The sequence below is a fragment of the Lathamus discolor genome, chromosome 21 (assembly GCF_037157495.1).
Source record: "Lathamus discolor isolate bLatDis1 chromosome 21, bLatDis1.hap1, whole genome shotgun sequence".
NCBI classification, from domain to species: domain Eukaryota; kingdom Metazoa; phylum Chordata; class Aves; order Psittaciformes; family Psittacidae; genus Lathamus; species Lathamus discolor.
Window position 1 is genome coordinate 4,707,359 of NC_088904.1, and position 450,142 is coordinate 5,157,500.

General features: G+C 56.1%; 33 protein-coding genes and 3 long non-coding RNA genes across 103 annotated transcripts; 15 read left to right on the top strand and 21 right to left on the bottom strand.

The window, feature by feature from the left end:
- Positions 1-938: 938 nt before the first annotated feature.
- On the bottom strand, positions 939-23,275 carry LOC136003393 (collagen alpha-1(I) chain-like). The gene is made up of 5 exons (XM_065659015.1): positions 23,143-23,275; positions 22,130-23,047; positions 21,148-21,984; positions 20,181-20,993; positions 939-1,519 (listed from the first exon to the last, which is right to left on the bottom strand). The coding sequence occupies exons 1-5, from the start codon at positions 23,273-23,275 to the stop codon at positions 939-941; spliced, it is 3,282 nt and encodes a 1,093-aa protein (XP_065515087.1).
- A 7,300-nt stretch (positions 23,276-30,575) lies between these two features.
- Positions 30,576-40,851, bottom strand: MEF2B (myocyte enhancer factor 2B). Of its 6 annotated transcripts, XM_065700025.1 has the most exons (10): positions 40,681-40,851; positions 34,589-34,759; positions 34,190-34,393; positions 33,988-34,116; positions 33,749-33,911; positions 32,363-32,508; positions 32,088-32,199; positions 31,905-31,998; positions 31,255-31,461; positions 30,576-30,928 (listed from the first exon to the last, which is right to left on the bottom strand). In XM_065700025.1, exons 2-10 carry the CDS (start codon positions 34,640-34,642, stop codon positions 30,883-30,885), a joined length of 1,155 nt encoding a protein of 384 aa, XP_065556097.1. In that variant the 5' UTR covers positions 34,643-34,759; positions 40,681-40,851; the 3' UTR covers positions 30,576-30,882. The 6 variants fall into 6 exon arrangements, with proteins under 6 accessions (XP_065556097.1, XP_065556093.1, XP_065556096.1 ...); XM_065700021.1 differs by having other exon boundaries at positions 30,576-31,461; positions 34,589-34,668; XM_065700024.1 differs by having other exon boundaries at positions 30,576-31,461; positions 32,088-32,175.
- A 2,971-nt stretch (positions 40,852-43,822) lies between these two features.
- TMEM221 (transmembrane protein 221) lies at positions 43,823-51,431 on the top strand. Its single transcript, XM_065699570.1, has 3 exons — positions 43,823-44,611; positions 47,997-48,082; positions 48,316-51,431. Exons 1-3 carry the CDS (start codon positions 44,322-44,324, stop codon positions 48,831-48,833), a joined length of 894 nt encoding a protein of 297 aa, XP_065555642.1. The 5' UTR covers positions 43,823-44,321; the 3' UTR covers positions 48,834-51,431.
- Positions 50,210-58,003, bottom strand: BORCS8 (BLOC-1 related complex subunit 8). The gene is made up of 5 exons (XM_065699571.1): positions 57,774-58,003; positions 56,147-56,259; positions 52,267-52,331; positions 51,621-51,728; positions 50,210-50,724 (listed from the first exon to the last, which is right to left on the bottom strand). Exons 1-5 carry the CDS (start codon positions 57,808-57,810, stop codon positions 50,682-50,684), a joined length of 366 nt encoding a protein of 121 aa, XP_065555643.1. The 5' UTR covers positions 57,811-58,003; the 3' UTR covers positions 50,210-50,681.
- RFXANK (regulatory factor X associated ankyrin containing protein) lies at positions 55,198-62,449 on the top strand. The gene is made up of 12 exons (XM_065659016.1): positions 55,198-55,218; positions 56,069-56,197; positions 57,677-58,149; positions 58,440-58,654; positions 58,849-58,917; positions 59,562-59,642; positions 59,737-59,802; positions 59,960-60,060; positions 60,999-61,124; positions 61,468-61,534; positions 61,663-61,743; positions 62,088-62,449. Exons 1-12 carry the CDS (start codon positions 55,198-55,200, stop codon positions 62,207-62,209), a joined length of 1,551 nt encoding a protein of 516 aa, XP_065515088.1. The 3' UTR covers positions 62,210-62,449.
- Positions 62,450-62,915: 466 nt separating this feature from the next.
- NR2C2AP (nuclear receptor 2C2 associated protein) lies at positions 62,916-64,746 on the bottom strand. The gene is made up of 6 exons (XM_065699572.1): positions 64,733-64,746; positions 64,229-64,275; positions 64,012-64,102; positions 63,796-63,901; positions 63,501-63,569; positions 62,916-63,249 (listed from the first exon to the last, which is right to left on the bottom strand). Exons 2-6 carry the CDS (start codon positions 64,267-64,269, stop codon positions 63,134-63,136), a joined length of 423 nt encoding a protein of 140 aa, XP_065555644.1. The 5' UTR covers positions 64,270-64,275; positions 64,733-64,746; the 3' UTR covers positions 62,916-63,133.
- A 6,309-nt stretch (positions 64,747-71,055) lies between these two features.
- On the top strand, positions 71,056-84,991 carry NCAN (neurocan). 3 transcript variants are annotated; one of them, XM_065699720.1, is made up of 15 exons: positions 71,056-71,093; positions 76,429-76,508; positions 77,501-77,902; positions 78,365-78,539; positions 78,614-78,741; positions 79,286-79,579; positions 79,906-80,730; positions 80,813-81,925; positions 82,352-82,468; positions 82,614-82,727; positions 82,882-83,040; positions 83,129-83,211; positions 83,297-83,441; positions 83,965-84,147; positions 84,248-84,991. In XM_065699720.1, the coding sequence occupies exons 2-15, from the start codon at positions 76,436-76,438 to the stop codon at positions 84,394-84,396; spliced, it is 3,960 nt and encodes a 1,319-aa protein (XP_065555792.1). In that variant the 5' UTR covers positions 71,056-71,093; positions 76,429-76,435; the 3' UTR covers positions 84,397-84,991. The 3 variants fall into 3 exon arrangements, with proteins under 3 accessions (XP_065555792.1, XP_065555791.1, XP_065555793.1); XM_065699719.1 differs by having other exon boundaries at positions 84,252-84,991; XM_065699721.1 differs by lacking the exon at positions 77,501-77,902 and having other exon boundaries at positions 84,252-84,991.
- Positions 84,992-85,774: 783 nt separating this feature from the next.
- Positions 85,775-90,287, bottom strand: HAPLN4 (hyaluronan and proteoglycan link protein 4). Of its 3 annotated transcripts, none has more exons than XM_065699722.1 (5): positions 90,035-90,287; positions 89,042-89,159; positions 88,378-88,740; positions 87,412-87,714; positions 85,775-86,818 (listed from the first exon to the last, which is right to left on the bottom strand). In XM_065699722.1, the coding sequence occupies exons 2-5, from the start codon at positions 89,157-89,159 to the stop codon at positions 86,478-86,480; spliced, it is 1,125 nt and encodes a 374-aa protein (XP_065555794.1). In that variant the 5' UTR covers positions 90,035-90,287; the 3' UTR covers positions 85,775-86,477. The 3 variants fall into 3 exon arrangements, with proteins under 3 accessions (XP_065555794.1, XP_065555796.1, XP_065555797.1); XM_065699724.1 differs by lacking the exon at positions 90,035-90,287 and adding an exon at positions 89,395-89,527; XM_065699725.1 differs by lacking the exon at positions 90,035-90,287 and adding an exon at positions 89,289-89,527.
- A 508-nt stretch (positions 90,288-90,795) lies between these two features.
- Positions 90,796-95,546, bottom strand: TM6SF2 (transmembrane 6 superfamily member 2). The gene is made up of 10 exons (XM_065699701.1): positions 95,408-95,546; positions 92,971-93,077; positions 92,760-92,857; positions 92,526-92,629; positions 92,299-92,381; positions 92,001-92,125; positions 91,776-91,877; positions 91,599-91,691; positions 91,402-91,521; positions 90,796-91,090 (listed from the first exon to the last, which is right to left on the bottom strand). The coding sequence occupies exons 1-10, from the start codon at positions 95,497-95,499 to the stop codon at positions 90,884-90,886; spliced, it is 1,131 nt and encodes a 376-aa protein (XP_065555773.1). The 5' UTR covers positions 95,500-95,546; the 3' UTR covers positions 90,796-90,883.
- A 2,135-nt stretch (positions 95,547-97,681) lies between these two features.
- SUGP1 (SURP and G-patch domain containing 1) lies at positions 97,682-116,977 on the bottom strand. 2 transcript variants are annotated; one of them, XM_065658855.1, is made up of 14 exons: positions 116,701-116,977; positions 115,480-115,642; positions 114,850-114,953; positions 114,228-114,455; positions 112,398-112,521; positions 111,772-111,875; positions 110,038-110,161; positions 107,360-107,721; positions 102,854-102,960; positions 102,018-102,195; positions 101,660-101,766; positions 100,709-100,854; positions 99,115-99,244; positions 97,682-98,583 (listed from the first exon to the last, which is right to left on the bottom strand). In XM_065658855.1, exons 1-14 carry the CDS (start codon positions 116,915-116,917, stop codon positions 98,557-98,559), a joined length of 2,121 nt encoding a protein of 706 aa, XP_065514927.1. In that variant the 5' UTR covers positions 116,918-116,977; the 3' UTR covers positions 97,682-98,556. The 2 variants fall into 2 exon arrangements, with proteins under 2 accessions (XP_065514927.1, XP_065514928.1); XM_065658856.1 differs by lacking the exon at positions 116,701-116,977 and adding an exon at positions 115,903-115,964.
- MAU2 (MAU2 sister chromatid cohesion factor) lies at positions 116,170-131,991 on the top strand. Its single transcript, XM_065658857.1, has 19 exons — positions 116,170-116,626; positions 116,721-116,738; positions 116,943-117,008; positions 117,630-117,725; positions 119,330-119,424; positions 119,726-119,753; positions 120,223-120,378; positions 120,910-121,056; positions 121,510-121,600; positions 121,885-121,988; positions 122,878-122,955; positions 123,481-123,546; positions 123,801-123,884; positions 124,644-124,693; positions 124,938-125,015; positions 125,419-125,530; positions 126,092-126,182; positions 127,685-127,812; positions 128,880-131,991. The coding sequence occupies exons 1-19, from the start codon at positions 116,189-116,191 to the stop codon at positions 128,952-128,954; spliced, it is 2,001 nt and encodes a 666-aa protein (XP_065514929.1). The 5' UTR covers positions 116,170-116,188; the 3' UTR covers positions 128,955-131,991.
- Positions 124,819-135,508, bottom strand: LOC136003329 (uncharacterized). 6 transcript variants are annotated; one of them, XR_010608067.1, is made up of 4 exons: positions 135,414-135,508; positions 133,537-135,091; positions 128,795-132,356; positions 124,819-128,623 (listed from the first exon to the last, which is right to left on the bottom strand). It is a non-coding gene; the product is annotated as an uncharacterized LOC136003329 (long non-coding RNA). The 6 variants fall into 6 exon arrangements; XR_010608068.1 differs by lacking the exons at positions 124,819-128,623; positions 128,795-132,356 and adding exons at positions 132,531-133,223; positions 133,306-133,398; XR_010608064.1 differs by lacking the exons at positions 124,819-128,623; positions 128,795-132,356 and adding exons at positions 132,531-133,223; positions 133,306-133,401.
- A 491-nt stretch (positions 135,509-135,999) lies between these two features.
- GATAD2A (GATA zinc finger domain containing 2A) lies at positions 136,000-191,031 on the top strand. Of its 8 annotated transcripts, none has more exons than XM_065658930.1 (12): positions 136,000-136,092; positions 159,697-159,768; positions 169,346-169,617; positions 178,567-178,696; positions 179,182-179,313; positions 180,639-180,728; positions 182,483-182,614; positions 183,694-183,861; positions 184,579-184,858; positions 185,287-185,576; positions 186,443-186,626; positions 187,513-191,031. In XM_065658930.1, the coding sequence occupies exons 3-12, from the start codon at positions 169,355-169,357 to the stop codon at positions 187,641-187,643; spliced, it is 1,800 nt and encodes a 599-aa protein (XP_065515002.1). In that variant the 5' UTR covers positions 136,000-136,092; positions 159,697-159,768; positions 169,346-169,354; the 3' UTR covers positions 187,644-191,031. The 8 variants fall into 8 exon arrangements, with proteins under 8 accessions (XP_065515002.1, XP_065515008.1, XP_065515003.1 ...); XM_065658931.1 differs by lacking the exon at positions 136,000-136,092 and adding an exon at positions 145,439-145,557; XM_065658933.1 differs by lacking the exon at positions 136,000-136,092 and adding an exon at positions 145,604-145,728 and having other exon boundaries at positions 186,443-186,557.
- LOC136003395 (basic proline-rich protein-like) lies at positions 145,742-146,621 on the bottom strand. Its single transcript, XM_065659017.1, has 2 exons — positions 146,502-146,621; positions 145,742-146,392 (listed from the first exon to the last, which is right to left on the bottom strand). The coding sequence occupies exons 1-2, from the start codon at positions 146,619-146,621 to the stop codon at positions 145,742-145,744; spliced, it is 771 nt and encodes a 256-aa protein (XP_065515089.1).
- Positions 190,955-192,412, bottom strand: LOC136003362 (uncharacterized). Of its 2 annotated transcripts, none has more exons than XR_010608079.1 (2): positions 192,112-192,412; positions 190,955-191,260 (listed from the first exon to the last, which is right to left on the bottom strand). It is a non-coding gene; the product is annotated as an uncharacterized LOC136003362 (long non-coding RNA). The 2 variants fall into 2 exon arrangements; XR_010608078.1 differs by lacking the exon at positions 192,112-192,412 and adding an exon at positions 191,406-191,900.
- A 119-nt stretch (positions 192,413-192,531) lies between these two features.
- NDUFA13 (NADH:ubiquinone oxidoreductase subunit A13) lies at positions 192,532-193,790 on the top strand. Its single transcript, XM_065658938.1, has 5 exons — positions 192,532-192,663; positions 192,933-193,011; positions 193,124-193,195; positions 193,279-193,348; positions 193,533-193,790. The coding sequence occupies exons 1-5, from the start codon at positions 192,570-192,572 to the stop codon at positions 193,650-193,652; spliced, it is 435 nt and encodes a 144-aa protein (XP_065515010.1). The 5' UTR covers positions 192,532-192,569; the 3' UTR covers positions 193,653-193,790.
- Positions 193,791-194,350: 560 nt separating this feature from the next.
- YJEFN3 (YjeF N-terminal domain containing 3) lies at positions 194,351-200,102 on the top strand. The gene is made up of 6 exons (XM_065699752.1): positions 194,351-194,458; positions 197,089-197,197; positions 198,425-198,535; positions 198,614-198,727; positions 199,151-199,301; positions 199,870-200,102. The coding sequence occupies exons 1-6, from the start codon at positions 194,412-194,414 to the stop codon at positions 200,082-200,084; spliced, it is 747 nt and encodes a 248-aa protein (XP_065555824.1). The 5' UTR covers positions 194,351-194,411; the 3' UTR covers positions 200,085-200,102.
- Positions 200,103-200,844: 742 nt separating this feature from the next.
- Positions 200,845-207,573, top strand: CILP2 (cartilage intermediate layer protein 2). Of its 2 annotated transcripts, none has more exons than XM_065658842.1 (9): positions 200,845-201,085; positions 201,744-201,842; positions 202,154-202,426; positions 202,653-202,835; positions 203,166-203,324; positions 203,431-203,691; positions 203,818-203,926; positions 204,008-204,165; positions 204,330-207,573. In XM_065658842.1, the coding sequence occupies exons 1-9, from the start codon at positions 201,025-201,027 to the stop codon at positions 206,720-206,722; spliced, it is 3,696 nt and encodes a 1,231-aa protein (XP_065514914.1). In that variant the 5' UTR covers positions 200,845-201,024; the 3' UTR covers positions 206,723-207,573. The 2 variants fall into 2 exon arrangements, with proteins under 2 accessions (XP_065514914.1, XP_065514916.1); XM_065658844.1 differs by having other exon boundaries at positions 203,491-203,691.
- Positions 207,574-209,815: 2,242 nt separating this feature from the next.
- On the bottom strand, positions 209,816-212,437 carry LOC136024429 (uncharacterized). Its single transcript, XR_010616823.1, has 2 exons — positions 212,308-212,437; positions 209,816-212,141 (listed from the first exon to the last, which is right to left on the bottom strand). It is a non-coding gene; the product is annotated as an uncharacterized LOC136024429 (long non-coding RNA).
- A 2,854-nt stretch (positions 212,438-215,291) lies between these two features.
- Positions 215,292-217,740, top strand: LOC136003396 (uncharacterized). The gene is made up of 5 exons (XM_065659018.1): positions 215,292-215,600; positions 216,056-216,560; positions 216,680-216,812; positions 216,934-216,999; positions 217,160-217,740. The coding sequence occupies exons 1-5, from the start codon at positions 215,292-215,294 to the stop codon at positions 217,167-217,169; spliced, it is 1,023 nt and encodes a 340-aa protein (XP_065515090.1). The 3' UTR covers positions 217,170-217,740.
- Positions 217,741-219,634: 1,894 nt separating this feature from the next.
- On the top strand, positions 219,635-222,218 carry PLVAP (plasmalemma vesicle associated protein). Its single transcript, XM_065699992.1, has 6 exons — positions 219,635-220,122; positions 220,510-220,600; positions 220,797-221,386; positions 221,580-221,688; positions 221,779-221,857; positions 221,945-222,218. The coding sequence occupies exons 1-6, from the start codon at positions 219,745-219,747 to the stop codon at positions 221,949-221,951; spliced, it is 1,254 nt and encodes a 417-aa protein (XP_065556064.1). The 5' UTR covers positions 219,635-219,744; the 3' UTR covers positions 221,952-222,218.
- Positions 222,219-223,298: 1,080 nt separating this feature from the next.
- On the bottom strand, positions 223,299-226,580 carry GTPBP3 (GTP binding protein 3, mitochondrial). 7 transcript variants are annotated; one of them, XM_065699663.1, is made up of 9 exons: positions 226,327-226,580; positions 225,588-225,823; positions 225,164-225,276; positions 224,854-225,056; positions 224,678-224,750; positions 224,450-224,593; positions 224,144-224,309; positions 223,745-224,023; positions 223,299-223,661 (listed from the first exon to the last, which is right to left on the bottom strand). In XM_065699663.1, the coding sequence occupies exons 1-9, from the start codon at positions 226,483-226,485 to the stop codon at positions 223,430-223,432; spliced, it is 1,605 nt and encodes a 534-aa protein (XP_065555735.1). In that variant the 5' UTR covers positions 226,486-226,580; the 3' UTR covers positions 223,299-223,429. The 7 variants fall into 7 exon arrangements, with proteins under 7 accessions (XP_065555735.1, XP_065555737.1, XP_065555739.1 ...); XM_065699665.1 differs by having other exon boundaries at positions 225,164-225,225; positions 226,327-226,579; XM_065699667.1 differs by having other exon boundaries at positions 224,450-224,750; positions 225,139-225,225; positions 226,327-226,399.
- A 2,059-nt stretch (positions 226,581-228,639) lies between these two features.
- On the top strand, positions 228,640-238,451 carry ANO8 (anoctamin 8). 2 transcript variants are annotated; one of them, XM_065700026.1, is made up of 17 exons: positions 228,640-229,054; positions 231,541-231,651; positions 231,762-231,894; positions 231,983-232,121; positions 232,691-232,787; positions 232,962-233,078; positions 233,157-233,284; positions 233,520-233,681; positions 234,030-234,182; positions 234,262-234,388; positions 234,488-234,543; positions 234,785-234,859; positions 235,552-236,223; positions 236,310-236,501; positions 236,581-236,712; positions 236,898-237,008; positions 237,096-238,451. In XM_065700026.1, the coding sequence occupies exons 1-17, from the start codon at positions 228,955-228,957 to the stop codon at positions 237,774-237,776; spliced, it is 3,186 nt and encodes a 1,061-aa protein (XP_065556098.1). In that variant the 5' UTR covers positions 228,640-228,954; the 3' UTR covers positions 237,777-238,451. The 2 variants fall into 2 exon arrangements, with proteins under 2 accessions (XP_065556098.1, XP_065514811.1); XM_065658739.1 differs by lacking the exon at positions 234,785-234,859.
- Positions 238,452-243,844: 5,393 nt separating this feature from the next.
- On the bottom strand, positions 243,845-251,752 carry DDA1 (DET1 and DDB1 associated 1). 3 transcript variants are annotated; one of them, XM_065658768.1, is made up of 5 exons: positions 251,685-251,752; positions 247,814-247,894; positions 247,316-247,367; positions 246,917-246,978; positions 243,845-245,987 (listed from the first exon to the last, which is right to left on the bottom strand). In XM_065658768.1, exons 1-5 carry the CDS (start codon positions 251,685-251,687, stop codon positions 245,877-245,879), a joined length of 309 nt encoding a protein of 102 aa, XP_065514840.1. In that variant the 5' UTR covers positions 251,688-251,752; the 3' UTR covers positions 243,845-245,876. The 3 variants fall into 3 exon arrangements, with proteins under 3 accessions (XP_065514840.1, XP_065514839.1, XP_065514841.1); XM_065658767.1 differs by lacking the exon at positions 251,685-251,752 and adding an exon at positions 249,008-250,428; XM_065658769.1 differs by lacking the exon at positions 251,685-251,752 and adding an exon at positions 248,675-248,880.
- Positions 251,753-252,102: 350 nt separating this feature from the next.
- On the bottom strand, positions 252,103-252,957 carry MRPL34 (mitochondrial ribosomal protein L34). Its single transcript, XM_065658770.1, has 2 exons — positions 252,871-252,957; positions 252,103-252,661 (listed from the first exon to the last, which is right to left on the bottom strand). The coding sequence occupies exons 1-2, from the start codon at positions 252,900-252,902 to the stop codon at positions 252,364-252,366; spliced, it is 330 nt and encodes a 109-aa protein (XP_065514842.1). The 5' UTR covers positions 252,903-252,957; the 3' UTR covers positions 252,103-252,363.
- An 876-nt stretch (positions 252,958-253,833) lies between these two features.
- On the top strand, positions 253,834-263,373 carry ABHD8 (abhydrolase domain containing 8). Its single transcript, XM_065658760.1, has 5 exons — positions 253,834-254,243; positions 259,308-260,061; positions 260,616-260,786; positions 260,886-261,102; positions 261,188-263,373. Exons 2-5 carry the CDS (start codon positions 259,316-259,318, stop codon positions 261,335-261,337), a joined length of 1,284 nt encoding a protein of 427 aa, XP_065514832.1. The 5' UTR covers positions 253,834-254,243; positions 259,308-259,315; the 3' UTR covers positions 261,338-263,373.
- ANKLE1 (ankyrin repeat and LEM domain containing 1) lies at positions 263,254-267,742 on the bottom strand. 7 transcript variants are annotated; one of them, XM_065658740.1, is made up of 7 exons: positions 267,650-267,742; positions 266,720-266,816; positions 264,876-266,621; positions 264,494-264,656; positions 264,234-264,393; positions 264,019-264,148; positions 263,254-263,616 (listed from the first exon to the last, which is right to left on the bottom strand). In XM_065658740.1, the coding sequence occupies exons 1-7, from the start codon at positions 267,740-267,742 to the stop codon at positions 263,444-263,446; spliced, it is 2,562 nt and encodes an 853-aa protein (XP_065514812.1). In that variant the 3' UTR covers positions 263,254-263,443. The 7 variants fall into 7 exon arrangements, with proteins under 7 accessions (XP_065514812.1, XP_065514813.1, XP_065514814.1 ...); XM_065658741.1 differs by having other exon boundaries at positions 266,720-266,835; positions 267,650-267,725; XM_065658742.1 differs by lacking the exon at positions 267,650-267,742 and adding an exon at positions 267,317-267,506.
- Positions 267,708-270,052, bottom strand: BABAM1 (BRISC and BRCA1 A complex member 1). Of its 5 annotated transcripts, none has more exons than XM_065658766.1 (9): positions 270,001-270,052; positions 269,457-269,772; positions 269,308-269,366; positions 269,088-269,208; positions 268,938-269,016; positions 268,544-268,568; positions 268,220-268,349; positions 268,038-268,124; positions 267,708-267,966 (listed from the first exon to the last, which is right to left on the bottom strand). In XM_065658766.1, the coding sequence occupies exons 2-9, from the start codon at positions 269,733-269,735 to the stop codon at positions 267,766-267,768; spliced, it is 981 nt and encodes a 326-aa protein (XP_065514838.1). In that variant the 5' UTR covers positions 269,736-269,772; positions 270,001-270,052; the 3' UTR covers positions 267,708-267,765. The 5 variants fall into 5 exon arrangements, with proteins under 5 accessions (XP_065514838.1, XP_065514834.1, XP_065514837.1 ...); XM_065658762.1 differs by having other exon boundaries at positions 268,038-268,151; XM_065658765.1 differs by having other exon boundaries at positions 268,038-268,121; positions 269,088-269,226.
- Positions 270,053-271,082: 1,030 nt separating this feature from the next.
- On the top strand, positions 271,083-276,066 carry USHBP1 (USH1 protein network component harmonin binding protein 1). 12 transcript variants are annotated; one of them, XM_065658759.1, is made up of 15 exons: positions 271,084-271,234; positions 271,428-271,603; positions 271,683-271,783; positions 271,852-271,979; positions 272,055-272,267; positions 272,346-272,447; positions 272,594-272,700; positions 272,770-272,910; positions 272,984-273,066; positions 273,467-273,602; positions 273,696-273,933; positions 274,440-274,622; positions 274,709-274,800; positions 274,878-275,000; positions 275,822-276,066. In XM_065658759.1, the coding sequence occupies exons 1-15, from the start codon at positions 271,226-271,228 to the stop codon at positions 275,991-275,993; spliced, it is 2,004 nt and encodes a 667-aa protein (XP_065514831.1). In that variant the 5' UTR covers positions 271,084-271,225; the 3' UTR covers positions 275,994-276,066. The 12 variants fall into 12 exon arrangements, with proteins under 12 accessions (XP_065514829.1, XP_065514830.1, XP_065514831.1 ...); XM_065658751.1 differs by having other exon boundaries at positions 274,883-275,000; XM_065658753.1 differs by having other exon boundaries at positions 271,683-271,762; positions 274,883-275,000.
- Positions 276,067-280,618: 4,552 nt separating this feature from the next.
- NR2F6 (nuclear receptor subfamily 2 group F member 6) lies at positions 280,619-288,198 on the top strand. 3 transcript variants are annotated; one of them, XM_065659027.1, is made up of 6 exons: positions 281,350-281,410; positions 282,925-283,080; positions 283,179-283,215; positions 284,413-284,507; positions 285,608-286,132; positions 286,739-288,198. In XM_065659027.1, the coding sequence occupies exons 4-6, from the start codon at positions 284,495-284,497 to the stop codon at positions 287,011-287,013; spliced, it is 813 nt and encodes a 270-aa protein (XP_065515099.1). In that variant the 5' UTR covers positions 281,350-281,410; positions 282,925-283,080; positions 283,179-283,215; positions 284,413-284,494; the 3' UTR covers positions 287,014-288,198. The 3 variants fall into 3 exon arrangements, with proteins under 3 accessions (XP_065515098.1, XP_065515099.1, XP_065515100.1); XM_065659028.1 differs by having other exon boundaries at positions 282,925-283,215; XM_065659026.1 differs by lacking the exons at positions 282,925-283,080; positions 283,179-283,215 and having other exon boundaries at positions 280,619-281,410.
- Positions 288,199-288,375: 177 nt separating this feature from the next.
- On the bottom strand, positions 288,376-295,843 carry OCLN (occludin). 3 transcript variants are annotated; one of them, XM_065659025.1, is made up of 9 exons: positions 295,784-295,843; positions 294,899-294,943; positions 293,816-294,554; positions 292,713-292,871; positions 290,371-290,501; positions 290,008-290,184; positions 289,760-289,931; positions 289,438-289,479; positions 288,376-289,103 (listed from the first exon to the last, which is right to left on the bottom strand). In XM_065659025.1, exons 3-9 carry the CDS (start codon positions 294,539-294,541, stop codon positions 289,002-289,004), a joined length of 1,509 nt encoding a protein of 502 aa, XP_065515097.1. In that variant the 5' UTR covers positions 294,542-294,554; positions 294,899-294,943; positions 295,784-295,843; the 3' UTR covers positions 288,376-289,001. The 3 variants fall into 3 exon arrangements, with proteins under 3 accessions (XP_065515097.1, XP_065515095.1, XP_065515096.1); XM_065659023.1 differs by having other exon boundaries at positions 290,338-290,501; XM_065659024.1 differs by lacking the exon at positions 295,784-295,843 and adding an exon at positions 295,270-295,769 and having other exon boundaries at positions 290,338-290,501.
- Positions 295,844-296,234: 391 nt separating this feature from the next.
- OCEL1 (occludin/ELL domain containing 1) lies at positions 296,235-297,968 on the bottom strand. The gene is made up of 5 exons (XM_065699982.1): positions 297,895-297,968; positions 297,286-297,728; positions 297,031-297,199; positions 296,719-296,766; positions 296,235-296,567 (listed from the first exon to the last, which is right to left on the bottom strand). Exons 1-5 carry the CDS (start codon positions 297,952-297,954, stop codon positions 296,457-296,459), a joined length of 831 nt encoding a protein of 276 aa, XP_065556054.1. The 5' UTR covers positions 297,955-297,968; the 3' UTR covers positions 296,235-296,456.
- Positions 297,969-299,730: 1,762 nt separating this feature from the next.
- On the bottom strand, positions 299,731-310,081 carry KCNN1 (potassium calcium-activated channel subfamily N member 1). Its single transcript, XM_065659029.1, has 10 exons — positions 309,846-310,081; positions 305,103-305,218; positions 303,844-304,278; positions 303,674-303,769; positions 303,161-303,579; positions 301,329-301,470; positions 301,136-301,246; positions 300,927-301,054; positions 300,217-300,286; positions 299,731-300,114 (listed from the first exon to the last, which is right to left on the bottom strand). Exons 3-10 carry the CDS (start codon positions 304,219-304,221, stop codon positions 299,842-299,844), a joined length of 1,617 nt encoding a protein of 538 aa, XP_065515101.1. The 5' UTR covers positions 304,222-304,278; positions 305,103-305,218; positions 309,846-310,081; the 3' UTR covers positions 299,731-299,841.
- Positions 310,082-311,818: 1,737 nt separating this feature from the next.
- Positions 311,819-321,332, bottom strand: CCDC124 (coiled-coil domain containing 124). The gene is made up of 5 exons (XM_065658959.1): positions 321,048-321,332; positions 320,134-320,305; positions 314,282-314,468; positions 313,834-313,948; positions 311,819-313,518 (listed from the first exon to the last, which is right to left on the bottom strand). Exons 2-5 carry the CDS (start codon positions 320,290-320,292, stop codon positions 313,314-313,316), a joined length of 666 nt encoding a protein of 221 aa, XP_065515031.1. The 5' UTR covers positions 320,293-320,305; positions 321,048-321,332; the 3' UTR covers positions 311,819-313,313.
- Positions 320,623-336,058, top strand: JAK3 (Janus kinase 3). Of its 6 annotated transcripts, XM_065658948.1 has the most exons (26): positions 327,110-327,271; positions 328,096-328,244; positions 328,446-328,478; positions 328,568-328,761; positions 328,875-328,998; positions 329,100-329,211; positions 329,633-329,778; positions 329,962-330,244; positions 330,317-330,439; positions 330,522-330,679; positions 330,852-330,963; positions 331,067-331,253; positions 331,594-331,715; positions 331,803-331,934; positions 332,015-332,099; positions 332,172-332,305; positions 333,030-333,168; positions 333,235-333,386; positions 334,009-334,159; positions 334,232-334,371; positions 334,593-334,782; positions 334,859-334,983; positions 335,094-335,266; positions 335,340-335,457; positions 335,529-335,639; positions 335,734-336,058. In XM_065658948.1, exons 1-26 carry the CDS (start codon positions 327,170-327,172, stop codon positions 335,842-335,844), a joined length of 3,606 nt encoding a protein of 1,201 aa, XP_065515020.1. In that variant the 5' UTR covers positions 327,110-327,169; the 3' UTR covers positions 335,845-336,058. The 6 variants fall into 6 exon arrangements, with proteins under 6 accessions (XP_065515022.1, XP_065515019.1, XP_065515020.1 ...); XM_065658950.1 differs by lacking the exon at positions 327,110-327,271 and adding an exon at positions 320,623-320,780 and having other exon boundaries at positions 328,441-328,478; positions 332,015-332,305; positions 335,058-335,266; XM_065658947.1 differs by having other exon boundaries at positions 327,107-327,271; positions 332,015-332,305.
- Positions 321,704-328,978, bottom strand: SLC5A5 (solute carrier family 5 member 5). 5 transcript variants are annotated; one of them, XM_065658956.1, is made up of 14 exons: positions 325,955-328,976; positions 325,805-325,870; positions 325,479-325,530; positions 325,314-325,381; positions 325,087-325,241; positions 324,863-325,003; positions 324,362-324,491; positions 324,154-324,242; positions 323,943-324,055; positions 323,469-323,539; positions 322,866-322,952; positions 322,539-322,744; positions 322,098-322,201; positions 321,704-322,027 (listed from the first exon to the last, which is right to left on the bottom strand). In XM_065658956.1, the coding sequence occupies exons 1-14, from the start codon at positions 326,447-326,449 to the stop codon at positions 321,777-321,779; spliced, it is 2,028 nt and encodes a 675-aa protein (XP_065515028.1). In that variant the 5' UTR covers positions 326,450-328,976; the 3' UTR covers positions 321,704-321,776. The 5 variants fall into 5 exon arrangements, with proteins under 5 accessions (XP_065515028.1, XP_065515029.1, XP_065515030.1 ...); XM_065658957.1 differs by having other exon boundaries at positions 321,704-321,997; positions 325,955-328,974; XM_065658958.1 differs by lacking the exon at positions 322,098-322,201 and having other exon boundaries at positions 321,704-321,997.
- Positions 336,059-450,142: the final 114,084 nt, after the last annotated feature.

Genomic DNA, 450,142 nt, shown 5'->3' on the forward strand with positions numbered 1-450,142 from the left:
CATCGCTGCGAATTTTTTGGGAAACTAAAAAAAAACCACACCCTTTCCATCTGGATTTTCTGCAGGAATCCCAGTTTTTAAGGGACTCATGTGTCCCTTTGGGAACGTGAGGCTGCATGGTGCCAGCCCCCATAATTCGGGCTCTAAAGCATCCCCCCTCTACTCAGTTTGGTGCTGAAGCACCCACCAGCACCCAGTGTTGTCCCAGTAACCTACGTCTCCTTTGCTGGCGTTCCTTAGGGCTTGGAGATGCAGGCAAGCAAGGAAAAGCTCCTTGGTGTAATATGGAAGCCTGGGCTGCCCTGCAGCTGGGCTCTGCCTTTACATCCAGGAGCTCCAGAGCTGGGGTTGTAGGGGATGGAGACTGGGTTTTGGGGGGTGTGGTACACTCCACATTCCCCTTCTTTAAGAAGCAGCTCTTCATGTTCCATACCTGCTGCTCCCAGGAAAGCTGCCCTTGCTTCCTGTCCCCAGCCTGGCCTGGAGCTTGGAGCAAGCACCCATTGTGAACCCCAGGGTGGGCAGCCCCCATGGGTGCTGGGCACTTGGCTTATGGGGCAGCACCCAAGTCAAATGAGCTGAATTCTGGTTGAAAGCAAAGCTCAGCATCAGCATGGAGGTTTTCTGCTCTTTGCCATGGAAACAAGCGTTGCTAAGGGATTGCTTAAGAGGGAGTAAAATATTCTAAACCCCTAAGTTTAGGTGGCAGCAGGATTGAACTCCCCAGTCCTGGGGGTGGATGGAGCTGTTGGGGGCTGCCCTTGCTGCAGCTGCCCTGTGCAGCCAGAAGCTCTAGTTCTGCATCCATATGGAGAAACCCTTGGCATGGGGCAGGGATGCTGGATGATTTGGGGCGAGCACGGGAATCCTGGCTGCGTCGGCATGGTCCTGGGGTCTCTCCAGCAGAGAGCCGGGGGCTGTCAAGTCTGCTTCGCTTTCTATGCGTTATTAAACAGACGCGCAAAAGGGTTCCCAAGGGATAAAGACGCCAGCGCTGCTCCCTCCGAACAGATGCGATGCTGGGCTCTTGCGCCGTGCCTCAGTTTCCCCTCCCGCATCGCCCCCATCAGCACCCGCTGCTCCACCCCCCAGCGGCAGGGTCGTACCTGGTTAACTTTATTGATCTTACGGCCGTGAGTAAAGGGGGGGGGGGGAGGAATAACCCCGGCGGGGGCCACCTCTGCCCTTGACCCGTCCCGCGCCCCGCGGCAGCTGCTCCGTCGCGCCTCCGCCGGCAGCTCAATGGGGCTTTGTCTGCGCCCGCCGGCCCCGAGCAGCCCCGGCGCCCCCCGGGGATATTTATGGGGCGGGCGGGCACCTTCCCCCCGGCCCGGCCCCGCTGCCGCAGCCGGGATTGATGGGGCTGCGGAGGTGCCGCTCCGGAGCCCCGCGGGGTGCGGGGCAGCGGGTCCTGCCCCTCGGGGGGCGGGACAGGAGGGGATGCGAGCAACGCGCCCCGGCTTCATCTCGGGTTTGCTTTTGGAGCTTCCTTTGGTTGCTTTTCCATGGAAAACAAAGCCTGTCCGAAAGCAGACAGGGGCTGGGAGGTTCTTGCTTTTCCAGGTTCTTGCTTTTCCAGGTTCTTGCTTTTCCCAAGTCTTTCCAAGCAAAGCTGCTCTGCTCCCGGACCACTCTGTTGGGATGGAAGCACAACGCTGATTGATTCCTCTGTGATTCTGCTCGCTGTCCAATTCCTCCATGCATTAAAGCAAGGAAAGCTCCTTCCCAAAGCTCCAGCAAAGAGAGTTTTAAGATCCATCCTGTGGATGGGAGCAGCACCAGTACCCCCAGGGCTGGGAGGGACTCAGGGTCTGACCCATTGGAGTCCCTGGGAACATCCCTCAGCATTCCAGGCTCCAAAGCAAATGATTTCAGCAAAAGCGTTTATTCAGGAAGGGATTGACCAGGAAAACCTTCACATCTGGGGAAGGAAAAGGAGGGTGGTTTGATGGTTCCCAGATGCTCCAACTGCACAAGAATCGGCCAGTTTAATCAGATGCTATTCCCACACGGATAAGAGTGAGACCCTCTCGGCATTGACCACATGCTGAGTGATGGGGAATTGCCAAAGGTCACACCATTCCCTGCTTCCTGGGGGAAAGACCAGGCTGGAAAGAATCCAGCAAAACCACCATATCCGGGGGACACGCAGGGATCAGGGCTGGATCTTTGGGGACCCTAATTCCCCTTGAACAATGTGGAGTTGCTCCATGTGCCACCCCCAAAGGCACGTGCTGCCCCGTCCTGCAGAAGCTGGAGTTTGGGGCTGTTTCACTGGATTTTGGGAGATGCCTCGGGATAAATGAACCGAGCTGCTCCTTTCCCAGCTTTGCCACCATCTTCTCATAAATCCTCTGGTTTGGAGCCGATCTGGCTGATCCTGGTGCAATGCGGAGCAATCCTGCAGTGCCAACGGGTGTTTTGGTGCTGGTTTGGTGCTTCCTTCTGTTAATCAAGCCAGGAGGTAACGGGCAGAAAGGAGCTGGGATTGCCAGGAATGTCCATAAACCTCCCTGCGTGGAAAATCCCCCCTTAGGGCTGCTTAACCCCAGAGCTGTGGGTACTGCTGTGCTTCAAGCAGAGTTTTCCACGGGGCTGAGGGGGTTTGGCCCATCCTGACCCCCGGACACTGAATAGGAAGGAATAGGAAGGATTCGGGGAAAAGCAGAGCTGTGATTTCCGTGTGTGCTGTGCTCCTTTATCCCCGATCCACCAGGGGAACAGCTGCAGCCTCGATCTCCCTTGGCCCCATCGCACTGGGGCAGCACTGGGGAAACACAGGCATCTTCCAGCACCATTCCCAACCTGGCTGGAGCCACAGCAGCTTCCAGCCTATTTAAAAGAGGAAACGAATCAATTTTCCTCCTCTTCCACCGGATGCAGGTTGGAGGGTGCCATGGAGCATCCTGTGTCTGTGCAGCCCGGAGCTGCCGCTTCCTGAGGCCACAGCACCAGGGCTTGGTCCTCACTGTGCTGCGGAGCATCTCCCATTGACCTCACAGGCATGTGGCTTCTTCCCACTCCCATTCCACTTCCCTAGGGCTTGTGCAGGGAAATGCTGCATGACACGAGCCCTGGAGCTCTGGTGGCTGGAGATGAATGTGGAGTGTCACCTCCTGCCACCGCCCTCATCCCCAGCCTGCAGAGCAGATAATGCACCCGGCAAAGAGCGGGGTGAGCGGAGGAGGATGGGGAAGGGAAAATCCTGGGAGGTAACTGGAAACGGATGTTTGCTGAAGCCGGAGCACAGGACTCCTTTATGCAAAGAGGCTGTGGTGTTCTCCATGCAGGGCAAGAGAAGCAGGGTGCAGACGGGGCTTGGGGGAGATGGTTTCTGGAGATGCTTTGGGCGCCGTAGGTTTAGTCCAAGTGGGAAATGAGGGATTAGCTGCAAGAGGAGGGTATGGGAAGGAGGCTGGGACACAGGCAGATGCCCAAGCAACGGCTGCCACCGAGCCACAAACCTGCTTGTGAAGGGCTGGATGCATTGGGAAGGGCAGTGGGATGGGATCTGAGCAAGGCTCCTTGCCAGCCTCATGCTCCCTTCCCTTCAGAAGGGCCGAAGCTGGCAGAGCCCCCAGGGAGCAAGCTGCCGGTGGGCAATGGAGGGTGGTTGTAACAAGCATCATTCCCGGCATGCTGAGCTAGGCATAATTGTTGGAAAACTGCTGTGCACATGCTGAGCTTCATAATTATCAGGCTTGTCTGCCAGGCTGCCCTTCCCCCAGCACAACGGCACACTTGATTATGATTATGGTGGCTAATTTTGTCTGGTGCATCTTGGGCATATGGGCCCCCACCTGCTCTGAATATGCAAACGCTGCTGATTTGCTCCTCGGTGGCCGTGGCCATGGGGAGGGGGAACCTGCCCAGCACCGCGAACAAAGAAACCCCATTGCAGCGGCGCGGGCACAAAGAGCCACCGGCACCGGCGCTGCCCATGGCAGTGCCCGCGCTCTGAGAGGCCTCCGGGGTTGCTTCCCATGGGTGAGATGGAGCATCTGTGAGCAGCCGAAGCGTGTGGCATGCACATGCAGCATGGCACGGACACACAGCCCAGCACAATGAACACCCTACAGACAACCCCTTCCATGCAAGCCCCGGCACTTCCCTGCTCCAACCTGGCTTTTCCGCATTGCCGTTGGATGCACCCGCATCCCACAGCCTTGCAGAGCATTCCCTGCCCATCCATAACACATTGTTTTGTGAGGTGTGGGAGCTGGGCTTTGCTCCTGTGTCGGGAATGCTCATAAAAGCATTGGTGTGAGGGTGAAGGGCAGCTGATGGGGGGCTCACGTCTGCCTGGAAGGGCCCGCTGTCAGGGGGGCTTTGCCATGCTAATGGATAATTAGATAGGCAGACAGACTGACAAGGATCCAGATGGATGGATAGATGCCACGAGGATCTGGTGACAGATAAATAGGCAGCTGCTAATGGGCAGCGCAAACAACAGCTTAGACTCCTGCTAATTCCCACTGTAATTTTTTAAGCTCTCTCCATCCTTCCCCCCCTTTTCCCTGCTCTCTCCCCCAGTGCAGAGCTCTCACCAGCGCATCCATCACTTCTAGTTTCATCATTTCACTTTGCACAGAAGGGGCAGGAATGGCTTGTGGGGGATCAGGAATAACGAGTAGCAGTGAGCCGAGGTGGGCGTCGTGCAAGGGCTCGGGGAGGTGAAACCCATGGGGCTTATCTGGGACTCTCGGGGTGTCTCCATCCCTCCTTCCTCCCGGCGCTAGTTCTCTATGTCCCAATTAAAACAAGGAAAAGGTTTGTCCCTTTCCTTCCACAGCGGAGGTGGGAAGAAAGCAGCGGCTGGGAGGGAGGTGGATTAGGGCTGGAGAGCCGGGGCCGGCCGGGCGGCAGAGACAAAAGAAGCATCTTCGCTTGTTCTCCCTTGCCGCGGGGGATCCACGTGGCCGTGCAGGAAGGCAGGAAAAGCGGGAAGGGGAGAGAAATCCTGCTGGAGGCTTTTGGCAGCACCCACACCGAAAGAGGGAGATTTACAGCCCACTACGGGGGCTGCCGCCTGCCCCGCCAGCCAGGGTCCCCTGCCTAATGAGGCATTTGGGGATGCTCATGTGGTTGCAGACCAGTTTGGCAAGGACATCACTGCCTCCATTGCCACCTCCCTGGTCTGGCCTCTGGACCAGGGAGCCAGACAGAGCCTTGAGCATCCTCCCATGGGTACCAGCCCTGCAGCCACCACACTTTGCCTCCTGCTCTGCTGCTGGGGCTCCTCTCTCTCTTATCTGCCCATCTCCTGCTTTATCATCACTCCCTCATTTGTCTTTCAGCCCATCAGCCCCTCCATTATCTGCCCTTGCTTCCACTCTGCCTCTTTCCCTTCCATGGTTTTCGTCATTTCTGCTGTATTTCTCCCCCTCACTCTTTTCTTTCCTCCCTTGCTCTACAGATTTCCCCCCTCTTCCTCACCCTCTCTCTTCCCCTGCTCCTTTTCCCTCTCTCCAGGGTATTTCCTCTCCTCTCTGCCATTCCAGAAGGGGTCGGCAGGACCATGGCAGTGGGGACGAGTGCTCCAGCATCCCCATGAAGCTGGGTTCCTGCCTGCCAGCACAGATTGGGCTGGGAAGTACAGCCCAGGAGATGCCACCAGCATCTCAGGAGAGAGCCAGAGCCTGCTTTGGGATGAGGCAGAGTCTGGGAACTGGTCCCCAGTGTATATATATACATATATGTGTATATATAGACGCACACCCCATATATGTCTGCATATATATAATCTTGGCCTTTTCCTGGTTTCAGATGGCAGCAGCTTGCTGGTACAATTAGAGTTTTTACCAGGAATGACCCCGTTGCAAACACTCCGTGTTTTAAAGAAGCCAATTCCAATTCTCAGCAACTTGCTCACAAAGCGCCTGGGGGCTTTTCTGATGAGCTCCTGCAGCTATTCCCAATTTCCTTCTTTTGCTTTATGAGCTAAGTGGGGAAAAAGAGACAGAGTTTCCTTATAAATATAGATGGATGCATAAAAACTATTCCAGGGATATATTTTTTTCCCCTGCACAAATCCCTCTTTCCGGGAGTTTTCTGCTCTCTGCTCAGTGCATCGAGACCGGGCAGTTTTGGGTTGGGGTGACTGGGTGGATGCATGTAAGCAATGCTGGAATGGAAAAAGGTTTAATTCCCAGTTAAAAAAATTCCTTTTCTGGGAACATGGAAAATTCCTTCGATTCTTGATTCTTTTCCTTCTCCTGACAAAATAGCCCCAAAGCAGCTTCACCCATCCCAATGCAGCCGAGGGCAGCACCTGGGGGACACAAGTCCCCTGTGGCCCATAGCAAAAAGCAAAGACAATATTGGGAATATGAGGACCAAGGAAGCTTCAACCCAACCCAGCTTTGGCGGAATCACTCAGGGACCAATGTCTTGCTGCGACCATCACCCACCAAACCCCCACTTCTCCTTTTAGGTGGTTGCCCTCATCCCTCAGCAGGTGCCTGGCTTTTGGGGGCATAAACGAGCACAAGGGGGGCAAAGCTGGGGCCGTTGGCATCCCCAGGATGGATGAACCCGGCTTGGGAAAGGGGGTGGCGATGGCATTGCCAGCCAGGAGTTTCATTAGGATGCAGGAGTGGTGCTTTGGGTGCAAAAAGCGGAGGGGGAAGGGTTAAGGGGCGGCGGAGACGGGGGTGAGAAGAAAGCCTGAAGAAAAGAAGGGACCTCGATGGCTTCATTACCATATTCAAATCTAATTAATTTCCCTTTGCATAAAAAGGCCACGGCGGGCGTGGGACCGGCCTTGCAGATGGCGTCCCATGCTCAGCACCATTTTGGGGCTGCCGGCCATCTTAGAGTGAGGAGGAGGAGGAGGACGGTGGCTTCACCCGCGGCACCGAGCATCTGCTCAGGGCACCCATCAGGATGTGCCGGGTGCCAGCGCCAACAGGCGCCGTTGACCATCGTTCGTTTCGCTTTGAGGAAGAAGAGGTTATTTAGAAGAAATGAAGCAACAATGGACGGGGAAAGGCAGTTCAAAGCAATGGGGTGTCATGATTTGGGGGTGGTATTAGTGGGCCTCGCCCTTGGTTGGGGGTCTCCACTCCATCCCTGCATCCTGGGGTCTCCAGATAGGATGGTGCTGGTTTCCGCGTGGAGGGAGATCAATGGTTGATGTTGGGATCAGCGTCGCCAGAGCTATTTGCTGGAGAGAGCTGCAGATGGGGGTTGAGGTGCAGTGATGGTGCCCCGAAAAGCAGCACTGATATGGCCCTGTGCCTATCCCAGAGATGGGAGCCTCCCAGACCCATGTCTGGAAGGTGATCCCACAGGAATGTGCCCCGCATTCCCTACGGGGTGCCAGCCAGCAGCTAAAACAGCAAGAAAATCCAGCCTCAACAAGCAGATACCCAAAACCCCTCCTGCACAGGTATTTGGGTGGGAAATGGGGATTATGTTCCTCATCTCCCCCTCCTGCATCTGGGGGTGAACCAAATCCCGGATGGAAAACCACCCCTGAGCGTGAGGGCTGCTGCTGGGCACCACCCAGCCCAGGCTCACCCCGGGAGAGGTGGAAGTGATTTTCCCTAATGTTTGAGGCAGCTTCAGCCTCCCGGGGGGGGGGAACTTGGAGGAGCAAGGACCCATGGGGGATGTGGGTTTCCTCCCTTCACGGACACCCAGGGATGTGATGCTGCTGTGGCTATGGGGCAGGGATGAAGTCGTCACCCCAAAACAGGCTCCCACAAGGAGCTGGAAGACGCCTGTGCAGCTAAATCCAGTGTGCGCCAGTGGGAAAACTGGGGTTTGGATGGGCAGAGCAGGAGGATGGGGGGGGCAAAGTGAGAGGTGAGGGGGGAACATTCCCCCTTAGACATAGAAAAGGATGGGTTTGAGTCACAGAGGAAAGGTTTAAAAGGGAAAATAAGTGGGAAAAGTCAATTATGGGCATGAAAACTTGGGGGTTTTTACTCCCATAACAGTGCGAGGTGGCACCTCACAGCCTGGCAGCCAGCTGCATGCAGAGCCATCGTGCCCTGCTCCAAAGCCTCCCCAAATCCCGGGATGGAGAGAGCCTGGGGGGAGGTTTTGCAGGGAAAACCCAGGAGAGCAAATCAAGCAAAGCCCAAACTTACCGTGTGGAGGAGAGGTGAAGGGGTGCCGAGCATCCTCGGAGCAGCGGAGCTCACTTCCCTTGCTTGGTTCCACAGGCTCTGTGCTTGCTGGGGAGGGATGTGTGAAAACAGCCCATCTCCAACAGTCACGTACATCTTTGCCACTGCAAACTGGTGCTGGAAGCAGCATTAGCCTGGCTTGGTGGCTCCCACAGGCAGGAAAACCCCGTCAGGGGCATTCCAAAAGGCTCCATCTTTTGATGTCCAGGGTGAGGGTACAGCAGGGCTTGGCCCACACTGGCCTGGCTGCTCCCCATCCCTGTTCCCGGTGAGGGATGCAGCTGGACCGCGGAGGTCAAAGCAACACAGGGATTTTTCCTCTGCAAGAGAATCAAATGGGCAATTGTCACCTTCGAAGACACAGTGGCCACCTCCAAACCCATCCCGCTCTGCCCATCACTGAGCCACCCTCCCCAGCCCGTGTGGCCAAGATGATGCTTTCAAGGTTTCTCCTGGCACAGAGGACCTCAAGGTTTCCACATCTATGTCCAAACCCTGCCTTCCCAGTGGCCAGTGCTGGGCTCTGGATACTGTCACGGGTCCCTGCTTAGGGACAGGTTTCGGTTTGATCTCTCCATTAGGGTCTAGAGGGAGGTTTGAGCAGCTCCATGACCCCTTGGGTTGCACCCTGAACTGCATCCCACATCCAGTTTTGCAAACAGGATGGCACCAAGAGAGGAACCGAGCCCTTCTGGGAGCCAGTGGGGAGGGAAACCGAGCTCCTTCTGGGAGCCAGTGAGGAGGGAAACCCCTCTGTGTTGAGTGATGGAGCAGAGCCCCTCCAGATGAGCCCTTGGCCATCACCCACATCCCCATCCCCTGCTGCTGGTGCGGGACGCCTTGGTCTGCCCCAGATCAGCCTTTTTATCACCCAAAACCACGGGGTGGGGAGGTGAGGACTTCGGCCCCCGCTGGCCCCAGCACCCATGTTCACAGCCCTGCCTGGGGGAAGGGCTTTTGCTCCCATTCACTTTGCTCCCAAAAACTCAGCCCCTCCAATGCCATCAGCACTCCCAAGGGTGTCCGATGGCAAGAGAGGACTGGACACAGGGTGGGTTGACAGCACTGCCCCAGACAGCGGTGGGAGCTGGGGGGGGCACACAGCAAGGGGACACACCGAGGGGATGGGGGGCTCAGACACAATGCTGCCATTGAGGGGGCCACACTGGGGGTCCTGGCCCTTCCTGCCCAGACACAATAGGGGCGGCCCCGCGCGCCACTTGTGCACATTGTGCGGCGGCCACCCCCCCCCCCCCCCAGCCCCTCCTTTCTGTCCCCCATCGGATAATGGATCCGCTTTGTGTGCTTGGCTGGACAAGGACTTTGTGGCGCAGAAAGAGCTGGTGTTTGTCTGTCAGAAGAGATCGGCCAAGAAAGGGACGGGGAGGAGCGGTGGCTGGAGCAGGGCAGTGGCCCTCGCACAGCATTGGCCTTGCACGGCCCCTGTGCTGCCGGGCTATTCCCAAGGGGGAAAATGTCCTTGCTGGGAACCCAGGGTGGTGCAGCTTGGTGACCATGGGGCTGCTGGCCCTGTGGCTCCAACCCCATCCCTGGTCCTGGCAAGCATCCTGGTGAGCATCTCGATGAGCACCCATCCCAGCGAGCATCCCAGCGAGCATCCTGCTGAACGCCGCCTCCCCAAACCCAACACAAATCCATGGTGGCAGAGGGTCCGTGTCCTGGCTCCGGGCCCCACAGCCCCTTTGCATCCCCCCTGCCCCATTCCTGGGGATGGGATCAGCAAAACCTACAGGAGATTAAGTCTCCTGCTGCCTCGATCCTGCTGTACCAGCGTGCAGGAAAGCGAGTGGGATAATCCCTGACTTCAGTGTAGCCAGAGCCACAAAGAGCAGGATTAATAAGAGCTAGGCTTTCATTTTGGCAGCCCTGAACAGGTGCCTTTTCCTGTGGCATCCCCAATTCCAGCACATTGGATAATCAAGGGACACTGGAGCTCTGCAGGCAACGGCCACATCCTATCAGCTCTGGGAAGGCAAAACCAGCCCTGGCACCATCCAGCTGGGAAAACAGACGGATTTCAGCCCAGCCAAGCAGCCAGCATTGTGTGTGTGGGTACATGCCGGTGCCCACAGCTACATGCTAACGCCATGCCTGTGCCACATGGCACAAGGTCCCTCCGGCAGCAGCAAACCTTGTGCAAAGCAGGGCTGAAAACTGGGATTCTTTCCCATTCAACCAAGTCAGGAATCTCTTCCCTTTATTCTCTAGGCTGGGGCAGGTTCATCCCACCCGTGCTTCATCAGTGCGGTGGCAGTGTCATTGCCAGCCCAGGCTCAGCATCCCGGCACTCCCACCCCACACATGGGTGGCATTTGGAGGTGACAACAGCCATGAGGCTGGAGGTGGCATCTCAGCAGCACATCTCCTTCCCCAGCTGATTTTGCTGCAGGTGTTTGGAGGCTGGGTGCCCACATAGGATGAGTATCTCCATCAGCATCACCCCAGGGGACCCCGAACCCACATCTTGGGTGCTGTGGGGCTGAGCCAGGCAGCTCAGCTCCTGTGGGGAGAGCAGACGGGATGATTAGGGTGGCCTGTGGAGTAATTATCTCATTGGGAACTAATACCCTTTCAACGGGAGCGGGGTGGGGAAGTATTGTTCGGGCTTAGGGATTACATCAACCCGCTGGAGCAGACAATGTGCTCCCCCTGGGAAGAGGCAGCTCAGCCCCAGGGAGAGAGGAGGGAGGCAAGGGCTGAAGCTGTCTCAATTAGGGAGTGTCCCAGCAGAGAAACAGGGTGGTGGGGGCTCATGGCAGGGGGGGGACGAGAGGAGTTTTGTGGGGAAGGGAAGCATCCTTAACCCTTTGTGCTCCCCTGGTGAGGTGGCTCTGTCCTTCAGCCCCGCGTGAAGTGGGGATGAGTTGATGCCAGCAGGGCTGGCTGTGTCCGCTGCTCCCCATGTGCTGGGCAAAGTGAAGCACAGCCACTTTTCTCCCTTTTCTGCCCTTTTTCTTTGTAATCTTTATGCCAGCCCCTTCTACACAGCAGCACCACATTGGCCACTTCATCCTTGCACTGGGGACTGGCAGCCAGGGCCAGCGGAGGGGCTGTGAGTGGGGCACGTCCCTGTCCCCAACCCCAGCCAGCAGTGCTGGGGAGAGGAGCAATGCCAACCCCCTGCCCCTAACCCCAGCGATGGGCAGCATCAGGACACAGCAGGTCCTTGGCATCTCCTTGAAGCACCAGCTCCAGCCCTGAGCCCACCCTGGGGTTGGGGTTCATGGTAAATCAGGCGTGAGGCCGTTGGGCTGGTGGCAGCCACCGCGCCAGGTTACGGCTGGAGCAAGGGGCTGTCTCCACCTGGCCCTGGCTGCCCATGGGGTGATGGAACACGGGGCTCCCAGCTGCCATACATTTTTAAATAAATGAATAATACATCGCTGGCTGATAAATAAATAACGGGCACACATTTGAACTTAGCCTCTGAGAAAATCCTTTTAGTTCAAAAGGACCGGGGCGCTTGGAAAGGGGAGCCCATGCATTTTGAATGGGCTGCCATCAAGTGTCAGGGCTTGGCAAGGGAGACGAGGAGGGGGAGGGATAAAACCAGCCTTGACACAAGCAAAGGCAAAGAATGAGGACGAGGGTCCTTGGACATCACCGAGCGTGGCTCTGGGAGGAGCAAGCAGCAATGGCACCGAGGGCAGCGGCGCCCGGAGAGCCTGGAATCCCTGCGGAAGGGGGAGGATGAGGATGGAAGGTGCTGCGGTAGGAGGAGAAAGGCGAGCGGCACATGAAAGGTCCGGTCCCACCAACCCCAACTGTGCCGAGGAGGAGCCCCCATTTAGCAGAGCAAAGGCAGCGTTTACTTAGCAGTGGCCCTATAAAGAGGTGGGTGGCCCTGGAAGGCAGCCCAGACAAATACAAGGGGATTAGACAAGTGAAAGGTGTGAGCGGAGGGGTGAAGGGGAGGAGGATGCTCAGGGAAAGACGTTAGCGGGGGCAGAGCAAGCAGGGAGAGGGCAGCCAGGCAGAGGCTGCATGGGGGAACCTTATTGTCACCTTCTGATGGGGGGAATCCAAACACATCCCATGTCGGAGGAGCTGAGGGGGCTGGAATTAGCTCTGAGGCTGCCCAAGACCCTGCGTGAAGCAGCTGACAGCGCACACCTGCCCTAACATCTATCCCTGCCACGCACACATGCGTTCTGGTCATGCACATGCGTGTCCCAGCTGTGCACTGCCATGCACACACATGTCCTGGCCATGCACAACCACACACATGCATGACTGGGCCATGCACAGCCGTGACGCACATGTCCCAGCCGTGCACATGCATGTTCCAACCATGCCCACAAGTGTCCTGGCCGTGCACACACGTCCCAGGACAGGATCCTGCTGGAACTCACTCGCTCGGCCTTCGTGAAGCCCAGGACCCACGGTGGTAACTTGACTCCCTTGCGCACACCACATCGCTAAAGTGGCTATTGATTTATTAGGCTGTAATTTAAGGCAGAACGTTTTAAACTGAACCCACACACCAAGGCCAGGCACGAGAACAAACAAGACCTGATTTATTTGCTGCCCGTCTCTGGCAGACGCCTGGTTGTGTCGAAGGGGGACAGGGAACTGCTGCATGGCATCCTGGCATGGGAAGAAGGAGAGGAGCATCCCATCACCTCCTGTATATCCCCTTGTAAGCATCCTGCACCCCAAAGCCGCTTCATGCAATGTCCCCCCAGCACCAGGGGTGCAGAGGACAGGGATGGTGGCAGTGAGGGCAGGGGCAGAGCTGCCTGGACCCAGGCTGGTTACATAGGAGAGTCGGGCCAGCACTGGGACAGGCAGGAGGGCATCACCCATTCCCTGCACCAGTGGCTGCTGGGGCATGTGCTGGGATCAGCATGACCACAGCAGCAGCACCGGGGCACTGGGATCACTCTGGAAAGTGCAGGCTGGAGGGGGGGTGTTGAACCCACACTTGAACGTGGCGCCAGCACAGACCCACAGCTCCATCCTCCCGACAAGCAGCCACAAGGCCAGACCTCCGCCGGCATCAATCAACCACGCTCCCATGGATGCCCAGCACCGGCATGGGGGGGGGGGGGGGTATTCCACCCCCCCCACCAAGCTCAGCATCCCCCATCCTCCTGCACCAGCTGAGTCCCGGGTGTCCAACCCCCGCCAGGTCCCATCTGCAGGACCCGGCCACCGCGGTGCATTCCTGTGTGCCGGCCCCGGCGCAGCAGCTGCCGGCCTGAGCCCATCGCCGCCGCCGCAGCTCATCCTGACCTTGCGGTCAGGTGTGGGGAATGGGGGGGGATAACCCCCTCCCCAACCAACCCCCGGTGCCACCAGCCGCCGTCGGGGCACGGGGAGGGTTTAATGCAGCGGGGACCATAATGGGGCCGGGCGGGGGAGTGAGGGCGAGGAGAAATTAGTGTCAGTGTGTGTGTGTCTTAAACAAACCTGCGCCGGGGTGACGTGAATGGGGGCACAGCCTGTGTATATATTAGTGATGGGATCTGACCTCGCTGGGAGGGCTCCTTCCCTCGCTCCGCTCCTCTGGGCGTGGGAAAAAGGCCTGGGCTCTTTTCACAGCTGTTCTCGCTGCTGCACTGAGCTAATGGAGGGGCTGCCCGGCTCCCTCCTCCCCCCCGCCGCCCTTTCAGGCCTCCGGCAAAAACCCCCCTTTCAGCAGCCCCTTAAAAACACCCCTCATTGTTCCGGCCCGCGGCGCATTGAAATGCCACTCGCACCCCGTCTCCCGGAGCAGCCGGCCCCGGCTCCGGCCCGGCTGCGGGTGCACACGCGTGTGCAAGCCCGCGGCTGCGGGGGAGCACACGTGGGCCTGGCCCCGCGTGATGCATTGCTGCTGCGGGGTCTGCATCCCGCATGGCTGCTGCGGGGTCTGCATCCCGCAAGTTTGCAATGGAAGGGGGGGGGGGGGAAATGTGGGAAACCGAGGAGGTTTTCCATGCCCCAGGAAGCCGAGGCAGTGTTAATGCCCCCAGCTCAGACCCCTCCTGTCTCTGCCTTTTATCCGGGCGCTTTGATTTTGATGTAAGAAATGAGCCAAAAGGTATCAGCGCCCACCTCGGATTTGCAAACCCAGAGGGGACACGTGGCCAGTGGCCATATCTCCCTCCACAACCCAGCCATGGGGATGAATGGGGACTTCGAAACACCCCAGCACCACTCTGAGCACCCCAAACATGGCTTTGGCCATACCCAGGTTTCACAACCAGCATTTAACGCTCCAGGAGCAAATAATCCACATTAAATCCCTGCCTGACACACAAAGTGATGGGATTCCCCAGGGATGGGGTGGTTTGGGCACATCGCACCTTGTTTTCCCCTAATATTGAGCCTGTGAGTTGCCCCAAAAAATCCTCTCCAAGCTCTGTAGGAATCCAAGGTTTATGGAAGACAATAAACAGCCGCACAAGGATCAGCCCTCGCCTGGCTTCCCAGGGAATTAGGGCAGAGAAAGTCTGGGCTCAGCCTCTGAGGGCACCACAGGGACAGCGGAGCTGAGGTCCCACCAAGGGGGAGACGCTGCTCCTTGAAGCCGGTGGCAGCGGCACGGGCACATTCTGCCTCCCCCTGCCAGCCCCATGCTCACCATCTTCCCTTGTTCGCCGAGGCCCAGCCCTGGAATAGCGCCGGGATCGTGCTTTTCATTAAAAATAAATAACCACATTTCTGGTGGCAGCGGAGGGAGCACGAAAACACCACCCCCAAAGGCTGCAAAACCGGGAGGCAAAGGCGGCCAAACCCACACTTATTATTCTTTTAAGCTATCCTTGGAGCTGGGGTCATCACCGGCTGGTGTTTGCAGCAGGGCGGACAGACAGGACAGCATCCTCGGGGCCTGCTCCTGCTTTTCCCGCTGACCTTTCCCCGCTGCTCTGATAGATCCTTTCTGACAAAAGCGGGGACGCCGCACACCTTCCGTCCTTGCTCCGTGCCCGGCGCAGGGACATCGCCACTAGCAAGTCCCTGTCACCAGCTATTAGGGATAGAAGGTCTCTGCCGCCACCGTGCTCTTTCCACATGAGTGCCAGCACCAGCACCAGGCCGGGGGGTACCCCTTAGCCCCCCTGTACATAACACACGTGCCCCAGTGTTCACCAGTTATGAATGCAAATCTGTTGAAGAGCCACGCGCGGGTTTGTTATCGGTGAGGATGAGCCCCAGCTCTTTGAAGTCAACATATGTACATGATGATGCACATATGTGCGTGACCTACATTCGGGGCTGTAGCGCGTTCCTCGGGTGGGTGATGCCTACGCGTGCCTGCAGCAAAGGGACTTGGCCATTCCTCACCCACTGAAGCACCGTCAATCCTCGAGCGGCTTTCCTGGTGTGGGGAAGGGGAAAGGATTTGGTGGATGCTGCTTGGTTGGAGCATCCTGAAAAGCCACTTGCCAAGAAGCCCAGGCAAATGGCTTGGCTTTGACAGAGGTGACAAAGCGCAGCCACCAAAGCCATGCCCTTGGTACCCTGAGCATCACCAACACGTGCGGCTCCCCGCAGCCACCCCACAGCCCGGTGCAGAAGAGCAGCCACCCCAATCCGCTCGCTTTCAAACATTGCCATTTCCCCAGCTGATTTTGACTCCTCACCCAGCGCAGGGATGGAGTTTCCATAGAAACATGAAGATATTAAACTGTAAATAATAATTTCTCTATTTAAAATATATATATTTACATACATAAAGAGAGAGAAAGCAAAGCTCCAGTGCATGGTGTGGGGCTGGGGGACACCACCACCTCCTGCACCCAATTTATCCAGGTTGGAGACTCCAGCCTCACATCCATAGAAATGAGCAGCTGAGGAGCCATTCGGACCACCCTGCGCCAGCTCTGGTAAATAAACGGGAGCTTCGCTGCCGCAGTGACACGGACCTGATGGGCAGGAATTGTTATTTACTGTTGCCTGTTCAATGGTTATTTTTAAATGGCCTAAAGTGAAGCACATCGCTGGTTTTCATTTTCTCCTGCTCAGGGATATGTTTTTGCCTGTGCTTTTTACCCTTTCTGTCTATTTAAGTGATACTTTTTATCATAAATGACTTTTTTTCTTCCCCTCCCTGCTATTGAGTTGAAAAATCATCAGCTCACAGTGGGAGAAAGGAGCCTCACAGCTCCTCTTGGCACCCTAAATCCCAGCATCCTCCCAGCTCCCTCCATCCCTTGCACCAGCCACAGCACAAAGGGCTCCTTTTGCCTCTTTGCCAAGCCCAGGATCAGATCCTGACCGTGGGAGTCAACACGGACAACACAATGGCAGCACCATCCCAGCATCCCATCGGCAAAGCCAGCCATGAACTCTCTATGCCCATCTCCACAGCAGGATCAGGGTTTTGGGGAGCACCCCATTGCCTCTGACTCAGTTTGCTGTGCTGGCACTGGGATGCTCAGTCCGGCACCTCTCCTGGTGCCAGGGACCAGCACCGGAGCCCCTGGGTCTGGCTGGGCTCAGCCCTTACTCACTGGCACCAGCCCCAAACAAGCCCAGCAACCCCAAAGTAGCTGGACCAAACACCCCAGCAGCGCCTGGGATTATCCTCAGCATAACATCCCCTGGGAACAAGATTGCAGCTTAGGCCCTAATGGAAAAGTGGAGAGAGATGGGATTAAAAGGAAAATAATGACTATTTCTTTAGCAAGGCTGTGGAAATGAGACAGGGATTAGCATCTTCTTTACCAGCAGCCTCCAATCCCACTGAACAATCCCGGATCCAGAGATGCCCACGCTCAGCATCGCTCCCAAGGGTAACGTAGACAGCATCTACCCCAGACTGGGACAATCCCAAAGGAACGAATCCGGCTGTCCCAAACACAAGGCCAAATTGTCAGCTCAGATCCAGCCTGAGCACCCACCACATCCCTCTGCCACCACTTCTGCCTGAGGACATCACATCACAAAGGCAACTGGGCAAATATTTGCCAGTGTGGTGATTTTCCTTTCCCTGCAGATTTGCTGGGAGAAATGATAAAATATTCTGCAAGGAATAAAACATTGGAAATTAAAACTTCACTTGCAAAGGCACAAGCCCAAGAATAAACCTGAAAGGTTCCTTTCTCTCGCCTTCGGTTGCACACACCGCGCGGTGCAATTGGCTGCTTCCCTGGAATAGATTCAGTTGCTATGATACCAAGTTTGCTTTTAACGAACCCCAGAAAATTAATGGTATTCAGCAGATAAGTCCTTAAAGTGGAACCTATTTTAAGAAATTCCTTGCTAAATGGTTTACAAGTAGTCAGGAGGGAGGAGAAGGTTTCCCAAGCGCAGCAGAGCCTGCGCTGGTTCTCCTGCTGCTCCCAGCCGGGATATTGGGCTCTGTGGTGATGTGTTCTGGGGTATGCTTCAGCTTGGGACCGTGAGTGGTGAGGGCAGGACTGATGGACAGCATCAGCTCCCTGAGCTGTGCACGCTGCATCCCTCCCACTGCTGCACGGCGACGCTTCGCATCCTCCCGGCTGTCCCCACGCGGCCTCGCTGCTGCTGCTGCAGCGCTGCTCCTACCAGCCAGCAGCTTCCTCCAACGCTACAGAAACACGGGCAGGTCGGTGCAGGCAGCCCAAACCCTGCCTAAACCTGCACTTAAATCTATGGGATTCATGGCTGGTCCAGATCTTGGAGAGCCTGAGACAGTTGAAGGGATGTAAGTGGGTCTGCCATGGAAAGCCTGCTCCGACAGAAACCTGGCATGCCTTGGAAATGCTCAGGGAAAATAACCAAGGAGCTGGGGAGGGTTTTCCTTCCTTCCAGTGCAACACAGTCCAGCCCCGCAAACAGAGCTCAGAGTGGCATAAGTTCCCCCGGGACCTGCGTCTCCACCAAGGAGATAAACTGGTACCTCCAGATCCTGCAGCAAAGGCTCTCACCAGCTCAGCACCACCAGAGCTGAATCACCTGCACTCTGGTCCCCAGGCTGCAGGCAGAGCAGCTCCACAGGGCACAGAATGGATGAGGAGCCATCTTCTTTATCCCACACCATATTTTGGGGTGTACTGGGGCTGTTCCTGCTTTATCCCACAATACATATAAGGGCTCATGTCCTCCCTGGCCAGAAAAAGGCCCAAACTGAGAGTCCAGGGTGTCTGTGCAGGATCAGTGCCAGGAATCACAGAGATCCAGGACAAGAAACCTGCTTCTCTCCTGCCTGAACAAAGCAAGGCCTGTCAAGAGGAAGGAGGGGTACCCCTGCCTCTCACACCCCAAATTCCTCCTCTGCCGCAGACTCCAGCAACGTCAGGTGAAAAAGAGGCACAACCCCATATAGAAGCCAGGATGTGCAGATGGAGCAAGGGATCAGCGCCTTGGGCTTTAAATATTTGGAGCTGATGCCCTTCCCCTTCTCATTTCTCGGCACCAAACCGGCCAGGGAATCAATGCACCAAAGACCCAAGAAGTGATAGGGGAGAGGATGTGCCCTACACCTCGCACAGTGCCTGCCTCCAGCAGGAGTACGGCAGTGGCCTGGCATGGTCAGGACCTGTGATGGTTTAAGCACGTGGGTGCTTGGGTCCATCTCCGGAGCCTCCCCACTGACCATTGCCAACTGCCTGAGAGCTCAGAGCCACACTCTGCAGTCATGGAGGGGCCTCCTTGCTGCTTGCTCCAAGCTGGACCCTAAATCCATGCACCTGAGAACCTTCCCTGAGCTTCCCAGGAATAACTGGGGACCACTTAGTCCACTGGGTCACCACTTACAGCCTCAGCCATTGGGGCTGAATCCAGCATCAGCGGGACCAGGGGGAGGTCGAGACTGGAGTATCCTCAAAGCACTGCTCCCAAATCCCCCTCTCCAAAGAACAAAGCTGCAATCTCTCTGCAGATGCAGAATAACCAGCGAGTGATGATGATTTATTTCTCTTCCCCAGTAGATAAATCGGCCTTGGATACGGGTGTGTGCTAAATTACAATTTGCATGTGGTAATATATTTAAGCAACTTTCCTTCCTTCCACTGGGTTATAAACAGGGTTTCTCTGGGGGTTATTTCCGAGCTGGCCCCGTTTCATTTCTCTCCAATACACCCGGTGCGAGGAGCTTAATTGTCAGCGTGGAAATTAAAACCAGAGCAGAAAATACACCCCTAAAATCCATAAAACCAAGGTTTGGGGTTTGCAGGTAGCCTGAGGAGCCCCAGGTTGGAATCAAATAATCACCCCAGCACAGGCACTGGCTCTGGGCCTCAATAAAAATCATTACAGACAAAACCCCACTGAAATTTCCACTCCACAGCCACGTTCGGCTTCCGGCGGCTCTCCCCCTCACCAAGGCACCAGGGCCAGTGCTTTGGGAAGGCCAAAAGGCGGCTGCCGAGCCCCAATCCTGCCGGGAGGGCAGGGCTCTTCTCCCGGAGAACAGCGAGTGGGTTTTTACATTCGGTTCTCTAGCTTTATGATATCACATACACTCATACAGCTAGATAACCAAAGAGAAAAACCAACCCAGGTCTTTACAAAACGGGCCTCGGCCACGCCGCGCACCCGGGGGTGGTTTGGCTCCGATGCTGGAGCCCCCCAAGGTGGCTGCATCCATGTCCCCTCAATAATGAAGAAACCCCAATGGTCTGGGTGGTAGAGCAGGGATCTGCTGCGGCACCTTGGGATGCAACACACGACCCCGGCACTCTCCGATGCCCACCCAAGCTCCCCAACTCGATGTCTGCACGCCAAAGGGCACCCGCACTCTAGAGCAGTCTCCACCCATGGCCCAGGGACCATCGCAGAGCAGGATGCTCCCACAGCACCCATCCCCATCACCTGCTGCCCAGGGACCTGCTTCCTTCCCAGCTCCAAATTCACCCCCAAATCCAGCCCAGAGCCCACTCCCACTTTATAATTACTGTAAATTACTGGCACGGAACTGCTGAGTCATGAGAGTGGCTGGGGAAGGGACAAGCACAGCCAAAAGGCCCCCCCCGGGGTTTCCACTGCACCACCTAATTCCCCCTCCCATGCCTCCCGCACCCTGCAGCCCGGCCCTGCACACCCTGGAAGGACCCGCACATCCTGCGGCCCCGGGCTCTGAATGTCCTCTGGCGGGGGGACACCTTCCCTCACCCCTGAGGCCCCGTCCTCGCCTGCCCTTGTCCTCAGGGATCTTCCGCCCCGGCCGGGAGGCTCCGGGCACCGGTCCCGGGCACCGGCGGGGGATGCTCCCTGAGAACTGCCCAAGCCGGGAGGCTCCGGCCGTGCTGCAGCTCTGAGGGAAACTCGGCGGAGAGGCTGCCCCTGGTCCCAAGCGGGGGACGGGGAGAGGAGAGGGGACCCCGGGAAGGGGACCAGGGGAGGCTACCGGGGAAGGGGTGCCGGGGAAAGGGTCCCGGGAAGGCGGGTACCTGCTCTCCCTGCTGGGGCCGGTGCTGCCAGCGGTCGCCGTCGGCTCCGGGTCGCCGCATCCTTCCCAGGCTGTGGCAGGGTAGGGAGGAGGCTCGGGCCGGGATGGAGGCTGGATGATCCCGCCCGGTGCCAGTGCCGGTGCGGGTCCCTCTCCCGCTCCCCGGCGCCTCCGGGACCTGCCACTAAAGTTGAGGCAGAGCCGTCGGCGGAGGGATGGCTGGAGGGCGGGGGAGGGCGGGAGGAGGGACGGGGCGGCCGGCGGGGACAAAGCGCGAGCGGCGGGGCTGGGACAGGCCGGGCGTGGGGCCGGGGCAGGGGTCACCCCCCGGGGGGGCAGCGCCATTCGCCACGGCCGCCGCTGTCCCCGGGGGCCGCCCGTCTGCTCGCCCCGAGCCGCCCCCCCTCCCGACCCAGCCTCCTGCAGCGGCCGGCCAGCCCCATCGGGGGGGCGGCGGTGCCCCGGGGGTAACCCCGTTGTGGTAAGGCTGTGGCGCAGCCCCCCCCGGCAAAGGTAGGGGTTAAACCAGACTGGTCCTAGGCGGGGAAGCAGCCGGGGGAGGGCGGCCGGACCCTCCCGTCGAATGTGCACTCACAGGCCCCACTTGCTAAGCTTTTTGCGGCTGTTTGGTTGTAAAACGGGGGTCGACCCCCCCTTCATCCCGGGAGGTACCAGAGTCCCCCGACCAACCGGGCCTCGGCTCTGCCCCACGGCCAGAGAGGGAGCCCTCGGGCCCGGGACAAAGAGGGGCCGCGGCTCGGAGGGGCGGCGGGGAATAGCCCGGGACTCGGTGCCGAGGGCCGCCGGCTCCACGTCCCCCCCGTGCGGCCGCCCGGGGCCGGGCCCGGCTGGCTCTGCCCGGTGCAGGAGACCCGCTCCTCTGTCCCGGCGACGGCGAGGCCGCACCGGCAAGGGGCTGGGGGCAGCGGTCTTTCCCCGGCACCCGCAGCCGCCTCCCGCCGGGAGCAGACCGGCAGGCACAGCCGTGACCCCGTGTGCGCTCTCCCAGCCAGGGGAGCCCGGCTACCGGTGCACACCCCCGGGAGTACGAGAAGGTGCAAACACAAGTCCCGACGCACCCGCAGGAGCGCTCACACCGGTGGGCACATTCGTCCTGATGCCCACCCTGCCCCGCACAAGAACCCGCGGACACGCACCCCTGCACAGGACACCCTGGGCTCTCCCCAGCTTCGTCCGCACCCTCGGGACCCCCAGCCTTGCCCCTGCCCGCGGGCCCCGCAACCCTCCCGAGGCCGCTTCGTCGCACCTCGCTCTGATGAAACGGCGGAAAGCGAAACCAATCGGTGGCCCGAGCATAGCAGCGGCCCCGGCCTCGGGCACAGCGTAGTGCCGGTGCCCCGGCTGTGGGCAGCTCCGGGCGGGCTCCGCTTCCAGAGAGGACCGAGAGCAGCGGGTCCGGGTGGGCGGCGGGGCCCGGCTCCCGCTCACAGAGCTCCGGTTCCTGCAAATAGGCACGGGTCCACCCCGACCCCCGCTGCCCACACCAGCCCATTAATATGCAAGCACCTAAACAGATATAAAATATGTGATATACATCGTATACATGTATAAATATCCGCCCTTGAAGGTGCTGGGAGCGATGCATGGCGGCACTTGCAGAGATGCCAACCCTCAAGCACCGGGGGCTCTCAGGGAGCTTTCTGTCCCTTACCAGGGGTCCCCGGGTCGGGGAAGCCCTTGGCAGGAGTCCCAACCTCAAACGGTGGCCTCAAGGAGCGGGGCGAGCGCATTCCTACCGGCATCGGGCGCCGGGAACCGGGCACCGGGCACCGGCCCCGCCGCTCTCCGTGGTGCTGAAGCGCCGCCGCGCCGGGGGTCGTGCCTCTTCCGTCCTTCTCTTTCCAAGCTGCCGCTAATTGATTATTATTATCGCTAGTCATTATTATCGTTATCATCCCTGCCGTTCCCGTCGCGCCGGTGCACCGCGGCACCGTCAGCCGTTCCGAGCGGGAAGATGGTGCCAACGAGGCAGCGCCACTTGCCAAATTAACGGATCGCTCCCCCCGCACACCCTCGGTAGCTGCCAACCGCTCTCCCTTGCCGGGGTCCGCATCACGCGTGGCCAGAAACGGGGCCGTTACCTCCGTGGCCGGGCTCCCAAATGACTCTCCTGACCGGCCCCGGGAGGCGTCGGCCCCGCAGGCTCGGGCCCGCTGCCGTCCACACCGCCCGGGGCCCCGCCGGCCCCAGCCCCGCTCCGCCGCCCCTGTGGGTCCCGTTACCGAGCCGCTCTTTCCCCGGGCGGGCCCGGCCGCGTTCCTTCCCCGAAGGGTAAAACCGCAACAACGACCGCGGCCCCAGCGCTCCGCCGAGGGAACGAACAGGACCGCAGGAGCTTCGCCGCCGCCCCGGCAGCGCCCTGCGGCCGGGGCACGGCTCGGGGAAGGGCTGCTTCGGACACCGGCGGGGCCGGGGCTCAGCCTCCGCTCCGGCCCCACTCTCCGCCGCTCCCGGGCACCGGTGACAGCCGCACAGGGCCCGGGCAGGCTGCGGCAGCCCGGTTCATCCCCGCCGGTTGCCGGTGCCCGCTTCCCACTGCTCGCTGCCCCAGAGGGGCCGCCGCAGAGGCCTGGCAGCACCGACGCGGGAAGGCGGCCGCCCCACGCGTGTCCGCTGCGGGGGATCCACGGGGCCCACCGGGCCTCGTTTCTCCCCGGCACTTACCTGGTCGTCGCCCACCGGTAGCTCTCGCCCTGGCGGCCGCGGGCGCTGCCTCCGGCCCCGGTGCCTTTCGTCCCCCCTTCTCCCCTTCGCCTACACCCTCGTGTGAATCAAATACCTTCACTACAGCAGCCATGTTGGGCTCCGGTGCGAGCACGGCGCTCGCCGTAGGAACCGCCGGTCTCCTCGGCGGGAGGCAGCACAGATGGGCTCGGTTCAGGAGCCCCGGCTCCCACCGGAGAACCGCAGCCCGGGTATCCCGGCCGATGCCGGCCCCTCTCGCCCATCGCCCCGAGGGATGCCGCGGTGTGCCGCTCCCCGCCAGCCCCGTAACTTCCCACCGTTACCGGTAACGCCACTAACTGCAGGTCGCGCACCTGCTCCGCATCCCTCCGGCAGAACCGGCCGCATCCCGGGGCTGCCTTTGACATAGAAGATGGGGGGAGCCGCCGTTACCTCCGCCTCGCCCGATGTGCCGGTCCTCGCGGCGCCGCTCGGCCGAGCCCACCTGGGGAGGGAAGAGAGACAAGATTCGTCAAGGAGGAGCCGCCGCCGCCATCGATCCAACTTGGAGCAACTTTCAAGTCCAGGTGGCCGCAGGGGGGTGGATCCCCTGACCAGACAACCTGCGCCGGTCCCGCCGACGGGCAGGGCGCAGAGCGACCCAAAGCCGGTCCCTTTCACCCACTGTGGAGGGTCAGCACCCACCCGAAGCCCCGGCCGGGCCCGAGCCGGGACTCGGCCTCTGCTGCTGAGGAAATAGAGGAGACCCCAGCGCAGGGGCAGCCCCACACGCGGTGTCTGTCTGTCTGTCTCGGTCTGTCTGGCTTTACCGAGTGGGAGACGGCCCAGCTCCCACTCACCGTGGGCACTGGAGCCTCGTACAGGGCACCCGTCGCTGCTCCGGGGCAGCGGAGCCGCTCTCCAGCTCCGGAGCCCTTGGAAAGCGGATTTTTTAGCTTTTTTTTTTTTTTTTTTTCCCCTCCCTTAGAGATTTTTTCCCTTTTTTTTCCTTATCATTTTCCCGCCCCATTTTTTTTCCTCCTTTTTTTTTTTTTTTTTTTTGTTTTCTCCTTCCTCCCCCCCTCCCGTTTGATCCAACTTTGTCACTGGGAATTATCTGCATTTAAAACACAACTCGTTACCCTGCACATCTCTTTACAGCTCAATTCAACCAACACCGGAGAGGACGGGGGCTACCCCGAGGAAAAGGAGTCCCCAAACCCCTGCCTAAATCCATCCGAATTCCTGCCCTGCTGGAAATATCGATGTAGGCGAAAACCAGAGATTGATCAGATAACAGATTTAAACGATTTCCCTGCTGCAGCCGCTGTCACCCAAAGGTGTTGTGGCAACAAAGAGCGGGAGGGGATTTGACGCCCTTATTTTTGGCCTGTTCCCGTGCAGAAATATTCCCCCAAAGAGGAATCTTTGCAAAGGGGATTCTTGCAAAGATTGATCCAAAGATTCTGCCCTACAAAGTGCCTCCAAAGAAAAGCTGGGTTTAAATTTGCATGCACACCCCTCGGTCGCTGTTAAACCGGCCGGAGGACGCGGACAGACACGGCACCCGCCGAAACGGAGGGCGAGGAGGGTGATTGGGAATCAAACCGCTGCTTTCCCGGTTCATACCGGGGGGAAACGGTTTCCCCCCGCGCACGGCAGAGGTTGCCCTGCACGGGAAAGGACGTGGCGTGAAATCCTGCCGTGCCCGCCCGGGCAGAACCAGGCGCTTCAGCGCAGCAACACCCCCCGTTACTTCTCAATAATAAATAGTGATAAACCAAGAGAATAAATACATTTAACCCCCCCCAGATTCTCCCGAAATGCAGAGCCCGGCCCCGTCCCTTTGGCGGGGCATTTCAATTTTAATGTTATTTACTTGTTCTTTTTATTTCTCGGCGCCTGGGCTAGAGCCTCGCACCAGCGCAGGGCTGGGAGGGCACGGGACGGGGTGCCCACACAACACACCGCCCGACACAGCACCCCAGACCCCCGGATTCCCCCTTCCCCCCCCTCCCAACCCTCCCCTAAAAACATTATTAATAATAATAACACCAATAGCTGCACACCCCGAAACTTGGCTCCGGCAGCCCCTTACCTCGGGCACCGGGCAGGGCAGGGCAGTCGGTCCGACCGGCCCAGGGCTCTAAACCCCGGGGGTGTCTTTTGTGAGTTTGCCGGAGTTTCCCCGGGCTGTCCCCTTTTGTGTCCCATTGCCATCTAGAGGCCCCGATTAATTAATTTCACACCGGAGCTCGGGAGAAAATTTTCCCACAAAACAAGTGGCCGAGGAGATGTGAAACCCCAAAGAAAAGGAGTCAACATCAAGTTCAACAGCATGCGGGGAAAGGCCTATTTCCATCACAATTGCGGCTGAGCGGGGGCCGGGCGGGGGGCGGCGGGCGGCGGCCCCCGCGCCCCCTCCGCGCGTTCCCAGGCTCGGAACAATCGCGCTCTGTTTGCCTCGCACATGCCGGCGTTTGGGCACGGAGGCTGCCCCGGGATAACGGGAATAATGAGGGGGTGGAGGGGGGGCAATGGGGGAGTGAGTGATGGAGGGTTGGGAAAAAAGGGGCCGGGGGGTGGGGGGGGGGAAGGAGAAGCGCGCACCTGGGGACCGGCCGGTACCGACCTGTTGATCCCCGGTCGGGAGCACCCGATTGGAGTTTGCGGCAAGAGCCGGGACGGGCAAGAGGGAACCGGCAGGCTCGATGGGGTGGGGGGACCCCAAAGCCGGGAGGAGGCAGAGACGGACCCCGGGGTGCGTGGGGGACACCTTTCGCTAAGTTTGGTGCCCCCCCCCCACCGCTCTCATCCCCGTTCCCGAACCCATCCCTGGCCACGCGTTTTCCCACAGCCTCGGGGGAGCGGGGGGTGCCTGCCCCGGGGGAGCGCGGGGACGGGGCCCGGGGTGGCCGAGGCGGTGGTGGACGTGTCCTGCAACCCAAGCAGCTCGGCTCCGCCGGGCATTGTCCCCACGGAGCCCGTGGCCATTGTTCCCTGCGCTGCGGGAGCCGGAGGGAGGGCAGCTTTCCACGCCTCGTCCCCCCCCATCTCGCCCCCCATCCCACACTCGCACCGGGCTGCCGGGACCCGCAGCCCCTAATCCGGGAAGGATGGAGGAGGCGGGGGGGGGGTGGTGGTGGTGTGCAAAAAGCGCGCACACCTCCCCAAAATAACATACCGGGGGAGGCGCGGGGTCCCCCCTCGCAGACTTCTTCCAACTTGGGAGAAGCGGGAGGGGGAGCGGGGCTGCTGCCGGTGCCCGCATAGCCCGGCCCCTCCTGCGGGCAGCACCGGCAGCCGCCTGCTGCTGCCCGCTCCTGCCCGCTCGTCCCCGCTGCCCCGGCCCGGGGAGTTCAATGCGGGGCAGGGGAAGGGAAAACCAGCGACAAAAAGAGGGGAGTGGGGGGGTTTATTTACCTCCCTCCGCACATCTGCATCCATTAATGACTTAGCGACAGCGGGAGCCGGGAGCCACCGGGACACCGGCAGCCTCCGGGGCGGGGGCTGGGGGAACGCGGCACCGGCAGCGGGCAGGATGCGGAGCCCGGGGACATCCAGGCGATGCGGAGCGCGGCGGAGCCGGGCTGCGGCTCCCGGAGAGGACTGCCGGGGCTGGGGGAAGCGGAGCCCCCCGCGATCACGTTGCCTTTACGTGGGGTTAAACAGATAACGTCTGCACGGGGCTTGAACGCCGGGAGCCCCCCGACCGGGCCCGGGCAGCGCCGACCCGAGGCCGCCGGGCATGGTGGGGAGAGGGAAAGGCGGATTCCGCCCAAACATCCATTTTGTCCCTTTTGGCAATGGAGATGGGAGAGGGGAGGGAAAATGCGATGTGGGTTTTTTTTTTTTTTTCCTTCTTTTTTTTTTTTCCCTTTGCTTTCTCCATATTTTCCTACGTAAGGAATGACGTCCTCGCGTCGGGAGCAGGATAGGTTAGCCCTGCGCTGTGGGGAATGCACCGGGCCGTGGGGGGAGGGCGCGGGGCGGGGGCGGATCTGGCAGCAGAACCTAAAAATAACGGGGATTTTATTATATAAAAAGGAATATAATATATATTATAATAATAATAATCCCGGTGACCCGGCGGATGCGGCCTCGCACGGACAACGGGAGGCAGGGCCGGATCCGGACCCCACCCGGGGGCAATGAGGGCTCGGGGTACCCCACGGGGTTTGAGGGGGGAGCGGGACTAGACCCGGAGCCGAGGGGAAGGGGTTGAGAGGGGTACTCTTGCCTTTCCCACCTCCCGGGTCTGGGGCAGAGGCGGCGGCAGGCGGTCGCCCGCTCCGCGGCCGGTGCGGGATTAGTCCGTGGAAATTAAGCACAAATCGGTTCATTTTTAAATGTGACACAAAATCCCACATTCCCCCCACCTCGGGCGTTTACACCGCCAAGGCCCGAAGCGGCCGGGAACGGAGTCCCCGTCACCCTCCCTCCTCCGTTACAACGAAATTTTCGGAGAGCGTTAGAAATCGCTGCTTGAAAAAGCGGCTTCGAGCGGGGTTTGCGCCCCAAAACCGGCCCGGGGCGGACGAGGCCCCTCGCAGGCACCGATCCGCGGAACGGGGCCGGGAACGAGTCTGTGACCGGAACCACTGCGGTGCTCCCTCCCACAGCCCTGCCTGCCCCGGTATGGGCCGCCCCCGGCCCGGCGCTGCCGGGGAGGCCGCCGGCTCCGTGCTCTACCGTAACGAGCTCCGCTTATGCATTTCCCCCTCAACGAATATTCCTCCCGGCGGGGCCGGGGGGTGCCGGGACGCTTTGTCTCGGCCGCCCATCGCCCGTCCCGACCAACCGGGGCTTCACGGTGGCCCGGCCGGTCCCTGCCGAGTCCGGGTGCAGCAGGAGGCCGGGCCTGCACTTTGGACACCCCAAAACCTGCTGCCGAGCCCGCGGCCTGGGCCTCTCCCGATAAAAGGCCCCGGGGTGGGACTCGGCTCCTTCAGACTGCCGGTATCGGCAAGGTCGGTCCCCTCCCTCGACGGCGGGGGTTTGGGGGTGGGGGGTGGTATTTTGGTTCCCTGATACGGTTTTGATCAAAAATTCATTACGAGGTGATCGGCGCAGCGCTATGAATATTTCAGGGCTTTCGCAAAACAACAAAGTGGGTGTTTGGGGGAGGATACACCGGGAAGCGCAGCCCCCGGTGCCCGGCTCGGCCCCGCTTTGCTGCGGCTGGGAGGCGAGGAGGAGTCGGGCACCCCCTTCCCCTAGGGGCCGGAGCCGTGCTCGCTCTCCCCCATCCCGGGGCTCGTTCCAAGGTGTGAAACGGCTCCGGGTATCCCGGGAGCGGAGACCGACCCCCGGTGGGAGCTCCCAGCCCCAGGGCCACCGCCACAGCCCGAAATCGCTTCGGCCCTGGCCACCCTCCCGGGGCTGCTTCGTGGGGCTCCGAGGGGACGAACCCACCCCAGCTCCCGCAGCCCGGGACAGGCCCGGGGCCGCCTGGAGGGGGACAGCAGGGGGACCCCATCACCAGCCGGGGTGTCCCCTCGGTAGCACCACGGATCATCAACTCCCACCCTCCCCGGGCTGCTGATGACAGGGCGCTGCTCCCCCACGGCTCCGGGGAGGGGACGGTCCCCCCGAGACTAACCCATCCGCCTGTTCCCCAGCAAGGGAGCACCCTGACTGCAAGGTTCACAGCCCCCAGATCGCGGTGCAGAGCCCCCGACAGCACAGACACCGGGAGAGGCACCGGCACCGACCAGGAGACAAAGCCCCACCGGCTCTGCAGCCCCGAGAGCTGGAGCCCAGCACCCTCCCGGAGCAGCACAGTTCCCCGCCATGCCAGGCCTGCAGGTAACTGGGCTTTACTGGGCAGCCCCAGCCGGCTGGGAAGGGGGCACAGTGACACAGAGGTGAGGAGATGGCCTGGACCATCAGGATGGATCAGGACCCCGTAGATGCACGGGTGGGCAACACAGAGCGAATACTCTCTCTTCCCAGTGTCACCCGAGCACTGTCCCCACCCCACAACAAAGCTGGGTGCCAGCTTTGGGTGCAGTGCAATGGGGCACCCCACCTGTGCTGCGCAGGGGGGATACTCCACAGGTAGACAGGGGCAGAGGCGGGGAGCAAAGGGACCCCGCTGCAAGAGCAAAGCAGAGAGGGGGCCACTGCAGGGCACCCCCCGCCCCAGTTGAGGACCTGTCATAATGGGGTGCTACTGGACCTGCAGGCAGCTGGGGGGGTGAATGTCTCCTGACGGCTCCCGCGTCTCCCACCGGTGCCCTCCGGGTCCCTCCGGCCGTCCCCTTGTCCCTGCAGTGGGATGCGGTGAATGTCCCCGGCAGCCCCAACCCCTGTTCGGGGCTCACCTCGCCCTGACATTTCCTGGCGCTCCTTCCATGCCAGCGGGTTGCCATAGCAAATCTAAATCTTACAAACAAAACGAGGAGAAAAGCCTTATTAGCATATATTCAAATGAGCCATGCAATAATGCAAACCATAAATCATGCAGGCATTGCTATTCAATCAGTGTCTCTTACCCCAGCCCCCACACTTTCACCGGGTGTCTCATCTCCTCTTTCCATGCAGAAGCCACTTCCCAGCCCCAAGGGTGGCCCAGGAGGGGACCCGCCGGCTGGGGGTGCATCTGAGCTGAGGCTGGATCCAGCCCTGGGCTGCCGGGGCTCCGCACAGCCCCTAATCCTGGCTGGTATTTATGTCGTTCTATTAAACGGGGCAAACTCTTCCCAGGATTAATCTCCCGCCCGTGTTTTAATCTCAGGGCTTGGCCACCAGTAATCCCCCCGCAGGAAGGGGCCCAGTTCAGCACTGGCGAGTGGCCGGTGCAGAGGGACCCCCCCATCGCCACTCAATCCCAGCCTGTTGGTGCCCACACAACGCGAGGGTGGACCCACATCCCCCCAAAACCAGGGGACGATGGGCACTGCCAAACCCTGCCCCCCTCCTCCTCATCCTCTCAGCAGTGTGGCCATGGCCACGACCATGGCCAGTGCACCTCAGGCCCAAGGGGGTGCTCCCCACACACAGAGAGCCCCAAAACCCCAGCCCCAGACCAGACCTGATCAATAAGAGACATAGCTCGGGGGGGGCCGGTCCCACCTCCTCACATAACCCCTCACTGATGTCCACCTTAAGGGCACATAAGAGGTTTTCCTCCTCCTCGCACCCGCTCCCAGCACTGAGAGCCTAAGAGCAGCTTTTTGGGCTGTCCCAGGGAGCTGAGGGATGGGAGCAGCATGGCTGGGCCCCAGGGACCTGGCCAGAGCTGGGGGTGACCCGGCTGTCACCTGCCTTGTCAGTTGGTGACCCTGGAGAGGTGGTGGTGGGACGCAGGAGACAGCACCGCTGAGCTGCAGTGGGTCAGAGCATGGGGCACTTGTTGCCTTGGGGACGTTCACGACCTGCCACCTCATCAGCCTGCTGCCTGGCCCCAAGAAGCTCATACCAGACACCCAGACACCCCCAGTCCTTTATTGGTGAGAAGATAATAAATAGAAAAGAGCCCCTTGGCTGGGGTTCGGCACCCACTACCCTGGCTGCCTCCATCCCTCCATCCCGCCGCACTGCGGGACCCCGGCAGCCCCGCATCAGCCGGTGCAGGATCGGGCCTGGCGGGTGCAGGGCTGGACCCGCTGCCGGTGCTCTCAGTCCTGCTGCCCCCCCGTGGCACTTTCCGGCATTCCCACTCGCTGGCGCAGGCACAGGCGGACAGGCAGGGATGCACCGCGTCCGGCACCGGGCAGGGGGTGGGGGCAGCGCTCCTCACCCCTGGGGTCCTGGCCTCGCAGGGGGCTGCGGGGGGTCAGAGCTGCAGGAAGGGGGGGTTCAGCGGCATGTGGGGGGCACCGGGGTGGGGAAGATATTTGCTGGGAGCTGCAGCCCCAAGGTGGTGGATGAAACCCGAGGGGAAGTCCTGGGGCACCGCTGACCCCCCAGGCAGCACTGCAAAGGGCTTCCTGGGGGTCTGAGGATGGGGATGAAGTGCGGGGCTCCCCCCCAGGCTCAGCCCACCCCCCTGCACCCCGTCGGTCTCGCTATCTCTGCCAAGTGTCCATGGCCTGCGCTCGTCGCATGGGGACGGGGACCCGCTGCTCCTCGGGCAGCGGCCGAGGGGGGGCCAGGGGGTACGGGTACCCCTTGGCGTAGTCGTCCCGTGGCTGGTGGTCTCCGGGGTCTCGGGAGGCTTCGCTCAGGGAGGCCAGGCTGGCGGTGGGAGGCTGCGGGGCGCCCGAGGGGCAGCCCAGCCCCGGGGAGACCCGCTCTGACTTGATGCTGACGGCTTGGTGCTGCGGGGATGCGCCGGGGGCTGGCTCTTCAGCAGGGACAATCCGGCTGCTGAGCCTGGGGAAGGGGAGCAGGAGTGAGGCCGGGTCCCCCTGCAGCTCCTGCCGAGGTGTGCGGGGTGGGGAGAGGCCGAGCTCACCTCCCCGTTCTCCCTCGAGGTGCTGAGCACCCCTAAACTCACCTCGCCCGGCTCTGCCCAGCCAGGCGCTGCTGGGAGCCCAGTGTGTGACTGGGAGGGACATGGGAACCCCACCCTCTGGGGAAATCCGCTTGGAAAGAGGCTCTCCCAGCAGCAGCGGGTGGGGGGGTTCCTGGGGTGACCCCCGTCTGCCCCAGTTTAGAGATGAAGCTGAACAGACCCCAGCATGATGGGAGAAGGGGCTGTGCCTTGGGTGCTGGCATCACCCATGGCTGGGAGGTAGTACCCGTGGGTGCAGCAGCTCCCCATGAACAGATTCATCCCCAGCCCGTGTCTCCCACCCTCTGTCCCCCATCCTTACCCCAGTGCTGCCATGTCCCGTGGCTGCTGCCATGCTGTGGGGCCAGGCTGCAGGAAGCAGGGGGGTGGTGGGGCCTCACCAGCCCCAAACTCTGCTGAGCAGGAGGCCAAGAGTGAGCAGGGGGGGGTCTACTGGGGGGGGGGGGGGGCCGCGCTGTCCTGGGGCTGAGGGGCCAGGACTTACCTGCTTGGGCTGGGGTGAGGAAGGGGAAACTGGTGAGGCCGTGGCTTGGGATGCTGGAGCTGCCCGGAGCGAGCACAGGGCTCAGGGTCTGCAGAGCAGGGTACAGTGGTCGCTGTGGGAAAGCGGGTGCCCCCCATCAGGCTTCGTGCTGCCAACCCCTTGAGGAACCCACAGTGCAGCATCCCCCCCGCCAGCCTCCCTCCTAGTGACAGGGCCACGCTGTGCCCACGCGGCAGCAGGTACCACAGAGCTGGTGTCCCCCCCATGGCACTCACCGTGGTGGTGCCGCTGCTCCGGCCGCTCACCAAGCTGCCGTGGGCTTCCCCGCACCGGCCTTCGGCCCCCAGGTACAGCGGGGGGGGCGTCTTGGTGGCCAGGGCCCGGTTCAGGCTGCCAGCAGGGAAGAGGGGGTAGCCAATACCTGGATGGACAGAGGGACAGGAGGATGCAGGGGGTGACCCTGAGGGATGAGAGGTGCCGGGGGGATCCCCATGGCTGTGGCCCTGGTGCCCTCAGTGCCTTGGGTGCCTGCACGGTGCCGCGCTCCGGTAAACCCACTTCCTGAGCAGCGGCACCAGTGGCCACACGCTGTGGGTGGAAACCGTGGCTGGGTCCAGCCCTGGGGCTACAGCAGCCTGCAGACATCGCCCGCTGGACCCTGCTGCAGGGAGCATCCAGCTCCCCACGGGGCAGCCTCCAGCACGGGGGTGTCAGCCCAGGGCCACCACGCTGCCCCCATGGAGATGGGGATGCTTCATGCTGAGAATATCACCCAGATGCCCTCACACCACCTCCACCCCCCGGGGTGGGTCTGCTGGTAAAGCTCCAGCATCTTTTTCTGGCTGCTTTTCTGCTACATGGCCCTGGAGGCACCCATGTCCCTGTCACCACCTGGTCCAGTGCTATCCCCTGGGCAGGATGAGCCCCTCATGCTGACTCTGAGCTCTACCACACAGGAGGCTGCAGGGTGCAGGGTGCTGGGTGCCAGCAGGGCACAGGAAGCATCTGGAGGGAGGCAGGGGCTGGTGTTTCAGCTCCCTGCCCACACACCCACCGCAGCCCCGCTCCTGGTAAGTCCCCGGGAGATGCTGTAAGAGGATCTTTGCATGCGGTGCCTGGATGGGAAAATCCCTGTGGGGCCAGCAATGACAGGGTGCCCATGGTGGGGATGTGGTGACCATGGTGGGGATGTGGTGCCATGGTGGGGACACGGTGCCCATGGTGGGGATGTGGTGCCCATGGTGGGGATGTGGTGCCATGGTGGGGACAGGGTGCCCATGGTGGGGATGTGGTGCCCATGGTGGGGATGTGGTGCCATGGTGGGGACAGGGTGCCCATGGTAGGGATGTGGTGACCATGGTGGGGACAGGGTGCCCATGGTGGGGATGTGGCGCCATGGTGGGGACAGGGTGCCCATGGTGGGGATGTGGTGACCATGGTGGGGATGTGGTGCCATGGTGGGGACAGGGTGCCCATGGTAGGGATGTGGTGACCATGGTGGGGACAGGGTGCCCATGGTGGGGATGTGGCGCCATGGTGGGGACAGGGTGCCCATGGTGGGAATGTGGTGACCATGGTGGGGATGCGGTGCCATGGTGGGGACGGTGCCCATGGTAACATCTTTCTCCCTGCAGCATCCCTGGTGATGGATCTGAGCCTACCTGGGGGCAATGGCCCTGGGGAGCGTCCTGGTGGCTTCGGCGGTGCTGGTTTGAAGACGGGCGGGCGGCCCTGGCCCTGCGGGGCCGCGCTGGTGCTGCTCAGGGCCGTGGTGGTGGCCGGTGGGGAGCTGCCATAGGCAGCCTCAGGCAGCGGTGCTGGGCTCTGCAGGGCGAAAGCAGAGCTCAGGGGCAGGGAGGGGACGGGGACCTGGGGGACGTTGGGGACAGCAGCGACTCACATAAAACCTGGGTCGTGGCACCGACAGGTCCATGCCCTCGCTCAGCCTTCGCGCTTTCTCCTCGGGATCCGGCCCCTCGTCCACCTCCAGCTCGTGGCTCTCCAGCCCCAGCCCTTTGCGCTTCAGTGTCTGCGGGAGCGGGGCTGTGAGCAGGGCTCTGTGCCCCCCCACCCCGGCCCTCTCGGCTTCCCCCTGCTGCTACCTCGAGGATGTCGCTGTTGGTGCGGCTCTCGTGGGGCTCGCTGTACTCCGTGTACTTGAGCAGCACCTTGTCCATGTCGGTGCTGGCGTACTGGAAGAGGCGGTTGGTGCTGTTGAAGATGATGAGGGCGATCTCGCAGTCGCACAGGACGCTCAGCTCATACGCCTTCTTCATCAGCCCAAACTTCCGCTTGGTGAAGGTCACCTGCGGAGCAGGGAAGGGGACAGGATGCTGCCCTCGGCACCGCTGGATGCAGCCCCAAACACTCCTCTTGGCTCCCCAAATCCCTTCCACCTCTGGAGGACCCATCTCTGATGGGAGCAGAGCGGTGTTGCCCCCCTCCATGGCCTCGTGGCTCCCCGTCCCCCTCCTCCCCACTCGTCCCCATGCAGCTCCTACCTGCCGGTTCCGCTGGTCCAATATCCGACTGATCTGGATCTTTTTCCGGCCCATTTTCACCTCCTACACGCCAGGGAGGGCTGGAAAAGAGCAAGAAGCCCCTTGAGGCTGAGCAGCCGTGGGCTGCCTCTCGTGTGTCCTCGCCCCTCCAGCCACCAAAAATGGGGTTTTCTGGAAAAAAAGAGGAGTTTTCAGAGGAAATTTTGGCTTTTTTCTTGTCCAGAAACAACTGAAAATGTTAAAAAATAAGAAAAAAAAAGTGGGGAATACTGTGAGGAAAAAGGAAGAAAAGCCCCATAGCTCTCCCCAGCCGGTTCCACTGCCCCTGCTCCATCTCCCCACACACCAGCCCCAGGGACCTGCCCGTGCCAGCCGGAATGCTGCAGTGCTGCGATGCCAAGTCCCTCGCTGGGAGCATGGGATCAGCCTTTGCCTCCCCAGTCCCCCATCCGAAGCCGTGGCGGCTGCTCCACGCTCACCCCATGCACTGATGCTGCTCACGGCAGGGCAGTGGGGTGGGGAGGGTGGTTATAAGTGAGGCTGGGCTAGCTGTGGGGAGGGTCTATAACACAAAAGGGCTGGTTTTAGGCTCAAATTTAGGGTTTTCAGACTAAATTTGACCTCTGCCATTCGCAGGTCAGGAAGTGGCTGTATGAAGAGACAGCAAAGCGAAACCACCCACCTCTTCAGGCCACGTGAGCAAGCAGTGGGAAGGATGAGGGGCTGGGGGACCCTGCATCCCACCCTGACTGCAGGATGCCAGCACTCATTGCAGCCCAGCACTGTGCTGTGACACCCCCTTCAACATCTCCCTTGCTGCAGCAGCACCCCAATTCTTCCTCGTTTTGTTGGCCCCCAGCACCAGTCACCCCAAAAGCCCTCAGGGACGCCACGGCCTCCGGTACAGAGCTATGGATGGCACCAAGATGCTCCCAACAGGACCCACCCAATTAGGGTGCAAACCTGGCCCAGCTTGGTCCCCACTATCCCCAAGCCATGTCCATGGAGCAAGAGTCAAGCTGGAAGCCGGTGGGGCTGGGAGCTCTGTGCTGTGGCTCCCTGGGGACCTCAGGCACCTCTAGAGCCCCCCAAGCTTGTCCAGCAGCTCCCCCATCAGAGGGATGCACGCGGGGGATGCAGGTTGGGGACCAGCCAGCCCTTTGCTCCCACCATGCCCCAGCTTGTCCCTCTTCCCCCTCGTTGCCATTTACCGTCTCGCTCAGCCTCTATATTTAGCTGATCACAACTAATTTTAATTTATGGAAGGAAATTGTGCTGCCGTTCCCACGGCCCCGCTGCCACCCTGGGGCCCGGGGCCCACGCACGGCACCAAGGTACAGGGGGTGCCGGGACCACCCCGCTCCCTCCGGAAAGAGCCAACGATTCCCTAATGGAAAGGCAGAGGTTTTCCTAACGATTGCTGCTGGGGCAGGGCCAGGGCTGCTCCGAACATCCCAGAGCCGGCACCTGCAGCAGGTATATGGCTGGGGATGCCCCCAGGGGTCAGCTCTCATCTGCCATTTGGAATTTGGGGTGCAGAGAAAGGAGCTGTTCCCTGGGGGACTCCAGCTTGCAGCTGAGTTTGGCCTGTGACAGGTCAGGGGATGCTCACCTGCATCCCTGCACAGCCTCACACAGGGGGGATCTTTAAAAGCTCCACTAGAGAGAAGGATGAGTCCCCCCAGCTACAGTGGAGCCATGAAACACCCCCTTTTTGGACAGACCCAGCACCCCCAGCTCCTTGGATGCTGGAGCACCCCGATGCCTTGCTCCAGCATCCTGGTTCCTAGCTGTATGTGGAGTGCAGAGGTAGATGGTCCCTGCAATGGGTCCCTGCAATGGGTTCCTGCAAGTCCCTCCATGGCCCAAGCCTGGCCATGTCCACCCATGTGAGGTGCTTCAGAGCAGGGGACAGTGGACAGCAGCCACCCCAGGTACCAGCATGGCTCCGAGCCCTGGAGATGCCACATCTGCCCAGGCGGGGTGCTTGGGGCAGGGGGGTATCAGGACCCTTGGGGTGACACTGTGGGGGTTCTGGGTGGGTACCAGCACCCACGGGGTGATGCTGTAGGTGCCCCAGCCCAGAACAGCCAGCAGGGGTGCGAGGCAGGAGGAAGCAGCAGCACATTCACAGCAGGGAAACCATCTGAGGCCCGTGCAACACGTGGGGTGGTTTCATCAGCCGCTTCCCGCACAGCTCCTTACAGCACCGCTGCTCCTGGGACCCGTGGGGACACGCGTGGCCAGGCCACTGCTACCACCAGCACCGTGCCATGTGCCAGAGTCCTGCCAGGCAGGCACAGGGCTGGGAGTGGATGCGGGCAGGGTTGGGATGCTCTAAGAGTTACGGCTTTGTGGGTTGTGGTGCTTTGGCCACCGCAGTGCGGCAGGGCACCAGCGCTCCGCTCCCCATGGATGAGTATTAAGGGCTGGGAGGGGAGGGGAAATTTCACTCTGGATTTTAATTGCAGTGCCAGGCGATAAGGCGATCAGCAGCATTATGGCTGCACGTGATTATCACAGCCGGTGGTGATGGGCACATAGATGCCACCTCCATGCCGTGGTCCAGCACAGTGGCATCCTCCAGCCCTGTCCTCATGGGGTAGCCTGGCTCCCATAAGGAGCTGGCATCCAGGGAGGGCTCATGGCTGTCCCCCTGAGTGGGAGGGAGCAGGGTTGGGGTGCTCTCACTGGAGAAACCCCCCAGCCTCTCGTTGCGTTCACCTCCAGCAGGTCCCACCTCACACAAACAGATCCTTGCAGTGATGGGGACCCACAACGTGGCCCGGCTGCAGGGATGAAGGACCCTTCAACATCACCATTCCAAGCGATGCAAACAAACCCCAGCAGCAGCAAAGCTCTCGAGCCCTCAAAGCCTTTCAGAGAGGAGACTCGTTTCCCTGCCCGGGCAGAGGCTCCGGTGCTGCCTGGCTTCCCGCCGGCCTCCTCTTCCTCCCACGTGTGCTTATCTTTAGCCTGGGCTCTGCTCGCTCGCACGCACCGGGCTCACTTCCACACCCAGCACAGCCCCTGGTCCCCACCATCCCTTTGCCAGCACCCACAGCGCGGTGTCCCCAGGCCGCAGGGTTTATAATGAACCCCCTGGGTGCTGCACATCTGTAGGGGTCATTTGCATCCCGCTGGAGTGGGGGAACTCCCAATCCCAGCTCCTCATTAATGAGCTGAGACAAAGCGAAGCCCTTGAGAGCGATGTGTTTTTCCGTATGCTGCAGCTCCAACACAATGCAGGATGCTCAGAGAGGTTCTGGGGGGTCCTGGTGCTGCCTTGAACACCTTTGCATCCCTTTCCATCCCCTGCCTGATCCCAGGAATGTTAACTTCACCAGGTCTATCCTGAAGTCAAAGTAGGTGGGTTACTAGTGGAGTGTTTCTGCTGCTCTGGGGTCCGAGTGCTCCCCTAATAACCATCAGGCCAGGGGTTCTGGGTTTCCCAGAGTTTCATAGTCTCATCTTTCCCATCTCCATGGGACAAAGTGCCCAAACTGGGGGAAAAAAGGCCTTTTTCACGAAATTAAGGGGATTTTTGTTGCAAATCTGAAAGCTGGAGGTGGCTGGGTAGGAATGAGGATGGGAAAGAGTGGCCAGCAAGTACTTGCTGTTGGCATTTGGCAGCTTCCAGAAAGTGTTTTTTTGGAGAAAAACAATGATTAAAGTGGGAGAAAGAGTTTCCATCCCATCTCTTACAGGGAGAAGAAGTGAGCTTGGCTGGGAGGAGAAAATCTGAGCCAGGAGCAGTGAAATCCCAGGGGAGGACAGCCCAGATGCTGCATCGCTGGGACCAGGAAGGCAACAGGCTTGAAACAGGGCTTTAAAGACCATCCATTGTGGATGGATGCATGGTGCTGGCTCCACCGTGAGCTGCATCCATCCTGCCTGGTGCTGTCCTGCTCTAAACTGCGGACATGGCTCCGGCTCTCACCGGTCCCCAGGGAACGGCAGAACTGGGGCCTCGTGGTGCAAGCAGCATCCCAAGCCCGGCACAGGGAAAAGTCAAAGTTGAGCAGGGTTTCTGCCGGGGGCAGACAGGCCCTTCTGCTTTTTATAGGTTGTTTAAACAGCAAACCAGTACAAACCAGAGCTGGGGAGCGGGCAAGGCAGGAGGAGCCTGCTGGGAAGCAGGGGAAAGGAGAGCTCGGTGGGGATGGGGTGCTGCAGCCCCCAGGGACACCTCGGGGTGCTGAGGACAAGGGTAACCACCTTCCCCCATCTCACGAGTGTCACCCCCAGCTATAACTCACTTATCTCCCCCCCTCGCAGCACAGGGCCATGCCCTGAGCTCTTCCAGAGCCAAATCCAGGCTTTGGTTGGGTTTGCAGGGACCTGGCTCCCTCCAGCCCCGGATTCATCCCGCTCAGGGTGACACAGACCGAAAGTGCCCCCAGCGCCTGGCGCAGCCATAGGCCACTGCCCTTGGGCGAAGCGTGGTGATGGGCGGCTGCTTTTCGGTTCCAAAATGACTGTGTGGAAGGAGGAAGGAGAGAAACGACCCCAAAACCCGAGGCAGGTCTTGCTCTTGGGAAGAGGGACGGGGACACAATCCCCATCCAAGGCTCGGACCACCTTTGAGCCCGGTGCTGGGGATGCTGCTCACAGCAGCCAAGGGAAGGAACTCACTGTTCCTGCAGGGCTGGGCTGCCCCATGCTGCAGCTGGGCAGTGATATGGGAAATGATGCCTGTTTGCTGCTGGAGGGTTTGATGGAGGCAGCCAGAGGTTGCTGATGGCTAGTATTAGGGCTGCATGGCTTACAAACCTGGTTTGCTCCTAACAATCCTGCTGTAATTCTCATGAAGAGAAGGGAAATTCAAAGGTCTTAAAACAGTTCCCCCCTCTGTCCTTCTGGGCATCCCCACGGCAGCGTGGCACACCAGGCCTCCTCGCTGCTAGGATGCTCCTCCTTGGTGTCAGAACCCCGATATCATCAGTGACCCGTGCTCAGGTGTTTGACATCCTAAACTAAACCTGACGCCTGCATCTGCATCCCAAATCCTGCTCCCCAAGCTGCCGTGGAGCTCCCCAACACATCACCCATGTGTGATGTGTTCAGCTGGCAGCCAAGCACGGAAAAGGGCCAGGATCAGACTCCCTGCCTGAGTCACTGACATTCCCTTCCCAACTGGTACCCACTGTCTGAAGGGATGTGCATGGACAGAGGGAGCAAGGCCCTGGAATAGGTCCCTGCCTTCCCACTCATCCACCAGGTAATTCATTACCTGTGAACCCATCTCCAGAGCCAGCAGCTCTGGGAAACTTTCTCTCATTAAAAGAGTAAATCCCTAGGGATGGGGACTTGACTGCAGCAGGCAGGAGGATATGGCAGAGCATCCACGCTGCTCTCCCCATGGGGATGCATGAGCTGGGACATGATGGATGTGCCACGTGTTGGCAAGAGCCGTGGACAGGTCACATTCCCACTGGGAGCAGGAAGGAGTTGGGATGCAGCTCAGCATGTGCCAGACCAGTGTGACACCCCAGCAAAGCCACGGTGGCACCAGGCCCTGGCCCTGCAGCGTTACAACTTCCTCCACGTCGAGCCACCAGCCCGGCAGTGCCGTGCCTCAGTTTCCCCTCCCGCAGTGGGCTCAGCCCCAGCTCCCCAAAGCCTCGGCTGGCTCGGGGGTGGCAGGGAGGCGGCTGCGGGGCCGGGGCCGGGCGGCTGCCGTCCAGGCTGCACTTTTGGGTTAAACCCGGGCGTTCCTCCCTGCACAGACACGAGTAAAAATAACCCCGAGCGCGGCGCAAACCACAGGCTTTTTATAGCCCTCCCTCCCTAGACGGCGGGGCGGGGGACGGGGCTCCGCCGTGCTCAGACCGGCCCGCGGGGCGCCGGTCCGGCCGCACCGGCACCTCCCCGGGCCGGCAACGCTCCCCCAGCCCCTGCGCCACGACGGGGCTACCGGCGGGATGCGTGCGGCCGCCTGCAGAGGAGGGGAGCCTGGTTAGGGCAGAAGGACGCGGCAGAGGGAAGATCGGTGGCTGCTGTCCCCTCCCCTCTCCCCGGTACCGGCGGCACCGGCGTGCAGTAGCGCCCCGGTGCGCCCGGGACCCCGCTCCCCACCCCGGGACACGCACCTGGCCACCGGCTCGTCCTTCTCGGTAACTCCCTGCCGGCGCTGCCGCGGAGCCGGCCCGGCCCCGGTACGGCCCCGGCGCCGTCGGGTCCGGGTCTCGGTCCCGGTCCCGGTCCGATGCCTGCGCTTGTCTCCGGAGCCGCGCGCTGCCCGCCCGAGCCGCGCAGGATACATTTGCATATCCCCGGCCATCCCGCCGAAAGATTTGCATACCGCAGCCGGGCTCAATCCCCATTGGCGGCCGCCGCATGGGTTATTTGCATAGCCCCGCCTCTGCCGGGAATCGGGGCGGGGCGGAGGGGAAGGCTGAGGGGTTTAAGGGAGCCTTTGGGGGGCTGGAGTGGGGTGAGGTGGTGGGAAGCGGGTACCGGGATGGGGATTTGGCAGAGGGAGGATTGGGGATGAGCTTGCGGCAGCCTGGGGGCCTGGGATGAGGGCGAAGTTTGGGAGGTCCTGGGGGAGTGCTTGTGCCCTCTTGGGGGGACTCAGACTCAGGCTGAGATGGGGGGTCCTGGGCGGAGGTTCAGAGCCAGATCCCCCTACCTTGGTTTCAGGTGACCCCCTCACCCCTCTGGCCACGGGGCTGGGGGTCCCGGTCCTCAGCACCCCCGAGGGCTCGGCAAAACCACAGCCAAAGAAACCTCATCAGCTCGACACCCCCCCACCCCCCACACCCCCCTCCAGCCTCACAGCTCCAAAAGGAAACCTCCAGCTCCCTCCCTCTCGGTTTTATGTCTCACTGTTCTAAAAGCAGTGACCTGCCCGGGGGGGCTGCCCCATGCTCCTGCCCACATCCCGTCCCCGCGCCACCAGCAGCGAGTGGCCCTGGAACGCTGCGCGGGGGCCACCGAACCACAGTGACATAACCCGAGGGAGGCGGCCAGGAAGCGCTGGGGACACGGAGCTCACGCTGCTGGGGACCGGCCTCAGCTCAGCGCCTGCAGCAGCAAACCCCAACACTGCGGAGTCCTGGCACTGGGAGAGGGGGGACAGGCCCTGATGGTACCTGGGACAATCCAGCGCTGGGATTCCCTGGCACCATCTCCATTCCCAAACCTGGGGGAGCGAGGTGGGAACCAGCTCTGCACTGGAGCATCTCAAGCAGGGACCAGAGGACGCAGGTGGCTGTGGATCCTGTGGCTTGAAGCCTGTGAGTATGACCTGAGGTGGACTTTGCAGAGCGAACGGAGGCAGATGCTGCTCTGTCACACAGTGACAGACCCACGGAAGGGGTTTTCCCCTGGGGAAAGCAGAACCTGAACTCAAGGGATGCTGATGTGCCCCAGCTCTGTGTCCAAATCCAAACCTGACCCCAAAACCCACCCTGGAGAAGGCACTGACCAGTTCATACCCCTGCTCATCTTCTGTCCTCGTGTGGGTGCCTTGGTGGGTGGCTGTGCCGGGGGTCCTGCTCCCTCCGGCCATGGTCGGGTGTGAAGAGCTGCCCAGGAGCCGCTCGGTGCGAGGCTCCCGCAGGGCGCACCCGTGTTTACAGCAGCGATGGGGGAACTGATGCAATTCCCAAGCTCCCGTTGCGTGCGCGGAGCTGCCGGGGCAGCAGGTGGGGAGGGGGTTATCAAGGGCTCACTGGAAACCAGCTCCCGCAGCAGTGCCATGGCAGGGAGAGGTCCTTCCACCCCAGTTACACCGGGGGGCCAGCCCCAGCCCCGGGGGCTTGGGAAGAGGGGTTGGAAGGATGGGAACTCTCTGGACGAGTCTTTCAGTGCCGGCTGCACTGGTGGGAAGGACGCATCTTTCTTAGAGCTGCTTTTAAAGCTGTGATTTACGGAGCGCAATTAGCAGCCTGTTAATTAGCCCTGCTCGTAATCTTAATTGATCCTGAAGAGGAGGTGGGAGGGAGAGAGAGCAGACGTGTGAGATCATCGGCAGAGTCCAATGGGGCACAACGCATCCGGATGCCCCTGGGCTGGACACACACAGGGTGGCCTTCACCTGCCTGGGTGTGGGACCACGCTGCCCTGTCCCCCCACTTCTCCTCGGGCTGCCCAGGGGCTTGGCCTGGCTCAGAGCCGTGTCCAGCCATGGCAGTGAACCCCCCTCTTTGGGCACAAGGGCTGCCCAGACCCCTTGGGTCTGCCTGGCTGCTCCCTGCAAGCTCCAGGTCAGCAGTTTGAAAGCTGCTTTGAGCTCCCTCTTGAGGCCCTTCCAGCCCCCAAATCTTGGGATGTGGGGAGCCCGAGCTGCTCTGCACCCCAAGTGACACAGCCCATAGGACACCATTGAGCCCCGTCACTCTCCTGGCAAGGGAGAAGGGGCAGAGACACCATCACCGGGAGCTGGTTTGGGGATTTTGGGCCAAGTGCCAGTGAAACGGGTCCGGGGACCAACATCCCCCTCAGCCAAAAATGCATGCGGGGCTGGAAACCAGCCGGGAGCCAAATGAGCGCTGCCTGCCAAGGCCAACACACCGGCCTTCAAAATAGCCCGTGTCCCACGCGGCTCCGGCTGGAGCGAAGGGTGCCAGCGGGAGCCACCCACGCGGGATGGGACGGGAAACCGGGAGAGCTCCTGTGCCAGACGGAAAGGTCACCCCGTCCGGATCCCACAGCCAGGCTTGGAATGGGCCCAGGCGCTGATGACACCGGGCTGGAGGAGGCAGCGGCGCTGGCGGGGTGCCCAGGGACGTGCACGGAAAGGCCCTACCCCGATGTCCCCTTGTCTCCTATGGTGGAGGAATCATGCTGGGAACATGGGTTCCAAGCTCTGCCTCAGTTTCCCCGCTGCTCCCAAGGCGCAGGGTCTGTCTCAAGGTAATAGGTGATGTGGAGAGTGAATTTTCCTAAATTAATCCTCCTCGAATCCTCCCTGATTCCCAAGCGGGGCAGATCCCAGGGGAAAAGGCGCTTCTGCTTCCCAGGATATTTATAAATGACACGGGAAATTTGTCCCAGCCCCAAGGACAAGGGGCAGGGCATCACCTCGTGGGTCCTTTCTCAGCCTTGTTGGACTGAGAACGTTTTGGGTGCTTGCTCCTGACCCGTCGAGGGTGCTGCGGCTGGAGGTGCAGTCTGAAGGCATCTCTGCAGCAGGCTTAGGCCACCACTTGTCCCTTTCTCACCATCCTCGTCCCCGCTCGCCCCACGCCAAGGCTGGGCTAAAGTTGGTGGGGCTGATCCCAGGATTTTCCCAGGGAAGCCGGCCCTGGGCACGGGGAGAGCCGACGGGAGCAGCGGGATGCACCGCCCGGAGCTGCTGCTGCTGCCCCGCCCGTCCCTCCGTCCGTCCAACCCAGCCCAGACGCGCTCTGAGGAGCTCCCCGGTCCGGTTCCGGTCCCTCCATCCATCCCCATCCGGTCCGAGCTGCCTCCCGCGGCCCCGTCGGGGGGCGGACGCTGGGCGGAGCTGCCCGGGGAGGGGATCCCGGTCCAGGGGGGATCCCGCGGCGAGGGGCCGGCCCGGGAGGGAGGACCGGCCCGCCCCTGCGCAGGGAGGGAGGTGCCCGACCGGCACGGCCGCAGCTCCGCCGTCTCGGTGCCGGTTCCCGGTCCCGGTGCCGGTTCCCAGTCCGAGATCCAGCAACTGGAGCACCGGGGGTGAGAGCAGCGCACGCAGCTTTGGGGCTCGGAGCGAGTCTGCCGGCCCGGTGCCCTCCTCGTCCCGGTTCCCGGTACCGACCCCGCCATGCCCGCCGCTTACCCGCAGCGGGCCCTGACGGTGCTGTTGCTCTTCGGCACCTTGGCCGCTGCCATGGCCCTGCTCGCCTCCAGCCTCATCTTCCAGCTGCCGTCGGGGCGGGTCGGTCCCGGTGCCGGTCGAGGGGCTCTGCCGGAGCCGGCGGCCGCCGTGCTGTTACCGGTATCGGCCGTGCTGGCCGCGCTCTGCCTGGTGCTCAACGTGAGCTGCCTCCTCCTCTGCCTCCTCCACGGCTACTTCAGCACCGAGCTGTGCCGGGGGCAGCCCGGGCCCGACCGGTAAGAGCGGCGGCGCGGGGGCGGCAGGAGGGTTGGTTGGGGGGCCCCGGGGTGCAGGGGGGCTCACAGGGATCTTGGGCAGTTGGAAGCTGGGGGGAGTTGGAGGGTTGCAGGGTGCTGGAGGGGCACAGAAGGGATTGGGGGTGCAAGGAGGGCTCGGGGTGCAGGGTCCTGTCATAGGGTGCCTGTCCCCTTGGCACAGGCTCACACACGGCCATGCCGACCCCTTCTGCACCCCAAATCCCGCCTTTGTCAGGGCCCTCCCAAGTACTGCCTATGCAAAAAGAGGTTGCAAGGATCAAGTGATGCTGCTGGCACTCCCTGAGCACTTGTCCCCAAATTCACCATCATCATCCCTGGGAAGCAGTTATCTCTGGCCAATGAACCCCAAGACCCCTTAATTTGGGGTGCAAGGAGCAAGTTTATAGCAGCTGCACTAATACATAACAACCCTCTGCAAAGCAGTGTGTGCATCGGGGTCCCTCACTGAGCTTACAGGAGCATGTGGGGTCACCCACACCAGCTCTGGGACCAGGGCGGGGAGAACGTGCTGGGCCTGGCTGCAGTACCCAGGAGCACCCCACATACGTCCCTTTGCAGTGGGCTCTGCTAGGGTGACTGCCCAGACCACTCACACAGCATCAAAATGACCCCAGGCCTGGGATCATTAACCATAGACATGTGTTGACTTAATCATTACCAGCACATTTACACCTACAAAACCATTTCCAAAGCAATTCCTATCCCCTTCCTTGGTGGAGAAGGTTGGTGGCTCCTCTGTCCAGCACTGGCTCCACTCCTAGGTTAAAAGATAAAACCAACTTGTGAATAATCAGATTTAAAAGCATCATGGTGGAAACTGGTCCGCACAGAACCATTTTGGGCCTACTCTGACCTAAGCAAGATAAAACTCATTTAAAGGAACCGATAAGGTCTCAACAGTTCCTTTTGTCCCTCATTAGACAAACCCATCAATGCCCTGCATGGAGCACCGGGGCTGGAGGCACTCCAGCTCCTCTCAGCATCTTCCAAGTGAAGCTGATGCTTCGCGGGCTCATTAATGAAGGGGAGCAAAATATTTCTGCAAAACACAACGTTCCTGCAGCCAACTTTGCTTTGGGAGCTGGGTCACTGCTGGCAAAGGGGCACAGCACAGAACTCCCCCTGCGCTGTGGGTCTGCCCCAGCTCTGGTGTTGATCTGCGCTGGGAAATGCTCTATTTCGAGGTGGGGAGGGTCAGCTTGGATGACCCCGAGTGCGAACCAGCAGCACTAATCAGGCAGCCAGATGCAAAGTCACAGGTAGAAGACAGCCCAGGCTCCAACAGCAGTGACTCCTTCAAGGATTTAAGGGACAGATCAACCACTGCAGGGCTGCGGAACCTGCTGGTGTCTGACGGAGCAGGAAAGCTCTTCCCAAATAACCTGCTTTTAAACAGTGTTTCTGTGCTCAGAAGCTGCTCTGGGCTTTGCTGCAGGTGATGCAAGGCGCTGGGAGCCCCGGATTGGTGTCCCTCTGTAGCAGATCTCAAGCAGATCACTTCAATGTGGCCGTGCCTCAGTTTCCCCAGCTGCACACTGAGGGCTACCCTCGTGCGCGGGAGGGAAAAGGCAGGATTTCGGGACACAGAGATGGCACAGAGAGGCAGCGCGATGCCGGTTGCTGCCATCTCCTCGTGGCCTCCTTTCATTAGAGGACCTGCTCACGTCCCAGGGACCTTTCCCACGTCGGGGCTGTCACACTGAATTACCACTCCACGGCTCAGCGCTGCGCTCAATGGCCCGAGCCAGCTCCACACAAAGTCCTTCCCCCCCAGTCCCCCCCGACTCAGGTAATTAATGAACCCAAGCGGCTGCTCTTCCCTGGGGAGCGGGAGCGGGTCCAGGGGCTGTGAACAGCCCCTGCCCGGGGGTCCCTGCACGGGTGGCAGTGGCCAAGGGGCTTCAACAAGCCCAGGAGGAGGGGAAGGTGCCAGGCCAAGCTAGGGGGGCCACAGCCAGGGCACAGCAGCCTCGGCTGCCCAAGTTCCACCGCGGGGTGGAAGGAACTGGATGCTGCAGGGGTGCAACACAAGAGCTGGTCCTGCAGCACCAGGAAGGTTGTGCCGCTGCTGCTGCCCCTTCAGCTGGTCCTGCCACGCCAGGGCACGTTTTCCTACAGCTCCCTGGGATTTCTGGATGTGGTCAGTTGCTTCAGGCTGTTTAACAGAATCCCAGCCTGGTTTGGGCTGAAGGGACCTTAAAGCTCATCCAGTTCCAACCCCAGCCACGGGCAGGGACCCCTTCCACTGGAGCAGCTTGCTCCAAGCCCCTGTGTCCAACCTGGCCTTGAGCACTGCCAGGGATGGGGCAGCCACAGCTTCTCTGGGCACCCTGTGCCAGCGCCTCAGCACCCTCCCAGGGAAGAGCTTCTGCCTAAGAGCTCATCTCAGTCTCCCCTCGGGCAGGTTCAAGCCATTCCCCTTGGCCTGTCCCTACAGGCCCTTGTCCCAAGCCCCTCTCCAGGTTTCCTGCAGCCCCTTTAGGCACTGGAGCTGCTCTCAGGTCTCACCTTCAGGAGCCTTCTCTTCTTCAGGCTGACCCAGCCCAGCTCTCTCAGCCTGGCTCTAGAGTAGAGCTGCTCCAGCGCTCTCCTGTTGCAAGTGTCCAAACATCGCAGTCCTGCCAGCATCTCTCCAAGCACCCCTGAGTTGCCTGGTACCTGTCTGCTAACCACCCCCTGGCCACACTGCACTGCATCCCCCAATGACCCCAGCCCAATAACACAGGCATCCTCTGGTGACAGCAGCCTCCAAAGCCAGGGAGGGCTGAGGTTTGCCAGGTCAACCTGGTTCCTCCGAGGGGAGTTGTCAGTGGCAGGTGGGAAACAAAGGCCCTGCTGGAAAGGAGCTTGACTTTTCGTGTGTTTTAACCAACAGTCCAAGTACCAAGCCCCTTCCAGACAAAAGGCTTGCAATTGCAACAGCACAGAAATCCAATCCTAAGGGTGAAGAGAGAACCTGGCCTTGCTTAAGTCAGTGTACCAGCACTTCACTTGTCATTCTTTATGGGGAAGGCAGGCTCAGTTTTGTTCCTTGCTTGATCTTCAGGGTTTGCTGAACAGGGGCAGATCACCTGCAAAAAGCCTCCATCCACTTGTCTCCCTCAAGCCCCTGAGCCCATTGGGCCTCTGAAGCACAGCAGCCAGGCAGGAAAAGCTTGAGCTGTCCAGCGATGTTAACCTCCTGGCCCAGAGCGGTGCAACCCTTGGGACCTGGCTCTGAACCTCCTCTCTATGCAAAACCCCTGTTTCAGTTTCTCAGCAGCCTTCCCCGCAGAGCACGGGTGCTCCTCCTGTGCTGAGACCAGGAGCGCACACGGACCATGGTCTCTCACCTCTCTTGCAGGGCAGATTGGTTCCTCCTGGACAGCCGCACCGTGCGCCACGCTGCCATCGGCCTCTTCTGCTGCGGGGTCTCTGTCTACCTGACAGGCAAGTGCTGGTCCCCCTCTTACCCCCAGCGCTGTGAATGCTTCTGAGCTGCTGAGTTTCTCCTTCAGCACCAGCTCTGTTTTGCAAATGGCTTTGCCAGCTCATCCGCATAGTATGAAGTTGCTGTTCTTGGTGAGCAGCCTTCACCAGGGCTCCTCAGCTTGAATCCTACAAGGCAAACGCTTCCCTTTAGTCCTTCTTGCTCCTCAAGATGTTCCATGCTTGCCTTCCAGCTCTCGCCATCTACATGCTGCTGCTGTTTGAGCTGGAGGCCGGTATCGCCAGCGCCTGCATCCTCTCCTCTGGCATCATTGTCCTGCTCATCACGGTGACACACGCCCTGGTTCGGGCTTCCCAGGTTTCCCGGCGCGGCCGCTCTGAGGTCTCTCACACCCTGTATGAGAACGACTCTGCCCAGCACGGCGACTCCTCCACCAGCGATCTCAACAACAAGAACGTGGCTGCGCCCCGGCCTCGGCCTGAGATCCACCGGGAATTTTCCTTCCCTCCTTTCCTGGAGCGCAAATCCCAGCTGGGCTCCCCAGCCAGCAGCAACCTCACCTCCTCGGGCAGCCCCGGCCTCCGCTCTGAGAAGGAGAGTTACAACCTGCCCCGAACACACAGGACACTGTCAGCAGAGTCGGGTCTGCTGCAGGCACAGGGCAAGCCCTGGAACAGCATCACGCAGGAGATGAGGAACCTAATGTCTCGCAAACCTGGAGCCTCGGGCAAGGACTCGACTCTGGTGTGAGCGGAAGTGGGACCTTTTCTCCCCATCTCCTCCCAGGGGACCTGCAGGCACCAGGGCCAAGATTTCCATCTTTATTTAGAGCTTAACGTAGGTCTTGTCTCACCAGAGCAGGGGGTGGCTGTGTTCCCACCATCATGCTTGGGGGTCTGTGCAGCCGATGCCTGATGCTCTTTGCTTAACGGAGAAGACACCACCTCCACTCAAAGCCAAAAGTCCTCAGCTGTAACTGCAGCAAAGAACCATGTGAGTGAGAAGAATCAAGTGGACCTTGTCCATAGCAGACCTACTCTCCTTCTCCAGGAGATCCCAGCCGAGTTCTCTGCCCATCACTCCCTGCCCTTCTGCTGCCTCCTTCCTTCTTCCTCCCCCATCCCAGGGGCCAGCACTACATCAAGGCAGATCATACAACCACCCAGCGGGGCGCAGCCAGGCGGGGGGCAAGAAAACAAGGAAGATGATTGAGGAGCAAGTGAGATGGAAGCAGAGGAGTCTGCAGGCCGCAGAGGGTGGGTTTGGGGCGGCAGAGAGCCTGCTGCTCAGCCACCAGCATGTCTGCTCTCTGAGCAGAGCACAGCTTGCTGAGCAGGGCCACCATCAGCTCTCCACAAGGAAAGGGTTGTGCTAGAGCAGCCCTGGCTTTGCTCAGCAGTGGAGGGACCTGAGAATTACCTGGGTGCCCCCAGAGCAGTGCAGGCTCTCATGGCTGAGGTTCTCGAAGGGGTTTGCGCTGGCGCTGCCACTCCTCTGCTATGTGCAGGCCAGAGCACAGGTACTAAAGGCAGTGCTGTTGCCATGAAACACAAGTAGGTTCAGCTCACTCTGTCCCTCTGACCAACACCTTGCTGGTTACTCACAGCTTCACACCAGCCCTGCCCTGGCCCACAGCAGCAGCACACGTGGTTTTTCCCCAATTCCTTATCATTCAGCAGCTAGTAAAGCATTTCAGGGAGGGAAAAGAGGCCACCAATTCGGATTCCCTCTCCCCTCCCTTGCTATTATCCTGAAAGACACACCTTACCCTGAACACAATCCAATTCTTTTGGGAACCGAGTTTAGCCCTGCTTTGATCCCTGCATCCTTGGGAAATTCTTCAGCAGAACAGAGCTGATTCCAGGAGAGATGAACACTGCAGTTGCATCCATTGTAAAGTGCCCTCCAAAGCTGTGCACTGGCTCTGCTTCCCACTGCAGGACAGGGGATGGAGACAGCCCTTTTCTTGTTGGCTTTATGAAGAACAGGACAGTTCCTTTTTCCTTTGAAAGGCTTCAGCTCTGCCTGTCTTTGTTTTGCTCCGTGCCCTCTGAAACACGCCGAGCCAGCAGGCTCCAAGAGCCCTCAGCCCGAGGCAAGCAACAGGGGGAGGTTTTAGACAGAACTTTCTTGTGTTTTCTTTTTATTATTGTTCTCCTTGAAACCCGATTCAGCAGCTCCCTGGCACACACAAGAAACGCTCTCCTTGCAGAATGCCTCCTGAACAAAGCCAAAGCGTGCCTGCATTACATCGGTCCGCAGCCACCCACAAAACACTGAAAGCAAGACCTAGTTTTGCAGAGATATTTCTGTGGCCCAGAGGTAGAGAGAAAAATGCCTCATAGCAGTCTGCCATTGAAGAGAACTGGAAAGGACAAGCACAGAACCATCCCGTTTCCCTCTTGCAGAGCAAAGGGACAGAGCTGCCCCCCAAAGCAGCAGGGTTTGCCTGCTCAGGTGCACCCGTTACTGGGAACAGAAGCAGGCAGAGGCCTTGGTGCAGCTTCACAGCTTGAGTAGGTGGTTTCTCCCTCCTCCCTGTGGCTGGAGAACATGGAGCTGGGCTGGAGAAGGCAGCAGAGGACGGCCAGTCTTGAATCAGGAACTGGCTGAAGGATTCTTGACTTGTGGGGCAACAGCGCTGTGAAAAGAAAGAGAGGTCACATGCAGCAGGCAGGGAGGACACAGCAGCCGTAGGGATGCAAACAACCAGGGGCTCCCTCAGATAAAAGTTCCCTGCTTGCAGCAGGAGAGTGGCTTAAGACAAGTAGGGCTTTCAGAGTGCTGTGTAGGCTACAGAGCAACACACACCGGCCCTGTGGGTGGCGAGCAATCTGCAGCCACACCACCACAAACCCACTCAGCACCGCTCTGGGCTGTGCAGAGCGTGACCCAGCCAAGCAGGCAGCAGGGAAATACAGAACCTGGACCAGAGGTGTCTGAGCAAAATCGTGCTGCAGACACAGAGGCTCTGTTCACTGTGGTGGGTTTGTCAGGGGTGGGCACTTGGGAATTGTCTCACTCCTACCCAGCCAGATTCCAAAAAGGAGGAGAGAGGGAGGCAGAGGCACATACACTGGACTCAGGCGACCTGCTGGAAGATATTTTAGTAGCTGTAGTTCAACTGCAACCATACAGAAATGCCTCATCATTCTGCTACCACTTATCTCTGTGGGACTCTGGGCCAAAAGAATCATACATGTGACAGAGAACAGCCTCACACCTACCCCATCTCAGTAGCATCATCTCACTCCAAACGCTTTTGACATAACAAAAATATGTTTTACACAACCAAACATCCCTTTTTAAATAAGGAAATAAATTATTTTCCAGTTACCCTTTTATAAACTGGATCATTTGCTTCCCAGTGAACAAGACCAGGAGATCACGGGAAAGCAAGCAGTGTGCTCTTTCAAATAACAGTCTAGAATCCTGTCACTGAGAGAACCTCTTGGTATATCTGCACTGCACTGTGTCACCAAGGCCTCTGCCAGACAGGGCGGTCACTTGGGCAGAGGCAATGGCACATCCCCTAACCTGCGGCCCTGGGCAGCGTTCAGCTGCTCCTTCATGGCTATGGCATGTTTGAGCAGGCTGTCAATGCTCTTGAAGTACACGGTGCTGTCAGTCATGTTCTTTATGGCACTGAAAGACAGAGAGGGGTAGGGGGGAGATGGAGGATGGTCAGTATTTCCAAAGGCATTGTGGGTTTGGAGCACACATTGACAAGAGAGGACTGGTAATAAAACCCTCAACTTCATAGAATCCCAGCCTGGTTTGGGTTGAAGGGACCTTAAAGCTCATCTAGCCCCAACCCCTGCCACGGGCAGGGACCCCTTCCACTGGAGCAGCTTGCTCCAAGCCCCTGTGTCCAACCTGGCCTTGAGCACTGCCAGGGATGGGGCAGCCACAGCTTCTCTGGGCACCCTGTACCAGCGCCTCAGCACCCTCACAGGGAAGAGCTTCTGCCTAAGAGCTCATCTCAGTCTCCCCTCGGGCAGGTTAAAGCCATTCCCCTTGACCTGTCCCTACAGGAACTGCTTGTACCCTACCTCCGCCTGTACTCTCTCCTCAGCTAACACCAGGGAGACACCAGGGAACCACAGGCAGCTTCTTGCTTTGTTGCTACCACTACACCTCTGCCTGTGAACACAACCCTCCTGCTCGGAGGAGGCCCCTGTACCTGCAGGCATACTCCACCGTGTAGATGGCTCCTTGGCTCTGCTCCTCCCAGCTCTGCATGTCGGACTGAAAGAGAAGACAAGGCGACACCATGAGGCGTGTGCTGGGCAGGCACAGCCACACACTAGCATTTAAGGGACATTTATTGTGTCTGGCAAGGCTCCTAGTTCAGACCAACTCTTTGGATATTCTGGCAAAATTCCCCTTGGCTTTAGCTCTTTTAGACCATGAGCCAGCTGAGAGCCATGGACAGTCAGGCTGTGAGCAACCAGCAACGGTGCTGAGTGCAAGGGACCAGCTGGATGTCTCAGAGTACTTGGATGTCCTGGTGTGTCCAGCCCAAGCAGGCAGCTGGAAATGACACAGCTCCTGTGGAGTTTAGCCCTTAGTCCTCCCTGCAAAGCCAGGTAAAGCTTCCGGGAAGTTCTTGTTTCAGCCGACCTGCCATCCACAAAGGTTTGTACAGCATCCCTGTCCTCCCACCTGCTCTCAACCCCCAGTGTCTGCTCCCAAGCAGCAGTGAGCACCGTGTCCTTCCCGTCTCCAGCTGGAAGGAACCCTGTCAACTGGGCACAAACTGCAGCAGTGCTGCACACGGCCAGTCCTGGCACAGGACAGAACTGGGCACTAGCTCCAAGGAAAGGGAAAACCAACCAAACATCACAAATCACAATGAGAGCACAGCTGAATTCAGAGCTCAATAGATACCCATTGCAAAAGCCCTCAAGTAGTTTGGGCACTCTTGAAAAATACATTCTCATGGGAGCCAATTCTCCCATCTATTCTGTTTGGTCTAGTTACAAGCCAGAGGAAACCCAAGGGCCTCTTTCTGTGAGTGAAGGAGGTGGGGTAGGAGCTTGGACTTCATCCAAAATCATTTCTGCTGTTCAAAGGCTGTCCTCCATCAGGACGCTTGACCACATAGCCTGAGACCACAAAAGAAACAAGCCTGTACATGCCATGCTCCAGGCCGTTCCCTGCAGGACCCACACCCCACAGAACACCACAAATGCCCCTGTTGCTGGGACCACGCGTTGAGTGCAGAGGCAGCTGCAGAGGATGCACAAACTTCTCTGCAGCTCCTCCCCCTGCTCTCCCCAAGAGGTGCCAGATGATCTTGAACAACCACGTAGCCCCTGCCATGGCTCAGGTGTGGGCGTCACAGCCTGTGCCCTGCCGCTGCCGAGCACTGGGACGTTTTAGTCATTTCCCATTATCAGAGGCAGTGATGCCAGTTCCCAGCATTCCCACTACTTCCTGGGATTTTCATGGCCTTAATTAGGAACAAGAGCCTTTCCCTAGAGCTCCTCACTTCTTAATCTTTCCTTCATGTCCTTTCTTCAGATTCCCAGGCTATGCCCTTGGATGCAGTTTAAGAACTAAAGCCAGCTATTAATACACAACAGCACTACTGATTTATTACTAGTGCTTGGGAATAAATTAATGAGGAGCTGTAAGTTCTCCAAAGAGCACAGACATGCAGCCAGGCTGCTCTGTGTGGAGCAGGGCTCAGCAGCACAGCCTCAACGTGCAGAGGCAGCGAGAGTGTTCACCAGGATCTTATCAGCGAGGTGGTAAATCCGCTCAGAGATGGGAGGAAGGTATTAAGATTATTGTTTTCTCAAACCACAGCAAGTTGCTTGTTGCGAAGGCGTGGGGGTGACCTTCTCCCTGCAGAAACTTTTCTCCTAGCCCCCTCCTTCCCAATTTTTCCAAGGCTTAACGCTGGGAATTTCAAAGGCTGCATCTCAGGACCATTCACAGCCAGAGATGGAGTTGCTGCATGGCTGAAAGAAAGCTGGAAACCACAATAAATCCCATTTCCTTTATACATTACATCTTGGGACTAAATTACTTAAGAACAGATCCATACAGAACATTTCTTTTTCTTCTTTTCTATTCTGAAGCATTTAAAGCACTTTAATGCCTTTGCTCTGATCCAGATCAAACCTGACAGCGTGTTCACGGTGCACAGCCCTGCTGACACCCTCCTGTTCCAGTCTCTAACCACAAAGCCAATGGGCTCTGGCAGAGCAACCCAAAATATCCATCCTCACCTAATGGAATGCTGTGACCATGGCCCTGAGCACATCCCTCCCTCCTGGGGTTTGGCTGCCTGGGCTTGTCAGGCTCGGCCTGCTCACTGCAAACAGCAATGCCTGAAACTGGGATAAAATGAGAGTGGGATCAAGGACAACAGAGAGAACCTGGCCACCAGCCCACTGCCAGCAGCTTGGTAGCACAGTCAAGCCTGAGTTATGTTTAATCCTCCCAGTTCCTACCAGTTATCAGCAGGGAGGAGAACGTGGGAAGCTGATGGGGCTGGAGGAAATGTCCCTCGCAGCAGCTCTATTCCAGCTGCCACAAACTATTTTCTTTCCCTTCTCTCCCAGCTCTTGCCACACTTCTAACACTGGAGAGGCAAACAGGCACTGGGGTGACACCAGGGCACCGTGTGATCAGTTCAGCTTTGTCCTGCCATGCACTGTTACTGCAGGGAGCTCTTCCTCGTGTGCCAGGGCCACCGCTGCTCCAGCTGGTCTAGAGAGCAGAGCAGGAAGGAGGCTGCAAGGCTGAACATGAAGGCATTGAAGACCAAAGGGATCTGATGCTTGTGAGGCTGCAGTCACACAGAGGGTGCAGGGTCCTCACAGATGCTGCTGGCATTCACAGGACAGCGTGACCTCCTTTCACACAAGTGAAAACCAGCAGCAATTCTGGCTACAAAAGAGGATTCTCTGGGAGGGCTGCAGTTAGGAAATGAACTTGGATGAGCCAGAGAGGTCACAGAACGCTGCAGATAACTGCAAAGAGCAGGGAAAATGAGAGAACCAAAGGTCTTCAGAGCCTTAGCCTGGCATAAACCCCACTGCTCAACACCGCTCTGCATCTGGCGCCTTCACTTAGCGCCACTTCCATTAGTGCTGCCGCGATGTCCCCCACCTTCATCCTCGTTAGGCACCGCTCAGGGATGGGAACTGATCTCTCCCCTCTGCAAGACTTGTCACACAATTTGCTCCATTTCCTTTTGTTCAGGACACATTCCCTGAAAGTGGGACTATCCTGATTAAACGAAGGCAAGTGACAGCTGAGGAATAAGATTACAACCCTGTCTCCTGCATGCCAGTGGCACAAGCAGCACGTGCTGTACACACACATACATCTCTATACACCAACCACTGCATACAGACACCTATATAAAACATTAATAAATAATTGAATAATAAAGTGTCACAATCCAGGTTAATTTGGAAAGCAGGGCTGTAAAGCAAAGGTGAAAAATGGGGCCTGACAGTGCATTAGCATAGACATGAAGCAGTAATCTATTCATGAGACATCACTCCTAATGAATCATGACTGGCAGAAGAGGGAGAAGGACAACAAGGCTGGCATTAAAGAGTCTGTGCTCTGGCGGAAAGGAGGAACACAGCTGTGAGATGCGATTCATTATCCTGCTTTGCCTCACGTGGGCTCTTCTCGGTTGTTTCTTCACTCTCCCCCTCCCCTCCTCTCACCCTCCTCCTTATTTTATGTAGGAAATAAAAACCTCCCATTGCAGGCAGGGGTAATAAGATTCAGCATCTCCCTCCTCCCCATACAAAACAGACTACTCCTTTCTCTTTGTTTCCATGCACAAATCCAGCTGTGAGAGCCCAGGATCACAGCTGCACTCTCAAGTTGCTTTTTGACTTTGGGTCCACAGGTAAATTTGTACCACTCTCTCTAGTTCACACCGAGCTGGGGTCCTGCAGCACCTCGTACCCCAACAGCCAGTTTCCTCCCTCCTTCCTGCTCCCCCTTAGGGAGGTGAAGTAGGGACGACAGGGCAGGTCAGGAGAGCACTTTGTGCTCGAGTATGGCAGCTCTGGAGGCCAACTCACCTTGTGCTGGGCGAGCTCGGGGAGGGACCTGCGCACGTGCTCCTGCAGCCGGTACAGTGCCACTGAGGGCTCGTTGGCCAACACGTACATGCTCTCCGTGAACTTGTCTGTGACTGCAACGAGAGCAACAACAGGCATGGGAAGAGGAGAGCTTGGGATGTCCCCCATCTCTTGGGAGAGCCAGCCTGGGATCTTCCCCATCCCTTGGGAGAGCCAGCCTGGGATGTCCCCCATCCCTTGGGAGAGCCAGCCTGGGATGTCCTCCATCCCTTGGGAGAGCCAGCCTGGGATGTCCCCATCCCTTGGCAGAGCCAGCCTGGGATGTCCCCCATCCCTTGGAAGGGCCAGCCTGGGATGTCCCCCATCCCTTGGAAGGGCCAGCCTGGGATGTCCCCCATCCCTTGGGAGAGCCAGCCTGGGATGTCCCCCATCCCTTGGCAGAGCCAGCCTGGGATCTCCCCCATCCCTTGGGAGAGCCAGCCTGGGATGTCCCCATCCCTTGGCAGAGCCAGCCTGGGATGTCCCCCATCCCGTGGCAGAGCCAGCCTGGGATGTCACTGCTGCCATGGTCCCCTACAAGCTCTGGTTATTCTGCTTTCAGGGTTATGCCCATCACTGACCACTTTGGAGGGGGGCAGGAGCTGAGGAGAGCCCAGGCTCTGCTCCTGTCTCCGGCTGGGAATGCTGCTTCTCCCAACCTGTCTTGCCCAGGGCATCCAGCGGGGTCCCGCTGCCGCTCCCCAAGGTGATGTCCTACAAAAGCCCATGGAGGAGGCTTGGTGGCTGCCAACCAGGGAAGCTCTGCTGCTGTTCCAAGGTGGCTGCTGAGCCTCTTCCCCTCCTTACACCCCTCTCATCCTGGCTCGGGCTCTGTCCAGGCCTCACCCCACATGGGAACATCTTTCCAACTGAGTCACAGCTCTGATCCCTCTTTCCCTGCAAGTTCACAAGGAGAATTATCAGCTCCTGACAATTAAAAGCCCAAACTCGGAGCTTGTTTCATTGCTCATAGCAAGGGGATGCTCGCAGAACGGCCCCGGGCGGAGGCAGAACAAGCGCAGCTCCTGCACCAGTTTTGGGTTTCTCTCCTCCCTTCCGAGCTTTGGTTTCAGTGACAACCGCTCGGGTGCCCCAGGTCTGTGAAGCCAGGATACGGGGGAGCCGCAGCGCACAAACGGGAATGAGCTTTGCAGGAAGGATTCTATCCCCGGGACAGGCACAGCCGCTGTGCCCGTCCGACACCGGGGACCCGACGGCGCCTGGCAGCGGAGCAAGCAAACAGAGGACGAGCCAGAGCAGGGGACGCAGGGCAGCGCCGGGCTCCGAGGGCCCCCACGGCTCTGTCCCCAGCTGCGGGGTCCTGCCGGGCCACGTCGTCCCCTGCCTTGTCCCGATTTAGAGCTCCCTATCGCGACTAAGCCCGCGGGGCCTTTCTGGGCTCTGTCGTGACCGCGACACCCGATGATCAGCCACTGAATCGCCACCTGGGGCCTTCCGACGGCCCGCAGGGCCCTGTCGTGACCGCTGCAGAGCGCCCACGCCTCGTCACGACCCGCAGGGCCCTGTGGCCCCCGGCCCCGCGGCTGCCGACCCCCATGGAGGCCCCGCTCCCCGGCCCCGCTCGCACCTTTCTTCACCTTCAGCTGCATCTCCGGCTCCTCCATCCCCCCCGGCCCCCGCCGCCGCGTCCGCTTCCGCCGGCGCCCACCAAACCCAGCGCCGCGGCGCCTCCTCCTGCCTGCAAACGGCCCCGGCTGGAAACACGGCCCCGGCTGGAAACACGGCCCCGGCGCCAGCGTTCCCCCAGCGCTGCCCCCCGGCGCTGTGCGGGGTACCGGGGCCGGGAGACCCCCCCCAACTTGGAACCGTTCTACCGGACACTTCACCGCTGACAGCCCCGCCGCGAGGGGCAAATGCTGGGGGCCCGGGCCCCGCCGCGCAGCGCCGGAGGAAGGGGAAGTGCCCGGGCGGGACGCGGGGCCCCGCGGCGGAGGATGCCGGGGGTGAGCCCGGAGGCTCGGCTGGGCCGGGCCGGGCCGGGCGGCGGTGGGGGGGCCGCGGGTTAAGCGAGGCCGGATCCCTCCGGCCCGCCCTGGCTCGGCCCCGCTGCGAGCAGGAGGGCGGCCGGGCTCCGGTCCCTCGGCCGGTGCGGGGGGCGAGCGGGAGGGCACGGAGGGGCTGTGGGCCCGCAGGCCCCGGGTGCGCCGGGAGTCGGCAGTTGCCGTCCCCCACCCGCTCCGCCCCCCGGGTTTCCCCCCTTTCCCCCCGCTCCTGACGCGTTGTTGCGCGGCAGCTGCCCCATGGAAGGTGGAGGAGCAGCGGCGCGGCCCGTGGAGACCCCCCCGGGCGCCGGGGCTGCGCAGGAGCTCCCGAAAGAGGGTGAGAATGGAGCCGAGGGAGCAGCAGGCGCGGAGGAGCTGGGTGCGAGCGGGGGCACGGGGGGCAGCGGTGCCCCCCCCGTGTGTCTGCAGCCGGCCCTGGCCGTGGCACGCTTGGGCCGTGGCGATGGTGAGTGCTGGGGGTGACGGGGCTGTGATGGGGCAAGTGCGCACCCGGGATCCTCCAGCGCCTGCCCCCTCCAAACCGGGATCACCGCTGGGGTGCTTGCCGCGATGGTTGCGTCTCGTTGTGCCGCACGAGGGGCCCAGGCTGCTCCCCAGAGAGCTGCACCAAGGGCCCCAGCGGCTGCCCTGGTTTTGCAGGTGGAGCAGATGCGCTCACAAAGCCCTCGATGGACGGACAGAAGAGCACCGAGCTCTCGGCTCTCGACAGTGAGTGTTGCGAAGCCTGGTGCTCAGCACGGCCCCACCGGGGTCAGCTGGGTCCCTCATCCCACAAAGAGAGCTGGAGAACAGCCTTGCTGCTGCTGGTCCCTCCCATGACACTGCAAGGCCAAGTCCAAATCACCTTGGTGATGTCTTGCACTGCCAGTGAGAGGTCGCTGCAGCTCCGTGCAGTGGAAGGGGAAGTGGCAAACTCTTCATGTGCTTTCCTAATTAAACGGGGACTCGTGTGTTGAAAACACATTGAGATTTCCAAGCGGAGCTCTTCAGGGGAGGAAATACAAGGATGAACATGAGCGCACCCCTCGTGTGCCATTATGCCGTTAATGCCAGATCCTTGGCTCCCACAGTGCCCCAGATGGACCCTGCCCCTCCTTAGGCAGCTGTTGGGGCTGCTTTATCTTCTGTGCTCAGCTGCGGGTCCCTGTGGCACTGCTCAAACCTCATCTTGGGTTTAGTTGCAGAGGAATAATTTCTGGTTTGTATGGCTCAGTTTCTGCCATGGACAGGGACAGCTTCAGATCACGCACGTGAGACCTGAGTGTGCAGGAGGCTTTTGGTCTCAAGTCAGTGTGGTTCCTCCCTGTGCATGGCGGAGACGTGTCCTGACCCTCTCCTCTCTCTGGGAACAGGTTTCCCCTTGAAGCACTCGAACACGCTGACGAACAGGCAGCGAGGGAACGAGGTCTCAGCCCTCCCGGCCACGCTGGACAGTGAGTGCCACTGCGTGCCTCGCACGCACGCAGGCAGCGGGTGCTGAGCTGGGAAGCGTCTGGGCCTGATGCGTGAACTCTTTCTGTCCCCCAGCACTGTCCATTCACCAGCTCGCTGCCCAAGGGGAGCTCAGCCAGCTCAAGGAGCACCTTCGGAAAGGTACCTGTGGCTCTGTGGGGTCTCCCCCCCAGATCACGCCAGGTCACTTTCATAAACCCTCAGCTTAGTTTGACAGCCTTTGCTGGGTTTACTGGGAGGACACGGAGCAGAGGGGGCTTTACCCTTCCTATCTCATGTCTCATCCATGTTTGTGCAGGTGAGAACTTGGTCAATAAACCTGATGAGAGAGGTTTCACGCCGCTGATCTGGGCTGCAGCCTTTGGAGAGATCGAAACGGTCCGGCACTTGTTGGAATGGGTAAGACCATGCTTACACAGCACCTTGTTAACAGGAGACATGCACCCCCACCCCCCCGCCCAGTCCCAGTGGCTGCCAAACTGTCCAGCACCATCCTGGCACCGTCTCAGCCAGTCTTTCCCATGGCACCAAACAGGACATGTTTGCAAAGCAAATGGCTCAGGCGCTGTCAGATGCTACTCCCCATTGGGCTGTGAGCTAAGTCAAGAGCATGAAGAGACTTATCTCACAGCCAGCAAGAACTGTTTGTAATTAAATATCTGCTTATTGGTAATTTGAGATCAAGCTTATCACTGGGGCCCTGTAATCTGCCTGCAAATGTGCTCACCAAGGCATCATTGCAGCTAATGAACTCATTGCTGCAACGTCCTTGAGTGCTGGGCTTGCAGTCAAGGACTGTCTAGGGGTAAGCAGGAACCAGATCCTCCTGCGCTCTGGATCAAGCTGCTCCCCAAAGCTCTGTCCCATATCCAACTGTTAGCAAGCACTCACAGCTCATAAGCACTGTCCAAACCCTGTTACTGTATTAGCATCAAGTCTGAAGTGCATTACTAGAGTGACAAACAGAACCCAAAATAAATAAGGTGGTACACTGATAAAGGACGTAATGAAGTCCAGGAGAGGTCTGTGGTGGCAAGGGCTTGGAGGACAGGGAGGTTTTCTATGTGAATCAGTAATAAAAGAGACAGTGGATACTGTACAGGCATCTCGACAGGGCTGGGAACACCTTGACTTGATGGGTTCCTGAGTAATGGGAACCACATAAGGCTTCATTTACTGACACTGGAGAAGGGCTTTCGAGTCCTCACCCAAGATGTTGATGATGATTAAAACACACCTGGTTCACTGGGAACCTGTGAGCTGCCTCTGCCCTGCGCGGCCCGGCTCCATCAGAGCACCCTGGGGCTCCTTCACCCTAACACTGGTACCGTCCCCAGGGTGCTGACCCCCACGCGCTGGCGAAGGAGCGGGAGAGCGCCCTGTCCCTGGCCAGCATGGGCGGCTACACCGACATCGTCACCTTGCTGCTCGAGAGGAACGTGGACATCAACATCTATGACTGGGTGAGTGCCATGCTTGCCTGCTCAGGCAGCTGTGGTAGGAATCATAGCTTTGGGTTGGAAAGGACCTTAAGATCACACGGTTCCAAACCCCGTCCATGGGCAGAGATACCTTCCACTAGGGCAGGTTCCCCAAGGCCCATCCAACCTGGCATGCCTCAGTTGTTTGCACTGGCGGTGTTTCCAGCCACAAGGACACAGTGCTCAGAACTTTGCCTTTCAAACGACCCAACTGAAGTCATTGTATAACAAAGGGAATAAAACCTTTTCTGTGAGCAGCAGGAGCTGGGTGAGGGCGGCCCCACGTGAGGCTGGCAGTGACGCAGCCCCTTCCCTTTCCCTGCAGAACGGCGGCACTCCTCTGCTCTACGCCGTGCGTGGCAATCACATCAAGTGTGTCGAGGCCCTCCTAGGTAAGGGGGAAGCTCTGCTCGGCGGTGACCACCTCACATGCCTGAGCAGCTGCCCAAGGACGGGCACCTTTTGGGGGGTCCCCTCACCCTGTGCTGACCCGGAGGGGACTGATCCCCACTGCTTGCAGCTCGCGGGGCTGACCTGACAGAAGAGGCAGATTCTGGCTACACCCCGATGGATCTGGCTGTGGCCCTGGGACACAAGAAAGGCAAGTGTCCCCCCCGTGCCTGGCACAGAGCCCTGAAAAGCCTCCAGGCAATTCCCAGCTTCCAGCCCTGCTTGGGGCTTTCCTCGACTCTCCAGCACAGCTCCCTGCTCTGCCACGCAGAGAAACCAAGCTGAAGAAATCAATGGGTCCTGTTGCCTCTGCTCCCCCTCCAAACTAGAGCTGTGCTGGAGATAGGGTGGGGACACAGGAGACAGGGACAGACCCTTGGATAAAAGAGTCTTCCAGCCTCCCACTGGGAAACAGGGTCCTGCACACAGCAGTCCTGGCTTTTCACAGCCTGGCTGCCCCGTGTGTCACTGCTCTCCGCTCCATTAGTCCAACAGGTTATGGAAAACCACATCCTCAAGCTATTTCAGAACAAGGAGCTGGAATGACACGGCTGCTCCTGCTGCAGCTCCAGCGCTGCTCCCACCTGGCACAGGGCTCTCCTCCAGCAACACCATGACCTTACCCAGCCATTCTGGAATGGACAGTGGAGTGATGCTTCAAGAAGGAAGACAGGGAGGAAGCTGGGAACTGCCTGTCCTGGGTGCATCAGTGCCTCTTCTGGAGGTGACACGGCCGTGGGGCCTCACACCAGAGACACTCACTCTTCTGCTGTGTCCAGGCTCAGCTGCTGTGCTCATGTTTGCATTCAAACCATGCAAACAGGTATCATGTCCTTGGAATTAAACTCGAAAGCAGCCGTGTGGAGCCCTGTCCTGTCACAGCTGCCAGGCCCTGATCCAGCACCAGCTACTGGGCAACCACGAGGGGAACTGGGCCAGCCAATCACTTCAAGGCCTGGTATTCCTCTCTGGAGCTCCCTCTTATGCCCGTAAACTTGCCAAGCCCTCCCTCCACATAGTGCTGGAACCAGCCAGGGAAATACCCACAGGCAGGAGCAGAAGCCAGCAGGAAGCATCACCCTGCCAGCCAGGAGCACAGCATGGCCCCGGCTGGCAGCCAGCACGGTGCCATCCCAAGCTGGAGCCTGCGAGGCTCCATAGAGCTGCTCCAAGAAGTTCAGGGGTGGTGGGGAAAGGTGAGAGACAGCCAGAGCCCAGGGAGGGGCCACTTCTCTCTTCTGCTCCAGCCACGCACCAGCATGGCCATGGCAAAGCCATGGGCTCAGTCCCGGGGTGTCCCTTACCCAAGGAGCAGCGAGGGAGGAGCAGGGACATCGTTTATTCATGCAGTCACACAGGCTGTGTCCCAGCACGGGCTCAAGTCCAGCCCATGGATCTCTGCACTAGTGTCCCTCTGTCACTGCTGTCCCATGGGACACGGGGTTCCTCTCACTGCTTCGGGGTGCAGCTGGGGGCTGTATGTCTGTCCCCCCCTCCACGCAGGGAACACAAGCGATGGGGAGCAGGCCCCCTGTGCTGCCCTAGAGCCTCTCCCCCAGCACCCCAAGGTGGTACACAACGATCCTCCCAAAGAAGTCAGTGCTGTTCTCAAACGTGATCTTCAGCTTGTCCAGCACCGTCTCCTCCACCTGGAATCTGTGTGGGATTCATAAAGGATTGAAACACGCAGGGGGATGCCAGGACACGTGGAGACCCGCTCCAAGGGGTGCACCATGGCTGGGGATGTCTGGAGCAGCTCCAGCTCTGCTGAGGAGCTGCAGCAGCAGCCCCCACAGGTCTACATTTAAATCACAGCTCTGCCATAGCCCCCCTGCTCTCTACCACCTTGGGGGGCTCTGAACTCCTCTGCCAAGGGGCTCGCCCCAGCCCGCAGCACAGCAAAGGATATCTGCATGGTGTTGCTGTCCTCGGGGTACAGGGTGGAGATTCGCTCCAGTTCTTCACCTGCTTTGCACCCTGTGGAGGACAAAATCCTCCCTGTGTCTGCTCTGCTGCAGGGCCAGGACCAGGTCCCCATCTGCATCCAAAGCAGCCCAGAGAAGCCCAGGTCTCCCCTCTCTGATCCAGCCCACGGCCTCAGCCCCTCCAGCAGTTTGGGAATAGCTGACAAATACCCTTGTGGGATGTAGGTGTGGGTAAGCTGAGGCAGAGGGACCCCCGTGCCCCCAACCCAGCTCCTCACCTTCCAGTGTGCACAGCCGGCTGGAGAATCCCCCCTGGAACTGGATGTAAAGCTGCGAGATCTTGACAGAGCGGGGGAAATCCAGGGTGACCCATTGGCACGTGCCCTGAGGGCAGGAATGACACCAGGGGTTCTGTCACAGTGGGGACAATGGGGGGTTCACTGTGTGCACATCTCCCATCCCACCCTCCGGCTCCCCCATCCTCATCCCCAAACCTGGTCCGAGTTCCAACACGTCTCCTCGCTCGCATCGAACATGTGCTTCTTCCCAAAGTGCTTCACATCCCGGTTGAGCACGGAGCTCACCCTGCAGGGACACACGGTGGGGACAGCGCCAGTGTCGGGACACGAGTCCCCTGCAGGGACTCAGGGGCCCCTCCTGGCAGCGGTGGCCGCAGCACCCCGCTGCCCCCCCCAAGGGGCCGGGACTCACCGTGCGGCCGTGCCGGAGCAGATCAGGGGCTCCACGGGCATCGCTGCCTGCAGAGAAACAACGAGGGGTGAAAATGGGGACCCCCAGCAGCACTGGGGACATCCTGAGCAGCACTGGGGAACCCCAGGCAGTGCCGGGGACACTCCGGCAGCATTGGGGATACCCAGCAGCATTAGAGGCATCTGGGCAGCACTGGGGACCCTTGAGAAGCAATAGAGACCCACGGGCAGCACTGGGGATCTCTAAGCAGCACTGAGGACCCCCGAGCAACATCGGGGACTCTTCAGTATTTGGCACCCTTGAGCAGCACTGGGGACCCCAGGCAGCATTGGGGAACCCCCCCAAAAACATCACTAGGGACGCCCAGCAGCATTAGAAGCATCCGGGCAGCACTGCGGAACCCTTAAGAGCCACGGGGACCCCCGGGACGATCGCAGCCCCCCCGGACCCCGCTCCAACTGCACCCCTCGCCCATCCCCGTCCCCTCGGGCCGCCCGCACTCACCGCCCGCTCGGCGCAGGAAGAGGCGGAGCAGCTTCACCGGGACCCACCCCCGCCGACCTCCGCCGCAGAGCTCCGCCCCCCCCCGGCTCCGGGGACCTGCGGGAGCCCCGGCCAGAGCCCTGTGCTCTTCGGCATCCCCTGAGCCCCACCCGGCATTCCAAGGCTATGGGGAGGCCGCACGCAGGGGCCCCCCGTGCAGCACCGCCGGGGGTGACCCCCCCGTGCTTCGCCCCCTCTGCAGAGGCCTCGTTCCCCCCAAGCCCCGCGCCCGGCCCCTGCAGGGTTCTGGGAGTGTTTCCTCCCCCGGCTCGCGGGGGACCCCGCCGGGCTGGGGTTGGGTGCTGCGAGTGGGTGCCCGGTGCCCTCCCGGCCCAGCGCGGTAGGTGGCACTGTGGGAGCGCGGCTGGCAATGGCAGCGGGAGAGACCGAGGGGAGGGCAGGAATCCCTGCGCATCCCAGCGTCCCGCCCATCCCAGCATCCCTGCACCCCAGCATCCATCCCCGCATGTTCCAGCACCCCTGCACACTGGGGTATTCCTGCACTTGGAGCACCCCTGTGTGCTCCAGCATCCCTGAACGCTCCTGCATCCCTGCACACCCCAGCATCCCTGTGCACCCCAGCATTCCTGAATGCTCCTGCACCTCTGCACACCCCAGCATCCCTGAATCCTCCTGCATCCCTGTGCACCCCAGCATTCCTGAATGCTCCTACATCCCTGTGCACCCCAGCATTCCTGAATGCTCCTGCATCCCTGTGCACCCCAGCATTCCTGAATGCTCCTACATCCCTGTGCACCCCAGCATTCCTGAATGCTCCTGCATCCCTGTGCACTCCAGCATTCCTGAGCACTCCTACATCCCTGTGCACCCCAGCATTCCTGAATGCTTCTGCATCCCTGCACACCCCAGCATCCCTGAACGCTCCTACACCCCTTCACACCCCAGCATCTCTGAACGCTCCTGCATCCCTGCACACTCAGTCCCTACATGTTCCACCATCCTCCTCCATGCAAGTCATGAGCACAAAGCTCCGGGAGCTCCAACCCTCCTGCTTCCCAGCATGGCAGACTCTCAGCAGGGCTGGCAATCCCCTCGGACATCGCAGTGGGAAGCCCGGAGCAGCTGTGCAGGGAGAAATCACCTCCCAGCCGCACACAGAACACAGGAGCTGCTTCAATTGATCCTCCACAGGCATCTGGAGCTGCTGTGCTTGCCTGCGCACACACATGTCAGCGCGCACACACGCATGTGCTGACACACACCAGCACACGCATGATGGGCTCCGTTTTCCTCCTCCTCCCTCCCCATCTCCCCCCGCCGAGTTTTGCCTGAAGAATTGGGTCAAAACCCACCAGAGCCATGCTTGCCCCTGGGCTAACTGTGTGCTGGGGACACATCTGGCACTTGTGCCACCGCTCCCCACGTCACCTCCTGCCCGCGCCTGCTGTCCCTGTGCCCATCGCCCCAGTGACCCTGAGGGGGACGGGGGCAGCGCTCCGGGCCCGGGGGCTCTTCAGCCTCAGCATCTTCCTCACCCCTCTCGCTCTCGAGGAACGAGGCAGGCGCTGACTGCGGCTGTGCCGGCAGCAGCTTGGGGGTGGTGCTGGCTCCCGGCTGCCATCCAGCCCGCCGAGGGGGGCCTTTGCTTTCTATCCAAGAGCTAATGGAAAGGCTGGTGCCAAACCAAGGCTCCGGCACCGATCCAGACCCCCCGCTCCCACCGGGCGTGAGCTCGCAGCCGTGGGCCACCGGGGCGCTGGCCCGGTGCCGGTGCCGGCGGTGCAGGAAGCGAATGCCAGTGCCTTTTGTGCGGCGGGTGCCGGCGTGCGAGCTCTGCGCCGTGACCCCGGCCTGGCCCGCGAGCGGCTTCCGAAGCAGCCGCGGGTCTTGTGCCCTTCGCCGTTAATGACTGGCTCCGATTGATTCCCACTTCCGTGTAAGCACCGGGGATTACCGGTGACTGCGGCACGGGCGGCATTCAGCACTGCGGCCCCTCGGCGCGGCACAGGGCCCTGCCTGTTCTCCTCTGCCTTTATTCCCCCCCCCCTAAGCAGAGGGGTCGTGGGTCCCTGGGGCACCAGGAAGGTCAGGATTTGGCACAGCCGGTAATTGATGCTAAATACCAGTGTGGTGGCATCTCCACGCTGGGAAGGAGCGGTGCCGAGAAGCACCCTCTAGAAGGGGATTGATAAAGGGTAGAATTATCTTATAATAACCCTGATTTTAAGTCACAAACTGGGGTTTCTCCTGAAGGGGTGAGAGCACTCGGCTCATGGTTGTGTTGCTGCCGTGCCAGTGTCCTCCCCGCCGGTGCTATGGCACAAGGGATGCCGGAGACATGGCACATCAGTGGTGTGGGGTTGGATGTGCCATTAATCAGCTTCGCTCCATTAATAGGAGATGCTGTAGGCAGCCAGGGGGGCGATTACTGCCCTGGCTTAAATGAACCAGCACCGTGTCCCATGTCTACCCCCAGTCCCTGCTGGCTCCTCCCCCCAAATCACCCCCTGCACCGTGGAGTGGGTGCTGGTGGGGTGGGTGCTGCGGGAGGGCGAAGGAGCGGGTCCGGCTGCCGGAAGGGGGAAGGGAAGGAGGCAGTTGCTATGGAAACAGAAAATAAAATCAATGCATCCTGCTGTTGGGTTTGGAGGGAAGTTGGGCCTGGCCAGGGCAGGGTCTCCATGTCCCCAGGGGGATGCTGCACCCCCAGACCCTTCCTTGCCCTCACTGCCATGCCCAGGTCATGCCGTGGGGCAGGATTGGCACCATCCGAAAGCAGAAACCAGCCACAGCGGGGGTGAGAAGCAGTGGGTGAGCGGCTGAGGGCAGGATGGAAGAGTGTCCATGGTGTCCATGGTGCTGGGTCTCAGCTCATCCCTTCTGCCCTGCTCTGGCCCCGGCTTTGGACAAGGCATGAGATGCCAGTTTCCCCTGTCATGGAGGCGTTCATCCGTCCATCCATCCATGCATCCATCCATTCATGCACCCACCCTCCCTCCCTGTCCCCGTGGCAGTGCCCCGAGTGCTGGCCCCAGCTGCAGTGGCAGAGGCCTCATTAATAAGCCTCTCTCCCGATGAATGTGGCAGCTCTCCTGGAACCGGCTCCATCAGCCGCTCGCGGACCTGAGCGGAATAACAAGCGGCTCTGTGGGGCACGGGACGGGGTCCCCCCGGCGGTGCAGGGAGCGGGGCTGCACATGGAGGGTCCCTGGCACCCCAGTCCCTATGTGCTCCGCACCCGCAGGATGGCAGCAGCGATGCTGCTCAGCACCCTGGTCACAGTGCAGCGGTCCTGGCTGCCAAACTGGGCAGTGCAGGAACTGGGAAGGGTCCCAGCTTCACCGCCCCCCCAAACTGGCTCTGTTATTGTGGTGACAAGGGGTGCTTTGTGACCTGCTCACAGAGGGCCAACCTCTCCCTCCCCTGCAGTGCTCCCATGCTTGCCCCCACACTGTTGGGTTGGCCACGTCACCTCACTATTGTGGCTCTTGATGGGAGTGAGACCTGGCTGAGACCCGTCAAACTCATGTCACGTGGCTCCTGGCCCCTCTGCTCTCCCCTGGGTGTCTGGGGCCAAGCCAGAGCTGTGCTGGACCCATAGGGACCCCCCCAGCCCTGCACTGGGGCTGGAGCCCCACCGGGTCTCTGCACCTCGCAGTTGGACCCCCCCACCATGGCCACCACACACCCCAATCGCCCCGTAGCCACCTCCCTGCGTCCCTGTCACAACAAAGGAAAACATCTCTGGATGGAAACTGCAGGAGGGTCGTCACGGCAACACTGCTGCAGGATTTCACCAGAAACCCAGCGTTCCGGCTCAAAACGATGCTCAGGGCCCTGCTCGCCCTGGCACACACGGTGCCAAACCTGCCAGGGCTGGGACCAAGGGAGCAGGACCGAGGGATGGAGTCACCCCATCCCCTGCTGCCTGGGGGCCACCCGGCCTGTCCCCAGTGAGGTTGGGAACACGGGGTGCAGCGGGGACCTGGTGACAGTGGGTGCTGCCTTGTTGGAGAAGCTCTGGGCAGAGCCATTGGTGCTCTGGGGGCAATGCCCCAAGGCTGGGCTGGACGTGGGGCTGGGGGTGTGGAAGGCACTGTGAGCAGGGCAAGGATGAGGACATGGGGACATCCCCCTGTGCCAGGCAGAGCTGGCTCTCTCATCTGGATGAAGGGATGGCCATGGTGGGATGCTGGGGCTCCAGGCTGGGCCCAGAGGGGAAGGGGACCTCATGAAGTCACCTCCCTGCTGGAGGGACCAGCAAGGGGGACACTGGGGCTCCAAACTGGTGCCAGTGGAAGAGCTGGTCCCACCACCAGCACCAAGGGCTGCAGTCCCCAGGCGTGGAGCTGCTGGTGCAGGGGAGAAGTGCTGTTAAATCCCCATCCATAAGCTGCACTGGCTTGTGGTTATTACGACGTTTGTCTGCACTCGAGAGGAGAGCTCCCATAACTCACTGCCAGCACCTTCCTCAGCAAGACAAACAGCAGGGCGGCCACCCTGGTCCTGCCGGGGCCCTGTGTCCCACCAGAGGTGGATGCGTGGGTGCCCAGGGTCCCTCTGCTCTCCCCTTGTTGCTCAGAGCCTATGGAGAGGTTTGAGTCTGGCTCTGCTCTCCCTATGTTTTTTTATGTGCAGTTTTGTTACCACATCCAGTTCCAGTTGGTGAAGGGTGACCCATGGGTGCTGGGGGGAGCCAAACTCATGGGTGAACTCATCTAATCTCCAGTGTGGGATTGTGCGGATCCCACCCTGCCCGTGCCACCCAGATGAAGCTTGGGAAAGGAAGATGAAGAGGTGGAGGAAGCATTTGGGCAGCAGGGAGGCGGCAGGAGGGTGGGATGCAGGTTTTGCTGTGGGTGCAGCACCTGGCTGTGGTGGGGGGCAATGGGAGCACCTTCACCCCAAAGGGTGCCCAGTTCCTTGTATGAACAGGGTGAGCATTTCAGAGCCAGCACATTGGCAGTGGTTCTGCTTCCACCACAAACCAGCTCATCCACACTGGACCATCCTCTCTGCACCCATCAGACAGTGCAGCAAACCCCAACCAGCACCCATGGGTGACCTTTCCAAAGCAGGATAGATCTGTAGAGCAGCAGCACAGGCCACCTGGATCCGCTCGGAGCAGCGAGTAGCCAGAACATCACAAATCCCATGGGATCCTCTTCCCAATCCTGGCAAACACCATGGGGGTATTAACCCCTGTGGCTGTCCCCCACGCTTGGGCACCTATGTGGGGATGGGGGACGCCAGCTGCAGGCACATAAAGAAGGGGAACAGAAGAGCTCTGTGCCGGGGTTGTGCCGGGGAGGGGGGGGCTCACAAAAGGCAGGAAACGCCGCAAAAACTCTGGCACAATGGAGTCGGAAATGAGAACTTTGCTCTCGGGTTTCCGTGGATCCTATGGGCAAAACGGGGGGGGGGGGGGGGGCGGGGGGGGGGGGAATACTCTTTCACTGCTTGTTGCCAAGTTGTGGGATACAGGGTGGCATTCTCCATTCACCATCGGGAAGGTGACACCCCTCCCCCCCCCCCCCCCCCCCCCGCACGGGGCCATATGAGGATGCAAAGGGGATGGGAGATGCTGCTGATTGTACCCTCTATAGCTTGGTAGGGATTTTGGGGTGCAGAGAGGCTGGAAGATGCTTCCCTGTTTGGAAACCCCCTAAAATCCCACTGCATCCCAGGGCAGGGATAGTGTGGGGCACAACGTCTAGGACAGGAAGGACCCCCGCAGTGACCTGGGGGGGGGGGGCTGCAGGAAAGCTGGAAGGGCTGTACGGTCACCCCTCCCTTGTTTTGGAGACCCCCTAGAATCCCACTTGGATGCAGCCGGCTCCCCCGTGAAGGGATAGGAGGGGATGCTGGATGCAGAGGAGGCCCCCAGCCTACCTGGGGGGGGCTGCGGAGGGGTTGGAAAGGACACATCACCCCCCTTTAAGCACCCCTCATCACTGCAGGGACCCCCCAAGCCCCCGCGATGTGATCGATGGGGAGGGGGCGGCTCCGGGTTTGGGGGGGGGGGTGGCCCCGGTTGGGGGGGGGGGGGGCAGCGCATGCGCGGCCGCCCCTCGCCCTGCGCCGGGCAGCGCGGCGGGGCGCGGAGCGGGCGCGGGTTCTCCGCCGCTGCGGGCAGGTGCGGGCGGGCGGCACCGGCGGCACCGGCGGGGGGGCCGCGCCTGCCGCCAGCCGCGATTGGCCCGGCCCGGCCCGGCCCGGCTCGGCCCCCTCCGGGGGGGGTCCCGGTCTGCTGCCCCCCCCCCCCCCCCTTCCTCCGCGACCCCGCTTTTAAGCCTCCGGTACCGGTGGGTGCTCGGCTCCACCGGCGGGGATGAACCTAGCGCCGTGAGCACGGCCCCAGGTACGTGCGGCACCGGCACCTTCCCCGCTGCGGTGCCCGGCGCCGGCGGCGCCGCTAGGGCAGAAACGGGACGGAGTCGGGCTGGGGAACGCGGTGGGGACGAGGGAGCTGCGGGGTACACAGGCTGGGGTGGGGACACTGTGGGTAGCGGGGAGGGCAGGGATGGGGGATGCTGTGAGGGGGCTGGGGACACTGTGGGGACTGGGGCTGTCAGGTCTGGGGATGCTGGGGACTGTGGGGCTGGAGGGGATGCTGCGGAGGGATCAGGAGTGGGGTTTGAGGCCCCGGGGCAGGTGGACAATGGGGCTGGGATCACTGGGGTTGTAGGGATGCCAGGACAAGGGGACACTGGGGACACCGGAACAGGATGACAGTGGAGGGACCAGGGCTGAGGACACAGGGACTGGGGCTGAGAGGGGCTGGGGGACTCCAGCACAGAGAGAGGCTTGGGGACACCGGCACTGGGGGACACTGGCACTGGGTCTGAAAGTGCTCCTCGTCCCCGTTCCCCACTGGTGCTGCCGGTGGTTCCCTGGCAGGGAAGGAGCTGGGAAGTTTTGCATCCCTGGGGTACCCCCGGCTGCTGGGGAGGTGATTGGGCTGGCAGCGCAGTGAAGGCTCAGCACCACCGCGGGCAGAATGAGTCCCATCCTGCATGCCCTGGCATGGGGACACCGTGAGGCAGGCTGGAGGGCTCCGGGATGGATGAATGTGGGTGCTGGTGAGGGGTTTGTGGCTCCTTGTTCCCACTCACCGATGTGGGGGCTCAGCAAACCCAGCGCCGGTGAGGAGGCCGGTGCTGGAGGCCCATCTCTGTGCCAGGCCCATCTCTGTGCCAGGCGCACCAGCCCCGGTGCTCTCCTCCCCGCTGTTGGTGCCAGGCACAGGCAATCCTTTCAGGGCCACAGGGCTGGGGCTGGGGGCTTGCAGTGATGCTGCTCCAGAGCTTGGGCTCCCGCGGTGCTTTTGGCTTCCCGGGAGGAGATAGAAAGGCGGGGGGGGCGGGGGGGGCGGGGGGGGGGGGGGGGGGATAAGAAGAGCAAATTCTAACCTGAAGGCTGCAGACTGTCTGCCTAATAAAAATCGCACCCAGCGCAGGGCCCATATTGGCCGGGATCACAGTTTTCCGAGGTGCTAATTTATTCTCGCAGGCTGGGGGGAGCGGGAAGCATCACGTTGCCTGTGAGATGTGACGGCAGCGAGGTTTGCAGAATTCCTTTGTTGTGGGCAGAGAGGAGGGGACGCGGAGCCGGCCCCGCTGCCGGGCTCCTGCCAGGGCCACGCAGCCCCCGGGGGGGGCCCTTGGCGGCGGACACCCCCTGCCCGCTGGGGTGGTGGAGGCACCGTGGCGCTGGGAGGGAGGTGGGTGCTGCGGGGGGCCGCTGGGGCCGCTGGGGTTGGGTGTGGGGTGGTGCTGGATCAGCCCCGTGGGGTGCCCACGGTGAGGGGGGACGTGCTACGGGGGTGGGCACGGGAATGCTTTGTGTGTGCTGGTGGCACTGAGTGACCCGTGGGGACAGCAGAGGTCACTGGGTCGGTGTCCTGGATGGGGGGCCCCCATAGGGCTGGGGTATCCCAAGGTGTGGGGGGGACCTGTGTCCTGCTGCATCCAGGTTGCCTTGGCGGATGAGCAGTGCCCTCCCCATCCCCTCCCACCCATCCCAACCCCTTGTCCCCCTGCACTGTCCCGAATGTCCCCTCTGCTCCGTGGGGACACCGGGAGATGCAGCCTCACCCATCCCAGCCCATGGCTTGGGGCAGGTGAAGGTGAGAGGAGACCCCCAGACTGGCCGGGTGGTCCCGGCGCCCGGCGGCCTGTGAGGAATTAAGCTGGGCTTCAGTTGAAGCTGATCGTCAGCCCCGGCTTTGCATATTCATGAGGCAGATGAATTATTCATGAGGTGACAGCTAGTGACAGATGTGAAAATGCTCGCCCGGTTTGATGGGGGGCGACTTTGCACCGCCGTTATTTTAGCTTTCTCTCGTCTGCGGTTCCCCGGCTGGGGCAGGGACAGGGATGGGGACACGGACCTGCGCCGTGTCCCCAAGGGGTCCAGCCACGTGCACCAGGGACATGGCTCTGAGCCCATGGCATCACCCTGGCTGCGGAGAGAGGCCCTGCGTGCGCAGCTCAGCCCCTTGGGTTCGTGGTGGCATGGCCAATGCTGGCTCCTTGTGCCCCCCTTTCTGCCCTGCTGTCACCGCTGGGGACGGCACGGTGATGCCTGGCATGGCTGAGCCGATGGTTCCTTCCATGGGGATCCTGGGATGGATCCTGTCCCACAGGGATCCAGCTAATGCTGCCCCCCACATCAGCACATCCAGGATCCGGGCTGCTGGTGGTGCTTAGCCACGCTGGTAGCGGCATTCCCTGCCTGCGGTGGGGAGCTGGGATCTGACCAGGACTCATCCTGTTGGTTCCATGGGACTGGGACTTGGCTGTGCCAGCCCCGGGCTGCCTCATGGGTGCTGCTGGAGCTGGTTTGTGGGTTACTGGGTCCAGAGGAGGTGGGAAGGAGACGGTCTCAACAACGCAGGAGGTGCTGAGGCTGGGAGGATGCTGCCTGCATCAGCCCCTGGCGTGGTGTGGGGGTCCTCGCGCGGGGGACACCGTGTGTGCCGGATCTGGCTCCGGCCCCAGCAGGGATGCAGGATGCTCGCCCTGACCTTGGGATAAAGTTTTTGCTGGCTCAGCACAGGGCCGGGCTTGGCAGAGGCAGCAGCCAGGGGTCCAGTGAGGGGCTGGGGGGAGCAGAACGTGACAGGGACCTTCTTGGTCTCTTTGGCTTGGAACAGAGCCATGGTCCATGAGGGACGTGGTCCTTGGGTGCCTTGAGGTGCCAGCTGGCTGGTGCAGTGTGTCCTGGGGTGGGGGGAGCCCAGGACCCCCCCCGAGGGCAGCCCAAGGAGGCAGTGGGTGCTGCTGGTGAGGCCCTTCCCACCACGGCACCTTCCTGCTGCGAAAGCAGAACCTGAGGAAGTGCTGATGTCAGGGAAGGTGCAGCCAGAGCCACGCAGCCACCCGCTCTCTGGGTGCTGCCAGCCCCGGGGTGCCTCCGCAGGGCCACGGTCCATCCATCCATCCCTGCATCCCTCCATGCCCGGCCCAGCGTGTGCCCGGCCCTGCAGCTGCCGGGGCAGTGGCTGCAAATCCAAAGAGCAACTTTCCTGTTTAACATTTAAATAAAGCCCGGGCTGTTTACCCAGCGGCGCTGCCGGCATTTGCTCAGCTCCAGAGCAGCGGGGCTGGGTAAACAGCCCACAGCTTCCAGGAGTATTTATACACTGGCACCTTAACGTGGCTCTTTGAGGCCTTTCAGGTCATCTCCCGGCCCAGGACCCTCCCCATCATGATGCTAGGACCCCACGGGGTGGCTCCAGGTTGCAGCGGGGATGGGGCTCTGCTGGGGGCTGGAGTGGCCACAGGTGGGCAAGGAGGAGGATGGAGAAAGGGAAGGTCTCAGGGATGCTGTGGGGAGGTGCTGGGGAGCAAGACCCGGTCGTTGCCCCACGTGGAAGATTCCCTCGGTTGGGAAAAGTCACCTGGAAGCTGCAGGGGTGGAGAATTGGGGGATGCGAAAGAGGAAAGGGGTGAAAAGGGCAGAATGGGAGGGTGGGGGTGGTTCGGAGGCCTGGGATGTCCCATCCCGCACCCACCACGGCACCCCCGCCCAGCAGGTCCCAGGGTGCTGGTTTGATGAAGGACATGGGCTGGGAGCTGCCCCATCCCAGACCCCAGCGCTGGGACAACTCCTGACAGCCCAGAAAGTCAAAGCGAGCCTTGCAGCGGGAGGAGCTGGAACCTGCCCGTGGCACCGAGCGATTTGTACTTCCCCTGTCAGGGAAAAGCCAGGGAAAAGTTTGGTGCTGGGGGATTTCTTCCCCGGAGCACCCCTGAGAGAGGAAGGAGCCGCTGTGGATGCTGTCGAGCAGCCCTGGGGCTGTTTGGCTCCCACGGGATGTGGCTGGGCAAAGGTGCAGTGACCCACAGCCTGGTCCCTGCTCCACACCCCAGGAATCAACCCCCACGGCCGGAGCCGGGTCAGGTCACCTCCTCAGCTTCTATCAGCAGCGGGGTTTGGAGGCAGAAAGCCCCACAGAGCTGCTGCAGGAGGGAAGGGGCTGCAAATGCGTTCTTCTTTAGAAAAGATAAAACCTACTTTTGCATCCCCCCCCCCCCCCCTCCAAAGGCCCTTTTCCAGTGCTGAAAGTTGGGGGGGCTAAGGGGGGGGCTCTTTTTTTCTTGCCATTTGGCTCTTTCTTTCTATTTTTGTCCCATGAAAGCAGAAGGGACAGAATGAGACATCAAGGGCTGGAAAATGGAGCATCAGGGGTGGGGGAACTTGTGGGCTGAGCTGAAGCCTCAGTTCTGGGCAGCTGGAAGAGGGATGAGGGGCTCCTGGTGTGCCCCCCAAAAGCCAAGTGCTCCCCAGCTCCCTGTCCTGGCCAGGGGACAGGGAACCAATGCCAGATCTGGGGGACCCAGATGCTGTAGTGGGGACCAGCAAACCCCATGGTGGAACTGCCAGTGCATGGGGGACCCTTGTTCTGGTTCAAATTCTTGGCCATGTGGCTCTGAGCTCCAGCATGGCCCCATTTGGGGTTTTAGGGTGCTGGGTACATCCCTGCTTGGCTGGTTTGGCAGCATGGAGTGACGGAGCCCGGTTTAAATCCCAGACAAAGCCCGAGGTGGGTGGTGGATGCGGTGGGAGCCGGGCGATGGATGCAGTGGGAGCCGGGTGGTGGCTGTGTCTGTGCCACCTCCATAGCCAGGCTGGGGATGCGTCCGAGTCTCCTCGGAGCCCGGAGATCGGATGGTTTCGGAGCACGGATCGTTGCTGCAGTCGATGGGTGGGAGATGTTCAGCAAGTGCCGGTGCCGGCTTTGTGCTCCCCGTGCCGCAAGCCGGCTTCGGCAGCCGGAGGCATCCGCTGCATGTTAATGCTGGGGGCAGAGCAAGAGCCAGCTCCAGTGCTGCTGGGGTTGCTTGCCCGCTGCCCCCACCATGGGATACATGTCCCATCTCCAGCAGTGCACTGGGGGGGATGTCACCATGGGTGGCACCGGTGGTAGGGGACACAGGGACAGCCCGGCAACGCAGTTGGAGGCTCAGTGGGTTGGTGGTGGCACCCATCCTCCATCCCGACCCCACAGTGCAATCAAACTCTCTCTGGGCTAATGGCATCTTGTGAAGTGGGGCTGATCCTGCTCCATCCCTGTGGCTCCCGGAGGCCGGTGTCAGCCTGGCCCTGCAGTGATTTATGGCCCGATGGCATCACCGAACAGGCAGGGAGCAGGTGAGCGGTGGCCTCCCAGCCCTCTGCTCTCATTGCAGGTCAAGCATGGTCCATGTGATGGGGGATGCCGGCTGCTGGCTCCTGCTCGGGCTCTCCCTCCTCCCCATCATCGTCCTGGGTAAGTGCCACCAGGGCTCATGAGCCTATGCGAAGCTGCAGCAAATAACGCACTATCAGCCATAATAAAGAGCAAGGGTGAATAATAACCAAGGGAGGGCTCAGCCTGCACCCCACCCCCCACCTCCCTGCCCTGGACTGAAGGGGATTAGCTAGGGAGAAACCCCCCCGGCGACCATGGACCCCCCATGCTGGGATCTGGCACGTGAGACCTTAATCCTTAATCCCACTGCTGGCACCCAGCTGTGGAGCTGAGACCCCCAAGGATTTGCTGTCTTCATGAGCCCATGTCCCCCCTATCCTGCTGCACTGGGGGCTTTGCGATCCCCCCACCCTGGCACCCTCCCTGTGCATCTTGGGGTGCAATGGCAAATGGGGAGCAAGGGGGAAGGTGCCAGGCAGGGATCAGTGGCAGGCCCTGGTCCCCGCACCCCAGTGAGGGCAGGGAGAGCAGAGCTGGGCCATGGGGGTTTCCATGTGCTGGGATTTGTGGTGATGGAGCTGGGAGCCTGCGCAGGCTGGAGCAGGATTAGTGCGGGAGGAGGAGGAGGAGAATGTGGCGCTGCCACAATTTATCCCAGCATGGGACTGGATTTGCAGCCAGGGCCACAGGGCTTGGATGGTGCTGAGTTGTTGGCAAGGGGTTCACCGCTCTGAGCAGGGATGGGGAGTGCTGGTATCCCTATGAGGAGCAGCATGGGAGCCATGGGTGCAGAGCAGCGGCTACAGCCTGGCAGCATCTGGGCTGGGGTGTGAGCGATTGGGCCAAATTATGGGTTCAGCCCCAAAGGGGCGGATTTAAGGGACAAAGTCGGTCTGCAGGCACTCGACAAGGGGGCTGCCATTGTCCTGCCTCACGCTCTTCCCTGGGGACCTCGGAAGTGCCCAGAACAGAGCCCCCAGCACCCTGCGGTGCCCCCAGCCCTCTGAACACGAGCCCTGCCAGGGCGCCTGCCGCCCATCCCCGCGGTACCTGGGCACGTCTCCCCGCAGGCTCGCAGGACGATGGGAAGGTGATCCACATCAACAGGGTGCAGCACGAGGCCGTGCGCGTGGGGCTGGGGGAGCCCGTGGCCCTGCCCTGCCTCTTCCTGCTCCATCCCTCGGCCTCGCTGGGGCCCAACGAGCCCCCCGACCCTCCCCGTGTCAAATGGAGCAAGGTGCGCTCGGCCACCGGCCAGAGGGAGGACGTCCCCATCCTGGTGGCCAAGGACAACGCGGTGAAGGTGGTGAAAGCCTACGAGGGCCGCGTGTCCCTGCCCAGCTACCCCCGGGACCGGTACAACGCCACGCTGGTGTTGCGCGCCGCCCGCGCCAGCGACGCCGGGCTCTACCGCTGCGAGGTGGTGGCCGGCATCGAGGACGAGCAGGACCTGCTGCCCCTGGAGGTGACGGGTGAGCTGGGCACCGGTGCTGCAGGGGCACTACGAGCGCCATGGGTGCCAGTGTGGGTGCTGCACCCTGCGCAGCCTTTATAAGCTGTGCGAGATGGGCAAGCCATGCACCATGTAGACCTTGTGCACTCTGCAAAAGCCATAGCCCCATGCAAGCTCTGCACCCCATGCGAGTTCTGCATCCCATGCGAGTTCTGCATCCCATGCGAGTTCTGCATCCCATGCAAGCTCTGCATCCCATGCGAGCTCGGCATTCCATACAAGCTCTACACCCCACACAAGCTCTGCACCTCACACAAGCTCTGCACCTCATACAATGCAAACCATGCACCCCATGCACCCTCCGCAAGCCGCACGAGCCATGTACCCCCTACACGCTCTACACCCCACACACCCCATGCACCCTCGACAAGCGCGTGGTCCAAGCACCCCGTGCCGGCTCCACCATCCGCTGCCCTTCCAGGCGTCGTCTTCCACTACCGCCCTGCGGGTGACCGCTACGCCTTGACCTTCCCCGCCGCCCGCCGCGCCTGCCTGGACAACTCTGCCGTCATCGCCTCGCCACAGCACCTCCAGGCCGCCTTCGAGGACGGCTACGACAACTGCGACGCAGGCTGGCTCTCTGACCAGAGCGTGCGGTAGGTGTGGGCACGGGCTGCGGGCTGGGACCCCCTCCGTGGGGCTGAGCACCCACCGTGCCCCTCTCTGGCAGGTACCCCATCACGCTGTCCCGGCCTGGCTGCTACGGGGACCGCAACAGCCTCCCTGGTGTCCGCAGCTACGGCCACAGGGAGTCTGGTGAAGAGTACGACGTGTACTGCTACGCACAGGAGCTGCGAGGCAAGGGGCGCCGCGGTGGTTGGGTGCGCGCTGGGGGTGTCTGGGGCATCCCTCTGGGATGATGCAGGGGATGCTGTAGGGGGGCTCTTCGTCAGGGGCTGTAGCAACAGGACAAGGGGTGATGGGTTCAGACTGCAACAGGGGAAGCTCAGGTTGGAGATAAGGAAGTTCTTCCCTGTGAGGGTGCTGAGGCGCTGGCACAGGGTGCCCAGAGAAGCTGTGGCTGCCCCATCCCTGGCAGTGCTCAAGGCCAGGTTGGACACAGGGGCTTGGAGCAAGCTGCTCTAGTGTTGGAACGAGATGGTCTTAAGGTGCTTTCCAACTCAAACCATTCTATGATTGTGCATGTTCATCTCTGTGCATGTCTCATCTGCAGTTTGGCTGCGGGGATGGGTGCCAGTGCTGTACCACCCGTGGTGCTGGTGCCGACTGGCCCAGCATGGCCATAGCACCCGAGTCATGGAGACCCCCGAACTCCCCTGCGCTGTCAGGCCCATCGCAGCTTCCTGTCGCCGTGTCCCCAACGGGCTCTGCTCTCTTGCAGGCACCGTGTTCTACGCCGCGGCACCGGGCCGCTTCACCTGGCAGGGGGCCCGGCGGCACTGCCAGAGCCGGGGTGCTTCGCTAGCTACCACCGGGCAGCTCTACGTGGCGTGGCGGGAGGGCCTGGACCAGTGTGACCCGGGCTGGCTGGCGGACGGCAGCGTGCGCTACCCCATCCGGCTCCCGCGCAGGAAGTGCGGCGGCGATGCCTCCGGTGTCAGGACCCTCTACCAGTTCCCCAACCGCACCGGCTTCCCCCCTGCCACCTCCAGATTTGATGCCTACTGCTATAAAGGTAAGGGGGGATCAGCTGGAATGCCAGCACCATGTTTCTTCCATAGGCTCCCCACCAGCCCCAGCCCTTCTTCCCTTGGGAATTGGTGGGCATGGCCAGGAAAATTGCTGTGAATGAATATTTAATTGGGGAATTAATGAGATAAATGAGGAGAGCTGCGCTGGGAGGGAGCCCAGCTCCATGCATCACCCTGGTGCGGCACAAGGGATGCGGTGCCTGGTGCCAAGACCCAAAGGGGGGGACGTGGGTCCCGGTTGTGCCCCGGATGCCTGTCCTGCCCCTTGCTCCCACCGCTGGCACAGCTGATGGCTGTGGTCTCACCGCAGCACACACAGCCGTGGGGCAGAAGGAGCAGGAGGAGCCGGTGCTGCCCGCGCCTGACCCGCTGGGCAGTGACAATGTGTTGGTGGAGCACGGTGAGGATGTTGGCACGTCGGGGGACATCCGGGACACCCCACACAACCGCTACAGCCTCCTGCCACAGCAAGGGCCCGCGGGGCTGGGCGAGGATGAGGATGAGCAGTTGCAGCCGGCGAGCAGCAGCCCGGTGGCACAGCGCGGTGACCTCCCTGGTGCTGCACCGACACAGGCACTGGCGGCTCGCGGGCTGGGTGATGGCACGTCCCTGCCTCCCACCACAGCCTCCTCACCAGCGTGGCCCCATGAGGATGAAGCTCTCAACGTGGTGGACCAGGCACCAGTGAGCTCCCAGCAGGATCTGGCCAGCAGCAGCCCAGCACTGCCGGTGCACGAAGACCCTGAGGAGCCCCCGGCCACACTCCTGCCACAGTCCCAAAGCCCAGCCCAGGAGCGCGTCACCAGCTCACCACCAGCACCGCAAGGGATGGGGACAGAACCTGGCGTGGCAGCAGAGACCCCCAGCACCCCGCTGGCCAGCTCCCGTGCCCCGCGGCAGAGCAGCTACCCCGGGCTCAATGGGCGCTACTTCCAGCTGCAGCGGCAGAGCCAGGACCCCACAGTGGCTGGGGACCCCATGAGGACGGTCACTGAGGCCCCTGTCCTGGCCCTGGAGGTGAAGGAGGCTGCAGCCAATGCCGTGGAGATGTGGAGCATCCCCCACGCCAGCACTGAGAGCAGCCAGGGGGAAGGCACCTACGCACCCTCCAACGCGGTGGAGGAGATCGGCCCTAGTAAGTGATGCCCAAAAAGCAGCTGGGAGAGTCCCAGGGGCTGCACCAGTGCGGGGACCCCATGGCTGTGCCTCTCTTGCAGAGCCGATGGCACCGGCAGCGGCTCCGGTGTCGCCCTCGCCACAGGCGCCTGCCCGCAGGGATTCACCGTGGTGGAGCCCCCACGCTCCTGGGGGACCCGCACGGACGCTCCCTCCGCCGGCCCTGTCCCCTGCAGCTCCCCACGGCCATCAGGACGTCACCGCCGCCGGGGCTCAGCCCCGTGTCCCCAGCACCCGCGGGGACTCCCCCCGGCCCCCCGCCGATGCCACCGAGGACTTCTCTGGTGATTCCGTGTCCCAGGAGGACGGTGGCCCCATCCCTCCACGGCCCCCGCTGCCCCCGGCCCCGCTGGTGGCCGAGAGCCCCGAGGTGCTCCTTTGGCACCGCGGTGCCCGCAGTAACGGCAGCGGGGCCCCGGGTGACGGCTCGCTGGAGAGGCAGAAGAAAGCGGTGACCTTTCTGCACCCAGGTGGCCCCTCCATAGGGGACCCCACCACCCCTGGCCCCACCGAGGTGGCTGCTCCCCAGCCCCAGGGTGGGCTGAGCCCCACAGCTCCCCATGGGCCACCTGAGCTGCTGACCCAGTACCTGGATACTGGGAAGGGCTCAGTCATGTCCAGCAGTGGAGCAGCCGTGTCCCTCCCGGTGCGGGATGTCCCCAGTGAGGTGACCCCATGGGCTCACACTGAGTGGCCGGTGCTGGAGCCGGCAGCCGAGGAGGGATCCACAGGCTTTGCCCCTGGTCCTACCAGCCGCGCTGCACCAGGGCTGGGGGGAACAGAGCATCTCCTCCTGTCCCCGCCTGGCCCACGGCAGCACCCCACCAGCCCTGGTCCCCCGGTTGTCCCCAGCCATGAGGATGCACCCACAGCCCCTGGTGAGGAGTATGCCTCCGGAGAGGTGAAGAGGGAAGAGCCCCCCGTGCCCCTCGGCTCCACCACCCGCAGCCCCTGGCCATCACCCACCGCCCCCCACCCATGGGAGCCGGAGGCACTCGAGCCCCCGGGTGCGGGGCCGCTCTTTGAGCCCTCCATGGCAGCAGAGCTGGAGGGAGCCCCGCTCCTGGATGCTGACAGCGGGAGCGGCGAGGAGCCGGCACCGGAGGAGCTGGAGCTGCTGGCCTGGGCAGGCACCGGCAACACCAGCCAGCACGGTGAGCGCGGCGCTGATGGGCGCAGGGACGGGTGGCAGCGGAGCCTCGGGGGTCGTTTCCCCTCCCATTGCGGTGCCAACCCACGGGGCTGACTCTGAGGTGGGGGTTCGGGAGGGTCTCTCCGTTGACCCAAACCGATTCCCTGGCTGGGGAGCTTCCACCAGCAGTGATGAGCCAGGAGCTGAGCTGTGAACATGGGGGGAAAGCGTCCTCTCTACATAGTTAGTATTTGCAGTTGCTGGTAATAGCGATACCAGCGGAGAGGCGGCTGCCGGCGGGACACAAACAGGCAACGCACACACCCCCGAAGTGCAGAGCCTCGAGCAGGCGGAACCGGCAGTGCCGGGGCAGGTCCCGGTCCTGGTTTCCCATGGCGCGGGTGCTGCGGTGTCCCCCCCGTCCCTCACCCCGGCTCCCACCCCGCAGCTCCCTCAGAGCCGTGCCAGAACAACCCGTGCCTGCACGGCGGGACCTGCCGCGCCAACGGCTCCGTCTGCGGCTGCAGCTGCGCCCCCGGCTTCACCGGCGAGAACTGCGAGATCGGTGCGTGGCGCCTGCGGGCCTCGAACCCGCGGCCTTGGGGCTGCGGAGCCCCCGTCCTCGGGCACCGCCGGCAGCGGTGCTGGAGGGGACGGGGGGTTTGGGGGCTTGAGGGGGTCTAAGCCGCAGCCCCCCCTTGTCCCCGCAGACATCGACGACTGCTTGTCCAGCCCCTGCCAGAACGGTGGCACCTGCATCGATGAGGTCAACTCCTTCGTCTGCCTCTGCCTGCCCAGCTATGGCGGCAGCCGCTGCGAGAAAGGTGGGGAGCGCAGCCCCTGCGTCCCCACGGGGCGTGTGGCCATGGGGGCCCATGGGACACTGCCCAGTGCCTGTCCCTATGGGGATGAGCAAGGGGAGCTGCTCCCTGCATCGCCCTGGGGGTGGCCGCCTTCACCGTCCCCTTGTCCCTGCAGACACGGAGGGCTGTGACCACAACTGGCACAAGTTCCAGGGTCACTGCTACCGGTACTTCGCACGCCGGCGTTCCTGGGAGGATGCGGAGCGGGATTGCCGCCGCCGCGCCGGCCACCTCACCAGCATCCACTCACGGGAGGAGCACAGCTTCATCAATGGTAGCTCCCCATCCACAGCCCTGCGAGCATCAGCACCCCTGCGTGCTCTTCACTTTCCTGTGCAAGCCGTGGGTCCTTCTCTCCATAGGCTTTGGGCATGAGAACACCTGGATTGGGCTCAGTGACAGGATCGTGGAGCAGGATTTCCAGTGGACCGACAACACCGGCTTGGTGAGCCCCTCAGAGGTGCATGGTGGGGCTCAGGGTGCGAGGATGGGGGGTACAGGGGTTCTTACCCTCTCCCGTGTCCCACCAGCAATATGAGAACTGGCGGGAGAACCAACCCGACAACTTCTTTGCGGGCGGTGAGGACTGCGTGGTGCTGGTGTCCCATGAGATTGGCAAGTGGAACGACGTGCCCTGCAACTACAACCTGCCCTACATCTGCAAGAAGGGCACAGGTACCCCTGCCCCGGTGTCCCCCAGCCCGAGCCCAGGTTGGATGGGGCAACCTGGTCTAGTGGAAGGTGTCCAGGGCTGGAGCTGGAGGAGCTCTAAGGTCCCTCCCAACCGAAACCATCCCAGGATTCTATGATCCCAGGCTCATCCTTCTCAGGGAAACCTCTCCCAGCCCTTAGTCCAGAAAACCTCGAGCAGCTCCCCTTAATCTCCATTTTTTTCTCCCCACAGTCAATTCCTTCCTCTCCACGTCAGTTTGTTTCATTTCCCACCATTAAAACTATTAAGCCTCATCCCTTATCTCGGAAGTTCTATTAACCTCCAGCTGCTCGCCGGGATCCCGCCGGCCGCAGTTTAATGATGCTCTTGCCCCAGTAAGGCCATTAATTAATGAAGTAAATCCTGGGGAACATCTTGCTGCCAACTCCTAAAGCATCCACCACGCTCCAGCTTGCAGAGAGCGGCATCGGGTGTCCCTTTGTATGGTGGTAGGGGGTGATGTGGGTCTGTGTCATCCCCCCCCAGTGCTGTGCGGGCCCCCGCCGGAGGTGGCGAATGCCTTCACTGTGGGGAAGAAGAAGGAAAAGTACAGCATCCACTCCAGTGTGCGCTACCAGTGCGAGGAGGGCTTCACCCAGCGCCACGTGCCCACCATCAAGTGCCACAGCACCGGCAAGTGGGACCGGCCCAAAATCCTCTGCACAAAACGTTAGTGGGGACTAAAGGGGGTCCAGGGAGGGTCAAGGCACCGGGTCCCTCCCAGGGCTGTGGTTCCTGACCCCGCCGTGTCCCCTCTTGCCCCTGTTAGCCAGGCGGTCGCACCGAGCACGGCGGCACCACCACCACCGGCACAGCCACCAGCACCACCAGCACCACCACCACAAACCCCGCAAGGAGCGGCGAAAACACCGCAAGCACCTCCGGCTGGACTGGATGGAGGAGGGCCACTACTTCTAGAGCCGCGGGACAACGAAGCACAAGGGTCCCTGATGGGACGTGGTGACATTTCCCAGCCCCTTCCTACCCCTTCTCTTTTATAACCCCCTTGGCTTTAGCTCCTAGGATGCCCGGCCCCGTAGGGAATAGGATCCAGAGGGGGCGGCTGCGTGTGCGCCCCCAGCCCTCCCTGCATGCCCCATACTCAGCCCCTCCCCGGCCTGGGGTCGAGCCCCCAGCCCTGCTGGGGGGACCCCCCCATCCGTCCCTGGGGGCTGTTCCCTGGCTGGGCTCTGGTCCCCTCCCCAAAGGGGGGGTTATTTGCCTCCCCCCATGTCCCACCTTGGCCACGTGTCTCGCTGGCCCAGGGTGGCTCTGGTTTTTTAGCAGCCCCACCGTTTTCCCAGCCCTTGCCCATGGGGGACCCTGCCCGGCACTGGCGCTGCCCCTGGGGCCGTGTCCTGCTCTGCCACCCCGGCCGGGCTTGGTTTGGTTTTCCCCCTCCCCATCCATCGTCGGGTCCCCGTTGGAGTCGGTGTGTGTGTGCGTGTGTGTGCGTGCGTACGGCGCTTTCTGATCTCTGCTGTTTGCGACGGGCATTGTCCCAGCCCCTGCCCCCCCCCCCCCGGCCATTTCTGACTCTGCCTTTCTGTACTGCTGGACATTTTAATAAAGTTTTTTAACAGTTGAGCTGCCCCATCCCTGGCAGTGCTCAAGGCTGGGTTGGGCACAGGGGCTTGGAGCAAGCTGCTCCAGTGGAAGGGGTCCCTGCCCGTGGCAGGGGCTGGAGCTGGAGGAGCTTTAAGGTCCCTCCACCCCAAACCATCCCATGACTCTCCCAGCGCTCGTTTTCCAGCCCCACCGCTGCCTCACAGAGATGGTGATGGATGTTTCAGGGTGCTGCCTGCATTAACCACAGGTGCTGCCCCCCCTGGCTGCCATCCATCAGCGTGTGATGGCCACCGCCCCTGCTTCCCATTGTCCTCTCCCAGGGATCATGGTGCCTGGGGGGTCACATCCCCATGGCTATGTATTCTATCAGTGCTGGCAGTCAGTAACGGTGAAGGATGGGCTGTGCTCAGCTGGGCTGGGCATGGGGGAAGCCACCAGCCCCCTCTGGCCCCCTACCCATGCTCTGCCATCCCCTGGGTGGCTCCTGGTTGCTGCCAGCACCGGGATGCTCTGGGGTAGCTCTGCTGATCCCTTGGATCCAGTCCCGATAAATGACAAGGGATGCTGTTGGGATGCTCCAAACATGCCCAGCTCTGGCACAGCAGGGCCAGGGGCTCTGAATAGGGCAGGAATACAAGGGCATAGCCAGGGTTCCCTTGCACCCGCGGTGCCCCTCAAGAGTGGCACCAGCCAAGGACACACGAGAGCCCGGCTCAGCTCTCCAAAGCGGCCGAAGCTTTTATTTCATCTACGTCCAGCTCACGAGCGCCAGGGCTGCAGGAAGCCTCGAGCCGGGGTGCGGGGCACGGAGCCCACCCAGCACCTCCCCGCTCCCACCTCTGCTGCTGCTGCACGGAGCCAAGCACTGAGGAGCTGCCCGAGCCCCAGGCCGGGGTGTGCGGCTGAGCTGGAGGGGCTGCGGGTGCCCCCGGTGACCCACGCTGCACAAAGCAAAGCCCAATACCCCCCATCCCCTGCAGAGACCTGCCGGTGCCATGGTGCTGGTTGCATCTCCCGGTGCTGCATGGCCCCAGGGGCAGGGCAGAGCTGGGGACCATGGACATGAGGATGAGGACATTGTGGGGCTCAAGCCTGCTTTGCTCTGGATGGGCCTTTGGCACATGCAATGCGCTGATTGCCAAGCAAGAGCTGCGATGAGCTGGGAGCCAGCCTTGGGTCCGAGCGCAGGCTCCTGGCTGGGTTAATGAAGCTGCTCCCCTCCCGCTGCCTCAGTTTCCCCAAGTGTCACCAGGCTTCGTGCGCAGCCCGCGGTGCAGCTCCTGCACCCGTAGCGCGTGGGCACCTCTCCCAGTCCAACACAGGAGCTGCCTGCAGCTCCCCACGCTGCGGGGCAGCAGCACCAGGGAGCCCAACACAGAGACGGGGTTGTCCTGGCCAAAAGGTTGGGGTGCTCCCGCAGAGGGTGACCCTCACACACGATTGGGGTGCCCCCCCCCACCCAGTGCCTTCTCCGGAGCAGCCTCCCCAGCCTTTTTAAAGCAATAAACCCCAAAAAGCTTGTACTTCTTGTCGGGGAAGCCCAGGTTGCGCACGCCGGGCTCCCGGCCGCCGCAGCGTGCCCGCGGGTTGACAATGGGGTAGCGGATGCTGCCATCCTCCAGCCAGCCCGCCTCGCAGCGGTCCAGCAGCTGGATCTTCCAGGCAGCGTAGAGCTGACCCACCTTGGCCACGGCCGCCCCGTTGTTCTTGCAGGCCTGCACCGCCTCGGCGTAGCTCAGCTTGCGGTACGTCTTCAAGAAGTACACTTTGCCTAGGGGGGACAGGCACAAAGCAGACGTTGTTGGGGATGGGGACATCCTGTATGTGGTCCGGCACTGGCATCCAGTGCGGCGGGATGGAGCAGGGATGGGGCTGTAGACCTTTCCCCAGTGAGTGTTTTGGAGGGGAGCAGCCAGCTGGGCTCTGGGCAGATTTATGGGGTCTCCTTGTGGTGATTACACCAACGATTTATTCTGCTGTCACCACTAAACCAACAGCGGCGGAGCCCCTGCGGCCCTGCCAGCAAGGAGGGATCCACACAGCCCCGCAGCCTGCCCGGCTTCCATCTATCTTGCCCGGCCCTGGCCTCATCCATCACCCTGGCTGTTTGCTGCTGCAATTCCCTCCACCCCCTGCTCCTGCCCAGAAGAGATGGGTTTTGCTAAAAGCACAAAGGCAACAGGGACAGATCCTGGTCCTTGCTGGGGGTCCCCGGCACTGAAACCCCACTTGATGTGTGGGGTTGCCCAAGGAAAGCATATGCGGCCGCATCCTTTCCTCATTCAGAGCTGAACCACCATGGGAAACCCTCCCAGCCAAACCAGCGAGCCAGGTGCTCCGTTCCTCAGTTTCCCCCCCAGTTACCATTGAGGTTGGAGGTGAAGCAGAAGGCATCGTAGTGCTCGCTCTCCTTGTGCCGATACCCGTAGTTCCGGACCCCCACCGGCGTATCCTTGCGGCCGCACTCTTCCCGTGGCCGGGAGATGGGATACTGCACGGAGCCGTCCTCCAGCCAGCCGGCATTGCACCAGTCCATGCCCTCCAGCCAGGCCTGGTGCAACTGATCGTGTGAGGCCAGGATCCCGTCCTGCTCCAGGCACGCCTGCTGGGCCTCATGGAAGTTCAGTGTGTAGCGGCCCAGGCGCGGGTGGTAGGGGAAGATCACGCCTGGAGAGACAGAGAGGAGGGGCTGGGGTACAGGGGGGGGGTCCCCCACCTCCTTTTGACCCAGTGGATGGGGTCATCAGCAGGAGCTGGAGGGGAGCAGGGGCTGGGGCTGCGGGCTGGAGGCAGCGGAGGAGAGCTGCCGGCACCTCTGCTTGGGGAGTTTGAGTGCTCCAGGCTTTGCTCAGGAACCCCAGCCCCTACCCCTGCAACTGCAGGGACCCCTATGGCACCCCAGGGACCTCTACAGCACCCCAGGGCTCCAGGAGCTGCTGCCTGGGGACCTGGGGACATCAGTGGTACCTGCAGAGGGCCCAGCCAAGCCCCAGCATCCCCAGAGCAAGCCCATACTGGCCAGAGCTGTGCTACTGCAGCTCCTGAGCCCCCATAAAAGAGTTTTCCCACTTCCCCAGCCACAGCAGCCCATCCCAGCAATGCTGCTGCCACAACCTGATCTGTCCTGGTGCTTTACGAGGCAGCACCACTATCTATCTCCAGCATTTATTAGCTGCCAGCCTGTAAACCTGGAGCAACAATAAAAGCCAGTAACAAGCAATAAACCACGGCACACGCCAGAAAAAACAACCGGCCGTAAAGCAGGACCGAGCCCAGCACCGGGAACCGCGTCCCGGCCAAGCCCCATCCCTGCTGCAGCAGCATCGGTACCTTCGAGGTCCAGCTTGACCATGCCGGCGTCGTCCTCCAGCTCGTTGGTGACCTCGCACTCGTAGCGGCCGTAGTCTTGCAGGGTGACGTTGCGGATGATGAGCGAGGCATCACCGAAGCCGTCCTCCTGCAGCGCCGTGCGGCCGCGGTAGCTGCCGAACGCCCGCCGCGCCTTGCCCAGCGCCACGAACACGTCTACGAAGGCCATCGGCTCTGTCACCTTGGTCCACTTGAGGCGGATCTCGGCCGGGTCGTGGGCAGACACGTCGTAGTGGTAGCGGCAGGGCAGGATGATGGTGCCGCCCCGGTGGGTCACCACCTTCCCTGGTGCTGTTTGCACCACCACGGCCCCGCTGTCACCCTCTGCAAGGGACACCAAGCTCAGGCGTGTCCCTGTCCCCAAGCCTGATGCTGCCTCCATCCAGGGCACGACCCACAGCGGGGACAAGGAAGGCTGGGGGAAATTTTGGGGGGAATTTCCCTCTTCTGGGGGCTTTGCAACCCCCGAGGAGGGTTGGGTGGCTCCTGGCCAGGGCAAAGGGGACACAAGGAAGCCGTTTAGTGGATATTAGACTCAACAGCTTGATGGCTGCAGGCCGGTCCCCTCCATCCCACCGTGGGGGTGCAGCCCAGCTCGCTCCTGCACATCCCCATCCCTGCTCACCCATGACATGGACCACCTTCTTCCGTCCCCGGGCGCTGGGCACCGTGTCAGAGGCGAGGACGCAGGCGAGGAGCAGCAGAGCTGCAGGGAGAGCGGCCCAGGGGCTTCGGGGACACATCTGGGGGGAGAGCAGAGCCCCTCAGCACCCACCGGTCCCCCCGAGTGTGTGAGCAAACAGAGCCCCGGCTTCAGCAGCGATGCTGGTCCCTAGCGCGCACCCCCTGTGGGGGAGCTCCTCGCCTCCCACTTCACCCTCCCCAAGCAGAGGGGGGTGACCGGCAGCGCCGGGTCCTGCTCTGAGCATCCCCGGCCCGCAGGAACCCCCGTGCCCCGCGGCCTGAACTCCGCTTCACCCGCTCGGTTACAGCCGGGATGAATATTTCATGGCAGACGCTCGGGGCTGGATCTCCTGAGTTATTTATGTCGGCGCTGGCACATCTGGAAACTGAACTGATGGCGCTGGAGTGGCTGCGGCGGATGGAGCCCCCCAGAGCCCCCCGGCAGCGTCCCCCCTTCCCTGGGGCAGCCAGGGAAACATGCGCCGGAGCCCCCCAGCTCCTCGGGGCTGCGACATTCCCCCCCCCTCACTGCAGGCTGGTGCCTGAGCCCCGAGTTCTGACGGGGTGCCCCAAACCCCAGCCGGGCTGTGGGTCCCCCTCACGGTGGGGATGATCCCTCCCGAGCGCAGTGGGGCTGGGGAAGGGGAGCCAGGGAGTGGCTGTGGGGCAGGGGGAGGGGGGCGGCCCCCCTGGGGTCCCGGTGAGCGGTTGGGAGCAGGGGGAGCGGGGCAGCCCCTGCGCTGCCGCCGCGGTGCGGTGTTGCAGTGCGGGACACTGCGGCGGCAGCCCCGGGGCTGCGGGACGCCGGTGCCCGGGGGCGAGCATCGCAGCGCCCGGGGTTGGGGGAAACCGGCCCGGCCGCAGGCAGCTGCCCCCGCCCGGGGCCCCGGTACCCGCGGGTCCGCCCCGGCTCCTCGCAGCCCCCCGCACTCACCGTGTTTCTGCGGGCGCCGGTGCCGACCCGCGGGAGGGGCCCGGCCGCAGGAGCGCTCCGGTACCGCCGGTGCTGCCGGTGCGGCTCCGCGCAGGGGGCGGCACCGGGAGCTCGGCCCGGCCCTGCCCCGGCTCCCGGCGCTGCGCAGGGCCGCCGGCTCGCCAAGGTCACCGGTGCCCCGGTACCGCCGGTGCCCCCGGCCAGGGATGCGGGGGGAACCCGAGGGTGGAACGAGTTTTACCCCGTAATGCCCCCTCCAAGGGCAGCGCGGAGCCACCGCCAGCACCCACCCCTGTACCCCCCTCCTGTACCCCCACCCGTGCGCACCCCCAGGCTCACATCCCCCAACCCCACCCTGAACCCCTTCAGCGAGGGCGGCAGGGACCCCCCCCCAGCCCCTGTACCCCAAAGGGCAGGAGGGGTCAAAGTCTGGCAGCTCCTCCGTGCCCCTCGGGTGGGTGACACGGGGGGTCCAATGCGGTGCTGCGGGGTGACAGCCCCAGGGACACCGGCGCAGAGGCCGAACCTTCGCTCCTTTATTGTGTAAACAGTGTTTTCCTGGCAGTCCTCACTCCGTGTCCTGCTGGGGTGGGACGGGGCCCCCACAGCTCCCGCAGCCCCCCACCAGCGGGACCACCCCAAGCCCGGGCAAGGGCAGGGCTGTGGCTGCAGCAATGGCCCCGCAGAGCGCCCCGGGGTCCTCCTGGTGCAGCCCACAGCGTTAGGGGATGCAGGGGGGATAGGAGCATCCCTGGGGACACCTCTGCCAGGCAGGTCTCACCACAGGCTGCTCCGGTGCCATTGCAGGAAGAGCGGGCAGGCAGCAGCCCCCAGGGCGGGCAGGACGGGTCACTGGTGCTTCTTGCCCCCGTGCAGGCTGGCAGAGGTGGCGGGCAGGAAGAAGGCAGGGCTGCGCAGGCAGCGCAGGGCCAGGAGCTGCGGCCCCAGCGCGTAGAGGACGTTGGTGAGGAGGAAGCTCCACCAGACATCCTCAGGGGTCTGGTAGGGGAAGGGCGTGCGGCTGTGCAGCGAGGAGCCCACGTGCGAGAACTGAGCCTGGGGACACAGGGCAGCAGTGGCAGAGGGTGGGTGACAGCACCAAAGGGCGCTGAGCAGGAGCGCACCCGGCACATCCTATCTATAGACCTGCCGGCTCGCTCCAGCCTATTTCTGTCAAGCCAATCCCGGGCTCCATTAAGATCCACCGAGGCCAAAGCAATTACCCGGCAGCGGCAGTGGGAGCTGCTCCACATCAGCTGCGGGTGTGGAGCTGTTCCCCCCAGCTCTGGCCTTGCTCTGGTCTGGTGGGGACCGAAACCCAGCCCAGGGGTCCCACCATGGTGTCCCCCCCTCCCTGCAGCCCTCACCTGCGCCACGGCACCAGCAAACACGAGGCTCCAGTCGGGCAGCCAGGAGCAGCCAGGCAGCACCAGCCCATAGATGCAGAGGCAGAAGAAGGGGAGGACGTAGAACATATAGATCAGCATCTAGGGGACACACGGAGAGGGTCACCCCATCCCCAGTGCCACCGGGGGGATGCCAGCCCTGCCTGGACCTCGCTCACCTGCACTTTGGGGTAGGCGACGGGGTCACGCAGGTACGGCTCGTGCTGGTAGATGTACTCGAAGCACGAATCAGCGGGACAGTCCAGAACCACCTGGGGATGTGGACAGTGGCAGATGCACCCTCCCCATGACCCTCACGGCCCCTCTGGGACCCCCATGCAGGACCCATCACTCACCATCCCCCTGAAGAAGGTGAACGCAGCAATGAGGAGCAGGACCAGGACCAGCCCCATGTCCTGGGGCCGCTGGTACAGGCGCTTGCGCTGCTCCTCTGCCACCTGGGAGGGGGAAAACGCCCTGGGTTTGGTCCCACACCCTTTGGTCCAGCTCTGGCACAGGGATAAGGGTGATGGCTCCCAGTGCAGCTCCCCACAGAGCTCCTGCCCCAGCTCCCAGCTCACCTTCTCAGGGCTGAGGCATGGCAGGGCCTTGGGCTGCTGGAAGAGCCTCACCCCAGCCCAGATGGGGATGAGGATGTAGGGCAGGTTGAGCAGGAAGGCAGGGCTGAGGTCAGAGCTGTATTTCCCTGGGGAAGGAGAGCACAGGATGGGCCCAGCACAGTACTGATACCTGCTGCTTGCCTCCAGCTCAGCACCTTCCTCCTCTGCCTGCAGGCAAGTGCCTGGGAACCAGCCCCCAGGACAAACAGGACGTGGAAGCAGCCTGGATGGAGCGGAGCCCCGCTCCGCACCCCTGTACCTATGAGGTTCCCAAGCAGGAAGACGATGATGCTCATCATCAGAGAGCCCAGCCAGAAGAGACCCAGGTTCCTGTAGTTCCTTCTGCAGAGACATCAGGATCAGACACCTCTGGTCACCCCCTCGCAACATCCCTTCAGGGCTCCTCCAACCCCCAGGAGCTCCTCCGGGCTCTGGATCCATGAGGATACCACGCAGCCATTGAAGCCCCTTTGCCTCCCTGCTCACCTCTGGCCAATGGCCGCCATCATGGTGAGGTAGAGCCCATAGTGGATGATTCCATCCCAGTAACAGATCAGGATCCCGTGCGCCGTGCGCAGGTAGGGCTCACCCTGCCCGTTGGGAGACAACGGATCATACGGGATGGGGCCAAGCACCTTCCCAAGCACCCTCCCCGTGGTGCCGCTCCGTGCATTGTCCCTCTGTGGCAGGAGCAGCTTCTGGGCACGGGTGAGGTGGTACCTCTCTGACGTAGACCTCCACGAAGCCGGAGATGAAGCCGTCCTCCTCCAGCGAGATGATCAGGTCGACGACGGAGGTGAAGGAGAACACCACGAACACTGCGGGAAGTGAGCCAGCTCTGAGCACATCCCCCGGCACTTCCCGAATCCCACATCTGCGCTCCCTGGCAGGCACGGGATCCGTCCCCACACACCGCGGGGGGGGGACTCACCGCAGAACAGGGGGTCCTGGAAGTGGCTCCCTCCGCTTACAAAGAAGGTGATGGAGAAGAGGCCAGCGGACACCAGCAGCCCCGTCAGCACCAGCGCCAGCGGGCTCCTGCGGGACGGCAGCGTGGGCTCCAGCAGCCGGGCACAGCCGGGGGGTGAAGCCCTGTTCTTCCCGGTCCAGGTGAGCACACCCTTTGCCCCCCCAGTTTTGAGAGGTGTCCACCAGAGCAGGAGGAACGGCAGGATCGGACCCTGCACCCAGGTGCTGCCCGTCCCCTGCAGAGGGGAAATGGCTCCTCTGGGTTCTAAAACAAGTCCCAGGAAAAGGCTGGGTCTGACCCCAGGCATGGGTGGGAAGGGGCTGCCTCGCCAAGGCTCCTGCGGTCCTCCCTCTCTGGGCTGCGGCAATGGGCCCCTGTGATAAGAGACTGGGGAACTTGATTATAAACTGCATCAGTAACAAAATGCTGAACCCGGGTCCTGAAAGAGTGAAGAGGCTGTAGGGAAGTCGCCCCTGAGCTTGCTGCATCCCCTGCAGGAGCTGGAGGAGCTGCAGCTCTGCTCTAGCCAATGCCTCAGCTGTGAAACATGGAAAGCATCCCAGGGTTTTCACTCAAGCCTTTAACCCTGCTACCAAAGGAAAAGGCCAAGTGGTGGCTGATGGTCTGAGCAGACACCAGTGTCAATACCCAGTCCTCTGCCCGTGTGCTCCTACGTTCTGAATAGGGACAAAAGGCCATCAGGGTCACCCAGCTCCGGTCCTGCTCACAGGAGGCAGTGACAACACCCAGCTCCTGTTTTCCTTGTGCGGGTGGAATTGCTCTTCCTGGGCCGGGGCAGGTGAGCCCAGGACCCTGTGCCAGGGCCAGGATGAGTGACACAGCAGCACCAAGCGAGGGCTGGGCTTGTCCCCAGGCATCCAACCAAGAGATGTGCTTGAAACTCCCCTCAAACCAATGCAATAGCTGAGGTGTCCCCTCCTCAGTGCATTGTTACTACTGCATCAGTAGTTACTACACAACCGGTTACCCCCACAGAATGATTAATTCCAATACAGGTGCTGCAGCGGAGTGGCCCAACACTGGGCTCCTCTGGTCACTGTGTGTGATGGGGCTCGAGGCACAGCAACACGTGTTGGCACGCACCGGGCTACCCCACGCGTACCAGCACCTTGGGGTGCTGTGCTCAGGGCACCCAGCTCCCCCTGGCAGGCTGAGGGGCTTGGAGGCCACCATCGCCCATCGCACAGCAGGGACTGATGGAAGTCATCCCCTTGAGATGCAGGAGAATGCCCCAGGCCTCAGTCTGGGGGGAGCAGCATTCCCACATGGATGTGGTTTTGCCTGGCTCTGCTGCGGATTTCATAGTGATGGATCCTGGAGAGCTGGGCTGCAGCACTGCAGTGCCGCATGGGATGGAAGGGAAAGAGGAGGCCAAAAATATGGGAATGAAAACTGGGAGATCATTAAGTAAAGTTTATCGGGTGGCCAGGAAAGTCCCGGCTCTGGGATGAAGAGAGATTTGGCTAAAAGCCCTTCCTGCTGCTAAAGCTACAGCAGAAAGGAGCTATAAAAAGAAATGTATAATGAATGGGAAAAGGAGGGTGAAGGGGCCTGGCAGGAACAAGAGGATAGAAAGTGTGGAAAAAGGATGGAAGAACACAAGAAGAAAACCCAGAGTTCCTGAGACATGAGACAGGAAAGCGGAGAAAAGCAAAGAGTCTGAATGTGGATGGACATAGGAGGGAAATCTAACATGTCAGGGCGCGGTGGGAGCTGACCCCGGCTCCAGCTGGTGCCAGCTGGGGATGTGCTGGGATCCTGTGTGGGATGCTGGGAGTGGACGCGGGATGGGGATGTGCTGAGCACCCAGGACACGTCACTCAAACCCGAAGTGGGGCTGTTATCAGCAGGGTGACAGCGGCGGTGACGGGGCCAGCCTGGGCGGTGGCGACAGCCAAGACACTGGGAGGGTCACTTCTGGGGGGGCAGAGCAGGGTTCAGGGGGTCCCCAGCGCCCGGTGTTGGAGGTCTCATCCCTGTGACCTGGAGCCAGGTAGCTGGAAAGGATGCTCCTCAATCGCAGAGGTGCTCAGCACCATGATCCCCCAGGACTGGGACTACCATTGAGCCCCATTATGCTCCACGGTGTGCAATGAGCCTGAGCAACCCCCGGTAATGCGACTTCGAAGCCATAAAAGCAGCCAGGAATCACGTCAGCAAGCTCCAGCCTGCAGCAGCCTTCCAGGGGCACCAGGATGTACCCCCCCCCCCCCAGCACCCTGCCCTGGACACTGCTGCCCGCTCGCCGGGGCCGGATGGGACCCAGTGGCATGTCCTGGTGGGATGGCTCCGGCCAGCCTCGGGCAGAGGCTGGACCCAGCGCCCAGAGCAGGACCCGCACCCACAGCCCCGAGCGCTGTCCCCAGCCCACACTCACTCTGCCAGGGCGGCCGCGCCGTTGATGCCGAAGGCCACCGGGATGGCGAGCAGGGAAGGGGCGAGCGCGCCCGGCGCTGCCGGGAGCTGCATCCCCGGCCCGGCCACCGCTGCCGCCCGCAGCCCGCGGACTTCGGCCCCGGGGCCGGCGGAGGCAGCGCCCTTAAAGCGGCAGAGCCGGCGGGAGGGAGGCTGAGGGGTCCCGCGGGGAGCACACGAGAAGCCTGCACATGCGGGGGTGAGGGCTGCGGGGGAAGATAAAGCAGCTCTGCCCTGGGGACAGGCTGAGGGAGCTGGGCTGGGGCAGCCTGGAGAAGAGAAGGCTCCTGAAGGGGAGACCTGAGAGCAGCTCCAGTGCCTAAAGGGGCTGCAGGGAACCTGGAGAGGGGCTTGGGACAAGGGCCTGTAGGGACAGGCCAAGGGGAATGGCTTGAACCTGCCCGAGGGGAGCTGGGATGAGCTCTTAGGCAGAAGCTCTTCCCTGTGAGGGTGCTGAGGTGCTGGCACAGGGTGCCCAGAGAAGCTGTGGCTGCCCCATCCCTGGCAGTGCTCAAGGCCAGGTTGGACACAGGGGCTTGGAGCAAGCTGCTCCAGTGGAAGGGGTCCCTGCCCATGGCAGGGGCTTGGAATTAGGGGAGCTTTAAGGTCTCTTCCAACACAAACCGGTCTGCGATTCTATGATAAAACCTCTCAAGAAGAGGCTTTGCTTGGAAGTGTGGCTTTGGTTCCTTTTTCTCAATTCATTCTAAAATCTGAAATACTTTAAAGATCCGGGAAGACACACACCTCTCAGCTCTCTGAGAGGAAGACAGGAGAAATGAAGCACATGAAAGCCAACGCTTCATCCTTGCCTTTAATAAGGGATTGAAGGGAGAAGGAGCCCAGAGTTCCGCCGACCTGCTCCTCTCCTGCTCTGCTCAGACTGGTCGACCTGGTCATTGTGAGACCTAGGCACACACTTCACCACTTCCATAGCACTTTGCAGCCCCCCACAGCAGCCACTCAACCTTTCCCCTTCTTCACAACACCTTCACAAACGTGTCACTGCTTTGCCCTCTTGCTTAAGAGTCCTGGGGCTGAACTGGCTGTTCTGCACTTTGCCCTGGGATTGTTCATCATTCCTCTGTGCAGGAGGAACTCAAACACTCCCTGTGAGCCTCGTCAGCACCTCACTGGGTGCTGTTCCTGCAGCCTACGGTGCCTGAGAGCAAAGGGGGCTCAGCACCAAGCCAGGGTGTGTAGCTGAGAAACCACCCACCAGCCCCACAGTGGCCAAAGAGCAGCACAAGACCCTGTGGAACAGGAAAAAGGGGTGAAACCAGGGAACATGGTGGGGACTTGACACAGTAACTTTCAGGCTATCTCCAACACTGAATCTTCTACAAGTGCTGTGTCAGTCACACTGCTCTTGCAACAGCGGCTCAGAGAATCGCAGCAACCCAGCCCCATGCCTGCAGGAAAGGGATGAGATCTTGGGAAGCTCTTCCCTGTGAGGGTGCTGAGGCGATGGCACAGGGTGCCCAGAGAAGCTGTGGCTGCCCCATCCCTGGCAGTGCTCAAGGCCAGGTTGGACACAGGGGCTTGGAGCAAGCTGCTCCAGCGGAAGGGGTCCCTGCCCATAGCAGGGGTTGGAACTGAAAGAGTTTTAAGGTCCCTTCCAACCTAAACCAGCCTGATTCTAAACCAGCTTTTGACAACACAACATCAACAAAGCACACGAGGATCACTGTCATACCAGACTGGCTTTAAAGACCTGATCAGCAACAGCAGCCAAGACCAAACCACAACAGGGCAAAACCAAACAGTCCCATGTCCTAACCTCCCAGGGAAGCACTTGTCACAGTGGTCTTGATCAGTTGAGCAGAAGCTGAGCCCTGCCTCAGGCCTGCCAGGTTTTGCTATCTCTATTTCCCAATCTCTCATGCTCACACTCAGCCCCAGCACAACCTCCCCGGGCACCCGCTGCAGCAGCATGCCCGGCTTCAGGTGTGCATGAGGGCCTGACTCACTTGGATTCTCCTCAAATGAAACCCTCCTGAACTGACTGTTTCAAAGGGTTTTATTGAAAGCCAAATGCTTGGCTCCATGTTGGTAAGAAAAGTTAACAAAAGGGAAGCACACACCAAGTACCTGGATGGAAGGAAATCAAAGGCAGAAGAAACCAAACCAATCAATCTCACATTGGTTTAAGATGCTTGGAAGGAAAGAGATGCAGAACAGTCCCTCAGCCTATGAAAAGTCACAGTAAGAGCAACTACTCCCAACAATTCAGTGATTAAAACTAAGGAACAAGTGAGTTTTATTTTATTTACAGACTGAATGAAGAAAATTTATATCTGTAAAGAGGTTTCTTATGACAACAAAATCCAAATGGCCTTTGCCAAGCTGTGGCTGAAGGCTTGATTCTTCAGCACCCCGAGACACATGAAGTTGTAGCAAGTCTCTTGGTTTGCAAGTCTTTTGGGGTGAACTTAGTGTTCAAGAGAGCAAGAAGCCATCACCTCTGAAGAACTTGCCCCCACATCCCTCAAGCCTTGTAGCCACACTTCACATCAATCCACACCTTGTCTTCCACAGGCCAGAGGTAAACCAACTAGGCACTGGTTTTGCAATGTCAGGTGAAGGTCAGACCATACTTCTGGCTTCATGCAACATCAGAACCCAGTTCTTCAGGGAACAATAGCCTGACTTGAACAACAGCCCCAAAACCTGGGGTGGAGATAGCCCGTTGTTGTACTTGTCATTGACAGCCCAACCAAACAACCTAGAGCAGCACAAGCTGCGCATCTGAACAGCAGAGGATCTGCAGGGTCACACAAAATGCACTCCTTGTAACGTGGCACTGAGCTAAACACAAATGAAGTCCCTGAACTACTTACTAGTATCTTTGGTGCTACCCCTTCCCCTGTCAGCAGGGCACCATGTGAAGGCCTGTTCTCACCTGCTCTGCTCTCCTCCCCAAGCACCACCCCAGGCCTTGTTACGACACGGTTGCTGTGACACTCAAGGGGGCTCTTCTGGGTGACAGATGGTATCACGACTTCAAAAAGTTTTACAATATTAGCAATTAAGAGACTGGTAATGCAGTTTCATAACATTTCACAGAAAAATTACAATTGGATTTGAAAACACGCTGTCCCCCAAAAGCACTCAGTAGTAAGGTCGTCGTGGGTTGTTCTGTGGGGAAGAAGAGAGAAATGAATCAAAACTGCTGTCTTCACAGAACAATGAGCATCTGAGCTTAATTACCTGAAAAAACCACTGAAACGTGACATTTCTGACAGCGAAACCTGAGCTTTGCCCATCACAAATTATAAATGGAGCTTTCAAGGTGTGCTGGCATGCGGAATGGACAAGGCCAATGCAAACGGAGCAGCCTTTTGCAACCAGGAAAACAATTATCCAAAAGAACCCATGGACAAGCCCCCGTATCCTTTGCGCTCAGCGTTTATACTTGGTATGCACCAGATAAAACTCAACCCATAGGCTTTTGTGTTTAAAAATAAAGTGATGGCAAAGAAAACTGCGCATCCGTGGCTGTTTTGGTAGCGATAATGTGATTCAGCATGAGAGCAGAATCAAAAGAGAAACTTTCACAGCATTTGCTCTCTTGGCTAAGTGCTAGAAACACCCCCACCCTTACGAGACACACACAGAAGCCTCAGTGGGTTTGTTACTGTGCCTGCTCTCGTTTTGGGACCAGCTTACCAATGGATTTGGTCGGAAGCGGTAGGCAAGCATCATTCGCTTACGGAATGCTTGGTACTCATCATCCTCCTTGGTGAGCTCAGCAGGACGATCGATGCCAAAACCAGCTCCATCCACAGTTGCAGTTCCCCTGTTTGGAAAGGGGGAACAAAGACATGACAGATCATCTTCCTCTTCCCCAGAAAGGCCTGCTGCCTCTTGTCACCAGAGCTGGAGGACAGGCATCAGGGAGCACTGGGCATCGTCACGCAGAGTGCGCTGCATCAAGACAGACAGCTAATACTGAGCACCTTATTGCATTTGCCGTGTTGCTACACTGCCCTTCTGAATCAATGATGCTTGCTGTTGTTAGATGGAAGCAGGAGTGTCAACATATATTTGCTTAACCTCTTACAGCTGGAAGAGAAACAGCATCTGTGGTTTGGATGCCTCCCTGCTGAACAGTGCTCTGCCCAGCAGACTCACCTTTGGCAATCAAATGCTTCCATTTGTACCTCAGTGAGTGGAGGCACACAGATCTGTTAAATGTACCTGCCTCTTATTCCTCCAGAACACTCCAGAAGCAGCAGCAATTCCTTTCCCTCTGCAGCAGCACCTTCCTACCAGTTCTAGGAGCAGAGATGATAGAACCCAAGCAAAGCGCAAACCTTCTTCAAGCCTGTGACGGACAGAATCTGCCGTCCCTCTGTTTGGAAGCCTTGCTGGTTTGATCACAGCAATCTCTTACCACAGAACTTCTCTGACCCAATAAGCATTTTGCCAAAGAGATCTTCTTGCTAGAGAGGAGCAGAACTGCTTTGCAGAGAGACTTTCCATCATGCAGTAAACAAACAACTGCTATTTCTAAAAGGGTCTACTGCTAAAAAACCCAATTCAGAGAACTTCCTGCCCCCAACATTGGGTTTTGAAGTTCAGCATATGTTACCAACAGATGAGCTACCCAAAAAGAGCTCCTCATCTGTTCTTGGATAGAACTCATTATGCTTGGTTATATACAAAGTGTGATCAAATCAGAAAACTTCTGTACTAAAGAGTGACGTCAAGGCAGTTGCATGATCTCACACAAAGCTCTGATCTGGACTGAAGCATCTTCCAAGCACAAGTCCAGCAGCAGCATCCTTCCACCCACAGTACACCAGGGACTAACCAGCAGGGACCAACTGTGCTTCAGATGCAAAAGGCAAGTTCTTGAATATATTTACTGAAATGAATTTGTGACTTTAAAGACATGATTTAATCCTCACACGTCCTGGGAGAGGGGAGGTGTGGACAAGTATTACCTTCATTTTACAACTGGGGAGACAGCACCTCCCAGAAGAGCTCAGCATGCAAATTGAGATTAGAATCAAAACACCCTTGGCTCAGATCATTGCTCCTGCCTGAGATAAAGTAACAAACCCAGGCTCTGTGTGTGGGGGGAACCCCAGAGAAATCAGAAAGCATTTTTCTCCTTTGCTGCAAGGATTCCATATTCTGCTCCAGTGATGAATTACACTCACATTCACTGCAGCTGCTTCCAGTAGGCCAGGGAAGGAGCATCAATTACCAGCCCAAGAGGAAAGGACTAAATCAATAGTAGAAGGACTCTGCTTACTTGCTGACTGGGTTTTTAATCCCCTGTCCATCCAAACCAAGTCCATCGCCTTCCTTCCAGCCCATCTTTATTAGCATTTGATAACCTATGTTTTCCACAGTCAGTTTGAACTCCTTGTATTCGGAATAATCTGGCTCCCGTCCTTCCTGCAGAGGCACAAAAGGAACTGTTGGTTACTCTTTTCTCTTTGTGGGGCAGAGGAAGGGAAAAAAAAAAATCAGCTTCAGGTACTCCAAGTTAGGATGGCTCTGGCAAGCAATTAACAACTAACAACATTCCCTGGGATTCCAGCTCTGCACCACCACAGAGAAGGAAGCAGGTAAATGATAAAGCACTGCCCAACCCCGGAACAATCTGCAAGAAGCAGTGAATGCTATTGTGAGATTAAGAAGAGAAATATTTAGCTCCTGAATTCAAAGTTGCTCTCTGGCTCAAGCTTCAGATACAGTTCTTATTTAAGCCAGGATCTCCAGGGAACGTCAGACCCCATGCTGGCAACACGGAAACAGCAAGAAGGATGTGCCAGCATCAAGAAGTCCTACAGTTTAGGAAGAATTGGCAGGTACTGAAGTGCTTTGCGTAAGCTTTTCGTAGGTTTTGTATTTTCACTTTACTGCACTCATCTAGACAAAAATTCTCATTTTCCTTGCTTGGCATCAGCAACCACTTGTCTGAAACAGGAACAGCCAAACCATGGCGAGTCCAAGAGGCTGGTCTGCAACTGCAGCTAACCCTCAAGCCCTATCCCAATAGTCTGCTCTCTGCTTTGCTACTGCTATTTACCCCTTGTTTCTTCCAGAAGGAACAGAGCTCCTAGGGTAAGGGCAGAAGTACCTCAAGGCTGTGAGGGAACTAAGTGTTGTGACAAAAGGCTAAGCACACTTGAGACCTTTCCCTCCCTGCTCAGGACAATGTGAAGTGCTGCCACCAGTCTGAATTTGGCTGTTTCACCTTCAGTGCCTTGAATGTCTCCATGAATTTCTCCAGCTCATCAGGTGGAAGAAAGTCTCCGATGAAATGTTTCCCTCTGCCCATCTGGGTCAGCTGCTCAGCCCACTCTGCCCAAGAGAAGAGAAAGCAGCAATAAGACAGTGTTCTGACTTTGAATTTCAGAGGGTTGGTGAAGCATAAAGCCTCACAGCAACCCATGGTGATTATCTCCACTCAACAAGCAGGGAAGCCACAGCAGAGCAGTGAAAAGTGACCCTGCAACTCCCATGCCAACAACGTGATCTCAGACATCTCCCTCTGGAGGCCTCTGTGCAACCACAGAGTGAGCAAGACGTTTGTATGGCAGCTTCCTACACACCTCGTGTCTTATCCATCTCCATGCGCCGAAGCTGGTGCTCCCATGTTCCCAGCTCACTGTCCACTTCTTCATCACTGTCATAGTCATACTGGTGCTCCTGGATTGCCTTTTCCCACATCATCTGCATATCCTGCATGGCTTGCTTGTGCTTCATGATCATATCATACATCTGCTGCATCTAGAAGAAGAGAAGCAACAGTGCACTCAATAAGACCCCCACTGCAGGCAGCAGAGTGCCAGGGGCACACAGAGCTCTGCAGCAGAGCCTGCACCCACCCCAGTTGCCCTACACACACAGGTTATGACAGCTACAAATCCCCACAGGCAACGAGTGCTGTTGCTTGATCTGAGCCATTCACTTCTCAGATCAAACAAGAGAATTATGTATTATGTACTGGTCGCTCCAACAGAGGCACCTCGCTGTTAACACTGAGGACTGCTGCCATCTCCTCATCCCCCCACAGCTTAAACATCACCCTCATGTCCTGGCAAAAGCCAGTTCTGCTCCGATTCCCCCCAACATTCCAAGTCTCCACTCGCCTCCTCCCCACTGCTGGAGCAGTATGTAACCAGCTGCAGATGTGACACAAGAGACCTTATAGATCTGGGGGTTTAGCCTGGTAGGACAGCAATTGGTTGGCTTCATTCATATTCCCTAAAGTCCTCTCCTGTTTCTGCTGACTGCAGCATCACGATTCTTTGGCATTCAGCACAAATCCTAGAGATTTATTTGTGGGCCCCAGTGAAGCTTCTTTGCTGTCTCCACTTCCACTCTCCCATCTAAGCCAGTCATGCTGCAACACAGTATGAATTTGGAAATCATTTCAGGGCATTACCTCCTGCTGCTCCTTCAGCTGTTTCTTCTGGGCTTCAGAGAGCTCCGTCACACCCACCAAACCAACTGGTTTCCCTTTTTCATAACCAAGACCCTTGAGGTCCTGAACTGTAATAAGCACATGTTAAAAGACTTTCAGAAATGAGGAGACAGCCATTGAGAGCAGTGAACCCACAGCTGAAGAGCCCTCCAGGAAGGTTTACATTCATTCCATGGTTTCAGCATTAACTGAAGAACAAGCACCTGGCAGGACGTAGAAACCACAGGAGCAAGAATGGTCACAGATCATTCAACTCAGTATTTCCTCACCCTGGTCCAGGCCTCTCCCCAAACTATGTCTCACGTCCTCATGGTCACACTGCATGGCAGTCTGCTACACCATGCTTCAAGAATTACCCGTTCCCCTCAAAAGGCTGCCTGGTGAGGCCCAGGCTTTTAAAGGGTGCTGTTAGTTACCCAGCATGAAGTCACCAGCAGACCTGAGCCTGTCAGTGTGTTGCCCAGCTGTGCACCAAGTGTCTGCTGATTCCTATGTACAGTCTGCTGATTCCTATGTACACAGCAACTTCATTCCAACTGAAAAGCAAATGAGCACACCAGAACACAGACCTGAGCATTGCGCTGCAGTTGGAAGCTGCTATTCCCCAAGGGAATTTTAGCTTCTGATCTACAGGCCCACAAACTGCATTGCCAGGGATGCTGCCCCTGCTTTCAAAGAGGGGGCATTTGACATTTCTGCTAGACAATCCCATTGATGTATCCTCCTTTTTCTGCAGTATCCCCTTTCAGATGCTTCTCCTTTGGAATGATTTTGCTAGTTTGTCAGATAAGCCCTGAAATTAGACATTAACGTTACCTGGGCAGGGCACCTACGGGTTTAAAATGACCACAGAGCACTTGGAGTTCAAATGGCAAACAAAGGGAAAGGGTTGGGGCGGGGGGGCGGTGAAGGGGGAGAAGGAAACCTACTTGGAATTGCAGCACCATGAAGGAAAGTAACAGAAACACTGCTGGGGCTGCAAGAGATTTATCATGAAGATTGCCTTGTAAAGTTGGTTCAGCTCTATCCAGCAATGCTGGCAGCTTACCCCTACAGCACCTCAGAGCCAAGATCCCAACAATTAAATTTTTAAGGGATTAAAAGAAGACACAAAGCCACACTTGAAAGGGTGCTGCATTTTTCAGTACAAGGCAAGGATATCTTCCTACTACTGCCTGCAAAAGCCTCCATCTGAGTGTAAGTCCAGACTACAATTAAATGATGCTTCATTACTTATTCATCATCTATTAATTATGAAGCCTGATAATAGTAAGATCATTGTTCATGACACCAAATGTCTACACAATATGGTAATGAGGCCCCAGGGGTCAGCAGCTCCCTTCCTCTCACTGGCACTCAGGGCAATTGATCTGAGCACTCTCCTCTCTCCTCATGCTTTGGGCTGAGGACTCCAGGATGGGAAAGCAGCTTCCTTAACTCCAGGCTCCCAAGGAGAGCAGAAACCAGCACATCCACCCTCCCTCCCGCAGCTACAGCCTCTGCACATTCACACCAGAACTGGGAGTCAACTCTGCAGAAAGAGTTATGTAAAACACTGCAAGAGGTTTTCCAAGGGGAGAGAAGCAAGAAGCTGGGTTATGCTGGGCTTGGTGCTGGGATAGGCACTTCCAGCTCCCAAGAAATAAGAACAACTAGGAAAAGAAACCTTTCTATTGCTGCTAAACAACCCGAATTGCGTCTGGGAGAGCACTGAGGTTTGGAAACAGTTTTATGAACACACTATGCCTATGCCACGTAAAGAATCTGGCCCCACATGTTATATGAGACTGGGGCACTTCAGCATCAGCCCCAGTCAAAGACTGACCCCCTGGGTCAAGGCAGGGGAAAGCTTCCTCTGAATGCACCGAGGAAGAGTCTGCCCTTCACAGAGGTCAGGAGCTCTCTGGCTCAGCTCTGAACTGCACAAACACACAGGCTAAGCGCCAGGCATGGCTCTAGAGGCCCCATGAGGTGCTGCCTTAACCCAGCAGATATATAACCCCCTTAAAGGAGAAAGGTGGGACTGGAGCTCCTTCTTTTCCTTCCCAGAAAGCATACACCATTGCTCCTTCTTGTGCTAAAACTACATCTGGTTTCTCTGACTACTCTGCTGCTTTCTGCTGAGAGATGATGAAAGTCACTGCAGAAATTCAGCTCTGGGAGGTATTTTTGGAGGCTGGGCCCAAAGCAGCACAACATAGGCAAAGTTGACAGAAAAAGCAAAGCTCCACCCCAAGATAGAAAAGTCTCTTTGTAAATAAGATCAGTCAGTGAATTTGCATACAAATAGATAAGATTTAAAAGTTCCTTCCACTGGGCTAGCACAGGCAAATGCTGTGTGATAAGAAGTTGCTTCCCAGTCTCATGTTCAGCAGGCCTGGGAAAAATACATTTGTTTCCCTGGAATGACATCAGCTTTGCCTCCAGGGTTAATGGTGCAGTCTATCTGCAGCATTGGCAGGAGGCTACCTGAAGGTTTATTCCTTCCCCACATGCCGGTAAAGGAGCTTGTTGCAAGAGCAGTGAACGTCCTTTAAGGACAGCAGGAGAAATCCCAATACAGAACTGCCTGATTTCTTGCTTCACGGCCTGAAGATCTCACTCAATTAAAACTAATCAAACCCAAAGCAATCCAGTATTAGCTTTCACAGAGTTCTAATGACAGCCTGTAATTTCCCATTAGTCCAGAGTTCCCTAATCCCAGTATCTCTGCTCTGTTCCGCTTTGCAGCTGTGTTAGTCCCTGCAGGATGTATGCAGTTAAGGGTTTTGATACCAATAAGAGAAGCCTTGTTTCTGTCCAGAAGGGCCGCACTCTCTCCTCTCATGATACTGATTTATTACTAAAAGTAGACAAGAAAAGAATCAGAAAAGTCTTCCCCTCAACCCAAAACTCTTGCTAAGCATAACGGATTAAAGATGTAGATACTGAGGTACCAAAGCATCCTGTGCAACCCTAACCTTCCACAGGACCAAAGGGGTCATTGGAATTCCAGGTTGAAGATATTAATTTTAAAAAGGGAAGAGTTCATCTGAGCTGATAAAAACCAAACCCTTCCCCCTGCAGAGCATGAACATCATGCTAAGGGTTGGTTTGTTCTGCCTGGCAAATTGGTTGCTGTCCCTTTCTTCTACTTGACACAAAACCCTGCAGAAAGTGAGCCTGAACACAAGCATGTCCCTGTCTAATGAAGGGGAGGCTGAAAGAGCCAGGGGAGATTTCAGCAGGCAGCATGCTGGAACGAGCAAACAGACACCCTTGCTTCTCCCCACTGCAGCAGGGGGTACGAAGACAGAATCCGAGGCTTGTTTCAATAGCACCTGCCTAGCTACACCGTGGAAGCTTCATTACTGCCTGCAAAACAAGTACTCTAGAGGTACAAGCAGCAATTCAAGGTCAAATGAATCCCTCCAGGTTGGTGTCTCGTCCTGTACCTATGAGATGCATAGCCAAGACTTCTGTATAGGGCTGTGATCAGAAGAACCACATAGGAACTTCATCTCCATTTGAAGTGCTGGATTAGGAGGTGGAGCCCTCCTTCCCTCCTGCCCTCTGCAGAGTCACAGATACCACAGCACGTACCCTACACCTTACCCAAGCCTAACGGTCAAAGATATGACGGGCTGAGCACGTACCTCTTCTAAAACCCAGCCAAAGCAGAAGACCCACACACTTGCTGGAGCAATGAGCTGCACACTGCTCAACAGTGTGTTGAGAATTATCTGTGGGCTCGACCTGCAACTCAGACAAAGGATGCTTTCCTTGAGGGACTCCATTTCTGTATGCAGCTCTGACTGCCTCATGATCTACTGCACGTGCACTGATGAGCACCACAGTTCAGCCTCTGAGAGCTCCTGAGAAGGGCTCCAACTGGGAGAATTCTCTTCCAGCACTCAAGAGAGCTGCACCTCTCAGGTGAACCTGGCAGGTAAAGTACCAGGAGCATAAGCTTCAACACTGGCTGAGAACCGTGAAGCTCGTCTGTCATCAAATGAACTGAAATGGGTATAAATTGGAAGTTACTTGTGTCCGCCAGCACTTGGGGAATGGCTATTCCCATTTAGCCTTCTGATCAGTTAGAGGGAGATGGAAGTGCTGCACAAGGATTTTATCCCACCATGGGGAATAAGCACAGATCAGCCTTTGATAGTTGTTTTCTGACAGACTCTCTTCCTGAAGTGAAATAGCCCTAAACAACACAGAGGCTGAGGCTGTAATGAGCTATAGCACAGCAGGGTTTCAGAGATAGCTGGAGAACGATAAGATCCAATCCCTGGTGTCAGCAAGATAAAATGATTTATCTGGGTTTCCACCCAGGGGAGAGCTAGCTGCTAGGCCCAGCTGAAAGACAGGGGCTGGCAACCAAGGAGATTACAACAGGAGATAAGACTCACTGGATTTTCTCTTTGCAAAGCCAGCTGTGCTAAGGCAGAACAGTTCTTCACCACAATATACAGCTCCACTAACCTGTGAGAGGGGCGGGAGCCTCCAGCTGCTGGACAAACTGTGGCAGAGGTACTTCAACCTTCTCCTCCTCCGGTCCCCACCTGCTTTTCCGCTTCTTCTTCATAGTGCCTGGAGCAGTAGCTGCAGCTGCCTCATCGGGTGCAGTTGTAGAGGAGGATGATGGTGAAGCCGAGGGCAAGGGCAGGGGCAAAGGCAAAGCTGGTAAGCACATAACTGATGGGGATGTCTCAGGGCTGCTCCTCCTTTTCTGACTGGGCTCTTCAGGCAAAGGGGCACTTGCGGAGACGTTCTTGTCCTTCCGGAACTCCTCCAGCTTGTGCTTGTAGTACTTGTAGGCTCTGCTGTTTGGCTCATATAGAAACCTGTCAAGAAGTCAAAACCAGCAAGTTTAGCTCGAACAGGGCTATGCAGGGGTTGGGTACAGCACAGTTTGGTCAGGGCTCTTCTCTGCTGTGCTGCTCTTGCACAACCAGCCCTCCCCACACTTCCCTGCTCTGCAGCACCATCCTGTGTGTGCATGCATGCAATGCAGGGCTCCAAGTGCTTTTGCAAGGTTTCCTCTGGGATCAGGAAGTGCATTTCCCATTCACGAGCTATTTCTGCTGCCAAATAAGCACACGTTACATTTGTGGAAGCGCAAGGTCCTCCCCCCGCATTCACCTGCCTTCTGGAAGATGAATGGGAAAACTGCAAGTGCTCCCCAACATGTCAGGTTGCAGTTGCCAAACAGTCAGGTCTTACCAGTGGGAATGCCAAACCACTGCCTAAAGAAACTGCTCCCCAGATCTCCAGTCAAGCTAAAAGCACTGACATTACCAGCCTGCTTGATTAGACCATGATTGCTCCTTCTGTTCCCTCACACGCAAACCCCACTGCTTTATCTGCTATCCCTTCCAGAAACAGGCATCTCTGACCTTTTGTGTGAAATAAATGTCCTTGGTCTCTGGAGGAAGAACATGAACAATCCTCAAGCTAGCAGCAACGTGTGAAATGAAACACGAGTCAATACAATGATGGGTACAAACACATTCTCTTTTTGAGCTCACTCCAGTTTCAATTCTTCACACAGAAATCCTGCTTATCCCTAAGTCCTCTACAATCTTCCTTTTACAGGGGACCAGTATAACTCTTGGTGTAACCTCTCCTCAGGATAGTGTCTGGTCCCACAAGGAAACCTAAGAGATGACAGGCCTTTTCCATCTATCATTGCACAACACACAAGCAAACTCAAACATGGTCTTGCATCCCTCCATTTGAAAATCAGCATTAAGGATTGCTCCAGGACCTCAAAGAGGGCAGGATGGGGCCCTCCCTATGGCAAACCTGATGAAATCATAGAATCATAGAATAGTTAGGGTTGGAAAGGACCTCAAGATCATCCAGTTCCAACCCCCCTGCCATGGGCAGGGACACCTCATACTAAACCATCCCACACAAGGCTTCATCCAACCTGGCCTTGAACACTGCCAGGGATGGAGTACTCACAACCTCCCTGGGCAACCGATTCCAGTGCCTCACCACCCTAACAGGAAAGAATTTCCTCCTTATATCCAATCTAAACTTCCCCTGTTTAAGTTTTAACCCATTACCCCTTGTCCTGTCACTACAGTCCCTGACAAAGAGTCCCTCCCCAGCATCCCTATAGCCCCCCTTCAGGTACTGGAAGGCTGCTATGAGGTCCCCACGCAGCCTTCTCTTCTCCAGGCTGAACAGCCCCAACTTCCTCAGCCTGTCTTCATACGGGAGGTGCTCCAGTCCCCTGATCATCCTCGTGGCCTCCTCTGGACTTGTTCCAGCAGTTCCATGTCCTTTTTACGTTGAGGACACCAGAACTGCACACAATGCTCCAGGTGAGGTCTCACAAGAGCAGAGTAGAGGGGCAGGATCACCTCCTTCGACCTGCTGGTCACGCTCCTTTTGATGCAGCCCAGGATATCCTGACAGAGGAGCAAGTGTTGAACTTGACTGTGCTCAGGTGGGATCACAGCAGGGTTTTAAAGTAAATCCTGGAAGACCTCAGCTATCAGCACATCTGCCTAATGGAACCCACAACACAAAGGGAGCACCCCAGAGGGCCAGTAGGCAGCCAATAAAGCACTGAGATGCAAGCAACAGAATCAGGCTTGTTGAGCACCACTTCACTTCCAAGGAACACATCCAATTGTTTGTAAGAGCAGAAAAATGAAACATGGATGAGACCAAAGGGAGGCATCAAACAACTGCCAGTGTGCACTGAAGAGAGCAATTCACATCTGAAAGGCTGAATAAGAGATTCCAAAGGGGGGCCTAACAGACAAGGAATGCTACCTGCACATTAGTGGGGATGCTGTGCAAAGAGCAACCCAGGAAATTAATTGGGCAGCAGTGGCTGAGCAGTGGCTGGGAGCCCACACCAAAACACAGCTACATGGAGAATCAGAAAGGTTAGAATCACACTGGTACCTTGCAACAGAAAGCAGGTGAGGAGGGGTGGAAGCTGTACATTGATTTTGGGGAAAACAAATTGATTTCTCTCTTTCTGCGCCTTGATTTAAACTGTGAAGCTTGAGAACGTTCAAGTATCAATGCTACGGACGTGCACTGTCCTTGTGACTTCAGAGTTGTCACAAGCTTGGCTACTACTTCCCCTTAAAAAGAGCCCCACAACATTCCAGTGAGCAGCAGGTTTCTTCCTTTACCTGAAAGCATGGTTCTCTCTGTTGTTCTGCACAGCAATAGCTTCCATCTCTGGCCCCCCGGCTGCTATGAACCTGGCCAGTTTCTCTGCAGAGTTCTTTATCTCTTCGTCGTCTGGGGGTGAAACTTTAAGCAGGCTGTCAGTACTGGGCCCAACTCACACAAGCAACAGTCAAAGCCTATCTGGTCTAAGAACCCCAAGAGCAGAATAAGGGCAAAAGGTCGAGTTTAAGTTTTAGAAATATTACATAGCAACAGTCATAAGAGTTTAGAGCACAAAAAGCATCATTTTGCATAAGGTTGTACAGTGACTTTGTAACCAGAGGAGTACCCATTGACACAGCAGCTTCCCCTGTGCCAGGAGTGAGATGAGAGCAGATTAACACACAAACCAGCTTCTGTGTCCAAATGTGGATCCTTGTTTCTCGCTGCTGCAGTTTCTGCTCTGTGCAGGGTGACACCTCAGCACTCACAATCATTTCTAGTTACAGACTTTGCCACTGAAGTCCCCAGGAGCAATGGGAAAGCCTTATGAAAGTGGCAACCTTGTACTGCTGTCACACACCTCTGCTAGTCATTTGAGGGGAGGCTTGGAGGACAGAGGGAATTCTCCATGGAATGGTCCCAATCCTCACCTGGAAGAGGTGGCTACTGCAGCCCTCATCCAAAGGCACAGAGAAGCTCTGCTCATTAATATTTCAAGCATAATGTTTATAAGGAGCCAGGCAAATATGTTATTTAGCCATGACAGCCTTATATACCATTTGCTACCTGCACAGTACCAATGCCAGTACTCCAGAGTGCTGGCACAGGACCTGGAGGCAGAAGACATGATTATAAGTCATGGCCAAGTCATAACATTTCCTTGCTTCAATATTCCACACCTGTAAAGCATGGATAATACTGCTTAGCTTCCAAACTGCTGGATCAGTTAGTTGATATTGGTAAAAAGCTCTTTCAGCCTGCAGTCTATTAAACCACGATTTGAGATGTTAACTCCTCAGCATAACAGCTGAATTGCCTGAAGACTCCTTTCCACAGAAAAGGAAGCTGACACAGAGAGGCTGAGGGATTTGCCAGGACCACGTGAAATGCCTGAAATAGAGGTTGGGCTGGAATTGATAAATGCCTGGCCCACAGACCACGCTTCACCCACTCAATAGCTTGTGCCTCACCACAGCTAACCAGATCCCACTGCTCACACACCTGTGTGTTGGCAGCTCAGCCACTTCTGCTGTTTTCCCACCTGAAAACAGTCCCTTACATGCAAGGATTAATGTCCCAAGCAGAAAAGAAAAGCTTCAGAGAAGGAAACAACAGCAGAAGTGGGGATTACAGCCAACAAACCAACCAACAAACCAACCACTTCCATTTATAATAAATCAAATAAGAACATCTGAGATAAACCACTTTTCTTAACTGCATTTTCAGGGCTGAAACTTTCCAGAACACACACATTGGATAATAATTTTTGTTCCTTTGAAGTATTTTTGAGAAGTAGAAGGAAAATCTCTTCCAAGAGCCCTTTACACAGAGCATGGGACAGGATGCTGTGGGCTTGGGAAACAACCGGTTTTGGCACCACTTTCATGGTGCTGTTTGATCTCTTGAAATTCGACTGACAGCCAAATTTCCACTCCAAGTGTTTCTAGCACAGCCCCAACAAGCAGTTACAGAGAGTGAAGAGGACAAATTGAACATGTGCTGTTCACACTCTCCAGATCCCACTCAATTACCTTTCGGAACAGGGGGTGGACGAAAGTTTTGTTTCTCTTTTCTTATCTCTGCCACTTTCTTTCTGTAGTAAAGGAATTCTCTGCTGTCCTTATTATGCAAAAACCTGGCACGGAGATGGAGATAAAGAACAAAATACCTGCATCAGCAACCACTATACAAATATTGATACTCCGGCATATAAACAGCCCAAACCCAATTAAATACAAATCAGTTACTCAGAACACACTGAAAACGTGGCTTACAAGATCTTCAGCACATGTAAATACACACAGCTCTAATCTAAGGACTTGCATCCAAATTCTGTGTGTCACTTGAAGGGAAACAAAGAAGTTTCTTCTGATCAAGCAGGGAATTCTCTGTCCCCAGCCACGCAATGGCAGAGGAGACAGAAGCAGGCCTGAGATCAAGGCCATATCCCATGTGCTGGACATTCACCCCCTCTAGCTGTATCCTGGCTCTCACTGATCTGCATCCTCAGCACCTCACTTCCTGCCTCAGTTTCCCCAGCAATTACTAAATAAACCAATTACTTGTAACTTAGCAACTCTATCTACAAGACTCTTTTTCTCCTACAAAGAGAGAAGATTGTGCTTTGGAAGATAAGAGTTGCAATGACCACACTTACAAAAAGGCTGGTTTATCCTTGTAGCTCTCCATAGCGACCTTCTCTAACCGTGGTCCCCCTTCAGCCACGAACCTAGCCAGCTTTTCCACCAATGCCCGGGTGTCCGCATCCTCTGGGGGTAAAACTTTAAGCAGCTGTCAGTACTGGGGTTCAACTCACACACCAAACAGGCAACAGGTACATTACTTCTAAGAACCACGGAGGCAGACAAAAGTAGAACGGGAATGGGAAGAGAAAGGATGAAATGGGGGATCCAGTCTTACAGAGCTGTACAACTTACAACCCCCAGCTTACTGTCAGCCTCCTCTAGCAGGAAGTTCATGTTATGCCTGCCTAAGCCTCACATTTGGATGCCCACAGCTGAGGGTACAATTTGAACCGCAACATCATTTAATTCTGATAATTCTACTCCGTACAAAACACAATGGGGAGAAACAGGGATTTGACTTTAACCACCGCATTACTCATCAGTACAGATTCCAGTTCTCAAGACATCGCTCTGTACCCAACTAGGGGAGGCAGATTGTGGAGCTGGAGCATGTGGCTCTTCCTACTGGCATATGCCCATATCTCAGCTCTTGCTTGGAGGGAATCCCACTGGAGAGAAGAGAGCTCAGTCTCCAAGAAACTGTATTTTGGCTTCTGTGCCAAGGCAGAAATGCACCAACCCTGACAGTGGTTACAGAGCAGATGCAGGACAGACCCAATGGGAACTAAACACAGGTTCTTGTCTAGACAACAATATACTGGGGAGTGCACTGAGCAAAGAGCACATGGGAGAAGAACTGTCCACACTGGAGTAGATTTGAACCTATAATCTTTAAATTAAGGGTCCATAATCCATCTTTGTTCACTGCAGCCACATTCCTGCAGTGCATTTCATGCTTAAGTTCACACTTGCCAAGATGATGCTCTTAGAAATCCCACCAGAAAAGGCTGGATGTGGTTTTGTAACCAGAGAATAAAATAAATGATGACACAAAGCTCGGTGTGACTTATTTAGCAACTCCAATCTCATTTTATACTTGATTAATACACACAAATGCAATGCAGATTATTAAGCAAATCTGCCCCTGGGCTTCCTGGCCTGCGTTAGCCAGATCGAGTTAGTTATTTAAATGCTGCAAGATTCCTCACTGCTTTTCTATCCCGCTTCAAGCAGGCAGGACCTAAAGGGGAGATTTTCTAATGGAAGTTTGGAAAGAGGCAGAAACTCTGATTTCAGTTCTGTGCCTTCCTTATTGCTTAACACACACAGCTTCCCCCCTCTACACAACCACTCCAAATTCTTCATTTTCTATCATTAAAAAGGCTAAAGCTCCATTTTCAAGACAAGTATTATGTGTATTGTCTAGAGAGGTCAGCAACAGGCGTAACACACGTCAGTTGTACCAAAGCAGAATTCTTATGATAAGCAAACAATTGAGTTCCACCAGGAGTAAAACATCTTTTGTCTCTACAGGTTATTTTCAGAGGTGGTGAAGCACTTGCCCTGGTAACTCAGGGAAAACCCATCTGCCTAGGCACAAACCCAATCTGCCTATGGCAAATGATCCCTCTCCCACCCCAGGCTCAGGCTGGATCAGGAATACCCCCCAGCATTCAGTCCTCAGCTTCTTTGCTGAAGCTTCGCAGGAGCCCCCCAGCATTAACTGCTGCCATTTCCATTTCATGATGCAGAAGTCAGCACAGAGGAACTGTGCTGGGAATACCAAAGCACAGCATAAGTAAAAACCACCCTCTACCGAAGGAATGCTGTCCCCACACTCCACCCCTAGCACTAGGGTGAGCTGCACCCCAAACCAAGGCAGAGCACAAGGTGTCATTTACCTTTAATTTCCAGCCACTGCTCATAATCTTCCTCCTCATCTTCATCTGGCGACTGAAAGACACTGTGGCGGGCAGTGCCTGGGCTCTGTCTGGGCTGAGAGGAGCTCCGTGCTTGGTGCAGCATGCTGCTCAGGACCTGCCCGGCCCGCTTCCCAAACAGCCCAGGCTTCTTCCCAGCATTTGCTGCTGAAGCAGTTGCTGAGTTCTCAGTAGAACTCGGGGGAGTTTCTTAGAAAAGAATGAGGGTAAAATAATTCCTGTGCAACCTTCAAGGTTAGAAACAACATCTCAGGCACTGACAGAGCTGCAACAGGCCGTTATTTTCAGAGTAAGTTAAAGACACCGGTAAAAGCTGCAGGATGAAATGAAAGTTGGGATGGTTTTTTACACAGCGAGGTCCACGCCAGCAGTGCTGCTTCTTTAAAGCAGGCAGAGAGTGGGCAAACCTCCCTATCACATCTCTGCAAACCAAATTTGAAGGGGTCATGGCTGCTTTAGCACTTACTCCTACTGGTAGCAGCTCATAGCAGCGTTTTTAAAGTGAACATACATGGAGGCAGCTCACACAAAGCTGGGATCATCAGGAGAAGGAAGGTCTCCTGTTGCTCAGAAGTCGACCTACCCGTACTTGACTTTTCCTTCTGCAGCTTGAGAAACTGCTGGAGGAAACTGCCATCATTAACAAACTTGTTGGAAACTGAGGCTTCGTTCTCAGCACCGTCATCTCTGAGTAGAAAAAGAAAAGCAGGTGATGGTGCTCATCATCCTCCCCAGCCCCCCTCCAACAGAAACATCAGCCACACCAACCTCATCTACCGTGGAGAAGACACCAACTTCCCAAAAGCACAGACCTGTTCGGCTTGCTGCTTACTGCACTCACCCACACTCCCCACCTGACTTAGTTATTACTGTGCTGAAACAGGATTTCTACTTGCCCCTGAGAAGCGTTTAACTGGAAACTGCACCAACTCTTTGTGGTAACAAGTATAAGAGAGAGAAAAATAGGAAGTAGAAGGCAAATGCAATAATATCCTTTTAAAACCATGACTGCTGTTAGCACACACCTATTCTTGCCTTACTAGATCAACTACAGCACAAGCACCCTATTCTAGCCTTTACTCGATCCCAAATTTCACCTCTTAATATTCACCCCCGAGTGCAAGAGCCTTGCAAAGCTTCCCTCTTCAGCTCCATCTCTCAAACGCGCCCCTTTCATGCCAGCAAAGCTCCCAGCACCGCAATCCCCACGTACTCTCCGAGCAGAGGGATGCTGGGGCACTTCTGCCTCGCCTGCTGCTCAAGCCTGGCCTCGATTTCCTTCTTTTTCTGCGCTATCAACTCCTCCTGGTGCAGAAGATTCACGTTTGTCTTGGCAGACTTGGACTGCGCGACCCCGAACCACCGGCTCGCCTTCCCTACGGGAGGAAGAGGGATCAGAGTGAGCGCTGAGGGGCTCGGGACCTCCGGCAGGCACCGCAGCCGCTGAGGGGACGAGGAGGAGGAGGAACTGCCACAGGCACCCACCGCACACACGGGCCCCGTCCCCTCCCCACCTCCCCCCCACACACAGGGGCCGCCCTCCCACGGGCCCCGGTGCCACCGGCGGCGGGGAGAACGCTGCAGGCGGCGGCGGCGAGGCACGAACGGGAGCAGGGACCGGCGGAACCCACCGCACCTGGCGCATCCCTCTGGTTGTCCATTTTGGAGCTCCTGTCCTACAATGCACCACGGCGGGGGGGGCGGGCGGTGCTACGCCGCTCTGCCGCAGAGACCTCTGGGAGGTGTAGTCTCGCATCCGCCCCAGCGCCTCTCCGACGCCGGGGGTCTGACTACAGCTCCCATGAGGCTTTGAGACACACGCCATTTCCCGGCGGGGCGGACTCCATGTCCCAGCGGCCCCCGCGCACCGCTCTTCACCCCCGCCCCTCCCCTCCCGCCCGTGTTGTCGCGGCGGCCCTGAGATGGCGGCGGTGGCGGCGGGCGCGGCGGCCCCTCAGCAGCAGCCGCCGCCTCAGCAGCAGCCGCAGCCGGCGGCGGGAGGCGCCGGTGGCTCCGGGGAGGCGGGCGGCGGCGGCGGCGGGGGGGGCGGAGGGGCCGCCGGAGGAGGAGGCGGTAGCGGCGGCGGCGGCGGCGGCGCTGGGCCCGCACCGGGGTCGGGGTCGGGTGGCGGCGGCGGCGCGGCCGGCGGCGAGTCGTGGTACCTGGCGCTGCTGGGCCTGGCCGAGCACTTCCGCACGTCCAGCCCGCCCAAGGTGCGGCTGTGCGTGCACTGCCTGCAGGCCGTGCTGCCCCGCAAGCCCCCCGCCCGCATGGAGGCCCGCACCCACCTCCAGCTCGGCTCCGTCCTCTACCACCACACCCGCAACGGCGACCAGGCCCGCGGGCACCTGGAGAAGGCGGTGAGCCCGGGGCCGGGGGGGCGGCCGCGGAGGGGCCCTGTCAGCGGGGCCGGCCGCGGGGGGTGCACACTAACCCGGCTGTCTTCTCTTGCAGTGGTTGATATCGCAGCAGGTATCCTTTTCCGGGCCGTTCTCACTGCGGCAGCCCGCATCCCCCCAGCGCCTGGCGCTGGGCATGGGGCTGCTGCTTTCATCTCCTTCCCAGCCGGGTGCTGCTTTCCTCGCGCATGCATTCAGCTGCGGGGTTGCTGTGCGCGTTGGGCTGGTGGTGTGTTCCAGGCTGTGTTTCATATTCGCTTAACTCTGCCGCTGCCAGATCCCGCAGTTTGAAGATGTTAAGTTTGAGGCAGCCAGCCTTCTGTCCGAGCTGTACTGTCAGGAGGTGAGTGGCGCTCTCGGTTGTCCTGGGGCTGCAGGGCTGTTGTTGAAGCTGTCTTTGGGCTTGGAGTTGATGTGTTGCTGGTAGTAATAGGGTTTATTCAGCTATAAGGACTAGACTTGAGTCGCAAAGTGCGAACCTGAAGTTGTGGTCGTTCCGATTGTGAAAGTTGCTGCTGGAATTGCAGTGCACCGCAGAGGAAGTTTCCTTGGCCAAAGGATTTCTTTAGGCCTTATTTAGACAAAGACAGGCTCATCTGGGGGAGGGGGAAGGTAAACGGTTTTCCTCAGGCTTTTGCTGTGTTCCCAGGCTATTTTTATTCTTTTTTTCTCTAGAAAAGCCTTAACTTGTCTTTACTTCCATTAAAGCAAGCGTTTGCCTTTGCTCTCCCATGCAGGGAGAAAGCCCAGGTCAGAATAATGGCCGGAACTGTTAAATAGAGAAGTCCTTTGAGCATGCTTTGGGGCCAGTGTAAATGTGCGTCTTACATACGTGGGCTTTCTTCCTTTTCACATCTTAAGGATCACCACAGAATACAAGTTATGAAGTTGCTGCTGTTAGCGAGGACGTTCCCAGCAGCCTGGGTTTTGCGTTGACTGGAGGGGCGTTATGTTTCTGTTTCAGAATTCAGTGGATACAGCAAAACCTCTGTTGAGGAAAGCCATCCAGATCTCCCAGCAGACCCCGTACTGGCACTGCAGATTGCTTTTTCAGCTTGCAGTAAGTGATGTAGAGTGATAAAGCTGTTACTGTAGCACTGGGACTGGGGAAAAGGGGCTAGGAAATAGCTGTATTCCCCTTAAAAAGAGCTTGGATGCCTTCAGAGCCTCTCTGTTGCTAATGGAGAGACAGAAGAATGACATATTAGTGGGCTCCAGGTTGGATCTAGGTCACTTTTTACTTGTTGAAGGCAGATGGGGGCAGAAAGCAGCAAGGATCACCCCGTGGGCACTAGCACATAGGGGTTTGGAGGTGGAGCAAAGTCAAATCCACCTTATGGCTTGCAGGAGGGACAAATGTTCCCTTAAAACCTGCTGGAATTGGAGTTTGCCAACGTGGAGTGTGTGTTTGATTATGTTCAAGGTAATTAGTGGGTAGGGATGAGATGAGGAGAGCAGCTGGTGCAGAGACCTCTGAGCAATGTTACTCTTCCTGTTCTGTAACGTGCTCTGAGTGTGGCTTCAGCTGCACAGGTTGGACCGTCTTCACTTGTAGGAGCAAACTGGTGCCTGTTGGGATTTGGGGGGGTTAACGCTTCTTCCAGTCCTCAGCTGTGTAGCTGCTCTTCAAAGTGCTGCTTTTCCCAAGTGCTTCAGTGCTTTGGGTGGGAAGCTCATCGTGAGTTAACTGAGCAGCGGGAAGAGCAGATGACTCCTGGGGAACAACCCCTGTTTTTCCAGGTTATGCCTCTTCTGTGCTCCTAAGGAGCCTCAAGGTGTTTAACACAGCAGTTGAGGGAGCTAACTGCTCTTTACAGCTCTCTGCAGTGGAGGGTGGGTTAGGAACCAATCTGATCTTTGAAGACTGTCTTAGTAGTCACCTGGACGTGTCTTTTCTCCCTTCCTGCGGAGCTTAAGCAGGCCAAGTCTGAAAATGAATTGCCAAGCTCTTTTGCGTAGCTTAGGAACAGTGAATCCTGTCCTTATTGATTAAAGGACAAATGCTTGCTTTGTCAGAGGAAGCTCGAGTGATTTTCTCAGTACCTTCCTCCAAAAGAGGGTCCTTCCTTGAGGCTTCACGTTCTTTACTATATTCTGGGTGCTGTTTCTTCTCAGGTCTTTGCTTGACTGCAGAGGCCTTGGTGCCTCTTGTACAGCTCTGTGGCTGCTACCCGAGTTTGGAGCAAGTAGAGAAGTTGGCAGGCAGGAGGGGTGGGAGGTGCTGTGCCATCAGCCTCAGCCTTTCTCTGCTCTTCTTCCTGCTGAAAATACTCTCTGTTGTTCCAATTGTTCCAGTGTAGCAGTCCACAGTTGTGATGGAGCTCTTTGGATCTGACCTGCACAGGGTTGTAATGAATTACAACAGCTCTGTGTGGTATGAAACGGGGCCGAGGCATTTTCTTTGGCCCTGGGGTAATGGTTGTACTTGATGATCTTAAAAGTTCTTTTCAAGCCCGGTTGGTTCCCTGATTCTATGTTACAGCCGTTTCCTTTTGGAGAATACCAGGTGTTCCTGGAAAGTGCCTCTAAGATCCCATCATACATTCACAAAGTAATCCTTTAGTGCCTGTCCAGTGTAAAGCACAGGAGGAGCTACATTTGTAGCCATTGCTCATGGGGTTCCCGAGGAACATGCTGGTCCCTTATGGCCTTTCTTCATTTCAGCAACTACACACACTTGAAAAAGACTTAGTATCTGCGTGTGACCTCCTCGGCGTTGGAGCAGAGTACGCCCGGGTGGTGGGCTCCGAATACACCAGGTGAGCTCCGCGGATGTTTTACCCTTCCCACAGGAAAGACTTGGCTTTCCTCTATTTTTTAATTTGGAGGTGTTCAGGTTTTATTTAGAGATGTGGTTACTTGGGGAGGGGGGATAATGGCTGTGATTGAACTGTTCCATCTTTTTAAACCTGCTTTCTGGGGCAGGTTCGTCAGTGCTCTTTTGTCTGTTGTATCTGAGGGGGAGAATGGCAGATTTCTGGGGTTTTCCTCAGGGTTTCTATGGACAGTTGTGGTTTGAGGAACTGTTTCTATTGAGTTTGATGTTCCGTTTCATTTCAGAGCACTGTTCCTGCTAAGCAAGGGCATGGTAAGTTGGATGGACTATTTACTTATTTAGCTAACCTAATGCACAGAGCTACAGAATGCTGAGAGACCGTTTGTTTTAAGGTATTTGCATGCTTATATGTGCCTTAGCTATTCTGTTTTGTTCATGTGAGCAAGCCCAGTATTAAAATACATCTGGGATAAGCCTGAAGCCTGCGGGATTCTGGGGAGGTTCTTGTGAATAGCTTTGTCTTTTATTTGCTTTTCTCCTTCATGATGACAAAGACTTTTCTGCAAGGAGAAAGAACAACTGCAAATGGTCCCTGGAGCCCTTGTAATTCGGGGTGAAGGGATCTGGCCATGTGAAAAGGCTGGTGCTGTTGCAACAAGATGGCTTGGAGTCTGGTTTTGTCTTCAGGACACCGATGTACCCAGGGCTCTGCTGTGGTTCTTTGAGTGTTTAAACCATTTAGCACAGAAAGAATTATTTCTTTTTTCCTGTTCAATTACAGCTCCTTCTAATGGAACGGAAGCTGCAGGAGGTGCACCCTCTCCTTACCCTTTGTGGACAGATAGTTGAAAACTGGCAAGGAAACCCCATACAGAAAGAGTCATTACGGGTCTTCTTCCTAGTGCTACAGGTCACACATTACCTGGACGCTGGGCAGGTACCTGGGAGTTGTGCTTCCATTTCCATTGTGAAAACTAGGGAACAAATACTGCCCCAGGAGTAACTGAGCTGGTTTGGGGGGATAAAGTGAGGAGGAAAGCAATGGCATTCCTTTCTTCTTCCTGGAGGAGAAGTTTATTGTGATCCGCTTAGAACCACGATGGCAGCTCTCACTTCCATGGGATGTTGGTGGAGATAACAGCCTTTGTGTCTGAATTTTAAAGACATTTTGAGTGTCTGTGGGTTGATGGGCAAATATTAAGGGCTGATTTGAGTGATGTGGTCTAGGGTGAGGCATCCTTCCCCATGGCAGGGGGTTGGAACTAGATAATCTTAAGGTTCTTTCCAACCCAAACTATTCTACGATTCTATGCTTGTTAATCTTGGAAGTAGGCACTGGTGTGACTTATGCATGGTCTCTTTTCCTGAATTTGGGGGTTATTTATTGCCTGGCAAGTTTTCCCAAGCAAGGAAGCACTGAAACCTGAGGGCTGCAGCAGGTACATGTGATGTGGCTCCTGTCCTGCAGGTGAAGAGCGTGAAGCCGTGCCTGAAGCAGCTGCAGCAGTGCATCCAGACCATCTCCACACTGCACGACGATGAGATCCTGCCCAGCAACCCCGCTGACCTCTTTCACTGGCTGCCCAAAGAGCACATGTGTGTGCTGGTCTACTTGGTGAGGAGCTCTTGCCTTACTTAATGTATATTATCGGTAATGAGGGATTGGTTTGGGATTGCTTGGAGCCAGCATAAGGTCCAGACCATGTGCTGCTGTATGTTCCCCTGGCAGTTTGATTCTGCCACAGTATCTGAGAGACTGTCGCTCTCAGTGCTTGAAGACACTGTGCAAGAAGCCTGGAAATTGAAATGGAACTTTATTCAGATCCAAATCATAGAATCAGGTTATTGGTTTGGATGAGGTGGAGCTGTGTCGGCTTATTTTTACCACCACAGTGACAATCTTGACTTCAGATTCCTGTAACTAGTCCTGCTGCTTCTTGATCGTGATTATAATCTGAAATGTGTCACTTTTAAGTGAGTTTAAAAAGCTGGTGGCTGAGGAGTTGTGGGAACTTCCCAGACCTTTGCAAAGATCATTCCTTGTAACCTGTCCTGTGTTTTCTGGCAGGTGACAGTGATGCATTCCATGCAAGCAGGGTACCTGGAGAAGGCTCAGAAGTACACAGACAAAGCACTCATGCAGCTAGAGAAGCTAAAAAGTAAGGATAAGGGTTATAATTCTGCAAGATTCCATACCTTGTTGCTAATTTAAATTAAAGCAAGACCACAGCAACCTTATTTAGCTCTCTGGGACAGCGCTCTCAGTCTGTGTCTGCTGCATCAAAGAACTTCACTCTGGTTTATAACTGGGTGGTTACTTTGGGTACAGAAATCAAGTTTTGGGGGGGGTTATTGCAACTCAGTAAACTGGGCTGTAGGTGTGGGACAAGGTGTTAATATTGTCTTAACTTCACTTACTGAGTTCCTTTTGTTCCCTTTCCAGTGTTGGACTGCAGTCCTATCTTGTCATCATTCCAAGTGATCTTGTTGGAACACATCATCATGTGTCGGCTTGTCACGGGACACAAAGCTACAGCGTTGCAGGAGGTAAAGGGGGCGTCAGCATTGCCCTGGTTGTGGATGGAAGCTGTGGTAGCTTGTGAACCATGGGAATTTCAGTGTTGAGGAGGATACTTGGGCTCAGATGGGGATTGCAGCAGTGTTAAATGGACAGGTACTTTCAGGCATGATGATGCTCTGGCTACTGTGACTCTGAAGCCATGGAATTAGGCTCCTCTTAAGTATCCTCTTTAAGAACATTTGGAGTTGCTTATGGAGTCAACAGTGGTGGGTGCCTCCAGCTTCCTGATCGTACCTTGCAGTCTGACGCTGGTATCTTTTCCCTTAGCTCTTTGTGTTCCTGTTCTTTCCAAGTATTCCTTAGTTTTCAAAGTTCCCTGCCTTTCTGTTCCTTTCCTCCTCTCACATAGTGTGGGGGAAGGAAGAGTGTTCTTTAATGCAAGACAGAACTGTGCTGCTTTTCTGGGATTTTAAGATCCTGGTTATGCATCCCTTTCTTTGAGGACGTGCTGCTGGATCACCTCAATCTCTGTGTCAGCTGCCTCTCGAGTGCATTTGTGAAGTGGGGGAAATTTGTCTGCTAAAAGAATAGTTATTGGTTCTGGCTCATGAAGCTCCTGCCCTGTGAAAGACCCTTATTCCAGCTTTTCTGTTGTCTTCCAACTCCCATTCCCAGCGTGGCAGCAGAGATCTGTGACTGGCTTTGCAGGTGGAGCCACCATATGGTGGAACTGCTGCAAAGCAAAGAATCTTGCGAAACACAAGTGAAGCAGAAACACAAGTGAAGCAGCGTGTGCCTGAGCCCCGCAGCATGACCTGAGTCTTGAACTGATCCCTGCCACATCCTGTGATACAAGCAGATGGATTTGGGCCATAAAATGAGATAGATAAAAGTATCTTCTTTTTCTGCTACCAGATTTCCCAAGTGTGCCAGCTCTGCCAGCAGTCGCCCAGGCTGTTCTCCAACCACGCTGCACAGCTGCACACCCTCTTGGTAAGTGGCTGTGATGAGTGGTAAACTCTTTGGAAGACCCTACCAAGACTCCTCACCAGGAACAAAGGAGCCCGTGGTGATGCAGCCGCTGAGAGCGCCTGCTGAGCACTGGGGCTGCCTTGGCCAGTCCTGCTCTGGGGACTAACAGCTGAGTCGTTGAAGCCTATCAAAGGCTTAAATCCCTTCTTTAACTAAGTGATGTGTAGCATGATAGTAAGCATAGAAGGTGAATACACGAGGGCTATGCTGTGCACATTGGAGACAGTATGTTGTGGGAACTGTGTAAGGGGGAGAAGCTATGTTTGAGTATTACAGGAAATGGAGGGTTTCTTTGCTAAATGGAGGGGGGAAGGTTACAGGAATACACCAGTTTGAAGGACTTTGTGTGTTTTTTCCCAGATGCAAACAAAACTAAGACCCCTTGCTTACCTTTATTCCTGTTAATCCCTGGGGATGCTGTGGCTTTGTGGGGGCCCTTCCTGTTTGCATTCTTGTGTTACCTTAGAAACACCATGTCTTCTGCAGGGGCTCTACTGCATCTCTGTGAACTGCATGGACAACGCAGAAGCACAGTTTACTACAGCACTGAGGGTAAGATGTTCTTCCTAAACTATTTTCTTAGGGATGCTGCAATTGTGGGGGTCACTGAGCAGTTGAGGCTGGAAGGGAAACCTGGAGACTGCCTCAGTTGCATTAGCTTGGGTTTTTTTTTTCTGTGCTAGTAGAAATTCAGGTCAGGGGATGGCAAAATATCAGCCACCAAACCTGTGCTTTAGGTGGGTGAGTCAATTCTGAGTGAGATGCTGAAGGCTTTAACTGTGCTGTTGGTATCTTGTTTGTTTTAGCTCACTACACATCAAGAACTGTGGGCATTTATTGTGACCAATTTAGCCAGTGTGTACATCAGGGAAGGCAACCGGCACCAAGAGGTGAGCTGCTTCCTGACTCCTGTTCTAAACACCAGCACTTCCTTGGAGGTTGCTGCTGCCCTGCTGGGATTAGCTTTTTCCTCTAAGCATATTGCAGAGCAGTGCCTTGTCCAGCCAGGCAGCTCCTGCTTCAGGGACTCCCCTTGCCTCATTCAGCCTCTTCGTTTCAGCTTCCATCTGTGCAGGGGGTTTCTGAGATGACACGAACCCCAGCAAGGTTGAACAAACAGGCAGGAACAGGAATGTGTGTGTGTGTGTGGTGCTTCAGTGCTGTGCCTCAAGCCACAGTAACACCGTGCTCCAGCTGCCTCATCCCTCAGCAGGGAGTTCTCAGAAACACACTTGCAGGTTTCTTGTGAAGAGGCTGTGAATGATGCTTTGATTCTTCACCAAACACACAGAACCCCTTAGGGAGCAAAGCTAAGAATGAAATACTCTGAGTTTCTTAGTTGACTTCTGGTTTAAATTCAAGAGCAAACCTGATGGAGCATTCGTGGGGCTCTTGAACAGCTCAGCTCTGACACGTACAAGTTTCCTGAGGAAATGTTAACATTGTCTAGAGAGTTCTATAAAGTCAGGGAAAGCCTATTTTGTATAAAACTTGGTTTTAGGATCAAAATGGGTGTGGAAACTCTTAATATTGGTATGTTTGTGCTATGACCAAAGCAGTGCAAGTGAACCTTGAGAGTGTTTGTGGTATCTCAGCCTGGCTATCTGAGAAATGCTGATTATCTTTTTATTCTCCTTCCCACTTTGCAGCTTTACAGCTTATTGGAAAGGATAAATCCAGACCATAATTTTCCTGTGAGGTGAGAATTCCAGAAGCTCTCTCCATGCTGCTGTTGTGTTGGTGATGCTGATACTGGATTTGTAATAGGCTGTTTGAAAAGAAAGCAAAATCATGAACTTCTTTTGAAGGCAGAAGCTCTGCCCATGTGCTAAATGCAATGTTTTATTTGGAGGTTGTATTACTGGGCAATTCCAAGGAATCTGGTGTGTGCTGCATTGATCGCCGTGCAGCACCTCGATTCCAACACCTTGCTTTCTCCGTAGCTCTCACTGTCTTCGAGCAGCAGCTTTCTACATCCGAGGTCTCTTTTCCTTCTTCCAAGGAAGATACAATGAGGCAAAGTGAGTATGAAAGGGTGGGAAAAGCAAAAGAAGACATGGAATCCAGCTGGTTAAGATCAAACTAAACCCCCTGAGGCCTCCCTTGCAAGCCTGCAGCTCTGTCTCCCTGGGGATTTGGGCACCTTCTGTTTTACCTGGGAGCTGTTGGGTTTAGATCTCTCTCGTGCTCCCTCTGCAGCAGCACAGAGCGAAGCTTTCCAAAGGAGGACTCTGTTACCACTTAGTTTTGCTAAATAAAAGGTGAGGTTTGGGAATGAAGCCCTTTGTTTAAGGTCACCTGCAGCACACAGTTAGTCCTGAGTGCTAATATTTGCCAATTGGATTCATTTGGTTCTTAATAAAGCTTCTTAGAGACTGGAGGGAAAGGAGAGGCTCTGAACTCCCCTTTTTGCTCTGGTTTAAGGCGATTCTTGCGAGAGACATTGAAAATGTCAAATGCAGAAGACTTGAACCGACTGACGGCGTGTTCCCTCGTGCTCCTGGGCCACATATTCTATGTGTTGGGGAATCACAGGGTAAGTCTCTGCTATTGCCATGTAAACATTCCACTTGTCGCTTGCCAACAGGACCTGTTGTGAAATGAGTGTTATTTTAAGGATGCTTGTTTAGTGGTGTCCCACCAACAGCTGGCAGCTAGTTGAGGTACATGATTCCAGAGCTCTGTGGTTAATAACACTTGCACAGAGTTAAAGTTTTTCTACAGATGTGTGTTTCTGTAATGCCTGAAATCACTTGAAGAAAAGAGCTGAATAAAGGACGAATACCATGGTTCCACTGGATTGCTTGGGAAGGAATTGTTGGGAACAAGCTTCTTAATTCTCCCCATAGAATGTATGAAGTGTTTCTGTTACTTTGCACAATGCCTAGGCCAGAGCAGAATTCCAGACACCTTTAGATACAATGTGTTCAGGTTATTGTCCTATTCCGCACTTTTCCTTGTAAGTTAGTTAGTTACATGGTAATGGTTGAAGTAGACAGGTTTTGTGACAAATGTAACATCTCCAGGTGATGTCTGTTTGCCAGAGGGGACACAAATCATTCCTATCCATTTCATTTTGCTATCTGCTCTTCCCTAGGAAAGCAACAACATGGTGGTGCCAGCCATGCAGCTTGCCAGCAAGATCCCAGACATGTCTGTGCAGCTCTGGTCCTCTGCTCTGCTGAGAGGTAAGGTGGGAGAAGGTTTGAACTCCAAAAGAGCAGCAAAGAGCCTGGGGCTAGGGGGTTGTGGTGCTGCCAGCACCCTAATGAGTGCTGCTGCGGCCCTGCTCTGTGCCTCTGGCAATGCTGTCAATACCAGGGGAGATCTGGGGGGTTGGAGGACCTCTAGGGTGAGAAGGCTCCAGTGTCCCCATGCTGGCAGCAGTTGGGTTTCTCCTGCTGTCACTGGATGGCAGTTTGTGATGCTAAGACCTAAATGGGTGCCCCTTGAGAAAGGGCTCCATTGTCACCGGTGCTGCTCTGCTTTTCACTGCAGTTCCAGGTGGAATAAACCTTTCCCTTAGGCTTTGCCTCTCTTTATGAGCTTGATTCAACAACAGAGGCTATTAACAATGGTTGGACTCAATGAGCTTAAAGGTCTTCTCTGACCTAAACAGTTCCATGGTTCTATACTTCATATGTAAATATTGTTTCCTGTGATCCAGGCTGGCCCCAGGGTGCTTTGTTCAAATATTGACCAGTGTCTTGGCAGACTGTCAGCATTAATGCTGCAAGTGATTTGCTCTCAGTAGGAAATACAGCAGCAACTCTACCCTTTACCCCACAGCTTCAATGTGTATTAAACTGCCACGTTCACCCTGCTCTGTGCTGAGCACTGTGGCCCAGGCTTATTTGCTGCTTTGCTCTTGCCTTTGCTACAAAACTGCTTCCAGCCAATTGAAAGGACTTTTCTTACTCATGTCCAAGTGGTAGTTTTCCTACAAAACATGCCAAGAGGCCAGTTTGAACCTGCTGTGGCTGAAACCTCACCCCGTGGACTTCTGGGTATATCTAGTAGCCTGGGAGCAATGAGAGGCAGTTTCTGCTCTGGTATTTCCAAAGATCTTCCTCTCTGGAACTACCTTCTCTTGAAGAAAAGGTGCCTAGTGAGGAGTAACAGGACACAGCCACACTTCCATCCATAGGAAGTGCAGCAGCTCAGCCCTTGCCACGCTGTGCTGCTCATCATTGATACCTAAAACATGCCTGATCCTTAGTAGGTTCCCAGTCTGAAACCTGATTGAGCTGATCCCTCTGAGTAAACCTCCCAGAGAACAAGACACGAGGAGCAGCTTTCGGTGTGTGCAGAGCAGGAAGGTGCTGCGGTTCCCTGAAGGCAAGGATTTGCATGGAAAAGAAGTGGAGCTGCAGAGGGAAAGCTGCCAGTCTGTCCCGTCCCCGCTAGATGGGGCTGGAAGCTAAAAAGCCAAATGCGAGCTGCTCTTGGGTTTTCATTGGGGTGAGGAGTTTGCTGCCTCCTTTTGGAGCTCCTCAAATGATGTATTTAATAGTTGGAAGCTCAAATAGCATCGAAAAAGGGCAGGCTCCGGGTTCCCCTGCTTCCCGTGGAGGTTTTCACCTGATCTGACTTGAGGATATGATTCAGTCATCAACGAGAGGGAAGAGCCTCCTCCAGCCAGTTGGAGGCGGGTGTTTTGAGGTAAGCACACGCTGTTCCTGTCTTCCAGACCTGAACAAGGCCTGTGGGAACGCCATGGATGCCCATGAGGCAGCACAGATGCACCAGAACTTCTCCCAGCAGCTCCTGCAGGACCACATTGAGGCGTGCAGCCTTCCTGAGCACAACCTCATCACGGTAAGCAAGCTTCCTCTGGTAGCTGGGAGCAGTCTGGAGGCAGAGCAACCCCCTTTGCTTGCTTTTCCTCTCCCTTTCCCCGGCGGAGCACGCTTCTGAATTGCCAAAATTCAACCTATTTCCTAGTACTTCAAGAGGAGTGAGAACAGAAAGAGGAAGTGTTGGCTCAGTTAGGGCATTGTTATAAAGGTATTTTGGGGGGAAGGTCTTTGTTTCTTTGTAGTGTTTCCTTGATACACCAGAACTTATATATATGGTTTTTAATGGCTTTTGTAGCAGGTAGCCACTTCATTTTGGTGACAGCTACTGCTTCTGAAAGGCGCTTTTAGTGTGTTCTCAGGTTTAGGTTTGGTGTTCTGGTGATCCAGCCTGCCTGTGCTGGGGAATGCTTTGTTGTGTGCTGCTGAAAGTACACTTCCTGCTGCTACTTCAGCACTCTGAGTTGGGGTTTTGGCTTTTTTGACTTCTCTCTAAGTCTGGATTTCCAGTTAACACCATGAGATGTCTGCAAAGCCACTGCCTTAAGGATTCTTTGCATTTCAACTATTGAATTCTTTCCTGTCAGAAACATCTGTAACACTGGTTTTAAAATACAGAATGGTTTCCAAATGGGCAATGGCATAAGGCAGTTTACTGCTTTGAATTGAAATCATGTCCAGTTATGAGAGATGGGAGGAGGTTGGTGTCTTCTGGGGAGAAGAAAGCGGTGGGGAAGTCCAATAGGAAGATGCTGCATATTGGCTTTGCCTGCAAAGGGATCCTGAGACATGTAGGAATGAGGGAGCTTCTTATTGATGCGAGTCATCTCTACCTGTAAGAGCAGGAAATGCTTTCACTCCATCACCTCTGGCCCTGGATTCAGCATGGGAGGTTTGGAATGACGGGCATGTGGAGTGGCTCCCAAAGAAACACTTTGGGATGGGAGCTCTTAAAACAAAGTCAAACCTGATCATCAACTTCTCTGGCTGAAGTCTCTCGTTACCTGGAGGCAGCGGATGGCTCTGGCGTGGCCTGGTCCCTCCCCAGGCAGTGGCTGTAGGATTTTCATGCTCTTTGTTGTCTTGCAGTGGACAGACGGACCACCTCCTGTACAGTTCCAGGCCCAGAACGGACCCACCACCAGCCTGGCCAGTCTCCTGTGAAACACAGTAACTGACACCAGGACAATGTGTTTAAAAAGCAAAGGAAAAGCCACCAAGAAATGCCAAAAAAACCCCACAAAACAACAAACAAAACAAAAAAAGAGCAAAAATTGATGCAAAATCTTTTCTTCAAAGAAAAGGCAGCGAATTCCTCTTCTAGTGAGGGCCTTGTAGGAACCAGATTGCATAAAGACAACAAAGTACATTTCATAGACTTGCAAAGTGAGAAGGGCATTTTAAGCTGCTTTTACATAATGTGTGTGAATATACAGCTAGTGTGTATATACCTACTGGTTTTAATCTGCTTTCCTCTTACTGAGAAATAAGATTTAGTCCCAAGGACACTTGTTCCTTAAGTTCTTAGATATCTTAACTTTTAAAAGCCGTCACAGGAAATGAAGAGGACTCAGTTTTAATACCACTCGTAGCCTAAATACAAACCTTCCCTGGAGTATGATGCAGGAATCTGCACCCTTCCACTCCTGGGAAGAATTGGGTTAAATCATGAGTTGATTGTAGAGTGCACTAAAGATCTACATTTAGTTTCTGAGGTAATATTCTTCTCACTGGGTGCAAGTCGTTGCCAGTGCTGGTTGTAGCCTCGCAGTGAAGGTAAGGATGGGATGGGGAGCTCTGAGCTCTGATGGTGTTTGCAGCTTTGGGGGTGTTGGTGTCCTCAGCCCTTGCTGGTGTCAGAGGAGCAGGTTCTACATCCTGAGTGTGTGACAGTGTGCCACCACTTCATCGCTGTGATGGTCTGCTTTGGATCTCCCTGCACTGCCATGAGTTCTGCATGGGGGAAGGCAGAACCACAGCTCTCTCCATCTCTTTTCCATGGTGTGGATGGAAGGAGGCATGTTCTTGGCCTCCTGGCTGCTCCCTGTGTTGGCCAAGCAGCTGGGAAGCAGCAGTTTGCGCCTTCAGCACAGCCTCACCAAGGGAAGGCAGCACCTGTGCCTTAATGACTTGTACAGAGTTAAAGCAGTGGTTAAACCCCAGCTCCAGCATAAGCCAGAGGCTTGTGGTGAAACTGCAGGCTTGCCCTTGGCAAAAGCTTCCTGTTTCCAGACTCTTCAGTGTTTGCTTTGGTGTTCTCTGTCAGTGTTTTGGTGACTCTGTGAGTTCTCACTCTGTTTTCCTGGGCTCCTGCTGCTGTCTCAGGACAGGAGAGATGAGGCCGAAGTTTGTGCTGCAGAAACCAGGAGGAGAGTTGTTATTCCATGAAGCAGCAGCAGCTTCATAGCAGGGATCTGGGCCAGGTGTCATAGTGCCATGTAAAGCTCATGAGGTTCCTAGGGTCGAATAAAGGTGTTTTTCTCTCTTGGTAGCTCTGCATATTTCTCTCCCAGCTTGAAAGGGGAAGGGAAAAGGAATGTGCCAGAAAAATCCTTTCTGTAGGGCTTTTTCTTCTGAGGGAGGAGGAGAATGTTTGAGAGGAAGCATTTGACCCCCTGAAACCTTTACAAGTTTGACTGTAGCAGTACTACTGTGAATCATAGAAGGGTTTGGGTTGGAATGGATCTTAAAGATGAATTCCAAGCCTAGTGGCCGTTCTTGTTTAGAGTCTTGTCTCCTGTCTCAGGTACTTGCTTTTTGTCAGTGAAACCCATCACTTTTTACCAGTGAATGATATTAAGGGGATAAGTGCTTGTTCGGTTGCCAAAATAGGGGGGTTTAGGTTTCCTCTGCTGTTCTCAGCCATTTACTCTTGCAGATGTGCACGTTTTAGTCCTTGTTAAGTCTCCAACAGGGAAAACCTTGATGGTGGTGTAGGGAGAGTCCTGTTATTGGGTTTGCAGGAAGAAACTTCAGTGTTGTTCCAAGTGTTTAGAAGTTAAGCATAGGAAGGAAATGTGTGAGGTGGCAGCACATGGGGTTTGGAGGTACCCGGTACAGAGAGCCCTCAGATGGATCCTGTTCTGCATCCTTGCTCCTCAAGCTCCTGTTCTTGCCAGCCACTCTCCTGTCCCCTCCATGGCTCTGAGTCACGGAGCTGACAGCCACATTCCCATGGGATCTGCTGGCTTTGCAGCCCTGGGGTTAGGAACCCGTCTCAATGGTGATGTTGTGTGGCCCTGGCTCACTCCACTTGTTCATCCTTGCCTCTGTTACTGATAGAACAGCCCCATAAGCTCAGCTGCTGCCATGGACTCGGAGTTTGGACAGGAATGACCAGGTAAATCCTACCTGGGGGTATTGATGCTATGGATGTCTTTAAGTCTTTCCTTTTTCTTTGTGTGTATGGAAACTTTGGCTGTTCCCTCCTTAAGTCACTGAGTTGCAAGAACTGGTTTTAAGCCTCTAAATGCTGTTTTCTTGGCAGTGCTGGGGAATGACGAGTGACAGAAAAGGATGTGCTCAGCTCAAGGCCTGTTCAGGTGATCCAAGTGCTCTCTTCATGTGGCTGTTGTCAGCTAGGCTGAGGCTGTTCACTGCTTACATCTTCCTCTCTAACTACAGTCAATCGTTGGCCAAAAAGGTTCTGCTTCTCTAAGGCAACATGGAAGAAATTCCATCTAGAGAGAGCTGGGGTTTGAGCTTGCAGTGAGCTGCCCCCCAGCCTTGTTCTGCAGCTCCTCACCCCATCCGGCTGCTCAGGGCCCTGCAGAGCTGAAGGTTGTGCTGTGGGAGAGCAGTTTGCAGTGGGAATTCTCTGGCTCTTTGTAGTTGGAATCCCTGCTGTGTCCTGGGGAGGGAAGGAAGTGCTGGAGGGGAACTCGCCTCTGGTGTGTGCATGCTCAGTTTTGGAACAGGAACCTTGGCTAAATGTGGTGGCTGAACTTGTCATGGTGCAGGAGGAACAGGCTGGGGTTTCCCTGGGACCTTCACTGGGGCTTTGCTCTTGGACAGAACAGCGTCTGCCTGCAGCCCTGGGGAGTCCAACACTGCTGCAGAGTCCTCTTCCCAGCACAGGATGTCAAAGATCATGTAAATTTGAACAGAACTCGTTGATTTTCTAGCTCTAAAATTCCATGTACATTTGTGACAATGTACAGTGCTTTTTAACGACACTTGTATATTAAATTATTTAATAGTTTGTGCTTTTCAGTATCTTTTGTATGGAGCAGAGATTAAAACCAGGACCTGGGAACTGAAGTTCTTCCTCACTGTCGAATGCAGATGTAAACCTCGAGGTTCACAGCTCACAACTCCTGTTCTGTTGAGTGCTTGGTCTGTGTGACTCAGTTTGAATGATGTGTTTCGAAGTCCTTCTTACCCAGTCATTGAATTCTCTCTAGAACCAAACCTGAAGTCTTTTATGAACTTGTAAAACAAAGAGGTTTTTCTTCTAAAGATGGAATGGAGAGAACTGAACAGATTGTTCTCTAGTATTTTTAAATGAATAGCAAGAACTTCAACAGAAGCATTGATCGCTGTTGTGTAGATAGTGTGAAATCTGGGCTATGGATAGAAAATGCAGTTTGGAGAAGTGGTTGCCTCTTGTATTGCGTTTCCTACACTGTGAATACCAAAAGCCCCCTCCCCCGCCCCAGGACATCTCCATCAGTCTGGCAGCTGGGAATAGAACACAGTAATCATCCCCTGCCATCCCCTCCAGGCCCTCCCTGAGCCCCCATGAGCTAAAGCTGACAGTGATAAAAGGTTAGGGCCTGGTTGCTGTGCTGCCTGTGCACACGTGGGGTGAGCAGTGTGTTCCCTGTTACTTTACTGCTTTCATTTCATGCAGTTTTCCCAACTTCTCCAGAAATCCCACCAGCAGGAGGTCAATGATGTCCCATTTTACCTTGGCTATTACTGACCTCTCCCCAGCTGGCACCGAGTAAACCCGTTTCCATCCCATACAGCAGCAAGAGGGCAACGGTGCCGGTGGCTTTGGCTGTACACACCACTCAGAGAAGTGGGGCTGTAGTGGCCCTTGTGTGTGCTCTCTACTGTCTGTCCCTGCAAGTGTCTTTAATTGTTCCCTGCAGTGAAGCTCTCACTGTTGTGTCAGGCTTGTACAACGTGTGGGTCAGTGTTTGTAGTTCTGCAGCAGGAGGAGGATGTGCACATTCCACCAGTGCTGCTTCCTGAAGCTGCACGCACAGTAACTCCTGGGCTGGGAGAGACCCAGCACGTTCCCTTTGGCGCTTCTGGAGTAGAAGAGTTTTGAAATAAAGTTTAATTTTACTTTTTCCAGTGCTCTGTAGAACGCTGGTTCCTCCAGCTGCCCTGCAAGCAGAGCAGCACCAGCCTGCCTTGGAAGCTGTCGCACACAGGGAGCAGGGATGGATCCTGCTGTACCTGGGGTCAGGGTGAGGGCTCCTGCTGCAACAAGAACCAGAATTCCAGCTGATTCTCGCTGGAGGGGCCTGGGATACAACAAGGATTTTGTGGATCTGTCAAACACCTGGAATGTTGGTTCCTTGGCCTGGGACAGGTGGTTTTCACTGCATGGTGCAGTCAAGGAGGATGCTGACTGTATTATCCTCACAAATGGGATCTGCTTTAATGGGACATTGCCTTGTGTGTCTTTTATCCCCATTTTACCTTTTTGAGCTTCAATTTAAAAGGAAGAAGGAAACTGAAGCTCCTTGTCTGCAGGTAAAACTCAGCAAAACCGAAACATTTGAAGACTTACCTGCAGCCGGTCCCATCATCTGAGCTGCTGCATTCCTCCCTTGAGTGTCGCCGCAGAAGCTGAGTCAGTCCTGTTCTGACAAGTTACTCACTACATGAAAACCCGGAACCCAAATGGCAGCTTCCTTTCTGGTGGAAATCACTATTTCCAGCTCTATCAGCTCTGCTGCTGCCCCAGGCTCCTCACCCTGCTGGGAGGGCGGGAGAGGGAAATGGTATTTGGCATAAACTATGCTATCATCACAGCTCTCCTCTCAGTCCTGCCCTGTTCATCTGCTGTTGGAGCTCACTCTGGCATCTCCTCTGAAGCAGAACCTCAGAGGATGCACCTGATGGCAAAACTCCACATGAAACACATCTTAAGACATGTTAGCAAAGAGGTACAGGTGGTACTTGCCTAATAGATCTGGAGCCACAACCAGAGGAGATGGTTGTATTTCACCTTTTAGAAGCTTGTCACAAGCTGCCAAAGCCCAAGGAAGATGCCAGGCTGCATGCAGCACAGCGAGTGGCTGGAAGATCTCTTTTGTCAAGCTCTTGGCTTATCCACATAAACACTTTGAAACCTAAAAGAAAGCACATCTCTCCGTGCATGCCAGGACCACTGGATGCTGCCTCAGCAGATGGCAAAGCTTGCTGTCACCTCAGGAAAAACCTGGCCAAACAGGACAAGAAGAGCTATGAAGAGATTTCTGGGAATAACTCTCCCTTCTAGGTAAGAAAACTCATGTTGTGCTAAGAGTTCTGAAACTCTCCTGATGCCACAGCAAGGGAAACCAAGTGGAGGTGCACGCACTCCTGTGTGGATTAAAGCACCCTTTCAGAAGGATGGAGCCCTGATTAGTGAACCAGCAAGTTTTGAATGGCCTGAAATGAAGCCAGAAGCTTTGGGAGAAGTCACTAACCAGTTACAACAGGTTGGGAGCTGTTAACCCTTCGCTGTAGTGAAAATTGGCTTTTACAAAGGGGGGAGGAAAACACTTTAAAACAAGAAAACTTGGGTTCAGTCTTACAAAGGAGAGTGAGCACAAAGCTGTTAACAGGAACTGGGGATCTTTAGAGTGGAAACCTGAGTTTGTGGCACTTTCCTGACCAGAGGCTGAATCCATTCCAGGAGCAGACGTGCTGGAGAGGGAGGGATGAGACCTGGATTCCATCTCTGCTTCTGCTGCTCTCTTCTTGCTGCCTCTACTCTGTGCCTTCTGCCTTCCCTACCCTCAGAAGATGGGAATTGTACCAAGTTCTGCTTATTGTGAATGAAACCAGCACCTGAAACAAGCACCTGATACGAAGCCACGTCTCATCCTTCAGCACGCTGTAGCTGATGGCAGGTTGGTGCTGGCGTTACAGAGCGCAGCTCCTGTGGCTTTATTTACCCTCCATTATAATCTTGTTTTAACCAAGATCCTGGTTATTTCCGCTTTGAAGAACGCGCTCTTTGCAAGTGGCTGAAGACGCTGCACCGGGAGTGCTGAGGCGGCTGTTGGCGATGGCAGGGTCCGAGCGGGCGGCTCGGAGCACGGTTCTTGTCCAAACACCGTTGGGCAGGGCCTCTCCTGGGGGGGAAAGCGCATTGATTAGTTCCTTTGTTCTGCTCCGGGGCATTGCCTTGACCTGCTCAATCGAGCTCTTGCTGAGGACGGGGCAGACCCTCAACAGCGCTAAGGGCTCCGGGCCCCGCGGCCCCCGCCCGGCCTGACCCCCCCAGCCCGGCCCAGCCTGGCCCGGCCCGGCTCGGCCCGGCTCTCCTTCCCCTTCCTCCCCGCCCCGCGGAGCCAGCGACCCCGCGGCCGGCCCCTATCGGAGGCCCCAGCGTGGCCTGCGAGGGCGGATAAGGGCGGCAGTGGCCGCGGCCCCTCCCCGCGGGCCGCGCATCACCTCAGGCGGCCTCGGCGCGGCGCCGGGCGGGGGAGCGCTGCCCGCCGCGGTGCCCGGGTCAGCGGCACCGCACAGCCCTGCCGGGCCGCGGGACACGCCCCCTCCCGCTGCGCCGCGCCGCGCATTGGCTCCCATTGCCCCACCCACAGAGCGCCGTGCGCGCTCATTGGGCAGACAGCGCGTCAGTCAAGAGGACGGCCACGCCTCTTCCCCCTCATCCCTTAATACCATGGGCGGGGCGAAGGCGGGCTGTGGCTGTGATTGGCTAACGCCGTGCGCAACGCGGCTTTCCATTGGGCGGTGCAGCCGCCCCTCAATTACAAATAAACCCCGCCCCAGCCCGAGGGCGCGCGCGTTAGTCCTAAATCTGCCTGGCAACCGCGGGGGGGGGAGGGGGGGGGGCGAGGAGCGTCCCGGGGGGGGGGAGGTGGTGACGGTTGGTGGCGCGCGCGCCACCCCGGGAGCCCCGCGCCGGGGCGGTAGCGGGGGGAGGGTGGGGGGGGAGGTGCGAGGCGGGGTCTCCCTGCGCGCGCAGCCCCCTCCTCCCCTCCCCTCCCTCCCTCCCTCCCTCCTCCTGTCAGTGGCCACCTGAGGGAGCCGCCTCCCCTCCCCCCCACGGCCCCAGTCCGGCCCGGGCCCCGCTGAGGAGGAGGAGGCGGCTCCGAGGGGGCTGCGGACAGTGAGTGCGGCCCCCCCGCGGGGCAGGGCCGGGGGGGGGGGACACCCCGAGGTGGGGGGTGAGGGTCCGGGGGTCGGGGCGCTGAGGGGAGGGGGGCTGTGGGGCACGGCTGCCCCCTCCCCCCCTCTCCGGGGACGCACGGGTGTGGGGCCGGGCACGGCGGGGGGGAGGCCCGGTGGGGAAGTGGCGTGAGGAAGGGGAAGGCGGTGGGGAGCGAGGAGTGGTGGGGGGGAAGTGGCCGGGAGGGTGAGGGGGTGCCAGGGAGGAGCCAGGAGTGCATCCTGGGAGCTGCCCGGCAGGCACCGCCACCGGAGCGTGGCAGCGGGGCCACAGCGAGTCCCGGAGCCGCGGGGGGAGGGGCCGTGGGGGAGGGGAGGGAGGGAAGGACCGGTGCTAACGATGGGGCATCCGGCACCGGAGTTGGGGCCGGCGGCGGAGCGCGGCCGCTGTGGGGCCGGGGGCACAGCACGGAGGTAGCCGGGGTCCGGAGCCGGGCCGCCCCGCTGGGCTGGTGCGAGCGGCGCTCCAGGAACGGCCCGAGCGAGTCCTGCCACGGGGCAAGAAGCGGGGGGAACGGAGGCAGGGACAAAAACCCGGCCGTGGGCGCAGGGAGCGGGGCTGGGTTCAGGGCAGGACGTAAGATGGAGGTGCTGCGTGGGGCTGGTGCCAGGGAGCGGCCCGTGTGCGTGCCCCTGGTGGGGAGGGAGGCGTGCGGGCCGGGCTGGGCTTCACCGCGCTCAGCACTCGATGCTGCTGGGGGGGGGGTTCAGTTTGTACGCGAGACAAGCTCCATTGAAAATAAAGTTCTCTCCTGTCTGTGGTCTGCCACCTTCTGCTCCCCCCGGCTCTGCCATGGTCCGCAGAAGCCATCGAGAGGGCTTCTGAAGCATCTCGTTCATTCCTAATGCTCTGTCTTCCACTTTCCCCCTCCTGTCTTTGTGACAAGTGTGGTGAAACGCTAGAGTCTCAGGGAGGATGCTCACAAGCTGTGGGTGCTGTGGCAGGGGCTGTAGGTAAAGGAATAGCGTCAGTTTAAGTACTTGGAAGCAATGAACGTGACAAATTATGACTCTTCGCGGCGTTTAGGAGCAGATTCCAAACAAGAACAACATAGAAGGGAAGAAAAAGCTTCTCTTTTTGCTCTCAGTTGAGAAGGACCCTTAAATATGACTCCTGAACAGCTCAGACATCAGTGGTACCAACAGGGATCTGAACTAAGCTGCATGCGCCTTGTGTGAAATGCTAAAGTCGTGCTCCTGAGTGCACCAAACACAAAGTTTTAAGGGGAAAAAAAAGTGTATTTTTAAGGGGCAGTTTTCTTTCAAGATTGAGCTTCTCCATGGTCCAGGTGACTTCTTTTTCTGAGGCTTCCTCGAGAGTTTCATGGCACATCTTACATGAACCCAGCCTTGTTCCAGCGGTGACTGCATCTTCCAGGGAGTAAAGCAGCTGATGGCTACGCACACATCAAGCTGACAGTGCCTCTGTGTGCCTCCATCCTGCTGCCTACCTGAGGCAGGCAAGATGCTGCCGGCTGGTTCATGTCTCCCACTTGGCTTCACTTTAAACATCCTCATTCCCTGTTACCGTGAAGCAGTTTCAGAGGGTCTTGCAGGAAGAAATTTGTCTATAAGCAACCAGCTGGGGGCTTATTAGACCAAACTGTTTCAACAAAGACACAAACACACTAGCTTTGCATTGGAAAGCTACTTGAAAAACGGGAATTAGCTTTCATCCAAAGTTTACCCAGTTTCCAGCTTGAAGGAGTCTCTGTAAGCGGCAGAGCCCCTGGAAGTTAACCTCATTGCAGCACAAAAGAAGAGGCAGGTATAACTGAATGTCTCTTACCTCCATAGGAGTTCAGCTCTTTGTGCCAAAGGGAGATCAGGCACTTCCCACCCTGGAATCTTCATTGCATTTAGGGGGTCCGCTGCGTCTGCGGAGAAGCTGGGTTGGTGTCCCAAAGGCAGGTAGGGAATTGAATAGTGGAGATGGATTCAGTGCGTCACAGCCACAGTTTCAGCAGCATTCCTGAGGGAGCAGGAGAGAGAAGCCCCAAGTGTCTCCTGGTAGCAGGGTAGTGCTGTGCAGCAAGCACTTGGAGCTGTGTAACTGCTGAGGCCATGAACCGGAGCAGGGAGCTACAAATGACTGGTTTGGAGACCTCTGGACTGCACAGAGTTGCCACTTCTCTAAGGTGAAAAACCCACTCTAAGGATAGCCTTTTTGCTGAATAATTCCCTTTCCTATGGAGCAGGGTGGTGGGTATGGTTTAGGAAGCACTGGGGGCATGGAGCTGCTGTTCCATGTGTGTACAGGTAGGGCTGGCTGCTGAGGAGCACCCAAGAGCAGCTTGGAGGCCAGCGGTCCTACCTGCTTGGTTGGTTACATACAGAGATGTCCGGAGTTACTTTCAGAATAGGATAATAAATCCTTTTACCCAATAAAATAAACCACATTGACCAAATCCGTTGATCCATGTTGTGAGGGATACTCTGTGGAGTATCCTACGAGCTTCCTTAGGAAGAGGTACATGGACACGCTGCCACCACGTGTGAGCTGCTGTCTTGTGATGGTGCTTCCATTTTACAGCAGGATCCTTGCGTGGGCCATGACATCGGCTCATCCTTCAGCTTCCTGGGCTTGGGACAGACCTGTGCCTTGCTGGGAGCAGGACTCAGGGTGTTAGTGGCAAGCTGAAGTCTGGGAACCATTCCTGCCATGGTGGCTTTTTTGGTTGCCCGCTCTAGTGAACCAGTGGTCTCATGCTCATGGAGCTACCAAAGGGATTGTCGGGATTTGTTCCATCTTTGTATTGGTTTCTGCAGCCTAGAGCAGCTTTCCCTTTGCCAGAGAACTCCATCTTCTAATCCACCCCCTTCCCAATAATCCCTTGTGAGTTCTTTATGCCAAGGAACCCGCTTGCCCAGCGCTTCCTTGCTTCATCAGGGACTGCAGTGACAGGACAAGGGGTAACAGGTTAAAGCTTAAACAGGGGAAGTTTAGATTGGATATAAGGAGGAAATTCTTTCCTGTTAGGGTGGTGAGGCACTGGAATGGGTTGCCCAGGGAGGTTGTGAGTGCTCCGTCCCTGGTGGTGTTCAAGGCCAGGTTGGATGAAGCCTTGGGTGGGATGGTTTAGTGTGAGGTGTCCCTGCCTGTGGCAGGGGGTTGGAAATGGATGATCTTGAGGTCCTTTCCAACCCTAACTATTCTATTATTCTATGAAGCCAGGGAAGTTCCAAAGAGGCTGGAGAAAATGAGGATGGTAGGGATTTGGGAACAATATCTGGGGCTTGGGTCCAAAGGATCCTGACTTGGCAACAGAATTCCTGATAAATTCCCAAGCATTACAGTTTGAATTCCTAGCTGAGGATCTCCAGTGACCATCTAAGCCCAAGTACCTTGGCTTCTATGTGCAACCCAGTGAAACTATCCCTCAACAATTGATTTATATAACTGAAATAGCTGGGGAAGTGAGAAACTTCCTTCCTCTTGGGATACAATGCCAAGGATGTCAAATCTCCAGAGGGCTGGAGATAAGAACTGGGCTGTCCTTTTTTCTTGCAGCTCTTAAACAAGCAGAGGTGGATTCACCAGAGCGGGGCTGTGGTTCCTGCCTCTGCACCCAGAGCAAGGCTGGGGGCTTCCTCAGCTGATGCTTGTTCCTGGTCAGCAGCCCCTCTTTTCTGTCAGCCCCGGGCAAAGCGCAGCTGCACTTTGTGAAGTACTGTTCAAACAGAAGATTGTTTCTGAAGGAATCCCCCCCCCCCCCCCAATCTTGGTCTTCCAGTAAAAGCTCCCTGTTAATTCCATGAAGGTGGCAACAAACACACTGAGTGCACCAAGACGGGTAGTTCGGCACACTCGACCCGAGGTGTAGCAGTTGCTTTAGGAATCCTTTCCCCTTGAAATCTGCCTGAAAAAGCTCAGAGCACCAATGACAGATCCCATCAACACCAAATTTAGAAATGAATCTAATTTGTAAGTCTTGCTTTCCAGCAGGAAAGCAGGTTACAGAGCTGACCCAGTACAGCGCTGCAGGGAGAGCTGGGCTTAGGGGATGAGACTGGCATCTGTCACGTGCTGATAATACACAGCTTATTACCAGAAGGAGCAATGTTAATAAATGCTCATAGTAAATGTGGTGTAAGACTCTCATGATCCTTGGGAAAAGCCAGGTTGTCACAATGCAGCGGGCTCTGATTATGTGTCAGTCTTCATTTAGCTCAGTAAAGCCTGGCTCTGTTTCCTTAGACCTTGGGTTTTACATCAGCTTGCCCACTGCAATGTAACTGTGTGGTAGAGGCTCTCCTGGCACCTCACAAGCATGCACTGAGGTCCTTGAGAGTTCCAGGGGCAGAGGACTCTGAGTATTCACCTTTGAGAACCAACACCCTGAGTTACAGCAGACCCCGGCCACGGTTCACTGCCACGCTTGTATTCACCTGGGAAGGTTTAACAGAAAGCTGGCTGAGAGGTGCAGGGAAGTGGCTTTCAATAACTGCAGTGATCCTCAAGGAGGTGATGCTGTAGCAACATGGCACAGTTGTCTTTGGAGGCAGTGCAGGTTTTGATGCAGTGCTGATCCCTGGGGAAAGCCAGAATGGCTGGGCACTGCTCGAAGGAAAAGGCTGGATTCTCCTGAAGGGACAGGATTCTGCGGGTGTTTCACTCCAAGTTCCTACTTTTTGCTCTTTCTCTCTCTTTTACCACAGTCCCTTCGAAACCAGGATTGTACCAAGTTCATTTCTCCTCTGTGGCAAGAGTTTGGTGTTTGAGCTCAGTTCTGGGCCTGGCTCCCTCCGAGGCTGCTTTGGTTTTGGTCCCGGGGGTTATTGGTGTGCTCAGGTCAGTCACAGCCTGCAGTGTCACCTCTCGTGCTGACCATGGATCTGATTTTCATCCCAGCTGGATCACTGGGAAAAGAAGGTCTTGCACAGGCAGAGCTTCGAGTTATACAAACATGTTCCATCAGTTTCTCAGTTACTCCATCTTTAGGGATCTTGTCTGTTAAACCGCAGAGAGCTGTGGCTGTCATGGCATCCATGCAGACAGATGCCTGATTGTGTGAGCATTAATCTCCATTAGGAATCTAGTCTGATGCTGGATTGAGAGAACAAACTACTGGGAATTGCTCAAATCCATCTGTGGAATTTAGGTGGAGTTATTCAGGCTGCAGCTACAACCCCGTTTACCCTGTGGGATACGTTCCCTCCCCGCTTTGAAACCCTCCATTTGCAGGGGCTGAGCCCCAAAACCAAACCAGGAATCGAGCTTTTCTGTGTCCACTTTGACATCCGATAACCACTGACTGGGGTTAAATCTGATTAATGACACTCAATCTGATTAATAACAATGTCCTCTTCACAGTGACAACCTGGTGTCAGGAACAACCCCCTGCCTTTTCCAGTACACTTTGCAGATAAACAGGGGCACTGTATTTGGCAGTTAGGGGGAACTATGGACGGGGCTTTTGGTCGCATTTCCTACTAGCAGTGGGGTGTCAGCTCCACTCCTGCCTTCACTGCTCAGGGTTCCAGTGTACATGGACACGGGTACTGGGGTGAATTAGTAATGTGAATGTTATTTAATCAGGGCTCAACGAAAGTGTTATAGACGACTGGAAGTGTTCATTATTGAAGTTCATTCTTAACACTCACAGTATTCCCACCCTGAAGAGCTGAGCTAGAGGAGGTGGAACAGGACGTGTTTGTGTGAGAGGAGGGGAAACCCACCCCGTTCCCATTTCCAAAGGCTCCCGACCTCCTTGTAAGCAGATTCCTCAGTGTATCCCATAGTCCGCTGTGGAAAAGGATTCCACACTAGAGAAGAGACTCATGGACTGAGCCTTATCTCTTGCACAGTGATAACAGCAGTGAGGCTTGGGAGGGCTCCTGGTTTGCTTTTGGCGTATCACACTTGCAGGCTGCAAGCAGACAGTTAAAAATAGGCTGGTGGATCCGGATGAAATGGATTCTTGGGAATATTCAGTGATGGGCAGAACCAGTGGGAAGGGAGCCTGGGATCTGGGCTGGCCTCACCCACCAGCTTGAGGCCCTGCTTCTCACAGGGGCTGTTTGTGGCAGTTAAAGCTTCCAGGAAGCTGAATGAGATGGGAACTGTCTGCTGCAAGGATATCACAGTTAATTCTCCTCTCGAGCAGGGTCAGGCACTGCTGGGCACATGGTGCTGCGCAGGCCAGAGGTGCTGTGTAGGGGCAGTCCCCAAGGACCGGCTCCGTGGGTCTGACTCACTCTTTGCCAGCACAACACGTCCCAAGATGGACGTGAGGATCGCAGCAGGGACCAGAGCGATCTGAGGCTGGGGTGGGCCAGGAGGCTGCGATGGGCAGCGCTGGTGAACTTTGTTCTCTCCCCCTTGTGAGCACAATCGATAGTCCATGGAACGTGTGTTGAATCGGAGCAAAGCTCCAGTGGAGCCTCTTGCAGCCATGAAAGGGCTTATTAGAGGCAGGGGCAGGTGCTACCACACCAAAGGCACTGTCTTGGCTTGGATGCACACCAGCAGCGTGTGCACACACTCCCATCTCCTCCAGAACTTCCTGATCTTTCAAGTTTTTTCAGTTCCAGAAAAATGAATTTTCATTTCTATTTTGGATCATTTGCCTCTGCTTAAATCCTGGAATTCTGACTGTTCCCAAGCTCACCTCCTGCTGTTCCACATGGAAGAGTTGCTCCCCACAGGAGGCAGATGGGCATGCAGACCTGGCTGTATGGATCCTATACTGACCCTCCAGCAGCTCAGTTCTTGTCAAAACTCAGCCAGGTACCACCTCATCCTATTCCTGAAGCACTTCCCATTCTGTTCCCAGCAGCTGGTGGGAGCTGCAGCCCGCACATGGCATGGAAATAGTTTTGATGGAAACTGAGTAAAGGACCATCTCTTGGCCTGTAGAATTCTGTTGGTTCTTAGCCCCCTTAAAATTGTGTTCTTCAGATTTGGAGCACTGTTGCAGCATGTTTAGTTTTATCCTTTTCTTCCTTTAACTATTGAAGGACGTGGTGTGTTCATTTCAAGCTTCTGGCCAGCAATGTAAGAGATAGACCCCATCTTCTAAAGGTGCTGAAATTGTTTTTTTTTACTTCAAAAAATGCCTGTTTCAGACTGCTTTGTCCCTGGATCTGACACCACCCCCTCACTTACATTCTGAGTGGGGTACCAGAGAGGCCAAGCTGGGGCTTGCAGCAGTGTCTGTGCTCCTCATGTCTTGCTCCTCCAGACCATCAGCCAGGCTCAGGGCCTCCTCCTCTGCCTTCACCACCCCACGTATGGGCTGCTGAGCTCCAGAACTCGTTCAGCCTGTTCTGGCTGCAGGAGCAGCGTGTTCCTGGGCGTCCCGCCGCTGCCAGTGGTTGCAGGGAGATGACCAAGTCTACCGGGTCTGCCTTGAGCTTTGTGCTTGTTCTTCCTTGACCTACATTCTGATGTGTCTTGAGGAAGAAGCTTCATCTCAGTTCTCATTCTTTCTCTAGGGATACCTGGGAATTTTGTTTGAATTGTTGGGATTTTATTCACAGAATCCCAGCCTGGTTTGGGCTGAAGGGACCTTAAAGCTCATCCAACCCCTGCCACGGGCAGGGACCCCTTCCACTGGAGCAGCTTGCTCCAAGCCCCTGTGTCCAGCCTGGCCTTGAGCACTGCCAGGGATGGGGCAGCCACAGCTTCTCTGGGCACCCTGTGCCAGTGCCTCAGCACCCTCCCAGGGAAGAGCTTCTGCCTAAGAGCTCAGCTCAGTCTCCCCTCGGGCAGGTTCAAGCCATTCCCCTTGGCCTGTCCCTACAGGCCCTTGTCCAAAGCCCCTCTCCTTACAAAGTCCTTCTCTTTTCTCACATCCCAACACCAAATTATGCTGGTGTCACAACAAAATGGATGTCCCCATGTTTGCTGCACTGGGTGGTGTTTTGATGAAGAGTGTAGATTGTGTAGCATTAAAATACACAGGAAGGATGAACTATCTAGCACATATAATCTACGGACTATGCCTTTGGAAAGCTGGAAATATCTTCAGAAGAACAACTTACATGGCTTCTCTCCTTGTGAACTACTGGGTTTTAATATAAATGCAGTATTTAATTACAATTCAATAATGTTAATAATATAAAGCTGCCTATTTTCATAAAGGTGTAGCACGGTGATGCACAGCACCCAAGTGTTCCCTTTGCAGGTACAGAGTCCTGAAGGAGAGGATATTCACATTAAGGGTGTGCTGACACTTGGCTGTGAAGATTCTGGGTGCTGTGTTCCACAGGAGGGGGGCTGCTGGAGTCAGGTTTTAGCAATATTCATACCAGCAGATACTCTCTACCTGGCAAATACGTTTTTATACTGAAATAGGGAGTGAGGCGCTGGCACAGGGTGCCCAGAGAAGCTGTGGCTGCCCCATCCCTGGCAGTGCTCAAGGCCAGGTTGGACACAGGGGCTTGGAGCAAGCTGCTCCAGTGGAAGGGGTCCCTGCCCGTGGCAGGGGATGGAGGTGGAGCAGCTTTAAGGTCCTTTCCAGCCCAAACCGTTCCATGATTAATTATTGTTTCGGTGTCTGGTTTCCCTTGTTTGGACCCGAGTGGCACCAGCTCCCACCAGAGCTCTGCCGGTGCCGGGCAGGAGGAGCTGGGATCCGGGATGTGCGGGTTTGCTGTGGCTCGGAATTGAGCTCCTCGTGCACCCACCGCTAACGGGGGGTGAGGATTTAAAGGCATTTTCAGGCAGCTTTCTGCGACTCGCGGCGCCATAAGGAGCTGCGGCGGCACTCACAGGAGCTACCCCGAGGCTCTCAGGTGTGAGAGAGCGGATCTCTTTCTAGCGCTGGCTGCTTACAGCGTCTCTCCTTAACCGACAAAGCTCAGGCCGGCTCTGTTACCGTTTTCAAGGCAGATTCAGCCCCGAGCCGGGGCCGTGCCGCCCCCGCCGCCCGCCTGCGTTCCACAGCAAGGCCTCCGAATGCTTTGCCTGCCCCGGGCTCGCTCCCGCAGCTCTCTTTGCCCGGTATCCTCCGCCGAGCGCGGCGGGAGCGGGACGATGCCCTCCGCTTCCTTATCGGCGCCTGCAGGCGCTCAGGAAGGGAACGAAGTGGCGCTGGGCGCAGTCCGTGTCCGCCGAGCCCCTGCGCCGGCCCGGGCCGCCGGCGGAGAACAAAGCGCTCTGCGGGGCCGCGGCGGCGGCGGCCGAGCCGCTGCTGCTGCTCCACGTGGCCCCGGGCGCGGCGGCGGGACCCCCAACCCGGCCGCAGCCAATCCCCGCCCGCCTACCATGTGCCGCGACCCCGTCCGGCCAATGGTGCCCCGGGTCACAGACCTGCTCCACCATTGCCCGGAAGCGGCGCTGGGTCTCTACGCCGCGCGGTGCGGCCGCCGCCGCCGCCGCCGTGCCCGCAGCGCAGGACGGGCCGCCCTGTGCCGGGACCGCCCCGCGCATGCTCCGCCGAGTGACGCCGCGACTCCATGTGTGAGAGGCGCATTATTTGGCCGGGGCAGCCGCGGCGGAGGGCGCTGACCGGGGATCCCCGGCGGCGGAGGGAGGGGGCGGCGAGGAGCGGGGGAAGCGGCCCGGCGGCTGCGGAGCGGGGCTCGGCGGCGCCCGGGATGCGCGGGGAGCGGCGGGGAGGCGCCGAGGCGTGTGAGTGCCCACATTAAAAGTTCTCCTCGGGTTTATTGTCTTGGGGAGGGAGAGGCGGCGGAGGCAGAGCGACCCGAGAGCGGCGGCCCTGGGGATGCGGGTGCGCTGCCGGGGCAGCCCCGGGGCAGCCGGGCCGTGCGGGGACCGCGCTCAGCCCTCGCCAGCCCGGCGAAAGTGCAAAGTCCGGCCCCGCGGCCGCCGGGCGGGTGATGGGTGAGCGCCCGCCGGGGAGGGAGTTCGTGCCCCTGCCCGCGGGGAGGGGGGCAGGGAGCGGGGCTCCCGGGGCGCAGCCCCGCCGGGGAACGCAAAGTTCGGTGGCGCGGCTCGTCCCCCGCGCCCGGAGGTCGCCGCCGGCTTTTGTTCGGCGCCGGGACGGCCGCCTGCGAGGCGTTTGTTTCGGAAAGTTGTTGCGGGCTTTCCGCCGGGCTGCTTCCTCTTCCTCCTCCTCCTCCTCCTCCTCTGTCCCGCTCGGGGCGGGGGCGCGGGGCTGGCGGTGCCCCGGGCTCCGCTCAACCCCCGGGCGCGGCGGCTCCGGCTCCGGGACCGGCTCCGGGACCGGCACCGGGACCGGCCCCTCGGGGGCCGCGGCGGGAGGCGGGCGGGAAGGCAGGGGCGGGGGGGGGAGCGGCCGCCCCGGGCAGCCCCCGCCGTGGCACTCGCCCGGCTGGCGGCCAGGCGGCGGCCCGTGTCACAATAAGAGTCCCCGCCCGCCCTTCCTGCGGCTCAAGGTGCGCCCCCCGCAGCCGCCCCCTCCGCGGGCCTCGGGCCGGTACCGGGGTTATCGGCGGGGCCGCGGGTGAAGGTCTGAGAGGGGTCCCGCCGCCCGCGGGAGGGGCCGGGCGGGCCCCGGCCCCGGCCGGGCCGTTCCTCTGGAGGTGGCGCTGCCTGGGCATACCCCGAGTGCCGGCATCGCCTCTCGCTTGGAGGGGGCGGCAGTTTCGGGACCGAGAACCGGGGTCGGGCACTGCTTTGTAACGACAGAGCTGGGGAAGCCCCTTCCGTGCCCGGGATGCGCGCACCGCTCTAGAGCTTCTGCTGCTGGGCTGCTTCCTCGGTTTTGCATCCCGTGTTTCAGGTTTTCCTCTCACTTGTCTCTCTTCTGGCTGCTCCATGCTCTTGCGTTCCTGTACTCTGTGCAGTAAACCCCTTTCCCAGGGGCTTTACCAGTAAACCGGAGGTTCCTAAGCTGATGGATGCGCAGACACAGAGCGCTGATTTGCAGGCATGGCCCTAATCCTCGTTTCCAGCTTCTTTTGCAGGTGTTTGACTTTCATGTTTCTCTCCTGCAAATGCAGCTGGAAGCAGAGGTAGCAGAGCTGCTTGTAGAGACAGTTACACAGGAAGTGAAACGGAGGGGCCTTGGGGAATAAGAGACATGCCAGCAGGCTGGAAGCTGCCATACATCAGCGGGAGAAGAGGAGGAAACACTGCTTTCTTCCAGACAAGCTATTGACCAGTGTCTCAAGTGGAGGGAGACGTGGGTAGGAAAAAGCAGGAGCATAAAAGACACGCTGTTGGTGGAGAGGATGAGGTGGTGGTAGGGAGACGAAGGCAGGAGCCAGCAGAAGACAGTAAGAAATAGAGGGATGTGTAGCACATGGAAAGCTTTTTGTGTAAGCCAATGTGTGATGTTCTCCTGGGCTCTGTGCTGCCATGTGCCTGCTCTGGTGAGAAATGGTCCCACCAGCGCTTAGGCTGGTACCCGCTGGGATGTGGCGGTGGTACCACACTGGGGTTTGGGCCCTGGGGAGGCTGATCCGCCCCTCCCCGAGCACTATAAGCAGGGACCACGCTGTATGCAAGGGAGGGGAACTGATCGTTGGTGGGGACGTCACCCCCAAGTGCCACCTCGCAGCCACCCGAGATGCTGATACGCCGGGAGCAGCGTGTTCCTGCACCTCACGCTCCGTTGCTCGCTGCATGGGGATTGTCACCCTCTGGACAAGGGAAGGGGGGGGGGATATCCTGGAGGCAGCGAGGCTCTGCTGGGGTCACCAACACTGGATTCAGCACTGAGGACTCTGGGTTTTTTTCTGCCTCCAGGTATCTGGTTTTGAGAACAGGGAGCAGCTGGATGTGAGGCTGAGGCTGTGTAAGCTCCTCACTTTGTGTTGTCTGTGGGTGAGCAGTAGGCTGATGCTCTTGGGAGTTTTACTTGGGAAAAGAGCTGCTACTACCAGTTAGGTTGCTGCGCTTGAGCTTATGAGGGATGAAAAGGACCAGGTTCTGTGCTTGAAGTAAAACCTGCTTTGCTTGACTTAGCAGGAGGAGTGAGTCGTATCCAGCTGTGGAGTGGGATGGGGGAAGCTGAATATTCCTCTTTCCTCAGAGCTGGAAGCACAGAGGAGTAGCTAATACCATCCCTACGAGCATTACATCACCATCAGGTTACATCAGGGTGATGATGCAACACTGCTGGCGGATGATGCAGTGTCAGTATGCTAATATAACTGCCTTGCGACTTTCCTGTGTTAATTACATGCCAGCACTCACATGTGGAGCTGCTTGAAATCAGCAATTCCAATTGGGAGTGCTGCTGTCCCAGGGACAGATGTGAGCTTTGGGCAAGGTGAGGAGAAGGATTGGATGGTTTCATCCAGGCAGCAGCATGTGGCCAGAGGTACGAGGTTTGGTCCTTGAAGGGACCTCTCTGTGTGGCCTCAGGGTTGAGCTGGACTTACCCTTTGCCATCAAAGGAGCTGTAATTGAGGAAGAGCTCTGGGCTTATGGGCTTACACTGCTCTTTCTGGTGTGCTCTTCCTCAGCCCTACCCATTCGTAGGTACAAGCATATTGAGGCCCTTCTGCTGGAATACTTCTGGGGGTGAAAGGAGGAATGATGCTTCAAGGAAAGCAAGGAAGTCAAAGAAAGTCATCTTGTGGAAGCTTCCAGGTGCTGGGAGTATTTTAATACTGAAGTCAAGAGTTCATTGGGATGCCCCATTGTGTTCTCAGTGGTAGCTCCTGAGATGGTGTCCAGGTTGTCGCCAAGCCACTGAAACTCAGTGGATGTGGTACAAGAACCTGGGAAGGATGGAGCCGGTGGGTGCTGTGGTGGCCAGCAAGGCTCAGGCTCTCTCTCTGGATGAAGTACTGGCTTCATGTGTAACTTCTGAGTGGCAAATACCGCTGCATTTAGGAGGTTTTCATTGAGCATGTTTTGAAACACAGACCTGCAGGTGCAGTATCGAGATGTTACTTGCTGAGAGGAGGCATTGAGTGTAACATGCATTGGAAAATTCGGCTCTTGAGGCCCCAGAACGGAGGGTTTGGATCCTGTGCACATCTGAACTGTGAGCTCTTGCCCAGCCTTAGGTTCCCTTTGCTCCTTTGGTTTCCTGCTGCCCTGCTCGGAGGGGAGTGAGCAGTTGTGTGCCTGCTGTGCTTGTTTCCCAAAGCCTGGGTCCCTTCTGGGTCATGGCAGGTAGGAAGGTGTGTGCTCTGTTCCTGCGTGTGAGCATGGCCCTGTGCAGGTCCAGCCCTCATCCTGACCTTAGGGACTGCTCCCTGGGCCACACCAGAAAACACTGAGGTTGTGCATGGGCTGCAGAGCAGCGCTGCAAGTGCAGTGTCATGAGCCTGTTTTGTTGATGGGGGGAGTGAGATACGAGCACTCTTCCTTCCTCTCCTGGTGTTAGACAGAATCCATGGCAAGAGGATGCATTTGTGCCTTTAAAAACTGGAGTTTGGCGTTGTAGTTATGGACCTTCTGCTTCTTTATGTGGGATGTTCTTCATGATTGATGGGTGCAGAGACTTGCTGGGGACCCTCTGGCTTGCGGTTTTCAGGCTTTTCTTGCCTTCCCCCCCTCCTTGGGTGCATTTCCATGGCACCCCTTCACCTGGGAGCTGGCCATCTGTTGGACGTGGGGACCTCACACAGTTCCTGCTTTATTCCTTGGGCACCATCTGGAATGTTGGAGGTTATTCACGTCTCTGTGGCGGTTTCTCTGCTTTGCGCTGCTCTGAATGCCCTGTGTACATCAGGTGAATCATGTGTCCGCTTCTAGGTGGGGAATAGGAGAGGGAATTGCAGCATTGTGGGAGAGGGGCAGAACAAAGGTGAAGGTTTACTAATACCCAGTTCCCTATGGTGGCTTTTTGCTGCCCAGGACTTCCCGGCCTGCTCTGTTCCCTTTTAATGGTGTTCTTTGGTATTTGACTTGTTGGCGTGTCGGGTCTGGGCCCTCTCCAGTGGGGCACCGGTAAAGCAGTGGGGACCAGCTTGGCGTCACCTCGGGAGGCCGCAGCTATGGGCAGGGAGGAATTCCCTGTTCAGCTTTCCCACCTCTTCAGTCCAGAGCAGCTCTCCCTGCACTGGGGTCTGTGACCTGCTCTGTTCCTCTCTAGTGCAGTGAGGCTGGAAAGCAGCGCCCTGCCTCTCGCTGCATGAGCAAAGTGGGCATTTGGAGGGGAAAAGAGCCATCTGATGAGGCCGTTTGAGCTGTATGGGGCAAAATGGCAAAATCTGGGTTGTGTGGCAAAATCAGGGAAGTTTTGCCTGCTTTTGGACTCTTCAGGAATGAAAGTTGGAATGTGTTGCTTGAAATAAGGCAGAAAGTGTAAACCCTTTGTTAAGTGCAGCAGAGCAATGCCCTTTTCTCTCCTCGTCTTTATTACCAGTGGGGTTTGCTGCAGCTCAGCATTGCAGCTTGAGTGCTGGTCTGGAGCTCCTGGGTCCAGTGCAGGCTGGAGGTGCAGTGGGCATGCCCCACGTTTGTCCCTGTTACGACATCTGGAAGATCACAGTGCCCAGGACCAGCTCACGTCCTGCACGCTGCAGTAACTCCTCATCCTCACCTTGCCTTCCCTGTCCTGCCTGGAGGAGAGGTTTTCTGTTGTCTCGGGTACAGTCACTTAAACCTCTCTGTGTTGGCTGCTGCAGCTGGGTCCCAGCGTGTGTTACAAAGGAAACCTGCAAAGTGTGGCTGAGATCCTTTCATTTTAATCATCAGCTTTTATCTCTGAAGATTTAACCCCGGTCACCTCCTGTTTCACATGGGAGGCTTTGGGAAGAGAGAGGGGAGAAAGAGCGTTGTGAGGCTGAGCCCGTGATGTGCAAGGCCAGCGTGTTGTCCTAGGAAACGCGAACGGGTCTGGAGAGCAGAACTGAGCACCCACAGCCACTGAAGGCCAGCGGAGAAGGAGCATCCCGTGTGGAAAGGGCTCTCCCTCATCTCATGGTTGTTACTCCAGGACTTGGTGCTCGGATGGGGAGCACATCCCGTGGCCTCCTCAGGGATGGTTTGTGCGCACAACCTGATGTGTTGGCCTGGACCTGAGGGGCCCTGTCCCTTCACAAGGCTTCTGTGCTGCTGCCGTTGAGCACAGTGCACCAAGTGGGCTGTGTCATCAGTGGCTGGAGTCCTAAAGTGTTCCAGGAGTTTCAACTCTTGTTTAGGTATCCAAGGGTTCTTTAGATCAACTCTTTCTCACTATATCTCATTTGGGCTTTATTTTCCTCCTCTTAGGAGTGAGTGAAGCTCTCCAGCTTCTGCTCCTTCTCCTACTTCTCTGTTCCCTTTCCTGCTCTCTCCCCTCCCTCCCCCTTTTTCTTTCCCAAAAGAAAACCACCACCGAGAGGATTTTGCCGGAGTTGAGGAGTTTTCCTGCCTGGCTTTGGGTGACCCCACGTGAGGGTTTGCCTGGGACTTGGCTCTTTGGAGACACTGGCGTTTGCTATTCCAGCCGCAGCTCTGCTGGAGAGGCTTTCCTGCTGCCACATTTGGCAGAGCTGGTCTCCAGTTCCTTTATCAGGAGGTGACTGAGAACTTCCCTGCGCTTCCCTGCTCCTTGTGGTGCCCTGCAGTGAGCTGCAGCAGGAAAGGGCTCAGCGCGTGAGGCTTCAGCGGTGGCTTTGGTGTCTTGCGTGTCCCCTTCTGGCTTGGCCGTATCCCTGTACGCTCGGTTCTGCTCCAGTCTCTCTGTGGACCTGTGTGGATCTGGAGGCAGTTCACTGCTTCCAGGCATCCAGAACAATCCGTGCCTCTTGGGGCCCTCACTCCAGCAGTGGGAATGGGAGCTGCGGGGATGGCAACAAGAAAGCGGAGGCTGGAAAAGAGCATTTCCACCAGGCAGGGGATAAGCCTGACGTGAAGGGAGCACCATTTCCACTTCCAGGATCTTCAGCTGAATAGAAATGGCTGTTTAGGAAGTGAGGTACCCAAGTGGTAGTGGGTGATAGTCCCTTATCTCTGCACCCATCAAGTGACTAGGACAGTGTTGAACTGTGTGGGAGGTTCTGCTAAGAGCACTTTATCATCAGCCTTTAGCAGTGAAGCTCTGACAAAAGTGGGTAACAACAACCCTCCAAAAGGTGCTTATTGCATTGCAATCAGGTTTGATGGAGCCCACAGGAGCAGGGTGAGGGCTGTGGAGGTAAGAGCTGGGCTCAAGGCCGTCTCTTTGTTTATCCCCTCCCCTTTCCTTGTTTAATAGCTGAAAGAAGGAGTTTATGATGGGCTCTTTGCATTAGGGTGCCAGATTACTGGAGCTGAAGGGATAAAGGCTCATCTTGGAGCTTTCAATGGGAGATAAGAATGAGGCCTTGATGGAGTTTTCAGATAGCCTGGAAATGGGTTCTGACAGGACCCATCTTGTCCCTTTTGGAGTACAAACACCCAATTGCCCTGCCTGTGAGGAGCTGACGTTCAAGGAAGCTTTCCTCTTGTCTCCTCTCTGTAAGCTGAGCACAGCCTTGCAGTGGGGTGATGCCGGTTGCTGCTCCTTGTTTCCAGACTCAGTGGAGATGGAGACTCTGGGTAGTGCTGGCAGCTGAAGCCATGGCCCCTGTGCTCCAGGCTCCATCCTTAGCACCAGGCTGGGCAGAGCCCAGGGCTGGGGTGGGATGCTGCTGCACCAGGGCAAGGTCCCTGTTGTGGCCGCTCCGTAGGGAAAGCGGATCAGCAGTGGCTTTTCTCGTAGTTTGCTACAAACCCTGAAGACTTTCCAGGCCCTGAAATCAGTTAGACAATGGCATCATGGGATTTCATACCTAAGGCTGATGTTCCTGTTGCTGGAGGTAGGAGCAGCATCCCTGCCGTGGCCTGTTTGCTGTGCCCAGTATGTTCTGAAACAGCCGTGGCATCAGGAGCTTTGAAATGCTTGTGGGAATTAAAGGAAGTAAACCCAAGGCATTCATATTTAATAGGATCTCGGCAAATCCTGGCTCCGGCAGAATGAGGTGCTGCAGTTGGACACGTGTCCCTGGCACTGTGGGATGTGCTTCACGCACAGCATAAACCTCGCATGTTGTGGTTTTCATTGTAGAACAGTGAAATACCATCTGTATGGCACGGGGCATTCCCTTCTGGGGCCGGGGTGGGGGAAGGAGGATGACATTTGGAGCAGCTTTTCCATACCTATTCCTGAAAACAGGAAGACTAGCTCATGGTGCAGCTTTTCCTGAAGGATCCCAATGGGGAGATGATTTTTCTCCACAGAACTTGACAGTAATCCTGGCATAACTTGGAGCAGCTCAGCTCACCCCTCATCCGTGTGGGCTCTGCATCATAACTCTGATTTCCCTTCGAGTTATGCTCCAAGATCCTGGGTAGCCCTTGCAGTTAAAGTCAGCATTAACTTAACGCCTGGAATTGGTGGAGGATCACTGGTGTGGGCTACAGTGCAGAATGGAACAGGAGCATCACCCAGAGAAGCTTCTGGATTGTGTATCAACAGGGCTTAATAGATTCTGCAGAGACTCTTTGTGGGCAAGTCCATGAATAGGCAAAAAAGAAGCCAAATGAACCCGGAAGGTCGCTGGGAAGCAGAGTGTCTCTGGGGTGGTCTGGTGCATGGCACGTACCCAGCCTGTTCTGGGGTAGGAAAAGCTCCACAGTTCCTCAGTTCTTCAGAAGATCAACTTTTTACTTGATGGCTTTAGCTGAACCTTGCCAGTTGGGATGAGCAGCAAGGCTGGGAGCTGGAGCAGAGCACACCCCCAAACTGCTCCCCTCCAGGCTCCATTCCACGAGTTCCTGCTGAAGGGAGTTCCGATTCCTCTGCTTTTCCTCCTCCCTTTAGCAAAGGTGTCCTGAGAGGGATGCAGGGATTCCTTGGGCTGGACCAGATACTGTAAACCTGAAGGTGATGCTTTAACAAGCAGCTTGGGAACAACAGCGTGTGAATCCTGTCGGTTGAGACCTGATGGGTGACTTATTCCTGTGTGGAGCCTGAGAATTATGATGATGAAGAGCAGAGAGGTAATTAAAGAACTCATCTGAATATTGCGCATGTTATTGATCCCTCGGGACATTTAGATACACAAACTTGATAAGGAGATCTCTTTGCAAACGCTGCTGGTGGAGTTGTGACACCCGGGTTGTTTTCTACCCAAAATGCCTTTGTTTCTGTGCGAGTCAGATGTTGCTTTACATGAAGCTACTGAAATAACCCCGAGTCTGAATTTCACCCATCGTCAGCATCCCTTTGCCTGTTGGGGCTCGAGGGACCCTTCCACGTTTGTTACCACTGGTTTACCTCGCTCAAGCCCAAAACTCCCCCCTCGATCTCATAGCTGACAGTGGCACCTTGTGTTGCCTTTCCCCTTCCCGCTGCAGGACTGGGGGGCTGCAGGTGAGCCCTGCAGTGTTCCTGCTTTCAGGACAGCCGTGCTTGGGGTGCCAGGGCTCCCTTTCGGGCTCAGGTAGGGGATGCTGCGTGCACCCACATCTGTCTGCGCGTGAGGCTCCGGGCTGCGCTCCTGCTGGTGGCTGTGCTCTGTAAATAGGTGTGGGCCTGGGGCCGTGCCAAGCTGCTGGCTCATTCCCTTATTTGGGGCTCTGAGCAGTGTCATTCCCCACGCACACCCTCAGCCAGGTCTGCAAGTCACAGAGTTGGGGAAACTGAAGTTATTCCCTTGTGGGTTCTTACCGTGCTGCTGCGGCTGAGCTGAGGAATGTGTCCTTGGAGCAGTGTGGAGCCCCGAGCTCCCCCAGCACAGGATGGGTGAGAGGCTCCTCCTGTGCTTCCAGTCCTGATGCCGCTTGCTTCAGTCTCCATCTCTCCTAATGAGAGACCTAGAGCTTTGCAGTCTTCCTTAGGCTTGTTGGGCACTGGGTGAAGGAGGTGATAAATCCATGCACGCATCCCTCTTCCCCCGTTCCCCATTCTGCCAGGCAGTTCCGCACCTGCGTTTCATCACTCTGGCTCTTTGCATAGAGGGGAGACACCCCCTTCCCCTGCCAGAAGCACCCTCTGCAGCTGAAAACCAGAGCAGAGTCATTCCAGTTCTTGAAAAACATGTTTATCCAACAAGCCACAGAGACTGGCACCATCGGGGGTGAGATTGCAGCTGATTAAAAGCAGCTCACTGCAACTGCCTGCTGAGGATGGAGGGAGCTGGGCAGGGTTTGTCCTCTCGAAGCGGTTTGGGGGTGCAGAGCCCATGGGGTTGTTCTGAATTGATCTGGATGGGGGGTATCGCAGTGGTGGAGCCCTTCACGCTCACCGCAGTAACTGTGGTTCCAAGTGTGCTGTTGGAACATGAAGAACCTCAAACCAGCCCCTTTTGATCTCGGAGTCTCTCCTGTTACCAGAGGATGTTCCAGTTCCTCCTCTCGCTGCTGCTCCTGGCGCTTGGGTGTTCGGTGCTGGTCCTGCACCCAGCCTCTTGCAAAGGTTCTGATCCAGTGACTCGGCTCTACCTGTGTAGTTCTTATGAAGATGGACTTGGATGGGTGTGAACCAGATATATGGAACGGTTGGGACCTGACTCCATTGCAGCCTCTTAGTCGGGGGATTCACCCCGTCTCTGAACTCCTGGTTCAGTTTAAGTTCCAGGTTGTACAGTTATTGGCACAAACAGTATCTTTTTTTTCTCCGTTTCACTCCTAGACTCATAGCTCTTTGCTCCTTCAGGTGATGACATACATTAGGGCTTCTGGATAAGGGACTACAGCTCCCAAAGCCACCAGGAGAGGAAGCTGGTCTATTCAGAAGGTTGCTCTAAGGTTGTGTCTGGAAACGTCACCTTTTGGAGCTCGCGTTCTAACGTTGTTCCTACAGTGATGAAACTCAAGTGTTCCGAGCTGTTTCCTGTGGACTTGGTGAGGAATTATTGTGTTTGTGAGAGCTCTGCTGAGGAACCTGTCCCCCTCTACCCCATCTGAAGGCATAAACTGTGTTACGGGCAGCAAGCTGTGTGCTTGTGTCCGCTCCAGCCTGGAGCGGTGCAGCTGCAGACACTCATGGGTGTTTCTATGCAGGAGTAGCCAACCACAGCGTGATGTGGGTGCTCGGAGCCTCCTTGATGCAGAGAGAGGTGCTCCCTTCATGCTGACCTGGGCTCCGTGTTGCGTTCGCCACACAGCATCTCTCAACCCTGGAGTGTTTGCTGTGAAGCACTGCCCAGGCCAGCCCTGGTTACAGGGAGCCAGGTTTGCGAGGGCTTGCATAGCAAAATTCCCTGGAAGAGAGAAAAGTGCAGCTGGGGTTGGGTTTTCTTTCTGAGCTGCGTTATTGGAACCTCTTGGTCTTTGCATCCTGCAGGTTTCCATCGGCACTTGGCTGGATTCTGGGTAACGTCAGGAAAAGCACAGGTAGATCAAGGGGGTTGTCTGGGGGGCGAGGAAGGAGCTTGGTAATGCAATAACTGAGATACTCCAGGCTAAGGAGGGAGAGAAGTCAAAATACACTTGCACTTTGGTCTGAAAACAGTCAGTTTTGACTGCAGGAGATTAGATTAGAGCCGTGTGTTTCCAAAGCTTCAGCCTGGATTTTGTGGGGAGTGTTTACCCCAGGATTCCCCGTTTTCCTGCACACTGGTGCGAGTGGCGGAATTGGAGAGGGCAGAGTAACGCAGAACTCGAGCTCTGCTGAGCTAGTGTCAGGATCTGTATGGAGCACTTTGCAGCTGGCATCCTGAGTACCGCAGTCTCTCCCAGATCCAGAAGTAATTCCTGTTGAAGGCACTTCTGTAGGATTTGGTAGCCCCTGACATCCAGTAGAGAATAGATGCTGGGAAATAAGCCTTCTCCAAAAGGAGGATGTGCTGGAAAAGCAGCTACTACCAGGAGTTCTTTCCTGTATCTGACTTCCTGCTGTTCCCTCAGGTGATGCTCTCCCCATCTATGGACCAGCTTAACCAAAGGCTTACTGCAGCCCCTGGCTCCCCTGCCACGTGAACACGAGCACTGGTTGAAGGCTGTAATGTGTGTGCTATTGATGGCCCAGGAGGGGAGTCCCGTGCTTTACCTCTGGCCCCTTTTCTGCTGACTGCTTCATTCACCTTCCAAAAAGTCCAAGAGTTTCCTTATCTCGGTTGGTTGAGGAGGGAATTACAGCAAAACTGCCAAGCTCTGGTACCTGGGACATAGTTTTTAAGCCTTAATCTTCTTATAGAATCCGCAGCCTGTCTTATTCTGCAAATGTAATGGCTTGAAACCCTTATTTGGGGCTAAATCTTTCTCTGGAATTCTGTGGGATTGTGATTTCTCTGGGTGCTGTTGATGGGATTCAGTAGCGCTGCTCAAAGATGTGATCCCAGTGTCACAACCTGTGCCTTTCACCATCATTTCATCGAGAGGCAGAACTCCAGGAGTGACAAAGTTGGCTCTGAGCAGCTGGATCTGGGCTCTGTTGTGGGGTAGCGAGAGATGCTCTTCAGTGTCTCTCATTTCTTGAACATTTCCCTTCTCATGGCTTAAAAAGTTGCAGTATCAGGATAAGAGCCATGATTCTGAAATGAAACAGAGCCACAGAATCCCAGCCTGGTTTGTGTTGAAGGGACCTGAAAGCTCCTCCAGCTCCAACCCCTGCCACGGATAGGGACCCCTTCCACTGGAGCAGCTTGCTTCAAGCCCCTGTGTCCAACCTGGCCTTGAGCACTGCCAGGGATGGGGCAGCCACGGCTTCTCTGGGCACCCTGTGCCAGCGCCTCAGCACCCTCCCAGGGAAGAGCTTCTGCCTAAGAGCTCATCTCAGTCTCCCCCCTGGCAGGTTAAATCACCGCTGTCGTGCCCACTTCTGCTGGTGAAGTGCAGTCAAAACTTAGAGCAGCTCCTTGGGCAGAGTTTCTCTTTCCAGGATTCCTCAGGCATCCCGGTGCCGTCGCTCTGCTGTGTTCCAGTGGGACCTTCCATGTGCTGGATGCAGGTGGTTGTGGTGCTGGCCATGCGGTGCTGAAGGGGTTAAACAGCTCTTGTGGTGTCCTCACAAGAGGAAAACTATTTTCGTCCTGTGCCAGGAGCACTCTGGGAGTTCGGAGCTGCAGCTCCTTGGGAATGGAGCCTGGCCAGAGCTGGAAACGCGTCTCGGTGCCTTTGGCTTCCTGCGCCCAGAGCACGTCGGACGGGGCGATCCTGCCGAACCCCCCCCAGAGCACGGGAGCGCTCGGATGGGAGGCTGCTGCCAGGCTCAGTCCATAACCGCGTTCCGTCGGGAAGAGGCTCCCTCTGTCCCCTTCCATCCTCCCGGCAGAGCAGAGGATCCCCCTCTCCCGCTGTGACCTTCACCAGTCCCGTTAGCAAGGATCCACCAGGCCGAATGATTCCCTTCATTTCTTCCTCTCTCTAATTCCCTCTCCCCAGCAGTGGCCCCGCTCCCTGGCCCCATGGCTCTGCTCTCAGGGTTGTCACGACCCGGTACATGGCCTGTCCTCTCCCTGCTGCTTTTCCCCCTCTTCAGCCATGAAGAAGTGTTTGTTCATGGCCAGGCCAGATGCTCGAGGAGCGGCACGGAAATACTGCCCTATCTGTCAGGTTTTATAGCACTGCTGAAGGCCCTGGTGTAGCTCTTGCAATGGTTTTCAATGGGCTTCTAATTAGAAAAGCATTGGACTAATAGGATGAGCTATAATTAGCAAGACCTGCCCTCTAGATAGCTGAGCAGGGACTAGAATACAGTTGTAGATCCATTAAGTTTCTCTCCGTGCACTTTGGTGGTATTTAACCTGTTGGAACCTTTTGGCGTGCTTAAAATCAGTCAAACAGGGAAAACCTGGCCCAATCCTTTGGGATGAGCTGAGCGCTGTAGTCTGCTCCCGGGGTAGGTGTCAGGGGTGGCGGGGGACCCTTCACAGCCCTTCTCCCCTATGCAGAGAGGAGGCCGAGAGCCTGCGGAGCTCCCGTCCTGCCTTGTGGGCAGGAGCAAGCAACTCGGCACCGTTCGGTGGAGGGAAATGACTCAGTTGGTGGTGGCTCAGCAGAAACAAGAGCCCCGGTTCCAGGCAGGCGTCTTGGCAGCAGCGAGCATCAACCGCTGCGCTCCACCTCCAGCGCTGCGCAGCCCCTGCCCCGCAGCACCCACTGCTGCGGCCGGGGCTGCCCCGGGTGCGCCCCTTGTCCCACCTGCAGCCAGGCTGTGGGGCGCGGGGCTGGCTCCGGTGCTGCCCGTGCAGGTAATGGCTGGTGTGGAAAGGGTGTCCTCCCTCGGTGTTTCATAGGGAGAAGGAAGGTTGGGATGGGCTGCAGGGCCAGGCTCATAAAGGGAGTTTTGTAAAGCATAAGTGAGTACTGACCAGCAGAACCTTCTCTGCAGCAAGAAGCAGGGGACACATGAGACCGTTCCTGTAGTTTTCTGTGTTGTCCTACAAGACAAAAACTTCTCCAAGAAGTTGCTTCCCCCTTTCTCGGCCCGTTGAAGCCTGCGCAGGGAATAGTGATGTGGGATCCGGAAAGGGTCTTGCAGGTCTCTTCTTCCTCGAGGGGAAACTGCTGGTGGTGGGAAACGGGAATGCTGGTTCCAGCAGATGTTTGGGACAGCCCCGAGATAGCAAGAAGTAGTTGGTTTCCTCTTGGGGTGTTAACACAAGAAGCAAAGACTAAAGCGAGTAAGAAAAGCAGTGCCTTTAAAATACTCTTGTGTGTGCTTCTTGGTTTTAACCCAAAAGCATCCGGACACAATGCAGTTCCTTTCCTTCAGCTCCTAGGATGCAATATTCCACACGGGGCCAAGTGCTGAAAGGTTACCCTATTCCAGGTGATGGTGGTGCTCGTCCTGGCTGCACTGACCCCTCTTCTCTCCCGCAGGATCCTCACTCCAGACACTTTCCGCCCAGCCTGGTCAGGGTCCCCCCTGGAACCCATGAACTTCACTGACAGGTAGGAGCTGGGAATACGACGGGGACAAGTGTCTGATATTGCACACGGGGAGGTGGGCTGGGAGGGTGGAACCGGCTCCTGCTCTTTTACACCGTCAGCTCCTTTGTCCGCGTTCAGCTGGGATCAGGATTTGGTTCCTGTGCCTGCACCAAAAGGCACCTTTCACTTAGCGCTTAGCACGCGCTCCAGAGTAGGTTTGGGCTCTTCAATGTAAAGGGCAGAGAGGTTTCACCCCTCCTCACTGGGCACTCGGAGCAGCTCCAGTCTTGTTCTCGAGCAGGAGAAGCAAAAGCGAATGCACAGAAACCCCTCCCTTGAGGCTCTCTCTGTGTTTTGATCATTTGTGCAACCCCGGGCATGGCAACGCCGTCTCTGCAGAGCCCCTGGAGCGCCGGCAGCACTCAGCCCAAGGAAAGCTCTCCTCATCCGCTGCCCTGTGTGTGCTGCTGCGGCTCCGCTGTCAAGTGAGGCGGGCCAGGAGCACCACTGATGGGGTTTGGCTCTTTAGGGCAGATGCACCCGAATCTTGTAAAGCAGGAGCGTGTTCCGTGAGCCCAAAAGGCCAAATGAAACCAGGAAACCACCTTTCCTGCTGCCATCAGGAGTAACTGAGAGCAGCAGAGAGCATCCCGTGTACATGTCCTGACCATGGTGATGGCAGTTTGTCTTGTTCGGTGGGTTATCACCATAAACCACGTTACATAAACCAGTTACAGAGGATCTTATTCTGCCAATTCAACTTGGTATCCAAATACTGCGGTTTGTACCCATATCACACCTGGTATTTATGGGCTCCTGCACTGAGGAATCGACTTGCTTTTGGGTAATCAGAGCCCAGACACAGTCATTACCAGACTTCCTGCCCAGGAGTTTCTGGACAAAAATAGATCCTTAAGACTTGAGGGAGAACTCAGGTCGAACGGACCCCTCATGCAGTGGCTGGATGCAGCATCCAAAGCAGTGAACCTCAGGGTTCACATTGTCTTTGAGTTCTCTTTAGAAGCCTTAGGATCTGGCGTTGGGAAATGAGGCAATTCCTTAGTTGTTCAGAGCTTTCTTTTGGTGCCTTGTTCTCTGGATCCACTTACACCAATTCCCCTTCTGTGGCTCTGTGACATGATTTGTGTTGGCTTGAAGGTGGCAATCCACCATGAAGCACTTGGAGCAGCCTCCCTTAAGTTTCCCAAATGCAGAAGACCCAAGGAATTGCCTGGATTAGAGTATGCACAGCATGTGGTGCTGGGAAAGCTGATCGTTGTTGTGACTGAGTATTTAAGGATGCTAATTTTGCTGCTGTTGCATTAAAATCAATGAACCAACGTAGATCCCTCCTCTAATAAGAAGCATGCATTAAACAGGGAGGAGGTGGGAGAAGGGCTGAGGATCTGATTGCAATTTACGTCCCTTAATATGGAAATCTCTTCCCATCCAATAGAAGCTGAAATCAAGTTGTGGGCCTTGAAGTGGGAGGTTTTGGAGTCAGACTGAACACTGGGGGAGCAGTTTGGGACTACGGGGTTGCTGTCTGGGAGGGTCAATGTGCCTGCAGAATCCATACCTGGAAGGAAAGCGGAGTCTTGCTCACCACGGTGAAGTTTCTGGTCATAGCTGGTGGCTTTTAACCCAAAGCCTTTGACCGAATCCTTTGGCTGCCTCACATGAGGGTGGTGAACCCCCCCCAGGCATTGGTGACAGTGACCCAAGTGCATCCTGAACCAGGCAGCTCATTCCTGAAAACTACAGCGATGAATCACGATCCCAGAGCATGCGGAAAGCTGGGAGCAGCGCCGGGAATCGGCGTCCTTGTGGCAGGGCTGAGGAGTCAGGGCTCGGCTTCGGGCTGGATCCCCCCCCCGTAAAACACTGCTGAAAGGTATTGAGGAGAGAAGCAGCGGTCTTTGGCTGCTGGTTTTTGGTTGCTTTGTGGTGTTTTCTTCTTGTGGTGAACGCTTGTGGAGTTGTGATGAAAACGGAGCAAGTACTGGGTTGTTTTCCAGAGACAACGGCTCTTTTCCGTGCACACAGCTCCGTGTTTAATCTCATCTGTGGGGCTCATTCAGCTTTCGGTCGCGAACTGTGAATGCTTCTGTCTTTGTTACACAGAGCCCTCAGATAGCGCTCGGCTCGGGCTTGTTCATGGAGCCAGACTTGGCTGTAATAGCGATGGTGGTTTTTAAGGTGAGTTGACACAAATAGCGCTCAGTGGGAGCTCAGCTGCCAGGTCCTGGTGAAACACAGAACTCCAGGTCTGTGGTGCTCCCAGCCCCAGTTTGTGCCTTCCCGCAGGCGTTTATCTGCGCGTTTCCCAAACTGTTCGGGCTCAGTCCGGGCTGGAGTGGTTCCTCCTGCACTGGAAGGGCTGTGGCACGGGCACAGCCTGAGTCTGGACACTCGCATGGAAACAGGAGCAGGTTCTGCCAGGCTGGAGGTGCGGCAGGAGCAGCCGTGGGGATGTCAGGGCTCAGATCCAGGTACCCCACATTTGCCCTGCACCCTGTTTCTTGGGCTGGCAGCCCCGGCCCGATGCTCTGCTCTGCTGGGCCGGTAGGGCAGCTTCCCCCGGGAAACTTCTGTGGGCTCCTTCTCCATGGACCCGTGGGCGCTGGGCAGAGCAGGGCCCCCCCCGGACCCTTGGGCCGGGCACAGAGCAGCGGGAGCCCGGGGAGGGAAGGGTTAAAGCTGCCATTTTGTTATGTAACACCCTTAATGGACATGTCGTGAATGGCACCAAAATGGCAGGAGTTAACCCTTGGTGAGCCATGGTGCAGCAGGTACCCCCCTACGGCCGCAGTGCAGCAGGTACCCCTCAATGGCCTTGGTGCAGCAGGTACCCCCAATGGCTGCGGTGCAGCAGGTACCCCCCAATGGCCGCGGTGCAGCAGGTACCCCCCCCAATGGCCACAGTGCAGCAGGTACCCCCCTTGGCCATGGTGCAGCAGGTACCCCCCTATGGCCACGGTGCAGCAGGTACCCCCTAATGGCTGCAGTGCTGCAGGTACCCCCCAATGGCTGCGGTGCAGGAGGTACCCCCCAATGCCTGCAGTGCAGCAGGTACCCCCTAATGCCTGCAGTGCTGCAGGTACCCCCTATGGCCACGGTGCAGCAGGTACCCCCCAGTGGCCACAGTGCTGCAGGTACCCCCAATGGCTGCAGTGCAGCAGGTACCCCCTAATGGCTGCAGTGCTGCAGGTACCCCCCAATGGCCACGGTGCAGCAGGTACCCCCTATGGCCGCAGTGCTGTAGGCATCCCCAATGGCCACGGTGCAGCAGGTACCCCCTATGGCCTTTGTGCAGCAGGTACCCCCCAGTGGCCACAGTGCTGCAGGTACCCCCAGTGGCTGCAGTGCAGCAGGTACCCCTCAATGGCCTTGGTGCAGCAGGTACCCCCCTATGGCCGCAGTGCAGCAGGTACCCCCAATGGCCACGGTGCAGCAGGTACCCTCAATGGCCTTGGTGCAGCAGGTACCCCCCATGGCCACAGTGTTACAGGTACCCCCCAATGGCTTTGGTGCAGCAGGTACCCCCAATGGCCACGGTGCAGGAGGTACCCCCCAATGCCTGCAGTGCAGCAGGTACCCCCTAATGGCTGCAGTGCAGCAGGTACCCCCCAATGGCCGCAGTGCTGCAGGTACCCCCCATGGCCACAGTGTTACAGGTACCCCCCAATGGCCTTGGTGCAGCAGGTACCCCCAATGCCTGCAGTGCAGCAGACACCCCCCAATGGCCCCAGTGCAGCAGGTACCCCCCTTGGCCACAGTGCAGCAGGCACCCCCCAATGGCCATGGTGCAGCAGGCACCCCCAGTGCTTGCAGTGCAGCAGGTACCCCCCAATGGCTGCAGTGCAGCAGGTACCCCCTAATGCCTGTAGTGCAGCAGGTACCCCCCCAATGGCCGCAGTGCAGCACGTACCCCCTAATGCCTGTAGTGCAGCAGGTACCCCCCAATGGCCGCAGTGCAGCAGGCACCCCCCAGTGGCCCCAGTGCAGCAGGTACCCCCCATGGCCACAGTGCAGCAGGTACCCCTCAATGGCCTTGGTGCAGCAGGTACCCCCCAATGGCCACAGTGCTGCAGGTACCCCTCAATGGCCTTGGTGCAGCAGGTACCCCCATGGCCACAGTGCTGCCGGTACCCCCAGTGGCCACGGTGCTGCAGGTACTCCCCAATGCCTGCAGTGCAGCAGGTACCCCCCGTGGCCCCTCGGCTGGTGCTGCTGCATCAAGCCTGGTGGCATGGTGAGAGCAGATCCGTCCCCCCTGCCTCTGGCTTCTGCCTGCCCTCCATGGGGGCAGGATGGAGTTCTGGTTGAATCCAGGTGTGGAGTGATGACTTTCCCCCCCCCAACCTGCAAAATAACCTCTGTTCTCATGGTGGTGTTTTAGTTTAGTCCTTAAAAACCTGAAATGTGGTTCTTTGGCTTTCTACACCTTTATTTTGTTAAACATCTACGTGATCAGGTTGTGAACTTCTCTGTGTGCACGTTTATGCACATGCCCATGTGAGTGCACACACGAGCACACACGCCCACGGTAGATCAGACACACACACACGGATATGGAACAGTTTAATGACTTTTTCTAGGTAATTTCACTTGTGGCTTCGTGATTAATGAGTATACGGGGCAGGAACAGTTACGGCATGGATGATCTTAAGGTCCTTTCCACCCTGATGATTCTGTATCAGGAAAATAAGCTCAGGTGAAGCAGTGACTTCCTATTGAAACTGCTTACATCTTGCTATGAGGAGTTAATTTCTAGGGGACATGGGGGTGATCTGAGGTGCCTGCCTGGCCTGCACTCTGCTGCGCACGTGGGGTCTGTGCCGCTGCTCTCGGGCACCGAGGCTGTGATCAGCTCCCTTCAGGAAGCGCTCGGGGTGCACTGGATGTGTTGGAACCTCCCTGTTTCTGCCTCTGGAACCTTGGCTTTTTTATTCCTCAGCTTTCTTGCCCCCCCTCTTTTGCTGTAAGAGTTTCCAGATGATGCTGTTGAGCTTTGCTTTTGGCTACCAAAAGGAGTGAGGATTGTGTGGCTGCAGTGGACTCTGAGCCCGCTGCAGATAGTCTGTGCTGGACCCATATCTGCTGCCCAGCACTGCTGATGGCTCCAGCACAGCATCAGGATGTAAATTTAACTTCATCCCATTTAACTTCAAACTACCAAGTTGTGCAAACCAGTGGGAAAGGCAGAACCACTTCTCTGTGAAGGAATTGCTTGGAGTTTGTATGAGGAAGTGATCAGTCCCGAAGGGGAGAGGAGGCGATCTGGGTAACTTGGTGTGATGTGGCGAAGGGTGGAAGCAAACATCACAAACAGCAAGGAAAGGGTGTTGCTGCTTTTAAATATGGGTTTGTCTTCATGTTACTTCTGCAGCAAACAGGAGCACAAAGTAATTAATTTCCCAAGCCTTAAACTGGAACGTGAGGGTTTTCCTTCAGTGGATGCTGCAAGCATCCCCTTTGTGAGGATGCCCTGCACCTCCCTGCTGCCGCAGACACTGCCTGAGCCACACCAGGTTTGTTCTCTTGGTCTTGCTGCTCTGCTCTTTGGAGGGCAAAAGGGTTTAGAAGATGCCAGGACCCTTTTCCCAATGGAAAGCATACAGGTGGCATCACAAGCATACACAGCATTTACCAGACTTGGGTTTTTTCCTGTTGTCAGTGTGCTCAGAGGGCAGTGGGGCTGCATGGAGAGGAATTTTTGCCAAGGTTCCCGGGTGACCATTGTAACGGCCTGAGTCTGAGGGGTGCGCAGTGGTTTGTATGGGATCCTAAACTGCCTTTCCAATTGACGGTGGTACTCAATCTGTTACAGCGACAGCACTTACAGCTGAGTGTTTGCTGCTCACATCCTGGGTGCTCTGCCCTGAGCTATGCTGTTCCTTGGCATAAAAAGCAGAAGCTTCCATAAAACTTAAAATTCCCTGAGTAATGCTTGCGTTCTCTTCCTGCTTTCAAACACAAGGTGGAGCGGAGCTGAACCGAAGCTACTGGTGGCGATGGGTTTGTGTTGCTCTTAACGGTGGAGAAGCAGAAGTGAGGGTTTGGGGAGTAGCTTCGGGAGTGTGGCGATATCCTGGGAACAGCCTGGATCTTCAGGCCCATCCAGCTGACTTTATTCTTATCTAATGGAATCAGGTGGTGCAGATGTGATCTCCAGAAGTCCAGCAGGCGCAAGGGCTGCTCACAGTGTGTATGGACAAGGAGCTGTTTCCTGGTGGTGGTGAAGTCTCTGGGGTGCCCTCCTTGGGTGATGGCGATTCAGGCATTTGCCAGGTTTGCCATCCAGAGTTTTGTTCCAGGTGGGTTTGGGTTCCTCTGCCCTCCTCTGTCCTGCAGGGAGCTGCTTGTGTACCCTCCGTGAGGAGGACCCTGTCTTTGCTGGCGCAGGGCTCTCTGGAGGCACACCTCCTCCTCCTCTCTTCCAGGGCACCCATCTGTGTTTAACCTCTTCCTACAGACCTTGGGTTTAGACTGTTTGGGGCTGGGGTTTGTAGTTTCTGTGAGACATAGATCCTGCCAGGGCCTCACCTAAACTGCTTCCAGTGCCCTCAGACTTGCAGGAGATGGGGCCCATCAACCCAGGCGGTTTCCATCAAAGTCTGACATTACCAGTTCTCATCTTTCCTTCTGAAAAGAGGCAAAACAGTTGCCTTGAAGAAATCCTTCTCATTATTTTATCCTTTTTCTTAGTCCTCCCCTTCCCTCAGCGCTACAGGGATTTTCCTTTAGGTCTCTCAGCATCTGTGTCCATGTTAGCAAATGGTTTCCTGGGACCATTTCTTGAAAGGGTTAAGCTACAGGACCTTGGGTTTAGGGCTCATCCACACTAAATACAGTTTAATCGCTCCTGTGGCTGGGGAGCTGTGCAACCAGATCTCTCCATGACTTTATAAATAAACCTTGAGCCTGCACTTGCAGTCTTCACACTGAGCTGCAGAGATCTCCGGGCAGTCTCCTCGTCAGGTCTCCCCGGTAACATGGATCTTCCCAACAGCTTCAGCTGGGTTACAGCTAACCCCTCTTCTCTCCAGCAGTCACAGGCCCCGGCTGCTGCATCCTCGGGACAAGATGCTGTGAATTCCGGACACAAAACTTGGGCTGGATTTGGACTTGCAGCAAAGTTGTGGCAGCAGCAGCCAAGGGAACCGGGGTTTTTTGTGGGTGGCTGATGCGGAGGCGCTGATGGCGTTAGAAGCAGCTCTTCAGAAGGGAATCACAGGGTGCATGATGTGGTGTCCTTGAGGATTTGTCCTAGGAGAGGGCTTTGTCAGAAGGTACATGCTGTGTTTTCATCGAGGTTGTTAATCTGTTCGGCCTGACCTTTGTGAGGCGTTTGTGTACGAAGGGTTTGCCCCTGGAAATGCTCCAAGTGGGGTGCTCGGTGCCTGCCTCTCTCCATCACTCTGACGTGAGCTGCTTGCTTAGGTAGAAAGCAGGTACCTCGTGAGGCACTTGCTGTGTATGACCTGGTTTTACGTTAGGATTTGAACTGCATTGACTGTGTTTTAACCTTAGTGCCAGGAGGAGATTTAGCTCATTTCCACTGCTTGGGATTGAACTCAGGTAAGCGAGGTTCAGCCCTGAGTGCACAGAGTTCTGCCTGGCAGCTCTGTGTGCGATGTGTGAAATACCCCGATACAGTTCCAGATAGTGCCTTTCCCTGTCCCGCTCCAAACCAGAAAAACCAGAGGGGCAGAAACACAGCATCGTGTCAGTGTTGCTGAAGTTTGGAGCCCAAGTGCCTGCTGCGCTGCTCGCTGCAGCTCTCGCATCAGCACCTGCTGGAGTTGCTGCTTCCCATCCCTGCGAGGCTGGAGAACGGGAAGATCCCGCAGATAAACCCAGAGCAGGGTTGGAGGGGGTCTCCTCCTGCCTGTGATGAGCAGCACATCGGGGTGTGTAAGGCAGCGATGGCTGCGCCGTGCTTTGTGCCAGCCGCGCGCTTGGGTGTTGAGCAGCAGGAAGATCGGCTCTTCCTGGCCAGGCTCCGGGGGGGAGCAGCGGTCGCGGTGCAGCTGCACCGTCAGCAGAGATGCTCAACCCGAGGTGCTGCTGTGGTTAAAAGCTGCTCTCCGAGGGCTGTTGCTGGGGTGCGCTGAGCTGCGCCGTGCTGCTGCCTGCCTGGGCTGGGTGCTGTTTGCTCACCCCCATAAATACCAATGTGAATTTACCCTTGCTGTGAAACGCTCTTTTTGGCCGTTATTGTATCGACCCCCCCTAAAAAAATACCCCTGTTTCATCCAAGACCCTGCAGAGAAACTTGTGGTCACTGGCATGGGGCTGCTGCTGTGAAATGACAGTGTCACATAATGCTGATGTGATGCCGTTGAATTGCGGGGGGGTGGGGTGAAGGGTGAGCAGAGGTTAATTATGTTGTGTAATTATGTTAATCTCTCACTGCTAAAACCCACTGCAAACACTTTGTTCCAGTGGTGAGTGTCGGCCTCAGTCCTGGAGCCCTTTTTAAAGGAGGAGAAAGAAACCGGAGATGGGAGGAACAGTTAAAATTAATTAATTAATTAAAGGGGGGGGTGGGTCTGTCCCTCTCCTCCCATCCCACCCCAGGTCACCCCTGTGGTGCCCCCCTGTGTCCCCAGGCAGCCAGAGGGGAGCCGCGGGTGAGGAGGAAGAGCAGGAGGAGGAGGAGGAGGGATGCGGTGCCCGGCCGGGGTGATCCCGCTGCAGGTCGCCTGCCGCCGGCTCAGACTGGTTTCTGGAAAGTGCTTTGTCTCGCAGGCTGCATCCTGGGAAGGGTCATGTGGAGCCCAGTGATGTCATGGGATCAAAGCCTGACTCAGCTCTGCGTCCGCTGGGATGGATGGGTGGATGGATGATGGATGGATGGGTGGCCGCAGGTACCGGAGTGCGGGCTGGCGGAGCCCACCAGGAGCAGAACTTCCCAACCCTCCGGCAGGCGAGGAGTTAAGCCTGGTTCCCCTGAGCCCGACGCTTCCGCCTGGAAAAGCCTGGTTCCTTCCCCAGGAGGGGAGAAAGTCTCAATTTGAGGCTCACAATGGCAGTGCCTTAGTGCTGGCAGGATGGAAGCGTCTCCTCACGCAGGGTGTGGTGGTCCTTCTCGCCATAGTGTGTGATTCCTGAAACTTGGAGCCAGGCTGAGGTCCTCAGAAAGGCATGGCAGCAGTCCCGAGTGATCCTAATCTGGCATTCTGTAATTGCCTTGATTTGCATGGGAGGCAAATACATACAGTCCTCCTGCCTTTTGGTGAAGAGCCAGACTTCTCGTGTGGGGGTTTGTCTGTTCTCCTGTGCTCTGATGCAGGCTGTGGGTGATTGTAGTTGATGCTCAGTGAGGTTCTTGTGTGTGTTCTTGTTTGGCTTTTGTTTTTGCTTAACATGAGAAGTGTAAGTACAGTGATGCTGGGTGCTTAATAGCTTCAGCCTGAGATGGATATTGGAGATAGGCTATGTGAGCACCCCAGCAACACTTTCATTGCTCTTTCTGAGCTTCTTTAGCAGTAACCACTGTCCTTTGCCCTGGTTTGAAACGAAGGTGTTTTGTCCAACTTCATTCTCTCTCCCAGTGTGTTGAACTGGTTTGTGTCTGCTCTCTCCCCAGAGCCTCACAATGACAGAGGAAGCATGCAGGACACGGAGCCAGAAACGAGCGCTAGAACGTGAGGTACCGCACAACGATGTGGACAGCAAGAAACTGAAAATGGACAAAGGACTGTTGGGGACAGAGATCAACGCTGAAGGCGACATGAAAATCAAAGCAGATCCTGGAGCTGGCAAAGTGCAAGGGCTATTAAAAGGTGGAGAGGTGAAAGCAACCATTAAGGTGGAGGTGCAGACGGGAGATGAGCCTGTGGACATGAGTACCTCAAAAAGGTGAGTTCCAGCCTCTGTGCTGCAGTCACACTGTAACATCTGGGGTACCAGCACAGTGAAACGTGCTCAGCTGGCATAAAGAGGAAGTTCTGTGCGTCTTAAAGGTGGAGAGGATTCCAATTCCACGCATTGTGTTGCAGCTCTGGCTCTTCACATGAGATCCAACAGCTACTGCTGGAGCTTCCTCAGTGGTTTCTCCTCCCCAGGCTTTGACAGCTGTGATGAGCAGCTGAGTAAAGAAACACAGTCTTGAATAGAAAACCATACACGTTACTGAGAGGATGCGCTTTGAGCTACTGATTGAGATTTCTGTGAGCAAGAGTGGTTTGGGTGTTTTGAACTGAGCTCTGATAAAGGGAAAGTAATAGATTGTAATTGTCTAAACAGAGGAGTTGTAATTGCAACTCGATTCTTCCTGACGGAGCAGGATGTGGGAATACATCTGAGCGTCTTTTTGAAGGAAGTTGTGGATTTTGACACTAGAAGTGTTCTGAAAAGCCAGCACCTGGCTGCAGCAATCTTCTGTAGGACAAGTTCTCCTTTGAAAGTCCAGCCTCCGTAAGATGGCTGCGTTTTTCCGTCTGAAAGCACCAATTCGGAGTTCCTAATCCCTGTGTATGAGAGACACGTGTGAACTGGGTGGTTCTGACACAGGTTTACGGGCATCGCTTTAAAGCCTGATTCCAAATCTTCTACCCTATTTCTAACTCAGAACCTGGCTGTACCAGCATAAAAAAATCCATCAGGAAGTTTGTGGCCCTGTTGTGAGCCCTTTGAGGGCTTGGCTTGCTTTTGTCTTTCTAGTGCAGTAAGATCCAACACATTGAGCAGGAGCTCTCAAAGCCTCGTTTATTCCTGGTTCTGCTGCCGAAGTGGGGATTCCTACGAGCTGAGACCTGCCTCTGCTCTCAGGGAGACCCCTGTTCGCTGGGATGTTGGGTGTTAGAGCAGGGCAGGTTGGAGAGGAGTTGCAAACACCAGACCCTTATCACAGGAATTACTGGGAGGAGGGTGCTTACAGGTGCTGTGAAGAAAATGGGCATCTTTGATGTTTAATGGCGTTTCATCTGGGAACATTCCGAAACTTCTGATGCTTTTCTAAGAGATGCTTTGCAAGAGGCTGATTGCTGCTTCAGGACCTTAAGACAAGCCCTCTTCCATCAGTGCGATCGAGGGAAGGGGAGGGCTTGAGGGTTTAGGTTCCTCAACCTTCTGCCAACGGTACAATCCCACACGTTGCTCAATTTGCTGTTTAGGAGGAGCTTGTGTCTTGCACAGACGCAGTTATTGGGGTAATGGGTGATTCCATGGCAAGCAGTTGTATTGTGCTGACTGGGAGGGACTCTCTGAAGGTGTCTCTTGGCACATCACCACCTCTGAATGAACCCAGGTATGCAGGCTGGTTTGATGGAGAATATCTAAAAAGATTGCTCATACCAAAAGCTGAATACATTAGAACCAGCTATTCTCCCCTTTTGTTGCAGTACTTGCCCCCGCACGCCTGTGCTCATTGTGAATTGAGCCTATCTTTGAAATGGGTGCCAGTGTTTCTGTTCTCCTGGTGTCTGTCTCCGTTGCAAGATGTGCAAACAGGGTGATGATGAGCAAGGGGCTGCACACTTCCAGCTTCCCAGAGAGTGGCTGGAACAGTAACTCCTGTTTCCATGAGATGGGAGAGCATCCTCTCTCCGTGCACTGTTCCTGTTTCAGGTAACAGGATAGTGCTGTATTCAGTTTCAGCAAGGAGATGGAAAAGGCTTCCCCAGACAAAAACTCCACTTGCAGTCTGATCCCAAGCCCACTGATGTGAGTGGTGATAAACACAATTAGGAATTTCACAAGGAGAAGCTTTGGATGCTGTTTGTAAGCTGGAGCTCCTTTCGTAAGGCCTGTCTCTATAAAATCCTTAATAGAGAGGAATTAAACCCTGAGTCATCTCCAGTGACAAAAATGAGCGCGAGTGATTCTGCAAGCTTCAGGCAGCAGCTTCCCAGGCTCTGGAGCTCTGCCCCTGCATCGTGGCAGTGCCCTTGGTCCGCGTGTGGCTCTGAGCAGCTGACCAGCCTCGGGATGCAAATGCCTCCAAGCGAATGTGATGTGAGCCTGGAGATGCTGTGATACAGAGGAAGCTTGTCTCCGGCTGAGGCTGAGCTCTTGCATATGTGCCGTCGGTGTTGGTAGGGAAGGTGGATCTTCATTTCATCAGGAATTTTTGATTGTTTTGTGGGGCTTACCTTTCCAGACCTTTGATCTGCAGAGGAATGTGGCTCGCAGCCTCACAAGCACTTGGCTCTTTAAAGCAGCCGAGCTGATTTTCTGAGCTGATGAACAAAGAGCTGTTGCTTAAAAGGACCAAAGTGCTACAAACGTCTTGGGTAGAACTCCTGCTTAGTGATGTGTTTGACTTTTAAACTTCCTAAATGCTTCTAGAACTGAAAACATAATATTTTCCTTGGAAAAGGGGGCCAGCAGCAATCACAGTTGGCTGACGTAAAGCCAACTGAATGGATTTGCATCCTGAAATATTCTGATACTCTGGCAATATCTGCCTGAAACTTCAAAACGCATTTCTTCTAATTGTATTTTCTTCTTTCTTTTTCTAAACCTTAAAGTTAAATTTAAAACCAGGGTCTGGTTAGAGCACGTTCTCTGATGCCAGAAGAAACAGAAGGAAGTCTGTAGTGGTAGAAGCCTTTGATGAGAGGTCACACAAGGCCAAACCAAACCCTTGCTCCTCTGCCTGGCATTGTGCAGCACTGGGATGGGAGCTTGCTCCACTGGGGTGTAATTATCCTGGACCTACTGCAGAGATGGAATGGGGGGAAGGACATGTCTGGTTTGCAGTGGGGTGGGGAAACAGCGCCATGGAAATGGCTTTGCTTGGGAATACTCTGATTTAAGGCAGTGTGGGTACTGGAGGGAAAGAGCATTTGTCAGACCTGGTCAAATCCTGACGTCGTCTTGTGCTTTCAAGCTCTGCTTTCTCTGTCCTCTCTTCTTCATCTCTCTGTTCTTTCCTTCCCTTGTTATCTGAGTTTCCCACCACATTTGAGCATCCATTGCTTCCTGCTGAGGCCAGGCCTTCCTCCTGCAGCCATTCCTGGAGTGTGCTGCCTGCTGCACCTCACTGCATTCCTGTGCTCCAGGCACAGCTCCCTTCACCTCCAGGATGGATCCCGACCCTTTTCCAGGGCTTTTTTCCTAGTACTATTTCTTAACCCATCCAGTGTGAACACGTTGCATACACTGTACTAGTTCAGCTCAGGATTCCTCAGTGAGGTTTGGCAGAGACCAGGAGCAATCGTTCCGGACACGGCTGTGTAACTGGCTCTGGATGGGAGCTGCTGTGCTCAGACAGGTCTGCAAGGACAGATTATCCTCTCTTCTGGAGCACTGGGAATCCCGCAGGAGCAGTGTGCTGTTATCCCAACTGTAGGAAAACTTTGCTCATAGAGGTGTGGGGTGTTTCCAGGCAAGGCTACTGCTTGACCCTGTGAGCAGCTGTGTTGTGCTTGGTTGTTGTGCTGTGCTATCTTAAATCCTCGGAATTACAGTAACTCCCCGGGTAGATAACCTCAACATGTGTTTCCCTTCAGGATCCTAAATAAGGAGGCTTCTCAGTGTGCACGGAGAGAGTGAGGACATGGTGTTGTCACAGCACACGGGCAGGGTGGCAGCGGTGAGGGTGACACTGTTAATGAAACACAGATACAAGAATTGGCTTCTATCTGTTATTCCCAGTTCTTGCTTTGTCTTGATAGCAGTCCTGGGATGAACATGTCCTGTAGAGCCAACTGGGTTTTAAGCAGTTGAGCATCTTTTAGTTTTTCTTGTGTTCCTATGTTTGCCAAGAGTGGGACATCAGCACGTAAACTATGGAACCTGCATGAACTGTGCCTTGATCAAAACCAGGTCAGGGCTGGCTGATAAGCAGAAATGAAGCCTGGGCAAGGTAAAAAGTGTGCATGTGATATGCTGGGTTTGTTTTCCACAAGAGTTGCTTGTGCCCATCTGTTGTCTCCTCATTTCTGGGATGCTCAACTATCAGATCCCCAGCTCGAAGATCTTGCTTCTTGAAGCTTCGTGTGAGCTGCTGCTCCCATGAGAGCTGTCAGGGAGGAGGGTGAGGAGCTCATAGGCATCGCTGTGCTTAGTGCAGGCAGACAAATCATCTCTCCGAACTCCGAAGTTCCTTCAACTTTAGGTCTTGGTGGTTCTGGTTTGTGTCTGTGACACGTTGCACTGCTCTGGAAGCTCAGAACCATCGCTTTCTCCTCCTGTTACATGGGATGATGAGGAATGACATTGATTAGAAGTTGTTGGATGGAAGTTGGGCCCCATGGCTGTGCTATGGGTTTTCAGGTTTGGCTGTTAAACATTGGAGCTCTGAGGGATTTCAGGGTTTGGGGTGGGTTTTGTTTGGTTTCATCTGGCCAAGGCTCATTGAACCCTGCCTAACTGAAAGGGTTTGACTGGGAAGCTCTGACGTGTTCTGAAGCATGGTGGGATGCAGCTGGTGCTGCTTTACTGGGTTTTACTGGGAGCAGTGTTCGGGGCAGAGCCAGTGAGGAGCAGTAAGCTCCTCTCTTCCCATTGGGAAGCCTGGAAATAAAGCACAGCCCTGTGCTTTGGATCTCTTCAGCTTATCTACGTTGTGTCTGCACCTCCTGGCGCGTGTTGTGCTAAAGGATATTGTGATAAAATTGATGCCAGAGCTTCTTGGGCAGTTTTAGTGGTTTGTTTGAAATGCAGACCGAGAGAGTGGGATTCCAGTGTCCTCCCTTCGGTTCAGAGGAAGGGATGGAGTTTGTTTGCTTCAGTTTCACACCACAGTCGCTAGATCCATTGCAGCTTCTTTGATTCATGGAGATAAAACATCTCCAGGGGGAAGAAAAGAAAAATCCCCACTGCTTTGCTCTTTCTTTCCTTGTTTGTCTTCCTCCCTTGCCAAGTATTTTTGGATGAGAGTTGTTGAATGGACTGAGGCAAAACTGTTGCATATTTGCTAATGCAGATGAAGCTTTAGCCTGAAGCAGTTGTGGCGCTTCCCTCTGTTACCTGCGGATGGTGGGATGTGTTGGGATCAGCAGGGTGAGGCTGGGGAGGGCTCCTGCTCTGCTCGGAGGGATGGCACGTTTCAGGTCAGTAGCTCTGTGACTCCAACCAAGTGAGCAGCGCATTGATTTTACCCTTGTCTCTCTTTTATTTGGAGGAGCGATCGAAAGGGCATTTTGGAGCACGGGCAGGGTCTACTCTGTGAATGAAGCTCATTCTCTGTCTGATGCTTCTGGAGCAGTATGAGGAATGCAAAGGCTGTTTGTTGAGATACAGGAGCTCTTCTGTTAACATCCTGAAGCTCCCCAAGCTGCAGCATGAGCCCCCACAACAGAGCCAGGAGTTCCTGGGTGTCTCCTTCTCTTATTAGTGTTAAAAGCTTCGTCCTCCTCAGTTGTACTCTTGTGCTTCCTGGGAACTTCCATCCTGCACAAAGGGGAAATCTCTTCGAAAAGCTGCGTCTACCTCTGTGCTTGGCTCCTCAAACCAGCGTGGCTCGCTCCAGTGCTGTTAGTGCTGGGAATGCTCACATGGGTGTAGGGAGCTGGGCAGCAGCTCCACTTTCATCTTCCAGCACCGAGTCCAAGCCGTTGAGACAGCGACTTTGGGAAGCTGAAGGGGGAATGATAGAGCAATGTCTTCATTTAGCTGAAGGATCTGCCCGATGGCTTCGGAGGAGAAGGGTCAGAGGAGCGGGGCAGATCCCCGCAGGAGGAGCAGTATTTTTCTGCAAGTGGTGATATTTCCATTGTCTTTCTTCTTTTGAAACATCTGCTTTAAATTGTTCTGCTTGACACAGGCTCACAACCGAGGAAGGCAGACTCGGTTCGGAAGGCAGAGTTCTGGTGTGAACACTTCTGGAGTTCCCTCTTGTGCCGCCTCATTCCATGTGCGGTGCTGCTGAGGAGGGAGATCCTGGAGCCCTGAGTCGGCTTGGTTGCTGTGATCAGTGGGTTGCCTTAAGGACTATAGGGTGTCTCCCCACTTCAGGAAGGGTTTTCCTCTGAGGTCGCATGGCCGCAGGCTCCGAGGCAGTGTGGAGCTGGTCCTCAATAGACGTGAGGAACGCTTTTGTGGAGATCCCCAGTTTCAGACTCTGAATGTAGTGGTTGCTCGGGCAGCTTTTCCTAGGTGAGCACCTTACAATGGAGCTGTCAGGAGCAGCATCCATGAATGCTGGAGAACAGGGCAGTTGTCGAGGTGTCCACCCCAGCTCCTCGTCCCTTTAGAATCAACTGGGTTGGAAAAGCCCTTTAAGCTCATCCAGTCCAACCCTTACCCCAGCACTGCCAAGGCCACCCCTAACCCATGGCACTGAGGCCTCATCTCCACGGTGTGTGAGCACTCGCAGGGCTGGTGCCTGCAGCCCTGCCCTGGGCAGCCTGTTCCAATGCCTGAGCACCCTCTGGGGCAGGAATTGTTCCTCAGCTCCATCTAAACCTGCCCTGGTGCAGCTTGAGGCTGGTTCCTCTTGTCCCATCCCTTGTTCCTTGGGAGCAGAGCCCAGCCCCTCCTGGCTCCATCCTCCTGTCAGGCACCTGTAGGGAGCCATCAGGTCCCCCCTGAGCCTTCTCTTCTCCATCTGAACCCCCCAGCTCCCTCAGCCGTTCCCATCCTACTTGGGCTCCAGCTCCCTTGCCCGAGTTTCCTCAAGGATCAGGACTATTCCGGTTGCTGATGAGCTGCTGAGGTCCCATCGCTGTCACCAGCACACGCCATAGAGCCGGTCCAGGATTACCCTTTCTTCCTTGTGCTATCCCAGGAAGCCTGGGCTCGGCCGGCAGCATCTTTCAGCTCAGCCTTCCTCATCCCGGCTGGGAATTGAACCAGGAGCACTTTGTGGTGTGGGACGGGGTACACTTGGGGCTGCTTTCCTCTCTTTTTCCCCTATTTCTCACTTTGCCCCGTACACAGGTGCCGGGGCGCAGGGACCCCGCTCCGTTTGCGGTGCCGGGGCGCAAGGACCCCGCTCCGTTTGCGGTGCCGGGGCGCAGGGGCCCCGCTCCGTTTGCGGTGCCGGTGCCTGCTCCCGACCTCAGCGCCCAAGACGAGCCCTTGTGGGGCCGTGCCGGCTCCAACCGGCCGTTGCCATGGTTTTTGGGGGCGGGTCACGTGACCCCCGCCTCAGTGCCGCCATCTGAACCGGGTCGGGCTGGAGCAGAGCCGGAGCTCGGCTGCGGCGGCGGCTCCGGTGCGGTCCCGTTGGACCTGCGGGGCTCCCCCGACGTCCCTGCGGAGCGCGGCCGAGGGGGCTCCCTGCAGCCCTTCACCCTGGCCTTGGGGCTGCGCTGACCCCGTAGCGCTTGGCAGCTCCCTTCCTGCCCTTGGGCTGCTGGAGCCCCCGTGTCGGGGCTGCGCTGGCTCGGGGTGCGCTCCTCGGCTGCTCCGGTGGTGCCTGTGCCACGCAGGCGCTGCCCCCGCTCTGCAGCAGGGATCCGAGCCCCGGGCCTGCCGAGGAGCCCCGATTCTGTCGCTCCTCCGCGCAGTTCCCGTCGGGAAAGGGCTCGGCGCTGCCGGGAGCAGCTCCCCGAGCCAGGGAGCGCTCGGCCCAGCGCTGCCGACAGCGACCTGAGCCGGTTCAGGTACAGGGAAAAGCTGGGAACGCTTCACGTGTGCCACGGTGCCTGTTGAGAGCAGCCGGGAGCTGCGGTGCCTGGGGTTCCCTGCCTCGCTGTGCCCTCTAGAGGACACTCCTGCCTTCGTCTTTATTGCACTGCCGTGGAAATGGCATTTTAAAAGCTGGGGTTTGCAGGTTCTGAGCTGGTTTTGGAGCATCCGGAGCCTGACACCTGCTGCCCTCCCTGCGGGTGCGTGTCTCCTAAAGCTGCCGGGGGGACCCAGCTCCGCAGTGCCATCAGTTGGTGTGAATAGCCTCTTTGTAGCTAAAGAAGATCCTAATGATTAATTCCTGTTAATCATTGGGTTCCTGCTAAATGTGGCTGTCAGTTAAGTGTAGAAACTGCTGTTTAGTCTAAGAAGTAATTGCCTGGTATTCAAATGACAAAGCTCATGTGCCACATGAGGATATCCTCGAGGGCAGGACAAACCACACTGACATACTTGCTTCATCTTGCTCGAGACAAATCCTTCCTGCAGTTTCCTTCATACAGTGATACACAGAAGGTTCTCACTTGCAGTTTGATTGCTCCTGCTTCTGGCTTTGCGTTTAAAGCAGAACAAAACTGCCTTGTGTTGTGTCCTCCTCAAATCCTCACTGTCGGCCCAAGCTCTGCCGTTACCTGGGTGCTGCAGAAGACTTTGGTGCCCTGTTCCTGTTCAACGTCTCAGCCTCCCATGCTGCAAGCCTTGCTCTGAAATCCTTTGGCTTCACAGCTTGAAAGCCCAAATCCTGATACCAGAGCTGATCTGACAGGTACTGGCTTGTGCAGTGGAGGAGAGGTGCTGGCGTCTGCTGTCACATCCTGTCACCTCTGTCCCTTTTGGTTCACGGAGCTTAAGATTCTCTTCTTGTAGGATAACCATAAGCAGTGAAGCCAAGAGGTGATTTATTGTCAGGAGTTTGGGTGGAAGGTGCAGCCAGCACTGAGTGTTAAAGGCAGAAAAAGAGTTAAAATCGTTATAAGCCTGGATGTGGTTCACTGGGTTTCAGTGGTGTCGTGTGGATGTGTCCATTGGTGTTGAGACTGCTCCAGGTTTGTGCTCTCAATAGGGGAAAAGAATTGATTTGGTGTAAGAAGAAGATAATGCCATAAAGTACCTAAGCTTAGATAAATGGGGGAGTGTGAATGGTTTGTGTTGAGTTTACTTCAGATTCAGTAACTGGGGTGGGAAAGAGTCACGACTTCCAGACATTAGCATTAGGAAATGCAGCATGAAGTAGCAGTTTGTTTGGTTTTATTAACCCATTCTCTGTATTTTGCTCTTGATTTGCAGTGAACTAAAGAGAGAGAAGCGAGTCCCCTCCCCGGATGTGATAGTGTTATCTGATAATGAACCTTCCAGCCCTAGGATGAATGGGTTAACCAAAATAGCATTAAAAGAGACCAACACAGAGGCGCTCATGGTGAGTTCTTGGCTTGACTCACTCTTAGTGTGCCAACTGAATAAAACCAACCACACCACTGGTTCCTGCAGAGGCGCCTGTGCTCGTAGGTCGGGTGGATCCATCCTTTCCTGAAGATGGATTTGCAAGTGGGGAGTCTTGGAGCTGTTAAAGGCTGATGCCCTTCTTTTCCTGAACGGGCTTTTTGGTGGGCGCGATGTCCCTTACTCAGCATAACCCGACACAGAGTTGTTGTCTGAGGTTTTATTTGAACTGCATTTCCTTGTTTTGCTTTTTTGGCTTGTTTTGTGAAAACAACTCCAAAACTTGCTTTCTTTTCCCCTTTGAGTTCTTGCTCCATGCTCAGTTTGTGTCCATACATTGCATGGCAGTGATACTGAGCCACATGCGCCAATTACAGGGCTGTAAATCCTTGTTGTGACCTGTATGGTGTCTGTGCTCCCCTCTTCCCCCTCCCTGCTTTCCCATCCTCTCTTGCCCTGCAGAAAAGCAGCCCAGAGGAGCGGGAGAGGATGATTAAACAGCTAAAAGAAGAGTTACGGTTAGAAGAAGCAAAACTTGTGCTATTGAAAAAGCTACGGCAAAGTCAAATCCAGAAGGAGACCACTATCCAGAAGGTATTTATCATCCTATCGAAGCTTACAGCTCATCTTTTGAACTGGGGAGGGAAGGAATGAAGTAACTGGGGTAGGTGCTAGAACCTGTGGAACATAAGAGCCCTTTCAGATAAAGCACATTCCACTTTTCGTAAAACCTTGATGAAGTTTAGGGTAGCTTCTCCTGTGAACCATTCCTTTTTGTCTTGCCAAGACCAAGACAAGACAGTTTCTCCTATGAACTGTATTCAAAAGCTGAAGATCTTTCTGTTAAAACCCAGATGTGTTTATGAATGTGATACTTTCCCACTTACTAAACACTCCATCCAGTCCTTAATGCCATTTGGAGATTGCTGAAAGACACATGGAGGAGATCCTTGCACATAACCAATGTGCTGACAGGTAGGGTGCGAACCCCAGGCTCCGGGAGCCGAGGGCTGCGTTTTGTGCTGCGTGGCAGAAATCCAGGCCTGGATTCCAGGTCTTCCAGGTGAAATGAGTCTGGGGTTAGCTGCACAGTTCCTTCATCCAAAACCTCCCCCTGGAAGGGACAGTTCAGTCCTCCCACTCTGAGCTCCCTTCCCTTCCTCCTCTCCTTCTCCCCAGCCCACATCTCACACAACTGTGTGCTGTTCTCATCAGACACTAACCCAGCAAAGAAGCCTCCCTTTTTTGGCAGAGCAGTTGTGTGCAGGGGAGAGTGGAGGAGGCTGGGAGGCGATGGGGGTGGGCGAGCACCCCACGTGCTGCCATCAAGGCACCAGCTCAACTTCAAGTACATGTAACAACGGCAATTAAACCATTTCATTTCACAGCGAGGGATGCTGACTTGCTGGGCTTTGTGATGGGGGCGATGTGTAGCTGTAATCGCACTGCTTGGTGTGCCTGGATGTTAACAGCAGCTCTCCTGGCTGGGTTGGGTTGGTTTGTTGGTGTCTTTCTCCCAAACTTATGAGCTCTTGAGTAGATGGGATTAAAACTAATGCAAGTACCTGGATCACTCAACATGCTGCTGAACACTGACCAATGAGCTCTGGATGTTTGAACTAACGAGGGTGAAATGGCATATCCTAAACTTCTTAAGATCTGAAGTCTTTTTTTCCTAAACTTTTTTCCTTATTTTCTTGATATAATCTTATCTATGCTTACCTAATAATTTCTTCATTTAAATGTGCATGTTGAGATGCTTGGAGGAGGAAAGGGATGGGGAGGGGGGAAACCCACCATCTCTGAAGATGCTCTTCCTGAGGCACAAGGAGGTAAACCGCTTTTATTCCCTTAGCTTCTGTAATCCTGCTTTACACCCTTACACTCGTCTGCTTTCTTTCTGGTTTTTCCTCTTCCAGCCTGCTGGTTCCTCTGGGAGTGCTGTGGCCACCCCTCCGCCCTTGGTGCGGGGACCGCAGAGTGTTGCTGCTGGCAAGCCATCCCTCCAGGTCAGTGGGGGGGCCAGGCTGCCAAGCGTAGGGCATGGAGCAGAGGATGAGGTGCACAGGACAGTCCCATCACGTGAATGGCTTGGAGCCAGCTCTGAACTCCCAAAACCCCACTCTAAGCTTTCTAAGAATGACCGGGGTGGGAGATGAAAGTGGTGTCACAGGGAGGTAACTCTCAGAAGCTTATTTCTCAGTGGCCGATCATCCTGATCCACTCTACATCCAGAAGTCCATAAAGAGGATGCCATGGAGTTAGGGCGTAGAAGTATTGTGGCAGCCTGTTGCCGTACCCTCAGGATGTAATTGTGCCTTCAGTGTGCTTAACTAAGAGCTGAGTGAATGACAAGATCTTTACTTTTGGCTTGGTGGCTGAAAGGCACATGGTGGTAGAAGGGATTTTGGTTCAGACGAAATTAAATGGAATGTTGAAAAGCCTTGGGGAACTGACATCTGTCAGCCTAATCTGCCTCTTGACTCTAGTGTCTTGTTTTGCTCTTGGACTGAAACCATTTCTTGTTATGTACCGTGGGCTAATTTGAAACAACTTCAAAAGTGCTTCAGCACAAAATGCTTTCACTTGGGAAAAGTGGAGATCCCCCGGAACGCACCACTCGAGGGAACGGGGACATTCGTTACTCAGTTGTGAAGCAGCCACAAAACCTACAGCAATCCGTCAGCTGCAATAATCTCTTCCTTGAGGCAAGTTGCCTTCACTGAAGACAGCACTTTCAGAGGAACTGGAGCACAAGTTACACCTTCAGTGGTCAGACAGTGAACCTGCGGTTGGGCAGAGCAGAGAGCTGGGAGCTCAGAATCCAGAACTGAACTGATTCTAACTTGTGGTGTTTGGGCAAATTAACCTCTGTCTGCTTTTGCTTGACTGCAACAGCTCTACTAATTCCTGTGTGCAGGAGTTGAGTTAACCTTTGGTCTTCATGCAAAAGAGGCATAACAAGGGGATGAAACTTCCCACCTGCCTAAATGTGTACTTGTGTGTGCACGTGGTAACTCATGGAAGTGGGAGCTTGAGTGGTTCTAGAAGTCTTCATCCACAGATGATGATCAGGCTGGGGCCTGAGCAAGGGACGTGGTGAGATGTGTAAAGCCACACGAGTAAGATGGAGAGGTTGGTTGCTCCTGAGCAGTGAGTGCTCCTCGGGCTCCATGCTCTGCAGGAATGTTAGTGGTGTATGAAACCTGTCTCTTCTTTTTCCCTTCACACATACACGCACGTGCCCACACCTCCAACTCCTGTCTGCCCCGTGCTTCTCCTTGGAGACAGCAGTTTTGTATTCCCCATTCTCTTACTCCATCCACCCCAAAATACACTTCTTTTTGCCTCTTGGACACTGGCTGCACTGAAGCCAGCCTGGCCATCTCTTGTCCTCCAGTCTCTCCATGGGCTCAAGAGAGATGCTGCATCCATCCCATCAGCCAGAGAGGAGAGCTGCACTGTGTCCCCCCACTATGACACTCGGGTTATGGTGTGTCTCAATGCAACAGTCCTTGAGCTATTGAACTCCAGCGGTGGGAGGGCAGGGGAACATGTTGTCTGGGATTGCTCTTCACCCTTTGGATTCTGTGCAGGATGAGGGAGAACAAGCCCTGGGTGTGTAGCCAGACTGCCACCGCTTCCATAAGATTTCAGACCCTGCCTTATCAGCACAGCAAGCAGCAGAAGAGAGCATGAGTATGAACACCCTGAACAAAACTATGAACAAAACAGTAAGAGTAAACTATCCTCTGTTTTGCAGACCTCTTCTACACGGATGCCAGGCACTGTTATTCCTCCTCCCTTGGTCCGTGGAGGGCAGCAGACTTCTTCCAAGTTAGGAACTCAGCAGAACACGCAGATAGTGATGCCACCTCTTGTCAGAGGAGCACAGGTAAGTGCTTCCCTTGTGGTGGATCCACTTGGCTTTTCCTTAATCCATCTGCACTAAACCAGTCATCTTTCTGCTCATCTGAGGGAACCTGTGAGTCTCCTGCTGAGATTTCTTAAGATGAGTTAGATGTGTTGCCACTGGAAGTTCTTGCATCATTCCAGGCCTATGTATTATACTGTCCCATATGCTTCCAGTGAAGCATGAGAAGGTGCTGTGGTGATGGAGGAAGCTGCCTCAACTGCACTGCTGCTTCCCTTGGCTGTGGGTTAATTCACAGGCTACCAGCTTCACATGCATTTTAGGGGAGCAACAGCAAAAGGAAATGAAACCCAGTCTCTCCTTCTTCCATTTTCCCCCCTCATGATTGTTTCTATCATCTCAATTTCACCTTTTCAAATGCAAAAACTCCCTCATTGTGTCTGTCTTGTGATTGAATAAGAGCTGCTGAAATGAGGTAGTTCACTTTGAGGCTGAAAGTGCTGCTTCGCAGGGTCTTTATCAGCTCTGACAGCAAACAGTGGTGGCACTGAAGCAATGTTCGATTCGATACGCTCTTCTGAAATGCTGACTTCTGTGAGATATCAGGGAACAAACATTTCCTTGTTAAATGAGGATTTCTTTTGCAGTGCAAGGTCTCTTTGGTGTGGTGCACAGCCAGCAGTAAGAAGGAAGGTAGAGATTTGGTGTATTTCATTTTCTTTCTGGTCTGATTATGAAGAACATGTTCTGAGGAGTAGTTTCCGTAATACCTTTCAAATGAAACGGCCTTAGCAATGATGGACTTTGAAAGAAGTTTGACTTGGAGACTTAGATGGCTGGTTTGGCTCTAACCTGGTGGCCTCACAAACGAGCATCTCTTCATGTTCCATTCTGCTTGTTTCATTTTGATTGGAAAAAGGGAAAGGGAAAACTCATCACACTTTGCCACAGATGTCATCACTGCATTCTCTTGTCGTTCCCTACCTCCTTTGCCGCTGTCTCATCTCATCCCATTCAACTCCCACCACCAACTTCCCGCTCTCTAACCCTCCCCATCACTCCTGGCACCGTTGCCTCAGCCCATTTCTGTCTCTTCCCAGCAAATCCACAACATCCGACAGCACTCCAGCACGGGGCCACCTCCGCTGCTGCTGGCGCCACGCGCGTCGGTCCCCAGTGTCCAGATTCAGGGGCAGAGGATCATCCAGCAGGGACTGATCCGCGTGGCCAACGTCCCCAACACCAGCCTGCTGGTCAACATCCCGCAGGTGAGTGCCATGGACTCTTCTGTGCCCAACCTGCCATCCCAGAGGAAGAGCTAAATGCTTTTCATTACTCGTTGTCTGGTTGGTGTGGTTTGCTGTCATGGAACTGAGGTGGCTTGTTCCCACTAGAGCTTTCCTGCTCCTTGTCCCTCCCATGTCCTTCCCCTTGCTCTGTACACGTGCTGTGCACAGGAATGAAGAAGACCATTACGGAGTCTTGGGGAGAAATATCTATTTCATTGAACTGAATTTGGTGCCTCATTTCACATTTGCTGGTTGAATATGAAGCTGTCCATGAGACTGTCTTTTTTTCTCCTTCCTTAAGAAGGGTAAATGTGTATTCTGGTGAACAGAGTTTCTGTCTGAAACCCTGAGAGACCCTGAAGCAGCAACTTAACATCTACCACTGATGCTGCCATACAGGTGCTGTAAATAAACTGCCAGAGGGGAGATTGAGATGAGCTCTTAGGCAGAAGCTCTTCCCTGTGAGGGTGCTGAGGCGCTGGCACAAGGTGCCCAGAGAAGCTGTGGCTGCCCCATCCCTGGCAGTGCTCAAGGCCAGGTTGGACACAGGGGCTTGGAGCAAGCTGCTCCAGTGGAAGGGGCCCTGCCCGTGGCAGTGGGTTGGAACTGTGTGTCCGTGACCTGTGCCATGTCCCTAACCTGTGCCATGTCCCTAACCTGTGCCATATCCCTAACCTGTGCCATGCCTCCTCCCAGGCTTCACCAACTTCAATCAAAGGTACATCCGTGACATCCGCTCAGGCCAATGTTACTCCAAGCAGTGCCGCTTCCATGGGGAATGCTGGTGAGTCCCCGGCCAGCCGGCAGGCCGCCGCCAAGCTCGCCTTGCGGAAGCAGCTGGAGAAGACGCTCTTGGAGATCCCTCCTCCCAAACCTCCTGCACCCGAGATGAATTTCCTGCCCAGTGCAGCCAATAACGAATTCATTTACTTAGTGGGCTTGGAAGAAGTTGTGCAGAATCTGCTGGAAACTCAAGGTGAGATGGTGTTCCAAATGCTCCTTGAAGGCAAGGAGGGAATGTTTGCATTGCAGCAGCACGGTCAAATCTGGGATCCACCTTCTAGAATAATTTGAAACTCTAAAATAGTCTAAAGAAATTCTAGACACTGAGTGTAAAGATCGCTCTCAAATGCGTCCAGTTCTCCCCAGAGCTGTTCGCTTCCAGCCAGCCCCTTGTTTGTCCACCAGCACTAAACTCTTGAATCGGTGTCTAAAGAAGTATCTGCTGGATTCCTACACGCACACTCACACAAGCAAACAGTTTCAAGGTTTAGTAAATGCAAAAGGAGAGTGAAGGGTGGATGGTTTGGCTTTCTTTAGCTGGAATATTGCTGAGGTTTCTCAAGTATTGTTGGTTCATAGAAGCCCCAGATGGAGCTGAGCTAAGCTGGTTGTGTTCCCCAGGTAAAGTTTCGGTGGCTGTATCGTCTCGTGAGCCCTACATGTGTGCTCAGTGTAAGACTGACTTCACCTGCCGCTGGAGGGAGGAGAAGAACGGCATCATTATGTGTGAAACCTGCATGACATCCAACCAGAAAAAGGCCTTGAAAGCTGAGCACACGAACCGACTGAAAGCTGCCTTTGTAAAAGCACTGCAGCAGGAGCAGGAGATCGAGCAGCGGATACTGCAGCAGACCTCAGCTCCTGTACAGACCAAGTCAGACCCTATAGTGCAGCACCACTCACTCAAGCAGGTGAGGATCCGTCTGCCAGGAGCCAGATCTTGGTGATGGTGGGGCAAGAGTCCTGCGGCTCTGTGCACACTGGTGTACAGGCATGAAATGGAAGCATGACCTAGCTTTCTTTAAGCTCTGCTGTGTGTGTGTTTGAGCGTAAGCTTAACCAGGTGCCTGATTTAACCGGGCAGGTTAGAGTGGGATTTGTTCACGCAGGGACCTGATACTTCAGTTACATTCTCTGTACCTGAAGAACAGAAGAGAATGCTCTTTTTCTGCAGAGTTGTTGGAATTATACAGGGTATTTAACTCGCATCCTGCAAAGTCCGTTCCAGGTTTTTCCTTAGGATGTGCCAGATGGAAAGACCTAAGAGTCAATTGACCTAAGACTGAGGTGGGGGGAAAAGACTTAAGCCAAGATCACACAGTGTTGCTTGTGAAGTTTTAAGGTGATGGTAGCAACCATCTGTGACACAGCTTGGGTCTCACACACCTGGTAAAGCCACCTTTTGGTTGGAGGAAGTGCTTAAGTGCTGATTTGAGTTGAAATTATCAAGGTACTGGTTATTTAGGACAGGGAAGTGACGTTGCCTGTGTACAGAGGTGCTCACATGGCACAGGTTTTGCTGCTTTGCAGCTGATTCTAATTCCTCGTCCCTACAGGTGCTTTCTGAAGTAGAAAGCTGATTCTTCCCTTGCTGTAGAGAAGTCTTGGAAGTTTCCAGCCCCGAAGCTGTAGTAGGCTTGGTAGCAGAAATAATAGTCCAGGCTTGGCAGAAGCAGCCAAGGGAGGAGAGAAGAGGGGCTGTGAAGGTTCACCTGGGTGATTGTACTTGAGAGCCAGCAACCTGCAATGCCTGTCTTACTCTTTGCTCTCTTGCCAGACTTCTAGCCAGATGTCTCGAGGTCCTGGAGCTCCCCGGGGAGTGTTGCATGCATTTAGCCAGTCACCCAAGTTGCAGAATGCATCGTCTGCAGCAGCACTTGGGAGTAGGCCAGGTAAGCATGCTGAGAGACCTGTCAGCAAGGGCAGCGCTGCCGCCTGGAAGAAGACTCCCATCAATACAGGTAGATTATTTCTCTAAAGCTTCTTCTCTTTGTACTTACTAGCTGCACTCTGTCCAACAATCATAGTTCTTTGGGTAAGGCTGGTTTCTCTTTGCCACTTCCTGCATGAAATCCTGGTGGTGCTGAGGCTTTGCTCTTAGTCGTGGTGTTGACACTTGCTTTTGGGGCTCATCAAGAGGGGCAATAAGGTGATGCTAACCAAATAAAAATGCACATTTATAAAGAGAGTAAATAGGTGTAACGTCACTGTGCATCACTGAGGCCACCTGAGCAGCCAGTGTCACGCTGCAGGAGTCTGTCATTCATTTCTGGGAGTTTAATTCAGTTGGGTTTGACTGGTGGGAAGGCAACATACAGTAACCAGATGGTTTTGCTCTAGGTGAGGCTGCAGCACACGCTGCCAGCGTGCCTCAGGGTTTGCAGTGACTAAAGCTGTTGCTCCGAACAAATGGAAATTATAAATTCTAATCTGATCTTCTTTTTCTATATATATAAAAGAATCTGACTCGAGAGCTCGAGTCATTTGTTTCTTCAGTGATAAATAGGATCTCCAGGAAGGAAACGCTGCCCTAACAGGCTCTTGTGATCTACTCCCTTGCCCAGTATTGAATGGACTTCTTCGGATTTTTTTTATTCCTGATAGCTTCATTTAGCATTTAATATGTAGTTTAATTGCAGAGAGCTCGAATCTTCATTGCTGGTACAAAACCTTGCTTCTGTTTCTTGAAGCTTTTATCTTCAGAAGGTGTCTGACCTTTGTGGCCAGTAGTGCCCTGTACTTAGATGATGATTTCAGGGGGATGAGCGGCGTGGTTTTGCCACCGTTTCTCTCATGTTTATATCGTGCTGTGACACTTGTTCTCTCTCCTCTTTTGTGTCTCATCAGGTGGGGCTTTACCTTTCGTTAACCCTAGTTTAGCTGTGCACAAGTCCTCCTCAGCAGTAGACCGCCAGCGTGAATATCTCCTGGATATGATTCCCCCACGGTCCATCCCACAGTCCGCCACGTGGAAATAATGCAGAGGAATGCCCAAGAGGAAGACTTTCCAGTTTCTGCCATCCTTTTTATACCACATTACAGTGGAATCTGCTTTAATCCCAGCTGGATATGCCCCAGGCTTTATAGGATGCAAGAAGACCACTCCTCATCCCATCGAGTGCTGCTGTCCCTGCAATGAGAAGACAACACCATGTGGGTGGGAAAGACTTGAGCTCATTTGGTTCTCAGATTCTTAGCATTGACTGATGATGAAGGCTGTCAGGGAAGGGGAAGAATTCTCTCTGTTTTTTTGGCTTTCTGTCTTTAGTTTGGATTCCTTTGTCACCAGCACAAAAGGAGGACTCGACGACTCTCTGCCTTCGGTTTCTTTATTCATAACCACCCAGTCACCAGGAACACGGTGTTCGAGGATCTCAGCTCAAGGAGAGAGGAATCTCAACCCCGTCCTGCAGATGCATTTAGTTCGTGTTTGCTTTTCTTCCCTGCCCCTCTCCAGCCAGGAAGGCAGTCGACAGATTATAACGTTTCCAAACCTTCTGATGATGAGCTAATGATAAATAAGCGCAAACTCCAATTCCAGTCGAGTATGGTTTTGCGTTGTTTTTTTCTTTTCCTAAGGGACCGGCTGCCACCAAAACTTGTCAGGTCGGTGGGAAGCAGTGCAGGAGTCTCTCACTTTTGTTGGATTCTGTTTGGAATAGACTTTTTTGAACTGCTGGTAGTCTAAAAATCTAATTTCCTCAATAGACAAACACCTTTTGTTCAGTCTTTCTAATTCAGCAATGAGCAGTTGGGCCTTTCAGATGCTCCCAGAGACTTCAGAGCGGGACTGTTTGGGATTATTTTCTTTCTGGAAGGTTATTTTTTGTTGTTGTTGTTTATTGTTTTGAGCAATTTTACTCAAAAAAAAAAAAAAGTGGGGGGAAAAAAAAAAAAAAAAAAAATAAAGGATAGGAATTCCAGAAGCTGCAATCGGCCAGGGCGAGCGGGGGGAGCCGAGGGCCGGGAGCTGCTCCTTCTTCTGCCCATTCCCATGGAGAAGCCGTTCCCAGCCTGTGCCAGGATGTTGGGGGCAGGACCTTGATCCCTCTCGAGCTGTGTTCTTCCAGGCGTTCCAAGCATGCTCCGCTGTCCATCCCTTCAGTACTTCTTCTTTGGGTAGAGCTTTAGGTAACCTTAAGGACAGGTTTCTACATGGTTTTCATACCTTTCTGGGGATTCCACAGGTTAAACCCAAATCCTTCAGGTCCAGTTTTGTTCGATTTCTTTTTCTTCCTTCTCATCATCTTCCCTCCTTCTTCCCTGTGCTTCTCCCAAATCCCAGTTGAATTCAAGTGGCAGAAATACATGCCTTACTACTTATGTTGCATATCAGTGCTAGAAGTAGTGCTGATAAGAATTATTTGCAAAATTATATATATATATCTATATATCTATATATAAAAAGAAAAGGGGGGAGGGGTTACTATTCAGTCTATGCTGAATCTATTTTCTTAGCAGTTGCTGTTAGATCTCACTTGAAAACAAGAACTGTTAGGGATGTCCCCCTTCGGATCTAACCGTTGCATAGTGAAAGAGCAAACCCGTTCATTTTCACCCCTCTTCTGTTGTGTGAATATCAGTATTTAGATACTTTGGAAACTGTTCAGTAGAGTAGAAGACCTAGTTTTGCAAAAATGGTATTTGTTGCTGTATAAAAAAAAAAAAAGGAAAAAAAAAAGCCCTGGAATTTCAATTTGACTTTGTTTTTTGTTTGCTCGACACAGGTATAGGAAGAACTAAATGGGGGTGAGAGGATATGGTTTGAAGTTTTGATTTTCCTTTTCATTCCAAGATGTTTTGGATCGGGAGATGTGGAGAGAAGAGATTTGAGTGCATTCGATTTTTTGCACCTTTGAAAGAGTAGGAAAACATTTCAGTTCCTCACCCGGGAGGAGGGGGCTGGGGCCGGTTCTTTCCTTTGGTCTCTTCTGACAAGCTGCTGTGTTATCTCGGCGCTGCTGCTGTGTCACAGCACTTGGGAGAGTGCACTTGCTTAAAAAGAACTAGCTGAACTTCTCCAAGTAAAATCCAAAAGCCGCTGGGGGAAGCCTGGACAGCTTCACTCTTGCTTTCTGCTGTTGGAGCAGCTTCAGCTGGGAAAAGGGGGAGTGGAACGATGGGCAGAAGTGCTGAGCTTGTCTGTTCTAAAAGCTGTGTCAGAACCTTTCTGGATCCCACCAGTTCAGTCCAGCACCTTATACATTTTAATCTGAATATCCATTGAAGAGGGGAGTATCCACTAATATACATTGAAGAGGGGAGATACAAACCAAGCCTTAAACTAATGGAGAAAACTTCCTATTTTAAGATTTGGAACTGAAACTGGGGCTGCACGTACTGACTTCCAAACCTTGTGTTCCGAGGGAGCAATCTGGTTTGGTTTCATGTAGAATAAACCCCTGCAAATACTATTTGAGGTATTGGGGTAGAAGGCTTTGTAAAGCAAACATAGATATTGGGCTGTTGGGATTCCAACTGTTTTGACATAGGTTTTAACCTGTGGTGCAGGTAACATGAAAGGATCTATTTATTGCATCTCTGTTTCTGCCAAGTTCCAGGTAAATGCACCAGGAAAAGACTGAAGTGGTAAAAATGCGTTAAATGCCAGAATTGTTTCTTCCTTGTAGTCAAAGCTGTGGGCTCCGTTGGTGGTGTTGGAGTGGGCTCCTGGAGGTACCACTTTAGGTTCAGATGTTGTTCAAACACCTCTGAGTCTTTCCAAATCTCTTCCTCCCCACCTAAAAAGACCAAAACCCAGCTGCAGAACCCAACCAGTAGATAGAAAAGCTCGATCAGAATATTCACATAATGGTATTATGCCCTAAAGGTTCCATTGTTTGGGAATTGTGAAGGGGCGGGGGGAGGGGGGGGGGTTAGACATGCTTTGAAGGCCGGATCTTTGCTTTATTTCTCCTGCTGTCCCGTTTGGGATTCCTGCCTCCATAAGGGCTCTCACTGGCTCTGCTGCAGAGCATCCCAGAGCCACCTCCTCTCCTGGAAGGGACAAAAACCCTTTCACTTCCAGCTCCTTCCAAACACAAGCCTGAAGGAGCCGCTCTGCAGCCCCGGCCCAGCCCTGGCATCACTCGGCTGGAAGAGCTGGCGTGTCTCATGTTCCCAACCCTCCACTGCTTCGCTGCAAACTGCTGCATGAGCTGGTTTGACATTGCTCGGATGCTGCTTGCTTCCCCCCTCTCCTGGGGAGAGGGTTAGAGCAGCGTTGGTTCTTTGCAAGCCATATAACCTTTCTTGGGAGACCTTGCGACGACAAGATTTTATAATACAGTAATAATGAAAATGACTTATTGTACTTAGATTTTAGCAACTTGTGAAATAAAAGCCCGGATTTTCATTTGAAACCCATGTTGCAACTTTGGGAGCTGTGTGGTTTTTCTTCGTTTGGTTTCATTTGCTAATCTAGTTCCTCTCCGTTTGCTTGCTGAGGGGTGGCCCAGTGGCAGCCCTGCGCTCAGAACCAAGTGGCCTGCTTGAGCTGTTGCTGCTCAGCAGTTGACTTGGGCATCGCCAGTTTGCACACAGGGTGACTTGGTGCCTTTTTGTCTTGCAGGGATTCTTGTTCATCACATTCCAGCTGTAACAGAGAAGAAGACTCTTCGTTATCCTTAAATACAAGATAATTTAGTGTCAGGTTGTTTTTCTACAGCTCTTTTTATCATCCTTTTAGGGAACCTTTGCATTCCCCCCCCCGGTTTTCTAAGGGAAAAAACCCAATGTACCCAAGCCCAGTTGAGCTGGAAAACGGGGACCTTAGGCTGCATGATAATAGATGGACAAAGCAGAGGCTCTGCCTCTTTGAGGCTGCTGGGTTTGAAATGTGTCTTGGTTTGTGATGCTGGTGGATCACCCTCTTGGTGAGGGTGTTGGTGCTCTCCTTTCCTCCAGCTGAGAGGCCAGGCTCTTCCCCCTGCCCAAAACCAGGCTGCTGGGAAGAACGGGAAAGGAAGAAGAAGACTTGTGGGATTTCATGGACTGAAATGAGAAGCCGCAAGCGGATTAAACATCCTCAGAGGTGCTGTATGGACGCAGATAGGGGCGTTCTCCAGGTGGAAACAAGACACGAGTTTCAGCAACTGAAGCCCCTCTTCCTCCTGGAATACTTCAAATCATTCCGAAGTCCATTCAAATGCCCCAGCATGACTCACGAGCCGGTGCATCTCTGCCCTCAGCGCTCAGCCCAGCCTCATCCTGCGGCAATGCCATAATGGAAGAGGCTGGTTCAAGGAAGACATGGTTCACCCCGTGTCCCCCTCGCCCTGCCCCGGCTCCTTCGCCCATCCCTCGCGGAGTGGGACCCCGAGCGTCCCCTCCAGGGCTGCCCTTTCCCCCCGCCCCGCAGCCTCAGCCGCACCATCTGCATTGGTATTAACTCCCCGCAGCAGCCCAGGGATTACGGGCACCGATTAGAGCTTAGACACGAGTGACCTTGATCTGAAGTGACCGAGGGCTCCACGGGGGGTGCAGGCTCGCTGCCGGCTGCCGCACGCTGGCTGCTGGGTGCGTGCTGATCCGCGCACACCCAGCGGGTGCGTGCCCGGGGCTGCGCGCTCCTTGCGCGCTCCCCGGTGGGTGCCCGCTCTTCAGAGCTCACTTAGAAGCGTGTGCGTGCCCAGTGCTGCGCTGCTGGTGCCCGCTTGCACACGCAGGTTTTGCTGCAAGGTGGCTGCGGGATGCACGCATTTAGCACACACCCAGCAGCGCATACTGCGCTCCCACTGCGCTCCCCCTGCACCCTTACCGCCGCGGTGGGCCCCGCTACCCCCGCCGCTTGGCGTTGCCCCTTTAAGGCGGAGCCGGTGTGTGTTGGGTGGGGGGGGGTATGTCTGGGTCTCCGCAGGCCGCTTCCCGCAGCGCGGCGGAAGTGACGCTGTGCGGCCGCGGGGATGGCGGCGCCGAAGGTGAAGCAGGACATGGCGCCGCCGGGCGGGTACGGGCCCATCGACTACAAGCGGCACCTCCCGCGCCGCGGCCTCTCAGGTGGGCGCCGGGGCCGGGAGGCTGCGATATGGGGGGGGGGGGGGCGCTCCCGGTGCCCCCCCCGCTGCCCCCCCTGGTGCCCCCCCCAGGGTGCCCCCCCCGGTGCCCCCCCCCCCGGTGCCCCCCCCCCCGGTTCCGCCCCGGTGCCCCCCCGGTTCCCCCCCGGTGCCCCCCCGGTGCCCCTCACCGCTCCCCACGGTGCCCCCCCCGGTGCCCCCCCCGTGCCCCCCCGGTGCCCCCCCCGGTGCCCCTCACCGCTCCCCCCGCAGGTTACAGCCTCTTCGCGCTCGGCGTCGGCAGCCTCTTGCTGGGCTATTACACCGTCGTCAAGTGGAACCGGGAGCGCAGGTGCCCCCCCCCACCCCGGTTCTTACCCCACCCCCCTCCTGGGGCTGTGCTCCGGTTCCCTGCCCGGGCCCCGCTGAGCCCTGACCCCCCCCCCGGTGCTCTCCCGGCGCAGGCGGCTGCTCATCGAGGACCTGGAGGCGCGGATCGCGCTGATGCCGCTGCTGCAGGCGGAGTCTGACCGCAGGTACCGGGCCGGGGGGGCACACGGGGGGCTCCGGGGGCCGCTGCAGCGCCGCTCCCCGCGCTCAGCCTCGCCCTGTCCCGCAGAACGCTCCGCATCCTGCGGCAGAACCTGGACGAGGAGGCCAAAATCATGAAGGATGTTCCCGGCTGGAAGGTTTGTGGCTCCGGTGCTGCGGCGCCGGGGGGGTTGGGGTGATTCCTGGCACAGCGGAGCAGGATCCAGCCTTCCCGGTGGAGCCGGGTCCGTGGCGGAGCTCCTGGAGAGCTCGGAGCAGGATGTGTGTCCCCTGGAGCCGGGGTCACGTTGCCGATGGCCGCAGCGCTCCCTCCCTGTCCAGGTCGGAGAGTCCCTGTTCCACACGGATCGCTGGGTGCCCCCGACGCTGGATGAGCTCTACTACCTGCGGCCCACCAGCGAGGTGGAGAACGAGAAGTTCGGGCTCCAGTACTACGTGTGAGGCATGGCCGTGTCACCCCTGGGGCTGCCACCTCCCCCGGTGCTGTCAGCCCCCCCCGGTGCTGTCACCCCTACCCGGAGCTGTCACCTCCCCCGGTGCCACCGGCTCCTGTTATTAAAACCACGCGGCTGAGTCGAACCCGGTGTCATTGATGTTCCTGTCCAGCTCCGTGTCCTTCCCAGCAGGACACTTTGCTGCTCTCAGGGTCCTTGAGGCTCTTCCCTGCTCCCACAGGCCGGGAGTAGGATCCCGGAGGCCTGGATCGGGATGGGAGTATGGGATGAGCCGCGTGTTCTGGGTGCCAAAAGGGGCCGGTGTCTGCTGTGCTCTCCATGGGGGCTTGTCCCTTGGTGTCACCACCGCGGTCTGGTGGTGGGGGCTCGGGTTTGGGGGGGGCTCGGAGTCCGGGAGGGGTTCGGGGGGAGCAGCCCCGCTGCAGATGTGGCTTCCACTGGGGTGAGGATTGGGGTGAAAACCCCCGAGTTTGGGTCTTTGGCGCTTTCCCGTTGCTCGGGGAGCGGAGGGGGGGGTCAGAGCCGAGGTTGCCGCCCCCCACGCAGCCCCCGGCGGCGGCTCCGCCCGCTGGCGGGGGCCGGGGCGATGCTCGGTGCTCGGGGGAGCGGGGCCGCGCGGGGCGGGGGCAGCCGGAGCCGCCTCCCCCGGGCGGCACCGCCGAGCGCGGGGGGGGTGCCCGGTGGTCGAGCCGCTGCCGCCGCCGCTCCCGCACGGCTCCGCCGCTGCCCGGTCCCGCTGCCCGCGATGAGCTCCGCGCCCGGCCCCGCCCGGGAGCCTCCCCGGTACCTGAGGTGAGCCCGGGCCCCCCGGAGCCTCCCGGCGCCCGCCCGGGCCGCGTGTTGGGAGCACCGGGAGTCCCGGGGTGGGGGGGCACCGGGTCACGCCGCGCCTGTGCCCATCACCGTGCGCCCGCACCGCTGCGCAGCCGGGACCCCCTCAGCTGCCGCTCCAGGAGCCGGTCCCCGCTGCCCGCAGGGACGCGGCCGGTGCCGGGACCCGCGGGACGTGGTGGGGACCCCGGGCGGGTGCTGGAGGCTCCCGCGGCCCCGCTGGCGGGGCGGGACCCCCCGGGCTCGGCTCCTCCGTGCCGGGATGCGCAGGCTCCGGCCCCACGCGGATTTCCCGGGACACCCGGTCCCTCGGGAAAGCCCCATCCCGGTTTTCCGCACCCCCGGGGGCGGACGGGGGGGGGGGGGCTGGTACCCAAATAGACTCGTTGCCAGAGCAACCGCATCCCGGGTCTCCATGGCTGCGGCGGGGATGTCTCTGGCAGCATTGGGAGCGGAGCGGGGGGATCCCGATCCCGGGCAGGGCTGGTGCCTCCAGTGTCCCTCTGCTTGTACCTGGGTGGGGGCAGGGATGTGGAGCCGGGATGCAAAGGGAGGACACGGGATTGGGATGCAGAGGGAGGACACGGAGCTGGGATGAGGAGCCGGGATGTGAAGCTGAGATGCAACAGGGGACACAGAGCTGGGCTGTGGAGCTGGGATGTGAAGGTGGGGTGCAGAGGGAGGACACGGAGCTGGGATGTGAAGCTGGGATGCAGCGGGGGACACAGAGCAGGGCTGTGGAGCTGGGGTGCAGAGAGAGGACACGGAGCTGGGATGTGGAGCTGGGGTGTGGAGCTGGGATGCAGCGGGGGACACAGAGCTGGGCTGTGGAGCTGGGGTGCAGAGGGAGGACACGGAGCTGGGCTGTGGAGCTGGGGTGCAGAGGGAGGACACGGAGCTGGGATGAGGAGCTGGGGTGCAGAACTGGGATGCAGAGGGGAGACAGAGCCAGGGTGTGGAGGCGGGATGCAGGAGGGGACACGCGGTGTGGCCGCCATCCCCTCATCCCGCGGCTCCTCTGCCTCCTGCTCCCTCTGTCCCTTAGCACGGCACAGCCGCCCCCCGTCCCGCCCAGGAGGCACCAGGAACTGGGCTGAACTGGGCTGACCTGGGCTTTGCTGGGTCCCCGCGGGCTCCGAGGGGCGCCCACCCCTGCTCGGGGGCAGGAGCAGCTTTTCCCCCCCAGCACATCCCCAGCCCCGGGGAGCAGCGAACGGGCACCCGCAGCGCTGCCGGGAAGAGCCAGGACCCGGAGGCCTGTGACACGTCCCCCCCGGGGCCGGTGCCAGGACAACGGGAGCCAGCCCGGGCCCGGGCCCAGGGTCTCCTGCCAGCAGCGATTACGGTCAATGTTCTCCCTCCTGGAACAGGGAATTCTGTCAGGACCGGAACGTGCCTGTTGTTGGGTACAACACAGCTGCGCGGGGCTGCTCCGGGCCTGGCCCCGCCTGCATTTGGCCTCTTTTTCCTCCCTGTTCACCCCCCGGACTCTGCTGTGGGGCCGGGCTGGGGCTCACTAGAGGGCACCAAAGGACTGGGGACAGGATGGGATGGGGCAGGATAAGATGGGACAGTGTAGAATGGGCTAGACAGGATGGGAAAGGAGGGGATGAGGTGGGAAAGGAGAGGATGGGATGGATGCTGTAGGGCAGGATGAGAAAGGATTGGATGGGATGTGATAAGGTGGGATGAAATAGTGTAGGATGAATAGGATGGAATAGCATGGGATGGGATAGGGTAGGATGGGAAATGATAGGACGGAATGGCAAAAGATGGGATGGATGGGATGGGATGGGATAGGGTAGGATGGGAAAGGATATGGTGGAATGGGAAAAGATAGGATGGGAAACGATAGGATAGGATAGGATAGAATAGAATAGAATAGAATAGGCAGGATGGATGGGATGGAAGAGGTTAGGATGAGATGGGGAAGGGTGGGGTTACATAGGATATGATGGGAAAGGATAGGATGGATGGGAAAGAATAGCAATGGGATAGATTGAATGAGATAGAGAAGGATAGGATGGATGGGGGGGAAAGATTGGATGGGATGGGGCAGGATGAGGGGGTCTGCCAGGACAGTGGTCATTGGGCTCTGTCAATAGGGCCAGGGGATGGGCTTGGTTGGGTCTATGGGACCTGTAGAGTGCCCAGGCCTCAGCAGGACAGGCCAGGGGCTGGTGGGCTGGGATCAGCCAGGACACCCGGGAATAGGGCCTGGAGCAACCAGGGGCTGGCGGATCTCAGGGGCCCCCCTGCAGCTGGGACCCAGCACACGCTGTTCTCACCGCAGGTGAGCCAACACATGGGAGCGATTACTGCCCGATGTGGAGGCTCTGGGTGCTGCCAGCGCTGGGCTCGGCTGCAGGAACAACCGCAGCATTGTTCTGCCTCCTGGAACAGCCCCATTGCCACGAGCTGGGGCCGCTGCCAGGGCTGGTGCCTCGCATGAAACAGCCTTGCATGAAGCCCCCGGCCCCTGGTGTTCTTGAGCATCCCCTGCCCCGCACCACAGAGACACAGTGGGGTCCCGGTGCTGGTGGGGGGGACATCCCTGTCCCTGTCCTCACCGCTGTCTGCTCCCCCCGCAGCAAGGCTGAGGCTGAGGCCATCGAGAAGGAGCTGCTGGAGGATTATCGGTTTGGGCGGCAGCAGCTCATTGAGATCTGGGGACACGCCTGCGCCATGGCTGTGACCAAGGTGAGGCAGCCACCGGGGCCAGGGACACCCCACCTGGACCGGGGTCACCCCGATGGGGACGGGGCTTCACTGCCCCTTGTCCTGTCCCCCTGCATTGCCTTTCCCAGCCCTGGCCGTGGTCTCCCCTTGCTCCAGACCAGGGCACAGGGGCCAGGGGCCAGCCGGGGCTTGTGGCCAGCAGAAGCGATGCTCCGGCCTCTCCCTGGGTGGGTTTATCTGCGTTCCTCGCCCACCCTTCATGATTTCTCTTGGGCTGTGGGTTACACCGTGCCCGTGGGAAGGAGGGTGCTGGGGGGATCCCTGGGGCTCGCCATGCCCCAACAATGCTCTCCTGTCGCTGTGAGTGCTGCCTGCTTCTGCTGGACGGGAGGAGGAGGTGGAGGAGGCAGCATCAAGGGCAGCTTTGTGCCTCGGAGGCCAGCGAGCTCCACGCCCACCTGCCTCAGCTTTTCCGTGTGTCTGGAGCTGCTGCACCCTCCCCCTCGCCGAGGGCAGAGGAGTTTCCTGAGGGGGAATATTTGGGTTGTTGGAGCCTCTCTGGATCTTGGGGCTGCCTCAGGGCTGGTCCTGCTCCCACAGCATGGGGCTGTCCCCCCCTGAGCCCCGGCTCCACTGCCAGCCCCAGCTGAGCATCCTCCTCACGGCCCGAGCATCCTCCTCTTCCTCATTAGCATCCCCAGAGTCCAGCTCGGGCATCCCCTGCGCCGTCCCCTCCCGGCACGTCCCCAGAGCCACGGGCAGCGCCAGGGGCTGGGAGCAGGAGCAGGAAAAAAGCTGTCAGGGGATAAACAGAGTCTCCCTGTACAGGCTGCTGGGATGTGGAGCTGCGGCCACCTCCCTGTGGGCTGGCGGGGAGCCCTGTCCTGCCATGAGCATCGTCCTCATCCCACCGTGGACATCATCCTCATGCCACCATAGGTACCATCTGCATCCCACCATGGGCGTCATCCTCATCCCAGTACTGGCATTGTCCTGCCCTGTGTGCCATCCCCAACCCACCTTGAGCATCATCTCCATCCCACTGTGGGAATCACCTGCATCCCATCATGGGCATCATCCTCATTCCGCTCTGAGCTCTGTCCTGCCCTGGCTGCCATCCCCATCCCACCTTGAGCATCACCCCACCACACACCCTGCTGCCGTCCAGCAGCACATCCCTCTGCCACATTCCCAGCACCATCTGCCATACCCCGAGGGGCTCAGTGCCACGTCCCTGTATCCCCACAGGCCTTCCCGCTGCCGTCACTGCCGCGGAAGCAGCCCACAGTGCTGGTGGTGTGCGGCCCGGCACAGAACGGGGCCATCGGGCTGGTGTGTGCCCGGCACCTCCGGATCTTTGTAGGTATCTTCCTCCCTTGCTCCTCTTCATCCCCGAGTGATGCTGGTCTCATCTCATCCTTGCTCTCCACCACCCAGGACTATGAACCCACCATCTTCTACCCCAAACGCTCCCCGGACCCCCTGTACCAGGACTTCACGACGCAGTGTGAGAAGATGGACATCCCCTTCCTCTCCTACCTGCCCACCGAGGTGAGCCCCCGCCGCCTGACGTGCTTCACTTGATTAGTCTCTATTATTTATTCCTTCCCCCCCTTTCCTGCCCCTGGCAATGCCGGGAGCCCTGGAATGCCATGAAATCCAGCGGCGGCCGCCGCGGCCCCGCCAGCCACCGGCTCTGTTGTTGTTGGAAGCACCTGGCTCGGGCGGGAGCAGGAATGTGACCCGAAAGCGCTGCCCTGGCTGGGGCCACGCGTCTCGGCGTGCCGGGCTCTGCCCCCCCCATCATCCTCCCCGTTTGCCTTGGTCGGGGGGGGGGGGGGAATGTTTTGGCAGCTGCTGCTGGGTGAGTCTGTTTAGGCAGGAAAACGGGATCCCCGCGTGGGGGTGCCTGGAGCGGGGGGGGGACACGACACCACGAACCTGCTGCCCACCCTGCGTGTGCGTCCCCTTAAGGTGCAGCTCATCAATGATGCCTACAACGCGGTGGTGGACGCGGTGCTGGGAGCCGAGGCGGAGGCAGCGGAGGGGAGGGAGCCTTGTGCCGCCATCCTGAGCACCCTGAAGCTCATTCGCATCCCCATCGTCAGCCTGGACGTGCCCTCAGGTCCGACACTGCGCTCGGCATCCCCTGGGCAGGATGGGACCCCCCCACCCCGCTGCTTGTCACTCTGCCCAGCGCAGCACGACCGTGGGCTCATTGCCCGGGTGGCTAGGGAGCTCCTGTGGTGCCGTCGCGGGGTGGGGGCAGCCCCGGGGACCCCCATTTCCCCCCCTCCCAGCCTGGAAGCATCCCCACCGGGAGCCAGGGCTGGCGCCTGCTCCCCCTGAATGCGTTCAGGGCATCCACGATCAATAACAAACTCCCTGAACTGAGACATGATGTAATTTGAAAACACCCGGGTGTCTGGTGGCCAGGCCTGGAATTGCCATCACCCCCCCCCCCCTCCCGCGGCCCCCCCCCGGCTGCGGGAGCAAACAGGAGCCCTTGGCACAGCCACCGGTGAATCCCCACCAAGAAAAACCCCAGGCGGTGCCAGGACGCGGCCGGAGCGGTGCAGGGCGGTGATGCTGCTGCTGATGCGGGGGGGACCCCACGTCCCTGTGCCCTCCGCATCGCCAGCACCGGGCTCACCCCTGAGCCTCTCTCCCCGTGTCCCTTCTTCCCCCCGCAGGCTGGGACGTGGAGGCCGGGAGCAGCGGCGGGATCAGCCCCGACGTGCTGGTGTCGCTGTCGGCGCCCAAGCAGTGCGCCCGCCGCTTCCTGGGCCGCCAGCACTTCGTGGCCGGGCGCTTCCTCCCTTACGACGTGCAGAAGAAGTTCGAGCTCAACCCCCCCGAGTACCCCGGCACCGAGTGCGTGGTGGCCCTGCGAGCCCCCCGCCAATAAAGCGCTTGGTGGCTCTGCCGTGGGGTCGGTGTCTGCCTGGGGACCCCCTGAGGAGCCAGGACTCGGCTCCATGCCCCGTCCAGCCCCGCGCACAGCTTGGACACCCCCCCCCATGCCGTGTCCCTGGGACCTGTCGCCAGCCTGGCTTCTGGGGACAGACCTGGTGTCATCCCCTCTATCGCCCATCCCATGGGGACATTGGCGGCCGTTGAGGAACTGCTGCAGCCCCCCATAGCCTGAGACCTCCAATGTGCCAGGGAAGGGCCATGAGAGCAGCCCCTCGCTATGGGGCTTTAATTAACAGGGGGGTTTAATTAACACAGGTGTGTCCATGGCTACACAACAGCACTGGGAGCCCCCTCCCAGTCCCTGGTTGCTTGGTGCAGCCGGAGCTCTGGGGAATGCAGGGAATGCGCTGGGATTTCCGCCGGTCGGGCTGTGGGATGGGGCTGTGACCCCCAGCCGGGATCTGCTGCCCTCTGGGGGTCCCCGCTCCACCGCCGTCACACCTCGCAGCCCGGGCAGCAGCTGGGGCCGTGGGTGCCCCGCGCTCCGCACGGCCCCGGCGGCACCGGGACACGGGTGGCTCCGGGACACGCCACGGGCCAGGTCACGGCCCCGCCGTGCCCCACGGCAGCGGGTGCCAGGGCAGCGCTGGCACCGGTGACCTGACCGCAGCGCGCCGGGGCTGGGCTCGCGCCGCGTTTTTCCCTTCCCTCCCCTCCGCATTCCCCAGCGCATCCAATTTTAGCAGCTTTGCGAAAACAAAGCCTGGAGCTCCGCGGGCCCCTTCCCGCTGCCCTCTGACTCCCGGCCAGGGCGCCCGCGCCAGCAGCCGCGTGCCGCTGTCTGACGGCGAGAGGGGGAAAGGCCTCATATATAGACCCGCGGGGCCGCCGTGCTCCCAGTTGCCGGCGGAGCTGCCGCCGCGCTGGTGGCCATGGGGAAGCTGGTGCTGGCCCTCCTGGCTCTCACCGCCCTGCACGGTGCCGGCGCTTCAGGTAAGGCCGGGGCTGCAGTCTGCCAGTGGGAATCCCATCCACGCATCCTGATCCTCCCAGGGGCTGGTGGCGGTGATGTGGGGCAGGACAGGGATGGGGCTGAGCGCTCTCCAGATGTGTGATGGGGCCAGAGGTGAGCCAGGGTCATGGCCATGGCTGTGGGGGTCCCTTCAGAATCTGCTGGTGGGAGGATGTGTTGGCGAGGCTCAGGGCACTTTTACACTCCCGAGGGTCATGTCACCAGAGGGATGGGGCCATGTCCTGTGCCATGTCACCAGAGGGATGGGGACATGTCCTGTGCCATGTCACCGGAGGGATGGGGACCCGTGTCCCCATCAGTCCTGCCTGCTCTGGCACCGGATGGTTGAGCACCATCAGGACTCACTGATGCCTCGGCCACCCCCTGCTTCACAGGGCTTTTGCAGCCCGGTGCTCCAAAGCCCCATGGGGTCCCTCAAACTGTCAAGGGCTGTGTGAGACTGGAATGTCCCTGGTCTGGGGACAAAATCCATCCAGCTGCAGCTGGGGAGGGAACAGGGTCGAGTCCCCACTGCTGCTGCGGATGGTGCCCACTGCGTGCCCAGGGTGCAAAGGACTGGCTGGGCACCACTGGGTGCCCTGGGGAGAGGGTGCCCCTGAGCTGGCTGGCTTCCCCCAGAGCCCCTGGAGAACGACTCGGAGCCGGGGAAGAGCGGCACCCCAGGGAAACCCTGGAAAGCAGCGCCCAGCCTGGCAGAGCTCGACCTGGACACGGCAGGTATGGCCGTCCCTGAGCCCCCACCGGGGACCTGCAACGGGGACACCCCAAAGGGGCTGCGTGTGTGATGCTCACCATGCCAGCCTGGAGATGCTCTAACCCCCCATGGGACCCTTGCAGTAGGGATGTGGTGTCAACCCGGTGATCCCCAAGGCTTCCCCACTGCATCTCCAAATGCTTTCACCCATTCATCCTTTGTCCATGCAGTCCTCGATGTCCCCAAGCTGTCCCCAGCCCCACTGGCACCCCAGGGTGCTTAGGGATGGGGGTGCTGCTCCCCATCCACATGCTCAGGGCTTGCTCCATCCCAGGCAGAGGAGCAGAGTGGACGTCGTGGTTCAACATTGACCACCCTGGGGGGGACGGGGACCACGAGAGCCTGGACGCCATTCGCTTCTACTACCGGGGCCGTGTCTGCGAGCGGCCGGTGGCCATCCAGGCCCGCACCACCGAGTGGGAGCTGCCCGAGGACGTGGGTGAGGTGGTGCACATCAGCCCCAAGAAGGGCTTTCGCTGCATCAACAAGGAGCAGCCGCCGGGCAAGACCTGCTCCAACTACCACATCCGCTTCCTCTGCCCGCTGGGTGAGTGCTTGGCCCTGCTGTGTCCCACTTTGCCCCTCCCCAGGCCCCGCTGACACGTTCTGTGGGGCTCCGTACCCATTGCTCATCAACCTGTTGTACCACATCGGGTGCTGTAGGAGCTGTGGTTACACCAAGCCCCCCTCCAGCTCCATCAATCATCCCTTGGATGCATGACACTGGGCTCTGTGGGTGGTGGGTTCCCCGTTAATGCCTCTGCTGCTCCCAGAGCACATCTACTGGTCACACTGGTCCTCCTGGAGCCCCTGTTCGCGCAGCACCTGCGGCACCAGCGGCACCCAGACCCGCACCCGCCGCTGTGTCAATGCCCGGCTGGCGGCTGTTCTCAAGGAGATCAAGTGCAAGGGCAAAGCCATAGAGCGACGGACGTGCAGTGCCGGCCCCTGCCCAGGTAAGGACCCAGCATCCCAGTGCCACCCGCATCATGCTGGCCATCTCCAGCTCCTCTCCTGGTCCGTGCATCATGAGGGAGTCCCTTGGCATGGCAGGTCCCTGGACAAAGCCACCGCTGCTTCCTCCTCCTCCTCAGCTTCATTGCAGTAACAGAGGAGGTGCTGGTACAAATAACTGGGCAGGGGCGCACCGGGGTGAGCTGGGGATTGCCGGGACTGAGCCTTCCTGCTTGGGAACATCCCCATGTCCCCATGATGCAGGGCCACCCCAGGCTGGGGGCTTGGTGGGGAATGTGGTTCCCAATGCCCACCCAGTGTCTGCCCCACAGAGCCGGCATGGACGGAGTGGGGCTCCTGGGGTCCCTGTTCCCGCAGCTGCGGCAGCACCGGGAAGCGCATCCGGCGGAGGAGCTGCAAGACTGCCAAGAAGGTGCCGTGCAGCGGCCGCCCCACCGAGGTGCAGAAATGTCCCCCCTCACCCTGCCCAGGTACCTGCCCTCAGGGACCCCTTCCCTGCTGGTGCCCCCCAACCCATGCAGCCCCACCACTGGCCATGGCCACGGCCACGGGGCTGAGCACCGTGCCACCCCGCAGCCTGCCCTGAGCACACACTGCAGGGCACCGTCGTCTCTGCCTCTGGTTTGGCATTGCCAGACGCCCGCATCTACCTGGAGGGCCGCCCACCAGTGCTGCTGGCCCGTAGCGATGCCCACGGGCGTTTCAGCGCTGCGGGGCTGTGCCAAGGCACCACGGCCAACATCAGTGCCCACCGGCATGGCTTCGCCTCAGCGCTGGCACCCATCGTCTCCAATGGCTCTGGTGTGGCGGTAGCACATGTGAGGCTGCAGAGGTTGGGTGAGCATCGAGGTGTGGGGATGAGGACCTGGCTGTGCACCCCTTGAGGGACCCCCCCCCGAGGGTGCATGGTGAGGGTGCCATGGTGAGGGGGGGAGCACCCTCTGCCACCTTTCTCCCCTACAGAGAAGCCCTACATGGTGCTGCACCCCAAGACGAAGGTGCGGGTGGCTGGGCAGGAGGTGACTTTCTGCTGCAAAGCCTCAGGCACCCCCATGCCAAAGAAATACTACTGGTGAGCTGGGTCCAGGACTGGGAATGGTGGGAAAAGGCAGCCATGGCAGAGTCCCAGCTGAGCCCATCCCCACGCCCACAGGTACCACAATGGGACACTGCTGGAGAGGAAGGTGCACCGGTACAGCAGCCGCCTGGTGCTGCGGGGACTGGCACCAGAGCAGGCTGGCACCTACCACTGCAAGGCCAGCACCGAGGCAGGTGCCATCAGATCGGCACCGGCAGAGCTCACCGTGCTGGGTGAGAATGGGATGGGGCTGCAGCATTACCCCGAGATGGGGCAGCAGCATTGCCCTGAGATGGGGCAGCAGCAGCATCGCCTCAGGATGGGGCTGCAGCATCACCCTGGGATGGGGCATGTGGTAGGGACGGTCACCCTAACCCCATCCCTGCTGTGCCCCCAGCCCAGGGCCAACAGAGCTGCAAGGCAGAGCCAGAGCCGAGCCTGGTGGAGCTGCCCAGCGAGTGCCCGCAGGATGCTGCCGGCTCCCGCTACTACAACGTGGGCCGCTGCCCGCCTGCCCCATGTGCCAGCAGCCCCAGTGAGGTGGCAGCATGCGGGGAGGACGTGGGGCACTGCTGTGGCGTGCGCAGGATGGAGATGCGGGAGATCCCCTGTGCTGGCTCCCTGCTGCCCATCAAGGTGGTGGCCGAGTGCGGCTGCGGTCCCTGTGCCCAGCCCCGCATCCTGGTGCAGGGCCGGGTGACGGCAGCCGACACCGGCGAGCCCCTGCGCTTCGGGCAGATCTTCCTGGGTGGGAGGAAGGTCGGCTTCACTGGGTACAAGGGCTCCTTCACCATTGAGGTGCCGCCAGACACGCAGCGCTTGGTGGCTCGCTTTGTGGACCGGCAGCAGAGGTTTGTGGATGCCGTCAAGGTCCTGCCCTTCAACCGCCGCGGTGGTGCCGTCTACCAGGAGGTCAAGATGCTGAGGAAGAAGGAGCCGGTGGCTCTGGATGGCAGCCAGAGCAACGCCATCCCGCTGGGGGAGGCGAGCGGCAGGGAGCCCATTGGGGAGCTCATCCTTCCTGCTGGTGTCTTTCTCCGTCCCTCCGGGGAGGTCTTCAAGGGCACGGTCAAGGCCAGTGTCACCTTCCTGGACCCCAGGGACATGGCAACAGCCAGTGCTGCCTCCAGCGACCTCAGCTTTGCCAACGCCGAGGGGGAGATCGTTCCACTGAGGACCTATGGAATGTTTGCTGTGGATTTTCGGGAAGGGGAGAGCGGGGCGGTGCTGCAGACGGGGCCGGTGGAGGTGCGGATGGACGCGGGGCAGGTCTGGATGCCAGAGCACCTGCAGAAGATGAAGCTGTGGTCCTTGAACCCTGAAACTGGCTTATGGGAGGAGGAGGGGATCCTCCGGCAGGGCGGGGGGAGCCGAGGGAAGAGGGAGGAGAGGACATTCCTGGTGGGGAACCTGGAGATCCGGGAGCGGCGTCTCTTCAACCTGGATGTGCCGGAGGACCGCCGCTGCTTTGTCAAGGTCCGGGCTTACAGCAATGAGAAGTTCAACCCCTATGAGCAACTGGAAGGGGTGGTCATCAGTCTCATCAACCTGGAGCCCCAGCCCGGCTACCCCGCCAACCCCCGGGCGTGGGGCCGTTTCGACAGCGTGGTGACAGGTCCCAATGGTGCCTGCCTGCCCGCCTTCTGCGATGCCCAGCGCCCCGATGCCTACTCAGCCTATGTCACCGCCACGCTGGGTGGGGAGGAGCTGGAAGCCGTGGCCTCCAGCCCCAAGCTCAACCCCAACGCTGTCGGGGTATCCCAGCCCTATCTGGGCAAGCTGGACTACCGCCGCTTGGACCACGATGACCCCAACTTGAAGAAGACAGCTTTCCAAATCAACGTGGCCAAGCCTGACCCCAACAACGTTGATGAGACCAACGGTCCCATCTACCCTTACCGCAGCCTGGAAGAGTGCGAGGAGGCACCGGTCAGTGCCAACCACCTCCGCTTCTACCGCGTGGAGGTGGACAAGTATGAGTACAACGTGGTGCCCTTCAAGGAGAGTGACCTGACCTCCTGGACCGGCGACTACCTCTCGTGGTGGCCCAACCCACAGGAGTTCAGGGCTTGTTTTATCAAGGTGCAGATTGAGGGGCCACAGGAGTACATGGTGAGGTCCCGTAACGTGGGGGGCAGCCACCCTCGCACCCGGGGGCAGCTCTATGGGCTGCGGGACACCCGCAGCGTGCGGGACATGCTGCTGGAGAACACCTCGGGCGCCTGCGTGGAGTTCAAGTGCAGCGGAATGCTCTTTGACCAGAGCCTGGTGGATCGCACCTTGGTCTCCATCATCCCCCAAGGCAGCTGCCGCCGCACGGGCATCAACAGCCTCCTCCGGGAATACTTGAGCCGCCACCCGCCCGTGGCAGAGAACAACCACACGGCCGCCTTCACCATGCTGGCCCCGGTCGACCCATTAGGCCACAACTACGGCATCTACACGGTGACGGACCAGAACCCGCGCCTGGCCAAGGAGATCGCCATCGGCCGCTGCTTTGACGGCACTTCCGACGGCTTCTCGCGGGAGATGAAGGCGGACACGGGCACGGCCGTTACCTTCACCTGCCAGGAGCGGCCGCCGGGGCGGGAGAGCTTCTTCCAGCGCCTGCTGACGGCCCCGGCTGAGGCGCTGGCCGAGATCCGGCAGGAGATGGGCACCGGCCAGATGCGGCGGGCTGCCCCCGACGTGATGGACTTCGCCTCCGGCGCCCAAGCCCCCGGCCCCACGGCCACCCGCCGGACCCCCAGCAGCCCGCGGAGGATGGGCCGGAGCCGGGGGCAGGTGTGAGCCCCGCGGTCGCCCCGTGGCCCCTCCCCGGCTCCGCTCTGCCCTCCCCTTCCCATCGCTTTTACCCGCATCATTTAAACCAGCAGAGGGGACACACACGGGACACGTGGAGCGGGACCCTCCCGCCGTGCCCATGCCCTCAGCCCCAGCCCCTTGCTGGGCAGCTCATGGTGCTCAGCCCCAGGGACCACGGTGCTGGTTGGTGCCGGCAGCGGCGCCGCGGCCCCTCGGGGTTATTAAAATAAAGAAGAATAAAAGAGGGGGTGGAAGCCAATAGGGGAAGGGGCCGGGATGGGAAGGGAGGGGACTGGGTCCCCTGCCTGGTGCTTTGCCCCATGCCCAGTGCTGGGCTCCCCTGTGCCGGGGCTGGCACTAGCCGAGGGTGCCAGGAGGTGGGAGCACCACTGCATCCCTGCCAGCACCCCATAAGGAAATGTGGGGCTTCTTCTGGGGGAAGACCCCGAGGATGTGGGTAAAAAGCCCCCCTGCCTCTCTCTGCCCAGCACCATGTGGTGTGGCTCTCCGGTGGCATGCAACGTGATGGGGACACCAGGCTTGGTCCCTGTGATGTTCACCCATCACCCGGCAGTGCCTTATCCTGCACCCATCCTGCTGCCACCATCCCGGCTAGTTTTGCCCTCGGGGAGTGTTTTTGCCCTTCCAACTGCCTTTACCCCAGGCAAAAATCAGGCATGAAAGCGGTTGTTGTAACCCGGCACCAGGGAGCGGGCACGAGGCTGGGGCAGGATGCGGCCCCGCGGCGGTGCTGGCATGCACCGAGGAGTTGTACATTATTTATTACGAAATATAGAGCTGTGTGTGCACCCGCCCGGCTGCTGGGGGTGCCCGGACCCGCCTCTGTGTGTGTGTGACCCCAAACCCCCCTGCCCATCGCCTCCCACCTCCACGGTAGCACCGTCCCAGCGGCTCCTGTTTGCCTTGGGCCAGGCTCAAGGCTTGGCGGCAGCACGGGGGGAACGACGCCAGGTCCCTGCAGCCGTGGGACGTGGCAGCTCGGGGGGGGTGAGGGGGGTGGGCTCCATCCGGCCCGGTAGCCCTCCCCTCCTGGCACAGGATGCACTGAGCACCCACTGGGTGACCCCAGCCAGGGCAAGGGGCAGGGGTCTGTCTGTCTGACATCAGCCCATCCATCCGCCCTAGCTTGTGGTCCTGGGTGCGTCTTCCAGCCCCCATCCCACACGTGGATCCCAGTGGATGCAGTAATGGAACAAGCTGAGTTTATGGGGCCAACCCCCCACTCCCAGCTCCGGGGACAACGTTTCCCTTTTACAACATGATTTGGCTGCACCGCGGCATTTTTTCACCCTTATACTGGATGCGGCCGCTCACGAGATCAAAGGGGAAAACGGGAAAGGATTGAGGGTGTGTTTGCCAAAGCAGCCACCAAATCCCTATCTTTGTCCCCATCCTGCCTGGATGGGAGCACACCGGACACTGGGACCTCATCGTGAGGCCCCCCCAGAGAACAGGGGTGCTGGGTCTGCCTGTCAGTGGGTGCTGCCTGTCCTTGTGCTGCCTGTCCCTGGGTGCTGCCTGTCCTTGGGTGCTGCCTGTCCGTGGGTGCTGGGTGTCACGGACCCCCTGCAGGGTTAGGCCGGTGGGTGCTGCTCCGTGGCCATGTGCTGGGGGCCGGGGGCAGTGCCAGCGGGCAGGATTGTTTTCCACCATCTGGTTGGCTCGGTGGGATGCAGCTGCACAGGCAGGGCGGGTGGAAGCGGCTCCTGCTGCTATTTATGGCATCGGGAAGAAAACTGGGGTGAAAAAAGACAAAAAGCAGCCACGCAAAGGGGCTGGTCAGACCCCCCCATTCGCAGCCCCTTATGCTCACAGCTGCTCCCTGCTCCAGCTCCCTGGGCCCCATCCCACTGACATAGAGCCAAGGGGGTGGCCAGGGGCTCCCCACAGTCCCATAGACGCAGAGAAGGAGCCAGGGGCACACAAGCAGGGATGTGCCAGGGTTGCGGGAGGTCCATGCTGGGTGTCCAGCCCAGCCCAGCATTCCCGAGGGCTGGAAACCCGCCCAAGGTCAGGGGATGGGCTGGGGGCTGCAGCCAAACCCCTCCTGCTTCTCCCCCATTTGGTGTGGGTCCAGCTCAGGGGCTGATCCTGTGGTCCCTGTCCCGGGGGTTCTGCACTCTCCAGCCCCAGGGACAAGGAGCTCCTTGGTCCTCACCTTGTCCCCAAATGCCCCCCTCACTGTTCAGACCCACACCGTGTGCTGCGGAGCATCCCTGGGTACCAAAGTACCTCCCTGGCCCCTCCTGGCTCCCAGGTGATGCTCGGCCCAGGCTGATTCCATGGCTGAGCTGCCCAGGCTGCAGCTGGGATGCTTTTGTCTCCCATTTTCCTAATCCTTAGCAGAAATCACCAGCATGTGGCTGTGCGAGACCCGCAGCAGCTCCAGAATGGGGGTACCCTGCGGGGGAGCCCAATGGAGACCCCACACCAGACCCCCATCTGCAGGATGGAGAACCCAGATAGGTTTCTGCAGCACAACAGCTGGGGGGGGCAAAGACCTGCTCTTTTTGTGCCTTCTCAGCCCCTGAGCTGTGGGGTCTCGGTGTGCAAGGTGTGGATGTAAAACCACTCTGCTCTGCTGGGTCCATCCAGCTCCGACGATGCCTGGGAAGCAGAGACAGGGAAGGAAACAGCTCCTGGATGACAGGACCTTGGGATGCAGGTGAAGGGGCACGGCAAGAACCAGCATCCATGCGGGATGTGTATCCCTGTGGTGATGAGAAAGGCAGGTGGAGCTCAGCTGCTTCTTGTTACCCCCGGCCCCTGGCCAAACGGGAATGGCAAAACAGCAGCTTCCATCCCACCCCGCCAGCAATTAGGGATGGCTGGAGCCCAACCTCCGTGTGCCGGAGCACCGGCATGTCCTGCAGTGCTGGCAAGGCCCCCACGGTGGGGATGGGGGTGCTGTTTGCCCCTAAAAGCATCCCCACCCTGGGATGCACCCCCCCAAACCTCATATTGAGCAGTGGGAATGGGATGCTGCTGCCCTGCGCCCCACAAGCACGTCCTGGTGCTGGCCGGGAACAAAACTTGGAAAGCACCTTGGGAAGCTGCTTGTGTTCTTTATCCTTTTTATTTTTGTTTTAAATAATGGAAAATCTAATGACAGAGCCTAAATTCAAATAATAAAAGCCAGCAGCTGAAAAGCCAACCTGAAATAGGAGAGAAACCCACGTTTCAGGCTGAACGGGAACAGACGCAGGCAAGGGATGAAAGGGAAAAGCAGAGACGCTGCAACTGTCCAGGACCCTCCTCCCTGCCCCACCATGGGGTGTGGAGCATTGCTGTGGTGGGATCTGCCCCCTGTGCCCCCCACAATGTGTCCCCAGGGGTCCCCTCCCCGCTGGCTTCACTCCTTTGCTTCACACCACACCCAGCGCTGCTGCTGCTCCAGGGGCCGCATCCTGCCCTGGGCTCCAGCCCCAGGGGGTGCAGAGGCATCTTCTCCATTCCCTGTCCTGAAGCGGAGCATCCCTTTGAATCCTGGATCAGAACACCCCTGGTGACCCCAACCAGAGCATCCCCATTGCCCAAACCAGAGCACCCTCAGGTACCCCAATAAGAGCATCCCCATGGACCCCAATAAGAGCATCCCCAGGGACCCCAACAAGAGCATCCCCTGGGACCCCAATAAGATCATCCCCAGGGACCCCAACAAGAGCATCCCCAGGGATCCCAACCAGAGCATCCACAGAGATCCCAGTAGGAGTATCCCCAATGACCCCAACCAGAGGATCCCCAGAGACCCCAACAGGAGCATCATCAGGGACCCAAACAGGAGCATCCCCAGGGATGCCAAATTGGAGCATCTCTGGGGACCCCAACCAGAGCATCCCATGCATCCAGCCACAGGGGGACATGGAGGGTGCCAGCTCTCTGTCTCTGTCACAATGGCCAGATCCAGCTCCCGAATTCCAGGCCGTCTGGCCAAGATGCGCTCCTCCACTCCCAGCGCTCCCTCCAGACAACCTGCCGGAGGAGGAGGGAAAAGAATCCCATCCTCAAACCTGGACAAGCTGGAAGCGAGAGACCCCAGCCCCTCCTGAAGACACTGTCTGGGGCATTGCTTCCTGTACCCTGGGAAAAGAGCTGTTGAAAGCTGGGATTTGAGGGAAGCAGTGCGGCTGACACTGGGGCTGACACTGGGGATGCCACGGGGATGGCTCCGGGGCTGCCTCAATGGTGCACATTCCTCTCCCAGTCGCTTTGTAGCTGTCCTGTGTGGTTTTGAGCGCCGCATCTCCCCATCGCGCTGTTCAACACGAGCTGCCTCTGGAAAAACAGCCATGCCCGCCTTTCCAGGCTATTTTTGAAGCCTTTGGCCTCGGCTCCTCTTCAGGCTCCAGCCCATAAATACCAATAACAACACATTTCAAGGCTTTCTGCTGACAGTCCCGGTGCTGCCAAAGCCTTTTCATTCTCCAGATGTTGGGAATCTGACTCAAAAACGCGAAGTTTGGTCAATATTTGGGCCGGGTTTGATTTCCAGCTTTTGCTTTTTCGATCACATGAAGCAGTGCAATAAAAGGCCTCAAAGTGGAGCAGCTATTTCTGGAGGCCGGAGCATCCCTAGGGATGGGCTTCCAGTGCCAGGGCGCTGTGCCGGGGGTGACAGGGAGGTGGCACCAGCCCATCCCTGTAGGTGCCACCTTGGCTTTGTTTGGATAGTTCGGACTTGGATGTGTTTGGGTGAGCAGCTCTGGTGTGACACAGGGGCAGCCAGGGCCAGCCCATTCCTGCATCCCACACTCTGTATCCCATATTGAGTGTCCCATATCCCATACCCCATATTCCCATACCCTGCAACCCATATCCCACATTCCACATCCCATCTATCTTATATTCTGCATCCCGTATGCATCCCATACCCCACATTCCACATCATATCCTCCATCCCATATCACATACCCAATATTCCCGTATCCCACATTCCACATCCTGTACTCCATATCCCACATTCCTTATCCCACATCCTATACCCCATATCCCACTTTCCATATCCCATACCCTATATTCTATATAACATATCCCATATCCTGCCCCTATATCCTACATCCCAAGTTCTATATCCTGCACCCCGTATTCCACACCCTGCATCTGACACCTCACACCCTACACCCGCACCCACCATCCACACTCTTTATCACCTCTCCCATACCCAAACACTGCATCCTGCATCCCGTGCTGCCCGTCTCCTCCCAGCCCCACACAGTGGTAGGGAAAGGAGCCGGGAATGTGCCTCTCCCTGTCTGTCCAAGCGCTCCGGGGTCCTTCAGGGCCGCGCTGGCCCTGCCAGTGTTGCCTTCCCTTGGGCGCTGTTTCTCTGCTAAGGAACGTCAGCAGGAAAAGCATTAAAAACACCAGGATTTTAGCCCAGGTCCTGGAAAAAAAAAAAGAGCGTTTCAGGTTTCTCCCCACCAGGCCCCGCTCCCGGCTTCCCAAAAACCAGCCCATGCAGTGACTGCAGCACAGCGCATCCCCAGGGATGCAGCCGGGGGCTCCCCACCCATTACCAATCCTCCTCCCCAGAACCGGTCCCTCCCTACCTGCAGCCAAGGAGTCTGGATGGGGACATCCCGGGAAGGCCCGGCCTGGGTTGGATGTCACAGGGCCAGAAGCCAGGGCCGGATACTGCCCATTGCCCACCCAGAGCCAGGGCAGGGAACGGGGCTGTGCTTCAGACTGGTACCACCCACCCCATCACCCCACCACCAGCCCCCCAGTACCCCAGGTCCCCCATTACCTGGTTACCCCACACTCCAGCCATACCCAAGGTAGCTCTGAGCCCAGGCATCCCAAACCGCACTTTATACCTTGGGTATCCCATAACCCCATTTACTCTGTACCCCTGGTACCCCATACCTTAGGTACCTCATACCCTAGGTACCCCATACCCCAGGTACCCCATACCCCTAATTCTCTATACCCAAGGTACTCCATAGCCATACCCCATTTCTCCATACCCCATGTACTCCATAACTTGGGTTCCCCATACCCCATTTCTCCATACCCCAGGTTCCCCATGCCCTGTGTACCATATCCCCTTATCCCCATTTCTCCATACCTTGGGTATCCCATAGCCTGGGTTCCCTGTACCCCCAATCCTCCATACCCCAGGTACCCCATACCCTGGGTATTGTGTACCCCTAATTCTTTATAGCCCAGGCAGCCAGTGCTCTGGGTACCCCATTTACACCCCCAACAACCCCCACACTCCCATTTACCAGAGGATGCTTGGCCCTGTCCCCCCCCTCCATGAGCACTGGCCCCACTGGCAGCTCCATGGAGTTTCACCCCCATGTGTGGCCCCCCAGCTCCCTGGCTCTCTCCCTGGGCATGCTGCCCAGTCCTGCATCCCACCTCTGTATCCTATATCCCATATTCCCATACCCCCATATTCCCGTACCCTGCACCCCATACCCCACAATTGACATTCCATATCCTATATCCTGCATCCCGTATTTGCCCCCGGCAGCATCTGCTTGTGCCAGAGCTGGCACAGGGGGGACTCAGCAGCCCAGCGGCCGTTCACCTCCCCCGGAACCACATGACTTCCTGGAAAATCCCGGTTTTGGGGAAGCGAAACTGCTCGATTTGGGGCAAAACTCCCACCTGCCTCCCAGCACCGAGGGCTTGTGTCTGGACGAAGGGTGGGATGAAGGACCTGTTGCCACCGAGGAAGCGACCTTGGAGGACGTACGTGGCCTTGGCCTTCGGGATGGCCGTCGTGGTGCTGGTGGCCGCTCTCCCCATCGCACTCTGGCCGCTGGCCATGGGCTCTGCCATGGTCGGGAACTGCTCTGCAAGGCTGGAGGACCTGGAGAAAGTTTTGGCCACCACCAACCAGTCCCTCGCCGAAGCCCATGGGCAGAGGGATGACTGCAAGAGGCAGCTGGTAGGTGCTGGGTGATGCTGGGGACCTGCAACCCTCCCGGTGCCCCCAAAGTGGGTGCGGTTGGGTGCTGTGAGGAGCCCTCAGCCCCTTCCCTTGTGCAGAGTCTGCTGCAGGGGAAAGCTTTGGAGCTGGAGGAGGCGCTTCACAATGTGAGCCGGCTGCAAGGTGGGGCCAGAGCAGGAAAAGGGGTGCTGGAGGGGTGGGAGCAGGCAACAGCCTCTGGGACACCCCGGTCCAGTGCCCTGAGACACCCTGATCCCATCCCCTGGGGCACCCTGATCCCATCCCCTGGAACACCCTGATCCCATCTCCTGGGGCACCCTGATCCCATCCCCTGGAACACCCTGATCCCATCTCCTGGGGCACCCTGATCCCATCTCCTGGAACACCCTGATCCCATCCCCTGGAACACCCTGATCCCATCTCCTGGGGCACCCTGATCCCATCTCCTGGAACACCCTGATCCCATCTCCTGGGGCACCCTGATCCCATCCCCTGGAACACCCTGATCCCATCTCCTGGGGCACCCTGCTCCCATCCCCTGGAACACCCTGATCCCATCTCCTGGGGCACCCTGATCCCATCCCCTGGAACACCCTGATCCCATCCCCTGGGGCACCCTGCTCCCATCCCCTGGGGCACCCTGATCCCATCCCCTGGAACACCCTGATCCCACCCTCTGGAACACCCTGATCCCATCCCCTGGAGCACCCTGTCCCCACTGCCTTCGCTCCCTGCAGGGGAGAACAGGGCTCTGCAGGCAGCGGTGGCACAGCAGCAGCAGCAGCTCGAGGACCTGCAGGGCAGCAGGTGAGCCCCACGTCCCCCTCGTCCCCCCCCAGCCCCACGCTCTGTCACCAACTGTCCCTGTGTGTGTCCACCCTCCAGGGACCAGCTCCAGCAGCAGAACCAGCGCCTGCAGCATCAGCTCCAGGCCATGAGGAGGCTGTACTCGGATGGGACCAGGCCCTCGGATGCATCCCTCGGCCTCCTGGTTCTCCTCCTCAGTAGGATGCTCCTCCTGTGAGGAACATGGACCCCACTGATTGTCCCATCTGCTCACCATGGAGTGATGGCCCTAGAGCCACTAAGGGCTGTGCCCAGGGTGAGGAGGGGACAGAGGCATGGCAGGGGTGTCCAGAGCTATTCTAGTTATAGAATCACAGAATCATAGAAGGGTTTGAGTTGGAAAGGACCTTAAAGCTCATCCAGTTCCAACCCTTTGCCATGGGCAGGGACTTAACTGACTTTTAACCAATTTCCAATAAACCACTGTGAAAATCCAGCGTTTTGTTGCTCCAGAACCTCTTGGGGAACCAAAGCCCCATCTCTGCTGCACTGGGGTCAAGAGGGTGCTGTAACAGCCCCTCAGCATCCCCAGCTGGACCCCAGCTGTGTCCCTACTCATCCCTGTGGCTGCGTCCCAGGGCTGGGCGCGGGGACAGAGCATCTTCCAGCACAAACAAGAGCTATTCTGGGCTGTGACCTGCGAGGAACCACAGCCCAAAGCGGTGCTTGGGGACAACAACCCACACCACAATTACAGCAACCCAGGGAGCGACCTGCCCCGGGGACACCGGCACAGCCGGGCAGGCACCGCTGCAGCGGGCGCACTGTCCCTGCTCCCCCTCTGGCATGGACCCCGCGGTGCCCAGAGCCACGCTGAAGGTGCTGGGGCTGTGCGCGGCGCTGCTGGTGCTGGTGGCGGCGGTGACGGTGGCTGTGGCGGTGATGGTGTGGCACTCCGAGGCGGTGGGCAAGCTGCGGGGCTGCCAGGAGCGGGCAGCCAACGAGAGCCGGGAGCTTGGGAATGCCGTGGCCGAGCTGGAGCGGGAGCGAGTGCGGCTGCAGCGGGCGCAGGATGCGCTGCGCAGGGAGCTCGCCCAGGCCCATGGGGACAGCAAGAAGCTCAATGGCAGCCTGGTGTCCTGCCGGGAGCGGGCGGTAGGTGCTGGTGGGGATGGGGACAGGAGGGTCCTCGGCCACCTGCATGCATGGGGTGAGCGGTGGAGGGGTGGAGAGGGGGGTGCTGGGCTCAAGAGAAGGGTGATGCTTCACCCCTTGGGAGGGATTTCACCCAGGCGCATGGGAAGCGCCAGCACTGATGGGGAGGATGGTGCCAGTTGGAAAGAAGAGCCAGGATAGAGAAGAGTCAGCCCTGGGATGAAGGACCAGCAGCACCCCAGGGTGTGCGGCCACATTCGTGCATGGGACACCCCAAGAGGGGAGCCCTGGTGGGTCGCAGTCCCTCAGCACAGCCCCAGCGCTGCCATACCCCTGCCCATGTGCCTGTGCCTGGTCTGGGGCAGCTATTCTGAGCTGTGGCCGAGCTGCTCCATGCATGTATAATTACCCCGTCCCAAGGAGCCAGTGCGGAGCTGCCATTCCTCTGCTCCCAGGTATTTTTAGCTGCAGCTCCAGCTGGGAAAGGGCCTGGCCCCAGCGCCGTGGCCACAGCCCGGAGGAAGAGCCGGGTCCCGCCGCCCTCCGGGTTCATCCGGCTGAACAATGGACCAGAGAGACTGGGAAAGTGCTCCCACTTCCCAGGGCTGGCGCCGGGCTGGGCACTTGCTCGGGGAGCCCTGTCCCCTCCCAGGGGTGCCATCCACGGGGACCTGGGTCTGTGTGCTCCAGCATCCTCCCCAGGCTCAGGCAGAGCCATCCCCACAGGGAAGAGGGATTTCCCCACATCCTCATCCCTACTCCTTCAACAAACATGGCTCCCAGGCCACCAGGAGCATGGGGACAGCCTGGGGACAAGGGGTGGCGGTGAGAAGGGGCAGGACACTGCCCACCCTTGTCCCCAGGCCAGGCTGGTGGCCAATGTGACAGCGCTGGAGGACGAGGTGCTGGCCCTGCAGTGGGAGCGGGATGAGCTGGCCCGTGGCAAAGCGGCTCTGGAAGGTGAGCAATGTCCCATGGGAACGGCGGGCACAGGTCCCCCATCACACACCCGTTGGGGACAACGGGTGTTCGGGGCTCGGGGTGCAGGGTCTGGGGTGACGGTGCCATCCCCATTGCAGGGGAGCTGGCGCGGGGCGAGGAGCAGGCGCTGGGGCTGCGGCAGCAGCTGGAGCAGGCGATGGAGCAGCAGCGAGCGCTGCGGGCACGCAGGGAGCGCTGCGAGGCCCAGCACAGAGACCTCGAGGCCACCCTGTAAGGTCCCTGTCCCCCAGCACGGGCTGGGGACCTCCGCGCGTCCCATCACCCCGAACCAGCCTGACCCATGGGGACCATGGGCAGGGGCACCCCTTCACATGGCTCCACGTCCCTGCAGGAGGGACTACGCGGCCCAGGTGGATGCTCTGCAGCGGCAGGCGAGGAACCGAGGGACCAGGCGCAGGTGCCCCCCACCCCGGTATACCTGCATGGCTTGGGGGGAGGACACAGTGCGGGGTGGGGGGGGATTCACCCACTGTGATGTGCCAACGTCAGCAGTGTCCCCGGGGGAGCAGCACCTGAGGTGTGCAGGGACTCACTTACTGCCCTCCCCTCTCTTGCAGGAAGGGCTGAAGTGCCGCAGCCCCCAGACCCCGTCTCTGATGGGGGTTTGGGGCTGGGCCCCCCCTGCCCGCTGAGCCAATCATTGCAAGTCTCACAGCGCCCTTTAGCACTGGGACCCAGCAGCCGCTCAGCCCTGGCCACTTCTGACCAGCACCAGCGCATCCAGATGAAGGGGAGTGGTGGTCACTGTGTGTCCTGACACCACCGTGTGTCCTGATCCAGCCATCTCTCCTGATCCAGCTGCCTGTCGTGATCCTGCCATGTGTCACGATGATCCCACTGTGCCCCAAAGCCACCATGTCCTGATCCAGCTGCCTGTCGTGAAGCTGTTGTGTGTCCTGATCCCACCATATCCCAATGCCGCCACATCCTGATCCTGTTGTGTGTCCCAATGCCACCACCGCAGCAGGACCGGAGCACGGGATCACACAGCTTTTTGGGCAGAGCTTTAGCGCAACCACTGACTCCTTGGAGTCGCTTTCATCAGCTCCAGGGTTTAACGCCACATTCCCAGTGCATTCCAGAAACTGGGAAGACTGGGCAGCGGTTTGGGCAATAAAGGCTGCTCTGCTCCCTGAGATGCTCCCTCCCCAGCCCTGCTCAAGCACCACACACCCCCCAGGGCTTTAACTGGGCTCTGCCGCCACTGGCGCTACAAGGGACCCCAGCGTCACACTGGGGGGCCCTGCCAGTGACACGGAGGTGGGAAGGGGGGACCAGCGGCTGCTGCTGTTTTGCAGCCGCTTCCCAGGATCTTTGATCCGCTTTGAAGAAAGTTTCCAGGAAAGTTGCCGATTTTCCTGCTGCCGCCGCCGCCACAATATCCTATGCAGAGGGCAGGCAGGCTGAACACAGGCATCTGGCCTCCTCCTGCTTCTCTTCCCGTGGGACATCACCCCTGTGCCCCCTGGCTTTCCAGGGAAGGGCTGCAGAGCCTACAATTGAGGGACCAGCCCCATTCCCGCACCCTGAATCTGGCAGTGCCGAAGAACCTCAGCCCGGCAGTGATGTGGGATGGGGAGGACAAGCAAGCGCAGCCATTCCCATCATTTCCAATGGGAAGGGTTAATTATAATGGGGAACTAATTGGAAAATGGGGCAGAGGGAGGGTCTGCAGCACTGGGGGAGTGTGGGTGCCGATGGGGGTCACTGGTGAGCCCAGGAGGCTTGGGACTCCTTGGAATGCTGCTGGAGCATCCAACTGGCTGCGGTGCCGGGGGTCCGGCCGAGCCCCGGCAGCGGGACCAGGGGGGCCAGGGGTGACTCACCGTTATTTGCAGCTCAGGAAGGAAACGGCGGTAGCGGTGAATGGATCCAGGCCTGACACCATCCCGGCCATCGCAGACACTTCCCGGTCCCCAGGGAGCGCCGTGCAGCCGGGAGGCAGGAAGCAGTGAGCGGCTCGGGGTCAGCGTCGGCACAGCCCTGGCGAGGCATCCTGCCGAGCGGGGGGGGGGGCGTCCGGGCACATCCCAGAGCCCCCTCGGCGTGGGCACAGGCTGGAAATGCCCATGGCTGGGACCCCACCATGGTCCAGCTCAACCCAGACCCCCCATCTGCAGTCGCGGGTGCTGAGGGTTGGACAGGCAACACCCCCTCCCCCCCCCCGCCCTGGTGCTGCCTGCGCCCACTGCCACCCCTTTTCCCTGCATCGAGGACACCCCCTCAATGTCCCCAGCCTGTCCTCAAGCCAGCCCGCACCTGCAGGCTCTCCCCTCAGCTTAGTGTGGGCACCCCAGGTTTGGAAGAGGACAGGGGAGACAGCGCCAGCCCTGTGGCTCTTTCCGTTCATGCTTAGCTGGGCTAAGCCACCATGGCAGCAATGGGGGTTTATCCTCACATGGGGCCAGGGCCTCCAGTGCTCCACATGGAGCTTGGCTGGGCTTCCTCAGGAGACTGGACATCTGGGTCTGGATTTGCCCCTTGCTCCCCTCCATCAGCTGCTCTGCCTGGCAGAGATGTCCCTGCGCAGGGACCAGGACCAGGAGCAGCTCCCCAGGCCCCGCAGCTGGATGGTGGCTCTACAGCGAGACAGCACCCATTGGTGCCGCTGCCACAGGCTCCCACCCCAGCCCAGGGCCACCCTATCGGCAATCCAGGGCCTGGCCCCATCCTTCCCCTGCCCACAAGTTACTGTGAGGCACAGGAGAGGACACAGAGCATCAGCCCCTGTGTGCCACCAACCCGGTGGTGACCCATGTGCCACCGTCCACCACAAGGACACAGCACCGGGACCAACCCAGCACAGGATCCTCCTCCATCACCCCCCCCAAGCAAGTGCTGGCAGCCGCATCCCACCCTGCCTGCCCTGGGGACTCATCCCAGGGCATCCTGGCCACGCTGGGGGCTATTCTGGGATAAGAACTGGTCCCTGCCCGTTAGCAACTGCAACAATTGTCCTCTCACAAACAGAAGCTGCATCGTGATAACGCGGCTGGTTGGGAGCATCCGGAGAGGCAGGAAGGAGCCCGGCAGAAGGAAATATTCTCTGGAGCAATATAAACACGGTGTCGGGAGAACGCTCCGCCCTGGCTTGGCAAAAAAGGGGCTGCCCCGGGCTTGGGGTGAGCAGAGCACCGGTGGGATGGAGAAGAGCAGTTACCCCACAGCCAAGTTTGGTCTGGAGGCCAAGGAAGTGATGCCCAAGCGGGACTGTGGGTTTTACGTGAAGTACATCTTCCTCTTCACTTCCCTCATTCAGTTCCTCATCATCCTGGGGCTGGTGCTGTTCATGGTGTATGGCAACGCGCAGGCAGGCACCGACACGCACCTCCGGCTGCTGGAGGAGCAGCTGCAGGATCGCTACAGCAAGATCATTGCCCTTGGTGAAAGGAACATCAACCTGACCCGCACGCTCAACGCCACCCTCAAGGAGAAGCAGAGCCTGCAGACCCTCTCCCAGAAGGTGCAACGGGAGCTGGAGAAGTGCAACAGCTCCCAGACTCCCAACCCCATCCCCAAGGTAAGCGCACATCCCTGGGGAGGGATGGCAAAGCCCCCTGTTGGGTACCAGGAGCAGAGAGCCACCCATGGGTATTGCAAGGACCCACAAGCTGCAAGCCCCACAAGCTTCAGCAGGGATGGATGACAGGGTGCTGGGGGCAGAGCCTCTGGTGATGCAGAATTGCTCCCCACAAGTTCCCAGGGTGGATCTCAGCCGCTGCTCTACGGGGTTCCAATCTTGAAACCCTCCTCACCCTCATCCTGCACCTTATCCTCTTTCTTCTCTTCCTCATCCTCCCTGGCCGCAGCAGCCCCCAGAGCTCTCAGCAGTGCCTGGGGAGAGGGAGGCACTGGGGGGTTGGGGGATATGTTTTAACCCACCCTCCTCTTCCTCACCCTTCTTCAGCTGCAAGAGATGATGAAGATCATCTTCTACCAGAAGACGAAGCTGGACGAGTGCCATATGACCATCGGCCTCATCAACGCCAGCTGCAGTAGTAAGGACCCCCCTTACTCTGGGCACCCCCTTCCCAACACCCTGGGTACTCCCTGCACCCCTCAGGGTCCCACTGCAGGCTGTGCAGGTGGGGCTGCAGGATGACAGCACCCATGGGTGTTCCCCCAAGGTGTGGGGTGGGATTGGGGGGGGGGAGGAGAACCACACACCCCAACCCCACACATCCCCCTGTACAGCCGATAAGGTGCTGCTGCGGAGCCAACTGGACCAGGCAGCCCAGGCCAAGAAGGAGCAGGAGGAAAACTGCCGCAAAGAGGGGGCTTTGTTGAGTAAAGCCACGGCGGAGCAGGAGAGCTGCCAACAGGAGCTGCGCAGCAGCCAGAGCCTCCTCGAGTCCACCCGGCACAGCCTGGGGCTGTACAAGCAGGAGTGCAGCACCCTGAGGTCAGACGTCAGCTACTCCTTCCAGCGCATCAAGGAGATGCTCAGCCCCTACAGCTGCACTGCAGTCCACGACCAGCTCAACTGGCTGACCCAGCGCACCGAGAGGCTCTTCCTCTGGCAGCAGGACCGGGACACCAAGTATGTGGGGAAGAGTGTGTGCGAGGCGAGCCTGAGCCAGTGTCAGCAGAACTGCTCCAGGGAGAAGCAGGAGCTGGAGAAGCGGCTGCAGAGCAGCGAGAAGCAGGTCAAGGGAGGCCAGGAGGAGAAGAAGAAGCTGCTGGCGGAGAAGGAGCAGCTCGGCAAGGAGCTGGAGGAGAAGAGCAAAGCGGCTGCGCAGGCTTGGTACTTCAAGGACCAGCTCAGCATCTGCATGGGCTCCAAGGTGAGGGAGATGCTGGGGAGATCCCCAGCACCCGGGGATCTTTGTTGTGTGTGCCCACCTTTCTCCCCGCACAGCCGCAGTTGTGTCCTTGCAGGCAAGGACAAGAGGTTGCAGCACCCTCAGGTCCCCTTCACTCCAGGGTGCTGTGGCAGCAGGGACATCACTGACAGCCTCCATCCGCTCTCCTCCACAGATGGACACCTTCTTTGACATCACAGGCTCTCGGGTGCGGCCGGGACCCTTCGCCAGCACAAGCACCCTTGTGGATGCTCTGCGGAACCAGGGCATCTTTGGGAATATGGGTGAGTTGTGGGGGGGAAGCGCTGCGGGACCCTGCAGGACCCCCTCCCTCCTGGCACCCAGCCCGGCTCAGGGCTGCTCCATCCCACCAGGCAAGATCAACGCGGAGGAGATCCAGCGCTCGGTGCAGAAGATAATGGAGCAGTACACATCCACCCTCAAGATCCCCAGGTGAGGGGGGCTGGCGCGGGACCTCACTGGACTGGGGGGATACCAGAGGGGGAGCAGCACCAGGGTCTGATCCTGCCCTCTCCGCAGTGGCTAACAGCGGAGCAGCACATGGATTACAGCAGCGAGGGGCTCCGGGACCAGCCCAGGCAGCGCTTCCCACAGCACAGATGGCAAATCGTGGCCAGGAGTGAGCAGGAAGCCCTTGGCCATCCCAACCCCAGTGCAGCGGGAGCCAGGGCCACCCTTCCCTGTCTCTTTCCCTGTATCCCTGCGCTCATCCCCTCCCACATGCTCACCTCCCCCCTGCATGTACTTGGCAGCTGTAAATACAGCCGGCCCTGAGCACTGACACTGCTCGCCACATGAGTGTCTGGATGCCTGTGAGCGGGATACAGAGGCCATGGCCAGGATGGGGAGTGGGAACATCCCGTCCCGGCTTCACATTCTCCTTGGGGGCGGGAAGCGTGCAAGGCCGAGCGAGCGGGAAGCTCTTGGCAGCCTCATCCTGCCACGGAGCCCCCTCGGTCCCCCAGGCCACTCCGGGGCCGTGATACATCTCCGCCTGCCACTCGCTGATTTACGGCCATGCTTCCCCGCTCCTTCCTGTTGAAAGAGCCTTTCCTGCCGGCCCGCCTGCCCGCACGCCATCCCCTGCCAGCACGCACAGCTCCCACCGTGGCCCATTCCCATCTCCATCCCCACCCAGCGCCCCCAGCTCACATTCGGGTCCCCAAAGTCCCACATGGATCCCCCAAACCGGATCTATCCTGGGATACAGGCAGCAACGTGCTCCTGCTCTGTTCCACTGCCCAAGGATGGGGACAGCACCAGATACCCCCATCCATGCCCACCCCTGGGTGGGAATTGGGGTGATGGAGGGGTGCCCCCCATGTCCCAGCTACTGGGGGACCAGCTCGCTGCCAGAGCAGCTCCTGGAGCTCCGCTACAAATAAACTTGTAGCACCAGGCACTTGCGCAGCTTGGGAGCCCCAGAGGAGGGGTGGGAGAGCAGGGGGACCCCACGGAGCACCCCATCTTTGGGGATGCAGAGCCCAAAGCTACCACTTGGGTGCAAGAGCTGGGGGGACCCCACAGCTCCCTGGGCTGGAGCTGAACTCAGAGGGCTCCCAGATTCCTTCGCTAATTCCCAGGCCTGGGGGGGTACTTGGGGTGCAGGGAAGGACCCCACCAAGATGCCAAGTCCCACATTTGCCATGCCATGGGATGCCCCAGGGGGGGAAGCCCGAGGTGGCTTTTCCCTTCCAGCCACTCCAGCTCCTTGTTTATCCTCCTGGCCAGGAAACGAGGCCTCTCCCAGTGTTTTTTTCCATGTCTGGGGCTCGGGACACACTCCCCCCAGTCAGGAAAACACCACAGCCCGGCATGGGAACGCCGAGCTCTGCAGCCACCAGGGACAAGGGATGGGGAAGGATGCCAGAGACACAAAAGGCACCATGGTTTAATGCCAGCATGGAGCCACGAGCTCCTCTGCACTCAACAGAGCACAGGTCCTCAGCACTGGCGGTCCCACAGCTGGCAGCACCGCAGTGAGGGACCCCCGCATTGTGCCCATCACTTGCCAACACAGAAGTCCCTGAAGATGATATCGAGGACGTCCTCAGTGCTCACGTGCCCGGTGATGCTGCCGAGGTGCCGCCGCGCCAGCCGCAGCTGCTCAGCCGCCAGCCCCAGGTCGCTCCGGCTCTCCTGGCCGTACCGCGCCAGCGCCGCGATGCACTGCCGCAGGTGGAGGCTGTGCCGGCTCTGTGTCAGGCTGGGCGAGCCCGAGAGGGGGTCTCCACACCTTGGGCAGAGGGATAAAGGGATTGGAGCACTCACTGGAGCCGGGTGGGGTGGGGGGTCCCCCCATGTACCCCCCGCACTCACAGCCGCGCCAGCTCCCGCGCCAGCAGCGCCAGGAGGTGGTCGAGCCCCTCGCCCGTCTTGCAGGAGAGGAAGGTGACAGGGGGCAGGGGGTGTCCCTGGGTGCAGGCAGCACGCAGGGCCCCCCCGTTTCCCTCCAGGAGGTCGGCCTTGTTGAGCACCAGGATGCAGGGGGTGGTGGGGGGCGGCTGCAGGAGCCCCAGCGCAGCCCCCAGCCCCACCGGCTCGGTGGGCACTGCCGCAGCGTCCAGCACAGCCAGCACCAAGTCTGCTTCCTGCAGCCTGAGAGGGGGACACAGACAAGGTAGAGCAAGGGGCCACATCCTGCCCCCTCAGAGCCACCCACCAGCCCCTGTGGTTGGGTTTGGTGGGTAAGCCCAGCCCAGACGCCCCCATCCTCACCGGTCCCGTGCACGGCTGACCCCCTCCTGCTCGACGGGGTCGGTGGCATCGCGGAGCCCAGCTGTGTCGCTCAGCACCAGCGGGTAACCACCAACGTTCAGGGCCACCTCCACCACATCCCGTGTTGTCCCTGCCACCGGTGACACGATGGCTGCTGGACGCTGGCCTGGGGACACACACAGAACACGATGAAGGGCTCAGGGGATGATACCAAGGAAACCCCCCCCAGGCACCCCCTGGAATAGGGGACCACTGGTGGCTGCTGTCCCCACGGAGGGGGACCCTCGCTGCCCACGCCCCACTCACACAGCAGGTTGAGCAGGCTGCTCTTGCCCACGTTGGGGGGGCCGGCAATGACAGCGCGGACGCCCCCCCGCAGCAGCTCCCCACGGCGCCCATCCTGGAGGTGGGAACCAATCTCCTGCTCCAGGGCCCGCACGGTGGCATCCACTGCAGGGAGAGACCAGGAACCACGTTGAGAAGAACACGGATGGGGTGTCCCAGCCCCCGCCTCGTTCCCCTGTGACTCCTCACCTTGGGACAAGACCTCTTCCTCCACGTTGTCATCCTCACTGAAGTCAATGTAGGCTTCAAGGTGGGCAAGAGCCTGCGGAGCAGGGAAGAGGTCGCTCCGTGGGGACAGCCCAGCGCCGTGTCCCCACGGCAGGATGCAGGCGGGCGGATCAGAGCCCACACCCCAACACCTTTACCTGGGTGAGGGTGTTGCTCCAGCACTGGTAGAGCCGGCCCAGCTCCCCCTCCATCTGCCTCAGCGCCTGCCGCCGCTGCGCCTCAGTCTCGGCATGGATCAGGTCCCCCAACCCCTCGGCCGCCGTCAGGTCCAGCTTGCCACGCCGGAACGCTCGGCGCGTGAACTCCCCGGGCTCGGCAGGACGCAGCCCGGGCAGGCTCCCTGCCGGCCCCACGGTGAGCCCAGAGCTGGGGTCATCCCCCCGAGGGGACAGCAGGGAAAGGACGGACGGGGGGAGCCTCACCCAGCGCCCGCAGCACCCCGCTCACCACCGCCGGCCCGCCGTGCACATGCAGCTCGGCACAGTCCTCCCCAGTGAAGCTCTGGGGTCCTGCAGAGCCGGGATGATGCTTGGGTGGGCTCTGGTGCACCCCATCCCCTCCTGTACCATGGCATGCTTTGACCTCACAGGCGATTTTGGGGGGACTCCAGGGAGACACCACCCCCCCCCCCCAGTAACCAGCTGTGCTGGAGCGATATAGGATTGGTGCAAAGGGGTCACCAGGACCATCCCCACTGGCATCTGCATTCAGCCCTCTACATGGTGCTGGGGAAACTAAAAGGGGCTGAGCCCTGACAGTGCTGGGCACCGAAACCCCCACCAGGCACCAAGCCCCCTCTGCTGAGCCCTAAGACCCCTCAGTGCGCACCGAGCCCCCCTCTCCAAGCCCCGCGCCGTGATGCTCAGCCCACCTTGGAACCAGACGACGAGGCCACGGTCGAGAGGCTCCCCGGTGGCGGGGTCGCGGATGCGCCGCAGGGCCAGGACGCGGGGCGGGGGCAGCGCGGGGCGGCCGGTGAGGCTCTGCAGGGCCCCGCGGCTGCCGGGGCCGCTGGTCCGGATCACGGCCACCCCGCACCGGCCGTGCCCGGAGGACACGGCGAAGATGGTGTCCCCCCACGCCGCGGAGCAGAGGCGCTGCGCACACCTGGGACAGGGCAGGCAGCACGGAGAAGGGGTGCAGGGCTGGGGGGCACCCCATCCACACAGATGTGTGTGGATCCTATGGGACAGAGGGGGTGCGGGGATACCCGACCACACCGTGCACATTCACCCCCGCCCAAGACCCCTCCTTGTGCCCCCCACAGACCCAAGGGGGCTCCCACCGGACCCTGAGCGCAAACCCTTCCCTCTGCCCCCCCCAGAAGCCAGGGGTGCAGGTTGCAAACCACCGTGCCCGGGACAGGCAGCGGAATGCAGGGGTGCAGCCCCCCTCTCCCCCCACAGCTCGTCCTGAAGGTGCAGCCCCCGCCGTGCACCCCCACCCCTCTGTTTTGGGGTGCATCCCCCCAAGGGCACTGGGGGCACCCCCGCTTTCCCTGTGCACCCCCTCTAGAAGGAGACACCCCCACTGCCCGTGTCCCCCCCTCCCAGGCGCTACCGGGCTCCCTGCACCCCTCTTGGAGGCCCCCCACCCCCGGCTGCCCCAACCTGCGCAGCGCCATGGGGCCCGACCGCGCTGCCTGCCCCCCGCGGTGCCTTCAGCGCCGGCTCCTCTCCCCGCCCATCTGCGTGCGTCGATTGGTCAGCGAGATACCAGGGGCGGGCTCTATGGCGGATCCCGGTTTTGATTGGTCCGCGGGCAGCCATGACACCGCGCCGTCTGAAGCTATGCAGGAGCCATCGCTTCCGCCCGGGCGCGGCGGTTCCTGCCCGTTCCCTCCTGTTCCCGGCCCGTTCCTCCCCGTTTCCTCCAGTTCCTGCGCGTTCCCTGCCCGTTCTCTCCCTTTTCCTCCCGTTCCCTGCCTGTCCCAGCCGGGCTGCAAACCCCGCTCTCTCCCCGCCCCCCCGGGTGTTGCCCTCGAGCAGTACAGACCATTGGGGTGCAGCGCCCCCCCCGCGGGGTCCCCCCGTTATTGCGGTGCTGCTGTGCGGGCGAGGGCCCGGGCGGGAGCCACAAGCTCGGGACCCCCGGCTGAACCCTCAAATAACCCGCAGCGCCCTGAGGTGGGGGTCCCCGTATCCAGAGGGGGGGCAGAACCACCCATGCCCCGTCCCTTTCCTACCCCCTGCTCTGCACCCACTGTGGTCCCCGTCCCCTTTGCCCTCAGGAGCACTTGGGCTCTTTGGGACCCTCCTGTTTCGGGGGCCCTCACGCTGGGCAATCCCCCCCCCCGCAGCTCCACACCCAGCCAAGCTCTTCTCTTGGGACCCCCCCCCCCCCCTCCACGTATCCCTGGATCTCACCCGGCAGCGGGAGCTGGGGCTGACCCTGGGATGTGGGATGTGGGTCCCCACAAACCACCCTCCGCCGTGTGCACCCGCGGCGAGGGGGCCGCAGCCGCCCGCTGCTCCGTGAACCATAGAAATGTTCTCCAAGCAGCATCATGCGAGATTCTTACTCCCCATCCTGCTTCCCATCCCTGCCAAAGGATGCGGGACCCCATCCCTGTCTCCATCCCATCCTGCTCAGGACACACAGCCTTGGGGGGGGGGGCGGGGGGGGGGGGGTGAGGCAGCCAGCCGGTGCACAGGGGTTGGGGTACGAGCAGCCATGACAATGGGGTTCCCCCTACTCTGGGGGAGCCTTTTCCTGTGGTCCCCCAAATATCGGCTCAGCTTGCAGCGGTTTTTGGCTGCTGGGGCCGGGGAGGGCTGTGGGCGGCAACGGTGGCGGCGTGGGGGCACACCGGGGACGGCCATGCAGACAAAGGCGCTGGAGCAGGGAGGAGCGAGCAGCAGCATGGCCGGGATGCTGGCAGGGATGCAGGCGGAGATGCTGGAATCCCGGTGATGCCGGATGCCTCCTCCTCTGCTAAATCCTACAGACACCCCCAAACCTCCCCCAGATTCCCTCCGCCCTGCGGGTCAGGGATGAGGGATGGGAGCACAGAGCACCAGCAGGGAGCGGGCCCAGCTCTGGGACTGCGGGGGTCTCTTGAGGGGCTTTGGGGCACTCGGGTGCCCCCCCACACACACACACCAAGGCTCCAGAGCAGGCCCCAAGAACACACCCCCCCCCCGGGGTGCAGAAACTTTTCCTTGGGCCACCCATCACCCCCCCCCCCCACCCCCCAGCTCTTAGTGCCTCAGCCCCCTCCTCACCCAACCTCACAGGGGTCCCGGGGGGCTCTTGTGGGGGCTCAGGACCCACCGAAAGGGGATGGTGTCACCCAGTTCCCAGCTAAGACAGGGCCAATGGCCAGGCCTGGCCTGGGAGAGGTGCCAGCCTGTGTCCCCCACCCCGCCAGATGCCGGCGGAGGGGACAGCTCCTTGTGGCACCGCTCCTCAGAGCTGGCACCCAGCCCCTGCCCCGGAATAGCAGCGGCTGTGCGGAGCGAAGTGGGGAGACCAGCGGGACCTGGCACGGGGGTACCCGCTCCCCAGTGCCCACCCTGCCAGGGGCTCAAAGGGGGGGCTGCGCTGACCCCCCAGGACCAGCCGGGTGGAGGGGCCCCTCCCCAGAGTGAGGGGTCCGGGCTGGGGAAGGGAGGGGGCACGCAGGGGGGGCCTCCCGAAATATCAGCGTGCGGCCCTGCTCGGGTTACAGCCCCCCCTCCGGTTACCGCTCCCCCCCCCCCCCCCCCCCCCGCTCTCCCTGATCGCTCCAGGGAACAGCCTGACCCAAGGGAATGGGAGCCGGGGGAGGGGGGGGGCGCAGGCGGGGTAACGGGGGGTGGGGATGCAGAGGGCAGATCGGGGGGGATGATGGGGATGGGGGGCAGTCCCGGGGTGGGGAAACGGGGATGTGGGGCACTGGGGGGGCGGGGGAATAACGGGGACGTGTGTCAGTCCCGGGGGTATGCGAGGACACGCGGCTCCGGGGGGATGCTCCGTACCCCTGGGGGTGTCGCCGCCGCCCCAGTCCCGCAGAACCACCCCACGGGGCGCGGCCGGACACGCGTGGCCGGTACGACCGGCGCTGGGGAGCCAGCGGCCAACCAGACAATTAAAGGGGCCGGGAACGCAGCGCTCCGCTCCGCCGCCTTTGTCCCTCCTCCCGCCCGGCCCCGGTGGCGGCGGCGGCGGCAGCGGCTCGGGTGGCACCGGCGGCACCGGCCCCGAGCCCGGAGCCGCGGCGGCCCCATGCGCCGGCCCCCGCCGCCGAGCCCCGCACCATGCCCGAGCCGCCGGTGGCAGCGCAGGACGGAGACCGGCCCCGGCGGGCCCCGGCCGGGGAGGAGCGAACGGAACCGGCGGCCCCAACCGGCGTCCTGGGTAAGGTGGCACCGGGAGGGAGCGGCGGCCGGGGCCGTGGCTGCGGCTGCGAGGTGGGGAGCGGGGGGGGGCAGCTCCCTGCGGCTCGATGCGGATGTCGCCGGGGCTCGGCCGGGATGCGGCTCCCCGGGGATGGGACGGGCCGAGCCCCCGGTGCGGCTCTGAGCAACCCTCCGGGAGGGCTCCGGGGAGCCCGAGGCGGTCCGTGGTCCTGCGGGGGTCGGGGCTGTGTGTGACTCCCCCCGCACTGGCCCGTGCCCTCTCGGGACGAGTTCCACGCACAGGTCGGTGTCCCCAGTCAGCTGCCCATCACCGGGTCCATGCACATCCCGTGTCACACCGAGGCCATACAGTCCCCCCGGGAAGGCCGGTTTGACCCCCCCAGGACAGGCCTTTGCCCCCCCCCAACCAGCTCCGTGCCCTCCGGGACAAATCTGGGCAGTGAGTCCAGGATGAGGGCTTGGTTTTGGGGTGCCTAAGCTGGGGTTGGGATGTCCCCCCAGTATGGCACCAGGGGTAGGTGATACCCGCATGGCCAGGTTGGGGTCTCCATGGCCAGGCAGTGCAGGCAGGGCCTGCTGCCCACCGCGCTACCAAGCGGGGCTCCTGCCTGCGGGGGGGTGACCCACTTCGTGTGCCCCCCGGGACGCGGCATCACTGTTCCCCCCCCCCAAAACACCTTCCCCGGTGGCCGCGGGCTCCGCTCGGTGGTGGGGCAGCGTCATTCCCAGCCCGCTGCAGCTCCTGTGACCTTATCCCGGAGAGTCAAGGTGAGCAGCAGGGCCCTGGTGGACGTGGGGGGGACAACAGGTCTTGGGGGTGCGCTGGGATGCTGCAGGCCAGCAGTGAGCCCCTTGTGCCAGTCCGGTTGCCAGGGGGTGGCTGGGGGCCAATGGAGTGAGGAGGACCCCAGGGCTCAGCCCCAGTGGGGTTGGGGTGCAGGCGTGATGCTGGGGACCCCTCTGCAGTTCATCCACATCTTTTGCCATGACCTTGGCCAGGAAAATCCCTCCTGTCCCCCCCCCAGCATCGCCCCCATTTGCAGCTGGTGCACACACGTGTGCAGCTCCTCCGCTGCCCTGCCCATGCCGGGGCCTACATAACCCAGAGTGGGTGAATTCAGCACTGCTGAGAGGCCTGGTGAGTGCAGGCAGCCATTGCCACCAGCACTGCACACCTGCCCTGCACCCCAGTACTCCAGCACCCCAGTACCCCAGCACCCCAGCACCTCAGCACCCCTGTCCCTGGCACACTGGTACCCCAGTACCCCATCCCTGGCACACTGGTACCCCGGTACCCCAGCACCCTGTCCCTCACACACTGGTACCCCAGCACCCTGTCACCCCGTCACCCCATCACCCCAGCAGCAAGGTGCAGGACATGCCCCTGGGAGCAGGATTGGCCCCACTCTGGGGGTGGCTTCCCACCAGCCTGGCACCGTCTCCAGCTTCACCCACGGTGCCAGGACAAGAGAGACCTTTGAGAGCCTGGCGCCGCAGCCCCCTCTTGACGGTGGCTGGTGATGAGTTTGCCAGGTCTCAGCCCTGGTGTCCGGCAGCGTCCGGAGCCCGGGTGCATCCTCAGGGATGAGCTGCAGGAGCAGGTCTGGCTGTTCCTGTTTCTCAGGGCTGGCAGGTCCTGGTGTGAGCAGTGTTTCCGGAGCCCCGGGACCTTCCCAGCCCCGGGGCAGCTGGAGAGGCCCAGTCCTGGCTCTGCCACCCTGGCTTAGGAGGGGAAACTGAGGCCGGGAGGTGGCCGGGCTCACAGCCAGCACGGGGCAGGGGAAAATGGGGTCCCACAGGGCTCCCCAGCGCCACCAGGGAGCCCCATCCTGCTCTCCCTGCCTGTTTTGGATGCGTCCAGTCCCCGTCCATCCCAGGAGGTGAAATGGGGACACTGGGCACGGGGACAGCTTGTCCCCACACTGCGCACACCCCGCGGCACGGAGAGGGGCCGTGTCCCTGCGCCGGCACCCGATAGGGGGGGACAAGGGGACCCTGGGGACTGTCCCCATCCCATCTCTCTGCGGTGATGCGGGGCCTCCCCGGGTTTCCATGGAGACCGGCTGCTTTTCCGCTCTCCCCGTTTTTCCTGCCTTTTCCCATCTCCTGGAGCCAGATCTCGGCCCCTCCGAGGGGCTGCGGGAGGAGGTGAGCGGTGGGGAGGGGGGGGTGGCAGGGGGGCACCCCATGGCCAGCAGCACCCATGGGTGCCTGGACACGCTCCCGGCTCCTCCCCGGCAGCTGTCGGGGGCCTTTTTGGGCGTTGGGAGCTGCCGGAGGAGAAACCTGAGCCAGGGCCAGCGTCACCAGGAGCGGGACCGTGACCTCTGCCATGGGCGCTGCTGGGGACAGACACACACGGGGTGTCCCTGCACTCACCCCATGTGCCGGCCGCTGAGTTGAGTGCTTTGGGGTGCGGCTCCCGGGGGCCGGGGGGAGCCCCAGTGGCTGCTCACCCCCTCCCTCCTTCCCTCCCTCCCGCAGATAAGCTCTTCGGGAAGCGGCTGCTCCAGGCCGGGCGCTACATCATGACCCACAAGGCCTGGATGAAGACGGTGCCCACGGAGAACTGCGACGTGCTCATGACCTTCCCGGGTAGGGAGATGCCGGAGCCACCGTGGGTGGTGGCACAGCAGGAATGGGGAGGGAATGGCCAGGATGGGCTGTGCTGGGAGATGTGGCCCGTGCTGACCAGCACCGTGCAGACACCACCGATGACCACACGCTGCTCTGGCTCCTCAACCACATCCGCCTCGGCATCCCCGAGCTCATCGTGCAGGTCCGGCACCACAAGCACACCCGTGTGTACGCTTTCTTCGTCACCGCCACCTACGAGAGGTGGGGTCCTGGCTGTGTCCCCAGCCCCTGCCATGGTCCCCGGGGTGTCCCCCCCCCATGCTCCCAGCTCTGTCCCCTCCTCCTGCAGTTTGCTGCGTGGGGCCGATGAGATCGGGCTGCGGAAGCTGGTGAAAACGGAGTTCGGAGGCGGAATGCGGAGCTTCTCCTGTGAGGAGGATTACATCTATGAGAACATCGAGAATGAGCTTTACTTCTTCACCTCTCAGGTGGGCTGAGAGGGATGAGGGACATGGGGCAGGGAGGCGGGGACGTAGATGTGGGGATGCAGGGATACAAAGATATGGGGAACAGGGAGGTGGGGATGCAGGGATGCAGGAATGTGGGGACGCAGGTATGTAGGCGTGTGGGGATGCAGGGGTGCAGAGATGTAGGCATGTGGGATACAGGGAAGTGGGATACAGGGATGTGGGGGTGCAGGGATGCTGGCATGTGGGGATATGGGATGCAGGGGTACACGGATGAGTGGATGCTGAGATGCAGGCACGTAGGGATGTGGGAATGCGGGATGCAGGGATGTGGGGATGCAGGCATGTGGGGATGCAGGGATGTGCAGATGCAGGGTTGTGGGCATGTGGGGATGCAGGGCAGGGATGCAGGGATGTGGGCAGGGAAGGCAGGTACTCTTGCCCTCCCCAGGTGAAGCAGGGGATCAGGGACTGATCCAGCCACCCCCCAAACTGGGGATGAGGCGGGTCCGGGGCTGGGGACACACGTGTGGCAACAGAGGGATTGGTGGGAGCGTGTCCTGGGGCTAAACCCCGCTGCGGTGCTGCAGGAACGGCAAAACATCATCAGGTACTGGCTGGAGAACCTGCGCGCCAAGCAGGGCGAGTCGCTGCACAACATCCACTTCCTCGAGGGGCAGCCCATCAGTGAGTACGGAACTGCCCAGCGTGCTCCCGTCACCGCGTGTCCCCATCCCCACGCGGGTCACTCCAAACCTCCCCATTGTTCTTCCACACTGGGGCCATGCGGGGACATGCGCGGGGGGGGGTCTGGTCTGTGTACCCCCCGTGCCATCCCTTACGCTGTGCCCTGCGGCGCAGTCCCGGAGCTGGCGGCCCGCGGCGTCATCCAGCAGGTCTTCCCATTGCACGAGCAGAAGATCCTCAAGCGGCTCATGAAGAACTGGGTGCAGGCGGTGTGCGAGGCCCAACCGCTCGGTATGGGGATGAGGGGGTGGTGTGGGGACAATGGGGGGGTCCCAGCTCTGCTCATTGTCCCCCTCATGGCTCCCACAGATGAGATCTGCGACTACTTTGGGGTGAAAATCGCCATGTACTTCGCTTGGTTGGGCTTCTACACCTCGGCCATGGTGTACCCCGCGGTGTTCGGGTCCATCCTCTACACCTTCACTGAGAACGACCAGGTGAGAGGCGTCAGGAAATGGGGTGAATTCCTGTTTCTGGGGGTCAGAGGGGCTGTTTTCCACCTTTCCATCCCTCCTTGCTCCAGCCTTTCCCTATGATCCTTTAACGCTGTAATTCCCAAGCCCACGGTGATGGGGCTGCAGCAGCACCACGTGGCTCCCCGGAGCTGGGGGCAGGGGATGCTGGGGACAGGAGGGGCAGGCCCCGGTGCAGTGGGTGCTGTGGCTCCTGCAGACCAGCCAGGACATCTGCTGCGTGGTCTTTGCCATCTTCAACGTCATCTGGGCCACGCTCTTCCTCGAGGAGTGGAAGCGCCGCAGCGCCGAGTTCGCCTACAAATGGGGCACCTTGGACACCCCGGCCGAGTCCATCGAGGAGCCGCGGCCACAGTTCAGGGTGAGCCCTGGCTGTGAGGGGGGATCCCCATGGCTGGGGGGTTCCTATGGCTGGGGACGGGTTTCCTATGGGTAGGGGGTTCCTATGGCTGGGGAGGGGTTTCCTATGGGTAGGGGGTTCCTATGGCTGGGGAGGGGTTTCCTATGGATAGGGGGTTCCTATGGCCGGGTATTCCTGTGGCTGGGGGGGAATTTCCTATGGCTGGGAGCATCCCCAGGGTTTGGGTCTGGCTGAGTCCCCCCTGACCACAATGAACCCCTCAGGGAGGTCTGTGCTGGGGTCACAGAGGGCTCCTTTGGGGTGCCCACTGTGGGGAGGGTGACAAGCTCCTGTCCCCCCCTTCATTAGGGCATTAAGAGGATCAGCCCTGTGACCAGCGCGGAGGAGTTTTACTACCCGCCATGGAAGCGCCTCCTATTCCAGTGCCTGGTCAGCCTCCCTGTCTGCCTCACCTGCCTCTCCCTCGTCTTCCTCCTCATGCTGGGCTGCTTCCAGCTCCAGGCGAGTTTCATCCCACCATTCCAGGCTGGCAGCACCCCTCGACTCTGAGCCTCACCCATCCCCATCCCCATCCCTGCAGGAGTTCGTGCTAAGCATCCAAGAGCTGCCCCGCATCATCCGATTCCTCCCCAAGATCCTCCTGGCCATCATCGTCACCACCTGCGATGAGATCTACAAGAAGATTGCTTACTGGCTGAATGACATGGGTGTGCTGGGGACAGCACCCAGGGGTGCTGTGGACAAGGCTGGTTGCTGGGACCCCCACCCCTGAGCCCCCATCCTGAACCCCTTCCTCTGCTTTGCAGAGAATTATCGCCTGCAGAGTGCCTACGAGAAGCATCTCATCATCAAAATCGTCCTGGTGAGGGAGGATGGAGGGGACCGGGGGGGGATGGAGAGGGGATGGAGGGGACCAGGGGGTGATGGAGAGTGGATGGAGGGGACCGGGGGGGATGGAGAGGGGATGGAGGGGGACAGAGAGGGATGGAGGGGACCAGAGGGGGTTGGAGGGGACCGGAAGGGGATGGAGTGGACCAGAGGGGGTTGGATGGGACCAGCGGGTCCCGGTGCCCCCCCGTGCTCACCGCCCTCATCTCCCACAGTTTCAGTTTGTAAATTCATACCTGAGTCTTTTCTACATCGGTTTCTACCTCAAAGACATGGAGCGGCTGAAGGAGGTGAGGAGGGGCCGCGCCTGGGGGCAGCGGCGCCGCCCGGAGCCCCCCCCGGCACCGTCCGGACCGACGTCCTCGACCCACCCGTGTCACCGTGTCCCCCCCTCCCGGGGGGGCTGTCCCCGCGCGCCCCCGCCGCGGTCCCTGGCTGCTGCTGTGCAGGGTCCCAGCTCCCGCTCCCGCTCACGGTGTCTCTCTGTCTCTGTCTCTGTCTCTGTCTCTGTCTGTCTCTTCTGTGCCTTCCACAGCTCCTGCTCATCTTCTCTCTGTCCCAAAGCCTCGTGCGTCAGCTCAAAGAGGCTCTCTTCCCCTTCATCCTCCTCCACCTCCACCTCTCTCTCATCTTCTTTAAGGGCCTCCTGGGCTTTTGCTGGAGACTGGGAATATCCAAAGTAGGAGCGGGGCTGGGGTGGGGGGCGCGGCGGGCATCCCCTTGCACTTCACCTTGGGACCCCCACACTGCCCTTTGGGAGGGATTCGGGCTCTGCTCCTGTCAGTGGCACAAGCTGAGGTCCCACCATCACTTGTCACTGACGGGGCGGGGGGGTGTGTGTCACAGGAGGGGGGAACGGGGCTGGGGCGATGCCACAGGGACACTGCGCACAAGGCGATGGGGATGCAGCGACACCGCACCCGCTGTCCTGTCCCAAGGGGGGGGTGACGGCGTGTCCCTGTGTCCCGGTGTCCCCGTGCAGATGCTGGCCACGCTGCTCATCACCCGGCAGTTCCTGCAGAACGTCAGGGAGGTCTCACAGCCCCACTTGTACCGGCGCCTGCGCCGGGGGGACCTCAACCTCCGCAGCCTCCGCCAGCTCGCCCAGGCCCTGCTGTGCCTGCTCGTCCCCCGCCGCCACCCCCCGGCCCCTTCCGACGGGTCCCGGGGCGAGAAGAAGTGTCTGAACGGCGGCTGCGGGGTGCCGGAGGAGGAGGAGGAGGAGGAGGAGCGCCGGGAGTCGGACTCGGAGGAGGAGAGCGCCCTGGACTGTGGGCTCAAGCTCAAGAAGGTGAGCTTCATTGAGAAAGCGGAGCGGCGCGGCCCCGAGCCCGGCGGCCCCGAGGATGAGAGCTTCCTGGAGGAGGGCAGCCCCACCATGGTGGAGAAGGGCATGGACCCCGCGTCTGTGTTCGAGCTGTGCGAGGATGAGGATGAGGCCGAAGGGGCTCCTGGCAGCCCGGTCAAGGCAATGGAGCCCACAGTGGTCCCGCGGGCGGGGCGCAGGAGGAGGGTGGCGGAGAGCCGGGAGGAAGAGGAGGGTGAGGAGGAAGGAACGAAGCGCAACCGTGCATCGTGGATCGACCCGCCAGAGGAGGACTACTCCACACAGCTGACACAGGCAGAGGTGGAAAGCTGCATGAAGAAGTATGAGGTGAGCAGGGACATGGAGCTGGTGGGATGCGGCGTTCACCCCCCTATCCCCATTGCAACACCTTTCCTCCTCCTCGTCCTCCCTAGGACACGTTCCAGGACTACCAGGAGATGTTCATCCAGTTCGGGTACGTGGTGCTCTTCTCCTCTGCCTTCCCCCTGGCTGCCATGTGCGCGCTGGTGAACAACATCATTGAGATCCGGAGCGATGCCTTCAAGCTGTGCACGGGGCTTCAGCGCCCCTTCGGCCAACGCGTCGAGAGCATCGGGCAGTGGCAGGTGGGGTTTGGGGTGATGGAGACCCGGGGGGGTCTCACCTCCCTTGGGGGGCTCATTCCTGGCACCGTGGCTCTTGCAGAAGGTGATGGAGGCCATGGGCGTCTTGGCCATCGTGGTCAACTGCTACCTGATTGCCCAGTGTGGGCAGCTCCAGCGCCTCTTCCCCTGGCTCAGCCCCGAGGGAGCCATCATCTCCGTGGTGGTGCTGGAGGTACGGTGCTCGTGTCCATGGCTGTCATTGTAGGGTCTCCCGGTGCATGAAGAGGTGTTTAACCCCCTAGGCTGCTCTTGTGTGGTCTCTCCAGTCCCCTCATCCCTTTTGGGGTGTGTTTCAGGAGAGGGCAGCAGTGCCGGGGGTGGGAATGCTCATCCAGAACCATGTTGATCCCCCTGCAGCACTTCGCCCTGTTCCTGAAGTACATCATCCAAGTTGCCATCCCCGATATTCCCGCCTGGGTGGCCGAGGAGATGGCCAAGCTGGAATACCAGCGCCGCGAGGCCTTCAAGGTAGGAGCTGCCGGGATGGGGCAGGCCCCTCCTCGGGGCTGAGCACGTCCCCGGGGTGTCCCGATGCTGACGGGGTCCCTGTTGCAGAAGCACGAGCGCCAGGCACAGCACCACTTTCAGCAGCAGCAGCGGCGCAAGCGGGAGGAGGAGGAGCGGCAGCGACATGCTGAGTACCAGGCCCGCAAGGAGCGGGAATCCAGCCGGGATGAGGCCAAGCCTGAGGCCACCGGGCAGGACCCGGCCCATGAGAAGAGCCAGAGCAAAGGGAAAGGCTCTGGGGGCAGCTCGCACGGCGGCTCTGACAAGCCCAAGAGACCCAGCTCCCTCCTGGCCACCAACAACGTGATGAAGCTGAAGCAGATCATCCCTCTGCAGGGCAAGTTCCTCTCCGGGGGGGCTGGGGCTGGCAGCACGGCCACCACCAGGTCCCCCCAGTCCCCTACGGGCAGCGAGAACAAACTCCCCGGCTTCCTCAGCTTCAAGTTCCTGAAGTCCCCCGAGACTAAGCGGGACACAGGGACCGAGAAGGTGCAGTCGCCCACCAAGCCATTCAATCCTGGGAAGCTCTTCAACTTCGGCAAGTCCGAAGGGGCCGGGGGCAATGGCGCCGTGGCCACTGCGTCCCCCCAGCCCCGGCCCGGCCCCTCGATGGACACGGGTGAGCGGCCAGTGCCCAGCAAGTCCCATCTCAATGGGGTGCCGGAAGAAGGGAGCCGTGAGGATCCAGAGAGCCGGGCGGAGGAGGAGAGTGGGGGCTATAAACTCTAACCGGAGCTGTGGGGGAGCAGGGATGAGTGGGAATGAGCGCTCCCTTCTCCAGGCAGCCATTGCCATCGTCACCCTCTCGCCTCCCCTCGCTGTCCCCTGACACCAGGAGCTGGCCCCTCACTCTGCACCGTTCCCCTGTGCCGCATCCCCTTGTGTCCCTCCCGCCCCTCCACTGGGACCCGCTGCATCCTGCACCAGGGACACCCAGAAAAGCGCCGTTGGTGTAAGTGGCATCTGGCCATGGCTTTGGATTCAGAGCATCCCGACAGGTTTCCCTCCTGTGCCCCACCAGAGATGTCCCAGTCTGGCTCTGCGCTGTGAGCCCGGACATGAGCCTGAAGAGACTCACAGGGAGATGCTGTTGGTCCAGCCCGAGGAGACAAGAACTCAGTGCTGCCGGATCCGCCAGCACCAGCTCGCCAGGCTCAGCACCATGTTTCTGATGGCAGAGGGATGAGACCACGGTGGAGAGAGGAGCCCGATTCACCCGTGCCTACAGCTCCTGCCATACAGCCACCGCTCCATCCCGCTCCTGGCAGCCTCCGCGTGGATACCTTCCCAGCACCGGATATTGTCCTGCCCGAAGCCCGGCTGGAAGGGAGGGGGGCAAGCGCCAGCACCCGGATTCGCATGCATGGGCAGCATTTATTGCACTAAACCCCAAACCAACCCCAACGCAAGCGACTCTGCTCTGCTTCGTGTGGCGGCAGAGCCCGGCCGGGTGTGGGCAGCAGCCCCAGCAACTGCAACGCGAGCCGGGACCGGCGCGGCCCTTCCCCGCTCTGCTTTCCCATTTCCTGGAATGATTTCGCAATAAGGCGCTCGCGGGGGTGCTGCCGGAGCCGGGGGGAAGCGCAAGCCCTGGGCAGGGGCAGGGAGGGGGGGGGGGGGTGCAGCTTCGCTTCTGCCGGGGCCGGCTCTGCCGCCGCCGGGTGTACTTCCAGCGCTAACAGCCGCGGTGCTGCTTCGCTTTGGGGGACAGGACCCCAGAGGGGACCCATCCAGCCCCCCACTGCCACCAGCCACCACCCATCTCCAAAGCAAGCAGGGGAGAGGTGGGGTGCTCCGGGGGCTGCCCCATCACTGTGCCTGGTCCAGGCCCGAGTGGCCTCGCGGGGTCAGCGCATCCCCCTCTCCCTAAGGCCTGGGCTGCAGAAAACGTCAGGTTGTTCCCCCCATCCTTGTTTCTCTCTCTACATGTCAGGTATCAGTTGTGTTTGTCTTCAAATCAAGCCATTTTATACAGCAATAAGGGCAGAAGAGGGCAAAGGCTTTATCTGCGCTGTGGATGCTCTCCAGGTCCATGGGCTCCATCTCCCACATTGGCTGGGGCCAGCCCCTGGGAGCGCAGGGGCCACCCCAGCCGTGCCCCTTCCCAGCAGCACAGGATGCAGGAGAGATTCCTGGAGAGCGCAGGGACAAGGGAGCACCGGGACCCTGGGGCGCAGTGAAGCCGGTACCAACACCCCCATGCCCTGGAGAGTTAAAGCACAGCAGGAGGAGAGAGCCCAGCCCGGCTTGGGGCACCAAGTACCCCAATCCACCACCGCCTCCCTCACCTCAGCACCCTGCCTGCAGCACCCTGGGCACTGCAGAGCCCAAAGCTCAGCCCTTGCCTCCTGGTTCTCCATGTCACTGAGTGCTCAGGGCCAGCTCAGCTTTGCCCCCCTTCAAACACACACCGGGCTTAAAGAGAGTTTCTTCAATCCCTTTTCTCTCCTGAGAGGAACAGTCCTGGCTTCATCTCTTCCCATCCTGCTTGCAAAGGGGACGGCAGGGCCCTGCTGCCCCCAGGACCCCCCTGCCCAGGGCATTTTTAACCATTTCTCCCTATAATAAAGTATTTCTACAAGCAGGCGCCGGTCTGGGATCTCCCTCTTTGGGGCAGTCGCTGTGCCAAGGAGGGAGGCGTTTGGGTTGGTTTATTCCTTTCTGTGTTCTATTGTGTTGGGAATTTAACAGAACTGAAGGGGGTTATTTATTTCTTTTTAATTTATTTTGTCATATTTTTGTAAAACCTGCAGAAATGCAATAAAAATCTATTTCAACAAGCCTGAGGCCTTGGGGTCAATTCTTGCCTGCAGCATCGATCTACTGCTGGAGGGGAAGGGGACAGTAGGGATGCTGCAACCCAGCACAGCCTTCTAACACAGGGCAAAGCCCCCAGGCAGTGACACATGAGGAATGACCCAAATTCTCACCCTCTAAATTCTGTCCATTTATTCTAGACAGTTATCAAACATGGAAGAGATGAATATAAAGGTAAACCCAATGGCCCTGATATTAAGCTAATGGTGGGTTCCCACCCTCCTGAGACCCAGCTTCCAGGAAAACCACCTTCTCACAGCCCCATGAGACAGGAGTGCGTGGAAAAGAGGGAAATTTCTGTTGCAAAGCCGGGTTTGGAAGTGCCACAGACGCTGTGTGGCAAAAAGCCAGCCTGGGAGGAACAGACTGGAGGAGTTAAACCAGTTGAAGGTGAGAGAAAGCTCCGAGCTGGGCTGTGCCATGTGGCTGCTTTCACCAAAAATACCCTATGAAGCTCAGTAACAGCACCCTGGACTGATTAATCACAAATGAATCCTTGGAAATGAGCACAACTCCAGCACAGACAAGGCAGTGACACAGCTTTGACCATCCGCTGAGGTCCCAGGCCACTTCTTAAAGGGATTTGTCTTCCCATAGCCCTACATCCCCAAAAGGAACACACCAGACACCTCGTCCTGCTCCCCAGCCCCTCACCCCTTTCCACGCTCACCCCTATCAAAGCAGGCAAGAGGATTTGACCTGTTTGACTTATCTCCTATCATGATCCTGCAGAAAATCAGAGCACTTTGTGTACTGAACAGCAACATTCCAGGGACTGCAGTGCTGCCATGGGAACAGGGACCCATCCCAGGGATGTTTACGGAGCTGGTCGCAAGGTGGCAAAGTCAAATGTTCCTCTGAGTCACTAAATTAAGTTGGCTGTGGCCATGAAGGTGAGGAAATGACAAGCATAAAGAGCACAAATCACCACCATCACTGTGCACAAGGCAGCCATGAGTTGGTTTAGGGGAAGGAGCACGAGAGCAGATGACCTATGGAAAACCCTGTCTGCAACAGCAAGTGCTGGTCCCCAGCATGCCAGCTCCCCTGGTGTCATGTCACCCATGCACCCAACCCCCTGGAGGTGGCCAGACACCTTTTCCTGGATGGAAAAGAAAATCCTGATTGGAAATAGGGTCAAGATCTCCCCAGTGAACACTCCCTTCCAGGTTCACATCAGCAAAACGTGGAATTTCACCACAAAAGTTAAAGCCACGCAGGCTTCTCAAAAGCATCAAGAACTCTCTTCTAATTCCTAGAACCACCCAATTCTAACATCACACACAGAGTTCTTCAGGACTGGGGACACACTGGGACAGTTTTGCCTTTAGAAACAGAATCTCAGTGGTGTCAAAGAGAATTTGAAGGCTGGGGTTCCATTCCCTCACTTCAGTTACATGCATTGTCTTCCCTGCAGACCAGGTTCAGTCTTTTCAGTATCTAGAAAATGGGTTTTTCTTCCCAGCGGTGAAAGAGAGACGAGGTTCTAGCAATCCTTTCTCCCTGGCATTCAACTCCCAAGATGACACACATCTCCTATACAAACCACAACCCAGATGCCTGCAGAGGCGCTTCAGGACAAGCTCCACAAGCCAGTGCTGTGACAGACATTCAGTACAGGTTGGACACAACCACTGGCTCCACACTAAGCTGGGAGCTGGCACAGTCCCTCTGCACAACCTGCTGACTAAGCCCTTCTGGGTGCTTACCAGCAGCAAACACCCCACATGAGCTGCTAGACCAGACATGGGGCTGCTCTCTCTGCTGGAAGGGCACAGGAATTGCAAACCTGCAGCAGAGACGCTGCAGCACTGGCAGCACTGCCTGAAGGTCAGGCAGGGCTTAACCAAGGCGATGATGCAATTCTCCCTCCTGGAGCACATCATCTGTGCTGCTCCCAAAAATACCCTTCACTCTTGTTGAGGTATCTCTAAAGAAAAGGATTTCCCACTCTGGTCCACATCAAATAGAATCCAAACTCCTGATAGTGAGAGCTGAGCTGGAACACCTCTGTTCATGGTCAGCGTGTCACACAGCTCCTCTGCTGCCAGTCCAGTGGCGATAATATAGGAGATCAAACGAGTTTTCTTATTCTAGATAGGCAAGTCGTCTTAAAACAACTTAAAACCAGAAAGTGAAGCTTGTGGTTCACAGACAAGCGAGGAAACAACAAGAGGTAATGCAGCTGGTAGCTGCGGTGTTAAAAGACAACCCAAGCCTCCTGCTTAGTCTTTGCTCTTAAGGCCAGTGTCAAGGAGCTCACCAAAACATCAAGCTTTGAAGTTAAACCTGGTCTGTAGGGTGTCCAGCATGTTCCAAACCTGCTCATATGAAACAGCCCAAACCCTGACAACTGAGCTGCTGGGGAGGGGACGAAGCCCCTTTTCTGGTGATCCCACTCCAAAGCCAACTTCCCACCCTTCCAAAGGCAGAGCTGCTATCTACCCCAGATAACCACGCACATGGGAGCTCACAAACAGCTGGGCACACTGACCAGGATGACAGAAAACAGCACATGGGTTAAGTGTGGCCTTAGGATTCATCACAACCTGAGCAACCAGCTCCCTACAGACAGTGGCTGTGCAAGCCACGACCCCAAACCCCACTGGTGCTTCATGTCTTGCCAAGACTAAGAAAACAAGTTGTGGGTTTAAAATCAGACCTAACTTACCTAAATGATTCTAAAAGCCTGTTTTCTTGTAATGAAATGCAGCTATGAAAACCTTCTGCCCACCTTAAATACTCCCATGGTAAAGAGTTTAGACCCAAGACAGCCTTGGTGTGGGCTATGCTGCAGCATCAGGGGAGACCAGCAGCCCCCAGCCTGGATCTCCATCCTGCTGCTCAGTGTTCTTTAGGAGACAACCATCACCACAGACCCGTCCCCTCAGCTGTGAATTCACACACCACCTTCAAGCCTATCTTCCCTTTCATCATTTTCCCATCTCCAACTCTACGTGAGTAGTTTTTGTTACCAGATCTCCCCTAAAAATGAAGACGTGAGCATGAAATAGCAAGAGTTTCCCCTAAAAACACCTGAGTTTCCCTGCACAGCAGTCTCCTGATGTTAGAAAAAGGCAGTGCCTGGCTTCTTGACGGTCTGAACTTACCCAGCAGGTTTCTAACTGCTCACAGGGGGCCGAGCTCCAGTGCTGTTTAACACAGGACAGAGGCTTGAGAAGGGGACAGTCCGCAGGAAGGGGCTGCTCCTGCAGGGAGGAATACTCTTCTGCTGTTAGGCTTTGGAGCAAAGAGGTGCTATTCAACTCAAAAAAAAAAAAAAAAAAAAGAACAGAATTCTGATTGCTGACAAGTATCTCAAGTTTTCATTTAAAAACCCAAACCTTTAGTATACATTGGTAACAGAAACAATAAAAATACCACTATGCAGACAGATATAAAACCCCCTGAGGGTGGCTAAATCTCAGTCACTTTATAACAACAGTTGGAATCAGAGGAGCTCAGTATTATACACACAGTGTGGTCAGCAAACCCCCAGGGTTTGGGTTTGTCAACATTTGTTGGTGTTGGTTTCAATGCACTAAGGCACCAGGAAGTCACAGTTAGGCAAATGAGACCTTCCATGCAACATTCAAACCCGAGACACTTACCACGTACTAAACAGACAAGAATATAGGATCAAAGTGCAATAGCTGGAAGACAGCACTGGAGCCAGCAGCAGCCTGAAGGAGGAAGCGAGGGAGCTCTGGCTTCAGGTGGGATGTAGAGAGCCTCAGTGCAGGGATCAGAAATCCACACTGCTTGTACACAGGCACCGATGCAACAAAACCAATACCCAACCAGCTGGACACTTAACAGTGCTTTGAAGCCTTGTTCCTCCAGTGTTTCCCAATTGCTTGAAAAAGGCAACTTGCTTTTACCTCCTAAAACCACTGAAATATTGGCAAAGGTTCCCATAACCACCAAGACCAGCTGTAAAAGACACGGAGGGAACAAAGACGGGGGTTTACAACAGGAAGGAACTGCCAACTCTCTTTAATAGTACATCACTCTGGCTAGCAGAATAGTCAGCAAAGCTCAAACCTTGCCGGATCCACCACGAATTATACAGCATTTTACAACTTGAAAGCACTGTACAGACATTGCTGCAAGGCTGCAGCTCTCCAGCTTTGCTACACACACAGATTGGTCACACTTTACCACCAGCTGCACATCCATTTCTTCCTCTGGTATCTCACAGCTCTTCAAAGGCTTCTTCAGCTTCAGCTTCACCCCACGAGGCCGGTGATCTTCAATGTCTTGCACTGTGCACAAAAGCACTTGCTGACAGCATGGAGTCCTCTTACCATCACCAGTATATCATACAGAAACCCATGTCTATTTTATCTTCACCAACACAGTTGGCATATTCAACGACATTCCAGTAATTTGGAGGTTACTGCCATAGCAAAAAGGTTGGTTGGGGTTTGTTTTTGAGGCAGATACAAAGTTCTAAACTACCTGGTGTTAAGTTAAATTCATTGCATCAGAAACCTGGTGCCTAAAGGTACATCTAGAATTGCAATGTGAGCTGTGCCCTGCTCTTCCTAAGGGTCTGCCTTGCAACCTATGGTTGGCAGCAAGTTTCACTCCCTCCGCGTTCCCTGCATTCCCTTCGCTCCCAAACCCGAACACGTGGTGGCCCTGGGTTGAATGGGAATGCCATGGAGAAAGGGAGAGTAGAACCCCTCAAAGCTCGCTGCTGCTGCAGCCACTCGGAATGAGGCTTGTCCAGGATCTCCAGAACAACATTCCTGTGATTTCGTGGTGTTTAGGATTTGTTAACGAGGAAGAAAAAAAACCCCACAGCTATAAATGTGACAATTTTGACTAACACAGTGTGAAGTCAGCTTCTTATGTTAGAGCAGACAAGACATCATTACTAAGCTACACCTTTCCTGTCCCCTTCAGGTTACATTGCTCATTTCCTTTGAGTCTCTGAACCTCTGAATCCAGTCAGATAACTCACAGGCCTCTGGTTTGGCTCTTCTCAAAGAGTCAGTGAAGGGTTCCAGGCAACAGGCACTGAACTGTCTTGAGTCCAAGAGGAATTGGTCTTCACCAGAGACCATGGAAGCTCATATTTTGATCAACTCCATTCTGCTATTGCAGCGCAACACAACGTACCATTATTCGGAGCTGGCAGTTGAGCCCAAACTACATCCCGTTGCTGAGATGCTCCCAGACTTCTCCAGCCACAGGCTGTCTCCATCAGCCGCTGCTTACACACACTGGTGATCAAGTACTCGGCACAGTAGAAGAGTATCCTTTTATTCCAATGGAGAAGTTGCACAGATCAGTCCATCCAAGACGAAGAGAAGGTTAGAAAGTCAGAGCAACAAAAGCCACACACCTTTCACTTGAGTTCTCCATGTGCACTGATGCATGAGATAACGCATGCCACCAGAGGAGAGCGGCCCTTACACAACAGACCAGAATACAACTGATTGATCAAGTTGACAACACACTTGCTAAGATCAACATAACCCTGAAGGACACTGATGTAGATTGGTTGGGTTTTGTTTTAGTGCAGTGCCAGTTTCAGAATATTGGAGGAATAATGGTGGGCCCCGCACTTATGTCTGGCCTGGGCACATCCAAAGAGGAGTTAAACCACTTGCAGTAGGTCAGTGGGTACGTAGAGAGCGTGCATCTCTGAAGGGTTCTGTGATAACCCATGTCTCCTACCCAGGCTCCCATGGCTAGACCTGGGCAATAGGTAACAGATTCAAAACCTGCCAAAGTGACAGTGTTTTCAAAAGGAGGAACTAAGGTTCTACTACAGCATTTACTCCATTGTTCCACCTCCGCTCCATCAGGTTTACGGCATAAATAAAAAATGGAGAGGAAAAAAAAAAAAACAGAGAAAAAATAAATATGTTGGCTCCCGGGAAGTCAGAAGTGGCTTGGGCTGCACAGTGGAGGGGGGAGAGACGGGGCAAGGGGCAAATTTACACACTTGGAGACAAAACAGGAAGCGCCTGTAAAGTATGAGAGGAGGAAGCCAAGAGTTTAAGTGTCCTCATTCATGTCCTGGCTGTCTGTCCGAGCGATTTTCCGGGGTGGTGCTGAGTTCTCACCTTCTATTTCCACCTGCTCTTGATCTCTCTTCTTTGCTGCATTCTGTTTGGACAGAGAAAGGAACAGTGAAATTCTCCAGAGGCCAGGATTCGGGTGGGACTATCAGGAGAATGTTTCTAGAAGTTTTCGGCTGCAATGACCTGACACACCGGAGGAGCAAGCACTGAAGAGGGTTTTGCCCAAAGCCAAAAGATGCTGCTTCTACACTGCTCTTGACATTTTGGCGGGGGGACTGACCCATCATTGATCTCAGCACCTTTTAGTTCTAGATCTCAAATATTGCATAAACCTAAGATCCTCTTTCCCACTGCTCTGAGGCAGTCCCTGAACACCTCAGAATCTCCCAAACCCTCCTGTCACACACAAATCCTTTCTCTTTAGCTTCAAGTTTCCTGATTATTTTACCTCTCTCCATGTTCTTCCACGACCTCTGCTCTAGCCATGACTGCACTCACTGCTTCCACATCTCCACTCCTATGACATCCATCACCTTGCTCCCAGTACACTCAATCCAGGTATCCCAGGTTCTCAGTCTCAAATGCTGTCTAAAGCACATTTATGTGCTGCTCATATGAGAGCTCAGATTTTGTACCCAAGGAACTTACACATCCTTGTGTGTTCAAGTTCTGCACAAGCTCATCTGCCTCCCCCTCACAGCCCTGCGACCTAAGAGCAGCTTTACTCTCACCATAAAGTAGCCACAGAGGCACAGGGAGACTATCTGCCAAGGTCACAAAGGAAAACCGCAGTGAGAGGGAGCTGGAAGTGCAGGATTCAAGTTCTAGACTAAACACTGAGTTAATGACCCTCACATTGGAAGGGAAGGAAAAGTTGTTTGAGGTTTTTTACAAACAAAGCCTCCCTGCACTATGCTCTTCCTGAAGCACAGCTTGCTCTTTCTTTTCACTAACTCTTCAAATTTGTGATGAGTATTGAGCTCATCAAGAATGCTGAAGGAAATACAAGCATACCTTTTTGTCCCACTGCTGATGTAAATAGCGCAAGAGGATATTTGTCTTTTCTGTTACTATGACTGTCAAGAAAGAGAAAAACCCAGGTCATGTCCAAGATCAAAGGCTCAGAGATTCCATTTTAAAGATGACTTTAAAGATGGTGCAGTAATTGCCACGTTGCTTCCCATGGTCCTTCTTAATGAGAGGACAGCATGAAGGGACACCCATTGCTTCAGAAGCATTCAAAAGCACAAACCCAAGAACTGGACACACTCTGCTCATCACTGGCATGGTGGTTTCATAAAATTATCACCTCATCTGAAGTTTAAACCAAGGGGGATTATGTGTACCCCAGGTTTGGAGTATTAGATCTGTCACAAGTTATTAAACCCCTCACAACTTTAGCAGGGCACTTACTTTGTTCAGATGGATATTCCCTCGTGGGAAGATACACTGATGGTCTCCTATTCTGTAGAGGAATTACAACAGTTACAAGACAAGGACAACAACAAGGTGGAGTTTTAAGGCAAGCACAACTAAATCAACCAAAAGGCCCTTGTTCACCCAGGCTACAAGTGCACTGTGATATCCTGCCCTGGTTGTGGGACACCGTGAGGCTCCAGCTTTTTAACACCCACATAGAAAGGAGAAGGTCCAGTTTCTGACATGTTTTTCAGGACTCTTCAAGAATAGAGAAATAATACAAGTACCACAGATGTGGTCTGGCTGATGTAAGCCACATTCCCCACCAAAGCAAGCAGGAAGTTGGCCTTGCCAAGCTCAGCTGATGAACTCCCAGCTGTGATAACACACGGGTTTTAAGAAACAAAAAGCCTCATTGGAATTGTCTTTTAGTCAAGCAGCCTTTGAGCCCCACAAGGAAACCTTCCCCCCAGAGGATGTGGCAATACTTACTGATGCTTTACATACAGAATCCGCATGGAATCTGCTGAAGTTGCTTTTGTTGTAGACTGGTAATCCTTTCAAAAAATCTGCCTGGAAAGACACAGGATACAAATAAGCAGGTGAGGAAGGAACGTGATCACTGGCTTGCAGGAGCCACTTAGGTCATTCAGATAAAGAGCTGCAGGAACTGAAGGATGCTGCCAGGTCCCAGATAGGGAGATGGTTCTTGGATACTGAAACCCACCCAAACTGCTTTCTTAAAGCCAATCCCCAGCTTCTGCATTTCATAGAATCCCACCCTGGTTTGGCCTGAAGGGACCTTAAAGCTCATCCAGTTCCAACGCCTGCCTCAGGCAGGGACACCTTCCACTAGAGCAGGTTGCTCCAAGCCCCTGTGTCCAACCTGGCCTTGAACACTGCCAGGGATGCGGCAGCCACAGCTTCTCTGGCTCGCTCTATCCCCAAAGTTGAGTAATTCAGTGAGAAAGCTGCTGATTCAGCCTCTTTTGGCAGGGACGTGTCCAACGGGGGGGCCTGGACACAGACACATCTGCACCATTGATGAGCAGTAATTTACCAGCACAAACCATAACATCACACCAGAAACTGCCACAGCCACACCACTGCCTGGAGGCCTTGACCACCCCAGCACAGCAAAACAGTCGCTCTTTCACCTTCCCAGTTCACATTCTTCGTTATAGGCAAGGTTGGTTCCACAGAGCAATGAGAGCCTCCAAAGCCCAATCCTTATCACAGGTTTATCAGCTCGGCTCCACTTCATTATCTTTTGGAAAAGATCCCATCCTGCACACATCAAGGCTCTTGGTACTTCCAAACCAAACTAACCCCAAGTCCTGCACTGCTGCTCACCCAGCCCAGCAGAGCTGTTTGCTGAACAGGAACCCTGCAGAGCCCTCTTGGTTTACTGAAGCCACAGCAGCACAGAACAGGCATTTCCTTCTCTGAAGTGAAAGAGGAAGGTGGGAGCAGAATATTCTGGGGTCAAACAGAGAACTGAGCTTCAAAGTGTGGTGGAGCCCCTCTACTCACAGCAGAGACAAAGGATGATGGGAGAAATGTCTTGAAAAGAAAGAGAAGATGGGGAATAAATGTGAGATGAAGAGAGAGAAGCCCCAAAATGTTCCTTCTCAATCATTCAACCTGCATTAAAATGCTGCAAGATTCCAAGCCTGTTGCACTGACCATGGAAGGATTCTTCTCCAGGACATACATCCCCTTGTTCTGAAGCAGTTTGTAAAGGACAGTGAAGCAGCAGCTGAGAAATCATTTAATTTCAGAGTTAGAAGCAACCCAGAAATGTTGCCATGAAGCTGCCGGGGGGAAAGAGGCAGTTTTTACTTCACGCAAGTGAACCCTCCATTATGAACCCTCCATCTTCCATTCACATCCAAGAGGCACCATTGGCCAAAGAAAGAAATACGATTCATACTTCTGGTTTTAACAAGTCCCCTGACATTCTGGTTTCCATGCTCAACCCTTCCCATACACTTGAGTTTAGGAATAACCTTGAACCTGGGTTCAAACAGGGAACTGCAGCTTCCTCCTGCCCATCTTAACCCCCCAGCACTGGTTCCCTGCGCCTTCACCTGCAGGTTCCCTAGGACAGAATCCATATCCCACCAGCTCAGCACTTCCCACCTCTGTCCTGATGGGTTCTGCTGTTCCCACTTCTACTGAGAGTGAACTAATTCCACGACCCTGGTGAGAAGGAGCTGTAAAAACACCCTCTTACACCTCAAACCATCTCACCTTCCTGGTGCAGGACAATGGCTCCGGCAGCCTCAGCCAGAGCCAGGCACAGCCTCGATTGCTGCCCCTGCAGCAGAACCTGGTAACTCATTGGGTTTAGCACCATTTAGAAGAATGGGAAACGGCTGCTCTTATTTGGGAGCGCACAGCTTCGAGTACCCCTTCAATAAGCTACAGCTCGCCCCAAGTTCCTCATGTTAAGCTACTCCTTATTTTCCAGCCAGGATTTGGTCCAGCAGAGCCCACATCTCCCTGGAAAGAGGCTGGATTCTAGCTCTCCACAGGGATTCCACACTGGAGAAGCGAGAGTTACGTCCAGGAGAGCAAGTTACGTCCTGTGAACACGGTTACAATTATGAACCCAAATGCAATTTAAATGGTGAATGTGGGGTTCCCCCCTCGCTGCCCCCAAAACTAGAGCAGGATCTCGAGCAGGAAGGTTACAACACTCATCTCTTAACAGGTCCCTGGCTCTCGGCCACCACCTTTCCTGTGCTCAGCAATAGGGACACCAAAGTGACTGAGCAGATGAGGCTTCTCCAACTCAGCACATGGAGCACTCATCTCCAGTCCAGCTGAGGAGCACAGCTAATCCTGCTGGATCCAATCCCCCCCTCACGGGAAGTGCCTAGGCTCACATTCCTGGCTATTCAGAAGGAGACAATACTCCAAGTGCAATGATCTGTAGCTGCTCCAAGGGCAGCAGGTAAATAAGCCCCAGGAGGTCACTGCTGTGTTCACAGCCCTGTGGGACACTGGGTCAACACCTCCCATGGGGAAACACTCCCCAGGTGCTTCCTGCCACTCTTTAACCAAAGAAACTTCCTCCTGGCCAAGCTGCTGGAAGGGAAAGCCCAGCACCAAACAAAGCAGATGCCTCACAGCCTTTGAGGAAGGGCAAAGGCCCTGAAACCCCCTCAAAACAAGTGTTATTTTGCAACCTCCAAGACAACACTGGTTCCTTCTACAACTGGGGAAGTGAGGTAGAGATGGGATGCAGCTACTGCATCAGCAAGGGTGCTTGGCTTCCTAGGAGGGTAACAGTCCTCATCTAAAAGCAAAAAGGTGGAAACCTCCCCCATATTCTGTTCCCCATTCCCTGCTTTTGAAAGGAACAGCTCCAGAAGACAAGGCCCAACACAGAGAGGTTGAAGCAAGGGCTCAGCCCCAGCACAATGCTTGTGGGTTAGAGAGAACTGATGACCACAGGCTTGGGCACAGCCACCTCAACTCTCAACCGCGGTACATGGAGACCACAGGGACTGCTCTCATCCTGGTTCCTGAGCTCCTGGAGGGACACAAGGAAAACTCTCTCCCATTGGTGCAAAGGGAGGGAAGGAGCCTAGGAGCCTCTTGGCTACCACAGTCTAACACCACCAGCTCAACTGCCTGCTGCTGCTGAGGGAGTACAGAAAGGCCTGAACCCCCTCCACAGGCCCCTCAGTGCACAGCACCCTGGGGACGGGGGAGCACCCTAAGCCTTGGGGTGCTCTGAGCCCCCACTGCTGCTCTCCAGACACCCCCCACCCTGGCAGCCCCCCATCCCTGCAGGTGGGGACGGCCTCACGGCCCGGAGGAGCCCTCGCCCCCCGGTAGTGTTGGGGAACAGCCCGTGCCCCCGGCAACCCTCACGCACTGCCAGGGCGGAACCACTTCACGCTGCCAGCCCAAGGAAGGGCCGAGCCCCCCGCTCAGGGCGTCCCTCCCCTCCTCATCCCCACAAGCCCGGGGGGGGTCCCCGCCACCCCGGGGTGGCTGCGGGTGGGGCACACCCGGCCTCGGGCCGTAGCAACACCCACACCCCGGTCGTTAGAGACGCGCAACACGCGGGCCTGGGGAGACCCCGTCCCCGCAGCGCGGCACCACCCACCCCGCAGCGCGCAGCCCCAGCTCCCCCCTGCCCCGCTGCGCCGAGGCCCGGGGCACCGCAGGGTGCGGGCCCTGCGAAGGCCGAAGGCGGCCGCGACCTCGCCGTGGCCGGCCTGTGCGGGGCAGCGGAGCGTGCCCGGCGGGGCGGCAGCGGCGGCGGTGCCAGGGCTCCAGGGCCTGCGGCCCCGGCACGGCAGCGGGCCGGGGGCGCCGCCATTTCGGGGGGGGGTGCAGCACCTACCATCTTCACCGCCGCTACCGTGCGAGCCGCGCCTCGGCCCGCCCACCGCCCGCCGCTGCCCACCCCGCGCGCCGCGATTGGCCCTCGCCCCGCGGCGCTCGCGTTCTATTGGTCACCGCGCCTGTCACTCATCGCGCAGGGTTTGGCAGAGGCAGGAAATGCCCGCTCGGAGAGCGGACGGGTGGAAGGGGTGTGGCGCACGGCGGGAGGACCCGGATGTAGTGCGGGGCACGCTGGGAAATGTAGTTCTTGCCCTATTTACCGGCGACCTTCCTTATCGGAGGCGCCGCTCATCAGGCGGTTCATTAGCAGCGGCCACAAGGCAATTACACCCCCTCCACCCCATTTCCAGCCCCAAACCAGCGGCCCGATCATGAAGGAACTCAGGGGAGCGGAACAGGCAGAGGCACTGCAGTGGTTTTCCATTCAATTAGCGCTGGGCTTTAATGACAGCTTGTGTTTTCAGCAGTTTCTCTTTGAATCACACATACAGAGGGACACTAAGATTACAATTCATAACACACGCATTAAACCAACACCCTCCGAGGCCTCCCCTTGAGCCAGCATGACTCCTCGTGCTCTCCTGACACACGACAGACGCGTGTGTGCAACCTCCCTCGGCACTAGTACTCCACTCAGGTCACTCCAAAGCTTCAGGCTTGCCCCACAAGCAGAGCCCTCAGTGGGTCAGAGACTTCCTGCCCTTCAGCATGCGCCGCAGTATGACCTCGATGCCCGCCGGCGTGCTGATGCGCTTGATCCAGCCGTGGGTCCGTTTGCGCTTCCTGTTGTTGGGCTGATATTCGTTGCCTCGCGCTTTGGTGCGGATCTGCTGGTGGGTCCAGGGGGACACGGGGCTGATTCCTACCGGCTTGAAGGGGAGGTGGCTTCTGAGGGGCAGCTCCAGGGACCCGGCGAGCACAGCGGCTGTGCGGAGCTGGACAGAGCCGGCTGCAGCGTGCTGCAGGAGAAGAAACCTTTGGGAAGAGAGAAGAGCACCATCAGAGGAGTGAGCTGCGCGCCCGGCGCTGCCGCTGGCGGGACGGTAACGGGACCTGTGGAGCCATGAGGGACGGGGCCGACCCTGCCGCAGGGCCTCGCGTCCCTCCCCAGCCCAGGGCGTGCTCACGGCGGGGAACAGCGCACCCGGGGGACGATAACGCCACTCCCTGCCCGCCCGGGTTACCTGCGGCCCACAGCGCAGCCCAGCGCTGCCATCGCCCTCCGCCCGCTGCTGCCAACACCGCCCTGCCAACAACCCCGTCCGCTATTGGCTCCCTTCACCCAGCCTCAGGCGCGGCGCGCCGCAATGGCTGATGGGGCTTGTAGTCATGGTACGCGGCCGCGCCGTTACCATGGCAGCGGCCGCCAGTATCGGCCTTGCGGGGCGCCGCGGCCTCATCCCGGCCGCAAACCGGACCGAAGCCGCCTCTCAACGATCGTTTGTTCCTCGGCAGGGCGGTTCTGCCGCCGCCAGCACCGGCGTTTGTGCCCCTCTGGGACGGGAGGCTCAGGGCACCGTGCACCCCTTCCATTGCGGCGGCCTCAGCCCTGAGGGGGTGTCCCCTGGTTACCCCACAGCGCCGGGACGAGCAGCATGGGGCTGCGGTGGGAGCCTGAAGAGGGTAAAGGGGCAGCGGCCTCCCCCATCCCGTGTGCTCTCATGGGTGTGTATGCTCTGGGTTGTTGTGTCCCTGCCATAAATCAGCTTGTGGGGGTGAGGGGGTGTGATGGCAGCACCCCTGAAGCCACAGCTGTGGATACAAACCCAGTGAACAGCCATGGGGTGATGGCTGTGCTCCTGGTCCGGCTGCTGCGATCTGCACCTTCCTGCTGAGCACACCCATGCTGAGCTCTGACACCCTTGTGGCGCCGACACCGTCGTGGCACTGACGCCCTTGTGGCACCGACGCCCTTGTGGCACCGACACCATCGTGGCACCGACACCGTCGTGGTACTGACACCCTTGTGGCACTGACACCATCGTGGCACTGACACCATCGTGGTACCTACACCCTCTTGGCCTGTAGCAGCCACAAATACCAGCAGGGTGAGAAAACAGTGCCAGGTAACTGAAGGGCCTCCCCGCACTGGAAAGGATGAGCCCTTCTGCCCCCCCCCCCCCCCCCCCCCGCTGCTGGCAGCACCCCCGCGGGCGGCGCAGGGCCTTGCTTTGACTGGCACGTCTCCCTGTCTGTCACACCGAGAGCCCTCCTCTTTAGGAGGGATTTAAGGGGCTTTCTATGGCTATAGACCACAAGGACAAACAGCCCCCCCAAAGCCCAGAGCTCTGCTATGAAGCCTCTCCTGGGGAGAAGATGGAAGGAGAAATGTTGGTCTCAAGCAGATGAGCTGAGCTGAAGGCATCTCTCCAGCCTTCCCAACCAGACAGGCACAGCTACCTGGAGCTGAAGGAGTGGAGAAGCTGAGCAGCCTTCCCGAGCTGCAGCCTGCATCCTGCACCAGCTCCCTCCGCCTCGGCCAGCTCTGCCTCTCCTGCAAGATTTAAGCCTTTTCCTTTGGAAGTTCGACTCCTGCCCATCCTTGTCGATAAATGAGGTGAGCATCCTCTCATTCCTCTCTTCCTTTGTGCTGAGGGCTCGGAGCACAAGCAGTGATGTAGGACATGCCCTGAGGGAGGAAGGTGCAGAGCAATGGAGAGGAGGGGTCAAAACAGCCAAAAGATGGGTTTCTTTCCCAAAAGCTGATAGCGAGGAGGGATTTGAGAGGCATCAGCTGGGCTTGCAGGGCAGGAGGAAAGCAGCCTTGCAGTAGCACTGCACCGCTTGTGCTTCAATCTCCCTGTTCTAACAGCAGGGTTAGAAAACGCTGCCTGGTGATCCAAGTTAAAGGCCAGCTCCTGTTGTGATGCAATGGCAGTGAGTGGTTGCCGGCTCTGCCCTGCTGTTGCTATGTGCGTGACAAATCTGCTCTGCTTCCCGCTTGCAGCCCGAGGAGGCACCTGCACGCAGCGCGGGGGGCAGAGATTCCTCCTTCTCCTGCCTCCTTCCCATGGCTCCCTCCAGCCCGCTGCTGGAGGATGCTCGCTTCCAAAGGAATCCAGCCTTGCCGCGGCTCTGCGGGGGGAGCGGGAGCTTTGGGAAGCAGAGAGGGGGTTCAGTGGCATTCCAGAGGTCACGCGCGGGTTACCCCGCTGTGCATCGCATGAGCTTTTGTTTCTCAAGGTCTTCTTCCTTCCTAAAGAGCCTGTGGCCGGTGGGCAGCGCGGCTCCGGGCTGCGTCCTGCTCTCCATCCGCGCTCCTGCACTCACTGTGGTTTGTCCTCGTCCTCTGGGGCCCTCAGTGGAGCCCTCCCCGCAGCGGAGCTGCCTGCAGACAGGGACCAGCCTCCCCTCCCCAGGGAAGGAGCCTCATCCCTGCCCGTGCTGAGGATCTCAGGGCTGCATCCGTGCTTTTCTATTTGTATGCCTGATAAACCCTTCCTGCCTGCTTACTCCTAAAGCTGCTGTAATTCCACCAGGACATGGAAGCCGGGGGGAGCGGAATAAATCCAGGCGCTTTCCACCCACCACCTGAGGTAGCTTTTTCACCTTCCTTCAGAGGGAAGTTGCCTTTGCAGGGCCCAGATGAAGCAGCACAACCATTTTCTTGCTTCTAGTCGAGATCAGGGCTTCACCAGACATTCTCCTGCTCAATGCTGCAGTTTCTCCACTTTATTCCCGCTAAATGACTGGGGGAGGCTGGGAAGAGCATCACAATATTTGCCCATTCCTCAGGAGTGGCATTTGGTACCATTAACACCCACGAGCCCCAATGGGAAGGGATTAGAGGTGAACAAATCCTTATGGCAGGTCGGGTTCTGGATGCAGCACAGCTCCTGCTCCTCTCTGGCACCTCTCCTCTGAGGTCTTGAAAGGAACTAGCAGTTATTGAGCCCCTGCTGCTCCCAAGGTTCTGTGCAGGGAAGGGGTCGGAGGTGCTGAGCAGAGCTTGAACTCAGTGGTCTCCATAGGGAAGTTCATGGCCACCAGCTACAGCTCTGACTCCCTCTTGTGCTGTCCCTGCAGTAAATGATGCTTTTGGCTTGCTTAATGGGATGAAATCTTGTAAAACATTTGTAAAACAGGCATGGTATGGGACAGGAGGAGGAGATCTTTGTCATTCCCAGCACCCTGGACAGGTGGGACGTCAGCTGTCTCCAGCACCGTGTGCAGGAACCCAGCAGGGACAGCACCACGATGAGAGGCAGGATTGGGATGCTGTTTGGAGCAGGGCTGGGGAGGGAAGAGCCTGGCATGGCCATTAAGCATGTCACATCCCTCAGGCAGACGTGGTGTGAGCACTGCCCCGAGATACCACTGCGTGTGCTCCATGTCACCTACACAGGCTGTACATCAGCCCCACAGGCTCTGTCACCTATACAGGCTGTACATCAGCCCCACAGGCTCTGTCACCTATACAGGCTGTACATCAGCCCCACAGGCTCTGTCACCTACACAGGCTGTACATCAGCCCCACAGGCTTTATGTCACCTACACAGGCTGTACATCAGCCCCACAGGCTTTATGTCACCTACACAGGCTGTACATCAGCCCCACAGGCTCTATGACACCTACACAGGCTGTACATCAGCCCCACAGGCTCTATGTCAGCCCCATGTCACTGCCTGTTCCATTATCCTGTTAGGTTTTCCACATCTCATGTTATCCCATTTTCCTCCAGCTGTGCTGTGGTGCCATCGAGTTGTGTAAAAGCGAAGGAGCTGAAGTAGGTCAGGGAGTTGTTTTTCCCCAGCAGGGATATTCTCTGCAGTGGCAGGAAGGGGGAAGCTGAATTCCACATGGATGCTCCAGGACTAGAGCTGAACCTGGGCAATGAACGGTCCTCCTGGGATTAATCCCAGCATCCTCTCTCTGAGGGAGCTGTTTCCTGAGGGAAGATATAATTTGGGGGTGGGGTGGGGTGGGGTGACACTATGTGGGGTGATGCCATCCACCTCCCCAAGCCATGTCCTCAGCCTCAAGGGCCATGGAGACTGGTGGCGGGTTGATGCATTGTTGTGCCTGGCCTTACGCAACCAGAATCTCACTCTCTGCCAGGAGTGCCAATGGAAGGCTGCTGGGATGGAGGAGGATGTGGAGGGAAAGCAGCTCATCTCCATGGTTACCAGCATCTTTGCAAAGTTCTTCACATCCATCTGCTTTCATTTCCAGCCCTTTTCACCGCATGGAAAGAACATCCCTGGATGTTTCTGGCTACAGCAGCCGGTGTGGTGGGGTAGAGGATGCATGTGGGAGGTGGGAGACGTGTGTGCTTCGCCTCCCAGCCCCAGAGATGAAGCCTGACATCAACTCAAGTCGCTTCCCCTCCTGTTCCTCCATTCCCCACCTTGCTGATGAATGGCTCAGCCAGGATGTGCTTGCTGATGGGATTCGGGTAGTTTTCCCGGCTGGATATCCAGCAGTGACTGACACATCCTGGACCATGGGTGGATCTGAGCAGAGGTGGCTCAGCTCTGCCGAATGGCCCCTCTTGCAACAGGATCCAGGCTTGGACCCAGAGCTGCTGATACTGTAAGGTGGCTCGGTGGCCCAAGCCTGGATCCATGCTGGATCTGCTGCAGCATCCTGGCCCACAGAGCCTTCCAGCAAATCAATGCTGGGAATGAACAGGCTGGACTAATTGAGTTAATCCTGGAATGTTAATCAATAGCAAAGCAGTTTGGGCACAAGTCCTGGTTAGAATCCAGACAGATCGTCAGCACCCTGTGAAATGGAGGAGCAGGCAAAGCCAGGTCTATGGAAATCAGGGGCAGGATCAAATCCAGGTCTCAAAGGCTGAGCCCAGGGGGACTGTGCCCAGTGCAGGGTGGGCAGAGCTGGAGGAGGGCTCGCAGTTGTGCCCAAGTGAGGCTCAGGCTCTGCCTGCTTTCCCCTCTCCCCCTGGGTTTTGTGCTGATCCCATCTCTCTGTTCAGCATCTCCAGCTCAACGCTGCTCAGGGATCAAGAGCAGCCCAAGCCTGGCACCAAGCTGGTGCTCGAAAGCACGGCAAGAGCAGTGCTGTGGCCATCCCAGTGCAGCTTCCAGCCAGGGCTCCAGCCAGTCTGGTGCCCAGCTCCTTGTCACCCAGCAGAGCACAGCAGCCCCTTGCCAGCAGGAGGTGGAGTTGGCTTCTCCTTCCCAGGGCTCTGAAACCTGCTTTTTCTCCCCAGCTTGGATGGGTGCACCCCTGGAGCAGCACAAGGCGGGTGACACAGTGTTTAGCACAGTGCCTGGCCAGGCCCTGTACTGGGGGAGCTCCCCAGCCAGCAGAAAGGAGACAGAGCACCAGGGACCAGCTCTGCTGCATGTCCAGCACCCAGAGCCTTGCATGGACTTTGCAAAGTGCCCATAAGCCTGCCAAGTGCTCAGGGGACCTAATGGAGCTGCTCCTGGCAGCATCACTACCATTTGGACATTGTTTCCCCCAGGAACACCTTGCCTTCTCCTTTCCTCCTGCAGGAGCCATAGGGAGAGCCCCCGTGCTCAGTGCCCGCTGTGCTTCTGTGCCCATCAGCATCAATAATTCACCCTGTTTAGCTTCAGCAATACTAAACCCCCATCACACTGCCAGCCAGGGGAGCATGGACCCCCCCGGTCCTCTCCAGTGCCACTGGCTTTTCGTGCCCTGTATCTGCCTTTGCTCTGGGCTGTGCTCAGTGGTCCCAGCATCCAGAGCCCTTCTTATAAATCCACCTGAGAGCATCTGGAAGAGCACATGTCAGGGAAGGAGCCCTGGGAACAGCAATGACAATGCCATGTCCCCCCATCATGTGTGGTGCTGGGGAGGGTGCTGGATCACTCCCAGTTCTCTCACTGTGTTCTTTCCAGACATGGTTTGTGGAATGACTTTAATGAAAACCTTCATCTCCCATCCCTGTAATTCCATCTCCCACTGTTTGTGGTGGTGGTTACACTGGAGATACAGACAAATATATTTAATCGGGGTAAAGAATACAGTTTCATCGCTGGTTCCTTCCTGAGCTCCATAGTTGGTGCCAGAAATAGCCTCTTCATTTCAAATAGGCTTTCCTTTGAGTGTTCCCTCCCTCACCTGGAGCAGATCCCTTCTTGGAGGCCCACAGGGCATTGCATGGATTGGAGTTCATCTTCGCAGGGCCAGCGCGTGTCACACCAGCTCAGTGCCAGGGACATAGCCCAGGCAGAGCTGGACATGGAGGTAGTGCTAGCTAGCTCCATCTGTGATCTGAAACTGAAGCATGTTTGGAGGTGGCTGAGGGCTGTGGATTTGGGGAGCAACACATTCGCCCCCCAGTGCATCCCTGAAGGCACATCCTGCCCTCACTTATGGCTTTGCCCATGGCTGGCAGCAGAGCAGGCAGGGACAGGGCTGTCCCCAGTCCCCTGTGCCACAGCCAGGACCTCCAGCAGTTCCCCAGCTGGCACAGGATGCCCAAAGAGGTGGTAAATGCCCCATCCCTGGCAGTGCTCAAGGCCAGGTTGGATGGGGCTTGTAGCAAGCTGCTCTAGTGGAAGGTGTCCCTGCCCGTGGCAGGGGTTGGAACTGGATGATCTTAAGGTCCTTTCTAAACCAAACCATTCTGTGATTCCGTTAACCTGCCTCCTCCTTCCCCCCCACCCCGCCCTTGCCTTCACTGCAGGGAGCATAATGCTGAACAGCATCACCGATGGGCTCCTGTGCTGCCTGATGGGCAAGACAACCAATGCCGTGGGGCCGCTGGACAGCGTTGAGTCCAGCAACGGCTACAGCTTCATGGAGGTGAAACCAGGGAGGATCCTGCGGGTGAGGCACAGTGCACCACCCCGCCCGGCCCTGGAGGGTGCTGAGGAGCCGCAGCACCTGCGGGGTACAGTGCACTGCAAGCGCAGGATCACCGTGTACCGCAACGGGCAGCTGGTGATCGAGAACCTGGGCGATGCTGTCCGCTCCGAGATCCTGCACTGCCACAGCAGCTCCGGGGAGCCCAACAGCACCGTGGAGCTGGAGCTGTCAGAGGTGGCCGGGCAAGCTCCTGCACAGGGTCCCGCCAGCACACCAGGATGTGCCACGCGGGAAGCGGCTGCTACCCCTGGGAAGCGGCGGAAGCGGAAGCCCAAGAAAGTCATCACCATCGACTGCAAGAAGCAGATCACAAGCTGCAAAGGGACGCACAGCGACGTGGTCCTGTTCTTCATCCATGGCGTGGGGGGCTCGCTGGACATCTGGAAGGAGCAGCTGGACTTCTTTGCCAAGCTGGGCTATGAAGTGGTGGCTCCTGACCTGGCCGGCCACGGCTATAGCTCCGCGCCCCAGATTGCCGCAGCATACACCTTCTATGCGCTGGCCGAGGACATGAGGGCCGTGTTCAAGCGCTACGCCAAGAAGAGGAACATCTTGATAGGACACTCGTATGGGTAAGGGACCAGGGGGGTCCCAGGAGGGGTGGATTTGTCCCCCCACCTTGTCCTCTCCTTGGTAGCAAGCACCCACCAGGGCCTGCGCTTTAAGGAGAAGCAGAGGAGGGCTGTCGGGTTATCCCTCAGTTCTGATCTCCTGCATCTTGGTGTGTGTCTTTGGGTGCAGCTAATCCCAGAGCATGGACTATAAATAGAGTGAGCCCAAGCAAGCCAATTAGATGGAGACTAAGCTGTGCAGAAAGCAGAGCTTGGAGGAAAGGGAAATGGAGCCAGGCTCCGTCAGGATTAGATCAGAAGGACAAGGCTGGTCCAGGCTGGTGAGCACCCAAATGGGTCCCAGCACCCTGCTTTGGTTGTGCTCAGCCCCTCTGCCCAGGCACTGCAGGGCATCAGCTGTGAGGTTTGACTGGGGTTACCCTGCCCCAGAGAGGTGCCCCCACAGGTCAAACAGGAGGAGCTCTGGCCATGGATCCTAGGGATCAGCCTTGGGATGCAGCATCCTCGATGCCATGGGGTCAGAGCATGGTTCCCATGTCTGTCTCTCCTCACAGGGTGTCCTTCTGCACCTTCCTTGCCCACGAGTACCCAGACCTGGTCCATAAGGTGATCATGATCAACGGAGGAGGCCCAACAGCACTGGAGCCCAGTCTCTGCTCCATCTTCAACATGCCCACCTGCGTGCTGCACTGCCTGTCCCCGTGCCTGGCCTGGAGCTTCCTCAAGTGAGTGCCCATCCCGTGCCCTGCCAGCAGTGTCCCCATGCTTCCATCCCCCCGGTGCTGCTGGATTAACCCTCTGCCCGTGCTGGCTCCATCCCACAGGGCTGGCTTTGCTCGCCAGGGTGCCAAAGAGAAGCAGCTACTGAAGGAAGGCAATGCCTTCAATGTGTCCTCCTTTGTGCTGCGCGCCATGATGAGTGGGCAGTACTGGCCCGAGGGGGACGAAGTTTACCATGCAGAGCTGGCCGTGCCTGTGCTCCTGGTCCATGGCATGCACGACAAGTTCGTCCCTGTGGAGGAGGATCAGCGAATGGCTGAGGTATGGGACGGAGCTGGGCTGGGTGAGGGTTCTGCAATGCAGAGGACTCATCCCAGCACTGACACCCACCGCTGTGTCCCTGCAGATCCTGCTCATTGCCTTCCTGAAGGTGATCGATGAGGGCAGCCACATGGTGATGATGGAGTGTCCCGAGACAGTAAACACGCTGCTCCACGAGTTCGTCCTGTGGGAGCCCGAGACACCAGCAGAGGACGGGCAAGGGGAGAAGAAATAAGGCAGCAGGATGTGGTGACCGGGCTGCTCCCATGGGAGACATGTTTCAGAGTAGAGCGGAGGCCGCCCTCGCTGGGAGCTCAGCCCCTTTTCTTTCCCGGCCACGGTGGAGGCTGGTGGTGGAGCATGGAGGCTCCCCTGGGCAAGGGGCCGGCAGCAGGATCACGGCAAGACCTGGTCCCCATCCCTTTGGGGACAGCATGGCAGCCGCTGGAGCGACTTCATCCTCTTACTTTGCAGTATTCTTTTCCCCCGGGGACAGAGAGAAGGCAACTGTGGGGAGACTGCTAACACTGCAGCAAAACGGGAAGAACTGGGAACGTTCCTCCAGGGAGAGGGTATCAGGTCCGGCTGCAGGAGCTGAGCTGGGATTGCTTTGAGGAGAAGCCAGAAGCTCCTTGGCCTTCAGGGGCTTATTGCTATGGTGGCCAGCAGCTCCTGCCTGCACAGCCAGGAGGTGAGGATGAGGAAGTGACCTTCTCCTGTGAGCACAAAGGACCGTCAGCTCCCGCCGCGGTGGGACTGGCATGGCTGTGGTGAGGAGGACAACACCAACCTGGAGCTCTCCCACTGTCCCCGTCCCTGCAGTCACATCCCCAACCACCATCGCTTTATGTGCCGCAGCATTGGCTTCTGCTCCCTCCCGCTGCCGCATCCTCGAGGTGTCAGAGCCATCAACACGCAGCAACTCCCACAGCTCTGCTCACACTTCCCAGCTTCCAGCTCCTCCATGACTCCAGGACTCACCACCCGCTCCTGGACCCCATTCCCACCAGGATAACACCCATTCCTCACTGCACTGGGGGAGCAGCAATACACCATCCCATTGCCGCTCTGTCTGGCCTTGCCGATGACTCCTGTATGGATCCATGGGGTCTTGAAACAACACAGCAGCACTGGAGCAAACCACAACCTCCTGATGGCAACGGGCACCAGGCTGTTACCTGCTGACCCTGTTCTGTACATAACCCACTGGCCCAGCAGCTACTCCCCTCTGCGATTTGCATCCCGCTGCCTGGAGCCGGGCAGGACCCAGAAGGTACATGAGAAGTGTTGAGGGGGACCCGGGCGCTGCCATAGGGATGCACTGGGATGTGGGAGCCAGAGCAAGCCAGGGGGATGCTGCAGCCTCCCCAGAGAGCTGCTCCCTGCTTTGCTTCCCTCTTATTTCCCCCCATCTAAACCAAAGAAACAACCGAGCCCATGGAAACCTTACCCTTTCCCCATATCCCGCCCAACCCCTCCTCACCCCAATGGGGCTGACACCACACCAAGGCTTGGCTTCAGGGGCTCCTGGCTGGGCCCTGGCTCAGTGCAGGACCTACCTGCACTGCAGCTTCCCCATGGCTGAGCTCAGCTTTGTCCAGAGACTGAGTAATGAAGAGAGGAAGGGCCCCTTGGAGCCAGCCTGGCGGTGACCCGGGGTGAGGGGGGACCCCAGCAGCCCCTGCCTCCCCACCACAACCTGTCTCATAATGAGAATTTTAACGCCCCTGGGTTCAGATGGTATCCATTAGCCCCTCCCCTGCAGCACCCTTCCCACACCATCCTGGCCAGGGGACCCTACCCAGCACCCCAGGGTTTGCAATGAGGGCACCCAGAAATACCACTGTACCCCAAAACACGGCTTTGCCCCAACTGTGACAACCCCCCAGGCAGCTCCTGGTGTCCAGCTCCAGGCCACAGCTCCTCGCCACAGCTCCTCAAGCTCCATTGGCCACGGAGCCTGTGTCCTTGTACCCACACTGCTCACGCTGAGGCCAAGGCAAACCGCGCACCCCGAGCCTGCCGCCGTGCTAGTGCCATTCGCCCCAGTAAAGCTGTGTTCTATCCTGTGTCTGAGTCCATGGGGAAGGGATGTGCCAGGCACAGGGGAGAGGCCGGGGAAGGGAAGGCAGGAACCACAGGGAGCTTGGATTTCTTAGCCAAAATAAAAGACCTGCAGTGATTTATTTACCCCCTTGGAGAGAAAGAGAGAAACTCTCATCAGTGCTCACGACATCAAACCCACACCCAGAGCACAGCCACCTCCTGCGACAGGGCAAGATGGGAGGTGCAGGTGCAGGCACAGGCTACCCCCCCGCCCCAGCACAGCACCCCAGGGTGCTCAGCGCCCACCCTGGATGTCCACTGGTCGGAGCTGCCGCTCGCCCTCGGCGAGGAAGATGCTCATGGCCCTGTGCAGCATGTGAACGCCGAGGCGCCGGCGCCGCGCTGCCGGCCAGTGTGCCACTGCGCCATAGCACAGTCCCTTCCTCTGGTTGGTGATGGTCTGCAGCCCTGTGGGGACAGGGTCACCACCCACTGAACCAGCCCCCTGCTCCCACCAGCACCCACGGGGATGGAGGCAACCCCCTGCTCCCACCAGCACCCACAGGGATGGAGGCAATCCCCTGCTCCCACCAGCACCCACAGGGATGGAGGCAATCCCCTGCTCCCACCAGCACCCACAGGGATGGAAGCAACCCCATGGGTCCTCCCCACCAGCAGCTTTTCGCACAGGAGATAGGTTTTGAGGGGCTCTGTCCAGTCCCTGCACTGGCAACTGGGGACCTGAGTGCCTCAGGGTGGGCTGCATCCCCTGGCCTCCTGCACGGGGTGGGAGAGGGGGATGCAGGGAGGCAGGGTGGTGGCAGAGCCGATGCTGGGGCCCTGTGGCAGCACCCGGCCCCATTCACCCACCCAGAGCCTCCACCAAGCAGCCTTCCCGCGTGTACGCCTCCGCTGGGACCGTGCTCTGGAAGCAGTGCACAGAGAGCACCCCATGTCCGCTCGCCCAGATCTCCAGGATGCGCCGCACCTTGGGACAGCCCTGTGGGACAACGGGCACCGTCACCACGGTCCCCAAACCCCCTGTGGCCATCCCTGTGGCCCCAAACCCCAGTAGCACATCCCACCTTCTGCGTGCCAGCGCGGTGCTGGCCCAGCGCCTCGGTGAGGTGGGAGTAGGGCCGCATGCGTGTCCCCTTGCCCACGTAGAAGATGGCCTGGACGAAGGTCCTGAAGCACTCGGCCGGGCTCAGGTGGTGCGAGCGGAGCGGCAGGTTCTGGGTGGTCCTGGGGGTGCAAACCCCCAGCTTTGGGGCTCAACACCTCTCAGGGGTCCCTGCTGGAACCTAAACCACTGGGGACAGGAGGGGCAGCAGCATGGCCTTACCTGGGGTCGAGGAGGAGGTAGTTGAAGCTGGACTTGACCAGCCCTTCCCGCCAGTGCCGGCTCCGATCGGGGTGGTCGAACTCCTGCCTCAGCACCAGCTCATCCTGGGCGCAGTCAGGGATGAGGCCACTCCGCAGCGTGGCCACTAGCTCTGGGCTGTGCCCTGGAGCAGCCCCAATGGCACAGGGAGCACCGTCAGCCCCCGTGGCACCGGGAGCCTCAATGGCATCAGGAGCCCCAATGACATCGGCAGCCCCAGCAGCACCGGGAGCCCCAGTGGCACCAGGAACACCACCAGCCCCAGTGGCATCAGGAGCCCCGGTGGCACCGGGAGCGCAGGCAGCCCCACACCAGCCAGGCCATGGGTGACCCCGGCACTCACCCGCTCGCCTGTTCCGGGGCATCCTCAGCAGCTCCTCCAGCCGCCGCAGGTAGAGCTGCCTGGTGAGTGCCGTGATGGGCCCTGGCTCGGCCCCCAGTGCCCGCAGCTGCCGGCGCAGGTCCTCATCTGAGAGGGGCCGCGGCAGTGCCGTGTCCTCATGGTCAGGGCTGTGGCGCTCGATGGGTGCCCGGTCCCACTCCTCGCACTCGAGGTGCTCTTGGGTGCTGGGGGGCACGGTCGGGGCCCGCGGTCCCAGGAGGCGGCAGAAGCGCCTGTGGAGCCACAGGGGCTGTGATGCCCCCAAGGGCGAAGGGTCCTGGCACCCGGAGCCACCTTCCAGCACCCTGAAGGTGGCACAGGGGGAGCCCTGAGCATCTGTTGGGGGGCACTGGGGGTCCCCAGGGATGAGCAGCTCCGTGGGGCTGGAGCCAGGGGAGCCCTGAGCATCGGAGAGGGGGCACTGAGGGTGCCCACAGTCCCCAGGGACCAGCAGCACTGTGGGGCTGGAGCCAGAGGAGCCCTGAGCATCTGATGGGGGGAACTGGGGGTGCCCACAGTCCCCAGGGACCAGCAGCACTGTGGGGCTGGAGCCAGGGGAGCCCTGAGCATCTGATGGGGGGCACTGGGGGTGCCCACAGTCCCCAGGGACCAGCAGCACCCTGGGGCTGGAGCCAGGGGAGCTGCTGGGGGCTCCGGGGAGGAGCACAGTGTCACCCCACAAGCCTGTCTCCTCTCCGTCCCCACTGCACACATCTGTGCCCTGCGGGGTGACACAGCACCCTGAGGTGGCAGCAGGATCCTTGGGGACACCCCGGGGTGCTCTGAGCCTGGGGGGTCTCCGTGGCATCTCCAGTGTGTCAACAGAGGAGGAAGAGGAGGCACCGAAGCGCTCTGCAGAGGCCAGGAGGCGGCTCCGGGTCCTGGGGGTGACATGCTGGTACATGGGGGGCTCCTGCGGGTTGACATCCCCAGCGACGAGCCTGGGAAGAGGCCATGGGCTGGAGGGGGGGGATCCCTGGAGGCTGCACCCCTGGAGCTGGGTGAGGAGCTCCCCTACATCCCCCGAGTCCGAAGCATCCTCACCGCAAGGGGCTGCTCTTGAGGCTCCCCCGAAACCTCCACCCTTCACCGGCTCTGGGGTTGGGGGGATGCTGGGGGGGAGCAGCTCCGTGGCGCCAGCTCCGTCTGGGGAAGGGGCTTCACCCAGCTCCAGCCCAGCGGAGCAGCAGCACCGAGCCCCCAGGGTCTCCAGGGCACTAACGAAGCACTCGCTGTCACTGCTGCTGCTCCCAGAGCTGCCATCGTGCCCGGGAGCCTCAGGGGGTGCCCCGTCTTTCCCCAGGACCCTGCTACAACGCTGGGGCTGGCGCAGGGACCCACCAGGACCAAACACCTGCGGGGGACAGGGACTGGGGACAACCCAGGTGCAGGGCAGGGGAAGAACGTGGGGGGTACCCCCTGAACCTCCCACCATGGTCCTGCTCCAGGGTCCCTCCCTGAGCTCATCCCCATCCGAGAGCAGCGTGCTGGAGGCGAGGGGATGCGGGGGCACAGCGGAGCCCCCGGGGTCCCCCTGGGGCCATGGGGCAAAGGAAGGGATGGAGATCGATGGGAGGGGCCCCCTCAAACCACTGCAGCCCCCTGGCTCCTGCAGCAGGGACCCGGCCTCGGGGAGCGCAGCGCAGATGCTGCTTTCGGTGGCGTCCTCAGTCAGGAAGGACAGGGAGCGCCGGGCCCCCCCCGGGTCTGGGAACAGAGATGGGGGTCAGTGTCCACCTCAGACTGGGGGGGGAGACGTGGATGAGCCCCCCAGCACCAGCCAAGGGGCGCCCCGGGCTCCTCACCCTCTGCAGGAAGCCATCCCCAGGCGCGCTGTGAGCCCCGGTCCCGCAGGAGCCGAACTCCGCGTCCCCGCTCCCGGTCCATGGCTCGTTCCCCATCCTGCAGGGCGCGGACATCACTGTCACCAGCACCGCTGCCAGGGCCACCAAAGGGGCACATGGCCGCAGCGGGGCCAGGCGGGCACCCACCCCACGGTGACAGGGCCCCGGCACAAGCAGCAGCTCCAAGGTGCGGGAGCAACCCGAGCCCCTGACTCCTGCGAACCCCGAGTTACTCCCGGCCCAGCTCAGGCCGCGGTCAGGGGCTGCGGCTCAGCCGCACCTCAGCACCCCCCATGCTCCCTAGGGCGCCCCGCAGGGGACACCCCTGTGCCACACCCCCCCCCCCGCACCCTCCTAGTGCCGGCACCGGAGCGGACCCCCCCATACCCGGGGTCAGCGCACGCAGGGGTACCCCGGAGCCGCAGCACGTGCGACGCGTCCCCCGGCACGGGGACTGCAGGGAACGCACACACCTCACCTCACCCCCCCACCCCCTCCCCTCCAGTCCCGGGGTCCTGTCCCGTCCCGTCCCGTCCCGTCCCGTCCCGTCCCGCTCACCCCCGGTCCCGGTCGTCCTCCGGCTCGCGCAGCCCCACAACGTTCATGCCGCGCACGCGCAGCGAACCCCACCCGTTCGAACGCCCCGCGAGGAGGTGCTCCGCCCTCTCATTGGCTGGCGAGCGCAGTAGAAAGCGGGGAGAGGCGGGGCTAAAGCTCCCAGCGTTCCCAGTGACCGCACCAGTGCTCCCAGTGTCCTGCACCGGCACCGCCCAGCGAGTCCCATCAGCCACACCATCACTGCCCAGTACCCCCCAGTAACCCTCGGGGTCCCCACACGAGCACCATCAGCCACAACCCCCCCAAATCCCCACATCCAGGGGTGACACCAACCTCCTGTCCCCCAGTTCCCAACCCCGGCACAGGAGCCGCAGCATCAGCACAACACGGGTCAGGAATCGCCCCTTCTCTTTCCCCCAGCGCCATTCCCGTGCTGGTATCCCCCCGGCTCAGACTGTGGCCTCGATTTCCGGGGGCTCATCCTCCTCCAGCAGCCCGTAGGCTGCGTGTGTCTGGAACGGGCGCTGCAGCGGATGCGCCAGCAGCTTGGCCATGCAGTTGTGCAGCTCCACAGCAGGCCCCGACAGCAACACCTCGTACTTGTAGTTGGTGCCTTTGGTGTCCAGGCTGCTGAAGAAGCTGTACATCTCCTGGGGAAGGGACACAGAGGGGGTGAGATGTCCCCTGCCGTGGCACAGAGGATGCCCCAGCCCACATTTACCTTCCAGCTTGTCTCATCATCCTTCTCCTCCACCCCGTTGTGGATGTAGACGATGTCAAAGAAGAAGTAGGGACACTGCAGCATCTTCTGCAGGGTGAGAAGCCGGGAATGGCTCTTCCACACATTGGGATGGACCCAGAGCTGCCAAGCTCACCCGGAGTGGGAACAAGGTGAGGATCTACCTTCATGTGCTCCGACATGGAGAACTGGGGCTGGCAGCCTGGGCGGCCAAACACCAGGATGGTCCGGACCACGTAAGGTGGAGGGATGGTCTGAACATTCTCCGTCACCGGCAGCTCAATCTTCTGCTGGCTGCAGCAGAAGGATGGAGACGGCTCAGAGATCCCTGTACCAACACCTCGGGGACCATCCCTGCCTCCTTAAAACAACACCCCAACAGCTCCAGGCTGGGGCTGGGGAAGCAGCACCTCCCCCAGGGGCTCTTTGGGGTGTTCTTACAGCCAAGCAGAACCCTGGGGATCCCGACCCCCCGCAGCTGTACTCACATCAGGTTGAAGAGTCCTTCCAGATCTGCAATCCCAGGTAAGGACGGATCCCGGCATCAGACCCCTGCCCACCCCAGGGACCTCCTGCACCCTCCATGGCGGGAGGCGAAGGCACCGGACACCCCGGATGGACCAGGGTGAGGAGAAAACACCAATAAGCGAGTGTTGGTGGGTCTGGAGGCTCCGGCGTTAAACTGGGGCTCGGTTTGACCCTCCAGCTTCACCCGCTCACTCAGCTGCCAGGATGCCAGTGAACTGCTGCCACCTGCAGGCAACGGGCTTGGAGGGTCCCCACTTACGCTCAAGTGACCCTATTTTGCAACCAATGAACCCCATTTGCACCCCTGCAGGGTCCTGGCCCCTCCCCATCCCAGCCCCATAGGTGGTGGGATACTGAAGGACTTGCAGACGACAGTCTCCAGGTCATAGAGGCAGCTGCAGACCTCGCGGGGGTCCGAGGTGAACCCTGAGAGCTGAGAGGAACCGGGGTGAGGGGATGAGGAGCCATCCCCATCTCCATCCCATCCATCCCATCCCCACTCACCCAGGTGGCATCGTTGTTCACCACCACCAGCGCGAACTCGTGGCACTTGTCAATCTTGTGCTTTGTCCTCACAAACATCTCAATCATCTTCTGCGAGATGTTCAGTGCATTGGTCTTGGATCTGCCGCCGGGGCCAGAGCTCAGAGGAGACCCCTTGGTCCTCACGCCAGGATGGGGGTCCCTTTGCCAGCCCAACCAGAAGCATCCCCCCAACACTCACCCATTAAAGGACTCCAGCTTGGGTAGTGCCATCTCCTCCGCCAGATCCAAGCAGATGATCTAAGGGGGACAGCACCGTGGCTGAGCCCCCCCTCCCGCAGCCCCTCACCGCGGCGGCAGGGCTGCTCCGGCCCCGCTGCGCACACTCACCACCTTCTCGGGGCAGTTCACACGCGGGGTCTTGACCTGCACCTCGGTGTGCGGGCCGGGGCCGGGCCAGGCGGGGCCGTGGGGCGCGGCGGCCGTGCCCTGGGGGCTGCCGTCGGCGCTGGCCGCCTCCCCCTCGCCCTCGCTGCGGTTGCCGACGCTGGTCTGGGCGCTCAGCGCTCGGTCCTCGGCACCCTCCGGGTTCGAGCGGGTTCGGGGCCGCGGCTCCGGCGCCTTCTCCTCCTCCTCCTCGGCGGCGCTGCCCGGCTCCGACGTGTCCATCCCGCAGCCGCGCTCAACCGGGGAGCGATGCCCGTGCCTGGGGGAGGAATCGGTACTGATGGGCCCCCCCCGCCCAGACCCCGGCTTTGTGCAGCCCCTGCCCCAGGCCCTCCCCCACTCCCTGAGCCCTTCCAATGCCCCCCCCATGCACCCCCCGACCATGAACCCCGTTTGCCACGCACCCCCCCGCCCCGCGCATCCCGTTCCACGCAACCCCCATTCCTTGTACCCCCCCCCCCGCTGCACCCCCACGGCGCGCGCTCACCCGCTCTCGGCCTTTACGAGCCCCGCCCGGCACCGACCGGAAGCGGATTCCAGGGGGGCTGCTGGGAATTGTAGTTCCGGGGGAGGAGTCCCCGTCGGGCACCGCGAACACCCGCGTACCCCAAATACCCAGGTCCCCCCCCCCGCACCCCAAATACCCACGTACCCCCTGCACCCCGAATACCCATGTACCCCTGCACCCCAAATACCCATGTACCCCCTGCACCCCAAATACCCATGTACCCCTCCACCCCAAATGCCCATGTACCCCCCCCGCACCCCAAATACCCATGTACCCCCTGCACCCCAAATACCCATGTACCCCTGCACCCCAAATACCCATGTACCCCCCCCGCACCCCAAATGCCCATGTACCCCCCCCGCACCCCAAATACCCATGTACCCCCTGCCCCCCAAATACCCATGTACCCCCGCACCCCAAATACCCATGTACCCCCCCTGCAACCCAAATGCCCATGTACCCCCTGCACCCCAAATACCCATGTACCCTCCGCACCCCAAATAACCTTGTACTTCCTGCACCCATGTGCTGCCCCCTGCAACCCAAATACCCATGTACCCCCCCTTGCACCCCAAATACCCATGTACCCCCCCTGCAGCCCAAATACCCATGTAACCCCCCTGCACCCGTGTGCTGCCCCTGCACCCCAAATATTCATTTACCCACCTGTACCCCAAATACCCCTGCAGCACCCCTTTGAACCCCAAACACCACCCTGCAGTGCTTAAACACCCTCACACTGCCCACAGCACTCCTGAGCTGGGTCCCCCATGGCCCTGCACACTAGCACCTACACAATGCCTTCCAGCACCCCACATGCTCACGCACCCCTCTGCACCCTCAGATGTACCCCTAAAACTCCAAGGGGTGCTCAAGGACACACATCTGGGTGCTTCCTGCTGCCTGGGTGCCATGGGGAGGGTGCAATGTGGGGCTGGCGTGCTGTGGGGCAGAGCAGTGAGGACGATGTTGGGGGTCAGAGCCCCTCAAGACGGCTCTGGCAAGGTCGTGGGGCAGCGCAACAGTTAAGTGCAGGAGGCTGCGACGGGGTTTTGAGGAAAAGGAAATCTCAGCAGGAACAAGGACAGGGAAAGGCCCAGGGCAGGGGCCGGAGGCGCAGCCAGGACGTGCCGGGAGCCCCGAGCGGGGCCCTGGGGCGAGCCCTGGCCAGGGGTGCTGCTGGCGCAGGCAGGAGGCAGCTGGGATGGAGAAGGCAAGTGGGGTGTCCCACGGGATGGGCACTGCCAGGGGCTTGCTCCCTCATGGCTGGGGCTTCGCTGTGCCCCCCGCGGGTATCCCTTGGCCATGGGTGTCCCTGGTGGTGGCAAATGCTGGTGGGCACCAGCCCCTTCAAGCCCTGGTGCCAGCTGGGGCCGGGGTGAATGGATGGACGCACACTCCTGCAGCCCCCACAGCCTGCAGAGGGAGAAGGGGAAGAAGAGGACAAAAAGGACACGGACGTTGAGAACACGGCGGAGGACATCAAGGGCATCCTGCCCTATGAGGAGTGCATTGCTGGGCTGCTGGCCACGGTGGCCCAGCTTCACCGGAGAGCAGAGCAGCTCCAGTGGCGCACCAGCAGGTACTAGAATGCTGCAGCCATGGGGCACTGGGACGTGGCACTACCCTGGTGCATCCCACTTCTGCTCTTCACCCTGCAGGGAGGATGAGGAGGGCTGGGAGGGTACCACCAGCCTCCCCACTGCCAGCCCACAGCAACACCGCCTCGATGGCACGCTCGGTACCGCCACGGGTCTGGGAGGTGAGTGCACTGTGCGTGCCATGCTGTGCCATGCTGCAGGGACCTCACCCCGTACTCCCTCTCCGCAGCTCACAGCCCCGACCTCTTTGCGGACCTGCAGCACGTCGTGAGCTCGCTGGAACGCACCGTGTTCTCCCGGCACCAGCACGCACCGGTGTGGCCTACACCCAGCAAAGAGTGGGCACGAGCGGCCAAGGTGAGCCGCAGCAGCGTGGTCAGCCCAGACGCCAAGTGGATGGGCACTGGTTGAACCGGCTCCCTGTATCCCCAGAGCCTGGAGGAGCTGGACCGGAGCCCCGGATGGGCCGGGCGGGCCATGGGACAGGCTCTGGAGGAGGGAGCGGCAGAGGAGGCGGCGGTGGCGGCAGCGGCATCGAGGAACGCGGCTCTGCGAGCAGCCCTGGGCCACCGCGAAGAGGAGCTGAGCCGGGCCGCGGCGGCGCTGCGGGCACTGCGGGGGGAGCGCGACCGCCTGCAGCTCCAGGTGGGCGCCGTGGGCACGGCGAGGGCGGGGGCAAGGCCCTGGGTCAGCCCCCAGGGCTCAGCCCGGTGCGTGGCGCAGGTCCGCGACTTGCGGGATGCTCTGTCCAGGCTGGAGGAGCCGGGGGGCTCCGGGAGTGGCAGCGCCGGGCTCGGCAGCCCCCCGGTGCACAGGGAAGCCCAGGTGAGTGCACGGGGGGAGCCTGCCCCGGTGCCGCGCTCCGGCTGCCCCAGTGCCAGTCCCGGTGCCGGGCTCTGTCTGTCCCGGTGCCGGGCTCTGCCTGTCCCGGTGCCTGTCCCGGTGCCGGGCTCTGCCTGTCCCCTCTGCAGGACTTGCCCCAGTGTAGTGAGGATGCTCAGCCCCACAGCCCCCTCTCCCCCCAACCCTCGGAGGGTCCCAGCCAAGAGCAGGAGGAGCGGGTGCACCAGCTACAGGGGTGAGTGTCCGCCCCCTCCTCACTGGTGGGGACACCGAGGCACGGGCCGCGGTTAACGGTGAGTGCCAGGTTCCTGGCGAGGCTGCAGGAGGTGAACCGGGAGCTGGCGGCTGCGCTGCAGGACTGCAAGAGCGACGCGGAGCGGCTCAGCATGGTGCTGGGGCAGCACGAGTCCTGCAGCACCGCGCTGCGCCTGGCCCTGCGCTGCAGGTGGGGACTTGGGGATATGGGGACACGGCGGGGACACAGCCTGCGGTGCCACACTGAGCCCCTCTCCCTGCAGCGAGCGCTGCGGGGGCGCCTATGCCGCCCTCCTTGACCTGATGTGGGCAAAGGCGCGCCGGCATGAGGATGGGATCCAGGGGGGTGAGTGACAACTGGGGGGCTGCAGGGTTGTGAGGAGCTGGGGAGTTCATGAGGAGGATGGTGGGGGGTTGTGCAAGGGACACTGGGGGATGTCGGGGGATGAAAAGGGGATGTAGGAGGGATGCAGCAGGGATGCACAAGGGATGCTGGATGGTGTCAGGAGGATGTTGGGGTGATGCGGGGGGATGCAGGGAGATATCGAGGGGTAATGCAGGTAGCTATTTAGGAAATGCAGGGAGATATTTAGGGGATGCACGGAAGTTGTTGGGAGGATGCTGGGCAGATGCATGTGGTTATCAGGGGGATGCAGGTTCGGTGCTGGGGAACCCTAATCCCCAGCACAATCCCTGTGGGAATACACACCGAAGAGGGACATGACCACTGCCTGCCTCATGGCTAGGAGCCATGGGGCAGCAGAGCCAGGGGCATGGATGGGGGTCCAGCCCCACACCAGCGGAGGGGCCACAGCTCCAGGGCCGAGCGGAGCCGGATGGGCAGGAGGAGAGTGGGGACAGCAGCTCCACCGCGCTGCAGAGGTACCAGGATGAGAGCGGAGCACGATGCTGGGCTGTGCCCAGGGTGGCACCGTGTCCCCTGTGCCCACCCAAACCCGCACCCTCCTCCCGCAGCACCCCAGCACGGCGCGGGATGGAGGAGGGGGCCCTGCGAGAGCACATCCGCCGGCTGCGGGCGGAGCAGGCGGCCGTGGAGGCTTCTCTGCAGAAACCCCCAGCACCCAGCAGCACCCACCGCAGCGAGGACACCCGGGCCCGCGCCGAGCGGGTGCTGCAGGAAGCCCGGGCTCAGCTGCCCGGCTGGAGACGGCCAGAGAAAGCAGAGCTGCTGCAGGAGCTGGCGATGCTCAAGGTGCGATGTTGTGGGGCTGAGCATGGGTCTCTTCCTGGCTCTCTGCAGAGAAGCTGCGTGGAGACCTCAGAGCACTTCCAGTATCTGAAGGGGGCTATGGTGATATGGGAGAGGGACTTTTCATCTGGGACTGTAGTGATAGGACAAGGGGTGATGGGTTTAAACCTAAACAGGGGAAGTTCAGGTTGGAGATAAAGCAGTTCTTCTCTGTGAGGGTGCTGAGGCGCTGGCACAGGGTGCCCAGAGAAGCTGTGGCTGCCCCATCCCTGGCAGTGTTCAAGGCCGGGTTGGGCAGGGTGGGTGAGACGATCTAGTGTAAGACATCCCTGCCCACGGCAGTGGGTTGGAACTGGATGATCATAAGGTCTTTTCCAACCCAAACCATTCCATGATTCTATGATCTGAGCCATAGAGCTGGGAGAAGGGAAGGGGGTGATGCACAGCAAGAGGGAAGGGAGCCATGCCTCAGTTTCCCCATCCTGGTGATGATGCTGCTGCCCTGCCAGGAGTCCATGGCTGACTTGAAGATGCGGTTGCAGCTGGTGGAGAGGGAGAAGCGAGGTCTGGAGGTGCTGGCGGCTGCGCAGGGCCCGAGGGAGGCTGCGTTGCGCATGGTGCTCCAGCACCTGCAGTGGGAGAAGGATGAGGGGTTCGGCCACCCCTGCAGCAGCTCCAGCAGTAGCAAGGAGGTGAGGATTGCTCCCACCTCCCCATGGGGACCTTCCTAGGGGCTGGAGGTTTCTCCAGGGATGAGACCCACATCCGGCTTCTGCAGGATGCCCAAAGTGGCCGGGTGGGAGCAGCAGCTCCCTGGCACCCTCCGGGCCAGGTGAGGATGGCTGAAGAGCTGCTCCGTACCCTCACTCGGTAAGAACCCTCCCTGGCCACACCATGGTGAGCCGTGCCGGGCTCAGGGACATTCTAGACATGGGGATGTCCCCCAGGACAGAGGAGCTGCGTGCCCAGGCACAGGCCCTGGTGCGTGCCCTGGAGGAGAGCAGCGCCATCAGCCGCGCGCAGCAGGCACAGTGTGCCACCATCACCACAGACTTCTTCCATGCTCACAGGTAGGCACGAGGCTCCTCGACCGGGCATGTGCTGGGTGCAACATCGCCTCGTACACACCCAAGCGCCTTCCTGCATGTCCTGGTTGCACATAACCCCCTGCTTGCTCCAGATCCCTTCTTGCACATCAGCAGTGTGTGATCCCTACCTCCACAATCCCTTCTTCCTGCACCCCCTAAAAGCGCAGCCCCTTCTTGCACCCCCCAAAAACTCTATCCTATATTGCATATCCCCAGCGGTTGGTCTTTCCCTGCACACCCCAAAAACACAATCCCTCCCTGCACACCCCCAAATGTGTGATCCCTTCTTGCACACCCCAAAAGCACAGTCCCACCTTGCACATCCCAAAACTGCAGTCCCATATTGCATACCCCCAAAGCTTGGTCCCATCTTGCACATCGCTGATACCCAGTCCCTTCCTGCACTCACTCCAACAGCACATTCCCACTTTGCACACTCCAAACCATGGTCCCATGTTGCACATCCTGTCCTTTGCACACCTTAGAAACATGGTCCCGCCTTGCACACCCCTAGCGCATCATCCCCTCCTGCACACCCCAAGAGCTCTGTCCCTTCCTGTACACCCCAAACCCGGGTCCCCCAGTCACAGTCCCCTCGGTGCGGTGCTGAGCATGGTGCGGGTGCGGTGCGGTGGCAGTGTGGTGCTCGGCAGTGCCGAGTGCGGTGCTGAGCGTGGTGCAGTGCTCGGTGCGGTGCTGAGCGCCGTGAGATGTTCGGCGCGGTGCCTGGTGCGGTGCGGGGCGCGGTGCGGTGCTCAGTGCGGTGCTGAGCGCGGTGCTGAGCGCGGTGCCGGTGCCCCCAGCGCGCTGGCCCTGGCGTACCGCGGCGCCCGGCGGAAGCAGGCGGCTCAGCTGCGGCGGCTGGAGGGGCAGGCGGGGGCCCTGCGCAGGCAGCACGCCCGGCAGACGCAGGCTCTCACCCGCAGGCTGCACAGCCTGGAGCAGGGCACGGCCGGCAGCGAGACCTGCATCTAGAGACCCCCAGAGACCGCCCGTGCCGGCAGGACCCAGCTGTATCCCCAGGGAGAATAAACCACTGATGCTCATGGCTCAACCGCCCCCACCGCGGGGCAGGTTTTGGGGGGTTTTGCGTTTGGAGGGGCTCAGGCAGCCGGACCCGGAGTTTGGCTCATCCCGGGAACAAAGGCCCACTACCCCCCCCCCCCCCCCCCGCATTGTCCCCGCTGTCTCCCGGCGCAGATGAAGCCATTTCGTTATCCCTGACGTGGGATCAAAGGTGACGGCAGTGGCCGTGGCGGCAGGGCCATGCATATTCAGGAGGGAAGAGGAGCAGTGACCCCTCGCTGGGGGCATCCTTGCCGCGATGGGGGTGGGCGGTAGTGGGGTTGAAGCCAGCAGCTGGAACCCTGGAACACTGAGGGCTTGGATAGCGGAGCTGGGCTGAGCATGGGTTTCCCGTGGGTGGATGGGCAGGGGCACAGACACAATGTGGGTGAAAGGGAAACTGAGGCACGGAGGTTTACATAGGCTCAAACGGGGCCTGCAGCTCCCCGGAGAGATCCTGCAGCAGAGTTCAAGGCTCAGTGGATCAATATCCAGAGCTGTGGCAACGGAGAGGGCAGAGAGGGCTGCAGGGCAGGGATGCAATAATGTGGAGATGCAGGGCTGCAGGATGGTGCTGCAATGACACAGGGCTGCAGGGTTGTGGGCATGCAGGGCTGCAGGGTAGGGCTGCAGTGATGGAGGTGCAGGGATACAGGGATGAAGGGATGCGGGGATGCAGTGACACAGGTATGGAGGGAAGTGGGGATGCAGCTCACCCCTTCGAGCTGCCCGTGCCTCTGCCCCCATCACCTCATCACAGCACCCCTCCGAAATGGGGACAGGGGCTGGTTCAAGGGGCAATTCCCAGCACCCCAATCACTGAGCTGGGGGGCTGCCTGTGCTGCTCCAGCCCCTGTCCCTGCTGCCCCCTCTTGTGCCAGGCTCCGTAGGGGGGTCCCGGTGGCGTGGAGGGGCTGACCCGCGGGTTGAAGGTCAGGGCTCTGCTCTCAGACCCCTTTTCAGATTCAAATCGGCTCCCGGGGGCTTTGTGAGGGGTCAGGCTCCGCAAGAGCCGCATGAAAGGGCCAGGGCAGCCGGGGCGGCCTCAGCGCTGGGTGCTGGGAGGAGGAGGAGGAGGCAGCTGGGACCCGCTTGAGGGGTCCCCCCCGCTGACTCCAGGGCCTGACCAGGACCCCCAGGGGCACTGGTGAGGATGGGGTGATCCTGGCTGTGGATGGGGGTCCCAGTGCTGTCCTGCCTGCCAGGCTGCTGGCACAGCACAGAGTGGCTTGGCATGGTGCAGCATGGCATGGCACAGCACAGCATGGTATGGTATGGTGCAGCATGGCACAGCAAAGCACGGCACGATGCAGTATGGCACAGTGCAGCACAATGCAGCATGGCACAGCATGGTGCAGGCTGGTGGGACCCCCCTTCTTTCCCCGCTGTCACCCCAATGTACACCCAGAAACGTGCAGCTCCCCTGGGAGGGCTCCATATACCAGTTCATGATTCCACCATTCCAGCCCGCTCCCTGCCTCAGTTTCCCCTCTGTCGGGGCTACAGTAAGCCCCTGGCATCACCTGGTAGCATGGCCCAGTGTGGGACTGCACCCCATCCCCTGGGATTGTGGGGCACGGTGGGGGAGGCAGGAGCGATGGGATCGGGGAGGCAGGAGCGATGGGATCAGGGAGGTGGGAGGTGGTTCATGTCCCCCAGGGAGTGAGCGTCCAACTGGGCCTGGGGCGTGGGATCTGATATCCCGGGAATGCAGGGCAGGGAGCAGCCCTCGTGGGAGGGGCTGGGGGGGTCACGTCTCCCTTTGCCTCAGTGCAGGACTGGGGGCAAACCTGAGGCACGGGGGCGGGGGGGGGGTGGTGGTGGTGGTGAAACCACTGCTCCATGGGGAGAGAGATCCCCATGTGTGTGTGTGGTGACCCCACGCACGTGTGTGCACCTTGCTGCGCGTCCCATGCACACACATGTGCACACGGCAGAGGCGTGTTTGCTGCACGGGTGCTCCATGTGCCGTGCTGTGGGGCAGCCGTGGGGCGCAGGGCTGTGCTGTGGGGTGTGTGACAGCCCTGCCCGAGGATCTGAGAAGCAGTGGCACCACTGGCCCTGGCCTCCCTTTGTCCTGTGCTGACAGCAGCGCAGCCGCGGTTGGGCCCTGCAAGGTCACCACGTTCCAGGGTTGGGACCATTGGGACCCCCCCCGGCCATGAGGGGCCCTTTACCCCTCTGCGGGCTCCAGTGCAGCTCCCGCCTGCCCTCGGCACATCTACATGTGCCCGCGGCAGGAGCCGGCCTCAGGAATGCAGCACTGAGGAGCATGGTTGGGCCTTGGCATCCTCCAGGGCACAGAAGAGACAGATCCTGCTCAGATCAGAGATGTGGGTCCTCATGGGGGCATGGTGGTGCCCATCTAACCCTCCCTGGGAAGCTCCCACAAGGGGTTGGCAGAGGGAACGGCTGCCCCACAGCCTGGAGTGGTGGGAACCAGGATGCAGAAGAAATGGGGTCAGGGCTGGTGGTGCTGGTATCTGGCTTTTTGGTGCTGCTGGCACCCAGCTCTCCATTGGCACAGCCATGAACCAGGCCCTGCCCTGGCACACTTTGGCAAGGGTTGCTCCATCACCCTCCAGCCCAAAGGAGGGTCGTCACTGCCACCCATATTCCAACACCACAGCTGGCTCTGACCGCAGAATCCTCGCGGAGCTCCGGCGGCGCCCCCATCGTGACGGACTCTTCCCCGGGGGCACCGGGGCGGCACGAAATGCACTGGCAGCTCCCGGGGGCCCTTTTGTGCAGCGGAGGCAGTGGAGCAGCACGAGGAAGGAGGAATTCCTCTGGAGATCAAACGCCTTCTCCAACTGGACACCGACGTCAAAACAAGGCCGGTTCCCAGCGCGGGGCCGGAGCCATGCGGGGGAGAAGATCCAATTTCCTCCTTTGTTCCTGGATTATTATTTTTTGCAGGGGGCAGGAGGCGGGAGCGGGGCAGGGAAAGGGCCATAAATCACAGCCTGACACAAGAGAAAGGAGAAGCAGGGCTGGCTGCAGGTGGGGGTGACCCCCCTGCCCAGAATGGACCCCCCCACACTCCTCCAGCCCAGTCCCTTCCCAGCCAGCTCTGGCTTCCCAACCACAGCAGCCCCTGTGGCATTGCCCCTTGCTGGGCATCTCGGTGTGGCTGCATTAGCAGGTACTTTGTGAGCAGAGATCTCTCCAGGCAGGAGGAAATGGAGGTTTATGGCCAAAGCTGCAATCCATCCACCTCTGCTGCACCCCAGCTCCTCCAGCTCCCCTTTCCTGGGTTTTTTTATATCTGTCCTGCTTTGCTTTGCCTTCCCCTCATCCCCAGTGGAGATGCTGGCCCTGGCGCGTGGGTTGGGAATGCCAAAGATGGCACCATGAGGTGCCACAAAGGTCCTGGCAGCTCTGATCAACATCAGCATCCTTGGGGTCGCCCCACGGGGATAGACCTGCCCCGAGGGCACACCAAGGCAGACGGGACAGGGCTGCATGGGGGGGGACCCCATCTCTACACCGTGTCCCCTGAACTTCACCCCCAAAGTGAAGGGGAACGGAGTGATGCCGGAGCCACTGGGGCCACCACGGCACAGCCAGGAGGAGAGGTTGTCCCGCAGGTGGAAGGCGAAGGGAGGGCTATCCCACAGGGCTGTTCCCAGGTCAAGCACCTTTCCCAAAGCTTGTTTCTTCGCTAACGATTAACGAAGCACCAGCACCCAGAGCCTGCGGGGAGGCTGTACGGGTCCGACCTGATGAACCGCATTACAAACAAGGCTGCGGCCACCCGGCCTCAGCCATGGGGCCTGAGGGACCTCCAGTGCCACCAGAGCACCCCAAGGGCACAGCCCCAGCCCCCGCACCCCCCACACAAGCCGTGGAGCTGCGGCCTGGTGCTGCTGGCTGTAATTAAAGATCCTGTTGGGGCTGCTGGCAGGAGGATGGGACTCCGAACACCGGCGGCTTGGCCATGGGCCAGGCCTGGGGATGACTTCCCACCCGCATCCTGTGACCCACAGCCCCACGCGGCATCACACCATGTGGTGACACTGTCTCTTGTCCCCAAGGGCAGCTCTTGCCGCACCGCTGCAGCTTAGAGGTCACTTGCTGTGGGGACCAAGGGCCGCAGCCGTAACCGCAGCCATAATCGCAGCCGGTTAAGTGCCACGGCCCGGCAAACCGGCACAACAGCGAAGGGCCCTGCTCCCCAGAGGCCACGGCGGGGGCCGCATCCAACCACCTCCGGTACCCAAACGGGCTCTTTGACCACCCTGCCCGCACCCGGCATCGCAACCGAGGCCGTAGCCGGATCCGCCACAACCGGTACCACCGGCCCGCGGAGCCGCCCAGCCCCAGCCATGCCCAGCGCCGGCTCCCGGCTGCGGTGCGGAGCGGTGCCAGCCCGGTCCCTGTATGTGCCCCCACCCCGGCGAAGCGGCTCGGCGGGGGAGTGGGAGGGGGCTGCCCGGTGCGGCGGGGCAGAGGCCGGGGCAGGACCCGGCGGGCGGCGAGCGGAAGGGGAGGAGGACGGGGAGGAGGACGGGGAGGAGCATCCAGGGCGGCCACCGCGGCAGCGGCTGAACTTTGCTCTTTTCGCGGGAGGCGGGGAGAGCCCCGGGGCTCGGCGGAGCGGGTCCCGCCGGACCCGGACCGGGCTCGGGCTGCATGTACCGGCGGCGGCGGCGGGGCCCGTAGGGGCGAGGGCGGGCCGGGGCAGCGCCGCCTCCTTCTCCTCCTCCTTCCCTGCCGGTGCCGCGGAGCGGAGAAGCCACCGGGGGCGGGCAGCGGCGGCCCCCGCATGCGGCCGAGCCCCGGGGCTGCCGCCGCGCCCGGAGCCGCCGCGCCCCGCGGGGGGATGCGCCGCGCCGCGCCCCGCTCCCGCCGCCGCAAAGTTTCCACGGGGCCCCCCCGTTAACGGTGGGGGGGAAGGAAAGGAGGAAGCTCTGGGATAGAAGAAGAGGGGAGGCGGAACAACACCCCCCCCCTTAAAAACCGCGAACCGGCCGCCAGCCCCCCCAAAAAACTTGCTCAACTCGTTCCGGGAGGCGCTGGGCGCCGCGCACCGCTCCATGCGGCGGCGGGGCCGCCGCTGAGCCCCGGGGCCGCGGAGCCATGGCCATGGTGGCCGGCGGCTGGGGCGAGCCCAACGGCGGCGGCGGCGGCGGGGAGGAGGAGGCGTCCCCGGCGGGTGGCGGCAGCGACGCGGAGCACGGCGAGGAGGAGCGGGCAGGGGCGCCGGTGGACTGCGTGGTGTGCGGAGACAAGTCCAGCGGGAAGCACTACGGGGTCTTCACCTGCGAGGGCTGCAAGAGCTTCTTCAAGCGCAGCATCCGCAGGAATCTCAGCTACACCTGCAGGTAGGGACGGCGGCAGCGGAGGAGGGATGCGGGGGGAACCCAGGCTGCCAGAGCTCTGGCACGGTGGCAGCTTCCCGGTGTGGCCCCCCGATGCGGCTTCCCACTGGCATTCGGTGTGGCTCCGCGCTGGCCCACAGTGCAGGCTCTATGCTGGCTCTGGTGCGGCTGCCTGGTGGCCCTGGTGGAGGTCCCCAGCCTGGCTCCGCAGTGGCCCTGCTGTGGAGCACACACTGGCCCCGTTGCAGCACTAACAGGGGCCCCACTGCGGCCACAGAGTGGCTCCCGGTGCTCTGTACCTCACCTAAGCACCGTTCTGCCCGGAGCATCCACAGTCCCGGGATGGATCCCCTAGGGACGGGTGCTCTGGCACAGCCAGTGCCCAGATCCTCAACATCGCCTGGCTCTGCTCTGGCATTAACCACCATGGTCATGGCTTGCTCCAGTCACGGCCACTCTACCGGGAGGAAGCACCGGTGCAGCACCGAGTGTCATTTAACCGGAGATGTCAAGAGCGCGGTGTGCTGCGGGTGCTGAGCTGGGGAGAAGGGCTGCAGCAGATCCGGGCCCACCATCAGGGCCAGGATGTGACCCCTGCAAAGTTTCGAGCTGCAAATAACTCCGGAGTTCCAGTTGGGCTCAGAATGAGCATCGGGTGGGCTGGCTGGCGCTTGGTGGGGGACCCCATCTCTGGGCTGGTTTTGGGGTGTATATAGGGCAGAAATGTGTATTTAGGGGCTCACCCGCCAGTCTGGATCCACATGCAACCATTTCCAATGGTATTGGCTAAACCAGGGAGGGTGCTGCAAGGATAGCATGGGAACCCACAGCCGGCTGGAAAGGGGTCACCCCACCTCTGCACCCCACTTTCTTCCCACCTGAAGGGGTCTGGCTGCTTTGAGCTTCACCGGGTGGTGCTGAGATGCCTTGGGAAGGGAAAGGGCAGCGCTGCTGCTACGGCAGAAGCCGGCTCCGAGCCGCCTTGCTCTCGTTTGGGCGGCCTAGATTCATCCTCCCCCGTGCACAGCACCTCCTCTCCCGGCAGCTCCTGGCACCGGCGCTGCCGGGTCCCGGCTGACGTCAGCTTGAGCCACTCGTGGCTGTGGAGTGGGGACCTGGAGCTGCCAGTGTGGGGGAAGGGGCAGTTCTTGCTGCCCCTGGTCCTCCCCATTGGATGCAGTGTGTGTGGATGCAGTGTGTGCATCACCCCTGGCCCTGCCTCAGTTTCCCCATCCCATCATCAGGATCCACCAACGAGTGTCTGCTCGGGACTAATGATGTGGAGATGGGGAATACACATGGCTCTTAAGAAATCCCACTGTCCTGGAAAAAAGGAAAGGCCAATTTGGGGCTCCCTGTATGAGGGTTGGGCTCTGTGTCCCAGATGCTGCTTAGGTGCAGGGGTGTTGGAGGGCCTTCACTCTTGAGCATCCCAGATTTTACCGTGTCCTTGTCACCTTGGGCACCTACTTCAAATGTTTTGTTTTTTTTTCCCCCCTCCTCTTTGTGCTGGGAAGTGATTTTGGTGCAATAGAGAAACGTTGGTTTTCCAAGTAGGGAGTAAAGTGTTGGAGGGGCCAGGAACAATGCTCCCCCGGCAGCGCTGGCATCTGCTTTGTTCACCGAGTCAAAAGCAGCATCAAGCCAAGATTGCTCTAATTTGAATATTAAAAGTGAGTTGGATTCAGTTTAGTTCTTGCACTAAATAATTACACGTTCTAATTACATAATTAGCACAGTATACGCCTTTTGTGTTCTCACCCCTTCGCAGGTTGGTGCAGCTTATCCGTGTGAAAACTTGGCTGCGGGTGAGCTGCTGTCTGGAGCTGACATGGGTTTGTGGGGAGGGGGGTTTCCCGGTGCTGGGAATGTGCCCCGAGGCCGCAGTGAGGGTCAGCCTGGTTCAATGCAGGCTTTGGCCGCGGTGCCGGCAGCTTTGGCTGCGGCACTGATGAAGATGTGAGCTGTCGGGGTGATGAGCGATCGCTATCGCTTCGCTGCTGGAATAACTTTCTATCAGCAACACGTTTTAGGCTGCGCGAAGCGCAGCGGTGATGTTCGGGGTGAATTAATTCCGGTCGGAGCGCGGTGGGAATCCCTGCCTGGCTCGCCTCTGGAGTCGTGTAGGGATGAGGAGATTCGTGTCAGGATTCCCAGGCAGAGCCTGAGCTGCTGCCGGACATGTCCCAGCCCTGCCTGCGCCTCCCTGGTGCTGCTTAAACCACCCCCATTTATTCCTGGTTTCCTGGTACTCCCCTTTCCCTCCCCAGGAAAAGGGATGTGGGATGTAAACGCTCGGTGTCACCGGTGCCCTGCTGCACCCGTCGGCCGTGTGAGGACCGTGGGGGCCAGCAGATGCTGGGAATCAGGGCTGCAGGGGTTTGGATGCTGGTGATGCCATTCGGGAAAGATGGTGACTGGTTTGGTGGTGGCTGGTGCCACACTACATGGTGCAGGGCTACCCAGTGCCTGCAGCTCCTTGCCCAGGCTTGACCGGGCTACAAGAGTGCATAGTGAGACCCACACCGGGTCTGATTGAGGCCAGACCTCATGGAGGATACAAGGCTGGGCCACCACCGTGGGGGACACCCGGGGGTCTCAGGCTCAGCACCCAGCCAGTAGCAAATAGTTGGAATTCCTCACGTGTGTGGTGGTGGGGCCGGGGTGGGGGGTGGGGTGGGGGGTGAGGGTGGCGGGGGCGGTGCTGGCCGGATATGGGAGCATCACTCCCCAGCACCCATCCCGAGGATGGGAGCCCCGGGGGTGTCTCCAGCTTCCCTGCAGCCCAGGGCAATGCTGGCAACACGAAAGGGCAGCCCCTGCCGTAGGAGCTCGCTGTTTCCATAGCATCTGGGAGCGCCCCCGTGGCACAACCACGGCCGATGCCGAGCTCCGAGGCGAAGGGCTTTGTCCTGAGCTGGTGGGGAGGTGGGTGCAGGGACTCCCCCCACAGCAGCATCGCATCGTTCCTTACCTGCACCTCCTCATCCCGGTCCTGCCCCCAGGTCCAACCGCGACTGCCAGATCGACCAGCACCATCGCAACCAATGCCAGTACTGCCGCCTGAAGAAGTGCTTCCGCGTGGGAATGAGGAAGGAAGGTAACGCCAGGGCTGCAGGGATGGGGAAGCTTCCCGAGGGCTCCCAGTGCTTGCTTTGCTCCCCCACCTCTCCGCGACCCCCATTAGCAGGAACCCACCCCCCCACCCCCACCCCCCCGTTTGCCCCCTTTGTCTTTTCCCTCCCTCCTTGATTCCCAGTTGCTGCGGGCAGCACAGGTGGTGTTTGTTTGGAAAAGCTGGAGCTGATAAGGGGACACACTGGAGCCAGGACTGCCCCGGGCACAGTGGAGGTCCTGGTGCAGCCACACCGATCCCCTGGCTGCTTCCTTGCTCCCCATCACCTCGAGGCTGTGAACCCCAAATGCTACTGTAAAGGCGATGAAGGCTTTAGCCCCACATCTCAAATCCTGGCCTCAGGATGTGGCTGTGCCATGGCATGTATGGGAATGGAGATGCTGGATCTTCAGCAGGGCTTGGCGCGGGCTCTGCTCATGGCAGGTGGCATTGATGTGAGGAGCAAAGAGGGAAGGATACTGGAAGCAGGACAGTAATTCCCTCCTTTCCAGAGGAGTGGAGATGGCATTATTGCCACTTAGCATGATTTAGAGCTCTCATTTAAGTGGCTCATGAACAGCCCATAAATTAATTACTAGGGACTGAGCAAATAGTGGGCGCTAATGGGGGGGGGGGGGGGGGGAGCTGAGAAATGGCTCTCCCTGAATGCAATTAGGAGGGGGAGTGCCCTGGGGTTAACAACGCTTCCAGGATGGATGTTTTAGTTGCACGTAAATGATTGCCACCATGGGATGACCTTGGGTGGCAACTGCAGCTGGCGGGGGGGGCCATGGTGCTAATGGCACACCCAGTTTGGCATGGCACGGCACTGAGGCCATGGCCAAGCCGCATCGCTGGCACCCTGGGAGTAACTAGTGAGTCACTGGGATGTTAAATGGATTAACATGGTGGGAGCAGCCTGTGGCACACACCACCTCCCTCTCCCATAGAGCCTGAAAGCTGCCCCTTGTTCTCGGGGTGGATGAGAAGTCCATCTGGGATGCTGGAGTGTGGTGGGAGCATCCTGCATGCTTCCTGCTTGGGGCAGGGGGATGCAGGCAGATGCCTCTTTTTCTTGCCCACAGCCGTGCAGCGGGGCCGGATCCCCCCCAGCCACTCCAGCACCAGCCCCAACACGCTGCCCAGCGGGGAGTACTTCAACGGGCAGCCAGTGTCGGAGCTCATCTCGCAGCTCCTGCGGGCTGAGCCCTACCCCGCCGCCCGCTATGGCTCGCAGTACGCGCAGCAGGGCAGCGTCATGGGCATCGACAACATCTGCGAGCTAGCCGCACGCCTCCTCTTCAGCACGGTGGAATGGGCCCGGAACATTCCCTTCTTCCCAGAGCTGCCCGTCTCCGACCAAGTGGCACTGCTGCGGCTGAGCTGGAGTGAGCTCTTTGTCCTCAACGCGGCGCAGTCGGCACTGCCGCTGCATATGGCCCCGCTGCTGGCTGCCGCTGGCTTCCACGCCTCCCCCATGTCGGCCGACCGCGTTGTCTCCTTCATGGACCAGATCCGCATCTTCCAGGATCAGGTGGAGAAGCTCAACCGGCTCCAGGTGGATTCGGCGGAATACAGCTGCCTCAAAGCCATTGCGCTCTTCACACCAGGTAGGTTGGAGCCGCGATCCCATGGTCAGCCCCCTCTCCCCAGGGAGCATCTGCCCCCTATTTCCTTGGGATTCCAGATTCCAGAGAATCATAGAATCCTAAAATGGTTTGGGTTGGAAGGGACCTTAAAGCTCATCCAGTTCCAACCCCTGCCACAGGCAGGGACACCTTCCACTAGAGCAGCTTGCTCCAAGCTCTGTCCAACTTGGCCTTGTCCTCATGCCCTGGCACTTCTCCAGCATGGTTTGCAGCATCCCAGCTTGTCCATCCGGGTGCAGGGATGAGCTTTCCCAGGGCGATGAGAATGAGACCTGCAGGAAAACAAATACCTCCCCATACACTGGGGGAGGATCTTGGGGAGCCCCATCCCTTGGTCCATCCGTGCTTATCTCTGTGCCTGGTGCTTCCTGGTGGGAATGAGCCTGCAGCACCCATTGCAGCCAGGGGGGTCCAAGCCATGCTCTTGAGCCACGCTGCATCCCCATATGCAGTGAGGAGCAGCCGGCAGGAGCATGGCCATGGCAGTTGGTTGAGGAGAGGGACTCACTGTGGATATCGGGTGGGGGCTCCGATCACTGACCCTTCTCCATCCCACCCCTCCTGCAGATGCCTGTGGCCTGTCGGACCCAGCGCACGTGGAGAGCTTGCAGGAGAAGGCTCAGGTGGCCCTCACAGAGTACGTGCGGGCGCAGTACCCATCACAACCACAGCGCTTTGGGCGGCTGCTGCTGCGGCTCCCAGCTCTCCGCGCCGTGCCGGCCGCACTCATCTCCCAGCTCTTCTTCATGAGGCTGGTGGGGAAGACGCCCATCGAAACACTAATCAGGGACATGCTGCTGTCCGGGAGCACCTTCAACTGGCCCTATGGGACAGGGCAGTAGGGGACAGATACCCCACAGCCGGACCCAGATTTCCTCCCATGCCCTGAGATAGTGCCATCTCCCGGGAGCCCCGGACTGCTCTGGTCCCTGCGCCACTCACCCCAAAAGCAATGGGGTCATGGCGTTGTCCTCCTAAAGCTGAAGGTACTGGCCCTGCTGCCGCCGTTGGACACCAAACTTTTCTGTACCCCGTGAAGTGGAGCTCCCCAGCGCCTTGGTCCCAACCCTCAGGGACCTCGGAGGATCCCCAGGGCTGGTCCCTTGCTCTGCCCTGCATCAGAGCCCAGGGAAGGGGCCACCATTCACTGGCTGTCCCTCCAAATCTGAATGTCAGATGGTGGGAGGCTTGGACAGAAGATGATGGGAGGTGGGACCAGCCAGACTGGAGCACAGAGCTGTCTGCTGTGGGACCCCCTTTGTGCCCTCCCTACCCTCCAGTGCTGGCAGTGATGGAAAAAGGGTCATTTTAAACCCCTTTTGTGTCCTGCAACATGTGCCCAGCCTCGAGGACTGAAACACTGAGCTTGGAGCAGCCCCATTTTGGGGACTGGGCTTGCCCATGCCTGGTGCAAATCCTGCACCGCCCGGCACTTTCCACAGAAGCATCTTCACTGTTGGGGCATGGGGAGGGGTACACATAAGGGGTTGGGGGTATAGTGGAGGAGAAGGGGGCACAGGGGTGGCTGATGGGGTCCAGGCACCATGCAGGGCTCATTCGCTGCTGCCGCGCTTGGTGCTTCACCCACCCCTTGGGCCACATCCAGCACCCACCACCATCCCCACACTGGGGGAGATGGGGGTCAGCAGCCCCCTCCCCGTGCTCGCTACATCCCTGGGCCTCATTATTACTTTTTAAGCCAAGTTTGGGGAGGAAAGGAGACACTGGGAGGGGACAAAACGGGTGATGCTGCTGTGGGGGTGCTTTGTCCCCAGGGCTGAGCCATAGTGGAGGAAGGGACTTGTGGGGGCATAGCCACCTTGGAAGGATGGAGATGCCCCATGGTCTCATGGGTGCAGGATTAGAGGCCATGGAGGGGGGGGGTGTGTGGCCCCCCAGAGCTCTGCTTCTCAGGAGCTGGAGGCAGGAGTAGCTGCAGGAGTTGTCATTTAGATTGATTCACTGCAAATATAACCCTTGTTCAATGATACTTAACAAATGAAGTCAATAAAAGATGTTTCTTACAACAGAGGGGCTGATCCTGCTGGGAGGCTGTAGTCCACCCTGGGGTAATGGGGGAGGTGGAGATTCCCCCCCCCCATACCAAAGCCACTGTAAGACACCTAAAATGGGATGGGGTTTGGAAACACCAGGGCTTTGCAGGGGGCTCCTCGGTGATGTTCAACACAGGATCCATTGGGAAGAAAGGATCCTGTTGGGGAAGACCAGGATGAGGGAAGCAGAAGCCAGCAGGGGTTTGTACTTTGGTTTTGGGGGCAGGCGGGTTGGTGTTTCCCCTCTCAAGGTGCTCCCCTCCCCCCAGCCCTGCTGCTGCCCCTTCTACCCCAGCACTGATTTAAAATCAATAGATACAATTTATTTAATATTAAAAAAGAAAATTACACAGTTTCAGCCAGTTCCTTATAAAAGATCCCTGCCTAAAGGGGGGCTCAGGGAATGTGGGGTTTTGCCCCCCAACAGCCCCACTGAGGGATGCTCAGCCCCATCCAGCACATCCCTGTGGGGCTGCAGCCATATTTGGTACCCAGACCCTGGTGCTGCCACAGGGAGACAGGAGCTGCAAACCCCACCCCCCCAAGACGTATTTACAGCAGCAGGAGCGGACCCACAGCCCCAAAGGCACAAGAAGTGGGGGGAGCATGGAGGGGGCACTCCAGCAGCCCCAGCGCCCTTGGCACCAACATCATGGGCTGGCTTCGAATGGTGGCTTTGGGTTTTGTCAATAGAAACAAAGGCACAAAGGCACCAAAACCCTTTGAGAGGTGGATGGGGAGCCCATCCTGCCGTGGTGGTGCTGGGGGGGCACAGGCTACCCCCGCACCTTGTCATAGGCTTTCACCATCCGCTTGATGTGGAAAAGTTTGTTGCGGAGGGTTCTGGTCTCCAGCTTCTTTGCCTGGTAGTCGGAGCTCTGGAAAGCAGCACAGGAGCAGCGTCAGTGGTGGGGGACAAGGGAAAGGGGGGCACAGCTTCCACCTTCCCCGCCTGCATCACACCAACCCAGCCCCACAGAAACAGGGGAGAGCTTGGGAAGCTCTTCCCTAAGAGGACGCTGGGACACTGGGATGGGTTGAGTGGAGAAGCTGTGGCTGCCCCATCCCTAGCAGTGCTCAAGGCCAGGTTGGACACAGGGGCTTGGAGCAAGCTGCTCCAGTGGAAGGGGTCCCTGCCCATGGCAGGGGTTGGAGCTGGAGGAGCTTTAAGGTCCCTCCACCCCAAACCATTCCAGGATTCCATGCACTCACCCACTGTAGGTCCTTCAGCCTGTTGTACTCCTCTGCAACATCCTGTGAAGGGAACAGGCAGGAGGTGGGGGTCACAACTGCCCAGCACAATGAGGGTGTTCCCATGGAACAAGGACTTCCCTGCAGCATCCCTAATGCCCCAAAGTATCCCAAGGCCCCACAGCATCCACCCCCAATGCCCTGAAGTACCCCAGATACTCCACAGCATCCTGAGGCCCTGCAGCATTCATCCCCAATGCCCTGCAGCATCCCAGATGCTCCCCAACATCCATCCCTTGCCTCCCTACAGTTTCTCAGCAATATCCCTGTGGCTCCCACAGACCTGGTACTGGGGACTGTCCTCAGAGATGCTGTCGATCTCTTTGCTGAGCTCGTTGATGCGGTCGCTGACACCATCCACCTCGGCGCGGAGCTGCCGGTAGCGCTTCAGGTCTGTGTCAAACTCCTGCTTGTACCTCTGCCGGGTGCTGTCCGAGGTGATGGGCGGGTAGAGACTGCAGAGAAGGGTAGGGTCAGGCCCTAGAGGGGGCAGCTCTGGATGTTGGGGTGCTCCACAGGGTCCTGCCTCACCTCTCCCACTGCTCCCGGTCCCGCTCGTCGCCGGACTCCACGGCTGTGGTGTAGTCAGTCTCATACTGGGAGTCCTCCAGGTCAGGGTGGCGGCGGCGGCGGCGCCCACGGCGTGTGGGGGCTCTGCTGGGCTTCTCCCCTGGCACGCTGGGGCTGAGCCCCTTGTCCGGCTGGTCACTGCAGGGGACACAGGGACACCAGCTAGTGCCCAGGCCAGGGAATGGGTTGGGTTGGAAAGGATCTTAAGCTCATCCAGTTCCATGTCATCCAAGGCTCTGTTCAACCTTGAGGGTCCCCCCACACCCCAGAGCTCCCCATTTGGCTGCTCACCCGTGGGTGCTGTAGGTGCCAGGGGGGTACAACCTGTCCTGGGGGCTGTAGCTGTATGCAGGGGGGCTGCAGGGCAGCACAGTGATGGGGCTCGTTGGCTTCTCCGAGTAAGTGAGCGTGGCGGTCTCGTCCTGCACGCTGGTCCCGTCCGCCACGTTCTTCACCTGCAGCAGGGAGAAGTGTCAGGATGGGTTGCAGGGACACTTGGGATGTAGCACATGGAGACATTGGAATCCATCCCAGAAACCCCGGCGCAGCTGTGGCAGGGGGATAAGCCATGGCAATGGGGTGTCCCACACAGCTATGCAGAGCAAAAGTTGGGGGGCAAGAGATGGTGGAGCCCCATAGAGGATCATTTGGGAAGGGGGAGGCTGCAGGAGAAGGGTCCACAGACCCCACTGGGCAAAGCCACACACAAAGGAGTCCCACCAGGACGTGCTCACAGATGGACACCTGGCTCTGCACCCCCAGGGTGACCCCGCCAAGCTCCGCAGGGGGCTGCATTCCCACCTCATCCAGCATCACCTCCCCCAGGCCCCCCGCTGCTGCGCCAGCACAGCCAGGGCTCCTCAAGAAGGACATGGGGCATCCGTGTGTCCCTCCTCCCGCTTCCTTCCTGCCCTTTGTGGGTTGTTTGTGCCGGAAGCCTGGGACAGAGGCCCTGGGGACGTCACCGCCAGCTCCGTCCGGCAAAGCCGCTTCCTCCTGTGCTTCCCACTAGTGAAGACACAGTTAACTGGGGGCCCTGTCCCCACTCTGCCTGATGGAGCTGGCACGGGGACAGCCAGGTCCCTGTGCCACAGCAGTACAAGGCTCATGCCTGCTCGAAGGTCACCCTTTATCTCGATCACAAACAGGGAACAAGGTGTCCCAGGAGGGTTTCACACCCTGGTGCCTTCCCACTGCTGCATCCCCAAGAGTGGGGATGTGTGACCGGAGGGATGGTGGCATTGTGGGGACAACCCAAAGGGCAGGGGAGGGGGTGCTCGGGTTCTGCTCCCCCCCACCCCCCCAGGAGCCAGGAAATGCTTTGCAAGGGTGGGACTTGGTAGAAAAACAAATAAATCCGAACAAAAGGTATTTCTGCAGCATGAACAATAAAGGAGAACTGCAGCAGTGGCAGGCGCAGGGGCACGCACTGGGACAAGCAGCTCCGAGCTCAGCTCCAGCTCGGCTTTGAAGTGTTGGGATAAACTTGGGACTCCGGTGGGAAACCCAACGCCTGTGCATCCCCAGGTCACCCCAGGGACGGGATGGGGACAGGGCTTGGGCAGCACCCTGGGAGCTGTACTCTGGGGTCTTCCTTCCCTATGGATCCTGCAGGCTTCCTGCAGCCTCCCTGCAGAGACACCAGCTCTGGGAGCTAGAGCAAGGACAGGATGGAGCATGCCCCAGCACACAGTGGGGCTGGAACAGTGAGGCTGGACCCGGCACCTCCCCAGGGTCCCCCACCCAAGGAACACAGGCTTTGGAACCCCAACAGTGCTGGGTTGGGTGCTACAAAGCCCCAGCGTCCTCTGCGGCACAACCACATAGAGCAGAGTTAATCATTGCCGTGACTGAAACCAAAGGGTGCCGCAGAGCAGTGACTCAGGGCTGGTGTCCCCAAGCATGGGGCGAGTAAGGAACCCAGAAAGGGGCTTTGGACAAGGGCCTGTAGGGACAGGCCAAGGGGAATGGCTTGAACCTGCCCGAGGGGAGACTGAGATGAGCTCTGAGGCAGAAGCTCTTCCCTGTGAGGGTGCTGGAGGCGCTGGCCCAGGGTGCCCAGAGAAGCTGTGGCTGCCCCATCCCTGGCAGTGCTCAAGGCCAGGTTGGACACAGGGGCTTGGAGCAAGCTGCTCCAGTGGAAGGGGTCCCTGCCTGAGGCAGGGGTTGGGACTGGATGGGCTTTAGTGTCCCTTCCCACCCAAACCATCCCATGATTCTATGACCCAGAGCCTCAGCACTGTGCTCCTGGCATCCCGCCCATCAGATCCCACCCTGTTTGTCTTTCAGGGAGTTTGAGTCCAGCTCGAAGCCTCATTGTGCCAATGGGGAACAGAACCAGCTGGCAAGAGACACAGCACCCAAACGGGGTGGCAGGGAGGGACCTGGTGAGCACCAAGCACAGCATCGCACCAGCAGCGATAACACCATACCCGGAGCAAACACACCAGCACTGGGCACAAAGAGACTCCAGTCACAAAGCTGTGTCCAGGCTGCGAACAGGGAATGGCACAGGCTCAGCACAGCCCCAGGATCCCCAACCCAACAGTGCTCTGGGCACGTTCAGCCCCGTTGAGGAAGGGCAGGCAGGGAGGATGCTCATGGGGGGATACAGGGTACCCTACCCCAGGTACCCAACAGCATCCCCAGCCCACGCTGGGACTCACCCACTCCTCCACGTTGGGACCCTCTGGGACCACTGGCACCTTGTCCCAGTAGACATTTTGCTTCCCGTACTTCCAGATCTTGCTCCGTGTCTTGTGAGCGAAGAAGCAGATGAGGCAGAGCAGGACAACAATGAGGAACCCGCAGACGATGGCCACGGCCTGAATGGGTGCAGAGAACGGGAGGGCTGTGAAGACCCCATCCCAGGGTCTGAGTGGCTTGCGCCTCCCTGGGCTGAGTGGGAATTGCTCCCCTCATCCCAAAATCTTCCTGCTGTTGGATCCCCCAACATGGTGGAAGCAGAGGGCCAGAACCCTGCTGTGCTGGGCAGCCAGGATGGAGCCCATCATGGATTCAGGAGCTTTTGGCACCATATTTTCCCATGGGAAGAGGACATGTTTGGGGCTCAGGAGCAGCAGGATCCCTGCCCCGATGGTTTCTCATGAGCCACATCCCTGGAGCTGCACCAGCACCGGGGCTGGGTGAGGACAAGTTAGGCCACACTTGGCCTTTGCATGGAGCAGGAGCAGTGCAGGCGCCTCAGCTCCCCATGCTCAGAACGCAGGAATGTGGCACAGCCAGCCCAGCCAGATGGGAACCGGCAGCGCCAGTCCCAGCCCATGTGCCACGCAGCATCCCTGCTGGCCCCAGCCGAAACCCAGGCTCAGGAGCTTGGTTTTGAGGGTTCGCGCTGCCCCAGTGACCTTCTAGGGCTCCCGAGACAAGCCAGCAGCATCAGGGGTGCCTGGGTAGAGCTGACACCCTGCTTGGCAGCCTGAGCCAGCACCCAGCCTTGCTCAAACACATTTACAACCGAGGAGACCAAAGTACCAGACACCAGGTCTGTGTCGGGACAACAGCCTGTCCCCTCCCCGAAACTCCCTGGTGGCAAAGGGCCAGGCTGGGGTCCAGTCCCAGCAGCTGCCTCCTGCCCTCCGCAGCCACCAAACCCACTAAAGACATCACGGGAACCCCCCCAGCTGCACACCCATCCCAGGAGCAGGACTGTGGTCACCAATGCTCTCCCTGCCCTTGCTCAGCATCACGTTTGAAGCAGAGCAAGGAAAGAGGGGGGTCTGGCCAGAGCTGGGGGGTCCCTCCTCACCTCCTGGGGGTCCACAGTGCAGTAGTGGTAGAGGTACTGGTTCAGGTAGGTGCCGCTGCTGTAGATCTGGTTGCACATGGTAAGCAAGGGGTTGTAGTAGTAGCTGCCGGTCATCTGTGCCTGGGGGTTGACGCCGACGACATAGATGATGGAGGCGATGAGCATGAGGAAGGCCAGCACGGCGCAGGCCACGATCACCACCAGGTAGAAGCGGCGGGAGCGGGAGCTGCGGGATTTGCTGATGCTGCCCACAAAGAGCCCCAACTGTGCCAGGAAGCACAGCACAGCCATGGCGATCATGAAGCCGTTGGCTGTTCGTGGGTTGGTAACGCCGCCGTAGTAGCTCCCGTAGCCGTAGCCGTAGCTCAATCCGCTGCCATAGTAGCCGGAGCCATAGAAGCCCCCCAAGCCGTTGCCATAGAGCCCCCCGTAGCCATAGCCATACTCCCAGGCCAGGGTGGAGGCCACGCAGGCGAAGATGGCGATGCAGAGCAAGATGACTACCACCTCCAGGATCCGCACCACGCTGGGCGGCGAGCTCCACTTGTAGAAGTGCTGCGGCACATCCTCCACGTAGTAGGAGCCCGGTGGGGGAGAGCGGGCACCAGTGCCGTTGCCATAATCTCCCGTGGGGGACCCGTAGCCCGTGGGGGGTCCATAGCCTGTGGGGGGCCCATAGCCCGTGGGGGGCCCATAGCCCGTGGGGGGGCTGTCGTAGGTCTTCATGCTTCAGAAAAGCCTGGTGGGGAGATGGACGGAGCCATGGGAGCTGGCTGTGCAAGCAGCGCAAGGCAGGTCTGACGGGTGCCTCTGCACACCCGATGGGGACTTTGGTCCCCGTCGCCAGCCCAACGGCACTGTCAACACCTGCCAGTGCCCAGCACCACCAGAGTCAGGGCGAATCGTGGGGAAACTGAGGCACAGAAGGAGTGACTCAGCCAGCATCACCCAGCAGAGCTGCTCGGTCACAGCCCAGCCCTGCTCCATCCACCAGCCCTGACCCCCCCTCGACTCCCCGACCACCAGACCCCATCTGAATGAAGTGGATTGTTCCAGGTCTAATTAAACCAGAAAAGCTCTTACCCAAGGGCAGTGCTAACCCCGAGGCTCTCTCCGTAAGCAGATCCACTGGATTAAATAATAACAACAAGAAAACACACATTAGCAACACCCCAGCGAAAAGCAGCAAATTGCTTTCAAAGTCTTTTTTGGAGGGGTTCCCTTAAAATCGATGCAAACACACACACCCCCCTCAGTGCAGAGACCCCCCGACCCAGACACACCACCATGGAGCAGGAGAAACCTGAATCCCTGCGAGAAACCCAACCCCGACGGTGCAGGATGAGGCTCGGACAGCAGCTCCCCCAACACGGCTTCAGGGGATCCCGGTCCCCCCAGCCCCGCCGCCCCGGGGACCCCCGCCCGAGCGCACGGCAGCAGCGAGGACCTCCCACCTCCGAGCACAACCGCAGGGTCTCAGGCTCCCGGAGCGGTAACGGGGACGCGGCGACCCGACGCACCCCCAGTGGCGGTGCGGAGGACACGGGACCGGGGGCTCCGGGAGTCCCTTCCTCGCTGCGGGGGCACCGGGCGGGGACAGCGACCCCCGGGAGGAGCCTCCGCCTCTCGCCTTCCATCCGCCGGGACTACGGGAGCCCCGGTACCGGTGCAGAGTCCGGTGATGATCCCGGGGACGTCGATGTCAGTGGGGACCCCGGTACCGGTGGAGACCCCGGTGTCGGTACCGCTGGGGATCCGTTGAGGACCCCGGTACCAGTGGGGTCCGCGGTCCCGGTGTGGAGCCCGGTGAGAACCGCGCTGCGCGCAGGAGCGGCGGGGAAGGCGGGACCCTCCCCCCCAGTGCACGGCGGGGAGCGGGGAGACCCCCTCTAAGCCCTCCGGTACCGCGAACTCGCTCGCCCCCCGGTGACGGTACCGGGGGGTCCCGTCGGACACGAAGCCACTCACCTGCCCACACCTCTGCCTCTTTGTTCACCTTAAAATGGCAGCCGGGAGCGGCGCCGGGCGCTGCGGGAGACCGGCCCCGGCCCGGCCCCGGTTTCCGCCTCCGGGGAGGGGTGAGATGGGAGGTGGGGGGGGCAGAGCCCCAGGGGCCGCCCCCCGCTCCCGACGGCGGTTCCCAGCGCCGCAGCCCCGCGGGAGCTTGGTTAAAGTGCACGGAGTGAAATAAGGGGGAGCCCAAAATGGGGGGTGCGGGGGGGGGGGGGGGGCACCCCGGGTTGGGGCCCTCTGGGGGTCTGGGCTCTCCCCCCCTCCGTTGTTTGCTTGGGGATAGAGGGGTCCTATGAGTGCAGGGCTGGGGATACACCAAGACCCCTCTGAAAACATCACTGTGCTTTATTAAACCCAGTTCTACACACACCCCCCCCAACCCCCCCAAATCACACGGGGTGCAGCCAGGGCTTGGATCCCACACAGGAACAGGCAGCACCTACCCAGTTCCTGGGGCTCCCTGAGAGCACAAGAGCACCCAGAGGACCCCAAAACCAGCAGCACTCTGGATTCGCTCTCAGTGCCCAGGTGGGTGCAATGGCAGCATCATCACCCCATTCCCCAGCACCCAGCCCTTGCGGTCCCCCCTGGGATCCCGGTGCCAGTACCACGGTGTCAGTGCGGAAGCTCAGAAGGTTCCAGCGCAGTCACGGTCGTACTCCTGGATCCGCGCCTTGATGTGCGTCAGCTTCTGCTTTAGGTACTCGCAGCGCTGCTGCTTGGCCAGGAATGCCCAATCCTGATGGATTGTGCTCAGCCAGGAGGAACCTGGCACCATGCCCTGGCACCAGGGTCCCGCTGTGCCCTTGGGACCCCCCCCAAGAGATGGGCAATGGGGAGAAACACCATGGGGCTTGCAGGAACAGATCATGAGCCCTTCCCCTGTTTACCTTCTTCCTCATGTACTCATGCAAGACATGGGCCATCCTGCTCCCATCCTGTGGGGCAAAGACACATCTGGGAGCCCTGGGGGCCCGGCCTGATGGAGCAGGGCCCTAATGAGGCACCAGAGCTGAGGAATGAGAACCTCACCCCAGGCGTAGCCAGAATTGCTCCTGCTCCTTCATTTCCCAGCAGTTCATTTTCCTTGGAGCACTGCTGGTGCAGGATCCCGCATGTCCACACGTCCCCTCCAGGCCCCCCAACCCACTGCACCCCCTCAGCTCATCCCCACCCTGCAGAGACGTCCCAACTCAACACACCCAATGGGCCCACTGTGCTGCTGGTGCCTTGCTGGTGCTGCTGGCTTCCAGCTCCCTGGGGAGTGTGCTGCGGATCTCCCAGAGCAGATCCGTGTATTCCCACAGCTGATCCTGGAAGACGCCCTTGTAGCCTTCCCGCTGTTGGGAGCTCCGGATTACCGGATACCTTCTGCATGGCCACAAGGACACGAGGCTCAGGGTGTTGCAGGTCCCCAAGGTTCTGCGGCCATTCCCATCCCTACAGGAGTCACTTACACCACGTAGTCTGGGAGAGCGTGTGGCCGAGGAGCCAGTCCAGGGGGGACAGAGCTGGGCCCCGGCTTCTCCCACCTCTTGGCAGAGGAGATGCTCTCTGTGGGTCTCCCTGACGCCACCACCTCATCCTTGAAGGTGACGCGCCGGGCATGAGCTGCCGGTGGCTTCAGGACGTCAGGGAGGGGGGTGAGGCTGTAGGGCCGCCGTGGTGCTGGGCGCAGGGGAGGAGCACCCGGTGCTGTCCCTGCTCCCGGTGGTGGCAGGACTCCCAAGGACATCCCGGTGCTTCCCCATCTGGAGCGGCAAGAGGCTGAGGGGTGGGCAGAGCCGTGCCGGGAGGATGAGGATGATGAGTGGGGCCCCAGCCAGGCAGGTGATGCTGTTGAGGAGGGGGCCATGGTGCAGCCCCCCGAGGGTGACGGTGCTGGCATTTGCCACTGCCACTGCCAGGAATGGGAAGCACAAGAGCCTGTTGAGAGCCACGGGTGTCCCCCAGCCCCAGGAGGGTGGTGGGGAGCAGCCAGGTTGCCCCAAGCCTCCACGAACCCCCAGATGGGACTTGATGGAGATGAAGCCAAATGCCTCTAGCCGAGCCTCAGCTCTCCATACCCGGTTCCTCTGCCATTGGCTCCCAGCAGATTTGGGGTGCTTGGGGTCCCCTGTGTGCATGCGGTGGCTGCTTCGCTTCCCTGTGTCTGGGCTCAGCCCCGCTGGAGGAGAAGCCCCAAGATGAGCAGGGATGGGAGCAAAACCCATGGCAAGACCACACAGATCGTGGTGTTACCAACCCTTTTTGTGTGCCTCAGTTTCCCCTGTTTCCTCAGTTTGCCCAACCCCTGCTGCCCTTTCCCCATTGCTCACCAGGGACTTAAAAGGGGCCACTGAAGGGGGATGTCACCTCCCCTGCTGTGGGCTTCAGCCTGGAAAACCAGGGTGGGCAGGAGCAGGGATGTGCTTGACCCCTTCTAGGTGGGGAATGGTCCCTCATCACCACCACCACCACCAAGGACGCTGTGGATGCTGCCGGGCCCATTCCAGGCAGACCCCGCTGTCACTCCCAGGCTCCGTCTCTCCCTGTCACCCCCTGCAGGACATCATGGAGTCCCCGAGCCCCCGCCGTTACCTGCCCGTTCCATGGTGGGATCCGGCCCCGGGGGTCACCGCGACGTCCCGCCGCCACCGCGGCCTGGCACCGGCGTTAACCATTAACAGCGATGTGCCACACCCGGCGCACCGCGGGGCTGGAACCGCCCCGGCTCCGGTACAGCCCCACGGAGGGCACCTTCCTGCACCCACCTCTGCAGGGCCCAGCATCAGGTTTGGCTTTGAAAAGGGGGTGCCCGGCGACCCCAACACGGCCCCATCACCACTCCCCCACCCGTTGCTATGAGCTCCCCACAACCTGCCCCAGTGCAAGTTGGGGGGTGCAAGCTCCCCCAGTGCACCCCCAGGGAGGTTTGGAGCCCCGCATGTTGGTCCCATCTCACCTCCAAGGTTCCCAGCACGAGAACCCCTTTAAAGAGAGGGAGCACTGCAAAGACCCACCCCAGAGCATGCCCCCCACCCTGGACCCCGTGTGTCCCCCCCACTGTGAGCAGAGAGTGACGCATCCAGTTCAGCCTCCTTTAATGTGCATCTCGCCCCCCCCCCCCCTCCCTGGGCCTCACAAAACTGAGGGTGCCAGCTGGGGAGTGGGGAAGGGGGGATTTAGAGCCATGGGGGGTCCTGGCCCACCCCAGTGCAAGGGGCTGGGCTCAATATTGCATCCAGGAATCTCCCAGCACTGTACAGTGGTAGGTCCCATTGTCATCCCCCCTCCCTTCCACCCCCCATTTTACAGATGGGGGAAACTGAGGCACGGAGAGGTGATGTGACTTTGCCAAGGTCACTTTGTGGCAGAGCCAGGAACAGAGGCCCTCCCTCCCCCTAATCCTTCACCCCCAAAAGCTCAGTCCTGCCCTCACCATGGGCTCAGCCTCCCCCTCCACGCAAGACCCCCAGTGTCCCTCACCCTGTCCCCAGCATCCACCACCCCAGACCCGGAGGAGAAGCCCCCAGAACCCCCCCAGCTCTCAGGGCTCCTGGTTTCACCCCCCCCCCCTCTTCTTACCCTCCCACCCCCCCAGCTCCTCCCCCCCCAGGACTGCTCTATCCCTCTCCCAGCCTGCTCCTGCCCCATCAGGGATGCTCCGGGATGCTCCATTCACCTACTGGCTGCTCCATCACCTTCCAGGGCCCAGAGCTGCTCAATCACCCCCCCACAGCTGCTCCCCTGCCCCCCACCTGGGATGCTCCACGGCACAGCAGCTCCTGTATCCTCCCCCCCCACCTCAACGCCATACAAACCCTCCTGGAGGCCAGGGCTCACTTCCCATCAGGCCAGGGCGGGCCATGGGATGGTCCGGGGGTGGTTTCCAGCCTCACGCCAGCACAGTGAACGCAGGAAATTTATACAGGGCTTTACAGAACAAAGCTACTGAAATCAGCCACACGATGGCCAAGACATAAAGAGGGGCCCCGCTTTTGTGTGTGTGTGTGTGTGTCTCCTGCACCCCATCATCCGCTGTCCGAGGAGGTGGGGGGGGCAGTGGAGGGGGCGCGGGGGGCCCGCGTTGGGGTGCAGGGGGTGGTGGCAGGGCAGAGCCGGGGGGTCCAGCTCCCCAGGAGCTCGCGCTGCTGCTGCCCCAGCGCCTGGCTCACCAGCGCCGGCAGCGCTCGCAGGCTCAGCCCCAGTGCCTCCAGTTTGCTCTCCAGGGCACCCAAGCGCTTCTCCAGGTCCTCGTGGTGCTCCTGCAGCTCCGAGACCATGTCGTACATGATGTTCTGGGTCTAAGGGGTGAACAGATTGGGGGGGGGGGGCAGGGTAAGCACTGGGAGCCCCCTCCCCAGCAGCAGCGTCCCCGCAGTTGTCACCCCATCATCATCACTCACCTTCGCCAGGTCCACCAACGTGTTGGCCTGGTCATTGAGCTTTCGCTGCTCCATCTTCACACTCCTCAACCTGCAGAGACACAGGGGAGCAGGGTTAAGGGCAGCGACACCCCCATAGAGCCCACACCCCCTGCAGCACCCCAACATGCAGCCCACGCCCCCCCACAAGCACAGCCTCCACCGCCACCCCACACAAGCTGTGCTGCTGTGTGCCCCCCCCCCAATTATTTTGCAGCAAGGAGCCCATGCAGAGGAGGAGCAGCCAGAGGGGAGGAGCAGCCCCGCGGGGTGAACTTACTTCTGAGCTCTGCAGGGACAGGGCAGAACAGAGACAAAACACAACAGCAGGTTTAATACCACCACGAAGAGCGCAGGGAGACGACAGCAGACGCAGCACGAGCCTCCCCGCAGTGTCCCCCCAAGCTGGGCACCCCTCAATCCCCCACCACCAAAGCAGGAGGCACACAGAGGCTCACAGCCCCCAGCCCTGCTCCCTGCTGAACACAGACACATCAATCCCCAACCACCGGGTACCTCTGGGGTCACCCCAGCATCACCATCCACATCCCAAACCCCTTGGGAAAGCATCCCACAGCCGGGATGGGGACAAGGGGCAACCTGGCTCCCAACCCTGGGATGCAGGGAAGGAAGCGCCTGGATCCACTGGGAAAAATCTCCTGGTAGGAAGCAGGTAAAGGTTTGGCACTTACTGATGGATGGCTTGGAGGAACTTACGCTGGTGTTTCCGAACTTTGGCATGGTCGATCTTCTTCACCAGCTTGGTGTGTTTGTAGATTAGCCACGTTTCCCTGAGTACGTTGGCAGCAGCATTTTTCACCTAGAAGCAGTGGAGCACCAGGATCAGGGATGGAAGAAGGGGCTGGTCCCATGGTTCATGAGGATGAGGAGTGGGTCTTACCCGCTTTGTTAGCTGTGTATCCATCATGAAGTTGTGCACGTGTTTCTCTGCTTTGGTGAGCTCCAGCTTCCTGGCAACCACAGCGACCACCAGTGCGGTGCAGCCGGCACCCTGCGGGCACAGAGCCCCATGGTGAGGGCAGGAGCAGGGGGCTCAGCGCTGTGTCTCCCCCAGTCCCCTTGCTGGTGCTCACCATGATGCCAGTGAGCAGACACACGCCCTTCCCGCAGTAGGTGTGTGGCACCATGTCCCCGTAGCCGATGGAGAGGAAGGTGATGGAGATCAACCACATGGCCCCCAAGAAGTTGCTGGTCACCTCCTGCTTGTCGTGGTACCTGCCCAGGGCCAAATGCAGCCACTGTCACTGCACAGGGCGGCGCCACCACGTGCCCCTCACTTTGCCCATCAGTAGCTGCAGCCAGGAGGGTCCCCAAGCTCCCAGCCATGCTCCTAGCACGTGGGGACACTGGGTATGGCCACCCAGGGGTGAGGACAGCCCCCAGAATGAGGATAATGGGGTGATGGGTGCAGAGTAGCAACCTCCATCCTCCTAAAGCCCCCCCCCCAGATCTCAAAGCACAGGACATGGGTGTGACTGCTGGACCCCCAAACGAAGGGACATCCTGTCCCTGTAGAGCAGGTCAGGGATGGCTGCACAGACCCAGAGCCGAGCACTCATCACCCCACAACCCCCCCCATCCCGAGCAAGCCCAGTGGTCCTGAGGCCATTGAGGGTGTCACTGGTGGGGGGAACACTGTGCTTTAGGATATCAACCATGGATGTGGATGGTTGTGCCCTGTGCCCCCCACACCCTCCCTGGGGGACTCCTGGCCATGGGATGGGGACATGCGGGGAGCCAGGAGGGAGAACAGGGGATGGAGCAAATGGGAACAAGCCGGGGGGGGGGGGGGGGGGGGGCTGAAGCGACCAGCGAAGCATTTAGGATTGCTGCACCCCTCCTTTGGGCTTGGAACCTCAGCCAGCCCCAGAGGGCCACCAGCCCAAGGATGGCACCCCATGGTGTACTCCAGCCTGGGGCAGGGGGGCTGCAGTGCCCCCCACTCCTCTCCATCCTCACCAGGATCACCCGAGACTCCTCTGTGCTTGTTAAGAAGGGGAAACACGGAGCAACAGCCAGAGCCACAGAAAAGCCCTTTGGAGGCTGCTTAGAAACATGAAGGATCCAGAGGCTCCTCTGGCTCAGCTGTGCTCCTTGCTGGGGGTTCCCCCCCACTGGGGTCACCCCAGGACCCGCAGTGACTCCTGCAGCAAACCCATCCCTCTGAGAGCACCCTGAGAGCTGGGGCAGCAGCACCCGCGCTCCAGGCCCCCCATACACTGCAACGGGACCCCCGGCTCATGCCCCCAGCACAGGGGGTACAGAAAGCAGCTGCTGAGGTTCCAAGCAGAAAAGGGCTCCGGCCCCTTTCTGTGCCCACGGCCACTTTGCTCCCACCAAGGTCCTTGACACATCTCCCCCCTCCATGCTGGCTGCAGCTAATCCTAAACCCTGGGTAGCAGAAGCTGGGGGGGACGTCCCGTGCAGGACGCGCTCTCGGTCCCTGGGGTGACTCACAGTTTGTCCCTGCAAGCAGCAGAGTATCAGGGAGGGAAAACAAGAGCAGTTAATGCACGTCCCGGGGGTGGAGCGGCCGAGAAGGGACGAGCACGGGCTGGGCACCGGCACGAGCATCCCGGCATCCTGGCAGGCACAGCTGAGGAGTACGGGCCACATCCCATGTGAGACCCCCAGCTCCTCCTGATGCACCTCAGGGAGCTATGGTGGGGCTTATGAGAGGGCTGGGGGTCCAGCCACCCTCTCCTTGCCTTGGTTTTGGCTTGATAAAACCACTGTGGCCACCACTTGAGACATGAGGGTCCCACTGGGGAGTTCTGCCCCTCTTCTCCGAGGGGATTCTTCTCCAAGGGGATTCTTCTCTCCCCCCAGCCCAGCCAGGGTCTGCACCGTGTGTCCTCAGCTGCACCCCAGCCCTGTGCCCCCCACCAGAGAGCACCCCCCGCACCTCTCGCACACTCGGACTGTCCAGGCAGCGATGATCCAGGAGGAGATGCTGAAGACGAGGAGGACAGTGCCAGGGCAGATGGTCATGAGGGTCTTCATGACGAAGCGGGTGTTGAAGTTGATCTTGTTGAGGGCACCGATGCTGCGGGAGGAGGCGTCGGTGAAGAGCTTGCTGTGCAGCAGCATGACGCGCCCGATCAGGTACAGCCGCAGGAACATGGGGATGGAGAGGATGATGTCCACGTCGGCGTCAGCCACCGAGGCAGCGTAGGTGAAGGCCAACCGTGCCGTCCAGGTGAAGAGGTACTGCCCGGGGATGGGGTGGATGGCACAGACGATCAGCTCCAGTGCAATGAAGAAGATGCGCTCGTAGGTCATGGCGATGCGCCAGTCATCAGCACCGTTATCCACCATGAAGAGCTGCAGGGAGGAATGAAAGGATGAGGGGGGATGGGTGCTAGGACCCCCGGGGTGGTGCAGCCCCAGTGAGCACCCGCTGATGGGTGCCTCTCACCTGGATCTCTCTGGCATGGTACATGACGATGAGCCCCAGGAGAATGATGGTCGAGAGGCTGATAAGGCATTTCAGTGCAAACGAGTACGAGGACTCCTAAGAGGACGCAGGCACCGTGAGCCTTGATGGACCTACTCGGGCTCCTACCATCCCCCCAGTGCTCCTCCTACCTTGGTGTAGACCCCCCAGGACAGCTCCGTCTCTGTGACCATGACCACGATGCCAAACATCCCAAAGATGAGGGCGTAATCGCTGAGGCGCTTCCTCTTCTCGAAGAGGGCTCGCCGGTGCCCCAGCTTGTACCCGATATTCTGGTTCCTCCGGGGTCCCCGGCCCCGGTCCTCGGCTGCATCCTGTCCTGGGGCTGCTGCCAGTTCGGGATCCAGACCCCCAGGCTGCTCCGGCCTGGACACCACCACCTCGAGGCCGGGGGAACGGCGTGGTCGCAGCGGCTGGGTCTCGGTCTCCAGCGGGTGCAGGGTGCGTGTGGATGTGCTCAGGGGGCCCCGGGGCCGTGCCAGCCCCCCATTGTATCGGCAGCTGCTCATGGCTCTGGCAGAGGGGGCACCGAGCGATCCCGCATGGCTCAGCGGCGCCGGGGCGACCTGCGGGACATGGCAACGGCGTCGGGTCCCTGCCACCGGCACCCTCACCCCGCGGCACGTGCTGCCCATGTGCCGGCCTCGACGGGCGTACCCTGACCGTGGGGACGTGTCCCACACCCGGGGTAGCAGCCGCCTCCTTCCGCCCCCCCCCCCGCGGTGGGCAGTGAGTGCAGGACGAGTCCTGCCGCGGGGCGTCCCCGGTGCTGGCCCCTGCCCGCGGCCCCGCCGGGAACAAGCTGCGCGCTCCCGCCGCGCCCTCGGCTGCCGGGGCTGTTGCTGGGGCTCGGCCCGGCTCAGCCCCCGGCCCCCGGCCCCCGCTCGGTACCTGCCGCCGGGCTGGGCCCCGCCGCTGCCGCCGCCGCCGCAGCCCGGCTCGGTCCCGGGGGCGCGCGGCGGCGGGACCAGAGCGCTCGAGAGGGCGGGGCGGAGGAGGAGCGGGGGCAGCTCATTGGCGGAGACCATCCACGCCTCCCCGTGACGTAAGACACACCCCGCCCCCCCGTCCCGCCCCCCCGAGCTCCCCGCCCCCCTCCATGCGCTCCCCGCGCCCCCAGACCCCAGACAGACCCGCACCCCCCCAGCACCCCCTCCAGGCCCCCGTGACACCCGTAGCACCGCCCCATCACACCCCCCCCAGCTCCACTGCGCTGGACCCCTGCACCCGAAACCCCTTATCCTCCCCCCATGCCCCCCCCCGTGCACCCCCTCCAGCCTCCCCATGCCACCCCCGGCATCCCCGCTACATCCCCTCATTCCTCCTCCAGGCACCGCCTTCTCCCCCACCACCCCCAACGCCGCAGCAGCTCCCTGCACCCACCCCGTACCTGCTCGGGCTCCCCGGGTCCAGCCGGGTGGGGCCTTGAGGCATCAGGGGGTGCAGGGTCGGGGCCTGGCGCGGGGGGGGTCCGGGGGTCCTGGTGCCATGGACTGCCCTCCACACCTGGCCACAGAGAAGATGTGGTGTTAGGGGGTCCCCAAACACCCCCCAGGCGGTCACTGCATCTCATGTCCCCGCTGTGCACCCCAAGGCCCCACAGAGCCAGCGCACCCCCCCCCCAGCACTGGGGGTCCCACAGCAGCGAGCACAGACCCTGCAGCAGAAACTGCACCAATGCAGCCAGCACCAAGCCCAGCACTGCCAGCCCAGCGCACGAGTGGTTGTGCTGCACAAGCAGCCCCACTGCACAACAGGCTGCACTGCACAAAAGGCCCCGTTGCACTACGGGTTGTGTTGCCCGAACAGCCATTGCACAATGGGATGCAGTGCTTGGAAGGCCCCATCACATCAACAGCCCCACTGCACGCTGGGCTGCGTTGCACTAACACCCCATTGCACACTGGGCTGCACCGCACCAACAGCCCCGTCGCAGAACGGGCCTCAACACCCCAGTGCAGGGCCCATGGTGGCACTGACAGCACCAGCAGCACCGAGCCGGGGCTGGCCCCTGCATGGGGAACCAGGGGGGTTCTGGCCTCTCCCCTTGTGGGGCTGCAGCTCCTGGAACTCTGGTCTCCTGCTGCAGTCCATCCCAGTAACATCCCTAACCTGGCATCGCGGCATCCCCCCACCTTGTCCTCATCCCTCCTGGTACAGGGACATCGGGAAGGTGGTGCTGCCACCAGCATCCCTCATCCATACAGACCCTTCCCCATTCCCAACGGACACACTGCAGAAGAGGAAGGTGTTTTCTTGCCCCTCGGGAGCAGCGGCTGGGCTCCAGTACCAGTCTGCTCCCGGTGCGCATCCGGCGTTGCTGGCTCCCCTCCAGAGCCGGATCATTTTCTCTCCATTCTGCCAAATTTATCACAGGAAAATGGGCTCCGATTTCCTTTAACTGTTCGGGTGGGGAATAAAACCCTACCTGGAGCAGAGGGGGGGGATGCGATGTTCCAGGGCTCTGGCCCCAGGCCCCTTCAAAACAGTGGTGCCAGAGCTGTGCGAGGGCCCAGCACTCACCCCACGGCCTGTAAAACTTCTTGGCACCAGGAATGGGGCGGGTGAAGCCACCCCCGATGGGTGACAGTAAATATCTCCTTAACCATCACTCTGTGGTCATGTCACTGACGGCTCCTACTGATGGCAATCCAAATGTGCCCTATTAAATCTTCCCCCTGTCAGGACATCCATAGGGATGTTTCCAGCAGGATTCAGCGCCCCGAGGGTTCATTCAAACTGTGAAGGCCAGAGGGGGTCCCTGCCCCTTGTCCCTTGTCTGTGGCCGGTGGCTGCATCCCCAGGGATGCTTGGGCAAGATGCGCAGCACAGGAGCACCCAGTGTCACCTCCCCCACTGCAGGGACGGGACCATGGTGAGTACCCCCGGCCTCAGCCATTGAATGTCCTTGAGCTACAGCCCTGAGTGTGGCTGCACTCAGCAGCTCCCAGTGATGCGGCAGCCCCAGTGTCGCAGGGGGGCTCCTGTCATCCCACGGCAGCACCGGGACATGGTCTCACCTTCCCAGCGGGATATGGGGGGGGGTCCCTGGGGACATGAGGGGGATCCTGCCCTCAGATGTCACTGGCTTTAGAGAAGAGCTGGCTCTGGGAGGAATGGCAATGGTGAGAACAGGGGTCCTAAGGGGGACCCCATCTGGGGCAGCAGCACCTCACCCAGCACAGAGCAGTGACACGGATGGGGGGGACATGGTTTAAACCCGCTATAACTGGGCTGCAGCAGCCCCCACAGCCCTGGGGGTGGCTGTGCGGTGTCAGTGGGACACCCCCCCCGTGCCCCGCAGCACAGTGATGGTGCCGGGAGCAACTGCAGAGGAGGAGGGTGCAGCTAAAAATAGAGGTGGGCAGCGAAAGGCTCCCACTGGGGATTTATTTATCACCCGCTTGCTAATTCCTGCTTGGGAATTGCGGGCCCGGGCAGGGAGGGGCAGGAATTTGGGGTAGCAGCGGGTGCCATGGCTATGGAACGGCTGCCATGCTAGGGGGAACGAGGGACCCCTCCACACTATGGCACAGGGGCTCCCCGCTGCCAGCACAGGCTTTGTGGGTGCACAAAGTGCATCAGACCCCTCACAGCCCTCCCTTCGTCCCCTGCAAACCTCCCGCAGTGGCCCCAGTTACTGCTGCCACCAAGCCCTAGCCATATGTCCCAGGCTGTAGAGCATCTGCCAGAGCCAGCAGGAGCCCCCGGCCCCCGCACACCTGCTGCCATGGGGATGGATGAGGGGTGAGCACCATTGCTGCCTTACGATGGTAGGGTAATGAGGCTGACCATGGTTTTGGGACCATCTGAGCCCCTTTGGGCTGGCAGAGGCACCAGCATAAGGCCACTAAGCTCCCAAAGAGACCAGGATAGCACAGAGAAGCCCTTGCCACCATGGGCCCCCTGTCCCTCCATGTCCACTCTGGTGCATCAGGGTGGGTGCAAAGGGGCAGAGCCCTGTACCAGGGATGCCCAACACAGGATCTGGCCCATTCCCACCCATGGGGTTGGGGGTTGTCGGTCTGTGGGTCCCATGGCACAAGGGGAGCTGCACGGGAAGGCACATGGGGACACGCGGGGACACCCGAAGCTCCCATCCCCACGCAGGGAAATCCCCGGCTTTTCCTGGGGTCTCCCTGCTATAAACCCTCCCCGGAGCCCCACCGGGGCTGGATCGGGCCATAGAGGGACGGCAGCGGTAGCACCAGGGCCTCCCCAGGCCCCTCTTAGCACAAGGGGAGCCCCGTCCCCAGCCCTCCCACCTCAGGAGCGGGACGCGCCTTGGGGACAGCCCTACCTGTGCGGGTGCCTGCGGGGTGCTGCGCGGTGCGGAAGGGGGAGGGAAGTCCAGGTTCCCCAATTCCCCCCTTTGGCCGCCACCGCGCCGGCGTCCCCAGACAAAGCCGCCGCGCCGGGTTCTCCTGCCGCCGCCCCCCACCGCCGCTCTGCTCCGGCGAAGGACAAAGACGCTTCGCCTGGCTGCCCCCGAAGGGTCACCGCGGACCCCCCCCCGGGCCGCCAAGTGGGGGACACAGGTGTCCCCGCGGCCCCCGCACCGCTATGGGGTAGGGAGGGCTCCCCTAAACCTCGCAGACCCCTGTGGAGAGCCCCACGACCGCGCTGCGGGGCGGGGGGTCCCCGACACCGAGGTGGGGTCCCCGCGGCCACCAACCCTGCACAGGGACCCCAAGGTCACAGGGAAGGGCAGGAGGGCCCCGCGCACCCAACCGCCTCGACGGCTGCACCGCGGCACGTCGAGGCCACGAGCGCCTGGTGGTGCCAGACCTTGCCGGGAGCCCCCAGCAGCAACCCCGGGCTCAGCCCCACCATGGCCTCAGGTCCCGCCAGCACTGGTGCCACACTGCGTGCCGGTGTCACGCCGGAGAGAGTGAGGAACGGGGGGCTCTATGGTTGTGGTGGGTGCTGAGCTGGGTGCTGGCTCCCCTGGGCCTGGCCCTGGGGCCATGTCTCGCCGGTGCTGTGCCGGCAGCCAAACCCTGTCACCACGGAGCACCAAGAGCCCCCTGTTCTCTCAACCGGTTCGGCCTCACTCCCCTTCACAGCCTTATGGCTTCAATCGCTGCGGCCACTGTCCCCAAGGACAAAGACTCCAAAATCCCTTGACTCCAGCAGCAGGGGATTGCCCAAAGCAAAGGGCGTCCCCGCTTTGGGGACCCACACCCAGAGGAAGCCATCACCAAGGTCCCCACCAGTGCTGCCCACAAGGCTCCCACCGTTGCCATCCCTGGGGTTCCCCACCGCTGCCCCCACCCCCCGGGGTTCCCCCACTTATCCCCCTCCCCGCCTGCTCACTTGCCGCGGCCCCGTGCTCTGGGGGGCGCCGGGACGAGCCGGGGGACCGGGTGAGGGCGGCGGGTACACGGTGGGGCCGCGGCCGCCGGAGCGTGGTGGCGATGGCAGCCGAGCTTCGGCGCGTGTGGAAGCCGCGGCGCGGGGGGGGGAGAACCGGGGGTGCTTCCCCGCCCCACACCCCCCGCCCCCCCGCACAGCGGGCACTGACCTTGAGGCCGCGGCGCCGGCGGAGGATGGGGGGAGGACGGTATTTTTAGCCGGGTACTGTCACTCCCATCGTGTCCCCATTGTCGCCGCCTTGGGCTGCCCCAACCCGCCCCCCCCCGGCTCCCCGGCCGCAGCTTTGAGCTGCTGAATAGGTCCTGCCTGGTCCCGCACCCCCAGAGCCTCGGGGTGCCCTAGGGGTCCCCTTCCCAAAGGGGCCACAGTGCATCCTCCTCTGCCCCTCTGCATCCCCATTGCGCCGGGGGGAGGGTTCCATACAAACTGAGGGGGGTCCCCATGATCCAGGGAATCCCCAGGAATCAGGGGGATCCCCAGGAGTCGGGCGGATCCCCAGGAGGGAGAGGAGATCCCAGGAATCAGGGGGATCCTCGAGGCGGGGGGAATCCCCAAGAGTTAGGGGGGTCCCCAGCACCAGCAGGTCTCCAGGAACTATGGGGGGTGCTCCAGAAGCTGGGAGGATCCCCCGGAGCCTGGGGGGGGGGATGCTAGGAATCAGGAGGAACCTCAGGAGCTGGGGGGATCCCAGGAGCTATGGGGGGTGGGCTCCCCCAGCCCACCATTAACACCAGCCCCCCCATCCCAAAGCACCCACCTGCAGACAGACCCCGGCCTCCGCTGCCCCCGGGCGCTGCCGCCGGTGACCATGGCCTGGCGTCAGTGGAGAGCCCGGTGCGCCGGGAGGTTCCGCCGGCGGCGCGGGATGAGCCGGGGGCCGGGGGCGCCTCGGGTCCCGCCTGGCCCCACGCGGCTGCTCCGTGCCTCGGTTTCCCCAGAGCGGGGAGCGCCGGGGCGGGTGCGGCGGCGGCGCCGGTGCTGCTGTGGCTCGGCTCACCCCGCGCAGCCGCGCACGCCAGCAGCCCCGCTATTGTCTGCAGCTAAATATAACCGCACCGGGCTCCCCCGCTGCCGCGGCTGCAAGCACCCACAGCACCGCCGCCGCCAGCACCATCCACCGCGGTGCCCCAGGCTGCGCCCAAAGCAGCCCGTTCAGAGCAGGACCCAGCTCCCACAGCGGCATCGGGACCATGAGCCCCCATCCCCCGGCACCACGCTGGGGACCTGGGGTCCCGCTCCTGCCGGGCCCCGGCTCGGTGTACATCAATCGCACGGCCGGTGGATGGGCAGCGGCGGGGCACACGCGCGTGCAAGCAGCGTGCAGCGGGGAGGGTGGTGAGCGTGCACAGCACACGAAGGCGGGGTTGAGGCTGCTGAGTTGTGCAGGGAACAAAGCCCCGGGGGGGGGGGGAACAAGGGGGTGTGAATGAAGGGGGTGCGCACGGGGGGGGTGCTTTGTGCAGGGGTGAACACACGCGTGTGCGTGCACGTGCAGCTCCGGGTGAGTGTGCAGGGGTTGCACACGCAGCCTCGTGCCGGCTGCTGCAGTGCGCGGAGGGGGGGGTATGGTGCAGAGAGCGATTGTGCGCGGGGAGGGGCTGCGGGAGGGGGGAATGCCCGGTGGGGGTGTTCCCTGCGCGCGGCGCTGCGGGGATCCCAGCGCCTCGTGACCGCCTCCCCCCACTCCGGCTTCCCCGCCCCCGCAGCGGAGCAGCCCGTTGCCATGGCAGCAGAAGGACCGCGGGGGGGGGGGGGAAGGGGGGAGGGAATCCCCGGAGGGGCGGAGTGGGGAATCCCTCCCCCCTGCCACCGCTCCCCAAGCCCCTCTCCCCCCACGCCAAAACTCCTTTGCTAAGGGGGTGCCCCTGCAGTGTGTGTGTGTGTGTGTGTGTGTGTGTGCGGGGGTTCCCTCATTAACCCCTTCCTGCACCGGGGATCCCCCATCACATTCCCTCTTTACAGTGAGGGGGGTCCCCCGATCTCCCCCATCAGTGGATTCCCCCCCTTTGTCCCTTCTTTGCAACTAGGAAACCCCCAACCTGCACTGGAGCAGTTCCCCTTCCCTAGCAATTGGGGAATCCCTTCTCTGAACTTGGGAGGGGCAGCCCTCCATTAATTCCCCCCCCACCCAACAAAGCAGGGGGGGGGATCACTGCATCATGGGGTGGTCCCCTATATCATGAGCGGGGTCCCCTATGTCACAGGGTGGGGGGTTTCCTTCCCCACGTGCTGCTATGGGGGCTCAGCCTCCAGCACCCCAAGGCAATGGGGGGGGCCCTCTGTGCCGCAGCCCCCCCGGGGGAGCAGCACAGCACTGCCGCAGTGCCAGGGAGGAGGAGGGGGAGGAGGGTGGGCTCTGCTGCACAAAGCCAGAGCTGCGCAGAAGCTGAAGGCCTCTGCACCATGGGGGTAACAGGTGAGGGCAGGGAGGGGGGATCCCTGGACACCCCCCCGCCCCCATCAGGGGGAACACTGCAGCCTGGGGGCGGGGGCAGGAGAAACACTTGTGTGTCCTTGGTTCACCATGGAGGGGCTGGGGGGGGGGTTTCTACCTTCACTACTACAGCTGAGTCACACACACCCCCTGCTGCGGGAAGGTGGGGGGACACAAAGGGGTTCCCCCACCCCAAATTCCTAATCCAGGCAGGAATTAACTCCAGGAGGATTTTCAGCCACCATTTAGGGGAAGACTCCCCCCTCCCCCCGCTTTTCTTCAACAAGTTCAGAGGGTTGGGGTTTATTGTTTTTAATGGGGTTCAAACACAACAAACTCCTCACAGAACAGGGGTTGGGGGAAGGGGCACTGGGCACCTTCCTCCCTGCCTTTACCTGGGGGTGAAACATACACCCTGGCCTAGCTGTCCCCTCAGCAGGGTGCAAGAGAGCCCCAAAACAGCCACTGCTGCTGCTCCTCAACCCACCAAAGTGCAAATGCTGCTGCTGCCTCCAAGGCTCCAGCATCTCTCAGGAGCAATCCTGTGCAGGAATAGGGGCCACTCACTGCCTGGGATGAGCCCTGGTGGTGCCACACCATGGGAAGGAATGCTAGCGGGATGCTGAGCCAGCCCTGGGGTTGTCATTCCCTGCTGATCTACACAGGTAAAGCACCAACAGCAGCAGGCACAGGTTTAGGTCATAGGAAGGAGTTTCATTCCCAAAGGAGCCCAGAAGAGATGTGAGAAGGGAAGAGAGGAAATCCCAGTGCTTGGTCATGGAGAGGGGCTCACCTGTTTCTTCTGGAGCACTGGCACAGGCAGGTTCATGCCCTTGGTGCAGCAGTGGCTGAGCCAACATTCCCAATATCCTTCCACAGGCTCCTGCCCGAGCCTGGGAGCAGTCAGGGGAAGCAGTGATGGGAGAAGCAGCAGCTTCCCTCCTGGAGGCAGCTCATTTGTTGTGCAGGGTCACAGCCCCTCCAGGAGCTCCTGTCCCAGCAGCAACGTGCGAGGCTCTGGGCAAGGCCACCAGGGAGGTGACAGAGAGGAGTGTGACACCAGTGTCCCCCAGGGATTGCGCTGTGCTGGGAGATTTCTCCTCTTCCTCCTCGAAGATGGAAGGTTATTTTCTCTCTTTCCCCGTAACTCTTTGCTGACGGAGCTTCTGCTCCCATTGTGGTTCCTCCTCCCCATCTAATTCCAGCCGATACCCAGAGGTGGCTGGCAGCAGGCAATGCCAACAGCAATCCCAGTCTGGAATCAATGTGGGAACATCCCAGCACCCAAGATGACACAAGCAACAGTGGGCAGGTGACTTCCTCATGGTGCTTGCAAGAAATACTCACCCTGCAGAGGATGAGGATGCGGCGCAGCCATGGCAGAGTTGGGGTGATGCAGTCTGAATGAGGTCCAGCCTGGAAGTGGTTGCTGGGTGGTCCCCACCTTGGCAGGCAGCAGCACTGAGGCTGCACCCTGGGAGCACTGAAGGGCTGGAAGCGAGTTAGTAGCTTGTTTTTGTTGTAAGACAAGTGGCTTGGGGGACAGGAAGGTGGTAGTGGTGTGTCCTGGTCGTGCTGCACCAGCACACCCAGGAGGACAGGACCACGCAGGGTCCTGAGCTGTGGCCTCGTGCTTATCTTAAATCCAAGAACAGACAGAAATTGGGGGTAGGGAAAGGGAAACAAAAGGAGAGGAGGTTCCTCGTGTCTCCTGTTCTCCGGGGAGCAGAGCCCTGGGGGCTCCAGCCCACTGTCCGGGGGGGTTGTGTGTGTGATTGCTCAGCTCTAGTTCTACTTTTGGCTGTTGTAAGCCTTGTGCCGCTGGTTCATGGGGTTTTCTGGAGACTTCATCCACTCCTTCTTGAGGAGCTGCTTGAGCTGGGACAGGCGCATGTTGGGGTTCTCCTGCTTCAGGCGCGGCAGGTTGAGCTCCTCGAAGGCGGTGAACGCAGCCTTCATCCGGCGCTCCGGGTGCCGATCCAGGTCATTGGCAACGCTGCCAGGAGGGAATTCAGAGGGAGCCACACGTCAGAGCCACCTCTAGCAGCACCACTAAACCCCTGTCAGCACAACCAAGTGCCTACAGAGTAACTCGGGTGATAAAGCAGGAAGCCCTGTGATACTCCTCCCACCACTTCAAATACTCTCCAAAGAACAACAGGCCAAGGGACAGGTCCTGTTCTTGTTGTTGAGATAGGAACTGACAATCAGAGCATAAAGAGGAGCCAGTTCTGGGGGAGGATCTGTAAGGATTTCTCTGAAGGGAAGCAACACCTTCAAAGGAGAGCACTGCTGCGATACAGCCAAGTACCTGAGAACAGCAATGGCATCTTCAATCGTTCTGGCCTCCACTGATCCTTCCTCCAGTACCCTTCTGTTGACATTCTCTTCCAAGGGGACCTCCAAGTGAGTCTTCTCCTTCTCCACTGCACAGTAAGGGGGGGAAAGGAGAGCTGTGAATGTCAAATCCAGCCTGTGCAACACCCTCGTAAGGTTTTCCAAAGCACCCTGAGGAAACCCAGGCAGAGCTCAGTCTCAGTCCTCTATAGCTGTGTTCCTCCACCTCAAGGTGACAGGAGGTTTCATCTTCCCCCCATCTGAATGTTAGACCCAGCAAAGCATGCAGCACAGAACGGCTACAGGCAGCTCTTGCTTTCCAAACACCTCGTCCACCATCAAGGGCGAGTTCGGAAGGAAGAGCCCCCTTCCCACTCCCAGCCCCCTGTGGCCGTCAGGGCCTTTCTGTGGTAACACCAAACCTGTCTCTGCATTCTCCTTCTGCTGCTGGTCTTTCCTGATTGTCTCCTCGATCTGGGCCCTGGTGACTTTGCCTGGAGTGACCTGCTTGGGTGACTTCCCCTTCAGCTTTGAGTCTTCCTCCTCCAGCAGGCGCTGAAGCTCCTTCTTGCGCTCCAGCTGCTCCAGGCGCCGCTTCTCACGCTCTTCCTTAAGGGAGAAAAGACCAGCTCACCTCCACCCTTACACGTCCACAGGCTCGAGAGATCCAACTAGCCCTTACAGGAGAAGGGTATCCTGCTACAGCAGGAACAGGCACCTCACTTATGTAGCTAATGCAGCACTGACCTCCTCCTGTCACAGGGGGTGTTGGCTGGCTCCCCCCAGTGAGACAGTGATAGCCGGGCCCTTTCGAATAATCATTCCCTGCCCTGTCTGCACCCACACATGGACAGGCTCCTTGGGATGGCAGGACTGTGAAACACAACCCTGATGACAATCACATTAAGTTCTCCATTTTAAGAAGTGGTCAGAGGTTGAAAGTTCAGCAGTTGTTTGAGAAAAGCCAGTCAAGAGGCTGAATTCACCCTCAGGTCTGGCTCAGGGCAAGCAGGGAGACCAAACCCAACAAGCAGTGCATCTCCTGTGGGGATTTTCAAGTGCTCCACAAGGAGGTTAAGAGCCACTTTGCCCTCCAAGGCCCAGGGAAGAGGTTGACAAGACCATGCAACAAGCCCTTAAGGGCTTTCAGCACTTTGGCTTTGAGTTTTCTTCCTTCTCTACCCTGCAGAAAGGAAAACAAGTGCAGTGTCACAGGCTTCAGAGCATTTCCTACCTCAGTTAGTTACACGGACACTTAATTCTGGCTCTCATCCATTATTCACTGGGATGGCTCAAGGAACTGATGAAGCATTAATGGAATGGGTTTACTCAAAGGCAGCAAACCCAGCCCAGCAGTAATACAACCTGCTACCATCCATGTCCAAGAAGCAGGAGCAGAATTATGCATGTTGGGGTATGGCCCACTTGAGACACATGAGCAAGGCTGGGCTTTGAGATGCTATGAAACAAAAGACCCCCCTAAGCTGCTCCACAGCTCAAGAGTTTAAAGCAAACCTCATAAAAAAACAGAATCAAAGCCTACAATTGCTGAATTAAATCAATCCCTCAGGCTGCTGCTGTTTGCATCAAGGACCAGGCCTTTCAACAGGAAAGGAAGGAAAAGCTCACACAGCAACATTGGGAGGAGGATGGGAAAACAGCCTTTGGAGGGATGGAGCCTTCATTGCAAGTGGCAGTCTTCAAAGTCTTGGTCATTTAGTGCTCAGTGCCTTGAGCCACAGCAGTGGGGTGTTATTTCCAAGTGCAAACTCACTTCTTTAAGCCACCAGCTCCAGCTTTCCCTGCCCAATGCTCTCCTGTGGGGCCTCTCCCTCTTCTAGCAAAGGCCGAGTAAACAAATATCCTCAGGCTTCCAGATCAGGAGGGATTTTGGCTACTCCTGGAACAGGCAGAGTGTCACACGAGGAAGGGGAAGGCAGCCTTTAAAATGGATACACAGGGGTATGCCTGAGCAAGAGCCACCAGGGTGCTTTGCCACCTCACTCAGCACAGCTTCAGCTCCAGACGGGATTTCCAGCTTGGCCACCAGCATCTGGTGGCCTCTTTTTAGGAAGATGCAGAAAAGCTCCTCAAACTGGAGAGTTTAAGGTGCCAAAACAGAAGGAGGCACCCAGAACTCACTGAAGGTCCAGCAGTCAGGTGGAATAAGCCATTTAATTAGATGTAAAGCACATGCAAGAGAAGCAGCACTGTGTACTCCAGGTACTGGTATCATGCCTGGAACACAGACTGGTGCAAATGTCCCAACTCTGAGGTGATGAACAATGTAAAGCAGAGAAGCTGCTGGCAGGGTGAGCACAGCAAGGCTGCAGGTGTGGTTGTGGTCTTGAATAATTCAGGAGCCACATAAGGAGTGGATACACGAGTACTAAGGACCTAAGGGAAGCGAGCAAGCCAGTTCAGAACAGGACTGCTATTTATAGTTAGAAAAGATTCTTTTACCCATTTATTACACAAAGGGACCTGTCCTCCACTGCAGCCAGCTCAGCATCATACAGCTCCTGCTGAGACACATCTGACAGAGCAGAGATTCCAGGGTAACGCTCTGCTGCCATTTCCAAAGAGGACAGAGCCACTTGGCCAAGGGGAAAGAGGAACATGTAGGGCATGGAGGCTTCCTCCTGCCCTGTGGGCTGTGGGGGACCCCCGGTGACTGCTCTCCTCCAGGGTGAGCTATTCTCTGCTCTCTGGCATTTACACCCTAGTTGCTATTTGCAGGCAGTAAGTTGGCACCAATTCTCAGGTGTCACAAGACTGTAAAATCTACACACTCAGGTTTCCCCTGTGGCCTCTCACATCCAGGTCTGCTCTGCACCATCTGCAGGGCTTCAAAGCAGCAGCTCTGAGCCTCCTGCTCCCCAGGCCCAAAGCCCCAGGGGCCTGAAGCTGTCAGCTTTGAAGAGACTTCTCAGGTTGGGCCAAACCAAACTAATGCTTTATGCATCAGCTCTAAAGTCCTGATGGAAGAGAGGTTTGGATTTGTCCAAGTGGAACATACCTGCAAGAAAACTGGAAAGGGTATGAATGATCTTCTGCCTCAACATTGCTGCACTTACAGCAGCAAAGGGGGAGATTCCTTTAGCTGGACACTTCTGCTCCCCAGGATTTATGTGTTGAAATAGGAGTTTCCAGCCTTGCAGAGAACTGACAAGGCAACTCAGAAGAGCTTTAGCTAGGCAGAAAGAAAACAAGATCCCACACACCTGGCTTTGAAAGCAAGTGGTCAACTGAAGCAGGAGCTCTGCTCATTAATGTGAGAGCCTTGAGGAAGGCTGGAAAGCACTCTACTCCTTATAGGGCAGAAGGGAAAAGCAATGAACAGAGACTATTCAGACACAAAGTGAGTGGGGCATAACCGACCTGGAGCATGGCCAAGCACTCACCATGCTCTCTGAGGCACTCCAGAGCTTTGAGATGAGATCAAACACACTCCTTCCACTGCCCACAGCAAGCATCCAAGGGATACTGAAGCCTGAGGAAGTTAGCTCTGGGGTGTGAACTCTGCCTGGTGTCATCAGCTGTCTCCCCACTACATCTCTGCCCCAAGTTACTCATTTGAGCCATCAAAGTTCAGTATCGGGTACCTGGTACCACACAGACATCCTCCAAAGAGGGGAGAACAGTCACTTGCCCTGTTTTGCATTTGATGTGAACAAGAGCTGCTGCTCACAGCTGAGTAATTCCACACTGAATCACAGGAGAGGAGGGGGAAGAGAAAATCACCACTCACCCACCTGCGCCACCACTGAGAGCTGCAGCCCCACAGCCTCTGTGCACAGCTACAGGGAATGAGGAGGGCAGAAACCACACGCCAAGGGAGTCACTGCTCCCTCCTGCACCATCTGCACCCTTCCAGTACTACTTACTTACACTTAACTGGAATCTTTCCCCAGATCCTGCACACACAAGGTCTTCTTGCTCCTGTATCACCCCCACATTCTCCTTTCGCCATTCTCACTGAGTTTGGGAAGGAGACTGGAAATCTGGCTGTATCCCAGCCAGTGAGATCTTCCCATGTGTCCCCAAGGTCACAGAGAGAAGGTCTGACTGGTCCAGCAGATGTAATGATTTGTCACCCTTCCAAGCAGCTTCCCCAGGACACACACACACGAACCTGTGGTTGTTCCACCACCAGACACACTTTAGGTGTCTCTCTGCACAGAGAAAACCCTGCTGGGATCAGGCTGCTGAGGAACATGGTGCTGAGCTGGAGGATCTGACCCGTCACAGGAGGAGTGGGAAGGGCCACAAAGGATGAAAACACCCAAGTGCTGAAAGAAAAGCAGTTACCCAGGTTCAAATTCCAGCAAGGACGATGCAGATCCTGTGCTTTCCAGCTGGAGCTCTGCAGGGAAGGTGCCAGAGGAGGAATCACACATTGCAGAGCTCAGATGTTCCTTTATGCATCACAGAGCCAGCAAATGAGCATCGTCCCCTGGTAGCAGGGCTCAGCTTCAGAGGCTGCTCTCAGAGCAGCGGGGTGGTGGCATTTAAAGAGACCCCAAATCCAGGGTTTGGCCTCAGCACATCCCGATGGCTTCCAGCCCCTCCTGCCCTTTGGCAGTGCAGGAATCTTGGGGGTGCAGTGTTACTGCCATCGCCCGGAGTGCGGCGGAAGAGCTGGAAGAGGTGGGAAGAGCTGCTGGGAGCATCCTCCTCCACACAGCACCATCCCTTCCCCGGGGGCGGTAGCTGAGGCCCTGCTGCAGCATATGGCCAGCAGCACTATTCCCAAGCCAGCACCACCTGCAAAGCAGTTACTCCTCCAGGGAAGCCTGACTCCTGTGAACAGTTTGGTTTCTACCCTCTCTAGGATGGGGATGGAAAGTCATTTACAATCCACATCCCATCCATGCAATGGCGCACAGACAGCTTCTTCCATTCTCCATGGAGATATTCCAGTTGGATGGCACTGGAGAAGCAGCTGAGGAAGACACATATCATTTGTGTGTTGGCTGCTTGCTCAGCCACACAAAGGCCCAGCTTAGGCAGGAAGAGCTCCTGTGCAGCTGCAATAGACACAGAGCCTTTCTGGAAGGAGAACTTCCTGTATGCAAGCAGAGAATTCCACTGCTGTGAGGGATTTGTGGGAAGCCAACACACTAAATGAGTGCTCAGGTGAAATTTGGACATAAGAGACCATGGCTCGGCTGATGCAGGGAGAGGAATAGATGATGTCTTGACTGCAGACTGCCTCACCGGCTTCTCTAAAGCCCAGTCTGGGGCTCTGGGATGGAGCCTGGTTTTCCAATCAGCAATTCCAGGTCCTGACACAGGCCCCCTCTCCAGCCTGCACACTCCTGCCCTGCAGGAGACTGCTTTGGAAGCCCAGTCACTGCTGGCCAAGTCTTAAGGAGAGCAATCAGAAGTCCTTGTTCCAGGAAGTAATTAGGCAGCATTCCAGGATTGGGATGGGGAACAGCACACAGGACTCTGAATGCCAAGACACACATTAGGGGTGAACTCACGGGGTCACAGGGACACGCTGACCTCCTGCTGCCCAGCCAGTGTGTTTGTACTGACACCGCTGCAGTTCAGAGCAGCGCAAACCCAGTAACCCCCAAAACCCCATTTATGAGGTCAGTAGAAGCCCTGTCTGCATAAGGGGAAAGGAATCACTTCAAAAGAGGCAGCAAAGTCATCACAACAGCTGTTTCTACCCAATCAGAAGGCAGTTTTATCTAACACTGATGCAGGAAAACATTAAACCCCAAAGAAGCCAGGAAAGAACATGGAAGTGTTCTGTCATTGAACATGGAGGCTAACAGGGGGAGCAAGCTGGTAAGAGCAAACTGGAAAGAACCCTTTAAGTGAGATGTGTCCTGATGTAACACCAAGTGAGGGACGAGAACAAAAAGCTTTGGAACCTTTAACTCTGCTGATTTCTTCTTCCTTCCAGAAGAGTCAAAGACTAGTTAAGAAAGGAAAAGAAAACCAAGCTAAAGAACTGCCTGGTCAAGAATCAAGCCTCCAGCAGAGTTCCTGATCTTTTCCTGAGTTCAATTTTAAGTCATTCCAACAAGAAAGCTTTTCCTGCCTCCCTTGGGAAGCTCTAAGATCCATCACATTTTGGAATTACACAGCAGAGCTTACACTTACTCCCACACTTGGCTTGTTTTAGCTCCCAGAGGAGCCACTAGTTCCAGCTCTTCTACCCAAAACTAAGCTGAGGACAATATGTGGGGACAGCAGAGGAGAAGCAGCCCCTCCTAAGCAAGCCTGGAGCTCCCCTTCTCCCTGCCCAGCCATTCACCTTCCTCTGTTCCTTCCTCATCACGTGTTTGTCTTCATCCTTCCAGTAGGCATCTTCCAGCTCCTGCTGCCGTTTGGCATCGGCTGCTGCCTTTGCCTCAGCCTTCCTCGCGCGGGCAGCAGCCGACTTGGTGTTTTCCCCTTGGAACTTCTTGGGCATCACTCAAGGTGATCTGCAGAGGAGAGCAAAGGGCTCAGATCCTTGCCCTAAAGAGGATCTCAGGTTCATTGTCACCCTGGGAAGCAGGAACTGCTGCAGGTCACCAGGAAAACCCCCTTATTGCCTCACACTATTTGGAGATCCTGGGCAACCTCCCAGCTCACCCAGGAGGAATCCTGCTCACTCCATCCCACATCCTTAGCAGGGGACAGCCCCTCCTGCCTATTGATTGTGCTGCACCATGACAAACAGCAGAGACTCTGTGTCACACCCTCTGCCTGACTGCACACACAGCCCTGTTTCACAGTCACCTCCCTTGGGTCATCCAGGGAGGAAGAGCCCAACAGGAGCCTCACAATCAACCAGACACCAAGAAAGGCCCTTCCCAGCACGCTACCCACGCAGACACTGAGCTCTGGATCTTAAATCTTCACTTTCAACGGCAAAATCCGACCTGCCAAACAAGAAGCCCCAGAGGAGGGCTCTAGGTAAGGCTAGCAGCTCTAGCCTCAAGCTTTCAAGAGCCCAGCCTGGACCAAATCCCTTCTCCCACCCACTCCTGCTCTGGCCCTTCCTGACGGACACGGGCCGCAGCACCCACCGGCCCTGCCCACTGCCCACCGCCTCCTCGGCTGCCTTTGTTCGGGACACGGAAACCCTCCCCCGCCTCCCCAGAGCCGCGTCCTTCCCCGGCCCTGCCCAGCCCCCCCACACCGGCCCCGAGGCCTAGCCCCGCCGCCCGGGACCCCTCCTACCTTGGCCTCGCCGCTGCGGCCGTCGCGCGTGTGTCGCGTCACCGCCGCGCGCTGTCGCCGTCGCTCCCGCGGGAGGGGAAGGGCGGGGCGGGACGAGCGGCTCGTTGGGGAGAGTGGGGGGGGGGGGACACATCCCACCGCCGCCGCCATCTTTGCTGAGGGCGCCGTCCGTTCCAGGCGACGCCGGGGGGGCAAGGCCCGGGGGCAGCAGGACACTGGCGGCACGGACTGAGCGGCAGCGCCCGCACTGCGGCGTGAAAACGGGGGCAGAGCCCGGCCGCCGGCCGCCGGGGGCCTTGCCCGGCACAAAGATGGCGCCGCCCTCCGAGCGGCTCTTGCGGCGGCGGTGGGTGGGGCAGGGCGGGACGGGGCTTGTCGCACGATGGGCGGGGCTTGGCGGGGCTTGGCCAATTGCTATCAGCGTGGGGCGTGGCTTAGCAGAGCAGGGCCTGTCCCCCATTGCACGTCGTTGCTTCTTAGTGTGCCCGCTGTCCCCCACTGCCCCCATTGTCGCACACCAACACCCTTTGCTTCCATTGTCCCCCATTACTTCCTATTACCCTTATTGCCCCCCACTGCTCGCATTGTCCCCCTATCCCCATAGAGGCAGCGGCTGCTCTCTGGTCTCCTGCAGGCCCCCAAGGACAGGCTCCTCCTGAAACATCTCTTCCTTTATTGGACACTCCAACCTGTGTCATCCTACCCCCTCCTTCCCGCCCGGCCCACACCCTACACGTGGGTCTCCTGCAGGAGGAGGTCAGTGGCAGTGCTGGGCTTGGGAGGGCCCCAGGGGGTGCTGCCACCCCCCTCCAGTGGCACCTGGGGGGCTTCAGCCTTGCCCAGGGGCTCTTCCCCGGCGGTCTTGTCGCCCGTGGGGGCCACTGAGGTCGTCTGCTTGGTGATGTCCCACCACAGCACGCCTGGGGGCAGCTGCGTCTGCTTGCTTGGCCCTGCCGGAAAGGAGGTGCCATAGCGAGAGGCTGTGGGGGAGAGGACACGTTGACCCCCCCGCGATGCTGGGTGATGTCCCTGCCTGGCCCCCAGCCTCACCTGACACGGAGCTGAGCAGGACCCCTGCCACCACTGTGGTGAGGGTCCCCAGCGCCCCGTAGTACAGGTAGGAAATGGCGTAGAAGTCACCCACTATGGCTGGGCTGTGAGGGGACAGCAGAGGCAGCCATGTGACATCACAGAGAACAGGGACAGGAATGTGACGTCATAAGGAACAACATGGTGTGACATCACAATGAACAGCGACAGCCGCGTGACGTTACAAGGAACAACACGGTGTGATGCCACCGTGAACAGGGACAGGAATGTGATGTCACAACGAGAGCAGTGTGACATCACAGTGAGCATGTAAAGTGGTGTGAAGTCACAGTGAACATAGAGGTGTGACGTCACAGTGAGGAGGAAAAGCATGGTGATGTCGCAAGGAACAGGGCACAAAGTGACATCACAGGAAGCACCCCCCCCGAGCCCCTCCCTCACCGTGCTGGCGCCGTGGGTTCCTCGGGGGGGAGCAGCGGTCCCAGCAGCAAGGTGCGGTTGGCACCAGCGGTGTGGTTGTAGAGGGGGCAGAGGGCTCCAGAGGCCGGCAGCACCCCCATGGTCGCAGCGCTGGGGGGGTACAGGGTGCCCCCCACGGCCACCCACAAGGAGAGGGCCAGGCCAATGGCCAGGCCCCCCAGCACGCCCTGCACAGAGCAGTGGGGTCTGCACGGCTCGGGGGGGGGGGGGGGGGGTGGGGGTGGCAGCAGGACCCTTGGAAAACCCCGCCCAACACCCACCCCACCCCCACCCCCCAGCAAGACTCACTGCTGTAGAGCACATGGGCAGGAACATGCCTAGGATGAAGGCACCCAGCAGCGGTCCGCTGATCACCCCCATGACGGTGAAGGAGCCCTGGAAGGGGGGTGAGAGCAAGGCCCCACTGCCCCGGCTGGAGGGTAGTAAGGGGGAGGAGGAGGAGTAGGAGGATGATGACGATGAAGTAGAGAAGGAGAAAGAGGAAGAGGAAAAGGAAGAGAAGGAGAAGGAGGAGTGTGACATCAAAAAAGCGGTTTGATGTCACAGGGAACAAAGCGGTGACATCACACAGAAGGAGGACAAAGAGGAGGAAAAGGAGGAAGAGGAGAAAGAAGAGGAGGAGAAGGAGAAAGGAAAAGGAAGAGAAGGAGAAGAAAGAGGAGCAAAAGGAGGAAGAGGAGAAGGAGAATGAGAAGAGGAGGGTGAGAAGGAGGAGGAGGAAGAGGAAGAAAAAGAGAAGAAGGAAAATGATGAGGAGGAGGACAAGGAGGAGGAGGAGGCGCTTGGCTGTGCCCCAGGCCCCGGCCAGCTCCAGGGCCCTCAGGCAGCCGGTGATGCGTGGCCAAGGCAGGGGGGTCTTGGCTGGATGTGGTTTTGCTCTGCGGGACTCACCTGGAGCACACCCCCCCCCAGCAACGAGGCCAGAGCAGCCACCGTGATGCACGAGGTGCCGTAGATGAGCGCTGTGGGGAGAGGGGGGGGCTCAGCACCACTGGCACGCACAGCATGGCATGACATTGCATGGCACAGAACGGCATGGCATTGCACAGCATGACATGGTATGGAATGGCACAGCATGGCATTGCATAGCTTGGCACCATGGCATGGCACAGCATGGCATTGCACAGCATGGCACCATGGTGTGGCACCATGGCATAGCACAAACCAGTGTGGTGCAGTACAGGACAGGGGTAGCATGGCATGGCATGACACAGTGCAGAATGACATGGCACAGCACAGCTCAGGACAGCACAGCATGGCATGGCATGGGGTGAGGTAGCATGGCACCATGATGTACACCATGGTATGGCACAAAGCAGTGCGGTGCAGCACAAGACAGGGGTGGCACAGCTCAGCACCACTCACACAGCCCCTTGGAGATAAGGGTCAGCTGCCGCTGTGTCAGTGTGGGAAGCCTGGGCTTGATGAGGTCCTCAACGGTGACAGCGGCCATGGCATTGATGCTGGTGGAGGCCGTGCTGTGGTGCAGGCAGTGCTCAGCCCCAGTAGCCAGCGGGAGCCCCTTCCCACAGGCAGCTTTGGGGTCCCCTTGGGGGGACGGGTGCCCCATCCTCACCTCAGAGTCCCGCTGTAGGCACAGGCCAGGAACAGCCCTGGCACCCCTGGGGATGTCTTGAAGATGTCAAGCACCATGTAGGGCATGTACTATGAGGGGAGAGGTTGCATTGAGGGGGCAGTCCCTTTCACCCAGTCCCTGGATCCATCCCTTTCACCCTTCCACCGTGCTGCCCTCCATGTGCAGCTCAAGAGGGCAGAGCTGGTACCTGGTCAGGGGCCGAGATGTAGCCAGCGAGGAGGGGATCGCAGTCCTTGTAGAGCGCAAACATCACAAGGCCACAGGCCACTGCGCTGGAGACGATGCAGAAGAGCCCCACTTGATTGACCAGCAGCGCCCTGCGAGCACGGGGAGGGAGAAACCTCACTGAGAGGAGACCTGCAGCATGTGGGGTCCATCCAGGGGTGCACGGGCCAGGCAGGGGTGCACTGGCCATGCAGTCATACAAGGGCAACGCAGGGGTGCAGGGTCTATGCAAGGTCTATGTAGGGTTGTCAGGTCTACACAAGAGTACAAGGTTCATGCAGGGTCCATGCAGGGCTGCAGGGGCCATACAGGGATTCAGGCACTGGGCTCCCTGAGCGGACAGGCTGGATGCGGCCATTGCAGCCATTGCAGCCTTCACCCCCACCCAGAGCAGCCGCTTGCCCCCATGCACTATCCCATGCAGAGTGGGATCCAGCCCATCCCTGCATCCCCATGGACTCACATCCTGGCCTCCCTCTCGGTCCTGCAGGCCACGTAGCGTTGGACTTGGGCCTGGTTGACTCCGTACATGGAGAGCCAGACCAGCGTGCCTCCCACCAGAAAGGTCCACACCGTGTACCGGCTCCGTGGGTCCGGGTTGAAGCTGGGCACCGGGATTTGGGGTGAGCTAGGGCTGGCACTGGCCCCCTCACACACCCTGGCACCCCACTGGCTGGGGGGACTCACTCGGCCAGATTCATCCTGGAGCCATTGGCAGCAATGGCCAGCACCATGGTGGGGCCCCCCACCAGCAGCGCCCCCCGGATGATGATGGCGAGGAAGCCGGAGAGCATCACGAAGACCTGGAAGACGTCTGTCCAGATGACAGCCTTCATCCCACCCTGCACAAGACAGAGCCCTAGTGAGCACCAGGGAACTGAGGCTCCCCCAGGACCCTCCACTCCCTCTCTCACTATGGTGGTGTAGAAGGTGCAGATGACTCCGGTGGAGAGCAGGGATGCCCAGATGTCCAGGCCAGTCACTGGAGGAAAAGAGAAGGTGCTGAGTAGAGCCCCAGGGTACAAAGACAGGGCTAAGATGTCCCCAGTGCAGGGATGGGGACACGAAGGGGATCACACCTTGGTTAAGGATCAGGGCTGGGGCATAGATGACGATCCCTGTGTACAGTATCTGTGGGAAGAGGAGGGTCAGCGTCACATCCCACTGGCACCATGGGGATGGGGACAGAGCATGGCAGTGCTGGGAAAACACTGAGGTTTTCATTCCAAGCACGGCTCCTGCTGGGGTCTATTTGCTTTGAGCCACAGAAAACAAGACCTCGGGAAAGTGAAGGCTTCCTGGGGGACTCAGGGCAGCACCAGCGCAGCCGGATTCGAGCCCCCACCACGTGCCCCACTGTCACCATCCCACCCGTGCACCGTGGACACGCGCTGTGGACACGCACCGTGGCCATCACGTACTGCAGGGTCCCGCAGAGCCGCACACTCCTGCTGAACCGCCGCTCCAAGTACTGGGGACAAAGAGAAGGGACAGTGGTGGGTCCATCCCGGGGGCTGGGTGCATCCCTGTACCCCTCCACCTTGCCTGTGCCCACCTCATAGGTGCTGGTGAGCCCCAGGCGGTAGAAGATGGGGAGGAAGAGCTTTGTGGTGAGCAGTGTGTTGAGGAGCTGCCCTAGGCACATCCAGAGGAACTTGGCTCCGTAGCGGTGCGCCTCGGCCGGCACCCCCAGCACTTGGATGGCTGACATGAAGCTGGCGGAGAGTGAGAGCCCCACGGGCAGCGCCGACATGCGCCGGCCCCCCGTGAAGAAATCCTCCGATGTCTTCTGGCCCCCCCTGGCGAGGCCGTGGAACAGCCCGATCCCAGTGGACACCAGCAGCATCAGTGCGAACACCCCGTAGTCCCAGAGGCTGAAGGTGAGACGCCCCGGCACCCACAGCTCCAGGCTCCCTGCTGGTGCCAGCGTGGCGGCTGCAGGGGGAGAGACCCCAGCCAGGGACACAGCACAGGGACACGGCACACACAGCACACACAGCACAAGGGCACAGCACACGCGGCTCGGGGGGACAGCACAGGGACACAGCATGCACAGTTAGGCCAGGCCACAGCAGCACTGGTGCATCCGAGGGTGGTGAAACTGGAAGGGGAGAAAACTCCATGTAGTTATTGACCAACATTCGGAAAGGACCAACCACAGAGTGAAAAGCATGTCTGCCACCTTTTCCCATCTCACCCCACCCTGTCCCTGTCACAGGTCAGGCTTGTGCTGAGCAGCCGGGTGGGTGTTTGGCTGCAGAGCCCAAATTCCCGAGCTCAGCACAGGAACTGTCCTGGATACCTCCCGGTTCAGAGCACGCACAAGAGAACAGCAGCGCCTGGTCCAGCGGCTCCAGAGCACTCCAGGCACCGACCCCATGGTTCCCCCAGCCGAAGGACACAGAGGCACAAGCAGGGAGCAGAAGAGCCGCCGCAGCAGGGTTATCTCCAGCCCCAGAGGACAAAACAAACCCAAACTAAACCTTTACCCAGAGCCGAGCAGGGCCCCGGATCAGCGGAGCCGGGGGGGAGCGGGCGCTGCCGGGGGGCTCCTGGTGGGTCGCTGCTGCGGTGTCTGCGATAGTGGCGAGGGGCCGGTTGCGCCTCGGGCTCCTGCAGCCGATGGGCGGGCGCCGGGGGCAGGTTCAGGCCGTCGGGGAGGGAACCTTGGAGCGTCGGGGGGCCGCTTCCATAACCCCTTCCCTCCCGCTCACCCCGGTTAACCCCCGGAGCCCCGTATCGCAGCCGCTGAGCCTGGGGGAGCACAGGGATGGACCCGGTTGACGGGATATGTGTCGTCAGGTGTGAGGCCGGCCCGGCTTCCTCATTCCCTGGCACAAAAGCTGCTTTGTCCTGCCTGGCACCTGGACAGGTTCGTCCCACAGGGATTTCCCCACTTTGGTCTGAGCCCTGGGGATAAGCCTGGGGCTGGGACCCGGCATGAGCCCCAGTGTGGGGACAGAGCCACCACAGGGCATCGCTGAGACAGAGTCCCTGGTCCCCGGGGTTTAACCCCAGCTGGTGGCCTTGTCCCCAGGCTGTGTCCCCAGGGACCCCCTTCCCTCCTGGCCCTTGGCTTTGCCTCCTTGCCAAAGCTGGTTAGAGCAGCAGAAAAGGGAAAAACGAGTGGTGGCTGCTGGGCCCGGCCACATCCGTCAGCGGGTACATGTGATGCTGCACGGCACAGGGACCAGGCATGCACCACCCCCATGGTGACCCAAAAGGCACAACAGCACTGGCAGCACCATGGGGATGGGCTGACGGGGCCACTACAGGGGCAAAGGGGTTGAACCCATCTCAGTGGGGCTGAGTGGGGCAGGGAGGGTCCCAGCAATGGGGTACAGTGGGTGTCAGGAAGCACCTAGCCCCTTACCCTGCACAGTGGGGTGGGACAGGATGGGGCCCTGGCAGAGCACTGCCCACCCCTGTGGTACCCACAGCACCGGATGCTGTGGCAGAACCATCAAGGAGCTGGGTCCATTGAGGTGCCTGGTGGGGTGCCCAGGGGGGTGCCCAGCACCAAGTGGGGTGCCCCACTCCCTGCCCCTTCACCTCCCAGCTGGTCCCTGCACCCTGGGGTGGCTCCTTTCTGCCCCACACCCCAGACTGCCCTCCCTTGCCAGGAAGCTGCCTGCGAGGAGGCTGTGGGCAGGAAGGAAGTCACCAAGGGGAGTTTTGACTCTCCTTTCCTCACAGGCTCTGAGCAGCTGCTTACACAGCCCCAGAGCCCCAACCAGGACCCCGATCCAGGAACCCCGACCCCAGAACCCCAACCGAGGAGCCCCGATCCAGCGGCACAGAGCAGGATTGGACCCGTTCCTCAGGGCCAGAGCACTCGGGAGCAGGTACCGTACCAGCCCGGGGGGCTTAATGGGTCCATCCAGCCTGGCTGAGCACAGAGATGAAGCTGAGTCCTCTCTGCCCACTCCTGAGACCGATTCAGGGCATGGGGACAAAGGCAGCAGATGGGGGTGGGGGTGGGTTTATCTCCATGCCTGTGGAACAGGCTGTGTACCTCAGTTTCCCCTTCATCCTCACCAGGACAGGCTGACCCCAGCAATGGAGGTGCTGCAGGCACGGTGATTGGGTTTGATTCCAGGGAAGTTGCAAAGGGAAATTGATGGGGAAGGGGGTGAGGGTCACAGCTGAGCTCCCCCTGTCCTTGCAGCCCCACCATGGCCCCACTGGGTGAGGAGACCCCCCTGATCAGGGAGCGCTCCTGCAGCCTCTCCTCCACTGAGACTGGCACCCTCCAAGTGTACCTGTACCACCGGGTGCCCCCTGGTGCTGCTGGTGTCCTCACCTTCACCTTCGGCGAGTACACGGCCGAGGAGCTCTGTGTCCATGCTGCCAAAGCCTGCGGTGAGCATCAGCCCCAGTGCCGTGGGTACCAGCTGTGCCTATCTGCTCCTGATGCCGTGGGTACCGGACGTGCCTGACCCCTGGGGGGGTCATGGCACTATTTCCGTCCCCAGGTGTGCTGCCGATGTGCCACCCACTCTTCGCCCTGGCCACTGAGGACCTGAGCTGCTGGTTCCCTCCCAACCACATCTTCACTGTCGATGAATCCTGCAGCCAGGTCGTGGTATACAGGATCAGGTACAGCCCCAGCACGGCTCCCTGGGGAGTCTCTGATGACTCATAGACGCTGTATGCTGTGGGAGATATGGCGGTGAGGCCTCCTCTGCTCTCTCCATCAGGTTCTTGTTCCCCAGCTGGTGTGGGTTGGGGCAGTCCCACCGTTTCCAGCTGCTGAACGACCGGGTCAGCCCCGTCCTGGACTACCCCGTCATTGATTACCTTTTTGCCCAGGTGAGCCCTTTCAGGCTGGCATCCCTGTCCCCAACACCAGGGACCACAGGTGAGGTCCCATGTGGCATCTCAGGGGTGTGATATGTGTTAACCTCAATGCAGCAATGCCCTTTACTGCCCAGAGCCATGCCACCCTCCTCCTCTTCCTCCTTCTCCTCCAGCACCCACCACAATGCCTGTGGGACGTGGGTCCTACTACTCAGCTCAGCTAGAGCATCCCACACTGGGTCTGGGGCACCCCAGGTTGCTGCGATGGGGGTCACAGTGTCCCCTGGGGGGGCATGCCCCAGGACAGAGCCAACTCCTGGGCAGCAGGAGGAAATCAGAGCCTGGAGCAGGATGTGATGTGCCTGGGGTACATCAAATGTAGGGTGCAGGGGGCTGACACAGGGGACCCCCTCCAGCTCCTTGCCCTCCCCAGTCCCGCAGTGACTTTATCGGGGGCCGCATGGCCATGGCGCTGAGCCTGCCCCAGCAGGAGGAGTGCCTGGGCCTGGCTGTGCTGGACATGCTGCGCATTGCAAAGGAGAAGCACCAGAGTCCTAGCAAGGTCTTCAGCCATGTCAGGTGAGCTGGGGGCTGTGGGGAAAGCTCAGAACCTGTGGCAACAGCCCAGCACTCATGGGGACAGCCTGGAACCCACTGGGACAGCCAGGAACCCATGGGAACAGCCCAGCACCAGTGGGGACAGCGCAGCACGTATTGGGACAGCCCAGAACCCACCACTGCCTCACTACCCCATCCCTGCAGCTATAAGTCCTGCATCCCGGCGCCACTGCGGTGCCAGATCCAACAGCACAGCTTCCTCACCCGCAAGCGCATCCGGCACCGCTTCAGCAAATCCCTGCAGAAGCTCGGGGGCTGCCAGCCTGACGGGTGCTGCCTGAAGCTCAAGTACCTGCTGGACCTGGAGCGGCTGCAGCGGCGCTGGGCCGAGGAGAGCTTCCTTGTGCGCGCTACCGGCTCTGCCATGGACATCACCGTCCATGTGGCCGGTGAAAACGGCGTCTCCTGGAGCTGCAGCAGCTCTGAGGTGCGGGTGGAACTGCACTGGGTGGTGGGATGAGGGTGGAAATGTGGAGTCAGTGCTGGTTGTGTCCCTCAGAACCGACAGCACTTCTGTGACTTCCCCGACATCGCCGACATCGTCATCAAGCAGGCAAGCAGGGACGGGGCCGCTGTGGAGAACCGCGTTGTCACCCTCACCAAGACAGACAACCGGGTGCTGGTGAGCTGGGGGTGGGGTCTCGGGGATCCCCATGGGGCAGGGGCCAGGGGTGGTGTGGGGCTGACTCCCAGCCCTGCTGCAGGAGGTGGAGTTCCCTTCGTTGCGGGACGCACGCTCCTTCGTGGCCCTCATCGACGGCTACTACCGCCTGACGGCCGACGCCCACCACTACTTCTGCAAAGAGGTGGCCCCCCCGCGGCTCCTGGAGGACCTGGAGAACCAGTGCCATGGGCCCATCAGGTGGGTGTCGGGACCCCTCCTTTGTTAACCCTAACCCATGGGTGGTGGAGGGAGGGTGAAGAAATCACTTGGGTTGGAGGCACCAGTCCCCATCCTGCTCACTTCCGGGTGATGCTGGGCCCACTGCAGTGCCATGGTAGAGGGGTGACAAATGGGGGGGGTCCTTTTGCAGCTCCGAGTTTGCTGTGAACAAGCTGAAGGTGGCCGGGAGCCGCCCGGGGCTGTTCCTGCTTCGTCGCAGCCCGCAGGACTTTGACAGCCTCCTGCTGACTGTGTGCACCGAGGTGAGAGTGGCACCAGCACCAGCAGGGACCTGTGGCAGCTGCGGTGGGACCTGGGGGGCTGCCAGGGGTCCTCGTGTTGCTGAGCCAGGCTCTCCCCCTGCAGACCCACTCTGGCCGGGACTACAAGCGCTGCCTGATTCACAGGGACAAGGATGGGAGCTGGGGGCTCTCGGGGGTGCCACGGCGGTTCTGCAGCCTGCGGGAGTTGCTGGGCACCTACGAGCGCTGTGGGCTGCAGGCGGAGGGTGCCCCCATGCACCTGGCTGCCTGCTGCCCTCCCCAGCCCAGAGGTGACCGGGGGGGATGGAGTGTGACGTCACTGCATGGGTTGTGTGACATCATGTTCCTGTGTGTCACCACTGTAGTGTCACAGAGCAGGCTACATGATGTCATCAAATGACATCACAGAGGGGTGGTGGATGGTGTCACAGAGCAGTCTGTGTCATCATAGAGCTGGTTGTATGACATCACAGGGCAGGCTGCATGATGTCATAGAATGTCATAGAGCAGGGCTGTGTGATGGCAGAAGATGAGCTGTGTGACATCATGGAGTGGGCTGTGACAGGGCAATAAATCACAGGGCAGACTGTGTGAGGTCACAGTATGTCACAGCCGTTCCTCTCCCCGCAGACAAGTCAAACCTGCTGATCGTGCGGAGCAGCTGCCCCCGCCCCCCCAGCTCCCCCTGCGCCCCCCACCGTAACCTCAACCAGATGATGTTCCACAAGATCGACCCCCAGAGCCTCGTGCGGGTACAGGGGAGGGGGGACATGAGGCACTGGTGGGATGGAGCACACAGGCAGGGACCTCCGTTACACCAAAGTCCCCCGCTCCTGCAGGGCGAGAGCCTGGGGCAGGGCTCCTTCACCCACATCTACAAGGGCATCAAGCGGGACCAAGGGGAGGATGGGTGCTACCAGACCACGGTGGTGCTCAAGGTGATGGACAGCAGCCACCATAACTGCTCTGAGGTGAGGCAGCAGCAGCCCCAGCACCCAGCACTGCGACGGGTCCCCATGGCCCGCCCTGAGCCGGTCTCTGCCCCATCCAGTCCTTCCTGGAGGCCGCCAGCATCATGAGCCAGCTCTCCCACAAACATCTGGTCCTGCTGCACGGCGTCAGCCTCGGGAAGGACAGTGAGTGCTGCAGTGATGCACAGGAGCCATGGGACATGAATGTGCTGGACATGCCTGTTCTATCCCCCCCAGGTATCATGGTGCAGGAGTACATCAGGTATGGACCACTGGATCTCTACCTGAAGAAGAATCAAGGTGAGGGCAAGGTGACAACGAGCTGGAAGCTGCAGGTGGCGAAGCAGCTGGCCTATGCCCTCAACTACCTGGTGAGCTGCATCCATGTGTCCTGGAGCTCCTGTGGGCCAGCTTCCCAGAGCTCTCCCAAGACCTTATCCCATGGCTCTCCCGTGTCTTCATCCCATGGCTTTCCCTTATCCTTATCCAGTGGCTTTCCCGTGTCCTTATCCCATGGCTCTCCCGTGTCCTCACCCCAGGACTCTCCCATGTCCTTATCCCATGGCTTTCCCATGTCCTTATCCCATGGCTCTCCTGTGTCCTTATCCCATGGCTCCCATGTATCTATGTCCCATAGCCCTCATGGACCCGCATCCCACAGCTCCCATGCATCCACGTCCTACAACACCCATGCATCCATGTCCCATAGGCCCCATGCACCCGTGTCTTGCAGCACCCATGCATCCATGTCTCACAGCATCCATGCATATGTGTCACACAGCGCCCATGCATCCATGTCCCACAGCTCCTATGCATCAATGTCCCATAGCACCCACGCATTGTGTCCGAAAGCTGCCACGCATCCATGTCCTGCAGCTCCAGCGCATCCATGTCCCATAGCTCCTGTGCATCTCCATCCTTCAGCATCCATACAACCATGTCCCATAGGTCCTACACACCCATGTGCATCCACGTCCCCACAGTTCCCACACATCCCCATTGGGTCACCCTGGCTGGACCAGCTCAGCCCCATGCATGGGGCTGCCAGATGGGCTGGGGCTGCACTGATGCTCCTGATCCTTCTCCTCTCCACAGGAGGACAAGAAAATCACGCATGGCAACATCTCAGCTAAGAAGGTGCTGCTGACGCGGGAGGGCGACATGGCCAGCGGCAGCCTCCCCTTCATCAAACTCAATGACCCTGGAGTCAGCATCACCATCCTGACCAAGGACAGTAAGTGCTGTGGCTGGGGGTGCCAGACCTCCCCTGGTGGGTGCTGAGCAGGGCCCCTGTTCGCAGTGCTGGTGGAGCGCATCCCCTGGCTGGCCCCCGAGTGCCTCTGGGACCCCAAGAGCCTGGCGCTGCCTGCGGACAAGTGGAGCTTCGGGGCGACCCTCTGGGAGATCTTCAGTGGTGGGAACATGCCCGTGATCCTGCTGGAGCCCCAGAAGGTGAGGCTGCCCTGTCCCTCCATCCCAACCCTTCTGCACCATCCCACTGCATTCTGACCCTCCCACTCCATCCTGCTGCATCCTAACCCTCCTGCCCCATCCCACAGCATCCTGACACTTCTGCACCCCATCCTGCTGCATCTTAACCCTCCTGCCCCATTCCACTGCATCCTGACTCTCCTGCCTCATCCTCCTGCTCCATCCTGCTGCATCCCAACCCTCCTGCCTGATCCTGCTGCGCGTGGGCTCTGCTCACTCACCTGTGAGCCTGTCCCACCCTGGGATTTCTCTGCTGGAAGAGGCTCTGGTCACCCCAGAGAAGGGGCATCACTGGGGCAATGGGCACCCACGTCTGGCAGGGCTCTCCCCATCCTCAGTGTGTGTTGAGGTGGTTGTGGGTCCAGTGCTGCAGGGACCAGCAGTAACCAAGCCCCAGCCTAACATCCCTCACCCTTTGAGTGACCACAGAGCCATGGAATGCTTTGGGTTGTAAAGGACCTTAAGACCATCTACTTCCTGGGCAGAGTGAGGGGTTTGCACAGCCCAGTGAGGGGCTGTTTGCGGGGGTCACAGGGCTGGGCACCCCATAACTAGCCTGAGCCTTATCTCCCCGCCCCTGCAGAAGCTGGATTTCTATGCGAACAGCCTCCAGCTCCCTGCACCCAAGTGGACTGAGCTGGCCATGCTCATCGCACAGTGCATGGACTATGAGCCCTGGCGCCGGCCCTGCTTCCGCTCCCTCATCCGCGACCTCAACAGCCTCATCACCTCCGGTGAGCCCATGACATGGGGATGGGGGGGACGGAGTTGAACTCCCCTGGGGCCCTCACACCTGCCTCCCCCAGACTATGAACTGCTCTTGGACCTGTCCCCTGCTGATGTGGTGCTGCGGGACAGCTTCTGGGGGTGTGAGCCCCTCACCATGTGCCAGGACCCCACATGCTTTGAGGAGCGGCACCTCAAGTACATCTCACTGCTGGGCAAGGTGAGTGGGGGCAGAAGGAGCCCCAAAATCAGGGCATGAGTTACACCCCCCTCCCCACTTCCTTACCTGTGTGTGGGGCATGAAACATCCTCTGCCCATAGGGGGATGCTTTGCCCTGTGAAGCTGAGTAGTTTGTGCCCTGTGTGGGATATGGGAGGGCACTGGAAAGATGATGGGGACCCCCATCACCAAGGCACCCCAGCATCCCACATCCTCACCAGGGTAACTTTGGGAGTGTGGAGCTGTGCCGCTATGACCCGCTGGGCGACAGCACAGGTGAGCTGGTGGCTGTGAAGAAGCTGCAGCAGGATTCGGCCAAGTTGCTGAGGGACTTTGAGAGGGAAATCCAGATTCTGCACTCGCTGCAGCATGACTTCATCGTCCAGTACCGGGGCATCTGCTACAGCCGGGGTGAGAGCATAGGGCAGGGAGTGGGCAGGGATGCTTACCCTGCATCCCAGCTGGAGTGTGATGGATGTGGGTGCAGGATGCCGCAGGCTGCGGCTGGTGATGGAATACCTGCCCAACGGCTGCCTGCGGGACTACCTGCAGAAGAACCAGCCCCGCCTGGACCACAGGACCCTGCTCCTCTACGCCTGGCAGATCTGCAAGGTGGGACCATGGGGACCAAAGAGGTCCCGCTCTGCCCTGTGGGGTGGGGACAGATGGGGATGAAGAGGTTGTAGTCCCTGGGTTGCTGTGAGTGGCTGCATCCTGGGCAGGGCATGGAGTACCTGGGCGTGCAGCGTTGTGTGCACCGGGACCTGGCCAGCAGGAACATCCTTGTGGAGAGTGAGACCCATGTCAAGATCGGGGACTTCGGGCTGGCCAAGCTGCTGCCGAAGGACAAGGACTATTACGTGGTGCGGGAGCCCGGCCAGAGCCCTGTCTTCTGGTGAGATGCTGCTGGAGGGACGCTGTGGTGCTGGTCCCACAGCAGCCAGTGCTCAGCATCCTCCCTGCGGCAGGTACGCACCTGAGTCCCTGTCGGACAATGTCTTCTCTCGAGCATCCGACATCTGGAGCTTTGGGGTCCTCCTCTATGAGCTCTTCACCTACAGCAACAAGAACAGGAGCCCCTCAGAGGTGAGAGCCTGACCCTGGACGTGTTGCCTTTGGTATAAGCCCTGTGCTGATGGGTATCCCGCTGCCCACAGGAGTTCCTCCGCATGATGGGCACTGAGAAGACGGCGCAGATCATCTGCCACTTGCTGGAGCTCCTCAAGGACAACCGGCGCCTCCCAGCACCATGTGGCTGTCCTGGGGAGGTGAGAGCCCTGCCCGGGCTAATGGGGACTCGGGGTGGGGGGGGCACCACTGCGCCCCACCTGATGGAACCATCCCTTGTGTGTCCCCCCCCAGGTCTACACACTGATGCTGGCCTGCTGGGCCTTCACCCCCAGTGCCAGACCCACCTTTGGAGAGCTGGTCCCCAGGATTGAGGTGCTGCGGGATGGAAGGAGCAAAGCCTGAGGGAAGTGACCCCAGTTCCCCTTACCCTCCCCAGCACCAGGCACACAGCACGTGGATGCTTCATTTGGCTTTACCAGCTACAGGGACACGCTCCCCATCACCATCCCCATGTAGTGCCACTCTGGTTCCCCCTTTTCCCTCCTCTTCTGCCTGTCACTGCCCCCACCATGGTGGGATTTGGGGTTCTAGTAAAGTTTGGTTTGTTTGCTCTCCATCCAGTTCTTCAGGGCTCCTCTGGCCATGGGACGGAAGATTTGGGGTGAAATCAGGCAGAAATGGGGCCAGGGGCAGGGCGGTGGCACTTGGCAGTGCCCAGGATGGGAGCTGGAGCTCAGCATCACACTGGCCTCACTGTGAAGAGAGGGGTCCTCCCTTGTGGTCCTGGGTGCCCAGGTTTGCTGTGAGCAGCCCTGATCCTCAGAGAAGAAGCCTCAGGACAGGGGTCCCCTGGGCAGCACATGGGGACCCCAACAAAAGCCCATCAGCACCAAACAGTGGTGGGAGCACTGGGGTGGACCCTACTGCACTGCAAAGAGCTTGAGTCCCCTGGAGAAACTCCCAAGAGCCCACCAGTACCTTGCTGCAGAGGCAGCTTGGGGCCATCCTCACCCTGCACCTCTCCTGGAGCTGGGAGCACTGAGCCTCAGAGGCACAGCGATGTTCTGTAGGGATTCGGTTCCTGCTGGGTACAGTCCGTCCATCCATCCATCCATCCATCCATCCATCCATCCATCCATCACTCCATCACTCCATCACTCCATCCACCCACCCCTCCACTCACCCCTCCATCCATCCATCCATCATCACTCCATCCACCCACCCCTCCATCCATCCATCCCTTCCTCCATCCATCCCTCCCTCCATCCACCCACTGCAGGTTGGGCAGCAGCACCCCTGGGTGCAAGGACAGGGTTCAGCCAAGCACTGCTCATTCCTTGCCTCAGTTTCCTGTATCCCTGGAGCCCCATTTCCATGGAGCAGCCTGGAGGCCGTGGGGGCGGCCACTGGGGCACAACACAGGCAGGTGCCAATGTGTGTGGGGGGAGAGGTGGAGAGGTGGGGATTAGAAAATAAAATGTTTAATAAAAGAGCAGCACAGGGGAGGGCAGAGGGGATGTGGTGACAGCCATGGAGCAGGGGGGCCAGAGGGAGATGAGGGGGGCTCCCACGTGGCAGCACCCCCTCCCCAGCCGGCCTCCATCCAGTGTTTCATACACGACCAAAGGGGAACCCTGGAGGGAGGCAGTTTAGGTCCCCACCAGATAGATCCTTGTAGAGAAAAGGGGGTGAGAGGCAGCTGCGAGGGCTGGGGACATGTATCCAGAACAGGGATGGTCACTGCCCCATGGCTAGGGCTCAATCTGCACCCTCTTGAGCTGGGCATCACTATGGGGCACTGCTATAGGGTATTGCATGATGGAGCTTCAGGTGGTAGGGAGGGGAACCCATGAACCCCAGGGCCATAGAGAGCAGGCAAGGGGCTCCTGTGCATTGAAGAAAAGTGACCCCATGCACCCCATAGAGTGGCAAAGGGACCCCATTCACATTGGGAAAGGGACCCCATGCACCCCAAAGCCATGAAGGGCAGGGAAGGGACCCTTGTGCACCTTAGGAAAGGGGTTCCCATGCAACCCAAAGAGTGGGGAATAGACCCTGTCCTCTCCAAGGAAGGGACTCCATGTACCTTGGAAACACAGCGGATGAGGAGAGGGCCCTGACCCACCCCCCCTGCCCCATGGCCCTTTTCTAGCTCTACCTGTAGCAAACCTCTTCTTGACCTGCAACATGTGGAACCTAGCACTCACCAGCTCCACTTCAACAAGTGACAGTGTGCTGCCCTCGCTGCTGAACTGTGCCGCCATGGTACATGGGTTTTTTTGGGGTTCCCAGGGGGTCTGAGCATCCTTGGGAGCTGGGAGATGCAGCGATGAGGAGCTGGGTGCTGGTGTACCACCATGGCAGAACTCTCCAGGGGGCCTCTATGGGGTCTCAGCTGTGCAATGAGTTTTGTCTGGTCTCAGCCCCGTTCTTAAGGTGAGACCCTAGGTGGGGGGGAACGCAGAGTTAAGGGTAAAGGGAGCAGCTCCTGCAAACCCTGTCACTCACCCGGCTGTGGGAGGGGAGCCACGGACACGCTGCCTCGCTCAGCCTCGACCCCGACCCTTGGCAGGTCCATAGCGAGGGGATGGAGGACTCCCCCCTGGGCGGTGCTGGGAAGGAGGATGAGGAGGAGGAAGCTAAGTTGGAGGAAGGATGGGGCTGGTCCCCACCGGGGCTGTGGGGCCTGACCCATGGCAGTGGCTCCCTGAAGGGGTCAGGCGAGGGGGTTTCTCAAGGTGCTGTGCAGCTGCTTCATCGTGGGGCCCCCACGCTGTGACTCCCCACAGCCCCTCGGCGCCAGGGATGGGAAGCGCCGGTGGGGGGAGGTCTGTGAGGCTGCCCTGCTTGGGAAGGGGGCTTTGCAGCATCCCCGGCTGCGGCATTCAAGGCCTGGAGTCCAGGGAGAGTCCAGACGAGAGGTGCAATGGAGAGTGCAGCCCCGAGTCCTCCATGTTCTCCGGGGACGAGGAGGAGAAAGGCGAGGATGAGGAGGTGAGGACAAAGGTGCGGGGGACTGCGGGGAGACCCCACCACTGTGTCAGCGCCAGAGCATCCGAATGCTGGGGTCTGCCGCATCGCACCCAGGCGATACTCACCCAGAAATTATTTCGCTTCAAAAGCCGACTTCAGCTAGATCCTGAAGAGAGCAGCAGAGGTCGCTGCGGCAGAGGGGCATTCCCAGAGCCACTACACTGGACACAGAGCGGGGGGGGGCTCAGCTCCCACTCGGACCCTCTTCCCCAGGAGAAAGGATTGGGGGTGGCACATGGGGAGCATCACCCCACGGCACCCCGCTCCCACCTGCCTGTACATGCAAATCCGCACTGCTGGGCACCTGGCGCCTCTTCTATCTTCTTGCACCTCTTGGAAGCCCTGGGAGCAGGGAAGAGAAAGGCTTTGCCAGGAGCCGTCTCGCAGCACGGCGCGGAGAGCGTGAGTGTCCTGCCCTCGCTGCCACAGCCGAAGAGCCAGGACAGGAAATGCCGCTGGTCCTCTCCCGCACGGAGCGAGCTCCGTAGCGGCGCCACCCGCGTCGCTGTCGCTCCTCCTTTCCCACCTAAAAGTGCACCTGCATGCAACCCCTCTGGCGCCCTCTCCCGGCCTTCCTGCAGCACTGCGCGCAGAGCGCGAACGTCCGGTCTCTGCGCCCCCAGCCGAAGAGCCAGGACAGAAACTGCTGCTGTGACACTCCTGCACACGGTGAGCTCCGCAGCAGTGCCATCGGCATTGCACTCGCTCCTGGATTTTCCACATAAAAGTCCTATTGCGTGCAACCTACGTGGAGCCCGACCCCTGCTGTCCTGCAGCACACAGCACAGGACAGGACAGGAACAGTCCTGGCCCCTGCTCCAACAATCAAAGAGCCAGTACAGAAAGCTGCTGCTGAGCCTCTTCTACACACAGTGAGCTCTGCAATGGTGCCACCTGCATTGCTCTACCTCTTTGCTTTCCCACCTAAAAGTCCATTTGAGTCCAAACTCTCTGGTGTCCGCTGCTGGCCATCCTGCAACACAGTGAGCACAGCATGAATGTCCAACCCCTGCTCTCACAGCCGATGGGGCTAGTTCTTCAAGGTAATGAACAAATCAGAACAAATTGACCTCAATTGCACGTAGATGTTAAGTAATTCATGAAAGTCTTTTGTACTCACTCTGCTGTTAAACAGCCGAGAGGGGGCACCATAGATGTGGTCGAGTGCATTGATGATAATTTCTTAATGCAAATGGTGGACGTACCAACTAGGAGAGCAGCGCTGCTAGATTTAGTACTCGCCAATAAGGAGGGTTTGGTCGAAGTGGTGACGGTCAATGGCAGCCTTGGCTGCAGTGACCATGAGATGGTGGAGTTTAGGATCCTGTGTGGGAGGAATAGAATACCTAGCAAAGCCACAGTTCTGGATTTCCGAAGGGCCAACTTTGGCCTCTTCAGTCAACTGCTAAGGGAAGTCTCATGGGAAAGTGTACTAGGCGGTAAAGGGGCTCAAGATAGTTGGTTAGCATTCAAGGACCTCTTCTTCCAAGCTCAGGATCGGAGCGTCCCAATGAGTAGGAAATCAAGTAAGGGATCTAGGAGACCGGCGTGGTTAAACAAGGAGCTGCTGGGCAAACTCAAGTGGAAAAGGAGAATCTATGGATTATGTAAGGAGGGGCTGGCCGCTTGGGAGGAATATAGGACAGTTGTTAGAGGATGTAGGGAGGCAATCAGGACAGCTAAGGCCTCCTTGGAACTCAATCTTGCTAGTCGGGTTAAAGACAATAGAAAGGGCTTCTTCAAATACATAGCAAATAAAACTAACACAAGAGGCAATATAGGCCCACTGCTGAACGAAGTGGGTGCCCTGGAGACAGAGGATATAAAGAAGGCAGAGGTGCTGAATGCCTTCTTTGCCTCTGTCTTTACTCCTGCAGACTCTCCCCGAGGGCCCTGGATTTCTATAGCCCCAGAAGGAGTCAGGACAAAGGAGGAGTTTGCTTTGGTAGATGAGGATTGGGTTAGGGATCAGCTATGCAATCTGGACATCTGTAAATCGATGGGTCCGGATGGAATGCACCCACGGGTGCTGAGGGAGCTGGCGGAGGTCATTGCTAGGCCACTTTCCATCATCTTTGGTAAGTCGTGGGAAACGGGCGAGGTGCCTGAGGAATGGCGGATGGCAAAGGTCACACCAGTCTATAAGAAGGGCAAGAAGGAGGACCTGGGTAATTATAGACCGGTCAGCCTTACCTCCATCCCTGGAAAGGTGATGGAACAACTTATTCTTGACTCCATCACTAGGCATATCAAGGATGAGGGGGTCATTAAGAACAGCCAACATGGTTTTATGAGGGGGAAGTCATGTATGACCAACCTTATAGCCTTCTATGAGGAAGTGACTAGGTGGAGGGATGATGGTAGAGCGGTAGATGTAGTTTTTCTTGATTTCAGTAAGGCATTTGATAGTGTCTCCCACAGCATCCTCATAGATAAGCTAAAGAAGTGTGGGCTTGACGATCAAGTAGTGAGGTGGATCGAGAACTGGTTGAAAGGAAGAAGGCAGAGAGTTGTGGTCAATGGCGCAGAATCTAGCTGGAGGTCTGTGACTAGTGGAGTTCCGCAGGGGTTGGTGCTGGGACCGGTGCTGTTTAATATTTTCATCAATGACCTGGATGAGGGAACTGAGTGCACCCTCAGCAAGTTTGCTGATGACACAAAACTGGGAGGAGTGGCTGACACACCAGAAGACTGTGCTGCCGTTCAGCGAGACCTGGACAGGCTGGAGAGTTGGGCGGGGAGAAACTTGATGAAATTTAACAAGGGCAAGTGTAGAGTCTTGCATCTGGGGAAGAACAACCCCATGTACCAGTACAGGTTGGGGGTTGACCTGCTGGAAAGTAGCGAAGGGGAAAGGGACCTGGGGGTCCTGGTGGATAGGAGGATGACCATGAGCCAGCAATGTGCTCTTGTGGCCAAGAAGGCAAATGGCATCTTAGGGTGCATTAGAAAGGGAGTGGTTAGTAGGTCAAGAGAGGTTCTCCTCCCCCTCTACTCAGCCTTGGTGAGGCCGCATCTGGAATATTGCGTCCAGTTCTGGGCCCCTCTGTTCAAGAAGGACAGGGAATTGCTTGAAGGAGTCCAGCGCAGAGCCACAAAGATGATTAAGGGAGTGGAACATCTCCCTTATGAGGAGAGGCTGAGGGAGCTGGGTCTCTTTAGCTTGGAGGAGACTGAGGGGTGACCTCATCAATGTTTACAAATATGTAAAGGGTAGGTGTCAGGATGACGGAGCTAGGCTTTTTTCAGTGATATCCAGTGATAGGACAAGGGGCAATGGGTGTAAACTGGAGCATAGGAAGTTCCACGTTAACATCAGGAAGAACTTCTTTGCTGTAAGAGTGACAGAGCACTGGAACAGGCTCCCCAGGGGGGTTGTGGAGTCTCCTACACTGGAGATATTCAAGGCCCACCTGGACAAGTTCCTGTGTGATGTACTGTAGGTTACCCTGCTCTTGCAGGGGGGTTGGACTAGATGATCTTTTGAGGTCCCTTCCAACCCTTGGGATTCTGTGATTCTGTGATTCAAATGGACTTTAAGGTGGGAAACAGAGGAGTGACAGCAATGTGTGTGTCACAGTTGCAAAGCTCACTCTGTGCTGAGGAAGCCCGGCACACAGAGAGTGGGCACTGGAGGTGTTGGATTCAAATGGACTTTGCGGTAGGAAAGTGAGGGGTGACAACAATGTGTGTGACACAGTTGCAAAGCTCAGTGTGTCCTAAAGATAGCCAGCAGCATCTTTCTGGCCTGGCTCTTTGGCTGTGTTAGCAGAGTCAAAATGTTCGTGCTATACTCACTCTGCTGCTGCTCAGCAGAGAGCGAGCACCGGAGAGGTTGGATTCAAATGGAGTTTTAGGAGATAAAGTGAGGATTGATAGCAATGTGTGTGTCACAGTTGCAAAGCTCACTGTGTGCTGAAACGCCCAGCAGGAGCTTTCCCTCCTGGCTCTTTGGATGTGTTAGCAGAGTCCAAACGTCTGTGCTATACTTACACTGCTGCTGCTCAGCTGAGAGCAGGCACCGAAGAGGTTGGATTCAATTGGACCTTGCTGTAAGAAAGTGAGGAGTGACAGCAATGTTTCACAGTTGCAAAGATCACTGTGTCCTGATGACGCCCAGCAGCAGCTTTCCAACCTGGTTCTTTTGCTGTGTTAGCAGAGTCCAAACTTTCGTGCTCTACTCACTCTGCTGCTGCAAAACTGAGAGCAGGCACTGGAGAGGTTGGATTCAAATTGAGTTTTAGGAGATAAAGCGAGGAGCGATAGCAATGTCTGTGTCACAGTTGCAGAGCTCACTGTGTGCTGAAGAAGCACAGCACCAGCTTTTACTCCCGGCTCTTCGGCTGTTGGAGCAGAGTCCAAGCGTTCGTGCTCTACTCACTCTGCTGCTGCTCACAGAGAGTGGGCACCAGAGGGGTTGGATTCAGTTGGACTGTGAGGTAGGAAAGCGAGGAGCGATAGCAATGTGTGTGTCACAGTTGCAAAGCTCACTATGAGCTGAAGATGCCCAGCAGCAGCTTTCCAACCTGGTTCTTCTGCTGTGTTAGCAGAGTCCAAACTTTTGTGCTCTACTCACTCTGCTGCTGCTAAACCGAGAGCAGGCACCGGAGAGGTTGCATTCAAATGGAGTTTTAGGAGATAAAGCTAGCAGAGACAGCAATGTGTGTGTCACAGTTGCAAAGCTCACTGTGTGCTGAAAAAGCCCAGTACCAGCTTTCACTCCTGTCTCCTGGCGGTGGGAGTAGAGTCCAAACGCTCATACTCTACTAACTCTGCTTCTGCTCTGCCGAGAGCAGGCACTGGAGAGGTTGCATTCAAATGGAGTTTTAGGAGGAAAAGTTAGGAGTGACAGGATTGTGTGTGTCACAGTTGCAGTGGTCACTGTGCGCTGAAATGCCCAGCACCAGCTTCCTGGCCTGGCTCTTCGGCTGTGTTAGCAGAGTCGAAACGTTACTGCCCTACTCACTCTGCTGCTACTCAGCTGAGAGCGGGCACCAGAGATGTTGGATTCAATAGGACTTTGAGGTAGGAAACCAAGGAGCGACAGCAATAGGTGTGTCACAGGTGCAAAGCTCACTGTGTGCTGAAGATGCCCGGCGGCAGCATTCCAGACTGATTCCTGTGCTGTGTTAGAAGAGTCAAAACTTTCGTGCTTTACTCACTCTGCTGCTGCTAAATTGAGAGCGGGCACCGGAGAGGTTGTATTCAAAAGGAGTTTTAGGAGATAAAGGAGGAGCAACAGCAATATCTGTGTTACAGCTGCAAAGCTCACTGTGTGCTAAAGAAGAACAGCACCAGCTTTCACCCTTGGCTTTTCTGCTGTGTTAGAAGAGTCCAAACGTACGTGCTCTGCTCACTCTACTACTGCTAAACTGAGAGCGCGCACCAGAGAAAAATTAATTTCTGAATGCTGGTCTTGGTCTGTGAATGGGGAATTTAGCTTTTCGATGGAGAACTCAGTCTCTGAGTGGACGACTTAGTCTCTGAACGGAGAACTTTATGTTTCAATGGAGAAGTTAGTTTTTGAGTGAAGAGCTTAGGGTTTCCATGGCGAACTCCAGGCTTTCAGTGGCAAACTTACCCTTTCAATGGAGAACTTAGTGTTTCAATGGAGAACTCAGTCTATGAGTGGACATCTTAGTCTCTGAATGGAGAACTTAGTGTTTCAATGGTGAAGTTCGTTTTTGAGTGGAGGACTTAGTCTCTGAGTGGAGAGCTTAGGGTTTCAATGGAGAACTCTAGGGTTTCAATGGTGAAGTTAGGGTTTCAATGGTGAACTTAGGGTTTCAAAGGCGAACATAGGGTTTCAATGGCGAACATAGGGTTTCAATGGAGAACATAGGGTTTCAATGGCGAGCATAGGGTTTCAATGGAGAACTTAGTGTTTCAGTGGAGAAGTTAGCGTTTCAACGGAGAAATAAGGCTTTCTAGGCAGAACTTAGTCTGTGCATGGAAGATTGAGTCTGAGAACTGAGAACTATAGAAATTAAGTGTTACTTCATAGGTTTTGGTTTGACCCTGATTTGGCATGTAGATTTTAGGGTTAAAGGAATGGTATAAGTGGTTTTGCTTAGTTTGGACTTACATATATATATACATATATATGTCTATGGACTCATATATATATATATGGACTTCGGACTTATATATATAAGTCCAAAGTCAAAAAGACTTCTGGGTTACGGTTAGGGTTAGGGTTAGGGGTAGGGTTCAAGTAAGGGGTTGGGTTAGGGGTCGGGTTAGGCTTAGGGTTAGGGTTAGGGGTTGGGTTCGGGTTCGGGTTAGGGGTCGGGTTAGGGTTAGGGGTCGGGTTAGAGGTCGGATTAGAGGTCGGGTTCGGGTTCAGGTTAGGGGTTGGGTTAGGGTTAGGGTTCAGGTTAGGAGTCGGGTGAGGGGTCGGGTTCGGGTAAGGGTTAGGTGTTGGGTTAGCGTTAGGGTTCGGGTTTGGGGTGGGGTGAGGGGTTGGGGTTGGGATAGGATTAGGGTTAGGTTAGGATTATGGTTCTGGTTAGGGGTCGGATGAAGTGTCAGGGTCGGTGTAGCGTTAGGGGTTGGGTTAGGGTCAGGTTTCGGGTTAGGGTCAGGGTTTGGGTTAGGGTTAGGATCAGGGTCAGAGTCAGGGTCAGGGTCAGTGTTAGGGTTAGGGTTAGAGGTTAGGGTTAGGGTTACGGTGAGAGATAGGGGTTAGGGTTAGGTTTAGGCATTATGGTTAGGTTTAGGGTCAGGGTTTGAGGTTAGGGTTAGGGTGTCCTGGGTTCAGCAATAGCAGTCATTTTTCTCCGTAGCAGCTAGTGCAGTGCTGTGTTTTGTTTTTTTGGCCTGGGAACAGTGCTTATAACGCCGATGTTTTTAGCTGGCCAAGGACTTTCAGAGGCTCATGCTCTAACAGGGAGGAGAGGAGGCTGAGAGGAAGAAGGGACTGGACACCTGACCTAAACTGACCAAAGAGGTATTCTGTACCACAGCACATCATGTCCAGGATGTAACGGGGAGTTTCCTGGAAGGGCTAGGACTGTATGGTTGGGTGAGGGTTGGTGCTTGGCTGGGGGGAGTTGGGCGAGTTATTGGTCGGCTGGTGTTGAGGTGTTGTATTATTTCTCTTGTTATTTCCTTTATCAATATTATTATTGGTGGTAGCAGTAGTGGTTTGTGTTATGCCTTAGTTACTAAACTGTTCTTATCTCAACCCATGGGAGTTGAATTCTTTTCGATTCTCCTCTCCGTCACTCCGGGAGCAGGGGGAGGGCAAGAAAGAGGGGGAGTGAGTGGACGAGCTGTGTGGATCATTTTAAACCACGACATAGGGTTAGGAATAGGGGGTTAGAATTAGGGTTAGGCTGGGTTGCTGTTAGGGGTTAGGGTTAGGGTTAGAATTAGGGTTAGGCTGGGTTACTGTTAGGGGTTAGGGTTAGGGTTAGAATTAGGGTTAGGCTGGGTTACTGTTAGGGGTTAGGGTTAGGGTTAGAATTAGGGTTAGGCTGGGTTACTGTTAGGGGTTAGGGTTAGGGTTAGGATTAGGGGGTTAGAATAAGGGTTAGGGTTAAGCTTAGAGCTAGGGTGGGGTTAGGGTTAGCATTACGGGTTGGGGTTAGGGGATAGAGTTAGGGGTTAGAGTTAGGGTTAGGGATAGGGTTAAGGTTAGGGTTAGGGTTAGGCTTAGGGGGTTAGCATTAGGGTTAGGGTTACCCCTTATCGGAGATAACCGTATTGGCGGAGTTAACCCTAGTGTTAGGGTTAGGGAGTTAGGTTCAGGGTAAGGGCTAGGGTTAGGGCTAGGGTCAGGGTCAGGGTTAGTGTTAGGTTTAGGGTCAGGGTTAGGGTTAGGGTTAGGGTTTAGGGTTAGTGGTTAGGGTTAGTGTTAGCCTCGGTTAGCGCTAGACTTAGGTTTAGGGTTACGGTTAGGGTTACGGTTAGGTTTAACCCTAAGCGGAGTTAACTGTAGGGGTGGAGTTAACCCCAGGGTTGTGGTTACGGGTTAGGGTTAGGGATAGGGTTAGGGTTAGCATTTAGGGGTTAGTGTAAGTGTTAGGGTTAGGAGGCTAGGGTTAGTGTTAGGGTTAGGGTTGGGGTTAACCTTAACTCGAGTTAACACTAGTGGCGGAGTTAACCCTAGGTTTAAGGTTAGGGTTAGGGTGAGGGTTAGCCTTAGCTATAGGGGTTAGGGTTAGGGGGTTAGGGTTATGGTTAGGGTTAGGATTAAGCTGAGGGTCAGGGTCAGGTTTAGGTTTAAGGTTTGGGTTAGGGTTAGCATTAGGGTAGGGTTAGTGTTAGGGTTAGGATTAGGGTTAGTGTTAGGTTTATGTTTTGGGTTAACCGTAACCGGAGTTAACCGTAAGGGCAGAGTTAATACCCGGGTATAAGCTTTGAGTTAGGTTTAGGGTTAGGATTAGCTCTAATCGGAGTTAACCGTAGGGGCGGATTTTACCCTAGGGTTAGGGTTAAGGTTAGGGTTAACCTTAGGTTTAGGGTTAGGGTTAGCGTTACGGTTAGTGTCAGGGTTCGGGGGCTAGGGTTAGGGTTAGAGTTATGTGTAAGGCTAGGCTTAGCGATAGGGGTTAGGGTTAGGGTTAGGGTTAGAGGGTTAGGGTTTGGGTTAGTGTTAACCCTAATCGGAGATAACGCAGTGGGCGGAGTTAACCCTAGGGTTAGGGTTAGGCTTAGGGTCAGGTTTAGGATTAGGGTAGGGAGCTAGCCCTGAGGGAGGAGCTAACCCCAGTTTTAGGGTTAGGGTCAGGGTCAGGGTCATGGTTAGTCTTAGGGGTGTGTTAGGTTTAGGTTTTAGGATTAGGGTTAGGGTTATTGTTAACCCTAGGATGAGTTAACCCTAGGGGAGGATAGGACCGCAGGGTTAGGGTTAAGGCTTAGGGTTAGGGCTATGGTGGGTTATGCTTAGGGTTCAAGTTAGGGTTAGGCTTAGGGCTAACGGTTACCGGAGTTAACCCTGGGGGAGGAATTAACCTCAGGGTTAGGGTTAGGGTTGCAGTTAGGGTTATAGTTAGTGTTAGGGTTACTGTTAGGGGTAGTGTTAGGGCTAATACTAAAAGGAGTTAACCCTAGGGGCGGAGTTAATCCCAGGGTTAGGGTTAGGGTTAGGTTTAACCCTAATCGGAGTTAACCTTAGGGGCAGAGTTCACCCCAGGGTTAGAGTAAAGTTTAAAGCTAACCGGAGTTAAACTTAAGGTGGGAATTAACACCAGGGTTAGGGTCAGCGTTAGGGATTAGGGTTAACCCTAATCGGAATTAACCCTAGGGGCGGAGTTAACCCTAGGGTTAGGGTTAGTTTTAAGTGTTAATTGTTATGGTTAGGGTTTGGGTATTAGGGTCTGGGGATTAGGGTTTGGGTTAGGGTTAGGGTTTAGTGTTAAGGTTAGGATTAGGGTTAACCCTAAACGGCATTAACCCTAGAGGTGGAGTTAACCCCAGGGTTAGGGTAGTGTTAGGGTTAGGGGTAAGGGTTAGGGTTAACGCTAGCCGGAGTTAAGGATAGGGACGGAATTAACTTCAGAGTTTGGGTTTCGATTCTCCTCTCCGTCACTCCGGGAGCAGGGGGAGGGCAAGAAAGAGGGGGAGTGAGTGGACGAGCTGTGTGGATCGTTTTAAACCACGACATAGGGTTAGGAATAGGGGGTTAGAATTAGGGTTAGGCTGGGTTACTGTTAGGGGTTAGGGTTAGGGTTAGAATTAGGGTTAGGCTGGGTTACTGTTAGGGGTTAGGGTTAGGGTTAGGATTAGGGGGTTAGAATAAGGGTTAGGGTTTAGGTTAGAGCTAGGGTGGGGTTAGGGTTAGCATTAGGGGTTAGGGTTAGGGGATAGAGTTAGGGGTTAGAGTTAGGGTTAGGGATAGGGTTAAGGTTAGGGTTTGGGTTAGGAGGTTAGCATTAGGGTTAGGGTTACCCCTTATCGGAGATAACCGTATTGGCGGAGTTAACCGTAGTGTTAGGGTTAGGGTTAGGGAGTTAGGTTTAGGGTAAGGGCTAGGGTTAGGGTTAGGGTCAGGGTTAGTGTTAGGGTTAGGGTCAGGGTTAGGTTTAGGGTTAGGGTTAGGGTTTAGGGTTAGTGGTTAGGGTTAGTGTTAGCCTCGGTTAGCGCTTGGCTTAGGTTTAGGGTTGCGGTTAGGGTTACGGTTAGGTTTAACCCTAAGCGGAGTTAACTGTAGGGGTGGAGTTAACCCCAGGGTTGTGGTTAGGGGTTAGGGTTAGGGATAGGGTTAGGGTTAGCATTTAGGCGTTAGTGTAAGTGTTAGGGTTAGGAGGCTAGGGTTAGTGTTAGGGTTAGGGTTGGGGTTAACCTTAACCGGAGTTAACACTAGTGGCGGAGTTAACCCTAGGTTTAAGGTTAGGGTTAGGGTGAGGGTTAGCCTTAGCTATAGGGGTTAGGGTTAGGGGTTAGGGTTACTGTTAGGGTTAGGGTTAGGGTTAGGGTTAGGGTTAGGGTTAGGGTTCGGTTTACGTTTTGGGTTAACCGTAACCGGAGTTAACCATAAGGGCAGAGTTAATACCCGGGTATAAGCTTTGAGTTATGTTTAGGGTTAGGATTAGCTCTAATCGGAGTTAACCGTAGGGGCGGATTTTACCCTAGGGTTAGTGTTAAAATTAGAGTTAACCTTAGGTTTAGGGTTAGGGTTAGCGTTACGGTTAGTGTCAGGGTTTGGGGGCTAGGGTTAGGGTTAGAGTTATGTGTAAGGTTAGGCTTAGCGATAGGGGTTAGGGTTAGGGTTAGGGTTAGAGGGTTAGGGTTAGGGTTAGTGTTAACCCTAATCGGAGATAACACAGTGGGCGGAGTTAACCCTAGGGTTAGGGTTAGGCTTAGGGTCAGGTTTAGGATTAGGGTAGGGAGCTAGCCCTGAGGGAGGAGCTAACCCCAGTTTTAGGGTTAGGGTCAGGGTCAGGGTCATGGTTAGTCTTAGGGGTGTGTTAGGTTTAGGTTTTAGGATTAGGGTTAGGGTTATTGTTAACCCTAGGATGAGTTAACCCTAGGGGAGGATAGGACCGCAGGGATAGGGTTAAGGCTTAGGGTTAGGGTTATGGTGGGTTATGCTTAGGGTTCAAGTTAGGGTTAGGCCTAGGGCTAACGGTTACCGGAGTTAACCCTGGGGGAGGAATTAACCTCAGGGTTAGGGTTAGGGTTGCAGTTAGGGTTATAGTTAGTGTTAGGGTTACTGTGAGGGGTAGTGTTAGGGCTAATACTAAAAGGAGTTAACCCTAGGGGCGGAGTTAATCCCAGGGTTAGAGTTAGGGTTAGGTTTAACCCTAATCGGAGTTAACCTTAGGGGCAGAGTTAACCCCACGGTTAGAGTAAAGTTTAAAGCTAACCGGAGTTAAACTTCAGGTGGGAATTAACACCAGGGTTAGGGTCAGCGTTAGGGTTAGGGTTAACCCTAATCGGAATTAACCCTAGGGTCGGAGTTAACCCTAGGGTTAGGGTTAGTTTTAAGTGTTAATTGTTATGGTTAGGGTTTGGGTATTAGGGTCTGGGGATTAGGGTTTGGGTTAGGGTTAGGGTTTAGTGTTAAGGTTAGGATTAGGGTTAACCCTAAACGGCATTAACCCTAGAGGCGGAGTTAACCCCAGGGTTAGGGTAGTGTTAGGGTTAGGGGTAAGGGTTAGGGTTAACGCTAGCCGGAGTTAAGGATAGGGACGGAGTTAACTTCAGAGTTTGGGTTTCGATTCTCCTCTCCGTCACTCCGGGAGCAGGGGGAGGGCAAGAAAGAGGGGGAGTGAGTGGACGAGCTGTGTGGATCGTTTTAAACCATGACATAGGGTTAGGAATAAGGGGTTAGAATTAGGGTTAGGCTGGGTTACTGTTAGGGGTTAGGGTTAGGGTTAGAATTAGGGTTAGGCTGGGTTACTGTTAGGGGTTAGGGTTAGGGTTAGAATTAGGGTTAGGCTGGGTTACTGTTAGGGGTTAGGGTTAGGGTTAGAATTAGGGTTAGGCTGGGTTACTGTTAGGGGTTAGGGTTAGGGTTAGGATTAGGGGGTTAGAATAAGGGTTAGGGTTAAGCTTAGAGCTAGGGTGGGGTTAGGGTTAGCATTAGGGGTTAGGGTTAGGGGATAGAGTTAGGGGTTAGAGTTAGGGTTAGGGATAGGGTTAAGGTTAGGGTTAGGGTTAGGGTTAGGGGGTTAGCATTAGGGTTAGGGTTACCCCTTATCGGAGATAACCGTATTGGCGGAGTTAACCCTAGTGTTAGGGTTAGGGTTAGGGAGTTAGGTTTAGGGTAAGGGCTAGGGTTAGGGTCAGGGTCAGGGTTAGTGTTAGGTTTAGGGTCAGGGTTAGGGTTAGGGTTAGGGTTAGGGTTTAGGGTTAGTGGTTAGGGTTAGTGTTAGCCTCGGTTAGCGCTTGGCTTAGGTTTAGGGTTGCGGTTAGGGTTACGGTTAGGTTTAACCCTAAGCGGAGTTAACTGTAGGGGTGGAGTTAACCCCAGGGTTGTGGTTAGGGGTTAGGGTTAGGGATAGGGTTAGGGTTAGCATTTAGGGGTTAGTGTAAGTGTTAGGGTTAGGAGGCTAGGGTTAGTGTTAGGGTTAGGGTTGGGGTTAACCTTAACCGGAGTTAACAGTAGTGGCGGAGTTAACCCTAGGTTTAAGGTTAGGGTTAGGGTGAGGGTTAGCCTTAGCTATAGGGGTTAGGGTTAGGGGGTTAGGGTTACGGTTAGGGTTAGGATTAAGCTGAGGGTCAGGGTCAGGTTTAGGTTTAAGGTTTGGGCTAGGGTTAGCATTTGGGTAGGGTTAGCGTTAGGGTTAGGATTAGGGTTAGGGTTTGGTTTACGTTTTGGGTTAACCGTAACCGGAGTTAACCGTAAGGGCAGAGTTAATACCCGGGTATAAGCTTTGAGTTAGGTTTAGGGTTAGGATTAGCTCTAATCGGAGTTAACCGTAGGGGCGGATTTTACCCTAGGGTTAGGGTTAAAATTAGAGTTAACCTTAGGTTTAGGGTTAGGGTTAGCGTTACGGTTAGTGTCAGGGTTTGGGGGCTAGGGTTAGGGTTAGAGTTATGTGTAAGGTTAGGCTTAGCGATAGGGGTTAGGGTTAGGGTTAGGGTTAGAGGGTTAGGGTTAGGGTTAGTGTTAACCCTAATCGGAGATAACACAGTGGGCGGAGTTAACCCTAGGGTTAGGGTTAGGCTTAGGGTCAGGTTTAGGATTAGGGTAGGGAGCTAGCCCTGAGGGAGGAGCTAACCCCAGTTTTAGGGTTAGGGTCAGGGTCAGGGTCATGTTTAGTCTTAGGGGTGTGTTAGGTTTAGGTTTTAGGATTAGGGTTAGGGTTATTGTTAACCCTAGGATGAGTTAACCCTAGGGGAGGATAGGACCGCAGGGATAGGGTTAAGGCTTAGGGTTAGGGTTATGGTGGGTTATGCTTAGGGTTCAAGTTAGGGTTAGGCCTAGGGCTAACGGTTACCGGAGTTAACCCTGGGGGAGGAATTAACCTCAGGGTTAGGGTTAGGGTTGCAGTTAGGGTTATAGTTAGTGTTAGGGTTACTGTGAGGGGTAGTGTTAGGGCTAATACTAAAAGGAGTTAACCCTAGGGGCGGAGTTAATCCCAGGGTTAGGGTTAGGGTTAGGTTTAACCCTAATCGGAGTTAACCTTAGGGGCAGAGTTAACCCCAGGGTTAGAGTAAAGTTTAAAGCTAACCGGAGTTAAACTTAAGGTGGGAATTAACACCAGGGTTAGGGTCAGCGTTAGGGTTAGGGTTAACCCTAATCGGAATTAACCCTAGGGTCGGAGTTAACCCTAGGGTTAGGGTTAGTTTTAAGTGTTAATTGTTATGGTTAGGGTTTGGGTATTAGGGTCTGGGGATTAGGGTTTGGGTTAGGGTTAGGGTTTAGTGTTAAGGTTAGGATTAGGGTTAACCCTAAACGGCATTAACCCTAGAGGCGGAGTTAACCCCAGGGTTAGGGTAGTGTTAGGGTTAGGGGTAAGGGTTAGGGTTAACGCTAGCCGGAGTTAAGGATAGGGACGGAGTTAACTTCAGAGTTTGGGTTTCGATTCTCCTCTCCGTCACTCCGGGAGCAGGGGGAGGGCAAGAAAGAGGGGGAGTGAGTGGACGAGCTGTGTGGATCGTTTTAAACCATGACATAGGGTTAGGAATAAGGGGTTAGAATTAGGGTTAGGCTGGGTTACTGTTAGGGGTTAGGGTTAGGGTTAGAATTAGGGTTAGGCTGGGTTACTGTTAGGGGTTAGGGTTAGGGTTAGAATTAGGGTTAGGCTGGGTTACTGTTAGGGGTTAGGGTTAGGGTTAGAATTAGGGTTAGGCTGGGTTACTGTTAGGGGTTAGGGTTAGGGTTAGGATTAGGGGGTTAGAATAAGGGTTAGGGTTAAGCTTAGAGCTAGGGTGGGGTTAGGGTTAGCATTAGGGGTTAGGGTTAGGGGATAGAGTTAGGGGTTAGAGTTAGGGTTAGGGATAGGGTTAAGGTTAGGGTTAGGGTTAGGGTTAGGGGGTTAGCATTAGGGTTAGGGTTACCCCTTATCGGAGATAACCGTATTGGCGGAGTTAACCCTAGTGTTAGGGTTAGGGTTAGGGAGTTAGGTTTAGGGTAAGGGCTAGGGTTAGGGTCAGGGTCAGGGTTAGTGTTAGGTTTAGGGTCAGGGTTAGGGTTAGGGTTAGGGTTAGGGTTTAGGGTTAGTGGTTAGGGTTAGTGTTAGCCTCGGTTAGCGCTAGGCTTAGGTTTAGGGTTGCGGTTAGTGTTACGGTTAGTTTTAACCCTAAGCGGAGTTAACTGTAGGGGTGGAGTTAACCCCAGGGTTGTGGTTAGGGGTTAGGGTTAGGGATAGGGTTAGGGTTAGCATTTAGGGGTTAGTGTAAGTGTTAGGGTTAGGAGGCTAGGGTTAGTGTTAGGGTTAGGGTTGGGGTTAACCTTAACCGGAGTTAACACTAGTGGCGGAGTTAACCCTAGGTTTAAGGTTAGGGTTAGGGTGAGGGTTAGCCTTAGCTATAGGGGTTAGGGTTAGGGGGTTAGGGTTACGGTTAGGGTTAGGATTAAGCTGAGGGTCAGGGTCAGGTTTAGGTTTAAGGTTTGGGTTAGGGTTAGCATTTGGGTAGGGTTAGCGTTAGGGTTAGGATTAGGGTTAGGGTTCGGTTTACGTTTTGGGTTAACCATAACCGGAGTTAACCGTAAGGGCAGAGTTAATACCCGGGTATAAGCTTTGAGTTAGGTTTAGGGTTAGGATTAGCTCTAATCGGAGTTAACCGTAGGGGCGGATTTTACCCTAGGGTTAGGGTTAAAATTAGAGTTAACCTTAGGTTTAGGGTTAGGGTTAGCGTTACGGTTAGTGTCAGGGTTCGGGGGCTAGGGTTAGGGTTAGAGTTATGTGTAAGGTTAGGCTTAGCGATAGGGGTTAGGGTTAGATTTATGTGTAAGGTTAGGCTTAGCGATAGGGGTTAGGGTTAGGGTTAGGGTTAGAGGGTTAGGGTTAGGGTTAGTGTTAACCCTAATCGGAGATAACACAGTGGGCGGAGTTAACCCTAGGGTTAGGGTTAGGCTTAGGGTCAGGTTTAGGATTAGGGTAGGGAGCTAGCCCTGAGGGAGGAGCTAACCCCAGTTTTAGGGTTAGGGTCAGGGTCAGGGTCATGGTTAGTCTTAGGGGTGTGTTAGGTTTAGGTTTTAGGATTAGGGTTAGGGTTATTGTTAACCCTAGGATGAGTTAACCCTAGGGGAGGATAGGACCGCAGGGTTAGGGTTAAGGCTTAGGGTTAGGGTTATGGTGGGTTATGCTTAGGGTTCAAGTTAGGGCTAGGCTTAGGTCTAACGGTTACCGGAGTTAACCCTGGGGGAGGAATTAACCTCAGGGTTAGGGTTAGGGTTGCAGTTAGGGTTATAGTTAGTGTTAGGGTTACTGTGAGGGGTAGTGTTAGGGCTAATACTAAAAGGAGTTAACCCTAGGGGCGGAGTTAATCCCAGGGTTAGGGTTAGGGTTAGGTTTAACCCTAATCGGAGTTAACCTTAGGGGCAGAGTTCACCCCAGGGTTAGAGTAAAGTTTAAAGCTAACCGGAGTTAAACTTAAGGTGGGAATTAACACCAGGGTTAGGGTCAGCGTTAGGGTTAGGGTTAACCCTAATCGGAATTAACCCTAGCGGCGGAGTTAACCCTAGGGTTAGGGTTAGTTTTAAGTGTTAATTGTTATGGTTAGGGTTTGGGTATTAGGGTCTGGGGATTAGGGTTTGGGTTAGGGTTAGGGTTTAGTGTTAAGGTTAGGATTAGGGTTAACCCTAAACGGCATTAACCCTAGAGGTGGAGTTAACCCCAGGGTTAGGGTAGTGTTAGGGTTAGGGGTAAGGGTTAGGGTTAACGCTAGCCGGAGTTAAGGATAGGGACGGAGTTAACTTCAGAGTTTGGGTTTCGATTCTCCTCTCCGTTACTCCGGGAGCAGGGGGAGGGCAAGAAAGAGGGGGAGTGAGTGGACGAGCTGTGTGGATCGTTTTAAACCACGACATAGGGTTAGGAATAGGGGGTTAGAATTAGGGTTAGGCTGGGTTACTGTTAGGGGTTAGGGTTAGGGTTAGAATTAGGGTTAGGCTGGGTTACTGTTAGGGGTTAGGGTTAGGGTTAGGATTAGGGGGTTAGAATAAGGGTTAGGGTTAAGCTTAGAGCTAGGGTGGGGTTAGGGTTAGCATTAGGGGTTAGGGTTAGGGGATAGAGTTAGGGGTTAGAGTTAGGGTTAGGGATAGGGTTAAGGTTAGGGTTAGGGTTAGGAGGTTAGCATTAGGGTTAGGGTTACCCCTTATCGGAGATAACCGTATTGGCGGAGTTAACCCTAGTGTTAGGGTTAGGGTTAGGGAGTTAGGTTTAGGGTAAGGGCTAGGGTTAGGGTCAGGGTCAGGGTTAGTGTTAGGGTTAGGGTCAGGGTTAGGGTTAGGGTTAGGGTTAGGGTTTAGGGTTAGTGGTTAGGGTTAGTGTTAGCCTCGGTTAGCGCTAGGCTTAGGTTTAGGGTTGCGGTTAGGGTTACGGTTATGTTTAACCCTAAGCGGAGTTAACTGTAGGGGTGGAGTTAACCCCAGGGTTGTGGTTAGGGGTTAGGGTTAGGGATAGGGTTAGGGTTAGCATTTAGGGGTTAGTGTAAGTGTTAGGGTTAGGAGGCTAGGGTTAGTGTTAGGGTTAGGGTTGGGGTTAACCTTAACCGGAGTTAACACTAGTGGCGGAGTTAACCCTAGGTTTAAGGTTAGGGTTAGGGTGAGGGTTAGCCTTAGCTATAGGGGTTAGGGTTAGGGGGTTAGGGTTACTGTTAGGGTTAGGGTTAGGGTTAGGGTTAGGGTTAGGGTTCGGTTTACGTTTTGGGTTAACCGTAACCGGAGTTAACCATAAGGGCAGAGTTAATACCCGGGTATAAGCTTTGAGTTAGGTTTAGGGTTAGGATTAGCTCTAATCGGAGTTAACCGTAGGGGCGGATTTTACCCTAGGGTTAGGGTTAAAATTAGAGTTAACCTTAGGTTTAGGGTTAGGGTTAGTGTTACGGTTAGTGTCAGGGTTTGGGGGCTAGGGTTAGGGTTAGAGTTATGTGTAAGGTTAGGCTTAGCGATAGGGGTTAGGGTTAGGGTTAGGGTTAGAGGGTTAGGGTTAGGGTTAGTGTTAACCCTAATCGGAGATAACACAGTGGGCGGAGTTAACCCTAGGGTTAGGGTTAGGCTTAGGGTCAGGTTTAGGATTAGGGTAGGGAGCTAGCCCTGAGGGAGGAGCTAACCCCAGTTTTAGGGTTAGGGTCAGGGTCAGGGTCATGGTTAGTCTTAGGGGTGTGTTAGGTTTAGGTTTTAGGATTACGGTTAGGGTTATTGTTAACCCTAAGATGAGTTAACCCTAGGGGAGTATAGGACCGCAGGGATAGGGTTAAGGCTTAGGGTTAGGGTTATGGTGGGTTATGCTTAGGGTTCAAGTTAGGGTTAGGCTTAGGGCTAACGGTTACCGGAGTTAACCCTGGGGGAGGAATTAACCTCAGGGTTAGGGTTAGGGTTGCAGTTAGGGTTATAGTTAGTGTTAGGGTTACTGTGAGGGGTAGTGTTAGGGCTAATACTAAAAGGAGTTAACCCTAGGGGCGGAGTTAATCCCAGGGTTAGGGTTAGGGTTAGGTTTAACCCTAATCGGAGTTAACCTTAGGGGCAGAGTTAACCCCAGGGTTAGAGTAAAGTTTAAAGCTAACCGGAGTTAAACTTAAGGTGGGAATTAACACCAGGGTTAGGGTCAGCGTTAGGGTTAGGGTTAACCCTAATCGGAATTAACCCTAGCGGCGGAGTTAACCCTAGGGTTAGGGTTAGTTTTAAGTGTTAATTGTTATGGTTAGGGTTTGGGTATTAGGGTCTGGGGATTAGGGTTTGGGTTAGGGTTAGGGTTTAGTGTTAAGGTTAGGATTAGGGTTAACCCTAAACGGCATTAACCCTAGAGGCGGAGTTAACCCCAGGGTTAGGGTAGTGTTAGGGTTAGGGGTAAGGGTTAGGGTTAACGCTAGCCGGAGTTAAGGATAGGGACGGAGTTAACTTCAGAGTTTGGGTTTCGATTCTCCTCTCCGTCACTCCGGGAGCAGGGGGAGGGCAAGAAAGAGGGGGAGTGAGTGGACGAGCTGTGTGGATCGTTTTAAACCATGACATAGGGTTAGGAATACGGGGTTAGAATTAGGGTTAGGCTGGGTTACTGTTAGGGGTTAGGGTTAGGGTTAGAATTAGGGTTAGGCTGGGTTACTGTTAGGGGTTAGGGTTAGGGTTAGAATTAGGGTTAGGCTGGGTTACTGTTAGGGGTTAGGGTTACGGTTAGAATTAGGGTTAGGCTGGGTTACTGTTAGGGATTAGGGTTAGGGTTAGGATTAGGGGGTTAGAATAAGGGTTAGGGTTAAGCTTAGAGCTAGGGTGGGGTTAGGGTTAGCATTAGGGGTTAGGGTTAGGGGATAGAGTTAGGGGTTAGAGTTAGGGTTAGGGATAGGGTTAAGGTTAGGGTTAGGGTTAGGGTTAGGGGGTTAGCATTAGGGTTAGGGTTACCCCTTATCGGAGATAACCGTATTGGCGGAGTTAACCCTAGTGTTAGGGTTAGGGAGTTAGGTTTAGGGTAAGGGCTAGGGTTAGTGTTAGGGTCAGGGTTAGTGTTAGGGTTAGGGTCAGGGTTAGGGTTAGGGTTAGGGTTAGGGTTAGGGTTTAGGGTTAGTGGTTAGGGTTAGTGTTAGCCTCGGTTAGCGCTAGGCTTAGGTTTAGGGTTGCGGTTAGGGTTACGGTTAGGTTTAACCCTAAGCGGAGTTAACTGTAGGGGTGGAGTTAACCCCAGGGTTGTGGTTAGGGGTTAGGGTTAGGGATAGGGTTAGGGTTAGCATTTAGGGGTTAGTGTAAGTGTTAGGGTTAGGAGGCTAGGGTTAGTGTTAGGGTTAGGGTTGGGGTTAACCTTAACCGGAGTTAACACTAGTGGCGGAGTTAACCCTAGGTTTAAGGTTAGGGTTAGGGTGAGGGTTAGCCTTAGCTATAGGGGTTAGGGTTAGGGGGTTAGGGTTACGGTTAGGGTTAGGATTAAGCTGAGGGTCAGGGTCAGGTTTAGGTTTAAGGTTTGGGTTAGGGTTAGCATTTGGGTAGGGTTAGCGTTAGGGTTAGGATTAGGGTTAGGGTTCGGTTTACGTTTTGGGTTAACCGTAACCGGAGTTAACCGTAAGGGCAGAGTTAATACCCGGGTATAAGCTTTGAGTTAGGTTTAGGGTTAGGATTAGCTCTAATCGGAGTTAACCGTAGGGGCGGATTTTACCCTAGGGTTAGGGTTAAAATTAGAGTTAACCTTAGGTTTAGGGTTAGGGTTAGCGTTACGGTTAGTGTCAGGGTTCGGGGGCTAGGGTTAGGGTTAGAGTTATGTGTAAGGTTAGGCTTAGCGATAGGGGTTAGGGTTAGGGTTAGGGTTAGAGGGTTAGGGTTAGGGTTAGTGTTAACCCTAATCGGAGATAACACAGTGGGCGGAGTTAACCCTAGGGTTAGGGTTAGGCTTAGGGTCAGGTTTAGGATTAGGGTAGGGAGCTAGCCCTGAGGGAGGAGCTAACCCCAGTTTTAGGGTTAGGGTCAGGGTCAGGGTCATGGTTAGTCTTAGGGGTGTGTTAGGTTTAGGTTTTAGGATTAGGGTTAGGGTTATTGTTAACCCTAGGATGAGTTAACCCTAGGGGAGGATAGGACCGCAGGGTTAGGGTTAAGGCTTAGGGTTAGGGTTATGGTGGGTTATGCTTAGGGTTCAAGTTAGGGCTAGGCTTAGGTCTAACGGTTACCGGAGTTAACCCTGGGGGAGGAATTAACCTCAGGGTTAGGGTTAGGGTTGCAGTTAGGGTTATAGTTAGTGTTAGGGTTACTGTGAGGGGTAGTGTTAGGGCTAATACTAAAAGGAGTTAACCCTAGGGGCGGAGTTAATCCCAGGGTTAGGGTTAGGGTTAGGTTTAACCCTAATCGGAGTTAACCTTAGGGGCAGAGTTCACCCCAGGGTTAGAGTAAAGTTTAAAGCTAACCGGAGTTAAACTTAAGGTGGGAATTAACACCAGGGTTAGGGTCAGCGTTAGGGTTAGGGTTAACCCTAATCGGAATTAACCCTAGCGGCGGAGTTAACCCTAGGGTTAGGGTTAGTTTTAAGTGTTAATTGTTATGGTTAGGGTTTGGGTATTAGGGTCTGGGGATTAGGGTTTGGGTTAGGGTTAGGGTTTAGTGTTAAGGTTAGGATTAGGGTTAACCCTAAACGGCATTAACCCTAGAGGTGGAGTTAACCCCAGGGTTAGGGTAGTGTTAGGGTTAGGGGTAAGGGTTAGGGTTAACGCTAGCCGGAGTTAAGGATAGGGACGGAGTTAACTTCAGAGTTTGGGTTTCGATTCTCCTCTCCGTTACTCCGGGAGCAGGGGGAGGGCAAGAAAGAGGGGGAGTGAGTGGACGAGCTGTGTGGATCGTTTTAAACCACGACATAGGGTTAGGAATAGGGGGTTAGAATTAGGGTTAGGCTGGGTTACTGTTAGGGGTTAGGGTTAGGGTTAGAATTAGGGTTAGGCTGGGTTACTGTTAGGGGTTAGGGTTAGGGTTAGGATTAGGGGGTTAGAATAAGGGTTAGGGTTAAGGTTAGAGCTAGGGTGGGGTTAGGGTTAGCATTAGGGGTTAGGGTTAGGGGATAGAGTTAGGGGTTAGAGTTAGGGTTAGGGATAGGGTTAAGGTTAGGGTTAGGGTTAGGGTTAGTGGGTTAGCATTAGGGTTAGGGTTACCCCTTATCGGAGATAACCGTATTGGCGGAGTTAACCCTAGTGTTAGGGTTAGGGTTAGGGAGTTAGGGTTAGGGTAAGGGCTAGGGTTAGGGTCAGGGTCAGGGTTAGTGTTAGGCTTAGGGTCAGGGTTAGGGTTAGGGTTAGGGTTAGGGTTTAGGGTTAGTGGTTTGGGTTAGTGTTAGCCTCGGTTAGCGCTAGGCTTAGGTTTAGGGTTGCGGTTAGGGTTACGGTTAGGTTTAACCCTAAGCGGAGTTAACTGTAGGGGTGGAGTTAACCCCAGGGTTGTGGTTAGGGGTTAGGGTTAGGGATAGGGTTAGGGTTAGCATTTAGGGGTTAGTGTAAGTGTTAGGGTTAGGAGGCTAGGGTTAGTGTTAGGGTTAGGGTTGGGGTTAACCTTAACCGGAGTTAACACTAGTGGCGGAGTTAACCCTAGGTTTAAGGTTAGGGTTAGGGTGAGGGTTAGCCTTAGCTATAGGGGTTAGGGTTAGGGGGTTAGGGTTACGGTTAGGGTTAGGATTAAGCTGAGGGTCAGGGTCAGGTTTAGGTTTAAGGTTTGGGTTAGGGTTAGCATTAGGGTAGGGTTAGCGTTAGGGTTAGGATTAGGGTTAGGGTTCGGTTTACGTTTTGGGTTAACCGTAACCGGAGTTAACCGTAAGGGCAGAGTTAATACCCGGGTATAAGCTTTGAGTTAGGTTTAGGGTTAGGATTAGCTCTAATCGGAGTTAACCGTAGGGGCGGATTTTACCCTAGGGTTAGGGTTAAAATTAGAGTTAACCTTAGGTTTAGGGTTAGGGTTAGCGTTACGGTTAGTGTCAGGGTTCGGGGGCTAGGGTTAGGGTTAGAGTTATGTGTAAGGTTAGGCTTAGCGATAGGGGTTAGGGTTTGGGTTAGGGTTAGAGGGTTAGGGTTAGGGTTAGTGTTAACCCTAATCGGAGATAACACAGTGGGCGGAGTTAACCCTAGGGTTAGGGTTAGGCTTAGGGTCAGGTTTAGGATTAGGGTAGGGAGCTAGCCCTGAGGGAGGAGCTAACCCCAGTTTTAGGGTTAGGGTCAGGGTCAGGGTCATGGTTAGTCTTAGGGGTGTGTTAGGTTTAGGTTTTAGGATTAGGGTTAGGGTTATTGTTAACCCTAGGATGAGTTAACCCTAGGGGAGGATAGGACCGCAGGGTTAGGGTTAAGGCTTAGGGTTAGGGTTATGGTGGGTTATGCTTAGGGTTCAAGTTAGGGCTAGGCTTAGGTCTAACGGTTACCGGAGTTAACCCTGGGGGAGGAATTAACCTCAGGGTTAGGGTTAGGGTTGCAGTTAGGGTTATAGTTAGTGTTAGGGTTACTGTGAGGGGTAGTGTTAGGGCTAATACTAAAAGGAGTTAACCCTAGGGGCGGAGTTAATCCCAGGGTTAGGGTTAGGGTTAGGTTTAACCCTAATCGGAGTTAACCTTAGGGGCAGAGTTAACCCCAGGGTTAGAGTAAAGTTTAAAGCTAACCGGAGTTAAACTTAAGGTGGGAATTAACACCAGGGTTAGGGTCAGCGTTAGGGTTAGGGTTAACCCTAATCGGAATTAACCCTAGCGGCGGAGTTAACGCTAGGGTTAGGGTTAGTTTTAAGTGTTAATTGTTATGGTTAGGGTTTGGGTATTAGGGTCTGGGGATTAGGGTTTGGGTTAGGGTTAGGGTTTAGTGTTAAGGTTAGGATTAGGGTTAACCCTAAACGGCATTAACCCTAGAGGTGGAGTTAACCCCAGGGTTAGGGTAGTGTTAGGGTTAGGGGTAAGGGTTAGGGTTAACGCTAGCCGGAGTTAAGGATAGGGACGGAGTTAACTTCAGAGTTTGGGTTTCGATTCTCCTCTCCGTTACTCCGGGAGCAGGGGGAGGGCAAGAAAGAGGGGGAGTGAGTGGACGAGCTGTGTGGATCGTTTTAAACCACGACATAGGGTTAGGAATAGGGGGTTAGAATTAGGGTTAGGCTGGGTTACTGTTAGGGGTTAGGGTTAGGGTTAGAATTAGGGTTAGGCTGGGTTACTGTTAGGGGTTAGGGTTAGGGTTAGGATTAGGGGGTTAGAATAAGGGTTAGGGTTAAGGTTAGAGCTAGGGTGGGGTTAGGGTTAGCATTAGGGGTTAGGGTTAGGGGATAGAGTTAGGGGTTAGAGTTAGGGTTAGGGATAGGGTTAAGGTTAGGGTTAGGGTTAGGGTTAGTGGGTTAGCATTAGGGTTAGGGTTACCCCTTATCGGAGATAACCGTATTGGCGGAGTTAACCCTAGTGTTAGGGTTAGGGTTAGGGAGTTAGGTTTAGGGTAAGGGCTAGGGTTAGGGTCAGGGTCAGGGTTAGTGTTAGGGTTAGGGTCAGGGTTAGGGTTAGGGTTAGGGTTAGGGTTTAGGGTTAGTGGTTAGGGTTAGTGTTAGCCTCGGTTAGCGCTAGGCTTAGGTTTAGGGTTGCGGTTAGGGTTACGGTTAGGTTTAACCCTAAGCGGAGTTAACTGTAGGGGTGGAGTTAACCCCAGGGTTGTGGTTAGGGGTTAGGGTTAGGGATAGGGTTAGGGTTAGCATTTAGGGGTTAGTGTAAGTGTTAGGGTTAGGAGGCTAGGGTTAGTGTTAGGGTTAGGGTTGGGGTTAACCTTAACCGGAGTTAACACTAGTGGCGGAGTTAACCCTAGGTTTAAGGTTAGGGTTAGGGTGAGGGTTAGCCTTAGCTATAGGGGTTAGGGTTAGGGGGTTAGGGTTACGGTTAGGGTTAGGATTAAGCTGAGGGTCAGGGTCAGGTTTAGGTTTAAGGTTTGGGTTAGGGTTAGCATTAGGGTAGGGTTAGCGTTAGGGTTAGGATTAGGGTTAGGGTTCGGTTTACGTTTTGGGTTAACCGTAACCGGAGTTAACCGTAAGGGCAGAGTTAATACCCGGGTATAAGCTTTGAGTTAGGTTTAGGGTTAGGATTAGCTCTAATCGGAGTTAACCGTAGGGGCGGATTTTACCCTAGGGTTAGGGTTAAAATTAGAGTTAACCTTAGGTTTAGGGTTAGGGTTAGCGTTACGGTTAGTGTCAGGGTTCGGGGGCTACGGTTAGGGTTAGAGTTATGTGTAAGGTTAGGCTTAGCGATAGGGGTTAGGGTTAGGGTTAGGGTTAGAGGGTTAGGGTTAGGGTTAGTGTTAACCCTAAACGGAGATAACACAGTGGGCGGAGTTAACCCTAGGGTTAGGGTTAGGCTTAGGGTCAGGTTTAGGATTAGGGTAGGGAGCTAGCCCTGAGGGAGGAGCTAACCCCAGTTTTAGGGTTAGGGTCAGGGTCAGGGTCATGGTTAGTCTTAGGGGTGTGTTAGGTTTAGGTTTTAGGATTAGGGTTAGGGTTATTGTTAACCCTAGGATGAGTTAACCCTAGGGGAGGATAGGACCGCAGGGTTAGGGTTAAGGCTTAGGGGTAGGGTTATGGTGGGTTATGCTTAGGGTTCAAGTTAGGGCTAGGCTTAGGTCTAACGGTTACCGGAGTTAACCCTGGGGGAGGAATTAACCTCAGGGTTAGGGTTAGGGTTGCAGTTAGGGTTATAGTTAGTGTTAGGGTTACTGTGAGGGGTAGTGTTAGGGCTAATACTAAAAGGAGTTAACCCTAGGGGGGGAGTTAATCCCAGGGTTAGGGTTAGGGTTAGGTTTAACCCTAATCGGAGTTAACCTTAGGGGCAGAGTTAACCCCAGGGTTAGAGTAAAGTTTAAAGCTAACCGGAGTTAAACTTAAGGTGGGAATTAACACCAGGGTTAGGGTCAGCGTTAGGGTTAGGGTTAACCCTAATCGGAATTAACCCTAGCGGCGGAGTTAACGCTAGGGTTAGGGTTAGTTTTAAGTGTTAATTGTTATGGTTAGGGTTTGGGTATTAGGGTCTGGGGATTAGGGTTTGGGTTAGGGTTAGGGTTTAGTGTTAAGGTTAGGATTAGGGTTAACCCTAAACGGCATTAACCCTAGAGGTGGAGTTAACCCCAGGGTTAGGGTAGTGTTAGGGTTAGGGGTAAGGGTTAGGGTTAACGCTAGCCGGAGTTAAGGATAGGGACGGAGTTAACTTCAGAGTTTGGGTTTCGATTCTCCTCTCCGTTACTCCGGGAGCAGGGGGAGGGCAAGAAAGAGGGGGAGTGAGTGGACGAGCTGTGTGGATCGTTTTAAACCACGACATAGGGTTAGGAATAGGGGGTTAGAATTAGGGTTAGGCTGGGTTACTGTTAGGGGTTAGGGTTAGGGTTAGAATTAGGGTTAGGCTGGGTTACTGTTAGGGGTTAGGGTTAGGGTTAGGATTAGGGGGTTAGAATAAGGGTTAGGGTTAAGGTTAGAGCTAGGGTGGGGTTAGGGTTAGCATTAGGGGTTAGGGTTAGGGGATAGAGTTAGGGGTTAGAGTTAGGGTTAGGGATAGGGTTAAGGTTAGGGTTAGGGTTAGGGTTAGGGGGTTAGCATTAGGGTTAGGGTTACCCCTTATCGGAGATAACCGTATTGGCGGAGTTAACCCTAGTGTTAGGGTTAGGGAGTTAGGTTTAGGGTAAGGGCTAGGGTTAGTGTTAGGGTCAGGGTTAGTGTTAGGGTTAGGGTCAGGGTTAGGGTTAGGGTTAGGGTTAGGGTTTAGGGTTAGTGGTTAGGGTTAGTGTTAGCCTCGGTTAGCGCTAGGCTTAGGTTTAGGGTTGCTGTTAGGGTTACGGTTAGGTTTAACCCTAAGCGGAGTTAACTGTAGGGGTGGAGTTAACCCCAGGGTTGTGGTTAGGGGTTAGGGTTAGGGATAGGGTTAGGGTTAGCATTTAGGGGTTAGTGTAAGTGTTAGGGTTAGGAGGCTAGGGTTAGTGTTAGGGTTAGGGTTGGGGTTAACCTTAACCGGAGTTAACACTAGTGGCGGAGTTAACCCTAGGTTTAAGGTTAGGGTTAGGGTGAGGGTTAGCCTTAGCTATAGGGGTTAGGGTTAGGGGGTTAGGGTTACGGTTAGGGTTAGGATTAAGCTGAGGGTCAGGGTCAGGTTTAGGTTTAAGGTTTGGGTTAGGGTTAGCATTAGGGTAGGGTTAGCGTTAGGGTTAGGATTAGGGTTAGGGTTCGGTTTACGTTTTGGGTTAACCGTAACCGGAGTTAACCGTAAGGGCAGAGTTAATACCCGGGTATAAGCTTTGAGTTAGGTTTAGGGTTAGGATTAGCTCTAATCGGAGTTAACCGTAGGGGCGGATTTTACCCTAGGGTTAGGGTTAAAATTAGAGTTAACCTTAGGTTTAGGGTTAGGGTTAGCGTTACGGTTAGTGTCAGGGTTCGGGGGCTACGGTTAGGGTTAGAGTTATGTGTAAGGTTAGGCTTAGCGATAGGGGTTAGGGTTAGGGTTAGGGTTAGAGGGTTAGGGTTAGGGTTAGTGTTAACCCTAATCGGAGATAACACAGTGGGCGGAGTTAACCCTAGGGTTAGGGTTAGGCTTAGGGTCAGGTTTAGGATTAGGGTAGGGAGCTAGCCCTGAGGGAGGAGCTAACCCCAGTTTTAGGGTTAGGGTCAGGGTCAGGGTCATGGTTAGTCTTAGGGGTGTGTTAGGTTTAGGTTTTAGGATTAGGGTTAGGGTTATTGTTAACCCTAGGATGAGTTAACCCTAGGGGAGGATAGGACCGCAGGGTTAGGGTTAAGGCTTAGGGTTAGGGTTATGGTGGGTTATGCTTAGGGTTCAAGTTAGGGCTAGGCTTAGGTCTAACGGTTACCGGAGTTAACCCTGGGGGAGGAATTAACCTCAGGGTTAGGGTTAGGGTTGCAGTTAGGGTTATAGTTAGTGTTAGGGTTACTGTGAGGGGTAGTGTTAGGGCTAATACTAAAAGGAGTTAACCCTAGGGGGGGAGTTAATCCCAGGGTTAGGGTTAGGGTTAGGTTTAACCCTAATCGGAGTTAACCTTAGGGGCAGAGTTAACCCCAGGGTTAGAGTAAAGTTTAAAGCTAACCGGAGTTAAACTTAAGGTGGGAATTAACACCAGGGTTAGGGTCAGCGTTAGGGTTAGGGTTAACCCTAATCGGAATTAACCCTAGCGGCGGAGTTAACGCTAGGGTTAGGGTTAGTTTTAAGTGTTAATTGTTATGGTTAGGGTTTGGGTATTAGGGTCTGGGGATTAGGGTTTGGGTTAGGGTTAGGGTTTAGTGTTAAGGTTAGGATTAGGGTTAACCCTAAACGGCATTAACCCTAGAGGTGGAGTTAACCCCAGGGTTAGGGTAGTGTTAGGGTTAGGGGTAAGGGTTAGGGTTAACGCTAGCCGGAGTTAAGGATAGGGACGGAGTTAACTTCAGAGTTTGGGTTTCGATTCTCCTCTCCGTTACTCCGGGAGCAGGGGGAGGGCAAGAAAGAGGGGGAGTGAGTGGACGAGCTGTGTGGATCGTTTTAAACCACGACATAGGGTTAGGAATAGGGGGTTAGAATTAGGGTTAGGCTGGGTTACTGTTAGGGGTTAGGGTTAGGGTTAGAATTAGGGTTAGGCTGGGTTACTGTTAGGGGTTAGGGTTAGGGTTAGGATTAGGGGGTTAGAATAAGGGTTAGGGTTAAGGTTAGAGCTAGGGTGGGGTTAGGGTTAGCATTAGGGGTTAGGGTTAGGGGATAGAGTTAGGGGTTAGAGTTAGGGTTAGGGATAGGGTTAAGGTTAGGGTTAGGGTTAGGGTTAGGGGGTTAGCATTAGGGTTAGGGTTACCCCTTATCGGAGATAACCGTATTGGCGGAGTTAACCCTAGTGTTAGGGTTAGGGAGTTAGGTTTAGGGTAAGGGCTAGGGTTAGTGTTAGGGTCAGGGTTAGTGTTAGGGTTAGGGTCAGGGTTAGGGTTAGGGTTAGGGTTAGGGTTTAGGGTTAGTGGTTAGGGTTAGTGTTAGCCTCGGTTAGCGCTAGGCTTAGGTTTAGGGTTGCTGTTAGGGTTACGGTTAGGTTTAACCCTAAGCGGAGTTAACTGTAGGGGTGGAGTTAACCCCAGGGTTGTGGTTAGGGGTTAGGGTTAGGGATAGGGTTAGGGTTAGCATTTAGGGGTTAGTGTAAGTGTTAGGGTTAGGAGGCTAGGGTTAGTGTTAGGGTTAGGGTTGGGGTTAACCTTAACCGGAGTTAACACTAGTGGCGGAGTTAACCCTAGGTTTAAGGTTAGGGTTAGGGTGAGGGTTAGCCTTAGCTATAGGGGTTAGGGTTAGGGGGTTAGGGTTACGGTTAGGGTTAGGATTAAGCTGAGGGTCAGGGTCAGGTTTAGGTTTAAGGTTTGGGTTAGGGTTAGCATTAGGGTAGGGTTAGCGTTAGGGTTAGGATTAGGGTTAGGGTTCGGTTTACGTTTTGGGTTAACCGTAACCGGAGTTAACCGTAAGGGCAGAGTTAATACCCGAGTATAAGCTTTGAGTTAGGTTTAGGGTTAGGATTAGCTCTAATCGGAGTTAACCGTAGGGGCGGATTTTACCCTAGGGTTAGGGTTAAAATTAGAGTTAACCTTAGGTTTAGGGTTAGGGTTAGCGTTACGGTTAGTGTCAGGGTTCGGGGGCTAGGGTTAGGGTTAGAGTTATGTGTAAGGTTAGGCTTAGCGATAGGGGTTAGGGTTAGGGTTAGAGGGTTAGGGTTAGGGTTAGTGTTAACCCTAATCGGAGATAACACAGTGGGCGGAGTTAACCCTAGGGTTAGGGTTAGGCTTAGGGTCAGGTTTAGGATTAGGGTAGGGAGCTAGCCCTGAGGGAGGAGCTAACCCCAGTTTTAGGGTTAGGGTCAGGGTCAGGGTCATGGTTAGTCTTAGGGGTGTGTTAGGTTTAGGTTTTAGGATTAGGGTTAGGGTTATTGTTAACCCTAGGATGAGTTAACCCTAGGGGAGGATAGGACCGCAGGGTTAGGGTTAAGGCTTAGGGTTAGGGTTATGGTGGGTTATGCTTAGGGTTCAAGTTAGGGTTAGGCTTAGGGCTAACGGTTACCGGAGTTAACCCTGGGGGAGGAATTAACCTCAGGGTTAGGGTTAGGGTTGCAGTTAGGGTTATAGTTAGTGTTAGGGTTACTGTGAGGGGTAGTGTTAGGGCTAATACTAAAAGGAGTTAACCCTAGGGGGGGAGTTAATCCCAGGGTTAGGGTTAGGGTTAGGTTTAACCCTAATCGGAGTTAACCTTAGGGGCAGAGTTCACCCCAGGGTTAGAGTAAAGTTTAAAGCTAACCGGAGTTAAACTTAAGGTGGGAATTAACACCAGGGTTAGGGTCAGCGTTAGGGTTAGGGTTAACCCTAATCGGAATTAACCCTAGCGGCGGAGTTAACGCTAGGGTTAGGGTTAGTTTTAAGTGTTAATTGTTATGGTTAGGGTTTGGGTATTAGGGTCTGGGGATTAGGGTTTGGGTTAGGGTTAGGGTTTAGTGTTAAGGTTAGGATTAGGGTTAACCCTAAACGGCATTAACCCTAGAGGTGGAGTTAACCCCAGGGTTAGGGTAGTGTTAGGGTTAGGGGTAAGGGTTAGGGTTAACGCTAGCCGGAGTTAAGGATAGGGACGGAGTTAACTTCAGAGTTTGGGTTTCGATTCTCCTCTCCGTTACTCCGGGAGCAGGGGGAGGGCAAGAAAGAGGGGGAGTGAGTGGACGAGCTGTGTGGATCGTTTTAAACCACGACATAGGGTTAGGAATAGGGGGTTAGAATTAGGGTTAGGCTGGGTTACTGTTAGGGGTTAGGGTTAGGGTTAGAATTAGGGTTAGGCTGGGTTACTGTTAGGGGTTAGGGTTAGGGTTAGGATTAGGGGGTTAGAATAAGGGTTAGGGTTAAGGTTAGAGCTAGGGTGGGGTTAGGGTTAGCATTAGGGGTTAGGGTTAGGGGATAGAGTTAGGGGTTAGAGTTAGGGTTAGGGATAGGGTTAAGGTTAGGGTTAGGGTTAGGGTTAGTGGGTTAGCATTAGGGTTACAGTTACCCCTTATCGGAGATAACCGTATTGGCGGAGTTAACCCTAGTGTTAGGGTTAGGGTTAGGGAGTTAGGTTTAGGGTAAGGGCTAGGGTTAGGGTCAGGGTCAGGGTTAGTGTTAGGGTTAGGGTCAGGGTTAGGGTTAGGGTTAGGGTTAGGGTTTAGGGTTAGTGGTTAGGGTTAGTGTTAGCCTCGGTTAGCGCTAGGCTTAGGTTTAGGGTTGCGGTTAGGGTTACGGTTAGGTTTAACCCTAAGCGGAGTTAACTGTAGGGGTGGATTTAACCCCAGGGTTGTGGTTAGGGGTTAGGGTTAGGGATAGGGTTAGGGTTAGCATTTAGGGGTTAGTGTAAGTGTTAGGGTTAGGAGGCTAGGGTTAGTGTTAGGGTTAGGGTTGGGGTTAACCTTAACCGGAGTTAACACTAGTGGCGGAGTTAACCCTAGGTTTAAGGTTAGGGTTAGGGTGAGGGTTAGCCTTAGCTATAGGGGTTAGGGTTAGGGGGTTAGGGTTACGGTTAGGGTTAGGATTAAGCTGAGGGTCAGGGTCAGGTTTAGGTTTAAGGTTTGGGTTAGGGTTAGCATTAGGGTAGGGTTAGCGTTAGGGTTAGGATTAGGGTTAGGGTTCGGTTTACGTTTTGGGTTAACCGTAACCGGAGTTAACCGTAAGGGCAGAGTTAATACCCGGGTATAAGCTTTGAGTTAGGTTTAGGGTTAGGATTAGCTCTAATCGGAGTTAACCGTAGGGGCGGATTTTACCCTAGGGTTAGGGTTAAAATTAGAGTTAACCTTAGGCTTAGGGTTAGGGTTAGCGTTACGGTTAGTGTCAGGGTTCGGGGGCTAGGGTTAGGGTTAGAGTTATGTGTAAGGTTAGGCTTAGCGATAGGGGTTAGGGTTAGGGTTAGGGTTAGAGGGTTAGGGTTAGGGTTAGTGTTAACCCTAATCGGAGATAACACAGTGGGCGGAGTTAACCCTAGGGTTAGGGTTAGGCTTAGGGTCAGGTTTAGGATTAGGGTAGGGAGCTAGCCCTGAGGGAGGAGCTAACCCCAGTTTTAGGGTTAGGGTCAGGGTCAGGGTCATGGTTAGTCTTAGGGGTGTGTTAGGTTTAGGTTTTAGGATTAGGGTTAGGGTTATTGTTAACCCTAGGATGAGTTAACCCTAGGGGAGGATAGGACCGCAGGGTTAGGGTTAAGGCTTAGGGTTAGGGTTATGGTGGGTTATGCTTAGGGTTCAAGTTAGGGCTAGGCTTAGGTCTAACGGTTACCGGAGTTAACCCTGGGGGAGGAATTAACCTCAGGGTTAGGGTTAGGGTTGCAGTTAGGGTTATAGTTAGTGTTAGGGTTACTGTGAGGGGTAGTGTTAGGGCTAATACTAAAAGGAGTTAACCCTAGGGGGGGAGTTAATCCCAGGGTTAGGGTTAGGGTTAGGTTTAACCCTAATCGGAGTTAACCTTAGGGGCAGAGTTAACCCCAGGGTTAGAGTAAAGTTTAAAGCTAACCGGAGTTAAACTTAAGGTGGGAATTAACACCAGGGTTAGGGTCAGCGTTAGGGTTAGGGTTAACCCTAATCGGAATTAACCCTAGCGGCGGAGTTAACGCTAGGGTTAGGGTTAGTTTTAAGTGTTAATTGTTATGGTTAGGGTTTGGGTATTAGGGTCTGGGGATTAGGGTTTGGGTTAGGGTTAGGGTTTAGTGTTAAGGTTAGGATTAGGGTTAACCCTAAACGGCATTAACCCTAGAGGTGGAGTTAACCCCAGGGTTAGGGTAGTGTTAGGGTTAGGGGTAAGGGTTAGGGTTAACGCTAGCCGGAGTTAAGGATAGGGACGGAGTTAACTTCAGAGTTTGGGTTTCGATTCTCCTCTCCGTTACTCCGGGAGCAGGGGGAGGGCAAGAAAGAGGGGGAGTGAGTGGACGAGCTGTGTGGATCGTTTTAAACCACGACATAGGGTTAGGAATAGGGGGTTAGAATTAGGGTTAGGCTGGGTTACTGTTAGGGGTTAGGGTTAGGGTTAGAATTAGGGTTAGGCTGGGTTACTGTTAGGGGTTAGGGTTAGGGTTAGGATTAGGGGGTTAGAATAAGGGTTAGGGTTAAGGTTAGAGCTAGGGTGGGGTTAGGGTTAGCATTAGGGGTTAGGGTTAGGGGATAGAGTTAGGGGTTAGAGTTAGGGTTAGGGATAGGGTTAAGGTTAGGGTTAGGGTTAGGGTTAGGGGGTTAGCATTAGGGTTAGGGTTACCCCTTATCGGAGATAACCGTATTGGCGGAGTTAACCCTAGTGTTAGGGTTAGGGAGTTAGGTTTAGGGTAAGGGCTAGGGTTAGTGTTAGGGTCAGGGTTAGTGTTAGGGTTAGGGTCAGGGTTAGGGTTAGGGTTAGGGTTAGGGTTTAGGGTTAGTGGTTAGGGTTAGTGTTAGCCTCGGTTAGCGCTAGGCTTAGGTTTAGGGTTGCTGTTAGGGTTACGGTTAGGTTTAACCCTAAGCGGAGTTAACTGTAGGGGTGGAGTTAACCCCAGGGTTGTGGTTAGGGGTTAGGGTTAGGGATAGGGTTAGGGTTAGCATTTAGGGGTTAGTGTAAGTGTTAGGGTTAGGAGGCTAGGGTTAGTGTTAGGGTTAGGGTTGGGGTTAACCTTAACCGGAGTTAACACTAGTGGCGGAGTTAACCCTAGGTTTAAGGTTAGGGTTAGGGTGAGGGTTAGCCTTAGCTATAGGGGTTAGGGTTAGGGGGTTAGGGTTACGGTTAGGGTTAGGATTAAGCTGAGGGTCAGGGTCAGGTTTAGGTTTAAGGTTTGGGTTAGGGTTAGCATTAGGGTAGGGTTAGCGTTAGGGTTAGGATTAGGGTTAGGGTTCGGTTTACGTTTTGGGTTAACCGTAACCGGAGTTAACCGTAAGGGCAGAGTTAATACCCGAGTATAAGCTTTGAGTTAGGTTTAGGGTTAGGATTAGCTCTAATCGGAGTTAACCGTAGGGGCGGATTTTACCCTAGGGTTAGGGTTAAAATTAGAGTTAACCTTAGGTTTAGGGTTAGGGTTAGCGTTACGGTTAGTGTCAGGGTTCGGGGGCTAGGGTTAGGGTTAGAGTTATGTGTAAGGTTAGGCTTAGCGATAGGGGTTAGGGTTAGGGTTAGAGGGTTAGGGTTAGGGTTAGTGTTAACCCTAATCGGAGATAACACAGTGGGCGGAGTTAACCCTAGGGTTAGGGTTAGGCTTAGGGTCAGGTTTAGGATTAGGGTAGGGAGCTAGCCCTGAGGGAGGAGCTAACCCCAGTTTTAGGGTTAGGGTCAGGGTCAGGGTCATGGTTAGTCTTAGGGGTGTGTTAGGTTTAGGTTTTAGGATTAGGGTTAGGGTTATTGTTAACCCTAGGATGAGTTAACCCTAGGGGAGGATAGGACCGCAGGGTTAGGGTTAAGGCTTAGGGTTAGGGTTATGGTGGGTTATGCTTAGGGTTCAAGTTAGGGTTAGGCTTAGGGCTAACGGTTACCGGAGTTAACCCTGGGGGAGGAATTAACCTCAGGGTTAGGGTTAGGGTTGCAGTTAGGGTTATAGTTAGTGTTAGGGTTACTGTGAGGGGTAGTGTTAGGGCTAATACTAAAAGGAGTTAACCCTAGGGGGGGAGTTAATCCCAGGGTTAGGGTTAGGGTTAGGTTTAACCCTAATCGGAGTTAACCTTAGGGGCAGAGTTCACCCCAGGGTTAGAGTAAAGTTTAAAGCTAACCGGAGTTAAACTTAAGGTGGGAATTAACACCAGGGTTAGGGTCAGCGTTAGGGTTAGGGTTAACCCTAATCGGAATTAACCCTAGCGGCGGAGTTAACGCTAGGGTTAGGGTTAGTTTTAAGTGTTAATTGTTATGGTTAGGGTTTGGGTATTAGGGTCTGGGGATTAGGGTTTGGGTTAGGGTTAGGGTTTAGTGTTAAGGTTAGGATTAGGGTTAACCCTAAACGGCATTAACCCTAGAGGTGGAGTTAACCCCAGGGTTAGGGTAGTGTTAGGGTTAGGGGTAAGGGTTAGGGTTAACGCTAGCCGGAGTTAAGGATAGGGACGGAGTTAACTTCAGAGTTTGGGTTTCGATTCTCCTCTCCGTTACTCCGGGAGCAGGGGGAGGGCAAGAAAGAGGGGGAGTGAGTGGACGAGCTGTGTGGATCGTTTTAAACCACGACATAGGGTTAGGAATAGGGGGTTAGAATTAGGGTTAGGCTGGGTTACTGTTAGGGGTTAGGGTTAGGGTTAGAATTAGGGTTAGGCTGGGTTACTGTTAGGGGTTAGGGTTAGGGTTAGGATTAGGGGGTTAGAATAAGGGTTAGGGTTAAGGTTAGAGCTAGGGTGGGGTTAGGGTTAGCATTAGGGGTTAGGGTTAGGGGATAGAGTTAGGGGTTAGAGTTAGGGTTAGGGATAGGGTTAAGGTTAGGGTTAGGGTTAGGGTTAGTGGGTTAGCATTAGGGTTACAGTTACCCCTTATCGGAGATAACCGTATTGGCGGAGTTAACCCTAGTGTTAGGGTTAGGGTTAGGGAGTTAGGTTTAGGGTAAGGGCTAGGGTTAGGGTCAGGGTCAGGGTTAGTGTTAGGGTTAGGGTCAGGGTTAGGGTTAGGGTTAGGGTTAGGGTTTAGGGTTAGTGGTTAGGGTTAGTGTTAGCCTCGGTTAGCGCTAGGCTTAGGTTTAGGGTTGCGGTTAGGGTTACGGTTAGGTTTAACCCTAAGCGGAGTTAACTGTAGGGGTGGATTTAACCCCAGGGTTGTGGTTAGGGGTTAGGGTTAGGGATAGGGTTAGGGTTAGCATTTAGGGGTTAGTGTAAGTGTTAGGGTTAGGAGGCTAGGGTTAGTGTTAGGGTTAGGGTTGGGGTTAACCTTAACCGGAGTTAACACTAGTGGCGGAGTTAACCCTAGGTTTAAGGTTAGGGTTAGGGTGAGGGTTAGCCTTAGCTATAGGGGTTAGGGTTAGGGGGTTAGGGTTACGGTTAGGGTTAGGATTAAGCTGAGGGTCAGGGTCAGGTTTAGGTTTAAGGTTTGGGTTAGGGTTAGCATTAGGGTAGGGTTAGCGTTAGGGTTAGGATTAGGGTTAGGGTTCGGTTTACGTTTTGGGTTAACCGTAACCGGAGTTAACCGTAAGGGCAGAGTTAATACCCGGGTATAAGCTTTGAGTTAGGTTTAGGGTTAGGATTAGCTCTAATCGGAGTTAACCGTAGGGGCGGATTTTACCCTAGGGTTAGGGTTAAAATTAGAGTTAACCTTAGGCTTAGGGTTAGGGTTAGCGTTACGGTTAGTGTCAGGGTTCGGGGGCTAGGGTTAGGGTTAGAGTTATGTGTAAGGTTAGGCTTAGCGATAGGGGTTAGGGTTAGGGTTAGGGTTAGAGGGTTAGGGTTAGGGTTAGTGTTAACCCTAATCGGAGATAACACAGTGGGCGGAGTTAACCCTAGGGTTAGGGTTAGGCTTAGGGTCAGGTTTAGGATTAGGGTAGGGAGCTAGCCCTGAGGGAGGAGCTAACCCCAGTTTTAGGGTTAGGGTCAGGGTCAGGGTCATGGTTAGTCTTAGGGGTGTGTTAGGTTTAGGTTTTAGGATTAGGGTTAGGGTTATTGTTAACCCTAGGATGAGTTAACCCTAGGGGAGGATAGGACCGCAGGGTTAGGGTTAAGGCTTAGGGTTAGGGTTATGGTGGGTTATGCTTAGGGTTCAAGTTAGGGCTAGGCTTAGGTCTAACGGTTACCGGAGTTAACCCTGGGGGAGGAATTAACCTCAGGGTTAGGGTTAGGGTTGCAGTTAGGGTTATAGTTAGTGTTAGGGTTACTGTGAGGGGTAGTGTTAGGGCTAATACTAAAAGGAGTTAACCCTAGGGGGGGAGTTAATCCCAGGGTTAGGGTTAGGGTTAGGTTTAACCCTAATCGGAGTTAACCTTAGGGGCAGAGTTAACCCCAGGGTTAGAGTAAAGTTTAAAGCTAACCGGAGTTAAACTTAAGGTGGGAATTAACACCAGGGTTAGGGTCAGCGTTAGGGTTAGGGTTAACCCTAATCGGAATTAACCCTAGCGGCGGAGTTAACGCTAGGGTTAGGGTTAGTTTTAAGTGTTAATTGTTATGGTTAGGGTTTGGGTATTAGGGTCTGGGGATTAGGGTTTGGGTTAGGGTTAGGGTTTAGTGTTAAGGTTAGGATTAGGGTTAACCCTAAACGGCATTAACCCTAGAGGTGGAGTTAACCCCAGGGTTAGGGTAGTGTTAGGGTTAGGGGTAAGGGTTAGGGTTAACGCTAGCCGGAGTTAAGGATAGGGACGGAGTTAACTTCAGAGTTTGGGTTTCGATTCTCCTCTCCGTTACTCCGGGAGCAGGGGGAGGGCAAGAAAGAGGGGGAGTGAGTGGACGAGCTGTGTGGATCGTTTTAAACCACGACATAGGGTTAGGAATAGGGGGTTAGAATTAGGGTTAGGCTGGGTTACTGTTAGGGGTTAGGGTTAGGGTTAGAATTAGGGTTAGGCTGGGTTACTGTTAGGGGTTAGGGTTAGGGTTAGGATTAGGGGGTTAGAATAAGGGTTAGGGTTAAGGTTAGAGCTAGGGTGGGGTTAGGGTTAGCATTAGGGGTTAGGGTTAGGGGATAGAGTTAGGGGTTAGAGTTAGGGTTAGGGATAGGGTTAAGGTTAGGGTTAGGGTTAGGGTTAGGGGGTTAGCATTAGGGTTAGGGTTACCCCTTATCGGAGATAACCGTATTGGCGGAGTTAACCCTAGTGTTAGGGTTAGGGAGTTAGGTTTAGGGTAAGGGCTAGGGTTAGTGTTAGGGTCAGGGTTAGTGTTAGGGTTAGGGTCAGGGTTAGGGTTAGGGTTAGGGTTAGGGTTTAGGGTTAGTGGTTAGGGTTAGTGTTAGCCTCGGTTAGCGCTAGGCTTAGGTTTAGGGTTGCTGTTAGGGTTACGGTTAGGTTTAACCCTAAGCGGAGTTAACTGTAGGGGTGGAGTTAACCCCAGGGTTGTGGTTAGGGGTTAGGGTTAGGGATAGGGTTAGGGTTAGCATTTAGGGGTTAGTGTAAGTGTTAGGGTTAGGAGGCTAGGGTTAGTGTTAGGGTTAGGGTTGGGGTTAACCTTAACCGGAGTTAACACTAGTGGCGGAGTTAACCCTAGGTTTAAGGTTAGGGTTAGGGTGAGGGTTAGCCTTAGCTATAGGGGTTAGGGTTAGGGGGTTAGGGTTACGGTTAGGGTTAGGATTAAGCTGAGGGTCAGGGTCAGGTTTAGGTTTAAGGTTTGGGTTAGGGTTAGCATTAGGGTAGGGTTAGCGTTAGGGTTAGGATTAGGGTTAGGGTTCGGTTTACGTTTTGGGTTAACCGTAACCGGAGTTAACCGTAAGGGCTGAGTTAATACCCGAGTATAAGCTTTGAGTTAGGTTTAGGGTTAGGATTAGCTCTAATCGGAGTTAACCGTAGGGGCGGATTTTACCCTAGGGTTAGGGTTAAAATTAGAGTTAACCTTAGGTTTAGGGTTAGGGTTAGCGTTACGGTTAGTGTCAGGGTTCGGGGGCTAGGGTTAGGGTTAGAGTTATGTGTAAGGTTAGGCTTAGCGATAGGGGTTAGGGTTAGGGTTAGAGGGTTAGGGTTAGGGTTAGTGTTAACCCTAATCGGAGATAACACAGTGGGCGGAGTTAACCCTAGGGTTAGGGTTAGGCTTAGGGTCAGGTTTAGGATTAGGGTAGGGAGCTAGCCCTGAGGGAGGAGCTAACCCCAGTTTTAGGGTTAGGGTCAGGGTCAGGGTCATGGTTAGTCTTAGGGGTGTGTTAGGTTTAGGTTTTAGGATTAGGGTTAGGGTTATTGTTAACCCTAGGATGAGTTAACCCTAGGGGAGGATAGGACCGCAGGGTTAGGGTTAAGGCTTAGGGTTAGGGTTATGGTGGGTTATGCTTAGGGTTCAAGTTAGGGCTAGGCTTAGGTCTAACGGTTACCGGAGTTAACCCTGGGGGAGGAATTAACCTCAGGGTTAGGGTTAGGGTTGCAGTTAGGGTTATAGTTAGTGTTAGGGTTACTGTGAGGGGTAGTGTTAGGGCTAATACTAAAAGGAGTTAACCCTAGGGGGGGAGTTAATCCCAGGGTTAGGGTTAGGGTTAGGTTTAACCCTAATCGGAGTTAACCTTAGGGGCAGAGTTAACCCCAGGGTTAGAGTAAAGTTTAAAGCTAACCGGAGTTAAACTTAAGGTGGGAATTAACACCAGGGTTAGGGTCAGCGTTAGGGTTAGGGTTAACCCTAATCGGAATTAACCCTAGCGGCGGAGTTAACGCTAGGGTTAGGGTTAGTTTTAAGTGTTAATTGTTATGGTTAGGGTTTGGGTATTAGGGTCTGGGGATTAGGGTTTGGGTTAGGGTTAGGGTTTAGTGTTAAGGTTAGGATTAGGGTTAACCCTAAACGGCATTAACCCTAGAGGTGGAGTTAACCCCAGGGTTAGGGTAGTGTTAGGGTTAGGGGTAAGGGTTAGGGTTAACGCTAGCCGGAGTTAAGGATAGGGACGGAGTTAACTTCAGAGTTTGGGTTTCGATTCTCCTCTCCGTTACTCCGGGAGCAGGGGGAGGGCAAGAAAGAGGGGGAGTGAGTGGACGAGCTGTGTGGATCGTTTTAAACCACGACATAGGGTTAGGAATAGGGGGTTAGAATTAGGGTTAGGCTGGGTTACTGTTAGGGGTTAGGGTTAGGGTTAGAATTAGGGTTAGGCTGGGTTACTGTTAGGGGTTAGGGTTAGGGTTAGGATTAGGGGGTTAGAATAAGGGTTAGGGTTAAGCTTAGAGCTAGGGTGGGGTTAGGGTTAGCATTAGGGGTTAGGGTTAGGGGATAGAGTTAGGGGTTAGAGTTAGGGTTAGGGATAGGGTTAAGGTTAGGGTTAGGGTTAGGGTTAGGGGGTTAGCATTAGGGTTAGGGTTACCCCTTATCGGAGATAACCGTATTGGCGGAGTTAACCCTAGTGTTAGGGTTAGGGAGTTAGGTTTAGGGTAAGGGCTAGGGTTAGTGTTAGGGTCAGGGTTAGTGTTAGGGTTAGGGTCAGGGTTAGGGTTAGGGTTAGGGTTAGGGTTTAGGGTTAGTGGTTAGGGTTAGTGTTAGCCTCGGTTAGCGCTAGGCTTAGGTTTAGGGTTGCTGTTAGGGTTACGGTTAGGTTTAACCCTAAGCGGAGTTAACTGTAGGGGTGGAGTTAACCCCAGGGTTGTGGTTAGGGGTTAGGGTTAGGGATAGGGTTAGGGTTAGCATTTAGGGGTTAGTGTAAGTGTTAGGGTTAGGAGGCTAGGGTTAGTGTTAGGGTTAGGGTTGGGGTTAACCTTAACCGGAGTTAACACTAGTGGCGGAGTTAACCCTAGGTTTAAGGTTAGGGTTAGGGTGAGGGTTAGCCTTAGCTATAGGGGTTAGGGTTAGGGGGTTAGGGTTACGGTTAGGGTTAGGATTAAGCTGAGGGTCAGGGTCAGGTTTAGGTTTAAGGTTTGGGTTAGGGTTAGCATTAGGGTAGGGTTAGCGTTAGGGTTAGGATTAGGGTTAGGGTTCGGTTTACGTTTTGGGTTAACCGTAACCGGAGTTAACCGTAAGGGCAGAGTAAATACCCGAGTATAAGCTTTGAGTTAGGTTTAGGGTTAGGATTAGCTCTAATCGGAGTTAACCGTAGGGGCGGATTTTACCCTAGGGTTAGGGTTAAAATTAGAGTTAACCTTAGGTTTAGGGTTAGGGTTAGCGTTACGGTTAGTGTCAGGGTTCGGGGGCTAGGGTTAGGGTTAGAGTTATGTGTAAGGTTAGGCTTAGCGATAGGGGTTAGGGTTAGGGTTAGAGGGTTAGGGTTAGGGTTAGTGTTAACCCTAATCGGAGATAACACAGTGGGCGGAGTTAACCCTAGGGTTAGGGTTAGGCTTAGGGTCAGGTTTAGGATTAGGGTAGGGAGCTAGCCCTGAGGGAGGAGCTAACCCCAGTTTTAGGGTTAGGGTCAGGGTCAGGGTCATGGTTAGTCTTAGGGGTGTGTTAGGTTTAGGTTTTAGGATTAGGGTTAGGGTTATTGTTAACCCTAGGATGAGTTAACCCTAGGGGAGGATAGGACCGCAGGGTTAGGGTTAAGGCTTAGGGTTAGGGTTATGGTGGGTTATGCTTAGGGTTCAAGTTAGGGTTAGGCTTAGGGCTAACGGTTACCGGAGTTAACCCTGGGGGAGGAATTAACCTCAGGGTTAGGGTTAGGGTTGCAGTTAGGGTTATAGTTAGTGTTAGGGTTACTGTGAGGGGTAGTGTTAGGGCTAATACTAAAAGGAGTTAACCCTAGGGGGGGAGTTAATCCCAGGGTTAGGGTTAGGGTTAGGTTTAACCCTAATCGGAGTTAACCTTAGGGGCAGAGTTAACCCCAGGGTTAGAGTAAAGTTTAAAGCTAACCGGAGTTAAACTTAAGGTGGGAATTAACACCAGGGTTAGGGTCAGCGTTAGGGTTAGGGTTAACCCTAATCGGAATTAACCCTAGCGGCGGAGTTAACGCTAGGGTTAGGGTTAGTTTTAAGTGTTAATTGTTATGGTTAGGGTTTGGGTATTAGGGTCTGGGGATTAGGGTTTGGGTTAGGGTTAGGGTTTAGTGTTAAGGTTAGGATTAGGATTAACCCGAAACGGCATTAACCCTAGAGGTGGAGTTAACCCCAGGGTTAGGGTAGTGTTAGGGTTAGGGGTAAGGGTTAGGGTTAACGCTAGCCGGAGTTAAGGATAGGGACGGAGTTAACTTCAGAGTTTGGGTTTCGATTCTCCTCTCCGTTACTCCGGGAGCAGGGGGAGGGCAAGAAAGAGGGGGAGTGAGTGGACGAGCTGTGTGGATCGTTTTAAACCACGACATAGGGTTAGGAATAGGGGGTTAGAATTAGGGTTAGGCTGGGTTACTGTTAGGGGTTAGGGTTAGGGTTAGAATTAGGGTTAGGCTGGGTTACTGTTAGGGGTTAGGGTTAGGGTTAGGATTAGGGGGTTAGAATAAGGGTTAGGGTTAAGCTTAGAGCTAGGGTGGGGTTAGGGTTAGCATTAGGGGTTAGGGTTAGGGGATAGAGTTAGGGGTTAGAGTTAGGGTTAGGGATAGGGTTAAGGTTAGGGTTAGGGTTAGGGTTAGGGGGTTAGCATTAGGGTTAGGGTTACCCCTTATCGGAGATAACCGTATTGGCGGAGTTAACCCTAGTGTTAGGGTTAGGGTTAGGGAGTTAGGTTTAGGGTAAGGGCTAGGGTTAGGGTCAGGGTCAGGGTTAGTGTTAGGGTTAGGGTCAGGGTTAGGGTTAGGGTTAGGGTTAGGGTTTAGGGTTAGTGGTTAGGGTTAGTGTTAGCCTCGGTTAGCGCTAGGCTTAGGTTTAGGGTTGCGGTTAGGGTTACGGTTAGGTTTAACCCTAAGCGGAGTTAACTGTAGGGGTGGAGTTAACCCCAGGGTTGTGGTTAGGGGTTAGGGTTAGGGATAGGGTTAGGGTTAGCATTTAGGGGTTAGTGTAAGTGTTAGGGTTAGGAGGCTAGGGTTAGTGTTAGGGTTAGGGTTGGGGTTAACCTTAACCGGAGTTAACACTAGTGGCGGAGTTAACCCTAGGTTTAAGGTTAGGGTTAGGGTGAGGGTTAGCCTTAGCTATAGGGGTTAGGGTTAGGGGGTTAGGGTTACGGTTAGGGTTAGGATTAAGCTGAGGGTCAGGGTCAGGTTTAGGTTTAAGGTTTGGGTTAGGGTTAGCATTAGGGTAGGGTTAGCGTTAGGGTTAGGATTAGGGTTAGGGTTCGGTTTACGTTTTGGGTTAACCGTAACCGGAGTTAACCGTAAGGGCAGAGTTAATACCCGGGTATAAGCTTTGAGTTAGGTTTAGGGTTAGGATTAGCTCTAATCGGAGTTAACCGTAGGGGCGGATTTTACCCTAGGGTTAGGGTTAAAATTAGAGTTAACCTTAGGTTTAGGGTTAGGGTTAGCGTTACGGTTAGTGTCAGGGTTCGGGGGCTAGGGTAAGGGTTAGAGTTATGTGTAAGGTTAGGCTTAGCGATAGGGGTTAGGGTTAGGGTTAGGGTTAGAGGGTTAGGGTTAGGGTTAGTGTTAACCCTAATCGGAGATAACACAGTGGGCGGAGTTAACCCTAGGGTTAGGGTTAGGCTTAGGGTCAGGTTTAGGATTAGGGTAGGGAGCTAGCCCTGAGGGAGGAGCTAACCCCAGTTTTAGGGTTAGGGTCAGGGTCAGGGTCATGGTTAGTCTTAGGGGTGTGTTAGGTTTAGGTTTTAGGATTAGGGTTAGGGTTATTGTTAACCCTAGGATGAGTTAACCCTAGGGGAGGATAGGACCGCAGGGTTAGGGTTAAGGCTTAGGGTTAGGGTTATGGTGGGTTATGCTTAGGGTTCAAGTTAGGGCTAGGCTTAGGTCTAACGGTTACCGGAGTTAACCCTGGGGGAGGAATTAACCTCAGGGTTAGGGTTAGGGTTGCAGTTAGGGTTATAGTTAGTGTTAGGGTTACTGTGAGGGGTAGTGTTAGGGCTAATACTAAAAGGAGTTAACCCTAGGGGGGGAGTTAATCCCAGGGTTAGGGTTAGGGTTAGGTTTAACCCTAATCGGAGTTAACCTTAGGGGCAGAGTTAACCCCAGGGTTAGAGTAAAGTTTAAAGCTAACCGGAGTTAAACTTAAGGTGGGAATTAACACCAGGGTTAGGGTCAGCGTTAGGGTTAGGGTTAACCCTAATCGGAATTAACCCTAGCGGCGGAGTTAACGCTAGGGTTAGGGTTAGTTTTAAGTGTTAATTGTTATGGTTAGGGTTTGGGTATTAGGGTCTGGGGATTAGGGTTTGGGTTAGGGTTAGGGTTTAGTGTTAAGGTTAGGATTAGGGTTAACCCTAAACGGCATTAACCCTAGAGGTGGAGTTAACCCCAGGGTTAGGGTAGTGTTAGGGTTAGGGGTAAGGGTTAGGGTTAACGCTAGCCGGAGTTAAGGATAGGGACGGAGTTAACTTCAGAGTTTGGGTTTCGATTCTCCTCTCCGTTACTCCGGGAGCAGGGGGAGGGCAAGAAAGAGGGGGAGTGAGTGGACGAGCTGTGTGGATCGTTTTAAACCACGACATAGGGTTAGGAATAGGGGGTTAGAATTAGGGTTAGGCTGGGTTACTGTTAGGGGTTAGGGTTAGGGTTAGAATTAGGGTTAGGCTGGGTTACTGTTAGGGGTTAGGGTTAGGGTTAGGATTAGGGGGTTAGAATAAGGGTTAGGGTTAAGGTTAGAGCTAGGGTGGGGTTAGGGTTAGCATTAGGGGTTAGGGTTAGGGGATAGAGTTAGGGGTTAGAGTTAGGGTTAGGGATAGGGTTAAGGTTAGGGTTAGGGTTAGGGTTAGGGGGTTAGCATTAGGGTTAGGGTTACCCCTTATCGGAGATAACCGTATTGGCGGAGTTAACCCTAGTGTTAGGGTTAGGGTTAGGGAGTTAGGTTTAGGGTAAGGGCTAGTGTTAGGGTTAGGGTCAGGGTTAGTGTTAGGGTTAGGGTCAGGGTTAGGGTTAGGGTTAGGGTTAGGGTTTAGGGTTAGTGGTTAGGGTTAGTGTTAGCCTCGGTTAGCGCTAGGCTTAGGTTTAGGGTTGCTGTTAGGGTTACGGTTAGGTTTAACCCTAAGCGGAGTTAACTGTAGGGGTGGAGTTAACCCCAGGGTTGTGGTTAGGGGTTAGGGTTAGGGATAGGGTTAGGGTTAGCATTTAGGGGTTAGTGTAAGTGTTAGGGTTAGGAGGCTAGGGTTAGTGTTAGGGTTAGGGTTGGGGTTAACCTTAACCGGAGTTAACACTAGTGGCGGAGTTAACCCTAGGTTTAAGGTTAGGGTTAGGGTGAGGGTTAGCCTTAGCTATAGGGGTTAGGGTTAGGGGGTTAGGGTTACGGTTAGGGTTAGGATTAAGCTGAGGGTCAGGGTCAGGTTTAGGTTTAAGGTTTGGGTTAGGGTTAGCATTAGGGTAGGGTTAGCGTTAGGGTTAGGATTAGGGTTAGGGTTCGGTTTACGTTTTGGGTTAACCGTAACCGGAGTTAACCGTAAGGGCAGAGTTAATACCCGGGTATAAGCTTTGAGTTAGGTTTAGGGTTAGGATTAGCTCTAATCGGAGTTAACCGTAGGGGCGGATTTTACCCTAGGGTTAGGGTTAATATTAGAGTTAACCTTAGGTTTAGGGTTAGGGTTAGCGTTACGGTTAGTGTCAGGGTTCGGGGGCTAGGGTTAGGGTTAGAGTTATGTGTAAGGTTAGGCTTAGCGATAGGGGTTAGGGTTAGGGTTAGAGGGTTAGGGTTAGGGTTAGTGTTAACCCTAATCGGAGATAACAGAGTGGGCGGAGTTAACCCTAGGGTTAGGGTTAGGCTTAGGGTCAGGTTTAGGATTAGGGTAGGGAGCTAGCCCTGAGGGAGGAGCTAACCCCAGTTTTAGGGTTAGGGTCAGGGTCAGGGTCATGGTTAGTCTTAGGGGTGTGTTAGGTTTAGGTTTTAGGATTAGGGTTAGGGTTATTGTTAACCCTAGGATGAGTTAACCCTAGGGGAGGATAGGACCGCAGGGTTAGGGTTAAGGCTTAGGGTTAGGGTTATGGTGGGTTATGCTTAGGGTTCAAGTTAGGGTTAGGCTTAGGGCTCACGGTTACCGGAGTTAACCCTGGGGGAGGAATTAACCTCAGGGTTAGGGTTAGGGTTGCAGTTAGGGTTATAGTTAGTGTTAGGGTTACTGTGAGGGGTAGTGTTAGGGCTAATACTAAAAGGAGTTAACCCTAGGGGCGGAGTTAATCCCAGGGTTAGGGTTAGGGTAAGGTTTAACCCTAATCGGAGTTAACCTTAGGGGCAGAGTTAACCCCAGGGTTAGAGTAAAGTTTAAAGCTAACCGGAGTTAAACTTAAGGTGGGAATTAACACCAGGGTTAGGGTCAGCGTTAGGGTTAGGGTTAACCCTAATCGGAATTAACCCTAGGGGCGGAGTTAACCCTAGGGTTAGGGTTAGTTTTAAGTGTTAATTGTTATGGTTAGGGTTTGGGTATTAGGGTCTGGGGATTAGGGTTTGGGTTAGGGTTAGGGTTTAGTGTTAAGGTTAGGATTAGGGTTAACCCTAAACGGCATTAACCCTAGAGGTGGAGTTAACCCCAGGGTTAGGGTAGTGTTAGGGTTAGGGGTAAGGGTTAGGGTTAACGCTAGCCGGAGTTAAGGACAGGGACGGAGTTAACTTCAGAGTTTGGGTTTCGATTCTCCTCTCCGTCACTCCGGGAGCAGGGGGAGGGCAAGAAAGAGGGGGAGTGAGTGGACGAGCTGTGTGGATCGTTTTAAACCACGACATAGGGTTAGGAATAGGGGGTTAGAATTAGGGTTAGGCTGGGTTACTGTTAGGGGTTAGGGTTAGGGTTAGAATTAGGGTTAGGCTGGGTTACTGTTAGGGGTTAGGGTTAGGGTTAGGATTAGGGGGTTAGAATAAGGGTTAGGGTTTAGGTTAGAGCTAGGGTGGGGTTAGGGTTAGCATTAGGGGTTAGGGTTAGGGGATAGAGCTAGGGGTTAGAGTTAGGGTTAGGGATAGGGTTAAGGTCAGGGTTAGGGTTAGGGTTAGGGTTAGGGTTTAGGGTTAGTGGTTAGGGTTAGTGTTAACCTCGGTTAGCGCTAGGCTTAGGTTTAGGGTTGCGGTTAGGGTTACGGTTAGGTTTAACCCTAAGCGGAGTTAACTGTAGGGGTGGAGTTAACCCCAGGGTTGTGGTTAGGGGTTAGGGTTAGGGATAGGGTTAGGGTTAGCATTTAGGGGTTAGTGTAAGTGTTAGGGTTAGGAGGCTAGGGTTAGTGTTAGGGTTAGGGTTGGGGTTAACCTTAACTGGAGTTTACACTAGTGGCGGAGTTAACCCTAGGTTTAAGGTTAGGGTTAGGGTGAGGGTTAGCCTTAGCTATAGGGGTTAGGGTTAGGGGGTTAGGGTTACGGTTAGGGTTAGGATTAAGCTGAGGGTCAGGGTCAGGTTTAGGTTTAAGGTTTGGGTTAGGGTTAGCATTAGGGTAGGGTTAGCGTTAGGGTTAGGATTAGGGTTAGGGTTCGGTTTACGTTTTGGGTTAACCGTAACCGGAGTTAACCGTAAGGGCAGAGTTAATACCCGGGTATAAGCTTTGAGTTAGGTTTAGGGTTAGGATTAGCTCTAATCGGAGTTAACCGTAGGGGCGGATTTTACCCTAGGGTTAGGGTTAAAATTAGAGTTAACCTTAGGTTTAGGGTTAGGGTTAGCGTTACGGTTAGTGTCAGGGTTCGGGGGCTAGGGTTAGGGTTAGAGTTATGTGTAAGGTTAGGCTTAGCGATAGGGGTTAGGGTTAGGGTTAGAGGGTTAGGGTTAGGGTTAGTGTTAACCCTAATCGGAGATAACAGAGTGGGCGGAGTTAACCCTAGGGTTAGGGTTAGGCTTAGGGTCAGGTTTAGGATTAGGGTAGGGAGCTAGCCCTGAGGGAGGAGCTAACCCCAGTTTTAGGGTTAGGGTCAGGGTCAGGGTCATGGTTAGTCTTAGGGGTGTGTTAGGTTTAGGTTTTAGGATTAGGGTTAGGGTTATTGTTAACCCTAGGATGAGTTAACCCTAGGGGAGGATAGGACCGCAGGGTTAGGGTTAAGGCTTAGGGTTAGGGTTATGGTGGGTTATGCTTAGGGTTCAAGTTAGGGTTAGGCTTAGGGCTAACGGTTACCGGAGTTAACCCTGGGGGAGGAATTAACCTCAGGGTTAGGGTTAGGGTTGCAGTTAGGGTTATAGTTAGTGTTAGGGTTACTGTGAGGGGTAGTGTTAGGGCTAATACTAAAAGGAGTTAACCCTAGGGGGGGAGTTAATCCCAGGGTTAGGGTTAGGGTTAGGTTTAACCCTAATCGGAGTTAACCTTAGGGGCAGAGTTAACCCCAGGGTTAGAGTAAAGTTTAAAGCTAACCGGAGTTAAACTTAAGGTGGGAATTAACACCAGGGTTAGGGTCAGCGTTAGGGTTAGGGTTAACCCTAATCGGAATTAACCCTAGCGGCGGAGTTAACGCTAGGGTTAGGGTTAGTTTTAAGTGTTAATTGTTATGGTTAGGGTTTGGGTATTAGGTTCTGGGGATTAGGGTTTGGGTTAGGGTTAGGGTTTAGTGTTAAGGTTAGGATTAGGATTAACCCGAAACGGCATTAACCCTAGAGGTGGAGTTAACCCCAGGGTTAGGGTAGTGTTAGGGTTAGGGGTAAGGGTTAGGGTTAACGCTAGCCGGAGTTAAGGATAGGGACGGAGTTAACTTCAGAGTTTGGGTTTCGATTCTCCTCTCCGTTACTCCGGGAGCAGGGGGAGGGCAAGAAAGAGGGGGAGTGAGTGGACGAGCTGTGTGGATCGTTTTAAACCACGACATAGGGTTAGGAATAGGGGGTTAGAATTAGGGTTAGGCTGGGTTACTGTTAGGGGTTAGGGTTAGGGTTAGAATTAGGGTTAGGCTGGGTTACTGTTAGGGGTTAGGGTTAGGGTTAGGATTAGGGGGTTAGAATAAGGGTTAGGGTTAAGCTTAGAGCTAGGGTGGGGTTAGGGTTAGCATTAGGGGTTAGGGTTAGGGGATAGAGTTAGGGGTTAGAGTTAGGGTTAGGGATAGGGTTAAGGTTAGGGTTAGGGTTAGGGTTAGGGGGTTAGCATTAGGGTTAGGGTTACCCCTTATCGGAGATAACCGTATTGGCGGAGTTAACCCTAGTGTTAGGGTTAGGGTTAGGGAGTTAGGTTTAGGGTAAGGGCTAGGGTTAGGGTCAGGGTCAGGGTTAGTGTTAGGGTTAGGGTCAGGGTTAGGGTTAGGGTTAGGGTTAGGGTTTAGGGTTAGTGGTTAGGGTTAGTGTTAGCCTCGGTTAGCGCTAGGCTTAGGTTTAGGGTTGCGGTTAGGGTTACGGTTAGGTTTAACCCTAAGCGGAGTTAACTGTAGGGGTGGAGTTAACCCCAGGGTTGTGGTTAGGGGTTAGGGTTAGGGATAGGGTTAGGGTTAGCATTTAGGGGTTAGTGTAAGTGTTAGGGTTAGGAGGCTAGGGTTAGTGTTAGGGTTAGGGTTGGGGTTAACCTTAACCGGAGTTAACACTAGTGGCGGAGTTAACCCTAGGTTTAAGGTTAGGGTTAGGGTGAGGGTTAGCCTTAGCTATAGGGGTTAGGGTTAGGGGGTTAGGGTTACGGTTAGGGTTAGGATTAAGCTGAGGGTCAGGGTCAGGTTTAGGTTTAAGGTTTGGGTTAGGGTTAGCATTAGGGTAGGGTTAGCGTTAGGGTTAGGATTAGGGTTAGGGTTCGGTTTACGTTTTGGGTTAACCGTAACCGGAGTTAACCGTAAGGGCAGAGTTAATACCCGGGTATAAGCTTTGAGTTAGGTTTAGGGTTAGGATTAGCTCTAATCGGAGTTAACCGTAGGGGCGGATTTTACCCTAGGGTTAGGGTTAAAATTAGAGTTAACCTTAGGTTTAGGGTTAGGGTTAGCGTTACGGTTAGTGTCAGGGTTCGGGGGCTAGGGTAAGGGTTAGAGTTATGTGTAAGGTTAGGCTTAGCGATAGGGGTTAGGGTTAGGGTTAGGGTTAGAGGGTTAGGGTTAGGGTTAGTGTTAACCCTAATCGGAGATAACACAGTGGGCGGAGTTAACCCTAGGGTTAGGGTTAGGCTTAGGGTCAGGTTTAGGATTAGGGTAGGGAGCTAGCCCTGAGGGAGGAGCTAACCCCAGTTTTAGGGTTAGGGTCAGGGTCAGGGTCATGGTTAGTCTTAGGGGTGTGTTAGGTTTAGGTTTTAGGATTAGGGTTAGGGTTATTGTTAACCCTAGGATGAGTTAACCCTAGGGGAGGATAGGACCGCAGGGTTAGGGTTAAGGCTTAGGGTTAGGGTTATGGTGGGTTATGCTTAGGGTTCAAGTTAGGGCTAGGCTTAGGTCTAACGGTTACCGGAGTTAACCCTGGGGGAGGAATTAACCTCAGGGTTAGGGTTAGGGTTGCAGTTAGGGTTATAGTTAGTGTTAGGGTTACTGTGAGGGGTAGTGTTAGGGCTAATACTAAAAGGAGTTAACCCTAGGGGGGGAGTTAATCCCAGGGTTAGGGTTAGGGTTAGGTTTAACCCTAATCGGAGTTAACCTTAGGGGCAGAGTTAACCCCAGGGTTAGAGTAAAGTTTAAAGCTAACCGGAGTTAAACTTAAGGTGGGAATTAACACCAGGGTTAGGGTCAGCGTTAGGGTTAGGGTTAACCCTAATCGGAATTAACCCTAGCGGCGGAGTTAACGCTAGGGTTAGGGTTAGTTTTAAGTGTTAATTGTTATGGTTAGGGTTTGGGTATTAGGGTCTGGGGATTAGGGTTTGGGTTAGGGTTAGGGTTTAGTGTTAAGGTTAGGATTAGGGTTAACCCTAAACGGCATTAACCCTAGAGGTGGAGTTAACCCCAGGGTTAGGGTAGTGTTAGGGTTAGGGGTAAGGGTTAGGGTTAACGCTAGCCGGAGTTAAGGATAGGGACGGAGTTAACTTCAGAGTTTGGGTTTCGATTCTCCTCTCCGTTACTCCGGGAGCAGGGGGAGGGCAAGAAAGAGGGGGAGTGAGTGGACGAGCTGTGTGGATCGTTTTAAACCACGACATAGGGTTAGGAATAGGGGGTTAGAATTAGGGTTAGGCTGGGTTACTGTTAGGGGTTAGGGTTAGGGTTAGAATTAGGGTTAGGCTGGGTTACTGTTAGGGGTTAGGGTTAGGGTTAGGATTAGGGGGTTAGAATAAGGGTTAGGGTTAAGGTTAGAGCTAGGGTGGGGTTAGGGTTAGCATTAGGGGTTAGGGTTAGGGGATAGAGTTAGGGGTTAGAGTTAGGGTTAGGGATAGGGTTAAGGTTAGGGTTAGGGTTAGGGTTAGGGGGTTAGCATTAGGGTTAGGGTTACCCCTTATCGGAGATAACCGTATTGGCGGAGTTAACCCTAGTGTTAGGGTTAGGGTTAGGGAGTTAGGTTTAGGGTAAGGGCTAGTGTTAGGGTTAGGGTCAGGGTTAGTGTTAGGGTTAGGGTCAGGGTTAGGGTTAGGGTTAGGGTTAGGGTTTAGGGTTAGTGGTTAGGGTTAGTGTTAGCCTCGGTTAGCGCTAGGCTTAGGTTTAGGGTTGCTGTTAGGGTTACGGTTAGGTTTAACCCTAAGCGGAGTTAACTGTAGGGGTGGAGTTAACCCCAGGGTTGTGGTTAGGGGTTAGGGTTAGGGATAGGGTTAGGGTTAGCATTTAGGGGTTAGTGTAAGTGTTAGGGTTAGGAGGCTAGGGTTAGTGTTAGGGTTAGGGTTGGGGTTAACCTTAACCGGAGTTAACACTAGTGGCGGAGTTAACCCTAGGTTTAAGGTTAGGGTTAGGGTGAGGGTTAGCCTTAGCTATAGGGGTTAGGGTTAGGGGGTTAGGGTTACGGTTAGGGTTAGGATTAAGCTGAGGGTCAGGGTCAGGTTTAGGTTTAAGGTTTGGGTTAGGGTTAGCATTAGGGTAGGGTTAGCGTTAGGGTTAGGATTAGGGTTAGGGTTCGGTTTACGTTTTGGGTTAACCGTAACCGGAGTTAACCGTAAGGGCAGAGTTAATACCCGGGTATAAGCTTTGAGTTAGGTTTAGGGTTAGGATTAGCTCTAATCGGAGTTAACCGTAGGGGCGGATTTTACCCTAGGGTTAGGGTTAATATTAGAGTTAACCTTAGGTTTAGGGTTAGGGTTAGCGTTACGGTTAGTGTCAGGGTTCGGGGGCTAGGGTTAGGGTTAGAGTTATGTGTAAGGTTAGGCTTAGCGATAGGGGTTAGGGTTAGGGTTAGAGGGTTAGGGTTAGGGTTAGTGTTAACCCTAATCGGAGATAACAGAGTGGGCGGAGTTAACCCTAGGGTTAGGGTTAGGCTTAGGGTCAGGTTTAGGATTAGGGTAGGGAGCTAGCCCTGAGGGAGGAGCTAACCCCAGTTTTAGGGTTAGGGTCAGGGTCAGGGTCATGGTTAGTCTTAGGGGTGTGTTAGGTTTAGGTTTTAGGATTAGGGTTAGGGTTATTGTTAACCCTAGGATGAGTTAACCCTAGGGGAGGATAGGACCGCAGGGTTAGGGTTAAGGCTTAGGGTTAGGGTTATGGTGGGTTATGCTTAGGGTTCAAGTTAGGGTTAGGCTTAGGGCTCACGGTTACCGGAGTTAACCCTGGGGGAGGAATTAACCTCAGGGTTAGGGTTAGGGTTGCAGTTAGGGTTATAGTTAGTGTTAGGGTTACTGTGAGGGGTAGTGTTAGGGCTAATACTAAAAGGAGTTAACCCTAGGGGCAGAGTTAATCCCAGGGTTAGGGTTAGGGTAAGGTTTAACCCTAATCGGAGTTAACCTTAGGGGCAGAGTTAACCCCAGGGTTAGAGTAAAGTTTAAAGCTAACCGGAGTTAAACTTAAGGTGGGAATTAACACCAGGGTTAGGGTCAGCGTTAGGGTTAGGGTTAACCCTAATCGGAATTAACCCTAGGGGCGGAGTTAACCCTAGGGTTAGGGTTAGTTTTAAGTGTTAATTGTTATGGTTAGGGTTTGGGTATTAGGGTCTGGGGATTAGGGTTTGGGTTAGGGTTAGGGTTTAGTGTTAAGGTTAGGATTAGGGTTAACCCTAAACGGCATTAACCCTAGAGGTGGAGTTAACCCCAGGGTTAGGGTAGTGTTAGGGTTAGGGGTAAGGGTTAGGGTTAACGCTAGCCGGAGTTAAGGACAGGGACGGAGTTAACTTCAGAGTTTGGGTTTCGATTCTCCTCTCCGTCACTCCGGGAGCAGGGGGAGGGCAAGAAAGAGGGGGAGTGAGTGGACGAGCTGTGTGGATCGTTTTAAACCACGACATAGGGTTAGGAATAGGGGGTTAGAATTAGGGTTAGGCTGGGTTACTGTTAGGGGTTAGGGTTAGGGTTAGAATTAGGGTTAGGCTGGGTTACTGTTAGGGGTTAGGGTTAGGGTTAGGATTAGGGGGTTAGAATAAGGGTTAGGGTTTAGGTTAGAGCTAGGGTGGGGTTAGGGTTAGCATTAGGGGTTAGGGTTAGGGGATAGAGCTAGGGGTTAGAGTTAGGGTTAGGGATAGGGTTAAGGTCAGGGTTAGGGTTAGGGTTAGGGTTAGGGTTTAGGGTTAGTGGTTAGGGTTAGTGTTAACCTCGGTTAGCGCTAGGCTTAGGTTTAGGGTTGCGGTTAGGGTTACGGTTAGGTTTAACCCTAAGCGGAGTTAACTGTAGGGGTGGAGTTAACCCCAGGGTTGTGGTTAGGGGTTAGGGTTAGGGATAGGGTTAGGGTTAGCATTTAGGGGTTAGTGTAAGTGTTAGGGTTAGGAGGCTAGGGTTAGTGTTAGGGTTAGGGTTGGGGTTAACCTTAACTGGAGTTTACACTAGTGGCGGAGTTAACCCTAGGTTTAAGGTTAGGGTTAGGGTGAGGGTTAGCCTTAGCTATAGGGGTTAGGGTTAGGGGGTTAGGGTTACGGTTAGGGTTAGGATTAAGCTGAGGGTCAGGGTCAGGTTTAGGTTTAAGGTTTGGGTTAGGGTTAGCATTAGGGTAGGGTTAGCGTTAGGGTTAGGATTAGGGTTAGGGTTCGGTTTACGTTTTGGGTTAACCGTAACCGGAGTTAACCGTAAGGGCAGAGTTAATACCCGGGTATAAGCTTTGAGTTAGGTTTAGGGTTAGGATTAGCTCTAATCGGAGTTAACCGTAGGGGCGGATTTTACCCTAGGGTTAGGGTTAAAATTAGAGTTAACCTTAGGTTTAGGGTTAGGGTTAGCGTTACGGTTAGTGTCAGGGTTCGGGGGCTAGGGTTAGGGTTAGAGTTATGTGTAAGGTTAGGCTTAGCGATAGGGGTTAGGGTTAGGGTTAGAGGGTTAGGGTTAGGGTTAGTGTTAACCCTAATCGGAGATAACAGAGTGGGCGGAGTTAACCCTAGGGTTAGGGTTAGGCTTAGGGTCAGGTTTAGGATTAGGGTAGGGAGCTAGCCCTGAGGGAGGAGCTAACCCCAGTTTTAGGGTTAGGGTCAGGGTCAGGGTCATGGTTAGTCTTAGGGGTGTGTTAGGTTTAGGTTTTAGGATTAGGGTTAGGGTTATTGTTAACCCTAGGATGAGTTAACCCTAGGGGAGGATAGGACCGCAGGGTTAGGGTTAAGGCTTAGGGTTAGGGTTATGGTGGGTTATGCTTAGGGTTCAAGTTAGGGTTAGGCTTAGGGCTAACGGTTACCGGAGTTAACCCTGGGGGAGGAATTAACCTCAGGGTTAGGGTTAGGGTTGCAGTTAGGGTTATAGTTAGTGTTAGGGTTACTGTGAGGGGTAGTGTTAGGGCTAATACTAAAAGGAGTTAACCCTAGGGGCGGAGTTAATCCCAGGGTTAGGGTTAGGGTTAGGTTTAACCCTAATCGGAGTTAACCTTAGGGGCAGAGTTAACCCCAGGGTTAGAGTAAAGTTTAAAGCTAACCGGAGTTAAACTTAAGGTGGGAATTAACACCAGGGTTAGGGTCAGCGTTAGGGTTAGGGTTAACCCTAATCGGAATTAACCCTAGGGGCGGAGTTAACCCTAGGGTTAGGGTTAGTTTTAAGTGTTAATTGTTATGGTTAGGGTTTGGGTATTAGGGTCTGGGGATTAGGGTTTGGGTTAGGGTTAGGGTTTAGTGTTAAGGTTAGGATTAGGGTTAACCCTAAACGGCATTAACCCTAGAGGTGGAGTTAACCCCAGGGTTAGGGTAGTGTTAGGGTTAGGGGTAAGGGTTAGGGTTAACACTAGCCGGAGTTAAGGACAGGGACGGAGTTAACTTCAGAGTTTGGGTTTCGATTCTCCTCTCCGTCACTCCGGGAGCAGGGGGAGGGCAAGAAAGAGGGGGAGTGAGTGGACGAGCTGTGTGGATCGTTTTAAACCACGACATAGGGTTAGGAATAAGGGGTTAGAATTAGGGTTAGGCTGGGTTACTGTTAGGGGTTAGGGTTAGGGTTAGGAATAGGGGGTTAGAATAAGGGTTAGGGTTAAGGTTAGGGTTAGGGTCAGGGTAAGGGTTTGGTTTAACCCTAACTGGAGTTAACCCTAGGGGCGGTGTTAACCCCAGGGTTAGAGTTAGTGTTATGCTTAGGATTAGGATTAGCCGTAATCGGACGTAACCCTAGGGTTAGGGTTAGAGTTATGTTTAGGGTTAGGGTTTGGGTTATGGTTAGGGGGTTCAGGTTAATGGTAGTGTTAGGGTCACGGTCAGGGTCAGGGTCAGTTTTAGAGTTAGGGTTAGGGGTTAGGGGTTAGTGTTATTCTTAAGGATAGCGTTAGATTTAGGGTTAGCGTTAGGGCGTAGTGTTTGTGTTTGCATTTGGGGTTAGGGTAAGGTTTAAGGTTAGGAGGATAGCGGCAGGGTTATGGTTACCCCTAATCGGAGATAACTGTATGGGCGGAGTTAACCCTAGTGTTAGGGTTAGGGAGTTCATTTCGGGTAAGGGTTAGGGTTAGGGTTAGGGTCAGGGATAGACTGGGTTAGGGTTAGGGTTAGGGTTAGGATTAGGATTAACCCTAATGGAATTAACCCTAGGGGCGCAGTTAACCCCATGGTTATTGTTAGGCTTAGTGTTAACCCTAACCGGGGTTAACCCTCACCAGAATTAACCCTAGGCTTGGAGTTAACCCCAGGGTTAGGGTCAGGGTAAGGGTTTGGTTTAACCCTGACTGGAGTTAACCCTAGGGGCGGTGTTAACCCCAGGGTTAGAGTTAGTGTTATGCTAAGGATTAGGATTAGCCGTAATCGGACGTAACCCTAGGGTTAGGGTTAGAGTTAAGTTTAGGGTTAGGGTTATGGTTAGGGGGTTTGGGTTAGGGGTAGTGTTAGGGTCACGGTCAGGGTCAGGGTCAGTTTTAGAGTTAGGGTTAGGGGTTAGTGTTATTGTTAAGGATAGGGTTAGATTTAGGGTTAGCGTTAGGGTTTGTGTTCGCATTTGGGGTTAGGGTAAGGGTTAGGGTTAGGGGGTTAGCGGTAGGGTTAGGGTTACCTCTTATCGGAGATAACCGTATTGGCGGAGTTAACCCTAGTATTAGGGTTAGGGTTAGGGAGTTAGGTTTAGGGTAAGGGCTAGGGTTAGGGTTAGGGTCAGGGTCAGGGTTAGTGTTAGGACTAGGGTCAGGGTTAGGGTTAGGGTTAGGGTTAGGGTTTAGGGTTAGTGGTTAGGGTTAGTGTTAGGCTCGGTTAGAGCTAGGCTTAGGTTTGAGGTTATGGTTAGGGTTACGGTTAGGTTTAACCCTAAGCAGAGTTAACTGTAGGGGTGGAGTTAACCCCAGGGTTGTGGTTAGGGGTTAGGGTTAGGGATAGGGTTAGGGTTAGCATTTAGGGGTTAGTGTAAGTGTTAGGGTTAGGAGGCTAGGGTTAGTGTTAGGGTTAGAGTTGGGGTTAACCTTTACCGGAGTTAACACTAGTGGCGGAGTTAACCCTAGGTTTAAGGTTAGGGTTAGGGTTAGGGTTAGCCTTAGCGATAGGGGTTAGGTTTAGGGGGTTAGGGTTAGGGTTAGGGTTAGGATTAGGTTTAGGTTTAGGTTAGGGTTAGGGGTAGCATTAGGGTAGGGTTAGCGTTAGGGTTAGGGTTAGGGTTAGGTTTACGTTTTGGGTTAACCGTAACCGGAGTTAATCGTAAGGGCGGAGTTAATACCCAGGTTAAGCTTTGTGTTAGGTTTAGGGTTAGGATTAGCTCTAATCAGAGTTAACCGTAGGGGCGGATTTTACCCTAGGGTTAGGGTTAAGGTTAGGGTTAACCTTAGGTTTAGGGTTAGGGTTAGCGTTACGGTTAGTGTCAGGGTTCGGGGACTAGGGTTAGGGTTAGAGTTATGTCTAAGGTTAGGCTTAGCGATAGGGGTTAGGGTTTGCGGGTTGGTGTTAGGGTTAGGTGGTTAGGGCTAGGGTAAGGGTGAGGGTGAGGGTGAGGGTCAGGGTTAGGGGTTAGGGGTTAGGGATAGGGATAATGATAGTGTTATGGATAGCGTTAGCGGTTAGGGTTAGAGGGTTAGGATTAGGGTTAGTATTAACCCTAATCGGAGATAACCCAATGGGCGGAGTTAACCCTAAGGTTAGGGTTAGGCTTAGGGTCGGGGTTAGCATTAGGTTCGGGAGTTAGCCCTGGGGGAGGAGCTAACCCCAGGGTTAGGGTTAGGGTCAGGGTCAGGGTCATGGTTAGTCTTAGGGGTGTGTTAGGTTTAGGTTTTAGGATTGGGGTTAGAGTTAGGGTTATTGTTAACCCTAGGATGAGTAAACCCTAGGGGAGGATAGGACCGCAGGGTTAGGGTTAAGGCTTAGGGTTAGGGTTATGGTGGGTTATGCTTAGGGTTCAAGTTAGGGTTAGGCTTAGGGCTAACAGTTACCGGAGTTTACCCTGCGGGAGGAATTAACCTCAGGGTTAGGGTTAGGGTTGCAGTTAGGGTTATAGTTAGTGTTAGGGTTACTGTTAGGGGTAGTGTTAGGGCTAATACTAAAAGGAGTTAACCCTAGAGGCGGAGTTAATCCCTGATTTAGGGTTCGGGTTAGGTTTAACCCTAATCAGAGTTAACCCTAGGGGCAGAGTTAACCCCAGGGTTAGAGTAAAGTTTAAACCTAACCGGAGTTAAACTTAAGGTGGGAATTAACACCAGGGTTAGGGTCAGCGTTAGGGTTAGGGTTAACCCTAACCCTAGGCATTACCCTAAACGGCATTAACCCTAGAGGTGGAGTTAACCCCAGGGTTAGGGTAGTGTTAGGGTTAGGGGTAATGGTTAGGGTTAACGCTATCCGGAGTTAAGGACAGGGACGGAGTTAACTTCAGACTTTGGTTTTCGATTCTCCTCTCCGTCACTCCGGGAGCAGGGGGAGGGCAAGAAAGAGGGGGAGTGAGTGGACGAGCTGTGTGGATCGTTTTAAACCACGACATAGGGTTAGGAATAAGGGGTTAGAATTAGGGTTAGGCTGGGTTACTGTTAGGGGTTAGGGTTAGGGTTAGGATTAGGGGGTTAGAATAAGGGTTAGGGTTAAGGTTAGGGTTAGGGTCAGGGTAAGGGTTTGGTTTAACCCTAACTGGAGTTAACCCTAGGGGCGGTGTTAACCCCAGGGTTAGAGTTAGTGTTATGCTTAGGATTAGGATTAGCCCTAATCGGACGTAACCCTAGGGTTAGGGTTAGAGTTATGTTTAGGGTTAGGGTTTGGGTTATGGTTAGGGGGTTCAGGTTAATGGTAGTGTTAGGGTCACGGTCAGGGTCAGGGTCAGTTTTAGAGTTAGGGTTAGGGGTTAAGAGTTAGTGTTATTGTTAAGGATAGGGTTAGATTTAGGGTTAGCGTTAGGGCTTAGTGTTTGTGTTTGCATTTGGGGTTAGGGTAAGGGTTAAGGTTAGGAGGATAGCGGCAGGGTTATGGTTACCCCTAATCGGAGATAACTGTATGGGCGGAGTTAACCCTAGTGTTAGGGTTAGGGAGTTCATTTCGGGTAAGGGTTAGGGTTAGGGTTAGGGTCAGGGATAGACTGGGTTAGGGTTAGGCTTAGGGTTAGGATTAGGATTAACCCTAATGGAATTAACCCTAGGGGCGCAGTTAACCCCATGGTTATTGTTAGGCTTAGTGTTAAGCCTAACCGGGGTTAACCCTCACCAGAATTAACCCTAGGCGTGGAGTTAACCCCAGGGTTAGGGTCAGGGTAAGGGTTTGGTTTAACCATGACTGGAGTTAACCCTAGGGGCGGTGTTAACCCCAGGGTTAGAGTTAGTGTTATGCTAAGGATTAGGATTAGCCGTAATCGGACGTAACCCTAGGGTTAGGGTTAGAGTTAAGTTTAGGGTTAGGGTTATGGTTAGGGGGTTTGGGTTAGGGGTAGTATTAGGGTCACGGTCAGGGTCAGGGTCAGTTTTAGAGTTAGGGTTAGGGGTTAGTGTTATTGTTAAGGATAGGGTTAGATTTAGGGTTAGCGTTAGGGCTTAGTGTTTGTGTTCGCATTTGGGGTTAGGGTAAGGGTTAGGGTTAGGGGGTTAGCGGTAGGGTTAGGGTTACCTCTTATCGGAGATAACCGTATTGGCGGAGTTAACCCTAGTATTAGGGTTAGGGTTAGGGAGTTAGGTTTAGGGTAAGGGCTAGGGTTAGGGTTAGGGTCAGGGTCAGGGTTAGTGTTAGGACTAGGGTCAGGGTTAGGGTTAGGGTTAGGGTTAGGGTTTAGGGTTAGTGGTTAGGGTTAGTGTTAGGCTCGGTTAGAGCTAGGCTTAGGTTTGAGGTTATGGTTAGGGTTACGGTTAGGTTTAACCCTAAGCGGAGTTAACTGTAGGGGTGGAGTTAACCCCAGGGTTGTGGTTAGGGGTTAGGGTTAGGGATAGGGTTAGGGTTAGCATTTAGGGGTTAGTGTAAGTGTTAGGGTTAGGAGGCTAGGGTTAGTGTTAGGGTTAGAGTTGGGGTTAACCTTTACCGGAGTTAACACTAGTGGCGGAGTTAACCCTAGGTTTAAGGTTAGGGTTAGGGTTAGGGTTAGCCTTAGCGATAGGGGTTAGGTTTAGGGGGTTAGGGTTAGGGTTAGGGTTAGGATTAGGTTTAGGTTTAGGTTAGGGTTAGGGGTAGCATTAGGGTAGGGTTAGCGTTAGGGTTAGGGTTAGGGTTAGGTTTACGTTTTGGGTTAACCGTAACCGGAGTTAATCGTAAGGGCGGAGTTAATACCCAGGTTAAGCTTTGTGTTAGGTTTAGGGTTAGGATTAGCTCTAATCAGAGTTAACCGTAGGGGCGGATTTTACCCTAGGGTTAGGGTTAAGGTTAGGGTTAACCTTAGGTTTAGGGTTAGGGTTAGCGTTACGGTTAGTGTCAGGGTTCGGGGACTAGGGTTAGGGTTAGAGTTATGTCTAAGGTTAGGCTTAGCGATAGGGGTTAGGGTTTGCGGGTTGGTGTTAGGGTTAGGTGGTTAGGGCTAGGGTAAGGGTGAGGGTGAGGGTGAGGGTCAGGGTTAGGGGTTAGGGGTTAGGGATAGGGATAATGATAGTGTTATGGATAGCGTTAGCGGTTAGGGTTAGAGGGTTAGGATTAGGGTTAGTATTAACCCTAATCGGAGATAACCCAATGGGCGGAGTTAACCCTAAGGTTAGGGTTAGGCTTAGGGTCGGGGTTAGCATTAGGTTCGGGAGTTAGCCCTGGGGGAGGAGCTAACCCCAGGGTTAGGGTTAGGGTCAGGGTCAGGGTCATGGTTAGTCTTAGGGGTGTGTTAGGTTTAGGTTTTAGGATTGGGGTTAGAGTTAGGGTTATTGTTAACCCTAGGATGAGTAAAACCTAGGGGAGGATAGGACCGCAGGGTTAGGGTTAAGGCTTAGGGTTAGGGTTATGGTGGGTTATGCTTAGGGTTCAAGTTAGGGTTAGGCTTAGGGCTAACAGTTACCGGAGTTTACCCTGCGGGAGGAATTAACCTCAGGGTTAGGGTTAGGGTTGCAGTTAGGGTTATAGTTAGTGTTAGGGTTACTGTTAGGGGTAGTGTTAGGGCTAATACTAAAAGGAGTTAACCCTAGAGGCGGAGTTAATCCCTGATTTAGGGTTCGGGTTAGGTTTAACCCTAATCAGAGTTAACCCTAGGGGCAGAGTTAACCCCAGGGTTAGAGTAAAGTTTAAACCTAACCGGAGTTAAACTTAAGGTGGGAATTAACACCAGGGTTAGGGTCAGCGTTAGGGTTAGGGTTAACCCTAATCGGAATTAACCCTAGGGGCGGAGTTAACCCTAGGGTTAGGGTTAGTTTTAAGCGTTAATTGTTATGGTTAGGGTTTGGGTATTAGGGTCTGGGGATTAGGGTTTGGGTTAGGGTTAGGGTTTAGTGTTAAGGTTAGGATTAGGGTTAACCCTAACCCTAGGCATTACCCTAAACGGCATTAACCCTAGAGGTGGAGTTAACCCCAGGGTTAGGGTAGTGTTAGGGTTAGGGGTAATGGTTAGGGTTAACGCTATCCGGAGTTAAGGACAGGGACGGAGTTAACTTCAGACTTTGGTTTTCGATTCTCCTCTCCGTCACTCCGGGAGCAGGGGGAGGGCAAGAAAGAGGGGGAGTGAGTGGACGAGCTGTGTGGATCGTTTTAAACCACGACATAGGGTTAGGAATAAGGGGTTAGAATTAGGGTTAGGCTGGGTTACTGTTAGGGGTTAGGGTTAGGGTTAGGATTAGGGGTTTAGAATAAGGGTTAGGGTTAAGGTTAGGGTTAGGGTCAGGGTAAGGGTTTGGTTTAACCCTAACTGGAGTTAACCCTAGGGGCGGTGTTAACCCCAGGGTTAGAGTTAGTGTTATGCTTAGGATTAGGATTAGCCGTAATCGGACGTAACCCTAGGGTTAGGGTTAGAGTTATGTTTAGGGTTAGGGTTTGGGTTATGGTTAGGGGGTTCAGGTTAATGGTAATGTTAGGGTCACGGTCAGGGTCAGGGTCAGTTTTAGAGTTAGGGTTAGGGGTTAAGAGTTAGTGTTATTGTTAAGGATAGCGTTAGATTTAGGGTTAGCGTTAGGGCTTAGTGTTTGTGTTTGCATTTGGGGTTAGGGTAAGGGTTAAGGTTAGGAGGATAGCGGCAGGGTTATGGTTACCCCTAATCGGAGATAACTGTATGGGCGGAGTTAACCCTAGTGTTAGGGTTAGGGTTAGGGAGTTCATTTCGGGTAAGGGTTAGGGTTAGGGTTAGGGTCAGGGATAGACTGGGTTAGGGTTAGGCTTAGGGTTAGGATTAGGATTAACCCTAATGGAATTAACCCTAGGGGCGCAGTTAACCCCATGGTTATTGTTAGGCTTAGTGTTAACCCTAACCGGGGTTAACCCTCACCAGAATTAACCCTAGGCGTGGAGTTAACCCCAGGGTTAGGGTCAGGGTAAGGGTTTGGTTTAACCATGACTGGAGTTAACCCTAGGGGCGGTGTTAACCCCAGGGTTAGAGTTAGTGTTATGCTAAGGATTAGGATTAGCCGTAATCGGACGTAACCCTAGGGTTAGGGTTAGAGTTAAGTTTAGGGTTAGGGTTATGGTTAGGGGGTTTGGGTTAGGGGTAGTGTTAGGGTCACGGTCAGGGTCAGGGTCAGTTTTAGAGTTAGGGTTAGGGGTTAGGGGTTAGTGTTATTGTTAAGGATAGGGTTAGATTTAGGGTTAGCGTTAGGGCTTAGTGTTTGTGTTCGCATTTGGGGTTAGGGTAAGGGTTAGGGTTAGGGGGTTAGCGGTAGGGTTAGGGTTACCCCTTATCGGAGATAACTGTATTGGCGGAGTTAACCCTAGTATTAGGGTTAGGGTTAGGGAGTTAGGTTTAGGGTAAGGGCTAGGGTTAGGGTTAGGGTCAGGGTCAGGGTTAGTGTTAGGATTAGGGTCAGGGTTAGGGTTAGGGTTAAGGTTAGGGTTTAGGGTTAGTGGTTAGGGTTAGTGTTAGGCTCGGTTAGAGCTAGGCTTAGGTTTGAGGTTATGGTTAGGGTTACGGTTAGGTTTAACCCTAAGCGGAGTTAACTGTAGGGGTGGAGTTAACCCCAGGGTTGTGGTTAATGGTTAGGGTTAGGGATAGGGTTAGGGTTAGCATTTAGTTGTTAGTGTAAGTGTTAGGGTTAGGAGGCTAGGGTTAGTGTTAGGGTTAGAGTTGGGGTTAACCTTAACCGGAGTTAACACTAGTGGCGGAGTTAACCCTAGGTTTAAGGTTAGGGTTAGGGTTAGGGTTAGCCTTAGCGATAGGGGTTAGGTTTAGGGGGTTAGGGTTAGGGTTAGGGTTAGGATTAGGTTTAGGTTTAGGTTAGGGTTAGGGGTAGCATTAGGGTAGGGTTAGCGTTAGGGTTAGGGTTAGGGTTAGGTTTACGTTTTGGGTTAACCGTAACCGGAGTTAATCGTAAGGGCGGTGTTAATACCCAGGTTAAGCTTTGAGTTAGGTTTAGGGTTAGGATTAGCTCTAATCAGAGTTAACCGTAGGGGCGGATTTTACCCTAGGGTTAGGGTTAAGGTTAGGGTTAACCTTAGGTTTAGGGTTAGGGTTAGCGTTACGGTTAGTGTCAGGGTTCGGGGACTAGGGTTAGGGTTAGAGTTATGTCTAAGGTTAGGCTTAGCGATAGGGGTTAGGGTTTGCGGGTTGGTGTTAGGGTTAGGTGGTTAGGGCTAGGGTAAGGGTGAGGGTGAGGGTGAGGGTCAGGGTTAGGGGTTAGGGGTTAGGGATAGGGATAATGATAGTGTTATGGATAGCGTTAGCGGTTAGGGTTAGAGGGTTAGGATTAGGGTTAGTATTAACCCTAATCGGAGATAACCCAATGGGCGGAGTTAACCCTAGGGTTAGGGTTAGGCTTAGGGTCGGGGTTAGCATTAGGTTTGGGAGTTAGCCCTGGGGGAGGAGCTAACCCCAGGGTTAGGGTTAGGGTTAGGGTCAGGGTCAGGGTCATGGTTAGTCTTAGGGGTGTGTTAGGTTTAGGTTTTAGGATTGGGGTTAGAGTTAGGGTTATTGTTAACCCTAGGATGAGTAAAACCTAGGGGAGGATAGGACCGCAGGGTTAGGGTTAAGGCTTAGGGTTAGGGTTATGGTGGGTTATGCTTAGGGTTCAAGTTAGGGTTAGGCTTAGGGCTAACAGTTACCGGAGTTTACCCTGCGGGAGGAATTAACCTCAGGGTTAGGGTTAGGGTTGCAGTTAGGGTTATAGTTAGTGTTAGGGTTACTGTTAGGGGTAGTGTTAGGGCTAATACTAAAAGGAGTTAACCCTAGAGGCGGAGTTAATCCCTGGGTTAGGGTTCGGGTTAGGTTTAACCCTAATCAGAGTTAACCCTAGGGGCAGAGTTAACCCCAGGGTTAGAGTAAAGTTTAAACCTAACCGGAGTTAAACTTAAGGTGGGAATTAACACCAGGGTTAGGGTCAGCGTTAGGGTTAGGGTTAACCCTAATCGGAATTGTCCTGGGTTTACCAGGAGCCGTTTTGCTCGTTCTTAGTAACTGGTGCAAGCTCTGTGTTTTGACTTCCAGCCTGGGCAGAGAGCTGATAATACCAATTGTTTTTAATTGTTGCTAGGTAATGTTTATTCTGGCCAAGGACTCTGTGAGTCTCATGCTCTGCTGGGGACGAGGGAGGCCGGGAGGAAGCAGAGACAGGGCACCTGACCCGAACTAGCCAAGGAGGTATTCCATACCATAGCACGTCATGCCTGGAGGGGGAACTGGAAGTTACCCGGAAGGGGCAGGCTCTGGCTCTTCGGGGGGGGTCGAACTCGTTCGGCGGTGGTATCGTATTCTCTTGTTATTTTCTCTTATCAATATTATCATTTGTGGTAGCAGCAGTGGTTTGTATTATACCTTAGTTACTGGGCTGTTCTTATCTCAACCCGTGGGAGTTACATTCTCCTGATTTTCCTCCCCATCCCTCCGGGAGTGGGGAGGGTCGGGGGGGGGTGAGTGGACGACCTGTGTGGATTGGTTTAAACCACGACAGGAATTAACCCTAGGGGCGGAGTTAACCCTAGGGTTAGGGTTAGTTTTAAGTGTTAATTGTTATGGTTAGGGTTTGGGTATTAGGGTCTGGGGATTAGGGTTTGGGTTAGGGTTAGGGTTTAGTGTTAAGGTTAGGATTAGGGTTAACCCTAACCCTAGGCATTACCCTAAACGGCATTAACCCTAGAGGTGGAGTTAACCCCAGGGTTAGGGTAGTGTTAGGGTTAGGGGTAATGGTTAGGGTTAACGCTATCCGGAGTTAAGGACAGGGACGGAGTTAACTTCAGACTTTGGTTTTCGATTCTCCTCTCCGTCACTCCGGGAGCAGGGGGAGGGCAAGAAAGAGGGGGAGTGAGTGGACGAGCTGTGTGGATCGTTTTAAACCACGACATAGGGTTAGGAATAAGGGGTTAGAATTAGGGTTAGGCTGGGTTACTGTTAGGGGTTAGGGTTAGGGTTAGGATTAGGGGGTTAGAATAAGGGTTAGGGTTAAGGTTAGGGTTAGGGTCAGGGTAAGGGTTTGGTTTAACCCTAACTGGAGTTAACCCTAGGGGCGGTGTTAACCCCAGGGTTAGAGTTAGTGTTATGCTTAGGATTAGGATTAGCCGTAATCGGACGTAACCCTAGGGTTAGGGTTAGAGTTATGTTTAGGGTTAGGGTTTGGGTTATGGTTAGGGGGTTCAGGTTAATGGTAGTGTTAGGGTCACGGTCAGGGTCAGGGTCAGTTTTAGAGTTAGGGTTAGGGGTTAAGAGTTAGTGTTATTGTTAAGGATAGCGTTAGATTTAGGGTTAGCGTTAGGGCTTAGTGTTTGTGTTTGCATTTGGGGTTAGGGTAAGGGTTAAGGTTAGGAGGATAGCGGCAGGGTTATGGTTACCCCTAATCGGAGATAACTGTATGGGCGGAGTTAACCCTAGTGTTAGGGTTAGGGTTAGGGAGTTCATTTCGGGTAAGGGTTAGGGTTAGGGTTAGGGTCAGGGATAGACTGGGTTAGGGTTAGGCTTAGGGTTAGGATTAGGATTAACCCTAATGGAATTAACCCTAGGGGCGCAGTTAACCCCATGGTTATTGTTAGGCTTAGTGTTAACCCTAACCGGGGTTAACCCTCACCAGAATTAACCCTAGGCGTGGAGTTAACCCCAGGGTTAGGGTCAGGGTTAGGGTTTGGTTTAACCCTGACTGGAGTTAACCCTAGGGGCGGTGTTAACCCCAGGGTTAGAGTTAGTGTTATGCTAAGGATTAGGATTAGCCGTAATCGGACGTAACCCTAGGGTTAGGGTAAGAGTTAAGTTTAGGGTTAGGGTTATGGTTAGGGGGTTTGGGTTAGGGGTAGTGTTAGGGTCACGGTCAGGGTCAGGGTCAGTTTTAGAGTTAGGGTTAGGGGTTAGGGGTTAGTGTTATTGTTAAGGATAGGGTTAGATTTAGGGTTAGCGTTAGGGCTTAGTGTTTGTGTTCGCATTTGGGGTTAGGGTAAGGGTTAGGGTTAGGGGGTTAGCGGTAGGGTTAGGGTTACCCCTTATCGGAGATAACTGTATTGGCGGAGTTAACCCTAGTATTAGGGTTAGGGTTAGGGAGTTAGGTTTAGGGTAAGGGCTAGGGTTAGGGTTAGGGTCAGGGTCAGGGTTAGTGTTAGGATTAGGGTCAGGGTTAGGGTTAGGGTTAAGGTTAGGGTTTAGGGTTAGTGGTTAGGGTTAGTGTTAGGCTCGGTTAGAGCTAGGCTTAGGTTTGAGGTTATGGTTAGGGTTACGGTTAGGTTTAACCCTAAGCGGAGTTAACTGTAGGGGTGGAGTTAACCCCAGGGTTGTGGTTAATGGTTAGGGTTAGGGATAGGTTTAGGGTTAGCATTTAGTTGTTAGTGTAAGTGTTAGGGTTAGGAGGCTAGGGTTAGTGTTAGGGTTAGAGTTGGGGTTAACCTTAACCGGAGTTAACACTAGTGGCGGAGTTAACCCTAGGTTTAAGGTTAGGGTTAGGGTTAGGGTTAGCCTTAGCGATAGGGGTTAGGTTTAGGGGGTTAGGGTTAGGGTTAGGGTTAGGATTAGGTTTAGGTTTAGGTTAGGGTTAGGGGTAGCATTAGGGTAGGGTTAGCGTTAGGGTTAGGGTTAGGGTTAGGTTTACGTTTTGGGTTAACCGTAACCGGAGTTAATCGTAAGGGCGGTGTTAATACCCAGGTTAAGCTTTGAGTTAGGTTTAGGGTTAGGATTAGCTCTAATCAGAGTTAACCGTAGGGGCGGATTTTACCCTAGGGTTAGGGTTAAGGTTAGGGTTAACCTTAGGTTTAGGGTTAGGGTTAGCGTTACGGTTAGTGTCAGGGTTCGGGGACTAGGGTTAGGGTTAGAGTTATGTCTAAGGTTAGGCTTAGCGATAGGGGTTAGGGTTTGCGGGTTGGTGTTAGGGTTAGGTGGTTAGGGCTAGGGTAAGGGTGAGGGTGAGGGTGAGGGTCAGGGTTAGGGGTTAGGGGTTAGGGATAGGGATAATGATAGTGTTATGGATAGCGTTAGCGGTTAGGGTTAGAGGGTTAGGATTAGGGTTAGTATTAACCCTAATCGGAGATAACCCAATGGGCGGAGTTAACCTTAGTGTTAGGGTTAGGCTTAGGGTCGGGGTTAGCATTAGGTTTGGGAGTTAGCCCTGGGGGAGGAGCTAACCCCAGGGTTAGGGTTAGGGTTAGGGTCAGGGTCAGGGTCATGGTTAGTCTTAGGGGTGTGTTAGGTTTAGGTTTTAGGATTGGGGTTAGAGTTAGGGTTATTGTTAACCCTAGGATGAGTAAAACCTAGGGGAGGATAGGACCGCAGGGTTAGGGTTAAGGCTTAGGGTTAGGGTTATGGTGGGTTATGCTTAGGGTTCAAGTTAGGGTTAGGCTTAGGGCTAACAGTTACCGGAGTTTACCCTGCGGGAGGAATTAACCTCAGGGTTAGGGTTAGGGTTGCAGTTAGGGTTATAGTTAGTGTTAGGGTTACTGTTAGGGGTAGTGTTAGGGCTAATACTAAAAGGAGTTAACCCTAGAGGCGGAGTTAATCCCTGGGTTAGGGTTCGGGTTAGGTTTAACCCTAATCAGAGTTAACCCTAGGGGCAGAGTTAACCCCAGGGTTAGAGTAAAGTTTAAACCTAACCGGAGTTAAACTTAAGGTGGGAATTAACACCAGGGTTAGGGTCAGCGTTAGGGTTAGGGTTAACCCTAATCGGAATTGTCCTGGGTTTACCAGGAGCCGTTTTGCTCGTTCTTAGTAACTGGTGCAAGCTCTGTGTTTTGACTTCCAGCCTGGGCAGAGAGCTGATAATACCAATTGTTTTTAATTGTTGCTAGGTAATGTTTATTCTGGCCAAGGACTCTGTGAGTCTCATGCTCTGCTGGGGACGAGGGAGGCCGGGAGGAAGCAGAGACAGGGCACCTGACCCGAACTAGCCAAGGAGGTATTCCATACCATAGCACGTCATGCCTGGAGGGGGAACTGGAAGTTACCCGGAAGGGGCAGGCTCTGGCTCTTCGGGGGGGGTCGAACTCGTTCGGCGGTGGTATCGTATTCTCTTGTTATTTTCTCTTATCAATATTATCATTTGTGGTAGCAGCAGTGGTTTGTATTATACCTTAGTTACTGGGCTGTTCTTATCTCAACCCGTGGGAGTTACATTCTCCTGATTTTCCTCCCCATCCCTCCGGGAGTGGGGAGGGTCGGGGGGGGGTGAGTGGACGACCTGTGTGGATTGGTTTAAACCACGACAGGAATTAACCCTAGGGGCGGAGTTAACCCTAGGGTTAGGGTTAGTTTTAAGTGTTAATTGTTATGGTTAGGGTTTGGGTATTAGGGTCTGGGGATTAGGGTTTGGGTTAGGGTTAGGGTTTAGTGTTAAGGTTAGGATTAGGGTTAACCCTAACCCTAGGCATTACCCTAAACGGCATTAACCCTAGAGGTGGAGTTAACCCCAGGGTTAGGGTAGTGTTAGGGTTAGGGGTAATGGTTAGGGTTAACGCTATCCGGAGTTAAGGACAGGGACGGAGTTAACTTCAGACTTTGGTTTTCGATTCTCCTCTCCGTCACTCCGGGAGCAGGGGGAGGGCAAGAAAGAGGGGGAGTGAGTGGACGAGCTGTGTGGATCGTTTTAAACCACGACATAGGGTTAGGAATAAGGGGTTAGAATTAGGGTTAGGCTGGGATACTGTTAGGGGTTAGGGTTAGGGTTAGGATTAGGGGGTTAGAATAAGGGTTAGGGTTAAGGTTAGGGTCAGGGTCAGGGTAAGGGTTTGGTTTAACCCTAACTGGAGTTAACCCTAGGGGCGGTGTTAACCCCAGGGTTAGAGTTAGTGTTATGCTTAGGATTAGGATTAGCCGTAATCGGACGTAACCCTAGGGTTAGGGTTAGAGTTATGTTTAGGGTTAGGGTTTGGGTTATGGTTAGAGGGTTCAGGTTTATGGTAGTGTTAGGGTCACGGTCAGGGTCAGGGTCAGTTTTAGAGTTAGGGTTAGGGGTTAAGAGTTAGTGTTATTGTTAAGGATAGGGTTAGATTTAGGGTTAGCGTTAGGGCTTAGTGTTTGTGTTTGCCTTTGGGGTTAGGGTAAGGGTTAAGGTTAGGAGGATAGCGGCAGGTTTATGGTTACCCCTAATCGGAGATAGCTGTATGGGCGGAGTTAACCCTAGTGTTAGGGTTAGGGTTAGGGAGTTCATTTCGGGTAAGGGTTAGGGTTAGGGTTAGGGTCAGGGATAGACTGGGTTAGGGTTAGGCTTAGAGTTAGGATTAGGATTAACCCTAATGGAATTAACCCTAGGGGCGCAGTTAACCCCATGGTTATTGTTAGGCTTAGTGTTAAGCCTAACCGGGGTTAACCCTCACCAGAATTAACCCTAGGCTTGGAGTTAACCCCAGGGTTAGGGTCAGGGTAAGGGTTTGGTTTAACCCTGACTGGAGTTAACCCTAGGGGCGGTGTTAACCCCAGGGTTAGAGTTAGTGTTATGCTAAGGATTAGGATTAGCCGTAATCGGACGTAACCCTAGGGTTAGGGTTAGAGTTAAGTTTAGGGTTAGGGTTATGGTTAGGGGGTTTGGGTTAGGGGTAGTGTTAGGGTCACGGTCAGGGTCAGGGTCAGTTTTAGAGTTAGGGTTAGGGGTTAGGAGTTAGTGTTATTGTTAAGGATAGGGTTAGATTTAGGGTTAGCGTTAGGGCTTAGTGTTTGTGTTCGCATTTGGGGTTAGGGTAAGGGTTAGGGTTAGGGGGTTAGCGGTAGGGTTAGGGTTACCCCTTATCGGAGATAACCGTATTGGCGGAGTTAACCCTAGTGTTAGGGTTAGGGTTAGGGAGTTAGGTTTAGGGTAATGGCTAGGGTTAGGGTTAGGGTCAGGGTCAGGTTTAGTGTTAGGGTTAGGGTCAGGGTTAGGGTTAGGGTTAGGGTTAGGGTTTAGGGTTAGTGGTTAGGGTTAGTGTTAGGCTCGGTTAGAGCTAGGCTTAGGTTTGAGGTTATGGTTAGGGTTACGGTTAGGTTTAACCCTAAGCGGAGTTAACTGTAGGGGTGGAGTTAACCCCAGGGTTGTGGTTAGGGGTTAGGTTTAGGGATAGGGTTAGGGTTAGCATTTAGGGGTTAGTGTAAGTGTTAGGGTTAGGAGGCTAGGGTTAGTGTTAGGGTTAGGGTTGGGGTTAACCTTAACCGGAGTTAACACTAGTGGCGGAGTTAACCCTAGGTTTAAGGTTAGGGTTAGGGTGAGGGTTAGCCTTAGCTATAGGGGTTAGGGTTAGGGGGTTAGGGTTAGGGTTAGGGTTAGGATTAGGTTTAGGTTTAGGTTAGGGTTAGGGGTAGCATTAGGGTAGGGTTAGCGTTAGGGTTAGGGTTAGGGTTCGGTTTACGTTTTGGGTTAACCGTAACCGGAGTTAATTGTAAGGGCGGAGTTATTACCCAGGTTAAGCTTTGAGTTAGGTTTAGGGTTAGGATTAGCTCTAATCAGAGTTAACCGTAGGGGCGGATTTTACCCTAGGGTTAGGGTTAAGGTTAGGGTTAACCTTAGGTTTAGGGTTAGGGTTAGCGTTACGGTTAGTGTCAGGGTTCGGGGACTAGGGTTAGGGTTAGAGTTATGTCTAAGGTTAGGCTTAGCGATAGGGGTTAGGGTTTGCGGGTTGGTGTTAGGGTTAGGTGGTTAGGGCTAGGGTAAGGGTGAGGGTGAGGGTGAGGGTCAGGGTTAGGGGTTAGGGGTTAGGGATAGGGATAATGATAGTGTTATGGTTAGCGTTAGCGGTTAGGGTTAGAGGGTTAGGATTAGGGTTAGTATTAACCCTAATCGGAGATAACCCAATGGGCGGAGTTAACCCTAGGGTTAGGGTTAGCCTTAGGGTCGGGGTTAGCATTAGGGTCGGGAGTTAGCCCTGGGGGAGGAGCTAACCCCAGGGTTAGGGTTAGGGTCAGGGTCAGGGTCATGATTAGTCTTAGGGGTGTGTTAGGTTTAGGTTTTAGGATTGGGGTTAGAGTTAGGGTTATTGTTAACCCTAGGATGAGTAAACCCTAGGGGAGGATAGGACCGCAGGGTTAGGGTTAAGGCTTAGGGTTAGGGTTATGGTGGGTTATGCTTAGGGTTCAAGTTAGGGTTAGGCTTAGGGCTAACGGTTACCGGAGTTTACCCTGGGGGAGGAATTAACCTCAGGGTTAGGGTTAGGGTTGCAGTTAGGGTTATAGTTAGTGTTAGGGTTACTGTTAGGGGTAGTGTTAGGGCTAATACTAAAAGGAGTTAACCCTAGAGGCGGAGTTAATCCCTGGGTTAGGGTTTGGGTTAGGTTTAACCCTAATCAGAGTTAACCCTAGGGGCAGAGTTAACCCCAGGGTTAGAGTAAAGTTTAAACCTAACTGGAGTTAAACTTATGGTGGGAATTAACACCAGGGTTAGGGTCAGCGTTAGGGTTAGGGTTAACCCTAATCGGAATTAACCCTAGGGGCGGAGTTAACCCTAGGGTTAGGGTTAGTTTTAAGTGTTAATTGTTATGGTTAGGGTTTGGGTATTAGGGTCTGGGGATTAGGGTTTGGGTTAGGGTTAGGGTTTAGTGTTAAGGTTAGGATTAGGGTTAACCCTAACCCTAGGCATTACCCTAAACGGCATTAACCCTAGAGGTGGAGTTAACCCCAGGGTTAGGGTAGTGTTAGGGTTAGGGGTAATGGTTAGGGTTAACGCTATCCGGAGTTAAGGACAGGGACGGAGTTAACTTCAGACTTTGGTTTTCGATTCTCCTCTCCGTCACTCCGGGAGCAGGGGGAGGGCAAGAAAGAGGGGGAGTGAGTGGACGAGCTGTGTGGATCGTTTTAAACCACGACATAGGGTTAGGAATAAGGGGTTAGAATTAGGGTTAGGCTGGGTTACTGTTAGGGGTTAGGGTTAGGGTTAGGAATAGGGGGTTAGAATAAGGGTTAGGGTTAAGGTTAGGGTTAGGGTCAGGGTAAGGGTTTGGTTTAACCCTAACTGGAGTTAACCCTAGGGGCGGTGTTAACCCCAGGGTTAGAGTTAGTGTTATGCTTAGGATTAGGATTAGCCGTAATCGGCCGTAACCCTAGGGTTAGGGTTAGAGTTATGTTTAGGGTTAGGGTTTGGGTTATGGTTAGGGGGTTCAGGTTAATGGTAGTGTTAGGGTCACGGTCAGGGTCAGGGTCAGTTTTAGAGTTAGGGTTAGGTGTTAAGAGTTAGTGTTTTTGTTGAGGATAGCGTTAGATTTAGGGTTAGCGTTAGGGCTTAGTGTTTGTGTTTGCATTTGGGGTTAGGGTAAGGGTTAAGGTTAGGAGGATAGCGGCAGGGTTATGGTTACCCCTAATCGGAGATAACTGTATGGGCGGAGTTAACCCTAGTGTTAGGGTTAGGGTTAGGGAGTTCATTTCGGGTAAGGGTTAGGGTTAGGGTTAGGGTTAGGGTCAGGGATAGACTGGGTTAGGGTTAGGGTTAGGGTTAGGATTAGGATTAACCCTAATGGAATTAACCCTAGGGGCGCAGTTAACCCCATGGTTATTGTTAGGCTTAGTGTTAACCCTAACCGGGGTTAACCCTCACCAGAATTAACCCTAGGCTTGGAGTTAACCCCAGGGTTAGGGTCAGGGTAAGGGTTTGGTTTAACCCTGACTGGAGTTAACCCTAGGGGCGGTGTTAACCCCAGGGTTAGAGTTAGTGTTATGCTAAGGATTAGGATTAGCCGTAATCGGACGTAACCCTAGGGTTAGGGTTAGAGTTAAGTTTAGGGTTAGGGTTATGGTTAGGGGGTTTGGGTTAGGGGTAGTGTTAGGGTCACGGTCAGGGTCAGGGTCAGTTTTAGAGTTAGGGTTAGGGGTTAGGAGTTAGTGTTATTGTTAAGGATAGGGTTAGATTTAGGGTTAGCGTTAGGGCTTAGTGTTTGTGTTCGCATTTGGGGTTAGGGTAAGGGTTAGGGTTAGGGGGTTAGCGGTAGGGTTAGGGTTACCCCTTATCGGAGATAACTGTATTGGCGGAGTTAACCCTAGTATTAGGGTTAGGGTTAGGGAGTTAGGTTTAGGGTAAGGGCTAGGGTTAGGGTTAGGGTCAGGGTCAGGGTTAGTGTTAGGATTAGGGTCAGGGTTAGGGTTAGGGTTAAGGTTAGGGTTTAGGGTTAGTGGTTAGGGTTAGTGTTAGGCTCGGTTAGAGCTAGGCTTAGGTTTGAGGTTATGGTTAGGGTTACGGTTAGGTTTAACCCTAAGCGGAGTTAACTGTAGGGGTGGAGTTAACCCCAGGGTTGTGGTTAATGGTTAGGGTTAGGGATAGGTTTAGGGTTAGCATTTAGTTGTTAGTGTAAGTGTTAGGGTTAGGAGGCTAGGGTTAGTGTTAGGGTTAGAGTTGGGGTTAACCTTAACCGGAGTTAACACTAGTGGCGGAGTTAACCCTAGGTTTAAGGTTAGGGTTAGGGTTAGGGTTAGCCTTAGCGATAGGGGTTAGGTTTAGGGGGTTAGGGTTAGGGTTAGGGTTAGGATTAGGTTTAGGTTTAGGTTAGGGTTAGGGGTAGCATTAGGGTAGGGTTAGCGTTAGGGTTAGGGTTAGGGTTAGGTTTACGTTTTGGGTTAACCGTAACCGGAGTTAATCGTAAGGGCGGTGTTAATACCCAGGTTAAGCTTTGAGTTAGGTTTAGGGTTAGGATTAGCTCTAATCAGAGTTAACCGTAGGGGCGGATTTTACCCTAGGGTTAGGGTTAAGGTTAGGGTTAACCTTAGGTTTAGGGTTAGGGTTAGCGTTACGGTTAGTGTCAGGGTTCGGGGACTAGGGTTAGGGTTAGAGTTATGTCTAAGGTTAGGCTTAGCGATAGGGGTTAGGGTTTGCGGGTTGGTGTTAGGGTTAGGTGGTTAGGGCTAGGGTAAGGGTGAGGGTGAGGGTGAGGGTCAGGGTTAGGGGTTAGGGGTTAGGGATAGGGATAATGATAGTGTTATGGATAGCGTTAGCGGTTAGGGTTAGAGGGTTAGGATTAGGGTTAGTATTAACCCTAATCGGAGATAACCCAATGGGCGGAGTTAACCCTAGGGTTAGGGTTAGGCTTAGGGTCGGGGTTAGCATTAGGTTTGGGAGTTAGCCCTGGGGGAGGAGCTAACCCCAGGGTTAGGGTTAGGGTTAGGGTCAGGGTCAGGGTCATGGTTAGTCTTAGGGGTGTGTTAGGTTTAGGTTTTAGGATTGGGGTTAGAGTTAGGGTTATTGTTAACCCTAGGATGAGTAAAACCTAGGGGAGGATAGGACCGCAGGGTTAGGGTTAAGGCTTAGGGTTAGGGTTATGGTGGGTTATGCTTAGGGTTCAAGTTAGGGTTAGGCTTAGGGCTAACAGTTACCGGAGTTTACCCTGCGGGAGGAATTAACCTCAGGGTTAGGGTTAGGGTTGCAGTTAGGGTTATAGTTAGTGTTAGGGTTACTGTTAGGGGTAGTGTTAGGGCTAATACTAAAAGGAGTTAACCCTAGAGGCGGAGTTAATCCCTGGGTTAGGGTTCGGGTTAGGTTTAACCCTAATCAGAGTTAACCCTAGGGGCAGAGTTAACCCCAGGGTTAGAGTAAAGTTTAAACCTAACCGGAGTTAAACTTAAGGTGGGAATTAACACCAGGGTTAGGGTCAGCGTTAGGGTTAGGGTTAACCCTAATCGGAATTGTCCTGGGTTTACCAGGAGCCGTTTTGCTCGTTCTTAGTAACTGGTGCAAGCTCTGTGTTTTGACTTCCAGCCTGGGCAGAGAGCTGATAATACCAATTGTTTTTAATTGTTGCTAGGTAATGTTTATTCTGGCCAAGGACTCTGTGAGTCTCATGCTCTGCTGGGGACGAGGGAGGCCGGGAGGAAGCAGAGACAGGGCACCTGACCCGAACTAGCCAAGGAGGTATTCCATACCATAGCACGTCATGCCTGGAGGGGGAACTGGAAGTTACCCGGAAGGGGCAGGCTCTGGCTCTTCGGGGGGGGTCGAACTCGTTCGGCGGTGGTATCGTATTCTCTTGTTATTTTCTCTTATCAATATTATCATTTGTGGTAGCAGCAGTGGTTTGTATTATACCTTAGTTACTGGGCTGTTCTTATCTCAACCCGTGGGAGTTACATTCTCCTGATTTTCCTCCCCATCCCTCCGGGAGTGGGGAGGGTCGGGGGGGGGTGAGTGGACGACCTGTGTGGATTGGTTTAAACCACGACAGGAATTAACCCTAGGGGCGGAGTTAACCCTAGGGTTAGGGTTAGTTTTAAGTGTTAATTGTTATGGTTAGGGTTTGGGTATTAGGGTCTGGGGATTAGGGTTTGGGTTAGGGTTAGGGTTTAGTGTTAAGGTTAGGATTAGGGTTAACCCTAACCCTAGGCATTACCCTAAACGGCATTAACCCTAGAGGTGGAGTTAACCCCAGGGTTAGGGTAGTGTTAGGGTTAGGGGTAATGGTTAGGGTTAACGCTATCCGGAGTTAAGGACAGGGACGGAGTTAACTTCAGACTTTGGTTTTCGATTCTCCTCTCCGTCACTCCGGGAGCAGGGGGAGGGCAAGAAAGAGGGGGAGTGAGTGGACGAGCTGTGTGGATCGTTTTAAACCACGACATAGGGTTAGGAATAAGGGGTTAGAATTAGGGTTAGGCTGGGATACTGTTAGGGGTTAGGGTTAGGGTTAGGATTAGGGGGTTAGAATAAGGGTTAGGGTTAAGGTTAGGGTCAGGGTCAGGGTAAGGGTTTGGTTTAACCCTAACTGGAGTTAACCCTAGGGGCGGTGTTAACCCCAGGGTTAGAGTTAGTGTTATGCTTAGGATTAGGATTAGCCGTAATCGGACGTAACCCTAGGGTTAGGGTTAGAGTTATGTTTAGGGTTAGGGTTTGGGTTATGGTTAGAGGGTTCAGGTTAATGGTAGTGTTAGGGTCACGGTCAGGGTCAGGGTCAGTTTTAGAGTTAGGGTTAGGGGTTAAGAGTTAGTGTTATTGTTAAGGATAGGGTTAGATTTAGGGTTAGCGTTAGGGCTTAGTGTTTGTGTTTGCCTTTGGGGTTAGGGTAAGGGTTAAGGTTAGGAGGATAGCGGCAGGTTTATGGTTACCCCTAATCGGAGATAGCTGTATGGGCGGAGTTAACCCTAGTGTTAGGGTTAGGGTTAGGGAGTTCATTTCGGGTAAGGGTTAGGGTTAGGGTTAGGGTCAGGGATAGACTGGGTTAGGGTTAGGCTTAGAGTTAGGATTAGGATTAACCCTAATGGAATTAACCCTAGGGGCGCAGTTAACCCCATGGTTATTGTTAGGCTTAGTGTTAACCCTAACCGGGGTTAACCCTCACCAGAATTAACCCTAGGCTTGGAGTTAACCCCAGGGTTAGGGTCAGGGTAAGGGTTTGGTTTAACCCTGACTGGAGTTAACCCTAGGGGCGGTGTTAACCCCAGGGTTAGAGTTAGTGTTATGCTAAGGATTAGGATTAGCCGTAATCGGACGTAACCCTAGGGTTAGGGTTAGAGTTAAGTTTAGGGTTAGGGTTATGGTTAGGGGGTTTGGGTTAGGGGTAGTGTTAGGGTCACGGTCAGGGTCAGGGTCAGTTTTAGAGTTAGGGTTAGGGGTTAGGAGTTAGTGTTATTGTTAAGGATAGGGTTAGATTTAGGGTTAGCGTTAGGGCTTAGTGTTTGTGTTCGCATTTGGGGTTAGGGTAAGGGTTAGGGTTAGGGGGTTAGCGGTAGGGTTAGGGTTACCCCTTATCGGAGATAACCGTATTGGCGGAGTTAACCCTAGTGTTAGGGTTAGGGTTAGGGAGTTAGGTTTAGGGTAATGGCTAGGGTTAGGGTTAGGGTCAGGGTCAGGTTTAGTGTTAGGGTTAGGGCCAGTGTTAGGGTTAGGGTTAGGGTTAGGGTTTAGGGTTAGTGGTTAGGGTTAGTGTTAGGCTCGGTTAGAGCTAGGCTTAGGTTTGAGGTTATGGTTAGGGTTACGGTTAGGTTTAACCCTAAGCGGAGTTAACTGTAGGGGTGGAGTTAACCCCAGGGTTGTGGTTAGGGGTTAGGTTTAGGGATAGGGTTAGGGTTAGCATTTAGGGGTTAGTGTAAGTGTTAGGGTTAGGAGGCTAGGGTTAGTGTTAGGGTTAGGGTTGGGGTTAACCTTAACCGGAGTTAACACTAGTGGCGGAGTTAACCCTAGGTTTAAGGTTAGGGTTAGGGTGAGGGTTAGCCTTAGCTATAGGGGTTAGGGTTAGGGGGTTAGGGTTAGGGTTAGGGTTAGGATTAGGTTTAGGTTTAGGTTAGGGTTAGGGGTAGCATTAGGGTAGGGTTAGCGTTAGGGTTAGGGTTAGGGTTCGGTTTACGTTTTGGGTTAACCGTAACCGGAGTTAATTGTAAGGGCGGAGTTATTACCCAGGTTAAGCTTTGAGTTAGGTTTAGGGTTAGGATTAGCTCTAATCAGAGTTAACCGTAGGGGCGGATTTTACCCTAGGGTTAGGGTTAAGGTTAGGGTTAACCTTAGGTTTAGGGTTAGGGTTAGCGTTACGGTTAGTGTCAGGGTTCGGGGACTAGGGTTAGGGTTAGAGTTATGTCTAAGGTTAGGCTTAGCGATAGGGGTTAGGGTTTGCGGGTTGGTGTTAGGGTTAGGTGGTTAGGGCTAGGGTAAGGGTGAGGGTGAGGGTGAGGGTCAGGGTTAGGGGTTAGGGGTTAGGGATAGGGATAATGATAGTGTTATGGTTAGCGTTAGCGGTTAGGGTTAGAGGGTTAGGATTAGGGTTAGTATTAACCCTAATCGGAGATAACCCAATGGGCGGAGTTAACCCTAGGGTTAGGGTTAGCCTTAGGGTCGGGGTTAGCATTAGGGTCGGGAGTTAGCCCTGGGGGAGGAGCTAACCCCAGGGTTAGGGTTAGGGTCAGGGTCAGGGTCATGATTAGTCTTAGGGGTGTGTTAGGTTTAGGTTTTAGGATTGGGGTTAGAGTTAGGGTTATTGTTAACCCTAGGATGAGTAAACCCTAGGGGAGGATAGGACCGCAGGGTTAGGGTTAAGGCTTAGGGTTAGGGTTATGGTGGGTTATGCTTAGGGTTCAAGTTAGGGTTAGGCTTAGGGCTAACGGTTACCGGAGTTTACCCTGGGGGAGGAATTAACCTCAGGGTTAGGGTTAGGGTTGCAGTTAGGGTTATAGTTAGTGTTAGGGTTACTGTTAGGGGTAGTGTTAGGGCTAATACTAAAAGGAGTTAACCCTAGAGGCGGCGTTAATCCCTGGGTTAGGGTTCGGGTTAGGTTTAACCCTAATCAGAGTTAACCCTAGGGGCAGAGTTAACCCCAGGGTTAGAGTAAAGTTTAAACCTAACTGGAGTTAAACTTAAGGTGGGAATTAACACCAGGGTTAGGGTCAGCGTTAGGGTTAGGGTTAACCCTAATCGGAATTAACCCTAGGGGCGGAGTTAACCCTAGGGTTAGGGTTAGTTTTAAGTGTTAATTGTTATGGTTAGGGTTTGGGTATTAGGGTCTGGGGATTAGGGTTTGGGTTAGGGTTAGGGTTTAGTGTTAAGGTTAGGATTAGGGTTAACCCTAACCCTAGGCATTACCCTAAACGGCATTAACCCTAGAGGTGGAGTTAACCCCAGGGTTAGGGTAGTGTTAGGGTTAGGGGTAATGGTTAGGGTTAACGCTATCCGGAGTTAAGGACAGGGACGGAGTTAACTTCAGACTTTGGTTTTCGATTCTCCTCTCCGTCACTCCGGGAGCAGGGGGAGGGCAAGAAAGAGGGGGAGTGAGTGGACGAGCTGTGTGGATCGTTTTAAACCACGACATAGGGTTAGGAATAAGGGGTTAGAATTAGGGTTAGGCTGGGTTACTGTTAGGGGTTAGGGTTAGGGTTAGGAATAGGGGGTTAGAATAAGGGTTAGGGTTAAGGTTAGGGTTAGGGTCAGGGTAAGGGTTTGGTTTAACCCTAACTGGAGTTAACCCTAGGGGCGGTGTTAACCCCAGGGTTAGAGTTAGTGTTATGCTTAGGATTAGGATTAGCCGTAATCGGCCGTAACCCTAGGGTTAGGGTTAGAGTTATGTTTAGGGTTAGGGTTTGGGTTATGGTTAGGGGGTTCAGGTTAATGGTAGTGTTAGGGTCACGGTCAGGGTCAGGGTCAGTTTTAGAGTTAGGGTTAGGTGTTAAGAGTTAGTGTTTTTGTTGAGGATAGCGTTAGATTTAGGGTTAGCGTTAGGGCTTAGTGTTTGTGTTTGCATTTGGGGTTAGGGTAAGGGTTAAGGTTAGGAGGATAGCGGCAGGGTTATGGTTACCCCTAATCGGAGATAACTGTATGGGCGGAGTTAACCCTAGTGTTAGGGTTAGGGTTAGGGAGTTCATTTCGGGTAAGGGTTAGGGTTAGGGTTAGGGTCAGGGATAGACTGGGTTAGGGTTAGGGTTAGGGTTAGGATTAGGATTAACCCTAATGGAATTAACCCTAGGGGCGCAGTTAACCCCATGGTTATTGTTAGGCTTAGTGTTAACCCTAACCGGGGTTAACCCTCACCAGAATTAACCCTAGGCTTGGAGTTAACCCCAGGGTTAGGGTCAGGGTAAGGGTTTGGTTTAACCCTGACTGGAGTTAACCCTAGGGGCGGTGTTAACCCCAGGGTTAGAGTTAGTGTTATGCTAAGGATTAGGATTAGCCGTAATCGGACGTAACCCTAGGGTTAGGGTTAGAGTTAAGTTTAGGGTTAGGGTTATGGTTAGGGGGTTTGGGTTAGGGGTAGTGTTAGGGTCACGGTCAGGGTCAGGGTCAGTTTTAGAGTTAGGGTTAGGGGTTAGGAGTTAGTGTTATTGTTAAGGATAGGGTTAGATTTAGGGTTAGCGTTAGGGCTTAGTGTTTGTGTTCGCATTTGGGGTTAGGGTAAGGGTTAGGGTTAGGGGGTTAGCGGTAGGGTTAGGGTTACCCCTTATCGGAGATAACCGTATTGGCGGAGTTAACCCTAGTGTTAGGGTTAGGGTTAGGGAGTTAGGTTTAGGGTAATGGCTAGGGTTAGGGTTAGGGTCAGGGTCAGGGTTAGTGTTAGGGTTAGGGTCAGGGTTAGGGTTAGGGTTAGGGTTAGGGTTTAGGGTTAGTGGTTAGGGTTAGTGTTAGGCTCGGTTAGAGCTAGGCTTAGGTTTGAGGTTATGGTTAGGGTTACGGTTAGGTTTAACCCTAAGCGGAGTTAACTGTAGGGGTGGAGTTAACCCCAGGGTTGTGGTTAGGGGTTAGGTTTAGGGATAGGGTTAGGGTTAGCATTTAGGGGTTAGTGTAAGTGTTAGGGTTAGGAGGCTAGGGTTAGTGTTAGGGTTAGGGTTGGGGTTAACCTTAACCGGAGTTAACACTAGTGGCGGAGTTAACCCTAGGTTTAAGGTTAGGGTTAGGGTGAGGGTTAGCCTTAGCTATAGGGGTTAGGGTTAGGGGGTTAGGGTTAGGGTTAGGGTTAGGATTAGGTTTAGGTTTAGGTTAGGGTTAGGGGTAGCATTAGGGTAGGGTTAGCGTTAGGGTTAGGGTTAGGGTTAGGTTTACGTTTTGGGTTAACCGTAACCGGAGTTAATTGTAAGGGCGGAGTTATTACCCAGGTTAAGCTTTGAGTTAGGTTTAGGGTTAGGATTAGCTCTAATCAGAGTTAACCGTAGGGGCGGATTTTACCCTAGGGTTAGGGTTAAGGTTAGGGTTAACCTTAGGTTTAGGGTTAGGGTTAGCGTTACGGTTAGTGTCAGGGTTCGGGGACTAGGGTTAGGGTTAGAGTTATGTCTAAGGTTAGGCTTAGCGATAGGGGTTAGGGTTTGCGGGTTGGTGTTAGGGTTAGGTGGTTAGGGCTAGGGTAAGGGTGAGGGTGAGGGTGAGGGTCAGGGTTAGGGGTTAGGGGTTAGGGATAGGGATAATGATAGTGTTATGGTTAGCGTTAGCGGTTAGGGTTAGAGGGTTAGGATTAGGGTTAGTATTAACCCTAATCGGAGATAACCCAATGGGCGGAGTTAACCCTAGGGTTAGGGTTAGCCTTAGGGTCGGGGTTAGCATTAGGGTCGGGAGTTAGCCCTGGGGGAGGAGCTAACCCCAGGGTTAGGGTTAGGGTCAGGGTCAGGGTCATGATTAGTCTTAGGGGAGTGTTAGGTTTAGGTTTTAGGATTGGGGTTAGAGTTAGGGTTATTGTTAACCCTAGGATGAGTAAACCCTAGGGGAGGATAGGACCGCAGGGTTAGGGTTAAGGCTTAGGGTTAGGGTTATGGTGGGTTATGCTTAGGGTTCAAGTTAGGGTTAGGCTTAGGGCTAACGGTTACCGGAGTTTACCCTGGGGGAGGAATTAACCTCAGGGTTAGGGTTAGGGTTGCAGTTAGGGTTATAGTTAGTGTTAGGGTTACTGTTAGGGGTAGTGTTAGGGCTAATACTAAAAGGAGTTAACCCTAGAGGCGGAGTTAATCCCTGGGTTAGGGTTCGGGTTAGGTTTAACCCTAATCAGAGTTAACCCTAGGGGCAGAGTTAACCCCAGGGTTAGAGTAAAGTTTAAACCTAACCGGAGTTAAACTTAAGGTGGGAATTAACACCAGGGTTAGGGTCAGCGTTAGGGTTAGGGCTAACCCTAATCGGAATTAACCCTAGGGGCGGAGTTAACCCTAGGGTTAGGGTTAGTTTTAAGTGTTAATTGTTATGGTTAGGGTTTGGGTATTAGGGTCTGGGGATTAGGGTTTGGGTTAGGGTTAGGGTTTAGTGTTAAGGTTAGGATTAGGGTTAACCCTAACCCTAGGCATTACCCTAAACGGCATTAACCCTAGAGGTGGAGTTAACCCCAGGGTTAGGGTAGTGTTAGGGTTAGGGGTAATGGTTAGGGTTAACGCTATCCGGAGTTAAGGACAGGGACGGAGTTAACTTCAGACTTTGGGTTTCGATTCTCCTCTCCGTCACTCCGGGAGCAGGGGGAGGGCAAGAAAGAGGGGGAGTGAGTGGACGAGCTGTGTGGATCGTTTTAAACCACGACATAGGGTTAGGAATAAGGGGTTAGAATTAGGGTTAGGCTGGGTTACTGTTAGGGGTTAGGGTTAGGGTTAGGAATAGGGGGTTAGAATAAGGGTTAGGGTTAAGGTTAGGGTTAGGGTCAGGGTAAGGGTTTGGTTTAACCCTAACTGGAGTTAACCCTAGGGGCGGTGTTAACCCCAGGGTTAGAGTTAGTGTTATGCTTAGGATTAGGATTAGCCGTAATCGGCCGTAACCCTAGGGTTAGGGTTAGAGTTATGTTTAGGGTTAGGGTTTGGGTTATGGTTAGGGGGTTCAGGTTAATGGTAGTGTTAGGGTCACGGTCAGGGTCAGGGTCAGTTTTAGAGTTAGGGTTAGGTGTTAAGAGTTAGTGTTTTTGTTGAGGATAGGGTTAGATTTAGGGTTAGCGTTAGGGCTTAGTGTTTGTGTTTGCATTTGGGGTTAGGGTAAGGGTTAACGTTAGGAGGATAGCGGCAGGGTTATGGTTACCCCTAATCGGAGATAACTGTATGGGCGGAGTTAACCCTAGTGTTAGGGTTAGGGTTAGGGAGTTCATTTCGGATATGGGTTAGGGTTAGGGTTAGGGTCAGGGTTAGACTGGGTTAGGGTTAGGGTTAGGATTAGGATTAACCCTAATGGAATTAACCCTAGGGGCGCAGTTAACCCCATGGTTATTGTTAGGCTTAGTGTTAACCCTAACCGGAGTTTACCCTCTCCAGAATTAACCCTAGGCTTGGAGTTAACCCCAGGGTTAGGGTCAGGGTAAGGGTTTGGTTTAACCCTGACTGGAGTTAACCCTAGGGGCGGTGTTAACCCCAGGGTTAGAGTTAGCGTTATGTTTAGGATTAGGATTAGCCGTAATCGGACGTAACCCTAGGGTTAGGGTTAGAGTTAAGTTTAGGGTTAGGGTTATAGTTAGGGGGTTTGGGTTAGGGGTAGTTTTAGGGTCACGGTCAGGGTCAGGGTCAGTTTTAGAGTTAGGGTTAGGGGTTAGGGGTTAGTGTTATTGTTAAGGATAGGGTTAGATTTAGGGTTAGCGTTAGGGCTTAGTGTTTGTGTTCGCATTTGGGGTTAGGGTAAGGGTTAGGGTTAGGGGGTTAGCGGTAGGGTTAGGGTTACCCCTTATCGGAGATAACCGTATTGGCGGAGTTAACCCTAGTATTAGGGTTAGGGTTAGGGACTTAGGTTTAGGGTAAGGGCTAGGGTTAGGGTTAGGGTCAGGGTCAGGGTTAGTGTTAGGGTTAGGGTCAGGGTTAGGGTTAGGGTTAGGGTTAGGGTTTAGGGTTAGTGGTTAGGGTTAGTGTTAGGCTCGGTTAGTGCTAGGCTTAGGTTTAAGGTTATGGTTAGGGTTACGGTTAGGTTTAACCCTAAGCGGAGTTAACTGTAGGGGTGGAGTTAACCCCAGGGTTGGGGTTAGGGTTAGGGATAGGGTTAGGGTTAGCATTTAGGGGTTAGTGTAAGTGTTAGGGTTAGGAGGCTAGGGTTAGTGTTAGGGTTAGGGTTGGGGTTAACCTTAACCGGAGTTAACACTAGTGGCGGAGTTAACCCTAGGTTTAAGGTTAGGGTTAGGGTAAGGGCTAGGGTTAGGGTTAGCCTTAGCGATAGGGGTTAGGGTTAGGGGGTTAGGGTTAGGGTTAGGATTAAGCTGAGGGTCAGGGTCAGGTTTAGGTTTAAGGTTTGGGTTAGGGTTAGGGGTAGCATTAGGGTAGGGTTAGCGTTAGGGTTAGGGTTAGGGTTAGGGTTAGGTTTACGTTTTGGGTTAACCGTAACCGGTGTTAACCGTAAGGGCAGAGTTAATACCCGGGTTAAGCTTTGAGTTAGGTTTACGGTTAGGATTAGCTCTAACCAGAGTTAACCGTAGGGCGGATTTTACCCTAGGGTTAGGGTTAAGGTTAGGGTTAACCTTAGGTTTAGGGTTAGGGTTAGCGTTACGGTTAGTGTCAGGGTTCGGGGGCTAGGGTTAGGGTTAGAGTTATGTCTAAGGTTAGGCTTAGCGATAGGGGTTAGGGTTTGCGGGTTAGGGTTAGGGTTAGGGTTAGGGTTAGGGTTAGGGTTAGGGTTAGTATTAACCCTAATCGGAGATAACCCAATGGGCGGAGTTAACCCTAGGGTTAGGGTTAGGCTTAGGGTCAGGGTTTGCGTTAGGGTAGGGAGTTAGCCCTTGGGGAGGAGCTAACCCCAGGGTTAGGGTTAGGGTCAGGGTCATGGTTAGTCTTAGGGTTGTGTTAGGTTTAGGTTTTAGGGCTGGGGTTAGGGTTAGGGTTATTGTTAACCCTAGGATGAGTAAACCCTAGGGGAGGATAGGACCGCAGGGTTAGGGTTAAGGCTTAGGGTTAGGGTTATGGTGGGTTTTGCTTAGGGTTCAAGTTAGGGTTAGGCTTAGGGCTAACGGTTACCGGAGTTTTCCCTGGGGGAGGAATTAACCTCAGGGTTAGGGTTAGGGTTGCAGTTAGGGTTATAGTTAGTGTTAGGGTTACTGTTAGGGGTAGTGTTAGGGCTAATACTAAAAGGAGTTAACCCTAGAGGCGGCGTTAATCCCAGGGTTAGGGTTCGGGTTAGGTTTAACCCTAATCAGAGTTAACCCTAGGGGCAGAGTTAACCCCAGGGTGAGAGTAAAGTTTAAACCTAACCGGAGTTAAACTTAAGGTGGGAATTAACACCAGGGTTAGGGTCAGCGTTAGGGTTAGGGTTAGGGTTAGGGTTAGCCTTAATCGGAATTAACCCTAGGGGCGGAGTTAACCCTAGGGTTAGGGTTAGTTTTAAGTGTTAATTGTTATGGTTAGGGTTTGGGTATTAGGGTCTGGGGATTAGGGTTTGGGTTAGGGTTAGGGTTTAGTGTTAAGGTTAGGATTAGGGTTAACCCTAACCCTAGGCATTACCCTAAACGGCATTAACCCTAGAGGTGGAGTTAACCCCAGGGTTAGGGTAGTGTTAGGGTTAGGGGTAATGGTTAGGGTTAACGCTATCCGGAGTTAAGGACAGGGACGGAGTTAACTTCAGACTTTGGGTTTCGATTCTCCTCTCCGTCACTCCGGGAGCAGGGGGAGGGCAAGAAAGAGGGGGAGTGAGTGGACGAGCTGTGTGGATCGTTTTAAACCATGACATAGGGTTAGGAATAAGGGGTTAGAATTAGGGTTAGGCTGGGTTACTGTTAGGGGTTAGGGTTAGCATTAGGGGGTTAGAATAAGGGTTAGGGTTAAGGTTAGGGTTAGGGTCAGGGTAAGGGTTTGGTTTAACCCTAACTGGAGTTAACCATAGGGGCGGTGTTACCCCCAGGGTTAGAGTTAGTGTTACGTTTAGGATTAGGATTAGCCGTAATCGAACGTAACCCTAGGGTTAGGGTTAGAGTTAAGTTTAGGGTTAGGGTTTGGGTTATGGTTAGGGGGTTCAGGTTAATGGTAGTGTTAGGGTCACGGTCAGGGTCAGGGTCAGTTTTAGAGTTAGGGTTAGGGGTTAGGAGTTAGTGTTATTGTTAAGGATAGGGTTAGATTTAGGGTTAGCGTTAGGGCTTAGTGTTTGTGTTTGCATTTGGGGTTAGGGTAAGGGTTAAGGTTAGGAGGATAGCGGCAGGGTTATGGTTACCCCTAATCGGAGATAACTGTATGGGCGGAGTTAACCCTAGTGTTAGGGTTAGGGTTAGGGAGTTCATTTCGGATATGGGTTAGGGTTAGGGTTAGGGTCAGGGTTAGACAGGGTTAGGGTTAGGGTTAGGATTAGGATTAACCCTAATGGAATTAACCCTAGGGGCGCAGTTAACCCCATGGTTATTGTTAGGCTTAGTGTTAACCCTAACCGGAGTTAACCCTCACCTGAATTAACCGTAGGCTTGGAGTTAACCCCAGGGTTAGGGTCAGGGTAAGGGTTTGGTTTAACCCTGACTGGAGTTAACCCTAGGGGCGGTGTTAACCCCAGGGTTAGAGTTAGTGTTATGTTTAGGATTAGGATTAGCCGTAATCGGACGTAACCCTAGGGTTAGGGTTAGAGTTAAGTTTAGGGTTAGGGTTATAGTTAGGGGGTTTGGGTTAGGGGTAGTTTTAGGGTCACGGTCAGGGTCAGGGTCAGTTTTAGAGTTAGGGTTAGGGGTTAGGGGTTAGTGTTATTGTTAAGGATAGGGTTAGATTTAGGGTTAGCGTTAGGGCTTAGTGTTTGTGTTCGCATTTGGGGTTAGGGTAAGGGTTAGGGTTAGGGGGTTAGCGGTAGGGTTAGGGTTACCCCTTATCGGAGATAACCGTATTGGCGGAGTTAACCCTAGTATTAGGGTTAGGGTTAGGGAGTTAGGTTTAGGGTAAGGGCTAGGGTTAGGGTTAGGGTCAGGGTCAGGGTTAGTGTTAGGGTTAGGGTCAGGGTTAGGGTTAGGGTTAGGGTTAGGGTTTAGGGTTAGTGGTTAGGGTTAGTGTTAGGCTCGGTTAGCGCTAGGCTTAGGTTTAAGGTTATGGTTAGGGTTACGGTTAGGTTTAACCCTAAGCGGAGTTAACTGTAGGGGTGGAGTTAACCCCAGGGTTGGGGTTAGGGGTTAGGGATAGGGTTAGGGTTAGCATTTAGGGGTTAGTGTAAGTGTTAGGGTTAGGAGGCTAGGGTTAGTGTTAGGGTTAGGGTTGGGGTTAACCTTAACCGGAGTTAACACTAGTGGCGGAGTTAACCCAAGGTTTAAGGTTAGGGTTAGGGTAAGGGCTAGGGTTAGGGTTAGCCTTAGCGATAGGGGTTAGGGTTAGGGGGTTAGGGTTAGGGTTAGGATTAAGCTGAGGGTCAGGGTCAGGTTTAGGTTTAAGGTTTGGGTTAGGGTTAGGGGTAGCATTAGGGTAGGGTTAGCGTTAGGGTTAGGGTTAGGGTTAGGGTTAGGTTTACGTTTTGGGTTAACCGTAACCGGTGTTAACCGTAAGGGCGGAGTTAATACCCGGGTTAAGCTTTGAGTTAGGTTTACGGTTAGGATTAGCTCTAACCAGAGTTAACCGTAGGGCGGATTTTACCCTAGGGTTAGGGTTAAGGTTAGGGTTAACCTTAGGTTTAGGTTTAGGGTTAGCGTTACGGTTAGTGTCAGGGTTCGGGGGCTAGGGTTAGGGCTAGAGTTATGTCTAAGGTTAGGCTTAGCGATAGGGGTTAGGGTTTGCGGGTTGGTGTTTGGGTTAGGTGGTTAGGGCTAGGGTAAGGGTGAGGGTGAGGGTCAGGGTCAGGGTTTGGGGTTAGGGGTAAGGGATAGGGATAATGATAGTGTTATGGATAGCGTTAGGGGTTAGGGTTAGAGGGTTAGGGTTAGGGTTAGTATTAACCCTAATCGGAGATAACCCAATGGGCGGAGTTAACCCTAGGGTTAGGGTTAGGCTTAGGGTCAGGGTTAGCGTTAGGGTAGGGAGTTAGCCCTTGGGGAGGAGCTAACCCCAGGGTTAGGGTTAGGGTCAGGGTCATGGTTAGTCTTAGGGTTGTGTTAGGTTTAGGTTTTAGGGCTGGGGTTAGGGTTAGGGTTATTGTTAACCCTAGGATGAGTAAACCCTAGGGGAGGATAGGACCGCAGGGTTAGGGTTAAGGCTTAGGGTTAGGGTTATGGTGGGTTTTGCTTAGGGTTCAAGTTAGGGTTAGGCTTAGGGCTAACGGTTACCGGAGTTTACCCTGGGGGAGGAATTAACCTCAGGGTTAGGGTTAGGGTTGCAGTTAGGGTTATAGTTAGTGTTAGGGTTACTGTTAGGGGTAGTGTTAGGGCTAATACTAAAAGGAGTTAACCCTAGAGGCGGCGTTAATCCCTGGGTTAGGGTTCGGGTTAGGTTTAACCCTAATCAGAGTTAACCCTAGGGGCAGAGTTAACCCCAGGGTGAGAGTAAAGTTTAAACCTAACCGGAGTTAAACTTAAGGTGGGAATTAACACCAGGGTTAGGGTCAGCGTTAGGGTTAGGGTTAAGGTTAGGGTTAGCCTTAATCGGAATTAACCCTAGGGGCGGAGTTAACTCTAGGGTTAGGGTTAGTTTTAAGTGTTAATTGTTATGGTTAGGGTTTGGGTATTAGGGTCTGGGGATTAGGGTTTGGGTTAGGGTTAGGGTTTAGTGTTAAGGTTAGGATTAGGGTTAACCCTAACCCTAGGCATTACCCTAAACGGCATTAACCCTAGAGGTGGAGTTAACCCCAGGGTTAGGGTAGTGTTAGGGTTAGGGGTAATGGTTAGGGTTAACGCTATCCGGAGTTAAGGACAGGGACGGAGTTAACTTCAGACTTTGGGTTTCGATTCTCCTCTCCGTCACTCCGGGAGCAGGGGGAGGGCAAGAAAGAGGGGGAGTGAGTGGACGAGCTGTGTGGATCGTTTTAAACCATGACATAGGGTTAGGAATAAGGGGTTAGAATTAGGGTTAGGCTGGGTTACTGTTAGGGGTTAGGGTTAGCATTAGGGGGTTAGAATAAGGGTTAGGGTTAAGGTTAGGGTTAGGGTCAGGGTAAGGGTTTGGTTTAACCCTAACTGGAGTTAACCCTAGGGGCGGTGTTAACCCCAGGGTTAGAGTTAGTGTTATGTTTAGGATTAGGATAAGCCGTAATCGAACGTAACCCTAGGGTTAGGGTTAGAGTTAAGTTTAGGGTTAGGGTTTGGGTTATGGTTAGGGGGTTCAGGTTAATGGTAGTGTTAGGGTCACGGTCAGGGTCAGGGTCAGTTTTAGAGTTAGGGTTAGGGGTTAGGAGTTAGTGTTATTGTTAAGGATAGGGTTAGATTTAGGGTTAGCGTTAGGGCTTAGTGTTTGTGTTTGCATTTGAGGTTAGGGTAAGGGTTAAGGTTAGGAGGATAGCGGCAGGGTTATGGTTACCCCTAATCGGAGATAACTGTATGGGCGGAGTTAACCCTAGTGTTAGGGTTAGGGTTAGGGAGTTCATTTCGGATATGGGTTAGGGTTAGGGTTAGGGTCAGGGATAGACTGGGTTAGGGTTAGGGTTAGGATTAGGATTAACCCTAATGGAATTAACCCTAGGGGCGCAGTTAACCCCATGGTTATTGTTAGGCTTAGTGTTAAGCCTAACCGGGGTTAACCCTCACCAGAATTAACCCTAGGCTTGGAGTTAACCCCAGGGTTAGGGTCAGGGTAAGGGTTTGGTTTAACCCTGACTGGAGTTAACCCTAGGGGCGGTGTTAACCCCAGGGTTAGAGTTAGTGTTATGCTAAGGATTAGGATTAGCCGTAATCGGACGTAACCCTAGGGTTAGGGTTAGAGTTAAGTTTAGGGTTAGGGTTATGGTTAGGGGGTTTGGGTTAGGGGTAGTGTTAGGGTCACGGTCAGGGTCAGTTTTAGAGTTAGGGTTAGGGGTTAGGGGTTAGTGTTATTGTTAAGGATAGGGTTAGATTTAGGGTTAGCGTTAGTGCTTAGTGTTTGTGTTCGCATTTGGGGTCAGGGTAAGGGTTAGGGTTAGGGGGTTAGCGGTAGGGTTAGGGTTACCCCTTATCGGAGATAACCATATTGGCGGAGTTAACCCTAGTGTTAGGGTTAGGGTTAGGGAGTTAGGTTTAGGGTAAGGGCTAGGGTTAGGGTTAGGGTCAGGGTCAGGGTTAGTGTTAGGATTAGGGTCAGGGTTAGGGTTAGGGTTAGGGTTAGGGTTTAGGGTTAGTGGTTAGGGTTAGTGTTAGGCTCGGTTAGAGCTAGGCTTAGGTTTGAGGTTATGGTTAGGGTTACGGTTAGGTTTAACCCTAAGCGGAGTTAACTGTAGGGGTGGAGTTAACCCCAGGGTTGTGGTTAGGGGTTAGGGTTAGGGATAGGGTTAGGGTTAGCATTTAGGGGTTAGTGTAAGTGTTAGGGTTAGGAGGCTAGGGTTAGTGTTAGTGTTAGGGTTGGGGTTAAACTTAACCGGAGATAACACTAGTGGCGGAGTTAACACTAGGTTTAATGTTAGGGTTAGGGTTAGGGTTAGGATTAGGTTTAGGTTTAGGTTAGGGTTAGGGGTAGCATTAGGGTAGGGTTAGCGTTAGGGTTAGGGTTAGGGTTAGCCTTAATCGGAATTAACCCTAGGGGCGGAGTTAACTCTAGGGTTAGGGTTAGTTTTAAGTGTTAATTGTTATGGTTAGGGTTTGGGTATTAGGGTCTGGGGATTAGGGTTTGGGTTAGGGTTAGGGTTTAGTGTTAAGGTTAGGATTAGGGTTAACCCTAACCCTAGGCATTACCCTAAACGGCATTAACCCTAGAGGTGGAGTTAACCCCAGGGTTAGGGTAGTGTTAGGGTTAGGGGTAATGGTTAGGGTTAACGCTATCCGGAGTTAAGGACAGGGACGGAGTTAACTTCAGACTTTGGGTTTCGATTCTCCTCTCCGTCACTCCGGGAGCAGGGGGAGGGCAAGAAAGAGGGGGAGTGAGTGGACGAGCTGTGTGGATCGTTTTAAACCATGACATAGGGTTAGGAATAAGGGGTTAGAATTAGGGTTAGGCTGGGTTACTGTTAGGGGTTAGGGTTAGCATTAGGGGGTTAGAATAAGGGTTAGGGTTAAGGTTAGGGTTAGGGTCAGGGTAAGGGTTTGGTTTAACCCTAACTGGAGTTAACCCTAGGGGCGGTGTTAACCCCAGGGTTAGAGTTAGTGTTACGTTTAGGATTAGGATTAGCTGTAATCGAACGTAACCCTAGGGTTAGGGTTAGAGTTAAGTTTAGGGTTAGGGTTTGGGTTATGGTTAGGGGGTTCAGGTTAATGGTAGTGTTAGGGTCACGGTCAGGGTCAGGGTCAGTTTTAGAGTTAGGGTTAGGGGTTAGGAGTTAGTGTTATTGTTAAGGATAGGGTTAGATTTAGGGTTAGCGTTAGGGCTTAGTGTTCGTGTTTGCATTTGGGGTTAGGGTAAGGGTTAAGGTTAGGAGGATAGCGGCAGGGTTATGGTTACCCCTAATCGGAGATAACTGTATGGGCGGAGTTAACCCTAGTGTTAGGGTTAGGGTTAGGGAGTTCATTTCGGATATGGGTTAGGGTTAGGGTTAGGGTCAGGGTTAGACTGGGTTAGGGTTAGGGTTAGGGTTAGGATTAACCCTAATGGAATTAACCCTAGGGGCGCAGTTAACCCCATGGTTATTGTTAGGCTTAGTGTTAACCCTAACCGGAGTTAACCCTCACCAGAATTAACCGTAGGCTTGGAGTTAACCCCAGGGTTAGGGTCAGGGTAAGGGTTTGGTTTAACCCTGACTGGAGTTAACCCTAGGGGCGGTGTTAACCCCAGGGTTAGAGTTAGTGTTATGTTTAGGATTAGGATTAGCCGTAATCGGACGTAACCCTAGGGTTAGGGTTAGAGTTAAGTTTAGGGTTAGGGTTATAGTTAGGGGGTTTGGGTTAGGGGTAGTTTTAGGGTCACGGTCAGGGTCAGGGTCAGTTTTAGAGTTAGGGTTAGGGGTTAGGGGTTAGTGTTATTGTTAAGGATAGGGTTAGATTTAGGGTTAGCGTTAGGGCTTAGTGTTTGTGTTTGCATTTGGGGTTAGGGTAAGGGTTAGGGTTAGGGGGTTAGCGGTAGGGTTAGGGTTACCCCTTATCGGAGATAACCGTATTGGCGGAGTTAACCCTAGTATTAGGGTTAGGGTTAGGGAGTTAGGTTTAGGGTAAGGGCTAGGGTTAGGGTTAGGGTCAGGGTCAGGGTTAGTGTTAGGGTTAGGGTCAGGGTTAGGGTTAGGGTTAGGGTTAGGGTTTAGGGTTAGTGGTTAGGGTTAGTGTTAGGCTCGGTTAGCGCTAGGCTTAGGTTTAAGGTTATGGTTAGGGTTACGGTTAGGTTTAACCCTAAGCGGAGTTAACTGTAGGGGTGGAGTTAACCCCAGGGTTGGGGTTAGGGGTTAGGGATAGGGTTAGGGTTAGCATTTAGGGGTCAGTGTAAGTGTTAGGGTTAGGAGGCTAGGGTTAGTGTTAGGGTTAGGGTTGGGGTTAACCTTAACCGGAGTTAACACTAGTGGCGGAGTTAACCCTAGGTTTAAGGTTAGGGTTAGGGTAAGGGCTAGGTTTAGGGTTAGCCTTAGCGATAGGGGTTAGGGTTAGGGGGTTAGGGTTAGGATTAAGCTGAGGGTCAGGGTCAGGTTTAGGTTTAAGGTTTGGGTTAGGGTTAGGGGTAGCATTAGGGTAGGGTTAGCGTTAGGGTTAGGGTTAGGGTTAGGGTTAGGTTTACGTTTTGGGTTAACCGTAACCGGTGTTAACCGTAAGGGCGGAGTTAATACCCGGGTTAAGCTTTGAGTTAGGTTTACGGTTAGGATTAGCTCTGTCAGGATGATGGAGCTAGGCTTTTTTCAGTGATATCCAGTGATAGGACAAGGGGCAATGGGTGTAAAGTGGAGCATAGGAAGTTCCACGTTAACATCAGGAAGAACTTCTTTACTGTAAGAGTGACAGAGCACTGGAACAGGTTGCCCAGGGGGGTTGTGGAGTCTCCTACACTGGAGATATTCAAGGCCCGCCTGGACAAGTTCCTGTGTGATGTACTGTAGGTTACCCTGCTCTTGCAGGGGGGTTGAACTAGATGATCTTTTTAGGTCCCTTCCAACCCTTGGGATTCTGTGATTCTGTGATTCTGTAACCAGAGTTAACCGTAGGGCGGATTTTACCCTAGGGTTAGGGTTAAGGTTAGGGTTAACCTTAGGTTTAGGGTTAGGGTTAGCGTTACGGTTAGTGTCAGGGTTCAGGGGCTAGGGTTAGGGTTAGAGTTATGTCTAAGGTTAGGCTTAGCGATAGGGGTTAGGGTTTGCGGGTTGGTGTTTGGGTTAGGTGGTTAGGGCTAGGGTAAGGGTGAGGGTGAGGGTCAGGGTCAGGGTTTGGGGTTAGGGGTAAGGGATAGGGATAATGATAGTGTTATGGTTAGCGTTAGGGGTTAGGGTTAGAGGGTTAGGGTTAGGGTTAGTATTAACCCTAATCGGAGATAACCCAATGGGCGGAGTTAACCCTAGGGTTAGGGTTAGGCTTAGGGTCAGGGTTAGCGTTAGGGTAGGGAGTTAGCCCTGGGGGAGGAGCTAACCCCAGGGTTAGGGTTAGGGTCAGGGTTAGTGGTTAGGGTTAGTGTCAGGCTCGGTTAGCGCTAGGCTTAGGTTTAAGGTTATGGTTAGGGTTACGGTTAGGTTTAACCCTAAGCGGAGTTAACTGTAGGGGTGGAGTTAACCCCAGGGTTGGGGTTAGGGGTTAGGGTTAGGTATAGGGTTAGGGTTAGCATTTAGGGGTTAGTGTAAGTGTTAGGGTTAGGAGGCTAGGGTTAGTGTTAGGGTTAGGGTTGGGGTTAACCTTAACCGGAGTTAACACTAGTGGCGGAGTTAACCCTAGGTGTAAGGTTAGGCTTAGGGTTAGGGGGTTAGGGTTAGGGTTAGGGTTAGGATTAAGCTGAGGGTCAGGGTCAGGTTTAGGTTTAAGGTTTGGGTTAGGGTTAGGGGTAGCATTAGGGTAGGGTTAGCGTTAGGGTTAGGGTTAGGGTTAGGGTTTGGTTTACGTTTTGGGTTAACCGTAACCGGTGTTAACCGTAAGGGCGGAGTTAATACCCGGGTTAAGCTTTGAGTTAGGTTTACGGTTAGGATTAGCTCTAATCAGAGTTAACCGTAGGGCGGATTTTACCCTAGGGTTAGGGTTAAGGTTAGGGTTAACCTTAGGTTTAGGGTTAGGGTTAGCGTTACGGTTAGTGTCAGGGTTCGGGGGCTAGGGTTAGGGTTAGAGTTATGTCTAAGGTTAGGCTTAGTGATAGGGGTTAGGGTTTGCGGGTTGGTGTTTGGGTTAGGTGGTTAGGGCTAGGGTAAGGGTGAGGGTGAGGGTCAGGGTCAGGGTTTGGGGTTAGGGGTTAGGGATAGGGATAATGATAGTGTTATGGTTAGCGTTAGGGGTTAGGGTTAGAGGGTTAGGGTTAGGGTTAGTATTAACCCTAATCGGAGATAACCCAATGGGCGGAGTTAGCCCTAGGGTTAGGGTTAGGCTTAGGGTCAGGGTTAGCATTAGCGTAGGGAGTTAGCCCTGGGGGAGGAGCTAACCCCAGGGTTAGGGTTAGGGTCAGGGTTAGTGGTTAGGGTTAGTGTTAGGCTCGGTTAGCGCTAGGCTTAGGTTTAAGGTTATGGTTAGGGTTACGGTTAGGTTTAACCCTAAGCGGAGTTAACTGTAGGGGTGGAGTTAACCCCAGGGTTGGGGTTAGGGGTTAGGGTTAGGGATAGGGTTAGGGTTAGCATTTAGGGGTTAGTGTAAGTGTTAGGGTTAGGAGGCTAGGGTTAGTGTTAGGGTTAGGGTTGGGGTTAACCTTAACCGGAGTTAACACTAGTGGCGGAGTTAACCCTAGGTTTAAGGTTAGGGTTAGGGTTGGGGTTAGGGTTAGGGTTAGCCTTAGCGATAGGGGTTAGGGTTAGGGGGTTAGGGTTAGGGTTAGGGTTAGGATTAAGCTGAGGGTCAGGGTCAGGTTTAGGTTTAAGGTTTGGGTTAGGGTTAGGGGTAGCAATAGGGTAGGGTTAGCGTTAGGGTTAGGGTTAGGTTTAAGTTTTGGGTTAACCGTAACCGGTGTTAACCGTAAGGGCGGAGTTAATACCCGGGTTAAGCTTTGAGTTAGGTTTAGGGTTAGGATTAGCTCTAATCAGAGTTAACCGTAGGGCGGATTTTACCCTAGGGTTAGGGTTAAGGTTAGGGTTAACCTTAGGTTTAGGGTTAGGGTTAGCGTTACGGTTAGTGTCAGGGTTCGGGGGCTAGGGTTAGGGTTAGAGTTATGTGTAAGGTTAGGCTTAGCGATAGGGGTTAGGGTTTGCGGGTTGGTGTTAGGGTTAGGTGGTTAGGGCTAGGGTAAGGGTGAGGGTGAGGGTCAGGGTCAGGGTTTGGGGTTAGGGGTTAGGGATAGGGATAATGATAGTGTTATGGTTAGCGTTAGCGGTTAGGGTTAGAGGGTTAGGGTTAGGGTTAGTATTAACCCTAATCGGAGATAACCCAATGGGCGGAGTTAACCCTAGGGTTAGGGTTAGGCTTAGGGTCAACGTTAGCATTAGCGTAGGGAGTTAGCCCTGGGGGAGGAGCTAACCCCAGGGTTAGGGTTAGGGTCAGGGTTAGTGGTTAGGGTTAGTGTTAGGCTCGGTTAGCGCTAGGCTTAGGTTTAAGGTTATGGTTAGGGTTACGGTTAGGTTTAACCCTAAGCGGAGTTAACTGTAGGGGTGGAGTTAACCCCAGGGTTGGGGTTAGGGGTTAGGGTTAGGGATAGGGTTAGGGTTAGCATTTAGGGGTTAGTGTAAGTGTTAGGGTTAGGAGGCTAGGGTTAGTGTTAGGGTTAGGGTTGGGGTTAACCTTAACCGGAGTTAACACTAGTGGCGGAGTTAACCCTAGGTTTAAGGTTAGGGTTAGGGTTAGGGTTAGGGTTAGGGTTAGCCTTAGCGATAGGGGTTAGGATTAGGGGGTTAGGGTTAGGGTTAGGGTTAGGATTAAGCTGAGGGTCAGGGTCAGGTTTAGGTTTAAGGTTTGGGTTAGGGTTAGGGGTAGCATTAGGGTAGGGTTAGCGTTAGGGTTAGGGTTAGGGTTAGGGTTAGGTTTACGTTTTGGGTTAACCGTAACCGGTGTTAACCGTAAGGGCGGAGTTAATACCCGGGTTAAGCTTTGAGTTAGGTTTAGGGTTAGGATTAGCTCTAATCAGAGTTAACCGTAGGGCGGATTTTACCCTAGGGTTAGGGTTAAGGTTAGGGTTAACCTTAGGTTTAGGGTTAGGGTTAGCGTTACGGTTAGTGTCAGGGTTCGGGGGCTAGGGTTAGGGTTAGAGTTATGTCTAAGGTTAGGCTTAGCGATAGGGGTTAGGGTTTGCGGGTTGGTGTTAGGGTTAGGTGGTTAGGGCTAGAGTAAGGGTGTGGGTGAGGGTCAGGGTCAGGGTTAGGGGTTAGGGGTTAGGGATAGGGATAATGATAGTGTTATGGTTAGCGTTAGCGGTTAGGGTTAGAGGGTTAGGGTTAGGGTTAGTATTAACCCTAATCGGAGATAACCCAATGGGCGGAGTTAACCCTAGGGTTAGGGTTAGGCTTAGGGTCAGGGTTAGCGTTAGGGTAGGGAGTTAGCCCTGGGGGAGGAGCTAACCCCAGGGTTAGGGTTAGGGTCAGGGTCAGTGTCATGGTTAGTCTTAGGGTTGTGTTAGGTTTAGGTTTTAGGATTGGGGTTAGGGTTAGGCTTATTGTTAACCCTAGGATGAGTAAACCCTAGGGGAGGATAGGACCGCAGGGTTAGGGTTAAGGCTTAGGGTTAGGGTTATGGTGGGTTATGCTTAGGGTTCAAGTTAGGGTTAGGCTTAGGGCTAACGGTTACCGGAGTTTACCCTGGGGGAGGAATTAACCTCAGGGTTAGGGTTAGGGTTGCAGTTAGGGTTATAGTTAGTGTTAGGGTTACTGTTAGGGGTAGTGTTAGGGCTAATACTAAAAGGAGTTAACCCTAGAGGCGGCGTTAATCCCTGGGTTAGGGTTCGGGTTAGGTTTAACCCTAATCAGAGTTAACCCTAGGGGCAGAGTTAACCCCAGGGTGAGAGTAAAGTTTAAACCTAACCGGAGTTAAACTTAAGGTGGGAATTAACACCAGGGTTAGGGTCAGCGTTAGGGTTAGGGTTAAGGTTAGGGTTAGCCTTAATCGGAATTAACCCTAGGGGCGGAGTTAACTCTAGGGTTAGGGTTAGTTTTAAGTGTTAATTGTTATGGTTAGGGTTTGGGTATTAGGGTCTGGGGATTAGGGTTTGGGTTAGGGTTAGGGTTTAGTGTTAAGGTTAGGATTAGGGTTAACCCTAACCCTAGGCATTACCCTAAACGGCATTAACCCTAGAGGTGGAGTTAACCCCAGGGTTAGGGTAGTGTTAGGGTTAGGGGTAATGGTTAGGGTTAACGCTATCCGGAGTTAAGGACAGGGACGGAGTTAACTTCAGACTTTGGGTTTCGATTCTCCTCTCCGTCACTCCGGGAGCAGGGGGAGGGCAAGAAAGAGGGGGAGTGAGTGGACGAGCTGTGTGGATCGTTTTAAACCATGACATAGGGTTAGGAATAAGGGGTTAGAATTAGGGTTAGGCTGGGTTACTGTTAGGGGTTAGGGTTAGCATTAGGGGGTTAGAATAAGGGTTAGGGTTAAGGTTAGGGTTAGGGTCAGGGTAAGGGTTTGGTTTAACCCTAACTGGAGTTAACCCTAGGGGCGGTGTTAACCCCAGGGTTAGAGTTAGTGTTATGTTTAGGATTAGGATAAGCCGTAATCGAACGTAACCCTAGGGTTAGGGTTAGAGTTAAGTTTAGGGTTAGGGTTTGGGTTATGGTTAGGGGGTTCAGGTTAATGGTAGTGTTAGGGTCACGGTCAGGGTCAGGGTCAGTTTTAGAGTTAGGGTTAGGGGTTAGGAGTTAGTGTTATTGTTAAGGATAGGGTTAGATTTAGGGTTAGCGTTAGGGCTTAGTGTTTGTGTTTGCATTTGAGGTTAGGGTAAGGGTTAAGGTTAGGAGGATAGCGGCAGGGTTATGGTTACCCCTAATCGGAGATAACTGTATGGGCGGAGTTAACCCTAGTGTTAGGGTTAGGGTTAGGGAGTTCATTTCGGATATGGGTTAGGGTTAGGGTTAGGGTCAGGGATAGACTGGGTTAGGGTTAGGGTTAGGATTAGGATTAACCCTAATGGAATTAACCCTAGGGGCGCAGTTAACCCCATGGTTATTGTTAGGCTTAGTGTTAAGCCTAACCGGGGTTAACCCTCACCAGAATTAACCCTAGGCTTGGAGTTAACCCCAGGGTTAGGGTCAGGGTAAGGGTTTGGTTTAACCCTGACTGGAGTTAACCCTAGGGGCGGTGTTAACCCCAGGGTTAGAGTTAGTGTTATGCTAAGGATTAGGATTAGCCGTAATCGGACGTAACCCTAGGGTTAGGGTTAGAGTTAAGTTTAGGGTTAGGGTTATGGTTAGGGGGTTTGGGTTAGGGGTAGTGTTAGGGTCACGGTCAGGGTCAGTTTTAGAGTTAGGGTTAGGGGTTAGGGGTTAGTGTTATTGTTAAGGATAGGGTTAGATTTAGGGTTAGCGTTAGTGCTTAGTGTTTGTGTTCGCATTTGGGGTCAGGGTAAGGGTTAGGGTTAGGGGGTTAGCGGTAGGGTTAGGGTTACCCCTTATCGGAGATAACCATATTGGCGGAGTTAACCCTAGTGTTAGGGTTAGGGTTAGGGAGTTAGGTTTAGGGTAAGGGCTAGGGTTAGGGTTAGGGTCAGGGTCAGGGTTAGTGTTAGGATTAGGGTCAGGGTTAGGGTTAGGGTTAGGGTTAGGGTTTAGGGTTAGTGGTTAGGGTTAGTGTTAGGCTCGGTTAGAGCTAGGCTTAGGTTTGAGGTTATGGTTAGGGTTACGGTTAGGTTTAACCCTAAGCGGAGTTAACTGTAGGGGTGGAGTTAACCCCAGGGTTGTGGTTAGGGGTTAGGGTTAGGGATAGGGTTAGGGTTAGCATTTAGGGGTTAGTGTAAGTGTTAGGGTTAGGAGGCTAGGGTTAGTGTTAGGGTTAGGGTTGGGGTTAAACTTAACCGGAGATAACACTAGTGGCGGAGTTAACACTAGGTTTAATGTTAGGGTTAGGGTTAGGGTTAGGATTAGGTTTAGGTTTAGGTTAGGGTTAGGGGTAGCATTAGGGTAGGGTTAGCGTTAGGGTTAGGGTTAGGGTTAGCCTTAATCGGAATTAACCCTAGGGGCGGAGTTAACTCTAGGGTTAGGGTTAGTTTTAAGTGTTAATTGTTATGGTTAGGGTTTGGGTATTAGGGTCTGGGGATTAGGGTTTGGGTTAGGGTTAGGGTTTAGTGTTAAGGTTAGGATTAGGGTTAACCCTAACCCTAGGCATTACCCTAAACGGCATTAACCCTAGAGGTGGAGTTAACCCCAGGGTTAGGGTAGTGTTAGGGTTAGGGGTAATGGTTAGGGTTAACGCTATCCGGAGTTAAGGACAGGGACGGAGTTAACTTCAGACTTTGGGTTTCGATTCTCCTCTCCGTCACTCCGGGAGCAGGGGGAGGGCAAGAAAGAGGGGGAGTGAGTGGACGAGCTGTGTGGATCGTTTTAAACCATGACATAGGGTTAGGAATAAGGGGTTAGAATTAGGGTTAGGCTGGGTTACTGTTAGGGGTTAGGGTTAGCATTAGGGGGTTAGAATAAGGGTTAGGGTTAAGGTTAGGGTTAGGGTCAGGGTAAGGGTTTGGTTTAACCCTAACTGGAGTTAACCCTAGGGGCGGTGTTAACCCCAGGGTTAGAGTTAGTGTTACGTTTAGGATTAGGATTAGCTGTAATCGAACGTAACCCTAGGGTTAGGGTTAGAGTTAAGTTTAGGGTTAGGGTTTGGGTTATGGTTAGGGGGTTCAGGTTAATGGTAGTGTTAGGGTCACGGTCAGGGTCAGGGTCAGTTTTAGAGTTAGGGTTAGGGGTTAGGAGTTAGTGTTATTGTTAAGGATAGGGTTAGATTTAGGGTTAGCGTTAGGGCTTAGTGTTCGTGTTTGCATTTGGGGTTAGGGTAAGGGTTAAGGTTAGGAGGATAGCGGCAGGGTTATGGTTACCCCTAATCGGAGATAACTGTATGGGCGGAGTTAACCCTAGTGTTAGGGTTAGGGTTAGGGAGTTCATTTCGGATATGGGTTAGGGTTAGGGTTAGGGTCAGGGTTAGACTGGGTTAGGGTTAGGGTTAGGGTTAGGATTAACCCTAATGGAATTAACCCTAGGGGCGCAGTTAACCCCATGGTTATTGTTAGGCTTAGTGTTAACCCTAACCGGAGTTAACCCTCACCAGAATTAACCGTAGGCTTGGAGTTAACCCCAGGGTTAGGGTCAGGGTAAGGGTTTGGTTTAACCCTGACTGGAGTTAACCCTAGGGGCGGTGTTAACCCCAGGGTTAGAGTTAGTGTTATGTTTAGGATTAGGATTAGCCGTAATCGGACGTAACCCTAGGGTTAGGGTTAGAGTTAAGTTTAGGGTTAGGGTTATAGTTAGGGGGTTTGGGTTAGGGGTAGTTTTAGGGTCACGGTCAGGGTCAGGGTCAGTTTTAGAGTTAGGGTTAGGGGTTAGGGGTTAGTGTTATTGTTAAGGATAGGGTTAGATTTAGGGTTAGCGTTAGGGCTTAGTGTTTGTGTTTGCATTTGGGGTTAGGGTAAGGGTTAGGGTTAGGGGGTTAGCGGTAGGGTTAGGGTTACCCCTTATCGGAGATAACCGTATTGGCGGAGTTAACCCTAGTATTAGGGTTAGGGTTAGGGAGTTAGGTTTAGGGTAAGGGCTAGGGTTAGGGTTAGGGTCAGGGTCAGGGTTAGTGTTAGGGTTAGGGTCAGGGTTAGGGTTAGGGTTAGGGTTAGGGTTTAGGGTTAGTGGTTAGGGTTAGTGTTAGGCTCGGTTAGCGCTAGGCTTAGGTTTAAGGTTATGGTTAGGGTTACGGTTAGGTTTAACCCTAAGCGGAGTTAACTGTAGGGGTGGAGTTAACCCCAGGGTTGGGGTTAGGGGTTAGGGATAGGGTTAGGGTTAGCATTTAGGGGTCAGTGTAAGTGTTAGGGTTAGGAGGCTAGGGTTAGTGTTAGGGTTAGGGTTGGGGTTAACCTTAACCGGAGTTAACACTAGTGGCGGAGTTAACCCTAGGTTTAAGGTTAGGGTTAGGGTAAGGGCTAGGTTTAGGGTTAGCCTTAGCGATAGGGGTTAGGGTTAGGGGGTTAGGGTTAGGATTAAGCTGAGGGTCAGGGTCAGGTTTAGGTTTAAGGTTTGGGTTAGGGTTAGGGGTAGCATTAGGGTAGGGTTAGCGTTAGGGTTAGGGTTAGGGTTAGGGTTAGGTTTACGTTTTGGGTTAACCGTAACCGGTGTTAACCGTAAGGGCGGAGTTAATACCCGGGTTAAGCTTTGAGTTAGGTTTACGGTTAGGATTAGCTCTGTCAGGATGATGGAGCTAGGCTTTTTTCAGTGATATCCAGTGATAGGACAAGGGGCAATGGGTGTAAAGTGGAGCATAGGAAGTTCCACGTTAACATCAGGAAGAACTTCTTTACTGTAAGAGTGACAGAGCACTGGAACAGGTTGCCCAGGGGGGTTGTGGAGTCTCCTACACTGGAGATATTCAAGGCCCGCCTGGACAAGTTCCTGTGTGATGTACTGTAGGTTACCCTGCTCTTGCAGGGGGGTTGAACTAGATGATCTTTTTAGGTCCCTTCCAACCCTTGGGATTCTGTGATTCTGTGATTCTGTAACCAGAGTTAACCGTAGGGCGGATTTTACCCTAGGGTTAGGGTTAAGGTTAGGGTTAACCTTAGGTTTAGGGTTAGGGTTAGCGTTACGGTTAGTGTCAGGGTTCAGGGGCTAGGGTTAGGGTTAGAGTTATGTCTAAGGTTAGGCTTAGCGATAGGGGTTAGGGTTTGCGGGTTGGTGTTTGGGTTAGGTGGTTAGGGCTAGGGTAAGGGTGAGGGTGAGGGTCAGGGTCAGGGTTTGGGGTTAGGGGTAAGGGATAGGGATAATGATAGTGTTATGGTTAGCGTTAGGGGTTAGGGTTAGAGGGTTAGGGTTAGGGTTAGTATTAACCCTAATCGGAGATAACCCAATGGGCGGAGTTAACCCTAGGGTTAGGGTTAGGCTTAGGGTCAGGGTTAGCGTTAGGGTAGGGAGTTAGCCCTGGGGGAGGAGCTAACCCCAGGGTTAGGGTTAGGGTCAGGGTTAGTGGTTAGGGTTAGTGTCAGGCTCGGTTAGCGCTAGGCTTAGGTTTAAGGTTATGGTTAGGGTTACGGTTAGGTTTAACCCTAAGCGGAGTTAACTGTAGGGGTGGAGTTAACCCCAGGGTTGGGGTTAGGGGTTAGGGTTAGGTATAGGGTTAGGGTTAGCATTTAGGGGTTAGTGTAAGTGTTAGGGTTAGGAGGCTAGGGTTAGTGTTAGGGTTAGGGTTGGGGTTAACCTTAACCGGAGTTAACACTAGTGGCGGAGTTAACCCTAGGTGTAAGGTTAGGCTTAGGGTTAGGGGGTTAGGGTTAGGGTTAGGGTTAGGATTAAGCTGAGGGTCAGGGTCAGGTTTAGGTTTAAGGTTTGGGTTAGGGTTAGGGGTAGCATTAGGGTAGGGTTAGCGTTAGGGTTAGGGTTAGGGTTAGGGTTTGGTTTACGTTTTGGGTTAACCGTAACCGGTGTTAACCGTAAGGGCGGAGTTAATACCCGGGTTAAGCTTTGAGTTAGGTTTACGGTTAGGATTAGCTCTAATCAGAGTTAACCGTAGGGCGGATTTTACCCTAGGGTTAGGGTTAAGGTTAGGGTTAACCTTAGGTTTAGGGTTAGGGTTAGCGTTACGGTTAGTGTCAGGGTTCGGGGGCTAGGGTTAGGGTTAGAGTTATGTCTAAGGTTAGGCTTAGTGATAGGGGTTAGGGTTTGCGGGTTGGTGTTTGGGTTAGGTGGTTAGGGCTAGGGTAAGGGTGAGGGTGAGGGTCAGGGTCAGGGTTTGGGGTTAGGGGTTAGGGATAGGGATAATGATAGTGTTATGGTTAGCGTTAGGGGTTAGGGTTAGAGGGTTAGGGTTAGGGTTAGTATTAACCCTAATCGGAGATAACCCAATGGGCGGAGTTAGCCCTAGGGTTAGGGTTAGGCTTAGGGTCAGGGTTAGCATTAGCGTAGGGAGTTAGCCCTGGGGGAGGAGCTAACCCCAGGGTTAGGGTTAGGGTCAGGGTTAGTGGTTAGGGTTAGTGTTAGGCTCGGTTAGCGCTAGGCTTAGGTTTAAGGTTATGGTTAGGGTTACGGTTAGGTTTAACCCTAAGCGGAGTTAACTGTAGGGGTGGAGTTAACCCCAGGGTTGGGGTTAGGGGTTAGGGTTAGGGATAGGGTTAGGGTTAGCATTTAGGGGTTAGTGTAAGTGTTAGGGTTAGGAGGCTAGGGTTAGTGTTAGGGTTAGGGTTGGGGTTAACCTTAACCGGAGTTAACACTAGTGGCGGAGTTAACCCTAGGTTTAAGGTTAGGGTTAGGGTTGGGGTTAGGGTTAGGGTTAGCCTTAGCGATAGGGGTTAGGGTTAGGGGGTTAGGGTTAGGGTTAGGGTTAGGATTAAGCTGAGGGTCAGGGTCAGGTTTAGGTTTAAGGTTTGGGTTAGGGTTAGGGGTAGCAATAGGGTAGGGTTAGCGTTAGGGTTAGGGTTAGGTTTAAGTTTTGGGTTAACCGTAACCGGTGTTAACCGTAAGGGCGGAGTTAATACCCGGGTTAAGCTTTGAGTTAGGTTTAGGGTTAGGATTAGCTCTAATCAGAGTTAACCGTAGGGCGGATTTTACCCTAGGGTTAGGGTTAAGGTTAGGGTTAACCTTAGGTTTAGGGTTAGGGTTAGCGTTACGGTTAGTGTCAGGGTTCGGGGGCTAGGGTTAGGGTTAGAGTTATGTGTAAGGTTAGGCTTAGCGATAGGGGTTAGGGTTTGCGGGTTGGTGTTAGGGTTAGGTGGTTAGGGCTAGGGTAAGGGTGAGGGTGAGGGTCAGGGTCAGGGTTTGGGGTTAGGGGTTAGGGATAGGGATAATGATAGTGTTATGGTTAGCGTTAGCGGTTAGGGTTAGAGGGTTAGGGTTAGGGTTAGTATTAACCCTAATCGGAGATAACCCAATGGGCGGAGTTAACCCTAGGGTTAGGGTTAGGCTTAGGGTCAACGTTAGCATTAGCGTAGGGAGTTAGCCCTGGGGGAGGAGCTAACCCCAGGGTTAGGGTTAGGGTCAGGGTTAGTGGTTAGGGTTAGTGTTAGGCTCGGTTAGCGCTAGGCTTAGGTTTAAGGTTATGGTTAGGGTTACGGTTAGGTTTAACCCTAAGCGGAGTTAACTGTAGGGGTGGAGTTAACCCCAGGGTTGGGGTTAGGGGTTAGGGTTAGGGATAGGGTTAGGGTTAGCATTTAGGGGTTAGTGTAAGTGTTAGGGTTAGGAGGCTAGGGTTAGTGTTAGGGTTAGGGTTGGGGTTAACCTTAACCGGAGTTAACACTAGTGGCGGAGTTAACCCTAGGTTTAAGGTTAGGGTTAGGGTTAGGGTTAGGGTTAGGGTTAGCCTTAGCGATAGGGGTTAGGATTAGGGGGTTAGGGTTAGGGTTAGGGTTAGGATTAAGCTGAGGGTCAGGGTCAGGTTTAGGTTTAAGGTTTGGGTTAGGGTTAGGGGTAGCATTAGGGTAGGGTTAGCGTTAGGGTTAGGGTTAGGGTTAGGGTTAGGTTTACGTTTTGGGTTAACCGTAACCGGTGTTAACCGTAAGGGCGGAGTTAATACCCGGGTTAAGCTTTGAGTTAGGTTTAGGGTTAGGATTAGCTCTAATCAGAGTTAACCGTAGGGCGGATTTTACCCTAGGGTTAGGGTTAAGGTTAGGGTTAACCTTAGGTTTAGGGTTAGGGTTAGCGTTACGGTTAGTGTCAGGGTTCGGGGGCTAGGGTTAGGGTTAGAGTTATGTCTAAGGTTAGGCTTAGCGATAGGGGTTAGGGTTTGCGGGTTGGTGTTAGGGTTAGGTGGTTAGGGCTAGAGTAAGGGTGTGGGTGAGGGTCAGGGTCAGGGTTAGGGGTTAGGGGTTAGGGATAGGGATAATGATAGTGTTATGGTTAGCGTTAGCGGTTAGGGTTAGAGGGTTAGGGTTAGGGTTAGTATTAACCCTAATCGGAGATAACCCAATGGGCGGAGTTAACCCTAGGGTTAGGGTTAGGCTTAGGGTCAGGGTTAGCGTTAGGGTAGGGAGTTAGCCCTGGGGGAGGAGCTAACCCCAGGGTTAGGGTTAGGGTCAGGGTTAGTGGTTAGGGTTAGTGTCAGGCTCGGTTAGCGCTAGGCTTAGGTTTAAGGTTATGGTTAGGGTTACGGTTAGGTTTAACCCTAAGCGGAGTTAACTGTAGGGGTGGAGTTAACCCCAGGGTTGGGGTTAGGGGTTAGGGTTAGGTATAGGGTTAGGGTTAGCATTTAGGGGTTAGTGTAAGTGTTAGGGTTAGGAGGCTAGGGTTAGTGTTAGGGTTAGGGTTGGGGTTAACCTTAACCGGAGTTAACACTAGTGGCGGAGTTAACCCTAGGTGTAAGGTTAGGCTTAGGGTTAGGGGGTTAGGGTTAGGGTTAGGGTTAGGATTAAGCTGAGGGTCAGGGTCAGGTTTAGGTTTAAGGTTTGGGTTAGGGTTAGGGGTAGCATTAGGGTAGGGTTAGCGTTAGGGTTAGGGTTAGGGTTAGGGTTTGGTTTACGTTTTGGGTTAACCGTAACCGGTGTTAACCGTAAGGGCGGAGTTAATACCCGGGTTAAGCTTTGAGTTAGGTTTACGGTTAGGATTAGCTCTAATCAGAGTTAACCGTAGGGCGGATTTTACCCTAGGGTTAGGGTTAAGGTTAGGGTTAACCTTAGGTTTAGGGTTAGGGTTAGCGTTACGGTTAGTGTCAGGGTTCGGGGGCTAGGGTTAGGGTTAGAGTTATGTCTAAGGTTAGGCTTAGTGATAGGGGTTAGGGTTTGCGGGTTGGTGTTTGGGTTAGGTGGTTAGGGCTAGGGTAAGGGTGAGGGTGAGGGTCAGGGTCAGGGTTTGGGGTTAGGGGTTAGGGATAGGGATAATGATAGTGTTATGGTTAGCGTTAGGGGTTAGGGTTAGAGGGTTAGGGTTAGGGTTAGTATTAACCCTAATCGGAGATAACCCAATGGGCGGAGTTAGCCCTAGGGTTAGGGTTAGGCTTAGGGTCAGGGTTAGCATTAGCGTAGGGAGTTAGCCCTGGGGGAGGAGCTAACCCCAGGGTTAGGGTTAGGGTCAGGGTTAGTGGTTAGGGTTAGTGTTAGGCTCGGTTAGCGCTAGGCTTAGGTTTAAGGTTATGGTTAGGGTTACGGTTAGGTTTAACCCTAAGCGGAGTTAACTGTAGGGGTGGAGTTAACCCCAGGGTTGGGGTTAGGGGTTAGGGTTAGGGATAGGGTTAGGGTTAGCATTTAGGGGTTAGTGTAAGTGTTAGGGTTAGGAGGCTAGGGTTAGTGTTAGGGTTAGGGTTGGGGTTAACCTTAACCGGAGTTAACACTAGTGGCGGAGTTAACCCTAGGTTTAAGGTTAGGGTTAGGGTTGGGGTTAGGGTTAGGGTTAGCCTTAGCGATAGGGGTTAGGGTTAGGGGGTTAGGGTTAGGGTTAGGGTTAGGATTAAGCTGAGGGTCAGGGTCAGGTTTAGGTTTAAGGTTTGGGTTAGGGTTAGGGGTAGCAATAGGGTAGGGTTAGCGTTAGGGTTAGGGTTAGGTTTAAGTTTTGGGTTAACCGTAACCGGTGTTAACCGTAAGGGCGGAGTTAATACCCGGGTTAAGCTTTGAGTTAGGTTTAGGGTTAGGATTAGCTCTAATCAGAGTTAACCGTAGGGCGGATTTTACCCTAGGGTTAGGGTTAAGGTTAGGGTTAACCTTAGGTTTAGGGTTAGGGTTAGCGTTACGGTTAGTGTCAGGGTTCGGGGGCTAGGGTTAGGGTTAGAGTTATGTGTAAGGTTAGGCTTAGCGATAGGGGTTAGGGTTTGCGGGTTGGTGTTAGGGTTAGGTGGTTAGGGCTAGGGTAAGGGTGAGGGTGAGGGTCAGGGTCAGGGTTTGGGGTTAGGGGTTAGGGATAGGGATAATGATAGTGTTATGGTTAGCGTTAGCGGTTAGGGTTAGAGGGTTAGGGTTAGGGTTAGTATTAACCCTAATCGGAGATAACCCAATGGGCGGAGTTAACCCTAGGGTTAGGGTTAGGCTTAGGGTCAACGTTAGCATTAGCGTAGGGAGTTAGCCCTGGGGGAGGAGCTAACCCCAGGGTTAGGGTTAGGGTCAGGGTTAGTGGTTAGGGTTAGTGTTAGGCTCGGTTAGCGCTAGGCTTAGGTTTAAGGTTATGGTTAGGGTTACGGTTAGGTTTAACCCTAAGCGGAGTTAACTGTAGGGGTGGAGTTAACCCCAGGGTTGGGGTTAGGGGTTAGGGTTAGGGATAGGGTTAGGGTTAGCATTTAGGGGTTAGTGTAAGTGTTAGGGTTAGGAGGCTAGGGTTAGTGTTAGGGTTAGGGTTGGGGTTAACCTTAACCGGAGTTAACACTAGTGGCGGAGTTAACCCTAGGTTTAAGGTTAGGGTTAGGGTTAGGGTTAGGGTTAGGGTTAGCCTTAGCGATAGGGGTTAGGATTAGGGGGTTAGGGTTAGGGTTAGGGTTAGGATTAAGCTGAGGGTCAGGGTCAGGTTTAGGTTTAAGGTTTGGGTTAGGGTTAGGGGTAGCATTAGGGTAGGGTTAGCGTTAGGGTTAGGGTTAGGGTTAGGGTTAGGTTTACGTTTTGGGTTAACCGTAACCGGTGTTAACCGTAAGGGCGGAGTTAATACCCGGGTTAAGCTTTGAGTTAGGTTTAGGGTTAGGATTAGCTCTAATCAGAGTTAACCGTAGGGCGGATTTTACCCTAGGGTTAGGGTTAAGGTTAGGGTTAACCTTAGGTTTAGGGTTAGGGTTAGCGTTACGGTTAGTGTCAGGGTTCGGGGGCTAGGGTTAGGGTTAGAGTTATGTCTAAGGTTAGGCTTAGCGATAGGGGTTAGGGTTTGCGGGTTGGTGTTAGGGTTAGGTGGTTAGGGCTAGAGTAAGGGTGTGGGTGAGGGTCAGGGTCAGGGTTAGGGGTTAGGGGTTAGGGATAGGGATAATGATAGTGTTATGGTTAGCGTTAGCGGTTAGGGTTAGAGGGTTAGGGTTAGGGTTAGTATTAACCCTAATCGGAGATAACCCAATGGGCGGAGTTAACCCTAGGGTTAGGGTTAGGCTTAGGGTCAGGGTTAGCGTTAGGGTAGGGAGTTAGCCCTGGGGGAGGAGCTAACCCCAGGGTTAGGGTTAGGGTCAGGGTCAGTGTCATGGTTAGTCTTAGGGTTGTGTTAGGTTTAGGTTTTAGGATTGGGGTTAGGGTTAGGCTTATTGTTAACCCTAGGATGAGTAAACCCTAGGGGAGGATAGGACCGCAGGGTTAGGGTTAAGGCTTAGGGTTAGGGTTATGGTGGGTTATGCTTAGGGTTCAAGTTAGGGTTAGGCTTAGGGCTAACGGTTACCGGAGTTTACCCTGGGGGAGGAATTAACCTCAGGGTTAGGGTTAGGGTTGCAGTTAGGGTTATAGTTAGTGTTAGGGTTACTGTTAGGGGTAGTGTTAGGGCTAATACTAAAAGGAGTTAACCCTAGAGGCGGCGTTAATCCCTGGGTTAGGGTTCGGGTTAGGTTTAACCCTAATCAGAGTTAACCCTAGGGGCAGAGTTAACCCCAGGGTGAGAGTAAAGTTTAAACCTAACCGGAGTTAAACTTAAGGTGGGAATTAACACCAGGGTTAGGGTCAGCGTTAGGGTTAGGGTTAAGGTTAGGGTTAGCCTTAATCGGAATTAACCCTAGGGGCGGAGTTAACTCTAGGGTTAGGGTTAGTTTTAAGTGTTAATTGTTATGGTTAGGGTTTGGGTATTAGGGTCTGGGGATTAGGGTTTGGGTTAGGGTTAGGGTTTAGTGTTAAGGTTAGGATTAGGGTTAACCCTAACCCTAGGCATTACCCTAAACGGCATTAACCCTAGAGGTGGAGTTAACCCCAGGGTTAGGGTAGTGTTAGGGTTAGGGGTAATGGTTAGGGTTAACGCTATCCGGAGTTAAGGACAGGGACGGAGTTAACTTCAGACTTTGGGTTTCGATTCTCCTCTCCGTCACTCCGGGAGCAGGGGGAGGGCAAGAAAGAGGGGGAGTGAGTGGACGAGCTGTGTGGATCGTTTTAAACCATGACATAGGGTTAGGAATAAGGGGTTAGAATTAGGGTTAGGCTGGGTTACTGTTAGGGGTTAGGGTTAGCATTAGGGGGTTAGAATAAGGGTTAGGGTTAAGGTTAGGGTTAGGGTCAGGGTAAGGGTTTGGTTTAACCCTAACTGGAGTTAACCCTAGGGGCGGTGTTAACCCCAGGGTTAGAGTTAGTGTTATGTTTAGGATTAGGATAAGCCGTAATCGAACGTAACCCTAGGGTTAGGGTTAGAGTTAAGTTTAGGGTTAGGGTTTGGGTTATGGTTAGGGGGTTCAGGTTAATGGTAGTGTTAGGGTCACGGTCAGGGTCAGGGTCAGTTTTAGAGTTAGGGTTAGGGGTTAGGAGTTAGTGTTATTGTTAAGGATAGGGTTAGATTTAGGGTTAGCGTTAGGGCTTAGTGTTTGTGTTTGCATTTGAGGTTAGGGTAAGGGTTAAGGTTAGGAGGATAGCGGCAGGGTTATGGTTACCCCTAATCGGAGATAACTGTATGGGCGGAGTTAACCCTAGTGTTAGGGTTAGGGTTAGGGAGTTCATTTCGGATATGGGTTAGGGTTAGGGTTAGGGTCAGGGATAGACTGGGTTAGGGTTAGGGTTAGGATTAGGATTAACCCTAATGGAATTAACCCTAGGGGCGCAGTTAACCCCATGGTTATTGTTAGGCTTAGTGTTAAGCCTAACCGGGGTTAACCCTCACCAGAATTAACCCTAGGCTTGGAGTTAACCCCAGGGTTAGGGTCAGGGTAAGGGTTTGGTTTAACCCTGACTGGAGTTAACCCTAGGGGCGGTGTTAACCCCAGGGTTAGAGTTAGTGTTATGCTAAGGATTAGGATTAGCCGTAATCGGACGTAACCCTAGGGTTAGGGTTAGAGTTAAGTTTAGGGTTAGGGTTATGGTTAGGGGGTTTGGGTTAGGGGTAGTGTTAGGGTCACGGTCAGGGTCAGTTTTAGAGTTAGGGTTAGGGGTTAGGGGTTAGTGTTATTGTTAAGGATAGGGTTAGATTTAGGGTTAGCGTTAGTGCTTAGTGTTTGTGTTCGCATTTGGGGTCAGGGTAAGGGTTAGGGTTAGGGGGTTAGCGGTAGGGTTAGGGTTACCCCTTATCGGAGATAACCATATTGGCGGAGTTAACCCTAGTGTTAGGGTTAGGGTTAGGGAGTTAGGTTTAGGGTAAGGGCTAGGGTTAGGGTTAGGGTCAGGGTCAGGGTTAGTGTTAGGATTAGGGTCAGGGTTAGGGTTAGGGTTAGGGTTAGGGTTTAGGGTTAGTGGTTAGGGTTAGTGTTAGGCTCGGTTAGAGCTAGGCTTAGGTTTGAGGTTATGGTTAGGGTTACGGTTAGGTTTAACCCTAAGCGGAGTTAACTGTAGGGGTGGAGTTAACCCCAGGGTTGTGGTTAGGGGTTAGGGTTAGGGATAGGGTTAGGGTTAGCATTTAGGGGTTAGTGTAAGTGTTAGGGTTAGGAGGCTAGGGTTAGTGTTAGGGTTAGGGTTGGGGTTAAACTTAACCGGAGATAACACTAGTGGCGGAGTTAACACTAGGTTTAATGTTAGGGTTAGGGTTAGGGTTAGGATTAGGTTTAGGTTTAGGTTAGGGTTAGGGGTAGCATTAGGGTAGGGTTAGCGTTAGGGTTAGGGTTAGGGTTAGCCTTAATCGGAATTAACCCTAGGGGCGGAGTTAACTCTAGGGTTAGGGTTAGTTTTAAGTGTTAATTGTTATGGTTAGGGTTTGGGTATTAGGGTCTGGGGATTAGGGTTTGGGTTAGGGTTAGGGTTTAGTGTTAAGGTTAGGATTAGGGTTAACCCTAACCCTAGGCATTACCCTAAACGGCATTAACCCTAGAGGTGGAGTTAACCCCAGGGTTAGGGTAGTGTTAGGGTTAGGGGTAATGGTTAGGGTTAGGGTTAGTGTTAGGGTTAGGGTTGGGGTTAACCTTAACCGGAGTTAACACTAGTGGCGGAGTTAACCCTAGGTTTAAGGTTAGGGTTAGGGTTAGGGTTAGGGTTAGGGTTAGGATTAAGCTGAGGGTCAGGGTCAGGTTTAGGTTTAAGGTTTGGGTTAGGGTTAGGGGTAGCATTAGGGTAGGGTTAGCGTTAGGGTTAGGGTTAGGGTTAGGGTTTGGTTTACGTTTTGGGTTAACCGTAACCGGTGTTAACCGTAAGGGCGGAGTTAATACCCGGGTTAAGCTTTGAGTTAGGTTTACGGTTAGGATTAGCTCTAATCAGAGTTAACCGTAGGGCGGATTTTACCCTAGGGTTAGGGTTAAGGTTAGGGTTAACCTTAGGTTTAGGGTTAGGGTTAGCGTTACGGTTAGTGTCAGGGTTTGGGGGCTAGGGTTAGGGTTAGAGTTATGTCTAAGGTTAGGCTTAGTGATAGGGGTTAGGGTTTGCGGGTTGGTGTTTGGGTTAGGTGGTTAGGGCTAGGGTAAGGGTGAGGGTGAGGGTCAGGGTCAGGGTTTGGGGTTAGGGGTTAGGGATAGGGATAATGATAGTGTTATGGTTAGCGTTAGGGGTTAGGGTTAGAGGGTTAGGGTTAGGGTTAGTATTAACCCTAATCGGAGATAACCCAATGGGCGGAGTTAGCCCTAGGGTTAGGGTTAGGCTTAGGGTCAGGGTTAGCATTAGCGTAGGGAGTTAGCCCTGGGGGAGGAGCTAACCCCAGGGTTAGGGTTAGGGTCAGGGTTAGTGGTTAGGGTTAGTGTTAGGCTCGGTTAGCGCTAGGCTTAGGTTTAAGGTTATGGTTAGGGTTACGGTTAGGTTTAACCCTAAGCGGAGTTAACTGTAGGGGTGGAGTTAACCCCAGGGTTGGGGTTAGGGGTTAGGGTTAGGGATAGGGTTAGGGTTAGCATTTAGGGGTTAGTGTAAGTGTTAGGGTTAGGAGGCTAGGGTTAGTGTTAGGGTTAGGGTTGGGGTTAACCTTAACCGGAGTTAACACTAGTGGCGGAGTTAACCCTAGGTTTAAGGTTAGGGTTAGGTTTGGGGTTAGGGTTAGGGTTAGCCTTAGCGATAGGGGTTAGGGTTAGGGGGTTAGGGTTAGGGTTAGGGTTAGGATTAAGCTGAGGGTCAGGGTCAGGTTTAGGTTTAAGGTTTGGGTTAGGGTTAGGGGTAGCAATAGGGTAGGGTTAGCGTTAGGGTTAGGGTTAGGTTTAAGTTTTGGGTTAACCGTAACCGGTGTTAACCGTAAGGGCGGAGTTAATACCCGGGTTAAGCTTTGAGTTAGGTTTAGGGTTAGGATTAGCTCTAATCAGAGTTAACCGTAGGGCGGATTTTACCCTAGGGTTAGGGTTAAGGTTAGGGTTAACCTTAGGTTTAGGGTTAGGGTTAGCGTTACGGTTAGTGTCAGGGTTCGGGGGCTAGGGTTAGGGTTAGAGTTATGTGTAAGGTTAGGCTTAGCGATAGGGGTTAGGGTTTGCGGGTTGGTGTTAGGGTTAGGTGGTTAGGGCTAGGGTAAGGGTGAGGGTGAGGGTCAGGGTCAGGGTTTGGGGTTAGGGGTTAGGGATAGGGATAATGATAGTGTTATGGTTAGCGTTAGCGGCTAGGGTTAGAGGGTTAGGGTTAGGGTTAGTATTAACCCTAATCGGAGATAACCCAATGGGCGGAGTTAACCCTAGGGTTAGGGTTAGGCTTAGGGTCAACGTTAGCATTAGCGTAGGGAGTTAGCCCTGGGGGAGGAGCTAACCCCAGGGTTAGGGTTAGGGTCAGGGTTAGTGGTTAGGGTTAGTGTTAGGCTCGGTTAGCGCTAGGCTTAGGTTTAAGGTTATGGTTAGGGTTACGGTTAGGTTTAACCCTAAGCGGAGTTAACTGTAGGGGTGGAGTTAACCCCAGGGTTGGGGTTAGGGGTTAGGGTTAGGGATAGGGTTAGGGTTATCATTTAGGGGTTAGTGTAAGTGTTAGGGTTAGGGTTAGGGTTAGGGTTAGGGTTAGGGGGTTCAGGTTAATGGTAGTGTTAGGGTCACGGTCAGGGTCAGGGTCAGTTTTAGAGTTAGGGTTAGGGTTTAAGAGTTAGTGTTATTGTTAAGGATAGGGTTAGATTTAGGGTTAGCGTTAGGGCTTAGTGTTTGTGTTTGCATTTGAGGTTAGGGTAAGGGTTAAGGTTAGGAGGATAGCGGCAGGGTTATGGTTACCCCTAATCGGAGATAACTGTATGGGCGGAGTTAACCCTAGTGTTAGGGTTAGGGTTAGGGAGTTCATTTCGGATATGGGTTAGGGTTAGGGTTAGGGTCAGGGATAGACTGGGTTAGGGTTAGGGTTAGGATTAGGATTAACCCTAATGGAATTAACCCTAGGGGCGCAGTTAACCCCATGGTTATTGTTAGGCTTAGTGTTAAGCCTAACCGGGGTTAACCCTCACCAGAATTAACCCTAGGCTTGGAGTTAACCCCAGGGTTAGGGTCAGGGTAAGGGTTTGGTTTAACCCTGACTGGAGTTAACCCTAGGGGCGGTGTTAACCCCAGGGTTAGAGTTAGTGTTATGCTAAGGATTAGGATTAGCCGTAATCGGACGTAACCCTAGGGTTAGGGTTAGAGTTAAGTTTAGGGT

Excerpts from the sequence above, each read along its gene's own strand:
- GATAD2A (XM_065658930.1), top strand. The coding sequence starts at position 169,355 with ATGACAGAGGAAGCATGCAGGACACGGAGCCAGAAACGAGCGCTAGAA. Across the intron at positions 183,862-184,578 it reads TGCTGGTCAACATCCCGCAG|GCTTCACCAACTTCAATCAA; the intron begins GTGAGTGCCATG and ends GCCTCCTCCCAG. Across the intron at positions 186,627-187,512 it reads GAAGACTCCCATCAATACAG|GTGGGGCTTTACCTTTCGTT; the intron begins GTAGATTATTTC and ends GTGTCTCATCAG.
- YJEFN3 (XM_065699752.1), top strand. The coding sequence starts at position 194,412 with ATGAGCTCCGCGCCCGGCCCCGCCCGGGAGCCTCCCCGGTACCTGAG. Across the intron at positions 194,459-197,088 it reads GAGCCTCCCCGGTACCTGAG|CAAGGCTGAGGCTGAGGCCA; the intron begins GTGAGCCCGGGC and ends CTCCCCCCGCAG. Across the intron at positions 199,302-199,869 it reads CAGCCTGGACGTGCCCTCAG|GCTGGGACGTGGAGGCCGGG; the intron begins GTCCGACACTGC and ends TTCCCCCCGCAG.
- CCDC124 (XM_065658959.1), bottom strand. The coding sequence starts at position 320,292 with ATGCCCAAGAAGTTCCAAGGGGAAAACACCAAGTCGGCTGCTGCCCGC. Across the intron at positions 313,949-314,281 it reads GAAGGAGAATGCAGAGACAG|TGGAGAAGGAGAAGACTCAC; the intron begins GTTTGGTGTTAC and ends CTTACTGTGCAG. Across the intron at positions 313,519-313,833 it reads GATGCCATTGCTGTTCTCAG|CGTTGCCAATGACCTGGATC; the intron begins GTACTTGGCTGT and ends CCCTCCTGGCAG.
- CILP2 (XM_065658842.1), top strand. The coding sequence starts at position 201,025 with ATGGGGAAGCTGGTGCTGGCCCTCCTGGCTCTCACCGCCCTGCACGGT. Across the intron at positions 202,836-203,165 it reads CAGTGCCGGCCCCTGCCCAG|AGCCGGCATGGACGGAGTGG; the intron begins GTAAGGACCCAG and ends TCTGCCCCACAG. Across the intron at positions 204,166-204,329 it reads GGCAGAGCTCACCGTGCTGG|CCCAGGGCCAACAGAGCTGC; the intron begins GTGAGAATGGGA and ends CTGTGCCCCCAG.
- OCLN (XM_065659023.1), bottom strand. The coding sequence starts at position 294,541 with ATGAAGACCTACGACAGCCCCCCCACGGGCTATGGGCCCCCCACGGGC. Across the intron at positions 292,872-293,815 it reads GCACTGTGGACCCCCAGGAG|GCCGTGGCCATCGTCTGCGG; the intron begins GTGAGGAGGGAC and ends GCACCCATTCAG. Across the intron at positions 290,502-292,712 it reads GTCCCAACGTGGAGGAGTGG|GTGAAGAACGTGGCGGACGG; the intron begins GTGAGTCCCAGC and ends TCCCTGCTGCAG.
- LOC136003395 (XM_065659017.1), bottom strand. The coding sequence starts at position 146,621 with ATGCCCAGGCAGCGCCACCTCCAGAGGAACGGCCCGGCCGGGGCCGGG. Across the intron at positions 146,393-146,501 it reads CGGCCCCGCCGATAACCCCG|CCGGGCGAGTGCCACGGCGG; the intron begins GTACCGGCCCGA and ends CCTGGCCGCCAG.
- DDA1 (XM_065658769.1), bottom strand. The coding sequence starts at position 248,758 with ATGCCTGTTCTGTGCTGCTGTGGCTTCAGTAAACCAAGAGGGCTCTGC. Across the intron at positions 247,368-247,813 it reads ATTCTGTATGTAAAGCATCA|AATAGGAGACCATCAGTGTA; the intron begins GTAAGTATTGCC and ends ATTCCTCTACAG. Across the intron at positions 245,988-246,916 it reads ATCAGCAGTGGGACAAAAAG|AATGCAGCAAAGAAGAGAGA; the intron begins GTATGCTTGTAT and ends CTGTCCAAACAG.
- MRPL34 (XM_065658770.1), bottom strand. The coding sequence starts at position 252,902 with ATGGCAGCGCTGGGCTGCGCTGTGGGCCGCAG. Across the intron at positions 252,662-252,870 it reads GGCTGCGCTGTGGGCCGCAG|GTTTCTTCTCCTGCAGCACG; the intron begins GTAACCCGGGCG and ends CTCTTCCCAAAG.
- ABHD8 (XM_065658760.1), top strand. The coding sequence starts at position 259,316 with ATGCTGAACAGCATCACCGATGGGCTCCTGTGCTGCCTGATGGGCAAG. Across the intron at positions 260,787-260,885 it reads CTGGCCTGGAGCTTCCTCAA|GGCTGGCTTTGCTCGCCAGG; the intron begins GTGAGTGCCCAT and ends TCCATCCCACAG. Across the intron at positions 261,103-261,187 it reads AGGATCAGCGAATGGCTGAG|ATCCTGCTCATTGCCTTCCT; the intron begins GTATGGGACGGA and ends GTGTCCCTGCAG.
- MEF2B (XM_065700021.1), bottom strand. The coding sequence starts at position 34,642 with ATGGGCCGGAAAAAGATCCAGATCAGTCGGATATTGGACCAGCGGAAC. Across the intron at positions 34,394-34,588 it reads TGGACCAGCGGAACCGGCAG|GTGACCTTCACCAAGCGGAA; the intron begins GTAGGAGCTGCA and ends CCTGCTCCGCAG. Across the intron at positions 33,912-33,987 it reads TGCCACGACCCAGGTTTTAT|AGCCCAGCACCGCTGCCTGA; the intron begins GTGAGTCGCTGC and ends TTCGCCCTGCAG.
- NDUFA13 (XM_065658938.1), top strand. The coding sequence starts at position 192,570 with ATGGCGGCGCCGAAGGTGAAGCAGGACATGGCGCCGCCGGGCGGGTAC. Across the intron at positions 192,664-192,932 it reads CCCGCGCCGCGGCCTCTCAG|GTTACAGCCTCTTCGCGCTC; the intron begins GTGGGCGCCGGG and ends CTCCCCCCGCAG. Across the intron at positions 193,196-193,278 it reads CAGGCGGAGTCTGACCGCAG|AACGCTCCGCATCCTGCGGC; the intron begins GTACCGGGCCGG and ends CCTGTCCCGCAG.
- BORCS8 (XM_065699571.1), bottom strand. The coding sequence starts at position 57,810 with ATGGAGGAGCCGGAGATGCAGCTGAAGGTGAAGAAAG. Across the intron at positions 56,260-57,773 it reads GCAGCTGAAGGTGAAGAAAG|TCACAGACAAGTTCACGGAG; the intron begins GTGCGAGCGGGG and ends CTCTCGTTGCAG. Across the intron at positions 50,725-51,620 it reads AACGCTGCCCAGGGCCGCAG|CGCTGTTGCCCCACAAGTCA; the intron begins GTTAGGGGATGT and ends TTCTTTTCACAG.
- NR2C2AP (XM_065699572.1), bottom strand. The coding sequence starts at position 64,269 with ATGCCCGTGGAGCCCCTGATCTGCTCCGGCACGGCCGCACG. Across the intron at positions 64,103-64,228 it reads TGCTCCGGCACGGCCGCACG|GGTGAGCTCCGTGCTCAACC; the intron begins GTGAGTCCCGGC and ends GTGTCCCTGCAG. Across the intron at positions 63,250-63,500 it reads GGACAGCAACACCATGCAGA|GATTCCAGGTGGAGGAGACG; the intron begins TATCCTTTGCTG and ends GAATCCCACACA.
- RFXANK (XM_065659016.1), top strand. The coding sequence starts at position 55,198 with ATGTCCCCCACCTTCATCCTC. Across the intron at positions 58,150-58,439 it reads CGCGGCGGAGGATGCCGGGG|CTGCCCCATGGAAGGTGGAG; the intron begins GTGAGCCCGGAG and ends GTTGCGCGGCAG. Across the intron at positions 59,643-59,736 it reads CCTCCCGGCCACGCTGGACA|CACTGTCCATTCACCAGCTC; the intron begins GTGAGTGCCACT and ends TCTGTCCCCCAG.
- NCAN (XM_065699719.1), top strand. The coding sequence starts at position 76,436 with ATGGTCCATGTGATGGGGGATGCCGGCTGCTGGCTCCTGCTCGGGCTC. Across the intron at positions 83,212-83,296 it reads GGACCGACAACACCGGCTTG|CAATATGAGAACTGGCGGGA; the intron begins GTGAGCCCCTCA and ends GTGTCCCACCAG. Across the intron at positions 83,442-83,964 it reads CATCTGCAAGAAGGGCACAG|TGCTGTGCGGGCCCCCGCCG; the intron begins GTACCCCTGCCC and ends ATCCCCCCCCAG.
- JAK3 (XM_065658947.1), top strand. The coding sequence starts at position 327,170 with ATGGACCCGGTTGACGGGATATGTGTCGTCAGGTGTGAGGCCGGCCCG. Across the intron at positions 334,372-334,592 it reads ACATCTCACTGCTGGGCAAG|GGTAACTTTGGGAGTGTGGA; the intron begins GTGAGTGGGGGC and ends CATCCTCACCAG. Across the intron at positions 335,458-335,528 it reads AGAACAGGAGCCCCTCAGAG|GAGTTCCTCCGCATGATGGG; the intron begins GTGAGAGCCTGA and ends CGCTGCCCACAG.
- USHBP1 (XM_065658747.1), top strand. Across the intron at positions 274,623-274,708 it reads GCTCCAGCAGTAGCAAGGAG|GATGCCCAAAGTGGCCGGGT; the intron begins GTGAGGATTGCT and ends CGGCTTCTGCAG. Across the intron at positions 275,001-275,821 it reads GACTTCTTCCATGCTCACAG|CGCGCTGGCCCTGGCGTACC; the intron begins GTAGGCACGAGG and ends CGGTGCCCCCAG.
- BABAM1 (XM_065658761.1), bottom strand. The coding sequence starts at position 269,735 with ATGGACACGTCGGAGCCGGGCAGCGCCGCCGAGGAGGAGGAGGAGAAG. Across the intron at positions 269,367-269,456 it reads TGAACTGCCCCGAGAAGGTG|ATCATCTGCTTGGATCTGGC; the intron begins GTGAGTGTGCGC and ends TGTCCCCCTTAG. Across the intron at positions 268,152-268,219 it reads CCATGTCGGAGCACATGAAG|AGCCATTCCCGGCTTCTCAC; the intron begins GTAGATCCTCAC and ends AATGTGTGGAAG.
- KCNN1 (XM_065659029.1), bottom strand. The coding sequence starts at position 304,221 with ATGAGCAGCTGCCGATACAATGGGGGGCTGGCACGGCCCCGGGGCCCC. Across the intron at positions 301,247-301,328 it reads GTCTGCTCACTGGCATCATG|GGTGCCGGCTGCACCGCACT; the intron begins GTGAGCACCAGC and ends CTGTGCCCGCAG. Across the intron at positions 300,115-300,216 it reads CGTTGGTGGACCTGGCGAAG|ACCCAGAACATCATGTACGA; the intron begins GTGAGTGATGAT and ends TTCACCCCTTAG.
- LOC136003396 (XM_065659018.1), top strand. The coding sequence starts at position 215,292 with ATGGACCCCGCGGTGCCCAGAGCCACGCTGAAGGTGCTGGGGCTGTGC. Across the intron at positions 215,601-216,055 it reads TGTCCTGCCGGGAGCGGGCG|GTATTTTTAGCTGCAGCTCC; the intron begins GTAGGTGCTGGT and ends CTCTGCTCCCAG. Across the intron at positions 216,561-216,679 it reads TGGCAAAGCGGCTCTGGAAG|GGGAGCTGGCGCGGGGCGAG; the intron begins GTGAGCAATGTC and ends TCCCCATTGCAG.
- LOC136003393 (XM_065659015.1), bottom strand. The coding sequence starts at position 23,275 with ATGGCTGCTGTAGTGAAGGTATTTGATTCACACGAGGGTGTAGGCGAA. Across the intron at positions 23,048-23,142 it reads TACCGGTGGGCGACGACCAG|GCCTCTGCGGCGGCCCCTCT; the intron begins GTAAGTGCCGGG and ends CGGTGCTGCCAG. Across the intron at positions 1,520-20,180 it reads GCGAGGACGGGGCCTCAGGG|GCTTTGTTTTCCATGGAAAA; the intron begins GTGAGGGAAGGT and ends GCTTTCGGACAG.
- ANO8 (XM_065700026.1), top strand. The coding sequence starts at position 228,955 with ATGCCCGAGCCGCCGGTGGCAGCGCAGGACGGAGACCGGCCCCGGCGG. Across the intron at positions 231,652-231,761 it reads CGTGCTCATGACCTTCCCGG|ACACCACCGATGACCACACG; the intron begins GTAGGGAGATGC and ends AGCACCGTGCAG. Across the intron at positions 236,713-236,897 it reads TCTCCGTGGTGGTGCTGGAG|CACTTCGCCCTGTTCCTGAA; the intron begins GTACGGTGCTCG and ends ATCCCCCTGCAG.
- MAU2 (XM_065658857.1), top strand. The coding sequence starts at position 116,189 with ATGGCGGCGGTGGCGGCGGGCGCGGCGGCCCCTCAGCAGCAGCCGCCG. Across the intron at positions 121,601-121,884 it reads GCAGCTAGAGAAGCTAAAAA|TGTTGGACTGCAGTCCTATC; the intron begins GTAAGGATAAGG and ends TTCCCTTTCCAG. Across the intron at positions 123,547-123,800 it reads AGTTTACTACAGCACTGAGG|CTCACTACACATCAAGAACT; the intron begins GTAAGATGTTCT and ends TGTTTGTTTTAG.
- OCEL1 (XM_065699982.1), bottom strand. The coding sequence starts at position 297,954 with ATGCACACAGGGGACCCCAAGCACCCCAAATCTGCTGGGAGCCAATGG. Across the intron at positions 297,729-297,894 it reads GCCAATGGCAGAGGAACCGG|TGGCAGTGGCAAATGCCAGC; the intron begins GTATGGAGAGCT and ends CATTCCTGGCAG. Across the intron at positions 296,767-297,030 it reads CAGCACAGTGGGCCCATTGG|GATGGGAGCAGGATGGCCCA; the intron begins GTGTGTTGAGTT and ends TTTGCCCCACAG.
- SLC5A5 (XM_065658954.1), bottom strand. The coding sequence starts at position 326,449 with ATGCTGTGTCCCTGTGCTGTCCCCCCGAGCCGCGTGTGCTGTGCCCTT. Across the intron at positions 325,531-325,804 it reads TGCAGTACGTGATGGCCACG|ATACTGTACACAGGGATCGT; the intron begins GTGCGTGTCCAC and ends CTCTTCCCACAG. Across the intron at positions 322,745-322,865 it reads TGCCCATGTGCTCTACAGCA|GGCGTGCTGGGGGGCCTGGC; the intron begins GTGAGTCTTGCT and ends TGCTCTGTGCAG.
- SUGP1 (XM_065658855.1), bottom strand. The coding sequence starts at position 116,917 with ATGAAACACAGCCTGGAACACACCACCAGCCCAACGCGCACAGCAACC. Across the intron at positions 114,954-115,479 it reads AGCATCCCTCTGCTCGGAGA|AGATGACGGTGCTGAGAACG; the intron begins GTACGTGGGGAT and ends TTTTCTACTCAG. Across the intron at positions 102,196-102,853 it reads AGCTGAAGGAGCAGCAGGAG|ATGCAGCAGATGTATGATAT; the intron begins GTAATGCCCTGA and ends CTCTTCTTCTAG.
- TMEM221 (XM_065699570.1), top strand. The coding sequence starts at position 44,322 with ATGCCCGCCGCTTACCCGCAGCGGGCCCTGACGGTGCTGTTGCTCTTC. Across the intron at positions 44,612-47,996 it reads GGGCAGCCCGGGCCCGACCG|GGCAGATTGGTTCCTCCTGG; the intron begins GTAAGAGCGGCG and ends CCTCTCTTGCAG. Across the intron at positions 48,083-48,315 it reads GGTCTCTGTCTACCTGACAG|CTCTCGCCATCTACATGCTG; the intron begins GCAAGTGCTGGT and ends CTTGCCTTCCAG.
- GTPBP3 (XM_065699662.1), bottom strand. The coding sequence starts at position 225,945 with ATGTGCACGGTGTGGTCGGGTATCCCCGCACCCCCTCTGTCCCATAGG. Across the intron at positions 225,226-225,587 it reads CCTCGTCGTCTGGTTCCAAG|GACCCCAGAGCTTCACTGGG; the intron begins GTGGGCTGAGCA and ends CCGGCTCTGCAG. Across the intron at positions 224,024-224,143 it reads GTCAGCCGTGCACGGGACCG|GCTGCAGGAAGCAGACTTGG; the intron begins GTGAGGATGGGG and ends TCCCCCTCTCAG.
- HAPLN4 (XM_065699725.1), bottom strand. The coding sequence starts at position 89,345 with ATGCTCAGAGCAGGACCCGGCGCTGCCGGTCACCCCCCTCTGCTTGGG. Across the intron at positions 88,741-89,041 it reads GAAGGTGGTCCATGTCATGG|AGGGTGACAGCGGGGCCGTG; the intron begins GTGAGCAGGGAT and ends TGTCCCTTGCAG. Across the intron at positions 86,819-87,411 it reads CTTCACCTCCAACCTCAATG|GCAAAGTGTACTTCTTGAAG; the intron begins GTAACTGGGGGG and ends TGTCCCCCCTAG.
- PLVAP (XM_065699992.1), top strand. The coding sequence starts at position 219,745 with ATGGAGAAGAGCAGTTACCCCACAGCCAAGTTTGGTCTGGAGGCCAAG. Across the intron at positions 220,123-220,509 it reads CTCCCAACCCCATCCCCAAG|CTGCAAGAGATGATGAAGAT; the intron begins GTAAGCGCACAT and ends ACCCTTCTTCAG. Across the intron at positions 221,689-221,778 it reads GGGCATCTTTGGGAATATGG|GCAAGATCAACGCGGAGGAG; the intron begins GTGAGTTGTGGG and ends CCATCCCACCAG.
- TM6SF2 (XM_065699701.1), bottom strand. The coding sequence starts at position 95,499 with ATGCAGCTCCCGGCAGCGCCGGGCGCGCTCGCCCCTTCCCTGCTCGCC. Across the intron at positions 92,858-92,970 it reads CCAGGACCCCCTGTTCTGCG|TGTTCGTGGTGTTCTCCTTC; the intron begins GTGAGTCCCCCC and ends CACTTCCCGCAG. Across the intron at positions 91,878-92,000 it reads CATGCCTCAGCCCTGAGAAG|GTGGCAGAGGAGCAGCGCAA; the intron begins GTGAGCTGGGAG and ends TCCCCCTCCCAG.
- NR2F6 (XM_065659026.1), top strand. The coding sequence starts at position 281,166 with ATGGCCATGGTGGCCGGCGGCTGGGGCGAGCCCAACGGCGGCGGCGGC. Across the intron at positions 284,508-285,607 it reads CGTGGGAATGAGGAAGGAAG|CCGTGCAGCGGGGCCGGATC; the intron begins GTAACGCCAGGG and ends TCTTGCCCACAG. Across the intron at positions 286,133-286,738 it reads CATTGCGCTCTTCACACCAG|ATGCCTGTGGCCTGTCGGAC; the intron begins GTAGGTTGGAGC and ends CCCCTCCTGCAG.
- ANKLE1 (XM_065658740.1), bottom strand. The coding sequence starts at position 267,742 with ATGGCGCTGGGGGAAAGAGAAGGGGCGATTCCTGACCCGTGTTGTGCT. Across the intron at positions 266,817-267,649 it reads TGGGAACTGGGGGACAGGAG|GATGGGGAACGAGCCATGGA; the intron begins GTTGGTGTCACC and ends CGCGCCCTGCAG. Across the intron at positions 264,394-264,493 it reads TACCTCCTCCTCGACCCCAG|GACCACCCAGAACCTGCCGC; the intron begins GTAAGGCCATGC and ends TTGCACCCCCAG.